The 576,716-nt window shown below is 36.4% G+C and overlaps 1 long non-coding RNA gene and 1 pseudogene across 1 annotated transcript; one reads left to right on the forward strand and one right to left on the reverse strand.

The window, feature by feature from the left end:
• Nucleotides 1–25,782: 25,782 nt before the first annotated feature.
• LOC144379342 (uncharacterized) lies at nt 25,783–473,437 on the reverse strand. The gene is made up of 3 exons (XR_013442166.1): nt 473,314–473,437; nt 140,366–140,485; nt 25,783–25,853 (listed from the first exon to the last, which is right to left on the reverse strand). It is a non-coding gene; the product is annotated as an uncharacterized LOC144379342 (long non-coding RNA).
• A 37,565-nt stretch (nt 473,438–511,002) lies between these two features.
• Nucleotides 511,003–547,777, forward strand: LOC144379320 (peptidyl-prolyl cis-trans isomerase H pseudogene; annotated as a pseudogene).
• The last annotated feature ends 28,939 nt before the right edge of the window (nt 547,778–576,716 follow it).

Here is a 576,716-nt window from a genome sequence, read left to right on the forward strand (position 1 = left end):
ATTGACCTGAATATTGGTACTGGGTTGCAAGTAGCCTATGTAGGGTACAAATTAAAGCTTTGTTTGTTTATGAAAAAGCAATAACATTCAAATAAACAAGATAGCTTTCATCTTTGTTAGAAGGGAGAATGATAGGGGCGCCTGGGTGGCTCAGTCGTTAAGCGTCTGCCTTCGGCTCGGGTCATGATCCCAGGGTCCTGGGATCGAGCCCCACGTTGGGCTCCCTGCTCAGCGGGAAGCCGGCTTCTCCCTCTCCCACTCCTCCTTGTGTGTTCCCTCTCTCACTGTCTCTCTCTCTGTCAAATAAATGAATAAAATCTTTAAAAAAAAAAAAAAAGAAGAAGGGAGAATGATAGTATTTATGGAGAGTTCAAAGTTCCAGACACTGTGTTGACTACTTTCATATACATAACTTTATTTAATGCTCTTAATATTATGAGGTAGTAATATTATACCACAAATTACTAGAATACTGAGACGAAGACCTTGAAACCAGACTTTTCAAATAGAAACTAGCAGAGACAAACTATGGACCCAAAAGACTTCTGCTATTACATCTAGAACTTTTGCCAGATTTATCTCTCTACCAACTTAAATGAAAACAGACTTAGAATTTTCCACAGTGCCTTATGACTAGAATAGCTAACACTTTACTCACTCAAAAATGGATTTTAAGGCAGGACTTCTGCAAATAAGAGGGAGTGATGGTCAACAATTAAAATTGGCTTTTTGTTTACTTAAAGAAATGAGTGTAGTGAGCACAGATACTCTGTAAATGAAAGCTACCTCAGATATTAAAGTAAGGAAAAAAGGATGGTTCTCCAAATCAAAGAGAAATTATTACTAGGACCTTCTTCCTTGTCATGTATTTGGTTCGAGATTCCAAAGCATTTACATGACGTATACTCTGTCAAGAGAGGAGTGTGGCCTTTATGGATTATAAAGAAAATTTTATTTGTTTGATTATCATGAAGGCTGTCATTTTATTTCAATTAATTTTTTTACCTGTGATAAAGCTATCTATCAAATAGTCATAAAATAAGGATGCTAATGTAAATCCTAAGAGAGTATAAAAAATTCTCAGGTGAATTTTGATGAAGCTTTAAGACACCTGATGCTCAAACATAGATTTCCCTTTATTAAAATGTATTAGTTGTAAGTACTTGACATCTTTCTTCAATGTCCTGAAATTATGATTTCCTTCCTCACTCCCAAACTTGTTCTCTGGTAAGGACTTAGTCTGTTGCAGAAAATCATATTACTTAAAGAAGTTATCTTATTAAGAAATTATAAATAGTAAATGCAGAATACTTGCCAATGGGGGAAATTAAAAAAGCATGTTTCATTGAGGTGGGGGAAGGAGTAATGGCTTATAAATTAGTTTTTTGGGAATATTAAATTCAAATAGAAAGGTTAGTGAAATATGGTCAGTTCTAATCTTTTCTAAGCTTCAGAAATGATGGTCCTTTTTCAGGAAGACAGTATCAGGAACTATACTATGAATTACCCACTAGGAAATAATGAATTATTGAAATTTAATATGTATAAATTACTTGCAAAATTATACTTTGCCATGCTGCTTTAAATAAAATATCAAGAGTACCCTGTCCTCTCATGATTTTTATAATCAACATATTATCCCAATACTTAACTTTTTTCAAATCATTATTGACTCAAGCACATTCCATGTTAGTGTTAAATTTAAAAATTCTCTTGTCCATAATGCTAAGAAGTGTTATTTCCCCTCACTTATCTGTCCTCTTAATATCTGTACTCAAACCAAATTCCCAACAGGCAAACCAAACTCAAAGATTAAAAGCTTTAAAAGGCACAAAACTATGTTTCTTCATCTATATATCGACATTTTTGTACCTTTTGTTATCCATTCTATGGAGAATAATTCTTGCCTTCTCTATGACACCAATGACTCCTATTACCTAAGTTAAGGTTGTTCTTGTTTTGTTTTGTGTTTTCCAACTTCACTTGTTTCTTAGTTAGGTGTCCTGATATTTTTCTGCAAAAAGATTATTTCAGTAAAAAAATAACCAAATTCCTGTGGATGATTTTTTCTCTAACAAGGTTGTTTTGGATTTGGATTTCAACAATTTTGTTTTGGATTTCAACAATTCAAATTCATTAAATTTTCTACTTTCCTGAATAAATGAGTAGAGGCTATACTGGTTAATCAGATATTTGGAGGAACAAATAAGAATATAAAGTACGTTAAATCATAATTTTAGTTCTCATTCACTTACTGTAGGACAATTCACATCTTTCTGTTCTTTATTCCATTATATTAATTAACATGGAATTAAGGGCACCCAAGGCAAGAAAGGAAGGCTAGGAAGACAACAGCTGTGCCTCTTCCACACTATACTATGTTTTCGTGTCTCAGGAAAAGGGAACATTCCTTTTTTTTATTATTATGATGTTATGTTAATCACCATACATTACATCACTAGTTTTTGATGTAGTGTTCCATGAAAAGGGTACATTCCTGTTCAAACCTTTTGTCCATTGTTTAAATTAAGTTGCCTTTTTTGAAATTATTTTGTAGTGTTTTTAATATTTTCATTTCATGTTTTTTGTTGGAGTCAGGCATTGCAAATATGATCTAGATTACCCTGAATCATCTTAATGTTTTCAGTTGATAACACTTTATTTTATTTTTTTACATTTGGGTCTATATTCCACCTGGAATTGATTTTTGTGTATAGTATTGAGATAAGGAATAAAAAAATATTTATTTTTTGCCTCACCAATGAACCATCATTATAAAAACAAAAACAAAAATACCAAAAGAAACCTTTCTCCACTCCATTCCAGTGGCATTGTTGTCTTAAATCAGATGATCACGTATTTCTGGACTCCCTATCCTGTTTCTTTGGCTTATTAGCTAATCCTGTGCCAATAGCACACTGTTGTTAATTACTGTGGTATTACAATGTCTTTATGTATTTTAGTAAAACTCCTTCAAATTGTTCTTATTTTTCAGCATTATGTTGACCGGTTTTGAACTTTCATATTTTCATATATGTTTTGGAATCAGTTTGTTCAATTCCACAAAACTAATACTGGGATTGAATTAAATTGAAACTGGAGAGAATTTGGGGAAAACTGAATCTTTATAATATTTAGTTTTCCGGTCCATTAACAAAATACAATCTTTTAGTTGTTTAGTTCTTTTATAATTTATCTTAATAATGTTGTGTACTTTGCAAGTACAGATGGTCTGCAACTTTATGATGGTTTGACCTATTATTTTTTGACTCTATGATATGTGAAAGTGATAAGCATTCAGTAGAAACTGTACTTCAAATTCTGAATTTTGTTATTTTCCTGGGCTAGCGATATGTGGTAGGATATTTTATTGTCATGCTGGGCAGAGGCTCCCAATCAGTCCTGTGATCACAAGGGTAAACAACCAATACACTTACAACCATTCTGTACCCATACAACCGTTTTGTTTTTCACTTTCCATACAGTATTCAATAAATTACATGAAATATTCAATACTATAAAATAAGCTTTATGTTAGATGATTTTATCCAACTGCAGGCTAATGTAAGTGTTCTGAACATGTTTAAAGTAGGCTAGTCTAAGCTATGATGTTCGTTAGGTTGGGTGTATTAAATGAATTTTCAACTTACGATGCTTTCAACTTAAGAGAAGTTTATTGGACATAGCCCACTGGAAGTCAAGGAAGATCTAAAGTTGTCTGAACATCTTACACTTAATTTATTCCTTGGCATGTAGTATTTCATATACTAATATAAATAGTACCACTTTACATTTTACTTTCTGTTATTTGTTGGCTTGTATGGAATTATTGGAATTCTATGGAGTATCGAAATTATTTTTGTATATATATTTATGTGTATGTATGTATGTATCTATCTATCTGCATATCAGGATTGATGCTACAAATTACCCATCAACTGTAAACATTTATCTATGAATTTTTGGGGGTGTGTGTATATATATAAATACAATCATGTTATTTATGACAATGAACAGTTTTATTTCTTATTTTTTATTTCTTTTGTGCTTTTTTTTTTGGTCATTGTTGTTTTGCTTTCTTTTTGCACTTGAGAAGGACATTCATATGAATGTTGAATCAAAATGTTGATAGCATATTTCCTTTTCTCTTATTTCCAATGGAAAGCTTTCATAAGTCACCCTTAAGTACAGTGTTTACGCTAGGAATTTCTAGGTATGATTAATTAAATTAGAAAGTTCACCTCTAATTTTTAGCTTTCACTTTTCACTTAAAATGATGTTTATTTATATATTTTTCTAATCATGTGTTTTATATATGTCAATCAAGCTAAGTTTATTATTTCTGTTTAACTCTCCTATTTTCTTGCTACTTATTCTATCAGTTTTAAGAGAGGTATGTTAATATTTCCCACTATGGCTGTAGAACTGTTAATTTCTTAGAGTTCTTTACTTTTTGCTTTGCATATTTTCAATCTACATTATTGGGTTCATACAGATTTAAAATACCAATATCTTCCCATTGAAAATGTCCTTCAGTACATCTAATAGTGCTTCATGTTTTAAAGATTACTTTGTTTGATACATAGTATTTATTTTGGTTAGTATTTTCATAATTTTTTCTGATCCTTCTAGTTTTAGCTGTTCAGGATTACATTTCTTTTGTAAGTAGCATATACTTTTTAATCTAGTTGAACAGACTTTGTTGTCTAATTGGATATTTAGTCTAAATGTAACCTTTTTTTTTTTTTTTAAACATATACTGACTGATATAGTTTGGTTTTTCTCCACCATCCTATTAGCTTTCTATTTTGTCTCATTTATACATTGTTTGAAATAAATAATACATTAATTTTTTTCCATTTCCTACTCTTCTAGCTCATCAGATATAAATTGTTATATTTTTATTATACTATTTACCCCAGAATATGTCTCCTTGCCTTATTAGAGTCTAATATAAATTGGTATGTTTACCACTTTCCAGTGTTAGAATCTTAGAACACTTTAATCTTTTCCTCCTTTATCTCCTTGTGCTATTGTTACCATTCATTTTATTTTATTTTATTTATTTTTTTTTTTTTAAAGATTTTATTTATTTATTTGAGAGAGAGAATGAGAGACAGAGAGCATGAGAGGGAGGAGGGTCAGAGGGAGAAGCAGACTCCCTGCCGAGCAGGGAGCCCGATGCGGGACTCGATCCCGGGACTCCAGGATCATGACCTGAGCCGAAGGCAGTTGCTTAACCAACTGAGCCACCCAGGCGCCCTGTTACCATTCATTTTAATTCTACATTTATTTTACCCCATAGATATTATTGTTTTATAAAGTGAATATTTAGTTAGATTTACATAGATATTATCCTTTATATTGCTTTTTAGTTCCTCCTACCTTTCAATTCTTCTCCATGGGATTATTTCCCTGCAGTCTAAAGAATGTTTTTTTAGTGTTTTCATTAGTGCAGGTGTGCTGGCAACAAATTTGTTAAGCTTTTGTTTTTGCTGGAAATGTCTTTATTCCTTTTTAAAGATAAATTTTTAATTTTGGAGTAATTTTAGATTTAAAAAAATGGTTAAAAGATAATATAGACAGTTCCCATATACCCTTCTCCCCTTACTCAGTTTCTATAATGTTATTATCTTATATTACCATGTTATGTTCACCAAAAGTAAGAACTCAAAATTAGTACATGCTATTAACTAATCTCCAGATTTTATTTGAATTTTACCAGTTTTTATAACAATGTCAACAAAGGAGAAAAATATAAAAAAATAATTATTCCCCAAAAAAGTAGAAAAAGAAGAAACGTGGCAAAGAACAGATGAGTAAACAGAAAACAATTAGTGAGTTGATAGACTTAAACCGAACCATATCAATAACATACAAAATGTGAATGCCTACACACTGCCTATACAGTGAATGTGAATGCCTATACACTGCATCACAATGGTTGTATATATATTAAAGACACAGAATCAAGGGATAGCTTGAGATATATTTCATACACTCTACTGTAGAAAGCTAGTCACTCCAAATTCATGATCTTGAAATGTTTCATTTTTAAGTTACTTTTATTAAATTCCTAACTTGTAGAGTTGTGAATATCAACGGTGATGTTTAGAAGGTTCCCAATGCTAAGCCTGACCTATAGGAGGCCCTTCGGCTAATAGCAGTTATCATCTTAAGTTTTAAAAAATTTCCATTTTAGAAAATCAGAGAAAATATTACTTTTAATTCCAACTCTAGACTGCAACCCTCAACCATCTGAAAAATTCATTGAGGAAATCTGAACAACCAGTAATCAGCCCAACGTATTCAGCACTACAAATATTCTATTTCATTAAATCCTGGCAGTATTATGAAGCAAAACTTATTATTTATATTTACACATGAAGAGAATGAAGATAAGCGCTGTCAAATACTTCGTGTGAGGGTACAGTTAGTAAGTACAGGCAAAATTCAAATCCTCTTTTGTCTGATCATAAAGCCTATGTTCCTTATATTACTACTTGACAACACGAAATTCATAATTAGTATCAGAGGAAACACAATAGGGAAAAAAAGTAAAAGGAGACAATTATAATAAGTTTTAGTCTTCTGATTGAATGCCTTAGACATTTTGTCTCCAATATCTGTAGATAAATTAGAAATAATAGTCTGCCATTCCGCCTCCAATAGAATGATCTTTCATCTTATTTTTATGTCAACTTTTAATTCTTTTACCAAAAGGTACTGAGAAATGTAGAATATAGTAAGGAATATAGACCAATTTTAATTCGTCCATTCATACTTTTCAGACAAAATAAAACTAGACCAGAATTCACTCACTTTAAGAAAAGGAGCCGTGGGGGGAGCGGGGGTGTCCATATACACACAAACACATTTAAAAGGGGCACCTGGGTGGCTCAGTCAGTTAAGCTTCTGACCCTCTTGACTTGGGCTCAGATCATGATCTCAGAGTCCTGAGATCAAGCTCCTGCATTGGGCTCTACACTGACTATGAAGCCTGCTTGGGATTCTCTCTCCTCCTCCTCTCCCTCTACCCCTCCCTTGCCTCCCCCCTCCCCGCTTGTGCTCTCTCTCTAAAAAAAAAAAAAAAAAAATCACTCAGCCCTCATAGAATAAAATGCCTCTGGAAATAAAATTTTATAAAAAGTTTAAAATGATCACATGCAATGTCTGATCATAAATAAGGCATTTCTAATCTGAAAAATCACACATTGAGTTTATTCCCAAAAGTAGGTCTGCAATCTTTTTTGGAGGATGTATTTCCTATCCATACTTGATACCATCTTTAGCAGCAGGTAGAATGCTAAGATTGCTTTTTCTTTTTTCAAACCAGTAATCAAACTTTAAATATTGTATGTTACTGTAACTTTGTGCTTGTATTGGAAGAAACAGCTGCTAAGAACTTCCTCATGAAATATGAAGAAAGCTGCTGCAATGTGCCAGTCAGTACTTAACATGTATACATATTATATACTGCTTTTCCTTTTAGGCCAAAAATATAAGCCAGATGTTACTCTCCAGGAAAATACAATATGTTGTTGGTGAAAATGGGTAATCAATATTTGGAGGGTACCATTAAAAAATACTACAATGTTTTCCAAGAATTTTTTTCATGTCATTATGTAAATACAAGTGTTATGCTTTAGACTATGCTATTCAACTTAGTTCAATTAAGCAAATACTTATGGAAATCTTATTTTGGAAAAAGCATTCTGATAGTCTAAGGAAATAAGACATTGCTTATAATATTTAACTACTTGTGTAATTGCTGAAGTGCCACTGGTATGTCTTCTCATATCAGAAATAATACAGCTATAAACAAGCAAAGAAATATCTCAGGAAAACATTTATTTACAAATATTGGTTTTGCATAAAAATATGAAACATAATGACAATTCAATTATATTAATGAAGAAATATTACTGTTAAGGTTTATCCTCATAGGAAATTTACCAATATCCATTTTTGTAACTCTACAGATAAATTACATTAAAAGCAAATTATAATCAGAATGATACTTGGTAAGCATGAAAGGAGAGGAAGAAGAGTTAAGTAGATAATGAAGTATTTAATAGCTTTGGAATCTGATAACCTAACGAATTCATATGATTTCATTTTATAATCACCCAAACTGAACCAGTTAATCTTATAAACATTTGGTATCTATAATAGTAAGAACTAAAATATTCAACTTGTTTATGCTCCAAAATGTACACTGTACACATATAATGTTTTTAATATTCTCTGAGCTGTTAAGTACATATTGATAATGATTGTGAGATACAGATATCAGCAATAATTATAGTTTATCACAATGTGTACAAAGGGAAATCAAAGGTCAATAAAATGCACACAATTGGGCATTTAAAACATGTCTCCAGAAAGAATTTCATATTGTTTCTAATCAAATGAAATTTCCTTAACTTTATTTTTTTAAGGATTTATTTATTTATTTGAGAGAGAGAGAGAATGAGCATGCATGGGGGGGCAGAGGGAGAGGGAGAATCTCAAGCAGGTTCCCAGCTGAGCATGGAGCCTGACGTCGGGCTCGATCTTGCAACCCTGAGATCATGACTTGAGCCAAAATCAAGAGTCAGACACTTAACTGACTGAACCACTCAGGCGCCCCTTTTTGTTATTTAACTACAATACCCAATGAACAGAAAGAAAGGATAAGATAAATAATAAAAACACATTTTACTAAGGTACAGGGAGACAGAAGTTTGCTTAATGATTATTATTTCATATTTTACAAATCTATAGAGCCTAATAAGTCTCAGTGGTGTAGTAGAAAGTAAGTTCTACATGGAAGAACCTTCAGCTGTCATGATCACCCCTACATTCTTTGTACTTAGAATTTTGCCTGACAAAGTTGCTGCTTAAAAAAATGTTTATAGAAAGAGTATATGACTGAATATAAAAAAGTACTTTTGAAACACTGTTGCCAAAAGTTACAACTGATTTGTTAAATCTTCACATTAAAGTGCATTTTAGTCACTTATTTTACACATATTGATCACACATCCGCTGTATGCATGGTGAGTGGGGACTGCATGAGAGTGACAGGTGATGTAGGGCTGCAGAAGCCGTGTAGAGATTTTGGCTTTTATCCTTAGTGAAGGATAGTCATTTGGATTGCTTTGAGCCAAGTAGTGGTGTGACCTGACTTACATTGTGTGGTGATACTCTGGTTTCCCCTGGAGGGCCCACCATAGGGAGGCGAAAGTGAAACCAGGAGAACATCTAGAGTATTGCAATAATGTGGGTAAGAAATGGTGATTTTTTTGACCAGTGTAGGAGTGGTAGGAACAAATAACCAAAATCTGTGTATAATTTGTTTGTAGACCTGACAGGATTTGGTGATTGGATGATGTGAGGTGTAAATGAAAGAGTTATAAAGCATGCTGTTAAAGATTTGGGCTTGAGCAAATCAAACCAGGGAGTTGCCTAAGATGGAGAAGGAGCAGGTTTAAGGGAAATCAGCATTTTGATTTTGAACTTGTTAAATTTTAGATGAGTGCTTGAGATTCAAATGGAAATGTCAAGAATTTGAGGATTTGGATCTCAGTGAAGTAATTTGGGCCAAAGATAAAACTTTGGGAGTTCACAGTGATTTGATGGTGTTTTAAAGACTTGACACTTGGAGGTGATCCAAAGGACTGTATGAAGAGAGAGGAGTTCCAAGGCCCAAGCTCTGAGCAGCTCCAACATAGAGAGTTCAGGAAGATGAAGAGGATCCAGTGCAGGGAACAAAAATAAGAAACTGGAAAATCAGGAGAGAACAGAAGAGAAAGTGGTGTCCCAAGGGAAGAAAATTAAGGAAGTGTTTAAAGAAGGATGAAGTGATCAAGACTTTCAAAGGCTGATGTCAGGTCAGCTAATATCCATTGTACTGACAATTGGAAGAAGGCATTAGGGACTATGAGAAGAAAGGTTTTGCTGGAATGGGGGGGAAGAAAGTCCAATTGGAATGTGTTAAAACAGGGTAAGAGTAGAGAAATTGGAAAAATAAAATATAAATTAATTATTTGAGAAGATTTTCTGGAAAGGAAACTGGACAGATCGTGTATTATCTGGAAGGGAAAGTGGGTTGATCGGAGGGGCTTGTTTAAAGCTATACCAGCTATGCAAGTCCCCCTTTGCGAGAAAGCAAAAGCTTTTGGGAGTAAAATGCTATAAAACTTACACATGTCTCATGGGTCAGATTGTGTTTCATGGCCAATCCCCGCAGCAAGGGAGGCTGGGAAAATGACTGCTTATTCAGGAACACTGCCTCCCTGAATACAATGAAGATTCTACTAACGAGGAAGAATGGGTGAATATATACTGGGAGGCAACTAACAGTGTCTGTTATAAACCCCTATAGAGTGCCAGATATTGTGCTTAATCATGTGCAAGTTTCTTTTTAAATACTGCCAATGATACTAAATAAGGGTGCACTTTTTGTTCATCTTCTCAGTGCACTTGGCTCGCACTATCTACTTTTATATTATTGTGATTATATTACCACTTTCAAGGTCTAACGTGAAGGGGAATTTAGTTTGGATTCACAGACGTGGGAGCCATACCAAAGCAATTAGGGACATCAATGGTTTCTAACTGCCATTGCTCTTAAGGACCCTTCTTCCCTTCTAATCACTTCGTTTCATCTCTACTAGCTGATGATAAGTTGCCAGAGCTTGGGCTGCTGATGATTTCTTCAAGTCTTAAGTATGACATTTAAGATTCATCGCAATGTCATTTAAACATAGGCTGAATTGTATAGCTCTAAAGGGTGTTTCAAGGACAGAGAAATGCCCTCAAGCCCTAGATAGCAGAATGTGGGACAGATGGCATCTCCGTAAGTCCAGCTCCCTAATTACCTATGAAGTTTCACACAGGACAGGTGATTCTATCCCTCAAGTTATCAAAACCAAGTGCTTAGGTTGTATTTCACGGGGGCAAAAGGGGGGAAATGTACTTTCATAGGGTGATTCTCCATAAAGAGGAAATCCTCTAGCGAATATTTGTACATTTGTACAATTCTCAAGTCGGTACACTTGCTCTGAGCAAGCAGTAAATAGGGTACTGTTAAAGAGAACATTTCCAAAGATAGATGCATTATTACTCATGTTTCCCAGTCTCTGAATTTATGTACATCCCTTCTCAGAATCTGCAGTGTTTTAGTGAGTAAGAGGGGCAGGATGTGTTCAAATGTAACCCCTAACATGCTCTTAAAAAGACAGAAATATTTTTCCTGAAAGTGACTCACTGTTTCAATGTGACTGTTTCTGCACTCAATCTCAGAAGATTTCTGCATACAGTTTCCCCTGTGGGGAGTAAAGAGAGCCTTCAGCCTTGGCTAGAGCTTGTGCTGGGCTTTCATTTTCATTATTTCAACCAAATTTATAGACTGCCTACATTGCATCCTAGTTATAAGAAACCGGGGATATAAAAGTGAAAAAGACAGTTGTGTTGCCCTAAAGGAGTTCAAATTTTGAGGGCAGTGAGAAAATGAGATGCATGCTGAGGGTACAGGGCTATGGAGAGGTCTCTAGGTATATGGGAGGTAGTCAGTGGAGAGGTAAACCAGAAAGTGCTGGGTGGATTTAAAAAAAATAGCATTTAGGACCTTATCACAGACCACAAACACATAATTCTCCCCTCTTTGTTTCACTCTCTTCCAATATAAATTTATAGTTTTAAGGATTAACTCAAGAGCCAAATAATACATCTACGAAACTATTCTCCAGTTTAACTGTAAAAATAATTGTCATCCTTGAAACTTTATTATTTTCTTGTGGTTTTTAATAGTTCTTATTTCTATTTGCATTGGCTTCCACTGAAGTTGGAACTAGGTCTCACATGCTTATGTACCCCATGCTCCCTTAGCACAGGTACCCAATATCAATTATCTTGCACGGTCCCTCCTGGTCTCACCCTCTGCCCTCCATTTTCTGGAACACTTGATAGTCCCTCCTGATTATTTACGTGGGCTGCAAACTGTCCTTTGTTAACTCTTCCTCTATATGTCTTTCCAAGGCTGCTGCTACTTTCGTACATGTTGACTAGAATTCTAATGATGCACATAATTTGAATTGCCGAAATCCTATGAAGTTATAAAATCAATTACTTCAATCCGAGGATACCAGTACTAAAAAAATACCTTATATTTATAGTGGGCAATGCTCTCTCCTCTAAGTAAATGGCTGTTTTGCAGCTAACCGTTAACAAGGTGATACTCAAGTCTTGTTTGGGGATGCTCCAAATTTGAAGCTATGTTTGGATTTTTAAACTCTCTTTCTGTTTTACATTTAGTACTTATGAGAATTAATAACCTTGATGGTTCTGAAGTTTTCCATGAAACATTGATTTTCACATGATCTATCATTGATTTTCTAGATCTAAAATTGTGGATTTTTTTTCTGGGTGATTTCAGAGATCATGAACTTCTTGATAACTATTTTGCAAATTTGTAATTTGTTTCATACAGAGAGAATTCTCAAAATGATTACAATAGCTTCAGATAAACCAATAAACCTCTGGGGAAAGAGTTGAGTCTACTATGTGTACATGTGTTTAGAAAATAAATTATCCAAAAAAAAAAAGAAATTATCTAAATATATGTTAGTAAATATTTTTTATGTTTGTATGTGTGTATATATGTGCTTATATATGTCTAAACACGTGACTATATACACATTTAGGTGTATGTACATGTGTGCATGTGTTTTAATATATATGTAAATATGATGTTTTTCTATTCCTTGGAGTCAACTAATTTTGACAGACTTTGTTGGGTCATTCTTATTCCCTAATAAACTTCATTATCTTCACAAGAATAGGTGGGAAGTTATGTAATAATGGTAAAATAGTAGAATATTCTTCCAACACTTTCCCTGGAATGTGGAAACAATTATTTATACATCTACTACTTCCTCAAGTAGCTAAGTGGTTTCCATTTCCACGTCTACTAGGAATTTTTTTTTTCCTGGAGTTGCAAAAGGTATAGTATATGGAACAGATGGAAACTCCTTAAAGTCAACTCCTTAATTACCTACAAATTTTTTAAAAAGATTTTATTTATTTATGTGTGAGAGAGAGAGAGAGGGAGAGGGAGCACGAGCAGGAGGAGAGGCAGAGGGAGAAGCAGACTCTCTGCTGAGCAGGGAGCCTGACGCGGGGCTCGATCCCAGGACCCTGAAATCATGACCTGCTTAACCAACTGAGCCACCCAGGTACCCCCTTACAAACTTTTGTCTAAGTTTACCCAGCCTGAATCCAAAGTCCCAGCACTCTTGACATTGGGGCTGAATAATCCTCTAGTGTGTGCATGTGCGCATGTCTCAGGACATTTTTTCTGCATTGTAGGATGTTTAGCAGCATCCCTGACTGTTACCAATATGATAATGGCACCAATATGGTGGCAGTAGCACCATACCCTAAATCTATGACGATCAAAAATGTCTCCAGGAGTGCCTGGGTGGTTCAGTTGCTTAAGCGTCAGACTCTTGATTTCGGCTCAGGTCATGATCTCAGTGTCGTGAGATGGAGCCCCAAGTTGGGCTCTGTGCTGAGTTAGTGCTTGCTTAAGATTCTTTCTCTCCCTCTCCCCCTCCTCTGCTTGCACGCTCTCTAAAAAAAAAAAAAAAAAAATCTCCCAACATTGCCACATGTCTCCTGGGGGTAATAGCAGCCTGGTTCTATTTCTTGCCCTGAATGATCAGGTTCTCACTTTGGTCAGGTCTATACTGTTGACCCTGCAAAAGTCATTGAAACTCTTAATTTTTTATGTTCTTATCTTTAAAAATGAGCATTGCATACTTATTGCCTACGTTTTAGTGTGGAAATGAGAATTAAAAATAAATGTCCTAGTAGAGATGGATGTAGCTGTAAAAGGTATTACTCATGGTTCTTTTTTTTTTTTCCACAAAAGGCAGACATTAAATCCTATTTAAAACATAATTTAAGCCAAAGGGTTACTTTTGCCTGAAATATATGTATAATTGGAGTGTTTTTTTACTTGAGTCTTCTAGCTGCATAATGCGAAGATACCTACACACTGCTGGCATCCTACCCTTATGGGAACCCACAGCACGACACTCAGCCACTGAAGCTGCCCCCATTTCACAGCAGGGAAAGGCAAAATAGCACATGCTCTGAGGCGGCTCAAGCAACATGTGGAAAGCCACCCTGAGCACAGCCAGGAAGAATTCCAAGTTTCCAGCCCATCATGCAGGATACTGAGATCCCCACACACTCCCCTTCACATCCTATTCCTAGCATGCTTAGCAGTCCCTGAATTAAATTAACAAATCAATTTCAAGCTACAAATGCTCTTGGTAAATAGAACAATGTACTGCCAGTTGACTGGCTCTCTGACATGCCACAATATGACAGGCATGGCAATTTCACCATCGGTGAGACAGGACAGAGTTCATCCAGTTGAAACACTGGTTAGATCTAACTTCAACTGGGGAAAATTTCTCTGCCATGCATTATCACAGCCGTGCTGACCACAGGGCCCTAGTCCAAAAAGTAAACTAACAAAACCCTTGTCTTTCCATAAAACTCTTTCCATGTCCACAAATTCTCTTTTGAAGAAAATACATCATTCCAAGTTTGAACTATATATATTTATATAGTCCTATTGTTCCCTGAGTTCCTTAAGATGTCATCATATCATCCTCGTTGCTAGATTAAGAAATCCAGGCACCCTCCTCTACCCACCTCTTTCCTTCATTCCTCCCTCTCATCAAGCAGTCTGATGGCCATTAAAACCTTCTTATTCCAGTAATTAAATATCTACCAAATTCACCCCCTCCCTATATGCCACTATCACTCCACTCCCTATTATACCCATTACTTTTATCTGGATCATGATAATATTATCCTAAATGGTCACCCAGCTTTACATCACACATCAGACTGTTCTCTAAATACAGATATGTTCATTTTCTGTAATGCAAATTTGATAGTATCTCTGCATGGTCAAGATCATTCTCAAGTGAGACAGGTGAGAGTGCAGCTCCCTTTTTCCCCATATCTATTACAATGCCAAGTATAAGGTGCGAGCTCAAGAAATAGCTGTTGAATGTCTCCTTTTGGAACAATCTCCATATATGACTGCATTCCAGTAGAGGGCAGATTCTCACCCAGAAACTTCCAAATGAGCACTTTTGAAATGAGGCTGTTTGGGTTTGAATGCTGTCTCTACTTGGTCCATTATTCAAATGACACATAAGACAGGAAGGAAATTATGACAAACATTAAAATCCACACATGAATATGTTGTAGATAACTGAGGCTTTCTCTGTCTTTGAAATTACAAGAAACATGGATTCAAATAGAATTCTGGTTCTGTGGTTTTGAGAGCATGTCTAGTGTAGTGAAAAGAGCAGAGAATTGGAATTTAAAAAACCTGGGTCCTGACTCCCAGTGACCTGTCCAAATAATTTGTTGTCTTCACTTAGATTCTTCATCTATAAAATGAGAAGGAAGAATGCTATTTTTGTTACTAAGGGAAACACTGATATACAAAAAACGAGCACTCAACCGTGAGCTATTACAAATGCACATCCACAAACAAATTTTTCTTGGAGCAAGATGGTGGAGGAGTAGGAGACCTAAATTATGTCTGGTCCCAGGAATTCAGGTAGATAGTTATCAAACCATTCAGAACACCTACAAACTCAACAGGAGATCAAAGAAAAGAATAGCAGCAACTCTCTGAACAGAAAAGAGACCACTTTCTGGAAGGTAGGATGTGCACAGAAGTGAATCCGAGGCAATATTCAGGAAGATAGACTGCGGGGGGAGGGAGCCTCCATCAGCCGCTACCGGCAAGTGATAGAACAGTGGAGCACAAAATCAGAACTTTTAGAAGTCTGCTCTGCTGAGGGACATTGCTCCAGTGGCTAAATGGGGGGTAGAACCCTCGCTGGGACAGTGTGGTCTCAGGACCCTCAGGGTCACAGAAAGACCTGGGGTGCCTCTGTGGCAGAGCTCCCAGGTATTGGAGCGGGGAAGCCGGCTGCAAAGATGGAGCCGAGGAGTGGGCTCTCAGCTCGGGGTTGCCATAAACCATGATCTGTGGCACAGTCAGGCCACTGCTCTTCGAGAAGGGACTCAACAAGTGGCAGATCCAGGGAGACTCTCCTTCCTCCCCCAGGAGGAGCGGCACAGGAGTGCACCACAGGAATCTGCTGGGTTTGGAGACTCCAGATGGGGTCGTGTGCCAGAGACAGAAACGCTCAGTCACAGGCTGGGTGAGCACAGAGTGCGGCTGGAGACTGGGGAGACAGGAGTGATTGACTGCTTTTCTCTGGGGTGCACTGAGGAGTGGGGCCTGGAGTGCTAGGCTCCTCTGGGACCAGAGATTGGGAGGCCACCATTTTCTTTCTCGTCCTCCAAATCTAAACAGAAAGCTTTCAGGGAACAAAAGCTACCGAGAGCAAACCCGAGCAGATTACTTAGCCTGGCCCCTGGCAAGGGCAGTACAATTCCGCCTCAGGCAGACATTTGAGAACCACGGCAACAGGCCCCTCCCCCAGAAGATCAGCAAGAACAGCCAGCCAAGACCATGTTTACCAATCAATGAGAATGGCAAAACCCCAGCTCTAGGAGAATACAGCACATAGAATTCATGGCTTTTTCCCCATGATTCTTTAGTCTTTCAAAGTTAATTTTTTAAATTTTCTTTATTTTTCTCTTTTTCTATTTTTTTAGTTGAATTTTTCTTCTTTCTGTTTTCAACTAACATCTTATCAATTCCTTTTTTTAAATCTTTTTTAATTTTTCATTTTTAGAGTCATATCTCTTCATTGTATTTAACCTTATTTTTTGTATATATATAAGTTTTTTTCTTCACAATTTTGGGATACAGTTTCTTCTAACAGACCAAAACATACCCTAAATCTAGTGTATGACATTGTCCTAGTCTCCCACCTGATCACATTCTCTCTTTTTTTTTTAATTTTTTTTCATTCTTTTTTCAACCTACTTCTTATCTTATCAATTCCTTTTTTAAAATCCTTTTTAATTTTCATCTTTACAGTCATATTCTATCCCTTCATCATATTTACCCTTATTTTTGTATATATATGAGTTTTTATTTCTTTATAATTTTGGGAGGCAATTTCTTCTAACAGACCAAAATACACCCAAAATCTAGTGTGTGGCTCTGTTATATTCACCAGCCTGATTATATTTTTTCCCCCTTTATTTTCTCCCCAGTTTCAGGTCTCTTCTGATTTGTTTAGTGTATATTTTTCTGGGGTCATTGTTACCCTTTTAGCATTTTTTTAGCATTTTGTTCTCTCATTCATCTATTCTCCTCTGGACAAAATGGCAAGATGGAAAAACTCACCTCAAAAAAAAAAAAAAAAAAGAACAAGAGGCAGTACCAACTGCCAGGGACCTAATCGATTACAGACATTAGTAAGATGTCGGAACTAGAGTTCAGAATGATGATTATAAAGATACTAGCTGGGCTTGAAAAAAGTATAGAAGATACTAGAGAATCCCTTTCTGGAGAAATAAAAACTAAAATCTAACCTAGTCAAAATCAAAAAGGCAATGAGGTGCAATCAAAAATGGAGGCTCTAACTGCTAGGATAAATGAGGCAGAAGAAAGAATTAGTGATCTAGAAGACCAAATGATGGAGAATAAAGAAGCTCAGAAAAAGAGAGATAAACAACTACTGGATCAGGAGAGCAGAATTTGAGAGATAAGTGATATCATAAAGCGAAACAACATTAGAATAATTGGGATCCCAAAAGAAGAAGAAAGAGAGAGAGGGGCAGAAGGTATATTGGAGCAAATTATAGCAGAGAACTTCCCTAATTTGGGGAAGGAAACAGGCATCAAAATCCAGGAGGCACAGAGGACCCCCCTCAAAAATCAATAAAAATAGGTCAACACCCTGACATCTAATAGTAAAACTTACGAGTCTCAGAGACAAAGAGAAAATCCTGAAAGCAGCTTGGAACAAGAGGTCTGTAACCTACAATGGTAGAAACATTAGATTAGCAGCAGACCAATGTGATATATATATATATATATATATATATATATACACAATGGAATATTATGCAGCCATCAAAAAAATGAAATCTTGCCATTTGCAACGATGTGGATGGAACTAGAGGCTTTATGCTAAGTGAAATAAGTCAATCAGAGAAAGATAAGTATCATATGATCTCACTGATATGAGGAATTTGAGAAATAAGACAGAGGATCATAGGGGAAGGGAGGGAAAAATGAAACAAGATGAAACCGGAGAGGGAGACAAACCAAAAGAGACTCTTAATCTCAGAAAACAAACTGAGGGTTGCTGGAGTGGAGGTGGGTGGGAGGGATGGGGTGGCTGGGTAATGGACATTGGGAGGGTATGTACTATGGTGAGCACTGTGAATTGTGTAAGACAGGTGAATCACAGACCTGTACCCCTGAAACAAATAATACACTATAATGTTAATAAAACAAAACAAAACAAAACAAAAAACCCCACAAATTTTTCTTATAATTTGGGTCATTCTCAATTCCCTAAAATTTGTGCACAAACCTTGACAGCTTTGACAATGACAATTTGACCCTAGATCTCAGGTTAAGAACATTTTCCTTATAATTTACACCATCATTTCCCATTCGGCCTATCACTTAATCCTCTGAAAAATCCTGGAGTGTTATATATTTTTATTCTCTCTAATTACATAAGGAATGAACATGAAAAAGAGGATTTAAACTTAATTGAAAAAGCTATACTTGCTTTTATTCATCCTCTATTCTTCAAAAAGGAAAGATGGTTGGAAACAAACTATATCAAAAAACATTTTTATCTTCACAAATACATCTGAAAAATATCAGGATTGAAAAATGGTTTACCATAAGTGGGAAAAAAAAATTGATATCCCTGTTTTCTACTGACACAATTACCTCAAATTACCACTGCATTGTGGAGATCAGGGAGTATATTTAAACAGAACAAAGAAGCTTTAGTCCAGAGTTAAATATAGGATGTGCAGTAGTTACAACTGGGCTGTGCAAATCACACCAGCACAAATGTTTAATCCAAAGAGGAGAAAAATCTTTCAAATCGGTTCTCTAAAGCTCAATGCAGTTTTACACTTCAAATGTTTGTTCAGACATTAGATTTCCTATACCCTAAGAGCAGGACGTGTGATGAGGGACTATCAGAAGAACCATTCCCTTTGCTTGAAACTGTGGTTAGTATTCTAAGATCATGCTTCATTTTCATGGACTTAAAATGACTGGGGCCAGAAATTCCACTATTCAACTTATTAAAACAGCTAGACAATGCCTACAAAGTGGCATTATGTTAAACTTCCCTAATATATTGAGCATATATTCCAGCTTGTTCCGAAACTGGGTATCTGTGTTACTCTATATTTGCATATCACTGTATCTATATATTCTATGTCTGCCCATGCTCATTAATTGGGAATAAGTATTAAAGAGTTGAAAGTCAGGTAGCCGAGATCTGGAGTCATTTTGAATTTAGGAAAGAAAACAGTTTCCTCAGTGACTTGTACTTTTGGTCTTTTTTATCTTATATAAGAAATGGAATCACATTAATCTACCTCCTTCAGCTATTTAAAGAATCACAGTAGAAAAGAATTTAAAGTGTTTCATAAACTGTAAATATCATATATATCCATGGTAGTGTTTTTATTATTATTTTGTTCCAAAGAAAATAGAGCTAAAATAGAACTGAAGAAAGCTTCTTGGATGAGCAGATGGAGAGGTCTAAGGAAACGAATAAGGTATTTGCTTATGATTAAGGATACTTCTGTGTGATGCAGTAACTATAACAAGAGAATTCCAGAAAGATCTAGCCTAAACTGGACTTGGCTTGCCGCTGCATCTTGATACTGCCTTGTATCTGTCACTGTACACCGAGGTATATTGTCTATCCCGAAATCCTCTCTCATTTTTTTCGACAGTCAAAACACTATCTGCAATTGTTTGGCTCTTGGTGATATATGGCTGGAGGAAAATCCAGAAACAATAAAGAAAGAGGGAGGGCTGCTTTCCTAAACTTGTCTTCACAGAGTGGAAATTTTCCTAAGGCCACAGTTAAGGAATGTCTAAAATGTGGTATGCAGTTTGCCACGCTCTCATATCTGAGGCTATTTAGAAGCCCAGTCAAAGATTATGACTCCTTCTCATTGTAATCCCGGCAGCTACCACTCAGCAATTGGGAGTTGGCATGCAAACAGAACCCATTCATCATTCCTGTCCTAGGCTGAAGGTGAAAGCTACAACCTGAGCCTGGCCTGTCTTCACGAAAGGCAGTTATAACTTTTTTCATTAGAAGAGAAATACTGTTATCATCATCTCTAGCTCTTATATTTATATACTATAAAATACTGAAGTTCAACCTCTGATCGTTAACGTTGGGATGAGAACTTCTTTTAATGATCATTCACTACACACCACTGATTTGAGAATTCAAATGAAATAGATTGCCACTGTCTATCATCTCTTATCATTGTCTCTTTGGAATGTTTTCTGTTTTAGTTCTTTAAACATATCAACACACATCAGAGCTCCCCCCCATGTGCAAGCCATTGTGTAGTTTCATTTTTCTTTTACAACATAACATGCTCACTGTCTTAGTAGTTTGTTCATCTTTGAAATAGGCTGACAAGGATCACTGGGAGATGAACAAGACAAACTCGAGACAATTCTGTTACAGTAACAGTCACATATAGTTTAGTACTTGAATAAATTCAGGATGTGGTCTGCGACAACCACAGTCATAAAGTGTGGTAATGTGCAAGCCATATTAGCAAAGCTTTAGAGCCAGAAGAGAAGTACTCAAGTTTAATTGTGCCAGTTACTAACTTCTGGGTTTTGGAGACATCCTTCAACTTCTTTCCACTTTTAATTTAACAGTGAAATGAACATGTGGACACTTTATGGAGCTATTAAGGATTGAATGAGGAATAGCTGTAGGTACTTTGCAAACCACAAAGCGTAATAATGGTATCATGTAAGTTGGTGGTCCACTACCCAGACAAAAGTGGATGACGTATAAGAACATTTAAGGACATTTAAGGACATAAAATAGACTGATGTCAAACTTAGCAAGTGACTGGCCTTCAGCCTTGGCAACATATATAGTCCCGCGGGTGACTGCGTAAATGTTTGTGATAAAGCAACATTTGGTGATTTAATGATTGTGTCCTTGTTGCTATTTTCTCTTTGTTTATTAAAAAAATAAATGTATAATTTACATGTCATACAATCATTAATTTTAGTTTCAGTTCTGTGAGTTTTGAGAACTGTGTACACCTCTGTACCACCACCCAAAACAAGGGTTAGAACATTCCCATCGCTCCTGAATGTTCCTTTCTGTACTATAGTCAATATACCCAGGTTAGCAGAGGCAATCATTTCTAATTTCTATCACCATAAATTTGGTTTTTTCCTGTCTTTTGGGTTTTATAGTGCTCTTGTCTCTGGCCTCTTTTGTTCAGTAAAATGTTGGAGAGTCACCTGTGTTTGAGGCTATCAGTAATTTGTATGGTCCTTATATTGCTGAGTAGTACTCCATTACACACGTCAAAAATTTTACCTCCTTTTTTTTTTTTTTTCTGTTGAAGGACACTTTTGTCCAGCTTGTGGCTAAATGAATGAGTTTTGCTATAAACATTCTTGAACAAGTCTTTTTGTGAACATTTCTCTTGAGAATGGGACCTCTCTTAGGAGTGCTGCTTCCCTGAGGGTATTATTTCTTTGGGAGGGGAAATGCTGAATCATAGAATAGATGCTGGTATGAGTGTAAAATGGTATGTCTACACTGGAAAATTATCAGTATTTTATAAAAGTAAATATATATCTAACCTATCTAACCTCTACTGCATATGTGCTAGATTTTAAGGAAAATTTCCAAATTGTTCTTTAAAATGTTTATACAAATTTTATACTCTTACCAGCAATGCATGATAATTCCAGTCACTCTATATCCTAACCAACTGTGCTTGCGTTGGCCATTCACTCATCTTCAACTGGCATTGTCACTTGTTTTTTTGTAATTTTTAATTTTTTCCATGTTAGTTGCATGTACTACTATTTCATTCTTTTTAACTGTTGAGTGGTATTTTATTGTGCAAATAACTGAATTTGTTTATCCATTTCTCTTGTTGATAGACATCTGGCTTGTTTCCAGATTTTGTCTGTTGTGGATAAAGCTGTTACAGACACTAGCAGGGACATTTTCTAATAGACTAATATTTTCATTTCTCTCTAAGAGGTGGATTTCAATGAATAGTTTAGATCAGGGATCAGCAAACTACCATCTGTGGGCCAGATCTGGCCTACTACCTGTCTTTGTAACGAAAATGTTACTAACACCCAGTCATACTCATTTGTTTATATATTGTCTGTGGCTGCCTGTGAGCTGCAATGGCCAAATTGAGAAGCTGTAGTAGAAACCACATGAACTGCAAAACAATTTCTGGCCAGTTACAGAAAAAGTTTGCCAACCCTTGGTTTAGATGTACATCTATCTTTATTAAAAAAAACTGCCATAATTCACCAAAGCAGTTACATACTTTTAAATTCACACCAGTATTGTATGACACTTTCAGCAGTTCCACATCTTTGCCATTCTTGACATTGTTACTCTTTTTATTTTACACATTCTGATTTATTGAAATGACCATACATTGTGGGTTTTAATTTGTATTATCTTGATGACCAAAAATGTTGATTGCTTTTTCATGAGTTTATTGATCATCCACATATGTTCTTTTGTGAACTGTGTTGAAGTTGTTTGCCAGTTGTGAAATTACATTGTCTATCCTTTTATTGTTTGTTTGTAGGAGTTGCTTCTGTACTCAAGACATAAGTCTTTTTTAAAGATACATGTATTTCAATTTTATGCCAGTTTATGACTTTGTCATTCTCTTAATGGTATCTTTTGATGAACAGGAAATTTATATTTATATGAGGTCTTATTTGTCACTTCTCATTTGTGGTTAAGTGCTTGTCATGTCTTAGCTGAGAAATCTCTGCCTATTCCAAGGTAACAAAAATATTCTGCTAAATTTTTTTATAAATTTAGGCGTATGCTCCACCTCACATTAATCGTTGTGCCTGGAATGGGGTAAGGGGCAAAAATTCGGTTTCTTTCCATGTGGATACCTAGATGTTAAGGCACTGTTTATTTCCCCATTTAACTGATTTGGAACCTTGGCCAAAAATCACTTAATCATATATGTTTGAGTTTACTCCTAGATTCTGTACTCCACTTATCTATTTGTCGATCCTTACATAAATACCATACTGTCTTCATCACTGCAGCTTTATATGATATTAAAATCAGTTAGTGTAAACCCTCCAAATTTTTTCATCTTTTAAAAATAGCATGTTAGTTTTTTAAGTCTTTGCATTTCTGTACACATTTTAGAATAAAGGTGCCAATATCTTTAGAAGAACATCTAGGGTTTTGACTGAGATTGTATTGGATCCATACATCGACTAGGGGATAATGGAAATGTTAACACTGAGATTTTCACTTAACACTTAACATTTCTAAACACTGAGTCATAATAATCCATGTATAATCCACAAGTCATATATTTAGGTCTATTTTAATTTGTCTCAGCATTTTTCTATTTTTTCTATTTCTATTTTTCTATTATAGAGATTTTGCATATATTTCGTATTTTAAATCTAGGCATTTTAGGCTTTAGATTTAAAATATTCATTTCCAATCATCTACTTCTAATATACAGATATGTAGTTTTATACATAATTATTTACCACTAGTATACAGACCTATAATTAGTTTTATTAGCCTGACTGGGTTTCCAGTATTAACCTATGTTATAAACACAAAGAAGTAAAGTAGGCAACATCACACAGTCAAGGTTTCTCTCCTTCTTCTTTTCTCTCCCCTTCTCTCTCTCTCTTTTTTTTCAGGCTCCTTTGGGTTCCCAAATGGACAAAGAAGAAAAGAGAGATAGCTAAGGAGTCCATTTGTGGAGTTTTCCAGCAGGATATATAAAGACATTTTTCAGCAAGGGCTGCTAGTAAGACTTCCAAGTCATCATCAAATATAAGTCATTGCCAGACAGACTTCAGAGTCTATAATAGAGGCTGGAACTAAGGTTGGTTGAGTCACCCCCTGTTGACCCAAGTTAAAAAATAACCAGACTATGTCATACACCGGCCACATATATCACAAAATCCACACAGTCACACAAGGGACAGTGTCCATTGACCAAAGGAGCAGAGGACACCCTGCATGAGCCCCTGAATCCCTATTCTCTGCCTTATAGACAGATGAGCCAAACCCTGACCCCTTCTCCCTATACACTCTGACCCCATTTTAGGGAAAGAAGAAGAGGGAAGGGAAACGTCCCTGAGACACTGAAAAATGGTACCAAAGAAAGAATATAATTGAACTGAGATTAGATCATTTATAGATTTCTCTCCCTCAAATGTATATATTCTCTGTACATATGAGTTACAGTGTAAGCTTTAAAAATCAATATATATGTATATATTTCATGAAATATAAAAATATATATAGTACATAAATATCTGCATATATTTTTATGATGGATATATCATAGTTTATGATATAACTAATACTTCTTAAGTGTTTAATATATGCTATTTGTAGTACCAAACAGTCAGTATAACATGAAGTAAGTATATGACATATGACGTAAGTGCTTTATATGTGTTACTTCATTGAATTACCTATGAATTCTTATAGGTTACATACTATCATGACCTTCTTTTAGAGATTAAAAAAAAAAACAAAGTCAGAGGAAGTGGATAGGCAGGGTGGTACACATCAGTCAAGGTCCTTGATACATACTCTCACGCACTCACAGAGTGAAGTAATTACCACCTCACAAAGAAATCAGCTATAGTGCAGTAAAAACTGTGATATTTGGAAAAAAGGAGTAGGACTCGTTTTAAATTCTAGCTCGGGTACTTCCTAGCTGAATGGTTTTCGTCAATTCATTTTGCCCTTCTGATCTTTAATAAAATGAACCACCCATGGACATACTGAAAATTCGAAGAGATAATGTATACAAAAGTACACGGTAGGCAGATAGCCAATAAATCTGAGTAGGATATTAGTGATGAAATAGAACATACAGTGTTGGACTCCTATTTGTACCACAAACTTATTTAAAATATTCTAGATGTTTGTTAAATATGCTTCATACTTCCCTGGTACCAGTTCTGAAGTAATAACTACATAAAGGCAAATCATTATGGAAATTTCAAATGCATTTATTGACTAAGATTTAATAAGTCTATTTCTGTTTCACACTTAATCCCTTTTAGTGAAAAACAATCATTTTTGCTTTACGATGAAGTATTTTGAAAACAACTAAAAGAATGGCTTGCCTTGTTTGCTTATATAACACATTATTACATGGCCTTATATGTGTAATATATCGTTTATCCATATGCTTTTGGTACATTGTAACTGATTTGTGAAATGAAAATAATTACTTACATTTCCCTCTCAGGATAAAGTCATACATAATAACTCCTACAATGAATATAAACCCTTGACTATAGTAAAGGATTGGCATAAGTCTCTGGAAACTTTATAAGCTCAACTTCTTGGGGAGGTTTCTGTTTCAAATCTGCATTTCCCTAACAATACTGAACAGGATAAGATCTCTCATTTCTAGTAGGGGCATTGTTTTTGGCCGTTCAACATTTCTAAAGCAATTGTAACTTAAATTCTCCCAGCTCTGTCAGTCTTCTATTTAAGCTAAATTACAAGGTGCTCTCCATACCTGTAAAACAGTGATTTCCAAAAGCTCTTTTTAAAGTGAATCAGATGCCATGGAAAGAATTAATGTACCTGAAAAGAGAGATAGAAAGAAAACATTCATTATAAATTTTAAAAGAGGGAAAAAAGCTGGCGACCTGTCACTAACTTCCTTATAGGGCTGACTCTCATCCTCTCATTCTGAATATATCTTTCTTTACCCTCTTTTGTTCAGAGCTTTCCTACTCAGTGGGTTTTTAAGACACCACCACTCATGTGATGGAACCCAGGGTACAAAAAATTAACAACAGTTACCTCAAATAATCTTACATGAAGGTTGACAACTATTTAATTTCTGTGGGTAAAAAAGCACTTCCTTTTTTCAAACACTGTAGAGCTGAACTCCTCCTGAGAGTTCAAATGTGAAACCTTTTTAATCAAACTCTCCTCACCCGTGTTTAGAAGATAAAACAGCAGTATTAATTATAAAATATATTGAGGTGATTATAATGATAATGCACACTCTCTTCTCTTCCCAGCTGGGAATCACCTAATGTATTCCCACACTGACCTCAAACAGAAATGCAGAAATTCCCCCTCTCCTCCCAGAGGGGTCCAAAAGTGAATTTAAGTCCAAGGTGGGGGATTCAGTGAGTCATCCTCATTGGGTAGCCAAATCATGTGGCACCCAAAGGCTGAAGACACACACGGGGTATTTCTTCCATCTGCATGAAGACCAACCAGACAACTTACAGTCTGATCTCAGGCCAGCCTGTGTCCCCTCAATTGTGATTGGATAACAAAGGCAAAGGCAATTCTCACACCACTGCGCTAAGGCATTTTGTCTCAGAAGAAGGGCTTAGATGGCTTCTCCGATCCAGCACCATTCCTTGGAAATTTCCATGGATCTAGCAGTCTTTCCATACATCCATTCACCCACTGTCTGGATAGCGGGACCCACTGTAGAACCTCTCTCAGGATGTGGCCGAGGAATATAAACCCCTGGTACCAGGGCACCACCGCTTTCTCCTCGTTTCCACTCCCTTCTGGGTGTTCAGCTGTCAGTTCTCATAACTAAAAGAATCCGTGCCTCCCCTTCCCCTTCAGACAATTCAGCTTCAGTGGCTACATGAGCACCAAAACAAAAAGTTTAAGACTTCAAATCAACCCCAACACTGATGGCCAATGGTTCCTTTGCAACCCAGAAACAGAAAAATGGCCATTAATTCTCTTGAGGAAAGACAGATTTATTCACGAATAACACCTGTCTAACTCCCTAGGGATGGGATTGAGAGTGCCTATTATCTTGGCAGAGGGCACGGGGGTCATCTACGGTGGTAAAAAAACAAGATGCAATTTATCAACAGGTTATCTAGCTACATCTAATTAACGGGCCACCCCAATTTCTAACCAGATCTAATATTTGCTGAGCACTAATGGCTATATAGACATTTAATGTTAAAACACAACCATGGGGTTTGTAACTTGTTATAACTGAGGAGACTGAGGCTTACGAGGTCACGTGTCCGAAGTCACACAATTAATAAAAACACAGCCAGAATTCAAACTTCAGTTATTCTAATTTGAAAACCGCTATGAAACCATTCCACTCCACTACTTCTAAATTTGTCCAGGTTTCTGAAAGTTGGCTACTTCCTAACATAACGATCTCGTGAATCAGCCCATCACTGTTGCCTCACTGGTTGACATAAGCTTATGTACACACAGAATACACCAGATTTGCCAATATTTACTTTTAAGAAAAAAAAGAATCCTCCCCTTATGAGGCAGACCTATCATTATTAAACGTCAAAAGAAAAAATTGCATGGTTATGATTATTAATACAATAGATTAACTTTTGTCTTCAAATGTGTGTTTCTGAGCTGGAGAGGTATATTAGCTCAGAAAGCCTCCTCTGCAAGCATGTATCCTTGATCATCAATCTGCATTTAACTTTGAAGCTATTGTTAAAAGAGGTCTGGAGTGCTCAATTTCTGATTCATTTTAGGAGAACAGCTGGAGTCAAGAACTTGTGGCTGTTTTTTTTCTTCCGGAATTACTTCTGTAATTAGTGCTGTATTCTGTGGGCTGTGGAACACGTCTTTTTACTCAGAATTATAGGAGAATTGTCACAAGGTCACCATGACACTAATTTAAGGAGTAATTACTAACTTCATTCTCTTCTTTTGTCGGTACTCCCTAAGAAAATGTGTTCAAACGAAGTAATGTGATTGGTTTTACCAGAATCAGTACTGTTTCTCAGCCATATTTTGTGCTCAGATTGTATACACTGAATTCTTTTAAATTTCACACTTAGGCAACAGTCAGAAGAAAAGGAAATATGGAATATTTAATTGATGAGGCCCAGTTCCCCATCCTAGTGCTCAGAAACAATTAAGATATTGTAACTACACAGAAGTCCTATCTATAATAAGGCCATGTATTCAAATTTGAAAAGAACTGACTGATGTGAAAAAATATTTGGCTGTCTTGTTGCCACTGTAAATCTCTCACTGAGTCGAACTGAACATTATGAAATTGTGCCACTCAAATTTACTTTTACACTTTGGAGTGTGAACAGTCCCCTCAAGCCTCAGTGCTTCTCCCCCACTTAAATAAAAACATGCACGGTTCAGAAAAACTGAGTATTTCTGCTCTAATACTCTATATGCACTTCTGAAAAACCTCAGTTTGGAAAAGTTAGAGTTTATGGAGAAATATAGGATTGAGGAAGACTACTCAAAACCTATGGAACTTTGTAACTGGAACATTAACAAAAATTACAATAATCTTAATTAAAGTACTAGAACTATGCAGTTTTTTTATATCTCAATTCAGACTTTTCTTTAAGACAACACAAAGTAAAAAAAAAACTGCATGTGACTTGCATATCAGTCTTTAAAAACATAAGACTAACATTTGAAGGAAAAGACAAATGGAAACTAAGTTTACTGATTTGGAATATTTAATAAAGTAATAAAAATCTGATGAGACTATTTTGATTCTGAGGTTCTGATTCTGTTAAAAATGAAACTGGAAATTAATTAGGGAACTGTGAAAAAATGTTTTCCCATTAAGAGAAAATAAGAACAATCTGAGGAAATTTTATAATCTAATAAATTTATATACATGATGGGAAATACAATCTTAAACATGCATCAATTTTTCCCAAGCAATTCAAAAATACGTGTGCAATTGTGTATAATATTAATGCCATATTACATACTTCCTACTCTCCAAAATCTTACAACTTAATCTTCTAATATCTCAAATAATTTTAGATAACACAAATAATTTTAACTTTAACACAAGTTTTAGAGTTATAGACAAGATTAAAATGATCAGATAAGTGGATTTTTGTTTCTGTTAAGTTAGGGACGAAGAATGAGAACCAAGAGCACCTAAAGGTAATTCGTGGACCATCTTTCTGCTGCTGAGAAGGACCAGAGAAAGCTTTTTTTCAAACTGTGTGAAACCACATATAAATCCTAGCATTGAATATAGTGCCCTGTGATTTGCTGATGTTGCACTAAATGCTTGTTCTGTTGACTGAATTTAACAACCTGTAAATAATTGATTCATGCCTTTAATAGAATTTCCTCTTGATGTACTAGGTGGGTTGCATACATTTATGAATTTAAAATCAACCCTTGGATAACAAATTATATTAAAAAAATACTACAGAACTATAGAGGGGGTGCCTGGGTGGTTCAGTCGTTAAGCATCTGCCTTCAGCTCAGGTCATCATCTCCAGGTCCTGGGATTGAGCCCCGCATCGGGCTCCCTGCTCCGCGGGAAGCCTGCTTCTCCCTCTCCCACTCCCCCTGCTTGTGTTCCCTTTCTCGCTGTGTCTCTGTCAAATAAATAAATAAAATCTTAAAAAAAAATGTAAGTAATGGTTTAAAAAAAAAAACTACAGAGTTAAAACAGACCAAAGTTTTAGTTTTTAGTTTTTTGTTTTTTTATTTATATACTAATTTTAATTTCATTTTACTTGAAGTCTTTGTATGGAGTCATGTGCTAATAAATTCCCATTCTTCTCCAGCCAGTTGGTTCCCCTAGTTATAACCACTGACTAGAGATTGGCCCAGTAAATTTATTTTGCATTCTACAAGACGCACCTATGTAATCACACACAGTGATGATGGAGGAAATGAGCCCTATTATTTGACCAAAGAAACTAGAAGTACATAATCTAAACCTTGTTCAATTGCTTATATAGCAGATGATTTTTAAAAAGTAGTTGTCAGGGCACCTGGGTGGCTCAGTCAGTTAAGGGCCTGCCTTCGCCTCAGGTCATGATCCTGGAATCCCAGGATTGAGTCCTGTGTGGGGCTCCCTGCTCAGAGGGGAACTTGCTTCTCCCTCTCCCTCTGTGGCTACCCCTGCTTGTGTGCTCTCTCTCTCTGACCCATAAATAAATAAAATCTTTTTTAAAATATAAATAAATAAATAAAAAGTAATTGTTCTATTGATAGTAATCATTTACATCTACGCCACATAAATCAAATGCATTTCTATCATTCATGGTGTTGGAAGCTGTAAATCCTAGACCACTTAACAAAAAACAAGTTTGAAACACTTTACCCTACTTTCCTGAAACTAATCACAGGATTATATTGAGCTTATAAAGACTGGCTATGAATGCACCTAGAACATTCTAGGACTATCTCCAATATAGAAGTTTGTGATTTCACCACCACTGCAATCAACTGCTTTACAGTAGCACTATGTGCAAAGAGATCAGTTATTTTATTTCACTTATTTATTTTGTTAAAGATTTTATTTATTTGATACAGAGAGAGAGGGAGAGAGCAAGCACAAGCAGGGAGAGTGGCAGGCAGGGGAGAAGCAGGCTCCCCGCTGAGCAAGGAGCAGATGTGGGGCTCGATCCCAGGACCCTGGGATCACGACCTGAGCCGAAGGCAGATGCTTAACCGACCGAGCCACCCAGGAGCCCCAGAAATCAGTTATTTTAAAAACAACAACAACAACCACAACAAAATTCCTCTAAACTCCTTCATTAAAAAAAGCTTTCATCCTGAAATGGAAAAAAGTGAGTCAGTCACTAATACCATAGCACAGTATTAGTAAAGAACTGAGTAGCAAAACAGACACTCAAGCAATACAGAACTTCACCAAATGCCCAAAGTATGCAGCATTACTTTTAGTTTCAAATGATCTTGAATGTGAGTTTTCAAGTAAAATTTTTAAATTACAGCATTGTTCTCTAACAAGCAACATTTTAATTCAAAAAAAGTTTACAGGTGAGGAAGATTTTACTTACTTTATTTCTTAAAGTAGGGGACCTTTGTACCTTTTCTAATGCTAGACATAATATATATTTCTTTATTCCCTTCAGAAAATTTTGTCAACAATTTTAGAACACGCCTTCTCTTATATAGCTTTTCTGAATGCTGTGAACAAAAGAGCCAATATAGCAACAGTAGTAAAGATGACATTTTAAAGTAGAAAACTCCAAAGCTTTAAAATTCAGATTCAAAGAACTTTTATATAACTATTTCCAAACCTTTATCCAACCTTATTTTTCTGAACATGCTGCTACCCTTAATTGTACTTCAAAACAGTACCTTTTAAGAGGAGCAATGTCATTTTTGAGGGACCAAAAGAGGTTGAACAAGGTTTATATGTTTAAAATTAGGTGAGTGCACTATGGATTTCTTACTCTTAAAATAACATTGCTTATTATTTTAGCCAATACTTTCACAATATTTGCAGAGCAGTTTAAACATTTCAGGACACATGTACAAATCTCTGATGTGATCATGGAAATGACGTTATATCTAATTAAATGAAGGAAATTAGAATGAAATGTAATGATTTTTCTCAAATACTTCTGCAAATTAGAAGGTCTTGCATTCAAGATATCCTGTCTTCCTCTCAATACTTATGTTTTTCTGTATTCTTTTTGTAACCAAAAGTATTTTTGAGGTCTTTCAGCTCCCCATACTACTTTTTTTAACGGAAGATTCTGCCGTATAATTAGGACAAAAAAGCTAACGTAGCTTCCTCGTGAGACTTTCCACTCAGAAAATGAATTATAGAAATGCTCTCTAGAACTGTGAATGACCAAAAAATGATGTTTATACTCAAGACAACAGTTTAATCTTCATTGTTAGAAAACATAGGCAAAGTGATCCCAGTTCAGAGATTATTCCATTATCCAGGGACTAGATTGTTTTCCACCTTGACAGGTCTTAAAAGGGCTTTTTAATAATATAGAATGTCCACATTGCTAGAGACATCATATAAATATAGAAAAATTTACACTTGTCTAAACAGCCAAATAAAGATGGATAAATGAGGAGGTAGCCTGTGAATCTTAATAATATTTTGGTAGGAAAGACAGGTAGTATTCAAACAAATGGCTAAAAACTGCTCCTTAATGTGTGAACCACTGCCACAGTTCCTTAAGGACTTTCTCTTACTTTTCTCTATTCTGCATGGCATACCTAGAGTAATGTCCATAAGTGCCACATGGGTTGAGTATTCCTTTCTTTCTAAAGAGTCAATAGAGGAGAGACAGCAAAGGAAAGGGACAGTATATGGGCTCATGTTTAAGGCAAAAATTCCCCAAACTGACTATTTATTTGCTAACTGATCTTGGGAAAATTATTTAATTAATTTTCCTTGTCTTACCGGAAATTTCCTGAATATGTCTTGTCTTCTACTAGCCCAATCTTTTGCTGGTACATTCCTCTTTCTGAAATGCCCTCCTTTATTTCTACTCACTCAAAGCCACCCAGTCTTTAAGACTCGACTCAAATATCTCCTTCCCAGGATCAACTAAGATAAAAGGTATTTTTTCCTATTCTGGTCTTCAATACCTTTAAGCTTGTTCCTGCCATATAATCTTTTTTTTTTTTTTCTTTTCTTTTTTTATTGTTATGTTAATCCCCATACATTACATCATTAGTTTTAGATATAGTGTTCCATGATTCATTGTTTGTGCATATCACCCAGTGCTCCATGCAGAACGTGCCCTCCTCAATACCCATCACCAGGCTAACCCATCCTCCCACCCCCCTCCCCTCTAGAACCCTCAGTTTGTTTTTCAGAGTCCATCGTCTCTCATGGTTCTTCTCCCCCTCCGACTTCCCCCCCTTCCTTCTTCCCCTCCTGCTACATTCTTCTTCTTCTTTTTTTTTTTCTTAACATATATTGCATTATTTGTTTCAGAGGTACAGATCTGAGATTCAACAGTCTTGCACAATTCACAGCGCTTACCAGAACACATACCCTCCCCAGTGTCCATCACCCAGTCACCCCATCCCTCCCACCCCACCCCCCACTCCAGCAACCCTCAGTTTGTTTCCTGAGATTAAGAATTCCTCATATCAGTGAGGTCATATGATACATGTCTTTCTCTGTTTGACTTATTTCGCTCAGCATAATACCCTCCAGTTCCATCCACGTCGTTGCAAATGGCAAGATCTTATTCCTTTTGAAGGCTGCATAATATTCCATTGTATATATATACCACGTCTTCTTTATCCATTCATCTGTTGATGGACATCTTGGCTCTTTCCACAGTTTGGCTATTGTGGACATTGCTGCTATAAACATCGGGGTGCACGTAGCCTTTCAGGTCCCTACTTTTGTATCTTTGGGGTAAATACCCAGTAGTGCAATTGCTGGATCATATGGTAGCTCTATTTTCAACTTTTTGAGGAACCTCCATACTGTTTTCCAGAGTGGCTGCACCAGCTTGCATTCCCACCAACAGTGTAGGAGGGTTCCCCTTTCTCCGCATCCCCGCCAACATCTGTCATTTCCTGACTTGTTAATTTTAGCCATTCTGACTGGTGTGAGGTGGTATCTCATTGAGGTTTTGATTTGGATTTCCCTGATGCCGAGCGATATTGAACACTTTTTCATGTGTCTGTTGGCCATTTGGATGTCTTCTTTGGAAAAATGTCTGTTCATGTCTTCTGCCCATTTCTTGATTGGATTCTTTGTTCTTTTGGTGTTGAGTTTGATGAGTTCTTTATAGATTTTGGATACTAGCCCTTTATCTGATATGTCATTTGCAAATATCTTCTCCCATTCTGTCAGTTGTCTTTTGGTTTTGTTGACTGTTTCCTTTGCTTTGCAAAAGCTTTTTATCTTGATGAAGTCCCAATAGTTCATTTTTGCCCTCGCTTCCCTTGCCTTTGGCGATGTTTCTAGGAAGAAGTTGCTGCGGCTGAGGTCGAAGAGGTTGCTGCCTGTGTTCTCCTTTAGGATTTTGATGGACTCCTGTCTCACATTGAGGTCTTTCAACCATTTGGAGTCTATTTTTGTGTGTGGTGTAAGGAAATGGTCCAGTTTCATTCTTCTGCATGTGGCTGTCCAATTTTCCCAACACCATTTGTTGAAGAGACTGTCTTTTTTCCATTGGACATTCTTTCCTGCTTTGTCAAAGATTAGTTGACCATATAGTTGAGGGTCCATTTCTGGGCTCTCTATTCTGTTCCATTGATCTATGTGTCTGTTTTTGTGCCAGTACCATACTGTCTTGATGATGACAGCTTTGTAGTAGAGCTGGAAGTCTGGAATTGTGATGCCGCCAGCTTTGCTTTTCTTTTTCAACATTCCTCTGGCTATGCGGGGTCTTTTCTGGTTCCATACAAATTTTAGGATTATTTGTTCCATTTCTTTGAAGAAAGTGGATGGTATTTTGATGGGGATTGCATTGAATGTGTAGATTGCTCTAGGTAGGATTGACATCTTCACAATATTGGTTCTTCCAATCCATGAGCATGGAACGTTTTTCCATTTCTTTGTGTCTTCCTCAATTTCTTTCATGAGTATTTTATAGTTTTCTGAGTACAGATCCTTTGCCTCTTTGGTTAGATTTATTCCTAGGTATCTTATGGTTTTGGGTGCAATTGTAAATGGGATCGACTCCTTCATTTCTCTTTCTTCTGACTTGTTATTGGTGTATAGGAATGCCACTGACTTCTGTGCATTGATTTTATATCCTGCCACTTGACTGAATTCCTGTATGAGTTCTAGCAGTTTTGGGGTGGAGTCTTTGGGATTTTCCACATAAAGTATCATATCATCTGCAAAGAGTGAGAGTTTGACTTCTTCTTTGCCAATTTGGATGCCTTTGATTTCTTTTTGTTGTCTGATTGCTGTGGCTAGGACTTCCAATACTATGTTGAATAGCAGTGGTGATAGTGGACATCCCTGCCGCGTTCCTGACCTTAGGGGGAAAGCTCTCAGTTTTTCCCCATTGAGAATGATATTCGCTGTGGGTTTTTCATAGATGGCTTTTATGATATTGAGGTATGTACCCTCTATCCCTATACTCTGAAGAGTTTTGATCAAGAAAGGATGCTGTACTTTGTCAAATGCTTTTTCTGCATCTATTGAGAGGATCATATGATTCTTGTTCTTTCTTTTGTTAATGTATTGTATCACGTTGATTGATTTGCGGATGTTGAACCAACCTTGCAGCCCAGGGATAAATCCGACTTGGTCATGGTGAATAATCCTTTTAATGTACTGTTGGATCCTATTGGCTAGTATTTTGGTGAGAATTTTTGCATCCATGTTCATCAGGGATATTGGTCTGTAATTCTCCTTTTTGGTGGGGTCTTTGTCTGGTTTTGGGATCAAGGTAATGCTGGCCTCATAAAATGAGTTTGGAAGTTTTCCTTCCATTTCTATTTTTTGGAACAGTTTGAGAAGGATAGGTATTAATTCTTCTTGAAATGTTTGGTAGAATTCCCCTGGGAAGCCATCTGGCCCTGGGCTTTTGTGTTTTGGGAGATTTTTGATGACTGCTTCTATTTCCTTAGTGGTTATAGGTCTGTTCAGGTGTTCTATTTCTTCCTGGTTCAGTTTTGGTAGTTGATACCTCTCTAGGAATGCATCCATTACTTCCAGGTTATCTAATTTGCTGGCATAGAGTTGCTCATAATATGTTCTTATAATTGTTTGTATTTCTTTGGTGTTGGTTGTGATTTCTCCTCTTTCATTCATGATTTTGTTGATTTGGGTCATTTCTCTTTTCTTTTTGATAAGTCTGGCCAGGGGCTTATCAATCTTGTTAATTCTTTCAAAGAACCAGCTCCTAGTTTCGTTGATCTGTTCTACTGTTCTTTTGGTTTCTATTTCATTGATTTCTGCTCTGATCTTTATTATTTCTCTTCTCCTGCTGGGTTTAGGCTTTATTTGCTGTTCTTTCTCCAGCTCCTTTAGGTGTAGGGTTAGGTTGTGTACTTGAGACCTTTCTTGTTTCTTGAGAAAGGCTTGTATTGCTATATACTTTCCTCTTAGGACTGCCTTTGCTGTATCCCAAAGATTTTGAATAGTTGTGTTTTCATTTTCATTGGTTTCCATGAATTTTTTTAATTCTTCTTTAATTTCCTGGTTGACCCATTCATTCTTCAGTAGGATGCTCTTTAGCCTCCATGTATTTGAGTTCTTTCCGACTTTCCTCTTGTGATTGAGTTCTAGTTTCAAAGCATTGTGGTCTGAAAATATGCAGGGGATGATCCCAATCTTCTGGTACCGGTTGAGACCTGATTTATGACCTAGGATGTGATCTATTCTGGAGAATGTTCCATGGGCACTAGAGAAGAATGTGTATTCCGTTGCTTTGGGATGGAATGTTCTGAATATGTCTGTGAAGTCCATTTGGTCCAGTGTGTCATTTAAAGTCTTTATTTCCTTGTTGATCTTTTGCTTAGACGATCTGTCCATTTCAGTGAGGGGGGTGTTAAAGTCCCCCATTATTATTGTATTGTTGTCAATGTGTTTCTTTGCTTTTGTTATTAATTGCCTTATATAATTGGCTGCTCCCATGTTAGGGGCATAGATATTTACAATTGTTAGATCTTCTTGTTGGATAGACCCTTTAAGTATGATATAGTGTCCTTCCTCATCTCTTATTACAGTCTTTGGTTTAAAATCTAATTTGTCTGATATAAGGATTGCCACCCCAGCTTTCTTTTGGTGTCCATTAGCATGGTAGATGGTTTTCCACCCCCTCACTTTCAATCTGGGGGTGTCTTTGGGTCTAAAATGAGTCTCTTGCAGACAGCATATCGACGGGTCTTGTTTTTTAATCCAATCTGATAGCCTGTGTCTTTTGATTGGGGCATTTAGCCCATTTACATTCAGGGTAACTATTGAAAGATAGGAATTCAGTGCCATTGTATTGCCTGTAAAGTGACTGTTACTGTATATTGTTTGTGTTCCTTTCTGGTCTATGTTGCTTTTAGGCTCTCTCTTTGCTTAGAGGACCCCTTTCAATATTTGTTGTAGGGCTGGTTTCGTGTTTGCAAATTCCTTTAGTTTTTGTTTGTCCTGGAAGCTTTTTATCTCTCCTTCAATTTTCAATGACAGCCTAGCTGGATATAGTATTCTTGGCTGCATATTTTTCTCATTTAGTGCTCTGAATATGTCCTGCCAGTCCTTTCTGGCCTGCCAGGTCTCTGTGGATAAGTCTGTTGCCAATCTAATGTTTCTACCATTGTAGGTTACATATCTCTTCTCCCGAGCTGCTCTCAGGATTTTCTCTTTGTCTCTGAGACTCGTAAGTTTTACTATTAGATGTCGGGGTGTTGACCTATTTTTATTGATTTTGAGAGGGGTTCTCTGTGCTTCCTGGATTTTGATGCCTGTTTCCTTCCCCAAATTAGGGAAGTTCTCTGCTATAATTTGCTCCATTATACCTTCTGCCCCTCTCTCTCTTTCTTTTTCTTCTGGGATCCCAATTATTCTAATGTTGTTTCGTCTTATGGTATCGTTTATCTCTCGAATTCTGCCCTCGTGATCCAGTAGTTGTTTATCTCTCTTTTTCTCAGCTTCTTTATTTTCCATCATTTGGTCTTCTATCTCACTGATTCTTTCTTCTGCCTCATTTATCCTAGCAGTTAGCGCCCCCATATTTGATTGCACCTCATTGATAGCCTTTTTGATTTCTACTTGGTTAGATTTTAGTTCTTTTACTTCTCCAGAAAGGGTTTCTCTAATAACTTCCATGTTTTTTTCAAGCCCAGCTAGTATCTTTAAAGTGATGATTCTGAACTCTAGATCTGACATCGTACTAATGTCCGTATTGAGTAAGTCCCTGGCAGACGGTACTACCTCTTGTTCTTTTTGTTGAGGTGATTTTTTCCGTCTTGTCATTTTGTGCAGAGGAGAATAGATTAATGAGAGAACAAAATGCTAGCAGGGTAACAACGTCCCCAGAAAATATACTCTAAACAAATCAGAAAAGACCTGAAGCAGTGGGAAAAGAAAGGGAAAGAGAGAAAAAAGAAAAGGAAAGAAAGAAAGAAAAAAGAAAAAGATAAAGATAAAAACAAACAAAAGCAGAACAAAACAAAACAAAACAAAAACAGAATGTGATCCAATATGATCAGGCTGGATTATAGATCAGTGCCACACACTAGATTTTGGGTGTATTTTGGTCTGTTAAAAGAAAGTCCCTCCCAAAATTTTAAAGAAAGAAAAACTTATATATGTACAAAAATAAGGGTTGATATGATGAAGGGATGGAATATGACTGTAAAGATGGAAATTATAAAAAATTTTAAAAAAAGGATTTGATAAGTTGTTTGAAAAAAGAAAGAAGAGGATTAAAAAAAAGAAAAAAGAAAAAAAGAAAAAAGGGAGAGAATGTGATCAGGCAAGGGAGTAGAAAAAAACCATACACTAGAGATTTAGAGTATATTTTGATCTGTTGGAAGAAACTATCTCAAGATTTTAAAGAGAGAACAACTTATATATATATGCCAAAAATACGGGTAACTACTATGAAGGGATAGAATATGACTTTAAAAATGAAAAATAAAAATGTTTTTTTTTTTAAAAAAGGGATTGATAAGATGTTGGTTGAAAAAGGGAAAAAGAAAAATTCAAAAAAAAGAAAAAAGAAAAAAGAAAAAAAGACAGTTAAAAAAAAATAATTAACTTTGAAAGACTAAAGAATCATGGTAAAAAAAGCCATGAATTCTATGTGCAGTATTCCCCTAGCGCTGGAGTTCTGCCGTTCTCACTGATCGGTAAACTTGGTCTTGGCTGGCTGTTCTCGCTGATCTCCTGGGGGAGGGGCCTGTTGCCGTGGTTCCCAAATGTCTCTGCCGGAGGCGGAATTGCCCCGCCCTTGCCGGTCCGGGCTAAGTAATCTGCTCGGGTTTGCTCTCCGGAGCTTTTGTTCCCTGCAAGCTCTCCGTACAGCTTTGGAGGCGGAGAGTGAAAATGGCGGCCTCCCAGTCTCCGTCCCGGCGGAGCCGAGAAGTCGGGGTCCCGCTCCTCAGTGCGCCCCCAGAGAAAAGCCGTCAGTCACTCCCGTGTCCCCGGTCTCCGGCCACACTCCGCGCTCACCCGGCCTGTGACCGCGCCTTTCTATCTGGCACCCGACCCCGGGTGGAGTCTCCAAACCCAGCAGATCCCTGTGGTGCGCTCCCGCCGCTCCTCCCGGGGGAAGAAGGTGAGTCTCCCCGGATCTGCCGCTTGTTGGGTCCCTGCTGGAGGAGCAGTGGCCCGACTGTGCCGCGGATCACGGTCTATGACAACCCCGAGCTGAGAGCCCGCGCCTGGGCTCCGTCTCTGCAGCCGGCTTCCCTGCTCCGATACCTGGGAGCTCTGCCGCACTCAGGCACCCCCGGTCTTTCTGTGACCCCGAGGGTCCTGAGACCACACTGTCCCGCGAGGGTTCCACCCCCCACTTCGCCACCAGAGTGACGTCCCTCAGCGGAGCAGACTTCTAAAAGTTCCGATTTTGTGCTCCGCGGCTCTATCACTTGCCAGAAGCGGCCGACGGAGGCCCCTCCCCCGCCGTCTATCCTCCCGAATATCGCCTCGGATTCACTTCTCCGCAGGTCCTACCTTCCAGAAAGTGGTCGCTTTTCTGTTCACAAAGTTGTTGCTATTCTTTTCTTCGATCTCCTGTTGAGTTTGTAGGTTTTCAGAGTGGTTTGATCCCTATCCAGCTGAATTCCTGAGAGGAGACGAAATCCAGGTCTCCTACTCCTCCGCCATCTTGCCTCTAATCCTCTGTTCCTGCCATATAATCTTTAAAACATACTATATAAGCCATACATATATATTTTTTTAGTAAAATGTCATAAGCACAGAAGGAGCTCAGTAACGCTATAACAGCTACAAAATTCTCATAGCATCAATGATTGTATATTTAGAAATATTAATAGTTGCTTAACCAGAAGACCAGCTGATGGCATATTTAAATGCAAAACTAAATGAAATTCCCATATGGAAATGCAAGAATTCTTCCATACTCAATATTTTTATAAACTTGAATAAGGACATCAATAGAATGCTCTTTAAATACACCAGTAGCATTAAATGAGAAATAATATGTAATACATTGGAAGACAAAATCAGTACCCTGTTCAAGGCCTAGACTTTCATACTCATATGCAAATCCAATGATTTGACTCATTTTTTAAAGAATGTTTCCCACACAATGACTCAACTATTTAATATAAGTTGCATGTATTCTATTGCCTTTATAATCAATTCCTAGAACCCCAACAAATTCTTAAAAAAAAAAAAAAAATCTGTAGAAAGAGGAAGCCAAAGAAAGTTATTTTTTACAACCCCTTTCTCCTTCAGTTCAGATTAACACCCTCTACCTTTGTCCTTCAAATAATGATATGACTCTTTATCTTTCCCCTCAGTGTTAACTATCTCCTTTCTTATCTTTTCTTTTTTCTCTTCTACACACACACACACACAGTCAATGAGTAGAATCGGCCAGAAGAGAAGTCAAATGATTTAGGACAGGAAGGGACTCTCCCTACCCTGAAATCATCACACTTAGATGGGAATACTCTGATTTCCCATGAGGCTTCCCTGCAATCACATTTTTGTTTTTTGTTTTTTTTTTTAAATAACATTTGTGATGAGAACAAATACTAGAGGCTGGGCTACCTAGTACTAAAAAGTTCTCCAACTCGATTTTTATGTTTTCTTTGCATTGACTTCTGTCCATTTGCCTTTTCTTACTTTCCTACTTAGAACTCTCAAACACAATGTGAAAGATCCTTTAAAATTATAGCCAACCTAGAAAAAATATTAACATAAAATTAAATGATATATCTCTGATTTATATGAAAATATTTATGTAATAAAACAAACTGTTTTATAAATACGATTTATTCCCTGCTAGCTTCCAGAGAACAGTAATTTGAGAGGGCAATTCAAACACAAATGAAAATAAGTAAAATAAAATAAATAAAGGAAATGTGTAAATTAAACTACAATAAGAGAAATTTTTAAGTCATATAGAATTAACCCTTTTTATTTTATTTTATATTAAAAGTAAAATACTCAAATTATTGAATAAATATTTAAAAAACCCATACCCTTTACCCCATGATTACAAGCATAACTCCTGTTAATATTTTGCTGATTCCTTACAGTTCTTTTCTAAATATCTTTTTTAGTTATAATTATGTTGTAAATATAATTGCACATTATTTTTTTTCACTTAACATCACCATATGAATTTTAAAAACAAAGTCCTACAACCAATCCAAAATAACAGTTACTGCACTTAAATGTTTTGCTTAGTTATGAGTTTTCTAGAAGAAAAAAAACAAAACAAAAACCAAAAGAGTAAGCTGGTATTCTCTATTTTTGTCCTTGTCTGATAAAAGAAATCTTACGATGTCAACAGGAATAGCAGAGTTTTCCTAGCACTAATTTCTAATAGAAAGTCACATGGTGTCTTACATGAGACCAAATATGAGAATACAATGAGAAGTCATGCTGCTTCTGTGTTGTAGTAATTTCTCATGAAATAAAAGAGAAGAAAGAACTGTATAGCTTACCCTGACCACAGTCCAAATATTGGCTAGACTAAATCACCTTCCTTCTGGGATAAGCTACAACAGTTGCAATAGCTTTTTCACTGGAAGGGAGTCATTTTGTCATTTTGACATTGAATTTTTTATCTCTACATTTCCTATCAAAGAGTTCCTTGAACTCCTTGGATTTTGCTATCTGAACCATCATCATGCCAGTACTCTTCTTGTGCAGGTTAGTAAGGCTAATTCAGTGGCTTTCTTATAATCCCGAGTTCTTCCTAGTCTCTTTCATAAATGTGATATTGAACACCAAATCTTCAAAATTTGCATTGCCCCTATTAACAAGACATTGCTATTTCCTTTTTTCACTCCCCTCCAGAACTATATTAAAAAAAAAAACAACAACAAAAACCTCTTTCTTAGCTTTTGCTAGAGTGTATTATTGGTTAATTATCTATAAGAACCATATTCAAATCTTAGCTCTACCACACATCATCTGTGTGATCTTGTCCAAGTTTCCTAATAGCTCCGAGCCTCAGTTACACATCTATGAAAGGTGATTTAAAGAGATAAAGGAAAAGTTGCTCACAAAGCACACAGCACACAATGGATACTCAAGACATATTGATTCACACAAACATAAACGTGGCACAGAAATGCGTTTCAAATGAATTAACTGTTGTTTACAATAGTTATGTTTTATGTGCCATATCACCTCAGAAGTTCCATAAAAGGAAGGCAGCTTGCCATAGAATAGTTCCTCTTGGCACACAGCACCATGAACTTGCCAAACAGATATTAAAATTACAACAACAATATTAAAAAGAATAGGATGTGACCCACTTATTCTGTTTATTTAATTCTTGTTGATTATTCTAATAAATTAAGAAATAATAATAAGCAATATATTATGGTGCCAAAGAACTGTAACCGTGAAATAGGGAATCATATCTGAAACAGAACATCTAATCCCAAATTCCCAAATGAAGTCAAAGAATGTGAGCATTAGAGACGTTTCAAGTATGAGGCTTATCTCTGGAAGTAACCATATTAGGAATGTTTCCTTGATTGATTATTGTAGTTAGCAGAATAATGGTTTCCCCTACCCCCCAAAATGTCCATGTCCTAATCCCTGGAGCTTCTGAATATGTTCTATTACATGTCAAGGGGAGTTATATTTACGGATGGAATTAAGGTTGCTAATCAGCTGGCTTTGACATGGGGGCATTATACTGGGTTATTAGGGTAGATCCACTCTAATCACAAGGGCCCTCGTAAGTGAAAGAGGGAGGGAAAAAAGTGAATGTCAGACTCAGAGATATCATAAGATGCTGGCTTTGAAGATGGAAGAAGGAGCTATGAGGCAAGGAATGCATGCACCTCTACAATTTGGAAAAGGCAAGGCAACATTCTTCCCTAGAGCCTATAGAGAAGAATACTGCTTTCTGTACACCTGATTTTAGCCCACTAAGACCTATGTTGGACTTCTGATCTCCAGAACTGTAAGAGAATACAGCTGTATTGTTCACATCACTAAGTTTGTAGTGATTTTTTTATGACAGCAATAATACGCAACTATTATATAAAATAATTTATTTTAAACTATTATTTAAAGTTTTCCTGTGGTAACTCGTTTCTGGGTAAAATAAATAAACAGAAAAGATTGGTAGTTGAATTTTCTCCAGGGAATGATGGTCCCTTGAGAGTGCAACCCCTAAAACAAAACAAACAAAATAAACAAAAAGAACTATTTTAAATATTAGGTTTTTCAAAGAACTAGAATCAAGTTTGAGTGACTATGCCTCTGAGAAAATAATACTCTTTAAGATCAACCAGACACACACACACACACACACACACACACACACACTCACTCACTCACACGATTCTAAATAGGTCCTGATGTTCATGGAATGTTTTAGACAATAATTTCTTCTGAGCCTGAAATCAGCAGATAATTCATGCTTCTTTAACTTTGTTCCTTACTGCCAACCTACATCCCATAAAGAGAAAAAAAAGTAGCTTCATAAAAATAATACTAGATGTTAATTTATCTTAGAATTTTGATAATGTCTGTGCTTTTACGATGCCATGCCCATAAATAAAAACCAAAAATAGTAAATTGACTATACACAATGATAGCAGTCAGAATATTTCTTAAAAAAATAGTTTACTACACTTGCTAACTTAAATCAGCCATACCTTCAAACCTGGCTCTTCTGTAACTCAGATCATTTGGAAATAAAGGACAATAAACTTCCATAAAGTGGAATCTGGTTGCATATTCATTATAAGCAGGAGATGTGTATGAGACTAAGCCACTTGACTTGAATATCTTTAATGAAATAAATTAGAGTCTTAGCCAGTTCTTAATTAGACCACCCCTTAACTGAAGGTTGCAATAAACAACTATTCAAGTGGTGTTTCCTTAGCCAGACAGCAAGTTGTTATGATTTAAGAATTAGTTTCATTTTGTGGTTCCAGGAAGCTACATCACTTTACTCCTATGAGATTCAAAGTTTAAGTGAGAAAAGTATGATTTATACATCCAAACATCCATCTTTGGGAACAGTATCCAAAATAAAATGTTATTCTCTTTGTACTTAGAGCCGCTATAAACAATTAACTAGAAGGCCATATGAGAACATTAGGAAAAGGAAATGTGTGCACCATCTGAACATCTGGGGTTGTTTTTTCTCCTGGCTTGAGGAAAGCTCCATGTTAAAACCTCAAGCAATATTTTACTATCATTCTTCATCCAGCCTCAATTAAATAGGACGTGGTTTTATACCTTTGGTGGTTTTGAGGTTTTGGCATGGCTTGCACATTGGGGTTGGATCCTTTTCTAATTTTACAGCTGTTTTCAATAAAGACATTGAAAACTAGAGGAAATGTACTAACTTTACTGCTTTACTGAGTATTGTTGATTTTCTACTTTTCTAGCACTTGCTTTAGGTGACCTGTTCTAGATTAATCCAAAATCATTCCTTCGATACACTGAGTTTCCTGTCAAAATAGATATAAGTTGCCTGTGCAGGCTGTAGTCCCTTTATTCATGCAAAAATCCATTTGAATCTTCAGCTACAGATGAGTAACTTTGGTTGTGACAACCATAAAAGAAACAATGACAAATTTTAGTAGATCTTTCAAAAGCACTAATGATAGCTAAATTTACCAGTATATATTATCAAACTAGCAAGTTCTGATCATTCATCTCCCTGCCCCCCACCATCTGTCTAATATCGGAGGACTTTTTTTTTTTTTAATGGAAAACTCACTAGTCACAGAGTCACAGGTGGTCAGAAGTTACCAATTTCAAGACATTTAGATTATTTTTTAAACCTCAGATACAATATCTCATACTGAGATTTAAATAAAGCCCGAAGAACAGTGACAGCAATGACGGTGATAATAACGGACTAAAGTGATATAATTTTTTATTAAAATTTCAAAGCACTTTTATACATGGTACTTATTTTGTCATCTGTGAAACAGACTGTGTAGGATTATTAAACATTTTGGAAAACAAGAAAAATAAAGTCCAAGGAAATTAAATGTTTTGTGTGAGATGACATTTTCATGAAGTGAAAAATCCAGGTTTCTTGGATTTAGCCCTGCAGTCTTTACTGTCAGCAGTTTTCTTTACTAGCTTCTCTTGTGACTAGAAGAATGACCCGGACACCTTTATACCAAACCTTTCTGGAAAATACATTAATGAATTTGTAAGGAATTTCTGAACACAGTGTTACTCAGGGACTCAATTAGAGTGTGATATTTCATGGCTCCTGTCATCTAAAGCAAAACTATCCTTGGCAAAAGGACTAATATTATGCACTAATCATTATGAAAACTCATCTTGAATTTGGTCCTGCTAGTCTATGCATGCATAATCTGAAAACCATGACAAAATTATTGTGGAGATACAATGGGGGCAATTGTTGAGAGGCAAGAAGTGTCCTGGAGGATTTAGCACATCCAACTTCCCAGGATTTTTTATTTCTTCAAGACAAGTGCTTTACTTAGCCTATCTCTAACTACTCACTCAGTTTATAAGTAGCAATGAAATATGGACTAACTAAAAAAAAAAAAGAATGCTAGCAAAAAAGTTCTGCAATTATAGATTTTAGTAAAATGCCAAAGTGTAATTCTTTATTTTTCAGATCACTGCTAATACTAAGGAGGGTAATAAAAATACGATAGTACCTTACATATTTTTTTCATTGACTGTCTAGCCAAAACTGAGATTAATCTGTTTGTTCCATAATAATCTCTCAAATGAAATTAGTTGTGTCCAACTAGTCTCTTTATTTGAACAATTATAACATCAGTATTAATGTAACACAATGTAAAAGGGAAGTTGTAGTTGAAGTACCATGACAGCATATACCACATTCCAAAGAGAGGTGCAAGGACATAACTCCAGAAGTGTCTATCAACCAGTTATGACTTTTAAACACTTCGTCCCCATTAAGGAGATGAAAGGTGGTGGTTGAGATGGTTAGAGGTGGTTAGAGATGATGATATTTTGGCAGAAAGATATTGGCATGTTGCCTGTCACAACATCTATAGAAAAGGGTTAGAGGAAGGCCTATCCCTCACCTCAAGCATAAGAATGGAGCTTTAATTGGGAACTCTTAGAGCATCCTATATGGTTCCACTCTAATCTGTGAGACAGCATGAACTGGTGTTTCACATACAACAAAGAAATCTAAAGGTACATTGTGTGATTAACCAGTTGCTTTGATGGTGAAGAAAAGGAACAGTTGTTACTGTACAAGAATTGGCCTGAATTCATAAATTTTTCAGGGTTTCATGGTAGTAAAAGCATATATGCATGGAGAGAGAGAGGGACAGAGAGAGAAAGAAAAGAAAGAGTACACACAGCCAACATTGAGTATTTTTGAACATATCCAAATTCTCAGCAAAAAGAAACTGAACATGATGACAGATGCCTAGGATATGTGAAAGAAATCACAAGGGAAAAGTTAGAATAGAGATGAGCTCACCACTGCTTATGGAACCTCAGTTGAGTGGTCAAGGTGATGGGAAGTTTTCTAGAGTCAGCTTAAACTTCTGCCAAGTTCAGAGTGGTAGATCTCCATAATGACACCAATCATTAGAAACTTTCTTGCTACCATTTCCTCTTTTCCCTCCAACTGCTCTAATCATAAAGGGGGCCCAACACTGTAATTAACAACACAGAGAAAAAGTAATAAAGGTATTTGGTAGAGATGTGAGGGGAACTATATACTCCTTTCTCCATTTTTCTCATTTATAATAAACAAGTTAGAAAAGACATTTTAACTTGAGAGCAAGATTGAAGCAATCACTATTACTCAGACCTAAACAATAGGTTAATAAATTGAAACTATGCTATCTGAATCAAAGACACTGGAGAATAGTTTTTACTACTTAATATTAACCAGAAAAGCTGTTTGGACCAGCCTTATTTGTCATTCAGGAAGCAGGGAAAAGCTTAGGCCCTCAGAGTAAATTTAAAGGGACTGTACCCCCTTACTTTCAATCTGGAGGTGTCTTTGGATCTAAAATGAGTCTCTTGTAAGCAGCATGTCGATGGGTCTTGTTTTTGATCCATTTTGATACCCTATGTCTTTTGACTGGTGCATTTAATCCATTTACATTCAGAGTAATTATTGAAAGATATGAATCCATATTCTTTTCAAGTGCACATGGGACATTCTCCAGAATAGATCACATACTGGATCACAAATAAGGACTCAACCGATACAAAAGACTGATATACCATGCATATTTTCAGACCACAATGCTATTAAACTTGAAGTCAACCACAAGAAAAAATTTGGAAGGACTACAAATACATGGAGGTTAAAGAACATCCTACTAAAGAATGAATTGGTCGGCCAGGAAATTAAAGAAGAATTTAAAAAAATACAATGGAAGCAAATGAAAATGGAAACACGACAGTTCAAAACCTTTGGGATGCAGCAAAGGCAGTCCTAAGAGGGAAGTATATAGCAATTCAGGCCTTACTCAAGAAGCAAGAAAAGTGTCAAATATACAACCTAACCTTACACCTAAGGGAGCTGGAAAAAAAACAGCAAATAAAGGCAAAATCCAGCAGGAGAAGAGAAATAGTAAAGATGAGAGCAGAAATCAATGATATAGAAACAAACGAAACAAAACAAAACAAAACAAAAAAACAACAGTAGAACAGATCAATGAAACTAGGAGCTCATTCTTTGAAAGAATTAACAACTCCTACCCAGACTTTTCAAAAAGAAAAGAGAAAGGATCCAAATAAATAAATTAATTAAATTAAATTAAATCATGAATGAAAGAGGAGAGATCACAACTAACACTGAAGAAATACAAACAATTGTAAGAGAATATTATGAGCAATTACATGCCAACAAATTAGGCAATCTGGTTGAAATGGATGCATTCCTAGAAACATATAAACTAGCAAAACTGGAACAAGAAGTAATAGAAAACCTGAATAGATCCATAATCAGCAAAGAAACTGAATCACTAATCAAAAATCTCCCAACAAACAAGAGTTCAAGGCAAGATGGGTTCCCAGGGAGTTCTATCAAACATTTAAAGAAGAATTAATATGTATTCTTTTGAAATTATTCCAAAAAATAGAAATGGAAAGAAAACTTCCAACCCATTCTATGAGCCCACCATTACCTTGATCCCCAAATGAGACAAAGACCTCACTAAAAAGGAGAATTACAGACCAATATCCCTGATGAACATGGATGCAAACATTCTCAACAAGATACTAGCTAATAGGATCCAACAGTACATTAAAAGGATTATTCACCACTACCATGTGGGATTTATTCCTGGGCTATAGGGGTGGTTCAACATCCACAAATCAATCAATGTGATACACCATAAAAAGAAAAGAAAAGAACCATATGATCCTCTCAATAGATGCAGAAAATGCATTTGACAAAATACAGTATCCTTTCTTGATAAAAACCCTCCACCATGTAGGAATAGAGGGAACATACCTCAATATCATAAAGGCCATATACAAAAGACCACCGCAAATATCATCATCAGCGGGGAAAAACTGAAAGCTTTTCCCCTAAGGTCAGGAACACGACAGGGATGTCCAGTCTCACCACTGTTTTTCAACACAGTACTGGAAGCCCCAGCCTCAGCAATCAGACAACAAAAAGAAATAAAAGGCATTTAAATTGGCAAAGAAGAAATCAAACTTTCACTCTTCGCAGATGACATGATACTTTACGTAGAAAACCTGAAAGACTCCACCAAAAAATTGCTAGAACTAATACAGGAATTCAGCAAAGTCACAGGAAATGCACAGAAGTTGTATTCCTATACACAAATGAAGCAGCAGAAAGAGAAATGAAGGAATTGATCCCATTTACAACTGCACCAAAAACCATAAGATACCTAGGAATAAACCTAACCAAAAAGGTAAAAGACCTGTATTCTGAATACTATAGAACACTTATGAAAGAAATTGAGGAAGACAGAAAGAAGTAGAAAAACATTCCATGCTCATGAATTGGAAGAACAAATATTGCTAAAATGTCTATGTTACCCAAAGCAATCTACACATTCAATACAATCCCTATCAAAATACCACCAGAATTTTTCACACAGTTGGAAAAAACAATTCTAAAATTTGTATGGAACCAGAAAAGACCCTGAATAGCCAAAGTAATGTTGAAAAAGAAAACCAAAGCTGGAGGCATCACAATTCCAGACTTTAAGCTGTATTGCAAAGCTGTAATCATTAAGACAGTATGGTACTGGCACAAAAACAGACACAGACCAATGGAACAGAATACCCAGAAATGGACCTTCAACTCTATGGTCAGCTAATCTTTTTTTTTTAACAGATTTTATTTATGTATTTATTAAAGAGAGAGAGAGAGAGGGAGGGAGAGAGAGCACAAGCAAGAGGAGTGACAGAGCGAGAGGGAGAAGCAGGCTTGCTGCTGAGCAGGGAGCAATGAGGGGCTCGATCCCAGGACCCTGGTATCATGACCTGAGCTGAAGGCAGACACTTAACCAACTGAGCCATCCAGGCACCCCAATGGTCAACTAATCTTTGACAAAGTAGAAACCAATATCCAATGGGAAAAAGTCTCTTCAACAAATGGTGTTGGGAAAATTGGACAGCCACATACAGAAGAATGAAACTGACCACTTTCTTACACCATACACAAAAATAAACTCAAAATGGATGAAAGACCTAAATGTGAGATAGAAATGCATCAAAATCCTAGAGAACACAGGCAGCAACCTCTTTGACCTCAGCTAGACACATCTCCAAAGGCAAGGGAAACAAAAGCAAGAATGAACTATTGAGACTTCATCAAAAAAGCTTTTGCACAGCAAAGGAAACAATCAACAAACTAAAAGTCAACCTATGGAATGGGAGAAGATATTCACAAATGACGTATCTGATAAAGAGCTAGTATCCAAAGTCTATAAGGAACTTATCAAAGTCAACACCCAAAACCAAAAAATCCAGTCAGGTAATGGGCAAACAACATGAACAAACATTTCTCCAAAGAAGACATACAAATGGCTAACAGACACATGAAAAAATGCTCAACATCACTAGGCATCCGGGAAATACAAATCAAAAGTACAATGAGATACCACCTCACACCAGTCAGAAGGGCTAAAATTAACAAGTCAGGAAACGACAGATGTTGGTGAGGATGCGGAGAAAGGGGAACCCTCTTACACTGTTGGAGGGAATGCAAACTGGTGCAGCCACTCTGGAAAACAGTATGGAGGTTCCACAAAAAGTCAAAAATTGAACTACCCTACGACCCAGCAATTGCACTACTAGGTATTTATCCAAAGAATACAAAAATAGTGATTCGAAGGGGCACCTGCACCCCAATGTTTATAGCAGCAATGTCCACAATAGCCCAAATATGGAAAGATCCCAGATATCTATCAACAGATGAATGGATAAAGAAGATGTGGTGTGTATATATATTGTACATATATAAATATAAAATAGAATATTACTCAGCCATAAAAAGAATGAAACCTCGCCATTTGCAATGACTGGATGGAACTAGAGGGTAATTATGCTAAGCGAAATAAATCAGTCAGAAAGACAAATACCATATGATTTCATTCATATGTGGAATTTAAGAAACAAAACAGATGAACATTGGGGAAGGGAAGGAAAAATAAAATAAGATAAAAATGGAGACAAACGATAAGAGACTCTTAACTATAGGGAACAAACTGAAGGTTGCTGGAGGGGAGGTGTGTGGGAGATGGGGTAATTAGGTGATGGGTGTTAAGGAGGGCACTTGATGTAATGAGCACTGGGTGTTATATGCAACTGATGAATCATTAAATTCTACCCCTGAAACTAATAATGCACTATATGTTAACTAAATTGAATTTAAATAAAAAATTTTAAAAATAAAAAAAAATAAAGGGATTGTAGAAGAGAAGTTGTTATCTGATAATATTCCATTGAGTCCTGTGTGTTCAATATTATAGACTGATGTAAAACCAGTAATAATAATTACAAGAATATAGCAAAGTTATTTGAATGGTCCATAATACAATTCATGATTTTTTATTTTCCCTCTAACTAAAATTCCAATGTATGTTTTCAGACTCAGAACATTTCTTTTCTTTTGATATCTATTATCCACTTCCGTTCTCAAGTTTCCATTCTGTTTCTAAAAATATTCTAATGTAAAGCAAGAGGTTCTCTTTTTCCTACCCAGCTCAGAACATTTTGAACCATGTTGCAGGAAAATAGTAATCTAAACAGTTTTTAAGCTACAGCATTAAATATCTGCATTTCCCTCTTTTTATGAAAGAGCAGGTAGTGATACAACAAGTCGTGGGAAATTAATAACAGAATGATAGCTGGACTAGTTTAGACATGTTTCTCTTTAGTTGTGCTTTCAAGTTAATGATGAAAGAGCAGTAATATTATGTAGTAATGGCATTCCCCCCTATTGTTTTTCAAAACTGCATTCATTAAACCAGAGTCTTGTTATTCTCCTTTAATAATCAGCTATATAGTTAGGAGCAATTTAAAAGCACTCCCATATTTTATAGTAACTAAGAATCCCTGCTATCTATAATTACAGTCAGTACTTGGACAAAGGGGGAAAGACTAATTTTCTTAATGTTTTCATGCATGGAAAAACAATCAAGTTTTCCTTTTTATTTGTAACTGCATTGACTGGCCCTAGCTGGGTTTACTTTTCCAAATTATAAGCAAGCCAGGCTATTGAAATGTTAAAGTCTTTAAACATCTAGCTGTTATTTTATTTTCTATAGTTCTAGTGGCAGTGATAAGAATCTTTCCAAGTCACATTTATCTTTTGCTCTTACTCCCTCAAGGGTTAGACTGATTCTATTCATTGACCTTCAGTCTTGATTAAGTTTTGGCTGGAAACTAATAAAGCTGAAAACTGGAAAATGGAACAGTCCATTATTGATGGAATCTTGCCTTAAGAAGCAGTGGGGGAAGCAATAATAAATGTTCTTTTATTAAAGATTGTGCTAGGCTAAAATGGGTCTGATTTTATCAAGTTACTAAAATACAGGGAAGTTGAACACAATGTTCCCAGAGTGAAAAAGAATGGAAAGGATGAAGGAGGTGAGGTCTCAAAAAATTTTACTTTCAGACCTTGTAAGTTAATTTCATTGAATGATATACAGCTATTCTAAACTTGGCACTGATATCAAATTTTTATCATGTCTAATGTGTGACAGTGTTGAATTTTGACACTTTTATACTATAACCTCAAATAGAAGAAGATACCATATTCTGGTATGTAATAAAATAAATTTTTTCATAGACATTAGTTAATGTATAAGAAATTTTTGAGGGAACTCTTCACTAGTAATATTTATTTTCTTATATTTTATGCTCATATTATATTGACTTTTCCATCTTGTTCTATAAAATATTAAGAGTCTGGTTCAAATCTCCACTATAATTGTACAGTTTATTATTTCTTCTCATAGATCTGTTATTTTTTGCTTTCTACATTTTGTGGCTACGTTATTGGGTGTATACAAATTTTAAACGGCTATATCTTCCTGGTACATCTTTATCATTTGGAATTCCTCTTCTTACCTCTAATATTTTTTTTCTGCATTGAAGCCTAGTTCATCTGATGTTAACATAGCTCACAATCTTTCTTTTGAATACAGTTTGTAAAGTATTTTTCTCTCAACTTACTTCTTTTAATTTTGTATCAGTATATTTACATCTGCCTTTTGTAAACAACTCATAGTTAGATTTTTAAAAGTTTAAGTGCAGTCTGAAAATATTTATATTTTAAATGGAACATTTAGTACAGAATATTTGTGTTTATATGGGTTTATATCTACCAGTTTATTTTACGCTATTTAGCCTCCCTATCCTGTCTTTTTTACTCTATTTTTTTGGTTTGTGTCAGATTGTGTGAATATTTTTATCATTGTATTTTCCCCCATAATAATTGGCTTTTATTAGTAATTTTTATGTAGGAGGAAACTAAGTCATAGGAAAGATCACCCAATAGGAAAGGTGACCCAAGATTTGAAAACCAGTTGAGTGCCTTCAGGGACCATGCTTTTATCTATCATGCTACTGATCCAGAAATCAAGATGAGATTATCATTAATCCCACCATATCTGACACAGTGCTAAATCCATCAAGTTAGTATCTTTAAACTGAATTCATTTACTTAAATTCTCTCTTTTTGTTTCTATGTTGTGATTTGAAACTCCAGCCTCCCCATTCAGCATTAGGCTAATAAGGCAGGGAAGCATTAAGTCCAAGGATAGATTATATATAGTCAACTCTGTGACTTCCAGATGATGCTTGCAGATCCACATTTTCAAGAAATACGTTTGGAAAGCCATGGTAATGAATTAAACTATCTTTCAAATGGTCTACAACCTTAACAACAATATAAAGATTAAGTATCATTAATTCCCAATGAATTTGTTTGGCTCTGTGAATAAAACCAAGCAGATGAGGGATCAGAAAATTGTTTGCATATTGCCATATATCTTTGAATTAAGACATTTTAAAAGACAATTTCAAGGGTTCTTTCAATTTCCCAGTTTTATTAAAATTAAATTATTAAATTCCCAATTTAGTGGCTTAATTTGGATGTATTTGTTTATAGTGATAAGAGGGGGATTAGAGGTTAGCAAAGCAGATGGTCAGGTAGACTCCTATTTGATTGCCATAAATAATTGATAATAAAAAATATTTTAATTTCAGGAAATGTATATTTTATAACACTTCTGAATTAAAACAGACCACCTGATTATAATGCAATATCAGAATAATTTGGCCAAATTACCTTTCTAATATTTATAGTTCATATTTCATGGGGCTTTTCTCTTTGGTAAAACTAATTTTTCTTAACTTTTCAAGTTATTATTTATGAAGAGCAATACAAGTTGCTTTAGGGAGTTTAGTTTTCCAAACAGAATTGTAAACAGAGCACCGAGGAAACTATTTAGAATCAAAGAATGACATGTTCACAATAACTTTCACATAAAATCAAATATAGTTTAGACAATCTAAAAAGTGTGTGTGTTTGTAAGTATTTGTGTGTGTGTCTGTGTGTGTGTAGCTGTTACTGTTGTTTTCCTCAATGGGGAAACTTTAAATTGAATTAGATTCAATCATATGATGGTTTTGATTGCTTTTTATTTGTTTTTGTTTGTTTTTTTCTTAAATTAGTAAATGCAGTACACTTAACATAGACCAAATAAAAGTATTGAAAGGAAAGCCTTCCAAAGCAAATTCACTCAAATAATTCTCTCTGGGCAAAACATTTGCAATATGACAAAACTTTTCAGCTCTTTGGATTCCTTCCTGGGAGTTATGTATATTATAAACTCAGATTGGTTTGTATTTTTTACTCAACAAGTACCAACATTATTCCATTGGTTCAATTTCATCAGAACACATTTTTCTGATAGAGCTGGCTTTGTGGTTCTTATTTTAAAATCTGGGAGTAACTCCAATGCTATTAAATGAGCTCTCAAGAAGATGAAAGAGGGAGAAGGGACATGGCAGGGCCTACAAACACATAATAAAAAGTGATTCTCGTATCAAATCTTATATATCAAAGTAAGAAATAATTTATTATTTAAGGTGTTTCTACTTTTCAAAAAATTTTGACATGCCATTTTTGGTGTTGCTAAAAATTAATTTACAAAGCATGAAAGAATATTAACCTCATCACTTTATAATCACATATAATTTTTGGCCAAATATAATATGATGCACGCTGATCACTCATCCTTTTTGTCAGACCAAGTTCTTGCTGCCATTTATTTATTTTTCAAAAGCAAGTCCTCCCTCAAAGTAGAGCCGGTCCACTACAGAGAATACTTAAAATTCCAAAAGGTAAAGGTTTGTCTTTCTGTTCTTAGTATCAGCATGCAGCAGTGCTGACAATACTGACTCCATTGTTGGCCCTCACCTTGTTCGTGTTTCCTCCGTGACCTCTCCTGGGGCTACCTGTTCCAGGCTCCTTGGAAATTAATATACATGCCTTAGAAATGCCTGCCAAGGCCAGTATGGGGGGAGGTTTGTTTTGGCCTTTCATGAATCTGTTATGACATAGTCTTTCCTCTTCCTGATGCCCAGGCTGTGCCACAAGATCTATGTGAAGGGTAGCTGTCAATTAGGTGCATGAAAGCCCTTTGAGGTGTGTGTGAACCCTCTGATCTCACTACAATGCCCTCCTGCATGTCCCTTCACTCTATGAGATCTGTGGACTAAGGTCCAGATTTTGCAGAGAATTGCTATGCAGCTGCTGTGGATCGACCGTCCTCCACCCCATCCCCCCATCAGAAAGTTACCCTGAATAAAACTCCATGTAAACTATTATGGAGTGGCCTCCTTCGTCTTCTGGTCTCGAAGTGCCTTCTCAGTTTGGGAGGTACTCTACTGTCTCTCCTCCACCTTCTAACACAACAACAGTGCCTAGAAGACTGTGTATAACCTAGTAGGTGATCTATGATTCAGAAATATTAGTTTAACTGAATTTAAAGAACCACAGATTCTGAGTTAGGTTAAAAAAAAAAAATGGGCTCAAATTGGTACTAATTTGTAACAGTATGAGTGGTTATATCTAAATTTTGACCTAGGATTCTATATTTCTAGCCTAGACTGCTCAGGGTGGGTCACACAACTCTCCTCTGTGATGCCAGGGTACTCTGGATGCCTTGCTTTCACAGCCTGCTTCACACCACAATTCTATTGCTTACTGTCTATCTTACAGGTACAGGCTACAACCTTGGTTGCAGAGACTCTGTCCCATTTACAATGTGTCCTTAGTACCTTTTATTTTTCATTTTTTATTTTTTTAAAGATTTTATTTATTCATGAGAGAGAGAGAGAGAGGCAGAGGGAGAAGCAGGCTCCCAAGGAGCAGGGAGCCCAATGCGGGACTCGATCCCAGGACGCTGGGATCATGACCTGAGCCGAAGGCAGACACTTAACCATCTGAGCCACCCAGGTGCCCCTTAGTACCTTTCATAGTTATTGCAAATAGCAGAAAGTCAGTATTTGTTAAATGCATGAATTGTATGTTTTTAAGACATATTGGGAAGTTAATAAGTTTCTGTGAAGGGCGTTGACACATTCAGTTGAGTCTCTGGACTTGCTACATCAATAATCTTGTGCGAAGGGACATACTGTTCCAAACAATAAACCTGAACTCCGATAAGGACAATTATATAAGATAATATGCTCAAAGTAAATATTTATTACAATATTTGGACCATAGTGGTGGTAAATGAGAGGAGCACAAGCATATGTGCAATGTAGGCACAATATGTTATGCACTTTGTCCATGAATCATATGTCAATGAACGTGTGTAAATGAATCAGAGAACCAAGTAGCTCTTTTGCCATTATCATATTCACCCACAAACTGGTTATAATGATACTGACATAATTAATTACAAGTAGAAGTTATCAAAATAATATTGATTTAAAACTTTACAAAAACACACCTCACAAAGTATAAAATATTTATCTTATGATTTCAAAAAACTAGTAATTACTTAGAGATATACCACCTGACTTAAGCTTGTAGTTGATGCAAAAGAGAAAGTATGTCATGCTCTGAAAGTGTTTATAATCTTAGAAACCTTACCTAAAACCAATACACAAGAGTTAAGCATTAAATGGCAATTATAAACACTAAAGGCATTCTGACAGAAAGGATATGAACGTGGTTTGGAAGATCCAGAATAGGATCAATGAAGAACACAGAGTTTGATTTCAGTATAAAAGAAAGGCTGGAATTCAGGTATTCCAAAATAAGTTAGATGGGATTCCTTACTGGGGAGAAGGGTTGAGCTCAGACTACTGGTCTGAGAATAGGTATGTCACATGCTAAAGACAAAAAGTTGTGGATATCTGAAGTTTTAAATGATATTGTATAGCTGGCAGTGGGAGGGGGCAGGAGTGGGAAATCTTATGAAGTCTGGATAGGATACAGAATCACAGGGATATTCTAAGATCTTGAAGAACCTGAGGAAACTACTGTGTCTTAGAATGGCTGGTCTGGAAATGGTCAGCAGGATATTTGTGGAAACTGTTTCAGAGAGATGAGATATTGCTATGGTCACCCTGTGTTTCAGGGTTGAAGCCCAGGGCCGGAATGAAGGGATGAATAAGAATCAAATTGGACTAAAGTTTTAACAGAATAAATAAAAACACTTAACATGAATATCCAAGATGAAAAAACAGGGATAAGAAAGGTGACTTCAATGTTCTGAACCGGAAAATTGATGAAATGGCTATTATTCTGGAGGCAAACAATTCTTCCAGTTTAGTCTTTTTTTTCCTCCCTTTTTTCTAAAGTAGGCTCCACATGGAGCCCAACATGGGGCTTGAACTTACAACCCTGAGATCAAGACCTGAGCAGAGATCAGGAATCAGATGCCCAAATAACTGAGCCATCCAGGCACCTCTCAGTTTAGTCTCTTTTTATTTCATCTTAAATAGAATGGATTATTTTTTTCTATTATTTGCATGCTTCATTTCCAAATATCATTTCCCAATCAGAAAGAAGAGCAGAGAGGATCCCAGATCAGAAGGCTGACTTCATTCTTCAAATACTTTAATTGATCCAGATTCAAGATTTTTTTTTTTTTTGAGAGAGAGCGAGCGAGAGCGAGTCAGGGAGGGGGGGTACAGAGAGAGAGAAAGAGAGAGAGAGAATCTTAAGAAGGCTTCTTGTCCAGCATAGAGCCTGACGTGAGGCTCGATCTCACTGCCCTGAGATCATAACCTGAGTCGAAATCGAGAGTCAGTCGCTTAACTGACTGAGCCCCCCAGGCACCTCAGATTCAAGATTTTTAATACATAATTTCCAGTTCCGCAAGGAAATTCATTAAGGTAAAGAACAACAAAATTACCATATTTAATGAGTAACTCGCATGGATAATCAGATTAATTATATATATTTTCTCAGAGTTTGAGTTCTACCTCAAATGATAATGGTCAGATGAGAAGAATTTGATAAGCTTCTCAGATGACTGCAACAAAGACAGCAAATGGTTATTCATAAATATTGAGCTATTCACACCAAAACAGACAATGAAATGTTCTGGACAGGACTGAAAATCAACTCCAGAGAGGGTGGGGCTTATGGGTAGAAAAAGAAAGAACTGTGGGATGCAAATTTGACTCAAGCTTTTTTTAAATTGCTTTAAAATTGATTTTAACACTGATATTAAAGTAAAATACCAGCATTAGTAAGAGAAAATATGTTATAAAGAATATGGATCCTGGAATCAGACTGCCTGATTTTGAGTCAGTAGGTCTGTGACCCGGGGCAACCTACATAGCTTCTCCAACCTGTTTTCCCTTGTATGAAATGAGCATAATAATTTTACTTTCAGGATATACATGTCATAAATATGAAGGAATTTCCTCCATATAATGCTCTTGATACAAAAGGCCTAACACATAGTACATGCTCAATTGTGAAACATTTTTAAAAGAGGGAAGAGAATTCGCCGTTTCAAATTTCTCCATTACAGAGAATGATTAACTTTTTCTTTGATAATTTACATTTCTTGTTTTCTATTTTGTTTTACTTTATATGTTTTAACAACTTGATCAGGATATGATTGACATACAATAAACACCATATATTCAAAGTGTATAACATGATCAGTGTTGAAATATGTATATACCTGTAAAATCATTTCCATAATCAAGATATTCAATATATCCAACAACTCCAAGAATTTCTTTGCCCATTTGTAATGCATCCCTCCTTCCTTAGGTCTTCCCCTACAATCCCTAGGCACTGTTGATCTTCTGTCACTACAGATTAATTTGCATTTCATAGAATTTTTAATAATCATGCAATATGTGTATTTATCACATACTACATTTAAAAAATATATAATGCTTCATGCATAGTACAATAAACATAACAGCATGCTACATTTTCTCCACTATTAACCCTTTTCTTGTTGTAGTCAAGTATTTCTACATATATTCTAAACCCTACAATATATTTTTTTGTTTTAAATTGTCAATTATATCTTAAAGATATTTTAAAAGATAAAAAATTTCTTTTACAAGTAGCTACATTTTTTAAATTTTCATTATTGAAGTGTGGTTGACATGCAATGTTATATTAGTTTCAGGTGTAAAACATAGAGATTTGACAATTCTATATTATTACTCAGTGCTCACCATGGTAAGTGTAGTCACCAGCTGTCACTGTACATTATCACAATATTACTGACTATATTCTCTATTCTGTACTTTTCATTCCTGAGAGTTATTTATTTTATAACTAAGTTTGTACCTCTTAATCCCCTTCATCTATTTCACCTATTCCCCCATCCCTTTCCGTCTGGCAACCACTGGTTTGTTCTCTTTTTGGTTTTTTGTTTCTTCTGTTTTTTAGATTTCACATATGAGTGAAATCATATGGTATTTGTCTTTCTCTATCGGACTTATTTCACTTAGCATTATACCCTATAGGTTCATCCTTGTTGTCCCAAATGGCAAGATCTCATTCTCTTTATGGCTCAGTAATATCCCATTTTATATTTATCACATCTTTTTTATCCATTCATCTACTGATGGACACTTAAGCTGCTTCCATATCTTGGCTATTATAAATAATGCTACAATAAACATAATGCTGCAATAAACATAGGGGTGCATATATCTTTTCAAATTAGTGTTTTGGTTTCTTTGGATAAATAAATATCCAGTAGTGGAATTACTGGGTTGTCTGGTATTTCTTTGTTTCTTTCTTTTTTTTTTTTTTTTTAGATGTTTTATTTATTTATTTGAGAGAGAGAATGCAAGTGGGGAGGGGAGGAGGGGGAAGAAGAAAGAATCTGAAGCAAACTCTGCACTAAGTGCAGAGCCCAGTGTGGAGCTCGATCCCATGACCGCAAGATCATGATCTGAGCCAAAACCAAGAGTTGGACGCCCAACTGACTGAGCCACCCAGGTGCCCCTGGATTGTCTGGTGTTTTTATTTTTAATTTTTAAGAACCTCCATATGGTTTTCCACAGTGGTTGCACCAAACTGCATTACCACCATGAAGGGGGGAGCATGAGGGTTCCTTTTTCTCCACATCCTCACCAACACTTGTTATTTCTTATCTTTTTGATACTAGCCATTCTGACTAGTGTGAAGTGATAACTCATTGTGGTTTTGATTTGCATTTCCCTGATGATTAGTGACCTTGTGTATCTTTTTATGTGTCTGCTGGCCATCTGTATGTCTTCTTTGGAAAAATGTCTATTCAGGTCCTCTGCCCATTTTCTAATCAGATTATTTGGTGGGGGCGGGGTTTGGTGTTGAGTTGTATAAGCTCTTTATATATTTTGGATATTAACCCTTTATCAAATATATCATCTGCAAATATCTTCTCCCATTCAGTATGTTGCCTTTTTGGATTTTTTTATTGTTTCCTTTGCTGTGCAAAAGCCTTTTATTTTGGTGTAGTCTTAATAGTTCATTTTTTCTTGTTTCCCTTGTCTGAAGAGACATATCTGTAAATATGTTGCTAAGGCCAATGTCCGAAAGAATACTTCCTATGTTTTCTTTTTGAGTTTTATGTTTTGGATCTCACATTTAGGTCCTTAATCCATTTTGAGTTTATTTTTGTGTATGGTGTAAGAAAGTGGACCAGTTACAAGTACCCATATATTTACCATTTCCATTATTCTTCATTTCTTTGTATAAATCCAATTTCCACCTGGCATCATTTTCCCTCTTCCTAAAAGACTTTAAAATTTCCTGTGTAGCAGACCTACTGGTGGATAAATTCTTTTAGCTTTTACAAATCTGAAAAAAAATTTTACACTGTATTTTTAAAAGATACTGTATTAGGGTTCCTGGGTGGCACAGTTGGTTAAGTGTCTGACTTTTGGTTTCAACTCAGGGTTGTGATCTCAGGTCAGGAGATTGGGCCCCACGTCCAGCAGCACATTGAACATAGAGTCTCTCTCCCTCTCTCTCTCTGCCCCTCCTGCTTATGCCCTCTCTCTCTCTAAAATAAATAAATAAATCTTTTTAAAAAGATAGATATGTTTGCTTGGTGCAGATTCCAAGAGACTTTCCTCTTATATTTAAATATGTCACTTCACTGTTATCAGGCTTGTACTGTTTTCAAAGTAAGTCTGTTGTCATTGTTTTCTTTATTCCTCTGTACATATTATATCTTTCTTCCCTGGTTGTTTGTAACACTTTCTGTTTATCATTAGTTTAAGCCATTTGATTATGATGTGCTTTAGTGGTTTTTATTCATGTTTCTTATACTTGGTATTTTTTAATTTTCTTGATCTGTGAATTCTCAGTTTTCATTAAGTTTGGAAAACTTTTAGCCTTATTTCTTCAAATATTTACTTTGCTCTCTCTTTCAGAAAATTCACTCACATATTTGGCCACTTGAAGTTGTCTCAACACCTTACTGGTGCTCTATTTATTACTGTTATTATTATTATTATTAATCACTGTTACTATTATTTAGTTTTTGTGTTTTATTTGGCATAAATATATATTTTCTGCTGCTATGTCTTCAAGTTTACTAGTCCCTTTTTGTGCAGTGTCTAATTGTGTATTGATCCAACCACTGTGTTTTTCATATTAAACATTAGATTTCTTAATATTTATAAATTCAATTTTGGTCTTTATCATATGTTGCCGCTGTCGCCTTAACAGAGTCTTGCTCTTCTCTACCTTCTTGAACATATCTAATATAGCTATAATAACTCATTTAATGTCCTTGCATACTATGTTATCTATTTCTTATCTGTTTACATTGATTTTTTTTTCAACATGTTCTGTATTTTCTTGCTTAATCACATGCTTGGTAATTTTTGTTCGGTTGTCAGGTATTGTTAATTTTATTTTGTTTGATGCTGGATACTTTTAATCTTTTTAAATATATTTTTTAAGATTTTATTTACTTATTTGACAGAGTGAGAGAGAGAGAGCATGAGTGGGGGGGAGGGTCAGAGGGAGAGAGACAAGCAGACTCCCCACTGAGCTGGGAGCCAGACACAGGGCTTAATCTCAGGACCCTGAGATCATAACCTGAGCTGAATGCAGACGCTTAACTGACTGAGCCATCCAGGCACCCACCCCCCTTTTAAATATTCTTTATCTTTGTTCTGAAATGCAGTTAAATTATGTAGAAACTGTTTTATCCTTTGGAGATTTGTTTTTAAGCTTTATTAGGTAGAGCCATAGCAACTTCTCATCTATGCCTAATTTTTTGATCTGGTACAAAGGCACTACTAATCCTTTGGGTTTTCTAACATGTTTTTTAATATAGATATATTTCCCAAAATTTGATTAAAAATTTTAAACATACAGAAAAACTAAAAGGTGTTTATAGTGAGTAACTATATATCTACCACCTATATTCTATGATTGCCATTTATAACATAGTTATAAACTATAACATATAGATATATGTATCCCTTTATCCACCTCTCAATCCACCTGAAGTTTACTTTATCTATATTAATCTAGCGACTCCTGCTTTCCTTTGATTAGCTTTTTTATTGTATATCCTTTTCCATCCTTTTAATATCAACCTAGATATACTGTTATATTTGAAGTGAGTTTCTTATAGACAGCATGCTATTTAGTCTTATTTTTTAATACATCAACTAATTTCTGTCCCTTAATTTGTGAATTTACCATTTATATTAAATTTAATTTTTGATATATTAAGTCTGACATTCTATTTTTGGTTTTCTGTCTGTTCTGTTTTTTGTTTTTTTGTTTTCTTTTTCCAGCATTCCTGGAATGAGTTCATTGGAGATGTTTTTAATTTCCAATTTGCTTTTTCTGTATATATTTGTGTGCATCTCTTTGTATAATTTTTAGTTTTTGCTCTAGTTATTCCATTATATATACATAATTTATCTCAATCTATTGGTGTCAACATTTTACTAGTTCAAGTAAAGTGTAAAAACTCCATGTCTATTACCTTCCTTTGTATATAATGGTCTTAAATATTTCATTTACATATATTGAGAACCACATCAAAGAGTGTTATAAGTTTTGTTATAAATTATAAATATAAATTGTTATAAATATAAATTCAGCTGTCCTCCATAGTTTAGAAAACTCAAGAAAACAAGGAAATTGTTATAAATATAAATTCAGCTGTCTTCCATAGTTTAGAAAACTCAAGAAAACAAGGAAATTGTTATAAATATAAATTCAGCTGTCTTCCATAGTTTAGAAAACTCAAGAAAACAAGGAAATTGTATTTTTCTATTGTATTTTTCTATATGTTTGCTCTTTTGATTGTTCTTTCTCACTTTCTGATATTTCAAGACTCTTTTTAACCTATGTGCTTTAGGTTTAGATAACTTCCTTTAGCCATTCTTCTAAAATAGATATGATGGTGACATATTCTTTTAGTTTTTCTTCATTTGAGAATATCTTGATCTCCTCTTCATTCCTGAAGGCTGTTCTCTATGGATGAAGAATTTTGATTCGACAGTTCTCTTCTTTCACTACGTGAAAAATGTGGTGCTACTTCATTCTGGCCTCCATGGTTTATTATGAAAACTCTGCTGTCACTTGAATCGTGTTTACTCTATAGGTAAAATGTCATTTCTCACTCACGGCTTTATGCCTAGTTTTCGTAAGTTTGACTATGATGTATTTTGGCATTTTTTAAAATACTGTTTGGGATTTGCTCAGTTTCTTGAATCTGTGGTTTAAGTCTTTTGCCAAGTTTGAGAAATTTTCAGTTATTATTTTTTTAATACCTCTTCATCCCAACCCTCTTTCTCCTCTCCTTCTGGAATTCTGATGATGCAAATGTTAGATCTTTTGTTATGGTCCCACACATCCCTGAGGTTTTATTTTGTTTTTCCCTCAGTCACTTTTCTGTCCATTGTTCAGATTAATATCTATTGTCCTAAATTCAACTTCACTGATTGTTTCCTTTGTTCCTTCCATTCTGATGTTGAGCATACCCATTGAGGATTGCTTCATTGTTATTGTGTTTTTATTTCTAAAATTTCCATTTGGTTCTTCTTTGTGTATTCTATTTCTTTTCTGAGAATTTCTATATCTTTGCTAAAATTCTATTTTTTCTTCATTTGTTTAAAGTGTATTCATAATTGTTCACTGAATCAATTTTATAATGGTTGTTTTAAAATCCTTTTCCAATAATTCTAACAGCTATAGGATTTCTTTGATTGCTTTCTCTCATTCAAGTTCAATTATTTCTGGGTTTTGGTATGAGGGGTGATTTTCAAATAAAACCTGGGCATTTCAAGTATTATTTTATGAGGCTCTGGGTCTTATTTAGGTATTTTGTTTTGGTGTCCTTTCTCTGATGCCACTCCAGCAAGTGAAGAGGATGCCTCCTCACTTCTGCCAGATGGAACAATGGATGGAAATACAGGTTCCCTACTCCATTGACACCCTGGAGCCTATACCCACATGGCCTATACCCACACTGTAAGGAGGAGGCCTTATTCCTGGGTGGTCATGAAAGTTCTGAATCTTCAAAAGACTTCCTCTCATACTACCCCAGCAGGAAGGAGGCATGACGCCTCATTACCACCATGGGAGGTGGAAGTCCAAGCTCCCCATATGGTCTCCACTGACACCATGGAAGAGGGGCCTTGTTCACTACCTGGTGGAAGGTAAATGCCCCAGTCCCTACTGAGTCTCCTCTAACACCACTCTAGTAGAGTGTTGGAGCACCTTGTCATAGCCTGACAATGGTAGAAATCTAGGTTCTTTGCTCAGCCTTTCCTTCTGGGAGTGTAAATGGGGCCACACTTTTTCTATGGTGTTTGTTTTGAGTGGACAGCTATTATCTATCTTAGTAGACTGCCCCTTTCCTGGTCTTCTAGTTAGAGAGAATAGACTTTTGTTAGGGCTTTGTTTTGTCTGTGCCCGTTGGTATTTCTATGTTGCTGACTTCTCCAACACTCAGCCCAGGATTGATGAGGCAAAAAGAAAGCCTACGGAACCTAACACATGTCATTCCTTAGATCCTGAGATCTCTAGCTAGTCTGTCTCTTCTTCCCTCACCTGCTTGAAATATGGCTATGAAATTAATGTATGAGGAAGCCGATATGGCTTAATATAGGATGAGAGGCCAAGCTGAGAACTTACATGTCCCAAATATGTAAGTGAGGCCACCTTGGATCTTCTAAACCAACTAATCCTCCAGCTGAATGTAGCTGCATGAACCCAGGTGAATCCAGCAAGGAATCATTCAGTCAACTGAATTATTAGAAATATAACAACTAATGTTAAAAGCCACTAAGTTTTAGGAAGTTTTTTTCTGGAAAGAACTGATACACTGGTCATACTAGAATAACATTCATAAAATTGTGGTCCCTGGTATTCAGAAATTCTACAAGTTTGGGAGGTAGAAAATTATGGTACTGCCAGGTTTATTTGGACATTCTTTATGTTTTTACAGAAATGACAGGACATCGAGGAGAAGCATCATATTTTTAAATGTTATGCATTTTAATTTTTAGCAAAACTTCATTGTGGTGTCTATTTCTTTATTCCTTTTTCCCCTTAAAAAGAGACCCTCTCTGCAGGTGAAGGATCTTCACTGCTGTAAATTATCTACACCTCCTCCACCCCATTTGCACAAATATACTGCCTTTCCAAGAACAAGAAGAAAATGAAAGGTCACCAGAAAGAATGTTTTTCTTAGGGTACACTCCTGAGGATAACCTGGGCTCATTTGTGGAAGCAGCCAAAAAGGAAAGCCCCATGCTGGGAATTGGAAGAAAGAGCATGCCCCAATGGGAGAGTCCACAAAGCTCTTAGACGCTGTGGAGTTTTCATGCAGGTGAGCATCTTGATCCAAGTATGCTCTGTGCTTGTTTTATCTTTTTTTTTACTTGGAGAAAAAGGAAGAATTTGTTCATCTCTGTGGAGAGTTGGGGGGTATTATCTGTTACAAGCCCTGGAGTTTCATTAGTTCTTACCATAGGAATTGTTACTAAATGAGCTATAGGAATTAATGGCCCTCCAAACGGTCAGAAATTTCATCCCTTTACTAACAGTTAGTAATATAACATAAAGCAATGGCAAATGCCAGTGAAGTGAAGACCATATTGTACAGACTACTAAGTTTTGCTGGCATCTAGAAATGTTATGAATTACTGTAGTAATAGAAGCCAATGTGCCATATGGCACATGGCATATTTTTAAATGTTACACATTTTAATTTTGGGCAAAAGTTCATTGCGGTGCCTGTTTCTTTATTCCTTTTTTTTCCCCTTGAAAACAGACCCTCTCTCAGTAGCTGAAGAATGCCAATTGTAAAATGTCAATACAATGTTACATTAATTGGCACCCTTTATAAAATATCTCAATTTAGTTAACAGAGCTAGAGTAGACATTAAAAATTTATAAAATAGTAGAAGGCTGTGAGTATTTTGTTATATAAATATACATACCAAACACACATACAGAAACATACATGTGGATATTTCAATGTATTGTATATGTGTTCCTAGGGATAGAACAATGGCTATTATTTCAGTTATCTTTGGATGCATAAAAACCATGACAAAACTTAATGACTTAAGACAAAAAAAAGTTATTTCCCAAGATTCTATGGGTTATCTAGGTGGTTTATCTGATTTGTGCCAGCTTGTCTGATATTTATGGTTAATAGGAGTCTCAGCTAGGGCTGGATGACTTAGGATAGCCTCACTCACACATCTGTTGTTGGCAGATGGTTAATCTGGGGAGTCTCAGCTGTGATGGCTCATTTCTGCTCCACATGATCTCTTATCCTCCAATAGGTTGTCCTGAACTTCTTCACATTGTGGTCCCTGGATCCAAAAGAGCAGCAAGAAAGGATAAGTCCAATTCTGAAGAATATGTGAGCCTCTGCTTGCATCACTTTTGTCAATGTGCTATCATCAGAGCAAATCACATGGCCAAAGCCTGATTCAAGAGGTGGGGAAATGGATTCCACCTCTTGAATGTGGAAGAGTTGTCAAATATTCTGACAATTTTGCAATCTACCGCAGCTGGGGATGTTGAGAGCCTATTCATTTTTTTTATATATCTATAATGCTAATCCTACTCTCCTTGCATATGAATACAGACATATCATGAGAATAACATTTTGTTTGTTTGTTTCCATTTTGGCAAGGGATTATGCCTTATTTATCTTTGTTGTCTTGGAACAAGTTCCATCCAATGTTTGGGACTTGATTGTTACTTTATGGGTATCTGATGAATAAATAAATATGTATACAAATGAAGATATGTATGCACAGAAATAATATTTAACTGTAATTAAATGATGAAAAAGTATAATAAAAGATGTAACATATCTCAGATACTTGAGGTCAAATTTGTAACATTTACATTACTTTCAAAAGTACCAAACAAACTTATGATAGTCTATCTTAGGAGTCAGCAAACATGTGACCAGCTGTCTGTTTTTGTTTTTTAATAACCAATGGGATTTTACTTATTTATTTATTTGAAGCATTTTTTAAAATTTAAATTCAATTAGCCAACTTATAGGCTGCCTGTTTTTATAAAGAAAGTTTTATTGGAACTTTATGAACAGCCACATCCATTCAGAGAGGTACTCTCTATGCGGGCTTTTATACTACAATGGCAGATTTGAGTAGCTGGTGACAGAGACTGTGAAGTCAGCCATGCAAAAAAAAGATTTAATAACTGACCTTTGAAGAAAATATTTGCTGACTATTGCAGTATTTGAATATTTGAAACAATGAATTGGTATAGCATTTTCATTGTTATATTTAGTAGAATATCATAGCATATATATATATATATGTATATATATATATATAATTTACATTGTATCATGGGTTAATAAGCATTGTGCTAAGAGTTTATATACAAATTATAAAATCCAATATTTATAATAACTGTGATTTAGGTATTTTTAAAACACTATTTTTAGCTAGTAAATAGTATAACTGGGAATCCAAATCAGTTCTGTATGTTCTAAATCTGTGCTCTTAATCTTTATGCTATATTGATAGCTGGTATGTAAAGAATAACAATGTGGAGAATAAAATTCATTAAATGACTCCCCACAAAAGGAGTCAAGTTTGGATAGGTAAGTGACAATGTGCTAGCATCTTTTCATTCTACAAAAGACATTATCTGGATATCCAGAAGTGAGATGGTTGGATCATATGGTATTTTTATTTTTAATTTCTTGAGGAATCTCCATTCTCTTTTCCACAGTGGCTATACCAGTTTACATCCCCACTAACAAGTGTTCTCTTTTCTCCACATCCTAGCCAGCATTTAGTATCTTTTGTATTTTTCATAATGGACATCCTAACAGGTATGAGGTGTTATCTCACTGGCCTGGGTATATACATCCTAAGGAAAACAAAACCATCATCTTGAAGACATAACTCCCATGCTTATTGCAGCACTATCTAGAAGAACAAAGATGGAACTAACCTAAGTGTCCACTGGACACTTATGGAAATGTCTCTCTCACACACACACACACACCCACACACCCTGTGCTATACTACTCAGTCTTAAAAAAGAAGGAAACTGTCATGTATGACAATGTGGATGAATGTGGAGGTCATTATGCTAAGTGAAATAAGCCAGACAAAAAAGGACAAGTACTTCAGGTTATCACTTATATGTAGAATCTTAAACAAACAAACAAAAGAAAGTTGAACTCATAGAAACAGAAAGTAGAATGGGTGGTTGTCATGAGGTGGGAGAAATAGAGAGGCTGGTAAGGGTACAAACTTTCAGTTGTAAGATGAATAGGTCTGAGGATCTAATGTATACTATGTATACATATGTGTATACTATGGTGACTATACTTGATAACACTGTACTGTATAATTAAAATTTGCTAAGACAGTATAACTTAAGAGTTCTCTCTCTCTCTTTCTCTCTCTCTCTCTCTCTCTCTCTCTCTCTCACACACACACACACACACACAGAGGTAAATTGTGAGGTGATGGATGTGTTAAACTTGGAGGGAATCCTTTCCCAATGTATGTATCCATCAAATCATCACATACACTTCAAATATCTTACAATTTCATCTGTCAACTAAACCTCAGTAAAGAAGAGAGAGACACATCCTTTTCAATTGAGCGGGGATTTCTAAAGAAATATAAATGAAGTGATGAAAATGGAAGAGGAGAGTTATGAAATCAGACCAAGACTTTCTGTGGATATAGAGGTATTACATCCTTACAACAAACCAAAACACTGTGATCAACTGTATTGACCCACACAAATATTGAGTGCCCAATTTTCAGTGTTGGCAAAAGTGTTCCTATATGCCTTTCCTGAGTCTCCTGGCATTTTGAGTGAGGAGGGAAGGATGTCTGGGAGGACTTCTTGCTTATTCAATGAAAGTAATAGATGCATAAGGATTGATCCTCCCCAGAGTAATTTTTATTAAGTTTTAGTAATTGAATCCCCTTCCTCTAACTGACCATGCCACTTGAAGAAATGAAAAGTTAATTGTCCTAAAAACAGAATGAAAGAAAAAGAGAAGAGAGATAGATTGAATAGAGAGAAAACCAGGAAAGTAGGGATAAGTAAATAGATAATTAGAGTGTCAAAATGGCATTAAATAGTCCATGCAACCTTGTAATATTCCTGTGGTGATTTTATAGCTACTTAGAAATAAGTGTAGGATAGTTGAAAACACATAAAAGTGAAATGTTTATAAAGGTTGGATTTTCCCTTGTGGACAATCATTTCATTAAAATAAGAGGAAACCAAAAAATTAATTGATTTAATTGTAGCTTTGGACAGTAAATTATCATATAACATATCCCACCCATAGCATACATAGTTGTTAATTGAAAATCATGGATCTGGGGGGCACCTGGGTGGCCAAGTCAGTTAAGCACAGACTCTTGATTTCAGCTTAAGTCATGATCTCAGGGTCATGAGATTGAGCCCCACACTGGGTTCTGCGCTCAGCACTGAGTCTGCTTAAGACTCTCTCAACCTCTCCCTCTGCTCCTCCCTGAGCTTGTGCTTTCTCTCCTCCTAAAATAAATAAATAAGATCTTTTTTTAAAAAAAAGAAAACCATGGATTTTTTTATACAGATATATGGCAGGCAAACTTACTTTACTCTGTCTTGCTTAGTGTGACTTTTTTACAGTACATATCCATTGGCTCAAGTAAGATAAAAGAATAAAAAGCTGCAATATTTTATAAATATAAGATGTGTATATTATCTGTTTTATTCCATTTTTAATATTATAATCCAACTAGTAAATAAAATAACAGTGTAATTTATTTAGTGTTTATTAGGCGTCAGGCATAGTGTTAAATATTTTAAGTGCATTAACTTAGTAAACCATAAAACAAAAATACTATTCCTGCTTTATAGTTAAGAAATAAGAGCTTAGAGAGAAAAATGACCTACACTGGCTCACGCAGCTCTTAGAAATCAGGAAATTAGCCCAGCTCTTTTTGAGTCCAAGTTCATTCCAGATATATATTTAACATCTTTGATTTAAAAAGAGTATTATTTTATTTTGTCCTAAAATCACACCTTAGATACAAAAAGATGAGTTCTATAACACTAGGCACAAGTATCATCTTACTTAGTTCTCAGTTGTTCTTGGTGTGTTTGTTTTGTGTTCCTTAACCAGTTGACTAGCTCAGTATCTTTAATTCCTTGAGCTCCTTTGTTCCCATGAGTCCCCCAAGGATACTGCCTGACCCCAGCATGTAGCCTATAGCTCTGAGCATAAAATAAGTATTCAATTAATATTTTTCAATTAATTGAAAAGAGCAGATACTGTTATATTGAGTTCAAAGGCATTAAACTGGCTTACCTATATCCATATTCTTAATAACCAAAGTAGTATTAAAGTCCATATCCTAACCTCTATTCCTCTTTCAGCTAGGCAAAGTTGTTTCCAAGAGTTGAGATTTATTGTATTTCATAATAGTGTATCCCTCTACAATTTTGCTTAGCAAAATATTTACTTTACATTTGGTGCCATTCCCTTCTTATCGCATTTTTGACTCTCTATTCTCATCTTCAGTGAGAATCATATTTATTTGATAACAGAGTTTATAATCATATTGTTTCCAGGTAAATATTAATTATGACCTCATGCTGTTCTAAACTCATCTGTAATTTTCATCTCTTATCCCATTTATCTATCTTTGCTAGGTTAATCTTGCCCATCACCCCTAGTGTCCTGCATCATTGACACAACCATTCCTACTCAAATTTACCTCTTTCAATCTTAGTTATTCTGCCACTGCTGCAGTCAGTTTAGAGCATAAGATTTACTTAATTTCCCCCTTACTCCTAGAATCACAAAAAAAAATCTCAAATTTAGAAAATCAATTACTTCAAAGTCTAGTTAAATTGCTGTCCTATCTGAAATTTGATTTCTCTGAGTTTTCCTATCCATTTTCTTTTCAAAACCAGCATATATGAAAGCCTGATTTTGTGATTTTTGTGGTTATTGTTTCTATATTCATTGTTAGGAATTTCCACCTGCTGAACAGTTGCTCAGTGAACAGCTCAGAGTATGTCACATTTAAAGAATATTCTGTTACACTTTGCAACCTAATGGGACGGAGCCTTTTTACCCTACTTCCTGGGCTTTGCTAGAGAATGATATTGTTTATTATGTTCTGATAACAAAAATTCCCACATATCCTGTTGCTAACAGCTGTTCTGTGAATGGAGCAGTGAGTAGGAGGAAATGGCAATTCTTATAAAATCAAGCCCCTTTCCCAATCCAAGAACAAACTGCACTTGGTTTGATAGGCCTCATGAGAACCAAAAGAAACACTTGAGTACTCTGTTTCTTTGCTTGAGCAAAATTTATAGAACTAAATTTAAATTTAAATAGTTAGCATACTCTGAAAACCTTTGGTGTATGACACAAGTCATTTAATTTATACAACAACTGTCAAGATGGAAAGTTTAAGTTTTTTTTTATATACAAGTTAGCCCATGAAGCTAGGATGCACTAACAAGGTCAACAGCTGAATTTGAATCTTCTCTGAATCACTTACCTCAAAATAGTTAAAGGGAGTGGATTGATGGCTCAGGCTCAGGATAATGGAAGGAGGTTGACAAAACAGTGGTAGAGCTCTCTGCTCGGAAGCACAGTTTTTATTAGTATGTGTTATAATAAACAGTACAGATAATGATATAAAAGCTGTACCAATCACAGCTCAAGATGACATAAAATTTCAATCGTATATGGTAGATCTAGATAGCTTGTAAGGTTTAATTATGTTGCATACCTCTAAGTACACCTATCAGGTTGACAGACTGATCCCATATCATCTGCCAGTTTAGCAAATGACATATTAGCACTACTTGATTCTATATTTAAGTCATACTCATTAATGTCTTTTGTCAGTGCACAATTAAAAATTTGCCTTAAAGTTATTTTAAAAAGAATGTCTGGGCAATCAGGGTCAATACACTATATCATCAAGCATAAATTTTGGTTACCATTTCAGGTAAACTGATAAGCTAGAAAATAAAAGTTAGAATTAACATTGTATATCTAATATTCCAGGATGATTCCAATGACAATATAGAGAGTGACTTATTTTTGAGAACTTATTAGGTATTGTATTTTACCTATATCTTATTTAGTATTAGGGAGCAAATAATCTTGAGTATTAGTGACACTATCGATGGCTGTGTGTTGGTTCAGCCCTAGAAATAGTCCTCAGGGTTCATGAAATTGAGTTTTTCTAGTACTCCAGCACATGCTAATATTTTTCTCTTGCACAAATAAAGTTAGCCAATCATAAAGAAATTATTTTTTCTCAAACCTCTCAAGTCTAACTAAATATAAACATACTTCTAGTAGACTAACAGCATTTATTAAATTGAATTGGGTATAATGAAATAATTCAGCAATGACTTTAACAATATTCACTTAAAAAGTAAAGCAACAAGCATTTCAGAGGTTTACTATGTGCCAGATAATATACCAGATGCTATGTAAAAATTTCTTCTAATTCTCACAACCCCCTTCCCTCCAGTTTAAAATTATCATCCTGATTTAGCTATGTAGGGACTGAAAAACTAAAGTGGATTGGCTTTACCAACTTAAGTAGCTGCTACAGTCAACCCAATGTTTCTGGCTCCAAATCCCACCTCCTTACCACTACAAACATTCACTGAGCACCTGCCATGTGCAAGATGTTTGTAGGTCTTACCAGGAATCAAATATGCCCTCAAGTATTTACAAGGTAGGAAAAATAACAGGAAAAGAACAGAAAACTATACTCCAGGAAAGAATCTGATACTGTTCAAAAGTGAATGATCATGTGACTTTGAGATAGAAAAGAAACAGAAAGAGCCCTTGGAAGAACTCTTGGGAATGCATATTTCCAGGACTGCACACCAATGGTGATGAACGTGGCAAAGGGTGGGAGAAGACTGATATTCTGTTGCAAAAAGTATTCAAAATGCACTACCTCAGAGATTGCCTCCTGAGTTCCCAACATTTGTGATTACCCATCAGGCATGGTTAATTATCAACAGAATTTCACAAAGAAAAGTCATAGGAGATGTAGCTCAGTATAAAAGAAACACACTGAGTAATGATGAATACATGGATGTAACTGGACCTATAATAGGTAATATACTCCAGAAAAGTTGTTATTTTTGTATTTATTTTTGATGTGCTTACCCTCAAACTCTGAGAAGAACCCAAGGAGTTGATGCTACTAGCTGTGAAGCTGGGTTTTAGGATCTCCCTTCCCATTGCAAAAATTGATGCTTCTGTTACTTTTCTAAATCGGAATTTAGTATAAGAGCTCAGGTTGATGGGCTGGGAGAATAAATATTGTTATAATGTCCATGCTATCCAAAGCAATCTACAGATTTAATGCAATCCCTATTAAAATACAAACAGCATTTTTCAAAGAACTAGAACAAATAATACTAAAATTTATATGGAACTACAAAAGACCCTGAATAGCAAAAGCAATCTTGAAAAAGAAGAACAAAACTGGAAGTAATCACAATTCCAGATTTCAAGATATATTATAAAGCTCTAGTAATCAGAACAGTATGGTACTGGCATGAAAATAGACACAGATCAATGGAATAGGACAGGAAACCCAGAAAGAAACCCACAATTATCAATTGTGGGTCATTTAATCTTCCACAAACGAGGCAAGAATATGCAACGGGAAAGACACTCTCTTCAACAAATCGTGGGAAAACTGGACAACTACATGCAAAAGAATGAAACTGGACCACCTTCTTAGATCATAACACAAAAATAAACTCAAAATGGATTAAAGACCTCAATGTGAGACCTGAAATCATATAAATCCTAGAAGAGATCTCTGACATTGGCCATGGCAATATTTTTCTAGATATGTCTCCTGAGGCAAGGGAAACAATGCAAAGATAAAAGAACATCAACAAAAGCAAAGATGAAATAACATCAACAAAACTAAAAGACAACCTACCAAATAGGGGAAGATATTTGTAAATGACATATCCTTTAAAAGGTTAGTATCTAAAATTTACAAAAACAGACACATAGATCAATGGAACAGAATAGAGAGCCCAGGAATGGACTCTCAACTCTATGGTCAACTAATCTTTGACAAAGCAGGAAAGAATATCCACTGGAAAAAAAGACAATAAATGTAATTGGGAAAATTGGACAATCTCTTCAATAAATGGTGCTGGGAAAATTGGACAGTCACATGCAGAAGAATGAGACTAGATCACTCTCTTACATCATACACAAAGATAAACTCAAAACGGATGAAAGACCAAAATGTGAGATAGGAATCCATCAAAATCCTAGAGGAGAACACAGGCAGTAACCTCTTCAACCTCGGCCACAGCAACTTCTTACAAGACATGTCTCTAAAGGCAAGGGAAACAAAAGCAAAAATGAACTATTGGGACTTCATCAAAATAAAAAGCTTCTGCACAGCAAGGGAAATAGTCAACAAAACTGAAAGGCGACCTATGAAATGGGAGAAGATATTTGAAAATGACATTACAGATAAAGGGCTGGTATCCAAGATCTATAAAGAACTTCTCAAACTCAACACTCCAAAAACAAATAATCCCGTCAAGAAATGGGCAGAAGACATGAACAGACACTTCTCCAAAGAAGACATACAAATGGCTAACAGACACATGAAAAAATGCTCCACATCACTAGCCATGAGGGAAATACAAATCAAAACCACAATGAGATACCACCTTATACCAGTTATATGGCTAAAATTAACAAGACAGGGGACAACAAATGTAGGCGAGGATGTGGAGAAAGGGGAACCCTCTTACACTGTCGGTGGGAATGCAAGCTGGTGCAGCCACTCTGGAAAACAGTATGGAGGTTCCTCAGGAAGTTAGAAATAGAGCTACCCTACAACCCAGCAATTGCACTGCTGGGTATTTACCCTAAACATACAGAGGTAGTGAAAAGAAGGGGCACATGCATCCCAATGTTCATAGCAGCAATGTCCACAATAGCCAAACTGTGGAAGGAGCCGAGATGTCCTTCAACAGATGAATGGATAAAGATGTGGTTCATATATACAATGGAATATTATTCAGCCATCAGAAAGGATGAGTACCTACCTTTTGCATCGACATGGATGGGACTGGAGGGGATTATGCTAAGTGAAATAAGTCGAGCAGAGAAAGACAATTATCATATGGTTTCACTCATATGTGGAATATAAGGAATAGCGCAGAGGACCATAAGGGAAGGGAGGGAAAACTGAATGGGAAAAATCAGAGAGGGAGCCAAACTGGACTCTGGGAAGCAAACTGAGGATCGCAGAAGGGAGGTGGGTGTGGGGATGGGGTAAGTGGGTGATGGGTATTAAGGAGGGCACAAGATGTGATGAGCACTGGGTGTTATACGCAACTAATGATTCATTGGACAGTACATCAAAAACTAATGATTTAACTAGATGTTGGCTAATTGAACTTAATAAAAGTAAAAAAAAAATTTTTAAAGAGCCAGAAAATGGAAACAATGCAAATGCCCAACAACTAATGAATGAAGAAAATATTGTGTAAAAAAAAATAAAAATAAATAAAAAATTTAAAAATTACAGAAGAGAACTTATACAACTCAACACCTAAAAATCAAATAGTCCAATTAAAAAATGGGCAGAAGAAATGAACAGGCATCTCTCCAAAGATACACAGATGGCTCACAGATACATGAAAAGATGCTCAACATCACTCATCATCACAGAAACTTAAATCAAAACCACAATGAGATATCACCTCACAGCTGTCAGAATGGTTAAAAAAAACCACAAGAAACAACAAGTGTTGGCAGGGATGTGAAGAAATGGGAACCCTCATGCTCTGTTAGTGGGAATGCAAACTGGTGCAGCCACTGTGGAAAACAGTACAGAGGTTTCTCAAAAAATTAAAAATAGAATTATCACATGATCCAATAATTCCATTACTGGGCATTTACCCAAAGAATACAAAAACACTAACTCAAAAAGATATAGGCACCCCTATGTTTATTGCAGCATTATTTACAACAGCCAAATTATGAAAGCAGCCCAAATGTCCATCAATAAATGAATGGATAAAGCCATAAAAAAGAATAAGCAATTCTCTCTCTCCCTCAGGCTTCCATTGGCATCACTCTGAGCCACCTGTTGGGTGTGATCTGTCATCACTATACATTGCTTTTTGTTGGACCCATTTCGAGAAGTCTTTCTTATAAATCTTCTTAGGGTCAGGCACTCCTTGAGAGTGAAATATATCAGATTTGAGAATTTTTCCAAAAGTCTCAGGAAACTAACACAAATTTCATTCTGTCTTCAAGGTACATGCATTGTTAATGGAGTGTCTGTTCCAACAGTCCAAACTTCTTATTGATATAAATTAGAATCACAAAAATTCAAAGCCTGCCACAACTCCAAAATGATTTTTTATTCTTTAATAAATTAAGCTTTTGATAGATGTATATTCTATAGGAAAGGGAAAAAAATCATTCTAATTTTCATCTATCAATATCTTAATATAATGCATTTAAAATATAATATACTATATGTATAGACATAGAAAGGAGGGTATCTGAAAAACAGTTTGATGATTAGTCTTTTTTTGTTTGCATATACATTAGCAAAATAATATAGAGGAATTATATTCCCCTTCACTCTTGAGTCTGATTTTTATCATAGGATAAAAAATTTGAATAATTTCTTGAGAACTTGGGTCTGTGGGAGCACCTGGTGGCTCAGTCAGTTGAGTTTCTGACTCTTGATTTTGACTCAGGTCATGATCTCAGGGTCCTGAGATGGAGCCCCGTGTTGGGCTCTGTGCTGAGGGTGGTGTCTGCTTGAGATTCTCTCCCTCTCCCCCTTCCCCGCTCATTCATGCACAGGTGCGCATGTGTGCTCCCTCTTTCTCAAATAAATAAATAAAATCTTAAAAAAAGAAAAGGCAACTTGGGTCTGTGAAACATATATTGTCCAAAAGGCAGAAGGGAAAAATCACCGGTTCTATCAGACCAAAAAGGGAGTAGCAAGACTGAGAAAGGAACTCACATCATCAGGCATGAGGGTTCCTTTGGCTGACTCCATGGGCAGAGATTAATAAATCTATGGAGTTATCTCTGTATCCCGCCCGCCCCTCCTCCCCGGGCAACACTGACTCACAGGTAACAGAGAAACAGAATTTAGTCCTGGACTTGTGGAGTTTTACAGAAATCCACAGATTGGTACCAAAAGCTTGATCTTGAATTAGACTCAACATTTCTGAAGCTCTTTTATAGTGCTCTGACCTTATAAGATAGATCTTGATTTACAGTGAATGATGTTTGAAGCTAGTCAACAAAGAAGTCCAGGCATCATCAGTATTTCTGTCAGATGACACTGTATCATCTGAGTGGATTATGGTTCATCTTGGTAAAGATTATTTAATTCTAGACTTGTTGAAAGCTAATTCCTCAGGACTCAAGAGTCTCTTCTTCATCTACCTAGTGTCCCCCATCCTGCTCTCCACTAGTAAGTAATAAATGGGATCCTGTAGATCCCATAGACATGTCATTGGTGAGAACTTTTTATTTAAACACTGCATTGTCGGGGCACCTGGGTGGCTCAGTTGGTTAAGCGACTGCCTTCGGCTCAGGCAGTGGGGAGCCTGCTTCTCCCTCTGACCCTCTCCCCTCTCATGCTGTTTCTCTCTCTCTCAAATAAATAAATAAATAAATAAAATCTTTAATAAATAAATAAACACTGCATTGTCTGGCCAGTAAAGATGATAGAAAAACATCATGTATTTTATTCTTTTGGCTCTTTTCTCAACCCCATATGCCCTTTACCATCTGTATTATCATCACTCTTCTGCATGATTTTAAATCGAATGCACTCTTTTTTTTTAAGACTTTATTTATTTGTCAGAGAGAGAGAGAGATTGAAAGACAACAAGCAGGGGGAGCGGAGTGGCAGGCAGAGGGAGAAGCAGGCTCCCTGCTGAGCAAGGAGCCCGATGTGGGACTTGATTCCAGGACCCTGGGATCATGACCTGAGCCAAAGGCAGACACTTAACTGACTGAGCCCCCTAAGCGTCCCTCGAATGCACTCTTAAAGAGATACCAGTTGGCATTGAAGAATATAGAGGGGTGCTTAATAATGCTGCCATTATTAGTTATGCATTTAAATAGCTATGTTTTGGGGCACCTGGCTGGCTCAGTTGGAAGAGCATGCAACTCTTGATCTCAGGGTTGTGAGCTCAAGCCACAGTTTGGGTGTAGAGATTACTTAAAAATAAAAATTTTCTTAAATAAAAAAATAAATAGCTATGTTTATGAATATTAGAATCAAAGATGTTAATTAAATCATGCTTGACACCAACTTCAGTTGCATTAAGAGTATTTATTTTTACTAGCACAAATGAACAATAAAAGTATGGTTTTCAGAACTGGACTTTTATTTTTAAGATTTTATTTATTTATTTTAGAGAGATTGCATGAGCAGGGGCACGGGCAGAGGGGGAGGGAGAGGGAGAAGGAGAGAGAATCCTGAGCAGAATCTGCACTGAGCATGGAACCCAATGGGGCTCAATCCCATGACCCCAAGATCAAATCTGAGGCAAGACCAAGAGGGTGACACTTAACTGACTAAACCACCCAGGTGCCCCAGAAGTGGACTTTTTAGTTTGATGTATGAAAGGACTCAACATTTAAAATTGATCTTAATCTGATTAAGAAAAAAATGAGTGATAAGTAAGTGATATTATAATTCTTGCATTATCTATGGCTAAAGTAATTAAATGTCTGTCAAAAATGTATATGTGTTGCATATTGTATCTTAAAGTATGGAACAGTTCTGTATCTTCACTGTGATGGTGGTTATATGAATCTGTGCATTACAGAATTGCATGGAAATACACACACATGCATTAAAACTGGTAGAATCTGAATAAGCTGTGTGGATCATGTCAAAGTCATTTTCCAGGTGTTGATATTGTCTTATAGTTAGGCAAGTTGCTACCACTGGAAAAAAAAAAAATCAGGTGAAAAAAACACAGGACCTGCCTGTATGTGTGTGTGTGTGTGTGTGTGTGTGTGTGTGTGTGTGTGTATTTTTTTGCAACTTCTAATGAATCTAAAATTATTTCAAAGTAAAAAGGAAACAGTCCTCCCCCCCCCAAAAAAAAACCAAACAGGAATAAAAAACAATGTTAAGAAAGTGAAAAAGTAAGCCACAGACTGGGAAAAAATATATAATACATATATCTGACAAAGGATTTGTTTCTAGAATACATAAAGAATTCAACAATAAAAAGGCAGTCCTCTTTTTTAAAAAGAATGGTGCTTAGAGTCTTGAAAAGGACCTTCACAAAAGGTATCTGAGACAACAACGACCATATGAAAAGGTGATCAAAATTATTAGTCACCAGGGTAATTAAAAATAAAACTGCAAAAGATAATACTCCATATTCAACAATATGGTCAAAATTAAAAAACTGATAATGTCAAGTGTTGACAAGAATATGGAGCCACTTGAACTCAATATATTACTCATGGGAATATAAACAATAAACTACCTTGGGAAATTGTTTGGCAATTTCTAATAAACTTAAACATGCAAATGCCATATACCACATCAACCCTAAATTTAAATATCTTAATAAAATTAAATGAACACGTATGTCTATAAAAAGACTTGTGAAAGAATACCCAAAGCTGCTTTACCCATAATAATCAAAAATGGTAAATAACCAAAATGTTCATAAGTAGAGAATAGATAAACAAATTATGGTATAGTACAAAAACATAATACTATGCAGTAGTAAAAATGAACAAACTACTTATATATGCAACAACGTGATTGAGTCTCAAAAATACTGTTGAATGAAGAAGCCATAAGCAACAGAGTACATATTGTATGATTTTATTTATATAAGGTTTGAGAATAGAAAAACTATTATATGATGAGAGAAATTTTTAAAAAAAGTATTATATCTGGTTGGGGTGGGGGTTCAGGATTAACTAGGAAGAGTCATAAAGGAACTTTCCGGGGTTATTCAAATGTTTTTTTCTTTTTTAAACTTCGGCATTAAGCAATATAATTACAAGAAAAAATTTGAACAACCTATTAATAGCAACATTAAAGGGATAATTATGAAAGACTGAAATTGTTCTGGTAGTTACTTGAAAAGTCCTTTTGCTCAGGAAATTACAAATCATTGTGAAGCCAAGAAAAGAAAGAAAACGAAAAAAAAAGAAAAACCTATATAAATGGAATTATAAACCATATTCATGTTCATGAGTTGGAAAATTCACTAGGGTAATAATATCAATTCCCTCAAACTGACCTATATATGTAATTAAAGCCCAATCAGGATACTAGAAGTTTTTCTTTTGTGGAAGTTAGCAACTTAATTCTAAGGCTATGCAAATATAAACTTTCAAAGATAGGCAAATGGAAGAGAATAGAGACCAGAAATAGGTCTACACATAAATGATCACCTGATTAATGGCAATAGCGTTATTATACAATACAGTGAAGGAGAAAGGGTTTTTTTGTTTTTTGTTTTTTGTTTTTTGTTTTTTTTTAAGTAAAAAATGCTGACTTCATTGAATATTCATACTGGGGAAAAAATCTTGATCCTTACTACATACCATTCAAGAACTTCTCCAATGGGTTTAAGAGTTGGGAAGATTAAGACAACTTTCCTTGCCTTTCTTCATACCTTCCCAATCATTTTTCCATCCAGATTTCATTTTGCTCCTGAATCAGGGGTCTACATCTCAGCTACAATTCTATTCCTGTCTATAACACTTGACATTTTCTTTCAGTTTCTCTGTCTTTTTGCTGGTTATTGGCTCCATCTAAAGGACTTTAGCTTGGATTTCTGTGACTAGTGTTCTTTACTCTGTATTTGACTTAAAACTCATAACACTGGCCTTTCACGAGCAGCCTTTATTAACAATACATACATTTAAAAAAACAGAATGACTAAAAACTATTTCCTGTGGTTATACCTACCCTATGAAGGCAGACTGAAACTTAAAACCTGAACTAAACAGTTATATATAGTATGTAATAAATATAACATTATGATCAAGATGGCATCCAGTAAATTAGTATAAGAGCCATAGAAAAAATAGTAAAGAAAGGTATGCAGGCATTTAACAATGTGGAGAAAGTAGTTAATTTGTTGTCACATGATTTTAAGATATAAAGAAATGATGATACATTATAGAATAAAATAAAACACTGGAATTTTTTTTTGTTTTTTAATGTCATAAACACTACAATTTTAAAAAGCCTAAAGCTGCTTGGAAGGCTTTCTGGTAAAGGTAGGACTTAAAGTAATCTTCCAAGATTGAGTGGGATTTGAAGATGTGACATTCAGGATAACAAAACTAAGAGAACAGCATGAGTAATGCCTTTTGGGATTTGAGTTTATTTATATAATTTGATGTCAACTATAAATACATCTAATATTTCCAATATTTTATAAGTATCACTTTTATATGTTACCTTGATGAACTTTTTAAAAAATTTTTTTAAATTTAAATTCAATTAGCCAACATATGGTACATCATTAGTTTTTGGTGTAGTGTACAATGATTCATTAGTGGCATATAACACCCAGTGCTCATCACATCACGTGCCCTCCTTAATGTTTATCACCCAGTTACCCCATCCACACCCCCTATATCCCTTTCCACAACCCTCAGTTTGTTTCCAGGAGTCAAGAGTCTCTCACAGTTTGGCTCCCTCTTTGATTTCTTCCCATTCAATTTTTCCTCCCTTCCCCTATGGTCCTCTGCGCTATTCCTTATATTCCACATATGAGTGAAACCATATGATAATTGTCTTTCTCTGCTCGACTTATTTCACTTAGCATAATCCCCTCCAGTCCCATCCATGTCGATGCAAAAGGTAGGTACTCATCCTTTCTGATGGCTGAATAATATTCCATTGTATATATGAACCACATCTTTATCCATTCATCTGTTGAAGGACATCTCGGCTCCTTCCACAGTTTGGCTATTGTGGACATTGCTGCTATGAACATTGGGATGCATGTGCCCCTTCTTTTCACTACCTCTGTATGTTTAGGGTAAATACCCAGCAGTGCAATTGCTGGGTTGTAGGGTAGCTCTATTTCTAACTTCCTGAGGAACCTCCATACTGTTTTCCAGAGTGGCTGCACCAGCTTGCATTCCCACCGACAGTGTAGGAGGGTTCCCCTTTCTCCACACCCTCACCTACATTTGTTGTCCCCTGTCTTGTTAATTTTAGCCATATAACTGGTATAAGGTGGTATCTCATTGTGGTTTTGATTTGTATTTCCCTCATGGCTAGTGATGTGGAGCATTTTTTCATGTGTCTGTTAGCCATTTGTATGTCTTCTTTGGAGAAGTGTCTGTTCATGTCTTCTGCCCATTTCTTGACGGGATTATTTGTTTTTGGAGTGTTGAGTTTGAGAAGTTCTTTATAGATCTTGGATACCAGCCCTTTATCTGTAATGTCATTTTCAAATATCTTCTCCCATTTCATAGGTCGCCTTTCAGTTTTGTTGACTATTTCCCTTGCTGTGCAGAAGCTTTTTATTTTGATGAAGTCCCAATAGTTCATTTTTGCTTTCGTTTCCCTTGCCTTTTCTTGTAAGAAGTTGCTGTGGCCGAGGTTGAAGAGGTTACTGCCTGTGTTCTCCTCTAGGATTTTGATGGATTCCTATCTCACATTTAGGTCTTTCACCCGTTTTGAGTTTATCTTTGTGTATGGTGTAAGAGAGTGGTCTAGTCTCATTTTTCTGCATATGGCTGTCCAATTTTCCCAGCACCATTTATTGAAGAGACTGTCTTTTTTCCATTGGATATTCTTTCCTGCTTTGTCAAAGATTAGTTGACCATAGAGTTGAGGGTACATTTAATGAACTTTTATATTAGATTTAGAGAATTATGATGGCTATTAATGATCCTCTCTTCAAAGGCATATGCTGGTAGGTCAATTTTACAGTAAAACATTTTTTTTTTTAAGAAAGCAAATCTCATATTTCAATGTCTATTCTAGATACCCCCACTTTCTTTTTAACAGTTATTTCCACACTTGAATTCTGTACAATACTCTATCTTCTGGCTTAAGTGTTCTTTGTTTTATCAGACAGAAAAGGAGAATTAAAATGAAAGCAGGAAAGAGAATTCAAGTTCTTTCAAGATAGAATAACAGAAACCAGATTTACCATTCCACTTGAAACAATCAGAAAAAAAAAAAAAGAACAAAATACGTAGAAACTGGTTTGCAGGCATTGTAAATCAGGCAACAAAGGACAATGATCCAAAGAAATGGGAAAGATAAACCCTATCATTGCCATAGGTGCATGCTTCAATGCTTTAGAAATGACAGTCTCAGAGAACTAAGGTGGCTAAAGTTCTCAGGATTTTGCAGAGTAACTTGAAGATTTGCAGAGGGTCTTCAGCTTCAAATCTTCAGGTTGCTCTGTTGCAAAGCTCATTCCTCCCTGGCCCTCTGCTCTGAGAACTTTAGTCATTGCCTTAATCACAAATGTCATAAAAAAAAAATTGATATCTGCACAAAACATGTAACAAAGTCAATAAAGGTAATTTTTTAAGGACATCAATTAATGTTCTCTTTCTTGTTTGATGCTGGTTACACAAGTATGTTCTGTTAAAATTCATTCAGCTGTATCCTTTTGATATGAATATTTTCTGTATGTGCATTATTTTTCAATAAAAAGCTTTTTAAAAAATAGACACTTTATAATAATCTGTTTATAATAATAAAAGCAAGAATTTTTTTTTGCAAAATCAGCATGAACAACTTAATGTAATTTTTATTTTTTTTAATTTTATTTTGTTATGTCAGTCACCATACAACACATCATTAGTTTTTGATGTAGTGATCCACGATTCATTGTTTTCGTGTAACACCCAGTGTTCCATGCAGTATGTGCCCTCCTTAATACCCATCACCGGGCTAACCCAACCCCCCACCCCCCTCCCCTCTAAAACCCTCAGTTTGTTTCTCAGAGTCCATAGTCTCTCATGGTTCATCTCTCCCTCCAATTTCCGCCCCCTTCACTTTTCCCTTCCTTCTCCTAATGTCCTCCATGCTATTCCTTATGTTCCAAAAGCAAGAATTTTAAAAAGTGGGAAGATTCTAATAAAAGATATACAAAAGCAATATAGAAAAAATCTTACTAAAATTTAATAAAGAAGACAAATAAAAGGAAAGAGGTCCTGTGTTCATCAGTAAAATTATACCTGTAGAAATAGCAATACTCCCTAAGTGCTATAGATTCAATGATACTATAATAAAAATTTATTACCAGATTTTTCATCAGGGATGACAGAATTTTCATTTCAAACATATATGAAAGGGTAAATTACCATAAAATTTCAAGATACGTCTGAAAGGAAGAATAAAGAAGGGGAAGGAGATTGCCATACCAGATACTAGCACTTATTATAAAGCCCTGGAAGTGAAGGCCATTTGGGTACAGTTATTTGGTGGATAGACTGATCATCAAAATAGATAACTGAGAAACATATCTATAAATTTATGGAAATTTGATAAATGACAATGTATCACTACAGATCTTAAAGAAAGGTAGGTTATTCTATAGAAGGAAAAGGAAGCTGGATCCCAACTTTTTAGCATACACAAAATTAACCTCAGATGGGCTAAGAACTTGCATACATAAAGCAAAAGTTTTAAAAGGAAATATAAATAGACATCCTTCATATCCTTGAACGTAGTTAGAAAAATCCTCAACAAAATATTAACAAACTGAATTCAACAATACATTAAAAGGAACATATACCATGATCAGGTGGGATTTATTCCAGGGATGCAAAGATGATTCAACGTCCACAAATCATTCAGTGTGGTACACCACATTTGCAAAATGAATGATAAAAATCATATGATAATCTCAATAGATACAGAAAAAGCATTTGACAAAATTCAACATCCATTTATGATAAAACCTCTCGGCAAAGTGGGTATAGAGAGAATATACCTCAACATGATAAAGGCCATATAAGACAGATCCAAATACTCAATGGTGAAAAGTTTAAAGCTTTTCCTCTAAGATCAGAAAGAAGGCAAGGATGCTCACTCCTACTTTTATTCAACACAGTCCTGTAAGTCCTAGTCACAGCAACCAGATAATAAAAAGAAATGAAAGGCATCCAAATTGGTGAAGAAGTAAAACTGTCACTATTTGCAGATGACATAATACCACACATAAAAAACCCCAAAGACACCACACACACACACAACTATTAGAACTAATAAATGAATTCAGCAAAGTTGCAGGATACAAACTTAATGCACAGAAATTTATTGCATTCCTATACACTAACAAACTATCAGAAACTGAAATTAAGTAAACAATCCCATTTACAATTGCATAAAAAAGAATAAGTTACCTGGGAATAAATTTAACCAGGAGGTCAAAGACTTATACTGTGAAAACAATGACATTGATAAAAGAAACCTAAGATGACACAAATAAATGGAAAGATATACCATGCTCATGAATTGAAAAAAATATTGTTAAAATGCCCATACTACCCAAAGAAATATACAGACTCAAAGCAACCCCTATCAAAATATCAAAGGAATTTTTCATATAACTAGAACAAGCAATCCAAAATTTTTATGGAATCACAAAAGACCCCAAATAGCCAAAGCTATCTTGAGAAAGAAGAACGAAGCTGGAGGTATCACAATCCCAGGTTTCAAACTCCAGTACAAAGCTACAGTAATCAATACAGTATAATACAAAAGAGACACACAGAATAGAACAGAACAGAACCCAGAAATAAACCCATGCTTATATGGTCAATTAATCTATGACAAAGGAGGCAGCAATATAGAACGGGGAAAACACAGTCTCTTCAATAAATGGTTTTGGGAAAATTGACAGCCAAAGATTGAAACTGGACCACTTTCTTACACCATATACAAAAATAAATTCAAAACAGAGTAAAGACCTATATATAAGACCAGAAGCCATAAAACTCCTAAAAAAAAGTAGGCAGTAATCTCTTGAACATTGATCTTAGCACTATTTCTTTGGATTTGTCTCCTCAGGCAAGGACAACAAAAGCAAAAACAAAAGAAAACAAAATTGGGACTACATCAAACAAAAAGCTTTTACACAGCAAAGGAAAGCATCAACAAAACAAAACAAAAGAAAACAATCTACTGAATGGGAGAAGATATTTGCAGATGATATATCTGATAAGGAGTTAACATCTAAAAATACAAAGAATTCATACAACTGAACACCAAAACCTCCAAACAATCTGCTTAAATAATGGACAGAGGACCCCTGGGTAGACATTTTTCCAAAGACAAATAAATGGGCAACAGACACATGAAAAGATGCTCAACATCACTAACCATCAGGAAAATGCAAATGAAAACCACAGTAAGGGTGGTGTCACACCTAGTAGAATGGCTTTTAACAAAAAAACAAGAAATGACAAGGGTTAGAGAAAATATGGAGAAAAGGCAACCCTCATACACTGTTGGTGGGAATGTAATTGTTGCAGCCACTGTGGAAAACAGTATGGAGGTTCCTCAAAAAATTAAAAACAGAAATACCATACAATCTAGTAATTCCACTTCTGGGTATTTGTCTGAAAAAAACAAAAGCACTAATTCAAAAAGATATATACACCCTTATGTTTATTGCAGCATTATTTACAATAGCCAAGATATGGAAGCAACCTAATAGATGAAGGAATAAAGACGATGTGGTATGTACGTACAATGGGATATTACTCGGCCATAAAAAAGAATAAGATCTTACCATTTATGACAACATGGATGAAACTATACAGCAATATGCTAAGTGAAATAAGTCAAAGACAAATGCCATAATATCTCAAAAACAAACAAATGTAAAATCTCAAAACAAATAAAAACAGACTCACAAATACAGAGAACAAACTGGTGATTGCCAGAGGGGAGGGGCATGAGGGAATGGGTGAAATAGGTGAAAAGGCTTAAGAGGTACAAACTTCCAGTTATAAAATAAATAAATCATGGGGATATTAAGTGCAGCATAGGGAAGACAGTAATATTATAATAACTTTGTATGGTGACAGATGGTAACTAGACTTATTGTGGTGATCACTTTGTAATGCACATACATGTTGAATCACTATGTTATACACCTAAAACTAATATATAATATTGTATGTCAACTATACTTCATAAAATGACAACATAAATCCTTCTTACCATGCGGGCAAGGATTTATTAAACAAGAAGCAAATCATTAAACATCAGCAATTATAAAGTTAACCATGTTAAAATTTAAAAATCCTATTCAAATTTCATCTTAAAGAAAGTAAAAGGACAAGCTATAAACTAGGAAAAGACATCTCAAATGTGTAAAATTGACAGGACATTGATACCCAAAATGTATGAAGAACTTCTAAAAATGAGTGAAAAAGGAAAAACAATATATTAGAATAAATGGGCAAAAGACACAGGCCAGCATTTCTTGAAAGGCAAATGCATGTGTCTAATAAATACATGAAAATAAATATCAATATCTTTACTATATGGGAAACCTCAGTCAGAATTGATGCGTTATTGCCCCCATTTAATTGGCCAATTTTAATGTTTAACCAAACCAAATTTGGACAGCATGTGGTTTGCTATCAAATAATAGCATATTTGATGAGCATGTAAATTGCTATAATCATTTTGAAAACAATATGCTTATATGTTTTAAAGTTAAATATTTATATAGAAATATAACAATTCCATTCTTGCATATGCCCAAAAAAGCCCTTGCATATGTACAGAAGGAGACAAAAAGTTCTTAGCAATTCTTTCTAAAAGACCCAACCCGAAAAAAAAAAAAAAAAAGAAAAAAGAAATGCTGATCAACAGAAAAATGAATAATTAATGGTAGATTCACAGAATGGAGTATTATGCACAAATGAAAATGCATATTAGTACATTAGTACTAATTTTGAATGAATAAAGCATGTTTCAGAAGAGTATCTAAAATGATTCTTGTTTACTAAATTCAAAGTAACTATATGATATTTGTCTTTCTCTGACTTATTTCACTTAGCATAATACTATCTCCTTCTGTATCATTGCAAATGGCAAGATTTCATTCTTTTTTATGGCTGCATAATATTCCATCATATATATACAGATATAATTTTGATATATATTTTGATATAATACAGATATAATTCAGATATAATTTTGTTCATCTTGATTTAGAGGGGTTTACTCTCTGTACAGCTAGGGATAATAAAAGACAATTTGGAATTCAAGCCTAGAATTTCTAAGGAGAACAAGGCTGGTGATTTAGATACAGGAATTTTCTACATATTAATTAATAGGTAAGATGACCTAAAGACAGAATGAATTAATTTTACTCAGTATATATATGTATATATATGATATGATGTGTATATATATATATATAGATAGATATAGATATATACACACACACAGACACACACACACCCCATATTTTCTTTATCCATTCATCAGTCAATGGACACTTGGGCTGTTTCCTTAATTTGGCTATTATAGATAATGCTGCTATAAACATCAGGGTGCATGTATTCCTTTGAATTAGTATTTTTGTAATCCTTGGGTAAATACCTAGTGGAGCAATTGCTAGATTGTAGGGTAGTTCTATTTTTAACTTTTAGAGGAACCTCCATACTGTTTCCACAGTGGATGCACCAGTTTGCATTCCCAACAGTGCAGGAGGGTTCCCTGTTCTCTACATCCTTGTCAACACCTGTTGTTTCTTGTATTGTTGATTTTAGCCATTCTGACAGGTGTGAAGTGACATTTCATTGTAGTTTTAATTTGCATTTCCCTGATTTGCATTTCCCTGATGATGAGTGATATTGAGTATCTTTTCATATGACTTTTGACCATCTGTATGTCTTCTTTGAAAAATGACTCTTCATGTCTCCTGCCCATTTTTTTATTGGATTATTCATTTTGTGAGTGTTGAATTTTAAAAGTTCTCATATGTGGAATTTAAGAAACAAAACAAACAAGCAAAGGGGAAAAAAAAAGAGAGCAAGAGGCAAACAAGGAAACAGACTCTTAAATATAGAGAAAAAACTAATGGCTACCAAAGGGGAGGTGGATGGGGGATGGGTGAACCAGGTGATGGGATTAAGGAGTGCCCCTGTTGTGATGAGCACCAGGGGTGGTACGGAAGTGCTGAATCACTATATTGTACAACTGAAACTAATATTACACTGTATGTTAACTAACTGGAATTTAAATAAAAACTAAAAAAAAAGTAACCAATATATAGTTTGATAATAAAGATATATGATAAAACTATTTAAAAAGAGCAAGAGTATTAAAGTGGAATTCAGGGGAAGAGAGGGCTTTAGGATCAGAGAGAAGCACATAGTTGTTAATTTTCTAGTTCCGGGGTTCAGTAATGTGGTCACAGTGTTCACTGTATCATTAGAATAAGTAAAGCAAAAGACCCAAGCATTCGGTAATTATGGCAATATATCCTAAATTAGAGATTATAATCGAAGCCATTATTTGCATCCAAGAGTCAACAGAAGGAAGAGGAGGAAAAGGAGGATAAATAAAGAAGACTTGCAGAGGCTGTCAAAATGGAAATGAAGAGAGAGAAATAAACATAAGTAACATTTTATAAGTAAAATCTATATGAATTAATGAAGGACTAAATATGTGGTGTGAAGTAGAGGTCAAAATTAAAGATATTTCCTAGTGTAATTAGGAGTAGGAGATGGGTAAAAAACAGATGTGAAAAGCATAAGGACATTCAGATATAATTTTGTTCATCTTGATTTAGAGGGGTTTACTCTCTGTACAGCTAGGGATAATAAAAGACAATTTGGAATTCAAGCCTAGAATTTCTAAGGAGAACAAGGCTGGTGATTTAGATACAGGAATTTTCTACATATTAATTAATAGGTAAGATGACCTAAAGAGAGAATGAATTAATTTTACTCAGTATAAGAATTACATTTCTAATAATCAGAGCTGTCAGATACTGTCATGTATTGCCTTGAAAGGTACTGAGCTTTCAATTAAGTGATGTAGTAATAGTCATCTGGCATGTGTATTTTAGGAAACCCCTAGACTGAGTCAGATATTCATCACTAGGTGAATCTTAGGGTTAATGCTAAGATTTTATGGCTCATGGTTTTTGCTGTCTGCATTTATTGCTCCATGTCCTGCCACATTCTGTTTATAAACACATATACATATTTAATTATTTTACATAAATAAACTTACGCAAATTATTTTAGAATAGTTTTAATTTACCGAAAAGTTACAAAGATAGTAGAGAGTTCTCATACACTCTACATTGAGCTAACTCTATTTTTTTTTTTAAAGATTTTATTTATTTATTTGACAGAGAGAGACACAGCGAGAGAGGGAACACAAGCAGGGGGAGTGGGAGAGGGAGAAGCAGGCTTCCCGCTGAGCAGGGAGCCCGCTGCGGGGCTCGATCCCAGGACCCTGGGATCATGACCTGAGCTGAAGGCAGACGCTTAACAACTGAGCCACCCAGGAGCCCCAGGAGCTTCCTCTATTATTAACATCTTATGTCTGTATGCTACATCTGTCACAGCTATTAACTGATGTTAATATATAATATACATAATTATTGATTATATATTGATAAATAATTATATTATTATTTACATACCTTACTTAGATTTCTTAGTTTTTGTTTCTTTTAAGATTTATTTATTTTAGAGAGAGGGAGAGAGCATGTGAGTGAGCAGGAGGGAGGGGCAGAGGAAGAGGGAGAGAGAAACTCAGACTCTGCATGAGTGTGTAGCCCCAACACAGAGTTGGATCCCACAACCCTGAGATCATGAGCTGAGCTGAAAGCAAGAGTCGGATGCTTAATCAACTGTGCCACCCAGGCACTTCTAAATCCCTTAATTTTTACTTAATGTCCTTTTTCTGTTCTAGGATAGCATTCAGGATACCACAGTACATTTAATCATCATATTTCCTTAGCCTCTTCTTGGTTGTCACCATTTCTCAGACTTTCCTTGTTTTTGATGACTTTGACATTTTTGAGGACTACTGTTCAGGCATTTTATAAAATATTCTACAATATGGATTTGTTTGATGTTTTTCTAATGGTTAGACAGGGTTTATGGATTTGGAGGAGGAAGTCCTAAAGTACAATTCTTATCACATAGTATTAAGGGTACACTGAATCAACATTACTTATCACTGTTGATGTTAACCTTGATCATCTGGCTAAGATAGTGTTTATCTGGTTTCTCCACTGTAACATTATAGAAGTCTATTCTTAATGCACAAAAAACTACATAGCCAGTCTAGATTCATAGACAACTGCTTTGTCAATGAGAACTGAGGTGCTCCCATCTACATTGGGATGAGTTATTATTTGTAGCTGAATTATACTGAATCTATTTTAACTGATTTTCTTAATCATATGACAAATTCTCAGGGGAAATGCAGGCAATAGGTTGATCATTAAGTCTGAAAATTATAGCTGTTCTTTAAAACAATCTTATATTTAATCTTGAACTTTTGACTGCCGGCACTTTCTCATTTTAAGTGGCATAAATATATACATCAGTGAGAGGTAAAAGGTAGCAATTTGAGTTTTAGGAAAACCTCCTAGTTAGAAAATTATCTCAGCCAAAGAAAAAGTCAGTTATAGTAAATATAGTTAACTCATGAAAACATCAAAAATATTTTTAAGTAATCAGATGAAATAGGAAAGCTTAACACTACTTCTCTCAAAGCACTCTCCTTAGACAATCTTTAATTACTATTTTGTGTTAGATTATCCTTTTCTAGAGGGAAAGAGAACTTAGCAAACCTCATACCATGTAAATTTTCAAAATCTTGTCTGTTTTATATTCACAAATTTGTTAGTTAAGTACTTAACACTTAAAAAGGGCAAAGGAGACAATTCTGGGATTGAGCAAAGAGAACCCATAAAAGAGAAAATAGGTACACTACTACCTCAGAGAGGATCTTAGAAAACCACCACATTATATTTTGGTGTCTGGTAAAAACACCTAAGAAATACTTTTTATCTTTTCTATATTGAATCCTGGATTTAAGAAGCTCCAAAAACGGTCTTCTCCTTGTTAATGGAGGACAATACAGAAATTATGATTTATGTGTATACTTAGAGTTTAGGGGATAAAAGAGATAGACCTAGAATAAAAATAAGGAAAAAAAATCCATTCACCAACTGTCCCCTAATATTATTATCTCAGCATATATGAGAGTTTCCAGATTTACTCTGTCCCCCCCCCCTTTTTCATATTATAGGTTGGTATTAGTATGTGGGAAATGTAACCAAAAAAAATATATATATATATTACAGTATGTAATCTTTGAATTCACACCAATGTGAGTATATACTTATATCTGTGCTTATACTGTTTCCTAGGTTCTGATGTAGATGTTAGAATAGCGATCCATATGGCGGGTTGACCACTGGGTCCTTGGTTTCTCCCTCTTGTTTCGTAAGTGAGTGCCATAAAGCAGGTTCACTGTATCATCTTCAGTGCAGAGAAGACACCCTCACCTCAGTTTGCTTGAGCAAGACAGTTCAGCATTGGAGAATCATTGGTAATAATGCAAAGCATTGCTACATTAGTGCTATGTGAAGGGCCACCAATGGGCAATAGACTGGCTTAAAAAATCAGTAAGGTCAGTGAACTGTCTATAATTAAACTGAAGCAACCTTCAAGTATTCTATTCTGGGCATTACTTTTTAAAATACCCATATTTTCTGCTTAAGCCATCAAAACTTTGGCTGAATTTAGTTAGTGGCCATTTTGCCAGAATTTCCTCCCACATACCATGCTTCTTCTCAGAAATAGTATTTTTGTGGTATTTATATAAGGTTCTTCTCTAGCATAAATCATCCTCTTCTGAATATGGTAAAACTATTTGAAGTGAAAGTAAGTATAGTTAATTCTCTCTTATCAGGAAAGGACTTAACTCTCTTCCCAATTACCTTTTCCCTGCAAAATTACCCACTGTGTTAAATGCATACTGTTTCATGAATTACTGCATAAAATCAAAGAGACCTGGGACCCAAAAGCTGTTCTATGACAACAAATTTCTTTAAAGTTAGCTATAATTTTCCCATTCTTTCCAGGGGTGTTATAAAATATCACCAAATTTAAATTTATCAAATGTTTAAGTGACTACTTTTTGCCAGGCACTGTGGAACTACAAAGTAGAAACAAAACAAATAAACAAATGAGAGAAATAAAGAGTAAGAGAGATCATACCCTTAAGAACTCAATGTTTAGTATGTACTAAAGCTACCCATTGGAATTCTGGAATTAGATCAGGTGTTGTTTAAATCTACTCTTTTAAACAAATATTTATTGAGTTCCTAGAAAAGTTCTACCTGCTGGGGGTGTATGCAATATCCTCTGTCTTATGAATTCTGGTGGGGCAAGATAGATAAGAACGATAAGAAATAGTATTATGAAGAAAAATCATAAATCAGGAAAAGGATATAGAATTTAAGTTGGGAGTTTGCAATTTTATGAAGGGTGCCCAGGGAATGCTGTGTGAAAAGGTTGCCTCTAAGTAATATCCTGAAGAAGATGAAGGAGTCACTCAGTTGGATATCTTGGAACAAAGCATTCTAGGAAAACAGAAGTAGAAAGGCTCTGAGATGGGAGCATGGCTGTCATGTTTAAAAGACCGCAAGGAAGCAACCTGGTCGGAGTGGAATGGGCAAGGCACAATAGTAAAAGATGAAGTCAGAGAGGAAATAGGAGCTTTGCATTAGAATATGATTTGTCGGGGCACCTGAGTGGTGCAGTGGGTTAAGCACCCAACTCTTGGTTTCAGCTCAGGTTGTGATCAGGGTCATGAGCTGGAGCCCCACATCGGCTCCGTGCTCAGCACAGATTCTACTTGAGATTCTCTCCCTCTCTCTCTGCCCCCCACCCCACACATTTTCTCTCTCTCTCAAATAAATATGTAAATCTTAAATAAAAAAAAAAAAGAATATGATTTGTCAAGTTGTTAGTCTGAAGTCCTCTTTTAGAGGGATATATCATATTATAGCTGTATAATATGATATATCTCTTTCCCTGTTTTCAGGTAAGTGGACTAAGATGTGATACCTTGGCTTAGGACAAGAAAAGGAACTATTTTTATAGAGTAATTTCTGATTGGAATACAGCAGTCATTATCATTAACTTGGCAAATGTTCTTATTGACTTAGTGGAATCATCGTTTACAAATTATTTCTTATTCTCATGCTCAAGGGAATTGTCAAATCAGTGGGGAGAACTGGCTAGCTCTCTTGTTATCTCTGACTATGGAAAAAAAATACTAAAATTTGGTGGGAGGGGGGCACACTAAATAAGTCATTAGAACTCCTAGTAATTAAAGTGAAGATGCACTGATTTCCCTCCTTCTGCCCCTTGTATCCAACTTCACAAAATGTCTTGCCCATTGTGATTGTGACTGTCCACTTGCCGTCAGTGATTCCAGGGCGCCTGGGTGGCTCAGTCAGTTGAGCGTCTGACTCTTGATTTCGGCTCAGGTCATGATGTCAGGGTTGTGGGATCAAGACCCGAGTCGCGCTCTGCACTCAGTGTGGAGTCTGCTTTAGATTCTTTCTCCCTCTCTGCTCCTCCCCACTTGCACTCTCTCTTTCTCTCTAAAATGAATAAATAAAATCTTAAAAAAAAAAAAAAGGGCTTAGTGATTCCAATGTGAGTATATACCTGTTTCTGTGCTTATATTGCTGCCTAGGTTCTGAAGTAGATATTAGAATACCAATCCACATGGCAGGTTGGTTTCTTCCTCTTGTATCAGAAGTGAAAGTGCCATAAGGATGATCATTGTGTCATCTTCAATGCAGAGAAGACACCCTCATAAAGAAAAGAAATATACCATGATTTATGACTTTCCACAATTACCTGCAACATAACTCCTGAACATCGATGTCTATCCTAATACTGTGTTTAAATCTCTAGCTGGGTAGAGGCAAACTCAGAAGTAATAGAATTTGGCAGCAAGAAATTCCTTATCTCTTTGCAAAAAAAAAAAAAAAAAAAAATACATGAGAAGATGGAGCACCTGGGTGGCTCAGTCGGTTAAGTGGCTGCCTTCGGCTCAGGTCATGATCCTGGGGTCCTGGGATCGAGCCCCACATCCGGCTCCCTGCTCAGCAGAGACCCTGCTTCTCCCTCTCCCTCTGCCTGCCACTCTGCCTACTTGTGCTCTCTATCTATCAAATAAATAAATAAAATCTTTAAAAAAAAAAATACATGAGAAGAAACCTATTAATTTTGAAAGAGATGGGAACATGGGCAAAATGATTCTTGAGACTTCTGTCTCAAACTAAATCATAAAAAAAGATCCTTAGGGCACCTGGGTGGCTCAGTTGGTTAAAGCGACTACCTTCGGCTCAGGTCATGATCCTGGAGTCCCAGGATCGAGTTCCGCATCGGGCTCCCTGCTCAGCCGGGAGTCTGCTTCTCCCTCTGACCCTCCCCCCTCATGTACTCTCTCTCTCTCTCTCATTCTCTCTCTCTCAAATAAATAAACTCTTAAAAAAAAAAAAAGATCCTTAATGATACAAACTTTCAGTTATAAGATTAACAAGTTCTGGGGATCTAATGTACAGTATGGTGATTACAGGTAATAATATTGTATTATATACTTGAAAGTTGCTAAGAGAGTAGATCTTACATGTTCTCACCACAAAAAAGAAGTGGTAATTATGGGACATGATAGGAGGGATTGTCTAAGGATGATAATCATTTTGCAATATGTAAGTGTATCAAATCAATACATTGTATACTTTAAACTTACACAATGTTATAAGTCAATCATATCTTCATAAAGCTGGGGAAAAGAAGGATCCTTACTTGCTTCCATGGTTCATAAATATTTTCTATCATTTAACTTTTCTTATCAGTCAAGGAAAGAGGTTTATAGCATAGTATCTGAACATCTGAAAAAGCATTTTAGGATCATTACTTCCTTTTAACTAAATATTGATTTATTTTCAAAGAGAAACTTGTATTTCCAATTTTGTGTTTTCTTTCTCAGGAGGCTTATATTAATTACTGTTTCTGCATTTCATATAGCATCTCACATTGTATGAGGTTCATCTAACATGCACAGTATATGCTATTTTCCTCTTCTTTCCTAATTCTTTTTTTTTTTTCTTTTTTAAACTCCAGCTCTAGTATTTGGGCATTCTGTTAAGGCTGGTCCTTGGCTTTTCATCTATCATTTACATATACCCTTTGTGATTTTATCAGTATCATTTACAAATACCTTTTGTGATTTATCAATAGTGGTATTGATAAATATTAAATTTACAAAGATGATTTAACCATAGTATTTTAATATGCTATTTCTCATATAATAAAAAAGCATATTCCCAGTATCTCATATGTGCCAAATACTGATAATAAGATTGATAATGTCTAAAAAAAAAGTCACCTCAAATCATTAGATTATCTTATCTTCTAAACCAGGTTTTCCTCTTGGTTCCAGAAAATTTCTATCAAAGGCAGGATCATTTTCCTAGAAATGTCTCAGAAGAAATATGGTATATCTTGAAATCATCTTTTACAAACTTCATTTTAAATCAATCACTATGTTTTCTTTACTGTTATTTAATAATAACTTCTTAATCCATGTTGTCTCCCTAGTTCCTATTTGGTTTCTCAGCTCTTTGATCCCCATGTAATCAATCTCCAGTATTAAATTCCCTCTGTTGGAAACAGTCAACAAAACTAAGAGGTAACCCACGGAATGCCATTTGCAAATGACATTACAGATAAAGGGCTGGTATCCAAGATCTATAAAGAACTTCTCAAACTCAACACCCAAAAAACAATAATCCAGTCAAGAAATGGGCAGAAGACATGAACAGACACTTCTCCAAAGACGACATACAAATGGCCAACAGACACATCACTACATCACTAGTCATCAGGGAAATACAAATCAAAACCACAATGAGATACCACCTAACACCAGTTAGAATGGCAAAAATTAACAAGACAGGGAACAACAAATGTTGGCGAGGATGTGGAGAAAGGGGAACCCTCTTACACTGTTGGTGGGAATGCAAGCTGGTACAGCCACTCTGGAAAACAGTATGGAGGTTCCTGAAGATGTTAAAAATAGAGCTACCCTACGACACAACACTTGCACTACTAGGTATTTACCGCAAAGATACAGATGTAGTGAAAAGAAGGGGCACATGCACCCCAATGTTCATAGCAGCAATGTCCACAATAGTCAAACCGTGGAAGGAGCCGAGATGTCCTTCAACAGATGAATGGATAAAGATGTGGTTCATATATACAATGGAATATTATTCAACCATCAGAAAGGATGAATATCTACCATTTACATCAACATGGATGGAACTGGAGGGTATTATGCTAAGTGAAATAAGTCAAGCAGAGAAACACAATTATCATATGGTTTCACTCATATGTGGAACCTAAGGAATAGTGCAGAGGACCATAAGGGAAGGGAGGGAAAACTGAATGGGAAGAAATCAGAGAGGGAGCCAAACCGTGAGAGACTCTTGACTCTGGGAGGTAAACTGAGGGTTGCGGGGTGGGGCGGGGGGGTGGAGGAATGGGGTAACCAGGTGATGGGTATTAAGGAGGGCACGTGTTTTGATGAGCACTGAGTGTTATATGCAACTAATGAATCGTTGAACACTAAATCAAAAACTAATGATGTACTATATGTTGGCTAATTGAACATAAAAAAAGAAAAAAAAAGAAATATCTTGAGGCACCTAGGTAGCCCAGGTCATGAGCTCTCGGTACTGGGATCGAGCCCCTTGTAGGGCTCCATGTTCAGCAGGGAGTCTGCTTCTCCTTCTCCCTCCGCCCCTCCCCCTTTTGTGCTCTCTCTCTTGCATGCTCTCTCTCTCTCTCTTTCTCTCAAATAGATAAATAAAATCTTTAAAAAAAGAAAAATATCAAGTGTTTTCTGTCACTGTTGGGGGACAAATGGATTGTGGTGGAGCAGAATAATGAAGTAGGTCCTCTCTTCCCCATTACTTTCCCAATGGATCTTTTTCTGTAATTCAGTCTTAAAAAAAATTCACCCACAAACATCTCATCTTCACAAAATGAAAATGCATTTTCATTTTCTCATTATAAAACTAATGTACACTTACAAAATTTCCAAACAGTACATGAAGTAAAAAGCAAAAAATAAAGAGAACTTTGAATTAAAAATCAAATACCCTGTGGGAGAGAGAATAACTCAACAATAATGGCCAGATACCTAAGGCTCAGTCTGACAGAGACACGCTGAAATAATGATTGGAGAGCTGCTGGAAAGGATGGAGGACGATAAGGCATAAAAGTGAACATTGGCAACAGATGAGGGAAGACCTCAACGGAGCCTTCTTATTTCACAATTGTCTTCAGAGTGTTTGTCTTCTTTGGGCTACTGAAGAAAATGTTCCCTGGTCATATGCCGGACCACTTCTCTCTGCTCTTTGTCCTTTACTCAGAAAAAGAAGTGCCATCACAGAGCACACATCAAAGTTCTGTGATGGACCTGCACCATATGATCGAGTCTTTATGATTACCACAAAGGAAATAGATTGAAAATATCAATATCTCTAAATATCTCTTACTGTGAGAAAACTTATTCCTACTCAGCATGTGCAAACTGTGAACCTTTTAAACATTTTCTCAAATAATGTCCTTAATTTCCTACAGAGAATGAGCAACAACAAAGAAGGTTTTATCACTAGCAGGAAAAATAAAAGCTATTTCATCTATTAGAAAAATGGAAATGCTTTTTCTATTTCCAGCAGCTCTCCAATCATTTTGCTTCCCAAAACAGAAGTGTTTCAGGGCTATACCAACTATTCCAGAAAATGATGGAAACCTTCTCATATCAACATAGTATCTGAATAGGATCTACTCCTTTGTGCCATTTCTTATATTTGAAACTTCTGAAAATAGAGTCAAACTAATTTAATGTTGCTTGAAAAAAATGTGCACTTTTTGCTATCTCTAGATTCCCTCTAAAATTAAGTTATACAAATGTCAACTCTGTAGAATTTTTCTTGAACGGCTCTAAGAAGAATATAAGGGAAAAGGTTCAAGCCAAAGCAAATAAGATTGAGTTTAGACATTCGGAAGACAAGGGTATAATTAAACTCCAGGGCCTACTCACTCTGATAAGAACTGTGAAGTGACTTTTATTGGAGTTTTTGGAAAATAAGAAATATTTAGACTTTAAAGATTACAAGCTTAATTACCTTTTAATTCCATTCTCCATTTATGTCTCTGTGGATGAGACTGTTATGGAGTTAAATTTAAGCCTCACAGAAGTCTCCTTGTGTGTTTAACTCTCTTCTAAAGAAAGTGTAACATAGTAGAACAAGCACTGAATTGGATGCCAGGTCATGGTTCTGTACTAAATTAATTGGCCTTTTGATAGAAACTTAACCTCTCTAAAATCACTTTTCTTCTAATGTAAGGTGATGAGGATGAACAATACAATCTTTCTGGTTCTTTCACTAGTCTATGATTTTATTTATTTAATAAAAATAAGATATTTGAAAAATGCATGCATTAGAGTTGGCAGTTTCTAATACAACAGAGACTTAATTTTTTCCATGTTATTAATGTCTTATTCTATCAATATTTAGTTAATAACTCATCTTTTCCTCACTCATTTGAAATGCCATGATAACTATATAATAAATATAATTTTATCAATCTCTGGCTCTTCTATTATTTATCAGTTAATTTGTTCATTTAACAAAGAACTCTTTTTCTTTTTTTTTTTTTTTCTTTTTTTTTTTTTAAAGATTTATTTATTTATTTGAGAGAGCGAGAACGAGAGAGAGTACATGAGAGGGGGGAGGGTCAGAGGGAGAAGCAGGCTCCTCGCTGAGCAGGGAGCCCGATGCGGGACCCGATCCCGGGACTCCAGGATCATGACCTGAGCCAAAGGCAGTCGCCCAACCAACTGAGCCACCCAGGCGCCCCAAAGAACTCTTTTTCAAGCACCTACTATGCATCAGTCACTGCACTGAGTACTGATTTATCTGTCAGTTATTTTAGCAGTATTAAAGTGTTTTAACTATTGTATAGCACATTTATATGGAAGAACATTCCCATTAATTATATTTCATTTTCAATATTTTACTAGCTCATGTCATCTATTTATTACTCCAAATCAAGAATAATTTTGTCAATTTTCAAAATTCCATTTGAAATTTTATTTGGATATCAAGTAGTGTTCTTAATTTCCTAAGAGATTCAAACAAATTACTCATTCTCATCCCTTCAAAGCAGAGACTGTTCGTGGGCATCTTAGGACATATTTTCACTTTTTGCTTACATTAGGAAGGTGTATATTACATCTGGAGTCCTTTTGCCAATATTTTCAAAATTGTATGGTGTCTAGCTATACAACATTAGTATAAGGTTGTAACAATTCCTGAGTTAGGGTTTAAAATAAGCCTCATTCTTTGTGACTGGTTCATTTGTTTTCATTTCAAGATGACTGAGTAAGGTTTAGGTAAATATGTATTTACTTGACATCTTTCCTAGGAATTCATTTGCATTCTGAGAAAGGTACTTATAATGGAGGCTCTGGCAGTTTATAAAAAATGCATTTTCCCTTCTTCCTGGGCCCCATCTAGACTACCTTTCCCAGCCTCCCATGCAAGTAACTAATGGAGTCAGGCTGGTAGAATGTGAACACAAGTGATGGATGCAATTTTTAGGCTACAGCATTTAAGGAGTATTACCCATTTTCTACTCTCTTTCCCATTCTGCTGCCCCCAGGATGTAAGTTATGCCAATGCCCTAGGTAAAATGGTAAGCTGTACTATGAAAGGAACACTGAATCACCACAATAAGACCCACTTAACTATTCTTTCATGGGAAAAATATAAACTCCTTAGGGTGTGAGTCTTTATGCATCAGGCTACTTTTCTTTTTAAATCATAGACCAGCCTGCCCTAATACTACCACTTTCTAATTCTCTTACCTTGTTTAACTCATGGCACTGTGGTTTCTATTACAAATAAAATTTATTTAAAAATCTATAGATAAATTAGCATTCAAAACTCCATGAATACTGTTCTTTCCACACTCAGAATCAGAATATAATGTACTCTTAGATTGCGTTAACTGGAATCAGATTCTGAGATGGGGAGTTGTGCACAGAAGGTTTATCAGGAGGTAACACCTGTAAGGAAGTGAGAAAGGCAGGGTTGAGCATAGAGAGAAGCAGACCCACAATGTGGCAGCAAAGGAAGCCTTAGTCTAAGTCCCATAAGGACCGCTGGAGCTGGGGTAGCCCTTTGGTGTTATCCCAAACTGAGGCATGGGAGCCTGATCTTTGTATTATTTCTACATGAGGTACTTGCCATGTTCCCTGGAAGAGGTTATAACCTTGGGGAAAATAGTTTTGTGTGGCCTAGATTATGTCCTAGCAAGGGAAAAAGCTATGATCTGTCAGTATCTGCTATTCCTAGCAGTTACTACATTGACATTTGAAAACAGGTTGGGGGAAGGTAGGGGAGAAATCCAGGATGTACTAGATCCCATAGTATTCTGTACATGTAGGCATGCAAATAATAATTTCTTACATTATTCTTTTTAAGAATCCGAATCTGGCAGTTTTATAAAAAGTAACGAAGGGGTGCCTGGCTGGCTCAGTTGGTAGAGCATGTGACTCTTGATCTTGGAGTCATGACTTTGAGTCCCAATTTGGGCACAGAGATTATTCAGAGAAAAAAAAGTAATGAATTAGTACATGAGTAAATAAAACTTTCCTGCTAGAGGGGATTTGATTACATAAATGTTCTTCAGTGTACAGTGTACGCACAGCAGGATATGAGGAATATCCATGGGTCATTCAGAAAGAAAACATGAATGTGTGTGCATACAATACTTTTATACAGATATTACATGAATAATTGATAAAGACTATTAAAACAGTTCATATAAAACAGTCAAGTAGTACATGCATATCATTTATAAATATTTGACTTACTATAATACCTCACATCTCATAAAGACTCTAAGGTGAAACCACTCATAACATTACCATTTTATGTAACATTAAAAAATGTGAAGAAAAACATGCTGTTGGAAAAAATCCTAAGACACATGCTTTTTAAAGAGTCAAGAATAACACATACATTGGTCACAATAGATGCTTGCCACTTTGGAATTTTTTAAACCTACTCTAACATATTCATATCTTTTGGGCTGTCATCAGTTGCATTACTTGGTTTTTGATAAGAATTTTAAAAGATAATAATAACCCAACTTTATTTGCTTGGGGTATCTTGCTACCTTAGGATGTGTAATAGATTTTGTTGCTTCGGAAACAAATATGGAATGGAAGTCATTCTTCCAAAGACAACTGTTGGCTCCACTTTTAGTGGATTTGTGCTGGTCACCCTGCTCTCATGCCTTGCTGATTGCACAATGTCTTTTTCTCTCAATGTCCAATTACAGGATAATCATTCTGAAGACTTTTTGATGACAGTTCAACTCAACATGCACAGAACCATCAAGGCACGTAACCTAAAATCATTAAACTACGAGTAGCTGTCTCTTTATAGTTGTGGAATGCATTCTGTTTCAGAAATACTAAAAAGTAAAAAAAAAAAGGTGTGTTATAGAATTGACAAAATATACAGTGTATTACAGTTGCGTGTTCATTTTTTATTAACTGATAAATATGCACAATAAAATTCTTTATAGTGCTGTGGCTTATATTGACAGGGGATTATTTTATGAAAATGTGTAACAAATGGTTTTGTTAAATAACAAATTTCTCCAGATCACTTAAAGGATTTTTAAAATAAGAACCTGAATATGATATAAAATAAGGCAGACTTAACTAATGTGGATCCCTGAAGTTATTAAATGTCATTTTCCAGAGAATTCCATATATCTTTTTGAGTCTGAATAATTGTGACATATCATCTCATTATTGCTTGCCTTCATAAGCTTCTTTATCCATTTTTTTTTAATAAAACTTACAGGGCAAAACATATCCATTGCCTCTGTTGCTACTTGTTTCACTTTTTTATTTGTTCTGTCCCTCATAGATTCTTGGTATCCATCATATATAAATAAAAAATTACATTGCCAATTAAAAAATATCACTATTATATAAGACTTAGAACCTAGTAGCCAAACCTTATTTGTGTCAATTGGTTGACATAGTTCCCTCTACTTATTTTTTTTTCTTTTGTCTCTGGCTTAATTTTAAAAGAAAACACACACAAAAAATTAAAGAAGCATGTATAAATAAGAAGAAATTCTTAGGTTTCAATATCTGTAAACTATGACACAGAAAATTAACTTCCTTGGTTAAAAAAAGGGGGGCCTGAAAAACAAACTTTCTTATTGTGCTTATTGTTAAATATGTTAAATGAAAGTATAAATAACTGTAACAGAAATTTCTTAGAGAAGATCTAAATTATTCTTGAACTCAAAATTCACTCAAAGAAAATATTTTACCTAAGTATCAAGTGGGGCAGATTTTTTCCTCAGAATGTTTAAACTGGTTCTAAAGCATGTTGGGAACCCTCTTTTCCATCATTCTCTCACCCTGACAATGAAATAAACAACATTGCTTTTCAGCTCGCCTGGCACCTTCAAAGCACTGGGCTCAGAAATTGTAATTAAAAACAATTTAAAAGACTGATCTCACAGTTTACTCATGGGAAGAAGCACATCTTGTTCCAATTCTATTCCTTAAAAAAGCCTCCCACACTATCACTGAGAAATTTTCAAAGGTCATGATTAAAGATAAGCTCCTACCTTGTTTTGTATGTAGTCCTATACTACCGAGTCACCAAGCATATGCCTAAATTATATCACCAGCCTCATTTCACAGGGACAGGCTCATGTCAACCTCTGAACTCCAGAGCAGATTTTGGACTCTCTTTGAAAAAGTTCTGCCAATATTATACAGTAATAAATACAGACTCTTAACTTGAGTACATGGTTTGGCAATGTGATCTTCCAGCTGCATGGCTATTAATCTCATCCAAACATATGTCACTTGTTGTTTTGATGCTATCAATAATAATATAATGATTTCAAACATGGTGTGGAGTAAAACCATACCGAGAGTTAGTCAGCAACCTCAAAAGAAAAAGACTAAGTGGAGGTAGATTGATCGTTTTTAAAAAAAAGAAAAACAAAATCATACTGAACAGAAAAGGCAAAAGCAGCAGGATTAAACATGTATTACCACAATTCTAAGAATCAGTAAACAGAGGCAAATACTGCATATATAAAAGTGTATGGACTTAACTGCACAAAATGTTGACATCTTAATTTTTTGTGTGTTTTTTTCAGCTTTACTGAGAGAGAACTGACAAAAAAAATTGTAATAAAATATGTACCATGATGATTTGATATATATACACACTATGAAAAGTTACCAACCATTGAGTTAGTGAACACAACTATCACCTCATTTTTTGTGTGTGTGTGAGAACATTTAAGTTCTACTCTTTTAGCAAGTCCCAGTTTTACATTATCAACCATACTCACCATGCTATATATTAGATTCTCAGGCCCTATTCATTTTATAATGGAAAGTTCATACCTTTTTACCAGCTTCTCTCTATTTCCCTTAACCCTAATTCCTAGCAACCACCACTGTACTTTCTGTTTCTATTAATTCAACTATTTTTTTTTAAGATTCCAGCTATAAGTGATACCATGCAGTATTCGTCTTTCTCTAGCTGGCTTATTTCACTTAACATGATGTCCTCCAGGTTCATTTATGTTGTCACAAATGATAGGACTTCCTTCATTTTTAAGGCTGAATAATATTCAATTGTATACAGATATACCAGATTATACTTGTCCATTCATCTATCGACAGACATTTAGGTTGGCTCCAGACCTTGGCTATTGAGAATAATGCTCTTGTGAACATGGGAGTACAGATACCTCTTTGAGATAGTAATTTGGTTTCCTTTGAATATATACCCAGAAGTGGAATTGCTAGATCATATGGTGGTTCTATTTTAATTTCTTGAGGAACCTCCCTATTATATTCCATAGTGACTATGCCAGTTTACATTCCCACCATCTGTGTACAAGGGTTCCCTTTTCTCCATATCCTCAAAAGCACTATCTCTTGTCTTTTTGATAATAGACATCCTAAAGGTATGAGGTGATAACACATTATTGCTTTAATCTGCATTTCCCTAATATTAGTGATGTTGAGCACCTTTTCATGTACCTGTTGGCCATTTGTATATCTTCTTTAGTAGTGTGAGTTCCTTGCATATTTTGGATATTAACCCCTTGTCATATATGTGGTTTGCAAATATTTTCTCCCATTCCATAAAATGCCTGCTCATTCTGTTGATGGTTTCCTTTGCTGTGAAGAAGGTTTTTAGTCTGATGTACTTCCACTGGTTGATTTTTGTTTTTGTTGCCTTTGCTTTTGGTGTCATATCCACATAATCATGGCCAAGACATCAAGGAGCTGACCCCCAATGTTTTCCTCTATGAGTTTTATGGCTTCAGAGCTAACATTCAAGTCTTTAATCCATTTTAGTTGATATTTGTATGTAGGGTATAATAGAAGTCCAGTTTCATTCTATTACATGTGGATATCCAGTTTCCTAACATCATTCATTAAAGAGGCGATCCTTTCTCCATTTTATATGCTTGGATCCTTTGTCAAAAATCAATTGACCATATATGCATGGGTTTACATCTGGACTCTTGATTCTGTTCCTTTTGTGAATCTATATAGGTTTTTGCTTTGTAATTACTGTAATGTTTAGAGAAAACATCTTAAAATTACAGCAGTCTATTTCAGGGTATAAATGTGGGTCTCTTTAGAGTCATCTTTTTTATACTCTTTGGGTTTCCTGGCTCTGGACATCTGTTTCTTTACCCAGTTTAAGGAAGTTTCCAGCCATTATTTCTTTTTATTAAGCTTTTTCTCCCCCATTATCTCTCTCTTCTCCGCTTGGGAACCTTATGATGCATATATTGATCTGCTGATAGTGTCCCCTAAATCCCTTATGCTATCATCACTCTTTTTCATTCTTTTTCTTTAGGCTCCTCTGATTGGATGAATTCCACTCTCCTGTCCTTGAGTTGGCTGATTTTTTCTTCTTGGTGTACTCAGCTTTTGAACCCTTGAATTTTTCAGTCCAGTTTGTACTCTTCAGCTCTATGATTTCTTTTGGTGCTTTTAAAACATTTTCTATCTCTTTGTTGAAATTGCTACTTTGTTCATGCATTGCTCTCCTGACCTTGGTGAGCATCTTTATGACCATTATTTTGAACTCTCTATCAGATAAAATCTGTTTCATTAAGATCAGTTTCTGGAGAATTATCTTGTTCTTTTGTTGCTTATATGTTTCCCTGTCCATTCATTTTTTATTCTCTCTATAAAAGGAGCAGCTGGTGCACAGTCCTGATAAAAGATTAGCTATCAGGAGTCCAGTCACCTTCTTTACTGAAGGCTGATGACTCATGTGCATATTAATCAACAAAACTCAGTAGATTGATTGGAACTGAATTTCCCTTATAATCATTTCTAAAAAATTGGAACAATCAAAATCTTACATATGGGGAGGATTACAGAAGGCTCTCTATGGGTTTATTTGTGGGTAAATACTACAAGTAAAAAAGGCGGTAGTAGATATATCCTATATAATCAATTAAACTGATCCCAAAGATACATTAAAAGAACCATTTCTTCCTTCAACCCATGATGTTAGTAGTACATTGCAATACTATCAGTACAAACAGTATCTTTGCTATTGAACAAGTTCATATATCCAGTTACTCTCCCAAGTATTTTGTGTACAAGAAATAAAACCCTTATCTGGGAGGCTGCAACATAACTATTCAACTTCAGCCTAATCAAATGCTACCATTTATTTTTTGGGCATTTGATTTAACAACTGCTTCATTAAATACCTTATTATCACTACTCACTTAATTATCATATATATTCCACTTATTCTATTACTATTTTCATTTTCCAGATGAGGAGATAAAGCCTCCGGTGGACAAAGTAATTTGCCTAGTGTCATACAGCCAGTAAATAGGAGGTAATTTTAAACTCTTATTTGTATGGTTCCAAAACTCATGGTCTCTACCATTATATTATGCTTTTCTATCTCAAATAATTCATAAATTAAGCATTGTGTGATAGGTCTACAGAAATAATAAGACCAGAAATTGCTAGGACTAGGTTTAAAATTTATAAGCAGCTAGATTCAATGCGACACTTTGTGTGTGTCAGAATATGTCCACCTTTGTAGAAATAAAGAAGAAATTGCAAAAAACAAACAAACAAACAAAGAAATTGCAGCACAGTTTACTAACATTATATCCAACTACTTCTGAGGACTTTCCAAATGTATTCAAATAGCTCCTAGTCTTTCAACTCTCAAACAAATACAAATGGAATTGTTACCAGCTCTCTATAGCAATGTAAGTGTCTTTGTGTGTCTTTATTACTTTATATTTGCTCCCACAATGCAATCTGGTTTAATCTGGTGGCTGTTACTCTGAACCTTTTTTCATGGAGTATTTCTCCAACCCTGGAAGGCAGGTAAAGGACGGTGAGCCATAAACAATGTAATTGGTTTTTCTTTTTCCTACTCAGTATCTCTATATTAGAGAATCTCTAAACAGATCAATGTCTGTCCTGGACAGAAGAGGTATCTGTGCAGTTTTGTGCAGTCATGAAAGCAGAATAGAAAGTAATATGACTACAGAGTTAGCTCTGTTTCAGAAAGGCCTCAAATCCATGGAGCATGTTCTAATGTTGAAGCACATGGGATTTTGAAGGCCCAATAGCATTTCTTCTGATCTTTTTATTCTGTTTCAAGACATATCAGGAAAGAGTAGTGAAATACCACTTCTCATGTTGAATTCAGGAAGTCTATAGGGCCTTATGATTTAATCAAGTATTAGGATTAAAATACAAGTAATTGGATGTTTAAATTTAAAAAAAATTAAGGAAAACTGCATTCTTCTATGTAAGATTTTTTTGAGGGTGTGAATGTTTCCAGAGCAAGTTGATTCATCACTAGTGATGTGTACCATGGCATAAATGGTAAAAAGGAGATAGATAACAAGAAATGAAATGCAATGGGATATGCAATAGTCTCGAAACTAAGGAACTATCATATATTTAATCCCATTTTCTTTCTTAAATCACCATGTAAATATGAAGAAATCATCCCACCTTAGTTTCTGCCCTACGGGAGGATACAAATGCATGAGAAAAATGAGGGGCGGTATGACTCATGGAAACAATCACAAAACCTTTGGACAGCTAAATAGTTCTAATATGAAAAAAAATGATAAACCTACATTTGGGTAGATTAAAAACCTTTTAAATAATTTGCTTCTGATTAGAACAAAGAGTAGGTTCAAATCAATACAAAGAAAAAGTTGTCTTGGTGATGATGTTGTCATCCAAAAATCCTCTATTCCCTGGTGGCCAAAGTGGTAAGAACTGTAAAATGAAAATGCATATATGCATGAAACTATAGTCATATCAAACAACTTGCATTTTTCCAACTAAAAATGCTCCTTCTCCCTTAAGGATCTACTTATTCATTAGACTATAACTCTGGTGTCATCTTCTCAGCCAAATATCACGGGATACCCTAAGGAGAGTTGGGATGTTCTCTTTAGGGCTTCTAGAACTCTCTCTGTGCCTGTCTTGTAACTTAACCTACATTGAACTATTAATTTTGCTTCTTTGTTCTCTTCGGAGACTGAGAGTTCTTTGGGGTTCGAAATTTTGTTTTGATTATTGTCATTCCTAGCACCTAGCACAATTCTTAATGCATGACAGGTAGTAATGAAAAAAGAGATGGAAGGAAGGAGAGAGGGAGAGAAGGGAAGAGCAGGGACTGAAATGGAAGAAATAAACATCTTGAAAGGTCTCTAAAGAGTGAGAAAGAGGAACTTTACTCTCAGATTTTAAAACAGGTATAGTCCTTTTTCTAAAATAAAAGGAGAGACTTGTCCAATGGAAACCTCCTTCTCTAGATTTTGCTTCAGGCAGAAATTGCAAAGCATACACAAAGGGAATATAGTGATTTTATTATAAAATTATCTAGTCCTATATGTAAAAATGCCTAGCCTTTCAGCAAGCGTGTGGTAGACTAATTTATCCCTTAAGTATCATAGAGAAGATGTATGAAACACATGCATTACATATTATGTAATAATTTTTGTAGTACTTTTCATTTAAAGCATCTAGATTAAACATCCAAGGTGAAGAAATAAAAACATAATGGGGGCGCCTGGGTGGCTCAGTTGGTTAAGCGACTGCCTTCGGCTCAGGTCATGATCCTGGAGTCCCTGGATCGAGTCCCGCATCGGGCTCCCTGCTCAGCAGGGAGTCTGCTTCTCTCTCTGACCCTCCCCCCTCTCATGTACTCGCTCTCTCTCATTCTCTCTCTCTCAAATAAATAAATAAAATCTTTAAAAAAAAAGAAAAAAAAAAAAGAAAAAAAAACATAATGGAAAAATAATATATGTGTATATAGACATTTGATATACCTACACTCATATGGATGTACATATGGATTAGTATAGTATATATTTGAATGACAGGCTTTGGTATTAGTATGACTCAACTTGCACATTCCTATATGATAGTATATATGGGGGAACACATATTTTTGTTGAAGTAGAAACTGTAAAATAATAATCATCCTAGTTTTATATTTAGGAACTTGAGACAATCCTTGTTTATCATAACAGGGATACTAGCAATCTCAAATAACTTTTCCCTATTTTTATAACTCAAAAACAGAGAAAATAATTAGAATCTATTATTGTTTAATAGGAAATATAGCCTATATCAAGCTAACTGTTGGAAAGAAGAAACAAAAGTTATAAATGTTCTGCTTAATTATATATTTTGACACTTTTCAGCTGAACTTTCAGCTTTCTGAGGACATCATGGAGATATCTATGTTAAAAATTTTATTCTCCCTTTTGAGGGATCAAAATGGTGAACTGGATTTGTTTTGTTTTGTTTTGTTTTTGTAAGGGAAAATTGTTCTCCAAAAGAGCTCTATCACCTTATGATTCTATCACAAAGTAGAAAATTTTGAAATATATATATTTATAGTTGTAGCTTTTAAATTTACATTTTGACCCATTTTGAGTTAATATTTTATATGATGTAAACTTCATTCTTTTACATCTGGATATCCATTTATCCCAGCACTAAAGAGACTATTCCTTCTCAGTGAATGGTCTTGGTACCCTTACTGAAAATCAGCTGATCTTAGACAAGTGGATTTACTTTTGTCTAAGTTAGATTATCTATTGCTAACTATTTGTGTTATTAAAGAATTGGTTCAAGGGAAAATTTCGAAAGAACATTCTAAGTATCGACTGGTGAATGACTATTACCAATAGAAAAATCAGTCAACTTTAAAAGTGTAAAAAAAAAAAAAAACAGCTCTACCCATTTTACTTTGGTGACTTATTCTAGAAGAAGTTAATTCTATAAGAGCAGTAGACAATTAGGTATGGATGGAATGCAGATTTGGGCTCCTAACCAAAAAAAAAAAACAACTTTTTTTAAACTAAAAAGTGAATGTTTCTGTAAACTAACAGTAAAGTGATCATAATCAAAATTATGACCCTCAAGCAAGGAATATCTTTCCTCAGAAAATATAAGCAACTCGTGTAATTTCTACTGACAATAAAGTTATAACACTGCACAGATCTCTGTCAGCAATGTCATGACTACTTAAATGTGAAGGTCATAACACAAAATACAAGGTGACAAATTAACTGAAACCATTTTGATAAACATGTTCCACCATACTTCACCAAGATCTGAATATTCATCAAACTGTTGCTATATTTAAATTAGAACCAATAAGCAAAATCTGAATCTGTTTCCTAAAAAGAATTCCTGGAACCATTCTTTATGAATAAATAAATTTAATTTGTGTGAATTAGTCTTTTTTTTTTAGTATTTTAAATTCTTCAACTGTTGTTAATATCAAAGTGAAATGAAAAGTTCTATTCTCCTTAATCAGAGAACCAGGGAAGTAAACTTAACTACTCTCTGGAATAATGATGGGCATGGAGTGTTTGTGCATGTGCATGTGCATGTGTGTATGTGTGTGTTGTGTTGTGTTTTAATTGTTATCATTATTGGTGAGTAATCAAGACTGGTTTAATAAGGAAAATAGAGAACTGTATTTTTTTGTATGTGTTGATATGCATGTGGTCATATGCCAAGAAAAACTCAATAACAAGTGATTAGGTTGGAAACTGCAACTCCTAATGGAGATTCAAATATTTACTAAGAAAATTCAATGGATTTTAAAATTACTATGCATTATTTAGGTGTAACATGGACACACTTATTAGCTTAAGTACTTCTAAACAACATAAATGAATTTATTCAGTGAACACCTACAGAAATAACACTGCTGCCTGATTTTCTTGGATGAAGTAACTACTTCATTAATCAAATACCAATGCCCTCTCATTGGTATGTAGAATTGGTAGTTAATAACATAAGAAAAGCAACACTGCCACCAAAATGTCTTCCCATATTAATATGGCAACACAAATTGCTATCTAGATCCTAAGATAATTTGAAAATAAAATCACAGGTGTTTCTTTTTCTGAAGTTACTTTTTTCTATTTTTTCTGAGAGAGCATGTAGTGGCACAATTCTTAGCAAGAACTGAGTAAGCTGAAGTCAAAACGACTACTCTATTATTTAAAAGTCTAAAGTTTTTAAATATTCTTTCAGCACTTTTAAGAGGAAAATGTCGTTTCCTCTATTCCATGTCTGAAGTGACCCTTCACTTATCCAACCCTGTCATAAGCCTCTGGTTTCTGATGTGAATATCAACAATCTTACCACTGACTTTAAGCTTTGTTGCTTGAAATGGTCTTCTTAATTTCATGCCAGATATTAGCATTTGGGAACAAAGGAAGTTGGGGTGAGGTGAATAAGAGAAATTGGGTGATGGACTAGGCTGACCAATTTCATCCCTACTGGTCTTCCTTGCGGGTACTTGGGAGCATATGATCAAAATGGACAGTGAAATGTTAAAGAAAATTTCTGGGTGGGCTTCTGGGAAAGATTTATAAAAGGGATGAACCCAGCTGGCATGGAACTTTCGATTTTTCTCCTTGTTCTATGCCTATTATTCCAGGGGAGTAGACATAATGCCATAGGCTCAGCAGTCATCTTTTGATCATGAGAACAAAGGCCATATGCTTAAAAAAAAATGGCTAAACAGGAAATAAGAAATTAAGTCCTTGCACATTTGCAGTCACCTTGGAGTCCAACTCCAAACATCTTGTTACTTAAGAAATTAAGCTGCTCTCCATTTAAGCAACTAGAGTAAAGCTTTATGTTTCTAGATCTAGATATAATTCTAAATTATACAAGAGATGGAGTGCCTGTCCCTAGTATATTTAAAGAATTTATTACAAAACTTCCACTATCACCTTTGTCTGGTCTGAAAGTGAAAAATTGTTTTTATCTATTGGTCATGCCCAATTGAGACATACAAAAATCATACTATACTTACTGGCCAGTTAAGGCCCCAACTCAGGGAACAAAACAACTGTGAGGAGGCAGTAGAAAGAAGCAAAGTGCAATATAGCAAGTAGGAGTTCCCATAATGTCTGGCTTTGAAAATCATCAGGGCTTAACTCCGGGAGAGCTGACCGGGTGACAGGAAACTGAGTCCCTGCCTTTAAGGAGCCAGCACACTAAATAACTCGGCCTTAGACACAGCACAGAAACAACAGTTTAAAAACCAACTAGGGCATACAGGAAGGAGATTTATTGACTAATATTAAAGTGTGTGCCAAAGGGGCAGGGATGTGCGGAGATTTCTCAAAGAACAAAAGTGCTGGCAAGCACCATTTTTCTTGCTCCTTCCCCACCTAGATAGCCAGATACTCTAGGAGCCAATTTTAACACTTTCCATCTACCTTGTTAGCACCACATGACCTGCCCCACCCAACATGACTACCTCTGCAGACGTCCCTCCAAAGTGGCTCCTGCACTCCCACACCTGGCAGGTAGCCCCAGCTGGTGCCACTCCAAAGTGACTACTGCCCTGGGAAGGGGGAAAGATCACCCCACACATCAGCACACCTGCAGTTGCTGTAGCCAGGCCTCTCAGCTGGCCGTGCAGATTGTAAGCCCTGCCCTTTCGTGTGCCCGCATCTGTGGCAGAAGCTAATTGCAGACAGTTAGACTGAGTGCCAGTGCCACCCGGCAGCAAGCCTATGACAGTTGCAGCCAAGCCTCTCAACAGTGTGGGGAGCAAACTCTGCCCGTGTGCCCATAGTAGGCAAAGCAGATCGTGGTGGCTGGCTGGGCTGAAGGCCAGCCCCACTCACCAGTATGCCCATAGCAATTACAGCTCAGCCACAACAGTAGGGCACACACAACCCACAAGACACCCTTGGAGCACCAGTTTAGGTGATGGTGGCAGAGAGGGGCAGCTGTGCACTATAGGACACACAAAGCCACTACCTTCAAGATCAGGAGACATAGCTGACCTACCTAATACATAGAAACAAGCACAGAATGAGAAAAAAATGAGGAGATAAATGTGTCTCAAGTGAAAGCACAAGACAAAATCACAGAAAAAGAGCTAAATGAAATGGAGATAAGTAATATGCCTGATAAAGAGTTAAAAGTAATGGTCATAAAGATATTCACTAGACTTGAATAAAGAGTGGATTAACTCAGTGAGAACTTCAATAAAGAGATTTTAAAAAACAAAAAAGAACCAGTCAGAGCTGAAGAATACAATAACTACAATGAAAAATAGAGGGAATCAACAACAGATTAGAGGATGCAGAAGAACAGATCAGTGATCTGGAAGACAGGGTTATGGGAAGCAACCAAGTTGAACAGCAAAAGAAAAAAAGAATAATAAAAAATGAGAATAGGGTTAAGGGAACTGTATGACATCATCAAGTGTGGTAACATCTGCATTCTAGGGATTCCAGAAGGAGAAGACAAATACCATATGATTTCACTTATGTGCAGTAGCTAAAAAACAAACAAACAAACAAAGCAAACAGACTTTTTTTTTTAAGATTTTTTATTTATTTGACAGAGAGAGACACAGCGAGAGAGGGAACACAAGCAGGGGGAGTGGGAGAGGGAGAAGCAGGCTTCCCATCGAGCAGGGAGCCCAATGTGGGGCTCGATCCCAGGACCCTGAGATCATGACCTGAGCTGAAGTCAGATGCTTAATGACAGAGCCACCCAGGCGCCCCACAGACTTCTTAAATGTAAAGAACAAACTTAGGTTTTCATGGAAAAATCTATCACTTCAATATTAGATTATTTCTCCAGATTTGGGGAGAAAACATTTTTGGTTCACTCCTCTGAGATCCATGTTAACATGATGGCCAAATGAAGATGAAAAGGGATTTGTAACTTCAAATTATTTTCACATCTGTATCTCTCCATCCTACTCCCCACCTTCACTTTCAGTTCTACTATCTCTAGGGTCCTTATATTTTCTGTTTTCTGTTTTCTCCTCCTACCCCAACTCTAAAATCAGTTCAAAGATCAATGTAAAATCTGGACCTGACTTGCTTGGCAGTGCTAGAGGGTCTTTACCAAGAGCTCCTAAGTTAATGAGGAGAATAGAACATGTGTCTCAAACCAGCACATGGGTGAGCTATAAACTAACATGAGTTCTTACAGCATCACAATAATACAATAGCTTCCAGTATTAGCCATCCATTTGTAGCCTCCTATCTGAATTTTTGATGCCTAGTTCTTCCAAGTTGTAGAAGGAAAAAAAGAAACAACCATGATTTCAACCATAATTGAACATTACAATTGCCTTGGGGTGCTTCTTTAAAAAAATGATGCCTGAGCCTCCTGTCTATACCATTTTTTTTTTCTGGTTAAAAGCACTTTATAGATTACAATATCAATTCATAGCAACATTTCACAGAGCAATCCTGTGCAAATAAATGAGTCACTGTGCAAGAAAGATCCAAGAATACTGTTAAATCATGGTACAAGCCCACAATTTGGTTTAGAGTTTTTATAAGAGTTTTAATCTACTATGTTCATCTTTCCCATAGTCATACTACTGACATTCAGAGTTAACTGGCCACAAGTTTATAGAAACTACTGTAGGTGAAGAAAAACATTTTAATCAGCTTTGAAAACCCACTTATATGTGGATGCCTTTGGATAAGAATATGCAAATTCAAGTGTTCAGATGCTTCTTCCAAAACAATAGAATAGAGCACCATTGTGTAAAAGACAGAAAAGGCTTGAAATATGGTATTTATTTTTTAATTATACTAATTTTTATATGCTTTTTCAGTTGGTTTTCATTAAGCAGATAAGGTTGAGAACCTTTGGGATAGAAAGAACCTAGAAAGGCAGTTAACTGGAATTTTTGGCAGTGGTTAAAGTTATGAGTACAGATGACTATGGCTTTGGAGTGTTAGACCACTTACATTTTAATAAGTGTTTCCTTTCATAGTCTGCTTAAAAATCATCCATTACTTCTAAGATAATAAAATTTCTAAGAATCATTTTCCAGTCTCTGTAATCTTCCATAGGAAATTTATGATCCAGCCATTCCACATTGTTTCTTGTCTTATCCACCTTCCCCACTATATGTTAGCTCCTGGTGAGCATGGACAGTTGCTTCTCATCTCTGTAGACCTGGCTATAGACTAATGCCAGACACAAATAAAGAACTCAAAAATAAGTCCAGAACTGTGTGGGTTTGGATGATCATCTCAATTGGTCAGTAAGGCAATCTGAAATGAGGCTTATATAATATGCTTTCATGGACAACTGTCAACTTGAAGACATGGAAAGATAGATAAGTATATTTAATTATTCAACATTTATTGTTAAATTCCCATAAAGCAGACACCGTGCTAAGGCCTGAGGATACCCTATGAAGAGGATGTTAGTTGCCTTTGGGGAACTCCTGTTTCAGTGTGTGTCACTTATACATACTGGAAAAAGATGCAAAGAAGTGAGAAAAGCATGCTTTGGTTCAGCATAAGAAATATTAAATATAGACACTAGATTAACTGTTTCTTATTTATGCTTAATTATCATGCCAGACAATAATATACTGTTAAACATATGTCAGATTAACTTTGTTGTAAGTCCTATGTAATTAGAACACACACACACATACCTCTGCTAACATGTTTTTAGCATTTTATTTCCTATATAGGATGGCTGTCTGCCAACAAATTGATTCAACTATTTATTCCTGGGGACTCTTCCATAATTCATATGGGAATTTTACCCATTACTTAAGAAACGCTATTTCAGAGGGGTTAAATAAATAAGAAAGATGAATTAAACAAAGTACCCCAGGAAGAAAAAAAGAGAATTTGATGACAGTTAAATAATGGATTAGAAATGGGAATAAAATGGATTTGGAAAAATTGAGAATAGAGGACAGTTTTGTTCATGTATATAGTAAACATCAACTATTTAAAGGCACCCCATGTGCTATTTTTAAAAAGGAATATTAAAGGAAAAATCTTTTCCTGCCATCATGAATTAGTCCTTTTTCCCTCTTTCTAGCCAATACGCTATAATCAGAGCTTATGTAGACAGAATCATCTAAGAGGAAAAATAAGTAAAAAAAAATTCCTCTAATATTCCACGACTAGAAATGTATCTCTTTGAATATAGAATACTGTGTGTTTTATTTTTCAAAGTTGTGTCAATTTCCACAATTCTTTGGGGTTTCCAACTCACAGAATCCAAGTTCTGGATTAATGGGAGAGTGTAGGGCAGAAGGGACCCTGGGCACAGAGCAGGAGAGGACAATCCAAAGACAAATGTGCTTCTCTAGACAGGGATCAGATCTCTCCCTCAAGGGAAAGCTGACCTCCTGCAGTAGACGGACAGCTAGATCAGCTGCTTGCTGCACTTTGACAGATCAAAATCATAAACCAGATACTCTATAATGAACCAAACCAAGCTGCCGCTCTGTGCCCTCCCAGGACGGCTTCTGATTGAAATGAATTGCTTAAAAAATAATAATAATAATAATAATAAAGCAACGCATAATGCAAATGTCTTTGTCACTGGTGTTGACAGTGCAGCTCTAAAATTTGGGCTTGCTCTGTGTCTGGCATCTTTTGAAACATACAAAAGAACAAGAGCGTGAACATGCAGGGCCCCATTTCACTTGGAGCAATGTAATTTACTCTATGGGAACCATGAAAGCAAAATTAGAATGAGATGAAGGCTTTGGATAGCCTGAGAGGCCTGCCCATCCTTCTGTTTGATTGGTTTGCTTTTCATTTTCTGAAATATCACCTAGGGCCTTATAACCAACTTGCTGCTTCAGTTGAAATATGCTCTTGTCACTGGGAAATGCATTTCCAATTCCCAAACAGAACTTGCTGGACAGTGCTACAATTACATTCTGAAGCAACATATACATTTGACATATTGCAAGTTAAAAGAGACACGTTTTTCCCCTTGTGTTAAAATTGAATTGAAGCAAACTATGACCAAAGGCTAATATATAGCAACAAGGAAGTACATGGTAAAACTCTTGTTTTTCCCACAAAATTCATCTTAGGGAAAATAAATCAGAAATTACTTTATTTCACAACAGAGATATGTTGCTTTGTGGAATTGATGCTTATGAGAACAATGGAGCACAAACTAGATTCTGCAATACACATTTAATGGATATAGATTTTATAACCCAGGAGGTAGACCCAACAAATGTAATCAAGTGACATGGGCCCAGATTTTAGTTTGCTAGTCTCTAAGAAACCTGCTTTCGGAGCAACTGGACAAACACTACCTCAGTCAGCTGATCCAGTTTATAAGTCCTGTTGCTAATATGTACCTTTGATATGACTTGAGAACAGCACTTTACTTGTGTGGTCTTTCTCCCCAAAATCTATAACCTCAGTCCAAAACATCAGGTAATTTCCAACTGAGGGATGTTCTATAAAGGACCTGACCATTACTCCTCAAAACTGTCAAGGCCATAAAAACACGGAAAATCTGAAAAACTGTCACAGCCAGGAGGAGCCTCAGAGCATGAGCCTAAATGTAATGTAGTGTACTAGATGGGATCCTTTGACAGCAAAAGGACACTGGGTTAAAAACGAAGGCAATATGAATAAAGCATGGACTTTGGTTAGTAATAATGCATTAATATTCATTAATTAATTGTGACAAATATACCATATTAATGTAAGATGTTAATAATAGGGCAAAGTGGATAGAGAATAAATGGGAACTCTACTATCTTTGCAACTTTTCTACAAATCTAAATTTATTCTAAAATTAAAGGCTTGTTAAACGTGAAGCTTTTATTTTTTTCTGTACTAATATTGTATTTATATTGCAAAATTCATTTTACAGATGATAAAATTGAGTCATAGAATTTAAATGGTTTGAGTCACATGACTGCAGATATATGGAGAAGAATAAATACCTGGAATCAATTCTGCTCATTTTCAAGGGCAAAGCTCTTCTGACCATGTTTAATGGCCAAGCTTCTTAAAACAGTTTGGAAATACATTCTAACTGGCAGCTGACAATAGTTTGACTCACTAACTCACTTCCTTCAAGTATTTGCTCAAACCTCACTTCCCCCCAATGAATCTACTCTGAACACTGCATTTAATATGGCACAAAACTCCTGATTCCCCTTAACCTGTTCTGCTATCTTTTCCCATCATGCTTTTCATCCTCCAACATACCATATAATTTCCTTAGTTATTATCATGCTTGTTGCTTATTATGTTTCCCCCCACTAGAATATAAGTCACAGGAAATGACAGAACTTTATTATAGTCACTGATATAACCTGAGCACATAAAACAGTGCTTAGCACACAGATTTTTAACAAATGTCTGTTGAATGACTGAATCAACCAGTCTCAGCCCAGTCATAATTTCTGGGGAAAAGCCTTCTGTTATTTGAGTAAGGATTTTGCATTATCTCAGTTCACATGATTCGTTCTACAAAGGTGGGAAATTACTTCATTTTTTTCAGCCTCTTCATTTCAACTTACCTGTTTTAGATTATAATGTGCCCCAACCATCTTTCCCCTATCTTAGTCATTTTGTATTTTTGACCTTTCACTCCTCTGAGTCTTCCTCCTGAACTCACATTGCTAAAACTAACTACACACAAAGAAAAGAGATAACAAGTGCTGGTGAGAATATGGAGAAAAGGGAACCCTTGTGCATTGTTGGTGGGAATGTAAATGGATATAGTCATTATGGAAAACAGTATGGAGGTTCCTCAAAACTTTAAAACTAGATCACTTCTGGGTATATACCCAAATGAACTGAAATCACTATCTTGAAGAGGTATCTGCCCCATCGAGTTCATTGCAGCATTATTCACAATAGGCAAAATATGGAAACAACTGTCAATGGATGGATGGATGGATGGATAGAGAAAATGGGTCAGTATATGTAATAGAATATTTATTCAGCCTTAAAAAAGAAGGAAAGCCTGTCCTTTGCAACAACATGAATTAACTTGGAAGACATTATTCCAAGTGAAATAAGCCTGAAAGAGAAAGGCCAATACTCTATGATCTCACTTCTATGTGGAATCTAAAAAAGTAGAACTCACAAAAGCACAGAATAGAATGATGACTGTCAGGGGCTGGGTAATGAGGGAACTGAGATATTGATCAAAGGGTATAAACTCTCAGTTATAAGATTAATAAGTTCTGGGGAGCTAATGTATAGCATTGTGACTATAGTTAATAATGTACTGTATACTTGAAATTTGCTAAGAGAGTAGATCTTAAGTATTTTTACCACTCTCACACACAAAAAGGTAACTAAGTAAGGTGATGGATGTGTTATTAGCTTGATTGTCACAATCACTCCGAATGTACACATATATCAAATCACCAAATTATATACCTTAATATATACATTTAAAAAAAATTTATTTATTTTTTGAGAGAGAGCGAGCATGAGTGGGGGCGGGGAGGGGAGGGGCCGGGGGAGAAGAAGAAACAGACTCTGCACTGAGCAGAGAGCCTGACATGGGGCTCAATCCTAGGACCCCAAGATCATGACCAGAGCCAAAGGCAGATGCTTAACTGACTGAGCCACCTAGGTGTCCCAAATATATACAATTTTTAATTGTCAATGATACCTAAATAAAGTTGGAAAATAGAAATAAATCTAACTACAGTGTCAGTAATCACTGGTGCTCAACTATATCAGCTAAACTCTTATTATTCTGAAATAAATTTCTATCATATCAAACATCCTTAACTTTTCATAAAGCCTGTAAAATTAAGGAACCAGATCTCATTTTTTCTATATATTCCCTAAATATTTGTTTGCAGGAACTGATATTATCTCAGTATTATGGATGAAGCCTAAAGGAGTTTCCTGTTTCTCTTCTTTCACTCAGATTGCTTTGCCTTTCTTTTGCTATTGAAATTAAAGAACATTTCCCAGCACCATGTCAGCCCTTTTCCTGTTATTCCCCTTTTCCCTTGATGCATACATATCAGAAAACCATAAATGAGAGTGGCAAGATATGTTGTAAAAACTATATGTCTAAAGGGATTAACCAATATTTACGCTATGTATTATCTAACATGTCATTATTTTTGCAGGTGAAAAGGAGCAATTTGGGTTTAAAGGGAGGAAGGAACCCTGTCACCTCACTTTGCTTGATCAGAGAAATTTTATGGAAGCCACTGCATTTGTATGCAGCTATAAAAATATTTCTAGAACTAAATACGCATCTGAGGTTTGTCTCCTATGCCTCCCTTCCAGTGTAGTCAGCTCAGTGTGTGTGTATTATCAAAGCTTCTTCATTAACTGTTAGAATCTAAAATGAGGCTATTCTGAGTATAGGACAAGGCTAAAGTTATAAGACTCTCCAGACTGACTATTTGCTATTGATACTAAAAATAGAACCTAATGATCTATAAGATCTTTTTCAATTGTATGCATTTAACAAGTGGTTATTGAGAAATTACTACACAAAAGATTGTGAAAAGTACTGTGGTAGATATGCAGATAAAACAATGAGAACAGGGGCACCTGGGTGGCTCAGTTGTTAAGTGTCTGCCTTCGGCTCAGGTCATGATCCCAGGGTCCTGGGATCAAGCCCCTCATCAGGCTCCCTGCTCGGCGGAAAGCCTGATTCTCCCTCTCCCACTCCCCCTGCTTGTGTTCCCTCTCTCGCTGTGTCTTTCTCTGTCAAATAAATAAATAAAATCTTAAACAAACAATGAGAACATTGCCTTTAGGTAGCATACATTGTAAATCTCCACAAATAAAGCAAGGTAGAAAGTAATGCACCACAAACAGGACAAAAAATGTACAATATAGGATATCTCAGGAGGGAGAGGAAGGGAGACCTACTGGAAGAGTTTGAATAAGACCCTTAAAGATGGATAGTGTGAAATCAGGGAGATTGTGGTATGGAAAGACAGTGGAGATGTATTCTCATGAGAGATACTTATTAGACAATGAATGTCTGGGAGAAAATGAAGTCGTGTGAGTATTTGTTTAAGAAGCAGGCAAGGAAGTATATGTAGATGAAGAGGAGAATGGGTAATTGAGAACTTCATGAAAAATATCACATTTAAAAGAATGACAAAGGAGTGGACACCATTAATTAGGCCAAAATAGAAGGGAAATCAGAAAAGATTAGTTTCCTATCTATCAAAGGAGGAGAGAGTCTAAAGAATGACATCAGCAGTGTTAGATGCTGAAGAAATGTCTATCTAGTGAGCAGTGAAATGAGTCATTGAATGAATGATTTTTAGTTCACTGGGGAATCTTATCAAGGTTGATTTCAAAACTAATGAAAAATCTAAATTGAAATGAAGAGTAGAAGGAGCTAAAGAAGTGAAAAATAATTAGAGGCTTAGCTTTAGTAATGTGTTAGTGAAGGAAAAGCCTAACAGACGGCAGTGGCTTGAGTGCAAGGTAAGGCTGTGGTGAGCTTTTAAGGATGAAGGCATTTTGAACAACCTACAGACAGAAAGAATGGAATCACAGAAAAGTAAAGTATGAAGACACAAGATTAAAGAAAACTTTTGAATCAAGGGCCTGGGGAAACTGAGAGGGATGACTGAGTACATAGGTTGAGTTAGCATTTGGAGAGGAAAAGGTACATGGCTCCCTCTGAAATAAGAATGTGATATATGTACTTTTAGGGGAGGGAAGGGACAAGCAAGTTACAGGGTTTCAGGCAGATTACGTTCATTTTCTCTCTGAAGAAAAGGATAAGACTTTTTTTTTTTCTGAATGAGGAATTTAAATGAAGAAAGAAGGCTATAGATATATGATAAAATTTTGTAGCAACCCCTACAGAAAAGGCAAAGACAATCTATAGCATGTCTAAACTTCTTTTGTGATCATTTGGAACCAACACAAGTGATATATTCATAGCTGTTTTTTGGGAAGACTATCCCTCAGCATGATGTACTATGAATTGAGTAGAGTTAAAATGAAGGGTAGTAAACAAGTTAGAAAACTACTGAAATACTTCATACAAAATGCAATGAGTGTTTCATTTGGAAGTATTAATAGTAGTAATAATAGTTAAAAGGAGTAGGAGTAAAACATGCAGCATTTGGCAATCATTTTTATGCAAAATTTTATACCTAATATTTCATTTATTTTCACCTATCAGAGAAGTTGATAGAATAAATTTTGTATCCTACAAATATAAAAAAATAACTTTCTAAGAAAATACAAAATTGACTGTAAGCCAGAGCTAGGACAAACTTGCCCTTACTGTCTATCCATAAATTCTTTCACTAAACTATATTAAAGTCAATATCTGTCTTATAAAAATCATTTACCCATGGCTGAGACAAAAGATTTCAATTTTATATGGCACTCATTTTGCAATAACTAGAGGCAAGGAATTCAAAATTAGCCCTAACGTGTTTTCTAAATTTAGACATTGTGACATTTGTCTGGATTTTTTTTAAATATAAATTTAATCTTTGACATATATTCCTATTTAGTAGAATACAAACATTTTTTTTCTTTAGGCACAAGCAAAAGTGGTAGAATAATTACTATTTTAAACAGCTGAGGAAACACCAAAATCACCCTAGTCCAGTAGAAAAACTGATCAGCTATCACACACAACCACACATCATAAGCCAACTAAATTTAACAAAAACTAGTTCAAAGTTTACCTTTCCCATTCACCAATTCACACACACACACAAATCTCAGTACCCTTTTGTGTCTTGTGAGATGTAAGGATCCAAAAAAAAATTAGGATTGCAAAAATAAATGGTCAAATTATCAATCCTTATCAACCTTATCGACAGATCATGTATCTACTTAATCTCCACATATTTTGTTCTAAGCACATTACATTGAGTTCAGAGTTTTAGAATGGGCATATCTACCTGTTTTGCTTGTTTATAACGTCACCAGTTGTGGAGTTTGATAACCTCAGTGGGTATTGTTTCCAGTCTGACTGGTATTCCTGGAAATTTTCTGGAAGCAAACTGCCCTGAGAAGGGGTTGGCAAGGACCTGAGTCCTTCTCCAGTTTTTCCATCTGGAGCTTGTAAGGAAGCTCCCTTCCGCTTTCATCTGAAATTGTAAACTCACAATGCTAGGAACATGATCTCCGCTTAAGATGCACATAAGATAGGGGCGCCTGGGTGGCTCAGTCGTTAAGCGTCTGCCTGGCTCAGGTCATGATCCCAGGGTCCTGGGATTGAGCCCCACATCGGGCTACCTGCTCCACGGGAAGTCTGCTTCTCCCTCTCCCACTCCCCCTACTTGTGTTCCCTCTCTCGCTGTGTCTCTCTCTGTTAAATAAATAAATAAAATTAAAAAAAAAAAAAGACCACACATAAAACCAAAACGGAGAAGCCAATATACTTTTTTAAGATTTAATTTCTTTATTTGAGAGAGCGAGTGAGCAAGCGTGAGAGAGAGCAGGCGGGGGGGGGGGGGGCAGAGAGAGTGGGAGAAAGAGACTCCCCTCTGAGCAGGGAGCCAGACATGGGGCTTGATTCCAGGACCCTAGGATCATGAGCTGAGCCGAAGGCAGACGCTTAACCGACTGAGCCACCCAGGCACCCCAAGAAGCCAATACTAAAGGACAGACACAGAATCTTCTTGACATTCCGTTCTTAGTTCCAGTTGTCTCTAAACCTAACTTCACCCATTATTTTCCCACAGCTTTATATATCAGCCTCTCAGCGGATCTCTAAGGCCAGAAAAACTACCAAATAAACCTTCTCATTTGGATTCACTGATTAGGAAAAGTGGTGCTAAATCTGCTGAAAGTTAAGGGGAATTTACTGTAATTCATTATCATATTGCTTAGAGCTCAAGAGCACAATCTCCATAGCCAGGCAGACAATTTGAATCTGAATTCTATGTTCCATTAATGCTTTGGTTTGGGGAAAATTATTTAACGCCTTCAGTACCAACTTTCTCTTCTGAGAAAGAGGAGGGGTCATAAAAATAGTACCTATCTTGTATGCTTACTAATTGAATGAAATGAGGTAGTGATTTAGAATTCTTTTTAGAGTGTTTTGCACATAGTAAGTATTCAATAAAATATACCTATTATTTTCTATTATTATTTATATCAGTTGTAATTAGTATTATTATTATTATTAGCAAGTGAGGAGAAAAATCAGTTATTCAGGAACTGACACTGACATTGCTGCAGTAAAGATGGTGCATCTTTGTGTTAGGAATGGTGACAAAGAGCATCCTTTTTGTATTAGTCATGTTTTGCAGAAAAGACATTATTGAACATTTCATTCTCTCCTTATGTCAAATAATTTGAGATCTATGTGTAAAGTAAAAAGACAATAAATTCAGTTAGCTACACCTCTGCATATCTCTTTTTAGTAATGTGTGTATTCAAGAATTTTCCCCATTTAAAAAAACTGAGTAGTCTTTTTCATATGGATTTATAAAATTCTTTATTTATATTTAACATAAGTACTTTTTCAAAAATGTGTATAGCAAATATATCTTCCCACTCTATGGTTTGTATTTTTACTATCTTAATGGTGTCTTTTGATGAAGGGAAGTTCTTAATTTTACTGAGTGCAATTCACCAATCTTTTCCTTTAATGTTATTGCTTCTTGTGTACTGTATACAAAATCTTTACCTTCCATAAATATATGAAGAATTATATTTGTTACTTTATAGAAGTTTTGCTTTATCAATCTTTCACCTTTTTTCTACCATCCAACTGCAACTGATATTTTTGTGTGTGTGATATACAAAATAAAGTTAAAAGCTCATCCTTTTTCCATATTGATTCCAGATTAATTTCCATTAGATTTCTTGGTTATTCTTGATTCCTTGAATTTCTGTATAAATTTTAAAAGAGCTTACTAATTTCCATAAGGAAAAAATGTCTCATGATTCTGAATAGTATTGAAATGAATCTATAAGCAGCTTTTGGAAATTGTTGTCTATTTATTTGTCCAATCCATGAACATGGTATATCATCCATTTATTTAGGTCTTCTTTAATTAATTTCAGTAGTGATGTAGTAGTTAAATGTCTTGCATAATTTTTGTTCAATTTATTCCTACATATTTGATTTTATTGATGCTGCTATAAATAGTATATTTGCTAAATTTATTTTTATAAATTGTTTGCTGTCGGTATTTGTAAGGGCACTTAAATTTTACATTAACCTTATATTTAGAAAACTTGGAAAATCATCTGTAAATACGAATATCTCTATATTCTTTTTTAAGATATTTTATTTATTTATTTGAGAGAGATCTCCCCTCCCAATGTGGGGCTCAATACCAGCACCCTGGGATCATGACCTGAGCCGAAGGCAGACACTTAACTAACTGGGCCACCCAGGTACCCCTATATCTGCAGATTCTTAGTGAAAAAAAAAATTTATTAATTCACCAGATTATGAATCTAAATGGCATCAGAAACTTTGGAAGAAGTCAGACACTTCAAATCCATTGTCTTTACCTTCTAGTCTTTCCTGGTAAATAGCAGCACCTCCAATCCAGAAACATAGTAGTCATCAATGACAATTTTTTCTCTTATTTTTCTATATTCAACCATCAAAATCTGTAGATTCTTTTTCTTTACATGACCCCAAATTATCCCTTCCATATATTCCCCACACCCTTGCCTTAGTTTAGATCCTCATCATGTCCTGCCAGGACACTTAAAAGAAGCATCAAACTAATTCCTGTCCTTCCATTGCATCCTTCCCGTGGAAATCTTGTCATGACACTCTACTGTTGGTAGAAGATATATTAAAATTTGGCTTTTATTTAAACATTTTTTGGCATTAATCTGAATGCATATTCCTAGATGATAATTTGTATCCTGACTTAGAACATCATTTCCCATAAGACTTTTTGTTCAGAGGCTATTGACTCAAGCTCATATCCACATTTATGTTACTTTTCTCTGCCTTATAGAATATAGCAAAGTGTAAAAAGCAGACATAAGCAAAAGAGCCAATGCTTTTAATTAATTTGGACTTTTGGTCATAAACGTGCTTAATATCAGTTCAGGCTAGATTTCCTTTTAAAAGTATGAAAATTTTCATTCTTTTTGTTTTCTTTTTTCTTTTGATGTAATTGGTTTTCATGACCTCCTCAGTGCAGAGAGAAGATGAATGAAGTTATCAATAAGCTTTAAAACGATATTCTATTAATTCGGTTGTAGTTAGCAATAAATTCCTGAGCCACGGATCGAATAATGTAAAGATTTTAAATAAGCACATCAATTGAACTGCTTGAAGCTTTGCATTAAACTTGTGTTTATCCTAGAGGGCAGAGACCTGAATTCTAATTCCAAATCAGTGACCTTGAATGTTAAGCCAATAAATATAGCTCAGTCTGTTCCTTGCATTAACAGTAATATTATCAATATCTTTGATATTTATAGGGAGGAGGGATATTGAAAAGATGTGTGTGTGTGTGTGTGTGTGTGTGTATAAAATGGAGTGTTTCTCTTCAGTGAACACATTTCTAACTTGTAGCTTCCAAAGTATCACCTGAGGCAATTTTAGGTCAATTTTAGCTCAAATTTAGCTCATGTCTCATCTGAGACATGTCCACTAATAACAACGCTAATAACTAAATGAAAAATACTCTATGCTCCCTGGCACAATACATTAACATGACTGAAACAAAGTAATCTTGTTGGCCAATGCTGTATTTGTGGAAATTTTTATGGCCTTTCCCTTTATGACCTTTGCTAGCATATTTGAGTAACAAAATTGACAAAGATTAAAATAATAATTTTTCCAATTGGTAGAGTTTCTGCAATTAGTGGAAACAAAATCAGCATATTAATGGAACATTAACTTTCATTGCTTCACTTCCTCTTAATTGATGAAAATTTCTGAGATGACACAGAAAACCCTCTTTATATTCTAGCCACAGACATTTCTGCTAAATTAGTCTTACCTTACTCTTCCTCAAAGAACAATAAATGCATCGGATCATAGCTAAAGGCACTTGAGAAAACCAGTGCTACAAATAGAAAAATCTCATTTATCATTTCTTTGATCATAGTCTTTAAATTGAAAGCAGAAGTCTCCTATGCTTCTATCAAATCAGTTGGAACTGGTTTGAAAGCCCAAATTGAAGTTCATACACTCAACAAATCAAAGGCTAAATGAACTGTCTGGAAGTCTAACAGAGTGTGATGAAGAGCAGTGTAATTTTTCATGTAAGTCGGTCAAGTTACCACACATGATATGCTGCAACGACTATAGTGCTTTATATTCTCCTCCCACTCTTACTTGGTGACTATAAATGTTTTATAGCACCCTTAGTATTAGTAGAACTTACAATAAGCAAATTCCTGGTTTGCATAAATACATATGCTTATAAATATATCCTATAATATTTCCACATAGTTAGAAATCCTAATTATGCTTCTATTAAAACTTTGGAGGAATTAAATTTTCTTAGTGTGATAGCCCTATGAGGTTTTGTTTGTATTGTTATTTTGCTTTAACCAAAAGTACTTCATATTGCTGTTAAGAGTCATTCAGAGCTTCTTATCTATCCAGTAAGCTTGCATGAGTTCAAATCTCATATATTTCCCTAACTATCTGGATTTGGACATATCAATTTGTAGGACTAGGTAGACTAGTATATGTATTTTCCAAACAGAAATTTGGGACATTTTCTATAACAGCTCATTTTAGGAACAACAATAAATAGGTAAGCAAGGAAAGTGCTCAAGGTCCTATTGTCCTAATTATTCATACTCCATAAGAATCTCCCTTGTTTGTCAATATAATTCTTTAGGGGTGTCATGAACATGCTATGAAAGTGCACACACGAGTTGTGTCTTTCCAGTGTCAGCTTTAGTCAATCATAAAGCAAAGTTAATCACAATTATAAAGCAGGTTCAGGATTCCAAACTCAATGACAATTCACCAAGCGATTAAACTTGGCTTCTTACAGAGCACACAGAGCAGGACAGAAGACAAACCACACAACAAAGAAGATAACAGAGGGTGCATGAAGTTAAGGAACCAAATGAGAAGTCAGTCTGTGGGCGTGCAGTTGAGATAAGGCCTCTGTCAGGTCAGGGTCAGCTCTTGGCACTTACTACTTCTTATGTTCATGCAGTGAAGGATCTCGATTCTGTTCAGAGATCAATCCGGCAGAGCCGTCGGTGGCAGTTGCCTTTTTTAAGTGGTCAGACGTAGAGGGGTTGGGTTTGAAGAGTCTGACAGTTTGCTGTCAAAATCCTTCCCTTTTTAAAGGGATTTAATTGGGTTTGGGCCCCTGCAGACCTCCTCTGGTTCTGCTCGTTATCAGTTCTGGGATGTTAGCTGACGCTGGTCCCCATGATATCTCCTAGCTGCAGTACCTTAACTGCTTGCGTCATTGCTTGACACAGGCTCTTGTTTGACATGAGAGACTCCATCTTGCTCTCTACCAGGGTCACATAATGAATGAGGCACAGTACTCCCAATGTGCCTCTATTCCTCCCAAAGAGGAATAGAATGAAACTATTATCCCTTTGGTCTAATACTTTCAATGTAGCCTAGGGTTTTTTATTGTATTATCTTTATTGGCAGCTAAATAGAATTCGTCACTCGTATACACCAAAATCTTTTTTTAGAAATAAGGATTTTGAATTCAAGTCACCCTTTTCGACAGATGTCATCTGGGATCACATCTTCAATTTCTAATCTCCAGCAGGATTTCAATGCACTGAGATCTGGAGATTTAAATGAACTCAGCAGAGCTATCACTTTCCTTCATTTTCTCCTCAAAATTTACTTATGCTACCTCCCCACCTTCAGTCATATTACACCTAGCTCTATCATTATTCTTATTTTACTTATCTTGCAGCCCATTAAAGAATGTCATAACAATTTTAGGGCACCAAGATTTCTTACAATTTAGAATTACTTCTGGATTATTCATTCATATCCTTCCTTCAGCATTAATAATACAATTTATAATATTGTACATTAACTTTCTATGCCTTACATTTACTTTTTTAGTACCTATTGCATCTTAAGACAATCTATAATGAATGAAAATTGTTAAGCACAGTGTGTAGTGAAAGAGTGTTACATTATGAATCAGATCATTGAGCTCTGGTCCTTTGATGATCATTGAAGAACCACATAACATCAATGGGCCTCTGTTTCCTGACATATAAAATGTTGACATTTGACTACATGCATTTTAAATATCTCTTCAAACTCTAAATGCTTTGACTAGTGTAATAGCCTATAAGCTCCATAAAGCAGGAGGTATATGGGTCCAATTCATTATTAGTTTCCTGGGCATTTAATATAGTGAATAGCATATATTCACTCATCCAATCAACAAAATTTCATTGTTGTGTAAGCTACTCTTCAAGGACCTTGGGCTAAAGAAGTAAACAAATCCCTTTCTTCTTGTATTGTCTAGTGAGGGGAGAGAGATAAATATATGTTAGAAGCTTATTAGTAATAAATGCAGCAAGGAAAGATGATCAGAAATGCCAGGGTTGGATTTGCAATTTTCAGTATAGTGGTCAGTGGAGTCCTCTCTGTGAAGGTTACATTTGAGCAAAGATTGGAAAGATGTGGTGGTGAGCCATACAAGTACATGGTGAAAGAGTGTTCCTTGAAGCAGGAACATCCAGGGCAATTCCTGATGTTGTAACTGTCTGATTAACCAATAAAGGACCAGAGATATTAGAGCACTTCTCTGAAGAGGTTAGAAAAGTAGCAAGGAGCCAGTAGGTCTTGTAGGACCTTGTAGGTCACTGTGAAGAGGCTGACCTTGACTTCCTATAAGAGAGTCCTTGGACAGTTCTGAACCAAAAGGTGGCATGATCTGAATTTTCTTTTTTTTTTTTTTTAAAGATAGCACTAGCTTCTAGGTTGAGATTAGACTGTAGGGAGAACAAGGATAGGAGCAGGACTACAATTTAGAGATGACAGTGGCTTTGACAAACAGTGAAAGTGGTAGCATTATAGATATATTTTGAAAGCAGAGACAACAGGAGTTTTTAAATGAAAGAAAAATCAAAGATAACTCCAAGGTTTTTGGACTTACTGTAAGGATGGAGTCACTACTAATTGAGATACAGTAAAGCCAAGTCTATGGGGGATGACCAGGAATTTAGCTGGAAAAATTTGGTGTGAGATGTTAATCAGGCATTAATAATTGCTCAATACATATGTACTGACTGATTGTATCTAACATGTATAACCTATATTCTTTTCTATATATCATATATAATTAAAAAATAGAAGTTAAAAGAGCTGGCTTTCAAAACCTTTCTTCATTCAAGGAAATTTTTTTCTCCCAGTTTATAAATATTGCCTTTCTTAGTGCAATGAGGATGGAGGGAAACAGATTCTCAAGATTTAGAGGAGTAGATAATTTGATATGCAGTGACTGATTAAACATATATTATTACCCCAATTTGCAAAGGTAAGGCAGATTTCCATTATATTCTTCATAGTAGATCAGCATCTATTTGAGATAAATATCCATTAGAGTGCACAGTCTACGTATATTTTTTATTTAGACTTACAGTGGGTGAAAAAGCTGCTGTTAGTGAAAAATTGTGAGATCTTCTTTAGGTATTTAAAAACATTAGGATATCATACAATTGTAAAAAGCAAAAGAACTGTTACAAATAGTAAAAAAACATTATTGAACCTTATCATACTCCATATACAAAAAACAACTCAAAATGGATTAAAGACTTAAATATAAGACCTGAAACCATAAAACTATTAGAGGAAAACAGGGAAAAAGCTTCATGACATTGGTCTTAGCAGTGATTTTTTGGATATGACCCACAAAGCACAGGCAACAAAAGCAAAAATAGACAAATGGGATTGCATCAAACTAAAAAAGACTCCGCCTAGCAAAGGAAACATGAGCAGAGTGAAGAGACAACCTAGAAATGGGAGAAAATATTTGCAAACCATAGACCTGATAAGGCCTTAATATCCAAAATATAAAAGGAACTCAAACAACTCAATAGCAAGAAAACAAATAACCTGGTTTAAAAAACAGGCAAAGGACATAGACATTTCTCTAAAGAAAACATACACATGGACAACAGATATATAGAAACATGCTCAACATCACTAATCATCAGGGAAATGCAAATCAAAATCACAATGAGCTATCAGGTCATACCTGTTAGGATAGCTATTATCAGAAGACAAGTAATGACAAATGTTGGCAAAGATTAAGAAAAGAGAATCTTTGTTCACTATTGGTAGGAATGTAAATTGGTATAACCACTATAGAAAAGAGTATGGAGGTTCCTCAAAAAATAAAAAATACAGTTACTATATGAATCAGCAATCCCACTTCTACGTATATATCCAAAGGAAATTACATGAGGATCTCAAAGAGATACCTGCATTTCTATCTTCACTGCAGCATTATTCACAATAACCAAGGTCTGGAACCAGCCCAAGTCTGTGTGTGTGTGTGTGTGTGTGTGTATTGTGTGTGTGTGTGTGTGTATATACACACACACACATCATATCTATACATAATGGAATATTCATGAGAGAGAAGGAAATCCTGACCTTTGTGACAATGTGGATAAACCTTGAGGACATTCAGCTAAGTGAAATAAGCCATACAGAGAAAGACAAATACTTATACCTGGAATCTAAAAGAAAAAAAATTAAACTTATAGAAGCAGAGAATGGTGGTTATTAGGAGCTAGTGAGGTTGGGGAAATGGGGAGATGCTAGTTAAGGGGGGGACACAGTTGCAGTTATGTAAGATGAATACATCTAGAGTTCTAATGTACAGGCATGATGGCCACAGTTAATAATACTGTATTGGAAGCTGGAAATATGCTAAGAGAATAGATTTAAGGTGCACTCATCTGGAAACAAATGATAACAATGTGAGATACATTAATTAGCTTGATTCTAGTAATCATTTCACTGTGTACATGTATAATCAAATCATGTTGCATGCCTTAAATATACACTATTTTATTAAAAATATATAAATTATTAAAAGGAGTGAAACATGATCAGGTGGAATTAACATCTGCCATCAAGTATTTACATGTATTTTATCTGCCTTGTACACCCATCTCTTTAACTTTGAGATCCTCATCAATCTGGAGTCTGCTTAACAGAGCTGTTATTTTGCAAATGCAGACTTGGGACCAGACTCTGTACCAAAACTATCTCCAAGAAATTAGCATAATACAAATGTCACATGGCTAGCTCATTTTTTATGACATAATTTGGTGTTTTATTTTCTACTATTTTTTTCTTACTAAACCACTAAGATTGTTCCCAGCAATATGATCATAACTTAGAAATCAATGTTTACTTAAGATGAATCAGAATGAACTGTAGAGTATTACTGAAATTAAAATATATGTCAAGGATAAAATAATCTGGTACATAGATTTTTTATTTATGCTGAGCTTTGAAGACACACAGTGTTAACAAAAGGCAAAATGCCCTCGTATTGACTGTTCAGCCAAGTGTTAAATGAGAAAAAGTGACTTATTTTTTATTTTGAAGATAAACTATTTTTGAAGACTAATGATCCTCTTTTTAAAAGAAGTCTATTTAAATTCTTCACTTAAGCCACCTAGATGAGAAAGATCATTATATCAAGAAAAATGTATAAATTTGTTTTTATCTGCAAATCAAGGGCTTTTTTAAAAGTAGTCTTTAACCAATTTTGATCATTTTAATGTCTTCTTTAAACACTTCTCTCCATTATAAAGGCAGTAAAAATAGAAAGAGGCATAGGTTTCCACTGTACCCATTATCACCAGTAATATCCAAAATTACATTATTGATGTTATCCTAGCCTAAGTATCTTCACCTAATTAGTTTGGATCAGTAGGGTTCAAATCAAGAAGGGCCTTGAAGTTTGTGAAGTAAAGATTTCTTTGCACCTCTCCAGGTACTGTGTCTATTCTTCTGCCTGTTCCACAATGTCTTCTCCAACCAGATAGCCATTCAGAGATCCCTATGAAGAGTCTCATTTGAGTTAACAGCTCATTTATCTGTCTCTCCTTCCCTAGATTCCAAATCAAAATATACCTGTCCTGAATGATTATAAATATATTCAGCATACTAAAGGATTTTAATACCATAGTGGGTTTTTCTTCTCCAGCAATACATATTTATCTCATCAGCATCACTTGGGAGTTTGTTAGAAATGCATAATCTCAGGTTTTACCCCAGACCTCTGAATTGGAATTTGTATTTTATTAAGATCCCACTGGTGATTTTTGTGTACATTCAAGTTTCAGAAGCATTATTTTAGAGAGAAAGTCCTGGTCCTAAAATTGTGTTTTCAAATAATATGTCTATCTAAGTTTTCCAATTTTTTGGCATTAAGTTGTTTCTACTCTTTATTACCCTTTTAATATATGAAGGCTCTGTAATGATATGCATATTTTTTCATTCAAAACATTGGCATTTTGTATTTTCTTACTAGTTTTTTCTCTCTCTTCTCTCCTTTTCACTTTGATCAATTTCTCTAGGTTTAAGAGTTTACTCTTTTTGGAAAACAAGTTTTTATTTAAAAATTTTTCTCTTTTTTTATGTTTTGAGAGTGAGAGTGAGTGTGTGCAAGCCGGTGGGAGGGGGAGGGAGATGCAGAGGGAGAGAGACAGAGAATCTCAAACAGGCTCCATGCTGAGCAGAGCCTCATACAGGGCTCAATCTCACAACCCTGAGATCATGATCTGAGCCAAAATCAAACATTGGACGCTTAACTGACTGAGCCACCAGGCACACCACTCTGTTTTTTGTTCATTTTCTATTTCATTGGCTTCTCATTTTATATTTATTATTTCCTTTTTCTCTAGGTAATTTTTAAAATTACTCTCCTTTTCCTATCTTATGGTGGGTATTTGGACCATCAACTTTCTACCTATTTACTTTACTAATGCAGGTATTTAAATCTAAAAATTTCACTCTAACCATTTTAGGATAATCTGAATTAGTCTTTACTGACTAATTTCCCTCTTAGATTTCTTCTCTGAACAATGGGCCATTCCAGATACTTGAGGAATATGACTTTTTCCTACTCTTTTTTAAATTAATATTTCTGTGGTCAGATAATATATTTTGTGTTATTTTAATCCTTTGACATTTATTGGGTTCTGTTTTATGATCCAGCATTTTGTCTATCTTGGTGAATGTTTCATATGCACTTGAAAATAATGTATATTCTATAACTGTTACATGCAGTCAAATATGTCAATTTTTAAAATAACATTGTTCAAAAATTCTTTTGGCTTTACTGATTTTTTATGTGTCCTATCAGTTGTTAACAGGGTAGTGTTAAAATTTCCAAAGTTGCTTATGGATTTGTCTATTTTTCCTTTGTCGGTTTTGCTTTTGTATTTTGAAATCCTGTTATTATGTACATACAGATTTATCTTTGGTAATGTCTTTGTTCATGAAGTATAACATGTTTTGTCAGATATTAATAAATCCATGCCTGCTTTCTTACGCTTAGTGCTCTCATGGTATACCTTGAGAACTCTGTGTCTTTTTATTTAATATTCATTGTAATGGCATATAGGCAGGTCTTACCTTTTATTCAGTCTTATAATCAAGACCTTTTAATTGGAGCACTTTTATTCCCTTTCTATTTATTGTAAGTATTGATATACTTTGATATGGATATACTGATATACCAAATACCAATATAATCTTTGTTCCTCAATTTTTTATCTGCCTTATTTTTTTGATGAGTAATATTTTTCTAGTATTTGATTTATATTACCTCAGGTGAGTTTTGACATATGCCTCTTTGTATTATTTTTTTATTGTCCTACAGATTACAATATGTATCTTTATCAGTCTACCTTCAAACAGTATATGAAATTTACAAGACTATAATTCCATTTAACACTTTCTTGCCCTTTGTGCTCTTGTTATATTCTTCTAACTGTTCTACAAATGCTGCCATACAATATTGGTACTTTTTTTGTTTTAAACAATTACCTTTTAGAGAAATTTAAAGTTATTTTTTAAAGTTTCACCATATATAAATATGTGTGTGTGTGTGTGTGTGTAAAATCTGGTGTCATTTACATTCAGCCTAGTATCCTTCCAGAAATTTCATGCATATTAAAAGGTAAGGGTTTTTATGTGCACATTTGCATACTATCCACCACATTGTTCTATGCTTTACACTTTTGATTTTATGTATGACAGAAATTTTTCACTTAGACATTTTACATTTTATAAGAGGTGCATGGTTTTCCATTGTACATATACACAATAACTGATTTAAGCAGGTCCCAGCTGAATATCATTTGATGTTAAGATAATCTTCTGCTTATATATTTATGGCCAAGTAAATATTTCTATAGGATAAGCATCTAAATGTAAAATTACATACTCAAAAAATGCTTATTTTATTGTCATAGATGTCCCTAAGTTGTCCTCCAAAAAGGATGTACAAATTTGCAATTCCAGTATATAAGAATGCCTAATTCTAGGACTTATTTTCTAATAGTTATTGAGGTATAACTTATATATAACAAAATTCACTTATGTTAGAAGTACGGTTTGATGAATTTACTATTGTATAAAGCAGTCATGTAACTTCCATTACAATTAAAATGTAGAATGCAACCCTCAAAAGTTTCCTCATGGATGAATTCAGACCCCTTCTCCTTATGTCCAGGCAACCACTGATCTGCTGTCACTATTAGTTTTGCCTTTTCTAGAATTTCATATAAATAGAATCATACAGTGGGTAGTTTTTTTTTTTTAATTATTTCACTTATCAAAATGATTTTTAGTTACATCCATACTGTTGATCTTTGTCATTGCGGGCTAGTATTTCATAGCATGGTTCTAATATAATTTGTTTATTCATTCACCATTTGATGGACAACCTGGCTTGTTTCCAGATTTTGATTATTATGAATAACACTACTATGAAAATTTATGTATAAGTTGTGTGTACATGTTTTCATTTCATTTCATTTTTTTTGTGTGCCCTTACACAAGAATGGGATTGCTGAGTCCTATAATGTATTATTTAGCCTTATAAGATATTGCTTTAAATTTCCCAAATTAGCTGTGGCATTTTGCAATCCTACCAACAATGTATAACTGTTCCAGTTGCTTCACATTCTTTCCCATACTTGGTAATGCCAGTTTTTTTTTTTTTAATTTAAATATTCTAATGGGTTTAACCATTCCAGTGTTTTTAATTGACTGTCCCTATGACTGATGATGTTGAGCATCTTCTAGGTGTTTATTATAAAGTCCCACATTTATATACTTACTTTTTGAAGTGTCTACTCAAAGGTTTGACTCATTTTTTATTTGGTCATTTGTTTTCTTATAATTTTCATGCTACTGACACATATGAGGAAAGAGGCATGAGAAAATGGAATCGGAAAAGAAAGCAAGTCTTGTATCTGATTATTAATACACAGATATAGGAGAGACTCATTAACTCATCTGGAACCTGGCTATGTGTTAGAATCCCCTGGAAATATTAGAAATCTACCAATGCTTAGATCTCACCAAAATCAAATTAAGTTAGAATGGGTAGTGGTGAGTGAAACTCACTTTTTAAAAATTTCAAACAATTCTATTATGCGGTAAGAACTGGCCACAACTTTTAAATATATTTTTGACAGTGGTAGAATTTCTAAAAGGATAAAGCCAAGTAGTCTTTACATTCAATTATGGATGTTTAATTGAAAGTTAAGAAAATGTTATATTTTGATTAGGATATAGGATGGAATATTCTCCTGTTGGAATAGGATTGGTAATTAGAGCTGATTGTTAAAAACCTTAGAATAAGATTGGCAATTAGAGCAGATTGATTGTTAAAAACAGTGATGATGAGGGGCACCTGGGTGGCTCAGTCATTAAGGGTCTGCCTTCGGCTCAGGTCATGATCCCAGGGTCCTGGGATTGACCTGCTTCTCCTGGGAAGCCTGCTACTCCCTCTCCCACTCCCCCTGCTTGTGTTCCCTCTCTCACTGTGTCTCTCTCTGTCAAATAAATAAATAAAATCTTAAAAACAAAAGTGATGAGGAGGAGATAAAGGGTATTTAGATGTACTACTTCCCCTTAAGTCTTAAATCTGAATATATATCCCCTTTTAAATGTGGTGTTAAGTTAGTAACCCTTGATATTTTACTAGAGAACATTATTCTGTTTTTAAAAAAGTGTAATTAAATGGAACATGTACCAATCTCTCTACCTACTAATTAAATTTAGTTGTTTGGATCATGAAACTCAAAATACATAGATATTTTCATTATTGACTAATATTAAATAAGTGTATGCCCAATAATGGGAATTAAAGTGAGATTGATTTTAGCTCATTGTAAAATGGGGAAAACATTCTAAAGATGTGGTCCCCCAACATCTCATATATGGTATCTAGCATAACCCTTCCTAGAATTGTGCTTGTAGCCTACAAAATAATAAAATTATTTTGTCAAGTAAATAAATGGACACTTTGGGAGGAAACAGAGTCCTACCACTATGGGTTATTTAAGCCAAAACTAGACAGTCATATGCTAGAGATACTGCTGAAAAGATTCTTAAGGGAGTAGAAAATTGGTGAAGATGACTTTTGAAGTCCTTTTGATCTCTAAAATTTTTTGATCCTACATTTTCATTATATTGACATTTGCACTTCACAATACCTTGCTGATCTTACACCTGCTGTGGGAGAACGATGCAGTTTTAAGAGTAGCTTTCTGATCCAATTCTTTCATATTTGAAGAATTCTTATGAATATTTTCTTAGAATAGACAGAAATGAGAGGAGAGGTACAGGCTTTGAAAATTGAATTGGTGACACTTAATAGGAAGTGAAATTGGCTTCATTGCAAAAATTCAATAAAGAAAGGGGTAACCAAATGAAAGCACCATCCCAAACAAGCCTGAGACATTCTGAAAATTGGCACATCTCACTTTTGTTTTGTTTAATCAGACCCTCCTGCCCCACCTTTGAAGTTACATTAGTTGGAATCATTTATGGCTCTTGCCTCAAGACTAACTTTATTAGCCTTCCATCACCCCAGTAAAAAGGAGTCCAGTCTAAATGTGACATTACTCTGATAATGTTGGTGGCTTGACTTATGACTTTATCCTTTGTATGGCATTTTCCACCCTTTACTGTAAAATTAAGACAACATTCCAGACAGTTGTCATTAAATTTTACAACTGCATATTTGTTTTCAAAGGACTGAAATGACTATGTTTATTTTTTTATTGTTTATGAAAAAAGCATTTATTTCCTTTTGTTCAGAACAAAAGAAAAATTTGTGGATCACAAACAAAATGTTTCTGTTTTTCCTGTCCTCCCATCCCCCCTTCCTTCTTTCATTTAACCTTCCTACTCCCTCCCTCCAGTTACCTTTGAGCCATTATGTTCTAAGGCTACATTTTCTACTCATGATAAACACGATGATCCTTTGCCTTCAAGACCTTGAACATAGAATTGCTTTATACCACAAGGTTTTGGTAGGAGCACTTAGCTATATATTCAATATTTATTGAGTAATTGCCATAAGAAAGCTACTGGGATAGACATGAAAGCTACAATAACCATGCACTCAGTTACTTAAAATCTTGGGGCAAAAAGAGAGGTAACACCAATACTCAGTGAATAGTTACACAAAGTAAAGAGAAAGAGACTAGAGAACAGATTAAACAAAATGTGGGCATCTACGGGAACACATCTACTACACTTCTCTCCACCAGGAGTCACATGAGATATCAAAACAAAGACTGAAAGGTCATGTTTTAAAGTTTGGTTTTTTTTTTTGTTTTTTTTTTTTTAAAGATTTTATTTATTTGACAGAGAGAGACACAGCGAGAGAGGGAACACAAGCAGGGGGAGTGGGAGAGGGAGAAGCAGGCTTCCCACCGAGCAGGGAGCCCGATGCGGGGCTCGATCCCAGGACCCCGGGATCATGACCTGAGCCGAAGGCAGACGCTTAACGACTGAGCCACCCAGGTTCCCCTAAAGTTTGGTTTTTTGTTACTGAGAGTTTTGCAAGAGCACCTAGTCTAGCTATGTTACGCCCCCGCCTGGAAAAAATATATATTAACAGATAGAGGCAGTTCACTGAGTCTCTGCAAAGGCCAAAGACTTAGAACTGGAGGAAAACAGTGAAGATCCCAACACAGAGATTACACGGCAGGCTACCCTAGTGGGAGCCCTGCCACAGCTGCCCCCCAAACTCAAGCTCTGGCGCTCGCACTGCCAGTTCTGGTCGTGGGAAGCTCTGACAGATAGCCCTTCATCATACCGTGTATCTTTGCCAAGAAATTCTGCCCAGCATCCTCTTCCTCACATCACTCTCTCCTGAATCACACGCTCATGTGTGTCCGTCTGATTGGCAGAGCCTTGGTCATTCGTCCGATTCTCACTGAAGGAAGGTAGAAAAAGAAACTCAGGTTTCTTGCTTGGGTAGGCTGGACCCCTAACGTACTAAAATTTCCTAATACAGAACATGTTCAAAAGATGTTCGGTCAGGGCGCCTGGGTGGCTCAGTTGGTTGGGCGACTGCCTTCAGCTCAGGTCATGATCCTGGAGTCCCGGGATCGAGTCCCGCATCGGGCTCCCTGCTCAGTGGGGAGTCTGCTTCTCCCTCTCCCGCTCCCCCCTCTCGTGCTCACTCTCTCTCTCAAATAAATAAATAAAATCTTTAAAAAAAAAAAAAAAAAGATGTTCGGTCAGTAAGTGTATTAGTAACCCCTGCAGCATCAAAGCAGGCTTTAGAAAAATGTCTGTCAAGCTCTTATCACAAACGTGTTACACAGCAATCCCAGAGTAAGCAGTTAATGGACGAGAGAGGATTTTTGGTCAAGGAAGAAAATACTACCGTCTAAGAAAGAATAATTCATTAGGAAGGGGAGTGGGTGCCAGCAGGACATAGGTATAGGAATTTTTTCAAAACTTTTTTTTTTTTGCCACGGAAATATTAAGCATAGTATTTAACTGGTTACAACTTTTTAACCCCTTCTTGGTTAGATAGTAGAAAACTTCACTTCACTTCTGTAATGGAATTCTCTAGGAAGTTGTTATTCACCTGACAGGCATTTGCTTTATAGCGCATGCCTTTTGGAATTTGAGATGCGCCTCAAAACCCAAGCTATTTCAGCACATAGCCGGATGTGCCACATGGCTCCTTACTACCTGCCAACAGCTTTACATAAAGGAAAGTGGGCTAAGGGTCCTTTTAACCACGGCTGCAAGCTGACAAGGCATTGAATGTGCACTATTCAGCAGCAGGAACTAAAAAAACCTTGTCAAAATCACGCTGTTCTGGAGACAGGCTGGAAAGACTCCCTAGCACCAACAAAAGCTGCAGCGCGAGGGCAGCTGATCTATTGTGCTTCAGGCCGCGTGATCCGTCTGACCTGGTGGCTGCCATAGAGGCCCGTCAGCTCCCGCTAAGCACTGGGCATATTGGTTTGGCGAGCCGTTCCCTCCATCACACTGACGCAGCATCGCCACTCCTCGCACGGGGTCCAAGGAGGCGCTCTGTGGGGGTAGCTCCTAAATACTGCCGAAATTCGAGGATGAGGAAAAAATGTGGTGCCACAGTGCTGGCAGCCGCAAGGGAACAAAGGAAATGCACATTCGAAAATTTTTGTTTTAAACAGTAGCTACCACCACCACAATCTGACTTTGCTATTAATTAGTATTTGCTTATACGCTTTTATTTTTTCTTTCACTGTCTCCATTCCACCATTGCTTTGTGTTGATGTTTGATGATGTGGGAAACAAAGGCAAAAGAAAAATTAAATTTCCTTACTACTTATAGTCCATTGACAAGTCCCTGAAACAGGCAGAGTGATCTTCCTCTAGGAACTCAGCTGCCTGGATGTTGATACTTTGTTAAGGGCAAAAGGCAACCTTAGCCTGATGCCCAGGATCCTGTAAATCTACTTTAACGTATAAAAATTGCTTTGGAAACTTCCTTTATCTCTACCCTGCAAGATACATGTTGGCAATCATCGCCCAAGCATATGGCCCGCTGATACACATGTGAAAGGTCTCATGACTGGAGTTTTTTACTAAACAGTACTAACTTTTCCTAACAATAGCTAGCCTCCTCATGATCCTGGAAAGCTTGTTTCCAAAATACCTTGGAGGCTAACCTCCTCCCAACTTGAAAGTACATAATCGCCGCTCCTCAGGACCCCAGTACAGCTCTTTCTGCCCATGGGTCCTGTCCCCGTGCTTTAATAAAAACTTTTTTGCACCAAAGACATCTCAAGAATTCTTTCTTGGCCATGGGCTCTGGACCGCAACATCTTTCCTACACCATTTGATATCTGCCATGAAAAGTTCTCAAAAAAGCACTATAAAGGATTTTGATTTAATTGTCACTTTTTAAGCCAGGATTTCACCCATCTTATTATCAATGTAGATGTCAGTAAGCCAGTCAGAATCAGCATGGGCTTAGGCTGTTGAGATAGAAAGTATTTTTTGTCTATTCTATTTGGATATCTAACGCCAGAGCACTTTGATTTGAAACCTGGCTCTCCTGCTTTTTTGTTCTATGTTTTTAGTGTACTCTTTACCTTTCTGAGCCTCGGTATCCTCAACTATTCAATGGAAACAAACAAACAAAAAACAAAATCAAACAACAAGAACAAGAAAAAGAACCTAGTTCACAGGGCTGTCATCAGTACTAAATAAGGAAATAGTTGTAAAAGCATCAATAGCAGTGACTGGAACACTGTAAAGATTCAGCATATATCAGCTAAATCTAGATGTGCTTCATTATGAATTTGCACAGACAGCAAACATAATATGTATTGAAATTTAAAAACCCAATCAAATAACATACTGTACTTTTCATGTAAGCAGAAAGTGTATTTAAAATTTTTCAATTCCCATTTGCATCTTCTATTTCAAAGTCAATGAAACTCCATGGCCATTATCTTTGTGCTACCTCCGTTGGGCCTTTACCATAGTTTGCATAGTAGAATTGAATTTAAATAAATTGTGATTTCAATCACATCCAAAGGGGTCTTCATGAAGGAATTATTTTGGATATATATGATAAAAACATTCTGAGAAGAACACATACCCTTTTTTAAAAATGTGCGTTCTTATTATGCTTAAATTATTTTAAAAATATATATGATGTACAGTTATATAATGTGTTTTACTATTCTTGAGCTGGCAACATAATCAAGATCTATATAAAATTTTATTCATCATTTGGCAAAAACAATCTTAACTTTTATTACAGAAAGAAGATATAATGATTTCTGAGAGGTTTCAGTTTGACTTCTGACAATTTGAAGCTTCTTGTAATAACTAGTGATTACTAGTTGAAATACTGAATAATTAAGGACAATGTTTGCCAAAGAAATCTAAGTGACTAAAATGAATGGGTTGCTTCTGACCAATTTTCTTCCTTTGTCATAGATGTGAAAATGTAGACTTGAACCCTCAGGGGGATGGAATGACTGGGGCCACTCTCAGAAAGACAGAGAGGGGCTGTGTGCTACTGGCTGTAATCCAATTAGGTAATTTCATTTTTTTTTCAACCTAAAATAGTCATGTTATTTCAATTAAATATTGTATTTTTCATTTTCCTGCACTCTTTTTCATCCATTTCCATGTCTGTTTAGCCATGAAAATGCAAGTTACTGATTGATTCAGGAAGACTGGCAACATCATTTGGCCGTAGGAGAAATGACATTTGTGATGTCTGGGATGAGACATACATACACAGAGACCAGACAACTGCAACGTTGATTGTTCAAAAGATAAGTAAAAAATAAGAAGCAGGAATTCTGATCAAGAGTCTAAGAGCTGGGCTTTTAATTTTTTTTTTTAATCAAAAAAGATTTAAGCTGAAGGAAGCCTATGGGATAGCCTAGTCCGGAGGTCTGCAAACATTTCTATAAAGGGTCAAATAGTAAATATTTTAGGCTTGTGGACCATATGTTCTTTTTCACAACTACTCAAGTCTGCCTTTGCGGGAGGAAAGAGGCCATACACACAGGCAACACATCCACAAATGAATGTGGCTGTGTCCCGTTACAATACTTACAAAGCCAGGTGGTGGGCCAGATTTGGCCAGCAAGCCATAGTTTGTGGACCCCTTGTCTAATCTCAGAAAAGAGGAAAATCAGGTTCAGAGATACTCAGTGACATATTTAACCAAAATCCCTAAAATCTTTGTATCTGAGCTCAAATTAGCCAAGGTTCCATTATCCTAACCTGCTATTTCTTTCCATTGCATCGTCGTTATAAAAACGAGCAAAAAAGGGCCTCTGTGTATTGGCTCCTAGCTTGTTTATTTCTTCCCTGCAGACTGAGACCCTTCAGCTCAAAAGCCTGCCAGCACCAGACTCAAAAGTTTTGCACATCTAATTATTTTAAAAATAACCCAAACAAGCACATGTTTAGTCATTTAGAGCCTTCATGGTTTGAATGCCCCCAAGAAACCTCACCCAAAGCTGTTACCAATTGATCTAATGGGGCTTTGCAGTTATAAATCCCAAGCTGCTGCTGTCTTTCAGAGTTCTCTGACCTGAAGACTCCCACCAGGAAGCTAAGCAACATTATCCCTGCACCCCCTCTCAGGTTACCCCCTCCCGTGGGAGTTCTATCCCTCCCCTTCTAAGTAGCGGACCCCTAAGTCTTTGGACAAACCGACTGACGCGTGCCGTAAGGGACGTCCCCCACGTGGAACCGTGTAAAGGCACGGCCAGATAAAGCTTGGTGTGCTAGGGCCTGTCATGGTCATAGCTTTTTCCTTGGCCAGTCCACAAACCCCTCAAATGCCAACAAACATAATTCATAAAAAACAAGCGAAGCAGAAAACAAAAATATTTGCCATTTTTAGACAGTTTTTTTTTCAGTTTCCCAAATTGATTTTTTTAGTAAGGTAAATTATTTCTATAAAGTGTACTTCTCAGAAATTCTTTTGCTATAAAATGGTTAAATTGAAGTAGGGAAGGTAAAGGGACTCCGAAAGGCTCTGTCTCTGCTGTTTTTCTGCTAGGCCCCATTACTCATGTTCTGTATTTTGCCTCTGAATAAGCCAAAAAAGCTATGTTCCTGCTCCAAGGGGGAGGCAAGAAAGTTAATCACTCTTGGAGTTTTGTCCTAGGCTCTAAACATCTAAGAAGAGCCAGACACCAAACATGTTCCAGAACATTAGCTTCAAGCAAACCTCGGCTGATCCTGGCACCAATACCCCTGCCTTTGGTAATTTACAGAATAACAGCTATTGCTCACCTGACACTTGCCTCTGACTGGACCCTACCATGGATTCCTGAAGGAACACATGCCCTAGACCCTTTCCAATACAAGCCCCTAGCCCCAAGCAATGACGAGGCTCATTTTCTTTTCCTTTCCTTTCGGAGTTTCCCAGACACTCTGTCTGCTATTCTCTACCTGTCACTTACACTGTTCGATAAACTGTTTCTACTTTCTCTGGTTCGTGTTTGATTTCCATCCTGTGTGAAGCCAAAGACCCTATTGGCTGGTCTTGTGGGACCTTCCCCTAGGTTCTTGGACTCAGCCTGCCCGCATCAAAACCACCAGGATTATGTTCCTGTGTGCAACCCTATCTCTCCTAACAGAACTTACTTCCTCTTTTGCTGTGCAAGATGCCAGAAAATATCAAGGGGATTGAAAATTAATAAACTTTTGCAGATAAAAAAATTACTTAGGGATTCTGTTGTAGTCTACTTGTGATTTTTAAGCCTTGTGAAAATCAGCATTCTTGGGAAGCTTTTAAAATATGTAAATAAATTGTTGGACCCAATCACTCAGAATCTGTGATTTAATAGATTCTCTGTGGTTTTTCCTCACTGGAGGGTGAACTTGTTAAAGACATCCACTTGTACCCCCAGTACCTAGAATAATTTAGGCTCAGCAAAAGTTTACAGAATAAGTGAATCATGAATTCTAAGTTTCAGGGGGAGATAGCATGAAAATATATACGGAGAAAGCAAATATATATATGTAAAATGAAACTCTAACACATGACTTTGAGGGTTACAAGGAATGGACTAAGGGAGAGACTGAGGGATAGACCACTGCCTTAATCTAAAATTGAGACTATTTAAATCTCTGAGCCATAAAATTCAGAAAATTATAAGTCTGGTTTTAGAGCATGCAAGTACTACACAGCATGATAAACTGATTCTGGAAAGTTAATGGAGAGTCTTCAGTGTCCTTCTAGGCACATTATCCTGTTTGCTCAATGTTATCAATTTTTTTTTTTAAAGATTTTATTTATTTATTTGACAGAGAGAGAGCGAGAGCAGGAACACAAGCAGGGGGAGTGGGAGAGGGAGAGGCAGGCTTCCCGCAGAGCAGGGAGCCCAATGTGGGGCTCGATCCCAGGACATTGGGATCATGACCTGGCCGAAGGCAGTCTTTAATGACTGAGCCACCCAGGCACCCCCTAATCAATGGATTTTCAAACATATGCTAAAAAATAATTTTATGAGATCAATGTATTAGATTTAATGGAAAATCAAATAAACATCTGTTTAAGCCTGTACTTTTGAAAGTTGATTTTACAAACATATTAAATCAAAATTTATTTTAAATGCATGTAGGACAGTATAAGACTAATTGAACAGACAGACAGTACTCATGTGATTTCATACTGAATAATTTACTACAGAGACATATGCATTAAAATGTTAAAACCTAAGTTGCTTTATATAAGTATAATGGAGTCCCTGAAGAAGGAGAGAAGGGAAAGGGCAGTAAAATTTTTTTTGAAGAAACAATGATGACAATTTTTCAATTCAGTGGAAACTATAAACCCACAGATCCAAGAAACTCAATAAACATCAAGACAAGAGATGTGAAGAGAACTACTCCAAGGCACATCATAATCAAATTGCTTAAAACCCATGATAAAACATTAAAACCAATGAAACAAACAAACAAAACAGACATGTTATGTAAAAAGAAATGGATGTAAACACAACCACTGATTTCTCATGGGAAAAATGCAATACTACATACAATGCATGTGGATCACCCCTACAATGGAATAGTTCTTTGCATTAAAAAGAATGAACTATTGACATATATACAAAAATGGATGATCTCAAAATATTTACCCGAGTGAAAGAAGTCAGAGTATATACCGTATGCTTTGGTCTTTAAAAATTTTTTTTTTTTTTTTTAAAGATTTTATTTATTTGACAGAGAGAGACACAGCGAGAGAGGGAACACAAGCAGGGGGAGTGGGAGAGGGAGAAGCAGGCTTCCCGCCGAGCAGGGAGCCCGATGCAGGGCTCGATCCCAGGACCCTGGGATCATGACCTGAGCCGAAGGCAGACGCTTAACGACTGAGCCACCCAGGCGCCCCGGTCTTTAAAAATTTTTTAGAATAGGAAAATTAATCTGCAGTAACAGAAAGTAGATCAGTGGTTGTTTGATAGAAAAGGCGCAGGAACTACAAGGGGAGCAAGGAAATGTTTGGGGGTGACAGACAAATTCATTTTCTTGATTTTGGTGATAGTTTCAGGTTGTAAATATACATCAACCATATCAAATTTTACACTTTGTATATGTGCAATGTGTATGTCAGTTATACCTCTATAAAGCCTTTTTTAAATAAAAGTAAGATAAAAAACCTATGAAGCAGTAAATAATGATAAATTCTGCCATCATTATTTCATACACATCCTCTATTCTTACACTGAACTTAGAATAAGATAAACGTATACAGGAAAATATGATAAAATTTTTATGTCAATTGGGTTTCCATTCACTACTAAATGTGATAGACTATAAAGACTCCAATATTTTTTTCCTGTGGCAAGTTCTTGCCAATATAAACATAAAGGTATCAAAACTAAAGGGCACTTTTGCTTTGCCCATTCCCAAAACACTTTGGGTTAGTGTGGAGCTATTACTCAAGGAAAAAAAAATTCTGATTTAAAAATGTGGATTTCCCATCAAAGTCCTGTCATAAAAAAAATCATACAAATTTGTTTATCACCTGGCGAAAAAATTAAGAAGGTCATTATTATGGAACATTGGTGAGGCCAGGTGCCGTTAAAATTGTTAAGCTAGTTTTCTGGCTTGGAACAGAAGAAAGCTCCAGCAGCAACATCTCAAATAGCATCTGCTCTGGAATCATTAATTGCTGATATTTCTTCTATGGCATTATCTTCAGTATGAAATGCGACGAAATTTATTTTAGGGCAGCCACCTTTGGATTTTCATCTACTTTGGGCAAACTAACACCATTGAAAAAGTCATCTGATTTTGTTAGACCCCTTCACCTCTTACAAAGAATATTACCATACAAAAATGTCAAGAGATAAAAAATCCTGTTACTCTTACTCTGTGGAGTATCTGTGATGTTTGATAACTTATGTTACTTGGTGCTTTGGTCACTGAGAACACCCATACATAAGTCATTGCTTCCACCTTGACATATGTTATCTTCAAATATTATTAAGCTCAGATTCAGCTAGTGTTACTATTTCTTAGGTTTATTGGCCAAACAAGCAAAGCAGCAGGGTAAGGGTTATGCTGGCAATCAAGACTCAAAAGAAGAGTTGCTGTGTGTGAGGCTGACCATGTGACTCCAACTGTTCTTTGTGGAGGTGTGCCTGAAGGTTGGTGATCCAGGAAGCCACATGATTAGAAGGGTGCAGATCTGTCACTTCTGCTTTTTATAACAGTTTCTTTAAAGCAAGCCCATCAACACTCAAAAGTTCTCTGTATTGCCACATATGTAAATTGTTGCATCATAAACATGTATTGCAACAACTCATTTCTTTTTTTTTTTTAAGATTTTACTTACTTATTTTAGAGAGAGAGAGAGAGACAGCATGAGTGGGAGCACATGGGGATGGAGAGATAGAATATCAAGCATACTCCATGCTGAGTGTGGAGCCCAACTCAGGGCTCGATCCCAGGACCCTGAGATCATGACCTGAGCTGAAACCAAGAATCAGATGCTCAACCAACTGTGCCACCCAGGTGCCCCACAACATTTCATTTCTTAATGGATCATCAAGCCAATCTGATGTTCAGTGCAGCAGGCCAGACAGCAGTCTATTAGAATCCATTCCTGGTCACTGATATGGCTGACCATCCCTAATTTCCAAACAATTTCTCATCACCTCAAAAATTATTACTCTTTTAAAACCTGGTGACAGTGAATTTTCAAAAAATAAAAGCACATATGAAAGGTGATATTAATTACAACTCCATCTATTCTGACCCTCTCTACTCTTCTGCCCATTGCAAAGTTACTAAACAATAAAAATTCCAACATAACCCTTGAGGTTGTAGGAGTCAGTGTATATCTTTTATCTTACATTGCCCAGGATTTAAAACTGCAGATGTTCATTCAGCTGCTGCCAAAGACTTCTTCAAGTTTTAATAGTTCGCTTTCAGCCGATGGAACTGACTTTCAAGAACACATTCTTACAGATTCCCAGCCACATTAGAAGGTCATTAGCCAAAGTTCAGGATTATGAGGCTATGTAGCCAGAATGCTGATCACTAGGAGGAACAGGTGCTGGGTCAGGAGGAGGGGTCACTTCCCTCCCAGTTCAATATATTTTGACTTGATCTTTGTGGATAAGAAGCAATAATAGCAATTCTCCCAAATTCTAAGACCAGAGAGTTGTTGATCCTGTCCTGTGTTGTGCCTATCCAGTCCCACTGCCACTGTGAGTACCACATTTTCATTTTATTGATAGTAATCTTCACATATTACTCAACCTTCCTTATTTAGCTATTAAATGGGAGTCGTATTTAGGAAAACCTATACCCCTCCACCCAGGATGTGATATTGGCATGTATTAAGCAACCTGAATGATCAGAGCATTCCAGGACTTCTGATGGGCCTATTCCCCTAACATAGCACATTTCTTCATGAGTAAATGACCCAGCACCATCCACTCCTTTCTATTGTTCTACACCAAGGAAAACGTTTTGCCTAGTATGGGACTATTAGTGCCTAATGTCCCAAGTCTAAAAAGCACCAGAACATCTGTTCCCAAATCCTAGCCCACCTTACTAACATCTTGGCAAAGGGTCTCATGCCTGAATGGAGATATCAGCACTATCTTTAGCACAGTTCAGGCAGAAAGATATGAAGGTTAACCTTCTACTTCTTTGCAATTAGTAGCATCTTGGGCCTCCAGAAGGTGTAGGTACTTTAGGCTCTTTGCGTTTCAGGGTTCCATATCTGAACCCCTAGACTTGGTGCAGAAATTCTGGATTATAACATTAGTAAAACTGCGATTCTGCTAGTTTGTAGCAACTCTAATGTAGCCATTTGGTGCCAATCTAGGCATACAGTACCTATAGTTTGTAGGTATGCTTTCCAGGCTGAAGTCAGAAAGACCCAAACTTTGCTCCACTTTACGAAAAATGAAATGGTGAGTTCTGACCAAGGGATCTTCTCTCCTATAGCAATTATTAATTACTTACAATAGTATATAATCCTTTTTGAGCTATATTATCAGGGCTAGCAAAGGGAAACACTCTGTATTACCTATCTGACTACCTTGACAGGCATCAGGTCATCTTAGGTATCTTTCTTAAACAGTGATTAGAAGAAAACAATGTGCACCAGGGAAGCACATTAAACTAGCAATAAAATTGTGAGAGTCTTTCTCTTTATTAAAATTAGAGTGAATCAAACTGGGCATGGAATAATAAGCAAAATACAGTTCTTATATTATACGAGCACCTTGGGAAGAGTACTTGCCAGTGAAGCAGCACAAAAAACAGATTTCATAGTCAGGATTTGTTTCAAATGTACGCTGGAATTCAAGGACTTAGGTGATGCCAGCCTACAGCAATACATCATCTAGATTTCAGACGTCTGCCTACTTACTAGTTACGTCTCCTTAGCCTTTAAATATGCCCATGTTGTTCTCATTAAAAATAAGAGCAAGAATAGCAACAAGAAAGAGGAAGACAAGGAGAAGAAGAAGGAAGAGGGAAAAAAAGGAAAATGGCAAAGAAAAGAAGCAGCACCAACAAAAGCTATGCACCCCTCTCTAGATAGTGTCTGATATCTTTCCTTTGTCTGTGGCATCAACTTTATTTGCCATTATCCGTATTCCCTGACTTCTTTAGTACTATAACCCCCAATTTTTAAATGTGCACATGGGCTGCCTGGCATGAAGGGTACATTTCCCAGCCTCTTTTGATATTAGGCTTGGCTCTATCACTAAGCTCTGGTCAAAGGAACCTGAAAGTTTCCTGAAATCATCCCTATGGAAGGGTTCACCCTTCCATCATCTTTCCTCCTTCCTGATGGCTGTAACGCAGTCATGAGGGCCTGAGACTCAGCAGATATCTTAGATTATAAAATCAAAGTTCAGGATGGGGAAGCAATAAGATTGAAGGAGGCTGGGTCATCCTGATGGTCCCGCAAGCCACCTTAAACACACACGTTGTTGTATGTCAATTATATTCCAATAAAGCTGGAAAAAATAATAGCCCTGGTGCTGTAAGGATGAGATATTTAAAAGCCTTAGCACAAAGTTTTGTTTTATAAAGCTTGCTACTAAAAACACATTTAATAAGTTGTAGCGACTATTACGATGATGATAAAGAAATTCTCATTATCAGCCACGCATTGTACTAGGCACTATGTGCACAAGAGAGCCCCTGTCCTCAGTGAGCTTATAGTAAGAGAGGACAGATGGCACAAAACAACCTATTACAATGCACGAAATTGTAAAACATAGGCAGATGTTAATAACCTTTTATTTTATCCTGTACTATGTATCTTCCTGGGTTTCTTAAAGAATGTAAAAATCCATTGAACTCTCACCATTTAGATCTATCTCCAATAATAACAGTGGATAACAGAAGTAAAACTATTAAAAGAAGTAAAAAGAAATTCTAAGATATTTTATCATATTTTTGTGCCAAAGATTTGAACAAATGAAACCCTATGCTGTCATTTTAGCACATATCTTCTTTAAAAATACAGCCTTTTACTTATAGGAATATAATTTCAATTGGGATATGTACATATGATATATGGTATGTGTGTGTGTGTTATTTGACCCAGAAAAAAATTGATGGTAAATGTAAAGCCTGGTTATAGTACATGGCAATTGAATATATTTAAGTATATTTAAGTATACTTAAGTATATATTTTATATTATATATATATAAGTATATTAAGTATACTTAAATATATAGTATATATATATATAAAATATATACTTAAGTATATTAAGTATACTTAAATATTAAGTATATTTAAAGGAAATCGATAATTAAAAGTATAACTACTCAGGAAAGAAAATGTAAATAATTGTATTTCTGGAATAAAATTCAAATAGCATTACTCACAGTTTTATTTTATAGTGAGCATTTAATTAACTCAGTGCATATACATCTTAAATATTTTTTACTCATGTGACATTTTTCAAAGAATAATAAATATCTCTGGATTAAATTTTTTTTAAAGAAAAAGCGAACATTCAGGTTTTTGTCTTGGTTTCATTTGCAGTGACACAGATGTCTCAAATAATGGTGCTAGATAATTAATTTTTTTTAAATTGTAAGTAAATTAATTTTAGTAATGGAAACAGATTGGCTCAGAAAACCACAAGTTATTTCTTTACATGTACTATGTAAAGTGGCCCTCAAAATTTTCTAGTAATGGATAAGCTTTGTGAATATTTTTTTTGATCAAGGTATACAGAATATAGAGAATGGGTACTTAATCTGGATAAAATTATACACAAAACAGAAAAAGGCCTAACTCTTTATTCACTCAGACTTCCTTCTTCCCAAAGTGACCCCGGGCAGGATTCCTCTAGGCCAATAAAGCATCTGGACCTGCCTCAGTCATCTGGAAGCCAGAGGAGGAACTAGCCCAGGGATAAAGCTGGACACACAATGGAAAAATCAGAGAAGAAGAAAAGAACCTGAGTCTATGACCACATTGGTGAGCCACTCAATCAACAAATTCTGGAACCACCCTATGTCTGGACTTGTTGTTTTGTGAGAAAATAAATTTTCTATTGTTTAAGTCAATTTGAGTTTCCTATTACTCAAAGCTAAAAGCCAATTTGATTATTATAGTTTCTTTCTGCACAACTGGAAAATCGCTCCATGTAGACTTGGATTTGGAAAAGACATAGAAGTCATCATGGTACAATATCTTCTCAACTCACAGTGGAAATGGTAAAGTATTTTGCAAGTAATATTTCACTGATATTTAGGTTCTAATGCTAACAAGTGGTGAACTTTTTAAATAACTTAGTCTCTCTGGGCGCCTGGGTGGCTCAGTTGGTTAAGCGACTGCCTTCGGCTCAGGTCATGATCCCGGAGTCCTGGGATCGAGTCCCACATCGGGCTCCCTGCTCGGCGGGGACTCTGCTTCTCCCTCTAACCCTACCCCCTCTTGCGCTCTCTCTCACTCTCTCTCTCTCAAATAAATAAATAAATAAAATCTTTAAAAAAAAAAATGTTTAAATAACTTAGTCTCTCTATTGCAATGTTAGAAAACTATATGCTCTGCTTTAAGTGAGAGAAAAAAATGGTCATCAGCCTTTACTTTAATGCTTCTGATAAATGACTCTACTGACTTTTAAAAAGATGAAAAGCGATCCAAGTATTTAAGAAGTGGGAAGAGTCAAGACCCTCAAGTATTAAAGATAAGTAAGGACTCAAGGTTTTCATTAGAAGAAATCTTCATGAGTTTGCTGGTCACTGGGACATTAATTATGAGCTATTTTGGCATAAGTCTTTGCTAATGCAACACTGAAGCAGCTCGTTCTACTAATGGCTAGCTTTAATTCATGGAAAAGTCTTTCTTATAATAAGCAGAACTCTGGCATGCCTTAACTTATCAACATTTGTCTTCCGAATGAGGCCTTTTCTTTTACCACATTAGGGCCTTTTAAATAATTGAAAGCAGCTGCTATTTTCCCCTCTCATTTCTGTTTTTTTCTTTCCAGTGTCTGTGAGTTGCAGGAACGGGGAAATGGGAGTATTCCTTCACCCACAGGGTAACATACGGATAATTTTATTTCTTTTTTCAGCAGAGATGAGTCCAGGAAACACAATTTTAGGTTCTCTCTCTATTCACATCTATCCACTTCCTCTTCTCTCTTCCATGCAGTCAAAGTGATTAACACAGGCAAATCCATCCTAATATTCACTCCTCTCTAATGGTCAGAGTTAACATTCCAAAGTTTACTGATCATGTGTGTCTTGGCCTCTCAGCAATTTCTTTCTCAGATGACAAGAATGCCTATAAATGGCAGATATTCTCTTCAGTTCTACCTACATGGCAAGCTCGCCATTAAAGACCATTAAAGACCTCCACAATCCCCCTGACTATAAGAAATTACTGTTATTGAACTGCTCAGTCTGAATCTGGATGAGCTAAGGGAGATCAGCTCATAAAGGAGAGTGCAGAAAGCCTCTCTTCGCCCTTAGGTCCAAGTCACATTTTCACATTCAACGTGAACAGCAAGCTGTGTGCTTTGGATAATAACACTGATACTGGATGTATTCCATCCTTCATCCAAATCCTTGCATTTCATCTCTGTTGGCTCAGAACCTAGAGTGAGTCTCAGTATTATTCATATCTGGCAGCTCTCCCCTAATAATCCCTAGTTCATTCAGTGTTCTTTCTTACATGCTGTCCTTAATCTCCAAAATTATGTTTATCCCTTCTGAATATTCTGTACTTTGTGTAGGCACCTCTTGCACTGTGGTCTCAGCACCACAGTATATTGGTAAAAAATACATCCTTTTAATTGAATTCAGTTAGACCTTGGTTAACATCCTGGCTCTAGTGTTTACCAGATGTGAGTGCTTGGGCAACTTTTTGATGGTTCTGAGTTTTAGGGTCTCCAACTTAAATGGACAGAATACTGACCTCACAGAATTGTTATGAAGTTGGAGATAACTAAGATAGCATTTGTAATCATTCAGCACAGTGCCTGATACATACTAGGTCCACGAGAAATGTTAGTTTTCCTTCCAGTCTCCTCACACGAAACTAAACCTACTTCAATGTCATACCTAGCACATATGGAAGACACTTTAAAATTTTATACTTGCTCCATAGATTAGACATATTTTGAGGGAATTTTGTGGGGCTGATTAACATTAATGGGAACCATGTGTAACACTACTTAAGAATGACCACCTTTCTATTAAGAAGTTGTACCTCCTCAAAACATTTGTTCATTGTAATATAAAAATCAGGTAGGGGTGCCTGGATGGTTCAGTCAGTTAAACTTCTGACTTGATTTCGGCTCAGGTCATGATCTCAGGGTTGTAGGATCAAGCCCTGCACTGGGCTCCATGCTCAGCAAGGAGTCTGCTTCTCTCTCTCTCCCTCTGCTCCTCCCCCCACTCACACTATCTCTCTCTCTCAAATAAATAAATAAATAAATAAATAAATAAAATCTTTAAAGATAAATAAATAAAAATCAAAAAAATAAAAAATAAAAATCAGCCTCTTTTCTGAACTGTCACTTAAATGTTATCCTCTTCATGAAGGTTTAATGATGTCTCCTCAATCAACCTCATCAGAGTCAAAGAGATGCATTTGATTTAGACACCTCCTATATTACTGATTACATCCTATATTTTACTATAATTATCTGTTATTTTATAATCCACACTGCATTGTAAACTTCTTGGAAATTAGCCTGACACTATGGTACTGTTCCATACTAGTGTGCCAATCTACCATTAGAATCTACTAGAGGTCAAAAGGCAGTGTGAAGAAAGGGCTAATACTAGGCCTGGGGTAAGGCAGGGCTGCTAGAAAAAATTTCCGTGGAAACGCTACTTAAGACAAATAAAAATGTTGTTTATATCTTCATGGTGTGTCACTACTGGGTCAGTGGAGATATGAGTTGGCATGTAAGCCTTCGACTACAGTGGTTTATAAAATGGGTGGGCAAGGGGGCTACGGCCTTCTATAGGTCAAGGAGAGCCACACATTCTTTGGTTCCCAACCATGGCAGCCATACACGTCCCATATACATAAGAAGACAAAAGAAGCTGCAGTTTTGGGTACCCGTCAGGTCTCCTAATGAGATGAAGATACTGTACTTTCTGTATTTCCTGTTTTGTATACTTCTAAAAAGCCAATTAACTGTAGTATTAGATTAATGCCTCTTCATTTATGTCTCATGAGTCTTACTGCCAATCCGAAACTGTAACCATAGCTTTGTTGCTGCAGGGACTCTACTGTAGCTTATTCAAATCATGTACAACCAACAGAGCATTTACCAAATGATCTTGGCTCATCAGAATAATAACCCTGTTACTTGTAACTATTGAAAGATTGTGGCAAAGGTAGAGGGTCCAAAAAGTTCAGAATGTATTATAATCATTGAGTAGTCAATATGACTAATATGTAAGATAGAAGGAAGAAAAACCAGTGGCTACTGAGTCTGTGAGACATGGCAGTGGACTTGTGCAGCCTGCTCCCCACCTCGGAGTTTTACACAGTATTTTTACAAATATGCATATGATTATTTCTGAAATGTTCAAATTCTAAAGACATTCTGAAAGATGACCTCAAGAAAGGCTAAGAGCTATTGCTTTTACTTCAGTTTAAAGAGTCTGTCTGAATACCCTTTTGAGAGGAATTCAGGCAATTTATAAGGAAAATTACTCCTTTGATGCCTCCAGGTTACTACTTAGCAAATTACTCTTAGACTCTACCAAAATGGCTTTCATTAGTTAAAACTAAGGCTAATTTTTTTCCCCCTGAAATGTCTTGCTCATCCTTGAAGAATTACTCAAATACTGTTTAAGGGCAAATGTTTCCAAGAGTCTAGGACAGTAGTCAATCTATTATATTACTTCTAATGAAGATTATCAGAGCTTTCCTTCTCCTTTCCCTAATGCAAACATAGAACAAGGTCTAATTGAATTCAATTAAAAGAACATTCTTGGGTTGGAGGAAAAAAATGCTCGAATAGGAATAAGGTTGACCTAAAAACCAAGTGTTAGTTTTTAATATGATTGGTGATGGGAACAAAATAGTTAGGTTGAGTCAAGGTATCCCACCACATCACCCCATCTAATGACCTTCTAGTTCCTATAACAGAGTCAAGCATTCAGGAAAGACCAACACCACAGCAGCAGGAAACACAAACGGAAATAATTTCAAAATATTCACTAAGAGTGTGGGTGGTTAAGGTAGTATTGATAACCCACCGGCAATGCTTCTTTTTAACACAGAGATTTTCTACAATGGCTAATGCATTATAGTCATGAATAGCTTTGGCTTCAAGTGAGATAATAACCAAGCAATAAAAGCCTGGTGGTTTCCACCCTTGGAATTTATTCAATTTCTGCATACAAACACACACACACACAACAGAGAGAGACAGAGAGACTGGGACGAGAGGAAATGAGGAGAATCTAGTCCAGGCTTTTATTGTTTGGCTATTTAAGAACTTTTCATAAGAAAGACATGTATTTTCAGATCAATAGTAGCAGAGATAAAAATAATCTCCCTGTTAAACATACTAAAATTGCAAAACATCAAGTCTAAAAATAAAAAATTTAAAGTTACTGGGATGCCTGGGTGGCTCAGTCAGTTAAGCGTCCAATTCTTGATTTAGGCTCAGGTCATGGTCTCAGGGTTGGGAGACTGAGCCCGGGGTCAGGCACTGCGTGCTTAGAATTCTCTCTCTCTCCCTCTGTCCCTCCCCCAACTCCCCTACTTATGCTCATGCATGCTCTCTCTCTCTAAAAAACAAACAAACAAAAAACCTTAAAGCTATTTAAGATTAAAAATACTAGAAATTATGTGAAAGGGAATAAAAATAAAATGAATAGCAGACAATATAATCAACAATTGAAACCATAATCTTGGGAGACATTTTCCATGGATCTCTTCAGTTTCTATATACCTTGTAAAAAGACACTGGCCGTTTTTGTCCTGAGTAACCTTTTCAAGGACACTTGTGTAGCAAACAGCTTCGAAGAGCGAGATAGTATAATCTCCAGAGAAGATGGCAGTTTGTTTCCTGACCAGGGTAATACAGGTAACGTTTCGCTCCAGGGCAAAGTTTGGGCAGGTGACCAGCCCCAAACTCTTACACTACTGGGGATTCCTAAGTTCAGTGTTCATCTGGGACACGGCAATCACTTGAGCCACTCTCCTTTACTCCCACGGGCTATGTGGGGTTGGGCAGAGAGAACCAATGTGGACATGAATCTCATGTTATCTGTGGTGCAGTGGCTTATTTGACTCCATACAGGAATCTTGTGTCTTCCATCAGTATTCATAAAACAGAAGCAGGCTAAATTGTTAGCTTGGAAAATAGGTTAAAGTCTCACACCGTTCATAGTTCTTGACACACCCCAGAGATAGCTATAAATCAAAAATGAAAGGCTCCTCTCCCCAAAAAAGTCCTTGAATAAAGAAATTTTCAAGTGTACAATGTGTTATGAGTTCATTACCAATAAATATTCACTTAAAAAGAACTGTTCATCAGGAAGAAAAATGAACCAATCTGAAATCATGAGCTACCTGAGACACAATGAACACATGTATGTATAAAAATTATCAGTCATTTTAAGGGACTATGAACTATAAAAATACTAATGACTCATTTCTTCTTCTGAATAAATGGGTATAAAATTCTAGATGGCAATAAAATGATAAGAAAAGATGTACTAGCCCTAATCAGATGTGTCTCTGGAGATGATGAAACCAAGTCAGTAAGAAACTGGATCATTTAGCCGGGTAGGGACAAACTGAAAGGTCATACTGATCTGACCCTATTCATAATAGATAATCACTATTTTCGGGACAGAACAAAGTCAATCTGCAAAGAGAAGAAAATGGAACGCACACACAAAGGTAAGTGAGTTAGGCATCCCAGTTTCTAGTTCCTGTGACACTTAACTATTTTTCAGTCCCTGCTCTTTGAGTCTCTGTATTTCTAAAATAAAACCTGACGTTTATTGCACTGGTTTGAGTGGACCTCTTTTCCTTAATACCCAAAGAACCTTGACTAGAATACACCCAAAAGGCTGAAGTCAGAAAGCCAGTTCTGTTTTATTTTCTGAGAGGGTAGCTAATTGATAATAAATTAAGAATATTTCATAATACAACTACATGGAACCCCATTAAAAAGCAGTTTTTTCTCCATGCATATTCTATAGAATATGTGGATATGCACATTCCCAAAGTCATTGCCACTTCTTTCTCCTTTTAATTTCAGCTATCTTCTCTCTACTGTGCTGGCACTACAAGTTGGTTTCTTCATACATACAGTTCTTTCCCTCTATATATCATTGTTTTGTTGTTGTTGTTGTTGTTGTTTTGGGGGTTTTTTAAAATATTTTATTTATTTATTTGATAGAGACACAGCGAGAGAGGGAACACAGGGGGAGTGGGAGAGGGAGAAGCAGGCTTCCCGCTGAGCAGGGAGCCCGATGCGGGGCTCGATCCCAGGACCCTGGGATCATGACCTGAGCCGAAGGCAGACGCTTAACGACTGAGCCACCCAGGCTCCCCTATATATCATTGTTTTGATTTGATCATTTTTACTTCCATGTCACAAGCATAGGCAACATACCAAGATAGATATACCAAGTTTTGATACTTGTGATAGTATCAAAATGTTTAAGGTATTTTTTATGATATATTGTGGCACAGATATATAGACATGAGTACATCATTTTCCCCTGTCTATATCCTTATTAATTTCTGCAAAAATGACAGGAAACCCTCTAACGTCAGTTATTCTATGTCAGACTCGGGGTTCTTCCTATTAGATGTTTTCTTCTCCTTCCTCCTGAAATTTCAGTTAAATACTTGCAATGTCCTGCCCAAAAGAGTCTTCTTGTTTTTGCAATCTGTACTGTACCCCTTGCCCATGAGTCTTACCCCATAAACCAAGATTGCAAATTATGAAAGTCTGACCTTCAATGCTGGCTTTCCATGTATCTTTCTCTTCTGAAAGCATGACCTTTACTGGAAAAAGGATTCGAGGAAATACTTCTGCCTTTGATCCAGCATCCTTCCCTAGTCTTCATAATCACAAATGAGGTATTTTTTATATTGTAATGTATTACCACGGAACTGAGCAAAAGTCCATACTTTTATATAGGGCTGGTGAACTGTAACAGACCCTATATTACATCTCTACCCGGGAAAACAGCATAGCTTTTATTAGACATCCCGATGTCTATGTAGCCAGTCTCTTGTACGTAACAGGGAGTCTCTATTACTGTATGCTTCTTCCCTCATAGACAGATGGATGCCTGGATAGACACAGTCATAAAGATACAGGAGATTTTATTATAAAAATTGACTCACACAATTATGGAAATCAAGAAGTCCCATGATCTGCTGCCTGCAAACCTGAGAGCCAGGAAAGTCAGTGATATAATTCAGTCTGAATCCTCAGGCCTGAAAAGCAGAAGCACCAATATCTACAGGCAAAAGAAGATGGATATCCTGGCTCAAGTAGAAAGAGTAAATTCACCCTTCTTCCACATTTTTGTTCTAGGCAAGGCCTCAGCAGATTGGATGATGCCTACCCACATCTTTCTTCTTCACTCAGTCTGCCAAGTCAAATGCCAATCTCTTCCAGAGATACCCTCACAGACATACCCCAAAATGTTTTACAAGCTACCCCAGTCGAGTCGACACATAAAATTAACCACCACAGGTATCAACAATTTTCCTTGAACTATTATTGCCTAGATATCCTCCTCATCGTTCTGTTAAAAACATTAAATTCTACTGCATATAATCCAGATCCAGTGTCTAGGAACTTAATTTCATAATTCTTCCATACCCACTTGTCTTGCTCTAATTTTGCTATATGGTTTATCACCTCTTAATGTTCTATACTATTATTATAGTATTATTAATATTATTATTATTTTCTTCTCTTGTTAAACCTTAAACTCCATAAAGACTGTAATTTTTATCTGTTTTATCCCACTGATATATTTCAAGCATCTATACCCAGTATGTAGTAGGGGCTCAATATGTTTGTAAAATGAATAAATACATAAAATCTAGTTTAATGTAAACTTATTTAACATCTTTCTCTTTCTCCTCTATATGCCATATCCTTTTGGGACTCTAGTCAAAACTCTAGTGCTGATTTTTTTTTTTTTGCAATTTTCATCTGACTTCAATTTTTAGATTACAAAAGTAACGCCTTCTTATCTAACACACAAACACACATTTTATGACTCTCCATACTCTTTCATTTTCCTTTTTAGGGATTCCTTATGGATTATATTCTTCCACTTTCTCAAGTAAGCCAGAGTACATACATATAAGTCAAACTTTTTCAGAAAGCTTTTCTATCTGAAAAGGTGAACTTGCATATATAAACATACTGATGACCATATCAATGAAGCAGAAACATATCATACCTATTATATATATTTTCTCAAAAACTGAGCTCTAGCACTTTGTGTTTCCTCTCACCTCCAAACTGTAAAATGTTTCTCTTTTTTTTATGTACTGTTCAATGGGAGCCAGTACAATTGTTATATTTAAATCTTTATGGCCATTGTAATGAAATAAATGGTCGCCTAAAGGACTGAAAGACTAAATTATCTCTAGGTTCTTAACTTACTGTCGGAGAGGGAACTGGGGTCAAAGGAAATATGCTCTGATACGTGCACAACCTTAAAGTCAACAACCAAGATGGGAGTCCAGACGCCATTGCTTCTGACTCTTTTGATCAAACCCTAAACCATGTTTCATGGGTTGATGGAAATCGGAATTCACTTTTATCTATAGAGAAATAATATTTTTATATCTGCTCACAATCCTCCCTGTAAAACTGTCAATTTTACAAATGCTGTTGGCAACAGGAACGTAAGTAGCACTGCCTCATAATAATCTTAAGTGCTACGCAATAAAGACAAATATCCATGCCCTGTTCTTTACGGAGACTAGTATTTCTTGACTCACACTGGTATAGTGTTAGTTGCTAATACTTTTATTCTATAGATTTATGTTGTTCCCCTTATCTGTTTACCTCTGTGCTTCCTATAAAGACATAAGAACATCTATCTTTATGACCATTAGAGCATTAATGACACAATCAATATAACCCCAAAGGAGTATCCAGCAGGAGCATCTGCTTCCCTACCTCTTTACATATTCATTTAATTGCAAATCTTCCAGACACACACACATACACACACACACACACACACACACACTTTAAAGGGTGCCCTTCCAGGGAGTAAAGACACTAAGTATGGCGGTAATACCACCAGTCAGTAAGTACTTTCCCTTTTTGGAACAATTTTTTTTTTTTTTTAAGATTTTATTTATTTATTTGAGAGAGAGAGAATGAGAGACAGAGAGCACGAAAGGGAAGAGGGTCAGAGGGAGAAGCAGACCCCTGCTGAGCAGGAAGCCCGATGCGGGACTCGATCCCGGGACTCCAGGATCAAGACCTGAGCCGAAGGCAGTTGCTTAACCAACTGAGCCACCCAGGCGCCCTCCCTTTTTGGAACAATTTTAAAGGATGTTTATAATATTAGTGTTAGGGAGTATATTCTTCATGGTAATGCTACTCATAGGGCCATTTCAACCATTGTAAAACTAAAAATATGGCTGTTAGTTACCTAGGCAAATTATATTCTCGGATATCAGATGAACAGTATAAATAAGCTCTAGAGCCAAGCCTCTTGGGTTCAAGTCATAGCTCTGATACTTACTAGCTTTGTGATACTAGGCAGGTTACTTAACCTCAGTGTTTCTTCATCTGTGTAAACCAACCGATAGGAATGGCTGTGATGATTAGACATGTTATTATCTGTAAAGATCTATCAACAGCTCCTGGTGTCATATGAGTGTAAGATGCTGCTATCTATACAAGGTCTCTGTGTGACCCAGTGTTTGAGGAATTAGGTGATGCTGGTATGGTGTGTCCCTCCAGTTCTTACTCTCCCTTTGCCTTAGGAAACTGCACCAGGCCTTGTCCTTACTTCAACCCTAGAGAACTATAAATGCTAAATGAACCAGCAACAGCCAGGAAGGGACCAAATTTATCTGTAGTGTTACTTAATGGAAGCTAAAAGTTTGAGTTTGTAATACTGCAAGTTTTTAAAAAGCCATTTCTAAGACTTGAAAGATAGTAAGCATTTTTTCTGTATTGAAGAAAATATAAATGTATTGCTTAACTATTATTTTTACATGTGAAAGTCCAGTTGTTACTTTTAAAAATAGTAATGTGGCATGAACAGAACTTCTCTGTGATTCTATTTGTGATTAAATCATCCTTTACACGTTTAGGCTGTCACATAGCAAGATGGAGTCCAAGATACTTACATGATGTTTGTAAGACAACCACTTGCTACATAGATGTGTGATACCGACAGGGTGGAAGAGTATTTACCAAAACAGATATTTACAAAAATTCAAGAAAGATATAAACTTCAATCATAAAATTACCTGGTTGGCTAAACTGTACTGAATATCATTTGTAAAAAATTATTTCTTTAGATTTTGTTCATATACTTTCAACATGATAATAGTGTATAAATTCTTCTTTTTTTAAAAGATGACTTGCTATCAAAATGGTGTTTTTAGTATTAAAAAAAATCAATCACACAGGCCAAGTCAACAAAAGAAAGTTTAAAATTAAGCAAACCCACATCACTATGAAGGAATTGCTATTGGTATTTGGTGTACTTAGTCTCAGATATGCCAATATGCCAAGGTCAAAGATTAAAATAAAAGAAAAAAGAAAGAAAAAAAATCCAGAAAACAGGTTCAGATTACAACATTATTATTTTTATTTTTTATTTTTATTTTTTAGAAAGAGAGAGAGCACTTGTGTGATGGGGGGGAAGGGGCAGAGGAAGAGGGAGAGAGAGAGAGAGAGAGAGAAAATCTCAAGCAGACTCCACACCCAGCACAGAACCCAAAGTGGGGCTCAATCTCACAACCCTGATATCATGACCTGAGCCAAAATCAAGAGCCGGATGCCTAACTGATGGAGCGACTCAGGTGCCCTACAACATTATTTTTAAAACAGATACTAATTATTTCTCTCATATTTTGATGAAGAAAAAAACTGAAATGAAATTAAAATTTTGGGTGAATTTCGGATAAAATTTCTTCATCACAGACATATTCTTTTCTAAAATATCAATCTGGAGTCAAACAAAATTAACACAAAAAATACTGGAAATATTTAATTTAAATCGTTAAAAAACTGGTTCTACATTTAGATGAGTTAAATACTTAGACCCACTCTTTTCTCCAGAATAGTTCCTCTGTTCCTGAGCATATTATATAGATTTGCTCCTTTTTCTTATGTTCCACTTTGTTATGTAATAGTTTTATTGGTTTTAAGAATGACTTACGTTGTCTTCCCACAGTTCTGCTTTACTTAAGACTGTCTTCCTATTTCCTTTAGAGATGAAGGGCGGCTGAGACAACATGACCTTCTTGGGCCACCCTTATAGACATTATTTCTAGAATTGTAGCTGACTGTAAAGAAGTCTGAGTCCAGCTCAATTTCCCCTTCTATGTGACTCACTCTTCCACCTGAGTGCCCATGTTTTATTTCATCATTGAGATTCAGGGCGAAAGGCTTTATAAGGACATTTACCAAAAAACCTCCAACACCCCTCTTAGCTCTGTAGCTCTATTTTCACCCTTAGTTCTCCTTTGTTCCTGTAATTTTATTTTTGTAATGTTTCTCCCCACCCCAAGTCTTTCACTCCTCTTCCAACAGGAGGTTGTTGTTGCTCCTGTTTGAAACACAATGATGTGTCCAAATCTTGTGCTCTGCGCATATATGTGATAATGAGTATTCACTGGACTTCCTTTTGTGTTTCTGAATGTAATAACATCTCTCCTGCCTACTTAACAGTATGCAGTACTTCTAGGTGAAAAGGTGTCATGAAAGACAAGTGACATATACAAAAACATGAGAAACCACGTATTTGCTAAATAAAAATAGGACCAACTGCAATAATTGTCAGAAACACATGCTATATAAAATAGGCTTAGCCTGCAGAACATCATTTGTCAAAGATAATCTCACTGAGAATACCTTTCCTCCTGCTGCCCTTGGCCAACATAATTTCTGAGATTTTGAAAATTCTTCTACGGTTATCTCTGAGGTCTCTTTGCCAGCTTACCACAAAGGGCAAACTGGCCTTTTACTGTCATTTACCCATCTCAGGATTTTTGCCTCCCTGTTCTTTAGGGAGAATTAGCTTCTTATTCATATAAAAGATGACCATTCAGGTCATCTATAATTTGGGGACTCAGCAATAGGACAAATAGAAGAGTCAATACAGGCATTTGAACTTACAAAGGTGACATAAAAAATGATAGTTTTCTTAGGGGAAAAAATATCTGTCTATCTTCTTCATATTTGCCTACCATTGTTTCCACTTTTCTCCAGACAAAAACAGTGTGGTTTTAAAGTGAAAGCATTTTTAAAACACGAACTTGCAGAAACTATATGTCAAAGAATATATTCACAAAAGAGGCAAACAACACATTATGGGACCATTATGAAAAATCCAGTTCCCTACTCAGTGTACATTGCTTGGATTGCTAAATATTTATGGTAGGTTATACATAGAGCTGTCCCCATCAAGGACCTAATAGTAACACAAACATTAAGAATATAAGAGTGTCTGGGATAAGTGCCAAAGTGAAGTACCGACATAATTCTCTAGGAGCTTTAAGAGGAAGAGCCCACTTTTTCCTGAAGGAATTAAAAAAAAAAAAAAAAACCTTCATCAAAGACTTGACAGCTGGAGAGAGGAAAAGAGATTAGAGATGAACAGAAGCAAATGCATGAAGGCAGGCGATTTTGATGCAAGTGCTCCCCTTCCCCCAGGAAATGTTCTATCTACTGATAGCTGTGACCCTTAAAGGTTCTCAGAAGTTGTACAGCAATTGCACACACATCAGTAGTTTTACAAGTCTTTCTGGTAACAAGTTATATGGAATTGAATTGCAGTTGACACTATATTTCTTACCAGGTCACTGATTTACAGAAGGTCAAGATTAGCCATGGACTGATTTGTTTAACAGGTGAAGCTTATGTTCAGAGTTCTTCTAGTCACTCATCTTTTATGACCACTCCTACACACACACATACACACACACACACACACACACACACACACCTGCCCTACCTACCATCCCTTTCTGCCATCCCACTCCCCAGATTCCCAATGTCCCCAAACACAATGACACTCCTCCAGTAGTACCCCTCTATGATTTTTCCATGTTCCAAAAGCTAGTTTTTAAGCTCCATGTGACTTCATTATTGCTATAGTCCTAGTGTCTGGAACACAGTGAATACTCAGCAAGTAGCTGTCCAATGCATAAAAGATTAATAGACTGATTGGTAGCCCATATGGCAAGTAGAAGAGAAACTACCATGTCCATTTTGTAGATAAGTCTGCAGAGACAAAGACAGGTTCTAGTTCTCTCACTTGTGCTCATTTTACCATGAGATATTGCTTTTAGTCAAATAATGATTAATGGGGGCAATTACAAATAGAATGGAAGAGTAAAATAATGATGGTTTGAGCACATAGAACATACAATAGGCCCTCAAATCCTAGTATATAAGCAGCTGCCGACTCTACATACATGTCTAGGCAGCCAAAGAGGCAACAGTAATATCACAGGAAAGAAAAATCTATTGTGGAAGGGACCAAGAAAGGTAATGTGTGAGTTGTCATAATTTCCCCAAATTTCCTGCCCTCTAACTCCATCTTTACCCATTCAACCTTTCCCCTTCTTATTACCTGAAATACTAAACATTATGTCTTTAGCCACTTGTTTCCAATTGTTTGTTTGCAAGGAGCATTGGAGTGGTGATAGGAATAGCACTGGAGTTGTGAAGCATTCTCATTAGAAAGACCTTCCAGGTCTCCACTGGAAATATTTAAAGAAATGATATGTGCCAATTGGTTTTATTTTAAATGTCAATATCTACAATATGCCATTAATTACGTCCTTTTCTATTGCTTAGGATATAAGATACAGATGGATTTTTAAAAATCTAGATGTAAATTAAAATGTGAACAAAATATTATACTGTTAAAATATAAATATATCATTAATCAAAATGCAATAAACAGACTCAATTATCCAGTTAAAAGACAGAGAAATTAGAACAGTAAAACAAAAGTTTTGGATATAGAAAAATGAATTCTAAAGTTTATATGAAAAAGCAAAAGACTCAGAATAATCAACTCTATTTAGTGCTGAGGTAGATCAGAAGGAATAAAATAAGAGCTGTGTGGTGGGAAATGACAAGTCCATGTGGACATTATGAGAGTAATCGTTGGAGAATTTTATGATAAAATGGTGAAATCCTTAGGAACATCTGCACATTATGTGTAAGATTGAAAACCAGGGTAGGAAACAAGGCTTTGAGAAGTTTTCTTCTAAGCTAAGATGGTAGTTTCTAAAGAATGTAAAGAAGACTCTAATTGCTTTTTATCATCTTTTGGTTGCCAGATATGTTGCTTATTGAAATGCAGTTTCACGCACAACTGGAAGCTAGGTTAATATGATTTCCCAGTGAATTCTGATTTGGTTAGGAATGTTTCAGCTACAAGTAACAGAAAAAGTGATGTACAGTGGCTTAAATATGTAGGGGTTAATTTTTTCTCACCTAACATAAAGCCTGGAAGTACTTTCTTCCACCATTTTCTTCCATCAGAGAAGGATGTGGAAAATGAGCTTATATCCAAATGAACACAGAGAATTTCATGTCACTATACAAGTCTCACAATGAAGGGGTGATTCATGGGGTATTTAGTCTACCACTACTGTGAAGTACTTCCAGAACATTTTTCATTACTTCAAAAAAATAAACTAAAAATCTGTACCTATGACCAGTAACTCCCCATTACCCCTTCTCCCAGCCCCTGGCAATCATGAATCTACTTTCTGTCTCTGGATTTGCCTATTCTACACACTTCATGTAAGGAATCTATAATATGGAGCATTTAGTGACTTGCTCATTTCATTGTATATGTTTTCAAAGTTCACTCACCTCCTAGCATGAATCAGTACTCCATTCCCTTTTATGGCTGAATAATCAGTCTTAATATCTCTATGTTCTCTGTTATAAACTTATCTGCCTGAGCATGTGTGTACATTTGGTTGAGGCATCATGCTGGTTCTTCTTCCTCACCTCTCCTTTTATAACTGCCCTTTTTTGTATGTGCTATAAAAGCTCTAGAATTACCACTCACTCAATTTGAATTACAGTGTCCTCTAGGTACTCTAGAGGAACTGTGGTACCTCTCCTCAGGCGAGTAGTCCTAAAAGACAACCTACAATTTACCACGAATAATTCACCCACTCATCTTCAGAAGAGATGTATTTCAATACAGTTTTTTCTATAATTTCTTCATTGATGTTTAATATATTCAAGTTTTTATATTTTTGTTTTAGTAATTGTAATAAGAACTCAAGGGAGAAGAAAAATTAATACATAAATCCATATGGCCATAGAAAATTAAATTTTTCAATTATGTACATAGTTTTATTGTAGAGAAGAATGACAGGGTCATTACTAAAAGACTTTCAAGCATAAAAATATATTACATTAGTATAAAATTTTATTGAAGAAGTAGAGTGAAAATGCCAACTCATGAGAAAAGGGAGCAATGTAAAATTTATAATCATAAAGAAAAGAATTTGTCTATTTTAAGTGGTTTACAGTTAGTAGCAAATTGCTATTGTATTAGGTCTCCACTGGAAATATTTAAAGAAATAATATGTGCCAATTGGTTTTATTTTAAATGTCAGTATCTACAATATGCCATTAATCACATCCTTTTCTATTGCTTAGGATTTAAGATACAGATGGATTTTTAAAAATCTAGATGTAAATTAAAATGTGAACAAAATATTATACTGTTAAAATATAAATATATCATTAATCAAAATGCAATAAACAGACTCAATTTTCCAGTTAAAAGACAGAGAAATTAGAACAGTAAAACAAAAGTTTTGGATATAGAAAAATGAATTCTAAAGTTTATATGAAAAAGCAAAAGACTCAGAATAATCAACTCAACATTGAAGGAGAAAAACAAATTACAAGACTGACACTACCTGACTTCAAGGCTTAGTATAAAGCTACAGTAAGCAAGACAGTGTGGTATTGGTAAAAGAATAGGCAAATAGATCATTGGAACATAATAGAGAGCCCAAAAAGAGATGCCCATAAATACAGTCAACTGATCTTTGACAAAAGAGCAAAGGCAATACAATGGAGAAAAAAAAAAAATCTTTCAACAAATGGTGCTGGAATAAATGAACATTCATATACAAAAAAACAAAACAAAACAACAACAAAACAAAACAAAACACAACATAATTTAGAGACAGAGCCTATATTCTTGACAAAAATAACTCAAAATAGATCATAGACCTAATATAAAGTGCAAAACTAGAAAACTCCTAGAAGGTAAAATGAAGAAAATCTACATGACCTTGGATATGGGGATGAGATTTTAGATACAGCACCAAAAGCATGATCCATGAAAGAATAAATTGCTAAATCAGACTTTATTAAAATTAGAAACTTCTGCTCTGTGAAAGACAGTATCAAGAGAATGAGAAGACAAGCCACAGACTGGGAGGAATATTTGCAAAAGACACATCTGATAAAAGACTCCTACCCAAAATATATAAAGAACTCTTAAAACTTAATAATAAGAAAATGAACAACCAGAAAAAAATAGACAAAAAACCTGGACACCTCACCAAAGAAGATATGCAGGTGGAAAATAAGCATCATACTTATTGAAAAGATACTCCCCATCATATGTCATCAGGAAAATGCAAATGAAAACAACTAGATACCACTACATACCTATTAGAACAGCCAAAATCCAGAATACTGACAACACCAAATGCTGGTAAGGATGTGGAGTAACAGGAACTCTCAGTCATTACTGGTGGGAATGCAAAATGGTACAGCCACTTTGGAAAACAGTTTAGTGGTTTCTTAAAAAAAAAACTAAACATGCCCTCACCATACAATCTATCAATCATACTCCTTGGTATTTACCCAAAGGAGCTGAATACATATGTCCACACAAACACCTGCATACAGATGTTTATAGCAGCTTTATCCCTAATTGCCAAAACTTGGGAGCAACAAAGATGCCTTTCAGTAGATGACTGGATAAATAAACTGTGGAACATCCAGACAGTGGAATATATTTCATCACTAAAAAGAAATGAACAATCAAGCTATGAAAAAAGAAACGCTAATGCATATCACTAAGTTAAAGGAACCCAATATGAAAATGCTACATGCTGATTATTTCCAACTATATGACATTTTGGAAAAGGTAAAAACTATGGTGACAAGACTACTGTTTGCCAGGGGTTAAGAGGGAGAGTGAGATAAATTGGCAGAGCACAGAGGATTTTTTAGGGCAGTGAAACTATTCTGTATACTGTCATAGTGGATACACATTATTATATGTTTTCTAAACCCACAGAATGCACAATACAAAGAGTGAATCCTAATATAAACAATGGACTTTGGGTGATAATGACGTGGCAGTGCAGGTTCATCGATCATAACAAAGGCACCGTTGTAGTACAGGATGTCAACAGAGGGTAAGGTTACATATGTATGGGTGCAAGGGGTGTAGGGGGACCTTTTGTACTTTTCAACCAATTTTTCTGTGAGCCAAAAATCTCTAAAAACTACAATCTACTAAACAAAGAACTAAGAAAGAAACATTGAGACATTGCTATTTACCTTAGATATAAGAAAAGTATAAATACACAGAAAAGTTAGAAGTAAAAAAAAGAAAAATATTTACTAGGCCAACAAACTACAGCTGCATGCTTAAACATGGATAGATCTCCAAAAGCAAGTTTCCAAAGAAGAGTAGCATATCATTCCATTTTTTTAAGGGCAAAATAGGTAAAACTAAAAAATTAAGGATTTATAAATGCATACGTATGTAGCATAACCATAAAGAAAGCTGTTATGGAAATGATCACACAATAATCAGGATTATAGTCACCCCTGGAGAATGGGAGAAGAAGACAATGGGAGGAGCACAGAGGGTTTCTGAGATATAAATAATATACCATTTCTTAAGTTGGATATTGAATGCTTAGGTGTTAGTTTATTCATACTCTTTAAACTTGTACATTGTGAAATTGTAGGAAAAAGGTGACAGAATTTTCTGGACTAGATAAACAGTCCTACGGTAGGCTTCACACAAGGTTTGCAAGAGCGGATCCCCCTGTCCCTCTCTGCTCTTTTTAGAACTCTTTTCTTCTCCAAGTGTCAGTTCATCCTGAGGTTTGCTTTCTTCATTGTCACAAAATGGCTGTAACAGTTCTGGTTCACTGAAAGGGAGGGCTTCTCTTTTTTCAAACTATCAAGCAAAAGTCCTGGGCTTCACACATGTCAAATGTATGTAGGTTCTATATCTTGCCTGAGCCAGTCTTGTGGTGAGGGCAGTTGGGGCGAGGCTGATCACTCTCTACTCAAGATGTGGGTGGAGGGTGTGGAGGCGACCAACTAGGGTGAACAACGCTGCCCAGTTTGCCTGAGACATGTTTTAGCACCGATCGTTCCGTGTCCCAGGAAACTTCTCAGGCCCAGGTGAACCAAGATGGTGGGTCATTATATGACCAACAGCATAAACGTAAAAATCAGCTGCCCCCCAAATCCATGCTCAAGTCCTCCTACCAGGGAGTAGATTTAAATAAATGACTACATCTATTTCTACTTTCTGAAATAGACATCTTTTCCCCATAGGAACTATGAAACCTTTCTTAATTATATAATTCCAGATTCTATAAAGAATTTCTTAAAATTTTTATCTCTTTCTCTTAAATGACCAATTAATATTTCTCATGTTTTCTATATTTGACAGAATTTTCCAGTCAGTGGCATTCCTGAACCTTCTTTAGAATACTAGCTCTTCAACAGTCATTCCCCAAAACATGAGATTCAAAGAAGATGCTGTGTACACTTTGCAGCTTCAAAATATTTCTTGGCTATTCCCCAAATCTTCAGTGAGGTGGGACCTAGAAAAATCTGTCTTCTGAGAAAGATCGTTTGTTTCCTGAAATAAAGAAGGTACTTAATGACCATTTTACTTAGAGCAATGTAGTTTTTTGCTTCTTTTCTTATTAAAGTATAGCAAATAATATCCTGGTTAATTTCATAATTCCTCTCAATTTACACTTCTTATTATTTGTAAATATTCTACCGGTTCCCTTGATGAACGTATAAAACAAGTTTTACAGTAAGTTTCATTTCCCTCTTAATTTGTTTGGTTTTTACTGTATCTAAATGTCTAAAACTGAGACTCTGAGGTTCTGTCCAATTATTGTCAAAACAACTAATACCATCAATGGAAATGTTAAGCTATTTGGTTGTTATTATGTAAAACATAGGAATAATTTGGTATATTTTACATCTCTCACTTGGTTAATTTCAAGGATGCTTTATCGAGTCTCCAGGAATCTCTGCTAAAATGGAGATTTTAGGGCGCTGCCCCAGATTTAAATTCAATAACTTGAGTGGTAGGTACCATGCTATCTGCTTTGAACAACGATCCAGAGACTAACCACTCATCAAAATCACCTCTGGTGGATTTATAAATGCAGATGCCAGGCAGAGCTTCCAGAGATTCTAGCTCCAAAGTTGAAAGATGACCATGAAATCTACAGTTCTGAGAGTCTGAAACCACACTGGTGAAATTCCACCATGGTTGAAGCTTGAATTAAATAGTTCAGTAAACAAAGAGATTGGGCAACATAAGGGGGTTGGCTTTCCGTGGGGTTTCAGTGAGAAATGTCATGGAAAACCCCCATAGCAAAAAACAAAAACTGCTGCTTGGAGAGCTTTTGGAATACAATTACAAAGCTATTAGCAGTGAGTGTAAATACAATGAGAGCAAGGCAGCTTCTTTCGCATAACAATTTTGTCAGAGTTGATCAACCATTTCTCCTCCAAGCCCGAAGCGGTTGGAAGTAAATCCCATTATAGCACAGGGTTTGTTTTCCCCCTGGTGTCTGTTGACCAAGGACATTTTCTGGTCAAGAATTCATTCAGCAGCTTTGCTGTATCCACGCAGGCAATGGCTGTGACCTTCCCGGCCCACAAGGTGATGCATCTTGACAGGCGGCACAGAGCCAATCCCTCCAACCACATAGCACAGACGACCTCACACAGTTCTCCTGAGGCATGCTGTTACTCACGTTGTTCCATCACATTCAGCAGGTCTGGAGCTGAACATCATTCAGCATATCAGAAAGGCAGAAAAGCTGTGCTGTGGATCCTATGGAAATCCTCAGTGAGAAGCAACATTCATAGCTGGCTGGTTATTTAACGGCTGTGCATTCACGTCCAGAAACGCCGTGCCCCTCTGTCTCTGCTACCTTCCACCATATCCACCTACAGCCCAAACACGAATTCTGATTTGTCTGAAATTACAGAACTTGTGACAAAAAATTAGATGCCTTCTTTGTTCCATATCATATACAGAAAATGAATCACAGCCCCTGACTTTGGAGGGCAGATCATTAGTTGGAGTACTAGCACTAACACACGTTTGTTATCTCTGTTTTGACCCATGTCAGGGACAAAGCCTATCTCCTCGCCCCTATAACACACACACACACATACACACACAACACCTACTTGCAACTGCATCACAAACTGGCTGTTTAGCTACACTGCTGAAGATTCAAAACTGATAGGGAGTGTTCACATCATGCATTGGTTGGATAAACTCCCACTGTTTCTGATTCCTCTGCTGTCTCTGTCTTTTCTCTTCCTGCCCACCTCCTTATTTTTCAGTAACAATATGAGTTCTTTTGTTTTTTTAGATTTTATTTATTTGACAGAGAGAGACACAGCGAGAGAGGGAACACAAGCAGGGGGAGTGGGAGAGGGAGAAGCAGGCTTCCCGCTGAGCAGGGAGCCTGATGCAGGGCTGGATCCCAGGACCCTGGGATCATGACCTGAGCTGAAGGCAGACCCTCAGTGACTGAGCCACCCAGGCGCCCCAACAATATGAATTCTTATTTCCTCATTATTTCATAGCAATTCAGCTAGATATGCATGCCATCAAATTTCAACCTCTACCCCAAGTTACTTATCAAAGTATATCTATGAATGACACACAGTTTTCTTTCCCAGGAGAAGTCTAGTGAGTAAAAGTTTCTCCACCTTCAACTTTTGAAACAACATTGAAAAACACAAGAGAATATTAATCAAGTGCTAAATTGTGTGGTGCAAGGAAATGCTTCTGTAGATGTGAAGAGACTGAAATTATCAGCAATGGCTAGAATGTTCAAGAACTTGCTGCGGTGCCTTTCCGATGTGTTCCTAGAGCATTTTATGATTCAAGGAATCAATGCTTGTGTATTGTTGGTTAACTTGGCTCTTTCCTTATTAAACTCTAAGTTCACTGAGGACACACACTGCCTGTATCACTGTTTTCTATCCCCAACACTAAGAACAGTGCTTTAGGCAAAATAGGGAATCAATCAGTTTAAACTGAAGGGATGGCTTGACTGAATCTGGAAAGATGTGTGAGATTTAGGCAGTTTGAAGTAAAAAGATGAGACTTCCCAACAGGAAGAATAACGTCAGTCAATTACTAGAGAATTTAGAGTAAAGAAATGGACTTAAAATAGAGTAAAGGGGGGTGCCTGGGTGGCTCAGTCAGTTAAGCATCTGACTTTGGCTCAGGTCATGATCTCAGGGTCCTGGGATCCAGCCCTGCATCAGGCTCTGCACTCAGCGGGGCATCTGCTTGTCCCTCTGCCCCTCTCCCCGGCTCGTGCTTGCCCTCTCTCTCTTAAATAAATGAATAAAATCTTAAAAAAAGAAACATAAAGGAGTTGACAAATATTGGGAATTAGGTATGTAGATGTTAGAAAGTGGTTAGATAAAAGAGAACTTGAATGCCTCATTGCTGTAGAAAACATAACAACTCAGAAACAAGTGTTGGGGAGGATGTAGAGAAAGGGGAACCCTCTTGCATTGTTAGTGTGAATGCAAATTGCTGTGGCAACTGTGGAAAACAGTACGAAGTTTCCTCAAAAGATTAAAAATAGACCTACTCTATGATCGAGGAATCACACTACTGGGTATTTACCCCCAAAATACATAAACACTAATTCAAAGGGATATATGTACCCTGAAGTTTATTGCAGCATTATTTACAATAGCCAGACTATGGAAGCAGCCGAAGTGTTGTTCATCGATAGATGAATGGATAAAGAAGATGTGGTATATATATATACAACAGGATATTATTCTGTGGTTAAAAAGAAGGAAATCTTGCCATCTGCAACAACATGGATGGACCTAGAGGGTATAATGCTAAGCAAAATAAGTCAGTCAGAGAAAGACAAATACCGTATGATCTCACTCATATGTGGAATTTAAGAAACAAAACAAACAAGCAAAGGTAAAAAAAAAGAGAGAGAGAGAGAAAGAAAACAAACCAAGAAACAGACTCTTAACTATAGAGAACAAACTGATGGTTACCAGAGGGGAGGAGAGTGAGGGGGGATGAAACAAGGGATGGGGATTAAAGAGTGCACTTATCATGATGAAAAAAAAGAAAGAAAAAAAGAAAAAGAAAACGGAACTGGAGATTTTTAAATGTATCAATGAAATAATTACCATGATAGTTTAGAATTTAGCATCCAAGAACCTTAAGTAGTATACCTAGTTTATTTTATTTATTTATTTATTTATTTATTTATTTATTTATTAAAGATTTTATTTATTTGACAGAGAGAGCACAAGCAGGGAGCCTGATGTGGGACTCAATCCCAGGACCCTGAGATCATGACCTGAGCCGAAGGCAGACGCTTAACCGACTGAGCCACCCAGGCATCCCTAGTATACCTAGTTTAAGTGTCACTTATGACCCTTGCTTATTCAGAGTGTCATAAAATATTTGGGTTTCTCATATTGTAGCAGAGTTGCTGTTTCATTTATTTTTCCTGCTCCGTTTCTTTCTCTTTCTGTGTCTTTCACGCCATTTCCAGTCTACCAAACAGACATTATATATGTAGTACCGGGAATGGCCAGCAATCCCTGTACCGAAGGATGAAAGATTATTCCAATCTTTGCTGTGAAAGAGAGGAGAAGGCAAGGGGGTCAATGCCTTTGCTCTTCTTTTCCTGATTTTATTGTTCCTTCAGGATAATCATAAGTCCTTATCACTGTTTCACAAGCACGTGATGTGTGACAAGGGGTCTTACTGAAACTGGGAGGATCTTTTACAGGAAAGATATGATATGCTAATCTGCAATCTGCTAAACATAGCCCAAGGGACAATGCCTACATCTCTTCAGATCACAGGGGGGCTGTTTGGGCTAAGAAAGCCTCCATGGAAGGCAACTCCCCAGGGGGATTCCAACGGCGAAGTGGTCACACAGGCCTCAGCATTCCAAAGACCCACGCCCTTCTCTGAAACCTTCCCTCGCCCCCAGCGGCCTCTGTGTTACATTTTAGCAAGCCAGGTATTATGGCTGATTTCATGCTCTACATTAACCCCAACAATGTATCTTAGGCCTATTCTATCAGGTGGAAATAGAAGCAGAGATGATGGTATAACCCTTGGAAATTACTACAGCACCAATTTCAATAATCGCAGTAGGGTTAGAATGTTGTGGAGTGGAGAAGCAGGTTAATTTAACCTTCAGAGTACACCTCAAACTACATATAATAACTAGTAGGTTAACAGTTTATTAGTAAGGTTGATCTACTTGAGAGCAAAGGGAAAATTAAGCCTTTAATGTTTATATGGCATAAATCTCTGATAGCTGTCATCCTTCCTGTTGTGATCATCCTGTAAAGACAGAAAAGATCCCCATTCAAAATTCAGACCAGATGTTATCAGTGATGCTACACACACACACCAAAAGGGTATGAAAACTTCTTCACTAACATAATCAGGCTTTCTGGGGAAACCAGGGCATATCTCCCTAGATGGTCTACAATGGCTTGAGATATCAGGGAAAGGTGCCTGGCTTTAGGTTTTTAAGACTGGAAAGGGTTGGGGCTGAGATAAGGGTTTCTGCTGGTGGGCAGGGGTTTGCATGGTGTGAACTACCCACTGGCACCAAAGGAGGAAACACACAGGTTTTCTGATGAGCGTGCCCAGATTCAGGCAATAGGGCAGAAAAGGAAAAGAGAGGGGTGACGGGGCACCTGGGTGGCTCAGTTGGTTACGTGTTTGCTTTTGGCTCAGGTCATGATCTCAGGGTCCTGGGATCGAGCCCCGCATCGGGCTCCCTGCTCAGCGGGGAGCCTGGTTCTCCCTCTCCCTCTGCTGCTCCCCGTGCTTGTACTCTCTCTCTCAAATAAATAAATAAAATCTTTAAAAAAATAAAAAAAGAGAGGGGTGATGTTTAAAACGAGCAGAAGTTAAACTTCAAAAAATGAAGTCAGACTCTTTACTTTCTTTTTTTTATTTTTTAAAAGATTTTATCTATTTTTTGACAGAGAGAGAGATAGCTAGAGAGGGAATCCAAGCAGGGGGAGCACGAGAGGGAGAAGCAGGCTCCCTGCTGAGCAGGGAGCCCGACGTGGGGCTCGACCCCACGACTCCGGGATCATGACCTGAGCTGAAGGCAGACGCTTAACCCACTGAGCCACCCAGGCACCCAGCACGTGGTATCAAATAAAATAGGACATTGCCCCTAAGTCTTAGCATTAAAATCAATTCTCCAACATTGTCTCACTCTAAACAATAGCAACCTCACTCTCAGGGTCAGGGATTAGTTTAGCAACAGGCACTTGATGATAACCTGGCCAATAAGACTTGAGGGGGAGCTTACTGGGGAATTCAGGGTAGGGTTTCCTCACTCCCAAAAAGAAAACAAAGAGGAGAGACTGCTCTATTTCTTTTTCTGGTAGTTGCCAAGCCTTAAAGTGCTATCTGAAACTGCTGAAGTTAAGACACCTTGTTGGTATACCTTTTATATAGAAACTCTTTGGCCAAAAACTACTTGAATACAAATCAATTCTTATATACTCAATCATACTTTTAAATAAACAAGATGATACTATGGCAGTATATAAATCGTATGTTAGCCATGGTGTGAGAAGATTTGGGCTTCAGCTCCAACATTTATCAGCAATGTGATCTTGAGTGAATGATTTAGACATTTTGGGCATCAGTTTCTTCATCCGTGAGTAGTCAGTGTTAATACTCACTAAATATGCTTTGTAGGGTTATTGCAGTAGCCAAATGAATTCATGTTTTATTAATTACTTACTCAATTACTTACTTTCTTAAAATAATGAGGACCAGCTATAGTTAAATATTATGACAGCAGCTCAGAGAAGACTGGTGAATAAAATAGATAAAATCCCTGCCTTCACATTGTTTATATCTAGTTTAGGCAAAATTTTCCACATGTTGCAAAGCCCTGGATACATATGTATATATCTTTTTATGTATTTTGTATTCATTTTATTTACCATATGTTTATTAATGTCTGCCAAGTGGGAAACATTATTTTAGGTGGTCTGGATTTAAAAATAAAGGAAACACAATTCCTTTTGAGGGGTACTCCATTATGTTACATATAACTTAAGGATCCTTGTGTTTCTACATCAAGAAAGACTATTAGGGTTAATATATTTGCAAACCATTTCCCAGGATACAGTAATTTCCTTCTGGCTCCAAATTGTTACTAAAATCAAATTATGCCCCCCCCCCCCCAAATAAGACACGCCAACAGTGGCTCCTTAAAACAACAACAACAACAACAAACATGTACTTAGGAAGTTTAGGAGTCTCATTCTTCAATGACATCACAGTTGTTAGTAAGTAAACCTGTCATTACTATTTCCTCTGAACAATCTTTATTTAAAAATCAGGTTTTATAGCCACATGCTTATCTGTTTCTGTTGAAAAATCATCTAACTCACAACATATTATTTTTACTTTGAGATTTTTCGGGAAACATATGTGGTTTCTCTAGCAAGGATAGGAGACGATACAAAGTGATAGTGATTTTAACATACACACAAACAGAGCAGGTGGCTCTGACCGAGATAGACATGAACGCTAACCTTCATTCCCATAATCGCTTTGGCTGAGCTAGCATTTTTCGCCACTGTACGAGGTCTTCACACGTGTGATTCTTATGAACCACTCCCATTTGGAATGAGTGGGTGACAGCTGTTGTCTTCATTTTACATGCAGGAAAACCTCACAGAAGCACCATGAGGCACCATTTCCAGCACCAAGTAAAAGTCAATAGAGATGTGTAAAAAAACTCAACTCTTTATGGCAAGATATACTTAGATTTCAAAGTACCTTCCGCAACAACAGCTTTAATGCATTTTCTAATATGCATATATTTCATATTTAAATGAAAGAAATGACTGTATCACTGAAAGCCTACCAAGATCACACAATTAGTGATATTTCCTTGGCAGAAAATGGCAAGAGCTTGATGCCATTACCAGCATGCATGGGAGTGTGTGAGACGGCAACAAACACATTTCTATACCAAGTAGAAAGATGCCCTTGTTTGTTTCTCTTACATTGCATGCCGCTAACAGGATTATAGGATGTGCAGGCCTGATGCTTATCTTGCGGTATTTAAGACTAAGACATTCAAATTTGTAAAGATCTTTATTAAAACAAAGCTTTATGTATTGGGTTATATTCCTGAATAACTGTTTTACATATTTTGATTAGTTTATGAGAATTCTTAAGGCAAACGAAGGAAAAAATATCCTATTCAAGCCTGCCAAAAATTACTATAGTTATGAATTTTAAAATCACGATAGAAATCAATCTTGTGGTGAAATTTTTTTAATTAGCATCAAAACTTGCCTACATCTCTCACCTATACAACTTCTGTAACATCAATAAGCTTCTTTGCTAAAGCACTAAGGCTAGTATCCTAGGGCTTCTTTTCTCCTCATTGACTCTGGAAGATTCTGGAATCCCAGCAACAAATAGCACAGTCATTTACCTTCTAAAAACACTGCTAAATTTTTAAATGGCTTATATTTTTCTTAAAATGAATATTTTATTTATAAATAGAAACTATCAATTATTTTCCCTCAATTTTTCTGGACAAATGTATCTACTCTCATACTGACTCACACTGCTCCCATTGTTGCCACATGGGGCATAGCTTCCCATCCAAATGAAATCTGCAATCCTGGACTAAGCAACGCCAATTACCAGCCACACATGTTTCTACACTTTGTTTCATACAAAACTTATCGTGACAACTGCTTAAATCCTTAAATTAATGTAGAGACTAAAGCTTAGATTTTGTTTGATTATATTGGCTAATAACAATGGCATTTCAAAAACCTTCTATCTCATATTGAGGTATGAAGCATTTCAAAACTTTCTATCCTGTACTAAAATGCAACTTACAAATGCCAATGGATTCTACCTCCTAACCTCTACCACCAGAACCACCACCAAAATTTGTAGAAGAAATTTCCCTAAAATGCCATCTTTATTCTATGGCATTCAACATCATATGGGATGATATGCCCATTATACTGATTCGTTTCTGTGATGCCAGAAATTTCCATTTAACCTAGCAAAAAATCTAACCCTCCAGAAAGATGACAAAGAATATTCTTTTATATATATATTTTTAAAGATTTTATTTATTTATTTGAGAGAGAGGGAATGAGAGAGAGCACATGAGAGGGGGGAGGGTCAGAGGGAGAAGCAGACTCCCTGCCGAGCAGGGAGCCCGACGCGGGACTCGATCCGGGGACTCCAGGATCATGACCTGAGCCGAAGGCAGTTGCCCAACCAACTGAGCCACCCAGGCGCCCCCTTTTATATTTTTATTATTCAAGTTAAATTTGATGTAAAATATTTTATTTATTGAAAATAAGGAAAGAAATATGGCCAAATTTTCAGTTCTTGGCCATGAGGAATTTCAAGATTCAAGTAAGACTAAGACTCAACCACACTGGGGTTTCTGTCTACTGGGAACTGTCAGATAAAACACTGAATTAAATAAGGGTAAAGCATTTTCTCTTTTTTGGCAAGGCTACCTAAAGGAGTCACCTTAAATGAAAAGGAGCAAAGTAAAGAAGATAAAAGGTAAATGGTGATTTGTCTGACATGATAAATGTGCAGCTGATGCCATGCTGCTTCATGACAATGTCACACTCCTATGGAGGTCGACCGTTGTCTTCACTAAATGATGCACACACGAAAAACTAATGCTAGTGTTACTCATACTCAGTGAAGGCTATCAAATACCATGTACACAGCATATATTATACATTTTTAAGATATATCTGCCAACAGTCACAGGCTTTAATCACGTTGTCAACCCCTGCAGCTTTGCACCAAGTTAGGAATTGCCAGCCCTGGTTCATTACTGGCCTAGAAGCTAGTCAGCTGAGACAAAATACAAAAAATGAGGGAGGATCAGAGAGAAGGAGAACTAAAGGAGATAAAATGAGTTCTGAAGCCTAACCCATTTAGTGCTTTAAGGAGAAAGAGGAGCATGTGAAATCTTGGAAGACTTTCCTCTTCCAAAACATAAGCCTAAGGATAAATGCCTGTGACTAGCATTTTTTATTTGACTTGAGCCACAGTTTTAGATCAATATGGTCAATTGAGCTGTGCTCAGTTACATTACATCTGAAATGACAAAGTTAATTACCACACAAGGATTTTTTATACTCCTCCAATAAAGCAGTATCTTACTAAATACATGATATAAGCATCAATAGTAAACAAATGTAACTTACGGAGGAAGGAAAAAACTCCTTAAGTATCTCTTCATACTCCCCCATCTGCACATTATGTATTAGGAATCAGAAAGAAATTCACACCTCTGAATTTGAGTCACAAGCAGATTGCTACAAGAAATGTGTCGCATCACTGGCTTCAGGAAGAACTTTAAATTCTTACAGCAAAATATAGCACTTGTGTCAGTTTCAAATACCTCATATCAGCATGTTAATTTCAAAGGGTTCAAAAAAAGGCTTTGTTAACTCCATGTCACTAATCCCCACAGTGGGATGGTTGTCATTTTTCATTTACAGTCCAGAGGGGTTAGCCGACTTGAGGAAGAGCAGGTCAGGTTTCCTCTTAGTTCAGTCACTGAGTTTAAGCCGCCTAGGAAATAGTAGTCAGGCACACTGAGTAGAGCCCAAGAAAATGTTGCAAGTAGCTGACTCTTGCCTTTCTATCTCTACCAGACATCTCCCACCCTATTGCAATGCTGTGACCCAAAGTGACCTCTCCATCAGACATCTTGCCTTTCAGGGCCTCGAACACCCTCAAAGTTTCCATTTTCTAGATAAACAGAGTCTTGCAAAATATAATGTATAAGCAAAGAAGACCAGTAAAGAAAAATCCCATGTGGGAAGAGAATAGCAATTTTGGCTTCTCCTAACCTTTCCTCACTAACTCCCACCCATTCTTAATCCTCCAGCCCTGTTTTCAGCAGTGCCTTCCTGGTTTTAATCATTGCCTCAAACTCTCTGGATCATTATATTTTTAAATGGACCCGAAATCCTGCAGTTTGCCAAACTGAACAATTAAAAGAATATCATTAGAATAGACTTTTTCCTTTATAAGAGCAGACTCCTATTTGGAAAGCCATTAATTTTAGCCAGAAAATGATTTGGCGGGGGGTTGCCTGGGTGGCTCAGTTGGTTAAGCGTCTGACTCTTGATTTCAGCTCAGGTCATGATGTCAGGGTCATGAGATTGAGCCCCGTATTGGGCTTCCTGCTTAGCAGGGAGTCTGCTTGAGTTTCTCTCTCTCCCTCTGCCCCTCCTCCCTGCTTTCTCTCTTTCTCTTTAAAATAAATAAATAAATCTTTAAAAAAAGAAAGAAAAGAAAATGATTTGATGGGTATAGTATACCAGCCACAGTTTGTTTCCCTTCCTAGAACCAATACTGTTTGAGTAACAATGCAAAACTTTGTGTGTGTGTGTGTGCAATTTTTACTTCAATAGCTTTCCTTTTCATTGACAATCTGGTGGTGGGGATGGAATAGGAATAGTAATGATAATTTTCCAAGGGAAAGGTGTTTAGTGTGAAATGGAAGCTTCATGTTTCCTAAGAGCATGAAACCACAAAGCATACCAATTTTCCAGGAGATAATACATTATCTCACAGAAGAACAGGACACCAGTTAGCAGAAGAATGAATGTAACGAAAGAAGAAATAGATGGCAATATATAACTACCTTTTTCCCCTTGTTAAAATTTGCTTGAGCCTCAAACTAACATAATTTGTTTACTACAATAGCAATTAAGCGGCAGGGTTGGTATTCTAACCTAGGATACCTGAGTCTAAAATTCAAACTCCTGATATACCATATTGCTTCATTTGCAAAACCAGTCATCCTCCAAATGAGACTCTCATTCATTCATTCAATCAACAAGTAGTTATCAAGTGTAATCCAGGCACTACGTAGGAGTTGGGAAAGGGAATAGAAACAATAAAACCTTCCTTTCCCTCTCTTTCTATCTCAAACAATGTGATAATGAGCCACTGCTCTTGAAGGTGTCTCAACTGGTGATGATCGTAAGCTTAAGAATCACTGCTGAGTGTATTTAGACCAATTATTTTGAATAGATTTGAAAAAGGAGAAGACGACAAATCAAAAAATGACCTTGAGAAGAGCAGTGATAAAACTTTAATGAGGACAATGCCTTAGACTGGATTTCAATGTCACTAAAAACATAAATTATATGCAAATCTGAGAGTATGTCTCTGGAAAATCCTTGTAGAAGTCACAACTGTAGATCATTTCAAAATGTTGGCATTAGGCAGAGATGACACTTTTAGGACCATAGTCTGTTATAGTCTATCCAAGTAGTTTTCTGCCATAGCATGAAATTCTATGTGAGTACTGAATTAGCTTTATATTAACCAGCCCACTTAAACAATAGTGGTTCTATTTATAAATGTTCAGACTAAATCATAAAACCCAAACTATAGGCATACTTTAAAAATCAAATTTTCCTTTATTAACTCTAGAGTTGTGATACCAAGTGTAAAAAGAAGCGATTCTTTATGAAAAGAAACTGACAAACTCAAAAATAAGATGGGGAAATACCTTTTTGAAAAGCTAGTTATAAAATGCCTAGCAAAGTCAGTAGTTTCAGCACATTAAAACTATGTAAAATTGTGGGCGCCTGGGTGGCTCAGTTGGTTAAGCGACTGCCTTCGGCTCAGGTCATGATCCTGGAGTCCCGGGGTCGAGTCCCGCATCGGGCTCCCTGCTCAGCGGGGAGTCTGCTTCTCCCTCTGACCTTCCTCCCTCTCATGCTCTCTGTCTCTCATTCTCTCTCTCACAAATAAATAAAATCTTAAAAAAAAAACAAAAAAACTGTAAAATTGTAAATATCAGTTCCATCTTCAGTTAGTAAATCAATCATTCAGTCAAATATTTACTGTGGAGAATTCAGAAGACAAAATGTGATCTTGGTCATCATCACCTGGGGGAGTTTGTCATTGCACCTGAAATATATTCGGATTTATGGGCACTTAGGGGCAACAGTCTTTTTTGAGAGAAGAGATAAATTCTTCGATTGTCCAAGGCTAGGAAATTACAAGTCAGGCTGATCAAAACCCACATCTTAAAAAAAAATAAAAAGAGAAGGGTGTCTTGGGGAAGGGATGACAGGGTATCAACACTAATTAAATGGTAAAGACACAGAAGAAGACAGGGATGGTTTTGATACTGTGAAATAAAGGAGAAAATCGGTATGCCTGGCACAGATGGCCCACGATCAACTGATGAGATAAGTTTACATTGGTTTTCTGAAGACCGAACCATACCCCCCTCAAACTATGTCACATCCAGAAGAGTGTCCCAGTTCCACCACCCACCATAATTGGGATTAGTACAAACAAAGGAACGCGATCCGTTAGTCTGCCTAAGCTCTACAGTTCCACAAGCCCAAGAGATATGTGTGTGTGCACGTGTGTGTGTGTGTGTGTGTGTGTGTGTGTGTTAAAGGTGCACAATATTACTGTGGTGGGGAAGGAAGAGGATAAATAGCAGAGCAATCTACCTTTATAAAAATGAAGTACATAGCCATTTTGCCAGTTTTACTCCCAGGCATAAATATTTCTAATTATGTACTGAGAATTTTGTTTGGTAAAACAAAACAAAACAAAACATTCTAATGATAAGTTTTCTGCCCTAATTATAGGCCAAATCTTTTTTACAGCAGAGAATAAACTTCCATGATTGATCATATACAGAAGTGCTTATGTCACCAGAGAATGGGCAGACTCTGCAAATTTGGCCAAATGTCAGCTATTGCATAAAACTCTGTATATGGTGATTTGATGGATTTTTATTATAATTACAGAGTAGAGATGTAAATAGAGATATAAATTTAGAAATCTGCAGAGTATATATAATATTTAATGCCATGGAACTTGATAAAATCACCAAGGTTACAAATATATCTAGAGAATATAAAAAGTGTGAGGGCTAAGCCAAGTGCACAGCAATATTTAAAAGTCAGTAAGATGATGGGAAAAAAAAAACAGTGAAAGAGACTGACAAGTACCAGTTATATAGAAGGAGACCTGAAGAGACTGGTGTCTAGAAATGAAGATAGGAACAATGATGTCAAACCCTGCGGAAAGTTAGAGTAAAACAAAGTCTAGTAATTGATCACTGAGTTGAGCAGAGAGGAAGTTATTGGTCCATTCCATCAGAGCAAGTTAGTGGCAAGGTGAAGTAAAAAGCCTGCCTGAAATGGGGTCAAGAGAAGAACTGGAGACAGCAAGTATAGGCGTCTAGGAGCAAAGATGGGACAGGAAGGGTTGGAAATTTGAGATTTGAGAAGCCGACTGAGACACAGTCATCTAGAGACATGGGAACCATCAATAAGCCAAGAGGGCCATCATCCTGGATCCACTAATCTCACAGTGGAAAAGGCAAATGAAATGCATTTTGTAAGTTATAAAATAGTGATCTAGGAGAGTGACAGAGCAAATGGACTAGATAAATATAATGGACAGCAGCCTGGGCCCACTTGAGGCTAGTGATCATGAAATTAAAGGAAGGTGAGTCGGTACATTTGGCTTTTACTCCTCAGCCACGTTAAGCTGCCCATATACATCGAGTAGCGGCAACAGTAAGGAGAGAAATCTATTAAAGGGTTATAATGAGGGGCGCCTGGGTGGCTCAGATGGTTAAGCGTCTGCCTTCGGCTCAGGTCATGATCCCAGGGTCCTGGGGTCGAGCCCCGCGTCGGGCTCCCTGCTCAACGGGAAGCCTGCTTCTCCCTCTCCCACTCCCCCTGCTTGTGTTCCCTCTCTCACTGTGTCTCTCTCTGTCAAATAAATAAATGAAATCTCTCTAAAAAAAAAAAAAGGGTTATAATGAACCCGACTTCACAGAACATGCTTTAAAGAATTATTTCATTTATTTGTCACACCTCCTATAAGGTAGTCACAACTTTCAACAAGTTTTTTTTTTTTTTTCCTGAGGCCAGAATTTGAATGCAGTAGCTAAGGGCCTAGGTTCTTAACCACTATCCCACAGGGCCTCAGGCACTCTATTTCATTCTGTGCACAGCAACTTCAATGCCTTTCCTGCATCTAAAGAAGTCATTCCTTTTCATGCCCCAGCCCTAACTTCTCCCTTAAGTTCAGACCCAAATATTTAATAGCCTACTTGACCTTCCCACTGGACATCTCATTCAAAATCAACATGACCCAAACAGCTACTTATTCCCTCTCTCCAACCTAGTTCCTTTCTTGTTCTTCCCATCTCCTCATCCAATAATTCAATGGCTTAAAAAATCCCATGAGTTTTATGGTTCAATTATCTATAATAGTGAAAAATGTAAACACAAAAGCCAATTGAGTAGAAATTTATAAATGCCACGGTGGCATGAAAAATGGATTAACAAAATATTAAGCAATAAAAAAAGTTCATAATCATACACCTACAATAATTAAAATTAAGTATATATATATAAGCATATGGAAAAAATTAGAAAGGAATATATACAAATTAAAATATCTCATCAAGTTAAACCATTTATGTTTCTTTTTAAAAATTAATATTCTGGTTAAAGTATCATCACAGCTAAGGGGGAAAAAGCAAGACATGCAACATACACAATATTTGAGACAAAAAAAATCTTTTAAACATTTTAAGAACAAAAAGATCTTAAATTGTTGCTAAGTGATACTTCTTCAAAGATTCAAAAAAAGATACTAGATTCTTTTCTTGTTCTATCACTAAAGCTTTAATCTATTTTCAAAATATTTAAAGGTTTCTACTTCTCTTCTGACAGCTCAGAAATGTGGTAAATAATCACTGAGGATTGCTTGCTCTCTGTGACAATGGTAACAGCATAGCAGTAACAAGAGCCTAACTAGAGAGAAAACTGACGGGGGTTCCTTCCAGCCTTCTGAAAACACCAACCTGTCATTTTCATTAAATAGTTCAACTGTTCCCTGCTGATACGATCATTTCCTCTATCTCTTAGACTTCTGTTTCTGCTAAAGAACAGTCTTGCTTAAAGATGCTTGATTTGACCAGGTCAATGTTTTCTAATATGAAATAATTGTATTACTGGCTGAACGAAAAGAAAAACAAATACCAAGAGCTAAGAGTATACCTTTTGTAAACCTTCAATAATTGCAAAGAACATTTTCACCCCAAATAAAGAATGCACCCTCATTAAGATCAACCACAGTCCTTGATGGAAAGGTACAATTCAGATCCGAGAACCAGGAAGGCTTGTGTGCAGTGTGGTACCTTGCCTTATCACCTTCCTACATGTGCACGCGTGTGCCCATGAGAAGTAATGTCATTTGACACACATGTGTTTCCTAACACGACATGTTACTAAGGGTTCAAGAAGGCACTCTTCTCTGAACATCCTTCCCCAAAAAACGATCCTTCCCCTGTGATCACTGTCATTTAAAAATTTAACAGACCTAACAAAACTATTTCTTTTACATTTCTCAGTAACATAATGGTGTAAGTCATTTTTATTATGTATTGTTCCCATGTCATTTCTGAAGAAGGCAGAGGGGAAAGATGTAAAATACATATTATATATCGAAGGAGACTCGTCTGACTAGGGTATTAACTGGGAGATCTTGGGCCTAATGAAGGTAACAAGTGCTTTAGTAAAGAAGGCTATGAAAAAGGAAGATAAGTGGGGTCTCTGCTCAGATAGTACAAGGCAGAAATCAAGATGTTGAACAAAACAAGTCCTGGTCTAGAAAAATTTGACCTCTAAGCTCACTCTTGTCAAAATTATTATTATTATCTTACTCTTTCGGTGTCTATTTACTTCCCTTCACTCTCACCACTTTTTTCCTTAGCTGTGTCAACTCTACAGATGAACCTATCAAGGGAACCTTTGTGTCTGAAATCACATTTTTCACGTTTAGAAGGCTAGCATTTCCTTTTAGTAGAGTCCCATCTCTCTGCTGAAATCCCCCGTTTGCTCATGTACTTTCCTGCTAGCTCTTTGAACAAAGTCATCACAATTATTTCAAAGTTCCTGTTTGTAATGCAACAGCTGTGTCATCTCCAGTCTGGTTCTGTTGACTGCCTTTTCACTTGACAGTGGGTTGCTTTTCCTTCCTTTTTTGTATATTTTATAATTTCTGGAATGTCAGATGTCTTGGGTAAAACAGTTAGGACTGAGGTCATTGCATTTAGACCTGGAAATGGGCCTGCCTCTTGTATTGTCAGGCCATGAGTGTATGAGACTGAGTCGGTCTAGTTAGGAATTACATTTGGGTTCATTATTGCAAAGATTACCAGCAGTGAACTTCAGGCCTTCTAGCAGTTCTTCTATTCTTCTAGCAGCTGCCTGCGATTGCCCTGTGGTTAGAGTTGAGGTTCAGGGGTTAGAGGGCTTTTCTCCTTGTCCAGCTGTCCCTTCATTCCCGCTCCGCAGAAGAAGCCCTCTCCATGCACCTGTCCCTTCCCCAGAGGTGGTCTACTGTTGCCTGGCCCTGGCGCTGGGCTCATGCTGTATGTATGGTGTTTTCTGTTGTTCATTTCCACCTCAGTCTAAGGGATGCACGTGTGCCCAGGTCTTAGGGGTGAGCCTTCCTCCATCTTCCTGCCTCTTTTACCCACGGCAGACAATCCTGCCTTGTATGTGACATTGGCCTTGGCTAGAAGTTTCCAGCCCACACCACAGTGGTATCTGAGCTTCCTTGGTGTCATTATAGGATTTTAAGCCCCAGGCAGTTTCTTGCCCCTCCCCCAGTGGTAAAAAGTTCTTCTTCTATCCTCTCCCAGACATGTTAATAGGAAAAAAGTGTCTGGGAAGTAGGCAGAGCTTGTGCCGAACTTGTGCGGCTCATCACCAATTTTGAGCCCTGTGAAAAAGAGGATTCATTCCTACTATTACAGCAGCTTTTGCTTCCCAGGAGAAAAAAGTTTGAAAAAGCAAGCCGGTCTTCGTGCCTACCCTCCAGCAACCACCAATGCCCTTCTTCACACCTGCACCACTGAACAGAGGTTCTCACGGGTCTCCTGCCCCGCCCTCAGTCTTCCTCTTCAGCTCCTGATAAAGGCTTATGGGAAAAAGCTTACAAGTGAGTGTGATCTCCACTTGAATCTGTGGTCCCCAGTTACTTTTAACTGACCTGCCAGTCCATACTTGGCCTTTGGAACTTTGTTAAAATGTAACTGATTTTGGACAGAGCCTTTACTCCCCCTGTGCTCTGCTTCAGGTCTGTGCCACAGTATATGTGTTCCAGCTCTTCGGAGGGGCTTGCCCACTTTGGAATTCACGTTGAGGTGGCTTTGCAACCTCAGTTCTTGGATGGTTTCAAAGCAATGACTTGATAATTTACTAGGCTTTTTCTCATTGCTAAGATGGAAGCAACATTCTTTGTGGCTGTCTAAATCTTTCATGAAACAGAAATCCCTTGCACACTATTTTTTAAAACTTTGAATGTGAATTCTTTTAGTTGGGACATGCTGTATTACCCACCCCAAACCTGCCTTCTCAATTTACTTTTACTCAGATTCACAAATTAACCTTAGGATTTTTCCCTTGGTTCTTGGCAACTGGAGACACTTGAATTTGCAAACTCTCTTCTAATCCAATGTTTTAGGAAATCTAAGTTTTTCATAGCCTCAAGTTACTTAAAATTTAGGGAATTTAAAGATAATTATTCAATTCATTTGAAATGGTGAATATAATATATAATTTTCGCCTGTTAAAAATAATCATTAAAATTTTCTAGAGTGGACATCTATGTTAAAAAACTTTTCCCCTGCATATATGTTATCTTGTGTATATTCAAACACAGTGGGGGAAAAGGTTAGTACTTCCTCACTATGTTTCAATATATATACATAGGAAAAGAAGTTCTAGATTGCAAACTATGAGTACAAAAATGAAAATCGTAACATTGACTTCCTGCTTGAATATTCATATTTCAAAATTCTTTTTAAAAAAAAGTTGCAATACAGTGGAACTAAACAGCCAAACAAGGATTAATGTGTCTGTGTATCAACTTATCATTCAGGTATAACTGATTGATTAGAACCTGAAAGTGTCCAGCTGCTATAAAACTATGTGCCCGGCACTAGCTGCTTCATCAAACTGTTCACTACATTTTCAAATTCTTAAGAACAAAGACTTCCAAGCTGGTGACCTCATTTACCTGGACCAGGATAAAACAAAAATACTAACTATCTATCATCTATCTATCTATCTATCTATCTATCTATCTATCTATCTATCACCTTTACCCTCATAAACTATTATAAACTATTTAGAAAATGACTAGCTACCTTGCAATTCAAACTGGCATTTAAAATAATAAAATCATAGGGGCGCCTGGGTGGCTCAGTCGTTAAGCGTCTGCCTTCAGCTCAGGTCATGGTCCCAGGGTCCTGGGATCGAGCCCCGCATCAGCTCCCTGCTCCGCGGGAAGCCTGCTTCTCCCTCTCCCACTCCCCCTGCCTGTGTTCCCTCTCTTGCTGTGTCTCTCTCTCTGTCAAATAAATAAATAAAATCTTAAAAATAAAATAAAATCATAAAATCATAAAACCAGAGTAATCTCAGTTTTCTAGTCCCTGCCCCTGTCCTTAGGCAAGCAGATATCCAAACACTCCAACCAAAAGGCTGGCTATGTTATATTCCAAATTCTTTAAGGGAGATATTCTATAGCTTTCCTTTGTAATACATGCTGGGGGTTAATTTAGGAGTGTATACTTTAGCTTCATATTTTGGTGGAAGATAAAAAAAAGTGAACTGTATCACTTTTTATAAAACATTCTGGTCAGGAATGAGGGCATTTGGCCTGCATATAGGATTGCTTATCACTAGTTTATTTATCATTATTTACTCACTAGAATGTAAACACCACAGCACAACTGACATTGTTTTCTTTTCTATACTTGGGACAAAGTAGGTATATCAACCCTCTACTGTCACAATAAAAAATACTCACAAACTCAGATAACAATTAGTTTGGCTCATCTAATCGGGGCTTGGCTGGTGGCTCTGCTTCAGGATGTTCGAGTAAATAAGCAGTGGATACCTGATGCTTTCTTCACTAATGATGAACCATTGTTGCGTGAAAGGCAAGTCAGCTATTGCTAGAATAATATTATATAATAGAACACATGAAAACTCAGTGGCTTAAAATAGAAGTCGTTTTCTCCTCCTCACCTAGTGTTTGTGGGTCAGCTTTTAGGCTATGAAATGGCTGGACTTAGTTTAAGTCTTCAGGTTGGGTTCAGAATCATTTTACATGTCTCCAGACTCTCTTCAAATGAGCACTATCTAGGCATGTTCTTCCTAAGGCAAATCTAGAAAAAGAGCCACACTACTGCATTCAGGCACATTTAAACTCTGTTCACATCAAGCCACTCAAAGCAAATAACATGGTCAAGCCAAAGTCAACAGAGTAAGGAAGTGTACTCTACCCCAAAGACGAGCTTAAAGGGAGAGAATATTTGCTGCCCAATACTCTAATATATTACAATAGGCACCCACATTCGTGTTGTTGAAGATAACAACCACAATAGATAACATAAAGCATTTACTGATCATTTGTCGGTGCCAAGCACTGGGCTAAGTAAGACAGGTGACACTTAATTTGATCCACAAAAGACCCCTTTGAGAAAGTACTATAATTATCCACATTTTACAGACGAGAAAACTGAGATTAGGGGGCTAGAAGTCATTTCCCAACTACACACAGGTTCTAAGCGTCTGAAATAGTATTTGCACCCAGCTGGTCTCACTCTTGAACATGGCATGCAAACCACATGATAACAACATTATGATGATTTAGTCATTCCCACAACCAGACTTGGCAATCGTACTTTCTGAATATATGAAATGTTTGTCTTTATTACCTGATACGTCTGTTTGGTTGTAGACAAGTATAGAACATTTGGACTCACAGGACTTCTAGTGTTCAGGAAAACCACTGCATTCTCTTTAATTGGACCTTTTGGGCTTCCTTCCATTTAGACTTCCTCCAATCTTGTTCAGATCATCTGCCACCTGGCTAATCTTTAAATTTTTGTGTCAGCTAATAATCTGCCTGATCTCATAGTCAGTGATGATGTTCCATAAATATCACTTACGTGAGTTAGCATATGCAACTCAATCAGGTATTTCTCAGATCTCCTAGAAATATCAACATATCCACAGTAACAGAATGACGGGGTAAGAGAACAGAAAGATCCTAAAGTAGGCAGAAAGTACAGACCACAGAATAGCAGAGGCATGAGGGAGGTAATTTTTTCCTACACTAGAAAGGAAAAATGAGATTAGAAAAGTTGGTTAGTTCATCCAAGGTTGCTAAGATAATCAAGTCTCAGACCAGGGTTTATATGATTCCTAAAATGATCTCATCTACTTCTCTGGATTGCCTTCCATATAAAGCCGTAATCCAATCTGGCTCTAACAAGCCTCAAATCTAACAAAATTCCTACATTCTGGATGAGGTTGACCGAGGACCTCCCTGAGTCCATCTTCTTCCTACAGCAAAGCACCCTGAACACTCTCCCCTATAAATCTCCCTAGTTAATTACTTATACCACATGTTAACAAATCAAAATTCTTCCTCCGACCCTTCACTAGCTGACTACATTTGCCCTAAACTGATAACATTGAAGGTGGTTTAAATTGCAAATGCCATCCAACCCTATGCCCCACAGGTAGTATCCTTTCTTCAACAATACGGACAGATCGTAATTTATTGCCACTTGATTATGTCCAGGAGCCCACCAAAAAGTCTATCTTTTTGACCTACTTTCCCTGCATGGTAAAATCCAATTAAATGATAATCAAACATCAGCCCTACAGCACTAAGAAAGCGCTTACACTTATGTCTTGTTTTTGTTTTTTTTTTTTTCTCTTTTACCTTTATCAGTCATACATATAAAAAAATCTCTCTTTAAATACAAATATAGGTCAACAAACTTATAAAGAGTTTACTCAGGAAAGCTATACTCATTCTCTCTCTCCCTCTATAGAAATAAAACAGGAAAATAATCATAAAGAGAGAACCATAATGTGGTAGATATTACATGAGGCTAGTTGTCAAAGGATAGGAGTTCTGCCAAAACTAACTCTGTGATCTGGGAAAGTTACATCTATCATTTTTCCATACCACATAGCAATTTCACTGGGCCATCACTATCTTACTTGTGATTTTTTTTCCTAGCCCCCAAGTCTATTCTTCTTCAAGTGTTCCTGCTTTTAGTAAATGGTATCACTACCACCCACCCACTGCCTAAGCCAGAAACCTATGAATCTTTGCCACCTCCTCTCGCTTTTCTACCACCACCAATTAGTTAGTAATTCCTACACAGCCTACCTTCTAAATATATTTAGAATATGTCCTCTTCTTCCTTCATCAACTGTCACCACCTGATTCAAGTCTCAATACCAAGGCAACCACCTTTTAACCTCTTTCCCTGCATCCACTCTTACCCCCTACAGTCCACTCACCACAAAGCAGAGTACTGTATTCTGTCAGTAAAATGTTGCCCAAATCAAGTCCCCTTTCTCCGTGAAACCTTTCAAAGGCTTCCCATTGCCTTAGGATGGTGTATAAAATTCTTAACCTGATCTCCAGGCTCTGTCTATTCATCCTAGTTTCTCTCTCTAGCTTCCCAGCCTCAATTTACAACTCGCCTCCCACTATTACCCCATAGCCACACCATTTTTATTTTGTTTTGTTTTGTTTTCATTTTTCTTTATGTGTTCTCTCCTGCCTCTGGACACCTATGCATGTTCCCTGTGTCTGGAACTATTTTGATCTTTCACCCTTCATTTATTGTGCAGTGATAAATCTTTTCATTCTTCCATTCTCGGCATAATGCCATGTTACCAGGAAAGCATTTTTTCATGCCTCAGACTAGAAGAGATATAATGATATTAAACTATATCCACAAATTACTTGATACTCCTCTTTTCAAAAGGTAAAGCCTAATTACACTCCTTCTCCTCCTGAATGTGGGCTGTCCTTAGTGACCCGTTTCACAAACAGAATATGGTGGAAATGACATGGAGTAACTTATGAGACTAGATCGCAGAAGCTATTGTGTCTTCCTTATTGCTATCTCTCTTATTAGATCATTCACTCTCGAGAAGCCAGCTGCCTTATGATGACAACTCTCAAGCAGTCCTATGGAGAAGCCAACGTGATGAGGAACTGAGGGCTCTTGCCAGTAGTCACGTGAATAAGCCACCTTTAAAGTGGATCCTTCAGGCAAGCCTCCCATAACAATATCCCTAGTTAACTTCTTAACTGCAGTCTCATGAGAGACCCTGAACCAGGACAAGCCAGCTGGGTGACTGTCAAATGTCATGGTGAAATAATAAATAATTGTTGCTTTAAGCTGTTATATTTTGGAGTAATTTGTTATGCTGCATCCATAACTATCTCAGTGTTCCTAGGATATATGTTATTAGGCATATTCATTATGTATTCATAATACATTTTATAATTATAACTAAATTATTATTTTGTAATAATTTATTTAATAAATGGCTCCCCTGCTTGATAGTAAACTTCATGCAGGTAGGAGCTATCATTTTATCCCTCTTCACTCCTAGCCAAGACAGAGCCTATGAAAACATGATACTCTAATATTAAATATTTAACTGGATTAATATATATGAATTAATATGTATGCTAATGCTACAGAGAGATATAGATCCTTCTGGTTATTTAATGAGTGCTATTTAAGTGACTGATTTATTCATTATGCAAAACTAGAAAAATAGATATCCTTATGGCAGAATGATTACAACTTCTCTTTTAACAGTGCCTTCTGGTAATGAGATAAACCAATATACTCCTATAAATATCTGAGAAATGATACTTCCAGCAATAAACAGAAAAAGCAACAAAACCAACTCAGAGTTTTGAGAAAGATTTATACTTAGAGTAACAAAAGCATTTAAGGAATAAGTAGTTGTCATGATGAAGTGCAAGGTATCATAAATTCTAAATTCCTAGTTTCATAATAAAGAAACCCAATAAACATGTCATTGTCTTTTAAAGAGATCATATAGCACTTTTTCAGAATTTCACAGTGGCATTGTGAAAGTGGTATTTATAGTAATATTTTGGGGAATTTCTGATCTTTTAACCATTGACCCAACAAATTAATATTTTCAAAGCAGCCCCAGGGGTTCTATTACATTTGAAAATTCTGTAATGTACTTTGAAGATAAAAAGTCACTCTGAAGAATTAAAACTCTTTTGCATTAACTAGAACTAGCGAGTTCTCACTAATTTTTTTTATTAATTATATTCATGATTATATAAAATTTCTAATAGTAATTTTCCTGTCAGGATGCTGGAGCCTCTCCTTGGAAACATTAGATCCAATTATTATACTTTCTTCTTGTCAATATCATTCATTTCCTGACCTCTTCCAAAATCTTGCTCTATACTCCATAGGAACTTTGGCACCCAGCTAACTGTGTATCTCTAATTCTCATTCACTCTCACCATCCCAGGTGAGTTCAAAGCCCCTTTGTCATTCACACATTCAATAAATATTTATTGCACTTTTATTTTGTGCCGTAGCACAGGATTAAGAACTAAGATCACATCATTGATGGGGCTTCTAATGTCATGTGAGAAATTGTCCTTGAACAAGTAAATATTTTATTGCAACTCTCATAAGTACATACTACCCAGGAGAACAAAATTTTGTTATATATACATTTTCATATATATGTATGTATATATATGTGTGTATGTATAAATATATATATATGTGTATATATATATATATATATATGGAGAACCTATCCAAAAATGCTGATTAAAATATAACATTAACATGGGTATAATGAAGGTTTGTACGAAGAAGAGTGTTCTGTATTTTATCTGGCAACCCTACCTGGGAGGATGAAATCACTCTTAGTTGAGAATGACTGTATTAAGCATATGTTGATAAGCCTTAGACCTTCAGTCTTTACAGGCCATGGATCTCCTGAATCATCTCTGAATTTCATATTTTCTCTACTTTATCAACTCAAATTACTCTGAAGTACTCCAACTCAAAACATAAAATCTCAAGTACTCTTCTCTGATTACCATTTCCTATGCTTCAAGTTCTCAGATTTCCTTAAATCTACCAATCCTGTCCTTAGGCTTTTCTGTGATTCTCAATATTTTGAATTTTTTGTTTATCAGCCTATTAGATCCTATAGTCAACTACTTCAACTAGCACCCTCAAAAAGAGAAAAGAAAGACACATTTACTTTCTCTAGCGCCCATCTTGTCAAGTCCCTAGCCAGGATTAACCCAGTTTACCTTTGTCTCCTTTCTGAGATGAATATTGAGTAATACAACCAAACCAGAGTTTGTCTTCCTGCTCCTCTGTCCTATCCTCTTCAGATGGGTCGCCACCTCAACTTCTAAACTTGCTCCAACAACTTTTGCAAACATTCTTCACATTCCTCACCCACCTGATTTTCTTCCCTCAGTCTTACCAGACATTCTTGCCTAATACGTCACAGATAATGTCTGTTATGGACTGTCTCACAGTCTCATTAGACTTTGTCTTGAAATGGTCATATTCCTTTATCCATCTATTTCCTTATTGTATAAGAGCTTAATTCATCTCAAGTTTTTTTTCTGAGGCTAATTTTCTACCTTGATCTTATTCGTTTGAATGTCTTCTAAGATTTTATTCCGTGCTGAGGATTTCAAAAGTTCTGTCCTCATTTTGAGCTATATAGACACCGTATTTTCAACTGATTATATCTTCCCTTATGTTCCATAAGTATATCAGAATTGCCCTAAAATTCACTCATGTGCCAGAGTTGTCTCTCCTGATCATTGCTATCAAGCCACAACCTGGGTTCATCCTAATGACATCTCTTGCCCACATTCCTTACATCCAACCAGTCAGTAGACCTGAATCTACTTCTATTTAACATGTCCATCTGTTTCCTCCCTTTACTGCTTTTAGACCTTGTTCTGACCTCAGCAGTCTTTCACAACTCATTCCCAATGACATTTAGCCTCCACATTCTCACCAAAGTGTGTGTACCTCTGTGTGTGTGTGTGCGTGCGCGCGCCACTGCTTGACACTCTTGCGTACATGTCCATTACCTTCAGAAGAAAAATAAAAACTTCATGATTTAATCCTTTCCTGCATTTCTCATCTAATACCCTTCCCTTGCTCACCATGTTTTAACCATAAAAAATTACTCAGAAGCACCAGTTTCATATTTACCTGCCTTTGTAGGCATCAACTCTCTGCAGTAATAGTCTCTCAATCCTGTGTTTCCAAGCATCATTATCCTTCACTTTCCTTCATTCTCTTAGTCAGCCTCACATGCCCTTTATTCACACAGATCTTCATTATACTCATTTTTACATTATATTTTATATTCTATTTTCCCATTACAATACAAGCTCCCCAAGAATGCACATGTTCCAGTCATTTCAACTACTGCCCACTATATGAGGTATTTAATAAATATTTATCAATAAATAAATAAATCAATAAACAATTTGGTTGCCATTACTTTCTTCCTCTTACTAATTTCTTTAGTCTCTTCTATTCCTTTTAATTCTGTCCTCCTGACCAAATTACATACTCAAATATATTCTAACCCTAGCACATGCAAATACATACACACAGACACAGACATTTCTTCCTGATGTATGACTGACTTCCCCATTTAAACTACCTTTTTAAGTTCCTCTTACATTTAATGACAAACTTAGTTCCTACTTCTTACTTCTCAGAATAATTATTTACAAATTATTATTCTTTATAACCCAATATCCATTTTCACCATTGTGCTGAAAGTGATTTTAAGAATGCACGAATTATTTCCTAATTGCCAAATCCACTGACTTTCTTTGTTCTCATTTCACTTACCTTCTCTGCAATATCAGGCACCTCCCACCCATGACTTCATGAGAATGTATTCACTCCCTCATTCATCAAGTCATTCAATAAATATTTATTACTTACTCTGTGCTAAGCACATCACTGAGTACTAAAGATATAACACTCAGCCATCAGAAAGGATGAATACTTAGCATTTACAACAATGTGGATGGAACTGGAGGGTATTATGCTGAGATAAGTAAGTTAATCAGAGAAAGACAATTATCATATGGTTTCACTCAATATGTGGAATATAAGAAACAGTGCAGAGGAACATAGGGGAAGGGAGGGAAAACTGAATGGAAAGTTATCATAGAGGGAGTCAAACCATGAGAGACTCTTAACTATAGGAAACAAACTGAGGGTTGCTGGAGGGGAGGTTGGTGGGGGGATGAGGTAACTGGATAATGGGCAATAAGGAGGGCACATGATGTGATGAGCACTGGGTGTTACATGCAACTGCTGAATTACTGAACTCTACATCTGAAACTAATAAAATTGTTGGCCAATTGAATTTAAATAAAAAAAATAAAGATATAACAGTAAGCAAGATAGCCTTCTTGCTTTCAGAAGGCTTATAGGCTATAAAGAAACTAAGATTATTAACATAGCTCTCTATTATCATCTTTTTTCTCTGTTTCTTTTGACTTTTTCTCTATTTACATTGCAAATGAAACAATTCTTCTAAATTCCAATCAATTTGAAATTTTTCTCACTAAATCATCTTTCCTAAGATGAATTTGTTCACAAAAATTTTAAATCTTAAAACATTAATAATTCACAAATATCCATCACCTACCCCCAAGCTCCAGAATGAGTTACAGCTGACTGATGGATATCCTATTTCACTGGAACCTCAAATTCAAAGTGACCTAAATTAAGCTCAGTACCTTGATCTCAATCCACTCCAAATTCTGTACTTACTAACTCAAAGTGACCATTACCTTTTCTGGAAGGCAAAGCTTCTAAAAACCTTGAAGTTATATTAAACTTTCTTCTTCTTCCCTCTATTTCCTTAGGCTAGTGGCAGGTAGAATTCTAAGATGAAACCCAAGACTGCTACACCGGGTGTATACACATTCTCTCAGTTACTCAGTCAAACATCAATCTAGATGCTTTTATGAAGGGATTTTATAGTTTAATAAGGTAGCAAAGCAGTTGATCTTAAAATAGGGAGATTATCCTAATCAAGTAAGTCCATAAAAGGAATTAATTTCTTTCTGATGGAAAGACTGAAAAAAGTAAGAAGAGATCTGATGTGAGGGAGATTCTCCATTGCTGGGTTTGGAGATGGAAGGGGCCACGTGGCAAAGAAGACTGGCAACCTCTAGGAGCTGAGAGCAACCTTTGGTTGACTGGGGCAAGGAAATAGGAACCTCAGTCCTACAACCACAAGAAACTAATTTTTTCTACAAGCACCTGAATTTGAAAGAGAAACCTAAGATTCAGATGAGAAAATGGCCTGGCTATGACCTTGACATTATTAGCCTTGTAGATTCTGAGCAGAGGACCCAGATAAATCTACCTGTACTTCTGACCTACAGAACTATGAGCTAATAAATGGGTATTGTTTTAAGCTGTGAATTTTGTGGTAATTAATTTGTCGGGCAGCAATAGAAAACTAACATAGGCTCTTTTTGAGATGGGTGTTAATTCTCCTAAAACTAGCTCTACAATGTGTTTCCAGAACATGTGAATCTTCCCTTTTTTTCCATTATCATTGTCACAAATTATCATTCAAGAATTTATCATCTCTCATGCAATGACTAAAAACCTACAATGGCCTTTCTATTAAAATATTTTCTCATCTTTTTTTTTTTTTTTAAAGATTTTATTTATTTATTTGACAGAGAGAGACACAGTGAGAGAGGGAACACAAGCAGGGGGAGTGGAGAGGGAGAAGCAGGCTTCCCGCGGAGCAGGGAGCCCGATGCGGGGCTCGATCCCAGGACCCTGGGATCATGACCTGAGCCGAAGGCAGACGCTTAATGACTGAGCCACCCAGGCACCCCAAAATATCTTCTCATCTTACAGTGTTCTTGGGTAATTATAGTAAGTTCCTCATCTTGGGTCTCAGAACTTTTTAATAATTTTCATATCATATCATGACAGGTATGGCACTTATCCAGATGAGCCTGTAGTAGGCCTAATTGTATGATCCCATTCCTATAATAATCTCTCAACACCTTGAGGTTAGAGATTGTCCATTTGGACAGGTCCCTCAATAATGTAGATAAGTTAATCTGATTAACTATATGATGCCCAGTGCCCCATATTCCACCCCATTACCTTGTTCAATATGTCCATTTTGATACGATGAAAGGAACACAGAAATTAGAATTATGCCTTCTTAAATGGCTGACTCATCTATTTGGTAGTTTTGTTATCTAAGACAGGTCACTTGGCCTTTCTGATCTTTAGTTTCTTCATTTCTTGTTACAAAAAAAGAAAAAACAAACATGAGATAACTTATAGGAAATAACTGAAAAACTGAATCAGATTAGACATTACTAGAATAAAAGTAATCTTGTTACTTTAAGCCTATCATTTGATTTTTCCAAGAAAACTAATAAAAATTTCTGGGCCTCCTCAGCAAAATGGGGATAAGGTACAATTGAAAGAGATTAATAACAACTATACAACAGAAATAATTTCATGAACTACATGCAGTGCTATCTGGTGATATCTCAAGTTAAAAAGTTATGTTTAACTCAAAATTAAGGAATGCTTCCACCTACCAGCACTGCTAATATCACCTGGGCAGCCCCTGCACTCAACAGATTTCCTCCTGAAAAATTTGTACCCTGGTCATCAAGACATCAGCTGGTTAGTCCAGCCTTTGGCCTAAAATAAAATGTGAATCTATCATATACAGTTGAAAGAAAAAGAATGCCGGGGCACCTAGGTGGCTCAGTCATTAGGCGTCTGCCTTTGGCTCAGGTCATGATCCCAGGGTCCTGGATCCAGCCCCGCATCGGGCTCCCTGCTCCGCGGGAAGCCTGCTTCTCCCTCTCTCACTCCCCTTGCTTGTGTTCCCTCTCTCGCTGTGTCTCTCTCTGTCAAATAAATAAATAAAATCTTTAAAAAAAAAAAAAAGCAAACATATTCAGGTAAAATGATGGGTGGGGAGGGAGCACACACTATCTGGTTATTAACAGTTTTTTAAAATAAAATTAAGTGGAAGTCCAGTTAAAATCGTTTCTGTTTTTGGCATAATACTGCTGTTGTGTTGATCCTAATATAAATACAAATGTTGAAAGAGTTTCTTTAAGCCACTCTTTAAAACAACTTTCCACCTTGCTTATCAGTATATTTATCAGTGAGTCATCAAACAGCATAGATAATTATCATATATTTCTCAAACCTGAACTAACTGCAGTAACAATGAGGAATTAAATGCTTCATGTCATTTTACTCTTGTTTAAAAAATTCTTGGGGTGCCTGGGTGGCTCAGTCGTTAAGCGTCTGCCTTCAGCTCAGGTCATGATCCCAGAGTCCTGGGATCAAGTCCCGCATCAGACTCCCTGCTCGGCAGGAAGCCTGCTTCTCCCTCTCCCACTCCCCCTGCTTGTGTTCCCTCTCTCGCTGTCTCTCTCTCTGTCAAATAAATAAATAAAATCTTTAAAAATAAAATAAAATAAAAAAATAAAAAATTCTTACAGGAAGTTGCCTTTCATGCCCCTTTTTTGAAAGCACTGCAATGTTTTTCCACTCATCTAAAAAGACTATGACAACTTCAAAGTCCATTCCAGTTTATCAACAGGGAATCCACCCCTAAAAAAACAATGCTGCTTTTCTATTACCCAATCTTCCTCTATTCTTTGGAGAAAAACCTCTACCTTTAAAAAACAACAAATACAACAAAAAAAGAAAACTCTATCAACTTATATAAACATTAGATGCCACCAACTTCACTGAAAATTAGAATTATCTAAAAAACCTAAGTGCAACTGCCAGATATTAATAAGTCCTTTGGCCCAGAGCTATATGAATTCCACGGGTATTTTTCTAGAAACACTTTGAAATAAATTTATAAATAATCTTCAAAATAATCCTAGGAGGTAAAGTAAGGAAAAGGTTTTTACCTAAATCTGCGTTGCTTGTTGAAATAATAACACAGACTAGCAAGGTGTTATTTGTAATGCTCTAGAGAACAAAGTATAGGTGGCTTTCTATACCAATATGAAAAAAGCCCCATACAATTTTGGTTAATTAGTAACTTACCCAACTATCCCTAATGGTATCCAGAGTACCTAAGTCTTCAGTGTTTCTGTAACACTATACTTGTCCTGTAAAAGCTATGTCCCTTTGGAAAGTTCTGGGTTTGTCTCATCCCAATCCTTAACCTAGACCCTGAACTTCATCATATCCTGAGGAAAGAAAAGCTGCTCCCTAAATCTCTAGGAGCCATGTTGACTTCACTAAATGTTTCATAAAACAAAAAGGGATGGTTATTTTGCACACTACATAGCAAACACTCTAATGGAGACTCGTCAACTATTTCTCTTCTCTCAGAAACTCTTTCTTTATATTTCCCATCTCCTTGACCCCATCCCAATAGTTCTTGTCCTCTGTTAGTCTCTCCCTTCTCTTTTCTGACAGAAAAGTATCCCTAAACTTTTTTAACACAGAGCAACTCCACCAGGTTCTCATAATCCAAGGTTTCAGAAGACTCCATGCTTCTTAGCCTCTTGCTAGAATTATCAAAGCATTCACCAAACAAATTAGGACCTCTGTCTAGGCAAGACCGGAATTCATTAAAAAAAAAAAAAAAAAGCCTGAAATTCTTATAACAATTAGATTTTTAAAAATGACCTTCCATATTTATATGTACATTTGATTTCACCATTACAGGGTGTCCATAAGAAGATCAAGTAGTGTTGTTGTTGTTTTTTTCAGTTTTAGTATATAACCCAAATAACCATAAACCATCCAGATAACCACATTCCATAAAGTTCAAGTGAATTGTTACATAGCACTACATACAAATAAGCATGTGTCTTGGTTACAGTAAACTTATACACATGGAAGCCTTAAGGTTTTGGAGACATACAACCAACTAAAAGGTTCATCTACATATTTATTTTGATGATTGGTAACTAAATTTTATTTCTTAGTTAATATAAATATCTATTCTGATTAGGACTGCAATAATTCAACTTGATTGCAGAAATAAAATAATGACAAGGTGGGCAGTATCTTTTCAGATTCTCTTCTCACCCCTACCCTGTATCTTCTATGCTAAATTCACTACTCATCAATTTCCTCATTAGCTACATACTTTCTACTGAGACGACAGATGGAGGAGAAGCCATAGTCCTGGTACTCAAAGTATATTCACAATTAAAAAGGGGATAAGCATACAACTCAGGTCATCCTGCATGCAAATATATGTGAAATCATTTATATAAAAACATTAATTTAAATATCACATAGACAGGAATAAATTCTAAGTCATCTTCTCTATCTTTACTTTTTATATAGGCAATTTTACCCAATTCCATAACTTTAATAAAAACTATATGCTAATAACTCAAATAGATATTTCCAAAACTCCAGATATTATCTCATTGTTTATCATGAAAATAGTAGTTGATAGGAAGAACAGAGGAAAAACAAAGTGACTGAATCAAAAGAGAGATATCAGAATGGGAAAAAGAGGTAAAATAGATATGTTTAAAGAATATGCATGAGGCAACCATTTCAGACAAGATGGAGTAATAAGGACCAGATTTACTTTCTTGCCTGAAATAACCAAAAATCATGACAAAATATATAAAATGACACACACTGGACATTAGAAAATGAAGTACAGTGATCCCAGATAGATGGTGGGAAACAAGTTGAGGCTTTCAAGGACGCAAGCTTTCTGCTTTGAGAGAGTTTCTGGGTTACAGTACAAGGTACCTATCAGACATTATGAGTTGAAAAGAATAAAAGGAGACAAATGCAGCTAGAATTTGCAGGGCAGGAAATCAGAGAAGAGAGAGCTGCACAAAGAAAGAATGCTGGAGATCCGCACAAGTTTCCATCAGGTATTCAGCAGAGTGCTGACCTGCACGTGGAAATGAAGAAACTACCTGAGGTCAAGGAAAGAGCCACTTGAAAAGATTAGGGGGAAGAGTGTCTGCTATTCCATAAAGCTGAAAACAGAGCCTGCTCCTGCCAACCAGAAAAGAAACCTTGCAATTCACGGAGTTCAGGTAGAGTACTCAGAAAGGGATGAATAAGTCATGGGAATAAAAGGCACAGCGTAAAAAATATAGCCAATGGCCCTGTAATAGTGTTGTATGGTGGTGACAGATGGTGGCTACCCTTGGGGTGAGCACAGCATAATGTATAAACTTGTCAAATCACTATGTTGTACACCTGAAACTAATGTAAATTTTGTGTCAACTAAATAAAAATATTAATTTGAAAAAAGAGTAGATGAAGATTATTTTATTACAGAATAATTCTTAATAGACATATGTGTGAAATGTAAGAAACTATATTAATCAGAAAGAAAAAAAAAAAAAGAAAGGACTTGCTTCAGGGGTGTGTAGTAATTAGCTCTAGAACAGTGCTTCTCAAACAGAGATGATTTTGATCCCCAGGGAGACATTTGGAAATATGCACAGATATTTTTGGTTGTCAAACTGGAGGTGGAGGGCACTCTTGCATTAGGTGGGTAGAGTCCAGGGATGCTACTAAATGAATGAGCTAAATGAAAGAGAGAAAAAAAGATGAAAAACAAGGAATAGAACATATCATCAGTGAGTTGTGGACAGTGAGCCACTACACATGCATGTAATAGAAGCAGTATTCTTCGATTCCACATGGAAAAATTATATATAGATAAGAATTATTAAAATGTTAAAACTGAAGCAGCCTAATGCAGATAGACTTGGAAGCCCTGAAGGAGAGGAATGAACGGAGTAGAGACAGAAAAATATTTAAAGATTTAATAGCCAAAATCTTTCCAAATATAATGAAACTATAAACCCACAGATCTAAAAAGGTCAAGACTTACAAACATGAGGACAACTACAATAGGGCAACATTATAACCAAAGTCAACGGTAAAGAGAAAACCTTAAAATCACCCAAAGAAGTGAGGGATGAGACATGCTTTAAGGTGCTAACAGTACAAATACTTGTCCGTCTGGAATTCTATAATAAGCAGAAATATCTTTCCTTCTGACCTTGTGTAAGGGAGACATTGAATTAGGGATAATATCAAAAGCATGATCCATAAAAGAACAAAATTATAGACTGGACTTCATCAGAATTCAAACTCGTGCTCTTTTAAAGACAGTGTTAAGAGAATGAAAAGACAAGCCACATACTGGGAGAAAATACTTACAAATCACATGTCTGATAAAGAACTCATATCCAAAATATTTTTTTAAAAAAATCATTCAAAATTCAATAATAAAAAGTAATAAGATAGGGCCAAAGGATCTGAAGTGATACTTCTTCAGGAACTTACATGGATAACAAGCACACAGAAAAATGTTCTATGGGACGCCTGGGTGGCTCAGCCCGTTAAGAGGCTGCCTTCAGCTCAGGTCATGATATCCTAAGGTCCTGGGATAGAGTCCCGCATCCGGCTCCTTGCTCAGCAGGGAGCCTGCTTCTCCCTCTGCCTGCCACTCCCCCTGCTTGTGCTCACTGTCTCTCTCTCTCTCTAATAAAAAAAGAAAAAAAAAAAGATATTCTATGTCATTAGTCACTAGGACGATGCAAATTAAGTGTATAATGACACACTGCTACCCACCTCACAGAATGGCTAAAATTTAAAAAGATAGACACTACCAACTGTTGTTGAGGATGTGGAGAAACCAGAACTCTGATACATTACTAGTTGGAATGAAGACACAATCACATTGGAAAACAATGTAGCAGTTCTTAAAATATTAAACATGTATCTGCCAACAGACTGAGCCATTTCACTCCTATGTATTTATCCAAGACAAATGAAAGCATCTGTTCATACAAAGACTTGAATACAAATGTACACAGCAGATTTATTTGTAATAACCAACAACTGAAAACAAGCCAAATATCCATCAACAGGTGAATGATAAATGAATTATGGTACATCCATACAATGAAGTACTCCTTGGCAATAAAAGTGAATAATTCTTTGACACGTGACAACATGAATGAATCTCAAAATAATTATATGTTAGTATTGTATATGACAACTATTATATATTATAAAACCAGGCCAAAAAATATTTGATTCCTTCCAGTTATGTAAAATTCTAGAAAACAAAAATGAATTTATAGTAACAGAAAGCAGAGCAGTGTGGTTGCCAGAGGTTCAGGCAGATGAGGACATGAAGCAGAAATTAACAAGTAGCACACTGGCACTTTGGGGAGTTATGGATATGCTCATTATCTTCATTCTGTTGATAGTTTCACAGGTGTATACATATATCAAAATACACTTTGGGGTGCCTGGGTGGCTCAGTCATTAAGCATCTGCCTTCGGCTCAGGTCATGATCCCGGGGTCCTGGGATCGAACCCCGCGTCGGGCTCCCTGCTCGGCGGGAAGTCTGCTTCTCCCTCTCCCACTCCCCCTGCTTGTGTTCCCTCTCTCGCTGTGTCTCTCTCTGTCAGATAAATAAAATCTTTTAAAAAAATACATTTTAAATATGTGCATTAATTATAAGTCAACTATACCTCAAAAAAGCCGTTTTAAAACAAAACAAAACAAAATATGGAGCTGGGTGGGAGATTAACAGAATTGGTATATGGTAGTCTTGATGATCTCCAAATTTTAAGCCTGTGTTTAGAACAGTGATCTACCACAGGACTGTCACTTGGAGAGGGACAATGAAGACTTTTGTGCATAGTCTACTAAGAGACATTACTGGAGATCTTTTATATTTTTAATTTTCTTAATTTTCAAAATTTCTATTTTTTTGTTTCTCTGTTCTTCCCAGTATTGAAACATGTTCTTCCCTGTTTTGAAACATGAACATACGGAATTAGTGGAAAGGATCATTTTGTTTATTTCTAAGGAAGAGAAAAAAAAGTCTCCTAACTTCTTTCTAGCAGGTGGTTCTCATTATAATGCACAATCTTCCAAAGCATATTAAACTACCTGAAATCAGTTTAATTTTTCTATGAGAATGAGTGAGTCAATATGTTCCTCTTATTATTTCAGGAAGTTTCTAATTCATAGAAAAATGAACAATTTTCTGGTCATTTTCCTCTGGAATATTTTAGTTTTATTATGTTATTGTGTCACCACTTTTTTACATGATTTTCATGCAAAAAGTCCTAAAATGATCTGAAATAGGAAGACTAATAAACCTAAAAGAGATTGAAACAGCTGCTTGGGCTGGGGTTTTGAAATGGTAGGCAAATCTGATCTGCTCTGGGACCTTCTTCCTGCCAAAAATTCTGGCACCCTTGAGTCAAAATCTGAAATTCTATAATTTTAAACCTGATTCTAACATACCTGTTTACAAATTAAATATCTTAGTTTCATCAATTTACTCACTCATGTACTCACTTCTTTTACTCAGGGTCAACAGAGAACCCACTTTGCCCAAAATATTGTAACAGAATCCATAACCAGTTAAAAGGTGAAAGTTCTAGTGCTTGCCCTCAGGGAGCTTCAGGTCTGGTTTGTGTATATAAGACAAATGGTAAAGAAGCAAAAGCAAGTATGTGAAATTGTTACCCAAATGATTATACAGTTTTAAAAAACAAAAACAAAAACCTAGAAATGGAAGTAAAAAAGAATGGAAAAGAATCATAAAGTAAACTTACGGTATAGTTACCTGTGATAGCCAGCCTTGAAGATGGCTTCCAATAATCCTCCCCAACCCCCCACATTAAATAAGGCTGATCTATGTAATGAATAGGATATTGCAAAACTGATGGGGGGATGACTTCTGAGACTAGGCAGAAAAAGCACATGGCTCCTGTCCTTGGAACACCTACCTGCAGGATGCTAGCTGCCATGTTGTGAATACACTTAAGTAGCCTCATACAGTGGTCCACGTGGTGAGTAATTAAGGTCTCCTACCAAAAGCCAGCACCAGCTTGACAGTCACCTGAGTGAGCCATCTTGGAAATAGATTCTCCAGCACCAGGTAAGCCTTCAGGTTACAGTTACAGGTTCAGGTTCAGTTACAAGCAGTATCAAAAGTACAAACTGATAGAAGACCCTGAACCAGAACCACCCAACTAAGCCACTCTCAAATTCCTAAACCACAGAACCTGGTGAACATAATAAATATTTAGTGCTATTTTAAGCCACTTGAGGATAATTAGTTATATTGCAATAGATGCTTAATGAAGTTAGACATAGTTTGGAACCAAAAGTTGGCTCTATTATCTGTGAGCATGGTCAAGTCACTTAACCTTGTCTAAGCCTTATTTTACTCAAATGCGAAACAGAAGTGTATCCAACTGTGAATATCTTATTATGTCACTGTGATAAATATAAGTATTTTGAAAAAAAAGAATTTTGTAAAACTTAGGATGTCATGATTATCACTACTGCCTTTCTTTATACAGGAATTCAACATTTTCTGTTAATTCTTCTATCTCCTAATTTGAGTAGGGAAGCATTGTCTATGAAGTGCTCTAAACTCCATAGAGGAAAGATGGTTAACAGAGCAACTCTTGGGTAAGGCAACTTCATACATGTGTGTCAGGTGTAATGTTACAGGGTTGATGGGGACCAAGCAACAAAGAACAAACAACACACCCTGTTACTATAAGAGATAGAGTTTGAAAAACTGTGAGAGAATAAACATGGGGAAATGATCTATCTTCCTCCAATACTTTGAAGATTCTGGGAGCTATAAAATTGGCTTCATATTCGTTCTGTTGCCACATTTCCATTTATCCAGGTTCTTACTTCCTGTTTTCTGCTACTTATTTCCTCTTTCTTCCTCTGCATGAAGGAAGAAAGTCACTTTTCACAGGGATTCCTTTATAGTTAAATGTTTCTGCACTTATCACCTAGATATAAAACCTTATAATAAAATAATAAATAAATAATAATAAAACTGTGAGTTGTTTTTTTAAAGTGAAGAATCATTTTGTGATTCCTCTTACTCAGAGAAGTATTTGAGGCCTTACCATGTTTTTCTTTCTTTCTCTAAACCATGCCTGAGGTTCTACAATTTGTATGAATTTCGTCTCTCCTGTTTCTATAGGCTCTTTCCTTTTAATCCTTGTCAGTTATCTTCCAGGTCCTCATTTGCATCTAAAAATCATAGGACTAAAAATTTTGCTCAGCTATGCTCTAATTGTTATTGTCCTCTTGATTAAATACAGTGTCAGATGATCGAATTGACGAAACTCAATTTTTTATGTATTATGCATGGTATAAATCATCTCTGCACATATAGTTGTTACTTAAATGTGAGACTACTACTTGGGAAAACGTACCTGTGTTCATTTGTATAAAGAATAAAAAATATTGTGCTCATTAACACTGTTGCTTTTTCAGCTTCTGGACCTCCATCAACTTTCTATCTCCTTTGGACTCCGTGAAAAGAATTAACTCATTAACTCATAAATATATGTCATCACTCTGTACTCAGTGGTCTACGAATTTCCAAGATTAATGGTTCATGTTTTCTTCTTGGTGACCTGGAGACTATGAATTGACAAAATAGCCAAAATTGATTTGACTTAGAAATTGTTATAAAAATTTCTTCTCTTTTCATCTTGTTAAAGATGTACCATCCCTGTATCACACAAAGAGGATTTATAGAAGGAGACAGGGAAGGAAAAACAGGAAGTAAAAGACTTTTCTCTTGTATTCAGGTTGTCCCCCAACCCCTTCCCACCCCTTTCTTTGATGCAAAACAGGCTTTGCTGTGTCTGGGAGTATAGGAGGATGTTAAATGTGCAGTCTCATTGACTGTGGAAGAGTCAGGAAGGAGGGGTTTATTTTTGCTTTGCTTTGCCCTGTGTTCATTTTTCCTGTTGCATAAGCTTCTTATCTACATTAATTTTAGCCTCCGAAGATGTTTTGCATAACACAGAATTATAATGTAGTGTCTAAAATAGTGCTGCAAACCATAGTTTCAAATACATTAGGAAGATGAATCATTTCCTTAACATGGGCCACTGTGTTATTTGAAATGATTACTTATGAGACCAAAGCAATACATAATTAAGCAGCATGTGACAAGCAAAAAAGAAATCAAGGAAATTCAGACAATAAATGCTTCTTCAGTTCTTCATAGAGGATAGGAGAAATCTGCAGCTCCTTCTCATTTCCATTTTGAAAGAAAGGGGTGTTGAGTACCATAACTATGTGTTCCAGTAATGAGTAGAAAGATCTGGGCCACAGAAATGAAAAAATGGGCTGAGGCCGATTTACATCCCTTTGGACTATGAATCCTCTACAAAGCTATTACTGGGTATACATTATTGTGTTGAATCTATTTTTCTATTTGAGTTTTACTTCTTTTGTGTGTGTGTGTGTGTGCATTTTTTTTTTTTTACCCCTCTTGAAACAGTTTCAAAATCAAAGTTTGTGCCAACTCTGAACAGCAAGAGGAAAGGGAAAAGGGGTTAGCTATCTCTAACGCATTCAAGTTTATAAGAGTCTTGGATGTTTTTTCCAGGCTTTCACTCCTAACAGCTACACCAGTACCACAGTGAATACTAATGACACGTAATAGAGGGCATCAATCATGGTCCATCCAGGCGAGGGACATAACTACATACAAAGTAATAGTCCCTCTGGCTTAATGAAGCCTTCTTAAAGAAAAACTATTTGCATTCAAATTCAGATAAGCTAGCAGAGAGCATGTAAAGGAGGAAAATAACAGTTCTCATCTGAGTCCCAGAAACTAGGTTATGTATTTTTAAGGGCAGACACTGGTGCAGGGAACCACTACCATCTTATTTCTCTTTCTTCCCCTATTTCTTGTGCCCCATCAAAGTCTTGGGCACATAATGTTTACTGAATGAACTTTGGAAGAAACATCATAGGAAATAAGGCATTAAACTGCAGAAATAGAAAGCAAAAGGTTATAACAGCTGGACTTAATAAGATTTAGATCAGCAAATATTTTTACTGCAATCTTCAAGGTTTGCTGCCAGCCTATGAAGTTCAAATTAGTATCTCTGTCAGACTTAGCCCTCATCTTTCTGCCATCTTCTCAGACTATGTGTCTAATTTCTATATATTCCTCTTTTCTAAAGATAAATAAGTCTCAGATGTTGTTTTGAAACTCATTAACTTTGGGACCAAAGTAATACAAGGTGGCACTATTGTAAAGTGAAGCTATCGCTCATTATTGTAAAAATACACCACCACAGCAGCTACAGCATTGGGATGAAGCTCCTGATGAACCTTGAAAAACATGTCAACAGAGACCCCAAATAAGAGCAAGTCGCAATATGTTATAACACTAAAGGAGAATATGTAATTTATTCTAGCATACATCATTTCCCGTAAGCTGCTCAGGCCTCTGCTATCATTCAAGGCCTTTCTGAAACCCCACTCCCACCATTAACTTTTCCAAACTCACTGCAAATGAAAGTGATTGAGAGTTGACATATCCACATTTTATATGGTAATATATTTGATCATGAATGCAAAGAATACTTGGGCCAGGGACCATGTATAAATTTAGTTACTAAATTTTTTCCACATACAGGTGATCCTTTGTCTTTTTTTCTTTTTTTCTTCTCACCATATACAATTTAGACTATGAACTTCTATAGGAAACATAATTTTAGCTGAATTCCTATATCTATGTGAGGGAGGAGGCACAGAGAAATATGTCATATTAGTCCAATATTGCTGCAATAATGCTCTATGACAAACAACCACAAAATCTCAGTGGCACCCAACCACGAGAATATTTTCCCACTCTGTCTATGTGTCAGTTAAGCATGGCACTACTTTGGTCTGTGCATCTATAGAGTGCTTCTGGACTTTGTCGCTCTTGGTTCATGCTGGAGCCAAGGCTGAAAGTGTAGTAGGTACATGGGCCACCTTCTTCTCATTGCAGAGATCTGAAGCTCCTAGAGGGACAAGCCAAACCATGTGATGTCTCTTAAGGCCTAAACTCAGTATGTAAACACTGTCCTGTTACCCATGGTCCACTGGATAAATCATGTCTTTGTCTAAGATAATATCAACAGGTTAGGAAAATATAATCTTGTCATGGAAAGGGAAGGCATGAAAGTTGAAAGTATACTGAAAAATATTCTAAATCTACCATAGTCTCCTCCCTTATTCAAAAACATTTACTTCTCTCCCATTTGCAATAAAAAAGCTCACTATCATTCCAAAAATCTCCACTCTCTTCCCCAAAGTCTTATCCAAACATAGCATCAAGTCTCCAAGTCCAGATGTACCTCCTCATGACCAGAGACTGATCAACTAAAAAGAAAAATTATCTGTTCCCTACATAGGCAACATTAAGCAGTGCAAAAGGGACAGAATAACTCCAGGAAACACTTCCATACAAAAAGGGAAATCCCAGTGGGAAAATGTTACTAGGACCCTTATCCTGTGAATACAGACTGTTCCTTGAATAAGCCCTAGTTCTGCTCTCCCTGGCAATAGTACCTTAATACGTTGTTTTCTATAGTTCACATTTTCACGTTCTGGAAAATACTTCATGTGTCATCCTCTTCCTGGGCCACTAAGAGCAAATACTATTTTCACTCATCTACTTCTGTGTAACTACCTCAAAATCCAATTGCTTAGAAGAACAATGACTTACAATTTCTCATGGTCCTATGGGATACCTGACTTTAACTGATGGTTCTTCTACTCCATGTAGTGTTTTCTAGGGTCACTAGTGTAACTGTATTCAATTGGGAATCTGGCTGGGGCTGGAAAGTCCAAGATGGTCTCACTCACAGTCTAGCTGTTGGTGCTGGCTATTGGTTAGGGCAATGGCATTCTCCTCTATATGCTACGGCTCTCATCATTCGGTAGGACTTTATTATGGCATGTAGTAAAGTTAACTGGAGTCAGTTTGAGGCTTTTAAATCTTGCTTTTAAGCCCTGTTAGATGAGATCCAAAGTAGTCTCTGACCTACAGTTCCTTTATCCCCACTAATGAGGCAATATTATTCTCAAGTCTCTACCAAGACGCATGTATTACAAGTTCCCTCTGTTTTGGCTGGTGGGAATGCAAATACTTCCAGAACAACATGAGCTCTTGGAGTTGTTGAGAACAGTGCTTTCTTGTTCCTTCGCCAACCTCATGGCCTTTGATGAAGATCATGAAGATCAGAACTCAGTCAAACTATGAGAGCTCCTCCTCACTTCACATATCTCTGAATTTCTCTCTGTGCACCTCCCTCTTTTCCCATATTTTCCCCTGAAAATTCTAGCTTGGAATCACCTCAGACTCCCTGAATTTTGTTTACAAAACAATTGTGTTCTATTTATTTACCCACTCACTGCACTGCAGCCTAGAAACTGCTTCCTGGGCAGGAAGCCCAGGAAATTGCAGGATTTCCTTAGTTGGTTTCCTTCTCTCAATAACAGTCCTGCCTATTGTCCAGTGTGTGAAAACAGTTGTTTCGCATGTTTTGTCTATTTTTCTAGTTTGCTGTGGAAAGAGGGCAATTAATCCTTCATGACTGGAGCAGACCCTTAATCAAGTAGTTTTTAGTACTCTATTTTATCTACACTCTTGATTAATTACCTATACTTTGTTTTATTTTTTAGTTGCCACTTTATAGTTTTATGATATGTAACTTTGATTATAAAAGACTACCTTCACATGATATTATTCCATTTTACATTTAATGTAAGAACTGACAACAACATACTTTAATACTCCCTTCCTATTCTCTGTGCTAGTGTTTTCATTCATATTTCCCTTCACATGTTATAAATACTTCAACAGATTATTATTTTTGCTTCAAGAGTAGGAAGTCTTTTAAAGAAACTGAAGATATTAGAGGATGAGAAAACAAGGTTTTTGTATTCATATGCATATTAACCAAGAGTTCTTCATTCCCTTGTAGTGATCCAAGCTTCTTTCTCAGATTATTTTTCTTCCTCCTAATGGACTCTTTTTACATTACTTGTAGTGTAGGTCTACTGGCCACAAATTCTTTCAGCTTCTGTTTGTCTAAAAAAGTTTTTTTCTGACTTTGTTGCTGGATATAGAATTCTAGATTGATCATTTTGTTTTGCTTTTTTTTCAACACTTGAAGATAGCCACCCCAACTTTTTAGGCTTAGTGTTTTCATTATATATCTTTCCCCATCCTTTTAATATTGTAAGGGTTCTGTTGAGAATACAGTAGGCATTCTTACCTTTGTTACTCTGTACATGATGTGTCTTTTTTTTCTTTGCCTGCTTATATATTTTGTTCCTCTGTATACAGTATGAATATTTTCATTCTAACCTTTATATGCTTATAGTTTGCATGGTAATTTTTTTCTCTGTCTGTACTTTGAACATCCTGGCTGTGTATGTATGTGTGTACACACACACACACACACACGTACACACACCATCTGTTGAAGCAGCATATAGTTGGATTTTGCTTTTTTTATTCAAGGTGAAAGTCTCTGCCTTTTAATTGGAGTGTTTCCATTAAATTAATTTGGTTGGATTTACCACGGTTTGTCCTGTTTTGTTGTTGTTGTTGTTATTCTGCTGTTCTTTCTTTCTTTCCTTTTTTAAGTTAATTGAATATTTTTATAATTCAATTTTAATTATCTACTGACTTTTTGGCTATATTTGATTGCATTATTTTTATAGGTTACTCAAGAGATTAGAGATCTCTTAACAGATCAGAATATATATCCTTAACTTTTCAGCCTACTTAGTATTAATAGTTTATTATTCACATAAAATATAGAAAGCATACAACCATATATGCTCATTTATCCCTCTAGACTTTTATGCTATAGTTGTTATATGCTACATCCACATACACTGGAACCTTATAATACACTATTATAACTTTTTGTATTAAATAATCATGTGTATTTTAAAAATAATAAAAAAGTTGTCTTTTACATTCATTCATACATCTTCATTCCCACTGCTACATATCTCTTCTTGAGATTCATTTTCCAGCTGGTATAATTTCCCTTCAATATGCACTACTTCATTAGTTTTTGTTTACCTAAAAATGTCTTTATGTAGCCTCTATTATTGAACAATCTTTTTCTGAGTTTCAAGAATAACACTTTGTGGGGCGCCTGGGTGGCTCAGTCGTTAAGCGTCTGCCTTCGGCTCAGGTCATGATCCCAGGGTCCTGGGATCGAGCCCCGCATCGGGCTCCCTGCTCCGCGGGAAGCCTGCTTCTCCCTCTCCCACTCCTCCTGCTTGTATTCCCTCTCTCGCTGTGTCTCTCTCTGTCAAATAAATAAATAAAATCTTTAAAAAAAAAAAAAAAAGAATAACACTTTGTTTTTCATTTTGTTTTGTTTTATTTGAATAACTACAGATGGGGAAGGCTTAAGGCACAGTCGTTTTAAGGGAGTAGATCAGGAGACTGGTGTCAGACTTACTGATTTTGAGATAAAACCCTAAGTAGATATATATACCCAGTGGTTAAGAGAGCAGTCAGAATTGGATTTAAAAAATTAGAAGTTGTCAGTCTATACAGCCGATAGTATGTAGAGCTATGAAACTAGGAAAAAATCAACAAGGGAGTGAAGGTAGATAAAGAAGTGATGGGGGTTGTGAACTATGCCTTACGGCACTCCAACATTAAGATGTTAGGAAGAAGATGAAGTAGTAACAGAAAGTAAGAAGCAGCAATCCATGAGTTAGGAGGAAAGTTAGCAATTTGTTTTTTCTGGAAACCATATAAAGAAAGAATTAAGGAAGATAAAACAATCAACTGGGTCAAGTGCTACTGATAGATAAGAGAGGAAAAAAACTGACCATCAGAAGTAACAGACTGTAGGACATTAGCAACCTTTAAGTTTTGATGAAGTAATGGAGTTAAAAGTCTGATTGGAGTGGGTAGTTAATTTTTGATGATGACAAATATGAAGGTGCTTAGCTAAGCACCTTAACTAGAATATAATAATGATATATAAGTAATGTTACATTTTATTTATAACATTATTATTTTATACTTTTATACTATTTTGTTATATTCACACCCAACCAGAAACTACCACTTCTTGAGAACTACTCTCCACCCCCGCCCCTGAAAGTATGCCAGTTCTGGTGACAAAATTAGAGCATCTTGAGATATATATTTTTTTTGAGAGAGAGTGCATACATGCGTGCGATGGGGGTGGACACAGGGAGAGGGAGAGAGAGAATCTTAAGCAGGCTCCATGCCCAGCAGAGAGCCCAACATGGGGCTCGATCTCACGACTCTGAAATCATGAACTGAGCTGAAATCAAGATTCGACACTTAACTGACTGAGACAATCAGGTGCCCCAACATATTTGTTTTTGATCTGAAAATGTCCTGACCCATTATGAAATCCTCAGATACCATCTCCCAAAATTACCTCCTTTGCTGAAGGACCTCTTCAATCAACCAAATGGAAATTTCCCATTGCCAGTATGTTTTACAATCATCTAGTATGCACATGCTCCATCTGTGGGGTGACTCTGTGGAACTGTAGACATATTACTCACAGCTTCATCTTGTCATCCATGATAGAGAAATATAATGTGGTCCACTTAACTTTGAAAGTGGTCATTTGAAGTATAGAGTCTCTGATTAAGCAATAAAGGAATGCATAAATTAATGGAATGCTTAAAATTATCTTTGACTGAATTAATCATTAACATACCTCAGGCATGTTTGTAAATTGAAATAATTATGGCAAAAATTTTGCCTATGAATTGGAAGCTATTACCATTTCTGGGAGTGTGAACAAACTTTCAAAATACACAAGACTATATTATAGTAGCTTGCACTGATACCAGAGACCCACATACTTTTGAAACTGAGTCTACACAGACAATTGATTTGCCTGTTGGACTAAATTTTTTCTTAATTTTAGCTGAACTATATGTCCATTCATATTTTAAATGATATTTAATACCTATTTAGCTGACATGTTTTGGTAAAAAGAGTCTCTTTGTGAAATGAAATGTTCAAGGTCACTTATCTAGCAAGTGCTCTCTCTCTCATTTTCCACTTGGGAGATTCATGGAATTCAAGAGGAATACATGAGTGGAATTTACTAGTGTATGATTCCCCTAATGTTGTTACAAACATTTGTTTTTAAGTTATATGTTCATTTCCATCATGGACTGTCCAAAGTTTTCATCAGATTTTGAGAGGGTCTGTGATTCAAAAATTACCTGAAACTCCAACCTGTGTTTCCAGCTTCTCAGAATAATGCACTGACAAAGTTAATTTGTTATTCCTACAAAATCACATTAAGATTCTTTAGAAAGAGAATACTTGTCTATACATCTTGGGAGATTGCTATTTGCAACTTTTCCATGCTTGGTGATAAATCACCTTTAAAATAAGTTGCACTTAGGCAAAGCCATCACCAATCAAAATGCAAGCAGAAAGACAAGGAAAAAAAGTGTGACTCTCAGGCCATTTCAATCAACTTGAAGGTCACTAATTACAAGAAATATAAACCTCCTTCTCTGATACAGAGTATTTAATCAACTGTTTGAGTAAGATATGCTCTTGTCCCTGCTGGTACTCTGAGTAAATAACATCAACTCACACCTACGTGCACTTGTTCTTTTCTAAAACATTTGTGTGCCATTCATTGTGTGGACAATATTCTTATTAGACTACTTCAGGTGTCATAACTCACAATTTGATGTGGAACTAAGAGGAGAAAGAGCCTAGATAATGATTAAAAATGAAAAATAATTGCCTTTAACTTAAACATCATTCTCTATTGTATTTTCTGAGTTCTAGATATGACTCTCCAGATGAAATAAAACTAAAGGCTACTATAAAATATTTATAGGTATTTTCATTACAATCAATTATATAAGAACCGGGCCATGAACAAAATTCAATTTCCATGTACTTATACCTCAAAATCGAATTACTCTCCTTTCATTTGTAGTTTTAAAATATTAAGGGGAATTCTATTCACATAGTTCTATCAGATTGCCAGAATTGCCACTGGCTAAATTTCTGGAGTATACACTTTGGACTGCACAGGGAAATTTGGAATTTCTTAACACTGGAAAAAAGAGAAAGAAAGAAAATACAGGTTACTATCAAAGCAACTGTATAGAACTCTAGTATATATAAGAGTGTTACCTACAACAGGAATAAAACGGAGTTTGTCCCATGGAGCCAGAGCAACTAGTTTCTAGCAGAAGACACATGAAAAATTAGACTCATCCTTTTTACCAAGAGTACCATAGAACAAGAGTATGAAAAATTATACAAAAAAAAAAAAAAAAACCACAAAAAACAGAGGCTGCAAGTAAGAGGATCTGTGAATAAATGTCTTAGACTTAGCTATAATCACATAAAATGAAAAGCGGCTTAAACAATACAGAACTACATTTCTTTCTTACGTAAAGTGAGTCTAAAGTATGCAGTTCAGGACTGTTACAGGGTTCTAGTGTTTATAGTATTGAGGATTTGGGGGAAATCTAGATTCCATTACTAAGGAAATAGTTAAGTCAAATGTGATGGACACACACTAAAGAACACAGTACAGAAGTCAGAAGGAATGAACTGGATGTGTAGACACAATATAACTAAATCACAGGGGAAAAAATAGTGGTGGATGAAAATGCAATAGAAGAACAAAACCCATAGTATGTAAAAATATATATATACAAAAATTAACACTAGGTATTTCAAAACACTAATATTTTCAAAAATATTTCAATATTTTTCATATTTAAAGTGGCAACCTACAAAGCAGAAAAACTGGTGGGGAGTAAAGATAAAAAGAAAAAGATTACAGGTAGATGACAGATTGATAAATAGACAGTTAAAGAGACACTTTCTAAGGAACCACATTTGTAGTGTCTCATGACACAGAAATATATGAGTAACATTATACTGGAGTTCTGTGAAAACCAACAATAACCTTCTAACAGAAAAGGAATGAGTCTTTCAAGGAAGATGCAAAGAAGGAAAGTGAAAAAGAAAATAAAATAAAGGAAATAGAGCCTCAATTATGAAATAAATTTAGATGAGCCTATTTACAGTAATCCAAATCTCTGCAAGCAAGAATATCTACATGAGCTTCAAATTCTTATGAATGAATATCTTAAAAAAGGAGAACTAGAAGAACTGGTCAGAACTAAGATTTCTTTTTTTTTTTTAAGTTTTTATTTTAATTCCAGTTAGTTAACATACAGTGTTATATTAGTTTCAGGTGTACAATATAGCGATTCAATTCTAGAAACTGAGAGCATCCTCTATATCAGCCAACGAGAAAATGGAAACCTAGGTCCTACAACCCCGAATAAATTAATTTTGCCAACAAGAAGAATGAGCTTGGAAGGGGATTCTTTACCAGAACTTCCAGAAAAGAATTTAGGCTAGTCTATACCTTTAATTTCAGTCTTGTGATTCCCTGAGCACATAGTGAGTCAAGCTCTTCTGGGCTTCTGAATTACAGACTGAGCTAATAAGTGGGTGTTATTGTAAATCACTACGTTTGTGGTGCTTTGTTATGCAGCAATAGAGAACTAACACACCATAATTATATCACTGCAGTTTCACTGTGGCTTTTTTTCAGGCAATGTGACGATCTGCATTTACCACATGAGTAAAAAAGAATTATATATCAAATTAACAATTTTAACTATCATTTTGAGTACAAAGGACCTGGTGGCCCAAGTCTTTTCAATGAAAAATGAACTAACTAATGTCTTAATATAGCGTTCTTATGAAAAATAATGAATGCTGATGAGCTATTGATTATTACAAATGCAAAAGTTCCCCAAATTGCCTAAAACAAGTATTTATTCCATTTGATTTTAATAAAAGTCATTATTTTGAATGATAGCTGATTTTTAAAAAATTAATCTGAAAGTAATTCAGAAATTATTTATGAATTATAAGTATAAATTATTAAAAAGTCACCAAAAGTAGCATTAAGTAGAGAAAGCACGTTCAAGGAAAACAAGGTATCAGCTCCAGTGCTGACTGCACAAGGATATTTATATGACTTTGGAGAAAACGTATTGAACACTTTGGCCTCAGTTTTCTGAGTCTATCAGTTTAGACTATATCAGCTCAAAGGTCCCTGTGAACTAAATTTTGATATTTATATTAGAGAAGAACTGGCTAAAAGGTAAGGTCTATTGTTGAAAACAAAAAAAAAAAAATAGTATAAAAAGAAAACATGGTAAATATTTTAATGTAGCACATTTAAAATGTGTATTTGAGCAGCTTTTCCAAAGAAAATAATATATAATAATAACTGTTTTGAGCAAATGAGATTATATATAAAAGCTTTATAGAAAAAAATAATACTGTATTTAAGTCTATATACATCTATATATACATATAGGATTTCAAGGGACTACTGAAGCCATTTGCATTTTCAATTTCAGGTAAAAACATTGTGAGACACAACACAGAATGTAGGGATAAGAGGTAGGGGGGCAATGAAGGTAAAGAATCAAAGGAGAAAAAAATATGACCCTTCCCTGAGAATATCTAAAATCTCAAATCAGAGAAAACCAATTCAGCCAAGTGAATGAGAAGAAAAGCCCAAGAGAGTAATAAGAAAGAAATTAGGATGAAACACTCAATGTAAAGAAAGAAAGATGCGAATATTTTTCAAGAAAGAGAATGAGACATCTGGGAAATAGAAAAGGCTTGTTGGAATATAAATAATGGTCCAGATTATCATCCTCATGAAAGGATTTGCCAGACTTCAATAGCAATGGGAACCTTATCTATTATAACTCTATCTCTCCTAGGCCAACTTTCTGGAAAATTTTGACATCGACAGATTTCCTTGAGCAAATAATAACTACCATAGCTCTGTCAACTTGGTGAAAGCATCCAGTCAAAAATAGTCAATATAAAAATGAAATGCTTCTAGGTGAGCTGCTTAGAAAGAGTGAATTTTGCAGCAGCATAAACCTCAATTACCAGTTATCGGCAGGGTCTGCCTATTTTGAAGCACACTCAAGCATGAGTCAAGAATTCTGACATTAACCACTACTTTTCCAATAGGAGGAAAAAATACCTGTCACCCTGCCACTCCTCAAAGTCCTGCCTCAATGACAGGAATTCTGAGATGGGGGCTGCCCCTTCTTGGAAATACCATTTACCAACTAGATCCCAACGAAGGGAAATGGTTGACAAAGACAGCCCCTGAACCCATCTGATGCTTCTTAGGAGAAGAGCAAAACAAAACCTTCCCTGTGGATAGAATTTGCTAATTTCCACCTGCCCATAACCTGCCAAGCATTACTGGTTTAGCACGGTAAAAGTAATAGCCTTCAGAAGTGTGACACACCGTATACATAGCTATTACACGGATCAGTCCACACAGCAATTTGTAGAAAAAGGTAATAAAGAAACATGCATTGTTATCATCTCTACATTGCAAAAATATTGGTGTGAGTCTAGAACTTCCCAGTCGTAGTATTTTCCCTGATATCTACTGCTAAGATGTTCCACTCAGCGTTTTCATCTTCCTCCCCGGGATTCTTCCCTGGGGTAGTGTGGAGTGGAGAGGCCTTTTGGTGAAAAGCATAACTCCAAAAAAAACTTACCTTATATGGCTATTTAATAATTTAACTCTTAAAAAAATTCTCATCCTTTGTCACTGTAAACAACTTTCAATTTACAAGTAACGATAGTTAAAACTAGAAAAGAAAAAAACATACACACAAAGAAAAGACACATAAGGACGCAGAGTGAAAAACTTGCCTTTTGAGCCTCTTCAGTTCTTCACTTCCTTCTCTAGACCCAAGCAGGATATTTCCAGATTTCGCAAACATACCATATGCTCCCGATTCCTTAATATTAAAAGCTGTCTCATCTTGCTTTATTTAAGATGATATTTATAGTTCCCTCTGTTCTATATGTGAGTTGTTAAGCATTTATCCATAATCATTAACATTTATTAAAATATTTCTACCAGGTTTCATAGAGTGAATTCTATTCATGAGTTATTGCTCCAAACTACTGCATGTTAAAGCCGGGAATAAGGGAGTGGGGAGAAGGCATAGGGGGACTCTTCAGTAATATTAATTTTTTCCTGTTTTACGTGGTTTGTCATTAAATAATAATAACACTATTTAGATTTGCAGAATGTGACCATGAACATAAAAGGAAGAAAGAATACACACTAGGACTAGCTTACTGGGAGACATGGTACACCACATGGTATAATGGAACAAGACACTTGAGAGTTACGTGCTAACTTTTTTGAAGCAAAAAAAATACATACTTTATCTTGTAATCCTTTTCTTCTACAGGTTAATATTAAAATAAAAGTATATTTTCTGGGGCACCTGGGTGGTGCCCTCAGTTGAGCATCTGACTCTTGGTTTCCACTCAGGTCTGATCTCTGGGTGGTGGGATCAAGCCCCATGGTGGGCTCTGCACTCAGCATGTGCCTCCTTGAAATTCTCCCTCTCCCTCTGCCCTTCCCCCAACTCATGCGCGTGCTCTCTCAAATAAATCTTTAAAAAAAAGATTTTATTCATTTATTTGACACACACAGAGAGAGAAAGAGTGATCATAAGTAGGCAGAGTGGCAGGCAGAGTGGCAGGCAGCAGGGAGCCTGATGAGGGACTTGATCCCAGAACCCTGGGACCAGGACCTGAGCCAAAGGCAGACGCTTAACCGACTGAGGCACCCAGGCACCCCAATGAATAAATCTTTAAATAAGATAAAACAAGATAAAAGTATATTTCCTGAGTGGAGTGATAATTCTTAGTAGGGGAATGTCAACCCAAGAGAATTTTGAGGCGTTAAGCTCTTAAGAGTTGCTAAAAATATTCCATTAAGTGAATATTCCTCCTATAAATAACTGAAGATTTGAATGTAATTCATAAGGCACTTAATATATTAACTGATCTCCATTTATCAACTCAGACCTCCACAAAAAGTAAAACATTTATTTTTAAATTGTCAAAACTGCAATATCTCCTTTAAAATTCTTTGGTCACTTTTTTTTTTTTTTTCCCCTGCACATATGGACCAAAATCCTGTAAGACCCTGGGTCTAAACCCTGCCTTCCTGGCAAGCTTCCTCTCTCATCATTTGCCTATCACCCTCTGCAGCACAGACCACTCAACTCTTTCTTTCAGTTCCACCACAAGGCCTTTGCCCAGGCTGTTTCTACCCTCTGTCCAGATGCTTCTCCAACACAGCCACCCTTAGACTTTAGTTAATTCTTGCTAATCCTTTCGCTCCCAGCTACATTACATTTCCTCAGGGAAGTCCCTCTTTAATCACTTCAAGTTTATTTGTAATATTTTTTCATATACCTAATGTTCCTTTTGGTTTGCAATTATACATAACCAAGGTGACAATTTGGTTAATATCTAGGAAGATAACGTAAGCGTAATGAGAGTCCAAACATCTGTCTTTGGTCACCAATTTATCCACAGGATCTAGCACAAAGTCTAACATCTAGTAGGTACTCAGTAATTATTTGATAAATGAATGGGTGTTTTATACTCAAGTGACACAGTAGCTAATAGGTAGAATGTTCTAGTGGAATGTTAATCTGGATTCTCAAATTCACATCCACTCTTCCATCATCAGCATTGTCTTATTGCTGGGATTAGAATCTGCCAACTACAGCTTTCCCTTGTAAACTGGTTTCCTGCCAATAGCAAGAATAAAGGAAAATTAGGAGCCAGGAGGACAGAAGAAGGGACTTTCCATTCCCGTTGGCTTTCTGTTCACTGAGCCAATGGAATAGCCATGCATTTCTGATAAGGATTTGCTTTCCCTGTCAACATTACCATGTGTGAACTTATGAAATGTCTTATTCTATGTATCTTCCATATAATGTTTCTCATTACTGAAGAACTTATTTTACTGCAAAAGAGGGGTAACAATGGTCATGAATAGAATCACTGGTCTTATCATATAGTCCATTGCCCCTGAAGGAGCTGACCTGAGCGAACAGTAAAAAGTAGCCTATTAGAGATTCAGTTACAGTGCTGGTTGTGAAATAAATGCCACGAAATGAAAACAGATTATGTATGAAATCAGCAACCTATATACATAGTGATAGTGCTATTTCTTCCATGCTATAATACCCAGGTACAGGAATCAAAGAGAAGGAAAAGTGACGCTTGGTATTAGACCTAAGAATCCATTCAGAGAATTTTTTCCTGACAGAGGAATTTTGGGTGCTCCTAGGTTGAGTCTTAATAATCAGGCAAGAAAGGCTTTTATTGGGAGATATAATAATGATTCCATTGATTTCAAAGTTGAGACTGCCCCCTTGGCCATTTTGGGCTCTTTAGGTCATTGAACCAATAAATGAAAGAATGAAATAATGAGGATAACTGTTCCTGATTATTAAAGGTAAAATGGATTTTTTTTATACAGTGACTTTGTCTGAAATACCGGGAATTCTTTGAGATGCTAATTACGTCCATATCAAATGATAAAACTTAATGGAAAAATCAATGAAAAAAAGGTCACTGAAAATTCCAAATCTTGGGCGCCTGGGTGGCTCAGTTGGTTAAGCGACTGCCTTCGGCTCAGGTCATGATCCTGGAGTCCCAGGATCGAGTCCCACATCGGGCTCCCTGCTCAGCAGGGAGTCTGCTTCTCCCTCTGACCCTCCCCCCTCTCATGTGCTCTCTCTCTCTCTCTCTCATTCTCTCTCTCAAATAAATAAATAAAATCTTTAAAAAGAAAAAAAAAAGAAAATTCCAAATCTTCAGTTAATCGCCAAGAATGGAATCACAATAAAGTGAGGTGCTGCCTTGAGGGAAAATGGAATGGCCAGCAGAATAAGAAAGGTTAAAATATCAACTACAACTTCATAGCCATCTACAGAAAAAAGGATTGTAGCAGCTCTACACATCACCTACTTCGCTTGTTACATACATTTATATTTGTAGATATTTAATTCCCTTTTCACTCCCTTATTATTATTATTGTATATAAGGATTGTTGGGAGTTATTAATGTTACAATTTATTCCTTTGCTTCTTGTATATCCAAGCACAACAGTAACTGAATAAGAGTGTTATCATTGCCCAGAGGTGGAGACAGAGACTGTTGGAATTTTGTGTATGCCCTTTTGGGGGTGAAGGTGAGAGCATCTTTCTTTGTACAAAGGATAGCCAATTCTTGTTAGAGCATAAAGTTGTTCAAATGAGTAGCTGAGCTGCTTCTGTTTTTAAGCTATTGTCTATGGTCCAAATATAATCTTTTATCCTCTGCTATGGGACACTGGGCTGGGACCAGTGTTGTACTGGAGACAACACACACCAGCACATAAGAACCAAATGTTAAATTTTCAGGAATTTTTGAAGCTGGTTGTTAAATAGCCATTATTTATAATTAAAGTATGCAAATTTCATATTAAATAAATTATACTATATATAAAGGAAATACTCAAAACATATCACTTTACTACATTTTACTATTACCTACTTTGAGATCATTTACATCCCCTGTATCTGTATTATATCTGAATAATATCATCATACTGTCATATGTTAATATCTTGAAATTAACTATGATGGAAGTATTTACACCATCAATATAAGCAAGCTCTACAAATTTGAGCTTCCTCTTTTCTACCAGAATCTAGTTGTTAAACATATTACCAGCATACCACTGGTCGGGATTCTGTTAATTACATTTTTCTTTTGTCAATTATCTTATAGGCTTTGCTAATAAATGGCACCAACAGAGGGATATTGAAAGGCAGGAGGAAGAAAGAAGGAATTCCTTCCTTTCTGTCTGATCACTGTTATTGTCAGAATAGTGCCAATAAAAGCACCTCACCCTGGAGGGAGTAGCTGGTTTCAGTCTTCAGCTTCTTTCAACAACCCCAGTACCATACTGGATTTCAAAGAATAAGAGTTTGAATTCTTAGAGATGAGAAGATATGCCCAACTCCCATTCAGTTTTTCCACCTTTGAGCCAACCATTCAAGAAAAGACTCAGCCTATTTTGACAGTGCTTACCTAAACTAGATTCTATTTAATTCATAAGTTATATATTTATTATTCATTGTAACATATGTGATATATGATATTGATGGAAGTTACATGCTAAATATACTCAAGCCATAAATTTTCCAACTATTCTTGGTCCTTACATGTTCCTCTCCCTTCTCTTCCTGAAACTACTTAAAATACACAGAATTATCCTATCTAGAGTTAATCACAAATAATAATCATCTCGACTTATTAGCGTCCTCATGTTTCAAACAGAGCCCATGGACACCTTTCCTTCATTTACTTGAAACAATATTTTTAAAGTAATTACAGCAGTTTATCAACACTAAGGGACTTATGTAAATGCTTAATAACCATTTCTCCATTAGTGAATAGTTTAAATTACTGATAATTGGATCACACACCCACACAGTGACATAATCACATGATTCTTATTATGAAGTATAATACTGAAAGTTGGGCCAGATGGTTTTGTTTTGTTTTGTTTCCCCTTTTTTAAACTAAGTTTCATACTTAGGAGAGAATTTTATGTGCTCTTACAGGACCCCATTTATTTGTTAAGCAACAGTACAAAGTTAAAGTTAACAATGAACCTTTATTTTTGTTACATCTAATGCCTTGCTCATATAATACTGATCTAGAATTTATCATGCTATATTGTCTCTCAGTAACAGTGTGTTTGTATGTATAAAGCCAATGAATGTAAGTAGAATTTTCTTGTTTTTTTTTATTGCTAACATTTATTACATTTATTGATTATTCAGTTAGAAGCACTAGCAATAGTTGCTAAATTTCCATATTTTAAAAAAATGATTATGTTAAATATAACATAAATAAAAGTTTCATGTTTTAAAGGAACTACTATTGGGGCCCTGGGTGGCTCAGTCATTAAGCATCTGCCTTTGGCTCGGGTCATGATTTCTGGGTCCTGGGATCGAGCCCCACATTGGGCTCCCTGCTCCGTGGGAAGCCTGCCTCTCCCTCTCCCACTCCCCCTGCTTGTGTTCCCTCTCTCGCTGTGTCTCTCTCTGTCAAATAAATAAATAAAATCTAAAAAAAAGAGAAAAAAAGGAACTACTATTAAATATAATATAAATATATTCTTTACAAAATTAAAAAAATTTCCAGTTTTCAGCAATGTCTTGGGCTTATAAACACACAATGGAGTTCACTCTTGTTTTCCTCATACCCCATTTTATAACATTTTTTTTCCAGCTTCTCAAAAGTAGAGCTTTATTTATGTGATGGAAGACTCACTGGTATTAGAATAATTTAGCATCCGTTACTCTACCTTCAAAAGGTTCTGAAACAAAATCATGCCATATACACAAACACTAATGTAGCAAGGCACTGAGATTTTAACTCTTAAAGAAAAAAAAATGGCTTGTTACTTGCAGTTCATGCAGATCAGGACAGGACTGGTTAAGTAACTATAACTGATTTAAGAGGAGACTCTAAAATCAAGAAGTTTTAATAATGTCTTCTCATGCATATGTTAAGAATCATGTGGAGTGGCTGGGAAATGGAATTAAACTACCCAAATTAAATAATCTAGTGACCTGGTCTATTTGTATTTAGCCAAGATATCCAGAGATTCCCCAGGCATATCAACTTAACTTGGTCATATTTACTATTCATCAGTAAAATGATTTATTCCTAGAAGGTTTTTTCTTAAAGATGTAAGGAAAAACTAGAATATTGTGAAGTAATAGGCTTTTGTGGGTTTTTTCCTTGATGTTTTTAAAATGAAAAACTATCCTAGAATTCATAAGGTAGCTTGATTTATTATTACTGGTATTTTAATCATTGGCACTTATTTTGCCTATTACGTGTTTTTTTAAAGGAAAATTACATATATATTTAAAGATTTGATTGATTGATTGATTGATTTATAGAGAGCACAAAAGGGGGAGGGGCAGAGGAAGAGGGAGCATCTCAAGCAGACTCCATGCTGAGTGCAGAGCCCCATGCAGGGCACCATCCCGCGACCCTGAGATCATGACCTGAGATGAAATCAAGAAGCGGTTGCTTAACCAACTGAGCCACCCAAGCACCCTGGAAAATTATATTTTTAAGGTAAATTATATATTCTATATTATGCATATTACCATACAGTAAAATTCACCCCTTTTGGTGTTTAGTTCTGCAAATTTCAACCACATGTGGTTGCATAACAGCACCACATTCAAGATGTTATGCTTTATCATCCCCTAAAAATCCCCTTATATTTCTTTCTTTCTTTTTTTTTTTTTTTAAAGATTTTATTTATTTATTTGAGAGAGAGAATGAGAGAGAAAGAACACATGAGAGGGGATAGGGTCAGAGGGCGAAGCAGACTCCCTGCCGAGCAGGGAGCCCAATGCCGGACTCGATCCCGGGACTCCAGGATCATGACCTGAGCCGAAGGCAGTCGCTTAACCAACTGAGCCACCCAGGCGCCCTCCCCTTACATTTCTATGCAGAGTATCTACCCCACCTCAGGCTCCAGGTAATGTTTAATCGGTAATCGGTCCTCATAATTTTTCTTATTTCAGAATGTCACGTAAATGGAATAATACATTATGCAAGTATCCGAGTCTGGCTTCTTTTACTTAATGTATTTACGACTGATCCATGTTTGTTGCATATATCAATAGTTTGTTTCCTTAAACTGATAAACAACAGTTTACTGTGTGGATGTTAACTGTTTATTCATTTACCAGTTGGAGGAAATCTGTACTCTTTGCAGTTTGGGGCAAGTATGAATAATGTATCTCTAAACATCTGTGTATAGAATTTTTTGTGTGAACTTAAGTATTCTTTTCAGTTGGGATAATACTTAGGAGTAGAACTGCTGGTTGAGTGATAATTGTAAGTTTAACTTCATAAGAAATTGCCAAACTCTTTTCCAAGTAGCTGTGAAATATGAAACAGTCATTGAAATACTGACATATAACTATTGACATGAAGAGATGATCACAAAATTTTTTCAGTGAAACTTTTTTTTTAAATAATTGTAGATCTGTATGCAGTTGTAATAGATACTATAGAGAGATCCCACATATCCTTTAACTAATCTCTACCAGTGGTAACATCCTGCAAAACTGTAGTCCTATATATTATTCAGAATATTGGCATTGATATAATCAAGATACAGAACAGTTTCATCATCACATGGATTCTTGCTGTTGCCCTTTTAAAGCCACACCTAGTTCCTCCTTCCACTTCCAAATCCTGGCAACCACTAATCCATTTTCCATTTCTACAATTTTGTCATTTCAAAATAAAGTATTATATAAATGAAATCATATAATATGTAACTTTTGGGATTTTTGGGCTTTCGTTACTCAGCATAATTTTTTCAGGATTCATCCAAATCAATGTATTAATATTTTCTGTGTAAAATATCAAGTTATAAAATGCTACTCATAAATTAATCCCACTTTCTATAACTTGATTATCTACCTAAAAATATGATAATATGCTATTAGTGCATAGGAGTAATGACAGAAAATAGTAGTGTTTGTATTCTTTTTATTATACTTCTCATGTTTATGATTATGTACGTGACTTACACAATGAAAAAATATAAATATAAAACAAGGAGAGCAAGGGGAGTTTCCAGGGAGATGTTTAGCTCCATGGGGTTGGTGAGTGGTTAACACAGTAGGCTTCATGCTTTTCATTTTCAGATAAAAAGAAAATATATTTGTTCTTTTGAAGTGGAAAACACCTTTATGTCACTAAATTGTAAAAGGAATATGTCATATAAATCTTGATACAGGGAAACTAAACTATCAATGCACAATGTGTTCAACAGAGATTTAGCAAAGGATGCAAAATGTTCCTGACACATTTTGTTTCAATTCTCTAGGAACTCCAAGGGACTAACATTAAATTATAAATTGGTGCAGTCTTAGCTAGATTCTTACGAGTATCTTCTCCCGACTATTGATTGTCTTTTGGATGTTTTCCTAAACTGACCCTTTATTTATAGGAAAGGATGAGAGAAAGTGAGTAGTCTAGCCCAAATTTGAAAAATACGCCAATAGATCTGATCAAAAGGTTTCTATAAAGCAAACTGGCAGCATCAAATTTAAATAACACATTGACTTGCCCTCCTCCTAATTTCATTTGATAATTGAAGCTAATTAAAGCTGGGGACGCCTGGGTGGCTCAGTCGGTTAAGCATCTGCCTTCGGCTCAGGTCATGATCCCAGGGTCCTGGGATTGAGCCCCACCTCGGGCCAGAGAGCCCGCTTCTCCCTCTCCCTCTGCTGCTCCCCCTGCTTGTGCTCTCTCTCTCTCTGGTAAATAAATAAATAAAATCTTTTTTTTTTAAATAAATTAATTAAAATTGGTTTGACACTTTATTTCTTAAATACAGTATCAGAAAATATTATTGTGATTATACCCTATTCTGCTCACAAATTTTTTTCGGAAGAATGAAAACACTGGAATTTCTTGCTGATAGTGACCACGTGATTTTTCTGGGAAATTATAAAAATAATTTCATTTTCTTACCAGATATTCTGTTTTTTTCTTGTAATAATTCACTACTAACACTTAATAGTGGACGTCATAACTGTGCTAGGTGCTTTGTCAACAGCAAGAAAGCTACCAGATGCCCCTCATGGCACCTAAGTGTTGAGGTCTCACTCTTAATAAATGCCTAAAGAATGAAGCAATGGGGGTGCCTCGGTGGCTCAGTCAGTTAAGCGTCGGACTCTTGGTTTCGGCTCAGGTCATGATCTCAGGGTCGTAAGATCGAGCCCCACGACAGGCTCTGTGCTCAGTGGGGTGGTCTGCTTGAAGATTCTCCCCCTCTGCTCCTCCCCCCCCCCACTCTCCCACTCTCTCAAATAAATAAATAAATCTTTAAAAAAAAGAATGAAGCAATGGTAGGGCTGGACTTAAAATGTCTAAAAATCTAGAATAGCTGCCCTTATGATAACAGAAAGCTGCCTAGTTATTACATTCTGAGATAAGCACTCTTAATAAAGGATTATGAAGTAATGTTAGAAAAAATAAGTTATATTTGAAAATGTCATCAAAGAGAATTAAAAATATTTTCAGTGAATAATTGCTAAGTAGATTTTTAGCTATGTAGGCTCAGTAGCACTGTATAATTAGCTAACTTTATTAGCCACCAAACATCTAAATGCAAAAGAATATGTTAGCTACTAAAACAAAAGAGTGGAAAGTTAGGGAATACATCACATGGACATTTATAAAATTGGTTCTTACAAATGCCACACATAGGTGTAAACTCACTGTTACCCAATATGTGTTTACACTAGATTATACAATCTGCCTCATTCCTCAACTCTTGTGTTTAGGACAGTGTTGTTAGGCAGAAATCAAGAACCAGAAACTATGCTCAATATAGAAAAACATTTTCTCAGATTTAAAACCATGTCTCTCCCAGATGCAACGTAAACTGTCACTCACCAAAAATTATAAAGCAAATCTTGTTTCCTAAAGGAGAAAATCTAGTAACAATAACTTTCATGTCCAATATAAACAGACATTTCAACCATAACTCTTACTAAGTTAAATTTGTACCCAACACGCCACAGCATGACATTTCCATAAACCTCCTATAATTTGTTGGGGAAGGTGGACGTGGCTTAGTCCTGTTCCAGTTTCTTCACAGAGCAGCTTGGAGTTGTTCACTGTAGATGGTTCAACCTTCATCTCAACTCCCTCTCTCCATTCCGAGTTGAGCAAAATACAAAGGGAAAGAGAGAGAGATTGTGTAGTGGGTTGAACAGTGTTCCCCCAAAATTCTTGTCCATTTGGTACCTCAGAATGTGATTTTACTTGAAAATAGGGTCTTTGCCAATATAATTAGCTAAATTAAGATGAGGTCATAACGGGTTAGGGTGGGTCCTAAGACCACTGACTGGTATCCTTCTAAGAAGAGGAAAAGACACACAAAAAGACACAGGGGGAAGAAAGCAGATGATGATGGAAGCAGAGATTCCGTCTGTAATACAGCTACAAGCTAAGGAACACCCAGGGCTGCTGGCAACCGCTAGAAGCTAAGAGACAGGCATGGAACACTTCTCCTTCAGTGCCTCCAGAAGGAACTGACCTTGCTCATACCTTGTGACAGAATAAATGTCTGTTGTTTAAAGCTACTCAGTTTGTAGTAATGTGTTATACTAGCCCTAGGAACTAATACATAAGGTAAAAGAATCAATCTGAGCAAAACTGAATTGGTCAGGTAGAGTCACATTTTCCTTTGTTTACCCAATTCCCATTTCCTGACACCACCTACTTATACTTCTTCTTTTTCTTTTTTTAAAGATTTTATTTATTTATTTGTCAGAGAGAGAGCGCATGCACAAGCAGGGGGAGCGGCAGGCAGAGGGAGAAGCAGGCTCCCCGCTGAGCAGGGAGCCCGATGCGGGGCTCGATCCCAACACCCTGGGATCATGACCTGAGCCAAAGGCAGACGCTTAACTGACTGAGCCACCCAGGCACCTCCCCTACCTTCTACTTCTTAAGAACCTTATCCTGTTATTCTGTCTTCAGTTGTTCAAAGTCTCCTTCTGTGTCTCAACAGTGGGTATGTAAAGCTCCTAAATTCATTCTCCTTCCCTCACTATACCAGAACGTCTATTCCTTCAGTGCAACACATGAGTCTCCTCTTTAAATTATATTTTACCTATGACCAAAGTGGGAAAAAAAACCATAATGTAATTTCCAGAGGAGACACACACTACTCTATTTTTTATTTAAAAAAGTGAACACTACTACATATGCAGTTTTCTATTCTAATTTTAAATTACTCCATATGAAGTGAACATTCTTTCGTTTGATAAAAACTGATAATATGGTTTTTAATGGCCACATATTTCATCCCATAGATGCACCATAGTTTAACTATTCAGTTACTATGGGAATATTAAGCTGCTATCTTTTTTGTCCACTAGAAATGATGATGTAATGACCAACTTCACCCATCAATCTTTGAGCCCATAGCTGGTATTTTCCTCAGTATACAATCCTAAAAGTTGCATTTCAAAGGGTATGAAGGATTTTAAGGCACTTGATCTGTGTTGCCAAACTTTGCTTGAGAAATGCTGCACCAAGCAGACTCCTCTCTGCAATCATCTACACCTCCTCACTACAGTGAATGCAATTTAGTAATATTTATTAATGATACACATTAATATATGAGTGGTGTTTTCCCGGTGCTGACAATTCAGTTTTCTTTCTTTTTCTTCATCAATTTGGCTAGAAGTTGTCAACTTCAGGAATCCTTTTAAAGAGCAAAATTTGCCTTTGTTGATTTTCTTTCTCTTTTCCATTATCTTCATCATTTGCTTTCACTCTAATTTGTATTATTTCCTTTATCTACTTACTTGGCTATTATTTAATATGCTTTTCTTCTTTATTTTTTTTTTAAGATTTTTACTTATTTATTTATTTGACAGAGACAGACAACGAGAGAGGGAACACAAGCAGGGGGAGTGGGAGAAGGAGAAGCAGGCTTCCCACTGAGCAAGGAGCCTGATGAGGGGTTCGATTCCAGGACCCTGGGATCATGACCTGAGCTAAAGGCAGACGTTTAACGACTGAGCCACCAGGCACCCCTTCTTCTTTATTTCTTAAGGTGGAAGCTTAGGTCACTGAAGCATAAAAACCTTTCTAATATATTCATTTAAAGGTATATATTTTCCTCTAAGTACTGTTTTAACTGCATCCTACAAAATTTGATATGTCTTATTTTCATTATCATTTAGGTTAAAATATTTTCTAAATTTCCTTATAATTTCCTTTTGAGCCATGGGTTACTTAGAAGTGCATTGTCTAATTTTCAACTATCTAAGGATTTTCTAGGCATCTCATTTTTAGTCTAACTGAATCCTGCTATGGTTAGACAACATACTCTTCACGATTCTGATCCTTTGAAATTTCGTTGAGACTTATTTCGTTGTCCAGCATAAATTCTATCTCAATAAATCTTTCATGTACAATGATCTCCAATCTCCTCTGCTACAATAAGAAGGAAGCCACTTGTCCATAACTAGCATAGAACCTTCTAGTTCCCATTCTTAATTTTGCTTAATTTCCATTTTACAACAAAACTGAGAAAATCTATCTAGTGATCCTGCTACATAAAGCCTTCACAGAGTATTTTCTGTATTCTAAATAAATATTTTATAGAATATAAGAAGACTGAACAAAATATGACTTAACATTTAAAGTAGGAATTTTGTATTTATTTTTGTTTTTCAAAAAAAAAAATGCTGTTTGGCTAATATATCTCATAGTAAGACCCTGCATCTTTGAGGTTTCTTTTCAAAATACGTATGGATTTTTTTTATTATAAGTTTCTACTTGGTTTAGTTGACCAAAATAAAGTAGCTCAGAGTGACTTAGGATTATGAGATAGTTCTCTGAAATCAGATTTATATCAGGAAAGGTTACTTAAGAATTATTTCCACACTAGCTCAATTTTTATTACTATTTCAAGATTATGGTATTTGGACCTGATGTATTTTTACTGCAATTGTTAGCTGTTAAACTGGCCTTTTTTTTTTTTTTTTTTCCACATGTTCTGCCACTAGGTATCTGTGGTAGGCAGAGTACTTGCATAATGAGTCTTTTATAAGAAGCAAGGCTGAGCATTTTCCTGTTTTACCTCAAGGTAGGATGGCTGGTTTTCTGTACATTATGAAATAAATAATATATATGTATATATATATATATATATACATACATATATTTGAGAAAACTAGTTAATGACAGTAACATAAAACATAATGACAATAATATAAACTGTGTTCTTAAAATATCAAATTATATAGATATGGTTGGTGAATAAGGCTACTAATTGCATATTAGATGGTAAACAGACTGGAATAGAAGTCCTTACAGTTTATTTACCAATAGATGATATATCTGAACAAAAAAGATTACCTGTGCCAATTTTACAGGTTATATCCCATCTGGTACAAAGGATTAATAAATATATCTCTACCAGCGGATTCCCTGGTTATGTGAATAGTATGTCTGAAACCACCCAGCAAAACTCCAAGGTAGCAACAAGTATAAATTATTTGCGCCATCCAGATGCTATTCCTGCAGAAAATGTAAGGGAAGAGCTCTGTTCTATGTTTTCCCCCCAAAATTCTTCTCATAGGGAATACACTTTGTTCTTAATTTCCAATTCATTTCTCCTAATGGCCCTCAAGGGAAATTAGTGTCACTCTTTTATTTTTATAGATGGTGGGAAAAAGAATTGACCAGATTAACTGATTCTTAAGGGTCCAGCAATAGATCCAGTGGGAATGGCTGAATGGGAGGAAAAAAGGAGCATTCATCTAGGATGGCAGTCTTTGAAAAGTGTTAAATGAGGCACCAGGGAGGAGCATAGCAAGAAGCATGCAAAGGCTTTTAGTCCAATCTCTGCTTGAGTTCGTTCCTTTGCTGCCTTCCCTTCTATGCCTACAGTCTGTACCTTAATTTAAGCTAGTTATTCCCAAATCCATTTGGGAAGTCAAAGAGCAAAAAATCTAGCCAAGTGACTCAGTGTAGGTTTAATACTTTGCCAGTAGCATGTCTTCATGTAGAAGAGAGAGAAAAATAAAGTAGTAAGAAAATCACTGAACCTTGAGATCAGCTACTCTCCCTGCGGCTCGAATCTTAGTTCTTCGATTTCCAGGCGGGTATTATAAGCAGTATTTCACCCTTATCTCCAAAATAATACCTACTTCAAAGACGGATGAAAAATTAATAATAATTTAAGTAAATCTTGTCACACATTTCATGGAACAGAATAAACATTAATAGTCATTTCTGTTATTTTTGACTAGTAAGGCTGCCAGTCATCTCCACATGCATATAGAAGACCTCTTATCTGAGATACTTACCCCCTGCTGTCATTGTCAGTGTAGGAAGGGGGGAGGGGTGGATGCCAGCTTTACACCACTCCATTTCTCAGTGCTGCTACCCGTCAGGCCCCAGGACTTCAACGACAACAAGAGTAACACTCAAGGAAAACATTCCGGACTGTCCAACACTGCCACCAATCATCCAAAGCTTAGCTGAGCCTGGCTGTGTGCTCTGGATCACCTTATAGGAAAGAGTAACCACAATTAGGACTATCATCTGGCACAGGGTAATTCTGATCATTCAGTCACCTAGGTGATGTCACTTGAGTTCACTGCATTTCTGTGTTGGCTGTTGCAATCCAAACTCCACAGTGTTTCTAATTTGGGGGGAATGGCAACTCTAACTTAATCAGATTTACTTTCAAATGTAACTGTGAGATTCAGATTGTCATTATTCTCTCAAAAATTCATATAATCTCCACAGCACAATGTTAGGATTTTCTTGTTTGGGGAACAACTAGGACAGCTTGGGCTTTTGATTCTTTCCCACATGCTCTCTCTGATTTCAATGTGAACATTTGAGATGAATGAGGAAAATGAAAAAATGTATATTTAATGTTCCCATAACTGTCTGTCATACACAGAATTGCATTATCAAATAATAAATAATGTCCTTCGATATACAGGTGTTTGTTTTCATTCTATACACAAAGGAGAAACAGATGATATAAAACTAAAACTAAAACAAAAACTGAGACATGGGAGCAGATGTTACCTAAAGGCCTTCAATCCTAAACCAATTTCTCATTCAAGTTTTACTTTCTTTATAGACTTCATCCAGGAAAATAACCTGCAAATGCCCAACTCAGCATATTTCTCTCTGGGGAATCTCATTTACATCCTTTTTATTGGCTCTTGGGTACATTTTGGTACTTGTGACAGTTTATTTCCTTGCTTTAATTACTTTTTATTAGAGCATTGTGATGTAATGTGCTTTGGGCTGTTTGTATGTTGCAAGATGTTCATTTGCAACATAATTGAACTCATATTTTTCTCTGTCCCCTGAGCAAAGGTTAAACTTTGAAATTTTGCATATGATAGCACTTCTCCTGATTGCCTCACAAACTGAATATATACAATTATGTGTATTTCAAAATATGGCAATAAAAATTACATAAATATTTCATGGGACACATTGTGAAGTAAAATTTGTAATTTCCTCCTAAACACACTCATTTGATGTGTACTATGGTGAATCTCTCCCGCTCCTAATGGAAGAGAAAACAGAAAAAAAAAAAAAAAATCATAAAAGAAATTAATTAGAAATGGGCCAAGAAAAACTGAGAATAAGTTCTGACTATACAATTTACTAGCCTCTGGTCTGGGGCAAGTTCTTAATCTCACTAAGCCTAAATTACCTCCTATGTGTAACAGAAATAACACATCATTTTTGAGAAATCAAAAAAATTTGTGTATGTGAAATTCTTCTATATGTTAAAGCATCATTCACTATGTGTGATTGTTTGCTGGACATCTTCAAAGACTGTACCCAAATGTGGGATGGCAACAAAGATCCAAAAATTTTCTTTTTTAACTTTTGCCTGATAATTCATGTTAAAGTGCACTTGAAAATATCCTCTATACCAGAAGTTTTCAACATGTCATGCACACGCACGACACCTTCAGTTCCTTGCTCAGTAGGTCTCGGATGGGGCTCATGATTGAGGACGACTCAGAGTATCAGCCAGGAGCTGTGCCTGCCCTTGAACCACTGTCCCCAATCCATGGCAGTGAGATAAGGAGTTTGTACCAGAACGTGAATCAATACAATGATTCCTTCATAAAGAAAGTCTAGTTATGAAAAAAATGTCAGCTGTACAAAACAGTATTTGGTGATGCAGTTAATTTCCATCTGGCTGAAACTCCTTATCCCAGTGTGAAAGTGGGGAACAATCAGTTCCATCAGGCACTTTGAGTAGCACTGTTTTTGACTGATAGGGGAGAAAAACATTTAAAATGTCATTCTATTTTTCATTTGTTGCAAAATTGGTGTCAATCTGAAGATTCTAAAGCAATGGTGCTTTGGGGAAAAGTGCTTTTATCCTAACGGTTAATCAGGAAAATGTTGGACTCTAATAGATCTGAGCCAACATTCCTGTTCTGCCCTTTACATAACAGTAGGATTTTTAGGCAAATTATGTAACTTCTCTAAACCTCAGTTTTCTCAACTACAAAGTGGGGATAATGACACCTATCTCATATATCTCATTAATTTACCCATTCAACAAACATGTAGAGTTCTAGATAATGGAGTCATGGAAGTGAGTAAGACAAAATTCCTACTCTTACCTGATGCCATGGTCAAATGAGATAATAAATATTAAAAAAACAGCAGTAATTTTTCCTCTCCTATCCTTATTTTTCTCTTTCCCAAATCATACTGCCAAACTCCCAATTAAATATGACATGGTAAATTATGCTGATTTTAGCACTATTATGAAAATAAAATCTGAGATAATAAAACATCCGATAGGCAGTATTGTATTAACTCATATTTCTTGACATTAAGCTGACCAGAATCTAAAACCCAGTTTTAACAGCCTCTAAACAAGGTAAGTTACTCAACCTCCCCAAGCTTCAATTGTTGCCTCCAAACATAGCGATGGTAAGTGCTATTTCCCAGTGCTGTTGAGGAAATTCACTGAAATGTAAAGCACTCAAAAAACTGTAGCTCTTTTATTATCAAGGGTCAACTCTGGATTAGATAGACCATTTAAAGATGGCTGACAGGGGCTGTTGCAACTCTTTTGCTTGCCAAAAAATAGAACTGTAGGTGATTTCCAATATATTTCTAATGCACACTTCAGACCATGACATTAATAGTTATTCAATATCTGTCAAAGGAAAATAAGGGAAGAAAGCACAGGAAGATGAGAGGAAGGGACAGAAAATAAATACAGGATAAGAGAGGCCAAAGATGCCATCACATAATACCATCAATGTGATCAGGCTGACATCAACTCATTGTACTGAAATTACTACAGTCAACACAAAATGTACCTCCCCTTTCTACTAGTCTACCCTAACACAGGGAATGACTAATAGACCGGTAGTACATGTGTGCCTAGGAATATGGGGTGCTCTATCATTAGTATAATTTTTCTCTGTCATTTATCCTATGGGCAAAGGGGGATTGAAGTTAAGATCACCTTAAGTCTGTGACCCACCTGCATAGTGCCTAAATGATTACTGCTAGCTCTGGACAATGATTTCCTAAAAGCATAGCCTTCATATACACAAAAGGGAAGGGGAGGGGAGGGGAGGGGAAGGGGAAGGGGGAGCGGAGGGAAGGGAAGGGAAGGGAAGGGAAGGGAAGGGAAGGGAAAGAAAAAGAAATCTCTTATCTTAAGGTTACGACTTTGTTCTTCCTTGTAAAATTAGACAACTAAATACTATTCCCCATGTTAAGGAATTGTAAAGACACTAAATAATCCAAATAGTTTATGATTCCTTTCTTTTAAAAGCATCTGAATTTAAAATATCAAAAACTTCTCCCAATATCCCATTTTGATGTGTACTCACACAGAGAAGAGTTTTTCTTATGAAAACTTATGACCAACCAACATATCCATGCCTTCAAGTAAGATAAGCCTGTTTTATTATCTGGTCTGGTCTTCTGTAGACACAAAATATAGGTAAGCCTCCCATTTATTAGGGCCACTCAGAGCTGAATTGTAAAGTCAGATTAGAATGATTAGAATGTCCTCTTATCACTTAGTTTACCCACTTCTTGCCTCCATTTAGGAGCCTATTGCTCTCAAGACCTCTCAGAGGGCCCCTGGTGGTTGTGGTGTCCTCCTACCCCACGCCTGTATACACACGTCTGTCACCTGCCCCCACCCATGAAAGTGCCACACACTCTGGGAAACTTCCCCTTTAAATCCATCCCATTCTCCCTGATTTTACCACTCAAAATAATAAAAAATAAATCTGGAAATGCCAAAGCTCTGATATAAGATATTTGTATTTTAACCAAATTATTTTTGAAATCTTCCAAAATCTTAAGAGGTATGAGCTGCCTTACTATGATGACCATTACTGCCAAATACACAACTAGCCCTAATTTCTGGTTTGTTTCAAAATGGTACCAAAAGACAGAATGTGGTAAATTCCATAGGGAAATCTAAACCTAATGCTATGGAAGCTGAACAGAGAAAGAGATTATTCCTGACTAGAAAAATCAAGGAAGAATTCTTAGAAGAGTTAATATATGCACAGGACATGAAAGAGTGAGCAGGACTCCTATGAACTGAGACATAATCGAGAGTAATTGTTACATTGTTTTTATCAATATATAATGCAGTTATGTTTAAAGTTTATGAGATTGGATGTGTGATGAATGAGGACCTTTATAAATATATTTTGCCATCATGTAGTCCCTCAAAGTAAAAAGTGCAATACATATTTTGTAAATTCATTATGAAAAAGATTTAAATGAAATATAGACCTTTCAACCGACTAAGGTTATTGTACATACAGCCTCAGATAAGGGGAAAGGAAAAACAAGTGGTGAGAAAGAAGATTTAAAATTATTCTAGATCATTAAACCTTAATGCAAAATTTGAGAAAGTGTAGTTTAGCACAACGTTTCTTATTTATAAAATTAGATATATTTAGAAGAGGATGGGGGAAACACAGAGGATGCTATTGCTGTGAGCATTGATTGTATCTGTCTTCTAACACTGCAGGCAAATTACAGCTCTTGGAAACCTGATTGTCCTCTGTTAAACACTATAATTTCTAATATAATTGGCCAATAAATAACAAATAAATTAATTGCTGTATTTAAATACTAATGAGATTCATTTCTATTGAGCTTTGGCATATTTCACACATGCATTAATGTGCCTCAAATCAAGGGAATAAACCAACCCACAGCAACCTTGTGGACACTTTTAGCTTGTAAAGAGCACATCTTTGTGGTGATATTTAAATAAGCCTACTTTATATGGAAATTTGGGTGTGTTCAAGCTACTGAGTATATTTTTATTCAGTGAGGTTTTTTTATAGTTGGGTTGCTCATTAGGCTGTGATTAATGTCATGCTTATTTTTATATGCAGTTAGAAAACTAACATTTACATGGAATAAGAAAAAAGAAGAGCAGCAAAAAAAGGAGATAGAAAAAGCTAACGACGCAAAGCTAACAACAAAGTCATCAATACAGAACTGCTTTAAGCTCCTCTGTCAGGAAGGAGAACAAAAAATTACTCAACAATCATATTTATGACTGAGAAAACAAACAGTCATGCTAATCCCAAATACTGTGGTTCTGGTAAATCTTGGGGTCTGCATACAGAACGTGAGTATGAATCTACTTATTTTACACTGGTTATTTCTATTATAATTTTTGCAGACTGTTTCTTTAAAAAATCAGAAAATAGAAACTCATCACCACATGTAACTTGATTTATCGCTCCATTAAATAAGAGCTGTCAAAAGACCATAGCCTACAAAATTTTAGCCTTCTTTTCAAAAAGAAAGCCAGGGAGAGGACTTGGAATACATTAAAATGGATTCAATTATCGTACAAGAAAAACTTTGGTCTAGTAATGAATTTCCATGCCTCCAATTTCACATTCAAGTACATCTCCAACTTGTTGTTATTATTGTTAAGTATTTGCATTCTTATTTTATTTGCAAAATATTTACTGATATTTCTACTGACCAAAAGTACAACGTAAGTGTAACCGGAGGCCAAAAATGTATCTTTTCAAGGTCAAACACTAAGTTAGGAGCTACTAAGGCAGGAAAAATTTCTTTTTATCTAAGCCACCTTCTGCAATTTATTCACTGAGTTATTAGACAGGTATTTATAATAGTCATGAAAGACTCAGATCTGATATTTGTAGGGAATGTTGGTGTTCTCTAGTAGTCCAAGCTCTTTCCTTCTTTTGAATAGGAAGTTATTCTTTTTATTTCTTTATTGTATTCCTTTACTTATTTACTTTACTTGTGTTCTTTTGAATAGAAAGGATTCTTCTTTAGAATAATTGATAAATTGTGAGCCAGACTTGGCTTGAACACTCCCAATGAAAGGAAACCAAGGGGGGGCGCGTGGGTGGCTGTCATTAGGCATCTGCCTTCAGCTCAGGTCATGATCCCAGGGTCCCAGGATCGAGCCCCGCATCAGGCTCCTTACTCGGCCAAGAGTCTGCCTCTCCCTCTGCCTGCTGCTCTGCCTGCTTGTGCATGCTCTCTCTCTCTCTCTCTCTCTCTCTGTGTCAAATAAATAAAATCTTTAAAAAAATAAAAATTAAAAAAAAAGAAAGGAAACCAGGGAAAATCCATAAATCACCAAAGAGCAAATTTCTACCTATTAATCCTAATTTTTATCTGGGGCAGAAAAAAAACAAGCAAACAAAAAGAAAGGTTTATTACTTCTAGATAATAAATCTTCAACTGTGTAAAGACTCCTTGATAAGAACTTAGAGGATGATATTTACAGATTCAACAGAACATTTGTTGAGATTATATATTCAGGTCCTACTGAAGTGTTTATTAGGGTTGGCAATGAGAAAGAATGCAGTTAATGTGGTTGATCCACGCCCTCACACAATCTATTCAGTAAGTGCTAGCCATATACAGGTATTGCTTAAGATGTGAGCACCCGGAGTAAATGAGATCTGCCCTTTGTTCTCATGGAGCTTTTGGCAGGGAAGGGAGATATTTAACAAATAATTACACATGGGATATGCCCAATCAAGAAATATTATTGCCATTAGCTTTCTCTCAATGACTACAATAAAATCCAAATTTCTTCCCATAACTACCCTCATCTTGTATAATGTTCCACCCTCTTGCAGCAGTGACCTCTTTTTACTGCTTGAGCATGCAAAAGCACTTTCTCACTTGAGGAATTAAGAAGTACAAGTCACTTCACTTTCTTAGAATGTTCTGTCCCATGATATTCATATGAAAGTTTGGGTCCTTTTCATGTTCAAGTCTCAGCTTAAAAAAGGTTCTCTCTAACCACCTTTCTAAAAGTAAATCACTGCTTAAATTACTTCCTACTGGGGCATCCTATTTCCTACATACTTACCTGAAATCTATAACTATTTTTAAAAATTTGATTCTTGTTTATTTTCCCCAAACCAGGATTTATTGCTTCATTCAAAAATATGTATAAAGTATACCAGGCATTGTCTCGGCCTTGGGATATAGCAATAAACAAAACAGACTTAAGTTTCTAGCATTCTTGGTGTCTACATTTTAGAAGGGGAAAACAGTAAACAAATGGAAAAATTCAATGTACAATATGTCAAGAAAGGAGAGAAAGAGAAGTACACGGAAGTGGAGTACCATTCTAGATAGCGTGGCCAGGGAAGACCTCTTTGGTGAGATGACGTCTGCATCCATGAAGTCAATGAGACCAGAAACCCTGTCTGTACACTGCTACCCCCATGCCTGGCACAGTGGCTGGTCAAGAGTACTCAACAAATATTTGATAATATTTGATAATTGAGTGAATGAGTGAATTAATTTTTTTAAATTATGTTCCCAAGCACACAGTGGACTATACCTTTGTATGAATCTCCCATCAGAGACAACAGAGGAAAAAGCCTGCAGACAGGAAAACTCAATAAGCAGCTATAGGATCAATATAGACAAAAGATGATTATGACCTATATTGTGGAATGACAGTAGGGATGGGAAGTAAAATGAAAGAACACAATGACAGAGTAAATGCTGAGAGAAAGGGTGAGAAGAAGGAGAAAGCAATGATACTAAGTCTCGGTTAAAAGATTGCATGGATGGTAGTACTGTTCACTTATTTGGGAAACACAGGAGAAGTGTATGAAAGGGAAAGCTGCTGAGTTTGACTTTAGACATACTAATTTTGCAATATCTTGGAATATCTAAGTAAATATTTTATTATAGGATCCAAACTACAGATAAAAATTATACTTCAAAATCATTAGCATATAAATGATAATAAAGTTATCAATCCTGTGAGAGAAGAGGATCATAAAAAGAACCCTAGGAAACACCAACATTTAAGGATTGACCAGAAAAAGAACTGGCTTTTAAGCCTTAAAAAAGAGCTGTCAGAGAAGTAATAAGGGAATTGGAAGTTTATCATGGCAAGAAATGCAAAATAATAATAATAATAACTGTTATTATTATTATTTCAAGAAGGGAGTGAATGGCATTGTTAAATGTTGTTGAGGGGTCAATTAAAATAAAGCTTGAAAGACTCCGAGAGTAGTGACATGTGCCTGTTTGGTGATCTGTTCAACAGTAGTTTCATTGTAGTGCTGAGGTCAGAAATTAGATTGGAATAGAAAGAAGTCAGAGTCAGAGGTGAATAAGTGGAGGCAACCATTACAGACAATTATATATCCCAAGAATTTTCACTGTGATGGAAAGGGAAAAAGAGGGTAGCTTTGAAATCATGGGCATGTGGTGGGCAGGGGTAAGGGAAAGTAGAGGGAGAGAGGGGAACATTTAAATTTGAGATATCAAAAAAGTTGGTAAATGTGACTTCTAAGACATTGTCTAAACTATAATTAATGTGGAAAATCAGGAGAGCCTGTACCATCTCTTTAGGGATTTCCTTCCTTCCAGTCGCACAATAATACTACTAATAAAATGCCTTCTTAGACTTGCAGTTTCAACTCTAGGATACAGTGAGCTAAAAGGGAAGCCCCTACCTCTTTTACAATTAGTTTTTTCCAAATTAACCATTTATTTTGAGATCATTGTAGATTCGCATGTAATCGTAAGACATAAGACAGAGATCCCATACATCATGTACCTAGTTTTGCCAAATTATCACATCTTCCAAATATTGCCTAGTGTGTTTTCCCTTCCTTCCTCAGGTGCCAAAGTTTCTTTTTTTATTGTTTCCTTTCTGTTTAGGAAACTTCCTGTAGTCATTTTTTTTTTAGATTATGTCTGTTGGCAATAAATTCTCTTAATTTTCCTCCACTTGATAATGTGTTGATTTTCCCCTCTATTCCTAAGTATATTTTTGCTGGACAGAGGATTCTGGGTTGCCAGTTGCTTTATTTCAGCATTTGAAAATATTTTATCAGTTTCTTCTAACTTCTGTGGTTTCTGATGAGAAGTCCTTTGTCACTTGCATGGTTTTTACCCTCCATGTAAAATGTCTTTTTTCTGTGGCTGCTTTCAAGAATTTTTTTTAGTCTGTTTTAATCAAAAGTTTAATTATGTTGTGTTTGCATATAGATTTATTTCCATATCCTGTTTGAGGTTCTTTCAGCTTCTTGATATAGACATATCTCTTGCCAAATTTGGGGAATTTTCAGCCACTATTCCTTCCAGTTTTTTCAGTTCTGACCTCTTTCTCTTCTCTTTCAAGCTTATGATGACATGAATGTTAGATCTTTTGTAAGAATTTCACAGGACCCTGAAGGTATATTTATTTGTTTCAATCTATTTTCTACAGTTGTTCAGACTAGGTAAAAAAGGGCAATCCAAAAGTAAATAGAGAAGGATAAATATGAATCATAGAAATGTTCAAATAACCTCAAACTGAGCAGAAAAAGTGGAAAAAAGAAACAAAGAGCAAACGGAAAACAGCCAACAAGATGGCAGATCTGATTCAACCATATAAATATTTATATTAAATTTGAATTGACTAAACATACCAATTAAAAGAGATGATCAGATTGCACATAAAGGCAATATCCAACTATATGCTGTCTACAAGAAACTAGCTTTATGTATAAAAACACACAAGTATAAAGTAAAATAATGGATAATAATATACCATGTGAATATTAACAGATAGAAAGTGTGAGCAGCTATATTAATAACAGACAACATAGATCTAAGAATAAGAAATGTTGTTAAGGATAAGAGGAATATTACATAATTATAAGGGGATCAATTCTCCAAAAAGATATGACTCCTAAATACATCTAATAACAGAGCTTCAAATATATGCCACAAAATCTGATAGAACTGAAGTGAGAAACAGACAAATCTAAAAGTATAGTTTGAATTTGCAACCTATCCCAGTAATTACTAGAACAAGTAGACAGACAATAAGAACGTAGACCTCAACAACACTACCAACCAATTATAATATCAAATATAAATTGATATTTATAGAGCATTTCACCCAGTAATAAACCCCTACAGGCCCAACAGCCATAAAAGAAATAATGAGGAAATACTACAACAATTTTATGCCCAAATATTCCACAACTCAGAAAAACAGAACAATTCCTTCACAGACACATTACCAAGACTACCAATGACTCAGAATAGATAACTTGAATGATCCTATGTCTATCTATTAAAAAAAAATTAAACTCAAAGTTTAAAACCTTCCAAATAAAACACACACACACGTGCACAAAAAACATCCACACACACCTCAAGGCCAACATGATTTTACTGATGAATTCCATCAAACATTTAAGGAAGAAATATCATTTCTATGCAACCTATTCTACAAAATACAAAGGTAGAGAACACTTTCCAACTCATTTTATGGGGACACTTTAATCTTAAAATTAAAATCAGAAAAACATAAGAGAAGAAAATTATAAACTAATATGTCTCATGAATATAGACAACAAAATCCTCAAAAACATATTGATAAATTGGATCCAGCAATATATAGAAAGGTAATACATCATAATCAAGTGGAATTTGTTCCAGGAAAGCAAAGCTGGTTCAACATTTAAAAATGAATTAATGTAATTCATTACACTGACAGAATAAAGGAGAAAATACACATGATCATCTTAAAAGAAACAAAACAAAATAAATTTCTGACAAAATTCAACATCCATTGATGAAAAAGTGCTCTCTGAAAACTAGGAATAGAAAGGAAGCTCCTTAACCTGGTAAAGGGTATCCACAAAAAACCCAGAGCTAGAATCGTATGTAATAGTAAGAAACAATGCTTTCCTATTAACTGTGGAAACAAGGCAAGGATGCCTCTGTCATCATTTCTATTCAACATCATACTTAGCTAGCACAAAAAGCAAGAAAAAGTAATACGAAGCATTCTTCATTCTCAAAGTGAAGAAATAAAGCTGTCTCTATTTGCAGATAACATGGTTATCAGTGTAGATAATCCTAAATAATATACAATATAGCTCTAAGCACTAATAAATGAGTTTGTTAATAAGCCCAAGTAACACTTTAATTCTGTAGTTTAAGTATTATTTCCAAATGGGGTGGGGGGGCTGGAAGAGGGAAGATAGGGTCATGCACAGTATTAGCATGAAGTAACTCCCCATGGCCAAAGTTAGAAAAATTTAAGCAAGATAATAATGAATAATAGTGTTGAATTGTAATCCAAAAAATGAAATAAATACCCATCTTCACTTCAGCTGATATAAATATATAACAGAATTAGTAAATTAATGTGGAAGAAAATTCTTCCTTATAGAAAACAAGCCTAAATAAATAAATACTGCCATAAAATTAAGCCTTTCTTTCTCCCCAATAGAAAGTAGCTAAATTAATATCTCCTCTTCAATTCCTATACTTAAAGATTTTGTCAGCTGTGATGACACAATTATATTTTCATAATCTTATAAACTGAAGCTTGGAGATGCATTCTAAATATTTTCAGAAGGAAACTTAAAACTGCCTCTTACTTTTAACATTTTTTCCCCCTAACATTTGTTCACATACCATCTACTTCTCAAAATCTCTTGAGGAGAAAAAAGTATCCTTCATTTTGGCTCTAGAAACGTGACAATGGAGCAAAGCGATTTCTCTCAAATCTCTTAATTTCTATTTGCTTTTCTACTCTTGTTACCCTCACCACAGTTTTGGCATCTACCCTAGAGAACAGTGATGGAAGGATCTTTCAGCAGGTATCATCTAAGTATATTTGCTCTCTTAAAGCACTTGAATTTGGTTACTTCAACTGGTTTCTGGAAACACACGACCTTCTCTCAAAGGGACTATTTCTTGTAGTCCTCCTTCTCAATATTATTATCTGCAAAGTACTTTATTAACATTTTCTTTGGTTCAAGAGGACTTTTAACCTGCAGTGGTGCTTATATATCTTGTATAAACACGTGACAAACTGGTTCCAAAATCTTTAATACGTCATAATTTGTCCTTGGTTGAAGAAGAATGATCCAAGGCTTCCACACTCTCTGCTAGTGGTTTGTAACTCCATCCATGCCGGGGCGCTAGCATTACTTTCTGAACACACAACTGTAGGACAGAGATAAAATAACATATGCTTGCAATGTATAAATCATTCAAAATCTTCATTGTTTGTTCAACTGTCAATGAAATTTCATGACAATTTTCTTATTTTGTCTCTGTAAGTATTTCTTCAGTGAAGTTCACTATGTTGCTTGTGGTTTGAAACCAAGAAATCTCTCAGCAAGCCAGTCAAAGCAAGATTGAATTCATTATGACCCACTGAGCTGTCAGATTTAAAGATGATTTTATTGTTTTGACATGTTCAGATGTGCAATATACAAGAAACAAAAATAGTTGGGGCGCCTGGGTGGCTCAGTCGTTAAGCATCTGCCTTCGGCTCAGGTCATGATCCCGGGGTCCTGGGATCCAGCCCCGCATCGGGCTCCCTGCTCTGCAGGAGGCCTGCTTCTCCCTCTCCCACTCCCCCTGCTTGTGTTCCTTCTCTCGCTGTGTCTCTCGCTGTCAAATAAATAAATAAAATCTTTAAAAAAAAAAAAAAAAAAAGAAACAAAAATAGTTAAATTACTAATATCACTAATCTTCAGGAATACAGCAGAATATAATTCAGAAAGCTTTTCAGTAATAAGACTGTAGATGTAACATTGTACCTAAAATTCATACTGTAATTAGATTTCAAAAATCCTCAATGTTTATTAAAAAAGGTTAGTACCTATAACAATTATTTCAACATGTTTCATTTAAATTTTAGCCACTGTATATGTAAAACCACAGGTACTATCTTCTTAAAGCATTCTTATAAAATCTATTATCTTGAAGGATGAGTGATGAGAACAAAATTATTTTGAATGCTTCATTTTTCTTCAACAACTGTTTCTCTTCACTCCTTAAACACTTTATTATTCTTGCGTATTTTAATATTTAAAAATATTTAAAAATGTTTATTTTCCATAAAACTGATCTCTAAGTATTTCTTATTGTTGATGTTATTTTTAATATTTTTAAATTTCAATTTCTAATTGTTTGATGCAAATATATAGAACAATTGATTTTTTGTATATTGAACTAGTAATTGTAACACACTAAAAAAATCACTTACTGGTTCTACTAGTTTTTTTGTGTTTAAGGTAGAATTTCCTACCAAGATAGTCATTTTGTCCTTGAGTAATAACAATTTCCCTTTGCCCCAGACATCAGACTCTAGGAAACCATATCAAGAAAGGAAGTAAAAAATAAGAAGGAAAAAAAATTTCCCCAAAGACTCAGAAATGGGAAACAATATCTCACTTCTCCAACTTCCCTTTATTTCAACTGGCCAGCCCCATTCCTCAGAGAATATGACCTCACTTAGCTCAATGATATGTGATAAATTAAGGTCCGCTGAAAGGATTAACTGAGATCAACTGGTATAACACATGTGAAAGCATTTTTAATGCATAGTAAAAGTTACCTATTAATATTATTTAGGATTGAGATTCCTTAGTATTATTCTTTTTTAGTTAGTGCTTTCATATTTTCTTATTTTTTTTAAGTTGCAAATTTGGTATATTTTCTTTATCTAAAATCTCTACTGATGCTTCACACCATGACCTTCAAAAGGTTACTATAAAAACATGCCACACTACTTTCATTTCCTTAAAAGAAAGAGAAATAGAGCAAGATTTTAAATGAGTTAAAAGTTTAAAATCATCTTTCACTTCCTTATGAAGCACAGATTTTCAGCAACAAAAACGGGGCTATGAATCAAAAGAGCAATTCTTGAAAAGTTTTAGTTCTTAAGAATGCCTCACCTGGACTACTGAGCTCCAATTCTGACAACCCAAGGAAGCTCTCAAGGGGTAGCAGACCACGTGATTCCTTTCTCTTGCTCACGCAAGTTCCTCAGGACAGGCTTCCGGTAAACAATGCACAATGTCTCTCCCCAAACAAGGCTGGGTCTTTAATTTAATTTGGCCAGTTCCCAAACAAAAAAGATAAAAGTCTTCGAAGAAATAAAGATAATAGATGGAAGGAGAAAAGGACAGAGAGAGACAAGAGAAGCTAAGTTTTAATAGTGACTTTTGGATGTGGTTGTATCTCTACCTTCACTAGTTTTGCCTCTCTTACAACTTCATTTTTAAAAAGACAGGAAGCATCTAGGACTATAATAAGCATGGCTTTATCAGTCTTTGCAAAATAATGATTGGTGAGAGAGAGGAATATTCACTACAACTTTTCAGCAAAATACACTCTTCTAAAAACAACACTGATTTCAGTGTGAGTACAATACCTACTAGGGCCTTCAAGAAGTTCATTTTATATAGTGATTAAAGAGATACAAAGCTCCCTCTTCCCCTTGCCTTCAATAATGTATACCAACCTTTGGTAACGTTAAGTGCCAACGGTTTTCCGCTGTGTTGAAGCAGTTATATTTCATAGTTAAAATGAATGAATGGGCAATCCCTACAGAGTTGATGGGCTGGGTGCCTCTCCCTTTGCTGATTGAATTAATTTACTGTTCCAGGCCTCCGATGCCTACTCACTAACACCCCCAGGCACTTTCTAAAGCAATTATGCTTCCATTTAAAGCCTCTATTGAAATAAACTTTGATGATAAAAATAATAATTTCCTTCAGTTCACTATCCTGAATTGTTTTAATGTTTAGCAAGCAACTCTCCAGAGCCGCTTTCACTCTCTAATTTGTCCTGTTTCATTCTTATTGGAAAGCACAGGACAGAGGCATTTTGAGAGTTTGTTCTGAAGCTTCTAAGTAAGATCTCCTTTTGATGGGATTGATTTGGAAACCACTCCAACTCACTAGGGAGGCCTTTATTTCATTCACTTGGAACTGTTTCTAAAATGACCTTAAAAATAATTCTTTAAATTTTCCACAGGAGGAAAACAAATATAAATTCTCCAAATATCATTTTTTCCATTTTTGGTAGAGGAAAACTGGCTCTCTATTCAACCCTTCTGTCTTGGAGTTTTTTATATTGTCAACAAAACCATAATTGCTATATAAGTCTACAATTTTAAAGGAAAACTTAAAAATCCACTTTGTATGGAAAGCTTCCAAAAGAAAAAAATGTCCCAAGTTTGGAAAACAGCCAGTAGAGTGTAGTTAAAATTTGAGAAAACACTTCAGGAAGATTTATTTTTTCAGAAAGCATTATATTTGAAAATTGGAATACATGGCCTAATTAACGTTTAATGCTGGCAAACAAATGCAAAGAGGAAAGCAGCCAAGCTTCAATGGCCACTTCCCTAAAGAGAAATACAAACTTCATAATCAATCAACATGAAGCATTTATTGTGCAATCTATTATATGTCCATCATTAGTCTATGTATTGTAGGGAATACCAAAGAATGAGAAACCAGAGGCTTTGCCTCATTGTATGACAACATCAAATGATTCAGATAGCTAGCTTATTTTTACCCCAGCATCTACTGACCTCAACTTGCTCTGAACCTAAGATTTTATTAAGAGGTACTTCAATAAAAAGACAGAATTTAAACCGACCCTTTAAGGATGTCTAGGATCTGAATAGATGGCGGACAGGGCGACATAAGGAGAGCATTCAAGAAAGGGGGAACAACAAGCTTATGTCTAGGGCCATTATTTCACCCTGATGACAACTGTGCATGCTTGCCATAGAGTAATGTAAAGTTAGGTTGTGTCTGCCGTGTTGAAAATCCAGAAGACATGTAGAAATGTGCTAAAATTCAGAGAGTTACTGAATTTTCCCCAGGGAAATGGGGCAATAAAATTGCCATTTAACGACAACTGCAAGAAAGAATTACTGTAAAAAAAAAAAAGAACAATTGAAAGAACTCCATAAAAGTCCAGGCATGAAGAAATATAGGCATAACCAGTGCTCCAGCTTCAAGAACAAAGAGAAAAGGATAGCAATGAATGACATTTTGAAGAAGGAGATATGGGAATTAGATAAAAAAATTACATCAAGATGATTTTCTAGAATCCAGTCTAGATAACAGAGGAAAAGGTAGTTCTTTTGGCAGAATCAGGAGAGTTTGGATGAGGAGTTTTTTTTTAACAAGGATTGTGTTGTATGTGTGTGTGTGTGTGTGAGAGAGAGAGAGAGAGAGAGAGAGAGAGAGATGTAATGAAGAGGTAGAAGGGAGAGAATATACAATATGATGGTTTTTACGCCAAATGTTGATTCTGGGGTGATGGCCAGACATTCAAAGGATGACTTCTAAGCAGCAGTTTAAAAAAGATACAGGATAAGAGCAAGAAACAATGGAATATTCTGGGAAGCCTGAAGTCAACTAGCTGCCATTCAATGGATTTTCTTGAAAGGAACAATACATACTTTTTAAGTATCTACTTGATGATTTATCAGTTATTCTTACCTCTATGATTTCATCCATGCCTACTACACAGGATTGGCGACTAGGTTATATATAAATAAATTCACTGTGTCAACTGTAAAGGCAATATAAATCTATATGTCACCATTACATCCTATGTTAGCTATACATTATTTTTTAAAAAGACACTATATCGCTGCTTCTTAAGTGTGAGCTACACAAAGTGATTTCCTTACAAAGAGTTTGGTATAGAAAAGGAGAAAAGAGGAGTAACTTTATAGTGGAGAAAGGTGACTAAAACTACCTCAGGCAGGCGATCAAGGTTAACATCAACAGAAGAAAGTCATGCTGATATTATGTACCCTTGATATGATAAAATGAAAATGGCACTTTACCTTTGTTGTCTTCCTCTAAAAAATTCATAATCCTAGTCTAATTATAAGGAAAAAAATCACACAATTCCCAATTGAAGGACAATCTACAAAATACTTGACCAGTATTCCTCAATAGTGTCAAGGTCAGCAGACATGAAGAAGGTTTAAGAAACCATCATAGTAAAGAAGAGCCTAAGGAGCCATGAATACTGAATGCAATGTGGTATCTTGGATAGGTTCAGGAAAGAAAAAAAAAAAAAGGACATTAAATAAAAACTAAGGAAATCTGACTACTGAAGTACAGAGTTTAGTTAAGAACAATCTTTCAGTATCAGTTCATTGATTATGACAAATGTACTAAAGTAAGATGCTAATAATAGAGGAAATGGAGGGTGGGGTACATGGAAACTCTAATATTTTTGTAACTTTTCTAAAAGCTAAAGGTATTCGGGCACCTGGGTGGCTCAGTTGGTTAAGCGACTGCCTTCGGCTCAGGTCATGATCCTGGAGTCCCAGGATCGAGTCCCACATCGGGCTCCCTGCTCGTCAGGGAATCTGCTTCTCCCTCTGACCCTCCTCCCTCTCATGCTCTCTGTCTCTCATTCTCTCTCTCGCAAATAAATAAAATCTTAAAAATAAATAAATAAATAAAAGCTAAAGGTATTCTAAACGAAAAAGTTTAGCTAACCATTTTTTTTAAACATGAAGAAAAGCATAAGGCAGGCAAAAAGGAAGAGGAGAAGGAAAAAGAACTTTCACTAAGTCATGACATTTAAGGCTTTTTAAAAATTTCAATATAAATTTCCTAACTAAAAAATTCTATTCAAAGGTAGATTTCTCAGGCAGAACATATATGTTGGGGATTTAAAGCCAAACAGGGGGATGCCTGGGTGGCTCAGTCAGTTAAGCGTCTGCCTTCAGCTCAGGTCATGATCCTGGAGTCCAGAGATCAAGCCCCACATTGGGCTCCCTGCTCAGCAGGAAGTCTGCTTCTCCTTCGGCCCCTCACCCTGCTTGTGTTCTCTCTCTCTCTCTCACTTTCTCTGTCTCTCTCTCAAATAAAGAAAATCTCAAAAAAAAAAAAAAAGACAAACAAGATAGATATTTTAGAAACATGCTCTAAAAAAAATGAGTTTCATTAATTAGATGTTCTGAAGTCGTTGTTTTAAAATAACATAAATTCTAGAATTTGGTTTTATGACTTACTAGATCTTTACTAAAATATTATCTACATTTGAAATGCCATTATAAAATTATTCTACAATGTTTGTAAAATGAGATAGAAAGGGCATTTTTCAAACCTAACATGTGAATTCATAATTAAAGTTATACTAGTTTCTCCCTTCCTGGATTCAAAAATTTGTGCTTACTCCATTATTCAAGAACAGCTATGATTTTTAGTTACTAAAATGATTTATCCAAGAATAATTTCCAGTACTTAACCCAAATAGTTAAAAATTACTCTAAAAATTACTATTCCTCCTCCAATTACTATTTTATTCTTTTGTTTCAACCTAGAATACATAAGACTCATCTATGATAACTTAATCATTCACTTCAAATTTCCAGTCTGAATTTTAGATATGAAGTCTCAAGGTCTGGCTAAGAAAATGGAAATAACAGCAAATCTTGGATGGGTACGTTTTTAGCCTGTTCAAGTTTGCAACTCGGACTGGGTGCCTGCAAATTAGGTGTCTGTGGCTCCAACCCCAAACCACTATAAGTAGGAGGTTTCATTGAGTTTGAAATGAAAATTAAGCCATATGCAAAGTTTTCATTACAAACAGAACAGAGCTATGACTGTTTGTTGAGTAAGAAGGCTGAGGGTGGGGAGCCACAGCAGATGAGACATTATTAAAAGTAAAGCCTTCACCCCAGCTCATCAGCAATACTTTGTTTCCAAATCCCTTTTGGAAACTTCTCAAACACTTCACATCTTAGATTAATAAAACCATAAGAAATTTTAGTAATTATTTATTGTTTTCTTAACTTTACAGATGTTAAAATTGAAAGGTTAGATGCTCTGCCCAAAGGGCACACAGAGCTGGGATGAGAACTGTAGTCTCCTAACTCCTAGCTCAATGTATTCTCTCTCAATATATCTTTTACAACTGTATTTAGAAGATGATCTCCCATGACAGACTGAACGGGAGATTTAGAAAGTATTTTAGCATATTAAAGACTTGGATAAGTCTTTTCGCTAAAAAAGTAACTTTATTTAAAATTGAATTTTCCAAGGGAACTGATATCATGGGACATCTTTTTTGAAGTGTTACTTTTACCACTTTGAAGAACACCATTGGGGGAAAAGTCTGTTCCACAGCATTCAAAATCACAAAAAAAAAGGACCCAACTAATGAAAATTGTTGCCAATATGATGGAAGTACCTAGTCTTGCCCTCTTTCAAAATATTTCCCATTCCTTTGACTTTCAATGGCTATCACATTTCAAACTGGCTCACGAGTTCAAATTTCTAACCATCAATGAAAACCTGAAAAGGATTGGGTATTATGTTCCACAAGATGGGGAAGGGCGTTAAACACCAAGTCATTGGGAAAACAATGATAAAAAAAAAAAAAAATCTGTGACGTACAAAATATTTTCCACACTCAAACGCTGTTTTGTTTTTAACTTCCCTAAGTGAAGAACACTGTGACTGAAAGCTAATAAGGCCAGCAACTGCTCTTGAAAGAAATTTCAGGAATGCCACATTTTTATGCAGTCCAAAAACCTAACATGTTTAATAAAACATAGAAACCAATAGTGGAAGCAACAAGCATTTTTTTAAAAGAAGAATGGGATAAAACAGAACAGACTAGATAATATTAGAGTATATCACTCATAGTAATGGTAAATATATAGGCGTATAATATCTTAGTGTTGAATTTCTTATTGTATGTTAAGATTTTTAAAAATGCTTGTAAAACACTGATCTAGAACATGATCCAGATATGAAATGGAAGTATTTAAAAATCTTTGTGTCATTGAAATTACTATCAAAAAGCATAAGCATTGCACTCCTCTTGTGAAAGAGAACACTACCCCATGGACTAAGAAAAAGAACTTGGAGACTAACATATATTACGCAATATTTTATCTGGCCGGTTATCCATTCATTATATCACATGTTACAAAAAAACCCACAAAAAACAAACAAAAAAACCCTGTAGGGATAGTAAGTAGAGCATGTTCAAGAGCGTGCAAGAGAAAGCAAGAGACCCAAGAACAGAGCCAACAGTAGGGAGTATCTTGAACACCAAATTCTGCAGCTGGAACTAGGCTAGCTAGAAGAAATATGTTCATTATGACAGAAGTTGGACTGAAGCAAGGAATTCAGAAAGTGTCAGGAGAAGATCTAGTTTTCATTGTTTGGACAAGTTCAAGCACAAAATTCAGGATTAATGACTGAGATCTGAATTTCTGGAGAGATATTACAGGGACGGAGCACTGAAGTAATAAAAAACAAAGTAACTGTGCACTATGTCAATGTGATTCCAAATGTGAAGAGATGGTAGAGAAGCCAAAATTGTGAGGAGAATAGGTGGAGCTAGAGAACTCAAGCCAAAACATGAAAACGAGGTCAATTACACCAAGTACAAGCTTGGTGTCATTCAGCAACTAGAAAGAATGGGCCCAGAGGAAATTAGGAGACAAAGTTGTATCTGAAAGTAAATAGGGACAGGAGTAAGCCCTTAGTTAACTATTTCTTAATTCCATTCATATGTCCATGCATTCATTTGTTAATATGCTGATTAACTCATAAATTTAAAAAAATATTTCTTAAATCCCTAGTGTGTGCTAGGCATTATGTCAAGGCCAGGATTCTTAACACCAAAACCCGCATTCCTTAGAGTAGGCATTATGAAATCAGAGTAGGTTGTAGGGCAAATCCTAGCATCATAGCATATAAGATTAAAAGCAAAATAAGAATGAGATGCTCCTTGATATAGGCATATTGACATCAAAGAAAGGATATAACAAGGTAGTGATACCTTGAAACTGAGGTAGAAAGTGAAAGATGTAAAGAACAGATAAATAACTAAAATCAGAATAACATTTGGGGATCATTTATGGTAGAGCCAAATAGTCCTGTACACTTCAACATGGCTCAGTTCAAAAAAGGATATTGGTAAAGATAACTGTCACATTAAAAAGTGTGACATTGTAAGAATACTAGCATTTCTTAACTATGTATCATGCATATTATATGCATTATCTTATTGAGTTCTCGCTATAAATTTACTATTCCCAATTTATACTTGTATTATCTCTTATTTACAAAAATAAATAAACTGATGCTTAGAGATGTTAAGTAACTTACCCATGATGACCTTATTAGTAAATGCGGGACTTGATATTTGCACCTAAGTTTATTTGACCAAAGTCTGGTTGCTTAACTGCTTATCTAATTTTAACATATTCCATTTTAAGGCAGAAAGTTATATACTTTAGAAATATTATAGATGGTACTCACCCTCACTGGGCTTATAGTCCTTCTGGGATTAAGAGGTTTGAATATATAAAAGAGAAAGTAATTTTATAGAGTATTTAAAATTCAAAATTAGTGTTGCCATGGACACTGGAAGTCATTCTATGTTGCATCATTCTATGTTGCAATAACTGAAAGAAAGATATGGAAAATTTGGCACTTGACTCATATTTTGAGGACATGTTTTAATGGAAGGAGAGGAAGAAGGAGAATATACATAGATTAAGAAAAATGTAGAGGTGATCTGGAACTCAAGAAGCCAGAGCAAAGGTTCACAGCTGAAGATAAGCTTCCTGTGGAATATAGTTCCTTCAGTCCTGATCCAGCACTCTGACACAATTAGTTTGTTCTGCTTTAATGTTTCATGAAAATGTTGTTGATACCTCAGATATCTAAGTAATCAGTCAGCCTCTGAGGTCAATAATTATTACTTAAGGGCGCCTGGGTGGCTCAGTTGGTTAAGCGACTGCCTTCGGCTCAGGTCATGATCCTGGAGTCCCGGGATCGAGTCCCACATCGGGCTCCCTGCTCGGCAGGGAGTCTGCTTCTCCCTCTGACCCTCTCATGCTCTCTCTGTCTCATTCTCTCTCTCAAATAAATAAATAAAATCTTTAAAAAAAATAATAATAATTATTACTTAAACTATTCAAAAATCATTTTAAGAGACTTTACTGTCAGGGTTAGCTATAATTTTGCTATAGTTTAATAGTAAGAAAATTCAAATTGGGAATATTCTTTTTCTAAGGACTATTTACCCAGGGATAGTTGCCTGAATTAAAAGAAGAAAAAAATGATTAACATTCACTTTATATCTTCACAATTTAATAATATTTACTAGCAAACACTGAGATGAGTGTAGGGGGAATTTAATGTATATCTCCAACCAAAGAACCAGCATTATACATCTTTTAGTTGGGAGTTCCATATTGCTATCACTCTCCTTAAGTTAAAAGCTGATTGACAGTACACATTTTGTTTAATATTATTATTCCTGAATCTGACAATATGTATAACTACACAGAGAAATCTTTCATTTATTCACTTCATAAAAACATATTTAGAAGGCATCTATTATAAGCCTGACACACTGCTAGACCCTGGGGATACAATTATAAACCAAATAAAGAAATACAGAAAGACATTAACAAATACATGTCATTTTTAAATTGTGCTAAAATTAAAGTTGGTTCTTTAAAAAGAAGAAATTTAATAAATTCCAGGCTAAATATTAAACAAGAAAAATCAAGAAAAAGATGAAACATAAATTACCACTATCACAAATAAAGGACATTAAAAACATAAGGAAATATAATGATTAATTTTAAGCCAGTATGTTCAATTTAGATTAAATGGACAAATTCTTGAAAAATAGAACCTACCATGCTACCACACAATGATACATAAAATACAGATTATCTTGTATCTATTAAAGAAATTGTATTTGTTGAGAAGCTGTCCCACAAACAGCATTCTAGTCCATATGATTTTGTTGGTGAATTCTTTAAGAAAGAAATAATATTAACCTCACCCAAAATCTTTCAGAAAACAGAGAGAAAGAAGCATTTTGCAACTTGTTTTATTGAGGTCAGTATGACCCTGATACCAAAACTAACAAAATAATTACCAAAAGAAAAAGATTATAGACTAATATATATTGTGGACATAGACACAAAAATCATTAACAAAATATTATGAACTTGACTCTAGCAGTTTATAAAAAGGATAATACATCATAAACAAGTGGTGTTTGTTCCAGAAATTCAAGGTTTGTTTAATACCCAAAAATCATTGTAATTTATCAGATTAACAGGTTAAAGAAGAAAACCATGTGACTAACTCAATAGATACAGAAAAAGTTCTTGACAAAATTTAACACCTATTCATGATTAATACTCTATGTAAATTGGGAAAACTAATTTAATAAAGAACATATAAGTGAAACTAGAGTTAATATCATATTTAACTTGAAATATCAAAACACCTCCTACAGTGGGAACAAGGAAACGATGCTTACTCTTACTCTATTCATAGTTGTGCTGGAGGTCCTAGTCATTGCAACAAAATAAGAAAAATAAAATACATAAGGAATTTTTTTAATGTAAAAATATCTCTACTTGCAGATAACATGAATGTTTACCTAGACAATACTAAGGAATCTACTGAAAAACTACTAGAACTGTGGAAAACCATGTTTCCAAAAATAGTTACGACACAATTTCTGGTGCCATATGATCTTACAGAATCTTGTTACTCCCCCATCAGAATCTTTCCCCTTTTCCTTGAAACTGGGCAATTTTGTGAACTAACTTAAAAAGTACAACGGGGATTAGGGATTTGACATATAAATTTGGGGGGGACATAAATATTCAGTAATAGCACACTAAAAACTACAAAAGATTGAAGAAAAAATTAAAGATTTATATGATGTTCAGAGATTCAAAGACTACTTTATTAAGATTTTATCAATTCTCCCCAAACTTATCAATGGGTTTAATATAATCTAAATCAAAATATCATCAGCCCTTTTTGTAGGAATTGACAACTGGATTCTAAAATTTATATGAAATTTAAATGATGCAGAATAGCAAAATCTATCTTTAAAAAAAAAGATCCAAGTTGGAGGACTTACAAATAACTGGTATTAAGACTTACTATAAAACTATAATAATCAAGACCACAGTCCTAGATAGACCAAAAAAAGAACAACAATGCAACAAAATCAGAGCCTAGAAATAGACCCACACAATCATTTAATTTCTGAGAAAGGTGCCAATGCAATCCAATGTGGAAGAGGAAACTGAATATCCATATGAAAAAAAAAATTAGCCCAATCCCTGGACTCATGACATATACAAAAATTAATTTGAGGTGGTACATAAACCTGAATATAAAAGCTACACAATTTTTAGAATACATGAAAGAATATATTCACTAGAGGTAGGCTAATGTGTCTTAGAGCATATCACACAAAGCAATTTGAACAAAAAAAGAAAAATATGGTTAATTAGACTTCATCAAAATTAAAACTTCTCCCCAAAGCCACCATTAAGAAAATGAATGACCAAGGCCAAAAAGGCCACAAATGTTCACAAAACATTTATCTGACAAAGAACTCTAATCCAGAATGCATGAAGAACTTCTACAATTCGATAAATAAAAAACAACCCAAATTAGGGGCACATGGGTGGCTCAGTAGGTTGAGCTTCCGACTCCTGATTTCAGCTCAGGTCGTGATTTCAGGGTCTTGAGATCAAGCCCCATGCTGGGATCCGCACTCAGCAGGGACTCTGCTTGAGATCCTCTCTTTCCCTCTCCTTCTGCCCCCCAGCACGTGCACACACTCTCTCTCTCAAATAAATAATTTAAAAAAATTTTTTAAAGTAGTTAAAAGATTTAGATGCCTCACAGTTGAAGATATATAAGTGACTAATAGTACATGACAAAGTGTTTAACATCATTAATCATTAGGGAACTGCACGTCAAAATCATAATGAGATACTGTTACACACCCCCAGAATGGCTAAAATTAAAGACAGACAAGCCCCAAGTTGGCTAGCATGTGGAATAACTGGAGCTCTCATATGTTGCTGGTGAGAATGTGAAGTATAACCATTTAAAAAAACAATTTAACAGTCCCTCTAACTTGCACCTTATTCAACACACTTACACCATTCTTAAAAATACACCTAACTCTATGACCCAGCAATTCCACTTCTAGGAATTTCTACATGAGAAATGAAAGCATATGCCCACAAAAACATTGTATAAGAATATGCATAGCTTCTTTATTCATAAAATCCCCAAACTGGAAAAAGCCCGAGTTTATTATCGGAAAATGGTTAGAGACTGCTATATATTCATACAATGATCATTACTTGACAATTAAAAGGAATAACTAGTAATACACATAATATAAATAAATCTCAAAATCAATTTGCTAGACGAACCATGAGAGACTATGGACTCAGAAACAAACTGAGGGTTCTAGAGGGGAGGGGGTGGGGGGGATGGGTTAGCCTGGTGATGGGTATTAAAGAAGGCACGTACTGAATGGAGCAGTGGGTGTTATACACAAACAATGAATCATGGAACACTACATCAAAAACTAATGATGTAATGTATGGTCATTAATATAACATAATAAAAAAAAATCAATTTGCTAAATGAAAAAAAAAAGCCTTACACAAAAGAGTGTATCCTACATGAACTGATTTATATGAAGTTCTAAAATAGGTAAAATGAATCTATACTGGGAAGAAATGAGAGCAGCATTGCCTTGGAAGTAGCAGGGACAGTGACTGCCTAGAAAGGGCCTTGGAGGTACTTTCTGAGGGGATGATGATGTTCTGCATCATACAGGAGTGCATGCACTTTTCAAAACTTACTGAGTAGTATAACTATGTTTTGCCCATTTTATCATGTGTACAGTATACTTAAAATACACAAATATACCTCTGTTTTCATACACATAAACATATACACTCAGACACATGCAAATACTGAACTCTAGCCAATGAGGTGCATGCTGAAAGTGTTTAGGGGTTCAGTGTACTGATGTCTGCAACTAATTTTGCACTGCATTAAAAACAACACAAACTGATAAATAGAGGGATGGATAGATGGATTGACATGTGAAAAAGCAAATAGAGCAAAATGTTAATGGCAGAATCTTTGTTTGGAACATACGTGTGCACACTGTCCAATACTTTCAACTTTTCTGTATGTTTAAAATTTTTCATAAAATTTTGGGAAACATTACAATTATGTAAGGACTTTAAAAGGGAAGATATAATGTACTATGAAACCATATAATTATGAGATTTAATGGGATCAGAAAGAATTATTTTAAGAGTAGTAAATTTTCCATTTTTCTTGAATAATCTGCTGAGGGCTACAAAATGAATAGCTTCTAGAAGTGATTCTACTCTAACTACATTCAAAGATATCTATACCCTAACATCTTTCCACTGTTTGTGAAGTACTATCTCTGTGAACTTCCAATCAGTTCTGCTCAATTCCCAGGCATCAGTTTGGATTCTAGGCTCTCAGGGTAGCCCTCTATACAAGGTTAGGAATCTCTGGTATCCTGTTCCTCTCTCAGCACTCGTCATCCTTTGCTTTGTTTCCTTGTTTGATGTTTGCCTTCCTCAATAGCCTAGAAGAGGCATAAAGGCAGGGATCATGGATGTCTTGTTCATCATTATATTCCCAGTTTCTACAACAGTACTTGGCACATACCAAGCATTAAACCAATGTATACTGAGTGAATCAATTCTGTTGTGTCATACTATTCACAGCAAAGTTTTAATTTCATCACAGTAAACTCCTGAGCTGTCTGAGATAAGATCATCCAAATTAATTGGTATCCTGGTTCTAGGAAAGAATTGCAAGACTTCTCCTAGAAAGCTTTTTCCCAACAAAGAAAAGTTAGGTGCTCCACCTGGATCATATCCATCTTTTTTTTTTTTTATTATTAAAGATTTTATTTATTTGACAGAGAGAGACACAGCAAGAGAGGGAACACAAGCAGGGGGAATGGGAGAGGGAGAAGCAGGTTTCCCTCTGAGCAGGGAGCCCGACGTGGGGCTCGATCCCAGGACCCTGGGATCATGACCTGAGCCACCCAGGCGCCCCTGGATCATATCCATCTTAAAAACAAAAACAAGACAACAAGACTGGTCATTGTTTTCAACTCACTTCTCACTCTTTTCCCAGTTTCTTTTTTGACTTCTCCCTATCACATTAAGGCACATCACAAACTTTGGACACAAAGTTCAGCATGATATTAATTGTTTCTGGGGTGGGGGGGGGGAAGGCCCAAAGAGAATAAACAAATAAAACCAACAACTGCAATGTAGTAGCTTTTAATATCAGTGAACTAAAAAAGAAAATAAGCACAGGGGATAGAAAAGGAAACTGTATTACTTTGAACCACACTCACAGCATGGGGTCAAGAAAGACAACTGCAGGACTTCTACCTTGGGAAACATAAGAACAGAAATGCCTTGTGAGGAGGTGAGACAGTTGTTACAAAACCAAATAAATTCTTGCTGCAATAATCACACAGAAAGATTGACGCTGGAAGCAGACATATGTCTCACAGGGGAGAAGTAATGAGATAAAGGCACATGCTGCCGGAGCAGGTGATCTACTAATTAGATTTCAGTGATGTGGTTCATATGATGTTTAGATGGAAATTATCTTAAAATATACAAAAGAAACAAAACAGAGTAGCAGGGGAAATGATTCAGAGACATGATCATAATGAAATCAGGATAATGGAGCTGAAATAAGGTTTTTATAAGACTTTTGTAGACAAATAAAAACAAGTCGTCATGTAATATCAAAATCTAAATAGGATTAAGTGAGTACAGCAATCCAAGAACTAGAAATACAGACTATATGATTATCACTTCATATGTTATTTTCATAGACTTTCATAAAGGTAGATATAACTATTGAGGACCTACCATCAGAAGTATTCATATGTATAATCTATTTTATTCTTCATCACAACTATTTGAGATCATTGCATCCTAGAAAATAGGGCTCAGATAGGCTAAATGACTTGCTCAAGGATACAGATCTGTAAGCAGTACAGCCAGGGTCCAAACTTAGGGTATCTAATTACAAAGGTACTGTCCCCAATCATGTGCAATGTGTTTTATCTTGTTCCATAGCATGAAAAAGTCATAATACAACTCAGAACATGTTCTATAAAGAAATAAAAATCAATGCATGTATATGTTTTATAATACATGCTTACTTCTCCACATTATATAGATAGAGCTTTTGGTGATGGTCTTGACCATCACGAAAAGCACTTGTTCTGGGCTAGTTACTACTTGGGATGGGACATTATATTGCACTTTGAACTTAAAAATGTTACAATCAAGGAGATTTTTTATGTCCCTTGACATCAATTTTTTTTAAGATATTATTTATTTATTTGAGAAAGAGAGGGAGCACAAGCAGGGGGGAGAAGCAGACTCCCCACTGAGCAGGGAGCCCGATGCGGGGCTCAATCCCAGGACCCTGGGATCATGACCTGAGCCGAAGGCAGACACTTAACCAACTGAGCTACTCAGGCGCTCCTGACGTCAATTTTTTAATGTCCCCATGACTAAATGCTACACAACCACTATAGTTTTTATAACTTTAAACTGAACCACTGATATTGGCTCTTACAACATTGAGATACAATGAAAATGAGGTTTGAGGAAAAAAGTGGCAAAACTGTCAAATTCTTCTTGTAAAATCCTTCAAATTTTTAAATGACAAGGCATTTAGAAAGCATATGTACAAGCATTATCTCTAGGGAACTGCTTTAGAATAACTTGGGTGGCTGCAATACATTTATACCTGACTCATTCATTCATAGTTTCTGTCTGTTGTAATATTAATAAAACACTAAAATCCAGTTCTGAATTGTACTGACTATTCCATGTGTTCTGGCAAGTCAATGGATTTGAAATTTTACTTCTACCTAAGAGTAAACATATATTATGCAAAGTAATATTAATGAATTTACTTAGCAATGAATAACATTTTTAAAAGTACTCCCTTGGTTGAAGAATTAATTTATATGTAATCAAGGATTAGTAAAAGAAAATCAGCTCATCGGCAGTATGCTTACATGGGAACTTTGACAAAAGTCTTTTGATAGAAATTACTAATTATAAGTGTGGTAGCAGCATGCCTAAGTCAGAAACATGTGGCAAAGTGAAGACCAGCTCTACCTGCTAGTCTACAAGCTCCCAGCAGGGACAAACATTTATAATAATATTGGTTATCATATATCCAGTGCCAACCACCAAGAGCTATCTCACTTTTAATGTGGTATTTCATTTGAAAAATAAGAGAGACATCACAAAGAATAGTTGGATCCAGGATGAGTTAAATGGGAAAAGGTCTCTGAAGGCAGAAGGATGCATAACAGAGAGTTTAATCTTTAAGCCATCTGTCTGATGAGCTAGAGGAAGCCTGGGGGTAGAGAAAATGGAGAGAGAACTCCTTGAGAATGGTCACAAGTACAGCTGTGGGGAAGATCTCTGGTCCCTGCTGGGAAGGGAAATCATAAAGTGAAGTACTTCTTGTTACAAGGTGAACCTGAGACCCAGAGAGTAATAATGAACACACTAAAAGTCAGGTTGCCCAGAAATAACATGTTCTTTACTCAGATGGAAACTGAGAATAACTTGTTGGTTAATTGGGAAGATGCTCTGTAAACAAACTTGAATTTTGGAAGAATTGTTGAACTGATACTATACCAAGGTGGAGCAACAACTAATGAATGGGAACAACCCAGAAAGTTACTTATGCTTTAAATGTGTGATTCGGTCAATCTCTCTTCTAGGGATGGAGGAAAGTTATTCTTACCCTCCCTTAATTCCAGTTCAAATGGAACTTACCATCTCCACAGATCCTGTGCTCCCAACACTTCAAAATCACTTTCCCTTTTGATTGAATTAAAATAAACACCTCTAGCCTCTGAGCTGCTGAAAGGGTCTTCCACCTTCTTTGTACCCCGTATACGAGTGATGTTTACCTAATTTACCATATTCATCCAGTAAGAATTTCTTAAAGACCTACAATGCACCAGGCAGGGTACTAGATGGTGGAAAACCAAGTTTACTTGGCAGATCAGCTTCCAAATAAGATTCTACCAGGTTTTTTCCTATTTTCTGAGACATTAGATATTGGTCCACACCACTAAGGGCTATCTGAAATGGAGAAGATAAGTAGAACAGACCTGTGGCAGTAAATCCTTTTAAAAAGCCCTAAACATTTAGTAACCTAACTGCCTTTTTGTGAGACTGCTTCAAATCAAGGTCAAACCAGCTGTCCTAGAGCTAAGGAAACAAGCTGCCCGAACTAACTGACTTTGACTTTGGGGAAATGTGTGTTTCCATTCATGTGGCTATTTCTTGGCAACAATTTCTAGAGAAGTTACTATGTTCAAGGCTCCACTGAAAGTGCTGAAATTAGAGGTGAAAATATAGATAGGATATGGACCCCTCCCAAGAGCATACAGCATATGCCTGTAAATGATTATGATGCAAAGTAGAAAGTGGCAAATGTCTTAGAGATGACAATATACAGGATTAACTTGAGTACATACACATAAATTTCAATGTATATATTTCCATGTGAGTATTCTCCCTCATTTGTTTGTAATTAAGTCAGCATTCCTCTGTAAATTATTGTTCTCATTTCAGTAATGGGTTGTAATTCAGTCTGACACCTAGAAGTTGATGTAGAGACAAATGTATATGCTGAGTAAGCACAGATAGAATATGATGAGGAGCTTTGGCATGGTCTGAAATGCAAGCAGCCACTGATGGGAAACAGAGAAGGAGACAGTTTGGTGCAATGAATAGAGCAGCTCTTGGAACTGAGAGTCTAACTCACTCTAGGAGCATCAGCCATTCAAAACCTGAGTCTTGAGATTAAGAATTCCTCATAACAGTGAGATCATATGATACATGTCTTTCTCTGATTGACTTATTTCGCTCAGCATAATACCCTCCAGTTCTTAATCTCAGGAACAAACTGAGGGTTGCTGGAGTGGTGGCGGGTGGGAGGGATGGGGTGGCTGGTGATAGACACTGGGGAGGGTATGTGCTATGGTGAGCGCTGTGAATTATGTTAAGACTGTTGAATCACAGTCCTGTACCTCTGAAACAAATAATACATTATATGTTAAAAAAAAAAAAAAAGAAGATAGTAGGAAGGGAAAAATGAAGGGGGGGAAATCGGAGGGGGAGACGAACCATGAGAGACTATGGACTCTGAGAAACAAACCGAGGGTTCTAGAGGGGAGGGGGGTGGGGGGATGGGTTAGCCTGGTGATGGGTATTGAAGAGGGCACGTACTGAATGGAGCACTGGGTGTTATATGCAAACAATTAATCATGGAACACTACATCAAAAACTAATGATGTAATGTATGGTGATTAACATAACAAAATAAAATAAAACAAAACAAAAAACAAAAACCCTGAGTCTTAAGAGTCATCTGTTAATCAGAGCAGGATGGTTTTGCCTATACCATATTTAGGTTCCTATTCAGTTCTAGCCTCTCAAATTCCACTAGACAAGTAGATTCCATAAACTCTATGCACCAGGAGGCTTAGTTAGTACTGTATTCCCCGTGCCTAGCATAGTGCTTGGGCCCATGGCAGATGCTTGGAAAGCACTAACACAGTGAGTCAGTAAGTAAGAGAATTCCTTGTGGGTGGCATTCTTTTTTTTTTTTTTCTCCTTGTGGGTGGCATTCTAATAACATCCACCACTTTCTCTCCTTTCTTCTCACTTCTCCTCTAGGGTGACCAACCATTCTGTTTTGCCGAAGATTTTCCCAGTTTTAGCCTTGAAGCCCCACTTTCTGTGAAAAACTGCAGTCCCAGGCAACCAAGGTTGACTGGTCACTTGCTTCTCCCCACTTTCCCTACTAATGCTTCAGGCATGTCCATTGTACCTGTGGACCTTACTTAAAACCACTGGGGATATTTAAGACTAAAGATGATGCTTTAACGAGCACCTAAAGGTTTGGGAATTTGTTTCTTTGGTTTATTTCCTACTGGAATAAGTCAGACATTAAAACACACAGAGATGTTCAATGTCTTTCCCTAGTCATATGGCAAGTGAATGGATGATCTGCAAATAAAAAAAGTCCTATTTGCCAAAAGCCATCATCTGCCTGAGCACATTATAATATGATAGAAATGCAGAGCATAAGGCTTCCAACAATACTTGGAAAGTCTCTCTTAGATACCAAGCCAAGCCAATGTCTCTCTTAGATATTGTGATACACAAAACCCAAACTGACAATGAACTGAGATGATCTGGTCACTGCTAGTGCAAAGATACCAGGACAGCTGGGAAAATCACCCTGGCAGTAGGTGAGCAAAGCCACAAAAGAAATCCAAAAATGCACAGAAATCCAAAGGACTAACCCCCCCCCTTTTTTTTTAAATCCCCACATGTATCCTGATTTTTAACTGAACTGGAAGTGATTAAGGCAATGTCAGTCCCCAGTGACTACAAAATAAATCCATGCCAGTGCCACCCTCCCAGCTCTGAAAAATGCAAAATGGCACTGCCAGCCACTACCAGACTTCACTTAGCTACAGGCATTCCAGTGGAACATGAAAGGATACTGTAGATAGAAAGCTAGATTTTTAAACTAGCCCAAATTTCATGCCTAGCTAGCAAGGATCTTCACTCTATTTCACTCTGCTAGAGGCAGAGGAAATTTACCATCTGGTATCGATGTCTGGCTGGATTAGGAAGGGGCATTTCTCTTGATGATACTAGTGGAACATTTCATTTACCTGTGTTTCAACTACAGAAATTCTGTGATTATTGTGATTTCAGTCTTTAAAGATAAGCATTTTCAATATAATATGGTAACTAAACTTCTAGCAAGGCAAGTCCAATGAAAGAAACATACACCTCTTTCAGGGTTGGAGGGAAAACTACCTGTTGGATTTAGTAAGGGATAACATGTCTATATACTATAAGGGATTTTCTACCCTAATTTCCCATGAGATGCAACTCCACCATATTTTACCTTTCTTTCATTCATTTATTCATTCAAAAACATGCACTGGGTACCAGGCACTAAGGCCCTGGAGACAGCAAAGAACCAGACATAATGCCCACTGTCATGGAATTTACATAGTGGAATCAGGAGAAAGACAATGAGCAAATAGGTAAAATAAGTGGCCAGTCAGAAAGTGATAAATGCTTTGGATAAAAATAAAATTGAGAAGTGGATAGGAAGCAGTCATGAATTTCCTAGGGCTGGTTTTGAGCCACACTTGAGAAAAGGCCTTTCATCTTTCAGAAGCCCTCATGCGATTTCTACTCCTTTATGTTATGTAAGTGCTTAAGGAGTTTAAGCAATTAGTTTTGGATTTTATTTAGATATTGCACAAAGCAAAAGCTATTATCAGAAGATTTTAATCAAAGAGAGAAAAGGTTAATTATCAAAGTGCTACGTAGATATTCTTTCAAAAGCCCAGAAAGGCAGTTCATTGCCCAGCCACAGTGTAGTAGAAAGAACATGGAATTCATGGTCAAGCAAAACTGGTCTTGAATTTTGATTCAGCCACACCAGCTCTGTGTAACCTTAGGAGCATTATTTTAATCACCCTGAGCTTTACTTTTTCTTTACTTGTATTATGGGTATAATAATTTATTTCATACTTAAAGGGGTTATTGTGAAGATTAAATATGATAATTAATGAAAAACTTCCAGCACTCAATGTTGCTTCTCATGCTACAGTCAATGTGATGCATCACACCCTCCCTTTCATCTTCTGCAATGGACTGACCAAGACTGAGTTAGAAAGAGAAGTGATTATGAAGGTTAAGAATTAACTGCAACAGAAGGACTGAAGGGCTCAGAAAAATGGGATGCCTCTACATATTTCCAGATGTAGGACAAAATCAGAGGTGACAATCTGGAATTATGTCCTCTCTGCATTCTTGCAGAGCAAAGGAAAACACAAGTGAGTTACGGTGCCATTGGGGCTAAGCCTTTCATAACGTATCTCATACTTTGTATGGTACTGAGACCCCAAACTGAGAAGTGAATGAGTATTATTTATAAGCTAGAACTGCTGTGGGTGCTGAGAGGATCTGTTCCAACCCAAAAGATGTAAAAAGACATTTCCATTAAGTTTTTATCTCTAAAACAGAAGCACATAAGGAACAGGAAAGTTGAGTTTCAAGGGCTATAAAAAGAATTTTGATTATTTTCTTTTAAGGAAAAACTAATGTTTCTCATTTCTTTTTTTATTGAAGTATAGTTGACATGTTCCTTATTTCTTATAGTTTTAGGAATTTTTTTTAATTAGTTAAATGCACTCAAGTATTCAAACACTGAAGTGAATTCAGGCCAAAGCCATGATGTAAAGAATCACAGCTTCAGTTAAACTACTGAACGGAGGAACATGAGGCCAGGTGCTCACAAAAGGCCCTGCCTAATCCTTCCAAGGGTAAGGGGGGGAAGGAGCAGTATATTTGCAATAGAGAAAATGGAAATGATTTTGGGAATATAAAAAACACACAGACCCTAGTTAGAAAACGATTGCTTGTTGACAAGTATGGTCATCAACCATCCAGGTTTACCTAAGACCGAGAGATTTCCTACGAAGGCAGCACTTTCCATGCCAAAATTGGACAGACCTAGGCAAACTGAGATGAGTGGTCACTCTATGACAGGTCTCTGTGATCATATTTGGAGGGTGAGGATGTGACAGGGTGGTAGGAGCAGAGCAAGCAGATGCTGAGAAAAGGAGACAGGCCTTAATCTAAGTTTCAGTGGGTGGGAATTTTATTTTTACAGGGTTTTCTTGACCATGGTGCTTTCTGTTTTTTATTGAGATATAATTAACATACCATAAAATTTACCATTTTTTTAAATAAAATTTACCATTTAAAGCACACCATTGAATGGCTTTTAGTAACTCAATGATTATGTAACCATGACCACTATCTAATTCCAGAACTTTATCATCAGCTCAAAAAGAAACAGTACATCCATTACAAATCACTTCCCATTCCCCTCTGCCCTATCCCCTAGCATTTTAAAAGAAGGTGATTAGAATTTTCTGCATTTAGGAGAAAATAGTAAGTAATAAGGCACATATAGAACCCAGAGTATGTTGGGGCTTAAGGAACATTTTGGTGTGTCTGACATAGCCACAGTGTGAAAGGAAAACTCAACCTGAATCCTTTAACGGACAATCTCTTTATTCTATTTCCCAAAATCCACTGTTGGTTAGGAAGTAACCTAGTGGGAACTGGTAACTGATGTTATGAAAAGCTTGAAGAAACTATAGTCTTGGTTATGTAATCAGTTTTTCTTAGTTCTTCTTTAGATCTCAATATTTTCCAGGACTTTATCATCATTCTCTCTCATTTCATTTCCTTAGAAATAACTTGAAATTAGAAATTAGAATGGGTGCGTTTGTAACCTTATTTTATGTGGCCTCTTTTTAAATTAATTAAGGAGTATGCATTTTGTTCACCTTTTCATTAGAAATGATGGCTCATCATTTAAAAAAAATAAATGGAAATATTTTACTCTAAACAAAAGCTATTAGAAAACTGTTTAATCAGTTGTGTTTCCCTCCACATAAATGTCTGGTGTCTATTTGTTCTTGGCTTGGAAAAGCAGTAGTTTAAATTTGAATCTGCCTTAACTAAATTTTACTGAATATTACCAAACCTTGTCATTGGCCATGTTTGCTTGCTGTTCCACGGGGATAGATGGAAACTTTCTGGATTTCTGGACTCTGGCAGTCACACAGAAACATAAACAGAAGAAAGTTATCTAGTACATTGGACAGTTTAACTGTTATCATCAACTGTTGGCTTCAAAAGCAAGACACTATTGTCGAGACTATAAATCCAAAGTTGGTTACCTTGAGTACAAGATAGTACCATCAACCACCCATTGGCAAGAATTTCAATTGTTAATTACAGCTAGCAGGAATAAATTTTCATCTATTTATGTGAAATACATTTTCACATCCTTATGTTCTCATTAGATCCTGCTTGTGACTCATAGCACACATGTGAAAGACATCTGACCTGTGTTGGTTGGAAGAGCTAAGGCATTTGGACTATACGTGGGTTGAATATGTGATCTCATCCATTTTAGAACCAGTTCTAAAGAAATGAGCTAATCAGGCACAAACTAAACTGGCAAGAAATACAACGTGTGCCTTGGTCTAGGATAGTAATTTTTTTTTAAAGATTTTTTAATTTTTTATTAGAGAGAGAATACAAGCAGGGGGAGTGGCAAGCAGAGGGAGAGGGAGAAGCAGGCTCCCTGCTCAGCAGGGAGCCCGATGTAGGGCTCAATCCCAAAACCCTGGGATCATGACCTGAGGCGAAGGCAGACGCTTAACAGTCTGAGCCACCCAGGCGCCCCTAGGATAGTAATTTTTACCCTGAGATTCATAACCCCCTCAATGATTTAGGGGTCTACTGACAGACTTTAGGAAATCTGTGAACATACTAAACTAGTACACAAAACATTGTACTTTTTTTTTTTTTTTGAGAAAGAAGTCACAGCTTCTTACCAGATTCCCAAAGTGGTCCATTATCCAAAATAAGTTAAAAAATGATTTCTTTTCAGTGGGCAGAAGACATGAACAGACATTACTCCAAAAAACACATACAGATGGCCAAAAGACACATGAAAAGATGCTCAGTATCACTCATCATGGGAAATGCAAATCAAAACCACAATAAGCTATCACCTCACACCTGTTGGAATGGCTAAACTCAAAAACACAAGAAACAAGTGTTAGCAAGGATGTGGAGAAAAAGGGTTCCATGGATGGATCTAGAGAGTATAATGCTAAGTGAAATAAGTCAGTCAGAGAAAGACAAATACCATATGATTTCACTCATATGTGGAATTTAAGAAATAAAACAAACAAAAAAAGAGAAAAATGCAAAAACAAACTCCTTAACCACAGAGAACAAACTGATGGTTCCCAGAGGGGAGCTGGGTAGGCAGTGGGTGAAATAGGTGAAGGGGATGAAGAGCACACTTACCATAATGAGCACTGAATAATGTACAGAATTAGTGAATCACTATATTGTACACTTGAAACTATTATAATACTGTATGTTAACTATATTGGAATTGAAATTAAAGAAATGATTGCTTTTAAAGAGTATAAATAACATAGTTGATTCTCGTTTCTACCAAACTATCTGCCTCCATAAATAAAGCATGTATTTCGCCTGCTCAGAATTACGTCCCAAGTCTGATTCGGTGATAAGTAAATTTCTGTGTTCATAGATTTACATGAAAGTGTATATTTCGATCTTTATGGTACCTACATTGTATCAGAATTTGGCCAGAGAAGCAGAAAAACTGTGAGTGATTTGGAATAAGGGATTTATTATGGGGGTTAGATTTTTCAATTAATTATGGAAACTGGGGAGAAGTTTATATAAAGTTATTGCTTCTGTGTCTGGTATTAAGTCTGAAGTTGCCAGGCTGGTAAGTGTGAAGAACATCTAGATGCATAAAAGTATAAAAGAGCTTTAAGCAACTAGAATCCGCATCTGTCTCAAGTTCCCTTCACCCTTGATAATGCAGGTGACTGCAGGTGAAGCTGGCATACTTCACCACATATACAAATCGCACAGAAGTTAAAGAAGGAAATTCAACAGGAAACCCAGCACTCTGGAGAAGCTCAGAAGAAGATGCTGTGGGAGCTGGAGGACTTGAAGGCACAGATGTTGCTCCAAATCAACAAAGGGAGCCAGCATATCAGTGACAATCCTACAACTTGTGGCAGCTCCTCGAACCCTACACTGACCTTTAGGATACAGAAATGACTGCTGTTTTGCATCCACCCTCCAAATCCCATAGCGTTTTTCTCTGTGGACAACCCTAATCCAAAGAGAAGGGAATTCTGGTAAAGGTAGTTCCAACTAGGTTTAGTCGACATAGTCCAAGGTTATGACATACACACGACTTGACTGAATACAGACATGGGGGGAGAAATGCTTTTACTTCTCATAACCATAAAATGAAGGTGACAGTTTACTCATAATCTATTCCCCTGAGTTACTGTAAACTATGAGTTGCTTATATTGGCAGATTTATTTATTTGAACTTTTTGAAGTTGTAACTAATGTCTCATTAAGCAAAAAAGGCCACTGTGGAACCCCCAAGTACAGCCTATAAATATGGAAGAATGAGACAGAGCCTGTATCTAAGATTAATAAGTGATTAGTATCTATGATAAAGCTATCCAGGAAATCAACAAAAGAGAACTATAAACATAACGGACAGGTGGGTAGAGGATGTTAAATGGCAATCCACAGAAAGAAAAAGCAAAATGGTTAATGCATCAGTATGAGGGAATGCTCAAATACACTGTATATGTAATTGGAGGAATACAAATTAAAAGAATAAGATACTACTTTTACCTTATGGATTAACAAATATTAGAACGCCATATTTGGTGAGGATGAAGCACGAACACTCACACACTGCTGGTGGGAGGCAAGACAGGTACAAACAGACTGAGAAGTTCCCTGGGGGTACTAACTTGAGTCAAGATTGCTGACCTAGCAATGATACTCCAGGGTTCATATCGAAAAAAGAACTTCTCACAAAAATCCATAATCACTAGATTATCCATCATTGTGTTTACTCAAGTTAGATAGCTGAAGGCAATACATGAGCCCATATGTAGGTAAATAAGTATGAAAAATATAGTGGGCATAAACTGCAGAATGCTAACAGAAGCAAATAACTACATGTATCCTCTATAACATGGATAGCTATTAAAAAGCCAGTGTTTAATGAGAAAAATAAAAATACTGAATTTTATGTAAATTATAATGTTTATAAGCAAAAACATACTAAACTGTAATAATAAATTTACTTACTTACTTATTACTTATGAGAGAGAGAGCATGCATGCATGCGTGCAGGAGCATGGGGGGGGAGGGGAGGCAGAAGGAGAGGGTGAGAGAGAATCTTAAGCAGGTTCCATGCTCAGTGTGGAGCCCGACATGGGGCTCGATCTCACCACCCTGAGATCATGATCTGAGCTGAAATCAAGAGTCAGATGCTTAACTGACTGAGCCACCCAGAAGCCGCTGTAATAACAATTTTAAAAGGACACATAAAAACTCAAAAGTAAAAATCAAACAGAGTCAAAGGCTATAGAGGGAGGAAAATGGAAGTGAAGAATGAAAATAAAAGTGAATCAACTGGGGCACCTGGGTGGTCAGTCGGTTAGGCGTCTGCCTTTGGCTCAGGTCATGATCCCAGGGTCCCTGCCCATGATCCCATTGGGCTCCCTGCTCAGCAGGGAGCCTGCTTCTCCCTCTCCCTCAGCCTGCTGCTCCCCCTGCTTGTGCTCTCTCTCTCTCTGTGTCAAATAAATAAATAAAATCTTCAAAAAATAAAAGTGAATCAACCAATCAACAAAGCAGGAGCTCTGCAAAGATAGGAGACAATACTGTGCCGTGGAATAATTTAACTCTCTGCCCTTATGGACTGTGAAATAACTATATACAAACATTTGTAAATGAGCCAGTAAATAAAAGGAGCCAAAAATGTTTTTTAGACTATCTAAGGATATAGAGAATTTTATCTGCTGCAACTCTTTCTCTCAGCTCCAGTAAGTCCTTTACCAAACCACAGAACTCGAGATTTTCTGGTATCATGGTTACTCAGCTACAAAGATAAATTGAGTTTCCAGGTAAGAGAGAGATACTGGTTAGATTCCAAAACAGGCAGTTTGGAAAATGAAGCATATAGTTTCAATTTTAAAAAGAAAAGTTAAAGTAGCATTGATATAGAAAATATTAATGCTTTATAATCATAATTTTAATATCTTATGCTTTATAATTTAAAAATCATGGTGTAAAACGGAATGTAAGAAACCCCTAGGAAAGAGAAAATAAGAGAGCAAAGGTGAGAAAAATGGAAACATCACCTTGGCATCGTTCCTTTTAAAACAAAAAGAGCTTTTCTGCTGAGTGGGCCAAATATGATGAAATTTCCTGTTTCATTTCCTACAGAACAACTCCATTGTGAGGTATCTGAGCTGCTTCACAGAGTGGAGTTACCATAGGATTTTGTAACCTATGACACTGTTGGCCCTCTACAGATCTTTACTGTACTGAAAATATTGTAATAGGAAAGGTGGATAATTGGGTGAGATCTTAGATCATACTTTTATGACATACATCATTTGAATGACATTGTGTCAAACATTATTTATATACTAACTTTTCAAACGTTAATTGAACATCTGCAATATGTCACCTACTCAACCAGACCTCAGATTTTATAAAAAATTGACATGGTGGTTAGAATAATGGCCACCTCTCCCAACCCCCATCCCCATGCCCACTGCCCCCTTCCCCTGCCAAAGATGTCCACACCCTAATCCCTGGACTCTAAATATGTTACCTTACCTGGCAAAGGAACTTTGCAGATGTGATTAAATTGAGGATTTTAAAATGGAAGATTATCCTGGATTACCTAAGTGGTTCCAATGTAATTGCAGGGTACTTACAAGAGGAGGAAGGGGCAGGACAATCAGAGACAGAGAAAGAGACATGATAACAAAAACAGGTCAGTTCTGACAGACAAATGTGAAGATACTGTTGGATTTGAAGATTGAAAAGACCATGAGCAAGGAATTTAGGCAACCTGTAGAAGCTGTGGCCAATGTAAGGAAATGGATTCTTCCCTAAAGCCTCCAAAAGGAATGCAGCAGAGCCAATACTTTGATTTTAGCCAAATGAGACCCATTTCTGAATTCTGAATTAGTTTTGTTGATTGCTTCCTTTGCTGTGCAGAAGCTTTTTATCTTGATGAAGTCTCAACAGTTCATTTTTGCTTTTGTTTCCCTTAACTCCAGAGACATATCTTTTAAAAAAAAATTTATTTATTTGATGGGGGGGTGGGGAGGGAGAGAGAGCACAAGCAGGGGGAGTGGGAGAGGGAAAAGCAGGCTCCCTGCTCAGTGGGGAGCCTAATGCTGGGCTCCATCTCAGGACCCTGGGATCATGACCTGAGCTGAAGGCAGACACTTAAACAACTGAGCCACCCAGGTGCCCCCAGAGACATATCTAGTAAGAAGTTGCTATGACCAATGTCAAAGAGGTTACAACCTGTCTTCTCCTCTAGGATTTTTGATGTTTTCCTGTCTCACATTTAGGTCTTTCATGCATTTTGAATTTATTTTTGTGTATGGTATAAGAAAGTGGTCCAGTTTCATTCTTTTTCATGTTGCTGTCCAATTTTTCCAACACCATTTGTTGAAGAGATTGTCTTTTTTCCATTGGGTATTCTGTCACTGCTTTGTCGAAGATTAGTTGACCATATTAATTGTGGGTCCATTTCTGGGTTTTCTATTCTGTTCCAATGCTCTATATGTCTGTCTTTGTGCCAGTACCATACTGTCTTGATCTATACTATACTACTAGACTATAGCTTTGTAAAAGTCTGGAATTGTGATGCCTCCAGCTTTGCTTTTCTTTTTCAAGCCTGCTTTGACTATTTGGGGTCTTCACTCAATTCAATTTTTTACCGAAAAAGGTTTCTTGGAGAGTTCTAAAATAAAGATAAAATTACTCTTTTTCCCCCAAACTAAAAGGCAACCTTCAGAATGGAAGAAGATATTTGCAAATGACCTATCTGATAAGGGGTTAGTATTCAAAATCTATAAAGAACTTATCAAACTCAACACCCAAAAACCAAAAAATCCAGTCAAGAAATGGGCAGAAGACATGAAGAGACATTTTTCCAAAGAAGACATGCAGATGGATAACAGACACATGAAAAGTGATCAACATCACTCAGCATCAGAGAAATACAAACCAAAACTACAATGAGGTATCACCTCACACCTGTCATTATGGCTAAAAGTAACAACATGGAAACAACAGATATTGACAAGGACAGAAAGGGGAACCCTCTCACACTGTTGGTGGGAATGCAAATGGTACGGCCACTCTGGAAAACAGTACGGAGTTTCCTCAAAAAGTTAAAAATAGAACTACCCTATAATCCAGCAAGTGCGCTAGTAGGTATTTACTCAAAGGATACAAAAATACTGATTTGAAGAGACACACACACCCTGATGTTTATAGCAGTATTATCAACAATAGCCAACTTATGGAAAGAGCCCAAAAGCCCATCACTGATGAATGGATAAAGAAGATGTGGTATGTGTATATATATAAATATATATATATATATATGCACGCATGTGTGTGTGTGTGTGTATACACATATACATACATACATAATGGAATATTACTCAGCTATGAAAAGAATGAAATCTTGCCATTTGCAACAACGTGGATGGAGCTAGAGTGTATTATGCTAAATGAAAACGTCAGCCAGAGAAAGACAGATACCATATGATTTCACTCATATGTGCATCTTAAGAATGAAACAGATGAACATGGAGGAAAAAAAGAGAGAGAGGCAAACCATAAAATACACTCTTAACCAGGGAAATCAAAATGAGGGTTGCTGGAGGGGAGGCAGGCGGGGGATGGGTTAAAAGGGTGATAGGGATGAAGGAGGGCACTTGTGATGAGCATTGTGTATTGTATGTAAGTGATAAATCACTAACTTCTGCTCCTGAAACTAATAACATTATACTCTATGTTAACTAACTAGAATTTGGATAAAAAACTTGAAACTATAAAAAAAGAGAAAATAATGTAATGACACAGTATCAGAAAGAACACTGCCACAGTGGGAGATTCATTTCTCTTAAACGACTTCTTATGACGTCTTCCCAGAGGACCCAGTCTTGTTCGCCTGTGTCATTTCAGCACCCAGCATATCCCTTCAGTAGGGACAATAATGGCCATTGTGATTTTATTGCTACCCTGGTAACTAATTATTTTCCCTTAAAACTTTTTTATTCACCCGAGTATTAAGAGGACTGATGGCTTGGATAGCAGTTCAGAGGACCAGGAGTTTTGTTGTTGTTTTCAAGTTTTTAAGGAGTTTTGCATTAGTTAGAATTAGTTGCATTAGTTTGAACTTCCAATCTGTATGCAGAGGAATATCTTTATGCTGCTGTACTTGGATTTGGCCTTAATTTTTAAAATCAACAAAGAAAGCATCTCTCTCTCATGGCTGAAAAATCAGTACCATAATATCAAACAGAGGTTCTCTTTGTGTCTGGCTAGCTGGTATCACTTACTAAGAATGAAGGGGGGCAAATCGGAGGGGGAGACGAACCATGAGAGACGATGGACTCTGAAAAACAAACTGAGGGTTCTAGAGGGGAGGGGGGTGGGAGGATGGGTTAGCCTGGTGATAGGTATTAAAGAGGGCACGTTCTGCATGGAGCACTGGGTGTTATGCACAAACAATGAATCATGGAACACTACATCAAAAACTAATGATGTAATATATGGTGATTAACATAACAATAAAAAATTTTTTTTAAAAAGAAGAAAAAGCATAATATTATAGTACAGATGATCTAGGTAGAGGCATTTTACTTTACATGTTAAATGAGAAAAAATATAAGAAGAAATATTTTATACAAATATTGTAAAATATCTTAGAACCAGTAAACCACTCAGTCTTACCCTGTACTCCACAATGATGACTCTCAAAGGCATCTGATGTTTTATAAATAATAAATACTGCAATTCTCAAATAACATCTAGGAGTTGCTAAAATTGAATAAATTTCCTGCTTGTCATACCCAATCAGAGGATCTGTCTGATAGAAAAACCTACACATTTTGAAGAACTACAGTCACTTTCAGCCTGGCAAGATGTTCACACTTAGACAGAATTGAGACCAAGATAAGGAGAGCTGGATTTCCCATCCCAAACTCATCCCCATGGCATATAGATTAAGTAGGCTGGCTTAATATATTGTGGCATTTAACTTATTATTCCCTCTGTGTGTTTTTTCCTCTTAAGTTAATTTCACTTAAACACCCTGTGATGTAACTGCATTTCTGATTGTCAAAATAAATCATTTTATGCACCTTATTCAAGACATAGAGGTAACCCCCTTTTACACGTGCACCAGGATCTCCTTTGAAAACAGTATGTGGTGTGTGGGGGGGGGGGAGGGGTCCTGGGTGGCTCAGTCAGTTAAGTGTCTGACTCTTGATTTCGGCTCAGGTCATGATCTCAGAGTCTGGAGATGGAGCCCTGAATTCGCTCTGCGCTGAGCGTGAAGCCTGCTTAGGATTCTCTCGCTCCCTCTGCCCCTCCCCCACCCCTAGCTCGTGTGAGTGGGCACGCACACGTGCTCTCTCTCTCACAAAAATAAAGAAAATAGTATGTATAAGGCATTTGCCTGAAAATTTAGGGTATTCTTCAAGATTCTACTAGATCTTCAGAAGGTGAGCATGGTCAAGGCAGATCAATGTAGACACCGTGAACTGTAGTGGGACCTTGTACTGCCTTGTAATGCTAAGTCCTTTTAGGTCATTGACTGTGGGGTAAATTCAATTTGCATTACAAATAACATATTTCACCTTTCATTGCAAAAGAGTAGTTGTTCTGTGAAATCACAAAATCATGTCTTTATTTCTATTTTGTCATTTCTACATCTCTACCTCTTAGTTAGAAAAGAAAGGGGAAGTATATAAGTAGGCTTACGAAGCATTTCCCTGATAAAGTTGGCACAGAAATGTTAAAGCAACTTTGCACTATTTGTAATATTGGTTGTTCAGTATTTGAACAAACTTGTTTTTCAAAAACTGTCTTATTTTTTAACCTTTTCACTTTATAAAGTTCTCAAGGCCAAGGCCATGGGCCTTGCCTCTGTGTTATAATGTGAAAGCACTATCCATTGCCTTTGCCAATCAAGGGGGGTACCTTCCTTTCCAAAGAACACCCTGTGTTTGATTTCTTATATTTATTTCTAAGGATAAAGACTATTCTCTAAAATAGAGGTTAGTAAGAGTGTCAGCAAGAATGAAGAACTTCTATGCCCAGAAGTCCAAAAGAGAATGTGGAAGAACGAATAGATATTAAGAGCACAGGACTCAAATTAAGGTAGAAATAATATACCCAGCTACTTCTTTTATAAAGTGAAATGATAAGCTGTACCTTTTGTTATTGTTGTTCCCTCAGCACTGCATTTCTGGAATGTTGTATTTAAGAGCTGTTTTACTGGGGACTGGCACAGTAGGAACTGATTTATGATTGTGATAGTGGAACATATTTGTCATTGGTAAAAGTAATGTCATTACAAGCAATGGGCTAACTTGAATTGCTACGTAAGCACTTTTCATTTATATGTGGTGAAGCTTGTATTTTCTTTACAGACTTCTTGCATTTTGAAATGCATGAGCTAAAACTGTAAAGGTATTAGTAATTAAAGGTAAAATGCAAATAAATGCAATCAAAGCCTATTTAGGACTTTTTATAAATCAGAATAATTTTTACAGAAAAAACAATACTGTGATTTTTGAAAGCACCTATCATCACAAGTCATAAAATGATAAAAGAGGACTGACTCAGAATTGCAGTAAGTTTATAGCCACACAGATTCAATTCAGTCCTTTACTAACTTTCGTCCTCATTTTAATGTTCTCCAAATTAGTTTTCATATGTAACAAAGATGTTTGCATGTTAGTGATATCTAAGGAAGACAAATGCACTTAAGTTTGTGAAATTAGTGTTATACTTGCTATTGTTTGGAAATATTAAAATGTAAACTTCTGGGGCACCTGGGTGGCGCAGTTGGTTAAGCGACTGCCTTCGGCTCAGGTTATGATCCTGGAGTCCCGGGATCGAGTCCCGCATCGGGCTCCCTGCTCAGCAGGGAGTCTGCTTCTCCCTCTGACCCTCCCCCCTCTCATGCTCTCTCTCTATCTCATTCTGTTTCAAATAAACAAATAAAATCTTTAAAAAAAAAAATGTAAACTTCTATTTTTAGTGTTGTAAAAACCATAAATCACATTACTGCAGATTAAAATCTCAAGTCTATTTCTCTTTAAAGTACTCATGTACTTCAGAAGACTACCATGGAGCTTAAATTTTTGTCCCCAAATTGCATGGGATTTAGGAAAAAATATTTTGGAATCAATCCACCAAGTACCATTTTTTTATAGTAGTAATGCTGCAAACAGATAAAATGCTGACAGAGAATTCTAAGAAAATCTCCAAATCAGATCAAATTGAGACATGCTATCACTGGAAAACAAACAGAATTCTTAAGCGTAAAGTAAGGGAATTTTTTCTTTAGAGATCTAATAATCTAGCAACATTTCAATCTAGAGTTTTGTAGATGGTGGAATTGTTTCCTATCTGTTTAAAACAGAAGTTCTTGTTCAAAAAATTCTTCACTTTCAGTGTCATTTCTGACAACACATGAACGTTGTTTTTGTTTTTATTTTTTGGTTTGTTTGTTTGTTTTTTCCATGACAGGTTTCCAAATTCCTAGGCTCTTGAGTATTGCCACACATTTCTTTACCATAGAAGAGGTAAACAGGCTCAATAGCACAGTTGCTAGAATCTTTGTTTTATATACCTTATCTCAATTATATACCCTTTATTACAATTGTGTCCATCTGTTAGCTAGTGCAGTAAACTCCTCTAAGGGCCTCCCTCAGACAATGGATTCCTAAGTAAACTTGATAATTTCAGGACTCTTGGAAGCTAAGACCTCCTATGAAGATCTAGAGTCGCAGACAGTGATAAGGTTGTAAGTAATGCACAAGAATTATTCTATATGTGTTAGTACTGTACAAGATTCAAATCAGTTGAGCACACTGCTTCAAGTCATTTCGTATTCAACTCTTGACTTTATAGGTCAACTCCTATTTCCTTTTCAGGAAAGTTGCTTTTTGAATTTTCCCATCTCTGATCAAGGATTTTCAATCAATATTAAGTTTAATGTAGTCATGTCTCAGTCCTCATCATACTGACAATTTTTAGGCAAAGCTTCTTTGCCTTTCTTTGTGCCTATTCCTCTGAACAGAAATTAGAATAGCTTGATGGTAAACAAAAATCCCTTTAAGGTTTGGTAATTCATATCACAATAATATTGACAGAATAAACAGAATGGTACACGCTTTTAAGAATTATTCATATTATGTTCTCTTCTGTTTAATGTTTATCCCTCTTATTCCATAATTACAAAAACAATATTCTGGATGGGTTTGATTTTGTTTGTAATAATTTTTAAATAATTTACTGGTATTTGGAGAAAAGAGCAGTTTCTGGTATATTTCAAAAAAAAAAAAAGAAAACCTCAAGATCAGCCTCAGTAGTATCATCACAATATTTCAGAAGGAAAAGAAATGCCTAATGACTTAACTGTCTGAAATGTGCTTTTAATGTGAAATAAAATGCATAATTAGTGCAAATGATAAGGCATGCCACTTTTCTTAGGAAAAAGACACCTTCTTTTGAGGGATGAGGTATTTCTTTTATTCTGTTTATATTCAAACACTAAATAAGGACAACATTTTTATCACAGGTGTGTGTGAATTTGCATAAACTGTGGGATGAAATACCAAAATCATTTTAATAAAATGAAAAGTAGGATATACTAGAATTAAGGGTGAGTATATAATTATCATGTTTACCATATCTTTGATGCCATGAAGCAAACCACTATGTTTAGATATACATCTGTTTCAAATAACACAAAATAGTGCAATTGCTAAAAATATTCCCTGAGAGTACACCCAACTCTGAAGAACAGAACTGTTGCTTAGATTTCTCAATGCAGCCCTCTATCTCAGGTGTTTGGATCTGCCATTCTGACTTTAAAAAACAAACAAACAAAAAAAAAAAAAACCCTTTTAAATCTAATATATCTTTGTTTTTCTTAAAATTAACTTACTCCCACTGGAAAAACAAACAAACTTTTTGTCTTCATGCTTCCCAAAGCATGATAATTAATGGGTTGTTGCTATTACATCATCATCATCATTATTATTACTTCCCCTACAAAAAAAGGGAAAAATCCATTACATTTCCAATTGCTTTTATTTCTACCTTAAAGATAGCTCCTATTATGATTCTCTGCTTTAAATGTCCATCAGAAACTTCCCTATGGTTTCTATATGAAGAATGCAGAGGAGTAAGATTATGCCAAATTCCAAATTCACATCTGTGATCAGAGTCATTTTGGGGTCAGTCACCATCTTCATTAACCTGGCAAAGTGTTAACTAATTATTCATATATAAACTTGGCCTTCTTTTCATTCTCAAAGGTCTGCTTGGGGCATGTGCCTTTACTATTTTCTGTATTTCTCAAGGTAATTGGATACTGTGTCATTGTTTTTCAAGTGAATACAGGAAAGTTAGTGGAATTCTCACCTTTGTTTACAAATGAAATAAACCTACCACTATCTCAAGAAACTTATTTTGAAACTAGTCTTTTTAAGTTTCCCTAAATTCTTTTTAAGATATCAAGCTTAGGGGCGCCTGGGTGGCTCAGTCGTTAAGCGTCTGCCTTCGGCTCAGGTCATGATCCCAGGGTCCTGGGATCAAGCCCCACATCAGGCTCTCTGCTCCGCGGGAAGCCTGCTTCTCTTTTTCCTACTGCCCCTGCTTGTGTTCCCTCTCTCGCTGTGTCTGCCAAATAAATAAATAAAATCTTTAAAAAAAAAAAAGATATCAAGCTTAAGCAATAAAGAAGGAATAAACCAACATGTAGACAAAAAGTTCATCCTTGGATAAAAGTAAAGATAGTTTGCCATTCTTCCATTAATTCATTCTTCCATGTGACTTTTCATAGTTGCCATATTCTCTTTTCAAATGACATTCCTCCCCATTTTCCAAGCATTTTGATGAGTTGCAACTCTTTAAGTTAAGCAAAAGCATCTTTATGTCTATTAGGTCACACCTATGTTTGTAACATAGAGAAGGTTAGGGGTACAGAACAAAAGCCCTGCTCTTATATGCTCTTGTAAAAAATATTAATCTAACTTATATAAATTTGATGTAGCTATATAAAGGACATATAAAACAAGAGCTATATTGTTACTGTTAAATACTGACTGAATTCAAATCAATAGTTATAAAATACGTAATATTTCATACAATGAACAGCTCTGTACCCACATTTTTTTTAAAGATTCATTCACTTATTTTAGAGAGAGAGCATGCACGGGGGGTGGGGGAGTAGCAGAGGGAGAGAGGGAGAATCCCAAGGACTCCCCAGCTGAGTACAGAGCCTGACACGGGGCTTGATCCCAGGACCCTGAGATCATGACCTGAGCCGAAATCAAGAGTCTGCTGCTTAACTGACTGTGTCACCCAGGCGCCCCCCTCCACAACACTTCTTTAAATAAAAGGTGTTGCCTTCATCTTTTAAGAGCTCTACATATCTCCTCACCATCCACTTCCCTCCTTGCTCAGATGTTACCACTATCCTAAATTAACTTTATCACTCCCTTACTTTTAAAAACAGTTTTGCCACATTTTTTGAATCCCTAAACAAGGTATTATTTTTGAATGTTTTTGTGTATGATATAAATAAATTTTTTACTATGTTTTCTGCAACTTATTCTTTCAGTATTTTGTTTCTCAGAGTTATCCATATTGTTAAAAAACAAAACTGTACCTTATTATTTTCATGACAATACCATATTCTATTGTACATATAAACAATTTTTGTGTCCATTTCAGAACTGATGAGTTTTTCAATTGTTCCCAGCTCTCTTATGATTATAAATCGTGCTATTATGAACATTCTAGCACAGATTCCTAATGCTCATATGCCATGACTCAAAACTATTTCATGTTACAAAGCCCTTGGGTAGTTCATAGAAGCCTCTCATGCTGTTTTTATAACGATGTTATAAAGAATTAAACATTTTACACATTTAAATAAGTAAAATATGTGGAGTTAAAACCAATTGTTTGAAAATATAATTAAAACATTTTTTAAATAAGTGTTAAAGTAATAAATGTTCTTTAATCTCATTTGAAAAAAATATAACCGTTGTGTAATTACCGCTAAAATTTCAAAGAAATGGTTAGCATAAATTATATTTGGGAATATCATAATAACCATAACGTGGTATGATTGTATCTATAATTTCTGTGGTGATAAATCCTAGGTTTTGCTAATACTACTGGTAGATCGTTCCCTTTGTTCATAATTGAAGGAAATGCTAACTTTCAGTTAAAAGTTAACGAAAATAAAGACAAAATATTTTTCCCATCTAAGAGCATAGACTCTCTGAAATCTATTCACATACCTTCTGAGGGTCCATGGACCTCAGTCAAAAACCTCTGATCCGAAAAAAACTTAACTAAATGATTCCAAATTATTTACCAAAATTATTTTCTCAATTTATACTCACAATTACTATATAATAAGAGTTTTCATTGTTTCACATCTTTTCAACACTTGATATTGTCAGACTTAAAATTGTTGTCCTTGTTGAAGTAAAATGGCATCTGGCGATGGCTTTAATTTACATTTCTGTGATTTTTATGACATTGGAAATCTTACTACATGTTTATTAACCACTTGTGTTTCTACTTCTGTGAAATAACTGTTCATGTTTTTGTTCATATGTCTTGTTGAGCTGTGGGAGCTCTTTACATTCTCTGGAAAAAAAAATTGTGTTGTTAATACTTCTTGAAAAAGTTTGTGTTCAATTTTGTGGTACCCTTTGATAAATAAAAGTTGCTCTAATCAAAATTATTAATCTTATAACATTCCTATTTTTAGTCTTAAAATCTCTATCCTGATTTTATTTATTTATTTATTTATTTATTTATTTATTTAGAGAGACAGAGAGAGAGAGAGCGTGCAAGTGGAATGGGGGTGGCAGACGGAGAGGGAGAGAGAGAATCTTAAGCAGATTCCATGCTGAGTGCAAAGACCCACACAGGGCTTGGTCTCACGACCCTGAGATCATTACCTGAGCTGAAATCAAGAGACAGATGCTTAACTGGCTGAGCCATCCAGGCACCTCTATCCCAACTTTAAAGACCTAAGTTTTGTGTTGTCTTCTATAGGTCTTTTACTTCAAATTTAAGCCTTTAATAATCAATGATATGCTTGAGACAGCTTGCACAGGCTTACAAGAACCAATTATTACCCTTTTAGAAATTTGGGTAGCTGGAAGCCATCACATGGACAGGATGAAATTGGCCATGTTGGTAATACATACAATGCAGAAACTTGCAAACACTAAAAATCAGAGTTTTTTCATTTGTTTATTTGGTGTTTCTTTCAGAGAGGACGTCTGGTTTTTAAACATGTATCACCACACATCTGTATTTATTCCATCTAGAACTGATTTATATATATATATATATATATATATATATATATATATATATATATATATATGTAGTCATCACTTGCTGGAGAATTTGCCCTTTCCTTATTCATCTAGAATGCCAATTTTGTCATAAATCAATATTTCATGCATACATGGGACTGTTAGTGAGCTCTCTAACACATTGATTATATATATATATATATATATATATATATATATATATATATATACTGACTTAGTTACCATAACCATACAATAATTTCAGGTATCTGAAAAGATATTCTAAATTGTTTCTTAGGAGTGTTTTGTCTATTTTTATCTTTGATCTTCCACATAAAATTGAAAATCATCTCTCAAGTCTCACAGAATACTCTGTTAGAACTTCTATTAGAATTATATTAATTCTACAGACCCATCTGGGGATAACTGAACAGTTAACCACATTAAGTTTTCCTACCATTAGTGTAATGCCATTGATGTAGATCTTTAAAAAAGCTTAAATTAAGTTTTATAATTTTCTCATAAAGCACTTGTACATATTATATTTATTAGTGGCATTTTATTTATAACATTATTGGTATGCTTATTAAATTTCACTTACCGATAATTTTTCCTAGTGTATATAAATGCAATTAATTTTTATATTTTGATTTTTGTATTCAAACTTGCCATGCCTTCTTATTGAATCTAATGCATCTTCTGGGTGCACTTTGAGGTCTTCTATTTAATAATCATTGTCTGGAATAATGAAATTAGGAATCTTCTTTTCCAATTCTTACAGTTGGAAAAGATTTTGTTAGGAAAGATTGTGAAAACAGTGGCAATAGCAGGCACCCTACTTTTTTTTAAGCTTTATTTATTTATTTTAGAGACTGAAAGAGAGAGAGAGAAAGAGAGCGGTGGGGAAGGGCAGAGGGAGAAGGATACGGAGAGAGAGTCTTAGGCAGACTCCACACTCAGTGTCAAGCACAATGTGGGGCTCTATCTCATGATCCTGAGATCACGACCCAGAGATCATAACCTGAGCCTAAACCAAGAGTTGGGCACTTAACCCACTGAACCACTCAGGCGCCCTAGGCACCTCACTTCTTGTACAAACATTAGAGTATGATGTTTTCTGTAGGTTTATGGTAAATATCTTTTAACAGATTAAGAAAGTTATCTTTTCTTATTACTCCATTAAGAAATACTTATTGTATTTTATGATATTGAATATATTGAAATTATTGTTATGATTTACCCTTGTTTAGTTTTTTTAAAACTTGGTAAATGGTAATAGATGATTTTCTAATGTCAAATGAAACTTGCTTTGCTGGAGATAAACTGGTCTTAGTAGTGATATATTAACTCTTAAATGTGGCTGGCTTTAATTTGATAATATTTTAATCAGAATCTTTCTCATCTATATTCAATGTGTATGATTTGTAATTTTCTCTCTTCTTCAGTCCTTGATATATTTTTGTGTCTAAGTTTTGGAAGCATTATAAAATATGTTGGTTAGTGTGATTTTTTCTATTCTTCGGAATACTCTGTGAACAACTGAATTTATTTCTTCCTTAAATGACTGAAGAACTTGCATATAAAACCATTTGCATATAAAACTCTATTTGTAGGATGGTTTTTAACTACAGCTATAATTCTATCCTTGATGAGGGAATTGTTTGGATTTTTTTTTTTTACCTTAATTCCGTTTTGAGGAACTGAATTTTTCTAGGGATTTGCCATTTCATGTAAGTTTTCAAATGTGCTGGCATAAAGTCCTTAATACTATTCTTATCCTTTTTCTAATTTTTATATGCTCTCTAGTCATGTCTACTTTTTTACTCCTAATATTTGTGCCTTCTCTCTTTTTTTGTAATCAATGTTGCTGAGACAGATAGTCTGATAGATAAAGATAGCTATCCTGGGTTACCCAGTAACGTCGGGTCTAATCACATGAGCTCTTAAAAGTGGAAGACAGGTGTGTGGGGCGGGGGAGAGTGTTGGTGGGTCAGAAAGATGCAACATGATAAAAGCCACTGACATTTTAGCTCAGTGAGTCCACAGCACACTTCTGACCTACAGAACTGTAAGAGAATAAATTTGTATTGGTTGAAGGTACTAACTTTGCAGCAATGTGTAATGGCAGCAATACAACTATGATAGCCTATAAATTTGTTTCTAAGTATCACTTTAGCAGCATCACACACATATTTTTAAAATATTTCATCTTTTTGTCAGTGTTTAGTTACCAAATTTTAAAACTGTATTTTTGGCTTCTTGTTCATGTATACATTATTTAGAAATGTTTCCTAATTTCCAAACATATCATTTTTATTCTAGTCGTCTTTTTGACTGAGTTCGTACACTGTGATCAGAGACTTTTTTATTGTGAATAATATAATTTTTCATGGCACAATACATGGTCATTTTTTAAATATCCTTCGTGTTTTTGAAAACAATACGTATTCTTAATTTGTTGAGTACAGTATAGCCCCCACATTAGATGAAGTTTATTAACTGGGCTTTAAGTGTTCTATATCCTAAGTTTTGGGGGCAGCTTTATTTAGAAATGAGTAAAAGTTTTTTTAAGAACCTACTATATGGTAGATATGTTTATTTCTCTCTGTAATTTTAGCATTTTAAAAATTTACGTATTTTGAGGTTATATTTCTTGGATTCAAATTTAAGTAGCTATATTTTCTTGGTAAATTGATATTAAGTAGTAACACATTATCTCCAGAATGACTTTTGACGTACAGTGTACCTTGCTTAAAATTAGATATCTACAGAACTATCTTTTGTATATGTTTCAGTTTCACCTGGCATACATTTTCCATTTTTTTATTCAACCTTTCTTTATCCTAGTGTCTGAGGTATGCTTCTTACAAATAGTGAATATCTGAAATTAGTATTTTTATCCAGTTTGACATTTTTTTTGTCTTTACTACATTTAGTCTATTTACATTTGTTTTAATTTCTGATATATTAGCACTTTTCTTCTATTTTATTTTGTTTTCGCAAGGTTTTCCTAGCTTTGTGAAATAGGATTTCCTATTAGACTTGTCACTCCTGTCTCCTACATACCTTCATGCATACAAATTGAATCTCAAGTTTACTGTATTTCACAAATGCTCTTCATAGGAAAGTAGACTTTAGTGCTCAGATCACCTCTCTTTGTTCCCTTTTTGATTCATTTATTCAGCTTCTGATTATTTGCACATGCCTGTCTGCTCTTGATTCATTTAAAAATGTGTTAACCCAAAATTTTGTTGTTTTTATTGGAAAGATTAGTCTGAGTATCTATCCTGCCTTACTACCAAGCAAGAAACATCACTGTGATCTTTTTAGCACTATAAACTTACAGACTGTCAATGTAAAAAAAATAAAATCCTGTCATTATATACAAGTAATCTTTATATCTATCTGTTAAAAAATTGGAAATGACGCTCTCAACAAGTCCACTATTGTTAATATCATTACTCTAGGCCAAAATCTGTGAACTCTCAAACTGTAAACTTTCTCACTTAACACAGAAAACCTGTCCTGTAATAATGCATGGCAGCATATTGTAGGAGTTTAACAAATATTTATTGAATAAATTAATGAATTATATTATGCCTTTACTGTTACAAGATGACTAGTTTGTCAAGCCATTTTCCTGTATGTTTTTCTAGTTCCTTTTTAAATCTAGCCAGTAAGAAATTGTTCTGCTTTCTAAAGGTTACTTTTGCTTAAAAAATATAATGTACTTATGTTAGTGGGGTCTCATTAAATAAAAAATAAAAAATTAGTTTAGGGTCATTGATCTTAGAGTGTGCTATTTTAAAAGTGATAGGTAAGCACACTAAATATTATGGGATATTAGTTATGTAGTGTCTAGAATAAAAAATTTCACTGAGCAAGAGCCTGCTTCTCAAATATCAACATATTCCAGTATTATAACAGCTTTTGTTTGTTTTATCACTGATAGTTCTTTTTGTCAAATCATTTTCACATTTGTCACTCATCATTACCCCCAAATGTAAAGCATTTTTCCTCTATGGTGATTAGTTTGGTAATGTATAAGACTACAGAAAAAAATAGGGTGACCTTAAATACCGCACATAGTACTGTCACAGATGAAGTCTTGTGATGTCACCACCATATGTTGTACTATTTTACAAGTTCTAAAATACGCTATTTAGGTTAATGTTGACAGTATTATCCTATACTTAGTATAATCTGCCCTCAAACATTCTCTAGCTATGAGATTTCTGGAGCAATATATTCTTGCTAAAAAAAGCAATGTCCTTGTATCATGTCAGTAAAGACATTCTGACAATCTGTATCAGGCAGGATCCTTTTCTTGTACACTCTTCCCAGTAGTCTCATTTTGCTTTGTGCAAAATGTAATATGAAAAGGTATCCTTTAAGCAGAATACTTGGTGATATCTGAGATGCTTAAAAATTACCTTCAGTACCTGAATTGCATAAAATCTAAGAAGACTTATGCGTTGCTATATCTGTTCATCGTCGTATTTCTTGTTATAAATTATATTGATTTTCCTACTCTAAAATAAAATTAAGAAATTCTTAAGAACATTTCATTTTTCAAAGATAATTGTTGACATTATATATGCTATCAAATGTAGAACTGCCCTAGTTTAAGCCTTTATTGTGCTCATTGGGTCATTTACCTTTGTCAACACCACTATATCTTCGTATTTATTAATAGCAATACAGTGAAATGTGTACATTCGTTGAGTTCTTGCTTTTCAGGAGTTACCTCACGGAGAACTCGCAAGATTACTATGAGATAGGCACTATCATTATCCTTTCTTTTTTTTTCCACAGCTAAATAAAAGAACCATGACTCAAGACCAGTTTTCTTAGACTCCAGAGTCAGAGCTCCTAACCACAATACAACCACTTATTGTATATATAGCATTAATTCAGAATTTTAATAACAGCTTTACACAAATGATAGATTTCATCAATATCTACTACTTAAACCTTTTAGCAGACCTAAAAAAGAAAGAATTATCATCCAGATTTCACAAATTAAGATATTAGAAATAAAAAGAGGTCAAAATCACATAGGTGGAAGAAGTGGAACACAATCCTGTTCTGTCCAGAACTTGTACTTTTAACCACTACTGTCCTCTGCTCTAGGCTTCCTCAGCATCAATCCTGTTTAATGGATAGTGGCATAATGAGAATGGACCTGAGGGGCCAGCCCCTAATCTCCTTAGACGTCAGTTCCCTGTCTGTGAGCTAAGGGTGAACTAGAATTCTCTAAACACCATTCTAACACTGTAATTTGAGCTTCCAGATTTAGATCACTTCAATAAAACTTAAAATATGCCATTAACAGAGTTTACGTGCTTGTTTTCAATTGCTATTGTGTTGTAGGAGTTTGTTTCACTTTTCTTTCTTTTTTTTTTTGTTTCAGTTACAATGATATTTTTAGATCATACTGCTAAATTGGAAGTGTCTGACTATACTGAAATGTCAAAATTAATCAAATGTGGATTATAAAAGGCTAGATAGAAAGCGTCCCAACAGAAGACATCTCACTATTACAAGTATTAAATAAGCCCTTTAAAGTGGATACAACTATTCATTTGCTACAGTTTTAGTTTCCAGCTTGAATTTATGTCTAAAAAATTTTATCATTCATATTGTTTAATTCTTTAAAACATGATTGAGGCTTTGGTGTCTTTCTAATTGAGAGAAAAGGAATTTGGGATTAACACCTATAATACTCAATGCCATACTTCCTAATATTACATTACACATAATCAGATAAAAATTTCTCTTGTTTTAAGCCATTAAGTTTGTGGCAACTTGTTACACAGTTGCCCAGGAAACTGATATAGCTTAGTAAGGCATATTTCCTTGGGGCGCCTGGGTGGCTCAGTTGGTTGAGTGTCCAGCTCTTCATTTCAGCTCAGGTCATTATCTCAGGGTCATGAGATCAAGCCCCCTGTTGAGCTCCACGCTCAGTGGGGAGTCTGCTTGAGATTCTCTCTCTCTCTCTCTCTCTCCCTCTGCCACTCCCACCACCACAGGCATACCCTCTCTCTCAAATAAATAAATAAATCTTAAAAAAAGGCATATTTCCTTTACCCCATATTTAAAGTTGTATGCATTTTCCCCAAAATACAAATAAGAAGTAAAACAAAAACAAAAACAAACAAACAAAAAAAACCTCTGCCCTAAATGCAACATAACATATTGGATTGGATCCTGGAACAAAAAAGGTCATTACTGGAATAACTGAAAAAATTCAAAACAATCTGTAGTATGCCAGTGCTAATTTTTAGTTTTGACAAATGCAGCATAGTTATATAAGATGTTTAACATTAGGGGGAGCTGAGTGAATAATACATAGGAAACCTCTCTATAATTTTCAACTTTTCTATAAATCGAAAATTATGCTAAAATTAGAAAAAAATTTAAATAATTTTGCCACACTTAGAATCAAGATGGAAACTTACCTACCTCAAAGTCCATTAGAGAAAAGTTATTTTTATTTTTCCTATTAATCACTCCATATTTGAAAAAAAAAAATCTTAAAGTGGTGTATGATTTGGAAAACACAAGTATATCCAAAATATACAATTATCAGCCATAAAACAATATACCAACTTTGGAAATATCACCAGCTTCTCTACAGTGGCCCAGAAAATGGCATCAGATACGAACTCCTGAAACCAACTGACTTATTTTTGCTATAGCAACCAAAATTTATTTTTAAAAAGTAGCCTCAGGATTGAAGTTAGGAAAATCATGGTATTACTGGTAATCTCACATCTTTAATAATACCTAATATTTACTGAGAATTTCTCATATACCTTAATTTATATGGATAGAGTGCTGTATTTATTCCTCCTAATACCACTTGTCACCATCTTACCCCTTAGAAATTTTAGTCCTAAGAAGTTTAGTAAGTGTCCAAGATGACATACTTAGTAAGTGACAGAGCCAGGACATGAACTCAAAACTTCTAATTCACCAAAACCTATTGATTTTGCTTCACTTAATGAAAATGGAGTACAGATGATCTGGTGATTTTGTTACATCCAAGGTAGAACTTTTTTCCTTCTATGGTTTATGTGGCACTCTCACCCTTTATACTTTGGCCATGCTAACCTTGACTTTGCTAACACGAAAACATTGGTTAACCACAACATGAAAAAGTCCAATCAATGCACATTCATCTTAGCAAAAGAAAATGACCCAAGGCTACTAATCTCCTTTTACGCCTCTGGTCCATTGTCTGCCCCTCTCCCCACTACTACATGTCTCAGGAGGTTGCCTTCAGTGGACTGCATCCCCTGGTTTCTGACTGGTTTCAGCCAAGGGAAGGCAAAGCAAAAGACAGAGATTGGATGCTATTCCCCCTCTGTTCCCTGTCTGTCAGGTCACTCACTGTTTTGGTCTGACCCTAACTGATATAAACAACATCAGGTTAATAGCTAATTACCCTTTACATTTTCCCCCGGTTTTAAGCTCTCTGCATTTTAAAACCATACTTTTCTTTAATAAGAGGAATCACTTTATTTTGCTTTTGCAGTTAAGCCCCAAATTAAGTTCCTCTTCTTTCAATTTATGTTTTTTTCCTCATAGTTAAGCATAACTTCACCTAAATTTAATTTCATTCATTTGGGATATCAAGGTATTTTCATAAATAATATTTACCTTTCAATATCTTTATTTAACAATGCAAAAATTGTAATTATATTGACAACTGATATGTACTTTACCTTGACGCTGATTATTGCCATTTCTGATCTCAGCAAAATGCTTCCTTAAAAATGGACTGAATGCATATTATTTTCAATATTCTAGGTTCCCCAAAAGGCCTAATTAGATCAAGAAAATGCATAATTCAAGACATTTGAAAAAATACATTGCCAAATCAGATAAACATTTCCCTTCCAAGATAGTTCCAACACAGTACTAAATTGGAAATGCTGTATCTGGGCAATGATGTAGATTTCTATTATCTTTTAGAAGATTATAACAAGCCTAAGGATTCTTCCATTTTAGTATATTTTATTGCTTTTTTAAAATAAAGAAAAGTTCTATAGAACCCTGATCAAATTAGGAAATAAGGAATCCTATTGACCCTAAGGATCTGTTATTTTTAAACCAGATAAGGAGGCTCATTTAACAATCGACTATTTCTTTTTAGATGTATCTCATTTCCAAATAAGATGGACAAATAAGACAAGAGCACTGTCATGGTCATCAAGTAAAATTCATATTTTGCTGAGGACTGTAGTGAAATTATTCTGCTCTAATGAATGATAACATGAAGCCACCATGATTATCAATATATTTTAAATGTAAGCTTCTAGGCTATAAAGAAAAATCACTTTTTTCCCCGTTATGTCAAGTATGGTGTTTAATATAATGAGATAGCTCAGAAATTTATTAAACTTAATATTTTTTCTGAAATTCCTTATTAAGACAAAAAGTCACATATCATTGACAAAACACTTGTTCTTGATGCTACATTAAAACTGGGTGAAATCATAAAGTAGGAAAAATGATAATTTGAATATGTTCTCTTTCAGCAAACATTCTTAGAAGACTCAAATAAATACTGATTGAGAAGAAAAGAGTATTTGGAAAAAGTTATGCTATATGGGAGTTTTGTTATATACTTACATGAAGGTACTGATATTGTTAACAGGTTCAGTTTATGATGTTTGTTAGATTCTATTTCAGTAACAAAATATATAAAGTATTTGTTTTGTAAAGTACTGAATAGCATATTCATTTGTATTGTGAAAAATCTATTGCTCATTGTATATCTTATTTAATGAGAACAGTGTTTTACTGGGAGAAACAAAAACATGGAAAAACATGAAAGAGAAATTGTTTAGACAGGGTTTAAGAGAATAATGATAGGGCTATAGATACAGCATTCAATGGAAAATTCATTCACTAATCATTCATATCCAAGTATTACAGCAAGTCGTCTGAAGCCAGGAATATATAAAATGCTACAGTATATCACTGATGTGGATAACTTTATAAAAAATAAGATCTTTCAAATAAAGTAAAATCTTTATACTACTGTGCAATATTATGGGAAAAGATTATGAAAATTTTTCATATCACACAGATGCACATTGTTTATATTATGACAGAGTACTAAAAGGTCTTGTTAAACCTGAAGAGGTATTTGACATTTGATTTTTATGAAAGAGAAAGAATTACAAATTTGGTTTTTCTGTGATTTCAAGTGGCCATGTTATGTTACCCAGCAGGTAAATTAGATACAATAAACACACTTAATCTGTTCCTTCAACATAACAGAAACATTTTAATCATTACTTACAAAAAAACAAAAACTTATTAATCTCCAATTCTATTAAGAATGGAGTAAAATCCTTCCAGAATAATTCCCCCTCATAAAACAACTATAAAATGTGGATATAACACAAAAATCAGCAACCTGGGGGCATCTGGGTGGCTCAGTCAGTTAAGCGTCTGCCTTCAGCTCAGGTCATGATCCCAGGGTCCTGGGATCGAGCCCCGCATCGGGCTCCCTGCTCAGTGGGAAGCCTGCTTCTCCCTCTCCCACTCCCCCTGCTTGTGTTCCCTCTCTCGCTGTGTCTCTCTCTGTCAAAGAAATAAATAAAATCTTAAAAAAAAAAAAAAATTAACAACCTGAAGAAACTGTTGGGGAGGAACGTTACATAAAGTGAATTCCATTTTCCTGGCTTTAAACCTGAGGCCAATTGCCTTAGGTACAACATGCAAGTGGGCAAGCATGCTAATGAAAAAAACTGCAGTTGGAGAAATCATGGTCACAGAGGAGAATGGAGGAATCAAAGTAAACTAAACAAAAGTGAAGGGATTCCCAAGTTCTGTATACCCACGTCTCTGACTGATCCTGGAACCACTCATGTAAGAAATAGATTCAAAGCAGCTCAGCTAAAGACCAAAACAGCTAAACTTAGTTAGACTGGAGCTGCTGACTAAAACACAGTTTGCAGTGATAACTGCCTGGTAAAACAAAAGAAATAATACTCATTGGAGATAAATAACAGAATCTGCTTTCTTCACAACTTAATTTTCTCAGTGTTCAGGCTATGATAGAAAATTACCCAACATACCAATAACCAGGAAAATAAAACACATTCTAAAGAGTAATTACGTGAGAAAATTATCTGAGACCAACGTCAAGATGAATCAGTGTTGGAACAAGGAGACAAAGATTTTAAAACTGGTTTTGATAATTTTCCTCAATTAAAAAAACAAAACAACAGTAAATGTATACTTGCAAAGAATAAAAAAATCATAAATCTTGGAAGAGAAAAATAATGATTAAAAAACTAAGTGAAATTCTCAACGAATGAAAAACATAGTATCTGAAATTTAAAATTTCCTACATGGACTGAACTTTTTAAGGTAAATGACAGAAGAAAGAGTAAGTTAACTTGAATACAGATCAATATAAATCATTCAATATAAAAAACAAAGAGGAAAAGATAGAAAAATGTAAACAGAACCTCAGGGCCTATTTGATAATATCAAACAGTCCAACAAATGTGTAATAGAGCCCTAAAAGGTAAAGAAAGAGAGGATGGCACAAAAAATATATACTTCACAAAATAATACCAAAAATTTCCTAAATTTGAGAAAAGAAAAAAATTTTGATATAAACTCTCAATAACTATTAAGAAAACTAAATAAATAAACCATACTGAGTCACATCGTGGTCATCACATCATGGTCAAACTATTGAATATGAAAGATAAAGAACAAAGTTTAAAAGTGGCAAGAAACACACACACACACACACATGCACACACATGTACACACACACACATTACATACAGGCAAAAACAGGCCTGATTAAGGGCCAAATTCTCATCAGAAACTTGGAGGCAAAGAGAGTGGAACATATTTAAAATTCTGAAAGAATTCAGAGCTGGATGTTGCTTTTTGGCTATTTCAAGTCCTAAAAGAATCAAGAAAAAAATCAGTGTTGGATGTTGTTGCAGGTTGACTTCTGAAATAAAAGCACACTGCCTGCATTTCAGTTCTAAGTCTATGTATAAAAAAGCATGTATACAATACATTGGGCTGTTTTAGTAAAAAATTGTATTACTAATGCATTAAGAAATTTAGTTAATATTCTTCATGCATACAGTGCTAGATGACAGAATTATAACAGTTGTAGGCAAGGATGCACGATCTTAGAAATTTTCCATTATTTTCTGCTCACTCTTCTTTCTCCCAGTCTCAGGAAAGCCCAAAAGACAGATATTTACATTTTGGACTGAAGGAACATAAGAAGTTACATAGCTGCTTCCAGAGTTACTATCTTAAAAACCTGTATCTCTTTGTCTGGAATACCTTATTTTATCCTCTGACATAGAAATTTCAGGCATTAGTGCTAGAGGGAAGAAGTCTGAGAATAGTAAATGGTCTTTTTTTCAGCCACTGAAATTACTCCGCGCAAGCCATTGCATTTTTCACAAATATAAGAAAATATAATGTTCAAAAACATCAAAAGAATGATGCAATATTGAAATACTAGAATGTATTTTAACAAGCACATTTAATTACTAGTATTATCTATCATTAACTAATTCAGGGTAAATACCTAGCGGTGGAATTAACAATTAATTAATTAACTAATAAACTAACAGTTTAGTGCCTTACATACATCCTTACATATACACGTTTGTCCTGGAAATGTCAGCAGTTGAAAATAATGCTAATCAAACAAATACATACTCAGGATGAAAAAATATGTTTGAATCTCAGGTGAGTGCTGCTAGTATTTAAAAAATAGTTGCATAATGGCCTTTAACTTGTAGGAGTTATAAGCCAAATACTCATTTAAATGCTTAAGCTCTTTTTATCTATTTCCAAATACCCACAAGGCCAGAACTATGGGAAGCAGCCAAGGAGAGCAGAATGTCTCTGTCAAAAGGAGAGAGGGTATTTTCCACAGATATAAATTTGGAGACTGAATAGATCAGTATAGAACATTTCCTTCTGATTGTCCTTTTTATTTTCTTTCTGCTAATTTGCAAAGGCTTTCTGCTTTATGGTTAGAATGATTTCTAAGATATCCTCAGCTACTAAGAAGTATAAAAACAAGGGATTCTGCTCTTTGTTCGTCGAAGATGTTTTGTTGATTAACATAAGCAGCCTACATGTGACCATCATTTTACAGATTTTCTTCAGAAGTTCTTGGGATTGCTGGAGGTATCATAATTCCAGACTTCAAGTTATATTACAAAGTTGTAGTAACCAAAACAGTATGGGACTGACACAAAATTAGACATAGAGATCAATGGAACAGAATAGAAAGCCCAGAAATAAACCCACAATTTTATGGTCAATTAATCTTTGACAAAGGAGGCAAGAATATGCAGTGGGAAAGGGAAAAAGACAGTCTCTTCAACAAATGGTGTTGGGAAAATGGGATAGCTATATGTAAAAGAATGAAACTGGACCACCTTCTTATACCATATACAAAAATAAACTCAAATGGATTAAGGACGTAAATGTGAGATCGATCTGAAACCATAAAAATCCTAGAAGAGAGCACAGGCAGTAATTTACCTGACCTCGGCCTAACAACATCTTTTAGATGTGTCTCCTGAGGCAAGGGAAACAGAAGCAAAAATAAACTATTGGGACGACATTAAAATAAAAAGCTTCTGCACAGCAAAGGAAACAACCAACACAACTAAAAGACAACTCACTGAATGGGAGAAGATATTTGCAAATGACATATCTAATAAAGGGTTAGTATCCAAAATACATAAGGAATTTATATAACTAAATACCAAAATACCCCCAAGTAATCCAATTAAAAATGGGCAGAAGACATGAACAAACATTTCCTCAAAGTTATACAGATGGCCAAAAGACACATGAAAAGATGCTCAACATCACAGAAATGCAAATCAAAACCACAATGAGGTATCACCTCACACATGTCAAAATGGCTAAAATAAAAAATTCAAAGAACAACAAGTGTTGGTGAGGATATGGAGGAAAAAGAACCCTCATGTATTGTTGGTGGGAATGCAGACTGATGTAGCCACTGCAGAAAACAGTATGGAGGTTCATCAAAAAATTAAAAATAGAACTATCATATGATCCAGTAATTCCACTGCTGGGTATTTACCCTAAAATTCTGAAAACACTAATTCAAAGGGATACATGCATCCCTATGTTTACTGCAGCATTATTTACGAAAGCCAAACTATGGAAGCAGCCCAATATCCATCAATAGATGAATAAAGAAGAGGTGGTATATATACAAAATAGAATATTATTGAGACATTTAAAAAAATGAAATCTTGCCATTTGCATCTAGAGAGTATAATGCTACGTGAAATAAGCCAGAGAAAGACAAATACCATACATTTCACTCATATGTAGGATTTAAGAAACAAAACAAATGAACAAAGAAAAAATAGAGACAAACCAAAAAACCAATTCTTAACTATAGAAAACAAACTGATGGTTACCAGAGGTGAGGTGGTAGGGGCATGGGAGAAATAGATGAAAGGGAATAAGAGGATACTTATCTTGATGAGCAGTGAGTAATATATGGAATTGTTGAATCACTATATTGTACATCTGAAACTAATATAACATTGTACATTAAATACAATAGAATTAAAATTAGAAAAAAGAAATCCTTGGGTTGTAATTGGATTTTCTCATTTTCTTTGAGTTGCAGGTATGTATTCTGATGTCATGAAGAATGGCTAAGGAACTTCCTCCTTTGGTGAGAGGGTTCCAAAAAGTAGTTTCCTAAAAAAAAAATTACATTAAATATTGATATTAAGAACTAAAGAGATGGAGAGAAATTGGAGGAAGGTGGTCAAAAGACACACAGTCGTAAGGTGAATAAGCACTAGGGATGTGATGCACGACATTATGACTAGAGCTAACACTAATAGGAAGGTCATTAAGAGAGTAAATCTTATGAGTTCTCATCACAAGGAGAATTTTTTTCCTTTTTTCTTTCAGTCTTTCTTTTTATTGTACCTATATGAAAAGATGGATGTTAGTTGAACCTATTGTGGTAATCATTTTATTTTATTTTATTTTATTGGTTTCTTTTTTTTTTTTTAAGATTTTATTCATTTATTTGACAGAGAGAGACACAGCGAGAGAGGGAACACAAGCAGACGGAGTGGGAGAGGGAGAAGCAGGCTTCCTGCTGAGCAGGGAGCCCGATGAGGGGCTCGATCCCAGGACCCCGGGATCATGACCTGAGCCGAAGGCAGATGCCCAACGACTGAGCCACCCAGGCGCCCCATCATTTTAAAATATATGTAAATCAAACCATCACGCTGTATGCCTTAAACTTATATAATGATGTATGTCAATTATTTCTCTATAAAACTGAAAAACATTAAAAAAAGAAAAAGAACTAAAGGTAAGTATACATTTATATCGGCCAAAGGCTCAGGCAAACATTTCAGGTCTTGACATTACTGTTTGACTTTTGGGACAGAGCCCCACTGCGTGCATTTCAAGCTCTCTCTACCCCAAACTCATCCTTGGATGTGGCTATACATAATTCATTTCAGTCCTCACCTAACAATAAGTAGCACATATAGCAGCATGAAAATTTCTACAAGAGTCAGATATTCAGGAATACTGGTTAGGAGGTAGAGCCTGGAAAATTAGTAATCACATTTCAGATTACTAGCACCTAAAACTCAATTCTGAAAAGAAACTTGTCTTCTTACAGTTTATAGCCTCTATACAATATAACCTCATTTATATCATTTGCTCTGTTGTTTTTTTGTGGTGTGCCCTTGAAACTTTGAACTTATCAAAAGTGTAGTTTTAGAAAAAATGTAAATTATTATATTGTATATTATTTATGATGACAATGTATGCCGGTATACATTAAGAATTATTCCCAAAAGGGCTTTACATTTTATGAATAAAAGCTTTTCAGATCTTCTGCCCATTCAGCCTTTATAAAAGCGCTATGATATACACAAGACAGATCCTATTATCTCCATGTCACTGCTGCGACAGCGGACTCGAAGACGGGTTCACTGACTAAAGTTCCTCTAACCTAACAGGAAGTGGGACAAGAACTAAAACTCATCTTGTTCTTCTGATTCAAATTCCAGGATATATTAAGAAAATATACTGGGCTCTAAAGTTGGATAGATTTTGCTGGAAACCTAAATCTACCATGTACCGTTTAAGAATAAATCTACTATTTACTACTTAAATCACGTAACGTGATTTCTCTCTGAAACTCAGACTTATCATCTAAAACAGGAGGATTAAAAAAGATTTTCCCTGCAGAATTGTTGACAGGAGCCAATGAGGATTCAATTCGCAAATTGCCTGAAACAAAATTGTTACTCAGTGAGCACAGCTATCATCATTGTCCCCACGGTTGTTGTCATGTCACCATCATCGTCACCATCAACATCATCAAAATACACTGACATAACCAATAACCGTACCTTTCATTCTTTCTGGCTGGAACTATTCTCTCCCATTAAGCCATGAACTCCAAGGTAAAAATAGTCTTGAAGCCTTTTCTATACTCCCTAGAATTTAGCATAACACATAGCAGTATTTAATATTATAGAAAGACTAAATCTAAATTATGTGATTTGATAAAGCAGTGAGTATATTACCTAAGCTTTTCTCTAACATATTTAATGTTATACCATGATTACATTTTTGTAGTTGTTAAAAGAATTTTAATTTATCTTATTACTTCCCTTGGAGTTTTAAATTGATGGTCTTAGGGATAAATATTCTCGAATTTCAAATGGTCTGATGTCATAACTAACTTACTTCTGTGAAGTTAATATTTAAAGAAAAATCTCCATTTTTCATTGCACTTAGGACAATGAAGATTTGTCATCTTAATTAGAATTTGTTTTCCTTTAGTATTCCATCACAAATACAAGTACTCAAATGTAAAGTTATTCAAATGTAAGTAGTCTTACTGTTAATTCTCCACTAAAGTTCTTCATATTGGCCTTTTCTGTCCCTTTTCAATAAATGCTATACAATTCAAACATGGCAAGTTTTTAAACACTTCAAAACATTTATGTTATCTCTCCCAAATGTGGTAAGTTCTTTTTAAAGTAAATTTTCTCCTAAAAATTCAACACGTTCCAAAATCATCTTTTGTCACCTATAACGTTCCACACTATACTCGATGCTGAGAATAAGGAAATAAATAAAACCTCAGCCTTCCCATCAAGAAGCTGATTATAATGAGAAGTAAGGAAGTTAATATACCAAACACAAGTATGCCAAGGTTAAAGGAGAGAGAAAGTACAGTTAATTCATCCACAGTCTTGGGGGTAAGAAGGGAGTGTCACCCAGGAGGAGAGATGCATAGCAAGCCTTTCCAGAAGCAATGCTCTGACTTTAGTAAGCCTTAGAATAAATGAGTACACCATACAGAGAAAGGGTAAAAACACTTTTCAGACAACGGGATTGTAGGTACATAGGCCCAAAAGCAAGGGAGAAGCTGATGCCATCAAGTAGTACTTGAAACTGGAAAAACTTCAAGGACAGGAAGAGATCTGAAATAACAGAGTTTAAACTTTATCTTGAAGATGATGTGAAGATAACACCAGCTAGCACCCAAGACCTGACCTTTACTGCCCGCCTGCTTATACTCACTGACCTTTGTCCCACATTTTTCCTTAAGCTCTTCTTTCCAGCTTGTTTCTTAACTCAGGCAACTAGAAAGGGAAACCAGCCCTCAAGCAATAGCGACTGTCCTGATAGGACCTCCAGCCAGCCGAGACTACCCAGACCAGTTTGCACGTAAACCCCCAACTCACACCTGTGCAGAAGGACCATGGAGTGACCTTTAGAATGACTGACAATTACCTTTACCTCACTGTAATACTGAAATCTCAGCCCAAAGAGGAATACAAGCTTCATTTACGTAACACAGAATGTATGCAATAGGAATGTTTCCTTAAGGTGCATGAGTGACCTTATGCCTGCCTCTACATACGGTGACAAGGATCCCCTTTTTAAATATTCATCCTAACCCTAAATAAAAGGAACCTATCCATCCTTGCTCAGGGAGTCACAGCTTTGGAAGTTACTCCCCATGATCTCATTTGCTGCAAATAAAGTTTCCTTTGTGAGACAACTCTACCTGGTGTATCTGACTCAGCAAGGAGCAAACTTACATTGGTTCCTTTAAAAGATACTGAGGGAGTTTTAAACAAACAGTTGTCATAATCACATTCATGTCAGAGAAAAATGATTCTGAAAACAGTGTTGAGAATGGATTGGAGGAGAGCATCATTACAAAAAGAGAGAACAAGAAGAAAACTAGTCAGAGCATGGAATAAGAATGAGACTGGTTATGGAATATAATTCAAATGTATTTCCATAAAGTCCTTGGGCATTGCAGTAAATGTCTGACATCTGCATCTCCAGAAAAGAAAAAAACAGCCCTGATTTTTAACGTTTGTTGATTTCCATTCTTTAAATATTCCCACCATGGCCAATTTGAAGCTACCAACATGTATCTGAATGCAGAGTTGGGAAGATATGTGCAGAAGCACACAGACACACACACATACAATTTTCATTTCTTAAAGGTGTCATTTGTAGCACAAATGTTTTTAATTTAGATAAAGACCAATTAATTGATTCCTTCTTTTGTTGCTTTGGCTTTTGGTGTCATACATAAGAAATCATTGCCTAATCCAATGTCATAAAGATTTATACTTATGTTTTCTTCTAAAAGTTTTATCATTTTAGGTCTTACATTCAAGTCTTTGGTCCATTTTGAGTTAATTTTTTAAAAATGGTGGGAGGTAAGGGTCCAAATTCATTCCTTTGCATATGGAATGAATTGGCTATCCAATTTCTTAGGAGTTTCATAAGAGGGTTTTGGTTTCTGTTTTATAAAGAGGAGAGAGACCTGCATCATCATATTTTTATGCTGAGGAGAAATATGCTATGGAGAGTAAGAGGTTAAGAATGCATCCTCGATTAATGAAAAGTTTTAGAACTGAAAAACAAGTGATGGAATGAGCCACAAAAAAACAACTCCTCCACAAAAATAGAAGAAAGCAAGAAGCAGGGAGGATACAATTAATATTTTAGTAGGTGACCGTCTTAAAGTTAGGCAAATTCCTACTTGATGGACTATTCACGCCAGGAGCCAGATCATCTCATACTAAGCCAAAGTTTTAAACAGTAAAGTTTTTAAATGGTCATTGAGAAGATCATTAGGGAGCTTTCTTGGAATTCACAGAAATTATGAGACAGATTTCGGGTCACATGAAGTTGTAATCTAGGTATGTATAAGGCATCAATAGGCACAGTAATATTTGTTCGTGTCTGTGCACCCAGCAGTGGAAGGATATATGTAAGAATATGGATATCTGTGGGTTTTGTTTGTTTAGTTTTTTTGTTTTTCCTTACTCCCAGTGTCTTTTTATTTTTCCAGCTTATTGAGATATAATTGGCACATAACATTAAAGTTTAAGGTATACAATGCTTTGATTTGATACTCATGTTTACTGCAAAATGATTACCACAGTAGCTTTAGCTAACAACTCCATCATGTCACATAATTATCATTTCTTTTTTGTGGTGAGAATACTTAAGATCTACTCTCTTAGCAACTTTCAAGTATATAATACAGTATTATTAACCATAATCACCATGCTATGCACTAGATCCCAAGAACTTATTCATCTTATAACTGGAAGTTTGTACCTTGTGGCCACCATCGCCCCACTTTCCCCACGCCCCAGTCTCTGGCAACCACCATTCTAATATCTCTTCCAATTAGTTCAGCTTTGTAGGATTCCATATATAAGTGAGATCATACATGATTTGTCTATCTCTGTCAGATATTTCATTGTTTTACCCGGGTTCTCTGGTAAGTTATAAGCTTTTATACTCCTGATTTTAAGATTCTTTGTATCTGAGTTTTGACAATTTTGTTATAATGTGTCATGGAAAGGATCTCTTTAAGATGAGTTTGTTTAGTGACCTAAACTTCATGAATTTGGATATCCAGATCACTCCCCCAGATTTAAGAAGTTCTCAGTCATTTCTTTCAAAATGCTTTCTCATCCCCTCTCTCGCTGTTCCCTTTCTGGAACTTAACTGATTCACAAACTGATCCTTTTGATGGCATCCCAAAAACTACACAGGCCTTAATTCACTCTTTTTTCTTTGTTCTCCCCTAACTGGATAATTTCAAAGTTCTTACTTTTAATCTCACTGAAACTCTGTTCTGCAATCCAGTCTGCTGTTGATGCTATCTATTGCATTTTTTTCATTTCATTCATTGCATTCCCTAGCTCCAGAATTTGTTTGATTCTTTCTTATTATTTCTCTTTGTTAAATTTCTCATTTGGTTGTGTATTATTTTCCTAATTTCATTTACTTCTCCTTCTTTGTTTTCTTGTGGCTCGTTGAGTTTCCTTAAAACAGTTCTTTTGAATCCTTTATCTGTTAAATCAGAGATCTCCATGTATTTGGGTTTGGTTAGCAGAAGATAACTGTGATCCTTTGGTGTCGTCTTGTGTCCTTGATCTTTCATGTTCCTTAAAATTTTGTGTTGCCATCTTCATATTTGAAGTCATAACCACCTCCTTCAGTTCTAATAACTGACCACTCCAATATTTCCAATTTTTTTTTTTTTTTTTTTTTTTTGCTCTTACAGAGCAGAGTGCTGGAACTTGTCTGGAAATCTAGACTACCACAAAGGCTTTTATTTTCTAAGTCATTGTCTCCAGGGCCAAGAGGGATCTTGGCCAAGAGGGGCTGAAGCCAGTACATTGGCCACTGCAAGGTCCACAGCAAGGGCTGAGGTTTAACTTCCTATGACCCAGTGCACAGATCAGCGAGACTTATCCTGGGTCCCTTGGAGTATGATGCTGGATCATGAGCCCCCTCAAAGACATTCTTAACCATGGATGGATGCCGAATTTTTGTTGTTGAGGATGGGAACAAAAACAAGGGATGTCTTATGCCACTGGTATCACTGGATATCATCAGTGATACTGGTATCACTCCACTAATTGTCTTGATTGACTAAAATAGTTACAGGAACCTTCTTCGGACACACAGAATGACTCAGGATTTGTATTATAGCAACGCTGTATCAAGCAGCACTTGAGAGCAGTGGCCCTCAAAGTGTGGTCCCTGGAGTAGCGTCAACAAGCACCTGAACTTGACAGAAATGGAAATTTTCTGGCCCCACCGCAGACCTACTCAATGAGAGACTCTGCGAGTAGGGCCCAGCACTCTATTCGGCAAGCCCTCCATGTGACTCCAGAATACGGAGAGTTGGACTGAAACAAAGTTGGGTTCTCCATGCACTAATACTGAAAGGGGACAAGGAGGTTGAGAGAACAGGCAATTAGACAACTGAGATGGTAAATCCCGAGTGTCTTAGCTGGAAAGTGAAGAACAAAAGGATTACAATAGTTGGAGAAACCAAAGGAGAACAGGAGTCAACGTGAGATAGAAACACAAGGCTATTGGAAGTAAAGGAGTGAGACATCACTGACCATTCTCCATTTTTGAGAGTCCGAGCTCACCTTTCTCCTGGTGATTTACAGAGTCTCAGCATCAAGGCTTTAGCTAGAAAGGATTGTTGAGCTTATTTTGTAAACAAGACCAAAATCCTATCAATGGGAGTAATAGCAAAATTCCAATCATGATTGCATTCTGCCCATCCTTTATTTTGCTTCACGAGATATATAGTGAGATAAACACAACGGTTCAGCCCCAGTATATTTACTAGGGGTATCTATAATTTCATTTTTATCTAAATGCTAACCTCTGGTTACAGTTAACCAACAGCTATTTGCTAAGTAAATAATTAATAAGAATATTTACAATAGTCATACTGATGAACTAGCTTCCCATGGTGTTAAATCACACGAGGCCCTGGTCCACATCAAATGGTGATTAAACAGTAGGTAAAAAGTGACTTTATTATTGGTTTGTTTTCTTCAGTTCTACTCAAAAAAGCATGAATTCCAATATCATTATTCATATAATTTATTTTATCAGAAGATATTCACAAATCAGACTGAGGAATCATTTGATTTTGAACCAACTTAAAGTAGAAATCATTGTTTGATCCGGGGACACCAATGAGTCTGTCTTCAAGCTGAAGGATAAATTAAACAATAAGATCTTTGTAGCCTAATTTCACCTGAGAGAACATAATTTAAAATAAGTTTGTAACAATGTTGACAACTTACATGACAGAACACAAGAGTTGTATTCTATCATTGCTAAATTTATTTTTAAATTATTTTCCACTATCATTAGAGAGGCCGGACAGATGTTAGTGGCAGAAAATTTACTTTTTGTCCTATTTAAATGTTCTAATAACATCACATCTCACGGTCCACAGTGAAATCAGAAATTAGGTAACCTAGTGATTCTGAAAAGATCTAATCAAACTGAAAGAACTATTATCTGGAGTCCAGTAAAGAAAAATAAACCACTTATCTAAACTATGTCTAGTTGGTAGAAGCAGAATTCAAAATGTCAAAAGATACCCACAAGACATTTTTAAGTGAGCTAATGGCTGAAAACTGAGAGTTTTGCACTTTATTTATATGAGCTATTCCTGGAAGGGAGTAGATCTCATCAGGAAACAAGTAGTAATGATTAGGGAAGATTTCAGGTTAGGTTACTAATTTGACTCAGTTTGATATAACCTGGCACAAAGCCACTCTTGGGAGTCAGCAAGACAGAAACACTATCCCATATATCATAGATATTTATTTTACACAAGAACACATTTGTCACATTTCAGGAAATGCAGCCTTAAACTATGATTTATTTTGTCATCACTTCATAATCTTAAATCTTCGCTGTATTTTTGTTAATCACACTTGAACTCAGTGAGGTAAAAACTAATTCTTCCCCCTCTCATTGCTTTCAAACAACATCTGACTCATCTCCCATTCTTAAAAATATTGCCAGAAAAATTATCTAAAACTTAAAAATTAGGCAAAAAGGTAGACAGTATATCCCTTCAATGTTGTACAGAGGCAAAAACCACTCGGGTATTATCTAAGAATATGATCTTTGTTCATTTCACTGTTTATACCTGATTTAAGTTCCAAGAAACAATAAAGTTACTTGTAAATGTGTAGTTTTTTTGTATATGAGCAAGGTAAATAATTCCTCTCTAATAAAACATATAACTTTAATGGCTTTGTTATAACCAGGGCTCCTAATGGCTCTGTTAGACATTTATCAGTTTTGTATCTAACCCAGCAATCTTATCCTGCTATAAACACACTAGCTTCTAAAATGTTCTTTGAATCAGTTAAAACTTACTGGTTCCTTCATTAATAAGTTAGATAAAAACTTTCACATTCTAAATTTGCATAGAGTTATGATTTTACCTTTTTGAAAGTGATACTTTAACAGCACCTTGGGTGAAATGCATAGCTCTATGGTCATTATCAGACAGAAAATTCTCAATCTAGTCTAGATTAAAACCATAATCTCTCATTTAATTTAAATCTCCTCACTTCCATCTCATCACTACTCAGGCCACAGTCTAAGACTTAAAGTGGGAAGAGGGGTTGGTCTGCATTTTATTCTTCCTGCTTTTCCCTGAATGTGTTTTGTCCTCAATAGTGTTAGAAATTGAGAGAAAGAAAGGAAAATGGTAGCCCTCTGTCCCTATTTAACTGTCTCTACTATAGTCTTTGGGGTGGTACGTTGTGTGGCAGGCATACAAATACTAATGGGATCATGTTTGAGTTCTATGAGAAGTATCATGGGTAGGGCCTCGCACGGCTCAGGCCCCTCATGTGGGAGATATACTCTGGCTTGATATCTTCTTATTCCATTCCTGAACATTATACCTCAGTTACACATCCTGCTTTATCCTTACGCAAAATACCCTTGAGCAGAGTACCAAAATTATGGCTCACACCCCTTGATGTGAGTTTCCCTTGGACCATGGGAAACTCATACATCTGTGTCCCCCCCACTTAATCTATTTTCCATTGCTTGGATAGACTTGATAGATTAAGTCTATCTATAACCAGAGTGGAAGTGCCAGTCTCCCCTTTCACAGACTCCCCAGTCTTGAAAAGTGATTCTTTTAGAGCCCTCTTCTTTTGGTTTGTGTGGTAGGCAGTATCATGCCTCTTCCAAAGATGTACACAACCCAATCCCAAGAACCTGCGACTATGTTACATTACATGGCAAAGGAGAATGAAGGCTGCAGATGCAATTAAGGTTGCTAATCAGCTGACCTTAAAATTGGGAGATTATCCTGGATTATCTGCAATCACAAGGATCTGTGAAAGCAGAGGGAGGCAGAAGAGTCAAAGTCAGAGTGTTATGATGTGAGAGAGTCTCAACCCATGCTATTGGCTTTGAAGATGAGGAAGGGGCCCATGAACCATGGAATGTGGGCAGCCCATAGTAGCTGTAATACAGGCAAGGAAATGGATTCTCTCCTAAAGCCTCCAGAAAGGAATGCAGTCCTGCTGACACCTTAATCTTAGCCAGTGAGGCCCATTTCAGACTTCTGAACTGTAGAACTGTAAGATAATAAATCTGTGTTGTTTTAAGCCACTAAGTTTGTGGTAATATGTTACGGCAGTGGTAGGAAACTAACACAACTTAAACAGGCTTGAAGAGCCCACTATTCATCTTCCCTTCCTGTCCTCACAGTCTGGTATCCAAAGATGCTCAAATTCCTAGCCTTCTGCTTACATAGGTAGTGGGAGAGAGGGGAACTGAGGCATGTAGGATTCTCCCACTCCTAGAGAGTGTGAAAGAGATGCATCAAGCTCCATAGTCTCTCTTTGGAATGTGGTACCCATTGTCTCAGCTTTGGGAATTCAACTGCAATCTTAAGATGACAGGAAGGGATCTATCTAGGTAGACTCAACATAGGAGAAAGAGGAATGTGGTCTAAAAACCTGTGGCTAAGATGCCTTTTAAGGGTCAACATCTCATCTTGGGTACTTGCTTAAAATACTGATTAATGTACCTTATTCCAAACTTATCTTGTCGGTATCTCTGGGGATGAAAGCCCAAAACACATGTTCTATACCTCCCAACACTCAAACCCCGTCATACAGGATTACATGTTTTCACCTCATTTCTCACTATGATAGAAACCTAGAAGCCTACAAGCAGAGCTTTCATTTTTACAGCTAGAAGGTATCTGCAGCCATATTTGACAAATCAAGAACCTGAGAACTAGACAGGATAAAGGATTTGACTAAAGACACAACACTTGACTGACAAAGTAGGGGCTAGACAACAGATCCTTTGCCTTCTGCTCCCACACCCTTTACTCTTATTTGAGGTCGCCTCTCTTGAAATCAAAAGGGAATACTGCCTTTTAGAAGAAAATGCATTTATTATAGGCTTGTTTCATTTCCACAGTAGCTCCTTTTTAATTATTGGTGTTTCAACGAATATGTCATTATAATCCTATACCAACTGTGAGATTTGTAAGTACTTATTCCTCAACATTTCCTAGCCAAACAATTAAATGGGCTCTCTTCTCTTTTGGGGTCTGTTGTTTTATTGTTGTGTTAATGGGGAGCATGCTGAGCTGTCCTCCATATAGGATATGTGGTAAGAGTCAACTAATCTCAGATTTCTGTTTCTGCCACGGAGAATGCTTTACATGTCAATAGTCACCACTGAATTTACTGTTAAAAGAAGTTAAAAGGTTTGCTTTGATCCTGGAAGCCCGTCATTAAAACTCCTGCCAATTGGCAAAAACTTGAAAGGTTTGCTTCTCAGCACTGAGCACTAGGAAAGTTTAGTCAATTAGACTTGGCTTGATTTTTTTTTTCCTCAGGATGAGTTTTCTACTTTGAAAGACTCCCCAGAAGAATGAATTAATAAGATGTCAAGGAAAGGAAAATTCAGATCCGAAGTGAACATGGACAAAGATATCATTATATATAAAAGGGGCAGAAAGCCTGCCTTAGCTTTGCAGCTCGGCACTCAGACACCAAGCCTGATTTTTCCAAAAAGAGCAATGTCGTTAGCACTTAAAAACAGACCTAACTGCTAAAACCATCTCAACCTACTTCCTTTCTCTTTATCCTTTCTTCTTGCATGTGGTGTGCAAACCAAATACAAGTCATATTTCCATTAGCTTTAATATTCATTGAGAAGAACACCATCCCACTATGTCTCCCTGTGGCACTCTCCTCAGAAATCAAACACCCATTCCAGTTGCCAGTGGTTCTCATGACTCCGCGTTAACCCCAAGCAGGACTGAGATTTGCAGGAAACATCCAGCCTTGGTTTAGGGTTCTTTATGTTTTCACAGCCCTCCTCCCTGGTAGTCTGGATAAATCTTTTTTTACAATTTTCTGTTGTAGAAACAGGACACCTTTCTCAGCTATACTACATACAATAAACAAAAAAGGCCGTGAATAGGAAAATGGAATCATTAATTGCATATATCATAATACATTTTATATATGTTTATATATAATATGTTACAATCATAAGTAGCATACGTTATAATATGATTGGGTCTGAACATGGTGCCATGGTTTTTCCAGTTTACTCTAACAAGGCTATTTTGGTGAACTATAAAAATAAAGCTAAAGAGGCATGTTCCAAATACAATGCCTTCTCCCCAACATGCCTTATGTGCGCATTAGTTCAATCACTTTTCTTCTACCATTACATAGAATCAGTCACCAGAGCCTCTTGTTTCAACCTTTCAAGATGTCTCAACTTCGCTTTCTTTCTCTTAAGCTTTGTTACGCAGCGACACACTAACAAATACCTGACTGCAGCAGACACCTCCTAATCTGTCTCCATTATTTTGAATCTCTGTCTTCACCACCACACCACTGCAGATGAATACAGTTAAGATACTCGATAAAAACAAGTGTCCCTTCTCTGTCAATGCCACAAGAGAATGCACAAAGATTTGATATTATCTGACCCCACTGTAGCTAAACTTTTCTTCTAGCTCATTCTACTGGTGCTCAGATCTTTCATGCATGCTTCCCATTGTGCCTACGTTCAAGTTCTTTGCTGAAAACTTTAAACACTCGTATCTACTAAACAAGTCATCATTAGCCTTAAAATTCAAGAGATTCTATGAAACTTTCTTTAAACAGTTCTCATCTACTCTCTTTTCTGAAATCCAATTTTAGTTACAATAAATAAGTTCCATTAACATTCTATTTTCTTTTTTTTTTTAAAGATTTATTTATTTGAGAGAGAGATAGAGATAGAGAAAGAGAGTGAGAATTGGTGGGGGGAGAAGCAGAGGGAGAGGGAGAGAGAGTCTTGAGCAGACTGCGCTGAACGATCTCATTACCCTCAGATCACTACCTGAGTGGAAACCAAGAGCAGACGCTTAACTGGCTGCGCCACCCAGGCACCCTGAACATTGTATTTTCTTATACTTGTCTCATTTATATTTGTTGGGCCCTAATTTCTAAGACTTTTGAGATTTTAAGTATAAGAACTTTACTTGGGAACTTCACATTTTATTGGATTTATCCTTCCATTTTAAACAACTGAAAACACTGGGGAAAATACTGGAAATAACAGTTCTCAGGCACTGGACAATAAACAGCACAGGACTATGATCCCTGAGAAAAGGAAAACAAATGAGGTGTGCCCTAAGATTGCCCCAACTGACTGCCTAGAAGAAGTCTGTAGACTGTAGCATAAAGAGGGGGAAGCCAAACAGAACTTGGCAGTTTCCCTGAGTTGAAGGAACAGACTAGAGAATTTGTGGAGGCCAAGGCAGCTAGGATCCATATGATAAAGTATCAGACAGAAATGAGCTAACCAGAAAAGCTCAGGAGATCTTCAGTGTTCTTTTCAAGCCCTCAGTGGAGTACTGATCAGCTCATGTTTGTGAAAAAATGACTCAAAGCCAGAGAAAGGACCACCACATACGTATAGGCAAAACACAACCCAGAAAAGTAATTAAAAATGCATCAGACCTAAATGTGAGAGCTAACACTGTAAAACTTAGTAGAAGACCTAAGTGATCTTGGGAAAGGCAAAGATTTCTTAAATAAAACACAGAAACTACAAACTATATGGGGAAAAGATCAACAAATCACACTTCATCAAATTTACAGACCTGTACACTTTACAAAACACTGTTAAAAAGAAAAGCCACACGCTGGGAGAATACAGTTGGAAAACATATATTTTATGAAAGATCTGTATCAAAAATATATAAAGAAGTCACAAGTTCCTAAATGTTTATAGCAGCTAGATATAGAAATGTCAAAAACTTGAAATAACCCAAGTGTTCATCAACTGGAGATTGCTTAAACAAACTGTGATACATCTTTACAATGGAATATTCCTAAAAAATTAAAAAAAAAAAAAAAAAAGAACTGATAGATGCAACAACATGACAAGTCAACCCCAAAGGCTACCTACTCCTTTCTGGTTTTCCTCTCTTTACGTGTTTTCCCCTTCTCACGTATTTTGCCATTTTTGATGTTGTTCCATAGGTCTCTGAGGTTCTTTCATTCTTCTTCAATTTGTTTTCTTCCTGTTCTTCACAGTATATAATTTCTATTGATAAATCCTCAAGCTCATTGATTTAGTCTACCATTTCATATTTGCTACTGAGTCCATATCGTGATCTTTTTTACTTGGGGATTGTACTTTAAAACTCTAGGATCCTCCTCCCTTTTTTTAGTTTCTATTCCTTTATTGAGATTCATTTTTCGTTGAGTAATTCTTAATTATGTTCTCTTTAAATTCTACAAACAAGGCTTTCTCTAATTCTTTGCATATATTTAAAATAGCTACTTTGAAACTTTTCTATAATAAATCCAACATCTCAGCACACTCAAAGTCAGTTTCTATTGTCTCATTACTTTCCTGATTATGTCACACTTTCCTGTTTCCTTACACGTTTTACATTTTGCTTTTGCTCTTGCTGTTGTTAAAACTGTACATTTAGACAATATATTGCAGCTGCTCTGGATTTTTATTTTTCCCCTGAGGGTTTTTATTGCTGTTTTATTTTTTTAATTTATTTAACATGCCTGGACATAATCTACAGAATCTGTCATACTCTTGGCATGTGTTTGCTGAGGACTCTCAACATTTTTTTTAAAAATTCTTGTTTTTATTTTTTTAGACTAACTTCCTAAAGGTCACCCATGTGTCCTTTTAACATAGCGGTCAGTTAATAATTGCTGTGAGGTTGTGCTCAAAAACTTTGATCCAGTAAGGCTCCAAGGCTTGGCTGGTTAAATTATGTGTGGGGCGTAAAACATATTCAAAGTTCAGGCAGTTTTCAAATTTGACCTGGCTTTTCCTTTCTGCTGGCTTATTGGGATCTCCCCTACATGTGCATACAGGTTTCCAGTCATCCAGTGTGGAGAATTTGGACTCTCATATTTCAGCTGTGTGTGTAGCACCCAAAGCAGTGAGGGATATGTGAAAAACTTGTGTGGTCCATCTCCGTCTCTTCCATTTTCAGGATTTCTTCTATTTGATTTCTGGCAAGTCTGCCACACTTAGGGTTCCCACAAAGGACTGCAATCTAAGGCTACCAAAGTGGCAGTCTTTTCTACTCCTCCTCCACAAAGTGTGGTACTTTTGCTGACCTTGTCACTTCGTGTGTGTTTTTTGCACCCAATTCCAAATCAAGTCATCCCCCTCCAAGCAGCAAAGGTTCTGGTTTTCAGGTCCAGCCCTACCTGATAGAAATACTATGTTGTCAAGCTGGACAGGGGAATGGAAGAAGGAAGCATTTATCCTTTAGCTCTTGCTTTTCATTGGTCCAGGGTGATTCTACCAGTGTTACTTCATATTTTCCCACACTTCCTGGGTGCACATGTATGCATGCTAGTGTGTTCAATGGGCAAGAAAGGAGAAACCCACTTCACAAATCCAAGAAAGTATGGAGGAACCTGTATTAAGCCAGCTGAAACCTATGCAAACTGGTCACCAGAGCAATGGCAAGAGGAACACGTAGAACTTGAAAGATGTGAAATGCTGAACAAGAGGATTCTGATACAAAGACATCATGAAAACTTAAATAGAGTAATATACCTTATTCTTGGGTAGGAATACTAAATATAAAGATTTTAGGGTTTTTTTCCAAAGGCATCCATAAATTCACATAAAATTCCATAAAACCTCACAGCATTCTTTGACAAGCTGATTTTTAAAAAATTTACAAGAAAAAAACATCACCAAAGAATTCTGATTCTGAATTCTCTGAAGAATTCTGAACTCTCCTGAAGAAAAACAAGAGATTGGGGATACTATTCTATAGGCATAACAAAAAACAAAAAGCCATTGGGGAACTGGCATAAGGAGAGATAAATAACAGAACAAAATTAAGAGCTCAAAATCAGACCCATCCATATAGAAGTTATAATATAATTTATTTACAACATAATTAACACTGCAAATCAATTGGGAAAACATAGTGTTCTCAATAAATGGTGCTGAGACAGTAAGTTTTCCATATGGAAGTAACATAATAAGATTTTATATCACATCATAAACAAATTTCAAATGAATTAGGACTCAAAGAAAAAAATAAAAATCAGTTATAAGTCATTAAAGGAAATATATGGTTGGTGAGGACAGATTGATTAAACTGGATTAAAAAATAACACTAATAATATATACCATGAAAAAACATATATACATTCATTACATTAAAATAAGGAGTACTGCTCATTAAAAGACACTATAATGAAAGTGAAAATCCATGCAACAAACTGGACGAACTTTAAAACAAAATAACATATAAATCGCCAAAAAGACTAATATGCTGAATTCTAGGGATTCCACAAATCATAAGAAAAAGACAAACAACCCAACAGAAAAAACGTCAAAAGAGATGAAGGAAGCAGAAGCAATCCATTATATTGATTTAATCCACTAACAGATTTGGATTCAGAGTTTGGAAAACACTACTCTAGACTAGATGACTCAGAGATTTGAAGAATTAGTGTCAACCAAAATATACTGTCTCTACACTACATTGTTCACTTGCAAAAGAATGCCAGAATATGTACAGCATTCCACAAATAATCATTTTTTTTTAAGTTTCAAAAGTCACAACATTGATAAATGGGTATTTAAAAATTCCAACAATCAAAGTATGTAATAAAATACTCAACCCTTGCTTCATTCCTCCCTGCCTGTCCCGCCTCTCTGGAAGTAGTTTTTGTATATATCCTAGACTGTGCGTGTGTCTGTGTTTCTTAAATATTTTCCTACACTTTACAAACACATGTATGTATAATATTATTAAAACTATTATATCATAATTATCTGTTACATTATTTTTCACTTAATTAATTATTACAAATATCTTCCAACACTATCACGTCTACTGATTTCATCAAATCTACGGCGCTTGAGAGTCTTGAATTTTATACCTTCCAAGAAAGTGTCAGCACAAGATTGACCCAGTTGCATCACTTTTTAAAGAGAGTGATTATTTTATTGTAGCTACATTTCAAAGCTTTAGGCAGACCTATCTAATACCTTTGTTGGGAATATTTGATGCACATGTTCCATTCAATTCTGCAATAATCTAGAATACAGGTTTTCCAAAGCTGGGAAATTTTCAAATGGTACTTGGAGACAAAGAGGGCATTTTCTAGGTGAATTTAATTTTTTTTTAATAGCTATTCAAATGAAATTCAAAGATACATATTTCTTCACAGAGGTGATAAAAAAATATATTGCCTAGAGTGAAAATATGTGAATCAGGAGCTAAGCCATGTGTGAAAACACATTACAGAGGCAACTTGATGAATATCTGAATTACTGACAACTATGTTGAACTATCAGCTTAAAATACACACTTACTCAATTTTGCTTTCAGATGAATAAAAAACCATCTTTTTATACATACATGTGAAAACAAACTGAAGCAAGTGGTGCCTATTTCCATAACTTACTTTCTCTTCAGAAGAAAACCGACCCCTTCACAATCATCCAGAAAGAGTATAGCAGTTGTTGTTGGCTTGTCGGAGTAAATGTCTGGCCTAGCTTTTCTTATAGATTTGAATATTTCACTTTTTGCAACTTTCTGAAAATCAGCAGTCCAACTTATCTATGCTGACTTTAACACTGTTCCCTGATGCTTCCTGCAGTGTCAAATTCAGCTGATACATAATGAAAGGAATTCAGACCTGGATGGGGTGAAGAATTGTAAATGCTTCAACTGCCTCTCCCTTCCTTTCTCTTGACATATGTGGATCATGGCAGCTGAATACAGATGTGGCTTCAAATTCTTCTCAACACAGTACTTCAGGAGGCCCCTACTGATCCATCAGAGCTGACATACAAGATAAGTTCTACTGGCCATTCCTGAAGATCTGCTGTCAAGTGACATTCTGACTTTAGGCAAGTCTCTCTTTTGTGTCTCATTTTTTCAGAAAACAATGTAACTAATTATATCTATCTCACAGGACTGGTGTGAGGAAGACATGAAATAAAGTGCAAGGAATAGCCCAATTTGTTATACAACAATTGATCAACATTTGTTGAGTGAATCCATAGAAACACAGAAAAATGGTACTTGAATTTTAAAAAATTTTTAAACTTAAAACTTGAGGATATAGTAGTTTTAGGACCTCTTCCTCACTTTTTTTTAAACTTTTAATTATGGCAAAATACATGTAACATAGAATTCACCACCTTCACCATTTTAAGTATACAGCTCGGTAGAGTTAAGTATATTCACATTGTTGTGCAACCGATTTCTGGGACTTCTTCATCTTGCAAAACTGAAACTCTGTATTCTTTAAACAGTAAAACCCCATTAGCCCATCTTCCCAGCTCCTGACAACCACCATTCTATTTTCTGTTTCTATGAATTTAACTACCCTATAGGCCTCATTTAATTGGAATCATACAGCTTTTGGGTTTTTTGAACCTGGCTTATTTTAGCTAATATAACGTCCTCAGTTCATTCATATTGTAGCATGTGGCAGAATTTCCTTCCTTTTTAAGGCTGAATAATATTCTATTATATGTATACAGAATATTTTGCTTATTCATTTATCAGTTGATAAACACTTGGGTTGCTTACACCTGTGGGCTATTATGAATAATGCTGCTATGAACATGCATGTACAAATACCTCTTTGAGATTCAGTTTTAAATTCTTTTGGATATATACCTGAAAGTGGAATTACTGAATCATACCCTAATCCTATTTTTAACTTCTGAAGAACTGCCATACCATTTTCTGGATCATATGGTAAGAGTACGTTTAATTTCGTAGGAAACTGCCAAAGTGTCTTCTAAACATTTTACATTCCCACCAGCAGTGAATGAAAGTTCCTATTGCTCCACATCCCTGCCAACGTTTGGTGTTGATAGTATTCTGGATTTGGACATTGTAATAGATGTGTAGTGGTATCTCATTGTTTCAACTTCTGTTTCCCAGATAACATGCAGATGTGCTTATTTGCCATCTGCCTATCTTCTTTGGTAAAAAGTCCATTAAGGTCTTTGGCCCATTTTTTAATCAGGTTGTTTCCTTTCTTAATGTTGAGTTTAAGAGTTCTTTGTATATTTTAGACAACAATCCTTTATGAGATGGATCTTTTACAAATATTTTCTCCTAGTCTGTGGTTTGTCTTCTCATTCTTTTGACACTGTCTTTCATAGGACATTTTTAAATTTGAATGAAGTCCAGCTTATCCATTATTTCTTTCATGGATCCAACCTTTGGTGTTGTATCTAAAAAGCCATCCCCATACCCAAGGCCATCTAGGTTTTCTCCTATGTTATCTCCTAGGAGTTTTATAGTTTTGCATTTTAAATTTAGGTTGGTGATTTAGGATTTCACTTTGTATCATAAATTTCAAAAGCAAAAACAAAACAAAAGCAATGGCTGTTTGTTCCTCATCTTGGACAAGAAATTAGCTGAGTTTTTCTGAAATTCTAAAGGCAAAAAAATATGCATTTGAATTTTTGTATGGCTGATTTTCAAAAAATCAGATACTATATAAAGTTCAACTATTGGAAAGATTTGTCCTCTTTCCTCAGGCCTCTGTCATTTTTCTTATTCCTGTATCTCAGAGCTCTATAATATGACACATTAATATAACTAAAAGCTAGCTGCAACTTTTCATAAAAGGATTGGAAGGAAACGTAGATGTTCAAGAGGTGTTGTCAATTTAGAGAAATCATTACCCTTGGAAGAAGAATGATGTGAAAATATTTTAACCTAAAATAGAAGGAATAAGAAACACAAGGCCTCTTTAATGACGAATATCTAAAAGCCAAACATCCTCAATGAGGGACATAGTTAAAGTAAAATATTTATGTGTGTTATTATGATGAACTCTGATTTGTTACTAAATGTTGGGTTTGATTTTCCTTTGTGCTTTGTCATTATATATTAGCATTGTCTTCTGTGCACTATTTATGGCCAGGACCTATCTTTGTATCACCTGTATGATTAAAGTATTAAAGAGGAAGGACATGCTAGATCATGGCAATTTAACATTATGCTTAAGTATCAGATTACCAGGCCTGAAAGAATCATACAAAGATTAATTTCCCCAGAAGTGTTCTTATTTGATTTGTAAAATAAGTTCTTCAGTCACAAGAAAATTGGGTAGAGACAAAGAAAAGGCCAATACTTAGCTCTGGATCTTTTACCTGCCAGCCAAATCTAATTATCTTATTCTAACACGAAAACATTACCGAAGAGCCTCTGCTTAGTGGTACCACTGCTGACTGGGTCTGCTCCTTCGTAGATAACAAGGGCAAGAACGACAAGAAGGACCAAGTTTTGGCACTAGAACTGGGGAGAGGCAAAATAGAGCTTTGGAAAGATAAAGATCTTCACAACTTGAAATTGTACATATAATATGAATCCCTCATACCTAACTTCATCCGAGGAATAAGAAGGACTATATGATGACACAGGCTAAGTGTCCTCTTAGCCTAGAAACTTTAGAAAGCAGGAGGGGAAGAACGAAGGGGGGGAAATCGGAGGGGGAGAAGAACCATGAGAGACGATGGACTCTGAAAAACAAACTGAGGGTTCTAGAGGGGAGGGGGGTGGGAGGATGGGTTAGCCTGGTGATGGGTATTGAGGAGGGCACGTTCTGCATGGAGCACTGGGTGTTATGCACAAACAATGAATCATGGAACACTATATCTAAAACTAATGATGTAATGTATGGGGATTAACATAACAATAAAAAAAATTTTTTAAAAAAAGTTAAAAAAAAAGATGAACATTATTCTCTGGTAACAGTAATCTAAACCCAATATGTTTGTTAATATTGAATATGAATAAATAAATGAAACAATGTAATTAAATAATCTTGAAAATACAAAAAAAAAAAAAGAAATCAGAGTAAAGTACAGATAAATGCTAAGATTTTTGGCACTTTTCTGATAATTCTATTTCCCAGGGCTCCAAACAATTGTGGTGTGCACGACCATACCATATCAGCACAAGTGGAGAGAGTACATTGGAACAGGGGAAGAGGACAAAATAACCTCCTCAGAAAAACACTCTGATGGGCAATCCCAAGAGGCAGAAAGCCAACAGAATCAGTGAAGATCATGGCTGTCCCAAACTAGTCATCCGATTTTCAAGGGGGATCATAATAAATCAGAGCTATTAAATAAGGTACAGTTCCTGTCAGCCACCTCATGGATAGGATCAGGGGCAACTATAACACTGCCATTTTTTTTAAATGACCTAAGTAAATTATGTTAACCTATTCTAGCCCCTGACTCTCACAGTAAAGGTTGGTTCTGTCTGATTCCTCCTTCTCATTCCAACTCCGTATCAAGGATGGGTGAAGATAGCTCTTACTTGGCCCAGCATCAGCTTTAGTAGAATGTGAGGGCTGAGGAAGAAGTGGGAGACTCTGTAGATGTGTGGGGGCAGCGGGAGAATAAGAGAAAGACTGGGAAGGGTTAGGGAGTTGGAAAAAACCTTTAAAAGCCTGTTTTTAAAAAATTTTCTACCCTTAGTTGACCCCTAACTGGAAAAAAGAAAAGATAATATGTTTCCTTTTTCTTTCATATTTTGTTTACTGTTTTGTAAACACTTTAATTAATAGGTTGGGGATGAGTTGAATCAGGGTGAAGATTAACGATATCATTATTCCAAGGCTCAGCCCTCTTTTGCTAGAATGATGCAATTTTAGTCCTATCTGATTTTCTCCTTTGGCTTTAAGTGGATATATCAGAACCAGCTGCCATTTTTTATACTGCCGTGGTACTAATTCATCAGCCCACCCATGACTTAGGCTACCTAGAACTTCTCAGTGGTATTACTTAGCAGATGCCTGGCTCAATACTGAAACTGAATAGCCAGGAGAAGTCACTTACCTGTCCTTGCAGTGCAAATCTGAAAATGTACATTTCTTTTCCCTCACCTGACAGATGAAATGCTTTCCAGGACTCAAGCATGGCTGTCCACCATACTGGGGCTGGCACCTCTTTTCAATTTCTGGTATCCTGCCCACACTCAGGAGAGTGCTCAAACATCTCCTTCCCTTCTCTGACACAGAATGTCCTAGAGCCCCAAGTAGGCCACTCCTGGGAACCCTGCTCTCTCCTGGAGACTAATCTTCTCCCTTTCTCTTCCAGTCTTTCAGTGTTCTCTGAATGCCACTAACAATCTCAACTTCATTTCAATTCTATGAACTAATGTTACTATTATTGTTTGAGGTTAGGGTCATCCCTTTGGTAGGTCCCCAGTACTTAATTTGATCTTCTTAAAATGTTTGTAGAGCAACTGAGCTGCTAATATTAATATCCTTTTATAGATTTGAAAACTGAAGCATCAAAAGACCAAATGACCTAGGCAAAGCATATCACATGGTTTACAAAATGAGACAGCCAATGAATGGATGAGTACATAAGTGAATGAATGACTTGCCCAAAGTAGCAGAGACAACTAGATCTTAGATTCCCTAGCACTTAGCCCATTCACCTTCCTTTCATATGCAGAATTAAAATCTCTTGACCAAATATGAGTTGCACATGACAGCTCAAAGGACTGTGCAAATAAAAAAAAATAAAGAATTTGTACAGCACTATTAAGTTAATAAAATGTTTTATCATTATATCCCCAATATCTTTTAGTTATTATATAGCACCCACTGGGCAGGTATTAGCTCCATTTTAGAACAAAAAGCTGAGGCCCAGAGAAGGTAAGGATCTTGCCTAAGTGAACACAGCTAATTGGTGATAGAGCTGAAATTTGAACACAGATCTAATTCTAGGTCCTGTGTTTTTTTAGTAAATGAAATCAGAGCTATGGCCTTCTCAACTTCTCACCTCCAAAACAGAACACTTGTTTTGTGGCTAAGAGAATACTGAAATGCTTCAAGTAACTTTGAATCCTTTGGAAAATTAGGAATACATACCTTCACCACAATAGTCATATTGATCCCCCTTGTGGTCCTTTGTGCTCCCATCCTACAGGCATTGTTGCTGGATAAGCCAGTTCAAAGAAGTTATCATTAAAATGTAAAATCTAATAGCTAGCAAGATTCCAAATCTCCCTGGGATATTCAGTCACATTACTGAAGTCTACTGGAAACGTGACACTAATGACAAGAAGGAACTTTATACCTCCTACTTTCCTTTGCTGACATTACAAATGTAAAATCTCTCATTTCCCTAAAAGTTCATCTACTTGATCTATGCTGCTGAGGCTACATATTTAGTATCTCTCTGGCAGCAGGAAAGATTCCGGCAGACACCAATGGGCCTGTTAGTCGTACACAGGGAGAACTTATTCCAGGACAGAGGAGACACTCCTTATGTCCCCACGTCTATGCTATCCCCACACTTAGCCCAGCATGCACTCACCTGCAAAGACCACGGACACTGGCTGGCTGTCGATGGATCACTAATCACACAATAAAGAATTAAGCCCCCCATGAAACAAAGGGAAATTGGACTGGAATATAGTTATTGTGTGCGCTAAAACTGAGAAAGACCCAAGGCATTGGAAATCAATGACCCCATAGAAAGGAATTACCACAACTCACTAAAACATAGCTACCTGAATACAGAGAGCACTCTCCTTCGTTCCCTTTTTCCTGTCCCATGCTGGCCCAGTAAGAGAGTATTTAAGCATGAAGACCTAGTTCAACTCTTGTCTCCTGCATGAAGGCTTCTCATTCCTCCAGGAAGAACTATTTGTTTGCTCTTATTCTCCCTAGTGGGAATGGGACCGTATATACCTTCTTTGCTTGCTTTATCTTCTACGCTTAGTAAAGTGGAAGACATACAGTAGGATCTTAATATTGCTGAATTAATTAAATCATCAGTCTTCCCTCTGTGTTCCTGTAACATTTAATTCCCAACAGAGCAGCCCCTTTCTCATATTTTTGTCTGGATTTTATTCTTTCTCCCTCACTGTATTACCAGCTTTTTGAATGGTAAGAGGAATTAGGATCTACTCATTTTGGTAGCCCAACACTTCCCAGAGCACTTTTTTTTTTTTTTTTTTTAAGATTTTATTTATTTATTTGACAGAGAGAGAGATAGCGAGAGCAGGAACACAAGCAGGGGGAATGGGAGAGGGAGAAGCAGGCTTCCTGCCGAGCAGGGAGCCCGATGTGGGACTCGATCCCAGGACCCTGGGATCATGACCTGAGCCGAAGGCAGACGCTTAACGACTGAGCCACCCAGGCGCCCTTCCCAGAGCACTTTTATGGAAAACCAGTTCTATAGATGTTTCTTGGATAGAACAGAAATAAAAGTAACTCATTTCTAACATTCTATTATATTAAGAAAGCAAGTTCTTATAAAACATGGTGCTTGAGAAGCTCTAGTTGAGAAGTAAGAGGAATACCAATTAAACAATTAGGGAAGTTATGCAATGCAGGCCACTGAATTGCAATTAGGCCCTTGACATTTTGTACCTTGCCAGAGTTAAACAAAGTCAGTGGAAAATAAGACTCACTCAAGTAGCCATTTTAAATAAACTGGACACAGAATGTGTCCCTACGAGGGAATTTTTGATATGGAGTATGCTTCTTTATGTTCCAGTCACCACACTTCCCAGTCTCTGGGTCTGATTAAAAGCCCAAGTATACTTTTACTTTAAATTAGCTCTGAAGTCAACAGAAATTTTTTTACTACTGCAGAGGTCACCTGGCAAGCAGCCATCCAAATTAAGAAGTGAGAGCTGTAGGGGCACCTGGGTGGCTCAGTCGTTAAGCGTCTGCCTTCGGCTCAGGTCATGATCCCAGGGTCCTGGGATCGAGCCCCGCATCGGGCTCCCTGCTCCGCGGGAAGCCTGCTTCTCTCCCTCTCCCACTCCCCCTGCTTGTGTTCCCTCTCTCGCTGTGTCTCTCTCTGTCAAATAAATAAATAAAATCTTTAAAAAAAAAAAAAAAAGAAGTGAGAGCTGTAACTCACAGCTAATAGCAGCTAGTTGCATTGCCTCTGAAAAGGGAACCCAATGATCAGCAAAATTTAAGGGAGTGGAAGGTTTCAGGCCATCAGTAATTCATATGCTTCTCTATATCCTACTTGCTGGGTTGGTGTATTCTTACCTGTCATGAGAATTATACTATTAAGCCAGACCCCAGAGTGATAAACCTTCCCAAATAATTAACCTGGGGTATCACAACACTGGAAGAGAAGTGATACACTTAATTAAAAAGAGGTTTACTATGGACAATAGTCCCAGAGATTGATGTGGTATCTGGTCTCAGAAGATAGCTCCTGGAGGGTACTGATGTCACTCAAACCCAAATTCACAGGTGGCCCTGCACTCAGAACCCAGCATTTTGTCATATGCAACTGAGACACACATGCCGTCTGTGGCATCTGCGGAATGTGTAATTTGTCAAGGACAGGGATAGGGGATAGCTTCATGAGCAGTTGCGCAGGGTCCCAAACTTGGTTTAAAGTTCTACTGTTGCCATTTTGAAGATCTTAATGGCATTTTGCACAAGAGTCCCCGCATTTTTATTTTGCCCTGGGCCCCACAAATTATGTTGCTGATCCTAGACAGAGGAAAAGACAAACCATCATTGACTTTTTTTGAAGACTATGTAAGCCCCTTACTGTCTGGTCAGAGGTTTAAGGTTCCTGGTAGCAAATAATGCATATATCAAAACACTGGGCTGGATTTAGAGAAACTTAGTCACAGTTAAGATCTGGATCAACTGCAGGGGACTTTTATACCCTTTACTCCTGCACTCTGCTCCTAGAAAAACTGCTTTATCAGGTGGCTACTGCTGCAACTTGAAGATGGTTGCTTTTGGTCACCAAGGGTGACTAGTTCGTTATTTCTCTCAGAACAGTTCAAGCCAAACTGTGAAATTGACAGTGTATGTTTGGATCCCCACTCCTCTCCCTACATCCTGTTATCCCAGTACTGCTATGAAGTCCCTGTTCTGTCTCTTCATGCACTTACCCCAGGTATTCATTGTTCTCATCTTCTTTAACCACCCAGGTCAAAATGTGCTTTCAGTAAAGCATCTGATAAATTACTTCACACATGAAAGTATCTGATAAACTACTTCACACAGAACTGATAAATCAATAAGCATATACATCTAAAGCAATGGAACAGTGTCTGACATAGAGTTAGCATTTAATAAGTATTAGCTGTTATTTTTATTGTCATTAGTATTTTTTTGGTTACTAAAAATGTTAATCTTCTGAGGGATACACATATTTCTTGAAGTGAAATGAGTATGGGGTAGATGAAAGATGTTAGAAGTCAAGCAGGCCTTGGTTGACATCATCTATCAGCTAATTTATATCTAAGCTTCCATTAAATTCCTTATATGTTGTACTACTTAAAGGCAAAGATCAAGAACCCAGCATAATTTTTACTGTGTTTTTGTTTTTCTCAAAGCTCTGTTATTTTTTAGATGATGTATGGTGGTATCCACTACTCATGCACCTAAACTCTTTAGGTACATGAGAAATTTAATTAGAAAATAAGTGGATTGAAAAAAGAAGAAGAACAAAAAAGAAAATGAGTGGATTGAATAACCTGTCTCCTAACCTGTGAGCTCTGGATGTTCCTGGAAGGCCAGGAACATTCTTACTCAGCTTTATATCTTGGTAGGTCAGTACCTTATCAATATATCATAAATGCCTAATTATTGAAAAAGGAGACGTCCAGAATGATAGCATCAGCTATCATCATAGGCAAAAAGCATTAATTAAAAAAAATATGGAAAGTGTGTCCATATAGAATGAGGTGTTATCTGTTTCTCTAAAACTTTACAGTCTAATGAAAGGCTTTTTTTTTTTAAGATTTTATTTATTTATTTGACACAGAGAGAGAGACAGAGAGACAGAGAGACAGAGAACAAGCACAAGCAGGGGGAAACGGCAGGCAGGGGAGAAGCAGGCAGGGGAGAAGCAGGCTCCCCGCTGAGCAAGGAGCCTGATGTGGGGCTCAATCCCAGAACCCTGGGATCGTGACCTGAGCCAAAGGCAGCCGCTTAACCAACTGAGCCACCCAGGCACCCCAAGAAAGGCCATGTTTTCTAGAGACACCTCAGCCTCTAGACTGTCAGGGTGAATGCTGCACGGGTGGTCAACAAGGGTATCGGTGGGTCCAGCACAAATTGAAGGACAGAAATCGATCCTCTTTCTGCCCATCCAACCCTTATCATTGCAGTACTAGAAAGAGCACATTGAAGCTCAATGATTACTGTAATTTTTAGTCCTTCAGTCAATTTTTAAAACATCTAAGTATTTTGGTATTTTCACACTAAAAATTAAAATACGAGAAACATACTCTGCAGATAGTTTTACTTGCTTTTTTGAATTTTAAGAAAATATGTATGTAATATAGACACAAATATAGGAGTTAAATACAAATACATATGTTTTATTTATATATTATATACACATATGCAATTATATAAGCATATAGTATATGCATGTGATCACCGGGTGACAGAGAATAGAAAATATAATTTCTCACGTGAAACACTGACAAACCTATGCTTCTAGACCTGTCAGTTCTAGAACATGCTGCTACTTCTTGGAGCTATTCCAGCCTCTTGGCTAGATATATATTTTTCAAGGTATTTTCAGATTTACTCTTATTTCAAAAGGAGTCATAATTTCAGACTGACTTTCAGGGTAAATATACTGAATATCAAAACATGCCAATCTGCTAAGCAAGTGAAAATTTTTTCTCTCCATGTTGAAACCTATCTTCATAACCTGCTTAGCATGGCTATTTGTATAAAAATTTGGGTGGCTTTTTTTTTTCTTAATAAGAAGTTTCATTTCATGGGGGCCTAATACAGCATATATAGAAAATATGGAATTAGAAATCACTAAGAGGCTATGTGCCCAAAGAAACTATTAAGCCAGACATAGGCTGTTAAGTCAGAGAACGTAGGTTTGCCATAGACAGAGATCAAGTACAAGGGAATTTAAACAATTCTGTGGGGTGTTTGTTTGTTTTGATTTGGGCAAAGAGCATCAAGAATCAATAGACTGTGAAAAGATGATTTGGAGACCTGACACAAGAGGAATGTTCCTGAAGTAGTCTTCGAAGAATATAAATTGGTACAACCACTTTTGAAAACAGTTTGATATGATTTCTTAAAAGGTAAACATAACTATGATATGACCCAGCCATTCTACCCCTAGGTATTTATCCAAGATAAATAAAAGCATTTGTTTATACAAATACTTATACACCAAGGTTCACAGAGGCTATATTTTTTAACATGCAAATTCTGGAAATAACCAATACACTGCATATAATAAGAACAGTATTTTATTTAAAGTAAGATAAACAAAATTTTAAAGACATCTTGGGAGCTAAAAGAGTGGGCAAAAGTCAACCAAAGCATCCAAACATGAGGAAACTATAAAACTCCAGAAAGGAAAATAAACAGACAACAAATGTAGACAATAGAAGGAAAAATGTATAAGAATATTAGAACTTTTCGAAGAATCACAATCAATAAAAAAAAGACTGCATATGAAAGGATTGGAAATGTGGAGAATGAATCCAAGTGAGGAATTAGAACAGTTTATTTTTAAAGGTATAAAGACTTCTTAAAAGCAAACCTAAATACTCAAAGTCTGTGGAAATACCTTCAAAATCTAAATAAAACACTCTCTGTTCGATTTGGAATTAAACCCATATAACCATTAAATGGTATGAGATTAGGATAAAGATATTTTCAGATGAGCAAATTTCCCTGTGCCCTTTCTCAGTAAGCTACTGAATGATGTTCTTCACCAAAGTAAGGGAGAAAGAATAATCCACATGCAGAGGCTAGCAGGCAGCCAATGCAGAGTGAGAGAGCAAGATGGAGTCCTCCAGAAGGGATGTCTCCAGGAAAGAAATTTGAACTACTTGATTACTTACATGACTATATAGAAAATAATGCTCCACTGGAGACACTGGGAAGAATTAGTGATAAGGAAATATAATAAGAAGGAATCAATTATACAAAATAATTATTTCCAGGAAAAACAGAAAATTGTTTAAGAAATAAATATTGTCATAGTACATTATTTAGCTGCGGACTGAGTAAAACTGCTATTATTCTTTAAATCATTCATTAAATTACTGAAAATTAATATAAACAAATAATGTGATACAAAAATATAGGAAAAAATTGAATAACCTAATGTAGTTTGGTTGGACAGAAAAATAACATCAATTCTTCCATATTGGGGGCTAAATAATGTTTAAATTTGATAAGACATAATAGAGTAAGCATTACCTAGGAATGATTAATAGATTTAGAAATAGATTTAATTATCTATTAATTGATTTAGATATAATTCTTCTGCAATCAATAGTGGCTTAAACAAATGGGGTTTTGTTTTTTGCTCACATAACAAGAAATACAGAAGCAGTCAGTCCAGTCATGGACAGCGGCTCAATGTCAGAGCTAAGATTTCTGTGATCCTGTAGCCTTTTTCTCAGGTCAATCACAAAGTAACTACTGAAGCTGTAGCCATCACATCTGCATCCCAGGCTGGAGGAAGGAAGAAGAACAGAAAGCAAAAAAGAGCATTCAAAGCAAATTTTAAAACTAATCCAACAATGTGATAGCCATGCTTTTTTTGCAAGAGAAACTGCGAAATGCAGTTTTTTTAGCTGGACATATTGTCAACTTCAACAAAACTGAGATTTCACTAGTTAATAAAAGAGAAGGAGGATGGATGTTATACAGGCAGCTTACCATCTCTACAGCAGGAGGTAAATATCAAGATAAAGACAGCTAAAATAGAGTTGAAAGTGATTTGGAACTGGGGTCAGGAGATAAGGGGATAATAGAAGCTGCATTTCCGTTGTAATCCTCATAATCCCTCTGAACTTTAAAACTATAAACATGTACTATTATGAAAAAAAATTAAAGAACAGAACTGTGCTTAATCTATAAAATAACATATTGATAAAAAGAGAAGGAAAAACAACATCATAACATACAAAATAAAAGTGTCACAAACGTCAAACAGAACAAAGGGATGAGAGAATTGAGCCAATAAAAACCATGTAGGTACTGTGAACATACGAGGACATGAGCCTTACCTGTTGCTATCGTACTCTCATTGCAAATAGCAACTTGATTGCCACAAAATATAATCTAACCCACTATATAGTACTTCCAATTTGGGTTCCATTGTTTTTTAATTTTGTTAGTACTTAATTTATACATTTGGTTTGGTTTTAAGTGGAATGAGAACCATAAACATAAGGAATTTATACCTCGCTTCATCGTTGTGCATTTGTAACATTATCAAAATAATGTGAGTCAACACTGGAGTTCCTTAAGTTAAATTTTCCTTGAAAAAGAAAAGAATTTCCCTTGGCTTGAGAATTACTGTCCTATGAAGGCAGTTTCTTCTCATTTATCATATTATTTCTACCCATGTTGTTTTAGGTTCATAATCCTTGTTTCTTATATCTAAAGATGCGTAGGGTTAAGAGAAGCAGGACCAAAGATTGATCTGGGTATACAATCTTTGTAGCTTTACACAAAGTGCTAACCTGCATTTGTACTTCCTCATTTAGAAATCGGGCATAACTATGTCTACTCCAAATATGAGTGGAGATTAAAACACCAACCTCAGTATGTTGCACAAAGTAGGGGCTTGATAAATAAGTTTTTGCTCACAAAAGATAGAATTATTGACCTTATATATAGTTACACATGAAAAGTCTACTATGAAATCCATTTATGAAGATGAAAAGTTTATAACCCTTTGGTCAACACGAAAATGGGGTGGTCTCAAATCTCCTCTTTTCATCTCAGTGGGAATCAATGTCAGTTTAAACTAGCTACTTGTAGTTTCCCTCTTCCAATACTTCTTGGATCTATTAAATTATAATTCTTCTCATTTTGCTCTGTCTTTTAAAAATCAATATAAACATATTTCACTCTACCTTATTAAATTGGAAACTTACTAGATATGAGACATCAAAATTGACCCAGAAACCAGCTGTACTAAAATTGTATTATCTCCTGCTTTATGTAGGTCCCAGAAAAAAACATGGATGACATAGCACATACCAAAAAAAAAAGGGGGGGGGGTGGAGCAGCAGGACAGAAGAGCTAAAAGGAAATTGGAACTATTCTTCCCTGGAAGCAGAAAGTAAAGGTTTAATGTGGACTTTCTCTAGAAAATTTTGACCTAGAAGGGGCTTGCTCACTGTACCCATAAAGATCCTAGCCCTCAAAATCATCACTATCATCCTCAATAATATCATCCAGTATCCCTGTATTGCATTTTTGTAATTTAATTTTTATAATTTGTGCAAAGCATTTTTGCATACATAAATTGTCCCTCAGTTTACAGAAAATAGCATAATTAATAGGTGGTAGGTCCAGGAATTCAAATCCATTCTTCTATTTCACAGCAACCTAGTGTAGCCTCCACAGCGAAAGAGAGATGGTGAGAGGTCACTGACCTACCAGGCTGATGAAGTCAAATTGTGTGTGGGAGGTGACTCCCAGCTGTGGACAGAAAGGGACAGGAAAATGAGTCCAGCAAAGAATGAAAAGTAAAGATACCTCCCACTAGACGGACTCCTAGAGGCTATAAGTGTGCCATGTACCTTTAACAAGAAGAGAAACCTAAAATTCAAACTTCACTGATTGGCCTTGGCATATTTTGATGAGCAGTGGATGTGTTCAAATCTGTAAGATACGGTTCTCACAGCAACAGAGGAAAATAAGAGTCAAGCTAAGAAAAAAGACCAGATGCTCTCTCCAAAGCATAAAGAAATAAGACCATGTGCTTAAAAGGAATAGAAATCTAAGATCATGGCAAAGTGTTGAAGTTTTACGGCCTGCTGTGGGAGCATGTCTGCTTACTGCCAGGGAGTAACAGGAGAATTTATTAGTAGAGATCAGTGGAGCAACAAAAAAGCAACCAATGATAGTTTAAAAAAATTTAAGGCCCACTGAAAGACTATCTGGATAATTCAAATGTATTCTTGATGTTCAAACCTTTCAGAGTGTCATTTCTTTTTTCTTTGGAATAAACCAACACACAAAATGGTACTAACCCATTTAAATTCCATAAATAAAACTTGGATTTGTAGTCAAACACGGACTCAGCTATTACAAAGTGAAGCTGTATTCCTGGTTAATCATTTGAAAATAACACTGCCTATAAGGAAAGCCTGTCACCTTTTCAGATAAAATATGATGGGGAAAAATTACATCTTAATAAGACATAGTTAACTGGTTTTATAGTATAGCTAATGTGCCAGTTATCAATTTACTATTTCTCAGCTTCAAATGGACCCTTCATTATATGCTCTGTGATAAACAAGGGAATTCCTGGAAACCTTTTCCTATAAAGTAAGCATAATGATCAATTTTCTCAATAGGAGACACTAGAAAGACATCACGAGAGGATGGAGCTTTCCAAAACTTCCTGTATAGGCTAGGGGGTCAGCCTTATGAGGGTAAAAACATCCTGCTGAGTCTGTCCCAGCCACTGGCTTAGAACACAGTCCCACTACGGCCTTGCATGCTACAACTAGCAATAACCTTTCCTAGGTTAGGAACCAGACACCCCCACCCCCACCCCCCCGCCCCCCACCCCCCCCCCACACACACAACCTTTACTCTGAAGGCCTTTGCCCTCCTAGCTTCGGGACTATACTGAGGCCTGGAGGGTCACACCCTAAGTCCTTCAAGCCCCACACCTGTGAAAGCCTGCACACTCTAAAGGCCTTCTACTCTGGCTGGCACCAATCTTGTTGCCCATCCACATCACCAATTGCTGACCACCTGCTGGCCTGCCAGCTTCCCTGGCCCAGTGCTTGCCCAGGCCAAACCAGTAAACATCTCTGCTACCCAGCGGGCGGAACTCCATCTTCTCCAACAAGGAGTGAGCCTCTTCCAAGTTTGTCCTTCTTTGGTTACTCTCCCTCAACCCTAGGGTAACATATAGTTTCTTTATATCCCATAGTTTCTTTTATCATAGTAATTTTTTATATTAACTTTACTACTTGTGGCATGGTTTCTGTCTCCTGATTGAGTACAAACTACTGCAGTTTGAAAAACAGGAAAAAAGAAAACAAAACCTAAAATCAAAAAATATGCATGAATTTATTAGGTATTCTATGCCAGAGAATGTTAGACAACTTAAATGTTTTATATCATTTAATCCTCAGAATTCATCAGAGTTAAGTATTTGAAGTTCAAGGAGATTAAATAACTTGTCTGGGTTTTAGTAAGTTTATAGTTTAGTCAGAGACAAAAAAAAATTCTAACCCTTGTCCATCTGAATACAAATAGTTTTAATTTGTGAATTTAAATATTTATGAATATTTACAAATTTATATATTTATATTTGTAAAGTTGTATATTTATAACTCTATCTATGTATCTACCTAAGTAATGTGTGCTCTGCAGAAAAGGAACTGTGTTGAGAGAAAAGAAAGTTTGGGAGCAAAATTAACAAGTCTTGGTGATTGTTAGGTAAGAAAGTGGAAGTGATTATGAACACTCCTTAAAACTGGATGACTTTGGACTCTCATCTGAATCACTGCAGGATTTCTCAGAAAAAGCATGACAGAAAAAAGCAGGATTTAGAGCAAATTAGTCATGAAATAATGGGTGTGGAGCATGGATCTGTAATGGAAGAGTCAGAATTAGAAAATTTTTTTTTAATGTTTGTTGCAGAAATTGAGGTAAGATGTGCTGAGGGTCCAGCATAGAGGAGCAGCGATGGATATCTAAGGAATCCATAGGATAGATTCATCACAAAGGGGACATCACTAGGATTGGGCATCAAACTAAGAAAGAGAGAGGAACAAATATCTGAATATTGGGAACATATTATAGAAGAATGTCTTAGAAATGCTTCACATAGGACATGAGACCCCTGGAAACATCATGAAACAGTCGTTTCCTTGTCTTGAGGAGCATAAATGGTTAACAATAAGATAAAGTCTTATCAACCATTTATAAGCCAAGTATACCAAAGCAAGAGAAGATTGCTCTCCCTCTCTCAAATAAATAAATAAATAAAATCTTAAAAAAATAAAAGAGGTGGTAGATGTTGTTTTATAAAAATGTCACTTGGTTTTTTTATTTGTTTTTTAATAGGTTATACATATACATGGTATAAAATTCAAAAGGCACAGAATGGTACACAGTGAAAAATAAGACTCCATTCACCTCTGACCCTAGCCATCCAGTTCCCTTCTGGAGATATAACCACTGTTATTAATTTCGTATATATCGTACCAGAAAGAGTCTACACACATTAAATGGCACATAAAATATTTAGCTTTGAACAAACAGCAGCATATCTGTCATTCTGCTCTATGTTTTTGTTTTTGGCTTTTTTAACTTAAAATATTGTAGAGATTCTCCTTTATTAGTACACATAAAGTTCTTAGCTAAACACTGTATGCTGATGAAACTATTTAATCTGCTGCTACAAAAAATATTATTATATATAAATCATTTTATACACATGCCAGCATATCTGTATTATATAAATATGATACATACTAAAGACATAACACAGAAGTGGAATTACTGAGTCAAAAAAATTGTATTTCTTTTTGTGAAACATAATGTCTAATTGCTCTCAATAGTAGTTAAGCCAACTTACTTTAACATAAACAATGGGAAGTGTCTACTTTCCCAAACCCTTGTCAAAATAGTTTGCAATGAGGCATTCTGGTCTTTCCTACTCAAATAATTTTTAAATATTATCATTGTAATTTTGACTTAACATTTATCCTACTGAGAACCTGGGCATCATTTCAAATGTTTAAAAGACATTTATATTTCCTTTGCTATGAATTATCTTAATATATCACTTGCCCATTTTTGGTTAGACATTTATAGCAGTTCTCTATAAGTTAAGGAAATTAACTTCTGGGTGTGCAAAAAAAACGTAATCAAATTCTAGTATCTTTCTTATCTCAGTATTGCCAGACTTCCAAGAGGTAATGTTAGAAGCCGATTTTCATAATTTTTGTTTTTCAGAGAGTGAACCAAAGTGCAGTTCTGGGCACAGGAAGAATTGATAAGAGTCAGGAATGACTCCAGTGGCCACATTTCTGGGAAAGCAATATCATACAGAGTGGCCACCCATTCCTCTCCTGTCACCAGAACACTCTTATCTAGGAAATTCTGTCAAGAAAATTCTGCTTGCTCAGTTTCTACCAATCAACTGATTAGAGAACACTTGTTCCTAAGGTAAGGACTTAGGGGTCTGCATTACAGAGAAATTGTTAAGAGCACAGGCTCTGAAACCAGGCTCTTCGAGAAACCCAGGTTGATGCCACCTTAAACCCAGCAATCACAGTTGGGATCCCCAGTGATAAGTCAGGTTGCTGTCATGTACCTACTGACAGGATGAGATGAGAATGGCACTTAATTTCTGTGGTCTTCTTCCCCAAAACTCAAAATTCCAGTCTAATGAGAAGTACATCAGATAAATCAGAATCGAGAGACCGTCTACAATACTTGGCCACTACCCTTCAGAAGTGTCAAGGTCATGAGAAATTAGAAAAGACTGAGAAGCTGTCACAGATTAGAGGGGACTAAGCAGACATGATAACTAAATGTAATGTGATATCCTGGTTTGTATTCTGCAAACGAAGAAAGGACAGTAGCAGAAAATGCGGTGAAATCAGAATAAAATCTATAGCTTACTTAAAAAAAGAAAACCACTTCTATATCCTACTGGACATTTTTATTAATTCATACTACTTTTTTAAAAGATTTTATTTATTTATTCGAGAGAGAGCGTAAGCAGTGGGGGAGGGGCAGAGGGAGAGGGAGAAGCAGGCTCCCCACGGAGCAGGGATATTTATTGCAGCCCTGACACAGGGCTTGATCCCAGGACCCCAAGATCACGACCTGAGCCGAAGGCAGACACTTAACCAACTGAGCCACCCAGGCACCCCTAATTCATACTACTTTTTTTGACGTGCTTTATCATTAATATATAAATCTTTCTATGTCAATAATCATCCCTATAATTTTAATATTCTAGTAGAATTTCATTTTGTGTTGTATGTATTATATCAGAGTTTATGTAGTCAATCTCTACTACAGGACAGGCAGGTTATTTATATTTGTCAATAACATAAAGAAACTATAATGAAAATCTTCCCACATCTTTATTTCTTTAGGACAAATTCTGAAGTTCCTCTAAGAAGCCTTTCTGAGTCTAAAATTAGGCACATTTCTAAAGCCTTTTCTAGGTACTGCCGAATTGCCATTAGATGTTTTGAGAGTGCCCATTTCCCTCAACAACGAGTAGTATAGCATTTTTGGTTTTGCCTTTATCAAAGTAGTAGGCCAAAAAATGCTTTTAATTTTTACTTATGTGATTACTAATGAGATAATAAATGCTTTTTGATGCCAGTGAATCCCCTAAAACTTCTTTTTTCTTATTTGGCCACTGTTTTCTCTTCTGAACATTTTTCATTTCTTTTTTTTTTTTTTTTTTTTAAAGATTTTATTTATTTGACAGAGAGAGACACAGCGAGAGAGGGAACACAAGCAGGGGGAGTGGGAGAGGGAGGAGCAGGCTTGCCGCTGAGCAGGGAGCCCAATGCGGGGCTCGATCCTAGGACCCTGGGATCATGACCTGAGCCGAAGGCAGACGCTTAACAACTGAGCCACCCAGGCGCCCCGAACATTTTTCATTTCTTGCTTTCAAAGTTATTGCAACTTCAGTGTCAGTGTCTGTGGAAGGCTCTTTCAAAGAAATCCTTGCTACATCTCTAAAAATAACAGAAGGCACATTCCTAAGTTTCCTTAAATAGTGATGTCAGATATTCTATAGAAAACTCTGACAAGACACTTCTACTTTAGCAAAGAATGCACATCTGCAATCCAACCTCATTTATCATTGAGTACTTGGAAGCTCAGGGCACTTATTTTTAAAGATAAATCAAGAAAAAAAAAGGAGGAAAAAATATGTTTTACGGATGGTATTGTAAATGTATGGAAGAAAAGACATATTTAGGCTGAGAGGTCACCCGTGGTGGGTATATCTGCTCTCACAAATAGTTCCTCATGGTGAAGTAGGTGTGGGCTGCTTCTTAACTGAATATGGTAATACTTAAAGACATGAATTTTAGCTAAAACCCTTTTTTATTTTTAGAGCCTTCATAGATTGGCTCTGAGCCCCATACCATATACTCTGCCAAGCCCAAGAACACTAAAACAAACCATCTCCCCTCAGCCTCTAACTTGGGATCACTTCCATTCCCATCACCTCTAAAAAGTTTGATATTAGGTGGTTAAACATATAGATGACCTGGTCAAAATAATGTGCAAACACTTTATTTCAGGCTTTCATCCAGTACTTTTTAAATACTAACCAACTGTATATCACATCTCCCTTTTCTTATGGCTCTGATAAAACTTCCTATTAGAAGCAATTTTTATCTCCACCTACCCTATACAAAGCAACCTTATATTGATTGATGGAATGCCATTCAGAAACTTTGCTCCTCATTTCTCTGGATTCAAATGAGAGTGAAACACTTTTTAAAGGACACAATTAAAACAAATTATTTTAGGGCGCCTGAGTGGCTCAGCTGGTTAAGCGACTGCCTTCGGCTTGGGTTATGATCCCGGAGTCCTGGAACCAAGTCCCGCATCAGGCTCCCTGCTCAGCGGGAAGTCTGCTTCTCCCTCTGACCCCCTCCCCTCTCATGCTCTCTCTCACTCTCTCTCTCTCAAATAAATAAATAAAATCTTAAAAAAACAAAACAAAACAACTATTTTATACATGTACTAATAAAAGATGATTCAATCATAGTTTACATTTATTTTGTGAAGAAGTGTGGTCATATTATTCTGTACAAATAAAATGTTAATAAACTTCATTCCTAAAGAAATACTGCAGCTACTGCTTAGATTAGAATCTTGGAGGACCCTTGGGTTCAACACCCAGTGAGACCTAGACTGAAGCCAATGATATTTATTGCAGCAGAACCAGTAGGAGTGGTGGCTGGGGGGGGAGGATTAACCTCCTCCGTAATCTTCATCAGTTTTTTCAATGTCAAGCCATCGCAAATCAGCATAAAATCTAAGTTAACAATACTGCTTAACACCCTCAACCAGATTGTTACTCTGAAGTTCCTCCTATGTAGAAGGTGTAGAGCTTCCTTTGATCACAACCAAGGTAATCCTGTGGGCATCCCTTAGGAACTCTCCAAGAAGCCAAGCAACATCTTGACAACTGTTATTTGTTCAACATGTTTAAGCAACATGGAGAATTTGCATGTTCCCTATCACTCACCAGATCAGGACTCTAACTGCCTGGATCACAGTTCTTCAGGAAGTCTCCAAAATTTATGGAGACTTAGTTTTAAACAAGCCCCAAGGAATCAAATTTAGTTACAATTAGAATGATTAAAACACATCACCTCATGTGTAGGTCTCTAATTCAACTAGAGGTTTCCCAGAACATTTCCAGAATTTTCTAGGGTTTCTTAGCACAAGATGTAAGGTCAGAAGACTTTATTTGGTGTCATGGCCCCAACACTAGGTAAGTGATTTAGAGATAATCACCGTCTTTTATATACTTCAATTCCTCATCCCCCCTTCCAGCCCCACTCCCAAAAAAAGCTGAGCTGGATCATTTCTAAGTTCATTTTTGCTCGACATTTCTATGAATATACAAATCTATAAATCACTTAATTTTCATGTCGGCTTTTCCTTCTTAAAACAAACAAACAAACAAAAAAACAGGGGGAGTCAGCCCTTGCTAGATTTCAGTGGTTTGAGTTATTATTAATTTAGAACGTAGTCATCCTCTGCTAGGACATCCTTGTAAAGTGTGGACACTGATTCCTTCATCTAAGAAAACAGATTTTATATAACCCCAGCACTTAGACAATAAAGAAGGTTAACTTTCCTCAAAGAAATGTGATCAAACAGGAAGTCTGCCTCAACATTTCAGGCTATTGTGGGTCAAGATATTTAGACAGTAGTGGATTGAAATAATCCAATGGATAGCTTCTTTTGTTATCTCAAATAAAGATTAACAAGAGGACTTTTTTGGTAAACAAAGACACATGTAAAGTTACTCATTTTATCACTAAGATTTTACCACTGACTCTCCAAAGATTCAGGTCTCGGGGTCTTCAGCTCAGGTCATGATCCTGGGGTCCTGGGATCAAGCCTGCATAGGGCTCCCTGACCAGCAAGGAGTCTGCTTCTCCCTCTCCCTCTGATACTCCCCCTGCTTGTACTCTCTCTCTCTCTGTCAAATAAATAAATAAAATCTTTAAAAATAAAAAAGATTCAGGTCTCTACAGTCCTTTTTCTTCATCCAACTCTCAGAGTTTCTTTTTAATCGAACCAATTCTATCAAATAATAAAAATGTATATATCTTTGAAATGTGATTGTTCATTGAAAATGTTCAATCCTGAGAAAAATGACAACTAATAAGCCCTTCAATCACTTAGCTGAGCACAGAAAATGTCTGCGGTTGTTTTAAGCTTGCATACGGTTATAGCTCTTCTTGAAATATTAGGTTAAATCAAATGAAACTGTCAATATTCACCTGTCTTTGAAATATAAATTTTTATCTGTTATCATGATCCTTTTATTATCCATGAAGAAAAATATAAAAGTCAACTGTGAAACTTCTGAATAGCAAATACACAAGCTAAGCTAGCATATAATTGAGAAGATAAACTTGCAGAATCATTACAAATTTCATTATAAATTTATTTTTAAACAGACAGAAAAACAAAAATCACCTTTATAAGACCATCATAGCCAAAGTGAGGAGCACAAATGGCAAACCGTTTAAGGTCTCACAGAATTGTGTAGTAGATGATGATATGTTCAGGGTAAACAACAGCCCTTATAAAGGTATTCACTCCTGTAGTTTTATACCCAGTAGGTATGGCTGAAACTGTGTTCATCCCCAAATATCTTTTTCCCTAATCAATCACATTTGTGTTGAAAGTTCACACATCTTACTGGATAATTCTTTGCAAATTATTTATATCATCACCAAGCAGGTTGTAAACTAATAGGCTTCGCATGTATAAGTAAAATACCAACAAAACAGTAATATAACAAAAGCTTTAGAACTGTTTAAACCAAATCTCTCAATCAGCTGAGATGTTCAAGTATGACTTTTCAACACTTTATAATGCAGTGATTGATGATTTCATTCTATATGGATTCCTTTCACCTCTTAGCTGCCTAGTTTCTAATAAAACTGATCTTCCTAGATATGCAATTCCCAGACACACTTTACTAAATTATCTTCTATTATAAGAGATTTGCTTTATGAGTTAATTCTAATAATGACCTTAAAAGAACCACAAACATTTTCTATTTGCTTTTTTTTGGCTTTGTTGTCTTATTGTTTCTAACTAACCATTTCTTTCATTGCAATTTCTGTTGAATTTACTTCAAAGTGCACATTCTTGAAATCTAAATGTCACTAAGAATTATAATAGCACCTAGCATTATGAATAATTTTCTATACACCAGAACTATGTTAATGACAAAAATACATTACTGCATTTAAACAAATGCTGAATTCATGCTTAGTACTTTCCCGTATCAATAATAGCAAAGTTTAATTTAAATTCATTTGACTGGAGAATCAAATAAAACTCACATTATAATAAAATATTAAGGACATGTATACCCTACATTTCTTAGAGTCATTTAAATTTTTTTATTAGAATTGTACTGAATCTGTATATTGCTTTGGAAGTAATAAACTTCTGTAATATGAACTCTTTCCAACCAAGCCCATTGATTTTATTTATTTACTCATATTAAGTTTTGTAACCTTCCTCTTACACATTTCTTATGAAGTTTATCTGGATATCTTACATTTATTCCTTATTGGTAAATGCAATGTTTTCTATCAGATTTTCTAATTTATTATTATTAATAAAACCTACCTCCACACACTGCACTAAGGACCTTGGAATAATTATCTTATTTTGCCTTACAAAAACCAAATATGGTATGTATTATTATGAGCCTCTCTTTGCAAAAAAGAAAACCAAGGCTCAGGAAATTCAAATAACTTTAGGTCATAAAACTAAGACTGGAAGATCCAGTCTCTAGTCATTCCAAATTTTAGCTTAAACTTTCTTAAATTTAGCTTAGCAACTTCACAAAAGATAAGAACCTGAGAAGTTCACAAAAGCCAGTAATTTGAAAAGCCTTATATCTATGTCAAAATTTTAGGCATACTCTATGTTTCAGGAAGTAGAGACTGGCTTTCACATTAGTCAGTTTACTTCAGCTACATGGACAAGGCAAATACCTGATAATACATACATACTATAAAGTTTATGGTCTAAAGAAACATCTTAAATTATTATTTATACTATTAAAAACTAGAATTCTTTTCTGAAATCATGGCTTTTTTTTTTTTTTTCCCCTAGGAAACGGTCCCCGGTTGGGTTTGTTTTTTTTTTTTTATTTTTTATTGTTATGTTAATCCCCATACATTACATCATTAGTTTTAGATATAGTGTTCCATGATTCATTGTTTGTGCATAACACCCAGTGCTCCATGCAGAACGTGCCCTCCTCAATACCCATCACCAGGCTAACCCATCCTCCCACCCCCCTCCCCTCTAGAACCCTCAGTTTGTTTTTCAGAGTCCATCGTCTCTCATGGTTCGTCTACCCCTCTGATTTCCCCCCCTTCATTCTTCCCCTCCTGCTACATTCTTCTTCTTTTTTTTTTTCTTTCTTAACATATATTGCATTATTTGTTTCAGAGGTACAGATCTGAGATTCAACAGTCTTGCACAATTCACAGCACTTACCAGAGCACATACCCTCCCCAGTGTCCATCACCCAGTCACCCCATCCCTCCCACCCCACCCCCCACTCCAGCAACCCTCAGTTTGTTTCCTGAGATTAAGAATTCCTCATATCAGTGAGGTCATATGATACATGTCTTTCTCTGTTTGACTTATTTCGCTCAGCATAATACCCTCCAGTTCCATCCACGTCGTTGCAAATGGCAAGATCTCATTCCTTTTGATGGCTGCATAATATTCCATTGTATATATATACCACATCTTCTTTATCCATTCATCTGTTGATGGACATCTTGGCTCTTTCCACAGTTTGGCTATTGTGGACATTGCTGCTATGAAATCATGGCTTTTTTTTTTTTTTAATTTATCCATACGATTTATTAGAAGAAAGCCGTGACACCACTCACACAATGGTAGCACACAATGTATGCTCAATGAACATATGTGGACCACATCTCCATATTTAACAATTCAATTTAAAAAAAATACGACACCAGGTATACTTTTGTGATTCCGTTAAGTTTGAAAGAGAGAGGAATATGGTTTCCCAAAATGTATTTTAGCTTCCTTTGGTTGTAGGAAAGAGGACAATGAAATAAAAGGGTGGTAAGAAAAGGATGTGAGTAAACCAGGAAAAGAGGTTAAGGGAGAACCATGTATGTTTAAATATAATGAAGAGGACTCCAGGACAGCATTGTGGGGTCAGAAATGAAAGGTGGATGAAGAAAGAAGGCAGTAGGTTCTTAAAAAGCTAGGCAAAGAACAAGATAAATTGAAATAAGCTAGGAAGAGAAAATAGAATAGTTTTCCCATTTAGATCTCTCTTACTGCTATAACAAAGAAAAATATTCAGTTTTGCATATTTACCATCTCTCCAGCCATCTCATAAATCTCATATTAATTTTTTAAAATAGACTTTTTTAGGAGCAGTTTTAGGTTCACAGCAAAATTAAGCAGATGATACAGAGGTTTCCTATATACTCCCCTCCTCCCACATACACACAGCTTCCCCAACTATCAAAATTCCTCACCGGAGTGATACATTTGTTACAACTGATGAACCTACACTGACACATCATTATCACCCATATTCCATAGTTCGTCTTAGGGTTCACTCTTGGTGTTGTACATTCTATATATTTGGACAAATGTATCCACCATTAAGGAATCATAGAGAGTAGTTTCACTGCCCTAAAGATCCTCTGTGGCCTGCCTATTCATCACTCCCTACCCTCCACCCCTGGCAACCATTTTTTTGCCTTTCCACAATGTGTTATAGTTAGAATCCTACAGTATGCGGCCTTCTCAGATTGGCTTCTTTCACTTAGTAATATGCATTTAAGGTTCCTCCATATCTTTTCAGGGCTTGACAGTTCATTTCTTTTAGCACTGAATAATACTCTATTGTCTGGATGAGCCACAGTTTATTTATTGATTCACCTACTGAAGGACATCTTGGTTGTTTCCCAGTTTTGGCAATTATGAATAAAGCTGCTATAAACATCCATGTGCAGGTTTTCGTATTAACATGTAAGTTTTCAGCTCATCTGGGTAAATACTAAGGAGTACAATTGCTGGAACATACAGCAAGAGTGTGTTTAGTTTTACTTAAAAATGGCCAATTTGCATTCCCCCCAGCGATGAATAAGAGTTCCTGCTGCTCCACATCTTTGCCAGCATTTGGTGTTGTCAGTGTTCCAGATTTTGGCTGTTCCAATAGGTGTGCAATGCTATCTCATTGTTGTTTTAATTTGCATTTCCCTTGGTGACACATAATGTTCAGAATATTGTCATAATGCCATCTGATCTTTGATAAGGAGTCTGTGCAGGCCCTTTGTGTGACTTCATTTTCAAAGAAAAACTCTATAGTTCCTCAAACTCCATGATTCCGTTGAAGCTAGAGCATCTGACTATAGGGAAAGTAGTCTTCATTGTCATTGGCTCAATTCCTGTTTGGACTCAATTTATGCACATTCTGGAATTCAACAAAGTTGTAGATTTTTGTTGTGATCACCAGTTTAGTAAGTACATATGCTTTGTCAGAGTAGTATGAAAGGACCATCTTGCAAACCACAAGAGATCTAATGATTTTAGTCTTCTAGAACCTTATCACTCCAAGACCTTGATTTAATTAAAGAAAGCAGTTCAGCAAATAGTCACACCCTTCCTACATGGATTACTTTTAATTAAAGTAACCTCCACTTTTTGGTTAAACTTTTTCAAATAACCCATAAACTGACCATAGTTGAAAAACATGATAGATAGATAGATGATAGATAGATAGACAGATAATAGATAGATAGGTAGATAGATAGATAGATAGATAGATAGATAGATAGATAATAGATAGATAGATAGATAGATAGATAGATAGATAGATAGATAGAAGAGAGGGAGGGAAGAGGGAAGGAAGGAGGAAAGGAAGGGAAATTGACATCTGTGATCACTGTTTCTACCACATTTTACAAAAAGCCTGATTGCACATTTCATAAGACTTTTTCAGATGAATAATGCAGCAGACACAGAGCCACACCAGTCTTTCTATTCTAGCTTGAATAAACTCTTGAAATACTTTTATCCTTCTTTACTTGTTGGTTTGTTTTGTATTGCTACCATTCTATACATTATAGTTAAGCAACAGATTTTTTTAAGTACCAAGAATGTCCCATATATAAATTACCCATGATTACCACATTGGGTCCACATAATTCCCATTTCTGCCTTGTTGGTATCTTTCAATAATGCATCACACCCATAAAATGGGCTATGGATCATTAGGTAAAGAATAATCCCACAACTGTTGAGTTGTCCATGCCTTCAGCAGCAATATATACATTCTGTAAGTCTGAAACCTACATGCCTTTCCTTTCCTCCCATTAGATATAATACAAAGGAGCTCATTTTCATCATTCAGAAGAATAATGTTCTTCTCACTTGGAAGCTTTGATCTGATATACTGCATAAGCTAGCCTTTTTCAGAATAAAAATGACTGCTTTAAATGACACTTTTTAATAGTTCTTCTTTCAGCAGGTCACTGAAGGTAGGAAAATATCACTTTGTAACAGGCTTTGACAAAAACAAAGTTGTCCGGGATATAGTTTCTTCTAGACCTCTTTTTCACCCACAAAATCCATAAGGAGAATAGCACTTCACACAGTTCCCATTGTTTATATCGTTAATGAACCATGGATTTGTATTAGTTAAGGACCAAAATATAAGAAATGCCAACAATAATGAGGGGTTAAAATTGAAATAGAACAAGAAACTACTCAGTACTGGTAGCTACAGAAAAGAAAAAGAAATATTTGGAGTAAAATGAGTGAAAGGATGATAAGGATCATGCTATCTCATGTCTATAGTAAGTTTGGGAGAAATTTTTAAAGTATGACACTATTTTGCTACAAAGAAATACATTATTTTTTCTAGTTAAAGCTTTTACAGTATTAAAATCTTGATTTCCTACTCTTACCAAAAGGAATCTTTAGTTGAGTTGAATCATGAATATAAGCTATCTGTGCAACACTGATAATCTAAGAAAGAAACAAACTACAAAGAATATATTGTAATAATGCTGCTTGGTGACAGATGGTAACTACATTTATCATGGTGAGCAATGAGTAAAGTATAGAACTGTTGAATCATTATGTTGTACTCCGGAAACTAACAGATGACTGTATGTTAGTTATACTTCAATAAAAAAGGAGTACTTTGGCCTGAAGGTCAATATTTTAAAAACAAAAAGAATGCCATGATGTTCTTTCTAAAACTTTTGATTAGCCACAAGAAAAAAGGGAAAAGAATTAAAAATGGCAAATTTTGAAAAGCAAGCAGAGCCCTTTCCTGATTATTTGTAAGCTGGCTATTGACTTGTGTTATATTAGAACTTTAAAGAGCTCTTGAGAGCAATCTGCCCTTAAATTCTCAAAAACAAGAACCTGAATCTCACAGTCTACAGAAAAGCTTCTGACTGACTTATGACAGATTTCTTCTGCTCAAGACTAGGAGGAAACTAGGTTAGTTTAAGCATTAAGGTGCTTAAATGTGTCATAGATTTATTTCATTATACTCTTGCTCTAAAATGTGTGACTCACTGAAATAGAATGATATTTAATATTTTATTTCCACCTGGCTGCTTTAATAAAGACCTATACTTACACTGGAAAGAATTTAAATGGGGAAAGATATAGGGGTAGCACAAATAAAGTGATAAGCAATAAAAGAAGCCAAAACCTTAGACTTAATTGCATATAAATAAAATGTAAGCAGGTATAATATCTACAGGGAATGAAGTCAGAGGTCAATAATCTGGATCAATGAGTGGAAACTAATCTGCAATCTATAGCAAAGAGACAGGAAATTAAAATGACTGAAATCAGATTTAGGTTAGGGGTGTAGATACAAGATCCAGGTCAGAGATACAGATTTTGGAAAAAAAGAAAAATCACACAGTTGGGGGAAAAAAGTAAACAAACTTTGAAAAATACATGAATAGATTAATTACAAAGAAAATGTTTAATAATAAAAAGGAGTTGGAATTTGAGTGTCCAAACTCAATTCAATTCTTGGATTCAATTCTTGGCCAAACTTACTGACAAATTAAGTGGCTTCTCTGCTCCTCAGAATATATATCAGGGGATATAAAAGCAGAAATCTAACAGAGCTGTAATGATCAAATAATTAATGCTAGTACCTGGTACAGCATTGGGTCAGAGCAAGTACTCAGTAGGTTATATTGTTATTATATTTTAAATTCTATCTCTTTCTCTAAATTCAGAAACACTTAATGCATAATCTTGCTAAAGAATATTTCTAAAGTCATGTTATATAGGTAAGTAATGTGGTGAAAATTTTACTAGTAAATAAATAAATAAATAAATAGCTATTGGCAGGCTAGTTAGATATTTAATTCACCTGCAAGGCTGCACTACAAGATTGGCAAATAGGGTCTGTCATCTACTGAGATTTTATATCATAATCACAAAGAAAGCTGTTAATCAACTCATTGAATCGGGCTGAAACTTAAATGTTATATCTTTCAGATTCACGCTGATAACATTTATATAATTTTTGTACTAGTTTCAGTGGTTTAGTAATATACTTTATCACACTAATCTGTATAGCCTAGATGGGTCCCTTTTCCCTATTTATTCTGAGCCTCCTTAAAAGGAAACTAGAGACTCAAGAAAAGAGCAGAGCAATTTATCAATCACTGTTAAAAGTGCTATTTTTCTGTCCCTGTTTTTAATGATGGTGGCAGCTATCAACAAACTCTAGAATTTATCTGAGATGCATTTAGTGATCCAACTGGTATCATTTAACACTCATTATGTCTAAAAATTATGCTGTATGCTATGGGATTATAAATATAAGACCAGCAAGGACTCTGTCCTCAAGGAGCTTATAATTCACCACAGAAAATATATTATCAACATAAATAAATATAATGCAGAAAGTATGACTAAGATGAGAGGAATAAAATAAACTACTCAGACTTTATAGCAGCATTATTCACAACAGTCAAAGGTGAAAACAACCCAAATGTCCATCAACAGATAAATGGATAAATAATATACAAATACAATGGAATATTGTTCAACCTTAAAAAGGAATGAAATTCTGACACATGCTACAACATGGATGAACCTTGAAGCCATTATGCTGAGTGAAATAAGTCAGTCACAAAAAGATAAATATGGTATAATTCCACTTTATGAGGCACCTAGAGTAGTTAAAATTCATAGAGACAGAAAGTAAGATTGTGGTTGTCAGGGATTGGGGTGAGGGGATAATGAAGAGTTTTTGCTCAATGGGTACAGAATTCAATATGCGATGATGAAAAAGTTCTAGAGATGGACAGTGATGATTGCACAACACTGTAAATGTATTTGATGCTTCTTAACTGTAAACTTTAGAATGGTTAAAATATTGAATTTTATACCATGTATACTGTACCATAATATAAAAAAGAAAAAAGAACAGAAACAACAGTCAGTTTGGTATAAATTTAAATTTTGAAATATACAAGATATTTCCTAGAAAAATAGGGATAACCCTGCCCTTGACCCAGGCATTCTGCATACAGAGATATCCAGAAAATCCAGAAAAAGAATAATTATATCTGGATGCTTCAGGCCAAAACTCTAAATATTATATGTTAAAAGGATGAAACTGGTGTGAAAACGAAACTACATTCAGTCTCTGCATGGGCATAAAGAACATGGAAAGATGACTGCTTATTGAAACAAATAAAAACAAATGGAACATTAAAAAAAGATGATTGCTTATTGAAACAATCAGATTTTCTTATATGATGAAGTTATGTTCCAGGGAGACAATTCTGTCCTGGCTCTACCATGTGCATTAATTTTGTTTGCTTATTGGCATTTCCTACTGGCAGTAAGCCTTTATCATAATTCTTTTAAACAAGCTTTTAATTTTGAAAGCTATGTCCTTTATGACAAATGATACAATGCACTAGTCACTTCTTTCAACTATACGTGTGAACTTCACCGTTGGTGCCTTTGAAACATAGTTTAAATAGAACATTTACTCTCCCTTTGACTCGCTCTTGGAACTGAGATTCCGGAAGGGAGCACTGTCTTTTATTAAGTTAGTCACAGGGTATTTTTAGCAGTTTGAAAGCTGGTACTGTTTCCAACAAAATGAATGAAGTTTGGTAAATGGCGGACAGTTGGTTTCTCACTTTGGATGCCCTTGCTATTTGTACATGAGGCAGTGAATCACACTGCTTAAAAAAGCTAACAGTGTATTTATGTATAGGAATAGCATCTAAGATTCTGCTTATATACTGACAGTCTTGTGTTGATGGTAATAAAGCCTACTATTATCCTGCCAGCATATCTAATGCTGAAGAGTCCTTTTGGTAGAGAAAGAGCTTTTTAAAATACTAACTGCTCTTCAGTAGCATTTAGTAGAACCTATGAGAGGCTGTCAGTTTTTCTGATCTACTCTTAACTGCTGGGAATATAATGGTGTCCACTGAAATTGAAATTAGAACAGTCAACATGCTGGTGAAATTTATCAATGCAACAATTATTTAATAAGACTTTATGATGCTGTATGGAGATCTGACAATGTGCTCTTAGAGATGGTGCATAAGCAGAAATCTGTTTCTTCTTTCAGAAGCCCCAAAAACTTTATGTTTAAGGGTATTATTAAATAACCATCAGACATACGCATTTTCCATTCTTTCTATTACCATTTCCCTTTCCCACTATCTCCCCTTGATTGTGTAAATTAAATTTGCTTTTGGAATACAGTTACTACCCTAAAATGCATATGTGTATGTAAGCCTTTCCACCTGAAAAGATTAAAACCAGCCTTGAAGAAACTTAAACAATGTTAGTAGTCATCAATACTTCCTTGAATTTGTCTCTGAATTTATTAAACACCCCTCCTGATTTATGATCATGGGCAATCAGTGAGGTTAAAATATTTAGCTTATCCTGATATGTCTTTCCATGCATCTCTGATAACTAAACCCAATTATAAAGTATGCCTAAAAAGAGGGATTCAAGTAAGATTTTCTATGAAACGAGATGATCTATGAATCTACACATACTGTGCACTCATGATTAAAAGAAACACCTGAATTTACTGAGGATGAAAAAAGGTATTCAGACATTTTATATATATTTTAATGTCCTATAAAAACCAGTCCTAGAAATAGCCCTAAATAGCATTCACCAGCAGAAAAATTCATAGTTAAGGAAGATAATCTCATGGAATCAATTAGTAGTTTCTGTATATTATGTTCACATACGGCCTTAGTGATATATTCTACTGCATTCCTATAAGTTATATGAAGAGGCCATCATACCCAAAGAGCTATGCCTGCTGTTTATTTATTCAATTATCCATATTTCTTTGCCATTTTTACATTTACCCTTAAAAACTCCTTGAGATTTGCCCTACTCTTATTCTGTCATTTAATGACTTCACATATTACTTCAGGAAAGCCATTAAAGATGATATTATAGATTATAGATCTGCATTAAAAAGGTAGCCCAATGTGTGAATAAAATTTCATCACTTTCTCTTTTTCTGCAGGAAATAGTCTCCTTGATTGCAGAATATCTGGACATCCTAGAAACATAAGCTAGCCTGGCAGAGACAGACAATGCAGGTAGATTTGATTTATCTCAGGAAGTTAAAAAAAAGTCTCTTCAAGGAAGGAGGTTGAAGCTATAATGATTCTTCATAATGAATCCTGATAATGAGGAGCAAGCAATGAGCCACATTTAATGGAAGTTCATGATTTGGGCAGAAATGAAAAAGAAGACTGCACTGGTCATTTGTTCCTGGGACTCAAATAGAAAAACACAACACGGTGAAGAAGCATATTGTTTCCCTAATTTCAGAGGAAACACTGAAAATGTTTTTAAAAGGAAAAAAATTAATCACTGTTCCAAAATTAATCACTGTTCCATTAATCACAGTCCTATTCTTTTGTTTTTGTGTCCTGTTTACCTTCCATATGTAGCCCAGATTGTTGGTGGGTTTTTTCCCCCTTATTCAATATATTTTTGCAGTACTCCTACAGTATATGCACAAAAGAGTTTGAGCTGATATTCATAAATGGAAAACTAAGGGACTCTGTGAACCTGGATATTGATACCCTCACCCTCTGTCCTCCATCTAAAATACAGCTTAATAAATGTTATTACATCTGTGCAATACACATCGATTGATCATGAGTAAAAAAATGATAGGTCCCCCTTAGGGCGTTGTTATTTGTAGTTGTCTATAAGAACAGTTACAAAAAACTTTGGTACTAATAGTGTGTACAACACTTGGAAATTTACTGTTGTTTTTAATGAGTAATAAAGAGAGTCTTCTATGAAGATGACAAAAATAGTAAATACATCCTTCTTCTAAATTGTGTTTCCCTAGGAAGGTCAGGTTTAATGTAACCACGTAAGTCTTCATTTGTTGAAAACAGGAATGTGAACTCTGGACAACAAAAACAATGAGACATCAAGAATATACCTAGTGGAATAAACAAATACAGCAGAAACCCATAACAACAGATTTATATAATTATTCCTTTAACTGAAATTTAGGTGTTTTTTTTTTTTTTAAGGAAGATACGGGGACAATTTTTCACATGGGAAAAAATATTGTAAAGTTACCTGCTATCTTAAAGGATTCTGCTAATTGCCATGTTGAAAACTATTATTTAATAAAGATGACGATGGGGTGCCTGGGTGGCTCAGTCAATTAAGTTTCTGCCTTTGGCTCAGGTCCTGATTGGGATGGAGCCCGCCTTGTCCTCCCTGCTCAGTGGGGAGCCTGCTTTTCCCTCTGCCTCTGCCCTCCCCTCCCCCGCTCTCTGGTGTGCAAACTCTCTCTCAAATAAATAAATAAAATCTTTTAAAATAAATAAATAAGTAAATAAAGATGATGATATAGTCCAACTAAATTCTTGAATACTCTCTCGGTCTCTGAGATTACAAGTCAAGACCTTTTATGCACCACTGCTTCAGTTATTCTTAACAGGGCACTCAAGAAAGATAAAAAGCCATAGGTTGTATATAGGAAATATGACTGTGACCATAAAGTAATTCATCTCTTATAGGCTTATTGACTTTCCAAGTCATCTGTGAATGAAAAAATTCCTAACTTCCCAGTCATAAAGTTGTGATTAGCTCAATTGTTCTGATATAAATGAGCCAAAATGATTTCATTAATGGATTTCATAAATAAGAAGCTCAAGGCTTTATATTTGTCCTCATACTCTTCAACCTTGTATTCTAAAATTGTAATTATACACAGAAAATCAAGTTTTATACAGTGACATGTAAAATAAAATATATAAACTTCATTTTTATGTTTAATTAATCAAAGGAAAATCAAGATAAAATAACAGTTTAAAGTATACTATAATTCTAAATACATTTAAAAAAGAGGAAGAAGGAAGTTCTGAACAAACACACCAAAGGTTAAGTAATCTAGAAGATTCACAGACTTCTATCTTATAGCATGAATAAGATAAGTTCAATAAGGTAGTTCACTCTCTTCGTTCAATTGGTGTTTGAGAGTACAGATGCCTTCCACTCCCCCTCCCCACTTCTAATGTAACTGAGACAAAAAAGGACTATAATTTATAGATATATGTGGCCATTCAACTTGTGGTTTATGAAAGTACTAAACATGGAGTCCATGTTTATTTCTCTCTTTTGCTATGACTTGTAAACTGTCCTGGGTTAAGTCACTTTAATTTTTTCTGCCCCAAATGAAAGAAACAGATGAGGATAACATTGCTCCTTGTATCCTCATAAGACAAACAAGTTGATGTGAATACAACAGCTGCCTGTAAGGTTTGTGAGCCCAGATTAAATGGTCTTGGGTCTCTTTTGGATGTTTAAAAAATAAAAAGTTACTACAAATGAGATTTAGATCTCCAAAGACTGTTTGAATTATCAAATATAAAATATAAGATAAAATAGACAAAATATTTAAAGAAAAAATATGGGATAATAAGTGAATGGGCCATAAAAAACATTAATGTCAGGAATATATGAAAAATGGACACTTAGAACTGAAAAATATAATTTTTGAATTTAAAAAAAAAACCTGAATGAACCAGTTATACAACAGATTAGACATAGCTAAAGACAGATTTAGTGAACATTGTGCTGAGGCCAAATAATTATGTAGAATACAGCACAGGGAGGAAATAAAATGAAATATGTGAAAGAGAAAGTAAGAGACATAAAGGATAAAACAATAATATATAACATATGTTTAATCCTAGCCTCATCAGAAAAAAAATAGAATAAAGGAGAGAAGATATTCAAGCATGTAATAGTTGACAGTTGTCATAAAAGCTGGATTTACAAATAAAATAAGCATAATGTATATAAGCAGACATGCAAAAAGCAAAAACAAAAGCACTACACCTAAATATTTTGTGGTAAAATTACAAATCACCAAAGAAAATGACAAAATCTTAAAAGAAAACAGAGTAAAACAGATCTCCAAAATAGTAAAAAGTAACCAGAATAACAGAAGACTTTTCAAATAAAAGTAATTAGAATAAGAGAAGACATTTCAAAAGAAACAATGAAAAATGAACTCTTCAATGGGCTGATGTTATTTACGAAATAAATGTATAAATTAAAGACAGAATGAGATTAAAAGTAAGATGGAAGTATACATTGATTAAATTCTAACTATAACAAAGCTAAGACAGCTGTATTAATGTAAGATTAAACTTAAAACCATTAGTAAGAATGAAGAAAGCCATTATATAATGAAAAATTTTATTTGATCAGAGAAAAATAGTAATAATAAACCTGTAGATAAATATGTAAAGAAATATGCAAAAAAAGCTTGATAAAATTCAGAAATATACTGCACATAAATTTGTTATTATATGTAAAGAAGCATGTACAGAAAGAATTGATAGAATTCAGGAATACATTGTAAGTAAATTTGCTAATATAGTAGGAGATTCTTTCCCTATGATAAGTAAACAAAAAGTTGTTAAGGATATAAAATATTTTGATGACCAAATTTTAAATTTTTATTTAGTTCTGGTTCAAGATGGCTAGTAGAGGACTCTGAACTCACCTCTTCCATGAACACACTAAATTACACTCATTAATAGAACAATTCCTCCTGAAGAACAACTGAGGCTGACTGAACTGCTACTGAACAACCAAAGAGAGAACAGCAAGAGAGATGAAGACACAGCGGCAAAGGGAAGCCCCACGGCCAGTGCTGCAAATGGCAGTGGGAAAGGATAGGACTGATGGACTAGAAACATATTCCTCTGTCCTTGAGCACAGGAAAAAAAAACCAAACCACGGTTTAGCATATAAAACAGACAACAATAGAACTCCGCCAAGTGGCAGAGGAGCTGCAGAAAACCTCTCCAGGTCAGAGGGACTAGAGAAACACATGGTTTACGTCCCTACCCCATCTTAAAAGCCTAGGACAGAGAAGGTTCAGACACCATAATGGACAGGTTGGTCATTCAGTGAGTTCATGGCTTCAGCAAGCCCAGGGTCCATAAGCCCATACCAGCCCTAATTGTGCTGGGGCACAGAAAAAGAAGCCACAGTTTAAAAGGGCCAAGGAGCAATAGGAACCCTCTTTCTTCCTTCACATTAAAAGCCCAGACCTGCGCAGGGTCTGGATGCCATAAGGGGCAAGTTCAGGTGCCATAACTGAAGGGTCCCATTGTGGGACAGGCCATAACAGGTGGATCCAGTTCTCACAGGGAGCTTCTGACCTCAGCAAGCCCAGGACCCTCAAGCCCACACCAGCCCTAGTTGCTCAGGAGCACAGGAAAAAAGCCATGGTATAAAAGGGATGAGGAACTGTGAGAACATTCCCTCCCTCTCCACTTTAAAAGCCCAGACTGGAGCAGGGTCCAGCACACAGTGAGCTTGCAACCTCAGCAAGCCCAAGGTCCACAGACCATAGCAGCCACACTATGGTGCTGGGACACAGAAAACAAGTTGTGGTTTTGTGTTTTCTTTCTTTCTTTGCATTTTTTATTACTTTATTTTATTATTTTATTATTTAAGGTTTGTCTTGTTTTGTTTTTGTTTTTATCTTTTTGGTTTTGTTCTTTATTCTCTTTTTTATCTCCTTTTTTCTTTTCTCTTCCCTTTTTTCTTCTTTTCTTTTTTTAAAAAATTTTTCCTTTCTTTTATTATTTTCTGGGTTTTTTGCTTTTTAAATTTTATTACTATTTTTTCTTTATTCTTTCTTTAAAACCTTGGTTAAAAAGGGTTACTAGCATATACAGCCACAGCTCCAGCCAGCCAGCAAAAGTCCCCAAGCACACACAGTCTGCTTTGGGGACACCATACACAAGACTACTCCTTCAACTATGAGAGAAGTAGCCATTTCACCTAACCTAGGAACAAACACAGAAAGTCAAGCAAATGGAGAGAAAAAGAAATATGCTCCAAAAGAAAGAACAAGAAAAAGAACTAAGTAAAACAGAGATAAGCAATATGCCTAATAAAGAATTTAAAGTAATGATTGTAAAGACACTCACTAGGTTGAAGAAAGGAACGGGAGAACTCAGTGAGACCTTCAATAAGGAGAGAGAAAATATTGAAAAGAACCAATCAGGGTTGAAGAATACAATAATTGAAGTAAAAAACACTCTAGAGAGAATCAACAGTAGATTAGAGGACACAGAAGAATGAATCAGCAATCTGGAAGACAGGGTAATGGAAAGCACACAAGCTGAACAGCAAATAGAAAAAAGAATTTTTGAAAATGAGGATAAAGAGATCTTAGACAACATCAAGCAAACAAACATTTGCAGTACAGGTCCCAAAGAAGAAGACAGAGAGAAAGGTGTAGAATATGTATTTGAAGAAATAATAACTGAAAATGTTCCTAACCCAGGAAGAGAAATAGACATCCAAGACTAAGAAACAAAGAGTGTTCCAAACAAGATGAGCCCAAAAAGATCCACACCATGACACATAATAACTAAAATGTCAAAGGATAAAGATAAAGAGAAAATCTTAAAAGTAGCAAGAGAGGAACAAAAAGTTACCAGAAGGGAAAATCTACAAGGATATCAGTTGATTTTTCAGAAAAAAACTGTAAGCCAGTAGGGAGGGGCATGATATATTCAGAGTGCTGAAAGAAAACAACCTACAACCAAGAATACTCTACCCAGCAAGGTTATCATTCACATTTGAAGGAGCAATAAAATTTCCCAGAAAAACAAAAGATAAAGGAATTTATCACCACTAAACCAGCCTTACAAGAAACGTTAAAGGCACTTTTTTTATGTGGAAAAGAAATGACCACAATTAGACATAAAAATATCAATAAAAAGATGTAAAATATGACAATATGTACATAAAGTGTGAAGAGAGTAAAAAAGAAGAGGAAAAAGAAAAAGAAGATTTTTTCTTTTTTTGTTTTATTTTAAATGTATTTAAACTTAAGTGACCATCAAATTAATATGGACTGCTAATTACTATGTTATATATGAACCTCATGGTAACCACAAACCCAAAACCTATGATAGACACACAAAAAATAAAGAGAAATAAAGTTAAACAAAACACCACACATACTCATTGATCACAAATTTAAAAAAAAGCAAGAGAGTAAGAAAGGAACAAAGAAGAGCTACAAAAACAAACAAAAAACAAATTTTTAAAAGGTACTAAGTACATAACTATCAATAATTAGTTAAAATGTAAATGGCCTAAATGCTCCAATCAAAAGACACAGAGTAGTGGAATGGATAAAAAACAAGACTCATCTATATGCTGCCTACATGAGACTTACTTCAGACATAAAAATGCATTCAGACTGAAAGTGAAGGGACAGATAAATATTCACCATGCAAATGGAAATGGAAAAAAAAAAAAAAAAAGCCAGGGTAGCAATGCTTATACCAGACAAAATAGGCTATAAAACAAGGCTGTCACAAAAGACAAAGAAAGGCATTACATAATGATAAAGGAATCAATCCAACCAGAGGATATAACAACTGTAAATATCTACACACCCAACACTGGAGCACCTAAATACATAAAGCAAATATTAATGGATATAAAGAGAGAAACTGATGGTAATACAATAATATAGGGGAATTTAACACTCCACTTACATTAATAGATAGATCATCCAGACAGAAAATCAATAAGGAAACAATGTCTTTGAATGACACATTGGACCGAATGGACATAACGGATATATACAGAACATTCCATACAAAAACAACAACATATGCATTCTTTTCAAGTACACATGGAACGTTTTCCAGTATAGAATGCATATTGGGAAATAAAACAAGCCTCAATAAATTTAAGGAGATTGAAAACATACCATGCATCTTTTCCAAAAACAGCAGTATTAAACTAGAAAAAAATCACAAGAAAAAAACTGGAAGAAACACAAAAATGTGGAGACTAAACAACATGATATTAAACAACCAATGGGTCAATGAAGCATCAAAGAAGAAATCAAAAAGTTCATGGAGACAAATGAAAACACAATGTTACCAAATTTCCTGGGATACAGCAAAAGCAGTTCTAAGAGGGAGGTACATAGCGACACAGGCCTATCTCAAGAAATAAGAAAAAACTCAAACAATCTAACTTTACACCTGAAGAAACTAGAAGAAGAAGAAGAAACAAAACCCAAGATGAGTAGAAGAAAGGAAACAATAAAGATCAGAGCAAAAATAAATGGCATAGAGGGGCGCCCAGGTGGCTCAGTTAGTTAAGCATCTGCCTTTGGCTCAGGTCATGATCCAGAAGTCCTGGGATCAAGCCCCACATTGGGCTCCCTGCTCAGCAGGGAGTCTGCTTCTCCCTTTCCCTCTGCCACTTCCCCTGCTTGTGCTCTCTCTCTCTCAAATAAATAAAAATCTTTTAAAAAATTAATAAATGACATAAAGATTTAAAAAAAATTTTTTTAAATCAATGAAAACAAAAGCTAGTTCTTTGAAAAAACAAAAATGACAAACCCTTAGCCAGACTCATCAGGAAAAAAAGAGAAAAGACCCAAATAAACAAAATCAGAAATGAGAGAGAAGTAATAACTGATAACACAGAAATACAAAAGAGTATAAGAGAATACTAAAAAAATTCTATGCCAACAAACTAGATAATCTGGAAGAACTGGATGATTTCCTAGAAACACACAATCTTCCAAAATTGAAACAGGAAGAAATAGAAAATCTGAACAGACCAATTGTAGGTAATGAAATTGAACTGATAATCAAAAAAAGCAAAATGTATAAGTCTAGGACCAGATGCATTCACAAGTGAATTTCACCAGACATTGAAAAAAGAGTTAAAACCTATTCTCCTCAATCTATTCTAAAAAACAGAAGAGGAAGGAAAGCTTCCAAAAACATTACATAAGGCCAGCATTATCCTGATACCAAAACCAAAGACACACAAAAAACAAACAAAACAAAACAAAACAAAAAAAAACTACAAGCCAATATTCCTGATAAACATAGATATAAAAATCCTCAACAAAATATTAGCAAACCACATACAATACTAAAAAGACATTCACCACAATCGGGTGGAATTTATTCCCAGGATGCAAGAAACGGTTCAATATTCACAAATCAATCAAGGTCATATACCATATCAACAAAATGGAGGATGAAAATCATATGATCATCTCAAAAGATGGAGATAAAGCATTTGACAAGATTCAACATCATTTGTGATAAAAACTCTCAACAAAATGGGGTAAGAGGGAACACACCTCAACATACCAAAGCCCACATATGAAAAACCCACAGCTAACATCATCTTCAATGGTAAAAAACTAAGAACCTTCTCTCTGAGGTCAAGAACCAAAAAAGGATGTCCACTCTTACCACTTTTATTCAACATCTAAGAGTCTTAGCCACAGCAATCAGACAAGTGAAAGAAATAAAAGGCATCCATATTGGTAAAGACGTTAAACTGTCACTATTCCCAGATGACATGATACTATACATGGAAAATCCTAAGGATTCCACCAAAAAATAACTAGACTAAAGGAATTCAGAAAGGTGGCAGGATACAAAATTAATAGCCAGAAATTGGTAGTGTTTCTATACACTATGAAGTCACAGAAAGAAAAATTGAAAAAAACAATACATTTACAATTGTAGTAAAAAGAATAAATTTAACCAAAGAGATGAAAGATGTGTACTCTGAAAACTATAAAACACTAATGAAAGAAACTGAAGATGACACAAACAAATGGGAAGATATTCCATGCTTATGAATTGAAAAAATTAATACTGTCAAAATCTCCATATGACACAAAGCAATCTACAATTTCAATAAAATTCTTTTTGAAATACCAACAGCATTTTCCACAAAACTAGAATAATACTAAAATTTTTATAGAACCACAGACGATCTGGAATAGCCAAAGCAATCCTGAGAAAGAAAACAAAACTGAAAGTATCACAATTCCAGATTTCAAGATACACTACAAAGCCGTAGTAATCATAACAGTATAATACTGGCACAAAAATAGACATATATTTCAAAAGAACAGAGAACCCAGAAATAAACCCCCATTTTTATGGCCAATTGATCTATGACAAAGGAGGCAAGAATATACAATGGGAAAAAGAGTCTTTTCAATAAATGGTGCTGGGAAAACTGGACCACTTTCTAACACCATACACAAAAACAAACTCAAAATGGAATAAAGACCTAAAGGTGAGACCTGAAACCATAAAAATACTAGAAAATAACACAGGCAGTACTTTCTCTGACATTGGCCATAACAACATTTTTCCAGATATGTCTCCTAAGGCAAGGGAAGCAAAAGCAAAAACAAACTATTGGATTACATCAAAATAAAAAGCTTCTGCACAGCAAAGGAAACTATCAACTAAACAAAAAGACATTCTACTGAATGGGAGAAGATATTTGCAAAGGATATATCTGATAAGGGGTCAATATCCAAAATATATAAAGAATGTATACAACTTAGGGTACCTGAGTGGCTCAGTTGGTTAAGTGTCTACCTTCGGCTCAGGTCATGATTTTGGGGTCCTGGGATGGAGCCCTGCATCGGGCTCCCTGCTCAGCAGGATATCTGCTTCTCCCTCTCCCTTTGCCCTCCACCCACTCGTGTTCGCTCTCTCTCAAATAAATAAAAATCTTAAAAAAAAAGAATGTGTAAAACTCAACATCAGAAATAATCCAATTAAAAAAATGGGCAGAAGATATGAATAGACGTTTCTCCAAAGACATACAGATGGCCCACAGATACATGAAAAGATGCTCAACAATGCTAATCATCAAGGAAATGCAAATCAAAACCACAATGAGGTATCACCTCACACCTGTTAGAATGGCTAAAATCAAGAAAACAAGAAACAAGTGTTGGTGAAGATGTGGAGAAAAAGGAACCCTCATGCACTATTAGTCAAAATGTAAATTGGTACGGCCACTGTGGGAAAGAGTATGGAGGTTCCTCAAAAAATTAAAAATAGAAAAATCATATGATCCAATAATTCCCCTATCGGGTATTTACCCAGGAAAAAACAAAAACACTAATTCAAAAAGTTATGTGCACCCCTATGTTTATCACAACATTATCTACAATAGCCAAGACACAGACACAACCCAAGAGTCCGTCAATAGACAGATGAGTAAGGAAAATTTGATACACACACACACACACACACACACACACACACTGAAATAATACATAGCCATTAAAATGAGATAGTGCTGTTCAAGACAATATGGATGGTCTTACAGGGTATTATGCTAAGTGAAATAAGGCATGATTCCACTCATAAATGGACTCTAAAAAAAGGAATAAACAAATAAAAAGCAAAACCAGAATTATAAATACAGATAAACTGATGGTTGCCAGAGGAGAGGGAGGTGGGGGGGTTGGGCAAAGTAAGTGAAGGGGAGAAGGAAATACAGGCCTCCAGTTATGAAATGAGTAAGTCACAGGAATAAAAAGCACAACATAAGGAATACAATCAACAATATTGTAACAGCGATGTAATGGGACAGATGGTAGTGATACTTGTGAACACAGCATAATGTACAGACATGTCAAATTACTAAGTTGTACACCTGAAACTGATATAACATTGTGTGCAAACTATACTCAAATAAAAAATAATAATTTTTTTATAAATTTTATTTCTAAGGCTAATATATGTGTCTGCTCCTAACAGAATTTATGTTCTTCTCAAGAGTATATGAAATAGACATTTTTAAAATTGACCATATAGTAAAGCACAGAGCAAGTCTCAACAAAATTTGAAGAATCAATATCATATGACCATGTTCTTTGACCACAATATAATAACATAGGGGTCAGTATTAAAAAGATCTTTTAAAAGTTTTCATACAACAGGATACATAATAAACACACAATATAAGTAACATATTGGGAAAAGTAAACCTCAACAAAAACTTAAAATATTTGGAATTGAATGATAGTGAAAGCACAAAAGTTTGGAAAGATGATATGAAAATAGTGTTTATAAAGAAAATATTATCCTCAATTATTATATTAGAAAATGAGATTAAAAATTAATAAAACATCCAACTTAAGAAATTTTTAAAAATAAACCAAATAGAGGCACCTGGGTGGCTCAGTTGGTTAAGCGACTGCCTTTGGCTCAGGTCATGATCCTGGAGTCCCAGGATCCAGTCCCACATCGGGCTCCCTGCTCAGCAGGGAGTCTGCTTCTCCCTCTGACCCTCCCCCCTCTCATGCTCTCTCTCTCTCATTCTCTCTCTCAAATAAATAAATGAATAAAATCTTTTAAAAAATAAATAAATAAACCAAATAAAGTAGAAGACAGATTAAAAAACAAAAAAGGGAGTTGAAATTAATGGACTAGAAAATAAACAGACCAAAGAGAAAATGAATAAAACTAAGTTAGTTCTTTTTTTTTTTTAAGATTTTATTTATTTATTTGAGAGCGTGAGCAAGAGAGGGCACAAGATGGGGGGAGAAGAAGGCTCCCCACTGAGCAGGAAGCCCGATGTAGGGCTCGCCCAGGACCCTGGGATCATGACCTGAGCCAAAGGCAGATGCTCAACCGACTGAGCCACCCAGGTACCTCTAAGTTAGTTCTTCAAATACAACTAATAAAGTGGAGAAAACAATCAAGAAAATGAGAATAGAGAGAGAATAGAGACACAAAATAAATATGATTAAGAATGTAAAAGAGACATTACAGATCCCAGATAGATTTAAAAGTTATTAAGAGATATAATTAATTTAATGCCAATAAATTGAAGAAATCTTAGACGAAATTCAGAAGTCCCTAAAAATAAAACATGTATCAAAGCAGAACCAACTTAATATAAATAAAAAGTCTGAATAGTTCTACAATCATAAAAAATTCAATCGTAATTAAAAACATTTCCATAAGGAGCATCTCAAGTCTGGATAATTCTACAGATATTTGTATTCAAGTTTTTTTGACCATAGGACAAAACAGATAATAACAAAATCATATGACCAATCCAGTAAAGCTAATGAAACTGGAAAGTGATGCAAAAAGGGAAACTACAGTCCAATTTCATAAATTAACATGAATACAAACAGATGCAAATATCCAAAATATACTGGCCAAGGTGAATAGAGTGAAATTTAAAAATGACTGATGTTTGTGTTGGCATTCATTTAAATCTAAAAAGAAACCCCCTCATTAGAAATAGTTAAAAGTGATTACATTTGGGAAAGGGACTTGTGGGTTGGGATCAAAGGCAACTTTAACATTTCATTTTGAAACTTGTATGTAGTCATTTTCTACTATACATCTGTTGTTTGGCCCTTCTTTTTTTTTTAAATCTGGCTTGAAATATTAGAGACTATTTTTAAATTTCATTTTTTCTCTCCTTGGTATCTCTATGTTAAAATCAATAAATACTTTAAAATATAGTTTATAATTTCATTCCATTAAATTGAAAAAATCTAGATTAAAATAAATGATACATTTAGAAATACAAATAAAATTAATTAAAGAAGTAACCAGAATAGGCTAGTAACAGAAGAAATGAAAGAACTGACAAAAAGTATACAAAAACGGTGCTGGCTAGATAGTTCCATAGGCAAGTTTTTATCAAGCTTCAAGGGATAGATAATTTCTCTACCTTTCATAACTTGTGCCAGATCACAGCAAAAGATAAAGCTCCCCAAATTACTTACAAAATTAGCATAAGCTGGATACTAAAACCTGACAAGAATAATACAATGGGAGAAAATTTCAAACTAACTTCATCTTCAGGCATAGATGTATTAGTAATGCCAATGAAATAATTCAGGCCAAATGACAGTGGGCTAAACTAAAGTGACAGTGCAAGAGATAGTAAGAAATGTAAGATTATGATTTTTTTTTTTAGTAGAACAATCAGGATTTGGTGACGGAGTAGACACAAGAGAAAGAGTGTAAGGGTGGAATTGAATAATTTGAAGGCTTTTGGTCTAAGCAACTGGAAAAATTAAATTCTTTCACTGAGACTCAGAAGATCCCAGAAGAAGCTAGTTTTTCCAGGTGGGTATGTGGGTAGGAAACAGGTATTGGACTTACTAAGTTTGGAATGCCTTCTGTATCCAAGTGCAGGGTCAGGAAGTTGATTAGATACACAGGCCTTGAGTTCAGGAGACTTTCCAACATATAGAAATAAATTTGGGAGTCAACTGCAAAGGCTATTTAAAGCCCAGAGATGAGACACCATTACTGTTATGCCTGTTAAACTAACATTTAAGTGGAGCGAAGGGCGCTGGATGGTGAGTCTCAGTTCAACAACAAACCACAAGAGAAACTGAAACAGAGAAGTTTAATACTCACAGGTACTGGAGGAAGTACACAGAATGTCTCAAGGAGACACATGGGAAGGTCAAGGCAAAATGAAGACTGAGAGAAAAGGACAGGATTGGGGCACATGCCTTAATTAGGGCCCATGGTCTGAGTGCTTTGAAGTTCCCAGCCTGCGGCCAGATTGGTCAATTCAAACCAAAAGAGCAGGATTCTGGTAAGCTCCACATGGGTCTTACTTCAGAAGCACACAAGGAGAAGGCCCTGGGAAGCAGGGGAGACTGCTGATCACCAGGGCTATTGGGGTAGTCACATCAGAAACATAAATTTATTTGTGATTCTGTGGGCTATTCTCTAGGGCTTGTCTTCGCATGAGGAACCAGTGTGAGTCTGAGGTCTCCACAGGCCACTTGACCAAACAAAATGGATGCCAAGGCAGCAACATCATGGAGTAGCTTAGCTAAACTCCTGACAATCACCAACGAATAGAGTGTCATTGGGCTGAAAAGAAGTTCAAGGACTGAAACTTTGGTTGACGAGAAGGAACCAGCAAGGGAGTCTGAGAAGAGGCAGTTAGGGTGAAGTTAAGAGGAAAACCAGGAGAGAATGAATGGCCTAGAAGGCAAGAAAAGAAAAGGTTTCAAGAAGGAGGGAATAAACTACTATGTGAAAAGCAGCTCTTAGTCAAATAACGTGAGGGCTGAGGGAAAACCAGCAATTGGATCTAGGAGTGTGAGAGTTGTTGTAGATGTTGATAAGGTCTGTGTCAGGGGAGTTTTGAGTTATAAAAGGCTGATTGAAGTGAGGTCAAGAGAATGAAGGATGCGAGGAAGGGGGATCAAAAATGAGGCCTGTATCTAGAGGAGGACTGAGTCAAAGAAGTGATGGTGATCTTGGTGGTGGTGGTGGTGGTGATGCTGCTGTTACTAAAATAGGTCCAGAAGACTGGGAAAATATCAATTTTCATGAGAAAGAGAGGACAAAAGCAACATAAATATTTTTCCTCTATCAATAACAAAGATTCTAGCTACACAGTTTCTCTTATTTACTTTCTAATGACAATCCTAATTGATTCCTAATTGCAATCATAAGAATCTGCAGGAGGTTTGAATATCCTGGAGAATCTACTGTAAATGCCCGACATGGCTTTGATTGCCTTTGTTGCCCTCCTTTACAGAAACTAATAGTACTAGCAAATGTTCCTGAAATGAAAAACTGTTTCTTATATGATGTCTACCCCCATTTGCAAAAAAATCTTTTCTCAAAAATTTGAAAGATAAAGTACTATAGAGAGATAGATTTTAACCTGTTCATTTGTGCCATAAGGAAATTACTCTAAATCTTTACAATGAGTTCTAATCTTCTAAATCACTATAATTGCTCCTCATGCCAGTATAATCTTGTCACCTACTCTGATTAAGAGGAGCAGCACTTAGCTTATCAACATGATTAAAGGCAATGTACTAAAGAATGTGAACTCTACTGTTACTCAAAGGCTAGTCACTAGAATTGGCATCTATTCACCTCTCCTCAAGCCCTGATATCAGAAGATAAGGGTCATATGCTTCCTATGAAGCTGCTGTTACAACACCCGATGCAGGAAAAAGTAAAAAATAGAACGTGAAGGAGAGTTATGAGTTTTGGGGATCAGATGAATGGATTCAAGAGAGAATTTGCTTTGGGGTGAAAAAAACAGAAATCAGGAATCATGGCTCAGAAACAAATCTGCTCCGAGTCATGTTGCTAAGCAAGTCAAGCATATCAACAGTCTCATCGACTCATTTTTAAAATTCACTTGTTCATTCAACATTCATTGATTCATTCATTCATCAGGCACTGTGTGCTAAGTCACAAGGTTAAACAAAATAGGCAGAATATTTGTCTTCAGATATCTTATACCGTAATGGAGGAAATGGAAAATAAAAGTAAATTCATATAAACATACAAAATATAACAGCACACTGAAATTAATCCTATGAAGAAAAATAAAGCCAGCTAAGATGATAGAGGGTGAGAAGAGATGCCATTTTGGATAAGAGAGTAAGGGAAGACTTATTCAAAAAGGTGTTCTTTTAGAGACCTGAATTACAGGAAGCAAACATGCAAATACCTGGGGGGAATCCTCCAAGGCTGAGGGAACAGCAAGAGGAAAGACCTTTTGGGAGAGACATGCCTGGCTTGTTCAAGGAATAGAAAAAAGGCCAGTGAGGAAGTAGAATAGTGAGCAAGAAGAGTGGTAGACATGAGATCAGAAAGACAACCAGAAGCCGAATCACACAGATGCTGTGGCAAAGATTTTGGATTTTATTTTGAATTTGGTGCAGCATAATACTACCATAAAGACAGACCACCAACATATAGCAGAAACTGAAAGGCAAACACAGACATTTTATTTTTATTTTTTTTAAAGATTTTATTTATTTATTTGCTATACTGAGAGAGCGCGCATGAGAGAGCGCAAGCGAGAGTACAAGCAGGGGGGATTGGCAGGCAGAGGGAGAAGCAGGCTCCCTGCTGAGCAAGGAGCCCGATGCAGGACTTGATTCCAGCACCCTGGGATCATGACCTGAGCCAAAGGCAGCCACTTAACCGACTGAGCCACCAGGCGTCCCACCCACAGACATTTTAAATACCTAATTAATACTAATGTACTCCCTCTGTCATCACTTCCGAAGTTCCGGTCAAGCAGAAAAAGTTGGTGTGTATGTAGGGAGTGGAAAGGGTACAATTTGAACCAACCACAAGTTCTGGCATCAAAATTCAGTCTGCTGACCTAGCGTACCATTAGAAAGATCAGAGGATATGATCTCTGTACAAATAGTTAAGTGCTAAAAGCAAAAGGCATAGGGGAGAAGAAGATCCAAAACCAAGTAGACGTCTCCTAACAGATGAGAAGGGTACACAGATAGAAATCTAAGGAAAGCCAATGATCCAAAAAAGGCAGGCACACTGTGGGCACCAGGAAGTGAGTAACATGGTCATATGAGGTCTTACCTGCTGAATGGGTTCTATCGCTAAGACAGGGCTGAAGAAAGCTAACCCCTAATCCTATTAGGATCCAAAGCTTATAGGTAACTACTCAGAGATTAGAACTGAGCCAAAACAGGGAATATGGTGACCAGAAGGAGAATGGCAGCTCTGTTGTTATAAGCGTATATCAGGATTCTCCAAGAAACAGAATCAATAGGAGTTATATAGATATATATTCATTTACTTATCTGAGGAGATTTATAAATGAGATATAAAAATTGGTTCATGCAATTATGAAGGCCAAGAAGTCCTGCAATCTTCCATCTGCAAACTGTAGACCCAGGAAAGCCAGTGGTATAATTCAGTCCATGCCCAAAGGTCCAAGAGCTGGTCAATGGTGTAGGTCCTGGGCCGAGTCTGAATGCCCAAGAACCAGGAGTGCCAATGTCTTGTAAGCAGAAAGCAAATTTACTCTTCCTCCATCTTTTTTGTTCTATTCAAGCCTCAACAAATTGGATGATGTCCACCTGCATTGGTGAGGGTGATCTTTACTCAGTCTGCTAATTCTAATGCTCTCTTCTCTGGAAACGTCCTCGTAGACACTCTCAGAAATGTTTTATCAACTATGTTCGCATCCCTTAGGCCAGTTAAATTGACACTTAACCTAACCATCACCATGTGGAGGCCAGTAACAGCAAGACAAGTAGCTAAAGCAAGCCTGAATGGGAGCTGGTTTTCCATCTCCTGCCTTGGGTGAGTAGTGCTGGGAACTGAGTTGAGCCTATAGAAGACAATCAGATGGCCTTTCCTGTGGAGTAAAGGTGACAGAAGAATGTCAGGATTCAGGCTGGGCTCATCAGTGCTCTCAATACTGGCTTAAGGACAACACTGAAGGGCCCAGCATAACTGGTTCCCTTCCGAATCCCAAAGTTTACTTTCCAAAAATAATTCTAGACCTAATATTATTAATTATTTCTATCTCATTATCTAGATGAACCAGTAGAGGTCAATTTATCTGTCATGGGAAGTTTTTGCTTATCTTCAAAGGAAGTTACTGAAATGAAAATCTTCAAGACAAGTGGCTAAAGGCATTAGTTAAACATAAAAGTGATTCTTTTTTTTTTTTTAAGATTTTATTTATTTATTTGACAGAGAGAGACACAGCGAGAGAGGGAACACAAGCAGGGAGAGTGGGGGAGGGAGAAGCAGGCTTCCCACAGAGCAGGGAGCCCAATGTAGGGCTTGACCCCAGGACCCTGCAATCATGACCTGAGCTGAAGGCAGACGCTTAACAACTGAGCCACCCAGGCACCCCAAAAGTGATCCTTCTTCATTGATTGGATTTGCAAATCAAACATACTTCTTCCAATGAGGGATATTCTCTCACTCAGGATCTCTAGCAGCATTCATCAGCTCATACTGACTGACAAATGATTTAAGCTCCTGGGAGAAATAAAGACATAATCAGTCACTTTTAAACTTTTGTGTGTGGGTGTATGGCTTAAAAAAAGAAAACAAACCCACACACATAATGTGAAATCTATCTTCTTAACAAAATTTTAGTGTACAATGCAGTACTGTTAACTAGATGCACACTGTTTCATAGAAGACCACTAACATACTTTCATCTTCCATGACTGAAACTCTCTACCACCTATGGAAGAGCAAACGTCCATTTCTGCTTTCTCTCTCTCTGAGCTCCTGGCAACCACCCTTCTACTTTCTGCTTCTGCTTCCTCATTTTTCCTCTAGAGAATATTCAACTTAGTTATTGTTTTCTTCAGCTCCAAAAATTCTGTTTGGTTCTGTCTATGTTTTACCTTTTTGTTGAAATACTCGTTTTGTTCATGCGTCATTTTTCTGAGCTTACTGATCATCTTTATGTTAATTTAAATTATTTGTCAATTAATTAATATAATCCCTTCTTTAATGATCAGTACCTGGAAATTTTTTTGGTTCCTTTGATTGGACCATGTCTTCCTGTTTCTTTGTATCCTTAAAACTTTCTGTTGGGATCCCTGCATTTGGAAAAAACAGACACCTCTCCTAATCTTTAAAGACTAGCTTCATACAGGGGAAACCTTCACCAATTAGCCCAGCTAGAGATTCCAGGAGCCTTTCAAATCTTTTCTGGAGCTGCATCTTCACTGGACTTGTGCTTATAAATTCCAAATTAGAGGGATTCACTGGTCTTTGAGTTTTTGTTTTTTGGCTTTCATTTGCAGTGGCTCATAAGCTCTTGCTCTCTCTGGTGGCAGACCGCAGTACTACGGGTTTCTGGAATTGCCTCAATACACCCAGCTCTCTTCTACTTTCAGCAGCAGACTTCTAGACAATGCGAGGTCTTAACACTCTTGAGTCAAGAGAGACAGGAACCAGTCCCTTGAACAAATTTCTGAGAAGTCATTGGATACACACTCTTCCCCAAGGAGAAACCAGTAGTTGGGGGTCTTCTCCTACTCATTCTCAGGTAGCTTCGGGGAAACCAGAGCAAGTGAGTGCTCCAAACCATCACCTTTGTTCTCAGTGGTCCCCAACCTGACACTGTTCTGCTGGCACTTAGATTCAGGCAAGAATGAAACCCATCCCCCAGCCCTGTGGAAAAATCTGAATGTTGGAAAATATGATCCAGGTTTCTCTTTCCCTCCCCAGGGAGACCAAGGGGCTGGATGTTTTTTCCTGATTGTGCTACACTGAGCTAGTGGGAGGGACTACAGTATAGAGTGTAGCTGGTTTTGCACTTGCCTAGTGTGCAAGAGCCTCTTAACTGTTTTCTGGATTTCTCACAAAGGAAACTGGTCTGTTATTATTTTGAGTCAATGTCTCCACTGTAGGAACAAAGATCTGGAGCTTCCTCTTCTACCATCTTGCTGACATCACTCCTTGGGCTCATTTTTTAACTTAAAAAAAAAAAAAAAAAAAAAAGCTAAGAGTCACACTCTCCCCTATAAGTAAACGCTTTTAGAGCAACCCCCATCACCAAGCTCAGAGACCAGCATATAGTGTGTGCCTATTAAATATTTATTTAACTGAACTAAAAGGTTGTACAAGACACTGGGAGAAGTAGGATTTGAACTTACAGGCCTTGGCATTGTCACTCTTTCAAAAATGGCTTTCCTACGGTTCTCTACTCAAACTTACAAGAGTGCCTAGGAATTTACCTAGCAACTGTCAGAGAGAGAATTCAGGCTCAGGGAAGCAGTGGGGTATATAAGAAAAGAAAAAGTATAGAAGACTTGGTATCAAAGACCTGAGTTTGAATCAAATTCTTTCAAATCCTCCTTGTTATTTTCAAACCTAGACATTCTTCAATTTACCAGTAAAGCCTTGGAAACATAGATTCCCAGGACTCACCCAACTGAATCAAAGCTTAAAGGAGAGGAGCCTAAACAGATACCATTTAAACAGATGCACAATTTTGAAACATACTGTTCAAGCTATTTCATAAAAGACATGCCCCAATCTTTCAGAACCTTAGCAAGCTCAACTCTCCGTAAAATGGGCTATTGGTTCTTCCATCACTGTCCTCATGGGGCTACTGTAAGGGCCTAGTCACAGTGGGAAAACAAGTGAAAGCAATGTAAACTGTAAATTGTGATAATAATGTAAGATAATTTCATACTATCAGTTAATTTGAATATCAAATCAGGGTTTAATGGGAACAAAACCACACCTATCTCCTATAGACATGTTCTATATAAAGAATCATATTCTTCTCTAAAGTTACAGTTATATTTCTCTTATTGTAGTTGTGCTTCTGTGAAGTTGTTTATAAATCAAATTTTATTTTAAGCACATTAAGAGAACTAGCCATCTAAAGTAACTCCCTGTTGAACCTCTTATGAAATAAGGAATGCTTCTAACGTGCAAATAGACAATTCCTAAGTAATCATTTTTTTAAGATTGGGTTTTATATATGATGTTGTCAGGAAATGGGACACAGCTGTACTGCTGTCAGAAATATCTGGGAGTTTTGCTGTCAAACAGCTCATGCTTTTCTTGGGTCACACGCCACAATCACAATACCACTGTCCTCATAGGAAAGAGGAGATACTCAGGGCCTTTCAGTTGCCCACCAAATGCTAAGAAACAAATACAGATGTTATCTCTTGGTCACAGCTGGGCTCCCCCATTTCCCATAATAAAGCCTTAAATCAAACAGGACTCCCCGCAAAAAGTACTCTTAGTAAAAATAGATCTCATATCCCAATGCTCAGGGCTGATTTATTAAACACCTAGGAACCAAACTTCCTCTTAGATAGTCCAAAAATCTCACATGAGAATTTTCTTTAAAATTTCTCTGTATTTCTTGGTTCAGTTAGGTTGATAATATTTTAGCTGTTAAAAATAAAAGGCTTTCATACAGTTTGGTTTCTCAGAAACTTAGGGAAAAATTGAGTTTTTTTCACAATGAGTTTCCTTGCAAAAGAAGAACGTTATGGGAGTTCAAGATCAAGATTCAAGTCACTTCCCATTTGAGTCAAACCTGTTTTAGAATTCAGGTTTGCTAAGGCCCAATCTCCAATTATGGCGACTGGCTGCCAGTGTGCACACTAGCCACTGAAGGATTAGAAGGGTAAAGGAGAGCTGACTGGAGTGGCTGAACCACGTATAACTTTTCACTTACTAGTTTAGAACTGCCCAAAGACAACTTTCTCAAAGGTGCTGAATATTTTTGACTGGGAACTTACAAGGCTAACCAAGGGATTCAGTGAACTCTTTCATCATTAATCCAGATGTATTTCACGATTAAACTGGCAAAACAAATCTCAAAGCACTGGTAAGTAAAGAAAGACCTCTCAAACCACAAATTAAGAAATTAAGAGCTATAAGGACTGAGGCAAGGCAATGTCATAATGAAGAATACAGTGATCAAGAGCATGGATTCTGGAGCCAGACTGGGTCCAATGGCAACACCAACACTAGCTATGTGACTTTAAACGAGTCAATTAACTTTTGTAAACTTTAGCTTCCTTATCCATAAACAGAGGTGATGATAGCTTTACCTATAAGAAGAAGTTGTTATAAAGATAAATCAGTTAATATGTGTAAAGTTCTTAGGACAGTGCCTGGAACATAGTAAATACTGTAAGGTTTTTAAAGATTAAAAATAATGTAGAACACAATTTAAAATACCTTCCATTTGCATCAACATGGATGGAACTGGAGGGGATTATGCTAAGTGAAGTAAATCAAGCAGAGAAAGACAATTATATGGTTTCACTCATATGTGGAACATAAGGAATAGCGCAGAGGACCACAGGGGAAGGGAGGGAAAACTGAATGGGAAGAAATCAGAGAAGGAGCCAAACCATGAGAGACTCTGGACTCCAGGAAAGAAATTGAGGGTCGCAGAAGGGAGGGGGGTGGGGGGATGGGATAACCGGGTGATGGGTATTGGGGGGGTAAAGGGGTGATGAGCACTGGGTGTTATATGCAGCTAATGAATCACTGAACACTACTACATCAAAAACTAATGATGTACTGTATGTTGGCTAATTGAACATAATAATAAAAAAAAAGAAAAAAAAAGAAATAAAAATCTAGTACAGTAAGAAATCTTGAGATGAGAAAGTAAGGTGCAGAGAGGTTGCAAGACCCAGACCAGTGGTCCCTCAATAATACACAACTAACAGCTCTGACAACCTGTCTCCATTTCATTACTCGCTTACTGGATGACTCTGGGATAGTCATTGAAATAGTTGCTGCCAAACTGGAGTGATAATAATACTGAGCTTCTTTGTATTAGAGGTGTGAGAAAAAAAATAAATCGTAAAAAGCACCTTCACTGTTTTGCAAGACGAAAAGCACCAAACATAGAGTTTCAGAGCATATTCTCATTTCCCAGAAGTACATTTCAGTTTTTAATCACACTTTCTGGGGCTAGTGTCTGTAGACTGTAGCCAGAGGGCTTGTTGAAATGGAGGTTTTAATAACAGAGAAAATGAAGTACTCCAAAAATCGCATTTGGCTTTAGAAATGTGTGTAGACTGGTTTATTAAATAGTGCTCTAAACCGGAAGTAAATTCTCAAGCTCCTGATTGCTACTCATGTCCTAGGCAACCTTGAGAAATGTACAGAATCCCTCTGAATGTCACATTCCTCACAGATGAGAGAGAAAGAGAGAGAGTGAGAAATCCTGTTTCATCTCTAATGATGATTAGGTTGACGATGATTGATCTATGGGTAAAGCCCTTCCCAATTTTTATGCACTACTGGGTATTTACCCCAAAGATACAAATGTAGGAATCTGAAGGGGTACGTGCACCCCGATGTTTACAGCAGCAATGTCCACAATAGCCAAACTGTGGAAAGAGCCAAGATGTCCATCGACAGATGAATGGATAAAGAAGATGTGGTGTATATATATACTATGGAATATTATGCAGCCATTAAAAGGAATGAGATCTTGCCATTTGCAACGACGTGGATGGAACTGGAGGGTGTTATGCTGAGCAAAATAAGTCAATCAGAGAAAGACATGTATCATATGACCTCACTGATATGAGGAATTCTTAATCTCAGGAAACAAACTGAGGGTTGCTGGAGTGGGGGGTGGGATGGGAGGGATGGGGTGGCTGGGTGATAGACACTGGGGAGGGTATGTGCTATGGTGAGTGCTGTGAATTGTGCAAGACTGTTGAATCACAGATCTGTACCTCTGAAACAAATAATGCAATATATGTTAAGGAAAAAGAAAAAGAAGAAGATAGCAGGAGGGGAAGAATGAAGGGGGGGAAATCGGAGGGGGAGACGAACCATGAGAGACGATGGACTCTGAAAAACAAACTGAGGGTTCTAGAGGGGAGGGGGGTGGGAGGATGGGTTAGCCCGGTGATGGGTATTAAAGAGGGCACGTTCTGCATGGAGCACTGGGTGTTATGCACAAACAATGAATCATGGAACACTACATCAAAAACTAATGATATAATGTATGGTGATTAACATAACAATAAAAACATTTTTTAAAAAAGGCCTTCCTAATTTTTAAAAATGTTTAGATAAAGGGTAGGCCACTAAAAATAGAACACTTTACAACAGATAATATTATATTTATCTCCTTTAGTACATGAACTGTCCCACATGGATATAAATCAGAATGGAAATGGCAGTTCTGGAGTTACTAGTAGCGTGTGTGACTTAGAAATCTGGCGAGCCCCAGTTTAGTAAAGGATTCAAATGAAGGTTTATCTGCTCTTCTGTGGTACCACATTAAAAGCAGGCTCAAATCCCTTTGTGAAATTCTGTGAGATTCTTAGAGCCTGGGAGAGTTTATCCGTACCAATAAGGAAACCATGGCTCTGCAAGAATACAGAATGGGTGAACAGCTAATACTTTTTTGGTTCATTACAGACTGACATAACTCTTTTGTCCTTTCAACAGACCTCAAGCAGAGACACCCCCACCCCCAGGGGAAAAAAAAAAAACGAAATGATTACTGTAACAGGTATCCATCAATTCCAAGTATAGGATAATACATGCCTTGTTAATGGAGGAAATATTTTTTTCTTGACATGGATTTAAACAGTATTTTTTTAATTAAATGTATTCTGTGCTATAGGCTTTCCAATAGGTCAATCTACTGAAGAACTTTCAAGCCCACAACTACCACTGGTGGAATATTTAAGAGCTAAGTCAAGCTGAAGGGCTTGTGAGACCAGAAAATGGAAAGAATTGCTGCCTACCCAGGTGAAGTCCATGTCACTCCCCAAGGCCTCAGGATATTGTAAGGGACAGGAAAAGGACAAGGGTACAGGGAGTGAGGTCTGCTTTTGTTTAGGATAAGAGATGTTAGAGGGAATCTTGGAAAGCACAGGTGTAAAATTCAGATCAAAAGATCAAAGTTAACACTGGACACAAAGGTCCACTCTCCTGTGAAGGCACAATCATTAAGCACCTTTCCATGACTATTCAAGGAAAAATTCCAATTTAGCTAGAACTTTGACCTTTTTCCTCTCTGTTTATCATTCCTTTCTGAAAGTACCTTAACCCTTTAGTGAAGATCCTTCAACAGTTTTACATGCTAATTTAGAGGAAGCTAAAAGTACAACATGGCAAAGAAGAAAGAGAACGATGTGCTACCTCGTATTTTCTCCAATTCAGTGGAAACAGTGTCTGCCTTTTTTGAATGAACTCAGATTCATGCTTCTAAGTAACTGTCAACAGACCTAAGAGGCACATTCTCAAAGTGGCACAGGGACAGTCAAAGCCAGAATGTTATAAGAGCACCAGTGCTACTGAGCTTGAATTGTCTTCATACATTAGAGGAGGTGACATCCTGCAGGAAGAGAGAAAGAGACTGAAGAACTGGTTTGCAGTAAGAATCTGCTTGGCTGACTTGGAGAAGGTCACCTCACTTTGGGTCCACAAATGGCCTGGTACTTTTCACTTAGAAAGTGTTCATGATAACCCAAATAAAAGTATGTAGGAACTTTGGTAAAAGGTATCAGAAAGGGGAAGGAATCTGGGACTCAGCAGAAAGAAGTTTGAGGAGGGTGAACTCTGGGTAAAAAGCCTTGCTACGCAAAGTGTGTTCCCTGGACCAGAAGAATCAGCACAATCAGACCCCATTCTAGGCCTACTGGTCAGAATCAGCATTGTAATAAGATCTCCATATGTTTCAGGTACATATTTCGAAGGTTTGAGAAGCATCAGTTTAGAAGGTAGCCCTCGGAGAGCAAGGAAGACTCAGGTTGGAATGAGAATCACTGGTCATATTCTGGGGTGGGTTGAGGAGTAACCCAGAGGGTGAGATACCACAATGGACAGTCAATATCAGATCTGATTGGCAATGACATCGTGGCCACAAGAAGTCAAAGCAGAGGTAGAAAATGAGGGAAGTACTCCCTCCTCAGGGTCAAGCCCTCTACAGGAGCTGGCACCAGGCATGGAGAGTGGGGTTAAAGAAAATGCTCTAGTCCCGAAGCATTCAAAAGGTAAACCAAAGCAGAAGCCTGGCTCTAGGGTTTCAGTCAACATCCAGAGGTAAGGAAGTGGCATGACTTGGCAATTACACAGAAAACAGAGCTCCTCGCTAGCACATCGGTATCTCAATTTCTAGGGGCAGAACTACTGCAACTCCCACCAGCCATGGACTGAGGTTCATGTCAGCGTGTAGGGGCCTTTATGTAGTGGAATTTGAGTTTTCAAACTCCCAAGTCTACTGAAGGTAAAATGCTTTTGCCTGGAACCCAACTCTAAGAGGAGTGTTTTTAACAAGGTTTTAAAGATCCGGAATATAGGGCGCCTGGGTGGCTCAGTCAGTTAACCGTCTGCCTTCAGCTCAGGTCATGATCTCAGGGTCCTGGGATTGAGCTCCGCATCAGGCTCCCTGCTCAGGTGGGGAGACCTCTGCCTCTGCCCCCTCCCCCTGCTCATGCACACACGCTCTCTCTCTCTAATAAATAAAATCTTTTAAAAAAATAAAGATCAGAAATATAAACACTGTAATTAAATCTGTAAATTCAAATCCACACTTTTTTCATAAAATGCATTTTATGTACCAAGATATTTCTCTCTCAAATAACAGATTAACTGGTTTTCACCAAAATTGCAAAAGGCATGTCAACTCCCTGCATTCCTCAGTCCCAAATAACTGAAACCACTGCTCAGTCTAGTTCATGGGATTATCACTTTGCCTAGGGTACCGTCTCCTGAGATGCATGAATTAGAAAACCTACAGGACACCCAAGACAAGATGATCTTCTTTCTGTTTTGATTATGCCAAAACTAGGATGTATTTGAAACAGGACTAGAGAGAAAAGGGTGCAGACTTAGCCCAATGCAACCTCTGTGAAGTAGGGGCTGCTCTATTTTTCTCTCTTACCTTAAATACCCATGCACAACATTTCTATCCTCATAGACTCTCTTTCCCAATCAAGTCATTTATGTAAGTATATGTCGGCAGATGTGGGTATGTGCACAGATGGGGCTGGTGTGGTCCTTGGCCCTGTAAGGTAAATTTTCACTTGGACCTAGCAGGGACTGGTCTGTTATTTTTATTGGCATCTGCCATCTAAAAACAAAATGGTGATTTTCTCTCCCCAGAATATCTAATGGATATCTGACTCCAAAGGAGACTAGACATGTTAGGTAATCAGATCATAATATAGGTCTCCATTTTTAGTTTGTCCAGGGTGAAAAGAAGACTTTTTAAAGGCATTTTGATGCAATTAGTCTTTCAAGAAGACTCTCTAACTACTCTCACCAACTAAAAGGAGCTTTTTTAAATTTCATTTGCACTGGCACCTAAAGTGGTATGTGACTTATCACATGTGACTGTCAGTCAAAGTGCCCAAGGGGAAATACTACAGCATTCTCCTCATGTAGCTCACTGCTGTGTTGTCAGCCAAACAAGAAATTCTCATAGTGCTTGACTTAAGTGACAACACAAAGCAGTAGCCTTCTGTGGTGTATGTTAAATATTCTATTAAGCTTTTTTAGTCTTAGATCTATGCTCTTAATGATAGAAAGGAAAAAATAACTGCAAGTAAAAAAAAGAGGTAAATTAATAATGTGGTTTGGGAATCCAATGATAAAAACTCAGGTCTTCCTTCAATGAAGAAGTCAGTGTTTTCTGGCAAGGATGAATTAGAAGTATCATTTACTGAAAGTCCAATTTTGGAGGTTTTTGGGGTTTTGTTTTTTTTTTGTTTTTTTGGGAGGGGGTTTGACATCAGATGAGCTGCAGGCTAAGAAAGAATTACATGATTTTAGAATTAAGAGTTGTTTCTTTTCTTCAGGGAACATTCTGGTGCTTTCCTTGGTTTAAAAAAAGTCCCAAATTCTGTAGCAGAGAATGATTCCCTTTGCAGAGAAAACAAATTTGACATGTCACACATATTACAGAATACTTTAGAGGTGTTGAAAGGTTCAAAGGGAGCGGCAGAGGTAGGAAAGGGAAGAGGTAGTCAAGTCCTAGAAGGAAAGATTTAAAAATTCTCCAAGCATTTGAAAGAAAAGCAGCCAATCCTAAAAATGTAAAAGACATATAGACTTAAATTTTAAGACTGTATGCTATAAAGTGCTGATATTATGTGTCTTCAGAAGTCTCACGGAGACTCTGAGAGTCATGAGAATGCTGGCTTGGCACAAAGTGGGTACCAAATTATAATCGTCCAAAAAATGAATGAAGGTGAAAATTCACCAGATCAGTAGATCCTTTGAGCTCTAAGAATCACAAGATATAATTCTTGCAAGACCAAGTTAATAACTGCTCTCTTTTCTTTCTGGTATTTTTATATTTAATAGAAGTGATGATTTTAAGTTTAAAGTCCAGACTGTATTAAACCAATTGATTTATTTGTGAATGTTTACATTATACAAATAATTATGGGGATCTTAATGACAAAGGCATTAAATCTCTCAAAGTGCACTGTCCTCTCCTTATTCCTGGTCATCTCCTAGATTCAGAACCACATTTTTTAAAAAGATTTATTTATTTATTTATTTATTTATTTATTTATTTATTTGAAAGGGAGGGGAGGGGCAGAGGGAGAGGGAGAATCCTCAAGCAGACTCCCCGTTGATCCTGAGATCATGACCCAAGCCGAAATCAAGAGTCTGCCATAATAACAGAGTTATCACCAGTCTGTTCAGAGATTCAGCAAATAAAACTTTGCAAGCTTCCTGTTTACCCTTGTCACAAACATGTTTCTCTAAATAAAGTAGACATTTAATAATCAAGTACATCTTTCACTTCCAGTGGAGTACCAAATTTTGTTGATGCGGATGATAGCTCATCCAGAAAACCTCTGATTCTTATACAGTTTTTCAATTACAGAAACAAAGATTCCCCTAGGCTATTTGTCCTAAGCCAGTAAAAATAGTTTGCAATGTGACTTACTAGGCTGTACATTACACTACAGAGGGTTAGATTACATGTAAGACCTTCAAAACCTCCAAAGTAGTCCTATTCACTGACCTTTCTCTTGCTACCAGTGAAGACCTACTCTGCTCTGCCTGATAAATGTATTCTGCATCTACCCCTTAACTCCCTTCATGAGTGATCTATTCCCATCTTCCCACAGATTTTCTCCCCATTGCTTTCTGTTATGTGGGGCCTCCTTCTCAGTGCTATTGAAAATCTGGCTGTCCTCCATAAAACTCTACTCAGGCATTCTAACCATCATAGCTATTTTTATAGCTATAAATGAAAATATGTTTTGACTTTTTACCTCTTGGCTTTTCTGTTTAACTTTCTTCTATTTACCTATCTTTATAGTATATGTTTAAAGTCCCTTCTAAGATTCTTTACATCTCCGAGTCCAGCATTCTATACACAGTTGCTACTCAACAAATGATGTGTGCTATGTTCAAAGACTGGAACTCCATAGAGGGCAAGCAGAAAACAATGTCACTCCTTCCCCCTGCTTCCCAGATCTGTGGGGCTAATTCTTCCTTATTCTCAAGATCAAATTGATGGCAGATATCATGACTTCTCTGGACAGTCTCAGGAAATGAAAATTCCTTAGAACCTTTTCAGTAAGAGAGCATCTCATATGAGTAAAACGACTTCGTAGTAACAAAACTCCAACTTTCACTTAAAGTTAAAACATATTCCTTCTACAGCTTGTTTCTGCTTTGCAGTGTAACCTACAGCAGAAAAAGAGGTCTGTTTCTCCACATCCCCAGCTACGCTTTGACTCCTCTCCCACCCCACCCCTACGTAGGTGGGCTCACTCCTTTGGGCTGAAGTGGGAGAGAAGGTAGGTAATGGGCAAGAAACGGCTTATTCCACTGTTATGACTCAGACATGGTGATCTATGAACTAGCTACATGAACTGAGCAATTTACTTAACTTCTCTGAGCTTTCATTTCCCCATGCAGTGAGAACTGAGTTAATACATATGAGGCATTCATAATTTCTGAGACAGGTAGATGCTCACTATGTGTCAGGCATTATTTCTATACAAACCAAGTCTCTCTCATGAGGTACCTTTGTGTTATTTTGGACAACTCCCGTTAGAAATACCAGAGAAGCTTCTTTGATGTAGATCATGTCTCTCTACATGTAGGACCCCACTGCGAGTTTCTGTATCTAATAGTTCACTTCCAAACTCTGCCTAAAGCTCTCTTACGTAATGCCCCCTGTTAAAATAGTGAGGCTGCCTCCTTGTCCAGTGCAGTCCTCATCTGGCCCTCCTGAGGCATCTCTGCTTCTTCCGCTGATGCCTAATGTGCCATCTATTTTTGTCCCTAGTATCACTAGGCAGCTAACCTAACACAGCTTCACACGAAAGTTACAGTCCCTTATGTTCTGCCAAACTTCAGGGGGGCATTATCAAGGTCTGTGTATGTTCTCCTTTTGCTGAGCTTTAGGTGAGGAGAAACAGCTTCCCCATGTCATAACACTCCAACAATGTTTTCCAAAGACTTCTTTAGCCTCATCCTTTGGTATGCCCAACCCGAGGGTGGGTGCTGAGCTAAGGATTTCAGGACCTATTTATGGTCTTATTTGCAAGGGCCTAACATGGGTGTGTCCAATTATTTATCCTGGGGTACAGAATGCTCACCCCCTATTTTTCTGTCTTGGCCTTTTAGAACTCTCACACCTTTGCTTCAACAGCAGGTTTTGAAACTCCTTTCTACCGTTATTTACTCTTTATCTCAGATTCACATCTCCTGAACCTTATCAAATCATTAAAACGTATCTAGGCAATAGGGAAATTTCAGGTGCTGAGAACACATACAAAATTCAGGCTTGCTGGGGATTTTCGGTTCTGTTTGTCTCATGCCTAAACCCATTCTGTTCCCAAACACTCTACCACTCTCTCTCTACTAGATGTCTGCATTCTCTACTTCTACTTTAAATCTATGCCTTGTCCAGGATGAATTCCTGCTGGGTCTCCCACTCCACAGAGGAAGCCGTGGGTCTATTCCAGTCCAAAGCTTCTTTCGCTGGCCCAGGCTCTTTTTGAAAGCGTCACTATATTCCTAGCACCTAAACATAGTGCTTGGAACATAGCAGTGCCCAGTAAACATCTGTTATTGAGGGAGTCTATGGCTCCCACAAAACAACCCTCTATTTCTTTTTTCACCAAACCTTGCTTTATATTTATGGAGAAAATGTTCTTTTTTGTGTGCTATACCAACTAATTTCCTCCTAGGCACTCAGGAAGCCCACAGACCCAAACTCCTGCATATAGGTGGGGACACAGATTTTGGACAGAAGTGATGCATTCATTCCAGAGGTGGCCTCAAAAATGCTTCGCAAAGGGGCACCTGGGTGGCTCATTCAGCTTAGCGTCAGACTCTTGGTTTCAGCTCAGGTCATGATCTCATGGGTCCTCAGATCCAGCTGTGTTGGGCTCTGAGCTCAGCCAGGAGTCTGCTTGGGGATTCTCTCCCTCTGCCCCTCCCCCAACTCTCTCTCTCTAAGATAAATAAATATATCTTACCAAAAAAATGCTTCACATAATCTTCCACTTTCTACTTTTGCCTCTGTCCATGCTATTCAAAGCAAAATATTCAGGTATGATGAGAGGCCCACAATTCACTTTTTGAATGGGAGCTGCCTAAGAGAGTCACTCAACCACATGACATTTAGTTTGAAATATAGAGTTGTATTGTGTTAAGACACTGAGATTCTCAAGTTGTTCTAACAGCTAGCACTAATTTTTTTTTTTTTAAGATTTTATTTGTTTTTTGACAGAGAGAGAGACAGCGAAAGAGGAACAAAAGCAGGGGGAGTGGGAGAGGGAGAAGCAGGCTTCCGGATGAGTAGGGAGCCCGACATGGGGCTCGATCCCAGGACCCTGGAATCATGACCTGAGCTGAAGGCAGACACTTAACGACTGAGCCACCCAGGTGCCCCGCTAGCATTAATTTTAATAACTAATACTTCATTCAATGGCTGGGGTCCAGTACAGTGAAAAGAACGCTTTAGGTTAGGAAAACTATGTTTGTAAATACATACATACATACACACATACATACATACATAAAACAATACAAAAAAAATAAAACAAACTGGACCATTTCCTTACACCACACAGAAAAATAGACTCCAAATGGTTGAAAGACCTAAATGTGAGACAGGAGTCCATCAAAATCCTAAAGGAGAACACAGGCAGCAACCTCTTCGACCTCAGCCGCAGCAACTTTTTCTTAGAAACATCGCCAAAGGCAAGGGAAGCAAGGGCAAAAATGAACTATTGGGACTTCATCAAGATAAAAAGCTTTTGCACAGCAAAGGAAACAGTCAACAAAACCAAAAAACAACTGACAGAATGGGAGAAGATATTTGCAAATGACATATCAGATAAAGGGCTAGTATCCAAAATCTATAAAGAACTCATCAAACTCAACACCAAAAGAACAAATAATCCAATCAAGAAATGGGCAGAAGACATGAACAGACATTTTTCCAAAGAAGACATCCAAATGGCCAACAGACACATGAAAAAGTGTTCAATATCGCTCGGCATCAGGGAAATCCAAATCAAAACCTCAATGAGATACCACCTCACACCAGTCAGAATGGCTAAAATTAACAAGTCAGGAACTGACAGATGTTGGTGGGGATGCGGAGAAAGGGGAACCCTCCTACACTGTTGGTGGGAATGCAAGCTGGTGCAGCCACTCTGGAAAACAGTATGGAGGTTCCTCAAAAAGTTGAAAATAGAGCTACCATATGATCCAGCAATTGCACTACTGGGTATTTACCCCAAAGATACAAAAGTAGGGACCCGAAAGGGTACGTGCACCCCGATGTTTATAGCAGCAATGTCCACAATAGCCAAACTGTGGAAAGAGCCAAGATGTCCATCAACAGATGAATGGATAAAGAAGATGTGGTATATATATACAATGGAATATTATGCAGCCATCAAAAGGAATGAGATCTTGCCATTTGCAACGACATGGATGGAACTGGAGGGTATTATGCTGAGCGAAATAAGTCAAACAGAGAAAGACATGTATCATATGACCTCACTGATATGAGGAATTCTTAATCTCAGGAAACAAACTGAGGGTTGCTGGAGTGAGGGGTGGGGTGGGAGGGATGGGGTGACTGGGTGATGGACACTGGGGAGGGTATGTGCTCTGGTAAGTGCTGTGAATTGTGCAAGACTGTTGAATCTCAGACCTGTACCTCTGAAACAAATAATGCAATACATGTTAAGAAAGAAAAAAAGAAGAAGAAGAATGTAGCAGGAGGGGAAGAATGAAGGGGGGGAAATCGGAGGGGGAGAAGAACCATGAGAGACGATGGACTCTGAAAAACAAACTGAGGGTTCTAGAGGGGAGGGGGGTGGGAGGATGGGTTAGCCTGGTGATGGGTATTGAGGAGGGCACGTTCTGCATGGAGCACTGGGTGTTATGCACAAACAATGAATCATGGAACACTATATCTAAAACTAATGATGTAATGTATGGGGATTAACATAACAATAAAAAAATTTTTTAAAAAATGCTGAAAAAGCAATGTTTCCTGAAAGGATGACTTCCCAAGCAACTTACATCAGAACTCCCATGGGCACTCTACAAAAAAATATAGCCTCCTGGACACCCCTCCCTGCAGTGCCCTCGTTACTGCTTTGATTCATCATCTCTCATCTGGTTTATTTCAGTAGTCTCCATATTTCCTCCCTCCAATTTATCCTCTTTACTGGTTCCAGTAATCTATTTAAAATGGAAAAGTGTCAAATAAAATAAAATAAAATAAAATGTAAAAGTGTTCATTCTAGTCCCCACACTAAAAATTTTAATGACTCCTCATTACCCTCAAGATAAAAATCTAAATTCCTTAAAGAAGTTTAAAAAACACTTCATGATCTGCATCCCAATGTTTATAGCAGCAATGTCCACAATAGCCAAACTATGGAAAGAGCTGAGATGTCCATCGACAGATGAATGGATAAAGATGTAGTATATATATATATACAATGGAATATTACTCAGCTATCAGAAAGGATGCAATCTTACCATTTATATTGATGTGGATGGAACTGGAGAGTATTATGCTGACTGAAAAAATTCAATCAGAGAAAGACAATTATATGTTTTCATTCATATGAGGAATATAAGAAACAGTGCAGAGGATCATAGGAGAAGGGAGGGAAAAACAGAATGGGAAGAAATCAGAGAGGAAGACAAACCACAAGAGACTCTTAACTATGGGAAAGAAACTGAGGGTTGCTGGGGTGGGGGTAACTGGGTGATGGGCATTAAGGAGGGCACACGATGTGATGAGCACTGGGTGGTATATGCAACTGATGAATTACTGAACTCTACATCTGAAACTAATGATGTACTATATGTTGGCTAATAGAATTTAAATTAAAAAAAATAAATAAATAAAATAAAATAAAACAAACAACACCAAAAAATTCTATTTTGTAGCCAAGGAACCTGGACATATAGTAAACTTTAAGCTTTCAAATCAAGGGAGGTGATATACGTAAAAATATTTTAACTGAAAGAGTGAGTTATTCTATTATGATTTTGCCATTCCCTGAACCTCTGAAATAGTCATTGTAGAGGTAAAGAGGCAGCTTATATTCTTTCAAAGCCAATTAACTATTAACTATCAACTCAAGTCTTTTAAAACACACAGAAACAGTCAAATCAAATATTAGAAGATAGACCATCTTCATATATTTTATTTTTCTTCTAATGTAGAAAAGAACATAAACATTAAATGAATGAGCTAATGAGTATATAACTGATGAAGCTTACAGTGATAATGACAGTGATACTGACAGTGATAATGACAGTGATAATGACAACTCCATTCAATTTTCCCATATATCCTTCTAATTATATATATATTTATACATATGTATAAAACTATAAATTTATATTTTAATAGTTAAGAAAAGAGGGCTAGGAAAGGTTCTTTTTGCTTAATTTATAAGGGAAAGAAGCAGATGCAGGATTACTATGATTTTTTACCTCTGAGGGTAAAATTGCTTTAAGATGACTATAGGTCAACTGAGAGCATTTTCTCAGCTCCAGGAGGTAGGAGGGGTGCACTATGGGCATTTAGTGGGTAGAAGCCACAAATGCTCTAAACCTCCTACAATGCACAGGACAGTCCCTCCACAAAGAATTATCCAGCCCAAAATGTCAATTGCACCAAGGTTAAGAAACCCCAGGTTAGACTGAGAGAGACTATATTTCCTTGCAAACATTCCAAAAGGTTCAATGTATTTATATGCCTGAAATGTCTGTCTTTAATAGTCTGTTAATTCATTTCAATTTTGATCTTGGAAGAACAGCCATGTAAACAAAAGAAAAATGATAAACTAATCCATTATTAAATTATCATGCAAAATGGAATCTTAATTCTCTCTGAGGCCCACACACCTTAGTAAGGCAAACTGTTGAGTGATTATTGAATAATTATGTTAATCCTGCCATCTTGAGTTAACCATATACTTCATGCATGCACGAGTAGGTGCTGTGTGGTATATATTCCTTGCATGGAGAGGATACTAACCTTGCTCTGAAAATGTACAGTGAGTAAGGGAGAGAAAACTGGTTTTTGGCCTTTTTTTAGTCTCAGTATCCACAGTGCCATTGTGGCGGCTGACTCATGCTAATCCCTCAACAATGCTGATTAAACAGATAAATTCAATTCCAAGTCCTCTCCCACACTTTTTTTTTCCATTCATTTGGCAAATCTTGATTAGTACCTTGATTTCACAACCTACAAATGGATCATACCTTCAGTTTAAACATTTATTTGTATATGTGTATGGGGGGCATAAATATTTTAATACATTTTAAAAATAGCATTGGGAAGACAGTAACTTAAGGTACTGTGATAGACAATGACAGCAGGGGATCATTTCTTATATATAATTACCATCAAGAGCCTCTGAGTTTCAAGGAAACCAAGACCCGAATGATACTAATAGCCAGCATTTCTGTGGTGTAAATAACACCCCATTCTGACCACTTTACACTTTACTATCCCTGTAAATCCCATGACAACCTTACAAGAGAAGTGCTTATTATTATCCCCATTTACAGTTGTGGAAACGGACACAGTGAAGTTATGAATCTTGTGCCCTATATCACAGATATGCTGATGGGTAAAATTGGGATTTGGAGGCAGTCTGCCTCCAGAGAGTTCATATTCTTAATTATTACCCAAAACTGCCTCTGACAGCAGAAGTACCAGCTGCATAAAGCTGTTGGGAAGAATTTTCTTTGTATGTGCCTGAGACAAAAATCAGCATGCCCTTACTATGAGAACAGACATGGCTCCTTTTAAAGGTTTTTACTCTTCCATTCCTAAATAACCTTCCGGTTGGTCTTACTGTGACAAGCATGTGACAGGCAACCCATCACTTTCTCTGCCTTTACCCTATTATTTCCTTCACTTTGGAGCCAACCTAAATTATCTTTTCATTTTCTAGATTTGGCTTAGGCAAAGGTTTTCTATAATCAAACTCCAGGTCTCTACTGTGTCTTAGCCTAGATAAACTATTAACTCTTACAATGGAATGCAGTCCTCTTTTTCTTCAAGGCCTTTCCGAGAACTCACCTTCCCCAGCAGCAAAGAGCTAGGAACAGTGTCCACTGGAAAGCAAAGCTTCTAGCTCCTCGGCCGGACTCCAAAGCCCCATGACAAAGAACCTTATATAGAGAGATGGCCCTATTTGTCTTCAGCCCGAGCCATGCGTGCCAAGATGCCTGAGCCACTAACATTTCCTAGAAGAGCCTAAGTCATCACTCTGTAATGCAGGTTGCAGACTCAATAGAGGTGGCTTGCTTTGATTGATATCACAGTAGTTGCTGCACTCATTAAAAAGCAGTGAACAAAAGATGAAGAGGTTAAGAGCAAGATAGGAAGGGAATGATGGATCTGGGATTGATTCTCTAACAACCATGCCAAAGGAACTGGAGGATGAACAGCCACGTTACTCAGCACAGCAAAGGCCGCTAGCTGGGTGCTCCATAATGAATTCTATGGCTTGGGAACTTCAAAAGAACATACATCATATTTTCAAGGTATTTTCCCTGGAATATTTCATCATTTAAGAGTCAGTTCCAGAAAAAGGGAAATATCTAAGAATTTGACTTAATAAATAATTAAGTGTTCTTGTGCTCCAAGGTTGACTCCCAGAACACCCCGGAACTGGCCCAACAGGGAAATAGCAATCTCGGCTATTGCCAGGGGACTGCAGAGTTTTGAAGTTGTGCTAACTGCTGGTTCCAGCATTACACAACCTGGGTCACAAGCTTGATGTCCAGAAGGTGCTGACAGAACCGCTGACTCTGATGCCAGCAAAACGGATCCCTGCACGCCACTGCCCCTCTCTCCAGTTCATTCAGTTCTGAATTCATGTTCTGTGTGTGCGTCTGACTGGTGGAACCTAAATCATACCCAGAGACTGAGCCACAATGACATCTGAGAAATGATGTTCTTTGTTCTACAGCACATGTACTATGGAAAGGAATACAGGAAAGGACTGGAATAGAACTGAATGATGCAGGCTATCATATCTGCAACAGATAGGTTCATTTGCTATTCAAGAAGGACAGTGTTGTTTATTTACTTATTTTTTTTTAAATAGGCTCCAGGCCCAGTGTGGGGCTTGAACTCACAACCCCAGGATTAAGAGTCACACCACAGGGGCGCCTGGGTGGCTCAGTCATTAAGCGTCTGCCTTCGGCTCGGGTCATGATCCCGGGGTCCTGGGATCGAGCCCCACATCGGGCTCCCTGCTCGGCGGGAGGCCTGCTTCTCTCTCTCCCACTTACCCTGCTTGTGTTCTCTCTCTGGCTGTCTCTCCCTGTCAAATAAATAAATAAAATCTTTAAAAAAAAAAAAAAAAGAGTCACACCACAACTGAGCCAACAGAGAGCCAGCCATGTGCCCCAAAGGACAGTGTTTTTTTAAAACAACAACAACAAAAACAGCTTGATCAGTAGATGTAATGACCATTTGCCTTATTAACAAATTTATCTAAGGAATAATGTCTGCCCAAATCAGATACAGGTCTCTCCCATGTAATGTCTGTGTTCGTCAGAACAGCTGTGTCTAAGTACATTTTTGTAGACTGAATACTACATTCTCATTGATTTATAGCCCTTTCTCTGATAACATTTTTAATTGATATTCAAGTTTTAGTGGCCCTTGATTATTTACATTTAAATTTCTCTGGTCATCATCTTCAAGCAATGAGTGATTCATTAGTAAATAATTTAAAGGACTAGTTTGGGGGTGAGAGGATAATATACAGAAAACTGTAAAGTAGCATACCACATCCACTTTTTTAAATGTTTCCACTTTTGGGGCGCCTGGGTGGCTGAGTCGTTAAGTGTCTGCCTTTGGCTCAGGTCATGATCCCAGGGTCCTGGGATGAAGCCCCACTTCAGGCTCCCTGCTTGGTGGGAAGCCTGCTTCTCCCTCTCCCACTCCCCCTGCTTCTGTTTCCTCTCTCACTGTGTCTCTCTCTGTCAAATAAATAAATAAAATCTTTAAAAAATATAAAATATAAAATAAAATTAAATAAATAAATATTTCCACTTTTTTTCATCTAAGATACCCTGGAATTCACTCCACATCAATGCATAGGAATCTTCCACATTCTTTTTTAAAGCTGCCCAATACTTCATGCTGTAGACAGTATATCTGTCATATAAAAATTGAGATATTCTTTGTGAACTAATATAAAATTACCTTCCTTTTAATTGGTGACTTCAGCTCAGTCATTTAATGCTATAACTGAAATGCTTAGTCTCTACCTCATATTATATTTTGTATATTTTGTATTTTTGTATTATATTTAATGTTTCTGCTCGTATGTTTCTAGGTCTTTGCTGTCCTGATGCATTTCCTTTGCTCTCTTCTGCATTTATTTTCGTATTTAGAAAATCTTATGGTTCTAATGCTGACCTTTATACCAGTATCTTATCATGTTCCTAGGCCCCTTTCCCTTATTTAACGTTCTACTATAGCTTTATTTTTTTTTTAAGATTTTATTTATTTATTTGACAGAGAGAGACACAGAGAGAGAGGGAACACAAGCAGGGGGAGTAGGAGAGGGAGAAGCAGGCTTCCCGCGGAGCAGGGAGCCCGATGCGGGGCTCGATCCCAGGACCCCGGGATCATGACCTGAGCCGAGGGCAGACGCTTAACCGACTGAGCCACCCAGGCACCCCTCTACTATAGCTTTAATTCCTCTTTTACCTATGTGGTGATTAATGAACTTATTCTATTTTCCTCCTTCTCACTTATCCTTATCTTTTTGTTTTAGTTGTGTTATTTCTATTTTATGAGAACATATAACATTCACACAGTGCCTCCCAACCCCCCACCATCTTTGTTTTGGTCTTAGATCTACAACTAAGTATATTAAATACTCAACACCATTCCTTTTGCTGAGTTATTCCTCAATCATCTCTTGGTTTAATGAAGTTTATCTTCCAGTAGTTTCACAGGAAGGTTTGTAAGTTCAGTGTTTCTTGAGTTCTTCATGCTTAGAACTATTTTTCTATTAGCCTTGATACTTGAAGAACTTCAATAAATATCCAATCCTTAGAGTATATTTTCTTTCCTTGGGTTTTATGACAATGCTGTTCCACTGTTGCTTTGTGCTGTATCACTGTCGAAATTCTAAATCCAGCCTGATTTCCTTTGTTTTATAAATGACTTGATCTTTTGGCCTATTTCAAGAGTTTTCCTTATGTTGAATAGTTTAACTAGGATATGTCTCAGAGGTGACAATTTATGGTCAATCTTCCAGGTACACAGTAGGCCCTTCCAATATGTACATGTTAAGTATATATTTAAATTTCCACAATTTTTATTGATTTATAGTTTTAAATATAAGTTCTCTTCTATTATTTTCTTTTTGTTTCTTTAGGGACTACAATCATAGGCATGTTGGATTCTCTTTGTCTACCTTCTACATCTAATCCTTTCTTATCCATTTACCTTTTTTTATTTGGTCTTCCCACTCTTGGCTATTTCCATGCCTCTCCTTCAACTTTTCAGTCCATCTATCTAGTCTCTCTTAAGTTGTAATTTCATCTTCACTTCTGAAATGATTTTTTAAATTTTTTCTCAGTTTTTTCCCAAGTTTATTTCATTAGCATTTGTCTCACATCTTCTTCTTTTTTCCTTTTTTGTTGTTGCTCATTTCCATTCTAAGTTTTTTTTGAATTTCTGATTCAAAGTTTTCTTTCATGTGTGAAAATACTGGTTTAATGATATTTAATGAACGTTGAGATGCATTTCAGTTGTCCTCTGCTTCATGGTTGTTTTCCTGGTGGTGTGGGAGGTGAGAAATGGTAAAACATGTGAAAAACTTTGATTTTCACTTCTAATGTCCCTCTTAAAGTAGCTTTGCATGGGCGTTATCTGTCATTTTCTATCCAATTTTAAATGCTTTGGGTTTTTCTGAACCATAAATAATAAATGTTTCTCCATGGGAAGAGTTTCCCATGGAGGTGAACGTTTTGGGTAGATTAATGGTGTCTTAGTTCAAGATCATTCTCTTCCATTGGTATAGAAAAGTTGAGTTTCTTTAATAGAGGTATCTTTTGGGGATGGTTGATATTTCCTGTGACTCAGTAATACTCTTTTATTTAAGGCACTTATATCTTGCTTGCTCCTTTAGTTCACCAATCAGCCTTCAAAGAAAACTTCCTTCCCTTCTAAGTTGCCTCCTGGTACCCCAGAATCGGTGCCTCCTCAAGTCGGTGGCCTCTGGCTGCATAAACTCTCAAGCCTTTTCCTTTTGATTTCCCAGTAGCCAGTACTGCCTTACACCAGGGCTCACACAGATTCTAAATACAGCCACTCTCAGAGTGGGAACCTTTGTTCAGGGCAGTGATGTAATCTGTATCTCACTCTTGCTGGTACCTGTTTCCCTCTCGTGTTTCTGTACAGTCTCTACCTGACTCTGCCCTGAATTGGGGTCCAGGGGTGACTCTGATGGTTTTAGATATTTGTAAGTTTGTAGTATCCTCTATTTTCTAGTCAGATCTGAAGGTGTGAATTATGGATACATTTTTTCTCTCTTTCTTAATATTTTTAGAGGATACAGGGAGAAATTCAGATTTAGAGAGTCACCATAATTCTAATATTTTTTTTCTATAAGAATCTAGAATTCTGTAAGAATCTGATATTTTTAAAGCCATTTAAATGGTATCATTCTCTAACTATATATTCTGAATATACAGAAAATCAGTGCATCTTTGTACATTAATTGGTATTCAGGAAACTTGCTAATCTCTTACTGTAATAATTTATATAATTTAGGGGGGATTTTTTAAATGTACACAACCATGTCATCTGTGAATAATGGCAATTTTATATCTTTTTTTCAATCCTTTTATTTTTTCTATATTCTCTTCCTGCTGCCTAATGTCTTCAATAAACTGCTGAAAAGACATTTTGATTAGTGACATCTTTTCTTATTCCTAGCAACCAAGAGAAAATTCAATCTGTCACTGTTAAGTAGAATGTTTGTCCTTCATCTTTTTATCTAGTGCATTTTTAGTGCAATAGGATGGTGTGTAATTCTTAGTGAAACATATCCTATTTTCCCAGAGTTAATCATTAAAGCTCACAGCTAAGGATGAAAGATTCCAAGTATCACCAGCTTTTGGGGCTACCCACCTCCTGCAGGGCTCCCTGGGCAGAACTGTAATTCTTGAAATTGAGCAATATCAAGTCCTGAGGTACAAATATAAAAGAATTTTATTTTTATCAATAACTGTAACCAACATGCCATATTAAGTTCCCCTCTCCTCTGGACAGTGAATTTCATTATTACATAGTCACCTGACTCTTTTTCAAAAATTTTAACATGTACAGTTAAAGCAGTCCCACCTTCATTTTTAAGACTCCAGTGTGCTCATTTAAAATATTTAACCTCACAATTAGAGAAAATCTTTTAAACACGTAACAGGTGAGAATGTTCTTGCACCAGCACTATCTCTAGTCTCTGGCTTCCGACCCTGTATTGCTGATACTGTTATAGGAAGGAGGAAAAAGGAAAACAGACATTTTGCTATGCATCGCCTATGGCAAACTTAGCCCTCTCTTCTAGTTTTAAGCACCCCCAAGTACTTGCATCAAGCAGCATTATTCTGCACATAAGCATTTGCTCCATGCTATAGCAATCCCCAGCAGACTTGCAACCCAATCTCATACACCCCCCATAGCACTCAACTCTGGAGCCTAATGACTTAGATAAGTCCATTCCCCCTAATTCTAAGGACTAGGAACTCAAGGAGCAGTAACACCATGCCAACTCCCCTCAGAGCTCTTTGCCTGATTCAGCATCACCAGACAGGTCAGCAAGCCTAATTGCTTGGCAGAGACCTCACAGGACACTAGATGTCACTTCTGCTCTAGCAGATGTGCCCAAACTCTGTGATTCTCTTAGCCTCTTCCCTTGTCATGGGAGAAAGCAACAAGACGGAGAAGGAAGATATAGCTTCTTTTCATGAAGAATGCACTCCCCACAAAGGGCATAAGCAGCTCACTTCCAGCCTTTCTCTTACATGAACTGAGAGGGGTGGAACCAGGTTGAGAGGACCCACCTCTAATGAAAAGGCACTTCTGAGCCATCCCTGTAGGGACATGGCCAGCCCAACAGTTGTTGGGTTCTCTAAACTTAGAACGTGGAGTAAATAGTCATTTGTTCTCAGCTGTGGGCTTTAGTTCTCAATTTCTGAAAAACAGAGATGCTCCTACTTGGCATCACATAACTTCACCATCATAAGGCAATTTATTATCCTTAACCTATGGGCTTTGTCTCTGTCCCAGGTGTACGTCAAACCATCAACACATGAAAATGATAGATACTGCTGAACTGGTTTTTTTTGTATCCACTTGACCATCTGACCAAAATTTGCAGTGCAGAGAAACTATCCATCAGACACATGATAATGTTGAAAAAATAAAAATAAAAAATAAACACTAGAGTTGTCACCATGAGGGACGTTTATAAATAATGGTATCATGCCTGGTTCTTTACACAAAAAATGAAGAAGCTAGCTGAAGCAATCAGCTATTTCAGGGCCAGCATATACAATTTGGAAAAAAGTGAGAGCTTCTGGACCACCCAATTAAAGCCATCTATAATATTCACATTTATTTTATTGTGACTTTTCTAACTTATGAACATGTTATTAATACAACTCAAGATAGTGACAGCAAATTTCATGAGAGGATATATCCCCTGAGGACAGGAACCACTCTCTTTTTCTGCCTCCTTCTTTCCATCTTCCCTCCCTTCCTTCCTTGGTCCCTCACTCGTTATTTCTTTATATTATCATTTCTCCCTTTCTTCCTTTCTCTCTTTACACTTTCCTCAGCATATGGCATAGGCCTAGCCCATTCTAAGCACCCAGTAAATGTGAAATTAAACAAAAATAGAACGTACTATTTTATTAGAAATAAATAGGATACAATTGGCCCCTTGGATGTTAAACTGTCCTCAACCTCTTAGTAACTGCCTGGGCAGTTGCACTGAAACCTACAGTGGCTACTTTCTAAGGCCATGCTGTCTTTGTGCACTGTTAACCTGGCTTGCTGACTGACTGATAGAAGGATTGATTGATTGTGTCACCATGATCTCTTATCAGGTCTACAGACAAACTAGACAGGAAATAAATCTGCCGCACAATGTCATCAGACTCCCCCATTCCTTCTTTTTAATCTTTCCTCTCTTACAGCCGAAGAATTAGGCATCTAAAGTCCATTCACCCCTGCAGTCCTCCAATCCTGCCACTTTCCCAGATGCAATTTAACATTTTAACATCATGTAACCCATATTACACGCCTGTCCAGGGTTTATCATTACCCTCTCTCTCCACTCTCCACACACACATCAGGAGGCACTTACTAATGCTACTGTCGAATCTATAGCACTCAGTCTACTGAGTTACTTTGTGGTTTTAGGGCATCTGGATTTTGAAGGAAGTAGTATTAAAGGGACAATTCGGTGAAGGAGTATAAAATCCATTGTAAAAATAAGATTAATCATATTTTCAAAATTCTACATTGACTCTCTGGGCCCTTGAGAAATGACAAGAAACTGAGATCCAATTCTGTAGGAATTAGGAAAGTGACAACCAGACAACAAATTTATTCAATAACATGGGCAAAGCAAAAGAAAAGGGACTGATGGGACTGAACGTCAGAGACAAAAAGAAATTTTGAGAAGAAAATAAGAGGTGATTAAAAATAGACGATTCTTGGCCAACTGGGGTGTGGGATAGGATTGGATGAAAAACTATGGAACATGAACGAGAGAAACTGTAGGGGTATGAGGCCTGGGAATCAAGGCACAACATCTCGGTATCCTAGGTGAGTCATGATACAGTCTCTTCTGCCCGCTGCTGCTGAGCTTTGTGATCTCAGCCACTCCGACATGTTGAGACCCCAGAATCAATTCCTCTCTTCCACCTGGAGACTTTCAATTGCCATCTCTCCTGATCTGACATTTCTTGCAGCCTCATAAAACATCTCTGTGAGGGCAGGCTGGGATGATAGCTGCATTCTGTGGTCATGAAACTGATTGATCTCACCAGTGATTATGAAATATGTGTATTTTACTGAGTGCATCCTGAACCATCATTGGAACTCACTAAGAAAATCAAAACAAAAAATAAATAAATAAGGAAAAGTAAAAATCAAGTTTTATGTATACAAAAGCATAATTTTTTAGAAAAATGAAAACTGGTGCTTTAGAAAAGCTGAAGAGTCTGTACTTTGCTACTGATGTTTTGTGTGCCAAGCCTTATTATTTTTTCACAGAAATGAATGGTATAATTACAAACAACCATCATTTGTCATTATAACACACAGCTATAACAAATAGCTTCCATTGATGGTTATTTCCCATTTTGTTTCCTCAGTCCTAACATTTTGAAAAAAGAAAGAAATATCTAAAACTCCATAAAAGTAATATTTGGTTTTAAAGTTATAAAATCATTGAGTAGAGTTATTTTCAGTAAAATTAATTCCATCACACCAAAGGTGCAAACCCAAATTCTGGCACATAAGCAGATGTGTGTGGCTATGCTCCAAATAAGTGAGGGAAAAAAATTATTTCCATACCGAAATGGCCAAGCTACTCGTAACTCTCTATTCTCTCTTTATTTCATCATCCTGACTGATGTTGAGGTTTGTATTTCGACTCTGGTTTATTCTCCCATTTTTCTTATGGGCTCCAAACAAGGAATGACTTGTAAAAATACATAATTCTGAAATTTGATGAAATTGATTTGAGGATGTTTGTTTCTTAATAATAGGGTTCTTGTACTTATCTTTTAGGATGTCATGAAAAAATAGAAATCATTTAATGAGCATCTATTCACAAATCAGCATTTTGCATGATTTTTATCTTTTTTAAAAAAAAGATTTTATTTATTTATTTGACAGAGAGAGAGAGAGAGCACAAGCAGGGGGAGCGGCAGGCAGAGGGAGAGGGAGAAGCAGGCTTCCCGCCAGAGCAGGGAGCCCGATACGGGGCTCGATCCGATGACCCTGGGATCATGACCTGAGCCGAAGGCAGACACTTAACGACTGAGCCACCCAGGCGCCCTGCATGATTTTTATCTTCAGAGAGATTTAATCTAGTTGGAAATATCAGACAAGTACATGCGACAAACCAGTTACGTTGTTAAACAATGAATTGTATGGTAGAGATTGTACATTTTATATGTTCACAAAGAAGGTAATTAAGGTTTGCCATAATGTTGAAAACATTCATATATATATCAAACTTGAATTGGACCTCAAAAGTTGGACAGAATTTGTTTTGTGTACATGTGGCTAGGTAGGTCTGTTTACAACTATGTGTTCTATTAGAAAAGAGAAAAGAAAAATTTAGGTTCCCTTGATGAGAGAAAGAACTAATATAAAGACGATTTGTGTCATTACTGGACAAATCTAGGAGCTGGAGTAACTGGGATATATTAGGATACTATTTTTTCTCCCCACTATTTAATCTTCAGTGACTTTATCTCTAAGGCTCTGTGAAACCATAGGCACAATCTTACTCTCCGCTACTCAAGAGAGAACCGACCAGAAAGAAAGATTATCTATAAAGCCCTTAAAGAAGAGATTACCATGCGCGCTGTGAATTGTGCAAGACTGTTGAATCACAGATCTGTACCTCTGAAACAAATAATGCAATATATGTTAAGAAAGAAAAAAAGAAGAAGAAGAATGTAGCAGGAGGGGAAGAATGAAGGGGGGGAAATCGGAGGGGGAGAAGAACCATGAGAGACGATGGACTCTGAAAAACAAACTAAGGGTTCTAGAGGGGAGGGGGGTGGGAGGAGGGGTTAGCCTGGTGATGGGTATTGAGGAGGGCACATTCTGCATGGAGCACTGGGTGTTATGCACAAACAATGAATCATGGAACACTATATCTAAAACTAATGATGTAATGTATGGGGATTAACATAACAATAAAAAATTAAAAAATAAATAAATAAATAAAATAAAATAAATCTTAAAAAAAAAAAAAAAGAAGAAGAGATTACCATGCCAATATGGTCTAATGCAGAGCTACCGTGCCAGTCAAAAAATTTCAGAAATCTCAACTGCTTATACAGCTCCAATTCTCAAGGAGTTATCTTCATTTCCTCTGCAAATTTTGTCCTTAAATATTCTGTACACCATGTGGTACAGTCATTGAAAGAAGTCTGCCTAATTTGGCCCAATCCTGAAAGATAAAGCCCCTATAACTTCAGCTAAATGGAAAACTGAAGCGATTACTAGGATAATTCAGTTGGGACTGTGAGGTGGTAAGCCATTCCGGGCAAGTCTGGACAGTGATGGGAATGAAGTAGGCAGGAAGGCTCACTCTCTCCAAAGGAGATAATCAAGTTGTCAGAACATAATAAATTGCTTTTACTGGGCATTAGGGCCTTATTATCTTTTAATTCCATGCAGAGGATATTTTTATTCTGTACTTAATTCTATTGTAAGTGCCTATACCAGAGCTCCCAATCAAATCTTTATTCTCACATGCACACAGAGAAAAGAAAAAACATAATCTGTCTTAGTTACTAATCAATGTAAGGGTGGCCTAACCAAGAAGAAAACCCTCAGGAGACCTCTTCAAAACAAGTCTAAACAATTCTAAGAATTCCAAATCAAGACAATTTTTTGCAAGTCTCAGATAAACTTGAACTACCCAAAGGGATGAAGGTGGGGGAGGGGGGAGAGACAGAGAGAGAGAGACATAAATAAGGAAAGTTTAGGAATAAAGGCTTCCTTCCTGATTGAAAACATTCTCCAACCTTTTGTATAAATGCATATCATCTTCCTAGATGTTCTATCCTAGAAGAGGTAGGCTGTCCCTCTCACCTGTGCCCTGACCTCATCCCACCCACCTCTTCTGGGCAGCATTCCATCAGATTCCTCCTCTCCTTCCCTTCTACTGGTCCTTTCCAGTCAACATATAAATGGAGGCAAACAACGCCAAGTTTTCATTTGTTTCACAAACTTTTTTACATAGAGAAAAGTGCACAAATCATAAAAGAGGAATTTTCAGAGTCAATGCACCTGGGTAAATGCCATCCAGACCAACAAGTAGAATGTTACTTGTACCCTAGAAGCCTCCATAGTATCCTCACCAGGTAGTCCCTCTGCAAAAGGTAACCACTATCCTGACCTCTAACACCGCTGGTTAATTCTGCCTATTTTAAAATTTTCTCTAAATTGAATTATCCATATATTCTCTCTTGTATCTGGCTTCCTGGATCAGTATTATGTTTGTGAAATGTATCCATGTTGTTGCATGCATGTAGTTTTCTCCATTCATTTTCATTACTGTATAGTATCCTATTGTATGAATAAACTACAATTTATTCCATGGTTGATAGAGATTTGATTTGTTTCCAGTGTGGATCTGTTTTCAAATAGGGATTGTAAAGTAGGACTACCAGGAACATTTTTAGATTAACATATGTACACATTTCTGTTGGGTATATACCTGAGAGTGGCATTTCTACATCATAGAGTATGCATACATTCAACATTAGTAGATACTGTCAAACAGTTTTCCAAAGGAGATGGATCTATTTACTCTCCCAGCAGCAGGATATGAGAGTTCCAGGTGTTCTACATCCCCTCCAAAACTTGGTTATTTTCAGTTCTGTGGGGGTGGCAGTAATCATTCTGGCAAAGGTGGAAAGATATCCCTTTGCCCATAATTTTTGCAATTATGGTTTTAATTTACATTTATCTGATGAGTAATGACACTGACCACTTTCTCCCATGTTTATTGGACATTTATTTGTGAGGAATCTGTTCCAGTGTTTTGCCTATGTTTCTTTTTGGGGTGTTTCTGGTTTCTCTTTATATACTATGGATATGTTATTCTCTGCCCCCACTTCCATCTCTCTCTTGCTCTTGCTCTCTCCCTCTCTCTCCTTCTATCTCTCTCTTCTATATATAAAATACAATATTTATAAATATAACATATAATTATACTTTATATATAGATTCTTATACATGCTTATATAACTCATGATATAATGTATAAACATACACATATATAGTTTATATACTATATTATACATATATAAAATATCTTCCACACTGTGGCTTGCCTTTAAGTACTTTGAGTAGTGTCCTATTTAACAGAAGTGCTTCATTTTAATGGAGACCAATTTCTTATATTTTTCCTTCATGATGAGTGGGGTTCTTTTGTGCTCTACTTAAGACATTTTTATCTACTACAATGTCAAGAAGGTATTGTCTTCTGTTTTATTCTAGAAACTTTGTTTTAATGTAAGTGGCTTCCTATCATCCCCTCTAGCTATAATCCCCACTCCTTCCCTTCGTAGTGAACTTCATATAATAGTTGCCCACAATTCCCACCTTTTCTTCAAAAGTAATCTAATTTCTAACTGCTCCTACTACTCTCCCCCCACTGCTAACCCCCACTACTCCAATGAAACTATCCTTTCCAAGCCAATCCATATCTCCCCAGTTGCCAAATGGGAATTTTTCCATTCTTATCTTATTCACTTGACTAGCATTTGATGCTGTTGACTAAACACTCCTTCTCTAAGCTTGCTCTTTAAAAATTACAGGATTGCATTTCATCCTTATGCTACAACTACGCCTCAGCGCATTTGTTCTCAATCTTCTTCATGGGCTCCTTCTCTATTTATGGTGTAAACATATAACTACAACATTCATAAAACTCTGCTGTGTACCAGACACCATGCTAAACACTGGAAATATGGTGATGAGCAAAAACACATGGTCCCTGATATCATGGAGCCTAGTATCTGGTGGTAGATACAAACATTAATCAAATAATTACCATGATGAATATATAATTACAAACCCCTAGATTAGAGCTCCAAAGAAAATAAAGGTCTATAAAAGGACTCAGGCAACTATTTGCCTGTGGGCTAAATATGGCCCACTGACTGTATATGTAAGTGAAATTCTGTTGAAACACAGCCATATCCCTTCATTTAGATATTGTCGATGGCTGCTTTCACAGCAACAGAGTTGAGCAGTTATGATAGAGACCACATGGCATGTAAAGCCTAAAATACTTACCATCTGGCCTTTTACAGAAAAACATTTACCAACTCTTGATCTATAACAAAGAAACATAACCTGCACTGGGCATGCGGTGGTCAGGAAAGGCTTTCTTTCCTAAGGCAGTGGCTCTCAGGTCTCAGAAATAGTAGGTATTTACTAGGCAATGAGTGAAAGGTAAAGCTCTAAAGACAGAAACAGCATACACAAAGGTCCTATATGGACCTTTGTGGAACATGAACATGGTACATTCCAAGGGAATGAGGGAAAGATGAGGCTGAAGAGATATCCAGGGAGAAGCTCATGTACCACCTTGCAACTCACATTAACAATGCTGCAGGTTTTTGGGTTTTTTTTCTAATGGAACAGGATTCAGTACTTTTTAAGCAGAGCTGGATAGAAGATTTTTGTCATGACTGTTTCTCTCTGTCTCTTGGCTCTGGCTTCTTTGGTGTTTGTTGGTTTTATACTCAGGCTATTCAGGGTGGCCCTCCTAGCTAACAACCTCTAGATTCAAGTCCAGAAAAAAAGAGAGATTTCCTCCCTACAATAGTTGAAACCTAAGTCCTGTTTCTGACTGCTAGTAGCCTATTTCAGTCACATTTCTCACCAATGAAACAAGCACTGAGGCCAAAAGAATGGGTTAAGCCAACTGACTTACTCCTAGTTCCATGGCCACCCCTAGAGCTGGACCCAGGATCAGCCTCAACCACTTACAATAAAAGTTAGACTTTTAGTCACAACGGAAGTAAAAACCAAAGTAACAACCAAAAAGAAACATGGAGTACTCTTTCAAGGAGTAAGATGAATGAATGCTAACTCAAAATATTTTCAACACAAGATACAAAGAGGTGATAATTTCTCTTCTCCCTGTGTATGCTTTCTAAGAACATCTCATCCAAACCTGTTTTCAGCTACCACCTATATAATAATCTATTTGTAAATACCTGTCTGTTTGTAGCCCCAAATGCTTCCCTGGTCTCTAAATCCTTTAATCCAACTATTTATTTCACAATTCCACTTGGGTATGCTACAGATTTAGTTTAATGAGAAAAGCCAACTAATTATCTACCTGTCAGACTTACTTCTCCTTCTTCATTCTCTATCTTGCCCAAATCAGAGTGTAAAGAATTTTTCTACATTCCTTCCTGAATCTTATCGAACTACTTAATCAATCATGAGGGGTTATGACAGCCCTTTCCTCCACCCTCCACTAAAAATTCTTAAAAGTATTCTCACCACCTCCAGAATGAAATGCAACCACCCTACCAAGACGTCTATTCAGGATGCTTCATGATGTTCCTGCTACCTCTAAAGCAACATTTTTGCACTCCCTTCCTCGGACACCTTATGGATAAATCTTTCACTCCTCTGTCCCTTTACTCATACTTTTCCCTCTTCCTAAACTGCCCCTTCTCATATCTTTATCCTTCTTCACATGGTGACTTCCTGCTGGTTATTCAAGAATAAGCTTAAGCCTCACTTCCTTTAGGAAGCCTAACCAGAATCACTGTGAGTCCAGTCCTCTTATCTGTGCCCTAATGCTACTCATACACACCCATGTCTCAAAACCCATCATACAGTCATGGTGTATTCCTCCATCTCTCATAGTCTGCAAGATCCCTAGAGGCAAGGGATGTGTCTTTTATCTATCACCATGACCTAGTACAGTGCCTGGCACATAGTAAACACTCAATAAACACTCATTGAAAAATTCTACTAGGCAATGAAAAATTCAACTGGGAAATAAAATTACACTTTTTTTTTAAGATTTTATTTATTTATGAGAGATAGAGAGAGAGCAGGAGGAGGAGCAGAAGGAGAGGGACAAGGAGACTCCACACTGAGCATGGAGCCTGACATGGGGCTTGATCTCAAGATCCGGAGATCATGAACTGAGCCAAAACCAAGAGTTGGGACACTCAACAGACTGAGCCACCCAGGTGCCCCGGAATTATGCATCAATGTAGAAAACTGCATTGATGGGAATCAAACATTAAACATGGAAACTATATAGTAGTGGAAACTATATATATAGAAACTATATAGTAAGATAAAGTAAATATAGTTCATTAACATTTTTTAAAATCCATTCTTGATCCTCTCTATTGCCCTCTTTTCTAGCAGATGGTGTCCACTCTCAGAGAAGCAGATGTTTAATAAAATACTTCAATCATAAAATGCAGTCACAGAGAGCAACTTAATGATAAGGACAATATCTTCTCCAGTTTCCATAAAATGCCTCATTTAGTGCCCTGCACCCCAGGGACACCCATTATTTAGTAATTAGTGATCACAATCTTCAGGCAAGTCCATGATCATTGAACTTATGATAAGCATACTCTAACATCTACTGTTGCTGAGTAATGTAAGTAAATAATAGAAAACGGTTTTTAGAACCACATCCAGGTTTAAAAACATTTTGGTTCATGAAATTCCTCTTTAGTCTCAGAACTTTTAGGAGTTAACTTCCACCCATAACAAATACTCCTTCTTTTTATTTTTTCTCTTCTACAATTTAAATACAATTCCCTTCAGTATATTCCTTTACTTTATTCAATTATCATATTCCTTCAGGAATTTATTATTTTTTTATTATGTACCAGGCATCCTTTACCCTGCAGATACAATGGAAAACAAAATCAACTCAAGCCCTGCTCTCATAGTGCTCAGAGTCTAGGGGGGAAGCCAAGTCATTAAACAAATAATCACACACACACACACACACACACAAATTGAAAAGCAGAACACTATGACATGTTTGGGGAGAAAAAAATATAGAGATTTATAACAAGCAATTGAGTTAATATAGAAGTGAACGTTTCCCTGAAGAAAAGATACTGGAACTGGGATCTGAGAATGAAGGTAGTCAATTAGTTAAAGGAAAATGAGGCTGGGAGAAAACAAAATATTCCAAGCATGAAAATGTCACATGCTTTGAGATATAAAGGAAACTGGTATATTCAAAGAACTAAATTTAAAAAATTAATCCTAAATTCCCACTAAGTACAATTTTTCAAAGACAGGAAGCAACAGAATTTAGTAAAAGAGATACTGAATTGGAAATCTATAAATATGAACTGAATTGAATCCTAGTTCTTCCTCTCCATTTGTTATATGAATCTAGTAAAGCACCGCCTTTATGGATCTGCCTTTCCAAATCTATAAAGTGGATTAAACTAATTTTTTCTCCATAATTCTAGGAGTGTATTGTACTTCAAAAATTAATGAGAAACTATCCAAGACCAATGTCAAGTATTACTATTGACTGTTTCGTCATCACTGATTTTCAATTAAAAGTAGCTTCACAGAATTTTAACTTTCATCTAACCTTCCTCATACTAGCAAATAAAGATTCATAAACCAATTGTAAAGATCTAAGGGATCTTTTTACTGACAGCCAGTGTTTTCCTAACTTTATTTTATTTATTTTTTTTATTATGTTCAGTTAGCCAACATATAGTACATCATTAGTTTTTGATGTAGTGTTCAACGATTCATAGTTATGTGTAACACCCAGTGCTCATCACACGTCCTAACTTTATTTTAAATGGCAAACTGTTAACCACGCAACATGAGTAATCAACAACTGAACACAGGCATGAATCATGAAAAAATTAATCTATTTAATTAGTGACAAAACTGCAATTTGCTGAGAAATAAGACTGAAGAATGGGCAAATACTGAATTATGAGATTTGCAGGCTTTTTCACTGAAAGAAACTGGGGAAATCAATTTGCTTAGGTGAAAAATAAAGGTATAAAATCAGGTTTGCAGTGAGTTTACTTTAAGGCAAATATAAATGGGACCCAATGGAGACCCAAATAGAGTTTTCCAGTAATAATTAGTTAGAGATATAGGATCGGAGCTGCAGGAGAAGGCTGGGAAGGATTTATGAATTGGGGATCAGCAACTCAAAGGCAGAAGTTATAAATTTGTAAGTAAAGATATTGTCCATTCAACTCATTTCAAATAAAGTATCTTCAAGTAAGTTCTAATTATTCCTAGGCTACTTTGAATTACAATTTATGCAAGTGGAAAAATAAAATTAAATGTACTTCAAAAGTAAATACATAAATAAAACTTTAAGAAGAGGCAAAGGAATACATTTTATTTTTTTTAATTTTTTTATTAACATATATTATTTGTTTCAGGGGTACAGGTCTGTGATTCATCAGTCTTTCACAATTCACAGCGTTCACCATAGTACATACCCTCCCCGATGTCCATCGCCCAGCCACCCCATCCCTACCACCCCCGTCCACTCCAGGAACCAAAGGAATACATTTTAAAATGCATAAAATACCCTTGAAGAAACTAGAGAATTTCTATGTTGGGTGAGAATTTGTTCTGGAGGCAGCCATCACTCTAGAGTACACAGGATGAGTGTTATGGCAAAGGCAGTGTAAGCTACGCAGTTCACTGTCATTGTGCTAATGTCTATGGCCTATAAACCACGCAACATTCCTGGGTTGAGGAAGCAAGAAAAAGTGTTCTCGATAGCAATATGGTCCACATGCACTTAAACTGGGGGACTTAGAGAAGTCACTACCCTAGATTTGCTTATTCTAGGCTTTTTGAATTTACAGCAAAATTTGTAGACTCTTTGATACTGCTTCTTATTCAAAGTAGCCTCTTCTGAATGCACGTTTTACTTGCTTAAATATAGGCCCACTTACTGGATAGTCCACAGAATGGCAAAACTGGTTTGAGTGTGTTAATTTCACTAATATTTCCTGAATTTATCTAATGTACAATGGATTGTGCCAGGTGTTGGGACTAGAGCTAATTTCCTGGCAGCCCAGGTCCCTGTCTCCATGGAGCATATATTCTAGTGAATTAGTTTTGTTTGTGAGTAAATTGAGTTTTAATATTCTGTATCTGAGTAGCATTTATCTCAAACTTCACCAGAGTTGTTTAAAAGCACAATTTAAAATTTTTTTGAAGTACCTACCGCGAATGATTAAGTAGAACAATCAAGAAATTTTAAAATACTTTGCCTTTTAAGAGCTCTGGGGTGGGGGAAAGATACCCATTAATTTTATTTGGGGAAGGAGGGGAAATCTGCAATACTCTGAAGATGAGTAAGATTTAATCAAATAACCTTTTCAGTCTTGACAACTACTCCTATTCCAAGAAACGGTGTTACAACACATTTTCTCTTCATTGTATCTCTTCAACAGAACCTTGAAAAGTCTGTCATGTAGAATTACACAGACATTTTCTTCTCTTTAGATATCTACTCAAGCTGACCCAAAGGACCTTGGGAAAATTTACACTTGAAAACAAGTTTTATCTCTTAATGGAAAGAAAATGTTACTGTGATTTTTTTTGGTTTTTTGCCTCTTTGTTCTACATTTTTCTCCCTGACGAAGACACTAAATGAAAATTCATATACTATCAAGTTTCTTATTTGGTTCCAAAATCAAAGCAATAACTTTTAGGACTCCTTGTCATATATTAAATGACTCAAGTCATTTAATATATCTCAGTTGCACAATTTATTTACTACAAAATGAAGAGACATTGTCCTAAATGAAGATTTCTCAGTTATGGTCCTGTTGACACATCAGACCAAATACTTTTTTGTTGGGGGGTGGGGATGGATCGTGTACTGTAAGGATATTTAGCAGCATCACTGGTCTCTACTCACTAGGTGCCAGGAGAACCACCAAGTTACAACAACCAAAAATGTCTCCAGAATTGTCACATATACTCCGGTGGAAGGGGTCAAAACTGCCTCTGATTAAGAATGTTTATCCTAGATTAAAGGAGTCTAATTTGTTGATCATGGTATTATTTACAAAGCCCTCCAGTGACTGAACACCTAAGATTTTAGGGACATACAGAAAGTTTGCCCCAATTTTAAAATAGTCTGAGTATTAAAACTTACTTACTATTCTACTCATTTGAAGTTATGTTGCATATTAATTATAGATGTTAACACTGCAGAAGAAGCTTGAAAAACTATTTAATTATAATTTATGAGAACTAATGTTCCGTAAGGTATTAGGCTGTGAAAATGGTACACCAACACAATGTTGAAGGCAGGCTTTTTTTTTTAAGTCTCTAAGCAAAGAAAGAAACATTAGAGTGGAGAACCCAATATGAACATGATTGGAGAATTAGCATTAGGTGCATTCATTTGCTAACTAGTTGATTACATTTTAATGTGTTTTATTGTGCGTGGGAAGTAATATTATATGAATATTAATAAAAACCACTTATATTCCTTCTTGCCTAAGAGCTCTACTTTTGTTAAATGTAGAAAATATAATGTGTAACTATAGAAACCTGCCATTTCCATTATTAGAATTTTTCTCATAAAGGACAAAACTGATTAAACTTTTATTCTCTGTAAAGTTTCTAAAAGCCTAGCAAAGAAACCAAATACTGCCCTCATAAAATTTGTTTTACCAGCAGAGAATAGATTTAAAGTAGTGGGAAATTGGCGAAAGAGGATGAGGTAGGCACATCAGGTTAGAAATCTGAAATATTTGTATGAATATTTATAAATTTTGCTGATTAAAAGTCTCAGTTGTCTCAATGCTGAGATAACCAGTTCACACTATTGCTAACAGTGGCTAAAATCAAATGTTAGGGACTACAGCAGAGCTGTCACCAAGAAAAATAAGTAAAACCTAGGCTCAGAATCTAAACATAAGCTTAACAAGACTCAGAAGAAGTCTGTTTCAGTTAGGAACACAATCCAAACTGGAACTGGAAAATGTGATCCATTATATAAAGGGTGTCTCTCTGCAGCATCTTCATTAATACCCTAGTGGTCTCTAATTCTCAATGTTGAGTTAGTCCATGATAACAATAATAACATATTATCTAAAAGTAGAAAGAATTCATGTACTAAATTACACACACACACACACACACACACACACACACACACACACTGCTTTTAATCCATCAGAATAAAAAAGACACTCCAAACCAACTGCAAAACTATTTTCAAACTGGCTAAACCCTCTCATGCTCAAATGGAGCAAGTAAACATTTTGAAACATTTTGATAATGTAAACTCCAGGCCTGGAGGTTCTGTGTGAGCTCTCTATGTATGGAAAGATCATTTAATAATCCTCCAAAGTCAAGTGAGACTGCATTTATTTGACACCAAGCTGGTGAGGCATTTGAGTAGACTTAGTAATAGGAGGTCATGAAAGAGGGGCAGAAATTAAAAACTCAGTTTGCTTGTAAATATTCTGATATGCTGTACAAAAATACCATGCCTCCTTGCCCCACAATATTATGGACATGACCCTTTCCTAAGGCCAATGCCCTTCTCTTACTTTATTGCATTAAGTGTTTTGCAAAGCAATTAATTCTTCCATTATCTAGTTCGCTGTATACATTATACAAGAGACCATTTGTTTTAGAATTATTGAGTGATCCATGTTCCTATACTTCTCAAAAATGACTACATTTGGGGCGCCTATATGGCTCAGTCTGTTATGCGTCCAACTCTTGATTTCAGCTCAGTTCATGATCTCAGGGTCATGAGATGGAGCCCAGCGTCGGGTTCCCCACTGAGCATGACTGAGCCTGAGCCTGCTTGGAACTCCTCTCTTTCCCTCTCGCTCTGCACTCCCCCATACCTGCTCATGCATGTGCTCTCTAAAGAGAGAAAAAAGAAAAAACAAAAAAACTACATTTGGCTTTTTCCCCTCTTGTTTACAAGAATATGAAAACCCTAAAGCATTTTTTAAGTAATAAAAGGATATGATCAGCAATTTGTTATCATTAAAACAGCCAAAATATTTTCATTAAAGCAGACACACTGTTTTGGGAGTCTTCCCCCTTGGACTATTTTATTGCTTTGCTACAACTTGTCTAAGGAGTTGATTAGTTTAAAAGTTTGGGTGGTAAAACAGAGATCCCAGGGAAATTCACTAAGGAAGCACTTTATTAAGAACACTGAAAGTGCCATGTTGCACTACATACTTAAGGAGCAAAAAGTAAAATAGCTTCCCTGTGGCATCAAAGCTTTTCCCCCGTCCTGATTAGTGTGTTCTCCAAACTTCACACTGCAAATCAAAGCCACTCAAAGATGTTTTAACAGCCCCCGAAAAAATGTCTTTTTGCTGCCACCTAAAAGGGAATGAGATAGGGTTTGTCCTAAATTATTGCATCAGTGGCTCCCAGCAATACAAAGCTCAATCTATATTTACTGTCTTCAGAAAGAGATCTCAAATCACTGAATTCTCTGCTTCTTAGCAGTTCGGTTGCAAAGTCTGTCAAGGTAGCAAAGTGAAATGAACGGTTATCTGTACAAACAGAGTGTTATCTGTGCTCTTTCTCTCACTCATATCTCAGATGGAAGGATCATCTATATATCCTTTGTCAGTTAAGGGAACACCAAAGAACGTTCTTATTAATATTTCATTTAGGTGTTCTCCAATGTTGCCAGAATGACATTCTCTAAATCTTACTTCAACAGAAATCTTTTTTAAAAAGAATTCATTTTGTATCTTTCAATATAATCTGGAAATATTCTTCCCCAATGTTCAGATCATGAGAAGTCTTTGGAGGAGGGGGGGATGGCCAATAATAACCTATGCGATATTTGTATCACATAGACTCTCAGATTAAACTCATCTGACCCCAGAACAGAAGACCCCAGCAGAAATGTAGAACGGAGAGAATACATTTTTTTAAAGATCATATTTGAGTATGGCTTCAGGTAAAGAGATCTCCATCTCTTTTCCCTGACTACCCCCCCACTTCCCCCAGGCATGCCATGCAGGCTGCACATAGGGTCAATAATGTGACAGGTGAGCCTCTGTAATTGCCCTTCAATATTGTTCAGAGGGATGGTAATTAAGGAAAAAATTAGTTTACATTTCTGAAGCAATCCTAGTGAGGGGACTTTTCAAACCCTGGAAATACACACTTCAATATTCTGAACTTAATCATATTGGGGTTAATGTTGGCAGCAAGTAAAATCAGTCCATACCATTTTCCTTGGAAGGAATTAAAACACTGGCATCACTAGTCAAAATAATATATCTTTGGTCCTAAGTCACTGATTTACTTGAAGTCTGGAATATTTACATTGGGTGTATGAACAATATAAGTGAAAAAGCAGCTGCACGTATGGGCCAACAAACATCAATAATTTAATTATTTTCTTCCACAGCAGATAGAGAGAGAAATAACTTATGGGGCCAGTGGGAACATTAAAATAAGCTTTTCTCTCTTGGCTAATAAATCTGATGAAAATACCTCACCTCTGCCAGGGCAATATTCCTAGAAAAGCTTTCCTAAGCCCAAGTAAGTTTAACACTCCTTCAAATTTCATGGTCTAATCATGTGCAAAGACTCCTCTATAATTCCGTAATTTTCCAGTGAAGGACAGGGAAAAACACTTTTCTTTGGTGTGTAAAGAATGGAAGTTTAACCCAACTTAGAGGTTGGTCATGGAGGATAATCTCCCAGTTCTTCCACTTAGCTATTTGTATACCATTACACAAAGTTTGTAATACTATCTCTGTCCTTGGGAACAGCTAAATGACTTTCCAAAGACCATAAATACCAGTTGGAGAAATTTGTATTCATAGGAGTAAAAAAAAAAATGGAAATGGATTTGAGAGGCATAATAACATCTGCTAGGTTTGGAAAATATGATTTTCCTCAAGTCATTTTGTGTAATACACATCCAAGCTTAAATAATGTTCCAATTTATTAGTCTATGTTGTGGTTCCAGTTATATTTTATTTTTAAACTGTAACAAGTTTTACATATAATTTTACTAATCTGTACAAAACTTTCTATTTTAATAAAAATAAAATAATTTTACTTTGACACTTCTTTATGGAATAATTTTTATAGAAAATTTCTAATTGTAAAGAAGCAAATAGCTATTAACAAGCACATGGTTAAAATATGACTGATGATCTCTCATGAGTTTAGAGCTAAGCACTGGAGGTCAAGTCTTGAGTTTCCCACCCAAAAATACCCAAGAACCTTACCGTCACCAGAATATGCATCACCAAAAATATATATCATATAAATGTATTTAGTGTAAATGGGTAATGAATGGTCTGCTCACAAGGTTTCTGTTCTCCCAAACTATGAACAGATGGATTACATTCAGATCATGGAGTAAATTTCACTTACAAGCTGTCCCAGGACCATGAAAAGAGGACAGGGTATGGTGACCATATAGCTGGTTTCCACCTACATGACCTTAAGCAAGTCCTGGTTTCTCTGAGCCCTTCAGTTTCCTCTTCTGTGACATGTGAGTGATAATATCTGACTAGGTTGTTGTGAGAATCAAGTATACAAGCTATAATTAAGCTGCAGTCTATCAAAACCATAGGTCAGGTCAATCATTCACCATTCAAGCAGATATTCAGAGATAAGAAATAAGCATTATGCCTTAATCTAAAATATTAATAGATATACAGAGAACATATCACAACTTAAAAAGCCATGATGATAATCAGTTACTGCTCCCTCCCTTCTTTCTCTGCCATTAGACATTTTTTGTCTATTGTCTACATTGATACCAATGTCAGTTTTCAAAAATATAAAGAACTCTCAAAACTCAACAGTAAGAAAACAATCAAACCAATTTAAAACAAGCAAAAAAAAAAAAAAATGAACATATACTTCACCAAAGAAATACAGATGAATGGCAAATAAACAATGAAAGAATGTTCAACATTATTAGCCATTACTGAAATCAAACTGAAATTTGAAATCAAAATGAGATATCACTATACGCTAACAAGAGTGGTTATATGTTTTGAAAAATTGAGAAGCCAAGTTTTGGGAGAATGCAGAGCAACTGGAACTCACGCACACTGCTGGTGAGAATGGAAAATTGGAAAGCTAACTGTGGAAAACAGTTAGGCAGTTTCTTACAATTTTTTATAGAGTTATACATACACACTCATCAGCAATCCCACTCCTGGATTTACCCTACAGAAATGAAAACTTATGTTCACACAAAAATCTGTACACAAATGTTTATAGTAGCTTTATTCATAGTCATCAAAACTGAAAATATCCCAAATGTACTTTGGTAGGTAATGAATGAATAAATAGTGGCACATCCATACAGTGGAACGGTACTTAGCAAGAACAAGAAACAAGCTACTGATGCATACAACAAAAGTATTATGCTGAGTGAAAGAAACTAGTCTCTAAAAGTTATATGCTGTGTGATTCCATTAATAGGACACTCTCAAAAATAAAAAAAAACCTACACTTATTGGGAATATGCCAAGTGGTTGCCAAGAGTTAGGTGTGGGTAACATGAGTCTAAGGGGTAGCACAAGGGAGTTTTTGCAGTGATGGAATGCTGTAGCCTGACTGTGGTGATAGTTACATTAATCTACATAGGTGTTAAGATTATCAGAATTGTACAAAAGAAAAATCCAATTATACTAAAGGAAATCTTTAAAAATAAGATTTAGAAGTATACTATATGGTCTCTACTATTCAAGAAATTTTAAGATTCTTTATTTTATACAAAATAAAATTCAAATCTCAAAGCAACCTTTCCTCCTTCATCTTCTATCACTTCTCTTCCATAAGCACATAATCATCAGCAGGCAGCTAGTAATTATTTATGCGATTTAAGTCTCAAATTTTACATTTACATAATAACGAACATACGAGGGGCGCCTGGGTGGCTCAGTCGGTTAAGCATCTGACTCTTGATTTCGGCTCAGGTCGTGATCTCAGGGTCATGGGATTGAGGCCTGCCTCGGGCTCTGTGCTCAGCGAGGAGACTGCTTGAGATGCTCCCTCACCCTCTCCCTCTGCTCCTCCCCCCTGCTCATGCACGTGTGCTCTCTCTAATAAATTAAAAAAATAAATCTTTTTTAAAAAGAACATAATAATGAACATATCAAACATGAAAATTCAAATAGATGTCTATACAATTCTAAGTATTCAAATATTTGCAAACATCTGGATGGACAATTATTTTCACTTCCTTTAAATATCTGGCACTTTACCAACCGAAGTCTTTGTATATTTCCAATTCCTAAAGGAAAATAGTTTCTCATGTCAAATGAATTACTGCATTTATGCCTCCTTAGTGTTGACAAAGTTGGTCAATATTTTGGTTCAATTTACATGAATAATTTATCATTACATTTGAATATTCAGCTCCAGGAAAGTCACACCATTACTAACTCAAATTGGAACATGACATCTATCAATCTTTTTCTCTCTCTTCTTCCTTCCTTCTTTCTCTCCCTCCTCTACCCTCACTTTTGGTCTTTCTCTTACATACCCTAAACTTGAACTACTGAAATCTGGTTTAAGTTAACAGGCTAGAGCCTGGGCCTTCTCTTCTGTGCAAGCTGTCACCCTCATCCACAGGTTTAAGTTCTAGCAAATAGCCATTTGTATATCCTGGAAATGATTTTTCAAGGTTCTGTTAAAGAGATATAACTAAGATGTAATATGGAGATTGGACCCACGAGAGACTACCAAAGAACCTTGACTAGAAAAACTGACAACTGAAAAGAAATCGAGTCCTCTGTAAATTCAATATAACACATTTATAATAATCCTGCTAAAGAGGAGAAGTATATTTTAAAATAATGTGACTGGTTCAGGAATCAATTAGCAGTTAAGGGGAAATCTTTAAGCATAATAGCAGGGTCCAGCAGGAACATATGAGGTATGAGAAAGTAGGGAGTTTTCCCCATGGAAATCACACTCACCTGCACATAACTTTGCTCTTGAGGAATTATTCAAGGGAACTGGGCAAAATCCCGACCCAAAAATATCCAACTCATCAACTTTCCAAGGCCTAAAATACCACTGCTAATTACTCGCCACTTTCAGTCTAGAGAAAATAGCTACATACAAAAGGCAGGAGCCTTGACTGCAATGCATGATGCTAGGAAATGAAAAAACGTGTATGTTTGAAACAATTCATGAACAAATAAATTTAAGATTCTATAGGAAAAGATCCATAAGCAGCAGGAAATCAGAGAGATGAGTGGAGGAATATTAAAACACCTTTTAGAAGAACTGAGACTTGGATTTAGGCCTGATAACTAACATACAGAGAAGACAGACTGGAAAGATGGACTGAACAAAGCATGCTGCCAGGTCTGAGACTAGAACTGTAAAGTTAAGCACATAACCCATAAGAAGTGCCAGGACACTGACTAAATTTTCTTCTTCCTTTACCTGAAGTACTGGACTATGATGTTAAACACAAAAGGGTATTACCAGCAAGGTTAAACAGATGTCTCACATGAGTTTTAAAACTAAGACTAAATGGCTGTTTTCTGAAATACAGTCTGAAGATCACTGAATAGACTAGAGGATGTAGTTTTTCCTCAAGCCTTATGATCCTGGAAGGACTGCTGTGCTATCTAACGTACATATTCTTGAACACACACACACACACACACCTGGAATAAAACACAAGAACAGACAGAACCCTTGTTAAAAGAAAAGAAAAGAAAAATGTGTTGCCTGCCTGCTCTAAGCAATAGTAATTTTAAATATATATTCAGGATATCTGGAGTAAGGGAAATATTTATAGCAGAATTAAAACTGGGAAAATGCCCAGAAGACTCAATCTGGTACTTTTTTTTTTTTTTTTAAAGGACAGTATATTTTAGGACTCTCAAAGAGAAAGGTCGAATAAGTGTATTAGGTTAGAGAAATGGAAAATCTGCTTTCCCTTCACAACTTGTTGCTTTCTTGGATGGTATCAGAGAAAAGGGACTGATAATATTTCTTCAAAACTGTTTCAGTAAAACTGCATATGATAATGATGGGCTATACCCAAACCAGATTTTGGGTTAAAACATCGTATTCCTAATGAAGCTATTGACCTTTAAGGAAAAACAGAATTTCCACTAGTCTAACTTTTGTCATCTAACACCCTACTAAGATTGCCATCAAACAACTCAGAAGCAAAGTCACACACCATCTTGCCTGGCTAAAGATATTAATTAACTAAGACATCTGCTAGACAACGGAACTGAGAAGAATAAACTTAAAGTTTCTGAAAGAAATTCAAGAATCCTTAAGAAATAAGCTTTATTAAGCTATTATGTTATAGAATAATTGAATATTAGCTAAGTACACATGAAGTACTTAATTTGCATCATATACAACAATACTGACACAGGCAGTAACAGAGAGTTTATCTTGCAAACAGGTGACATAAATTTACAGTATTAATAAATACAGCACAGTACTATAAATGTGACTTTCTTACTAACCTTTTCCCTAGCTTACTTTATTGTAAGAATCCAGTATATAATACATATAACATATAAAATATGTGTTAATAGATTGTTTATGGTATTGGTAAGGCTTCTGGTCAACAGTAGGCTATTAAGTTTTGAGGAGTCAAAAGTTATACGAGGGTTTTCAACTGAACAGGAGGTTGGCACCCCTAAACCCAATGTTATTCAAGGATCAACTTGATACAGAAATTGAGGTGGCATATTCTAGTTCTTAGAGACCCATATGTTATACATGCCCTAGATCACCATATATCTGCCTATGAAGTACAGAATTCCAAATGAAAATTAGCAAATATTACTCTTTTCATAATTACTAATGCTTCTGTTCTTAGCATCGTCAATTTTCAATATAAATCACATGAAATGGCAAATGGAATTTACCTGAGCAACCTAAACCTAACTTGTTCAATGCTTCTTTGTTTGAAATGTTTTCTCTCAAACTGAAACTACATTAGTTCTTTAAAATGCTGTGAATTATTAGATCGATATTAACTTTTTAAAAGAAAAATGATAAAACTATGTGCTCCATAGTTATAAAAAAATACTTTTTTTTTTTATTTAGACTGTATTTTTTTGTTCACAGTCCTTTTCTTACTTCCTCACCTTTGCCAGGCCTCAGTGTGGGTGGAGTATTCTTTGCAACTCCACCGACTTTGGGAGTGTCATTGTTTTGATCAATGAGCTGGCAGGGTGCCAGCTCCAAGCACAAGCTTTAAGAGGCAGTTCATGTTTCTGCTTACCTGTGAGTGTCTGCCCTTCACCCCAAAAGCAACACGTTCCATGCTCCTTGAGACATGGCTCACAGAATGAGAACAAATTTGGAGTAGACTAGAACCTGTTCTGATACCTGGAAGCAAACCCAGCTGAGGCCAGACAAGCACAACCACCAGCAACATTTATACCAAAATGCAGGATATAAATGTTTCCTATAATTAGACACTGAAATTTAGGGCTATTTGTTTTATAGGAAAAGCTTATGAAAACAATTTTTTTTAATAATAAAAAATAATTATAAATTTTAAAAATAAACAAGGTAGCTTTGGCAGGAGAAGCAGACTGTATAAGCAGATCATCAACAAATTCCAAACCAACCATACTGAGAGACTGTCTGCTATTCCAAACATTATCGTCCAATTAAAAAAATAGGCAGACTGGGGCGCCTGGGTGGCTCAGTCGGTTTAGCGTCTGCCTTCGGCTCAGGTCATGATCCTGGAATCCAGGGATCAAGCCCCGCATCGGGCTCCCTGCTCTGGCGGGAAGCCTGCTTCTCCCTCTCCCTCTGCCTGACACTCTGCCTACTTGTGTTATCTCTCTGTCAAATAAATAAATAAAATCTTTAAAAAAAAAAAATAGGCAGAGGACCTCAACAGACATTTTTCCAAAGAAGACATATAGAGGGCCAACAGACACATGAAAGGATGCTCAATAACACTAATCATCAGAGAAATGCAAATCAAAACCACAAGAAGGGGATTAAAGAGTGCACGTGTTGTGATGAGCACCGGTGACGTATGGAAGTGTTGAAGCACTATACTGTATCTCTGACACCAATGTTACACCGTATGTTAACTAACTGGAATTTAAATAAAAACTTAAAAAAAAAAAACCCACAATGAGCTATCACCTCACACCTGTCATAATAGCTATTATGAAACATCTTGTCAAAAAGACAAGAAATAACAAGAGTTGGTAAGGATGTGGAGAAAGAGGGACCCTTGTGCACTGTTGGTAGGAATGTAAATTGGTGCAGCCACTATGGAAAACAGTATGGAGGCTCCTCAAAAAATTAATGATAGAAATACCACATAATCCAATAATTCCACTACGAGGCATTTACCCAAAGAAAAATGAAAATACTAATTTGAAAGGTTTACTATGTTTACTGCAGCAGATATGAAAGCAGCCCAAGCATCCATTATAGATGAACAGATTACATATAATGGAATATTATTCAGCCATACAAAAAGAGAGATCTTGCCATCCATGACCACATGGATGGGCCTAGAGGGTATTATGCTAAATAAAATAAGTCAGACAGAGAAAGACAAATACCATATAATTTCCCTTACATGTGGAATCTAAAAAAAACAAAGCAAATGAATAAACAGAGCAGAAACAAACCTACAAATATAGAAAACAAACTTGTGGTTACCAGAGGTGAGGTTGTAACTAATGTAACACTTTATGGAACTGTACTTCAATTAAAAAATAAGTAAATTTTATAAACTTACAATTAAATTACATTAAAAGTAAAGGTGACAAATTCTCAAAATCCATCACCTCCTAATTATTTTATTATAAATGTACATTTTAAGATTTTACTATAATCTATGCTCCTTAGATTATTACATCTATGGTAGCTATATATGGAAATACTATGTAATTATGTATTATTGCACATCTCTTCCCAACCCCATGTAAAACATCATATTGGCAGTTCAAAATTGGCCACAGAAATCAATAAATGCTACAAATTGGGCTCAACCTACTGTCTTGTTGATTGTCAAGACCTAGAAAAGTAATGGAGAATATGCTAATAACTTTAACATTAATAATGATAATAACACTTTAACATGTCAAGTAAGTAGCCACTACATTGTGAATAGGACAAAAAATTGAGGAAATATCCTTTCAGTATTCAAAAACTATCACCTATTTTAACGAAGTTGCTCATGTCACTGACAAATGGGTAAAGTTCCAACACACATCTGTTTCATTTTTACCTTACTCACTAACTAAATGAAAACATTAACCAACATTTATCTTGGAACTATGCCCATTTCTGAATACTGTCAGCATTTTTTTGCTGAATCAGATATTAAACAATTATTCATAGTTTGATTCTGTCAAATCATGGATGAATTATAACCTTAGGTTGGTTATGGATATGAGTTTGGCCAACAACTAATGAAAATATCTTGTGAAAATCAATTACCTATATGGAATTTACAATAAAGAGTACTGTACACTGTATTATTAGTTGCAAATTGTGTGCTATACAAGCTTTATGTCAGTAAAACTTATAATAAACTCACATTTTTTTCAGAGAGCTGGTCATTAAACATTTACCCCCTCACTACTAGAAAGGAAAACCAAACTCTCCAGGAAAAGATGAGGATTTTTTGTTTTTAGTGCCACATCTGCTCTCCTTGGTTTGCTGGATGTATAATTAGCGAACTCTCCTGAGGACTTGTGAGCACTTGAGACCCTTCCTTCTCTCAGCCCAAGTACTTTTTTATTCTGTTAAGTCAAACCTAGCAAGCCAAATGATTTTATGGGAAGTCTGAAGCAGCAGACAGCAATAGAGCCAAGAGAGCATAACAAGATGCCTTTTTGCCCCCAAAACAGTAGTTTTCCTCTTTCTCCCTAAAAAAGATTAAAAAGAGTTCATGATATGAGCTGTCACTTATTTTTCTCTGACTCTTATTCTGCTTCCATGCTTTAATCCTCTCATGCTCTTGTATACATACTATGTTCCCACAAACTAAATACCCCCATTTCTATAAATATTTTTTCATATAACTCTTTTACAGTCTTGCTGTCTTAGTCACTTCTTTCATATCACATTCTAATGTAAAAGTATTTTACTAGATGAACTCTCAATATAGGTTGACCATCAGAGAACTGGCTCTCTGGTTTGGAACCTACATTTCTATATAGGCAATCTAAGACTATGTCAACCATGTTAGCAGTCACCCAATACTATAGGCTCATTGCAAGCTTAAGGTTAACTAAACTATTCCACATGACCTATTCAGAAGTTGGCGCTCCTCCATCTTGTACTTTGAGAGCCCAAGATAGAAATAGCAAAGTTGAAATGTGGAAGTACACTAAGAATATTAAGAGACAAAAAGAGCAAACATGAATACCAGATGATAAGATTCAAGAAGTATAATGAGAAACAAAGATCCTTTCATACCTAAATAACGTTGAAAAATCATGGCATTACATCTCAGTACATAAATAATGATCATAGCAATGACCCTGCATTGTCAATGTTTCAAAGGAAAGAAAATGTGCCATACTTTTTAGAAAGCTGTCCATCAAGGTTATTTTAAAAATTATTTGTGCTCAACTGATCATTCTCATGAAAGCATAAAATTCCCTTAAAAGTTTTTAGAAGCCCTCAGAACCTTCAATATAATAGTTTTCCTCAAATGTTTGTTAAACAAATTAAAGGAGTTGGTACATGAAAAATCAGGAAAACTCTGACATAGACAAAAAACATCAAAATTAGTGAAAACCCTGTATTACTACTTATAATATGAGCAATCACTTGTTGGACTCCTTCTCTAAGCAGTAACTTTGCATATGTCATTTCCAATCAACAACACTGAGAAAATCAATACTATTATGCCTATTTTAGGAATAAGGAATGAGGAAACTGTGACATTGAAAATTTATGTAAATTGCCCAAGTTCATATAACATGTAATTGGCAAAGCCAGGATTCTAACTCAGAGTTGTTTGATCCCAAAGTCTGGGCATTTTCTCCTATTCCACATTCTTCAAACAATAATGAATATGCATAACAATCACTATGTATTAATTTCAGAATCAGTTTTATTTTATTTCAACTGTAATTATTCATATATGCTTAATCTTTGCAGCATGGTCTAATATTCATATCTTTATAAAAGACAGAGAAACAAAATGTGTCTTAAATTCCATTTCATAGAAGATTACCAATAACTAGAATGGTTTTTATCAGTTGAGAATAAAGAGTAATAAAGCCTGGCATAACCTGAGTAATGTTTATAAATTCCATGGGGAAAACCTGGGCACATGCCCATACGGAACAGGTTCCTTTGAAGGGTATTGATTCCCTTAACTACCCATTTAGTATCACTGCTGATCTGGCTGCCCAGTGTCCAAACTGGCAAAAGTGGGATGAAAGAAAAGGATGGCTTTGGCAGGCCTCTGCTCCCTTCCAGTGCCTTTGACTATTTCTAGGATTCTTGGTTTTCCACTCACCTCCAGCTCTGGAGGCCTAGTGCACTTTCAAGAAACTGTCTAATTTCCAAGGAGTGATGAAAGTCTGAGGAGTTAATCCTGCCTCCAAGAGTATCTGCATGCTCTGCAGTGTCCAGGCATTAATTGGTGGTATTAGTTTCTTTCCTTTTTAATTTCAGGCATCAGTGCTATAATGCTCAACCAAACCATTAATGATCTGCTCCAAAAAATGATAGCACATATCATCCCAGTAAAAGATGTCACCAAGGTATCATAAATGTAGAATGTTTTGGCAACTGTAATAACAGCAGACCAGGAAAGCATTGCAAGAAATTCTAATAATTCAACTTTCTTGAGGTAACTTCTATTAAAACTAATTTAAGAACAAAGTATAATTATTCATTTTTTAGGGCCATATCTGTAGACTTTAAGTCACAAAAATGCATGTGCATGGGTATAAAAGACAGTTTAAGAGCAAATAAACTCATATAAACTGGCTCAACTTTAATCCAACGTCAAATGAGGCTTTTTCCTAAAATCCTGAAATTGGCAAACAGGGACAAAACCTGAGGACTAGGAGGCACTAATTGCCTAGTCCACATACAAAAGAGAACTACCAAAGGTTGGAGTCAAACAGCTTCCCCAGAGATTATGAGACCAAGGAAATGGTTTTACTACCATAAGCATCTAAGAAGAGAGGCTGAGGAGGGATGGGAACAAAGGAAGAGGCTACTCTCCCAACTCCGAGCCCATCCCCAGACAATTTCCTAGCCAAGTAAGAGGGGAGACTCCAAGAGAATCACTGTAGATATTAGGGATGCCTGCAAGAAAGGGTGAACACCATTCTATTCAGTAGTGGGACTGTGGCTAACGAAGGGGAGCTGCTGATCTACCCTTGGCCTATAGAAGAGTAAAGGGAGCTGGAGAGAGAGAGATGGCAGGCAGAGGGCATAGAATGCCCAGCAAGGGAGCAATCTTCACTTCTACTATTTGCGGTGCGCAAGGTGGGTCAGTTTCCATAGACCAAATGGACATCATGGATGGTAGCTGGATTATAGACATTTTGCTACTACCCTCCTAAAAAACGTTAACACTGGGGAAAACACACACACAAGTGTATGTACATACATATATACACACAGGCTCAAGAAGCTGTGAGGTGAATGTCAGTGGCAGCCATTTAAATCCAAAGACTGGGTGGAAGTGATGCTGCCAAGATAGTAATATATGCAGTGAGAAGACCTCACAGCTCCTCCAAACCCCAGGACCCACCTAAGAACTCACACATGTGCACACAAGAAAGCCAGTAATTGGACATCTGCAGTGCAGAGGGTGTAGATAAGTAGTCCTTATAAACCAAAGAAGCAGCAGTAACTCAAATAAAGGAGTCTACCATAGTGGTCTCTTGTGTAAAGAAACTTATTCCTTCCTTGCCATCCTAACAATCTGGGGTCTGACATGGGGAGAAGGGGAGAGGGAGAACTTGAATGAGATTTAAACTAACTGAACATGACCAGGAAGTTACACAATCTATCCAAGTTCTGTTGAGGAACAGGAAAGGGACAGTCAGAGGATCCTCACTGAAGGCTATGACTAGAAGAAAAAGTAGTACGAATAAGAATGGTTTCATGTTTGTACTGGCAAGTAGTTGATACTGTTGAATGAATCATTTATTTGAGTTTTTCAGTTGACATTTTTCACCACAAATGATAATCGAGAGCATAACAATTACAATACAAAAAGGCCCTATTTTTTTTCGTGGCTCCTGTTATTTTTAAGTTTTCTTCAGGATTACTCTACAATTTTTCTCTTAATGCCTATCAAACTGGAATTATGAATCAGGTGGAGGGAATAGTCCATTCACTCTCTTAAAGGACCATATCCTTTGTGTGTCCTGTTTACATAATCCTATGCCTAAAGACAAATCCATTTTATTTCAAAAATATTTAAGACCATGCAAAATACAATTATTCATCAACATCTATGTTACGAGTACTGTGCTAGGCACAAGTATGCAAAAAAATAAATAAAATAAAAGCAAACACACAAAATAGAGAACAAAACGAAACAAAAAATAATGTAACCCAATGCTAGGAATAAAAGAAGAGAGTTTACTGGGGGTCATGCATTCAGGCATGCTTCACAGAAAAAATTAAGACATGCTAAGATAGTTAACATTCTCTTTATTAACTACATATACCTTGATCAATTCTTTTAAAAACTAACCTTGGTATATTATATATTTCCACTTTTCTGTTTCCCCTAGCTCCAACATCCCTATAAATCATTTAAAATGTAATAGAATGGAGACTTAGCTTACACAACTGGGGTGAGAACTTTATAAGGTCATTTCTACTGAAGTAAATCAGCTGGAACTCTAAGCCGTAGTATTTAATTACTTTATTTACTAGCTAAGTCCAACCAAGGAAAGCATTTTATTATGCAGCATATTTCACATCTAAAAGGCTTTAAGTTTATATACCGAAGGAGATATGTTAACTGATATAACAGGGAAGTAGTTTACAGCTCTAGTACTAAAAGTATTCTTATTACTTAAATCTATCAAGACAGATTACTATTGATTAATAATTAAGAATATTAAGATGTCCTTGAGGGGATATGTCAGATTTCAGTATATCCTGACTTTTGTTGCAAGTTGTTTATTGCTTGTAATATAGTAAATCCTCATGAATTAGTTATTTCTTTTTTGTTTATTATGGAAAAAAGGTCTTAAATGTCTTTAATCAAACAATGCACAATATTGCTCTATGTGCTTTTAAAAATTACAAAGATGTTAATGAACTGTGAGTATCCTTTTGCAATTTGCTTTTGTACTCTATATCATGTTTTTGAGACACACACCAACTTCTAGGGAAGGAAAAAGAGAGAGTGGGGCTTAGCTGTATTTGTAATCTGTAATTTGTATTTCCTTTCCCCTCCTTTCCCTACTTGAGATAGGCAGTAGGGAGAGAAAGAGGAGAAGGAGGGGTAAGAGGAGGAGGGGAATGGAGAGGATAGAGGAAGAGAGAGAGAGATTTGAAGCAAATATGGCCAAATAATATTTCTTCAAATTGAGAGATGGGTATATAGATGTGAGTTATATATTTTTAAACTGTTCTGTATGTTTGAAATATTACCAATTTTTAAAATTTAACATCCTTTAAATGAAGCAATGTCACATGTCACAGAAAAATGCTTTAAGTATGTTATCAGTTCCCAAACCCATATTAACAAATAATGTCCTAATTAAAAGTTCAACAGGTCTCCTAAGGTTCTGTAGTAGTGAACCTTTACTTATCTGAGAACTTAACAAGATATATGAATTTGAAAACAGTTAACTCCACCCTTTAAAATGTAAGTGCTTCTGAAGATTTGCTCATTGACGGACTTAGCTGGATCACAGTGAAATACAATGCTCCAATCTTCTCACAATATTTAACTTGATGGTCCCTATAGAACTAAAATCTATGAAACAGCATGCTAAGCTGAAAGCCAAGCCTTTCTAATGTGAAACAATGCTCCATGCTCAAGCTTTGAGATATCTGCCAAGACTTTTTACAAGGACGATGACCAATAATTGATATTGTCAGTTACTGATGAGCAGATAGTTAAAATCAAAAGGCAAGAACTGGATCATCACCTTGGGAACCAATGAAAATGTGGCTACTCATAGCTCCAATCAGTGAGAACAACAGCAACATGGAAGGGCAGAGCTCACTCTTCCTTCAGATTGTGACTTAAGAACTGCCAGAGCTTCTGAAGGCCACAAACCAACACTTCTAGAAACCATGGCTACCCAACAGCCTTGCTTTAGATGCTATACATTGCATTCTTTGTTCTTAGATATTAAAAACATGTAAACCTCCAATTTGTTGACAAACTCTTGTTTTGAGTTCATTGTTCACTACTCTATATATTTTGGATATTAACGCCTTATCAGATGTATTATTTGTAAATATCTTCTCCCATTCAGTAGGTTGCTCATCATTTTGTTGATGGTGCAGAAGCTTTGCAGATGCTTTTTATTTTGGTGTAGTCCCAACAGTTTAATTTTACTTCTGTTCCCTTGCCTCAGGAAACATACATAGAAAAATGTTTCTACAGCCAATGTCAAAGAAATTACTACCTATACTCTCTTCTAGGAATTTTATGGTTTCAGGTCTCACATTTAGGTCCTTAATCCATTTTGAGTTTATTTTTGTGTATGGTGTAAGAAAATAGTCCAGTTCCATTCTTTTGCATGTAGCTGACCAGTTTTCCCAACACCATTTGCTGAAGAGACTGTCTTTTCCCCAATATATATTCTTCTTTCCTTTCTTGAAGATTATTTGACCATAAAAACATGGGTTTAGGAGCACCTGGGTGGTTCAGTCAGTTAAGCACCTGACTCCTGATTTTGGCTCAGGTCATGATCTCAGGGTTGTGAGATGGAGTCCCGCATTGGGCTCTGCACTGGACGTGGAGCCTGCTTAAGATTCTCTCTCTCCCTTTCCCTCAGCCCCTCCTCTTCCTCTTTCTCTCCTGCTCTAATTAAAAAAAAAAAAAAAGCATGGGTTTATTTGTATACTCTCTATTCTGTTCCACTGACGTGCTTCTATTTTTGTGCCAGTGCCACACTATTTGATTACTTCAGCTTTGTAGTATATTTTGATATCCAGGATACCTCCAACTTTGTTCTTTTTCAAGATTGCTTAGCTATTCAGGATCTTTTGTGGTTTCATACAAATTTTAGGATTGTTTGTTCTAGTTCTGTGAAAAATGTTGTTGGTAATTTGATAGGGGCTGCATTAAATCTGTAGACTGATTTGAGTGCTATGGATATTTTAGCAATATTGGTTCTTCCAACGCATGAGCATGGCATATCTTTCCATTTGTTTGTGTCATCTTCGATTTCTTTCATCAGTGTTTTATAATTTTCAGAGTATGTCTTAAGCCTCCCTGGTTAGATTTATTCCCAAATATTTTATTATTTTTGGTACAACTGTAAATGGGATTGTTTTCTCAATTTTTCTTTCTGCTGCTTCACTACTGGTGTATAGAAATGCAACAGATTTCTGCACCATGATTTTATGTCCTCAGACTTTACCGAATTCATTTATTAGTTCTAGTATTTTTTTGGTGGTGTCTTTCAGGTTTTCTATATATAACATCATATCATCTGCAAATAGTGAAAAGTTTTACTTCTTCCTTACTAATCCAGATGTCTTTTTTTCTTTTTGTTGTCTGACTGCTTGTGGCTAAAACTTCCAGCACTATGTTGAATATGGTGGCTAACTTAACATAATAAAAAATAAAATAAAATAAAATAAAATACCACTGCAAAAAAAAAAAAAAGTGGTGAGAATGGATATTTTATCTTGTTCTTGATTTTAAAGGAAAAGCTCTCAGTTTTCCACCATTGAGTATATGTTAGCTGTGGATTTTCATATCTGGCCTTTAGTATGTTGAGGTATGTTCCCTCTAAACTACTTTGTTGAGGGTTTTTATCCTGAGTGGATGTTGTACTTTACCAAGTACGCTTTTTCTGCATCTACTGAAATGATCACATAGTTTTTATCCTTTCTCTTGTTAATGGGACATATCACATGGATTGATTTGTGAATACTGAATCATCCCTGCAGCCCAGGAATAAATCCCACTTGATTATGGTGAATGATTTTCTTCATGTGTTGTTGGATACTGGTTGCTAATATTTTGTTGAAGATTTTTACATCTATGTTCATCAGAGATATTAGCCTATAGTTCTCTTTTTTGTAGTGTCTTTATCTGGTTTTCATGTCACGGTAATGCTCACCTCATAGAATGAATTTGGAAGCTTTCCTTCCTCTTCTATTTTTTGGAATAGTTTGAGACGAATCAGTATTAACTCTTCTTTAAATGTTTGGTAAAATTCACCTGTGAAGCCACCTGGTCTTGGACCTTGGTTAGTTGGGAGTTTTTTTATGACAGATTCAATTTCACTTCTGGTAGTTGGTCTGTTCAAATTTTCTATTTCTTCCTGATTCAGTTTTGGGAGATTATAAGTTTCTAGGAATTTATCCATTTCTTCTAGGCTGTCCAGTTTGTTGGCATATAATTTTTCATAATATTCTCTTATAATCCTTTATATTTCTGTGGTATCATTTCTGATTTTATTTATTTGAGTACTCCCTCATTTTTTTTTTAATGAGTCTGGCTTACGGCTTTTCAATTTTGTTGATCTTTCGAAAGAACCAGTTCCTGGTTTTATTTATCTGTTCTATTGGGGGTTTTTTAGTACCTATTTCATTCATTTCTGCTCTAATCTTTATTATTTCCTTCCTTCTACTGGTTTTGGGCTCTGTTTGTTCTTTTTCTAGCTCCTTTAGGTGTAAGGTTATGTTGTTTATTTGAGATTTTTCTTGGTTCTTGAGGTAGGTGTGTACTGTTATAATCTTCCATAGTAGAACAGCTTTTGCTGCATACCAAAGATTTTGGTTTTTCATTTTCATTTGCCTGAAGAGGGAGAAATCTTGACATAGACTTTAGAGTTTAAATATCCCTTCATTCTCCCCCAACAAAAGAAATAATCAAATAAGTTAAAAAGGAATATGACTTGCAAAACCAAGGTCATTCCCCTCTCCAAATTTCTACATAGAAAATGGCATTTTCCCCCCTCAGGCAGCCCAAATTGTTTTGAACTGAGAGTAAAAATGTATGATTTTAACTTCCCAGACAAACTAATCAAATTTAAGGTAAAAGATATAAAAATTTAGTCCACAATAAATCATCCAAAAGCATTGTTCTAACACTGGCATATTAACTCATTCAAACTTAACAATCCATGAGATAGGATTACAGCCACTACCCCAATATAGATGGAGAACTCAGCATAAAGAGTATAGTAATTTCCTCAAAGTTACACAGTTTGTAAAGTGGTTGAGCTGCCATTTGAACCCAGACTTGGTGTATAAAACATGGTGCTATACAGTGCAGCCCTCACTAAACAATTTTAAGTCTCTTGACTAACATTCTCTTTCAACAAATTGCACTGTTCTATTACATGGAGATACAGTGATGAACAGGATAATGGGGACACCATAATAGGAAAGATGACCAAAAAAGCAACAATAAGAAAGTGTCACGAATGTTTTGGCAAGAAAAGTTCAGGGACCTGGAGGAGTAAAGCAGGACCCCTCATCTGTTCCAGTAAGAAGGAAAGGCCTCTCATAGAAATGAAGATGAAGATGAACCCAGAAAGACGAATAGGAATCTGCCTGGTAAAGGAGGAGAAGATGGATTCACACATGTGCAAGACATTAGTAGAAATCTTATAAAACTAGAGCAGAGAGAACAAGGTAAAATAATAGATGAGGCTGGAAATAAAGTCAGCCACATTACAGAGTTTGGGCATTATGGAAAAGGCAATGAAAAGCCATTGGAGGGTTTCTGCAAAGGAAATCTTCTAGAGCTACAGTATAGAGACTAGACTGGAGAGAAACAAGACCAGAAGGACAAGCTGCAAATGGAAGGAAACTAGTTCAGTACTCCAAATAGGAGATGCTAGTGTGGGGGTGGTAGGGATGGAGAGAAGTGTATATATCTGAGAGACATTTATGAGACAGGATCTATAGGACTTAGTGATGTACTAGATGTGGTAGGTAAGAGAAAGGGAGAAGTCAAGGGTGACATTCAGGAAGGAAGCATGAAGAGAGCAATGAAGGACCCAAGACACCAAACCTTTGCCATAAGCATCTGATGAAAAATAAAAATATAAAATGTGTTAATGTTTACCAACCAATACCACTGATCAATTGAGTGTTGAAGAGAACAGACTAATACATCTATCAGGAAAATATTTACATTTGAGATGCAGACTATTAAAAGGTGGGAAGAGAGGAACAACTGCCTAAATTATAAGTATATGCGTACAGGAAGTACCTCAATGTGCAGAAAAAAATAGCACAGAAAATCAAAGCAGAGATCCCAAAAAGTAAATGTAGAATGGGAATAAGAGCCAGCACTAATGAGTCTTACAGAAGCATCTCTCTTAGCTTACCAATGTTTTTAAACTCTGAAAGGTATGGGTGTTAGATAAATGGACAAGAATCAGCAACTAGCCAGAAGAGAATCAAGGGTCCAATCTCTTAAAATTCTATAAACAAGGAATCAGGATCTACTAGTAGCAGCAGCATCAAAATGAGTATGCTAAAGAAAATAAATCCAGGGCAGGAAGGATTTTTGTTCCTGTGATCACTGTTATCCTTAAGAATATGATTTTCTGGGATTTGAAACAGATGTTATAAATGCCTTCCTGTAACTTTTACTTACTACACCATCAATTACTTGAAATCATTTCAAATATACAATGAACACAATGGCAAATATTAAGAGTTTATTCATCTTCAATATAAAAATAAAGATTCTGTGGAGGTAAGATACAAGTAGAAAAGCAGAGACCTATTATTTTGTGTATGAGATAAAATATAGTTTTATATAGCTTATAAATAGACAAAGTTACGATTCCCATGATTCTCATCTACAATATCCTTATTACCTACATTTTGGAGATCACTGTCTACTAAAAACAATGTATTCATTAAATATTTATTTATTCCTTTCCCTATCTTTATTTATCAAAAGCCTCTGTCACTGCCAATCAGAACTTCTCATGAGCACAAATAACCACAATGAGTTAATATAACTCCATACAAAAGCTAAAAACCTGTTTGGCATTTTAGTCAGCTTGTGCAAGGTTACAAATGTTCAATTTCCAGTAGGCTTTCTAAAATACTGAAAACAGCTTGCAAATAAATCCCTATTACAGTAGCTTCCCCCCTATCTACAGAGGATGCATTCCAGAGACCCCCACTGGATGCCTGAAATTGGAGATAGTAAACCGTGTATATACCAGGTTTTTTTCTATACATACGTATGATAAAGTCCAATTTATAAATCAGGTTCAGTAAAAGATTAACAACAATAACAAATAATAAAAAAGAACAATTATATTGTAATGAAGTTATGTGAATGTAGTGTCTCTCACTCTCGGACTCTTTCTCAAAATATCTTACTCCTTCTTCTTATAATGATAAGACATGATACATGCCTACACAATGAGATGAAGTGAGGTGAATGACGTAGGCACTGTGACATAGCATTAGGCTACTACTGACCTTCTGATAATACGTCAGAAGGAGGATCATCAGCTTCCAGATCACAGCTGAACAAGAGCAACTGAAACTGTGGAAAGTGAAGCCATGAATAAGAGGGGATCACTGTACTAACTTTAGGGACTCCAACTGGAACATGCTGCCATAAGGTTGGCAGACATTATCTGAGTGTGTTATTGTGCAGTGGCTATAAGTGGTGATGAACTTCCCCAGGGACAATGGGGAAGAGTTTCTCTGTAGTTTCCCAAAATGATAATGACATTGTGCAACGACTAGAGAGAAAATCTGCATCACAATGCACTCAAGTGCCACTAAGTAACAGGTGAGTTAATATTTTTTAATCAGTAATATCTATTGAATAGTCACCAGGCAGAAGAAAGTAGAATTTTCATGAGGGATTAATGCCACTGTTCCATTACCCCAAAAATCTAAAAGAACAAAAACTGGCATTTAAAAAGACTACTACATTCATTTGTAAGTTATTATTTCCTTCAATGTCTGTCATTACAGAGATGGCAGACTGGTAGGGTTGAAAATCTTGTTTGAAGTCTGCCTAACAAATAATAATCCTGATAATTCAAAGCAACAGAAATAAATTTACCTGAAATATTCAGAAGATTAAATGGATTTGCCTTTACAATGGCCTTGCTTTTCTCCTTCACTCTGTAAGTTAAGCAGTCCCTCACCCAGGATGACTGTATGGCACCGTGATATGGAATGAGGAATCCATTTGTCTCAAGTCCAAGTTCTACTGTCAAACAACTGTGTCACCTTAAACAAGGCACTTAAAACTCTGTTGGCTTCAGTTTCCTTATCCATTAAATGTAGGATTAACTGATCCCTAAATTCCTTTTAATTCTGAAGTACTAGCTATGCTTACTCTAATAGAAAAATAAAAAATAAAAAGTATTCAAAGTTTAGCAATCAAGCATATGTAAAAGCATATAGCATCCTGAGGAGCTGAGGGTTTAGCTGTTCCTATCATTCACTGCTTTCTGACCAAGCCCATATTTCTAATCCAAGAATTACATTCCATGGAGACAGGCTCACTAGGTGTTTCCTTGATAAAAAAATATTAATAACAAGAATTTCAGATCTGAAATTCAGTTAAATAATTGCATTTCCGCTTGGAATACACATACCTCACAACTTTAGGACCCATTATATCTTGTACCTAATACTCTTTACTCCGTCAATTACAACCTTTTGGAAATTTAAAATTTTACTGTTGATAAAACCATAATTGAACTTAAATAATAATGCATTAAAAAATTACTCCTGAAGAAAGGTCTTAATAACCTGAGAGAAAGGTGACAGGAGTTGTAAAGCCAGTGCCCTCTCCAGGCCTGCTCATATTATAATCATCATCTCTCTCTGAGTCTGTCTCTGTCTGTCTCTCTTTTTCTCTCTCTTTAAACTGATGTAGAGCAGTTACCTCAGGTGACCAAAGGAGACTAGGCATTGCCTCTTATTCTGATGTCCTAAGGTTAACTCTCTATTCTAATCTTCTCCAGCAGATTCAAGTGTCCTTATTGGCCAGTCAAGCTTGGAGATCAGCTGCTGCTTTCACAGGAATCAGTTCCTGAGATGAGAAAAAGTTTGGATCCTACTTCCTGCATGCTACTTCTTGTTAAAGGCCATATCTTTTATTTAGAATTTTCCTTCAATCTGACCCCAGGTACTTAGACTTTGCCTGAGTTGTAACTGCCTGGATCCAAGACCTATTTTTACACCAACACTTTTTAAATGAGTATACTAATTGATCTTTTCCTTAGGTGATCTGTCCATTTCAGTGAGGGGGGTGTTAAAGTCCCCTACTATTATTGTATTGTTGTCGATGTGTTTCTTTGCTTTTGTCATCTAAGCAAAAGATCAACAAGGAAATAAAGACTTTAAATGACACACTGGACCAAATGGACTTCACAGATATATTCAGAACATTCCATCCCAAAGCAACACAATACACAGTCTTCTCTAGTGCCCATGGAACATTCTCCAGAATAGATCACATCCTAGGTCACAAATCAGGTCTCAACCGGTACCAAAAGATTGGGATCATTCCCTGCCTATTTTCAGACCACAATGCTTTGAAACTAGAACTCAATCACAAGAGGAAAATCAGAAAGAACTCAAATACATGGAGGCTAAAGAGCATCCTACTGAAGAATGAATGGGTCAAACAGGAAATTAAAGAAGAATTAAAAAAATTCATGGAAACCAATGAAAATGAAAACACAACTGTTCAAAATCTTTGGGATGTAGCAAAGGCAGTCCTAAGAGGAAAGTATATAGCAATACAAGCCTTTCTCAAGAAACAAGAAAGGTCTCAAATACACAACCTAACCCTACACCTAAAGAAGCTGAAGAAAGAACAGCAAATAAAGCCTAAATCCAGCAGCAGAAGAGAAATAATAAAGATCAGAGCAGAAATCAATGAAATAGAAACCAAAAGAACAGTAGAACACATCAACGAAACTAGGAGCTGGTTCTTTGAAAGAATTAATAAGATTGATAAACCCCTGGCCGGACTTATCAAAAAGAAAAGAGAAATGACCCAAATAAATAACATCATGAATGAAAGAGGAGAGATCACAACCAACACCAAAGAAATACAAACAATTATAAGAATATATTATGAGCAACTATATGCCAGCAAATTAGATAATCTGGAAGAAATAGATGCATTCCTAGAGATGTATAAACTACCAAAACTGAACCAGGAAGAAATAGAAAACCTGAACAGACCTATAACCACCAAGGAAATTGAAACAGTAATCAAAAATCTCCCAACAAACAAAAGCCCAGGCCCCCATGGCTTCCCAAGGGAATTCTACCCAACATTTAAAGAAGGACTAATACCTATTCTTCTGAAACTGTTCCAAAAAATAAAAATGGAAGGAAAACTTCCAAACTTGTTTCATGAGGCCACCATTACCTTGATCCCCAAACCAGACAAAGACCCCATCAAAAAGGAGAATTACAGACCAATATCCTTGATGAACATGGATGCAAAAATTCTCACCAAAATACTAGCCAATAGGATCCAACAGTACATTAAAAGGATTATTCACCATGACCAAGTGGGATTTATCCCTGGGCTGCAAGGTTGGTTCAACATCCGCAATCAATGTGATACAATATATTAATAAAAGAAAGAACAAGAACCATATGATCCTCTCAATAGATGCAGAAAAAGCATTTGACAAAGTACAGCATCTTTTCTTGATCAAAACTCTTCAGAGTACAGGGATAGAGGGTACATACCTCAATATCATAAAAGCCATCTATGAAAAACCCACAGCGAATATCATTCTCAATGGGGAAAAACTGAGAGCTTTCCCCCTAAGGTCAGGAACACGGCAGGGATGTCCACTATCACCAGTGCTATTCAACACAGTATTAGAAGTCCTAGCCACAGCAATCAGGTAAAACAAAAAGAAATAAAGGGCATCCGAATTGGCAAAGAAGTCAAACACTCACTCTTTGCAGATGATATGATACTTTATGTGGAAAACCCAAAAGACTCCACCCCAAAACTGCTAGAACTCATACAGGAATTCAGTAAAGTGGCAGGATATAAAATCAATGCACAGAAATCAGTGGCATTCCTATACACCAACAAGACAGAACAAAGAAAAATTAAGGAGTTGATCCCATTTACAATTGCACCCAAAACCATAAGATACCTAGGAATAAATCTAACCAAAGAGGCAAAGAATCTGTACTCAGAAAACTATAAAATACTCATGAAAGGAATTGAGGAAGACACAAAGAAATGGAAAAACATTCCATGCTCATGGATTGGAAGAACAAATATTGTGAAGATGTCAATGCTACTTAGAGAAATCTACACATTTAATGCAATCCCTAACAAAATACCATCAACTTTTTTCAAAGAAATGAAACAAATAATCCTAAAATTTGTATGGAACCAGAAAAGACCCTAAATAGCCAGAGGAATGTTGAAAAAGAAAAGCAAAGCTGGTGGCATCACAAATCCAGACTTCAAGCTCTATTACAAAGCTGTAATCATCAAGACAGTATGGTGCTGGCACAAAAACAGACACATAAATCAATGGAACAGAATAGAGAGCCCAGAAATGGACCCTCAAATCTATGGTCAACTATCCTTCGACAAAGCAGGAAAGAATGTCCAATGAAAGGAAGACAGTCTCTTCAACAAATGGTGTTGGGAAAATTGGACAGCCACATGCAGAAAAATGAAACTGGATCATTTCCTTACACCATACACAAAAATAGACTCAAAATGGATGAAAGACCTAAATGTGAGACAGGAGTCCATCAAAATCCTAGAGGAGAACACAGGCAGCAACCTCTTCGACCTCAGCCACAGCAACTTCTTCCTAGAAACATCGCCAAAGGCAAGGGAAGCAAGGGCAAAAATGAACTATTGGGACTTCATCAAGATAAAAAGCTTTTGCACAGCAAAAGAAACAGTCAACAAAACCAAAAGACAACCGACAGAATGGGAGAAGATATTTGCAAATGACATATCAGATAAAGGCTAGTATCCAAAATCTATAAAGAACTTATCAAACTCAACACCCAAAGAACAAATGATCCAATCAAGAAATGGGCAGAAGACATGAACAGACATTTTTCCAAAGAAGACATCCAAATGGCCAACAGACACATGAAAAAGTGCTCAACATCGCTCGGCATCAGGGAAATCCAAATCAAAACCTCAATGAGATACCACCTCACACCAATCAGAATAGCTAAAATTAACAAGTCAGGAAATGACAGATGTTGGCGAGGATGTGGAGAAAGGGGAACCCTCCTACACTGTTGGTGAGAATGCAGCTGGTGCAACCACTCTGGAAAACAGTATGGAGGTTCCTCAAAAAGTTGAAAATAGAGCTACCCTATGACCCAGCAATTGCACTACTGGGTATTTACCCCAAAGATACAAATGTAGGGATCCGAAGGGGTAAGTGCACCCCGATGTTTATAGCAGCAATGTCCACAATAGCCAAACTATGGAAAGAGCCAAGATGTCCATCGACAGATGAATGGATAAAGAAGATGTGGTGTATATATACAATGGAATATTATGCAGCCATCAAAAGGAATGAAATCTTGCCATTTGCAACGACATGGATGGAACTGGAGGGTATTATGCTGAGCAAAATAAGTCAATCAGAGAAAGACATGTATCATATGATCTCAGTGATATGAGGACTTCTTAATCTCAGGAAACAAACTGAGGGTTGCTAGAGTGGTGGGGGGTGGGAGGGATGGGGTGGCTGGGTGATAGACATTGGGGAGGGTATGTGCTATGGTGAGCGCTGTGAATTGTGTAAAACTGTTGAATCACAGACCTGTACCTCTGAAACAAATAATACATTATATGTTTAAAAAAAAAAAAAGATGATAGTAGGAAGGGAAAAATGAAGCGGGGGGGAATCGGAGGGGGAGATGAACCATGAGAGAGGATGGACTCTGAGAAACAAACTGAGGGTTCTGGGGCGGGGGGGATGGGTTAGCCTGGTGATGGGTATTAAAGAGGGCACGTACTGCATGGAGCATTGGGTGTTATACGCAAACAATGAATCATGGAACACTACCTCAAAAACTAATGATGTAATGTATGGTGATTAACATAACGTAATAAAATAAAATAAAAAATAAATAAATATATAAATAAATAAATAAATAAATGAGTGTACTAACCACCCCTAGGGAACAAGGGCTAACCCAAAAAAACTATGTGTAACCATAGGATAAATATGATGCTAGAAAATGAATCTTTCCTTGATAGCAATATAAAAATATTTTATTTAAACAAATGTGGACATATTATAAAGTATATAGTACACTGCAAAATCTAAGTGAATTTTAAGAATTAAATTTGAGACTTCATAGTATTTCATTTTTGTACCAGGCAAATTTCTCTGATTGTGTTTGTTGATTTACCTCTCCTATTAGGGATACTTCAGTAGAAATTTTTTGGGGGGGCAGGGGGAAGATGACTGTATCAGCAACTCCTTCTCCTGTGCTTCCACAATTCTTTGGGGACATGACTTACTTTGCATTTTAAGTATCTAATTGGACGCTGGGCCCCTTCACTTTACAGGCTGAACAAAGGTAAAGTCAAAGTCCCTGACAGCAAATTCCCCTAGTGACAAAATGAATTGCTGAGATTTACAAAATGAGATTCAATCTAAGCTAATATAGTTTTATTTTAACTAAATCAGCTCACTTTGACATGATGTAGGATTATGAAATAAAATTTACATATATTTCAAAAGACTGTAGTGTCATCTTTTTAATGATCTGGTCCTATTAAAAATATAGTAAAATTTCTCTAAATACTGTGATCTTAAACAATGTTGACATTATGAAATTTAAAGATTTTTAAAAGTAGAAAATTATTTCAGAAAAGCAAGCATAAATGTAAAAGCCAATTTTTTTACTCAAGTACAGTTAACAATGATCAAGTTCACAAAAATCTCTGATATGTTTTCTAGTTCAACTGACCACCATGGGAAGAAATATTGAAATTCCTTAGTCAGATTAAATAAAAAATAAAATACTGGTTTGCACTGTACCACTAGGAGGAAAATGAAATTTCCATTTTCAAAATGAAATTTTTTTTTCAAAGTGAAACTTCTTAAAGTATGTGAATCACAGCATATAAATCAATGCATAACTCTATAGAGTTCTTCTCTTGATGGTAGAAAAGGAGTAGAAAGCAGATATTTTACTTTTCCATTGGCTCATTCCTAGCAGATAGACTTAATCAATCCCTCAATTAGAGGCAGGTTTCTTCCATTAGAGATTCTGACCTGCTGCTACTTCTTTCTACTTAGCGCAACTCTGGGAAATGGAAGGTAGATAATCAGAAAAAAGCATCCTGAGAATAGCCACTGTTGGGGACTAAAACATATAACTAAGTGGCCTCTCTAAGCCATGGGGTTTCAAGTATGATCTGGATATAGAGGGCTGGGCTGGGCTATGTGGGGTCTCACGTCCAACCAAGAGCTATGATTTAGTCATGTTTCACTTGTACTTATTAGCATTTTCTTAAACTTACATATATCCTCAGCCCACAAGACTGGGTAGGTGGTAGCTGTTTCCATAATATCTCCCTTATAACAATGACACTTTGGCAAAAGGGACCAATGAGTGTTTATTGTCCAAATATTATGGATCACACTCCTAATTACTATTGGACTTTTTACTTTCCTATATTCTGAATTCTTCAAGGCCCAAACTATATTTAGTTCATGGTGAGAGAACTAATACATATTTATTTTCATGGCTACTTGTGGGGATTCCAGGAACCCAATCCGATATTTGTTATTTCAAAAGTGACCTTTAATGATGTTGAACTTATTCCACGCAGGTAAAAGCTAACAATTAAATAACCCAGATCATTCTTTCTTACTTGCAAATCTGCAACAGGTATAATACCAACTCTGTCACATTCAACAGAAATGAATTCAGGTTATCCAAACTCAGGATTCCCCAAAGGTGAAACTTCACATCAAAAGAAATTCATTCTACACCTACACTGAAAAGGTACAGCTGGTGTATCAAGTTCATCAGTTTGTCCTTATGCACTGAAAACATTCTAGAAAGAACACAGTGATAACCTTATCCACCCAGCCTAACTGGGACACAGGAAGGTGGAAGTGAAATAAGAAGGACAAGGTAATAACATTCTTATGGAACAAAACTGCTAGACAGAAAGCATGTGATTATTTTCATACAGAGGTCCCCAACTGTTAAAATTCCAGTTCCTTATTTCTAGGTGGACTTATTTAAAACAGAAACTCAGTGTTATTAAAGCAGAGAAATAGAACTCAAACTGGTACCTGGCAGAAAGTTTTGAAAGTAAAATGCCAGGAGCCAGTTTAAAAAAAACAGCACTTGGCATAAAGTATACCATCATGGGAACACCTTCATATTAAGTTTAAAAATATACTCTTTATAAGTACATACACACACACACACACAAACTGAGTCACTCAATAAGTAGTTTATCAAACAGTCTACAAGGAGTATTCCATAAATGAAAAAGAGTGTGGGTCTATCTCTTTTTCAAGTGCCTTCAGCATTGGAAGTAAATTTATAATGCGAGAGGTATCCCACCATATCTCTTCAGAAAATGGCGATACTGGAAACAGTTTATATCACTTATAATACTAATGCTATAAAATAGAGGAGAAGTAGGCTACTTTAAATTCACAATGTATGTTGTAAGTAAAATCATACCAGTTAAGGCAAAGTTAACAAGAATAATTATCAGGATTTCCACAACCTACAAACCTGGCCATTTTCAATAATCATGTCTTCTAATTCAGTTAGTTTATTTTTTTAATGCATTTTTCCACTTGTTTCTGTGAAATATCCCTGTTTCTTCATAATAAAACACCCTTACACTATTTTGAATGGAATTTCTACTTCTTCTAATCTCCTTGAAATGCTTCCTCAATACAACTCAAGAGTGTTCGAATTGTGTAAGACTGATGAATCACAGACCTGTACCCCTGTAACAAATCATACATTGTATGTTAATTTAAAAAAATTTTTAAAAAGTGTTTGGAATGATTCTGTTTAAGAAACGATTCCTCAAAAGGAGCGCCATTACAAATAACTTCCTAGTGGGTGGAGGGAACCACTGAGAGCTGGCCAAGAGTAGAGAGACCACAGTACCAGTTAGGAGGCTACCAGGAGAGCCACTGCCGAAGGAAACAGGCTCCACTTAGCTGCTAAGTCCTATGGGAACTAGAGCCAATGAGAGATGCCATGAGCAACATTGATCCATTACAGCCTAGAGCTTACCATTAGGTGCATGATATTATTTGCAACTTTTCCACCTCAGAGTGACGAACTCTTGGGGGAGAGTAGGGACATCACCCTTATCAATTTCTCCAAATCAAAGCCATCACCCAAATAACCATCCAAATAATGGACTAAACAGTCCATTTTAAGAATAAAGAGGCCTTAGGAGTAACTTGTAAGCTTCATGTTAAGTATTCAATATTATAAAATTAAAGACAAAAATAAAATTACCAAAAAAATACTTTGATTCTTTTGGGATAAAAAAGATGAATTACAGGTAGTAAAGACATAGTATCTGGCCTTTTACTTTTTTTTCTCCTAATGCATCAAATTAATGCATCTTTCAAATTAAGTCTGTGAGTTCCATTTTTTAATTCTTGTTCTGAAAACATAAATCCTCCTGCAATGGATGAAGAGTAGGTTGGAAAATCTCAATTGCTCAATGATGAAAAAATAGCAAAGGAATACAAATGAAACTCAACAATCCATAATTCTTTTTTTTTAAGATTTTATTTATTTATTTGACAGAGAGAGAGAGAGACAGTGAGAGAGGGAACACAAGCAGGGGGAATGGGAGAGGGAGAAGCAGGCTTCCCGTTGAGCAGGGAGCCCGACGTGGGGCTTAATCCCAGGACCCTGGGATCATGACCTGAGCCAAAGGCAGACACTTAACAACTGAGCCACCCAGGTGCCCCAACAATCCATGATTCTTAACACAGTATGACATTTAAAGTTTAACCCCCAAATAGCTTTTAGAGTCACCAGACCTAAATATACTGGAATGATAGCACCTGATCTTAAGTTAAAATGCATTACTAAAATCCTGGTATTTCAAAAAAAAAAAAAAAAAAAGGACTGATGTTTACCCCTTACAGTGCAGACAAAACTCATAATAATCATGTAGGTATGTGAAATTAAAACATCCTTGAAGAACTGTCTTCTGAAGTTTTGTTTGGATTTCAGTGATCTTGATACGCATATATATCAGTCACAAGCAAATGTTATGCTCCATCAAATGCTCATTCCAAATTCTTAATCTATTTTAAGAAGCCAATTTTTAAAAATGCAGTCTCATTTTTGTTAAGTTAAACCTTCTAAAAGGGAATGGCAAGTCTCTATACATATGCCATCTTCTTTATTCTCAGTAAAATCTACAGAATAAAGTTAATTCCATTTCCACAGTGGGTAAACATCAAAGGAGACTTTTTGTTGTTCTCTTCTAATAAATAATTTTAATCTTTCCTATAGGCCTTTATCATGAAAGAATTTAAGTGCCTCTGTTAGGTCACTTCTGCAGTCAGAGTTAAAGAGATTGGCTATGAAGACTGAGAACTCAGGAGGTTTGTGGCAATGGTATTTCCATTAGGGATACAGCAAGCATCTGCCTACTTCTTTCATTACTACCCTCAAGGCTTAGTGACAGCAATCTTGGGAACAAGTTCTTCTTTATTTCCTCCACCCATCTGCAGAATAAATCATGCCAGCAACTTATGCCCAGGATAGTTACTTTGACTGAAGAAGTCTATACCTTACCAAGGACATGCTTCATGTTTAAATTTAGGCAACTCCAATTCATACAAAAGACTTAAAGCTCACCTTCAAAAGAGTTCTTGCTAACGTAACAAAGATTTAGAAAATTGTTATCATCATCAGGTCCCAATTATCTTAAGAAAGAACTGTGAGTCTTAACAGTAATAAGATCTTTATTTGGGGTGTCTAATTCAAGTTCATTTGCCTGGGACTTTCTGAGAGCCAGTCTAGACCAGTATGATATGGATACCAAAAGTAGGATCTAAACTACTTAGAAATTGGGTGTACACGTACACAATCTTATTCTGCAGCATTGGCCATTGTTCCTATTCAGGGAAAGGGAAAACAAATTTGAAATCTTCTGTTCATACAATTTGTGAATTGCTCCCATTCACAAATCATTAATAACTAAGGAATGAATATGAATTGCATATCTATGAATATAATGGTAATCAGTTCAAACCTCATTTCTGACTGTTTTTCATTTTTACATTCTTTATTTCTACAACTCATTTATTTAAATATGTATTGAGCACCTGACTATGGGCCAGGCACCATTTTAAGTAGGGATATGCAGCGGCAAACAACACAGACAAATCCCATACTATCATCGAGCTTACTTTCTGCAAAAGGGACATTTATAACAGAGAAGTTAAAAGCATAAGCAATATCATTTCATGCTATGAAGTAAAGAAAACACAGGGATGTACTGGAGAGTTAAGGGGTAAAAGTAGATTAGCCTGGGAGTCAGAAACAGCTCTCAAAAGAAACAACATTGAACTAAGATTGAATAACAGGAAGTAGGTGCTCATGGATTCACTGTTCTAGGCAGAGAAAACAGCAAGTGTCATCCTAAGGTGGAATTTGATACATTCAAGGAACACAAAGAAGCTCTGAGTGACTAGATTTAGTGAGAGAGGAGGAGAATGGTTAGGGGTGATAGCAGAAAAATAAGCAGGAACAGACTAGACAGGGTCTTGTAAACCATTGTAAGGAGTTTGAATTTTATTGTCAGTACAATAAAAAGCCACCGAAGGAATTTAATCAAGGGAATTATATGACCTCATTTACACTCTTAAGTTTCTTTCTAGTTTCTGGGACCAGCCTGGTGCTTCACACCAGGCTAGCTATTCCTGTAGACTGAGAGCTCAGGGGAACTGGACTGTAGTGACCTAAGACTACCTGACTCTGAATGGGCCATATAAGGATACTGTATTCAATACCTAGATATGAGTGAAGCTAACTCTAGCTTGCTCTCCAGGCATGAGGAGAGACCTTGGGTCACTCTTCCTGACACTTTAAGCCATGTTATTTCATGAAATAAAGTACTAACAATGCAAGAAAATCTACCTATTGGATAGGCTGTAGTTGGACTACAATTGAAGTTAGACTGTAAGAGTCATCTATGAAATGCTAAAGAAACCCAGAGTGCAGAGAGCAGAAAGGTAATAAAACCTGGTTTGTAGCATTCAGTGATTACACTAAGAAGTAGCAAGTCTATTTGTACTGAATGTAAATGTGAAACATAATGGATTGTTGCCTAGCAAAGGAGAAAAATGCTTTGTCACATACAATATTTCTGATGGTCGTTTGGTTAGAACATGAAGTGATTGATATTTCCTAATGCATATTGTTTAAAAGGCACATTTTATGGGCTGTAGTCTTGTAAATGATCTTTTTTAATGGTCATGAATTCTCAACAAGCTGAAACAGGAAAGGAAAAACAAATCTCTAAGGTGAAATAAGCCTACAGAGGCCAACTTCAGAAGGAAAACAGTAATCATTAAGCATCAGGCACTTCTTACAGCTATATTATTTCATTCCTATAAAACCCTACCAGTGAAGGGTACTAGCCTTTTATTACAGATGGAAAAACTGAGGCTCAGAGACATTACAGAACTTACCCATTATCATAAAATGAGTAAGCATCAGACCTGTCTCAGAAGTCACAGCTGTACTTGAGTATAGTGCCTGAGTTCCTTCCAATGCACCAAGCAAGGCCAAACCCAACAATAAAGAAAATCAGACAGTACATTCCAAAGGAGTGAAACAGCTGAATCTCTGGAGAACCTATGTACAAAATGAGCCCATGTGTCCTTCCAGTCGACCTGCCGTTTTCACCACTGTTAACCTTTCCTGCTACCAAGGTCTTAGGACAGGACTACAATGAAAGAGGCAGTTCATGCATAGTCCCTTGCCCTCTTTTTGGATCCTTTTCCTACCCAGCAATGCCTTCATGTTTTCATGTTTCCTTGGCCCAAAAAATTATCAGCCTCTGCTCTCATATTCTTCATTCATGTTAGAACTGAAACAACCCATATCAAGAAGACAAATCTAAAAGAGATTCATTTTATGATGATGAGAGATTTAAATTATTAAAATTAATCTCCATATTTTTCAGAGATCAGTCCATAGACATGGGTAACTTAGGGAGAACCAGGACCTGTCTCAGGTCCTGAAATCAATCTGCAGAGATGGCACCCATAGCATGACTAAAGTAGACTCTGGTCCAGTACTTGCCCTATCAAAGCTTACCTGCCTTATCTCCTAATTCTCTCTCCTCCAGCCACTCCTCCCAAACATATATTGTCCTTTTCCATTTCTGTAATTTGGCTACTACCATGTAACCCACCTGAAATTCTCTCCTTCCTCTTCTTTATGCAAATCCTACTCATCCTCATAGCTCTTGTAGGACAAGTATTTTTTTTAAATAATAAATTTTATTAGCATTAAATACATGTTAAGTATTAACACTTTTAAAATATAAACATATATAAAGAAGAAAATTTTAAAATCGATGTAATTCCATCACCAAAGTAACCATTTTTAGTATTACCTGTCCTTAGGCCTTTTCTGATCATTCCGGCTCTCTCTCAATCCTCAATCTCTCTCCCTCTCTGTCCCTCACTCTCCTTTGAACTCCTTCAGTTTACTAGTCAGTAAACACACAGTTGCTTATATATTTATTAATTATTATATATTTATTCAATTATTCCTTTAAAAAAGTGTTTATGAAGTCTACCTATTCTGTATTAGACATCATTCTAGATTCAGGGTGGTAAATAAGATTTGGTTTCTGCCTGCATGAAATTTATAATCTAATGCCTATAATTATGACTTACAACTTAACATATCTAACTTCCTAATTTAAGAATCTGCATTTTATAAGTGAATATTATCTCCCAAGTGAAGTGAAATTCCTTGGGGTCAGAAAGTACATAATGTCATTATGATCAAATATATAGCCAGTACTATTTATTACAATGCCCACAGGATACAAAAAGTCAGAAAGCTGGCCTTTCTTCATATCAAAATCAGCTTCAATTATATGTGACAAAAGCCCTAACAATGAACATATTGTTGATTTATAAACATTCTGTTATAGTCTATTCTATTCCACACTAGATCATATTAATTAAAAGTATTTAACATAGTAAATTCTTACTTGAGGATTACAGTTCATAGTCTGCCCAGGCAGAAGTGAAGTCTATGCTGTATTAACATGGTTTCTGAGCAGGATAAATTAAACAACTATTATCTAATCAGGTACAATAAAAAGATGAGAAATTATAGTGAAAACAGGTGACATGTGTTTATTGTATGTAACATAATAACTGTGACTTGAACAGTATCTGGCAGAGACTGGATGCTCCAAACTCCTTGCTAGATAAATAAATCATGTTGAGAGTTCTTGGGTAAGAACAGCAAGTACAGGGGCACCTGGGTGGCTCAGTCATTAGGGGTGAGCCTTTGGCTCGGGTTATGATCCCAGGGTCCTGGGATCGAGCCCCGCATCAGGCTCCCTGCTCCGTGGGATGCCTGCTTCTCCCTCTCCCTCTCCCCCTACTTGTGTTCCCTCTCTCGTTGTCTCTCTCTGTCAAATAAATAAATAAATAAATAAATAAAATCTAAAAAAAAAAAAAAGAACAGCAGGTACATGATGAGGGAGCACTAGACTCTGAGTTGGGTGACCTGGGTTCCAATCCTGGTCTTGCCTCTTCAGTTAAGTTCCTTTACCTTCAGGGACCTTAATTTCACATATAAAGAGGGGCCTGGATTATCCACTTTAAATTCTTTTTTTTCCCATATTCTTTATTTTCTATGCATTATGTTACTGCCTAAAATATAAAGAGCAGTAAGAAAAGAGTGGCTATGCAGTAGATGTTGTTTTTCTGCAGTCAACAGCATTTATTTATTTACATACGTATTTATTTTCATTGGAGTAGAGTTGACACACAATGTTGCATGAGTTTCAGGTATACATTAGGGACTTGACAACTCCATACATTATGCTATGCTCACCACAAGTGTAGCCACCATCTGTCACAATACAAAGCTATTACAATACTACTGACTATAGTCCCTATGCTGTGCCTTTTATCCCCATGATTTATTCATCCTGTAACTGGAAGACTGTATCTCCCACTCCTCTTCACCCATTTTGCCCATGCCCCCTGCTCTTCCCCTCTGGCAACCATCAGTTTGTTGTCTGTATGTATGGAGCTGCTCCTGCTTTTTTTTGTTTGTTCATTTGTTTTGGTTGTTAGATTCCACATATAAGTAGATCTACAATCAGTTCTTGAACAGTAAATGCAAAGCAAGTACCACAAGTATTATATTTGTTGTGACATATTTTGCTAAACTTCTCCCAACAACTGAACACAGATGAATAATGCATTCTTTATGTCACTTTCAATAAAACTCTTAATTGCAATAGTATATACAAATCAATTCATGTTGTATAGAACACATCACATTCTATAACACTATGATGCACAAAGTAGAGCATCTTCTGGGGAACATTTTGATTACATTACAATCTTCTTTGTTAGTCTAAAGTTATCAATTTATTTCATAGACTAAAAAGTAAATTCTATGCTTCCATCAAAGAGAATATTCCTTCCTTTTCAGGAGTGACCTCCTTTTTCCTTTGATGATTCTTGGTTTTTATATTCTCTCATTTCATTTCCTCCATGATCATCCTCTTTCAACCTCCTACAACTCTTTATCAGAGAGTACCAGGGAAATATAAATCAAAACTAGGCATATCTTTGCCATTTGGCTTTTCTACATGTACTAGTGAACAAACATTAATGGAAACAAGGAGACTTGCCCACAGAAAAGCTTTTTAAAAAAAAAAAAATCAATTCCTCTTAGTTATGGTATCAGGTATGGTATCAGGCTTACTCCCATTCCAGGGTACTCCCCACCTCATGTACAGTAAGCTCAAGCCATACTGAACTGCAGTTTCCTGAACTGACCATGCACACTCTTGTTTCAGGACCTAAGCCCATGGTAGCCTTTCTATAAAAATTCTCTCCCAGCCTGGCCCCTCATGTTTATATTGCTCCTACTCATTCTTTAAACTCAACGTAAGCATGATGTCATCTGAGGAATAGTTCTTGACAACATCTCTCCTCCCCTAACACCTGCTCAAGTAGACATTAAGATCTCCTCCTCCCACAGGCAAACTTTTGTGACTGCCTATCTTCCTTCATACTTCTCACATTAAACTACTAGCTCTTGATAGGAATCACCTCTTACTCATCTTTCTCGCCCCAACAAAAAAGCACACAATAGGCACATAAGAAATGATCATTGCTGAATGAATTCATTAGCTAATGAGTGAAAAAAAAAACAACAACAACTTTGTGTATCAGATATATGAAAAAGGATTTTAAATGAATAAACCAAACACCAGGTTTTAGGACTATTAGGATAATTTACCTACATACTTCATGCAAATTTGCTGCAAGTGGTCCTAGACCACACTTGTAAAAACACAAGCATTGCTCTTTAAAATAGATAGACCCTTACAGAGCTTTGAGTCCAACCTCCTCATTTCACTACCAAGGCCAGTGAGACACAGACTTTGGATGAGTTGTTTGAAGCTATGTAGCTAATTAGTTGAGGGCTCAAGTGATGGTAGCCCTACAGGTTTAGAAGCTTTCTCCAATTTACCTATGAACAGGCCCCTCAAGATATCTCAAGCCAAGAACTTTGATTATCTTTAATTCCCTTATATGACATTTATTCATTGATTTCTTAATAAATACTTGTTTTTCCTACCAATATTTTCCTAATTAAACATTCAGAAAAGAAGAGGAATTAATAACGGTAATTTAGATGAAGACTGGGTCTAAGTATCAAGACCTTTAGATGGTACTCGAATTGATGAGTTGTTTGGCAATATTAAGTGGCATTTATGAGAAGTGTTTGCAGAGAGGCTCTAGAAGTATTTGAGGAGCTTTAGTAGCACCTGCCATTCTTAGAATGACTACAGAAAACAAGAGTCAAATGCCTGAAGCTTCTTTTAATATGAGAATTAAAGTAATACCAAGGAATTACTGTATTAGTTGTTGCCTCCATAATGCTAATTAACAAGCACATCAAAACTCAGCATAATACAACAATAAGCTTTTGTTCTCATGCTCAAGAGTCTTCAGGCTGGCCACAAATGGACTGATCTAGGCTAGGCACAATTGAGCAGCTCTGTTTCAGGCCGCAGATCCAGTTGGGCTTGGATCCCCAATGCAGGTTGGGTTCACTGCAATAAAATGTATATACACATTCTAAAGTATGCATAAACAAACACCACACACACACACACACACACACACATTCTGGGACCTAAGGTGAAAAGGAAGCAGCTACCTGGAGGAAGCTCTTCTCATGGCAATTGTGAAAGCAAGCTCTACCACACAAGACTTTCTTTTATGTCTAATGTCTACTAACAGCTCACTGGCCAAAGCAAGTCACATGGCAAGCTCAAAATCAATAAAAGGAGAAGGATACTCTACCCACAGAAAGATGTGGAGGGAAGTGAGTATGTGCTGACCAAGAAGCTATACAAAGTATACAAAGCTATACAAAAACTACATAGTTGGCTTAAAATTTGAATCCTTCTGACCAATGTTTGCAAAGAAGTATATTGTTTAACATAAGCTCAACATGAACATATTTAAATATCACTTGCCTTCTTATTCTAATCAAAGCTATAAGGAGAGAAAAGCAGATTATGGCCAAAACAGCTCATTAGGAATACAAATGACTCATTCAGTTAATAATGATTAGATGCCTTGGTTGACACAAAAGGACAGGACTCAGCCAAATTCACTCCATACAGGTCATCCTAAAATTTAATCTGGGTGATAGCTTTTGAAGAAATGCTATTTATCACATGTAACAAGGGGATGGAGATAAAGATAGATTTCATTCTAATATGCTCTAGTTCTAACAAGCCAGTGGTAGAAATGTCTATTTCCCTCTCCCTATTTTAGTCTAATACTTATGTCAACCTGCTTCTCAGCACTCCACTGGGCCTACCTGCTTCCCACTTTATACAACGCATGTCTGACTATGGTATTATATATATGATTATTATATCTTATCATTAAAACTGATTTCTCACAAATAAATTTAGTACTGAACTATCAACAGTATCACTGATTTTCAGTTGCTACATTTATTTTTAAATTATATAATCAAATTATATGTTTTTCTGGGGCAATCCCAATGTATACTTGATGTCCCAACATTAAGTATTAAGAGTGTCACCTCCTATTCTCAAAATTATCCTGATTTGTTTATTTTTTTAAAGATTTTATTTATTCATTTGAGAGAGAGAGACAGAGAGACAGAGAGATAGAGAGAGCACAAGCAGCAGGAGAGGCAAAGGGAGAGGGAGAAGCAGACTCCCTGCTGAGCTGGGAGCCTAACGTGGGGCTCAATCCCAGGACTTGGAGATCATGACCTAAGCTGAAGGCAGACGCTCAATCATCTGAGCCACCCAGGTGCCCCTATCCTGATTTGTTTAAAAAATTACATGTAGACCCTAATTATAAAAGACGCATGATGATCTACAGACCATCACATTGGCCAATTACCGCCACCTAAGCTTTGGTGAAAATAATTAAACTACCAGTGATTTCAGAACTATTTGATAATGTCATTAAAATTTCATTTTTATAATCATGCTAATTATCATTTACATCTTTCCCATTCTAATAACTTCTTTCCCAATATCCTATATACATATTTAACTCTCTTTTGACAGAATCTACTATATTATGTTTATTACACTGGTTTCTTGGGCAATTTTCTGAAATGTAGAGTAAGTTAAAATGAGAAACAATAATCTTTTAAGTGGTTTAGACTTCCAATTGGCAAAAGGATAAAATCTTGAAATTAGGATTATTTCTCAGGACACAGTGCCTTTCTTTGTTAACCATTCTAGTCTCAGAATTATTTAATGTATAAATTCTATTCAGAAATATTTAGACATTGTTTCCTATACTGCAAAGGCTATATGCAAAATCTTCATCAGTGTTTCTGGACAAATATAGTGATCAATATTCAGGTCAATTCCATTCCCAACACCCAAAGCTGATCTGGTATTTTTGGATATCATGGTCAGTTAATGAGCAATCAATTCGTACCTCTGTGCTACCAATCAGATCAAGCCAATGATCAGGCAAATCATCTAAAAATAATGGATTATACAACCAAGGAAGTGTAGACTCAACACAGATACTATAGAAACAGGTCAAAAATATCTACAAGATAAATATTTTTTTAAATATCTTCTTTTGAAAAATATAACTGTTCAATGAAAACAGTTTTCATTTCCCTGTTGGCCTTTCAACAATAAGGATTGCTTCTTTCCATTCTCTGTTGGAATTTCCAGAATTTCTCTTTCATTTCCAACCCATTCTTTATTAGCTTTAGACACCAAATCGCATCTCATGCTCTTAACCATGGTTTGTCTGGTCACTTGATGTGCTTACAGAACATTGACTCAACCCCTGAAAAAGCATCAGCTGTTATGGTACCATATTGGCTAAATGACAAAAGATAGCTAAATGGCAAAACAAATTACCCTGTCACTGAATAAGTAAACAATCTATTTGACCAAAGGAAAAAATCAGTCATACTAATTTGTGGTTGCATGATAGAAAAAAATAAATGTAAAAACCTCTATATCAGACTCTAGGAGAACTCACTTTCAAACACTACCTGTAAGGTTAGAAGCTGTTGCTTACAATTAGTCCTTCTAACTTTCAGTTGAAAATTCTCAGTTTGCCATAGCACACATGACAGGGTCATGCATACAGTAAATGCTCAACTGGGTATTAGTTAAGGACCAAAATTTGGCTGGATAGAAACTAAATAGTGCCTGCTATGGCCATTTTCCTCCATTCCACAAAATATTAAGTACCCCCTATGCTTTGCAGAAGCTTACTAGATTACTCACTTTCTGAGCAATCACAGTCAAAATAAAATACCCCTTTTGTATCTGTTATTCTTTCTGAGCAATCACAGTCCAAATAAAATACCCCTTTTGTATCTGTTATTCTTACGCCTTTTTACAATATCACATTTAAAGTCTGAGTCACAAAGTACTATGGAATCCCAGACTACGCTAGGAAAGGACAAAAACAGTATTCTGTGATGTCATAAAATGGGGAATTTTACATAGCCAAATATTCTGATTAATAAAATGCCATTTATGTATACATAAACAAATGTATATGCATATATATATATAGATATATCTTATACTTGAATTTAACACTAAACATATATTGAACATGGCGAATTTTTCTTTGACTATTTATAAAACACATCTCTTCCAAAATCTTGAGATTATCATTTTGAAGATCAACCTTTTTTTTTAAAATTGTGGAAGACTAAAAGATTCACAGAAATGCTAGGTAACACCTAATGGGAAAGCCGATCTACCAGCTTCTGCTGGAAGTGGTACTGCACGACATTTGTTTTTACCCTTGCAATTATCCTCTTACATAAAAAACCCTCTGCTATTTCATGGACTAAATGAAATTTTATACAGGAGGAGTCTAATGGATACAGAGTTTCTTGTTAAGGGGATGAAAATGTTCCAGAATTAAATCATGGTGACAGGTGCACAATCTTGCAGATATACCAGAAACCACTAATTGTATACTTCAAAAGGATGAATTTTATGATGTGACTTATAGCTCAAAAAATAAAAAACAAGTCGTTCTTCTCCCTACTAAACAATCTGACCTACGTTAAATAAATGCGTAAATGCAATACAGTTAATCCAATGCTCTGATTCTATAACCATACCTAATTTTAAAAAATCTTACTTCAGGGTTAACAGCAAAGAAGGCAGGAATAGGTTAGTTTTGTTTTATTTATGAGGGTGGGCAAGGGAAACAGGGCTCCCATCAAGTTTAGGGACTAACTTCTTGGAAGTGGGTACCTGTAGGATGCTTCAGCTGAAGAATGTATGTAAAGTCATCATCACTCTAAATATACTAAGAAATCGAGAAAAATGTCACCACAAAATTCAGGAAAAGTACATTAAGACTACAGGAAACTACTCAAAAGCAGGCCTCAGGAACAGAAAGCAGATAAAATAATACTTTTTGTGATGGCAGCTGCAAAACTAAATACTTTTTTGTTAATTTCAAAAACCTGACAGTCTTTTTGTAAGGCAAACCATTTGCAGTGGTAGCTCCACTGGGTTTCCTTAAAGATGGCTGACCCCACATACGATTCTAAAATAAATATTTTAGGAATGGGGAAATAACAAGCAAATGTTACCAGTCACTTCATATCAATTTATCTACCAATATAACTGAGTATTGTCCCCTCATCCTCATAACAGTAGGACCTGGACCAACTAAACTGATGTTATCTGGAGCTTATTCATTTAATTCATTCATTATTCACTTAATTTTGCCTTGATTTACTTAGAGTGGAGATGTCATTTAAAAATTACAGGATATCAGGGCGCCTGGGTGGCTCAGTTGTTAAGCGTCTGCCTTCGGCTCAGGTCATGATCCCAGGGTCCTGGGATCGAGCCCCGCATCGGGCTCCCTGCTTGGCAGGAAGCCTGCTTCTCCCTCTCCCACTCCCCCTGCTTGTGTTCCCTCTCTCGCTGTGTCTCTCCCTGTCAAATAAATAAATAAAATCTTTTAAAAAATAAATAAAAATTAAAAGAGTATCTGGAGCACTGGGTGTTATACACAAACAGTGAATCATGGAACACTACATCAAAAACTAATGATGTAATGTATGGTGATTAACATAACATAATAAAAAAATAGTAATAATAAAAAAAATTTAAACAAACTAATGATGTAATGTATGGTGACAAAACAGAACAGAACAAAACAAAACAAAATAAAATATAAAATAAAAATTACAGGGTATCTATATTCTCTAAAATAAAAAGCATTTCAACTTTCTACCTAGCTTTCCATTTGTTCTATTTGTCAGCATAATATAGTTCTCCCTATGGACATTTCAGTGGTACATATAATAATATCCACAATGATTCAGAATGCTCTAGGAATGGTTTCTTTATTAACTATGCTTTCCTGCTTAATTTAGAATATTTTAATTCCCAAACCTTACAGTAAAAATCTTTTCTCAAACTGTATTTGTGTACTTACCTGCCTTATGAGATAGAGTGCCCATAACTGAATAGTTCTCTCACAATCAGAGGTAATAGTAAGTGTACGCTGCACTAGAAACTGAGGTAAATGATAACAAATTCAGAATAATTTTGGAAGATTGTTTTAAATAAGTGAAGCCAAATTGCTTTCTTGATTTCTTATAATTTTAACCTATTTTAAATGTTTTATGCAAAAAATAAAAAATAAAAAGAACTAAATTATAAGGAGTTATAGGTCATAGAACAAGAAGTCAGTTATAGAAAAAATAAGTATTTTATTTTACTTAACTGTGTTCTAGTTTAAATCACAGACTGAAAAAGGACCAGAAACTTCATCTTGCCCAAAATTTAATTCAGTGGTTTTCAATCTTGAATGCACAAGAGAATCACCTGGGGGAACTTTTTACAACTTCCTGGAATCCCTCCCATAGTGTTTCAGGTGGTCTGAAGAGGTGCCTAGTCATTGATGATTTTTTAAGTTTCCCCAGGTGATTCTGTTGATCAGTCAGAATTGAGAATCACCATTCTTAAATCTTACTCCCCACACAGCTCACTTTACCCCCTCCTTTAAGCTTCTCTGTATAGTTCTGCTTAAAGTAAGGTTTTTCTCCCCCAAACTATCTGTGTATGTATAACCTGTATCTATAACCCCCTGGACCTTGCCCATCACCGCTTCTTGATCTACCTGGTATTTCACTTATAGGGATATATCTTTCGTTCAACTACATCTGTGCCCTTGGAGCTGACATCTTTTTGCACATATTAAGTCCTCGATACCTATTTATTGAATGAATGAATGAATGAACGAATGAACGAACGAAAATAAATGCAAATGCTTTCCCATATTCCCGATACTTGGTCTCATGCCCCTTTCTACTCTCTTGTTGATCTCCTGGCACTTTCTCTCCCCTTCCCCACAAACTTACAGTCAGTTCAGGGCCCCAATCTTTTTATGAAACTATTGAACTATTTATTAGAGTGGAGAAGACAAGACTTCAGGGAAATAAAGAGGGCTATATTACTAACAAACTGAAATCAGCAAAATTAGAATCCTAAAGATCTGATTTACCTTCAGTTGATAAGAATGCCAGCTTCCTTCGGTTTATTCCATACCTACATGTTTTGTCTTTTAATAAAAAGGGGGCCACTCACCACTGTGTTGTCTTCCACTTTGCACAGTGTGCATTATTACAATCCAAGATCTATTTAATGTCTATGTCTTATTTTACATAAAGCTGTGACACCACATGGCAGCTAAATTCTAAGTGTCATGTTGTTTCAGTTTTGAAAATGCCACCTTCAATCTAAACAAGTTAATGTTTCAAACTGTAACTATTTAGAATAATGGTAAGCTTCTTTTCATGATAGATCATTTCTTACCTAACTTCAGATATTCTTGATTTGTCATTGGATGAGATAAATGCATAACTTTTGCCTCTCTAATGGGTAATTAAGTTGGGTGACTTCTTTAAAATCCTGTAGGGATATAGAGGTCCATTTCTTGAAGGATGCAAATGAATCAGTTTAAAGAAAGAAATATCTGATTATTAAAAGCATTGTAGGGTGACTGAACAATCAACCATTGGTGATCTTCTTCCTCTCTAATGATCCTTTGTCAACCACCTTCCTCTTCTCATCCTCAATATGTTTGTTTCCCAAAACTTCTAGTCTCACTGTTCTTCTCTTCACATTGTATAGACTTTCCCTTGAAGAGATCAACTCCTTTTTTCCTGATGACAACAGTCCAAAATATGAATCTAATCATTCTTGATCCTGAGTTTCTGATATGTAATCTGACTAACTTCAGGGCATCTCTAACTTGATGTCAAAGATGACATGACTGGATAAACTTGTCATCTCATCCCTAATCAAATTTCCTCTCCCTCTATCCTCTCTCTCAGTGAACAGCAAGTCTGCCTACATGTAGCTCAAGCGAGGAATTTCGGGGATCGTCCCACAGGTCTCATCCTCTTCACTCACCACTGCCCTTCAGGCAATATATGTTGGCAATAAATTCTCTCGTATCCCTAAAACCTGATTGATACTTCCATCCTTCTTACTGCTACTATCATTACTTCTCCCCTGCACAACATTAGCTATTGAATTGTGTATTGAAAAAAGATCTAATCACAACATTCCCTATTTAAAATCCCTCCCAGGCCAACTATTTATTTTAAATAAGTGAACATAATATGGCATACAAATATCTCTATTTCTGGCTCTTGCTTTCTTTCTTGTTGTCACCATCATCTCAAGCATTAATTGCCCTCTGGGGAAGTCTCCCCTGACTCCTCAATCTGGGTTAAGAACCGTGCTCGGGATCCTAGAAAATGCTGTGTTTATAGGATCAGAGCATGTATTGCCATGTACTGTATAACTAATGTTTATTGACCATCCTGCCATCTAAAGAGTGAACTCCTTAAAGGCAGGGGCTGTATCTTCATTAAATTTTAAATTCCCAGCACTTAATAACTGGCAGACAGTAAGCAACTAAGAAATGTTTAGTGAATAGACAAAGTGAATAAATAAATGAAATGGCATTTTTCTTATATAAAGCAAACAAGTATTGGAGGGTGGAAGGAAAAAGTAATAGGAAAAGAAAAAGAAAGACTTCTAAAATGAAAAGAGGTGTGCTAAAGGACTGGGAAAAGACCAACCTCTTCCAGTCTACAAATTGCCTCAGGGGCTGGTATGAAACCTTTACATTCCTAATCCCTTTTGGCCTCCTCCTGAATCTCAGATGGCTTAACACAGCATAGAATTCTCTTTAAATTGTGAGCCTGGTGTCAGAATGAGTTAGGAGAAGTATGAAATCTTTTTTCTCTCCTTCAACACTAAGAATTGTTTGCATTATGCTAAAAAAGACAGAGCCATTTTGCACCTCTATTCTTCATAAATATGTTCCTACAGACTTGCTGAACACAGCAAAATTAAAACATCCCCTTTTCACTGGCTTTCTCCAGAGAAGAAAGCAAGCAAAATTTAAAAAGAATTTTTAATAATTGTAGCAATCTTTGGCTTAAAAAAAACAATGTATCAGAAAGTATGCATGAAATTAAATCCAGTCCATGGCCTAAGATTAAAAAGTTGTCAGGGCATATAAGTGATCAATTATGACATCTATGAACTTGGTGCCAAGAGACCTTGATTTCAAGTCTTTGTTTTGGATAACTCATTCAAATTCTCCTGGCCCCAGCTCCAACGTTATAAAATACATTATAAAATAGGGATATCTCTCTAGCCTGCCTCATAAGATTATTTTAAGAATCAATTTCATGCATTCCAACATGTATTTCAACAAATACTTTGCTGAATGTCACTGTTCTAGGCATCATTGATACAGCCCTCCTAGAACTCACATTCTAGTAAGAAAGAAACAGAAATCAAGAAAGTAGATGATGTATACCTTCAAGGAATAATTAGTGCTCATAAGGAAAGTATACCAGAGTAAGGGGATAGAGAATGACCAGTAAGACATGCATTTGTTGGGGAAGGGAGGCAGGTTTTCTCTGACAAATTGATTTCTGAGAGGAGATCTGAGTGAAGTGAGAGGGTAAACTGTGTCAACATCTATAAGAAGAACATTCCAGGCAAAGGAGCTGCAAAAGAAAGGCCCTGAGGTAGGCACATGCTTAGGACTGTCCAGGAACAGCAAAGAAACCAGGATGGCTGAAGCCAAATGACCGAAAGGAAGAAAAGAAGGAAATAAGGTTAGAGAGAGAGAGAGAGACTGGGGCCAGATATATGCGTGAAAGTATTTTGTAAACTATTACTGATTACAAAATCGTAAGGCTGATTCACCCCAAATGGCATGAGAGACTGGCGTCATTCTTCATAAATTTTAAATGGTTTGTACTTGTCACTTTAGACCTTGAAATAGTGTCACTCACTGTATTGGTATGGGTTATTTTATCAAATGAGCTAACTTTGCCACACATGAGCACATGTGCACACATGCACAGTGCAGAGCTTTGCCTCCACTCTCTATGTCCTGTGATTGAACAGTCTGGGATTTCTCATTTTCCTTCGACATTAACAAATGGTACCATACAGTACCAACAGTACCACAGAGACCTCCAAAGTCATGACTTCTGTTGATTCCAAAGCAACAGCCAGGCCCTTGTTACAACTGTAGCCTAACCTTGGTTTCACTATTAGAGAAGAACACTGAAAACTTAGAGATGAGTCAAAACAAAAACGACAAACATCAATCAAAGTATTGATATAGGAAACCAAAAGAAACAAATAAATGAGCTAGGACACACATGGAGATTGTAAAGAAAAACCATAAACAGAAAGAGGGCACACAAATTTTTATTTGCTAGATGACAGCTGAGGTTGGGCCACTAGACAATGATATAACCAGATCCCCAGAGAACATTTGGTTCTCTGGGGATCTCAAAAATACGCAGCCCACAGAGAGCTTAAAAATAACAGGAACGTCAACATAGTGAAATCCACAGCTACAGTTTTAGAATTCCTTTTCCCTGACCCTCTCCTTTGCTGCTTGCATCTTCCCCTCTAGCGGACTCATCTGCCATCTCCAACCTGCCCCTTCTACAGTCCTTATCTCTCAAACGTTGCTCCCAATGCTTGCTCTCTTTCCTATGTTTAATGCCTACATGGTGTTTTGTTAAACATCTCCCCCAGTATGTCTTTCTGTGCTAGTTTCTCAGTGTATCGATGAATAAAGATAATCTTCCTTCTCCCTCAAATCAGTTTTCCTTTATGACTCCACAATTTCTGTTCTGTGCACCAAAATTCTTGGTAACTCAAGCTCAAATCCTCAAAGACATCTATGAGGGCTCCCCTCTCACCTACTCCCCAGTCCAATCAATTATTAAGCTCCATTAATTCCCTTTGAATGTCACTTGTCCCCTTCCCTCTGTTGGCCCCACCCTTCTACCTCTTGCCTACAGAATAGTGGCTTCTCAAGCATACCTTTTCCTCTAGCCTCTCTCCTTTCAATGTATTTAATAAAGTGCCACCAGGGGATCTTCCAAAGTATACCTCTAATTAGACCACTGCTCTCCTCAAAAAACTTTATATCCAAGGGTATTAGAGCTATAAAAATATCAAAAGAGAAGTCTGTAAAAGAATTTGGACAAAATTAGAGATCAATACCTATATTAGTTTGCAGAGTGATCATAGATCACTCTAATACCTTACTACCTAAATTCTACAAAAAAATCCAAATTTGAATAATTCTTGGTCTCCAGATTTGTGAAAATTTGATCTTGAAGAATACATACTTTCCTTCTACAATTCAACATGTTCTAAATATGCTGCATTGACAGTTCCTGGTATAACAAAAGGTTATTTCTGTTTTTGTTGTTGTTCCCTGCCTTTTTTTTTTTTTTTTGTTCCCTGACTTTAGGTAAGAACTAAGAGTTAAGTATAATGGCATATTCATTTAGAATTTCATGTGCATTCCACTGATGTCAGTAGATTGGCATTAATTATACTGGAACAGAATATTTGATGTATCTAAAAAAAATCAGTCATGTGGAACAGTACACAACCTCAAGTTTTAGGTATGAAATCTGAATCTTAATTCAGAAAGCCTGATATTCATACAACCCCCACTGTGTAAAATTTCTGAACTTCAGATAAAGCCTCAGTAATGTTTTACATTTATTCCATAAAGCACTAGAATGAGAGACAGTGTATGCTTGCTTCCCTGAAGCTTTCATCGTTCTCTGGTGTTTTATGGTAAAATTTGTTTCAATTTCTAAGCTGCAGGGTCAAAATGCTGTGACCAAAAGCTATGGGTCATATTTTCTTTGTATTACAGAAGTTCTGGATTGATCATCTTCTTTGTGTGCAGTATATATCAGAGTGGCAAGGAATGGTTTTCCATTGTATAAAACTTCTCCCAACAAACACCCCCAGCAATATATATATATATTTAACACCTAACCCAAACGCAACTCCCACAGATAATTTCTTTCAGAGTCTAACAATCCATAAAGTTCAAAGTGTTCTAGAACTTTTCAAAACTATAGTCTGAAACTACAGTTCACATTGCATGCCTGCACATGAATGCAGGCACACACACACACACTAAGTAGTCTTTCAGCCATCTCACCAATGGATCCCATGGATAGGTTCTGAGAACCCAGATAGACAGGTGGAGGCAAGATAGATCTGTGGTTGTGAAATGAGGGGCAAAAGAGATCCAGAGAGACTATTCTAGAATAGCAGTGATCTGTGAGCCAAAGAGGCTATCCAAAGAAACATCCAAGACAAGGGGGACCAGGTGAAAAACTATGCCCAGAAAAAAGATCATCTGAGTTAAGCGAGTCTGAGAGGGATTTGAATAGAAGGCTCAGGCTTGAATTCCTTGAAGCACCAATACATAAAGCAAGACCACAAAATGGGTTTTTTTGTTATTGTTTTATTGTTGTTTCATTTTCTGCATCTGTACATTTTCTTAATTTTTTTCTTTCTGTACCTGAATTATTTTAGCAAGAAGAGAAGTACTAACAAGTTTTATTTATTTTCTAGGCTATAACACCCAGAACTGTGCTGTCACAAAAAGAGCTCAGAAGTGGAATCAGAAGTCCTGAGTTTGAGAATAAACCTGATGCTGTCTGATGGTGTGGAATTAAGCAAGCGATCTAACCTCTGTAATAACTGCCATCATCTTTTGACCTAATGAACATGTACTCTTTGCCCATGATATCTCATCAAATATTCACATCAATGAAGGAGACTGGTCTTGTGCCACCATTACATAGATGAATGAACTGAGACCTAAAGAAATTAAATAATTGCCCAAGATTACAGAGCTAGCAAATGGCAGAACTAGGAACAGAACTCAGAACTGTGTCTCCTAACCTTTTCAACTATAAAATAAAGACATGCTGTGAGTCTCAAACTATTCTACTTATGAGTTCCCATGAAGGCAAGGACCCTGTATTAGTTTCACTCACAGATATATCTCAAGCACTTGGACCAGTGCTTCCCACACAATAGGTACTCAGTAAATATTTGTTGTAATACCTGCACAGCAGATTGAAATCATGGTTTTGAGAGTTCTGGAACAGCTCTCAAAAGTCACCTTCTACAAACTGAAATTTCTTTGGGGTCTCATAATTTAACTTAAAACTTTATGTGCACTTTGTATTCTACTTCATAATATCACATATGTGGTTTAATAACATCACAATATGTGGTTTAACCTAAATATTTTTCAAACTATTCAACTCTTAAGTAACTTTAACCCCCCTTCCCTCATCAAATAAGTAATATTAGTGCTCCTGGAAGATTCAATAAATTTGGCATAGGGTTTCTTGTATGCCTGGCACACCTCACATACCACCATGTGTACATACTTGGGCTACGGAGCTTGGACCTAAGTGGCCTCAAATGTTCTCATCAGCTCAAAAATGCTATGCTTTTGGAACAGAGCATAATCTCCCAGATAAAAATGAACTAGTAAGACATACAGTGCAACATCTTTGTTCTGGACGTAAAGATGCTATGTCTTTCATCTAAGACTGCCTTAGGTTTTTTTGGCAGCTGAAATTAAAATTAGTTCATTTTAAGCTTATCATGAACCAAACCCCTAGGTCCTTCTTATAGGAACTGTTATAAGCCAGATACTCCCCATCTTATATTGGCATATTTTTATTTTTTGCACCTGTGTGCAAATTTTTACCTTTCCTCCCTAATAAAATTAATCATTAGGCTCAGGTCATCATTCCAGTCTGTTGAGAGCTGTCTTGAACCCAGTTGTGTCATCGATCATAATATCCATCTGACAGAAAATTGTCAGATATGACTTTCATATCTTCATCCAAAGCATTTACAAAATAAATACGTAAATAAAAACAGTGCAGGACAGAGCTTTAGGGCACACCCCTACACACCTTCATCTAGGTCAAAGATACTCATGATCAAGAGGAGACACATCAAGGACATATCAAAATCCTTGTGTGGGCATGAGATATTTTTCTATTTTTCAAAAGAACAGGAATTAGCTTTAAAGGACTAGACACACTGAACTAGGATAACAAAGAATAATTCCTCAACATTCTAGGTACTGTTGATCAATTACCTGTGAATTTGCCCATCTGCACTTTCATCTGTTTTTGTCTACAGGATACATTAAAAAAAAAAAAAATGTTGACCACATGAGCTTCTAAATCAGGATCTCTGGTGAACTATTCTAGCGGTCTGTTTTTTAATGAGGCTAATTTGGCATTATTTAGTTCCAGTGTTTTTTCTCTGAGAGTTCAAAAGCAATAGGCATTTTTTTCTGGAAATTAACATACATTTCACTGGTATAAGGATTCTGGAATTTTCCTTTTATCCACCACTTTTAAGATCACTTTTATCTATCTGGAGCAGATGTTTACAGAACCCCACTATACCCCCTCAGACTTCCCTGAAAGTCACTGCACACTTTCTCCCTTCATATCTGCCAGAGGACATTCTCTGCCAAAGGAGCCTGCTAAACCCATGAGCAGGGCAGCTGAATCCACCCTTAGAGAGAGAGTTCTGAGGCACATTCCACAGTGTCTCAGAAGGACCTAAGACAGCATGAATATAATTCCCAATCGGAATAATTCACTACAATGTCCCTCTGTTTGCTTCCCTCCCTTCCTCTCACTTTCCCATTCCCATTCTGTTTCCTGGGATCACTTTCCAAAAACCTACTTGCACCCAAATCCTTATCTCTGAGTATGCTTTGGGGAAAATCAAAACTAAGACACAATCTCCAAACACCCAGCACTGTTCCATCTGTGTGATTCTCCTAAAACTACTGGAAGTGTTTGCCCAGTCACATCAAATGTTGTTTCACTACCCATGGATACGGTGCATTTGTGCCTACAGACCAGAAATCACTGAAAACCTACCTATGGGTGCTTTTCTATCACTGTAGATAGAAAAGAGATAACCATCTCCTTTGGGCTTCAGTGGCCCTTAGTCATGCTTATTTTATGTTTTACAATATGAAAGCCATCCTTCTTGCTGGAGAAGAGGAAAACAAAATAGCAGTGAAGGAGTATTCTCTTTTTCTCTCTCAAGATACCTCAAGGTCATATTGAAAGTCTTCAAAAGAAGAACCCAAGGTTAAAAATATATACATAGTTCTAAAACTAAGCAAAACCCAAATATTAGGTTGGAAAGTTAAATCAACCATTTGTAAGATAGTTAGCATCTATCTATAAGCCACTAAGAGACTAAACAGTTTGGCAAGTGGGAATATTGTTCTTATCATCCAAGGGTCTAAATTCCAAACTAGGGTTCTATTATTCTTTCAACAAACACTTCTTCAGTTCCCAGTATGTGTCAGGCACTGTGCTAAAAAATGGGGAGCTACATCTGAGAACAAGATATCCCCCTGACAATAAGGAGCTTACAGGTGAGTGAACAGTGTTGGGGTAGGTAGGGGCAGGAGCAACCCATCTGACCATTCCACATCATTCCTCCAGAGCCATTCAAGTAGGATCTTGAATTTCTATATTAAATTGATACTTAACTCATATCCTAAAGCTTCTGAGTCCTTTTAATAAATTGGCATATTCTTCTGCCTACACTTTTTTTACCCAGATGGTAAAACAGAATATTCCTCACAGCTCCCAAAATTCTTTGTGATGTTCTAATCCCTCTTAATTCTCTTCCACTGGGAAGTTTCATTTGGCTGAAAGTAAACAGCACCTTATTAGAGATAAAAGAAGATTATGCTGGAGGCAGAGGCGCTGAGGGGAATATGCTGAGTCTATGTAAAATGGTCCTCATGGGAAGCCTGCCAGATTAGCTCGTTACGCCAAAAATGACCACCTCGTGGTCAAGAACATCAGCCTTAGAACACCAAAGGCGCCCTCTCGGAAACTGCCACAGAGCAAATATATTCCAAATGTGGCCTGGCACGAAACTGCATTAAACCCTGGTAAGAAACCGAGGTCCCACAACCCTGGTTTCACGCGGTAACTCGGAGGACAGATTTGGGAATATCACTTCAGATATTGCTTGTCTTTGCAAGAAGCCTTTTCGGGCTGAACACAAAAAGTTCACTAGAGACATACTGCATGTGATTTTTGTACACCATTTATAATGACCTTTTTCAGAAAATGCACTGTTGACATGATTCATTCTTTTTTTAGACTCGCGTAGCAATCGCTTTTGGAAAACCCAGCTATTGAAATACCTGAGTCTAAAAGAAGAAAATTTGCTTTTTTTTTTTTTTTTTTTAAAGATTTTATTTATTTATTTGACAGAGAGAGACACAGCGAGAGAGGGAACACAAGCAGGGGGAGTGGGAGAGGGAGAAGCAGGCTTCCCGCAGAGCAGGGAGCCCGATGTGGGACTCGATCCCAGGACCCTGGGATCATGACCTGAGCCGAAGGCAGACGCTTAACGACTGAGCCACCCAGGCGCCCGAAAATTCGCTTTTTATTATGTTTCTTTCATTAAAGTGAGTCAGATGTGTCACTGCTGTTTAAGTAGAATTATTTAACAGATTTGTTCTGGAAGAAAAACACCTCAGGAAACACAGTAAGAGGTTTTTAAGCCCTCGTTATGGAAACAGTTTCTTGCTTATGTCCCATTTCCCCTCCTCCAACTGAATAGGCCTGATACCCACTGGCTGATGAGATGATAAATTACAGAGACAGAGACAACTTTGGTTTTCTGCTCCTTTACTAGCTTTGTGGCCTTAAGAGAGTCACTTAATCTTCCTGAAACTCAAGTTTCCTCTTTTTCAAAACAGACTCATTAAGGATTAAAAGAGATGATATATTGACAATGCCCGGCACAGAACTGGTGGTCCGTAGAGGAACCGAAGGTCATGGAGTTGGCAACCACAAGAGCAACCCAGGGACAAGGAGCAAGTCAGGCCTCTGCTCTCATGCGCTTCCAAGTTCCATGCCCTGGCTTGGCGGGGCCACAGGTTTGGGAGATTTCCTCTTCATTTTCACTCCCAGTATCTTAGACAACTGAAGTTTTCATGCATACACGGGGACTCAGGATCAAGGACAACACCAGCTTAATCCAGTTTGTGAGGCTGTCATGCCAGTGACTCTAGCATGCCTACATGTAATTTATTATTCTTAGAGATTTTTCTCTCCTTATCATAGAGGGTAAAGGAGAGAAGTAGCATGCCTACATGTAATTTATTATTCTTAGGGATCTTTCTCTCCTTATCATAGAGGGTAAAGGAGAGAAGTCCTTGCCCAGCGCAGAATGGTCTCTATCTAAAGAGGATGGCCACTTACTTGTTAAATTTTATTATTTAATCAGACTCTTATTAAAGTGGGAGTTACTCTGTTAACTCATCAGATATGGGTATTATCTAACAACATTAAATGCTAAAGAATAAAAGCCTATCTTGTCCAACATAGAAAATATTTGATATACAGGTTAATGTCAAGATACATGACACTTCTAGACTAAACACTCAGTGTTTGTCAGATTGTTTTACTTGTCAACCACATTACTGTATAGTAAAATACATTGTCAAAAAGCATTTCTTCGAGAGGGCATTTCTTTTGTTGGTTTGCCTAATTTTGCTGTAAGAGTAATTAGCCATGACAATTAGCATAGGTGCAGATCCTAAGAGAAATAGGATTAGCTGAAATGAAACCATGCTACAGGCAAGTCATTGTAATAAAAATGAAGCATGAGACTAACACCGGCAAAAATGCTGTACTTCCTCAGGCTCATCGCCACCAAACACATCCTTTTCGACACTTGCTGGAATGATAAACATTTTCCAGTCTGGTAGGTATTTTTTTAAAGTGAACTTGCACAAATGGCATTTTAATACAGAAGACAATCCAAATTCATAAATTTTATACATTTCAGGGAAAACATTCAGACAAGATCAAAGAGCTCAGAGACAGAAAAAAAAAACCTCAATATGTAAAATTCAAATTTTACAAGAAAATCAATATGAAACCCTTTCTTTTTGGACATATAGGTATTGCTGTACCACATTTAAAGCAGATCAGAATTCTTCATTGATAGTTCAAAAATATGAACTCTAAACAAAGTTTAGAAGCAGAAGCTTTTTTGTAGCACACTGGTTTCCATGGTATAGTCTATGCAGAAATACTCCACTAGAGGGGTAAAGTACTTGAAAGATATAATAATTTGTCATCTGGTAGCACCTTGGTTCTTTAAAGAGCTTTCATTGTTTAATTTTGGGGGCTCACTGGGATCTATAGCTTCCTCAGATTATGGATTTCTCTTCCAATCAATAAACACATTGCTTTTTTTGAGGAGAATAAACAGCACAGATTAGGTTCCACTTGCTGTGAAGGTCATGATCACCACCATGAGAATGAGTTTCTTCTTTTTAGTTGAGAATTGGAATGAGTTTATGATGACCTCAGTGTAAAATGTCGTATCTCACAGATGAGGCTAAGCCAGAGAAAGATATTAATGCTCAAGGTAAGGCCATCCTACCAATCCTCCACAACCCACCTTGGTATTTCATGCTCATGTAAATTATTTTCCTTTCAGTTAAAAAAAAAATCTATTGCTCTATGCTCCATGGTTTTTTTTTTAAGCTACATAAAAATAAGAAATTTAGTTTTGCTGTTTGCTTCTGAAGCAGGACAGATGTTTAAGAAATTATAGTTAACTTCAATATAAGCAAATCTTATTTTTCCTAAAGGGAAAAAATTGCTAATGATGTTCTTGCAACTACAAACTTCTCCTCACCTGAGGAGATCATTTTAAGAATTACTTGTTATTCAAATTGGAAACAGAATTAATGCAGAACAGCCTAAATTGTTTCTTGGGCATATTATTCTAATGATGGGTAAATCTGAGGAAAATTACTTAGAAATATTCATTCCAGGGATTACAATGATCAGTTTTACAGAGTCATCAATTCCTTAATTACTCAATAACACACTTGCTACCCCCCCCATTTCTAATGGGAACAATCTCTGTCACCAATTTGGTGAGTGATTTCATTATTTTAATACAGCTAAAAATAGGAATATTTATAGAAACCATTACATTTCAGAGAGACTTACACCAGTTCCAAAAAGAAAAGATATAGTTTTGAAAAATAAAACAGAATTTAGGGAATAGGCATAAATTTAAGACCACCAGTACATTGCTTTCATTATCTGCATGTTTGAAAAATCTTAATGATACCTTTAAAGACTTACAGACTGCTTTGTTTTGTTTTTTGATTCAATAGTTGATTGAGAAAACCTGAGTCCATTAAGTGAAGAAAATTACCAAATCACGGGCCTGGATGGCAAGAGACACAGAGTGTGTCATCAACTGCATGGATGACCTGAGTCCATTAAGTGAAGAAAATTACCAAATCACGGGCCTGGATGGCAAGAGACACAGAGTGTGTCATCAACTGCATGGATGACCTGCCCCAATATTTAATCCCTCAGGATGTCAGTGTCTGCCATGGCAAAGTGACAAGGTTGAACTAACTCATGTCATTCTTTGTATTTACTGCTAGTACATATTTGGAAGACCCCATCAGAATTTTTTTAATATGACAACTAATTTTTATGAATATTTTTAAAGATAATTAAGGTAAGAGGATAGCCATATATTTGCATGTACATTAAAGAAAAGTTCAGAAGGATACATAGTAGTTCATGGGAAGAAGTAGAGTGTGTGTGTGTGTGTGTGTGTGTGTGTGTGTGTGTGGAGAATGGGGAAGGGTTTGTCTCTTCATATTCTTCTCAAATCTAAGAATGTTTATACCACAAGCATTTAACTTTTGCAATCAAAATAACGTAAACCAAATATACATGAAAACTGTAGTACAAAGATTCCTTCATGATTACTATTTTTGAATTTCAAATACACAATTATTATTCCATGGCTATACTGATGTTTTTTGTTTTTTGTTTTTTTCAGAAAATATTTAAGTTTAGAGTTGTCTTTACCCTGATGTTCTCCTTTTTGTCTGCTTATCCAGTTTCTACTTAACTTCCAAGTCCTGTTCACATATCACCTCCACCTTCTCCTGTCCTGGCTTTTCATAAGCAGCTGCACTCTAGTACCTGCACTGGAATGGAGTCATGTTCAGTGTCTCTCTTGTCTTACTCTTTATTTCCTCCCAAATTCTTAGCACAATGCCTGGCATTGGGAGGAGACTTTGCATTTTTTTTAAAGATTTTTTAAATTTTATTTATTTGAGAGACAGAGAGAGAGAGAGGGAGCAAGCACAAGCAAGGGGAGGGGCAGAGGTAGAGGGAGAAGCAGGCTCCCCGCTTAGCAGGGAGACTGACACAGGGCTCGATCCCAGGACCTTGAGCCAAAGGCAAAAGGCGAAGTCTTAACCAACTGATCCACCCAGGCGCCCCGGAGACTCTGTGTATTTTATCCCTGGAACACACTGTGAAATCTGACACCTTATAAACTCTACTCAAGGGATTTTTCTTATGCCATTGAAAACATAAGGAGAAAGAAAAAGTAAAAATCCTACTGCATACTATAAACACCTCTGACAAGTAACAATTTGAGCTAATGTCAGTGGAAGTATGTTAGCCGGATAAGGAGCTAATTCTTTAGGGCTGCTTTGCCTGGGCTTCCTGGATAGAGTCAGATTCACTGACAATCATCTAAAGGTATTCTATCATCTAAATTTCTTAAAAGAATTTTCTAATCCAAAATTCTGCAGGAACGGGAATTAAATTTAATGAAAAAAATGGTGAAGTGTTGGACTCGGTAAAAATAGTAAGAATCAGAATTGTGAATTGTGTCTTTCTGCACATGACTGCTAAGGTTAGCAACAGCAAGCAGCCCATTTCTTAGAAGAGGAAGCTGAGAACCAAGACTGAATCAGAGGCAGCTGATTTGTAATGGACAGCAACTTGTAATAGTCCAGGATATGGAAACAGAATTCAAGTTCTCTTTTCATCACTCACTCTCTGTGCCAATTTGGACAAGTCACTTCAGTTATCTGAGCTTAATTTCCTTATCTGTATAACATACAGCATCCCTGCCTATGGGATTATTGGAAAGATTAGATGCCTAGTGTATATAAAACCAATGCAAAAGCTATTTATTGTATATGGATATAGAATACTATTGTTCATTATAGGGATTTCTTCAATAATTCTTCTTCCCTGGCTTCCAAGAGTTGGGCAGAAGTGCATGGTGGAGAATAGGCCAATGCATGGGAACCAGAAGTCTTCTAGTCTTTGCTCATACCCTTTCTAAATGGGTAGCTTAAGGCACGTCTTAACCTCTCTGCTTTGGTTTCCCACTGGGGAAAAAAAAGAAACAATATTATGTTCACATAGCTGAAATATTTAAAATAATCAAATGGAAAAATGGTTGTGAAATGCTTTGCAAAGCCAAGAGCTTTCAGCCAAGACAAGCACATTTGTGTCTTGAAAAGTGGGTGACAGGTAAAGTGACTCATGCAGGGATGCTCAGCCTACTATTATACATAGGAAGAAACTAGGCTAGAAACTATTTTCAAGTTCCTTCTACTCCACTACCTATTTGAATAAGTGGATCATGTACACAAAATACTGGTCAAAAAATATATAACACTATACAAATGGAAGCTCTATTTTCTAATATAAAAGAAGAAAGCAAAAAAAATTTATATGCATAAATAGGTTAAAATAATATTTGGACATTGAGGCATTACTGTTTGGTTACATTATAAAACAAAATACATTTACTGTATATATTTGACAATGACTTCACTGACTAGTTCTCCACAGTTACTACTGGTTTCCAGCCACTCAACTACTTTCCATCAAAATTAAACACCCCTTATTTCCAAGTCTGTTTGGGTATAACTGCTGCTTGTCCTGGTTGTACAACCAAGGATTTATTTAAAAATTTATCTCAGGCTTGCCCAAAATGTTCTTGAGCATTTACCAACTAAAGAAAACGAACCTGACTTTCTTGCAATCAAAGTTTCTAATGAACTTTATCTATGAAGGTATAATGAGTTGTGACTGCTTGTTTACTTTTTGTTTTGATGTGTTTTATTTTTGAAATTATATCAACTTACTATAGAACACCTTTCCTGATATTGTTGTAAGTTTCCACTGAGTTCAAATTAAAAAAAAAAAAAAAAGGATTTTTGAAAATTCTTTTAATACTTTGAGAGAACAAAAAGAAAATGACTTTTTCACATGCTGGTTAACTGAACAATGTTATATTGTGTCACTTTTGTATTCACTTCTCTCTCTAGGGATAATCTTTATGCATCATTCAAATTTACTATTATGACATAAAAAGATGGCTCCAAACAAAATTGCTGATCCTTGTTTACACACACAAAGGGATTTGAAATATAAATCTTCATATTAGCACAGTTTGTGAAATGTCATTCCATTATGTGATAACTTCCTGTTCTATAATTTGGGTCAACATCTGAAAAAATCATTATATCATTACAAAATAACTACAAAAGTACCCTCTTTCCAAAAAAAACTTACCTTTTACCAGATTTGAGACAAAAACAACCTCAGAAACTCTGCTCCCTTCTTTAAGACCCTTACTGTCCTACTAAGCTGTAGCTATTTATTCACTTCTCCTCCAGCACTGGATCATAAACTCCTTAGGGCAGGGCCCATGCATAAACCATCTTTATAATCCAAAGAGCTTGGCACCTAGAAGGTGCATCAAAAGTGTTTGCAGGAAAAAAAAAAAAAAGTGTTTGCAGAGTTGAGTTTACGTAACAAGTGATGTATGCTACACTCATAACTTTACCCTCTATTACTAACTTTGCGTGGAGACGGAGAAGACACCCCAAAGAGCACGCCCTTCACCAGCCATAAACACCTGCTCAGCCTGACTCCTTCTGAAGACGAGGACATACCTGCTATTCCTTGTCCTCACACCAGCACAACTATGTAAAGACATAGCAGAAAGAACCAACACCTTCAAGGGGTCAGTAGTTAGCATGACCAAAAATCCTAATTTTCCGGGGGCAAGCCCTATTAACACACATTGTCCTGGCATCCAGTTTGGCCTAGGGGATCTCTTTCACCCTCAAAAGTGTTATCTTTTGGATGATAAGTTATATGGTCCTCTTATTAATAGTCATGCTTCAACTGTGTCCTTTTTCTCTACTTGGAGACCTTGAGGGGAGGTTCTGGAAACACCAATGATAGTCAAAATTGTGCAAGGAACAAAGACAGGGTAACTGGAGATTGAGTGGGACATTTTCTGTTGCCCTTAATTAGTACCTAAAACCCAAAACTAAGAATAAATAGACATAGAGTATGTCACATTTTATTTTTTTTTAAAGATTTTTTATTTATTTATTTGACAGAAAGAGAGAGATTGAGAGCAGGAACACAAGCAGGGGGAGTGGGAGAGAGAGAAGCAGGCTTCCCGCTGAGCAGGGAGCCCAATGCAGGGCTCGATCCCAGGACCCTGGGATCATGACCTGAGCCAAAGGCAGACGCTTAACGACGGAGCCACCCAGGCGCCCCGAGGGAGAGAATCTTAAGCAGGCTCTACACCCAGTGTGGAGCCCAACTTGGGACTCAATCTTGCAACCCTGAGATCATGATCCAAGCTGAAATCAAGACTTGGACACTTAACTGACTGAGCCACCCGGGTGCCCAGAGTATGTCACATTTTAAACAGAATGGCCATCATCAAGAGTCAGAAACCTGTGTCAAAGCTAATGAGGAAACAGAAAGACTTTCCCCAATACTCCCAAGTCATCAATCCAGCCCCATCCAACTCCCCAGCCCTAGCACTTCTTTTAGCTTATAAACTGAAATGGACAGAAGAAAGAAATGTGGGAGTCCTGAGTTATCAGCTAGAGGGTGGGCCAGAAACATAAGTGGAATGTAGACAGTGAAGGGAGGGGGACTCCCAGGGAATCATTCAGAGAGAAGGGGGCAATTTGAGAAGAAGAGACCATTATCTCATTCCCCAAAGCACATTTGCTTATGCAAAAAACTTTGAGATCTTCCCCACTGTGCCTTCAGAACCGGGGGAAGAAAAGTGGCAAGAGAAATCAGGACCGAGAGAGGAGGAACCCATGGAGGGCCTAAACATCCTGTACTTGGAGTGGCAAAAAGTATGTCTTCCTTTAGGGTCATACAGACACCACCGAAAGAAGCTAGGCTTAAGCTGTCCTGCCGGTACCAGACCCAGGTTCATTCAAAGAGGTTGAGTCCAAACCAAAGCCAGATTTCCTCCAAGGACAACTGTGTGGTAAGGAGATACCATGCCCTTCACACATGCCTTCCACAAAGGGTCATCCCAAATACACGTGCACTTCCAGAGAGACGGTCTTGGGACCCCTGTCCCATCAGACTAGCCATCAGTGGCTAGGCAGTACTGTCCAGACTGGCAGTAACAATGAAGAAGCCACACAGGGCAAGTTAAGAAAAAGACACTGGTACCTTTCTCTTCCCCACTTACCAGTATTAATGTGTAAGAGGAACTAGAAAGAGGAGGAGGACAATGATGAAGAGCCCCAGGGGTAACACAACCCTTCTCACTCTAGGTCATCCAGAGTTACAAGATTTAGGTTAGAGAGGAGATTAGAATTCTAAACTGGATGGATTTTTTTTTTTTTTAAGCTAGAATGACTGGGAAACTTCACATACTGCCCAATATGTCATTTAGGATGCCATTCAGCAATAAAAGTCGAAATCAACAGAGCTGAGGGAAATAATTAGAGCAAAGTAAAATTTCCAATTTGTACCTTACCAAGTTGAGCTACAAGAACTCAAAATCAAGATTTTTTTTTTCTAAGTCTGAGCTTTGTAAATTAATCAAGTGCTCAAAGATAAGTGCTCAAGGTTTTATGAGCCTGGAAGTGTCCAGCAAGGACTGACTTCTAGTCTGTACCCTATGTTCATATCCTATGCATTAAATGGCTGCTCAACAATTCATGAATTCACATCAACGGTTTAATTTAACAGTATGTGACCCATTGGTTAGAATCTGGCTGTGGCCTCAAAGCCTTGCCTGCCTGTTTTCCAAACCAGTTTCCAAGGTCATGCTTTCTCTCCTCCAAAACCATGCATGCCTAAGGCTCGAAAGGATTCCCAGCAAGAAGGACACAACCAAGGGTGTCATGTAGCCTGACTCCCAGGTAACAATCCAGGTAACAATACTTTCTGTCTTCATCTTCTGCATCTGTTTCCCCTATACTCAGATGATGCAAGATTTGAGAAAAGAAAAACCTTCCTCATAAAAATGCTCAGAACCCCTCTCAGGAAGGGTAGTCTAAGGGCCACATTTGCTGCACTTTCAAGGGGTATTCTTTTGAAAACATTCTGAAACACTATATTAGGTCTCTAGGTTTCAGAAATGGCTCTGATAAAAAAAAAAAAAAAAAACAGTTTAATCTTAGCATTAGTGAGTTTAGTAAAGTTTAATCTTAGCATTAATAAGTCTCCAACCCAGGCTCACTCAGGATTGGCTTCCACTAGGCCAGAGGAATATAAAGACAGCTGAGCTCAGGCAAAAAATGGCTAAGTATTAAAGACTTATCTTAGATGTGAGGGCCATGAACCCTTTTTTCTGTCTTCACTGTACTCTTATCCCTGTGAGTTTTATAGCAAGGCTTTTGTAAGATAGAAGTCAAATTAATGGTTGGTCAGGGGTCACAGATCTCTTGGCTCCTGACTTTATCAAGAACTTGGAACTAACCCCAGTGTTTCCATGCCTTTGACTCAGCAATATTCAATTTAGTGTGTACCACTGTGCCAATCTTTTTGGTCCACAGCTACCCACAATTCCCGTTACAGGAGAAAGATTAATAATAACAAATCTCTACAAGTACTGTAGTCTAAATTTAAAAGAAAGAAGCTTCTTTTCCATATACTTTCAATACCTCTCAAATTACACAGGTCGGCTATAAACTCTACTTATATGTAGTGCCAACCCTTTAAGTTTCAGGAGATATGTGGACACACACCCCACCCCACCCACCCCACCCCCACACACACATTTCACCATCACAATGACCACTCCTACCACTAGGCCACTTGGAAAACAAAATACCAAATTCTGTTACTCATCAGATAGCTAAGAAATAGACTGGAAAGAAACTCATTTAGCAGAATAAACCACAATGAGCTAAACACATCATAAAATGTTTGAATAGGACTTTAACAACATAATCTGAACCAATTTGGTTTTGGTAGTTTCATTTGTTCAACCAAAAATCTATGGTGTTTTCTTGTGCCTTGTCAGTGAGAATGCAAACTGGCACAGCCACTGTGGAAAACAGCACGGGTGTTCCTCAAAAAACTAAAAATTGAATTACCATATGATCCAGTAATTCCACTACTGGGTATTTACCCAAAGAATACAAAAACACTAATCCAAAGAGATATAGACACCCCTATGCTTATTGCAGCATTATTTACAATAGCCAAATTATGGAAGCAGCCCAAGTGTCCATCCATAGATAAATGGATAAAGAAGAGGTGGTGGATATACACAATGGAATAGTACACAACCATAAAAAAGAATGAAACCTTGCCACTTGCAAGAACATGGATGGATCTAGAGGGTACAATGTTAAGTGAAATGAGTCAGTCAGAGAAACACAAATACCATATGATTTCACTTATATGTGGAATTAAAGAAACAAAACAGACAAAGAAAAAAAGAGACAAACCAAAAAAACAGACTCTTAACTATAGAGAACAAACTGATGGCTACCAGAGGGGCAGTGGGTGGGGGAATGGGTGAAATAGATGAAGGATATTCAGACTATACTTACCGTGATGAGCACTGAATAATATATAGAATTGTTGAATCAATATACTGTACACCTGAAACTAATATAAAACTGTTGACTATACTAGAATTAAAATTAAAAAAGAAAAAGAAAAGAAAACTGACCCCAAAAATCTATGGTGTTTTAAAAGGCAGGAAAGAAAGCTAAAAGTATTATACTGTCCCATGTACACTCCCAATCTGGAATATTTAGAATAGAACCAATCTCTTCCCCCTGTCTTTACCATCATTTCACCACCCCACAGTCATATTCTCAAGAGATTTTTCAGGAAACCCCTAATATTCTTAGAAAAATCACAGCATCCATTTGATGTGAAGAGAATCATGCTTACTGAAAGACAGGTTGCTTAAGGTCCTGAAAAGAACATGAGCTTTGCAGTAAAGGCAGAGTGGGGTGAGCTCCTGCCTCCAGCTATGAAAATTTGGGTTTATTACTCCTCTAAGCCTCAGTTACTTTATCCATAAGATATGGTGATTTGATCCCACCTCTGAGTGGTACAGTGACCATAAGTAATATAGGTGGAGGAGTTAGCACACAACAGTTCTTTGATAAATGCTTTGCATATGAATTTGTAGCTCTTAAACTGAAACTCAGAAACAGTTTCTGGACATTTTAATTATATAATGCTTAATATCATTAAAATCTGCTATATAAGTGCTTTGGTTCTGGAGATCTCATAAGATGGCTAAATGAAAAGCTTTCCCTCTTTTCTTGTTAGTTTTCAATTATTTACCCTCGGATTTTGGCTCACAATTCATAGATTGTTATTTGCCCTCCAAAATCACCTGAGGAAACAACAAGAAGGTTTGTTTGTACACAGCTCAAAACAGAATCAAAATTCTGATAATCTGCTATGCCGTAACCCCAAGAGACCATAAGAGGGAAAAGATGATGAATAAGGCATTGCTTTTCTGAGCACATTTTCAACAAAACAGCAAAATCCAGTACTGTTCAGCAGCTTATAATTTTTAACAATTTATTCTTGTAATAGAAAATTATTTCCAAGACCTGTTTTTTACTATTGTAAGCAAATTCTGCATTTCTAACCAGCTACATGGAAATAACATTTAAACAAGGAGCACTCAAAAAGGTATAAAATGGCAAGTGATTGAGATCATTGGTGCGGTAAGGAGAGTAGGGAAAAAAATATTTTTCAAATGTTATGATGGTCCTCTCCTTGCACCCCTGCCCCCCATTCCAGAGATAAACCTCTTACAGGCCAATTATAAATATACTAGACAGATACAAGCCTGGTTAAGACAAAAGCCTTTAAGGGATGGAAGGGTATTATCTGCTTTTAACTACCCAAATAATGATTGTAAAGAACTGCTGACTTAGAAACTGAACTTTGATGACCCTCTAGTCTAGCCACTCACTCCATAGAGAAGTTTCTCCGGTAACATACCTAAACCACTCCAGAGAGAACTGCGTTAAGTTCCTTCCAGGCAACCCATCCGAACCTGCTATAGCTTCAAAGCTCAGGTCAAGCTCAGGAAAACCAGGCACTGAAAATTTTATAATAGTACAGCTACTTCACTTCACAGACAGGGTCTTGAGATGAACTGCTGGAGGACAAACAAGGAAGAGGCAGACTTCTGGAGCTCCACAGATTCCCAGTGAGGTGCCTATCTGTGAGGCCTAACATGAGCAGCAACTCTACCGCAGACAGAACGTGGTTCTCCGAAGACAGTTGGTCTCAGCAGACAAGCACACCAAGGGTCAAGAAAAGTGAGGACTTCCATCAAGATGCTTGGTCTCCGCCGACAAGCACGCCAAGGGTCAAGAAAAGTGAGAACTTCCATCAAGATGCTTGGTCTCAGCCGACAAGCACGCCAAGGGTCAAGAAAAGTGAGGACTTCCATCAAGACGCCTGGTCTCCGCCGACAAGCACGCCAAGGGTCAAGAAAAGTGAGGACTTCCATCAAGATGCTTGGTCTCAGCCGACAAGCACGCCAAGGGTCAAGAAAAGTGAGGACTTCCTTCAAGATGCTTGGTCTCAGCCGACAAGCACGCCAAGGGTCAAGAAAAGTGAGGACTTCCATCAAGATGCTTGCTCTCAGCCGACAAGCACGCCAAGGGTCAAGAAAAGTGAGGACTTCCATCAAGATGCTTGCTCTCAGCCGACAAGCACGCCAAGGGTCAAGAAAAGTGAGGACTTCCATCAAGATGCTTGCTCTCAGCCGACAAGCACGCCAAGGGTCAAGAAAAGTGAGGACTTCCATCAAGATGCTTGGTCTCAGCCGACAAGCACGCCAAGGGTCAAGAAAAGTAAGGACTTCCATCAACTCTAAGGGCTCTAAAGGGTGGCTCAGCCTGGTGTTTGAGCCTGAATTTCAATGGAAAAAAAAGATCCCACCCCCCTTTTCTTTTATCTTGCTTAATCTAGTCAATACCCAGTTACCCGACTGGCACCTAAAGTTTGTGGAGCCCAATCCTAGACCAAAAGGGTGAGTGAAACCTGAAGTGAGGGAGGCCTCCCCCGAGATCACCACTTTTTCCTCTGTGGAGGGAAGACCCACTCAGATCAGATGACTTCTTCCACACTGACAGAGGACTAACTGGGGAAGTTTGTGCAGTGGAACTGGCTTTATTGCCTGCTGCCTTGACAATTAAGATGATAGGATGTTAACTAGAAATCATTTTGCAATATATACAAACATAAAATCATTATGCTGTACACCTAAAATATGTTATATGTCAATTATACGTCAATAAAAAGAAAATGGCCTCACATTTAACTTCTCACATGAATTTTCTTTTTTTATTTAAGATTTTATTTATTTATTTGAGAGAGAGAGCATGCATGCGCACAAGCAGGGGGGAGAGAAGCAGGCTCCCCACTGAGCAGGGAGCCCAACATGGGGCTCCATCCCAGGACTCTGGGATCATGACCTGACTTGAAGGCAGACACTTAACCCACTGAGCCACCCAGGCGCCCCTCACATGAATTTTCTAATGCAAATTTTACTTCCAATATCTGAAACAGCAAGAAACTGGGCTTTACCAACCAGTTATGGTGCCCATGTCTTATTCATCTTTGTACCCCCAATGTCCAGAGCAGTGCCAAGCATATAGTACGCTCCTGGCAAACATTAGCTGACCTAGACAAGGGACTGATGTGTTCAAACACTAACCTTCAAAAGCATTTCTTCATGTTGGAGATTATCAGAATCAGAGGGTTCTCTGCACAGTTTTTCCAAGTCTGCAGTAAGGTTTTTGTACCCAAGGATGTGCAGAAGGCAAGCCTGAAGAGAGTCCCAACCTAAGGAGTTCAAAAATAGAAGAAACACACATGAGGTAAAACAACACATTCTTTGGCATTTGTTCACTTGATCTATGTGCAATAGTACTTTTCTTATTTATATACTTAGAATACTGCTCAAATAGGATCTATTCAACAGAAGCGCAATTTTTTTTTTTTAAAGATTTTATTTATTTATTTGAGAGAGAGAGACTGAGAGAGAGAGCACATGAGAGGGGGGAGGGTCGAGAGGGTCAGAGGGAGAAGCAGACTCCCTGCCGAGCAGGGAGCCCGATGTGGGACTCGATCCAGGGACTCCAGGATCATGACCTGAGCCGAAGGCAGTCGCTTAACCAACTGAGCCACCCAGGCGCCCCAGAAGCGCAATTTTTTATTGGAGCTCCACGTGGACCACTGTGGAAGTTGGGTAAAATTTACCTCTCATTTTGGACTTTTTTTAAGCCAAGTTGCAACAGCATGGCGTAAAAAAACAAGGGAATTCTTTATGCAGGTGACTTGAAAGTAAGATGTAGAAAATATAATGATGGCTTCTTAGGGATCACTTAGCCACCCCTAAGGAGGTATATCAGAAATATCTCAAAAGGGTGTGTGTGAGAGAGAGACAAAGAAATAGCCCTCAGAGATTCTTTTCAAATAAAACATAAAACTCTGTGCCTGTAGGTGGTGTTAGACCACATCTCCAAGGCCCTCCTAGCGCTAACATTTGAAGAGGATCGTAATAATAACACCTGTTTTTAATGTGATCTTTTCAAACTCAGATATGAGATCACTCCCCTGTTTAGGGTCCAGGGAGAGAGATGCCAAGGATGCAACCCTTCAGGACAACTGAGCTGGGATACCCTGCTGGCTCACTGCCTGCTCTTCCCAGTGTCGGACGGTACCAACATCAGCAACTTCGACCAGTTCATGGGGAAGGCCCCACCCTAAGCCCACCCTAGGATACCTGGCCTGTCATCACCACGGAGCAGGTGGCCTTCAGAGACTTTGACTTGGGGACAGGGGCCACTGCTAGGCCTTTTCCCCAACCCTGCCCTCACTGATCTCTTAGTATTTTTTTAAAAGGCCTTTAGGGCTTGCCCCAGCCAGGTAAAAACCAATAAATAAAATTTTGTAGGGTTTCTCACCAGCATGAGCTCAGCACGGGGATCCTAAGGGATGAAGGATTACTAAACACTTTCCCACCTTCTTTACATTCACTGCATTTCTCCCCTGTGTAATTTCTCTTGGGCATAATATGGTTAGAATGGCTTCAGCTGGCTTTTCAACACAGATTATATGCATAGTGTTTCTCTCCAGGTTGAGTAGATGCCTGCTGATTAAGGGATATGTGGTAATTGAAGGCTTTCTCACTTTCATTGCACTCAAAGGAATTCTCCCCCATGGAAAGTCTGCCACTATTCCTGACCATAGGTGGCTTTTCCCAAATTTCATTCTGCTTTGCAGTCGTCTGTTTGGTTCTAAGTTGAGACTACTGGTCTGCACAGATGTCCTGGAGAAATCTCTCCTGGGTCCTCAGGTCCTCCTGCTCCTCCGGGGTGAGCAAGTTTAGGCTTTAAGAGAGGAGATCCTACTGAGCCCAGGTTCCTAAAGATCTCCAGCATCACGTCTTTGTACAGGAGTTTCTGAGCAGTGTCCAGCAATGTCCACTCCTCCTCGTGGATAAGTGCACCACCACTTCCTCGAAGGTCCCCGTGTCCTGTGAGCAGGCGGTCATCAACCCTGGAGCCCCGGCTTGCCGCTCCACGTTCCCCTCCTAAAGACCTGAGGGGTCTTGCGCAGACCCCTTGAGAAAAAGTTGCGAAGTGTCTCCTTTTTAAGAGACAAGGACAGCAGGTGTCACCATTTAAGTGATGATGGTGCTGGAGGTCCCCGCCAGGCCAGAAAAGCCGGAGCCGCTTGCGGGTGCCAGAAGCAGTATCCCGAGAGGCGGGCAGCAGGCCTGGCCGCGTGTTTCCACTTCCTTTGGGTCTAAGCCCAGGGTGCCTGAGGAGGGGGCGGGGCCAGGGGCGGGGGCGGAGCCGCGGAGCAGGGCGGGGTCTCAGCGCCTACGCACACGCAACAAACTGTTGATCCCATACCAAGGCTCAAAATCCTTCTGCCTAGCCATTGCCTTCCCTTCTAGCCTCTTCTCATTCATGCACCCGCGTCCGGCCTACACTCTGCGCACCACTTGCCAGCTTCACCTCGGCCACACTGAGCCTCAGTTTCCACAAACTTGCAGTAGTAACCCTCTCACATCCAGGCAAATTGACAGCACATTCCCCTCGAGGACCTCCTCCAACAATTGATAATGAGGCATTAATTTTGTCAACCAGCTCACTTCTAAAACAAACAAAAGGCATTATTCTTCGAATCTGTCGAGGACAGATGGATAGAACATGTTCAAAACAGAACAGAATAGGAGAATAGGCTGTAATAGGAACCTGGGAGACCTCAGTTTTTTTCCTTCCACGTGCAAGTAGAGGTTCGTTATTAAGGGTCTATAGAACATAAGGTTTATCCCATTAGTATTGGGTGACAATGACCTCTGTGAGGAGGCAAAGTAAATATAACCCTATTATATTTATGAGATCGATTACATGGTCATTGTCCTTTAAAATTCTAATTTACTCAGAATCCACTTCAGTGTCTAGTTAAACTAAATTAACATGAGTCCTGGATAAGCCTCATGTATCTCACTATTACACAGCAGTTTCAAAATTTGGTGTGCTTGTTTTGTTATTGTTTGCTTGCTTAAATTGGGCTTCATTAAGGAAAATGTGCACACTAAGCAATTTTTAAAGTTCTCAAACTTTATCATAATCTGTGTTTACATCGTTTGAGAGCTAACCAAGCCTCCATGGACTTCAAATGGGAGCTGACTCCTGACGTTGACAAGGATGCAAATGGCCATGAAGATGAAGATCTCATGATGGGTGGTTTTCCATTTTCTTGCTGTAACACACTTTTTTCCATTTTTATTTATAGTACTAAATGTCTCCTAATGTAAGATCAGGGCCAGAAGAGTTGCAGAGCAAAGGCAAGGCAGTAGATTCTTGCCTACAGCATTTTTAGACAGCAGAGATTAATTTCCTTCATAGTTGTCATGCCATACTCTGATTCGGTCAGAATATTGCCATTAGACTTAATGATCCAATGGGAATTCGATTATAAGTGTGAAATGAAGAAAACAGATGTAACTTATTTTTCTGTTAACCTAAATGATACTTAGTAATTGTTTGAGTGAGACATGTATTTTTACAAATCTTTAAACTCTGTGATGTTAATCATTTGACCAAAAATTCTTAGACCCTAGCAGGTAATCCCCGACTTTTTTTGCAGAAGAATGTGGCCAAAGTAGTTCTCCATATCTCTGAGTTGGGCAAGTACACATACTCTATTTTATTTACTCATTTTAAAAGGTGACCTGTTTTTTAATACCTTTCTTTGACTTGAGATCTGGGCATCAATAAGCATGTGATTAGAAAACATTAAAGATATAGATACTAGAGCTGAAATGATAGCTATCAGGAAATCCAAAAATAATCAAACTAATGTCATGGTTCTTTAATTCATATGCAACCTTCACTCACTGCTTTATGATTAAAATGCTCCTTTGAAACTAAATTTATTTTTGCCCTCTTTGCAGGATGATCGATGATTAGGATTTTATTTGCAGTCTACCAAAATTATCCATTTACATACCACTGACCACCCTCTGCAATAGTGACACTTTTATTGATGAAGCTCAATTTTCTATTAAGAACTAGAAGTGAAATATTATGTGTATGTAAGTCAGTAAATAAAAGAAACTAGTGACTTTGATGGAATAATCTAAAACAAAAACAATATTTTAAAAGATGAAGCAGGAAGATAGAGCATCCCCTTCTGACTCCTGTATGATGAAACCAAACAGCACAGGGAGTTCATAAAAACCTATCACTTTTGCCTTTTGTTCCCCAAATGTATCCAAGTTAGTTCCCCCTTCCCTGTTTTACTACCTCTTACTCTGAGCTTTCCTAGCACCTCAGTTCCCCTAAGGTCCCTTACCCTTACACACACTCTTATCGCCCACTTTTTTTTTTTTTTAAGATTTTATTCCTTTATTTGACAGAGAGAGACACAGCGAGAGAGGGAACACAAGCAGAGGGAGTGGGAGAGGGAGAAGCAGGCTCCCAGCTGTGCAGGGAGCCCGACGCGGGGCTCAATCCCAGGACCCTGGGATCACGACCCGAGCCAAAGGCAGATGCCTAACGACTGAGCCACCCAGGTGCCCCATCACCCACTTTTTTGACTCCATACCTCAGGCCTAATTTCCCACCAAATCCTTTCTATCAACTATCCAGTTGAGACTCACTGCTTGGACTCTTAGTGGATACAACTTTCATCTTTTCTGGGGCCTGAAGTATTGCCACAAGTAAAAGAGTTTTTCCCCAGCCCCAGAACATACATAGGCCGAATAATCCCACCCTACTCCCTCAAGTTAGGAGGAGTTAATGGTTGACTATTTAAGCATGTAAGGGGCCATAATTACAAAGACTGGGATGACACAAGAAATAAGAAATATGAGCTTAGGAAAGGAAAAAATAAGTTATCAACACGTACTATTTGGTATTGATAAACCCATAATGACAGGTCTAATTTTTACTGCAAACAAAAAGGACATTAAGAACATAGAGAAAATGCAAAAGCCCAGAGATATTTAAACTCTTTTTTTTTAACATTTTCTGTGTCTGTAATATATATGGAAAAAGAGACATTATCTGATTAACATATCTGATTTTTTTATTCCATGACTTCCCAGATCCTCTCCAGGCAAAGTCATATGGGAATTCTGAAAGTCCTACTTCTCTTTGTTCAATCGTATTTATTTTACATCATATTATATAGGTTATAGCAATTACTGAATAAGTACAAAAGAATACTTATATAACATATGCAGAATTTATAATGAATACTCATGCTGCCACCTGATCCTAGCTCAAAAGATAAAACACTGCGATTTTGATGCTCCTGTGTGCTCCCACATGATCTCCCCTCCACTGTGTGCTCCACAACCTTGCTTTCGATAATTTTGTGTTTATTAATCCCATACTTCTCTTTGTGGTTTTATCACATATGGCTGTAACTCAAGAATGTAGTATTTAGTTCTGCATTATTTGAACTTCATGCAAGTGACATAATTCTTCTGAAAATTACCTATTTGCTTCAAAAGTCTGATTCATGCAGGTTGACCCATAGAACTACAATTCATTAATTCGCAGTCTTGCATTTTGTTCTACTGTATAAATACACCAATTTTCAGTTCAGTTGGAATTTTGGGTTACTTAAAAGTTCTGGGGTTTGAGATTAGCACAAGTATTTAAATGTATAAGATAATCTCAAATAGTTTTCCAAAGCGATTTTATCAACATACTCTGTCAATTACTGTGAGATATGTGTTAAAATATTCCACTATGATGGTAAATTTGACAAATTTTACTTGTAGTCTTTGGGTGTGTGTGTGTGTGTGTGTGTGTGTGTGTGTGTGTGGCCTTGTCACTAAATTCGTAGAAGTTTTGAACTATTATAACTTCCTAGGGATTTGAAACTCATTGTTAAGTAGTAATTTTTTTATGTCTCTAGTAGCACATTATTTGAACTTTATGTCTTAAAGTTTATTTGGTGTGATATTAATATAGCTTCTTTAGCATTCTGTAGTATTAGCCTCCTAGATCATTTTTTCAATCTTTTACTTCCAACTTTTCATACCCTTACATTTCAGGTGTTTATCTTGTAAACAGCCTGTATCCTAGATGTTTTTATATAATCTGAAATATTTTCTTTTTAACTGGAAATTTTAATCAATGTACAATTACTATTTCCTCCTTTCTAATCCTTATTCCTTTAATTTATTTTTAAAATATTTTAATATGCTATTTATCTGTGCCTTCTTTTTTTTTTTACCTTCTTTGATTTTGCCAAATGTTTTTCTTGTTTTCAATTTTATTCTTTGATTATTTCTATTGTGTCTTGGTTTTCTGTTTCATTGATTTTTTTTTTTTGCTCTTGTCTGTTATTTCCTTCCTCCTACTTTTTTTAGATTAATATTGTTCTTCTTTTGTTAATGTCTTAAGTTTAGTATACTTAGCTCATTATTTTCTCTAATATAAGAACTTAAGGCTAAAAAATTTTCTCAAAACATTACTTTTATTGCCTCCCACAAGTTTTACATGTAGTATTTTTATTTTCTTTTAGTTCTTAGCACTTATTTTTAATATTCATTATGAATTTTTCCTTAATTTTTGAGTACTTTAGAAAATTATTTTAATTTCCAAATATTAAGAAAATTATTTCTCTTTCTAAGTTCTGACTTAACTGCATTGTGGTCAGAGGTTTTGGCCAGAACAATAACTTTGAAATTTAATGGAAACTTGCTTCATTGCCCAATGTAATCAATTTTATAAATGACCCATTTTATAAAAGCTTGAGAAGAATGTATATTCTCTAATGTTTGACACAGAATTCCATATATGTCCATTATTTTTTTAATTTAAATTCAATTAGCCAACATATAGTACATCATTAGTTTTTGATGTAGTGTTCAATGATTCATTAGTTGCGTATAACACCCAGTGCTCATCACATCACGTGCTCTCCATTAAGGATGCCCATCACCCAGTTACCCCATCCCCTGACCCACCTCCCTTTCCACAACCCTCAGTTTGTTTCCCGGAGTCAAGAGTCTCTCATGGCTTGTCTCCCTCTCTGGATTTCTTCCCATCCAGTTTTCCCCCACTTCCCCTATGATCCTCTGCGCTCATATATGTCCATTAAATCAAGTTTGCACCTGTTGTAATCCTGTGAAAAGTTTGCTTAATTTTTTTGTCAGGTTTTACTACCAATGATAGTTAGAGGTATGGAATCTCTCACTATGATGGTGGCAAGTTTGTCAGTTCACATATATTTTGAGACTATTTTAATAGTTGTGCACATGTTTAGAATTGTTATATTTTCCTAATGAAATCAAATTTTTCTCATTGTGTTGTGACTTTCTGTATGCATTAGGCTTTTTGCCTTAAAATCTTTTTTTTTTTCTGATATTAATATAGTACACTAGGTTTCCCTCATTAGGAATTTCCTAATAAACCTTTCTCTACCCTTTCACTTTCAACTGTTATGTGTCCTTACACTTTAGATGCATCTTTTGTAAATGACATTTATCTAAATGATTTACCAATTTGCAATCTCTGTCATTCAACTGGTGAGTTAAGTTCATTTACATTTATTATAATTATTGACATAGTTGAAATGATTTCTAGACTATTTCTTTTTTCTGTTTGTCTCACTTATTTCTTTTTTTCCAGTTTTCTTATTTTTTTCATTAAGTTTTTGCTTCATCTTTTTCATTAATGTACTTTTTCCCCATATATTGATTTGAAATTTATACTCTTTCTATTCACTTAATGATTACCTTTAACATTTTACCAGGCTTGCTAACTTACCAAAGTCTAACATTAAACCATACCTGAACTTTAAAACAGATTAGTATTGATCATCTCCTCCTTTCCCAATTTATGTACTATTAGACACTACCATCATTATTTTAATCAGGCAGTGTTTATCTGGACTGTTCAACAGGTTTTTTTCTTTTGTTTTGCGATTATTTTTGCATTGTCTTAAAAAATGGTCTTTAGATTTTGAAGGTTTCATGAGAACAGATTTCGTATAGTAGCCTCCTGTTTCTTGGGTTTTTTAATCTTCAAATGTCTTTTTTAGAACATATTTTACATCATTTACCTCATTTTTAACTGTAAAAATATTTACATCATTTTTAATTGCTTTCAGTAGTAGTATTATTTAGGGAAGCTGGTTAATTTCTGCAGAGAATAGAAAAGCAACTCACAAAAATCTTTAAATATTTGTAAAATAGGCCTAAAGAAATGAATTGGGAAAAATAGGCTTTTTATAGTACTAATTGCCATCTTTCATATAAAAAGATAATCCACCATTAATTGAGCCTGTATTTTTAATTAGACTGATTTGTAAAGCTCTAGCCTTATTGCATGTTCTGTTTCCCAGGTGGCCATTGGCACACATTCTTGATTTGGCAGAGGAAAATTATACCCTGGCCTTGAAACAGAGCCTGGGTAATTGGCCCATATGAACACTGTAGCCATGGCCTTGGCTTCCTTAGCAGCATGTACAGACCAACTAAGCCATCCCACTAAGCTGACAACCCTCACAGATTATTCCCAACAAATAAAAAAGCCTGATTTTTATCCTTAATTTCAACTATAATAATGATGCACACACAGAAATATAGCTGATAAAAGTAGATAGAAGGACTAAATCAGAAAAACACCATTTCCATCATCAATGTAATAGCTGACCCAGATGAGGATCATTATTGGATGCCAAAACCATCAAAATTCACAGTCTCTGCTATCACCCTACTAATTACATATTATATGCAAAGAGGAAACTACATTTTATAATGGAGAGCTCTCACATTAAAAATCTTAATCAAATGTAAAAACATCACCAGCTGTGGGAAAACCTTATATCAGTTGATGCAATAAGAAATACCAACAGGACGCCTGGGTGGCTCAGTTGGTTAAGCGTCTTCCTTTGGCTCAGGTCATGATCCCAGTGTCCTGGATAGACCCCCATGTCAGGCTCCTTGCTCATCAGGAGGTCTGTTTCTCCCTCTCCCTCTGCCCCTACCCCCCACTCATGCTTGCTCTCTCTCTCTCTCTCTCTGTGTCTCAGACAAATAAATTAAAAATATTTTTTAAAAATAAGAAATGCCAACATTATTTGTGTCATATCTTGCCAGAAACATTTAGCCAGATCCTAATCATGAAGGGAAAAAAAATTTTCTTGAGGAAAAAATTTTTTAATTTCAGAATATAGGACATTCTACAAAATGATAGGCCAATGCTCTTCAAGTAAAAAATCAATGTCATTAAAAACAAACAAGAGAAGAGCAAGCAGAATGTTCCAGATTAAGAGACTAAAGTCACATAACAACCAAATGTAGTGGAAGACCTTTGACTAGATCTTGGATTCTTAAAAAACATTTCCTCCATTGAATATGGACAGTACACTAGATAATATTATTGAATTAACATTATAGGTGTGAGATTAGCTTTGTAGTTAAGCAAGAGAATGTCCTTGTTCTTAGGATTTACAAGCTGAAGTAGTTAATGGTAAAGTGTCATGATGACTGAAACTTAGAATAAGATAAAGAGGGAGAGGAAATCGGAGGGGGAGACAAACCATGAGAAACTATGGACTCTGAGAAACAAACTGAGGGTTCTAGAGGGGAGGGGGGTGAGGGGATGGGTTAGCCTGGTGATGGGTATTAAAGAGGGCACGTATTGAATGGAGCACTGGGTGTTATAGGCAAACAATGAATCATGGAAGACTACAACAAAAACTAATGATGTAGTGTATGGTGATTAACATACCATAATAAAAAAAAAAGATAAAGAGGGAGAGATAGATTAGGGGAGCACAGAGAGAAAGAAAGCAAAGGTGGCAAACGTTTACAGTTGAATGAGGGATATATAGGTGTTCATTTTCTTAAGTTATACAGTTTCTCAAAATAAAAAGTTGGGGAAATAATGCAGATGACCCATTCTCTTCCCTTACTTCACTAAACATGAAATCTAATCCTGAAATGGAGCCTAAGAGATTTAGGTATATAGAATACAGTTCAGAGTGAAAACTGATAAACAGTGAAACAAATGTCTAAACAAGTTATGGCATCTCCTTATGGACTTAAAACTTAGACTGTGTGATTGTCTGGGATGACTTGATGTTACAATCACTCAATATTCCCTCCTGCTTAGGAATTTCTGATCATTAATTTACATTAAGAACATTTATTATCTTATAATTAAGAATTCAAAAGAATAGTACAACAGAATAATATATTATTGAGGTCTTTGAAACTATATTGAGGCTTCAAAATGTGGGTCAGTACACTGATGCAATAGATTCCCAATACTTAAATTGTGTTAATATTCAATATCTCCAGAATAGTTTAAAATAGAATACCATTCTAACACCAATGTATTAGTGGAAATAAAAATTTTTCCTAAGCCTAAAATCAATTTCTGGCCAATCTGCACTTTCAAACCATTTTATGCTAAAGACATTATTAGCTAAGAATGTGTGTTTTAGGGGCACCTGGTTGGCTCAGTCGGTAGAGCATGTGACTCTTGATGTTGGAGTCAGGAAGTCTGAGCCCCACACTGGGAGTAGAGATTACTTACAAAAAAAGAAAAAAATTAAAAAAAAAAAAAAAGATTGTGTGTTTTAGTTTGTACATTGTGCCCTCTTGGAAGAACTTGAGAATGTTAAGGTTGATTACAGATTAATTTTTAGCCTAAATATTGGCAATATGTTAGGGACAATAAAAGATACTGGGGCAAATATATATTTTACAATACAATATTGTGAAAAAGTAGAGAGATTATAACACAAATTAAGAAACATAATGCAAATTTAAATGTCAATTTTAATTCTGTAAATAATTTCTTATTTGCATTAAATACCAAAGTTAATAAATCATTCCTATAACTACCCAAAATGACTGTACTGGTTAAAACAGCGAATGCTTTAAGTAAATTATCTACAAAAAAGCATACCAGTAGGGCATACAGCTTGAAAATATGAAACTGTTAAACAAGTAATTTTGCCTAGATATTGAGTTGTTTACATAATAAAGAAAACAATTATTGGGACACCTGGGTGGCCCAGCATATTAAGTGTCCAACTCTTGATTTTAGTTCAGGTCATGATCTTAGGTTGTGAGATAGAGCCTCCACTCTGGGCATGGAGCCTGCTTAAGATTCTCTCTCTCCCTCTCCCTCTGCCCCTCCCCCCCCAAAATAAAGAAAGAAAAAAAGCAATTACTTTACCAGATGACAATTCTTAAACAATCTATGGAGACATTTACTCAAGACTCAAAAAGAGCACTGTATCCAGAAAATGTCTAAATCACCTAAAGAACTTTTGATTTTGTTTTAAAGATTCCCAGGATTGAAGATTTGTCTAGTTAATTAACATTTTTATCATCCAAGAGTTTCTTCCTTCTGTTACCACAAGCTATCCCTTGTTACATTTAATATCATTTTTCTTATTTAAACTAAGCTGGTCAAAGGTATATGCTGATATGGTGCAGTTATACCAATCAACTCCAAGTTATTTCAACTTGCTCTAGAAGGACTCATCTTCGATTCTGTTTTCTTGCTTCTCTAGATCTCTCTTACAATGGAATGACTGACTGGAAGGGCTGGAAGGGACTTTTAGACCATACTGTTCAGTGGTTTTCAATATGGGCGCTGAGAAGTCATCATGATTTTCATAGATAGATACCTTCTCTGTCTCCCAACCAGCAACCCAGAGTTTCCCAGAAAGCTGACATTTATAGTAAAATGTCTACATTTGAGGTTTACATTTGAGGCCCATGTACTGGTTATTCACTTTTATTTAGTTCTTAATCTTTTCAATATATTTTTTTCTTTTCCTCTGTGGACCATGCCAAATTTCTGGAAAAGCCATCAAATTTAAAGACTGTAAAATTAGATATATGCATAGTCCAAAAAAATTTATAGTTTTCAAGTGAAGTGCTGACCAAAAAGTAATTACAGAAAATTTATTTATAATTTATGTCCCAGATGTTGTACTCTGGTTATTTAGAATGCCTTAAGTAAAAAGAACAAGAATAAAGAGAAGGAGTGTCAAAAACAAGAAGCTTGTAGCTATGTTGCTTATAAGAAAGATTTCACAACAGTAATAATTCATTTTTAAATATAAAAAAATCTAATTGCTTTTATTTTAATTAATCTTGAATAAATAATATAGTCACAAAGTTCAAAAATCAAACAAAATATGAAAATGTCCACAGTGACAGCATCCCTCCCAGCCTGGTCCTCTGTCCATCATGTCCCCCTCCTTCCCTCCATTTCAAACAGGGTAACTGTCATTATTGTGTTTGTCCTTCCAAAACAAATTTATACTTAAAAACATCAAATACAATATGTATTTATCTATCCTCCTCCACTTTGTATGAATGTAAATATTCTACACATGCTGCTCAGAAACTTGTTTTTTTCACTTAATATACTTTGGAATATTTATTGAACCTGGCACCTGTTAGGTGCCTGGCACCCTTGCTGGAGGCTATAAGAGAATTACACAAATATTCTAATTCTCATCACAGTATTCTCCTAGAAGTTGTCATAAACTAAGTTGTCAATAATTGGACTATATTTCTTCATATGAACGTTATAATCGGGGGATTGCTTCCATGACCAACAACAACCATACAGATAAATTGTAATTATGACCAAAATATGTTATTAAGTCAAAGATAGAAAAGGAACCTTTAAATTAGTGTTAGTTAATAGAGTTATTTCTCAAATACCATAACTATACACATATAAGTACAAATTTCCAAATGATTATATAAGCATGCAAACACACTTCTAACATAAATTTTATCTATCTAAAAATCCGTTCACTACAAACACATTTGATATTTTTCTTGTCTTCTTAGAATTTTTAAGGGTTTTGGTTTTGGTTTTTGGGTTTTTGTTTTGTTTTGTTTTTTGCATGATTCTGGCAAAGTCATGTGCTTTTTTCCTCTTGGTCAATATCTTATGCAGAAGAATTTAGAATCATTTCACTGATACCATTCTTTTGAAAAATAATCATTGAAACATAGATATATTTGAGATCTTTTCAATGAGGGCTGCAGTTTTAAGAGTTTAAAAGTCTCTTAAGTTGATCCTTTGTTCTTATTTTCCTTTGTCTTTATTTTCTAAATAATATCAATGTGATCTTTAAAGGGAAAAAGGAGTCGCATGAGTCTTCTGGGCAGAGGATATGAAAGCTGTGGGGCCAGGCTCATGATCACTTGCTTTGGCCAAGGGTAAGAGGAGCAGATCAAGTGGAAAGGGAGCTTGCTTTCCACTGTGGAAGATGTCTCTCTCTCTCTCTCTCTCTCTTTTTTTTTTTTTTAACTGCCTAAATCACTGTTTAGCATCTTGACCTAGGAGGAAACCCTCAAATAAATGAGCAAATATAGATGAGCAATTAAGAAAACCCTTTGGCCAAATGGAATCAATGAAGTTGTAATCAGCAGGAACTGCCTGTTTTAAATCTGATTCTTGGCCACAAATTACTTATGGTTCTTAATTTTTTTTGTCATTTCTGTTTTTAAAAACCCCAATACAATCTCTAAAGACATAAAAATATTAATTTTCACTCAAGAAGAACTATTTGATTTGATGATATTAAATGGGGCATGAGGTGATTGTTAGTGCTGTGTAGATGTTCACCACAACAGGTGTCTTAAAAACATTTTTTCTTTTGAGTACTCGCATCTCCCTTTCTGTTCCTCTTACCCAACAGCCCTCAGACCCCGCTCTCCAAAAGGCTGAGTATCTTCATACTGCTTCTGGCCCTCCCTAGCTCTTTACTCAGGACCACTCTCTCCCTGAAAGTTAAGGACCTCCAAAATGGCCAGCCCATTCCCCAATATCCAATCACATCCCCCCTTCTCCTGGGAAAGCTCATGATTTGGGGGTGATGAGTACTGATTGGAGAACCCAGAGCTGTCAGAAATGCAGAACGTGAAGCAAGCGGATGAGCCAAAAGGAAGAATGGCAATAGGATTACACTTGTATGATTACAATTACATGCTACCGCCGATTGTAAAACACACCAGTGAATTTGGTTGCAAGGTTGAGTTCCTGACACAAAAGTTGAATGGGTGTCACTGGCCATGATCCTGGCAGTAAACCTGAGCTCCTAGCACTTCATACTTATTGGGACAGCACAAAAGCATTCTCTTCAATATGAGAGTTCTGTAGGGAGGTGTTGAGTGTTGTTTCTAGATGCATAGCCTTGAGCATGATCCTCAGCCCCCTCAAAGATTTTCATACTTTTTTATATATCTGTGGTCTGTGGTTTTGGTAAGCCATCCAAGGAAATTTGTTGTTTGCAACTAAAACTCTAATTAATAAACTCTACTTCACAGAGTTGTGAGGCTCCAGTGAGATATTGTAAATTAATTACTGTAGGTTGGTATTATGATAAATTGTTAAATTTGTGTTCAAAAGAAAGGATAGCATTGAATTCTGTTAAACACAGTTGACTCTGTGGCTTTTTTACTTTATTGTATGGCCTCTCTGAATAGCACCTTATATAATTTGGGCCATTTGGGAAGAGTGAACAGTAGCTAAATATATATTACAGTATTGGTTTTACTATGAAGATCCTTACTTAAAATATATTTAAAACCCTTCATTAAAGCAAATTTTTAATCAAAGTAATTTTCATTATGGATTTTTTTGCACTCAGCAATCCTTGTGGTGTTACCCATCTGAGTCTCTGAGACACAAGACTGTAAGAACTTTATGGGCAGGCACCATGCATCATTCATTATTGTACCAGCACTGGGCCTGACATATAATAGATATTCAATAAATGCTCATTCAAATAAGCTAAATTATAACCAGAAGGGCAATAACCTGAACACTATCAATTTCATTCACCTTTATAGAGGCATTTCGTGTATGTGTGGAAAAGTTTGCACTAGTCAGTTGGTGTTTTACTCTATTTCCTTGTAGACGTTTTTTAAATTCCAAATTGATGAGTAACGTCTCTAATCTATGTAATATATAAGTGGTAGATAAAATAGCTGTATTATTTTACTGAAAAAAATTATTTTATGCCAAACAAAGCCTTAAACTCATCTCTCTCCCTTAGGGCTAATTAAGAGGTAATTATGTCTATATGTGTAAAATGTGCAGCAACTAAAAAACAAGGTCTTTATGTGTGAACCATTATTGTTTACATCTACCTGGACAGACCAACAAGAAGCAAAAATGCCCTTGAGATCATCACTGAGAAATCAAGTTTATTTCTCCTGGGTTGTTCCATGTTGATCAAGTAACAAAGCTGACAAAGTAGGAGGAGAGAAAGGAATGCTGATTCATCTGTGAAATGACCATTCCTTACATAATAATTTTTGTTCCAAGGGCCCTTCTGTACAAATTTAACAGAAGTGCATTTGGATGAAATTCTAACTAGATGCTCCCTGGTGATCTCAACCATGAAACCACCAAGTCATTCAGTTGGAATGTATTATGATTCTCTCTTCCTTGATGCTCTCATTTCATTATGGAAACTGATGCAAAAGTAATGAGCCATCCTACATAGATCTTGGTTAAATGCCTTACTTTAAAGATTATTTGATCTGATCATAAAGAAGAAAGCTTAACTTTCTTTCAAACTTTTACCTTTGCAATTTTTTTCCAAGCAGAATTACAGTTCCTAGCTTGCATCTAGTATATGTAAACACTTACTATCTTTAACATCTCAAATAACAGAAGGCTTCTGGTGTTTACTTCCATAAGGTAGCCAGCAGGGTGTAGAATATTTCTGACTAAAATCATCAAAGAATGGAATACTTTATACAGAAGTACAGATTAAAGATTAGTAACTTTCCCTTTGACAAGATAAAGGCTAAAAGGAGGCTTGTTTGAAATGAATAAAATCATGTAAGTGAACATAGATCAGGTTTCCAAATGTGCCAATACTAACTGCTGTCCCAGGGAAGGATCAAAACCACTCAACATTCACACTATAGTGCAAGCTACCATATTTCCTTTATCCTAAAAATTTATAATTTATACATACTTTTAATAAGTAATATCTCCTCCAATAACCAGATGCTTCAACTGCCATCCCTATCAGCTAAATAGAATCAAGCACCAAACTCTTCCTTCCCATTGCTCATAACTCCAAACATACCTTTGACAGGTGAAGTGCAGGTGTATCCTATGGTACTAGGGAGGCTGGTGGGAATTTCAGTCCTGACCTCTAATAACAATAAGGCTATCCTCATAACTTGAGGATTTCCCCAAATATAAAAAGACTAAGCAAAAGAAGATGGGTAAACACAAATATGACAAACATCCAATAAAAAGTGATATAGGGTAGGACTCATTGTCCTCATTGTCCTCATTGTTCAGAGAGATTATGTGAAGTAACTAAGATCAAAACCAGGATATGGCAGACTTCCCAGGACATTCTTTTCCTGACTGAATGTCAGAGTATCCCAAATTAATAATTCTAAAGAGAGTATCCACACACTGGATGACCAATGGACAGATTTTAACAGGTATAGGCAAACTGTGTTCAGATCCAGTAACTATGCTTTGACCCAAAGTCAGAGAAAACTATGTCTGAGGATGCTGTCACAATTACACATGACATCATCGAAACACCTCAGCCCCAACCAAAGCCTTTGAAACAGGGAGTCTAAGGAGTTGGATAAAGGAAGTTGAACCTCAATCCTTCGGATGTTTCAGAAAGCTTACAGCATATTTGATCATTGTGGACAACCAGAACCTTGGTATCCATGTGTGTGGGAACTTTATGGGCTGTACTTAAAGCATATGTTGCAAATGGGCAAGAATGCTGTGTTCACACCATACCAGTGGGCATTGGCTACAATTGTGCCTTAGCAGAGGAGAAAAAAAGAAAGTCTCTCTCCGCTGTCATTTATTCTACTCTCCATCCTTTTTTCTCTATGTCCCAGTTTGCAGGTCTGTTTTTGCAAAACTATTTTTAAAACTGACAACAACAAAGCATGCCAATGACTGATATACCCAAACAGGATTTCCATACTGCAGCAGGCTTCGTTGATGCCCTGACACATACAGGACAGGCACCTTTTGTGTATGAGCACTGAATCATAAGATCTCAGACATAAAATAGTCCTCAAAACAATGCAAATCAGTTATATTCCGTCAGATGAGTAAGGCTGAGAAAATAATAAAGTAGATTTCAGGTCTCTTCTGTTCATCAAATGTGGCTACCATTGTTTTCTAAATGACTTAAATAGCAAACGCATCTTACATCCACACCAGGGACCTGGAATACAAAATACAAATTAAATTTTTTAAATATACCTCTAATAAATACTGGTAAAACTAGGAAAGGCACTAAGGGGGCACAGTGACTTTAAAGGACTTTAACACTGAGGTTCTAAGTGCAGACATATGGGTATCTAGGTCAAAATCCTTCTTAATACTATAATGGAGAAAATTGGTCCTATTATGCAGAATAGCTGTTTTGTTCATCTCTACGGGCTATGCCTTATTGCAGTACAATTATAATGAAACTAAACTGGGGTCTAGAAATAATCATTCAGATAACTATCAATGTCAAATCTCCTGCAAAAATTACTCTTTGTTTCATTGGCAGGTGCATCTAAAAGTATGAAAAGTATACTTTTTATAAAAGTATATAAAAGTATAAAAAGTATAAAAACTGTGACGTGAGCAAGCACTAAAGATCCTAAGAAAGAAGAGCATCCAATTATCTGTGATAAGTGACTAGGAGTTAACTAACAGTTTTCTAAAACTATTAGGTTTTTCTTTTAAAATCTAATAGATTTTTTTAAAAAACACGAAACTAATAGAATTAAAAATGTTTCATATCATTTTAAAAACTAAACGGAATTTGCACCAAGGCATTGAATTTGGGCTCTTTATTCTGACTCCATGAAGAACAGTTCCAGGTTATACTAGAATATTAAATTTGCCACTGAGAAGTTAGTGTTCTTAGATATCACTCTGTATCTTGAAAAGTCTATTTCCTTTGTGTCCTCTAAATCTGTCATTTTTCACCCTACCCTAGATTCTCATTTTAGGCACCCCACTCAGACGTGACAAGGATTTACTGAAAATTTTATGAAGTTCAAAACTGAAGTAACATAGTAGATGAGAAGGAAAAGTGCTATCTCTTCTACTGATTGGTAATTTGATTTAACTTCCGTTTTATTTGTTTGTTCATTGTTTTCCAACAGAAATGGTGCTAGATGTCTGGGCAAAGTCTGGAAAATGTCTTTAAAATCTGTGAGTGGAATTCATCAGTAACCAATCTAGCCTTTTCATAAGCCCTAAAATTTGAGGTAGCACAAACTGATCATTTGGTATTACCACCTTTCAATTCACTGGCAAAGGAGTGAATTGTAAGTGTCTTGAGGTTAGAGGACCCTTTTTATTATCATTTTTTCTTTTGGTAAAAAAAAAAAATCCCACACTTCACAGAGAATTCAAGGATAGCGACTTGAGCTGGAGAAAGAGCATGGATTATGTCCATTATCACCAGCTTATAAAAATGGAATAACACTGAGAGCTAAGCCAACAATGCAAAGAATTCCCAGCCACCCTTGATTTTCTTCTTTTCTATAGAGTTTCTAATATTCTTACATTTCATTTTTGTGTCCTTATTTTATTCTTTGGTCAATAAAAATATTGGGCTAAACCCCACTGGTAAACCACAGTCTAGGCTTTGTGCCACTCAAAGATTAAATAGAAAGAAAATATCTTACTCATCATAGAAAAGAAAATAGTCTTTACCCTTATTTATTTCTATGGAAATGTTGCTAGTGAGTGGCAAACATTTTATAACCAATGAAAAACAAATAATTGCACTCTATAGATGAAATTCAGAACACAAATACAGAAGAATATACAACTAAAGAGTTAACTGCAGTTATCTCTGGATGGAAAGAATATGTATTTTTACTTCCTTTTTATTAGTAGCAATTTCTAACTTTTCAGCAAAAGGCATATATTGCTTTTGTAAAAAGAATAAACAATAAAAGTCATGTTTAATTTAAAAAAAACACACAGCCAGAACTTAGTCCACCAAAGAATTGCAGAGGCCTCTATTCTATTCAATCCTATGGTCTTGCAGGATGATAAGGATTTAGGAGAGACTCTTCACAAATATAGAAAGATCAGCTGGAAGTAAATACAGTGCAGTGGTTATAGGCATAGGTTTTGAGGTCAGACAGACTTATTTTGGAACTGTAGATCTGCCTCTTACTCTGTATGTTTACCCAAGTTTCCTAGGCTCTCTCAACTTTGGTCTCCTCCATTGTGAAATGGAACTAATGATACCTACCAAAAAGTTTCAAAGTCACTGTGAGGATTAAGAAATTGCACAAGAGGAGAAAGGGGAACCCTCCTACACTGTTGGTGGGAATGCAAGCTGGTGCAACCACTCTGGAAAATGGTATGGAAGTTCCTCAAAAAGTTGAACATAGAGCTACCCTACAACCCAGCAATTGCACTACTGGGTATTTACCCCAAAGATACAAATGTAGTGATCCGAAGGGGCACCTGCACCCCAATGTTTATAGCAGCAATGTCCACAATAGCCAAACTATGGAAAGAGCCTAGATGTCCATCAACAGATGAATGGATAAAGAAGATGTGGTATATATACAATGGAATATTATGCAGCCATCAAAAAAATGAAATCTTGCCATTGGCAAAGACGTAGATGGAACTAGAGGGTATTATCCTAAGCGAAATAAGTCAGTCAGAGAAAGACAATTATCATATGATCTCACTGATATGTGGAATTTGAGAAACAAGACAGAGGATCATAGGGGAGGAGAGGGAAAAATGAAACAAGACAAAACCAGAGAGGGAGACAAGCCATAAGAGACTCTTAATCTCAGGAAACAAACAGGGTTGCTGGAGTGGAGGAGGGTGGGAGGGATGGGGTGGCTGGGTGATGGACACTGGGGAGGATATATGCTATGGTGAGCGCTGAATTGTGTAAGACTGATAAATCACAGACCTGTACCCCTGAAACAAATAATACATTATATGTTAATAAAAAAATATTTAAAAAAAGAAACAAAATTACTGAGCAGAAAAGGAAAAAAAATGAAATCACACAGGAACAAGAATATAGCGACATAATACAGGCTAAATAAGTAATAATAACTTAATAGTAATAACAATAATAACCACAACATTATCTAACATTTATAGACCATACTGGGTGTCAGGCCCTATTCTAAGTGCATTCATGATTTACCTCATTGAATTGTAACAACTCTAGATGAAGTAGGTCATGCTATTTTCCCATTTTATACTTGAGGCAACTGAGATACAGAGAGCCTCCAAGTACAAAGTCTTGACTTCCTCACCACCATGTTACATGATGTCTCTTAAGACTATCATTTTTGCTAGTGAATAATAACAATAATTTGTATTTATTGACTTGTTCATAAGAATTATTTGGATAATGTGTATAGTATTTTAGAAGCTCAGAAGTTTAGAAATCTTCAGGCTCTAAATTTTATGTTAATTGAAACATACTTCAAAGACTATCAATGAGGGGTAATAAAAGGGAAGTTTAATTGAAAAGTCTGAAGCTGTGATTAATCCCCTAGAGCGTTTGTTACAAGGCTTTTCTTCCAAAAGCATTTGGGACTGGGGTTTGTCCTAATAAGGAAACGAGCATCTTAGGAGCTATTCCGTGACCCCTCCATATGGCATGACGGGAGACCAGCATTATTTTAGCCTTGGTCTCCTAAATGATGTTTCCTTCTCTTTGGAGTTCCAGAATGCTTCTACAGCCTTAATGGTGATTCCTCTTACAAGAGACATTAAGGAGAAAGATAGGTAACAAGCCTTCCAGAAAAATCTGTTTTTCTTGAGAATATATGACAATGTTCTGTTGTCTTTAGAATTTTCACTTTCCCTTTTCTAAGAATAAATAACCCCTCACATAATATTCTAAATCACGATCCCTAAATCATGATCCCTCAATTTCCTGTGAAATATTAAGGAAAACGATCCTATCACATTAAGAAAAACCTAGTGAGATTCTTTTTTTTTTTTTTTTAAGATTTTATTGAGAGAGAGAACAAGCGTATGGGAGAGGCAGAGCGAGACGGAGAAGCAGGATCCCTGCTGAGCAGGGACCCCGATGCGGGGCTCGATCCCAGGACCCTGGGATCATGACCTGAGCCGAAGGCAGACGCTTAACGACTGAGCCACCCAGGTGCCCCAAACCTAGTGAGATTCTTTATACTTTGATACAGAAAACTAGTTTATTTTTCTTGTTTTAAAAGATTTTATTTATTTGACACAGAGAGAGAGCACACAAGCAGAGCAAGCAGCAGAGGGAGAGGGAGAAGCAGACTCCCCACTGAGCAGGGAGCCCAACGCAGGGCTCGATCCCAGGACCAGAAGCTTAACCGACTGAGCCACCCAGGCACCCCAGAAAGCTAGTTTATTTTTCTTGAATTCTATGAGGACTACGGTCATCCTTCATATCAAGTGGGTGCATTTATCTACTACTTCTCCCTATGTAGAGCCTAATTTCAAGTTTTCTGGGAATATATATAATTTATTTACAAGAGCCTCAAGACTGTTTGTATCCACATCAGAGAGCAGTATAATAATGATGGCCACTTATGGCAAGAGGTTCTTTTATAAATTGCAAAGCATTAATGCTTTAATTTACTCTCTCAGAATCTAGATGGTGATTGAATTCATAAGCTTATTCTTTCCTCTGGGCAAGCTTCATGCTGATTTATAAGGTGTGGAACTTTTAGTCAGTTCTGTTCTTTAGGATGTTATTAATCAAAATCTAGAAGAAGATGGCTTTTAGACTGAGGCCAGAGCTGTAATTCTGCCACTTCCAAGGTCATTAGCCTTGGATAAGTTTACATTTCTGAGCCTCAGTCTTCTCAACTGCAAAATAAAAAGCTTAAACAGATGATTTTCCATGGGCCACTTCCAGTTCCAAAATTCTAGGGTTTTTAAGAGATGTTTAGTTTTATGTACTGTAGTTCATAAAATGAGAAAATTGGAAAGATACCTTGACTCATCAAAGGCATGTAAACATTAAATTTTAACTGTCCAGAACACAGTAGTCACACATTAGCAGTAATGATTATTTATTTTTTCATGCATATTTCCCTATGAACATTGCCTAGAATATATTTCCTATGTATATAGAATATATTTCCTGTGTATATAGAATATATTATTCAGATGTACACACATCAAAAATTGTATTTATGGTGCATAAATTGTAAAGGGAAACTACTTCTTAGCCTCTGCTTTCACCAATCTTTCCTTTTTAATTAATCAGGTACTCATTCATTCAGTTAAAATTCAATAGGCATTTTTTGAGCATGTACATGTCATGTGATATAAACAGACGTTCCACTATTTATATTTAATTCTCCCAGAAATCCCAAGGGAGAGAAAACCTAGTATTAAAGAAGTTACATCTGGTTCAATGACAAAGACTTGATAAGTAGTGGAGCCAGAATTTGAACCCAGACTTGTTGGACCTATGCCAAATATTTTTGTTTGCCTTCCAGACCCATTTGTTTTCCATTCTTTTCCACCCTGACCCCATCCAGAATGCTCACCTGTATGATCACATCAATATGCCAATAGGGATGCCCAGAAAGAGATACTAGAGAAAATAGGAAGTGAGGGCAGATGAGGGCAAATGAAGGCAAATTATGTTCTTGCCTCCTTCCCTGCAGGTTCACCAAGAGCTGGCTGGGTCCCTTCACCAGAGCTCAGGGTTCCACTGAAGTTGGCCTATCCCACACAATTCTCCCTTCCAGGTTATGGTCACATTCCTTACACTAGTGGGTCTAGTTGTGGTAACAGGTCTGGGGTACTGCACTTCATTTATGATTTCCTATATTCTGCCCTTGCCTTGGGAAACAGTCCCTTTTTAAGCCCTTCTCAGATTATCCTAATTAGAATATACTTTCTCTTTCTTGCTGCAACCCTGACTAATACAGTCACCAAATCTCTTTCTACCAAGCCATGCCATTTCACAAGTTAGGATGAAACAACCAACTGATTTAATCAAGTATTTGAGACCAGATATCTTCCAATGGTGTCAGCAAAAGCTAGTATTTGAAAGACATTATCATTGTTCTGTTCCTGTATTTCTCTCAATTAAAACTTAAAAAGAAATGAACAAAGATATAGGATTCAAGAATGACCAAAATTCTTTTGGGAGTGTTTGCTGTATAATTGCATTTAATAAAATGTTTAGAGGTGCAGTAGGCATGACTTTGAGTAGGTAATGAAAGAAAACGCAAAATGCTCATTGATTCATGATGTGGTTTCATCTTAGCTTGGGCAAACCATGCAGTATTTAATAAATAGTAGCAGAATATTTACTATTGAAGCTTGAAAAGATGTGAGTTCTTTGTGTGCAATTGTTCATTTATGCATGTGAGAGGGTTTTTTTTTTTTTAAGTATTTTTACATTGTAGTACTTGTTTTGCTTGTTGGTGGTGTTTGCTTATTTAATACATTCCATCAGGGACAGAAATTACATGCTTTTTCTTTCCTAGGAAGTGTGTCTTGGGTTTTTCCCTTCTTATTTTCTTTCTTTCTTTCTTTCTTTTTTTCTTTTTTGGTGGTTGGTGGTTATGTTTAAATGAAGTAGCTTTTACAGCACCAAAGACTTAATCATCCATTTCCTATATAAAAGGTAGCTACTTTTTTGCATAGACCTCAAGTATATTGTAGTGTAGAGGTGGAATTTAAGGAAAGGTATTAAACAGGCTGTGTTTTAGCTTATGGGCAAGTAATAAATTGTATCATTTATCTTGAATGTATCATAGATAAGCTGCTATATAATGATTGCCACTTAAGATAGCTGTGAAATTAGGTGATTAACTAGTTGTTATTTAGCCTTCTAATTTCTGTATAAGTCTAATTACATGAAATAGAAGTTGGGGGTTTGATTTTTTACTTTGCTTTTCTGTTTGGAGTGTCATTGTAACTACTGTATTGTAAATGATGGAAAATAATTGCATATGTTATTTTGGGGTGTGTTATTTGCATCAGTATTTTATCTCTATTAATGTTTGTGCTCATCACTGCATATAAAAAACTTGGATGTATCAATGTAACTTAATTTTTTATTTTCATACTGGCATTGTAGACACTTGAGAAAGCTGTATCTTGCAGGCTTGACTTAACTTTTTTTCCTTAAAAATCTGGAATATAATCTTACAGCATTTACTGGAATAAACAGTACAAAGCATTTGAGTGTAAAACTCTCCAAATGTTTTGGATTTACAGCATTTCTTTGATAAATGAATTGCATACCACTAGTACAGCTCTAATACAGCGTTGACAATAAGCTAATAATGGATAAACTTTTCTTTACTCCATTAACACAAGCAGTGTTTTATTTAATAATCATCAATGAAATAAATGTACCTGAAATTGATTTTAAAAATTACAGTATTAGATCATAAAATAAAAAACCAGCAGTACATTTTTAGTCACACTGAAAATGAAGGACTTAATTTTCCCCACAAGTTTCAGTGTTTTTAGTAATCAATTCAATGCATTTTATATAAATAGAAATATATATATACATATATATTACACAGAAAAAAGGAGTAGCCTAAGATTAATTTAAAAGATTATTTACAGATGGCAAATTTATGGAGTCACTATTTAAGTAAACTTGCTGCCCTCCACAGCTTATTAATTTTTATTTATATGGTCCAGCAGATCACTGGTATCTGCTCGCTTCTTGGAAAAGAATCAGTGCTGGCAGCGGATGTTTCAGAAACACCAAGTGCAAAGGATCGATTTCTGTTTATACAACAGGTACAAAACTGGCACAGTTTTATATTCGTCAGGGCCATATGTACTACCCTGAAATGTCATATTTTCTGTATTTCAGTTCCAAGACTCAGATGATCTTATTAAAAGGACAGTAAATGTTTTCGTAATAGTCAAGTTTGATAAAGGCGTACCCTAGTTGAGTACACTGCTCTTAACCAATTCTGATCATGGGCTTTTTCATGTGTTTAAAAATTAAAAATGTCAAAATCCTGCTAACTTTTAAATTCAACATATCGACAAAAGAATTTGGATTTATACCTTCCTTAAAACCAGTTTACCAGTTTTCTTTGGTTTTACTGCTTTCTTAAATAAAACACTGCATGACTTCCAAGTTGCATATTTGCATACTATTTTAATTTGCAAATTATTATTATTATTATTTTTTTTTACCAAATACCCTGATACTTACTTTTCTTTTCCTTCAGGGTGTTTAAATATGTTACTGTAGTAGCAAAGTCGTTTCACTTTTTCAAATCTCTACTAATTTTAATCTTGGTTTGTGTTAAGTAAAAGTTAAATCATACACTGCAAGGTGTAGGAAGATTTGTTTGAATGAACCCAATGATAATAGATTTGATTACTAAGTTTGAACTGTTAACTGTTTAACAATTTTAGACTTGTGGCTTTCTTTCTTTGGTTTGTTTTTGCTTTTACTTCTATGCTACACTAGTTTGCCATGTAGCAATTGCACTGTGCAATATTACAATAAGGACTGGGAAAATTTTTATGGATGTAATGTCTATTATGGTTTGCACTAGTACTTCTCTCTAGTTCTCAGTGATTTAAATGTGACCAAGCCTTCTGTACTTTGTTCCAAAAAGCGGGTTTTCAGGTGACTATTTTGGTGAGTGTCAAGGTAAGAATTTATGGTGTATTACTGTCGATTCACTTTGAATTAAAATATATATATTGCAGCAAAAAAAAAAAAAAAAAAAAGAATGACCAAAACTCTGTAATTGCCTCAGTGTGTTTTGCATCAGAATGATTTAAACAAACAAATCTAACCCACAGTGGTACTAAGTAACTGACCTATAATCAGCTCCTACCATTAGAAAGAAATACTCTTGACACGCTATCCCTTCAACTACCCACACTTTGAGACAGGGCCTAGGATTAAGTTTGAAAGAGAATTACAACATAGGAGGGATCATGTGACATCACAAAAGAAGCACACCAACTCTTTGTGTTGTTATTTATATTGCCTAGAGGTTGACATAAACTCTAATTTGTTTGTCTCCTCTATCTGAACAAAAAGTAGTGGGAGGAATTTCTGGTGATTCTACCAAATAGGCAGAATTCTAGGACTACTGGTGTTCTTATATCCTAGCTGAGGAAGATACCTACACACCAACCTCTTTGTTTGAGTCAATTAGATATTAAGCCATGAGCTTCGAGAATTTCTTGGCCTAAAACAAGCAAGGACTGATTAATCTAAATGTCATTGCAATAATGGGAAAGACACGTTTAAGCATTGAAAAAGAGGTCTCTAGACTGTGAATCCCTAGCCCGGGGTCTATTGACCTGGGATTTTAAGTCTTGGTTTTTGCGAGTCTTTGAAACTACTGAAATATGTGAAAAAGCTTGTGTGGATGTGCTTTCGACTGATGAGAGACTCCGTAGCATTAACTGGAATCTCAAAGAGACCTAAGAACCAAAGTTAATAGGGAAAAATGGGCAATATGTCTGCTTCATTGACAAGACCAGATTATACAGATTAGTAGACAAGATAACTTAGATTATTATTCTGATTCCATATACTCATCAGGCAATCTTCTGATTTTTGCTTTAATTTCCCACATAGAGTTTTGGAAGGATACGTATCTTAACTTCAATTATTGCTTTAGCTAAAAATCGGTTTTGTGGATTTGAAATAGGTCCTTTATGTCTTTTTTCTCAAGGTTTGAGGTTCCCTGAATAAGTTATTTACTGAATTTCCAGACATATTGGACTGGAGAACTGGACCCAGGAACAAAGACAACCAAAAAAATCTCTGATGTCTTTGAGATCTTTTCTCACCACCAACCATAACCCCACAACCACATAGCCTCTCAGTGCCACAGGTTTAATCTGGAGTTTTAATATGCCAATACTGAATTTCGAAAAAGCTCACATGTTCTAGTACTTTCCTTCCCTTATATGTTTATTACTTTTTCTCATCAGGGAACCAGCAGTGAGCGATTTAATGACTGTAAAATAATTTTTTTTCATTTGAAAAATAGATGTCCTGAGGATATAATAAAGAATAACATTTGCTTAGAGGGAACAAGGTAATAATTATTCCTTTCTATCCAGATCAGTGGACTTCACTTTTTGTGCTATGGGGTAAGAGGTAATAATGTATTTGGTCAGCTTTGTCCTCAAAGAGTTATTGATGTGATTTTTAAGAAGTTATATTTTTCTATTATTATGTTCACATGAAGGAGTGCTCTCTTCAAAGGAAATATGCTAGAAAGGAATCCATTATGATGCTGTAATGAGTGTCCTTCACCAAATGCAGAATAGAGAATTAAAGCTATAACTCCAATGTTCTTATTCATGCTGGAAAAGATTTTGTATCTCTAGTTCCCATCATGGAATGCTCAGCTGTCTTTTAACACCATTATATCCAAAAGAAACACTCTTAGTTCTCTGTAGCCCCCAAGTTTCTTTCAAACCCTCTCAAAATCATCACCCATGCCTTCCAAGCCATTGATCATTTAGTGATCTCTATCATTCTTTTTTTTTTAATTATGTTACCTCTGAAGCAAATAATACATTATATATTAAAAAGAAGAAGAAGAAGAAGAAGATAGCAGGAAGATCTCTATCATTCTTGAACTGACTTTACCATTTGACACTAATAACTCCCTTCTTCAAAAACTCTATCTCCTTGGTTTAACTGCTGAGAATATTTTTTTTCTTTTTTCTTGGTCTTCTCATACCTCTCCACTCCTCCTGCCTCCTCTCTATTACTGACCATTCAGTGCCTCAGCCCTCCTCTTAAATGCTTCACTCTCCAAGGTTCCACCCTTGATGATTTTCTCACTGAGAAATCTTACCCACCACTTCTATGGTGGCAACACCCAGATCTGTGTCTTCATGCCAGGCCACTCTGATGAATATCTAGGTCCAGTGCATCTAAATACCAACCAGGCATCCTTATATGGGTACTTGAGATTTACCTGCCCAAAATGGAATCCATTATCTGCCCCCCTCTCCCCTCATAGTTCCCCCCTCTATGATCCTTCCTTCGCTTAATTTTGTCCCTGTTTACCCAGGTGTTCAAGTCAGAGGTGACTAACACTCTTAAGACCTTTACACAAGTGATAACATTTGAGCTTCATCCTCATGAATAAATAGAAATGTAACAATTTGGGGGTGCCTGGGTGCCTCAGTTGGTTAAGTGTTCAACTCTTGATTTTGGCTCAGGTCATGATCTCAGGGTTGTGAGATCGAGCCCTGCATTGGGTTCTGCTCTGAGCATGGAGCCTACTTAGATTCTCCCTTTCTGGGGCACCTGGGTGGCTCAGTTGGTTAAGCGACTGCCTTCGGCTCAGGTCATGATCCTGGAGTCCCGGGATCGAGTCCCACATCGGGCTCCCTGCTCAGCGGGGGGTCTGCTTCTCCCTCTGACCCTCTTCCCTCTCGTGCTCTCTGTCTCTCATTCTCTCTCTCTCTCAAATAAATAAATACAATCTTAAAAAAAAAAAAAAAAGATTCTCCCTTTCTCCCTCTCCCTCTCCCCCTTCCAGCCTGCTCACACGCATGCACTCAATCTCTCTAAAATAAAAATAAATTTTTTTAATTAAAAAAAAGAAATGTACCAATTTGGAAAGAGCACAGAAGAGCATTCCAAGAATGAGACAAGATTTTCAAAAAGTCATTGAGTTGAGCATTTTTCCTTATGTGTTCTTTCAAGTTCATAAAAAAAGGAAAGGACAAAGATGGGGGGAAAGTCATTGAGTCATAAACAGCATGATGTGTTTAGAGAATGATAAGAAACTATATTGGGCTGGATTATAGAGAGTAAAGTAGAAATTGGCAGGAGATAAAGTAGAAGTAAACTGGGGTCAGATTGTAAAAGATCTTGTGTATCATGCTAAGGCTTTGTATGTTATTCTATAAGCAATAGGAGGTCTCCTACAATCCTCAGAGAATGGTCTTTTTTTAGCAACACCTTGTGGCCTTTACACTGACTCTAATCTCTTCCAAATTCTCATCATATCTGTCTTGAGTCATTTTTGGGAAACTCATAACTCCCAGAGAAGCATTCAATATTTGTTGCTCAAGGTTCATGGGGGCTACAACAGCATAGTACTACCCTTATAATCTTCTTAATAAGGATATTGTAGTGAACATTTATTGTGTTAGATAGCTATCATCCACTTCCCCATCTTTTGGAAACAGAAACTCAATTTTCGGGGTGCCTGGGTGGCTCAGTCAGTTAAGCATCTGCCTTCAGCTGGTTATGATCTCAAGGTCCTGGGATCAAGCCCTGCATTGGGCTCTCTGATCAGTGGAGAGTCTCCTTCTCCCTCTCCCTCTGTGCACTCTCTCTATCTCTCAATAAATAAATAAATAAAATCAGAAAGAAAGAAAGAAACAAACAAACAAACTAACTAACTAACTAACTCAATTTTCCTTTGAGGATCACCTCTCTTCCACTGAAGTCTGTGTGCTTTAAGTGAAGGTGACTCTGTCCAGCTCCTGCACCCTTTCCTCCACCAAATGGGCCATTTCATCACTCTGACCAATGTAACGCTTCCGGGGTACCCACGACTCAATTAAAGCAAATGATAGTCAGGTCCAGATTATACTATTTAGGGAAATGCTATCTTTTCTATGGAATCTGAATGTGAGAAGATGTTAAAGAGTGTAGCAACTGCAAACCAGCTTATCCCCACCAAAAGCCTGAGGATAAAGACAATGTGGAATAAAACATACACAAGAGATATCCACAGCTGTGTTTTGATGCCATGGGGGATAGAGTGTAGTAATTGCAAGGCCTCTACCTTCACTAAGCTTAAAATATATCTGAGAAAACATAATAACTGTAAGAGTAATACTTAAGAAAAAGAAAAAAATTGGGAAACTACCCAACTATTAAGACAAGCAGGAGAGTCTGCCAATCTGCCCAAACTTGAGGAAGGTGAGGTTGAAGAAGTATTAAATTAGGCATTTAGGCTTTCCTTTGTCTCTCAATCTTCTTCTTTCTTCCCATCATCTCACATTCTTAAATACTAATGGGTAAAAATATTCTTACCCCTCAGCCTGCCCTGGCTTTATTCTGAACTGTCTTATAACCATGTTTTTCTGTAGAAAAGGAAGGGTGTTGGCATACTAATTTTAAAACAGATTGACAGGCAACAGAAAGTTAGACTGAGAAATGCTCACATGATCTGAGTGCGATCCAGGGATGGCGATGGAAGAAAGATGCTTAAGAAAACTGCAAAATCAGGAGACAGGATGATTGAGTCAGACTGAAGAATGGAGAAAGAACTTAAGGTAATTTGAGCAGACCAGGGCAAAAAAAAAAAAAAAAAAAATACTAGTAAGTAAAACAATCCAGGCATAGAGAAAGCACCTGGAGGAGAGGTATTACTAATATATTTTTTATTATGCTGAGAGGAATCTGAACAAATGGAAGAAATATAAAATGGAAGTTTCAAAGACAGTTGTTTTGAACTGAAACTAAGGAGTAGACCTGAGATCAAAGTACAGAGCTGAAGATCAGAGGACTATAACTGCCTCATCCTGGAAAAGCCCAGCACTGTTTCTCTCTGGCTCGTGCTGGATCTAGTAATGAGGCCATCTGCTTGTAATGTTTGCTCCGTGTGTGGCTTATGCCCAGAAATCTCCACGCCTTCCAGCAAAGTCATTTTTACACTGTACTTGACAGACAGAGCATGTGTTTGTGCTAAAAACACTGCAGGAAATGGGTACTGGGAGGAATCAGAAAAGCCTTGACCTTGGAAGAAGACAGCCATGAGCTCTGAGGAGGTAGTATCAAAAAGCTAGGGGCAGTAGAATGCTGAGGAACCTACTAGAAGTACTTCCTTAGACTCCTACCACACCATGGTAGGCAAGAACATCTGTTTGCAGTTGCTTTGGGGGAAGACAAAGCATGGTGGCCTCATTCTTTCATTTTTAAGTAACTTTACTTTCTTCAATATTTAGCTAAAAGAAGTAAACCCAAAAAATGGCTTTGAAAATCTTAGTGGGGACCCCATTGCTGACTGGATAAAGCCCAAATTCCTCATCATGATCCTTTACAATCTGACCCCAACTTACTTTGCCACCAACCCCATCTCAAGCCATTTACTACCATACCCACTCACATTTCTGACAATCCACAAATATGGCATACCCTTCGATGCCTCCACACCATTGAAAGTGTAGTTTGCACTACCCGAAATAATAATTTTCACTCTTTTCCAGTGGATTATAATCCTGATGAAAAAAATGTTTCTCTCCAGTTTGCTACTTCCAAATAATAGACATTGTGATTAAATGACATTCATTATATTCCTTTTCTGCTCAGCATCTTTCAGCAACTATTTTCTATCACACCAAACCAGATGTCTGTTCTTGTCCATTTAAGACCTAACTGTTCTCCCACTTTTACTTCACAGCCCTGATTGATTTTAGCACTGCTTTCTTAATTAAGCAAATCGTTTTTGGTTACACACACACACACACACGTTTGCCCCCTGACTGTCTTGCATGGAGAGTGCTGGGCAGCGAGGATGGGAAGGGATCTAGCAAGTCTGAGGTGTGAATCAGGTCTAAGAAGCAACCACCCCAATGTAGCTGACAGAGAAACTAGAACCAGACCCCCAAGCAGTAGCCAGCAACAGAGAATAGGAAGACTAGAACAAGTAGGCTTGGAGGGGATGAAACCTTCTGAGGTGTCTACTATAAACTCATGTAAGAGAAGGAGCCATGGAGGTTACCCTGTTTTTAAACAGGGAATAATGCCTCTGCCTCCGCATCCCTCTAGACTCCTAGTTCTTTTTTTTTTTATTCCAGTGTACTTAACATACAGTCTTATATTTGTTGGGATGTGCAATATAGTGATTCAATAACTTCATACATCCCCCTGTGCTCATCAGGACAAGTGCACTCCTTAATCCTCACATCTAATTCACCTACCCCCCAGCCTCTGGTAACCATAAATTGTTCTCTATAGTTAAGAGTGGGTTTTTTTGGTTTGTCTCTTTATTTTTCCTTTGTTCATTTGTTTTGTTTCTTAGATTCCACGTATGAGTGAAATCCTATGGTATTTGTCTTTCTCTGACTGACTTACTTCGCTTAGCATCATACCCTCTACACCCATACACATTCTTGCAAATTGCAAGATTTCATTATTTTTTATAGCTGAGTAATATTCCATTACACACACACACACACACACACACACACATACATACATACATACCACCTCTTCCTTATCCATTCATCTATGGATGGACACTTGGGTGGCTTCCATAATTTGGCTATTGTAAATAATGCTGCAATAAACATAGGTGCATATATATTTTTGAATTAGTGTTTTTGTTTTCTTTGGGTAAATACCCAGTAATGGAATTCCTGGATCATATGGTAATTCTGTTTTTAATTTTTTTGAGGAATGTCCATACTGTTCTCTACAGTGGCTGCACCAGTTTGCATTCCACCCACAGCACAAGAGGGTGCCTTTTTCTAGACTACTAGTTCTCATTTTCCCTGCCATTGCATATGATGCCCAGAACTCACCACCTCTAGGAAATCCCAACTCCACTCTAATATTCTGCTATGTTCCTTGCCCCTTGTAACTTCGTCACCTTCTTCAAGGTGTACATGTCTGCCTCCACAATGAGACTGTAGGCAATCGGGGAGCAATGGCACTATCCTACATAAGTTTCTGACATATACTCCAACATACAGGACAGTTTGTGCTGAAACAGTCTCTGTTTCTGTATGAATTAGAGGCATTGTAGCCCCACCACCCATGTCATAATTGTTCTGTATATGAATTGAATGGGTATTTTCTTTACCTCTTTTGCTGTTGAGATACGTGATTTATTTTTTTACAACCTAACATCATTCATGTTTTGTAAAGTTGAATGAAGTTCCCCTTTGTTCTGCAGCACCTTGCTGTATTTCATGTAAAGAATATTAGTCATCCTTCCAGGTCAGGAGTATTACAAATTTGGATTGCACAATTTGTATTTTGTGAATAACTGCTTCTTGGCTATTTGTCCAGTTTCATTATGGTGATGACATGAGGAAGCACTTTGAAAGAGAAAAACTGTTCCTGATTTTACATATTTCACATGTCCTGATTTTACATGCTCTGTAATATATTAATAGCATATTCAAATAGAGCTTTCAAGGAATTTTTTCTTAATGAAATTTTAATTTTGTTAATTCCAAGCCACAATAATTGGGACAGAGTGGGTTGAATTGTGACTTTATTCAGGAATATCATTCTTCATGGTCAGATTATGCCTTCAAAGTCCCTCAAATCTTCCACCCTACAAATGGATATGCAAAATGCTGTACAGACACTCTCTGTCATTATCAAAGACAGTCACTGCTCTGCCCTCCAAGAGAAAATATTGTGTTCACTTAGGTTAAGATACTTTATGCCAGGAAGGTTCATTTCAAAATATCTTACAAGGCAGATTTTTTTTATTAGGGCAGGTTCATATTTTTAACCTATAAATCTTCCTAATGTAAAGAGCTTTTATTGCATATTTAAATGTCATTTCAGTTTAAGGTTTTTGGTTTTTTTACTTTAAGAGAGGCGTTATTTCTAGTGGCTTTTAATTTTTTGAAACAAGAGTTGGAGTCTCTAATTCCCTCAGAAACCTCATAATTGTTTGCTCTTCCATGCATTGTTTATATAGAAATAGTCAGACTTCAGTTTTTCTACCATCTTCACCTCATGTAACTAGAATCTTATTCTAGAAAACAAAATAAATTAAGTAATTATGATAACGGCCATTTTGCTTTTGCTTTCTTTTTTCCATTTGAAATCCCACAATGAATGTGTTTTAGATTTTTTTTTTTTCCTAATCTGAACAAGTTAAAAAAAAAATTTCTTTTCATTGATTTTATTATATGGTACTGCCATCTATGGGTCCTACTCAAAGAATAATTTTGGCTTGGGGGAAAGAAATTTTTATAATTTGGAACCTAAAAAACCATCTAGTCCTCACCTCTTAGTTATAAGTGAGAAATTCAAGACTTTAAGGAGCTAAATAACTTCAGTATGAGCACATGGTTGGTCAATAATAGAGGCTGAATTATTGCCTATACCTAATGTTTTATAACTGTACAAGTGGTTTTTAATTTACTTCTTTTTTTGCCTCTTTTATAACTCAAACAGAAGTATCTGGTTCCTAACATTTGAAGATGTATTGTTTTTAAAAGTGAGGTAAAGATGAGCTATTTTAACTATATAAACATCTAACCATTTCAGGATTTCTATGTTAAGTAATTAACTTACATATCTGTTTTGAGGAATTTTTAAAGAATAAGGCAAGATCTCTGTACTTAAGGAAGTTTTAAATCTCACTACGTTAAAAAGATATTTGCATATGAAACTTAGGTAAGTGTTATTTAAAGGTAGGAGGAATAAGAATCCAATGTAATTTTTAATTTCTTTGTGATAATCTCTAAACACAAGGGGATCAATGGAAGAAAACAAAAGTGTGGCTATTATTTCTGAGAGTAACTACAAAAATATTTTGAAAGTTTAATGGCAAGAAATTCCAATGAGAAATTCGTTTTATATTTCTTCCCCAAAAAGTTCAAATTTAATAAAAAACACATTGGAGTATACTGATTTTCAACCTTCTTCTTTTTTTTTTTTTTTTTTTTTGGTGTTCAATTTAATATTGTCAACATTTTAATAATTGGAATTGCTTAGCAATAAGGGGGCCAATGAAAGCAACTGGGAAATCCTTATTTCCAGAACTGCAGGAAGATAGATAATTGAAGAAGGACATACAGAGGTCTTCAGATAGGTGAGAAGAGAACCAGGAAAAATGCTATAGAATGAAAAAGAGGAACAAGTTTCAAGGAGGGAATTGTCAGATGCTTCAGGCCAGGGGAAGATAATAAGGACTTAGAATAAATTTCATATTATACTAGGAGATTATCAATGGTCTTTGACAGAAGATTTTGATTAGAGTGACCTTCCCCCAAAATATTAATTTTCACCAACAGTGCCCTTTACTAACAGTGTCAGACCTCATTATTTGCTCTCGATTACTGATTTACTCCCCATTCTCACCGTTCTTCTCAGTAGGAAGAATATGCCTCCAACACAATGACTTTGGGCTTGGCCTTATCAATTCTTTGGGCCAGAAGAATGTGAACAGACTTATGTCATCTTCTAGCAGCGGCATAGATTGGGCTTGTGTGGTCAGGCTCTGCCCCTCTTGTGTTCCGCCTTCTGCCACAAGGATAGCACAACCTGGATAGGGGCTGCTCCTTCAGCCTGGGCCCTGGAATGGAAAGATAGATGGAGCTCATCCCAGCTGAGCCCAGCCAAGACAGCTCAGCCACCTTTCAGCCCTCTTGCAATATAGGTTAAAAATAAATGTTTGTTCTTGTAAACCACTGAGTTATTGTGATTATTTGTTATCACAGCAAAAGATGTCACCTTTAGAAAACAGATAAGACTGCTTAAAATTTCTAGAATCTTTGGAAATGTTGCTGTTTGAAGTTCCTTGAGGCATACAAATTAAAAATGATTTACATTGGGGCGCCTGGGTGGCTCAGTCGTTAAGCATCTGCCTTCAGCTCAGGTCATGATCCCAGGGTCCTGGGATCAAGCCCCACATCGGGCTCCCTGCTCAGCAGGAAGCCTGCTTCTCCCTCTCCCACTCCCCCTGCTTCTGTTCCCTCTCTCGCTGTCTCTCTCTGTCAAATAAATAAAATCTTAAAAATAAATAAATAAATAAAAATAAGAAATAAAAATGATTTACATTAATCATTGTCATAAACCTGCATCAATGTTTAAAAAACACTGCCTATTAGCCCTTGGCCATTAAGTAATTTGTAGACATACATGAGCCTTTGTAAAGTCCTTCTAATAATGTGATATACAAGATATAAAGCATGCTTTCTTTTTATTTGTCTCCATGGGCTATTTAATAGCCATATAGCCACAGTCTCCCAGTACTTGGATTTACCGTGGAAAGTACTTTTCCTCCCTGTTATTGTTGGCAAAAGCTGCATCATTCTGGTCTGTTCAGAACTCAACCATCTGTACTGCCAATTGTGCTATTACAGTGTCTCTTAAGATTTCCACCACTGTTCCTTTATTCTTGGTACTTCCTTTGTGATTTATGAGTTGTTTTATGGCATTGTAATGTGGCTCTTGACATATACTTGCAACACACTAAATTACCCCGATTTAAATAAACAACTTAACATGTGAATGTATTCAAGCATTTTTAAATGTGGTATTTTTTCCCCTTGATTTGGCCTGAAAAGCCAATGGCATAAAAGTTTAAAAACACCCTGCCCTAGCTTATAATGTGCACAATGTTTCCGTTGCTTCTTCTATTCATGATGTTGCTGGAAACTAAAATTGTGTGTTTTTGAGGAAACGTAGTATATTGCTTTACAACATGAGGATGTCTTTCATTTACATCACAATATTTCCAAAATCATATGCATGCTTATGCTTATATAAGCATACTTGTATAAAAATATTGATACTTGCATAAAATATTGATAATTCAGTCTTTAATTGTGTTTCATATCAAATAATAAAGATGCAAGAGGTCAATAATGAGCAAGTGTACACTATTTTCCTTGTAAATATTACTAGCCCCGCTCTCTGTGGCCAGAAGCATGTTGCTGATAGTAATCTGTTACATCTGGAAAAAGAATGAGATTGAAGACATGCCCCCAAATGTGCTACTATCTTGAGTGCAAAGGTCGCATTTGTTACCACTGTTGACTCAGGTAGGAGGCAGCAAATGGCACAATGGGGGCAGCTGTAACGTCCAGCAAGATACAAAGAGCCTAGCATGGAAACGTTAGTGAAAAGATGAAAGGGATTCTTAAAAAATGAAAACTCACCAGCTTTCAAGACAAGGCAAACTGAGGAGGGAAGGTTGTCAGTGGGAAATAACATCAGATCTGCTTCAAAAAATATTTTAATAAAAGGAAATCTGGATTCTTAGAAAACAGTACCTGTCCAAATATTCTTTTCCCTGCTTTTATTACTTGAAGTGTTTAGTTCTCATTCCTCATTAAATAATAGTACTACCTGCCTAATTGTGTTCTCAAGAGTGTATTTAATTACAGTTTCTACATTCAGTGGTTTGGTCATTAAATCAATACACTATGACATCATGTTTCTACTAGAGCGCACTCAAAAACACTCATAACCCACTCAACCCTTGGATTTTCCTTTTTTTCTCCTGAAAACATTCCCTTTCTATACACATGGGAAAATATGGCATTTTTTTTTAAAGATTTTATTTATTCATTTGAGACACAGAGATACAGAGAGAGAGCACACATAGGGGGAGAGGCAGGGGGAGAGGGAGAAGCAGGCTCCCGCAGAGCAGGGAGCCCGACATGGAGCTCGATCCCAGCACCCTGGGATCATGACCTGAGCCAAAGGCAGATGCTTAACGACTGAGCCACCCAGGCGCCCGAAAATATGGCATTTCAATTCCACTGCAATTTCTTCCTTTGGCAATGAAGCACCTGTAAAATTGCCTTGAACTATGAGCCTACTCACTCTTTGAGCCTTCACAGAGAGGCAGCCCTGAGCTCTGAATCCCATAAGATTGAGTGGGAGTCGTACTTGAGCATCTACCTCAATTCAACCTCCAAATTCAGTTCTTAGTTACATTGTGGAGGCTGAGAAAAACAGGAAATTTTTGACCTTAGCAGTTCATTTTCTCAAATATCTCCACACATCAGTAAAGCTAATGATTTGTTTCTCCCAAGTGTTTTTTTTTCCCTTTCATAGTCTAGAAACCCTAAGAGACCAAAAATTAAATTTCTTACTAGAAACTATCAAATATAACAATGCAAGTTATTTTCTGGTATAGTACTCCAACAAAATTTTGGAAACCATGAACAATAGACAACACCAAAAGTACTCATCTTGTAAAATTCACAAAGGACCTACTTCAAGAATTAGTAAGGTAAATAGGAGAACAAGTTAAAGATGCCAACCCATATCATGAGGTTATTTATTAATTTCAGCGCACCATCCTTAGCAACTTTTGCACTCAAGATAGTAGCACATTTGGGGGCATGTCTTCAATCTCATTCTTTTTTCGGAAACTAAAATGTGTACTAACGCTTCCCCTCTTCTTAACGAGTTTAGATGTTTAAGCTCAAATACTAAGTATAGTCATATTTAAATAATCAAATTATCAGTATAAAAAATAAAATTGAAAAGATTTTATTTCTTTAACTGTCAGAATTAGAACTACTTACATGACAGCTTAGGTTCTCATATCCTTTCTTCTGCTTCTATTATTTCCTAAGATCCACAATTTTCTTTCTTGTAGGCATAGCTTCAGTGTTTATAAGATTTTATATAAAGTAATAATACTGTTTCTGAATAAAGACATATGTTATATTTTCAGATTCCTAAAGATACTGGTAAGTTCCAGGTTTATTTAATATCAATATTTTAATAAATGTATAAGCAAAGCCCATACATAGGCTTAACTGAAAGTCAACAAGGTAGCTTGTGTGTTAGGTGCTGTCATCACCATTTTACAGATGAGAAATTGTAATTCAGTGAATTTCTTTTTTAATTTTGCTTTAGGTTAAAATTAGTAGGTGAAAGCACCACCCAGGTTTGGCTCTTTTTGCCTCATCACCTTTCCTTCCAGATCTGTTCTGTCTAAAGATCCACTGTTATCCCCTGATGCTTCTCACTGCCTACCTCACCTCTACCCTCCAAACTCATGACCATCAGGCCATATTAAACTGCTCTGCACCTCTGAGCCTTTTACCTCATTGTTCTGGAATTTCTTACTCTGCTTATGCCTTCCTGAAAACTAAATAATTTTGGAAAAAATCACAGCTCAGAAGTCACCAGCTCTCAGGACAGCTTCCATGAACTTCCTCTTATATTTTGCACCCACTACACCACATTGTAATCTTCCTCCCCCCATCTCTTTATCTCTTCTCTTCCTTGTCCTGAATCTCCTCCCAGATTGTGAGCAATATGAGGACAGGGACTAAGATTATTCATCTCTGAATCCACAATACTTAACTGTTGAAGACATCACTGGCCCTAACTGAAATTTGTTAAATTAGGCCCTCAACTGTGGACAACAACCATTAGTGGCCACACTAGAGTCAACCTTAACAACCAGCTAGAGATTCAGTCCCATTTTGAAGCAGGGTCTATATAAACAGCAGTGGATGTGACAGAGGATGATGTTTCCAGAAGAAGTAAAAGAGACTTGTATTTCGTATCCTTAATGATTTGATAATATTTTTTAATGTGCTATTCTCCATTCATAAGTAAGAGAAAAACTTACATCCCCTTAAACATTTCTGGTCTCACAAAATAAGAATGGTGTCAATAGATGAGTGGTCCTACTATCTAATGACTGTCAGAAAGTATTACAGATCAGTTACTTCAAACAAAGAGCATTTTACTCAATTTACAGCATATACTTTCATATGGCAAGGAATCTTATTTGTTTATCTATGTGTTCATATTTGTACTATCTACTGCTGTATAACAAATTACCCAAAATTTAGTGGCTTAAAACAAAGTTTCTGAGGGTCAAGAGTCTAGGAACAGCTGACTTGGGTGAATGTGGTCTCTCATTAGGTAGTAGTCAAGCTGTTGACCCGGGTTGTAGTCATCTCAAGTCTCAACTAGCACTGGAGGATTAATTTCCAAACTCATTTCCAGGGTTATTGGCAGGACTCTTAGTTCCTAACTGACAGTTGGCTGGGGGCTTCAGTTCCTTGCCATGTGGGCCTCTCCACAGGGCTGCTGAAAACAGGGCAGCTTCTTTCCCCCAGAGCAAGAGAAATGAGAAGGAGGGAGGGAGAAATGGAAGGAGAGAAAGAGAGAGGGAGACAGAGAAAAAAAGAAAGGGAAGAGAACACTCAAGCTGGAAGCCACAGTCTTTTTTGTAACTTAATCTTGAAAGTGACATCCATAATTTCCACCATTTCCAGTGAGTTAGAACTGAGTAAGTCCAGTACATACTCAGCAGGGAGGAATTGAACAAAGACATGAATACATGGAGTGAAGGGATCCTTAGGGGCCATCTTAGAGGTTCTAATGTTACAAGTTTATCCTGGAGTATTCACCTGGAGGATATACTGCTTAAAGCTAGATGTATTTTGGAGATAAAGATATTTAGGGCCAAGTTGGACTTCTGGTTACACCTATTTTAATTTTGTTTAGCCTAAAATTACTGCAGTCATACTTTATATTATTGAAACTTGAGTTCTAAGTTATTAGTTGATGCATGTTTTTAGACTAAGTCCCAAATTAATTTTTCTAAAAGCTCTTAGTACTGACTCTAAGGGCTTTGATTTGAATACAGTCTTGTTTCATTTTGTCTTGTAAATATTAAATAAATTCTTTAACCTTGAACTTGGCTAAATTATTAAAGATATGGCTCCATAATTAACTGGCAATACAGACCAGCCAGCCATACTCCGAATACTGGCTAGGAAATAACAATCTCCAATTGTCTGCACAAAACATTTTAGCCCAGCTGAGAGAAACCAAATTTTTGGATGACTGACTGAAGTATATGGAATCCATTTGTTCTTCTAAAGACTCTAAAACAGTGTTTTTCAAGTCTGGTTCATAGACCTCTTGTACCATCAAAGACGCCCAAGGTGATTATCCAAACACAAATTCTAGGAATCCACCTCCAAACTACTGAGTCAGAATCTCTAAGGGGCAATAAGGATGGGAGAGATCCATGAATCTACACTTAAATGAACTACCCATGACCTTTGCTACATTAGGCCAGATCATTAAAGAATGATCATATTGGTCCCCTAGAAAACAGATTCTACTGAATTATATTCTAGCATCAGTGCTACTTTCCAACATTGATGAACCTTATGAGAAATAAATCTACAAAGACTCGATATTTTGTAAATCTAAGAATCCATGGGATAATTTTCTCAATGGTCTCAGTAGATTTAATTCCCAAATGAATGACTTGATTCTATGTTATTGCCATTATGAATCTTATCACCAATCCTTTTCTTCCTCTGATCACTAGAAAGGTCAAAGTCAATCTGTAACCCACTTCTGACCCGCCCATAAAACTTCTTCACAGCTTGAACTTGATGTACTATTTTCATTCCTGCCTTCATTTTACTTGGCTGGCTTTATCCTCCTTTACCTTGCTTTTCCTAAAATAATTTTAATCTACTTAACCTTTCTATATTTTATGCTTCATTGTAAGTTTATTTAAAGACTTACTGGAACCAGGAGGATTAAATGATTTAAAGACATGACTATTTTGAATGAATGAATGAGAAAAGCATATATAATTTTTTTTATTTTACCTTTCTAAACTCAGTATTTTATCTATCTATCTATCTATCTATCTATCTATCTTTTACCAAGTCTCTGAGCCAAGGTCCAAGTTACTTATGTATCCTGAGCCTTCCTTGAGAAATGTTAGCTTGGAAGTACATTTATTATGTGGTTTCCCATCTATATTATTTCCTGTTAAATTTGTACTGTTTTTCCTTATAAATAATTTTACCGACTTATAGAAGATACAGGAATTATTTATGCTTTAATTTTAGAGACCTAATTGACTTTATTAAACAATTCATGAATCAGGCAGCATCCCAGCTGGCAGAGGGGCGCTACCAAGGAATTGTTTTTAAGTCACTCAATATCTTATCATTTGAACATATCTATTATTTTTGTTTTGGTGTATTTACTTCGAGTCACATTTTGTTAACCTATAGCACTTTTCAATTTTACTCAGCAAACATTTTCTGAGTGCTGACTATGTGCCGGTCAGGGTGTTACATACTGGGATGCAAAGATGAAGACAAAGTAATGGCCTTCAGACAGCTCCCAGTCTGGCAAATTATGTCAGCATGTAAATAAGTAATGCAATACAACGTGACAAGTGTGTGGAGATCTAGAGCCCTCCATAAACCGATAACCCTTAAGTCAGGACCTAAAAGATGATGAAGAGTTCTGTTGGTAACCATTGGAAAGAAAGGCATTTCACACTGTCACAGTTTGATGGCTTGAGTGGAGCAGTTACAGGGAATGAGGCCAGAAAGGTAGAGAGGCAGGGACCAGGATTGAAGGGCATTACCTGCCAGGAAAAGGAATTTGGATATTCATTCTAGAGACAATTGCAAAACCAGAAAGAGTTCTAAGTGGAAGAGTAACATGATCAGATTTGCATTTCAGAAGTCATTTTGGTAGCACCAGAAAGGACTATTTGGAAGAAGGGCTACCATTAAGACAGAGAAGCCATCCGGGAGGCCATGGCAATGGTGGCAAGAGACAGTCTGAACTGTGTCAAAATGGTAAAAGTGAAGAGTCAAGGGACAAAACTGAGAAATGTTTAAAGAGAATCAACATGACTCAGTGACTATACAATGGGAACCATACAATAGGGGGCCAGGTGGGAGCGAGGTAGGAAAACTGAATCTTAAGTGATTTCAAAGTTTCTAGTTTAGGCTGCTGGAATGACAACATTGCCATTAACTGAGAAAGGAAACATCTGTTAAAAAGAGTAGAAACAGGATTGTGGGGGAAGGGTAGAGACTAGTGAGAAGATGAGAATTATCTGAGACATCATCCAATTTGAAGTGCTAATGGGGCTCAGAGAGACATCCTTTGTGGCACTTGCATATACAGAGTTGGTAGAGATTTGGAGAAAGAAATTTGGGAGCATTCCATAAACAGCTGGTAATTAAAACTTGCTAAGCCTTTGTTAGGGCTGATTTAATGTGTGCTGGAGGGAGGAGGGGGGGAGGCAGTAAAAACCTGATGGAAATGGATGGAATGGTTAATGAGGCACAAGGAAACAGAACCAGCACAGACTGGAGCCAAGATTTGGCTGTAACTACAAAGACATACAAAGCCACAGGAGAGACTTCTTTAATTCAAGATGAGAGAGGCTAGAGTATATTTTTAGTTCACAGAACAAGCACTTACAGAGCAGACAAGGATGAGAGAAAGGAGAGAGGAATTAATCAGTGGAGTAAGAACACAAGGGGGAAAAGGGATGGGATCAAGAGACAGATGCAGAAATCACCCTGGAACTGGGGAGGAAATGCTTCTCGTAAGAGGATAGGGAAGAAAGAGAAAATGGATAGTGACAGAATAATATTACAAGTGTGGGGTGAAGGTTTAAGGACCTTCAGATACATTAGCTTCTTGATGCTCAGGAGATGATGTCACCTGCTGGTCATGGACAGGGTGGGCAAGGTTCTCAGAAGAATCATAGAGTGTGGGGCACCTGGGTGGCTCAGTCGTTAAGCGTCTGCCTTCGGCTCAGGTCATGATCCCAGGGTCCTGGGATCGAGCCCCACATTGGGCTATCTGCTCGGTGGGAAGCCTGCTTCTCCCTCTCTCACTCCCCCTGCTTGTGTTCCCTCTCTCACTGTCTCTCTCTCTCTCTCTGTCAAATAAATAAATAAAATCTTTAGAAAAAAAAAAAAAGAATCATAGAGTGTGAGTGGAGCTGCCACAGGAAGGGAAGAAAGCACCCCCCAATGGCAAGGGAAAGATCTCCCAGCACCATCCAGGCATCATTGTGAATTTACAATAGTAGTGAATTGATTTATGATTTGCTTCTAGCCATACTTGGCCAACTGAGTAAAGAGGCAGAGAATCCATATGTAAGCACTGATTCAGAGTTGGGAACTATTTTTAATTTTTGGTAAGACAGGGAACAATACATAACAACCTTTAATGATAAAAGCTAGTTTGCAGGATGGCCGAAAATTTAGGGAGTGTTAAACAATGTGAGGCCTCCCCCTTCACTTCAAGGAGTGCAGCAGAATGTGCGCTCTCCATAGGCAGGCAGAGTTTAGAAACAAGGAGTGCAAGCTGTCCCTGCAAGCAGGCAAATCCGAAAAAGGATCTAGAAGAAGTTAAGCATGCTTAGATCTTCTTCCAAAATTCATCATCTAGGTAAGTCATTCCTTGTCTCCTAAAAGGAATACATGCAGGAACAGAAGCCAGGAATTTTATTCTAGTGGAGGTCTGGCCACAGGGAGGAAGAAGAGGAGAGAAAATGTCCCTTGTGCCTTAACAGAAGCTGGACAAAAACAGGGGATAGAAACTGAATGTGCTAGTGAGAGTGATTATAGTGACTGTCCAGCCTAGAATAGGAAGGAAGCACAGACAAGAGAGGCTGATGGACATAAAGAAGAAAACTGCAAAGGGTGATGATATATAAGAACAGGTTTGATAGGAGTGAGGTAGATTTGGTGGAAAAGAGGGAGTTTGATAGTCCAATTTTTCTCAGCAAGTAAAGGAGCTCAGAACTTCAGAAAGCAAGCAGTTCTGATGACGGAAACAGGAGGGTGAAGTGGGCGTGGCTGCAGGTCACACTGCAGTTGAAAACATCAAGAAACTAAGAGGTGAGGTACTGGATAGGCTGACTACATGGACACTCAGATAACTCCCAATATTGGCAAGACTCAGCGTAGAGAAGAAGACAGTCAAATACCAGAGCCCTTAAAGAATGTGAGGCAATGAACTACCCTAGGTAAGTAGATGACACTAGGTAAGTAGATGACACTAGGTAAGTAGATGACACTAGGTAAGTAGATGACAGACACTAGCTGCTGGGATGACCCTAGCAGCAAGTACGGGCATAGGTAACATAAATGTTGGATAAGCCTGGAGAAGACTTTGTTTCTAGTCTGCAAAAAAAATGCCTTAGTAACAGCAGGAGAGCATTAGGAGAATGCATTCATTGCCTCTCTCCCCTGTTATCACTGGACCAAAAAGAATGAGCAACTTTAACTCAGGGCCTACGAATGTGAAACCTCCACTCTTCCATACTGTCTTCTTGAGTGTCCAGGATAAAACAGAATGATGGAGGAGTGGTAAAGGACCATGGATATCTTTCCAAGTCATGTTCCCTTACAGTATACCAGGTCATGTTCCTATATAGTACATCCACTCTAAGGAAGTCTCCATAGCCAGAGAAGAAGACCTACAATACACAAACCTGTTTAATTTGCATAAACCAAGAGTTTCCTAATGATGTGATTAAAAGAGTTGCCCAAAGGTTTTAGTGAGTTAGTAATATAATCCAGGTCCTTCTGAATATGAATCCAGGGGTCTTTCCAAGCATCCAGCTGTGTTTTACCTGTGTTCCTTGGAGTCAGGTGCTGATAAGATACCTCAGAAGCCACCAGATGAGATAAAGAGGAGTCTGGGTAGCTGGGGCTCCAGGTATACCCTACCATTTTACTCAAAACAGCTTTGCTTTTATCTGTTTTATATATCGGTGTTCCATTTAAAGTTTGAAATTTTTTAATGTTTTAAAATAGTCTACTAGGCAGATGCATGTTTAAAATGGAAAATCATATTTTGATATAGCTAGTTGGGTGATTTTGTTTGGATCAAAATCTCTAACCACCCAAACAAATTACAGGCTCCTTAAAGGTCAGAATTTTGTCTTAAACTTCTTTGAATCTACTGCCTCCTACCAAGGGGCTTTACACAAAATAGATGACCAGAAAAAATATTTACGAATGACAAGTTTGATGCCTAGACACTTTATTACTTAGTGGCCTTTTCCCAAATGTCTCCATTAATAAACAGAAGACATAGGGAAAAGTCGTGGTAACAAAGGATCTTCATTTCCTCTAAAGTGTGAGTGTAAGGTGGGGCCCTTGAGAACAAAGCAAGTCTTGTTTATCAGCCAATGTGTTCCAACACCTGAGCAAGACAGGAAGCATGAGATGGGAACCATGGTTGGAAGGTCAGAGCTCAGCCCCTTCGGTGGCCCAGAAACTAGACCCCATGAATATAAACAGAGAAAAATTAGTTCAGAGTGGCTAAGGAATTTCTCCTTTATTTTTACAAGAATCTGTACCACATGGTAGAAGGGAATGAGATAGACATAGATATAAAACCTGTTCCATGACTTAATAACTATGTGATTTTGGTTAAGTTCCTTAAACTGCCCCATCTTCAGTTTATTCATCTGTAAAATGGGGTGAACACTACATGCCTCACAGAGATGCTGAAGATTAAACAAGGTAATGTGTTTAACATGCATTACACTATATGGTATCTCTACATAGTGCATGTAGTTATTTCTCAATAAGCAGTAACATTATGTAAGAAACAGCACAAGGTATAGTAGGAAAGGTTGGTTTTCTGTGCCAGGGAGGATGGGAGGGACACACTGAATCTAATCTCTATCTTTGGCTCTACCACACTGATGAGTCAGTTAACATTTCTGGGTCCCCTATTCTTCATATGTATAGTAAGTTGATGACACCTAATTCCTTCACCAAGTGATGGCTCCCTGAGAAGGATTAGAGATCTGGGATCTTTTCTTTCATTTTTTTCATCTTTCCACAACAATGCAATGCTCATAAACCCAAAACCCATGTAGTCTAGGTTGTAAATCATGCAGCATTTAAAAAAGCAATTGCTAAACCTAATTTCCAGCTTTATTTTCTTTCAAAATTACCCATTATTTTATATTTTCCAGCACCGCATCATCCCTGAGAGCCTCATATTCTTCCCTGGTCCCTGCCTTCTTGCCTCCTCCATCATATCTCCCTCTGTCCTCTCAACCCAGCACATCCTCTATTGCACACAGTCCCCCAGGTGGACAATGTGTCCTTTGAATTTCCTCAGTGTTGGAAAGGAAGAAGCCGAGTGGTACTGTCTAAGGCTTTTCTGTTCTTGTCACATGGGGTATTAGAAAGGCTGTTTACCCCTACATGGAAATGATCCTTTCTTCTTTTTTTTTTTTTTTAAGATTTTTTATTTTTATTTATTCATGAGGGACAGAGAGAGAGAGAGGCAGAGGGAGAAGCAGGCTCCCAAAGAGCAGGGAGCCCGATGCGGGACTTGATCCCAGGACCCTGGGATCATGACCTGAGCTGAAGGGACACTTAACCATCTGAGCCACCCAGGCGCCCCGGAAATGATTCTGTACTACCACCAAGAGATGATATTATCTTGTCTTCTCTTGTCTATGAATTTGTAATTTTGTGACTGTGTGAACTCAAAGCATAACAACACTTGGCTTACGAGCTCACACTCTGCTCCCTAAACATATACCATGGCATGGGCTGAGAAACAGGCATGTTTTTACTAATTCTTCCACTTACTAGGTTTTGTTTTGTTTTGTTTTGTTTTTTGTAATTTGCAGAGACACTGTTTGTGTTAGGGACAGCTCTGGCATTGCTGAAGAGTTCATTCTAGGGCAGTGGTTCTCAAACTTTGATTCACTTTTATCTTTAGAGGAACCATATGCCAAATCAAATCAAAATCTCTGGAGGTAAGATTCAAGCATCAGTATTTAAAAATCAAAACCAAAAAAAAAAAACAAACAAACAAAAAAAACATCTCATGTGATTACACTGCACACCCAAGTTTAAGGAACAGTGTTCTAGGGCAGTGCATCTCAAACTTGAACTATGTAAGAATCCCCTAAAGAGGCTTGAAAAATTCTAATTCCCAGTCCCTATACTAATTATATCATAATCTATGGGCCCAAAGAGTCAGTATCTTTTAAAACACTCTGTGTGATTCTATGTGTCCCATTTAAGAAGTACTATTCTGTCAAGAGAATGACAAACCACAGACTGGGAGAAAATATTTGTAAAGCATATATCTAATAAAGGACAACTACCCAAAATACACAAAGAACTCATAACTCAACAGTAAGAAATTGAACAACCCAATTAAAAATTGGACAAAAATCTGAACAGACACCCCAACAGATGGCAAATAAGCATATGAAAAGATGTTCAACATCACATGTCAATACATCTCAGTTCCAACCAGAGAGAATTCTCAATCCAGCTCTGAAACCAGCAATTATTTAAACTGTATGGAACTAGAGAAAGAGGAGGAAGGTGAGAAGGCAGAAAACAAGGAGGAAAAACATCCTATAAAGACTTTGGTTGAAGTGTAGATGTACCACCCTTAAAGGATCAAGTGGCCAATACCCCTTCCAGGAAAAGATGATCCAGCAATTTTCAAAACACAACTCCTCACACCTACATCACATGCAGATTCCTGGGCCCCACCCAGACTTGCTGAATCTGAATCAAAAAACATGAGGTAGAGAAATGAGAATTACTTTAACAAGCATGCCAGAAGATTTACATGCCCAAAATATGTCTGTAAAATACTGATTTAGAGGAAAGCAAATTCTAGTCTCATAATGCCAAGTCATATAGCTCTCTTTTCAACTACCTGGAAAAGTCAAGCTTAAGTCTCTGATGGCAGAATGAGAACAAAGCTCCAGCTGCCTTGAATGGAATTTGACACACAGTGCCCTTCCCAGGACTGAAGGATAAGGATTCCTATCATTGAGACGTTTTACTGAATTGCACCCAGATGAGACCCAATCATCTTCCAGTAAGAGATGCCATGAAAAACAGGAATTTGGGGTGCCTGGGTGGCTCAGTTGGTTAAGCGTCTGCCTTTGGCACAGGTCGTGATCCCAGGGTCCTGGGATCGGATCCCACATCAGGCTCCCCGCTGAGCAGAGAGCCTACTTCTCCCTCTCTTCCCTGCTGCTGCTCTCTCTCGCTATCTCTGTCTCTCCCTCTCCAATAAATAAATAAAATCCTTAAAAAAACAAAACAAAACAGGAATTTGTTCTATCTCCTACAATGAAGTCTTTGAAGATGTTGCTGATTTAGAAAATGTATTCTCTTCATAAGACACTCAGGAGACATTTCTTTCTTATGTTGTAAATAGTGGTCCATCTTCTGAACAATTAGATATATATTTTTTTTATCTGTGGAGGAACTGAATTGCTTAAGTAATCAGAATTCCCTCTGTACATTGACCAGTAGAACATTTACAGTTTAGTCTGAGGCTCATGCCCATCAAACACCTAGGATTTAATAATGTGTATTTCTGAGTTAATTTCAGTCCTAACTCTTTTTATGATCTTTCTCCTTTTTCCCCCTTGCCTTTTTCACCTACTTCCAATTTGTTATCTTTCTATCTTTTATGTAACCTTATAAGCCACTTTAAAACACTTTTTTGGAACAAAGCATGTTCTAGGCAAATAGATGGGTAGACAGAAAGATATAATCCTTACGGACCTCATTTTCCTCAGTTATAAGTGAGGGATTCAGACCAGGTGATCATTAATGTATCTTCCAGGTCTAAAGCCCAAAATTCTTACATAAGTTTTGGTACAACAACAAAATCTTCTTTTAAACATACCATATTTCTAATGTGTTCTTGCAACATTTTGCTAACCAAGAGCTTAGTCAAAAAAGTGAAGGGATATCAATTTCAGAAAGGATTTTATATCTACATAATGTAATTGCTTTTCACTCCATCTGATTTTAGGATAGTGCTTTATGACTCTATGAAACCAACTGAAAAACAGAAAAACTATAGTGTCAGGAAAAAAAAATCTTAATTTTAATCAACTTTGCTTATTCCACCATCTTCCCCCCGTTTTTTTAATCTTGTTGTTCCATCTTTTCCTTCTACCAGTAGATATAGACATGAAATTTTTATTTAGAGGCAACAGCTACAAAGTTTTGATTTTCAGACTATAACAACATCAAACATCGTGAATGTATTCACATTAAATTATATGCTTACAAATAGTTAAAATGATACATATTATGTATATTTCACCACAATTTTTTAAAAAAACAAAAGTTAGCCATATCAATCACAAGAGGTTGCTACCTTTAAACCTTACCCTGTGCGTTAATATCTTTGTATCATTCTTTTCTAATTTACATGTTTGAATATTTTATATATTCAAAAAACTATAAAATGCAGTGTTAATTTGTAAATTCTAATCTCCTTTCAATAATGTTGCTATTTAAAGAAACATAAACAGCAGTTCACAGAATACAGCTGCCACAGAATTACCAGGGAGATACTGTTTTCTCCTAAATAATTTAGACACTTTTTAAATTTATTATCATTAACTTATTTGAATAACATTCGAGAGTGTTTCCTAGGATATACTTTCACTCCAAAATACTTCAGTGAGACTTCCATAAATCATCATCCCTGCCTAAATAACACACTAGGTCTATTTTCAGCCCCTCTGTCCAAACATTAAGATCTTATTCACATTCCCTAAACAAAAGTCTCCTTTGCTTTACCTCAAAAAAAAAAAAGTGTAAAGTCATATATGTAGAGATATAAATGTAGCTAGACAGAGACACAGACATAGACATGAAGATAACTGTTACTGCCAGATTGAAAATCTGCATTTAGCAAGCATGGGAAGCATGGAAAATTCAAAAAGGTGAGAGACAGTAGGAGAGAATTTAACCTGATCTTTATCAAGACCTTTGATGTTTTGCAAGGTGTTTGAAATAGAAAGTCTCATTGAATTCTTGTCCTCCAAGTCTCAAACCAACAATACACCACTAGCATTTGAGACAGACTTGCACATCTTTCCCTATCCTCCTTCTACCTACTTTAATACCTTAGCCCTAGTTCTAAACTGTTGGTTCTGTGGTGTCACTTCAGGCCCCACCTTTGACCTCTTCAGATATGACATTTGGACCTTTCCTATAACAGAGAAAAAGCAGCACAATGCAGCCTCACCACCTGCTTCCTGCTGACCCCGAAAAGGCTGAATGAATGTACAGTTCCACCCACTATGCCTTCTCTGAGGCAGGCTTATTTTTTTTTTTAAGATTTATTTATTTATTTATTTATTTATTTGAGAGAGCAAGCACAAGCAGAGGGAGGGGCAGAAGGAGAGGGAGAGAAATCCTCAAGCAGACTCCCCGCTGAGTGGGGAGCCTGAGGCAGGGCTTGATTCCAGGACCCTGAGATCATGACCTGAGCTGAAATCAAGAGTCCGTCCGGTCGCTTAACCGATTGAGCCCCCCAGGAGCCCCAAGGCAGGCTTATTTTTTCACGTGTGTCTGCTGATGGAAAGTACCACTCTGACCAAACAACAACCTACCCTAAAGGCAAAAGGAGAACTGGCCCTTTTCTGTACTTGCAACAAACCCTAGCTTGATGGAATATTTTGGAAAACCATAGAACTAGAAGTAGCAGCCACTGGTCTCCCAATCCACATCACAGTAAATTCAAGAATCCTGTGGAGTTTTATAGACTTGACCTTGGTCCCGCCCAAAATGGTCCCATGTAAGTGCATTAAGTGGACAGAGGCTCCTTCTTAGGAGTCAGCCACACAAGAAACCCTCTGTACACATTACTGATTCTTCCCTTGGCCTTCTGTCTCTCATGGTTGGACCCCCATATGCTACCACTGATCAAACAGTCGCACCCTTCATCTTATACTTGGGTTCTCTCACTAGCCCAGATTTGAGATGTAAAGAATGTGAGACTTTTTAATACTCCCGACCTACACTTCGAATAAATTTAACTGGCTGTGAAACCTTACTTACTTTATCAAGTTATCACTATTGGAGACTTCATTTCATATAACTCATGGTTACTTATAAGACTTTATATTAAAGCAAACACCTGAAACAGGAAAAAGAAAGAGCAATAAACAGATTTTAAATATATAGACTAAAGCCTATAAGAATAGCTTCTTTCAAAGTCCTTCTGAAGTCTTATATTGAAATAATCATTAATACAAGTTAATTCACTAGCATAATGACAATTAAAAGTTGTTACAAATAAGAAAAATGAGCAAGTCACATTGTTACAAATATTTTTGTTGCCCTTTTAAAGATTTGTGAAATATAAGGTTGAACACAGTAATTTAGTGTCTTTTAAACTGTCACCTAAATATCATGTTCCTTTTAAAATTACAACCTCTCTTAGTCCTAATGAGTCATAAATCCATTACTGTTAAACTCATGACTGATTCTAGGCTAAAGAGCACCCAATAGTTGGCTTACATTTTATTATGCCCCGTTAAATTGCTTTTGCTATGTTCTTTCAAATTTTTTAAAGTGTGTTTTTCATTTAATATGCAGTAATTTTATATAGTTAGAAAAGCGGCAATTTTTTAAATGAAAACCTTAAGTTTTATTTCAGGATGCACAAGCTTCATCTTAATCATCTTTATTAGACTGGTGCTTAGCATAGAGCCTGGCATATTACTAGCATCTAATAAATGCTGATTGAATTAAGAAAAAATGTTTTTCACACAATCAATTCCTGCATATATCTATGCTAAAGTTGTGCTATGATCATGACACTATTCTCTAGGCCTGCCTGTGCGAGACTTGAAACTTCTAAGAGGGCTGTTTAGTTTTGCTTTTTTGCTTTCTTCTGGCTTGTTTTCCTCTTAGTGTGTTTAAGATGACATATTTCTTTAATCGTAAGGTTATACGGATTATAAAGGAAACATCAATTTAATAATAGCTTTTCAGGTAAAAAAAGAAAAAAAAAGGAACTACCCAAGTGAATGTATACATCGATTTTATGATGTATCCCAATCTTACAAATGTGAAAACACAAAAACTTAGTGTCTTGGAACCCAGTATAGAGCATAATGGTGGTGACTTGTCATGTTATTATGACCTGTCTTTGTTCGTTTTCCAGCCCATCAAATGAATTATGATGGAAGGTGTACTCATGATGCTGTTTGGGAGAAGTCTAGGGGCAGTACAGAGAAAGTGTGGTGGGTTTTTCTACTCATGATACTGTTTGGAGGAAGTCTATGGGCAGTATTAGATCAAAGGCTATATCTTCCTATAGCCTTTTGTTCAGTGTCTATTGTACCATGGATTCCCAACAAATATGAAATAGCAAGCATCTCATGTAACAAGGGAAAGGGTAATACTTTTCACCAAGCATAAGTACCAAGAGTACCTTGAAAGAGAATTTTGAAATGTGTATATGGAAATTTATGTAATGGAGGTGTTTTCATCTAATTATGAGAGGAATTAAAGTCTAAATTGCTCAGATTTCTCCCTTCTTATAACCCAGTCTAAATGACTCTATTTTGAAAACTTGAAGTTCAAACAATTATCAGGTTTATAAAGGCAGGTAAAAATAGACTGGGAGAATAATAAGGAATGGAGAGACGAAAAAAAGAAGAGAGAATCAAAGGTAAAATATAGGTTAAAAAAGTTCTTGGGAGTTCTAGGACATTCTAATCCAAATCACCAATTGTTACTTATCCAACATAAAATGCCTGCCCTGTATTTATTTCTGGAATTGTAAATGGCCTGAAATAAACATCCTAACAAGGCGCATGAAACAAAGCATAAAAATGCTGTCAGTGAGTCTCCTAAACAAGATGCTTTATTATGCCCAGATGATTTTTAATTCAACTCTTAGAGCATGCTTCTGAGTTGTTTTTCCCTAATAAGAGTTTTCATATATCCAGGAAATGCAAGCTAATTTTAATTTCCATCTAAGCAAATCAAAGAGGAAGATAAGCATGATCCTCCAAATAAAATAATATGATGTATCCCAAATTCTCATCTAAATGATAGAAGGCTGCTACTATTTTTATTTGTGAATGTGAATAAGCAAAAGTTGATTATACAACAGTTGGAAGGAAAGGATTTTTTTTAAAATTTCCATCATCTATTTACTTAATGTCATTATTTATATTACATTTAGAATGATTTTGTTAGTAGAATTCATAGCAAATATAATTCTCAAATGCTTATCTTCTCTAAATAGAAAGCAACTATGTTTGAATAATGATCATAGTCCCATTGGCACAATTCCTAATTTTTTATTCCAATTAATGATTATTGGAATACAAAGGTGATGGTTTTTTATAAACAGAGCTCTGATTTAGTAATGAAAATAAACACTCAGTATATCAATGTAGAAATTACATATTCATTCTAGTATAAACCATCAGAAGATCATTTAATTCATTCCCCAGGTTTCTATGTAAATGATGCAAAATAAATTATAGTTGATGATGTTCTTAAACATATCTAGTGGAGATTCTACTTTTTTTTTTTTTTAAGATTTTATTTATTTATTTTACAAAGAGAGAGACAGCGAGAGAGGGAACACAAGCAGGGGTAGTGGGAAAGGGAGAAGCAGGCTTCCTGCGGAGCAGGGAGCCCAATGCGGGGCTGGATCCCAGGACCCTGGGATCATGACCTGAGCTGAAAGGAGACACTTAATGACTGAGCCACCCAGGCACCCCAGATTCTACTTTCTTGAACAATAATTAGTTCTAGTGACAAATTTCTAAGAATTCTTAAAGAAAATAATCTACCCCTGGCTAATCTAAATCCCTTCTGAAATGTTAATCCTATTTTTTCTCTAGTGTCAAGAAGAGCCCAACTGGTAAAACTCTTTAAAAATGCATTTATCGGAACGCCTGGGTGGCTCAGTCGTTAAGCGTCTGCCTTCGGCTCAGGTCATGATCCCAGGGTCCTGGGATCGAGTTCCACATGGGGCTCCTTGCTCAGTGAGGAGCCTGCTTCTCCCTCTCCCTCTGCTGCTCCCCCTGCTTATGCTCTCTCTCTCTGACAAATAAATAAAAATCTTTAAAAAAAAAATGCATTTATCTTCTTCAGTATGCACCAAACAAGAGTGTGATATGAGTCAGGAAAGTAGCTTTTTTTTTTTTTGTCTTAGCTTCTAAGTTATGTAAGGATAAGGTGTGTCATTACATCTCCATAACCCTGGTTGAGACTATAGGTATGTAGATGTGCATATTTGTATACAATGCTTACATCCTGAGTTAGTTGTTTTGTTGTTGCTGTTGTTGTTTTTCATGGATACTTCACTTGAAAAAATCCTTTTCTGAGTGCCTTGAGTATAGCTGTTGGGTACATTGGAAAAGAGCTACAAAACATTACTCACAGTTATTGTCCCCCAAATAAGTAAAACAAGAGTTGGGAGGATTTAGAGTGTATCACTCTCAGAGTTTCTCCTCCACCAGAATTATTCTCAGAGAGTAAAAAAAAAAAAAAGATTACATCTATAACTGGAAAAAGTTTGATCATGAGGGTTTTTTTTTTTTTTATCCCCAGGAATTGAAGAATATATTACAACTACTTTGAAATCAGTAAGGTGGATTATTACCTAAGGTTAAACAAACAAACAAACAAACATCCAGAATTGAGCCTTGAAGGAAAAGCTACCTGGGATTTGAAGCCAATTTAGGATTCACAGAGGATAGAGAAGAAAATAAAGCTTTTAATGTGTATAGTAAAAACAAAAGAGGAGAGAAAGAATGACATATATCACATGAGAAAGAACACCTGTATATATCAGAAACTCTGTTTTGACTCAACAGGTTGCTCTACAATACTTCAAAGTTTTGGAATTTATTTAATACTTAAGTTTTAGCAATTTTAAGAAAGTTGGTATTTTTTTAAGTAATGTCTACAGCCGAGGTGGGGCTCAAACTCCTGACTCCAAGATCAAGAGTCGCATGCTCTTCCGACTGAGCCAGCCAGGCACCCCTGTATAATTTTAATTGTAAGTAATTTGTGGTTAATTTTTCTAAAAATTTTCTCCAGTGAGAATGAGCAACTAAAATATGCTGCCACCATCATGACACTGAATGTGTACTACAGTAATAGCTCCAGTAAAGAGAAATCTCACCACTAGAATATAGAAACCACAAGATAACTTATAACTGAGAAATGGCACTTCAGAACTGTAATAAATTTTAGGATTCTGTTTTCTATTTTTGTAAAAAATGTCATTGGGATTTTGATATGAATTACATTGAATCTGTAGGTTGTCTTTGCCAATCCATGAACACAATTTCTTTGTGTCTTTTTAGATTTCTTTCATCTATATTTTATAAATTTCAGTATACAAGTCTTTCACCTTCTTTGGTAAGTTTATTCCTAAGTATTTTATTCTTTTTGGTACTATTGTAAATGGGATTGTCTCTTAATTTCCTTTTCAAATGGTTCATTGCCAGTGTATAGAAACACAACTGATTTTTGTGTTGGGTTTGTATCCTGCAATTTTAATAAATTTATTTATTAGTTCTAACAATTTTTGGGGCAGTTTTAGGGTTTTCAATATATACAATCTAAAATTCATATGGGAACCACAAAGAACCCCAAATAGTCAAAACAATCTTGAGAAATAAAAATAAAGCTGGAAGCATTACACTTTTTGATTTTAAAATATTTGAAAAGCTACAGTAATTAGAACAGTATAGTGCTGGCATAAAGATAGACATGTAAATCACTGGCACAGAATAGAAAAATAAACCAAACATGTACAGTCAACTGACCTTCAACAGGGTACCAAGAATACATAATAAGGAAAGGACAGTCTCTCAAACAAATGATGTGGGGAAAACGGTATATCCACATGCAAAAGAAAAGAAGGACATACTCCTTCCCTTCTAGAGTCTTTGACTGGCCTAATAATTAAATTGATATAAGACAGATTAATGGTAAAAAAATAAATTTAATTTCATATGTACATGAGCTCATAAAAATATGACTCAAAGAAATGACCAAAGCAAACAGCTTTCATACCTTTTAGACAAAGAAATAATGAATTTTTGAAAAATTGACAAAACAGAGAAGTTTGAGCTTGGGATAGTAAATTAGCGAAGAAGTAACAAGGTTTGTTTATATAGCCTTCACAGGCTATATAATTCCTTACCTTTGGTAATAAAGATGTCTTTATTAAATTCCTTATCTTTAGTAATAAAGATGTCTTTCTTTCCTCTGGTACAAGGAGGGTACCTTCCAGATGGGAAATGTATTTCCTGCATTCAGGAGGACAAAGAAAGACCAGTGCATTTTTCTTGCACCAGCTGTTTCTTGAGTAACTTTAATTAAAAATAATCAAAATGCCAGGGGTGCCTGGGTGGCAGAGTCAGTTTAGCATCCAACTCTTGGTTTTGGCTCAGGTCATGATCTCAGGGTCCTGGGATCAAGCCCTGCATCAGACTCCATGCTCAGTGCAGAGTCTGCTTGAGATTCTCTCTCCCTCTCCTTCTGCCCCTCCTGCTTGTGCTCTCTCTCTCTCTCTCTCAAATAAATAAATAAATCTTTTAAAAAAATAATCAACATGTCAAAGTGGAATATTTTTGGGTAGCTTGCCCTGAACCCCATCACACTGTAGGCAAAAATCAACTCAATATGGATTAAAGGCTTAAATGTAAGACCTGAAACTGTAAAACACCTAGAATAAAACATAGGGGAAAACCTTCAAGACATTGGCCTTAACAATGATTTCTTGAATATGACACTAAAAACACAGGCAAAAAAATCAAAAACAGACAAGTGGGGCTACCTCAAATTACAGCGTTTCTGTACAGCAAACGAAACAATCAACAGAATAAAAAGGCAACCTACAGAATGGGAGAAAATATTTCCAAACCATATATCTGATAAGGGGTGAGTATCCAAATATACAAGGAACTCATATAACTCAATAGCAAACAAACAGAAATAACTAGATGAAAAAAAAAAAAAAATGGGCAAAGGACCTGAATAGACATTTCTCCAAAGAAGACATACACAAGATTAAGAGGTATATGAAAAAATGTTCAACATCACTAATTAGGAGGGAAATGCAAATCAAAACCATAATCAGATATCACCTCACATCTGTTAGAATGGCTACTATAAAAATAAAAAAAAAAAGGATAGCAAGCGTTGACAAAGATGTGAAGAAATTTGAACCCTTGTACCCTATTGGTGGAAATTTAAAAAGGTTTTTCCACTATGGACATTCCTCAGAAAATTTTAAATAAAGCTACCATAAGATTTAGCAATAATAATTTAAAAGAACTGCAATATAGATCCTGAAGAGATATTCACACTCACATTCAATGCAACATCATTCACAATAGCCAAGATGTAGAAACAAGCTAAACGTCCAATGACAAATGACTGGTGAAAGAAACTGTGGTATGTACACAGAATGGAATATTGATTGGCCTTTAAAAAAAAGGAAATGTTACCCATATGCAATTAAATAAATGAACCTGAGGACACTATGTTAAGTAAAATAAGCCAGTCACAAAAGGACAAATATTGCATGATTCCATTTATATGAGAAATCTAAAATAGTCAAACTCACAGTAGCAGAGAGTAGAATGGTGGTTTCCAGGGTGCTGGGGAAGGGGGCAGTGGGAGTTGCTGTTCAGCAAGCATAAAGTTTCAGTTATGCAAGATGAATAAGTTCTAGAGATGTGTACAACACTGTGCCTGTAGTTAACAATACAGTATTGTACACTTTAAAACTTTAAGAGGGCAGATCTCATGCCAAGTGTTCTTATCACACACACCCACACAGAACTGTAATACAACCCATTTACAGCAAACCTAATTATTATAAGAAGATATATATATATGCACATGTGTGTATACATATACATGTGTTATATGTAGAGCTAGAGTTCTGAATGTGCTTCTTTTATGTTTCTTAGAAATGAAAATTGAGTAGTACTTTTTGAAAATCACAACAGACTCAAGCACTGACTTTTGACATATGATTGGTAGCTCTTATAAACATTTCTAAGAGAACTTATAAAAGGAACAGACATTCAGAACTATATTTCTACACACAAGTATATACACATAAACATATATGGAAAGATATATATGTATACACAACATACACACATATATGTAAATATACATATATATGCTTGCACATATATAAATGCATACATATAAATGCATATATATAAATGTACATACCACAGGTCAAATCAAAGCTAAATGAAATAAATATCACATCATAATATGACATTATAAATGACATAAATATCCCCTTCACCATGCTCTGTCCTACTAAAAGGGGCATTTTTTTCAAGTTTTTATTTTAATTTCAGTTAGTTAGCTTACAGTGTTATATTAGTTTCAGGTGTACAACATAGTAATTTAACACTTCCATACATCACCCTGTGCTCATCACAACAAGCATATATGTATGTGTGTGTGTATATATAGGTACATATATATACATATATATATGAATATATATATGAATTAGTGTTTTTGTATTCTTTGGGTAAATACCCAGTAGTGCAATTGCTGGATCATAGGGTAGTTCTATTTTTAACTTTTGAAGAACCTCCATACTGTTTTCCCACAGTGGCTGCACCAGTTTGCATTCCTACCAACAGTGCACAAGTATTCCTTTTTCTCCATATCCTTGCCAACACCTGTTGTTTCTTGTGTTGTTGATTTTAGCCATTCTGACAGGTGTGAGGTGATATCTCATTGTAGTTTTGATTTGCCTTTCCCTGATGATAAGTGATGATGAGCATCTTTTCATGTCTGCTGGCCTTCTGTATGTCTTCTTTGGAGAAATGTCTGCTTATGTCTTCTGTCCATTTTTTAATTGGATTATTTGCTTTTTGGGTATTGAGCTGTATACATTTTTTATATATTTTGGATACTAACCCTTTATCAGATATGTCATTTGCAAATATCTCCTCCTATTCCATCAGCTGCCTTTTTGTTTTGTTGATTGTTTCTTTTGCTGTGCAGAAGCTTTTTATTTTGACATAATTCCAATAGTTTATTTTTGTTTTTGTTTCCCTTGCCTCAGGGGAAATACGTAGAAAGAAGTTGCTATGGCTACAATTGATGTCAAAGAAGCTACTGTGTTCTCCTCTAGGATTTTTATGGTTTCAGGTCTCACATGTAGGTCTTTAATCCATTTTGAATTTATTTTTGTGTATGGCATAAGGAAGTGGTCAAGTTTCTTTCTTTTGCATGTTGCTGTCCAGTTTTCCCAACACCTTTTGTTGAAGAAAGTGTCTTTTTCCCATTGGATATTCTTTGATGCTTTGTCCAAGATTAATTTACCATATAATTGTGGGTTTATTTCTGGATTTTTCATTCTGTTCTATTGATTTATGTGTCTACTTTTGTGCCAGTACCATCCTGTTTTGATTACTACAGCTTTGTAATAATAACTTGAAGTCCAGAATTATGATGCCTTCAGCTTTGTTTTTCTTTTTCAAGATTGCTTTGGCTATTTAGGGTCTTTTGTGGTTTCATACAGATTTTAGAATTATTTGTTCTAGTTGTGTGAAAAAATGCTGTTGTATTTTGATAAGGATTGCATTAAATGTGTAGATTGCTTTGGGTAGTGTAGGCATTTTAACAATATTTGTTCTTCCAATCCATGAGAATGGATTGTCTTTCCATTTCTTTCTGTTGTCTTCAGTTTCTTTCATTAGTGTTATAGTTTTCAGAGTACAGGTCTTTCATATCCTTGGGAGGTTTATTCCTAGGTATCTTATTATTTTTGGTACAATTGTAAATGCGATTGTTTTCTTAATTTCTCTTCCTCCTGCTTCATTATGAGTGTATAGAAATGCAACAGATTTCTGTACATAGATTTTGTATCCTCACACTTCCTTGAATTCATTTGTCAGTTTTAGCAGTTTTTTGGTGGAGTCTTTCAGGTTTTCTATATATAGTATCATGTCATCTGCAAATAGTGAAAGTTTTACTTCTTCCTTACCAATCTGGATACCCTTTCTTTTTCTTGTCTGATTGCTATGGCTAGGACTTCCAGTACTATGTTGAATACAAGTGGTGAGAGTGGACATATTCATCTTGTTCCTGACCTTACAGGAAAAGCTCTCAGTTTTTCCCCATTAAGGATGATGTTAGCTGTGGGCTTTTCGTATACGGCCTTTATTATGTTGAGGTATGTTCCCTCTAAAGTTACTTCATTGAGAGTTTTTATCATGAATGGATGTTGTTCTTTGTCAAATGCTTTTTCTGCAACCATTGAAAGGATCATATGGTTCTTATCCTTTCTCTTGTTGATGTGATTTATCTCGTTGACTGATTTGCAAATACTGAACCACCCTAGCAATCTAGGGATAAATCCCACTTGATCATGGTGAATGACTTTTTAATGTATTGTTGAATTCAGTCTGCTAGTATTTTGTTGAGAGTTTTTGCCTCTATGTTCATCAGGGATATTGGTCTGTAGTTTACTTTTTTAATGGTGTCTTTGTCTGGTTTTGGTATCTGGGTAATGCTGGCCTCATAGAATGAATTTGGAAGTTTTCCTTCTTCTTCTATTTCTTGGAATTAACTCTTCTTAAATGTTTGGTAGAATTCACTTGTGAAGCCATCAGGTCCCAAACTGTTGTTTGTTGGGAGTTTTTTTATTACTGATTCAATTTCTTTGCTGCTTATTGGTCTGCTCAAATTTTCTATTTCTTCCTGTTTCAGTTTGGTAGTTTAAGTGTTTCTTGGAACTTATCCATTTCTTCTGGGTTGTCCAAATTGTTGGCATATAGCTTTTCATAATATTCTGTCATAGTTGTTTGTATTTCTGTGGTGTTGGTTGTTATTTATCCTCTCTCATTTGTGATTTTATTTATTTGAGTCCTTTTTCTTTCTTGATAAGTCTGGCTAGAGTTTTATCAACTTAATTAATTTTTTCAAGAACCAGTTCCTGGTTTCATTGATTTATTCTATGGTTTTTTTAGTTCCTGTATCATTTATTTCTGCTCTAATCTTTGTTATTTCTGTCCTGCTGGCTTTAGGTTTTGTTGTTGTTCTTTTTCTAGCTCCTTTAGGTGTAAAGTTAGGTTCTTTATTTGAGATTTTTCTTGCTTCTTGAGGTAGGCCTAGATTGCTATAAACTTTCCTCACAGAACCACTTTTGCTGTATCCTGGAGGTTTTGGACAATTGTATTTTCAATTTCACTTGTTTCCAGTACTTTTATTTCTTCTTTTATTTCCTAGTTGACCCATTCATTGTACAGTACCATGTTATTTAACCTCCATGTATTTGCATTCTTTCCAGATTTTTTCTTGTGGTTGACTTCTAGTTTCATAGGTGTTGTGGTCAAAAAATATGCACGGTAAGAGTCAGCTGACTTTTAAAGCTCCAGGCTCCAAGTCCTACTAGTTTTACAAACTCATGGAATTCAGTCTCTCTGGTTTTTAGAGCCAAACATTATGGGGATTAGTCTTCCTCATGTGAGCCCCCTGGTAGGAGGGCCCATTTCTCTGCCCTCTCCCCACACCCTCCTCCCTCCCTCCTGCGAGCAACCTCCCTACACCTTCCTGATCTTCCTAAACTTTCAGATGCAGCTTCTTCTCTATATTTAGTTGTGGAGTTTGTTCTGTCAGTCTTCCGATCAAATTGCTCTTCAGTTTATTGATTTCGATGTGGATGATATCTAGTTGTAAACACGAGATGGGGTGAGCTCAGGGTTTTCCTATTCCACCATCTTCCCAAGCTCCCTTCTAATAGAGGCATTTTTTAAACATTCACAAAAGCATAACAAAAAGTAGTGTGAATAACTTTTCTTTATGACACAATTAAAATGACATTCATTTTAGTCATAAATTTTGGCTGACATTGAATTTTATGTTTATGCATCTAAGCTCCCAATCCTTATGTTTTTATAATCTATTTCTATATCTAATTCTGCTATAAAACTCTGTTTTCTCTTGGTATAGGAATTTACATTTTTTTAATGTTTGTAGTCTTAACTTAGTCTTTCAGGCAACATATTTATGCATTCATTTCATTTACTTTTGAATATATTCTGCCTAATTTTGTCAAAAATCCCAAGAACATCTTGGAGAAAAAGTAGACCATTTACAAAATGAGAACACATGCATATATTTGTCTTGAGGTCATAAAATAATCTAAGCATAAACCATAAAGATGCTGCTGATCAATTTTTAAATCTTTCATTTACCCACACAATTTATTTAAGGAGCTTCATGGTATCATTACACATGATATAGATGAAAATTCCCTAGATAAGAATTTATGAAGTTTGTTAAGAATGATAGTAGAGCTTTCCTCTGATAAGACCAGCCACATCAAAACTTTGATAGGTTTTTGTGGGTAAAATACTTTGAAATTTCTCATGTGTTCTGAAGGCAGGACACTGAGCTATAGACTAATTGTTAAACAGCTCATTTGTCATATACTTGAATATCATAATAAGGACAGACCTGGGAAATGACACATACCATGTGCCACCTTTGAAATATTGCTATTTACTCTTTATTTTAACCATTTCCTAAAAAAGAACTATTAAAGGAAACCATATGGTGTATACCAATTGGTTAAGTATTACTGTAAGCATATTCCCCAGTAGGCAAGTCTTCCCTGGGGTCCTGGGCTAAAGTAGACAGAAATGTTAGGTCTGGTGGTATGATGAAGTCTAAGAGGTGCTAGCTGTGTGCATATCAAGCACTTATCACATTTCACAATCTCCAGCCCACTAAACATAAGAGATGAAGGTGGGGAGGGAACTGTGCTAAAGACTGCAATCACAGGGGCGCCTGGGTGGCTCAGTCAGTTAAGTATCCACCTTTGGCTCAGGTCATGATCCCAGGGTCCTGGGATCAAGCCCCACATCAGGGTCCTTGCTCAGTGGAGAGCTTGCTTCTCTCTCTCTCCCTCTGCTGCTCCCCCTGCTTGTGCTCTCTCTCTCTGTCAGATTTTTTTTTTTTAATCTTAAAAAAAAAAAAAGATTGCAATCACAATCTCTGCCCCAGTTCAGAAATGTATCTCCTCTGGGACCCCATCTAATGATCTAAATGTCTTCTTGTGAGACTTAGAAATCTTATGATAGGCTACATGCTCCAGTTAGCACTGAAAAAGTTCCCCAGTGGCTTTTGGAATCTCCAAAATCTTGGCACAAACATGATAGCTTAGATTCAAATATTTCTCCCCAACATTCAGCCAACACCAAGACTGTTTAAATTCCGAAACACTCAGCTTGATCCATATAAATCTAATTCAACCACAAAAGGAGACTATGCATTGCTCTGGCATAAAGGAGAATGGAAGATTACATAAAGCATCAACAATGCATCACAAAGGCACAGTCTCCCAAAAGGGAAAAGAGAAGGAAAGTTGGGCTTTCAAATCTCTGTCTAGTATAATCATCACATTTCATTTCCCAAACACACTGGATCTCCAACATTTTAGTCCATTAGCATAGCAAGAAGGGTTCCATTCTTTAGCCAGCCACTCACCAGTCCATCCATATCTCCACACTCAAAAGGCCTTTCATTCACACATGCACATACCATACCCATATATTCCTACATCTCCTCCAGTAACTCATTCTCTTCTCTCTGCCCCGGTTATACCATACCAACTTTCAAAACCATTCAGAAGGCCACCAAGAAACCAAAATGCTCCAGTTAACGGTAACAAACTTGAAAGAGAACATTATTATTCTGTTAGAAGTCAGACTTAAAAGAATCCTGATCTTGGTTCTCCCTCTAATTTAGACAATGCTCTTACCATTTGTTTCCTTTTTTAAAAAAATGTGCATTCAAATAGGGATGTGTGGTAGAGATGGCTAGCTCTCTACCTCTTTCATTGTTGCCCTACTTCACTCAGGGCAGTAATGCACCAGCTAAATGACAGTGTTCCCAGATTCCTTAACATTCAATATCGTGAAGGGATTTAGTGCTCAACACTGAAAGAGGATTGCTATGTGGAATTCCATGGAGGTTTCTTAAAGGGCTCTGACTGAGCTGCTAATTGCTCCCCTTTTGTCCTCCTCCTTTCTTTTGCGTTGCTTAGAACACAAACATGATGACTGGAATACCTGCAGCCATCTTAAACCATGAAGTGACAGTGGAAGCCATATTCCTAGACAGTGGAGCCAAAACACAGAAGTGTCTGGCTCCCCAGTGACGGAGGAATGGCCACCCCAGCCAGGGACATCATACCTCCAGACATCTTTCACTGGGGAAAGAAACAAACCTCTATTTTGTTTAAACCTCTTTTGCTTTGGATTTTCTGTTATATGTAACTGAACTTAATCCTATCTGAAACAATGTTACGTTTTCTTCTGACTTAATTATATTAAGCCCCTAAGTGCTGACTTATTGACATAACTATTGTCCAGAAAAATCATATTCACTATAGAAATATAAAGTTATTCAATAAAAGATTGAGTAGTACTTCTGCAAAATCATAACAGACTCAAGCGCTGACTTTAGACACATGATTGATAGCTCTTTATAAACATTTCTAAGAGACATTACAAAAGACATTCAGTACTCTAGCTCTACACATAACATTGCTTAAATGAGGCCCAAAGCAGACCTCTGATAAAATATGAGGTTAATTCATTTGTTAATACATTGTCAGCATCTTTCTCAACATTTTAGTACATTTTCTATCCATTTTAATAGTTACCTTTTTAAATTTTAATCTCTCTATTCTTTATCTATATTTTCTTTTTAGATGTCATTTCTGCTAAAATTCTGAAATGAGGTATGAGTCACACAGACCTAACTCTGTTAACTCAACTATGCCAAAAGCAGGAACACACTGCTTACATACCAATTAGTTTTCCTGAGTTAAGGCCCTGAGCCTTGTTCAGTAACATTCTTCTCTCTGGAAGATGCACACTGAGATGTCCCTCTGTAAAATACATGTGATCAAAGACTGGGACCTGGACAGAAAACAGGAGGCCAGAGAAAGGAAATGTTTTGTTGAGAAATGCTTTGACAATTAGGATTGAATATTATTAATGTTCCACAGAAGCACTTCTTGTATTTTAGAATACAGGCCTCCAGGATAAGTACAGTGAAACTCACCAATCTCTATTTCTGATCTCTCAAATGTGCAATTCCTTGACATTTTGTCCTTGACATCCAGAACTGGAAAATGAGCTTGATTTAACTTGAGAAACTTGAGTTGTTGAAGCCTAAAAACTATAAAATCTACATCATCCTGTAGAGTTGGAACATAAGACGTGCTTATCACCCTATCAAATTTTATTTTAGTGTTAGTAGTCAGTATGAACCACTTCCTCCAAATTAGAAACATTTCACTGATTTTATAAAAGCATCTGGACTAAGATTTGGCATCTAAACATGTTCATATTTCCCACCCCAGTACTCAGCTCTAGCATCTTCAAGATGCCAATGCTATACACAGAACAAAACCCTTCAGATACCTCTCGACTTCCCCCACTTTCCCAGGATTCAACCAGTGAAACAGAACAGTAGGAGATATATAATATATTAGACAGTTATTGCAAAAAATTGGCTCACACAATTGTGGGTGCTGTCTGGGCAAGTGTGAAACCCACAGGGCAGGCCATCAAGAAAGACAGACTGGAACTCTCAGGAAAGAGAGAAGTTACTGTCCACAGACAAATTTTTTCTTATTAGGGAAGACTCAGCTCTTAAGGTCTTTCAGCTGTTTGAGTCAGATCCACACAAATTATCTAGGATAATCTCCCTTACTTAAAGTCAAGTGATTATAGCCTTTAATCACATCGACTGAATACCTTCACAGCAATACCTAGATCAGTGTTTGAATAACTGGTAAAGACCATCACACCCTCCTCCACAAACTCTTAGGCAGTTAGGTAGAGGGGTCACCCTCTGCCCTGGATTTTTATCCCTGTTAACAAATACTGACAATACAAACAGACTACAGCTATTAGAAGTCCTGATCTTCACCTTCTCACAGAGTGTTATGTAAGAGGGTTTCAAGAACCTGTCATTGCACACGTCACTTTTCACTTTTTTATCTTCTCATATATGCTTTAGTCTCCATGACTAAGATGACTGTGTAGTAAGTACCCAGTTTAATACTATCCCAACTGAGACCTATGACACAGGAAAGAAAACTCCATGTCCTATGGAGTAATTTTCTCAACTGTTATTTCAAGGAGGAAACAGGAGAGCACAGCAAAGGTGTGACCTGGTTTCAATCCAGCAAACTGGTTTGACTTTCCTGGAGGCAAAGGCCATCAAGAGTCATGCAGGTTCTCTGACCTCCTCTTTTCCCCTCTTCTTTTGTCATTTATCACAGCAAAAACACACCCATTTTTATCTTGTACCTGCTATCCCTAGGGCTCTTAGTCTGCTTTCCTCACAGAATCCCAGCATTTTTAGCCAAAATTGTTGCATCCTGGGGCAAAGGAACAGAACCCTTAAACAATGACAATTTTACTCTAAATAAAAATTTGCCATGACAAAGGTTCAGTGGTTGAGTTAGAATTTCAGGGTTGAGGAAGAAAAGAGGAGAGGCTTTTTAAAAATATTAACAAGGGGGTTAAAGTAGTGAAGTTTATCTTCAAAGACAGGCTTGGGTCTAATTTGTTTCCTTTATTAATTATATGACCTTTGAAAAGTCTCAACCTTCTTATGTTTCAGCTTTCTTGCCTATAAATAAGGGGAAGAGACTGACTTCTCTTACAGTTCTATTTTTCTTTGATCCTATGGACATAAAGCAGCATAACATGGAGAAGAGCTGACCAGAAAAAGTATAGAAGAGTAATTTGAAGTATAAAGTAGAATGAAATGCTCAGTCTGGAAGGAAGGAAGGAAAGGGAGAAGGAAGGAAGAAAGGAGAAGGAAAAGAATAAAGAATGAGAGAAGAAAAAGATGGGGTACAAAGGTAAAGTATAAGAACATACAGGTACATACAAGGAGAGAAAGGTGGGAACTGTGGCAAACTGGAGAGTTCATGGCCCCTTATAAAAAGTAGCTACTATTCATCTCTACCCAACTGCTGGTGTGGGAAATACAGATCTAATGGTGCCAGGTTTTAGAATTTTTCCAAAAAGCCATAAATTTCGATTCTTATCTGACAACTCCTAATTTTTAAATGTGGACAAACTAGTTCAATTTTTAAAGAACAGTATGCAAAACAAACACAATATATAATAATTTTTAAGTAAAAACTATTGCAAAATAATGCATTAACAACAAATATCAAAAATTGCTTTTTTATACATTTTAAACAGCTTTATTGAAGTATAATTTACATACCATAAAACTTATCTCTTTTATTTATTTATAATTTTTTCAATTTTAATTCCAGTATAGTCAACATATTAGTTATATTAGTTTCAGCTGTACAATATAGTGATTCAACAATTCTATACATTACTCAGTGCTCATCCCAATAAGTGTACTCTTAATCCTCTTCACCTATTTCACCCATCCCCCCACCCGACCCCTCTGGGAACCATCTATTTGTTCTCTCTATTTAAGAGGCTGTTTTTTGGTTTGTCTCTCTTTTTCCTTTGTCCATTTGTTTTGTTTCTCAAATTCCATACATGAGTGAAATCATGTGGTATCTGTCTTTCTCTGGCTGACTTATTTCGCTTAGCATTCATTATACCTTCTAGGTCCATCCATGTTCTTGCAAATGGCAAGATTTCATTCTTTTTTATGCTGAGTAATATTCCATTGTGTATATCTACCACGTCCTCTTTCTCCATTCCTCTATGGATGGATACTTGGGTTGCTTCCATAATTTGACTATTGAAAATAATGCTGCAACAAACATAGGGGTGCCTATATCTTTTTGAATTCGTGTTTTTGTATTCTTTGGATAAAAAACCCAGTAGTGGAATTACTGGATCATATAGTAATACTATTTTTAATTTTTTGAGGAACGTCCATACTGTTTTCCACATTGGCTGTGCCAGAAACTATCAAAAATTTCAATAAAGACAGGCTCTGACCCTGCATTTGCACAATTCACATCCCTGGCCTCACCCCAATCCTGGCTCTGTACCCTTGATAGCCTCTGGGTTAAAGACTTACAACAGGGAGCCTGGTATCGCCATAAATGCAAATAGAAAAGAGGAAGAAAAGCAGGATTGGGAGTGGAGATAATGAATTCAACAGCAGGCATTTTATCTGAGGTGCTATGTGGGCATCTAGATGAAGGAGACTCTAAGCATTTGAGAATAAGGAAGTGATATCAGTAAGTGGAAAAATTAATACTTGGTGTCTGTTATATGCTGGACAGTCTACATATATTACCTCATCTACCAACAGTTGTCAAGATGACTCTTTAATTATGAGGTTTAATCTCCATTTAAGATATTTTTTAATGGATATTAAGGTCATGGCCCCAAGATCATACAAGTAGCCAATAACACAAATGAGCCTGTCTGAATTCCAGATCTGTCTGACGCCAAAACCCATCCTTGCCAACAAACTGTGCTGCCACGAGAAAGACACATACAATTGCATGTCATCAATAAACCTTGAGATTGGATGAGATTGCCAGAGAGCGTAAATGACCCTTGCTGTTCATCAAGGCTGTGTTAATATCCTAGTGACCCTCTCAGGGATGGGGGGGGCCTTCCCTCTTGCTACTCTCAGGACTGAAGCTGTTCTTTGGACTGGAGCCTTTCCATCCACTAAGAAATTTCCCCTGCAGCCTTCTGGTCTGCAAGTATTATAGCCTCTGAATTCTAAGCTCTACTCACATGTAAAGACCCCTGGCTCTCTTCCATATTTACTCACACCACTGCAGCTTTGTTAAAAACTACAACCTGTTTCCACACTCTTTGGAACCTTGTGACTTGACCACCAGTTTCTCTTAGGACTTGCATATGAGTCCCTACATTTTGGCAACATTTAGTTTCAGGTCATAACTCTTACCAAATGTTCTGTTAATCAGGGCAAACCTAGCCATGTCTCAAGATAGGACATCCCCAAATTTCTGGTTCAGTCTTACTTCCCTAGCATTTCTTACACAGGTGATTGACTAAAGAAATGAATTATTTGTTTCTCAAATAAGTTTTTATCTTCCTTCTCCACTCATTTCTTACAGCCATGTCTTTCCCTTAGACCATCATATTCCCTCCACTACTCCAGTATGAATCTTATCCATACTTCTAAGAGTAGCTTATATTTTACTGCCTCGCCAGTAAATGTTCTTTCACCAGCCCAGTCTGAATCAATCACTCTATCTCTGAACTACGACAGTATTGATTCATTGGACACTCATGTGCCATTTTTAATCAACAACATATCAATCGTATCTACTTAACTAGAAGGAAAGGGGCCAATGTTTTATGCTTTGTTAATATTCCCAAAACTTCACACACATTGTAGGGGCTCTGATAAATAGCCACTGAGTGATGTGTTTCTAAAGCATGGAAACCTGAAGTTTTAGTCCTGTATATTCCTGACTGCCCTTAATTTCTCTCACTGGCCTCTTATTTCTAAAATAGGGATAGCATTATATGAAATTCCAGGGGTATTATGAAGAAGAATATAATGAGGATATTTTAAAAATATCTACTGATATATTTTCCTTTTTGATCTCTTTCCTAGCAATCCTTAATCATTTTCTGCCCCAGTTAGGAGAAGGCAAATCCACCTAAGAAAATAGAAGGATCTGACTGAAAGAAGTCCCAATGAGATAAGAGGAGAAAGAATAAAGCCCTTTTGACCAAGGGAAAAGGAACCAAATAGAGAAAGAAAGGGAAAAGAGCTTATTCACGAGTGTCCTCCCATCACCTGCTTTGTTCCCAAAGTACCCTCAGCACCAGGGCCAAATCTAAGGAAAAGTGGTAGGAAGAGCCCAAAAATGCCAGAGAAACCAAAAGCAGGTTTGTGCCATCATTCCCATCTGGGACTCTAGAAGGAGACCACCTTGAAGAAGGCTGTGCATTAATATAAAGCAAATATAGCAGAGTCGGGATGCTGTGTTTTGGCCTATGTCAGGTATGGAGAGGGTGCAGAACTCCCAGCAGGTCCCAGAGAAGATGTAAAGAGTAGCTGAGGGTTCCAGCTGGTGAGCTCACTAATAAGATTCTTGCAGGAAGAAGACAAGGGATTCTGTAATAGAATATTTATAGGAGAGACCATCTAAGAAAATGAGCAAATTGGAGTCTCAGCCAGAATCAAAGAAAGTACTACCAGCAAGACCTGAAGACAAGAAAGCGTCCACCATTGCATCTTGACCGTGCCAAAGAAAAAAACCAAGAATCACACCAGACATGGACCATCATGAGCAATGAAAGAGAGCAATCACACCAACTTTATTGTCCAGAGACCATTAAGATACACAACTCGGACAATAAAAAAAATTTTAAATAAAAAAAAAGATACACAACTCGGGTGCCTGGGTGACTCAGATGGTTAAGCATCTGCCTTCAGCTCAGGTCATAATCCCAGGGCCCTGGGATCGAGACCCACGTCTGGCTCCTGGCTCGGAGGGGAGCCTGCTTCTCCCTCTGCCTCTGCCTCTCCCCTGCTCATGCTCTCTCTTTCTCTGTATCTCTCTGTCTCAAGTGAATAAATAAAATCTCTAAAAAAAAAAAAAAAAAGATAAACACCTCAATGGAAGAACAACAAATGTGCATGGGGCTCTCATTTAACACCATGTGGGAATTGGTTCTTCTCCATTTCCCAAGATAAGAACAGAAAAGTCTTGAACTATTTGTCAATCTCCTCTAAAAAATTAGTTTTGACTAGGGAATAATGGAATTACTTTAATTGACAAATTAAGTTTCCCTCTCCCTTTGTGAGATGAAGGGCTTGAGGGCAAATGAGAACAGTGATAACATAAAGAAAGATAGATAGTTTTCTTTACACATTTGAATTATGATGGGCCCGTCTTGACATATATCTCCCCTCACAATAAATTTACAATGAATATTTTGTATTAACTTAAGAAAGCAACTTATGCTACAAAACTAAGGACAGTGCATCACTAGACGTGCTTTAATCACTTATTTTCCTGACTGCCTTAAAGTAGGTTAAGAAAAAAATCTTCCCCAAGTAAGAAAAGAAGAAAAATCATTATGACACGAGACTTAACTGAAATTCTGCCCTATTAGATTTTGCTAAGAAGAGAGAAGTGCCAGACGAGGGGATTTCAGGGATGAGTTATTATATTTGCAAACTGGTATAATGAAAATTACCTAGGCAGTACCATGAATTTAAATGAACTGTGTGATTTTTTTTCTTAAGTTTTAATATAAAATAATTGTTCATTTCTTCCAAGTAATAGTTAAGGTTGCTGATTCTTTTGCATAAATCAATATGCTCTGAACAATAAAGCTAATAGCCCAGTAAAGCCACCCAGGCGTCCCTAAAATGTAGCTATGTAGCTGTTTCCAGGGCTTTATTCCAGGGGCTAAACAGCAGTTTCTATTTCTAGTCAACTGCTGTCTTTATCAAATTACTTCCTTGACTCAGGGACAGCTTTTTAAGACATCCTCTAAGGGAAAACTTTAATTTCTCATCTTTGTTCTTTAAGAATATAGTTTTTAAAGTAGTAGGATTGACTACTGTTATATTTTTGAGGGTTTTTGATAATATTAAAAACAATTATGTATGTGTAAAACTAGTACAAAACATAGTGACTTTGTTATTCATCATAGAAACATGCACGGTCTTACTAATTTCACTAAGAAAATGTTATCGTATTTCATAGTTATCTAAGGTGTTAAGTTCTTCTTTTTTTTAAGATTTTATTTATTTATTTGACAGAGAGAGACACAGCAAGAGAGAGAACACAAGCAGGGGGAGTGGGAGAGGGAGAAGCAGGGAGCCTGATGCGGGGCTGGATCCCAGGGCCCTGGGATCATGACCTGAGCCGAAGGCAGACACTTAACAACTGAGCCACCCAGGCGCCCCTAAAGGGTTAAGTTCTAATATAAGCAAACAAAAGTATTTTAGTCCAATGACAAATAATTTGTTTTTAACCTTGTGTTCTTAGTTACGTAGCCTTTCCAAAAAAGAGATCCAAAGAAACAAATATAAGAAAGCACAATGAAAGAAAAAGCTTCTACTGAGAATGGGGTTAACAGTCTCAGAATTTTAGATTATTATGTTAAATATATCTTATTAGATATAAGAGGGTAATGCTAATAGATGTTCACCCCTCAGCTTTCTCTGTGCAACAAAATCACAAAATGTGTTCTTAATGAATAAAGCACACTGGTTATGTTTATCTGACATGAAAATGGCTTAAAACATTACATGGAGGGGCGCCTGGGTGGCTCAGTCGTTAAGCAACTGCCTTCGGCTCAGGTCATGATCCCAGGGTCCTGGGATCGAGCCCCACATCGGGCTCCCTGCTCCGCAGGAAGCCTGCTTCTCCCTCTCCCACTCCCCCTGCTTGTGTTCCCTCTCTAGCTGTGTCTCTCTCTTGTCAAATAAATAAATAAAATCTTTAAAAAAAACTATTATGTGGAAAGTTTTAACTAATAATCCAAAAGCACTTTAATCAAAAAAATATTTTATATCTAATTAAAGTACATTGTTGCTTATTCTTATTGTAACTCTTTAAAAAGTTAGAACAAATTGATCATTATGAATTCTGATGCCACAGTAATTTAATGTCCTATGAAATTTAAACCAGATTTGTTTTCTGTTCTGTATATAAGCAAAATGAATTAGATGAACTCCATGATTCCCAAGATTATCTGCTGGTTTACCTAAGATTTTCATGCTAGAATTCAGTCATAAGGCATATCATTTATCTCAAAAATTTCTTAAAATACAGAGCAATTGTGGCAGACACACAGATTGTATGAGCTCAGAGTAACCTGAGACTGGAACTGTCCCTCTGGCATTTTCCCATTCTAAAGATGGAGTGGCTTGATAATCCCTTTGGTTTCTAAATTGATTGAGGATGGTCTGAAAGAGAACTGATTTAATTCCTACCCTCTGGTATAGCCTCGGAGCAGTCCCTTAGGGAGAGAGAGCATCAGTCCAAACCCAGACCCCAGGACATTCTGATCCATCTCCAAATCTGTCTAGGAATCCCAAGACACTTACAGGGAAGTTACCAAAGCCCAGCTCCAACAGGGTATGACTAATTATTTTTTAACAATTTAAGAAGGGGTATATGTGTTTGTACACATACACATACACACATACATACAACTTAATGATAAGTTGTCCACTATGAGTATTCAATTTTTTATTTGTAGAATGAAAGGAACACACTAATGATCTCTAACCCTTTGCCGGTTTAAAAATTCTATGATTCCTCAAATTAGATCCCTTTCTCCCCAACTCCCTTTAAAATGGTGATGGATGAGACATAAAATTTTTCAGTAAGAACAGAGTACTAAAAGTTTGCGTAAAAAGCTAAAAATCTAAAAGGTGTATTACAAAGAAAAAAAGTTTATATTAGGCATAGAGTTTAAAGGAATAAATAACATTAGTTGTTAAAATGGAAAAAAATCATTGTGAACGCAAGGCCTTAGGGACAATTTTTTTTTGCATTTCTGTCATTAAAAGTAACCCAACTCAAAATGTTTGCTCATCAACATTCATGCACACCTCCTTGAAGCAAAAAGACAAGGAAACTTGGAAGATAACCAATCCCAAGTAAACTCTCATGAAGGAAATGCAACACCTTGTTGTGGTTAAAAAGCAGGAACATTTTCAAAACATATGTGATATTGGGTGACTAAAGAGACATCAGCTGAGAATTTTAGGCAGTTCTGCACTGGAGAATTCAGAAAAGATGGGGTTCCAATGGGATACAAAGGGAGCACCTTCCACAGGGTCATAAAGGATTTCATGATCCAGGGTGGGGATTTTGTTAATGGAGATGGTTCTGGGGTTGCCAGTATTTACCAGAGGATGTTTGCAAATGAAAAACTTTAAACTAAGACACTCAGCTCCAGGCCTGCTTTCCATGGCAAACAGTGGTCCCAGTACAAATGGCTGCCAGTTCTTCATCACCTGCTCTAAATGTGATTGGCTGGATGGGAAGCACGTAGTGTTTGGAAAAATCATTGATGGGCTTCTAGTGATGCAAAAGATGGAGAATGTCCTCACAGGCCCCAACAATAAGCCCAGGCTGCCTGTGGTGATCTCACAGTGTGGGGAGATGTAGTCCAGAGCAAGACTGATCAGGCCTTCTCTTGCTCTGGGTGACGATCTTGAGTAAAATAATCCAGATTGGCCCCTGTGTTTGCTTCCCTGCCTGCTGCAGCCCTTTTTGATCAAGAGACCTTGGAAATGTCACAGATTCAGAACCCAAGATTTTCTGTTTAAGTTTGCAATTGTAAATAAAGATTTGTTTTGTTTTGGTAAAAAAAAAAAAAAGAGGGCACGTACTGAATGGAGCACTGGGTGTTATACGTAAACAATGAATCATGGAACACTACATCAAAAACTAATGATGTAATGTATGGTGATTAACATAACATAATAAAACAAAATAATAATAATTAATAAATAAATAAATAAATAAATAAAAATAAAGGAACATCTTACCGGAACTATCATTGGCTAATCTGCAACCATCCAAAAGTGAAGAATAGTCAATTGACCAAACCGAATAATCAAATGTCCATTATGTTATTTTTTTTAAGAAAATTAACATAAAACTACACAAGAAGAGTGATCCTAGCAGAATAGAATAACTCTGTATTAATTGTAATACTAAGCGATATGTTAATATATGTGAGTATTCTGTTTATTAATTATATAATACATGCAGATGTACTGTCCTCATCCTGTGTAAACAGGGTAGATACAAGGAATTGGAGTAAGTCATACTGTCCCATTAATGGCAGAAGCTACTCCAAGAGCAAGAAAGATTCACCACTAGTGGGCCTTTCCAATAACCAGGTGAAAAGTTGATCCAAAGTTACTCAACATTGCTGGTCATGTACAGCATAGCAACTGTGTTCCAAGATGATAAATTAGCCAAATATCCTAAAAAAGAGATGTTTTTATGTAATCTTCATCCCTTGTCCCCTGGGAGATGAAAACTTGATGGTCTTACTAATTAAAATAAGGTGTTAATATATGTATTAAGTATAATTTTCCAGTAATACTTACAAAGGAGGTCAAAATATAACAATTTCAGGACAATGTATATAACATTGTCTAAATGGAACTTAAAGAACATACCATTTGGAGAAAAACATCAAGTTCCAAACAACTAGAGCCTACAAAAAAGGGATATATTGAGTTTTTTAAAGCCCCATTGATATAGCAGCTACATTCCTATTAAAAAAGGGCCGAGCCCACAGCATGTCATCTCAGATCGGGGAAATTGCAATTGGACTCTAATAGCTAATAATTCAAAATCCCAATAAAAAAGCAGTTGCTTGGTAATTCAAAAACCTATAACCTTGGAAAGTTCAAGGTAGGATTTCTAACCCTAGGAGGGAAGATATGACAATAATAGTATGTTCTAAGCTAATAAAGCAGTAAACTGAACTTCATAGAATCAATACCTCTGTAATTCATTTAATAAGTTTTATAAGAATTTTGGCAATGTTTGTGCCTTTTTCCTGATCTTTAAGGTATTCAAAGCTGTTTTTAAAATATGACCTTTAAGCTCTTAATTTTAGATAGGAGAATTTGATTAAATAGTTTTGTAATCCATGTTTTTGTCTCTGTAAAATTTTAACTTGATAAAGGTATAAGTTTTAATGTGTATATAATGTCTAAAAGTTTAGAGCTGTGTAGTCCAATATGATACCCACTAGCTACATGTGCTATTTAAATGTAAACAAATTAAAATTAAATACAATTAAAAATTCGGTTGTTTGATCACACTAGCCACATTTAAAGTGCTCAGTAGCCATAGGGCTGATGGCTAGCATATCTGACAGCACAGATATTGAAGTATTAGCTTATTTTTAGATGTGTTACTTCGGATATGGATTGACCAACTATATTTATATAAGAGGCTCAAAAATACAGTGGTTCACTCAGCTCAGTCAAGAAAGAAGTTCCTTTCTTTCTTATCTAACAATCTAGAATTGGTGGGTGGTCCCAGCATAGGATTGGTAGGTAGAAAGGCAAGTTTAGCCCATGAGGTCTCCAAAAACCCAAGTCCTTCTTTCCTATTTTGTTGTTCCTTAGGGTGCTACCCTATTCTGCAGGACTGGAACCGCACGTCTTTATCTGCATGTTCCAGTGTCAGAAGAGGAAGAAGAGAAAATGAAGGGCAAGATACTTCTTTTACAGAGAATTTGACAGAATGTTGCACACATTACTTCCATTCACACTTTGTAGCCCACATCTGGTCATTATGGAGGCTGGAAAGGTGGTCAAGTTGTGTGGCTATATGCCCGTCTACAGCTTGGGCCACGGCAGTGTTATTTCTAAAAAAGATAGGACAATGGTTATTGGAGAACCACTCTTCCACAAGGGAACACTGTTTAATGGATTTATGGTGGGGAGGGGGGCATGTGGAGATTAAACAACATTTAAACAGTAGAAGATGTTCTCCTCACTCAACAGTCTGTGGAAAGTAAAACTCCAATCAATAGCCATTCCACTGGTTATATAAATTCTACTACTAATACATTTTGTTCTAGATGAAGTAATGTAAACCAGTAATAGAAAACTTACAGTTTCATTTAGAAACTCACTAAAAAGAAAGTTTTACTATCTTGGCTATTATAAAATAAATATTAGCATTCACTTTTAATTCAATTTCTTTATAGGGAAAAAATTCTTTAAAGAATGATGCTACCTATAAAATCTGTAAAACAATGTACTCAAGTCAACACTGCATAATTATTAGGTCATAGAACACTCCAGCCAAAAACAATAGTTAAACTACATATATAAATAAATTTAACAATATGACAGGCATGTTTTATAGATTAAACTTAAGTTAAAAAGTAAATGTTTTTAATATTTGATTTTGTGCATGAACTAAAAAAGGACATTATTAAAATACACTAAAATAAAATTCACTCTTCTTTAATAAAAGATGATTTGCTTTTGAGTTTCCATCCTAATCATTTTTAACCTGCCAATGAAAGTGGTATTATATAATAGTGGTTTATATACTTACCTTCTAATTGTGAAAAATTACTTCTTAAAACCACATATACTGTATATTAAACATTTAAATTACATATTTTAGGCAATAGAAATTAGCAAAAGGATAGTAAAAATTACAAGATCACCACCATCTTTTAAATTGCATCTAAAAATTCAAAAATGTGCTTCATAATTGTTGACAGTAATTTCTTCTGATATGCTTTTGCTCAAATGAAAATGTATGAAGAACTTTAAGAACAAATTTCAACTGTGGGCTGAAAACATTTCAAAAATCAAAACTGATTAATTTTGCATCAATAATAAAAATTTCTCAGACCAGTAATTCCCATGTGGTGCTAAATTATCTTGATCAGAGACCCCTAATACTGGCAAGTCAATGTTTATGTTAGTCAACAGCATCTGTAAGACAATTGTGTGCATTTCATTACCTATTAAAGTGACCTTAAATAATATGTTAAATGTACTATTTGTAAAGCAAATGAATTCTATCTTAATTTCTTCATCATTGGATTTAAGCAGGCAGTTTGAGAAATCAGTTTCAACAGCAATCAAATATTTTCCCTTCTTACTTCCTCTTACCAACATCTAAGAGGAAAGAGTACAAGATGAGGGTAGAATCCTCTCAAGCATCCTCATCCTTTCTTTCTTCATTGTCTATTATTAGTTTTTGAATATTTTCCCTTCCGACCCATATGGCCCATTTACATGCACATTTCTAATCTGTTAGGATTAACACCAACAATTTCCAACCCATTCAAGAAATAACATAAAGCAAGGAAGAGTGACATTTTATAATGATTATTTTGTATCTGTTCTACAGCTTATTTAAGAAAAAGAAAATACTTCACTCCTTATTCCACAATATGAGTCATCAGATATCTTGCAAAATCCTTAGAGTATAGAATACTTTAAAAAGCTGGATTCGGGGGGTGGGGAGGAAAGCAGAAAAAAATCTCTAAAACTGCACAAAAGAACTGACAAGAAATTGAAAGCAATCCTCAGAGGCCAGAAATGACAAGCAGAATCCAGAGAGAGAACAAAATGCTTATGTTGGTACCTGTCATGGGAACATCTGCTGATCCCAAGAGGCCTACATCTTCATGCTTACCAGGCTGTGTGACTAAAGAACAGGGATAAACCTAGGGACTAAACCAAATGGGAAGTTGGATTAGACTCTCATAAAAAAAAATAAATCCCTGAGAGCTGATATCTTAGTGAAAGAATGAACTGAAATTTTTTAAAAGACTCCATACTGCACAAGGAGAAGATAAAGATACTTGCCTATTTTATTTCTGTTAGCTCTGGGATGAGAAGGAATGATCATCTCTTCTGAAAATTCTTAACCAGAAGCCTAATCTCAATTGGAATGGAGCTGAGATCATATTACTTGCTTCTGAGGCTCCCCAGAAGCCTTAGGTAATAATTTAAAGTAGTCATTATTAGTAGTATGCCTTAACACCAAGCAGAGGCAAACTCAAGTACTCTAGAAGAGAACACCTTAAAACCAAAACTTGAAAGAATTTTCACAAACTCCCACAGAACATGAACTCACAGTCAAAAAAATTGAAAACACACAAGGAATCAACCCACTATGAGCAAAAATCAGTAGAAATAACACATAAAATCAGATCCACTAAGATGGCAGATATTAGAATTATCGAGTAAAGATTTACATATACATGTTTACTCTATTTAAAGATTTAAGAGAACTGACATAGAAGTATATCTAGAAGGGATTTTAAATTTTTAAAATTTCTAGAAATCAATATAAAAGACAATCTAGTTTTTTTTGTTTTTTTTTAATGTCCAAACATTTTATTTTATTCTTCCCCCTTTTTCTTTTTTTTTAATTATATTCAGTTAGCCAATATATAGTACATCATTAGTTTTTGCTGTAGTGTTCAACAATTTATTAGTCACGTATAACACCCAGGGCTCGTCACCACACATGCCCTCCTTAATACCCATCACCCGGTTACCCCATCCCCCCACCCCCCTCCCTTCTGTAACTCTCAGTTTGGTTCCCAGAGTCCAAAGTCTCTCATGGTACAATCTAGCTTAAAAAAAAAAAGAAAGAAAGAAACATAAATGGTCAATGAACACATCAAAAGGTGTTCACCCAGTGAAGTAATAAGTAAAATCAGAGAAAAACTACATTACACATCAAAACACATTGGCAAATTTTCAAAAGTCTGACAATGTCAAATTTGGCAAGCATGTAGAGCAAGAGGAATCTCAATCTCATATATAACTGGTAAGAGAATAAACTAATACATACACTTTGGAAAAGTCTGGCATTATCTATTAGAATGGAAAATACCCCACACCCAATGTAATTCCACTAATGTATGAATACTCGAGAAAAACTCATGTATACTTGTATGCTATACAATAATGGTAATAGCAGCATTATGCAAAATACAAAAAAAAAAAAAAAAAAAAAAACCAACAACCCTGGAGACTAAATGCCCATCTGTAGCTGACCAATGGAATGAACAAACTATAACTAGATCCAGGAACATAGATGAATCTCATGACATAAGCAAAACAAACAAACAAACAAAAAATATGTGCAGTATATATAAAGTCCCAAACAAGCAAAACTAAACCATATTATTTAAGGATGCATTTATAAGTAAAAAACCATAAAGAATAATAAGGAAATGGTTATGATAAAAGTCAGGATAGTAGTTATCTTTGGGGGTAGAAAAATTATGATGAAGAGAAGCAAATGGTATGCTTTGGAGTGCTGATAATGTTCTTAACCAGGGTGGTAGTTATATGGAAGAATTTCTTATCATTTATTAAGCTGTACATATAGTTTTATTTTGCTAATATATTTATGTGACAAAACAAATTTATAAGTTAATGTAGAAATAGAAATTTAAAACAGAGATTTTGCAGAGATCATTATTATTCACTGATTATTCCATGTGTTCCTTTACATTTTCCAGGCTCCTCTGAAATTTGGTTGTAGTCAATGTGAGTATTTCTGGCTAATGGGCTATTAGCAGAACTCATACATGTCCTTCCAGTCTGAAGCACTTAAAATAGACCTAAATTCTCCATACTCTCTCTTCCCCTGCTGTGGCAAGCCTTGAATCCCCATTTTGAGATAGTGAAGCCACAAAATGTAAGCAAACTAGATTCCTGGATCCCAGTGTGGAAAGGAGCTGTTTTGCAGAAACACTGGACCCTCAGAGCAATTTGCATGAATGGGAAATAAAGTTCATATTTAAACCTATTAAGAGTTTAACATTTAAATGTTTCTGTAGCATAACCTAACCTAAGACCAACACAAAAGAATTCAGAGCAAATAAGATAAAAATAGAACTAAACATATTAAACAGTATGCTCCCCGAAAAATTTTTTCATGGAAAATGTGAAATAGAGGTAAAGTGACATGGAGAATAAAATGAGAATTACAGCTCCAGAAAATTTTCCACAGAGAAGGAAAGAGGTAAAATTCATAGCGATACTGGCTCTGGATCTTTCCAAATTATTTAAAGAGAGGATTCCTCAAATTCAAGAAACCCTATCATGTCAAGATGAAGAAAAAGAAATCCACACCGAGACATGTCATATAGAACTGCATAACATCAAAGACAAAAAAGAGATCTAAAAAAGTAGCCAAAGAACTAAAATCAAAACACAATAAACAACAAGTGTTGTCCCTTTTATGCTGTTTCTACCACTGGACAAGAAGGAACCCTCGTGTACTATTGGTGAGAATTATGTAAATTGGTGCAGCCATTGTGGAAAACAGTATGGAGGTTCCTCAAAAAATTAGAGATAAAAATACCATATGATCCAGTAATTCCACTACTGGGTATTTACTCAAGGAAAATGAAAACATTAATTCCAAAAGATATATGCACCCCTATGCTTATTGCAGCATTATTTACAATAACTAAGTTATTACAAGCAACCCAAGTGTCCATTTATAGATAAATGGATAAAGAAGACACACACACACACACACACACACACACTGGAATATTACTCAGCCATAAAAAGGGATAAGATCTTGCCATTTGTGACAACATGGATGGACCTAGAGGGTATTATCCTAAATAAAATAAGTCAGACAGAGAAAGACAGATACCACATGATTTCACCTACATGTGGAATCTAAAAAACAAAACAAGTGAATAAGCAAACACACAAAAAGCAGAAACAGACCCATACAGAGAACAAACTGATGGTTGCCAGAGGGGAAGGGAGTGGGGGAATTGCCTAAATGGGTGAAGGGGAGTGGAAGCTACAGGCTTCCATTTATGGGATGAGTAAGTCACAGGAATAAAAGACACATATTAGAGAATATAGTCAATGGTACTGTAGCAGTATTGTACTATGACAGACAGTAGCTACACCTGCAGTGAGCATAGCATAACATACAGACCTATCCAATCACTAAGTCATACACTGGAAACTAATGTAACATTGTATGTCAAATATACTTCAATTTTTTAAAAAAGTAGCCAAAAAGTCACACTATCCATAAAGGAACAATAATTTAGTCTGTCAGCTGACTTCTACAAGCTCCAATGACATCCAAAATACAGTAGAATAATGTCTTCAATATACTATGAGAAACTAATTGCCAAGGTATAATTCTATACTCAGTGAAACTACCATCAAGAGCAAGGGTAGAATAAAGAAATTTTTCAGACTTTCAAAAATAGAGAATTTATTGCCAAACGATTTTTAGCAGACCTTTGATCTGTCACAGGTGGGACTGCTAAAGGGAACAACCTGGCAAGGCCTTCAAAAATATCAGTCACCTTCCTCTGGACCAATAATCCCATTTCTAGGAAATGTACATCTTAATGGATGGTTAAAGCCAAACTCTGACCCATCTTTGATCCCCTTTCTCATCTCACATCCCATATTCAATCATCTGGAAATTCTTTTGTCTCCACCATCAGAATACTTACAGAAGTGGCCATTTCCCACCATCTTCACTGACCCTACTCTCAAGTAAACCACTTTATATATCATCTGAATTATGGCAATGGCTTCTAAACAGATCTCCACGATCCACCTTACGCTCCCCAGAGACCATTCCCACCATGGCAGTCCCACTGCTCTTTGTAAAACTTACAGTCAACCAGGCCCCTCCTGTTCACAAAACCCTCCAGTGGCTCCCCATTTCACTCAGAGTAAAAACCAAAATGCACATAATGGCCTAATGTGAACTGGTTCCACTCTTTAAAGCTCTGTTACTACTAATTTCCATGTTGCTCATCTGGCCACACTGTGGTCCCTGCTGTTTCTCAAACACACCAACCACATTCTCCCCCTTAGTCTGCGGGCAGACTGGTACCTTCAGCTGGAATTCTCCTCTCCCAGACAATCACATGGCTAAATCTGTCACTTCCTTAGTCTTGGTTCAAATGCTACTTTCTCAAGGAAGCCTACCCAATATGAAATTGCAAACCTTCACCTACAGCTCCAAATACTTTTTACCCTGCTCCTTTTTTATCCGTAGCACTGATCATCTTGAAAATACCGTATAATTTACCTTTTTATTTTATCTATTGTCTATTGTCTCCCCCACCAGAATGTAACCTTAGTTTGTTTCAAGCAGACCCTGGAATAAAGATGTGAATGCAAGTAGTTCCTTTGAAAGGCTTGCCAGAAAGCACAGTGAGGGGTCGAGAAGTGAAAGAGGAAAGAGAAGAAAGCCAATATAGTGTACGATACTGATCAGGCTAATACTGGAGAAACAGGTGCCATCCTACTGGGGACCCTCAGAAAGACCATGTGGGTGTGCTTCAGAATCATTCCATACTTCACTGGTTGAGGATCACTCCTAGGCACTCACTCTATAGCATTTCTGGATTACCCACATGACCAAGCTTGCTTCTGTGGCTAGAGAACATCCTCTGGCAGATAGATGCAGAAAGACATGAGCATATATGGGCCCTGCCTCTGAGACCTCAAAGATAAACAAAGAGATATGGGCAGGTACCAACAGCTTCACTACCATAGAGAATTTTGTCATCTGTGTATTTGTTTTAATTGATATATCCCAAAGGTCTAGAAAAGACCCTGACATATAGTGGGCACACACAAAAAATCTATGTTGAATGTTGATGAATAAAGGGTCAAAAAGAAATCACACGAATTTAGAAAATACTTACAACTAAACAAAAGAGAAAATCCCACATGTCATAACTTGTGGGATACAGCTAAAATGATTCTTTGAAATAAATGAATAGCTAGAAGTACTTGTATTACTAAGTAAGAAAGGCTAAAAATTAATAAGCTAAGCATTCATTTAAGTCCTTAGAAAAAGAACAATATAAGTTCAAAGAAATACAAATAAAGAAGTTAAAGACAAGAACAAAATTTAAATAGACAAGAAAAGTATAAAGAAAATGAAATAAGCCAAAAGTTGGTTTTTAAAAAAGAATACTAAACTGATAATATTAGCAATATTCGTCAAGAAAAAAAGAGAAAATACGAACTAAAATATGATTAAAACAAAAACACAACTGCAGATGGAGAATGAAAAGAACAAAATGACTTTAATCAGTAACTAAGCATCTTCCTACAAAGAAAATACCAGATCTGGATGGCTTTACAGGCAAGTTTCTACCAAATGCTCAAAAAACAAACCATCCCAATTTTGTGCAAACTTCTTCATAGATGACCAAAAAAGAGGTGATGGGAGGGATTAAAGAGACTACTTAATTAGCTATTGCTGCAATAATGTTCAGTATTTTACAAGTGATCGTGTGATGTTGATACAGAAAGAGAAATATAGATCAACAGAAATGAGCAGAGTCCATGAAGAAGTCTGCATCCATACAAACACCATATGTGATGGAGACAGGAACAGGAAGGACCATGCAGTAAATTGTGCTGCAGCAAATGGTTTTTCATATGGGGGGGCAAAAAGTGAAATTGAAGGCTTAGTTACTACCTTAACTATTATTAATTTTTAAAAATTCCTACCTCACAAGTAATTTCAACATACCAATACACAAAACAGCAGTTATGATCTTGGCGTTGGTCCAACATCACATGCAATTGCCAAATTGCAACAAATGAAGGAAAGAAGGAGAAAAGAAAGCCCTGTGCTCCCACAGTTCTCATTACATAGTGTAGGCTCAGCCTTCTCAACTCATTACTGGTAGTAGCTCCATAAAGTTCTGGGTGTTATTATATATGGAAACCTCTGTTGGCTGGACTCTTCCTGACTATAATGATCAGAATAATTGGATCCCACAACAGCATCCTAGAGATGGAGTTTTGTCTTAGCCAGATGTATTCTCTGTAGGGATGCAATATATTACATAGACACATCAAAATATATTTATAGTTTTTTACCCTTATTTGAATTAAAATTTAAGTCTATTTGGAATAATATATCAATTAGATTAAATCTATTTTTTAAAAACTCGTATCAGAAGTAATTAAGAAAAATTGCCACATCAAAGTCTGGCTGTAGGATGCAGCTGGGCAGTTCTCACATTATTATAGAATAAAAAGGCATTAGTTCTGTCAGTTTCTTTTAAAGTTAAGTTTAGCAGTTACTTATAGAACTAAGTATTCATCTACCCTACGACAGCAGTTGCCCATCTACATATTTACTTAAGAGAAATGGAAAATTATGTCCACAAAAAATATGTGCATATGTCCACAAAAAGACTTGCTCAAACAGCTCTCTACATAATAACCAAAAACTGAATACAATCCAAATGTCCATCAACAGGAGACTAGATAAACAAATGGTGGTATATTTATACAATGAAATATTATTCAAATTTTTTTACTTATTTATTTATTTATTTATTTATTTATTTATTTATTTATTTATGTTGAGAGAGAGAGAGAGTATACAGTGGGGGCAGAGGGAGAGAGAGAATCTTAAGCAACACAGGGCTCTATCTCATAGCCCTGAGCTGAAATCAAGAGTCAGACACTCAACAAACTGAGCCACCCAGGCTCCCCTCAGATTTTTTAAATTAGCTACTGATGCACATAAAAATGTGAATGAATCTTAAAACTTTATATTTAGCAAAAGAAGCCAGATACAGATTATGCATTACATAATTCCATTTATATGAAGGTTCAAAAGAATTTGAATTTAATCTATAGTAATTGAAATCGAGCAGTGATTGCCTATGGGTAAGGGAATTTATTGGAAATGAGCACAAGGGAATTTTCTGGAGTGACAGAAATATTTATCACCTCAATTGTCGTTGTGGTCACATGGGGTGTATATTTATCAGAAGTCAACAAATCAGACATGGAAGGTCTGTTCATTTCTCCATATTTAAATTTTACCTCAAAAGGACATTAAGATTTGAATGTTACATATTAAATGTAAAAGAAATGAAATATTTTATTCTGGCAAATGAACATCTTTCAGCCTCTAATCTCAAATGAAAAAAATTTTTCCTGCTGTATTTGGCTCATTACAAAGGTATTTTTCAGGCAGTCTTTTAAGAGAGAAGGTACCTGGGGAAATTATGTATTGATGCACTATGGCTTATTTGAAAAGGCATACAAAAGCTTTGTACATTCACTAAAATTTATAGTAAATAATAGATTCAAGAGTGTTTCATTGTTGGCATAAATCATTGGACATGATCTGCTGTCATCAAAGTTCTCAGCTAGTCATGAAATGGAAATGCATAAGCAAACTATACTCTATACATGTTTACTCAACAGTAAAAGCTAAAAGGAACACAGAAGAAAATCAGCATAAGAGAGAAGAAACTCAGAAGGCCTAAAACCTTTAGTTTTATAGAGTAGTTGAAAGAACTGTTCTCCAAGTGGAAAATAGTTGGTAAAATATAATGAAGACAATATAGTAGGTAGAATTCATTGTAAACATTCTCTTCAAGAGTTAACACAGTTAACTAAGAACAAAATCTAAAGGCAAAATACAAGATACTGGGTAGGTCCACATGTGACCCTGTGTTGTATAAAGGAAACTACTCTAAAACTGGAATCTGGCCTATTCCAACACCCTTCCCCACCTCCAACTGTACACATAAACATAAACACACACACACACATACACACACACAGGCACGCAAGTCTTATTAGGCATTTCCAGATCCAGACAGGAAATTTAGTGACTGCCTATTGAAAAATGAAGATGGGTATAAAAGGCCCCAACTTTCTTAGCAAGAGAAATAAAATTAAGCCCCACAGTATACTTTGAAACTAATATCTTGCTGCAGTCAAAAAGCACTTCAAATTTATTTGTTAGTGATGACTTGTGTCTGTTGCTAAGGACTAGGTTGATGTTTTTTTTCAAGATTCATCACTCTGTGCCGCTCTGGATGACAATGGATATAGAGTATAGGCCCCATAGGAGACAGTTAGGGCCAGTGGACAGAAGTTAGGAGCCACCAACATCAGTGCAAGATGAGGAAGACAATTCTCACACTCAGAGAATGAGCTGCCCTAGATTGCCATGAATTCCTGAGTCAAACCTAACCCATATGACACAACTTGCAGGACTGTTGCAGAGGCAAGAAGTGTAGTGGTTAAGAGCATGTTCTTTGGAGTGACAGGGTCCTCTGTTTAAATTTGGCCAAGAAACGGAATTTACAACTCCAAATGTTGTTGTCCTCATCTTGTAGGATTCTGGTGTGGATTAAACGAGATGGTATGTGTTGAAGGTCTAACCACAATGCGTGACACGGGTAAGTAGTCAGGAGTGTCATGATCAGAGGGAATGAATTCCTTACCTGAAGGAGGACCAGCAGGTGAGGAGATGAGGCTACACATCTGATATCCAGGCCAATTCCAAGAATACATGAATCAGTGAAACAATGCCTTGCAGATGAAGTACATATTTTGAAGACTGATGAGGAAGTGGGTTTTTATTAGCTTATGAATAACATTTTATACATCAAAAAATAAAGAGATATGGGTATTTTATTTAGAAAGAATTACGTGAGCATGGTCATTGTTTAACTGTTAAGAACTAATCTTCTTGTCTTCAATTTACTGAAAACAGAAGTTTGCCCAAGGTCGTATCGGACAGAGGTTAAATAGCTAAAGGATTCTAAACATGCAGTTTTCATATAGTCAAACCTATGCATCCAGTGACAAAGACCAGTACAGCCAGAGGGCTAAGTGGCTTACAAAAGGACTACAAAGAGGCCAAACAGAGCAGAAGGGTTTCATGAGGAGCCAGCTTGGCCTCGAGGACACTTCTGCAGAGCTTGCCTTCAGCCTCAGGACGCTCAGCATAGCCTCTCCTGGAACACCAGGGCAAATGATTTGCCTGCTCTCGGCTTTGGGTTCTCCATGAGAAAATTGACTTGACAAGACCACTCTAGTTGCCTAAGGATGGATTTCATAAATCACAGGCTAATGTTGCTAGATTTTATCTTCTTCTCCATTGTACTCTCTCTTCAAACACTCTGTGTTTCAACGCTGCTTCAGTATTTCTGACTATGTTCGGGATCAAATCTTAGTACCATCTCATTTCACTTTTATCAAGGAAGATATGACTTCAAGCTGAATTGATATGAGGAACCTGAAGTGATAACTAGAAGAGGTAAGAGAACCCACACGAGGGCACACAGAAAATCCTGTGCCCTCAAATTTAAGATTAAGAAGGAGGGAGAAATTTAAAGAATTAAATATATGGGATCAGTTCATTCATTTACTCAATAAAGATTTGTTGAGTGTTTAAGCACTATTAAGCCAAGTACTCTTCTGTAGATAGTACATTCTGTAGAATGTAGTTTACATTCTAGCTGAGGACAACAGATGATAAATAACAAACATAAATAATTAAACCACATAGAGTATAATGTAGTAAGATACTCTGCCCCTATGGGGGAAAAAGGAGAGAAGGGTGAGGGACACTGGGACGGGGACGGTCAGATTTGGGTGGGGTTAAGAACGCCAGTCAAGGCAGAGCCCACTGAGAAGGGAATTAAACAGACACTTGGTCAAAGTTTCAGTCCTCAGTAGGAAATCATTCCCTGAATAGCCAAAAAGAGATGAAAATTATAAGATAGGTGTTTTGTCATAAGAATTGTGGCTATAAATACATACCTACGTATATTTTTTCTCTCAATAAAACAAAGCTTTTGCTGTAAGCATTTTGACCTAAATGCTCTTTTATGAGTTATATTTTTAATCTGATGTTTTCAACCTGACCTTTTATTAACGATACTTGTTACATCACGGATTGACCTAAAAATACGAAATTTTAGTATCAGTTAACGTTTGATTTTTAAGAAAATCTGCTATGCAGAAGTAGATGACATAAACATTCAGTCTACACACTGAACCTCAACTAGACACCGTGGATACAGCAATTTGAAATATACAGTCAATGACCTCAAAGACTTTACAATCTAATACTTTTAATTGTTGATACTTATTTAAGTGTTATATTTGTTACCACACCAGGCACTGATCCAAGTGTTTTATATATATTAACTCACCTTGTCTTCAGGACAAGATTCTAAGGTTGGTCCTATTATTAGCCCCTTATTTTGATGAGGAAACTGAGGCCCGGAATAGTTCAGGGACTTGCTCAAGGCAACAAAGCTAGTTAGTGGAAGAGCCAGGCAGTGTAACTCTAGAGCTTGCTCTCCTCCACTCCTCTAAGAAGATATAGATCAGTTAACAAGCACATTCAGCACGATGATTCTGAGATCTGCCTAAAATGGGGCAGATGTCAGCTTCTTCTTTCAAATTCATGTGCCAATTTTCTTTTTTTTTAAGATTTTATTTATTCATTTTGAGAGAGAGAGAATGAGAGAGAGAGAGCACATGAGAGGGGGGAGGGTCAGAGGGAGAAACAGACTCCCCGCTGATCTGCTCACCAAATAACAAATTAGTACTTTTTTATAATGGCAGAGCAGACATAATTAAAGATTATTAAGTCTTGGATAAAGAATTTATAGAAATAATAAATTAAAACAATTTATTAAGTTGACATTATCTTATTCCTTGTTGCAATCTGCTATTTAAACTGTGTTATTGGTTGCTGTTCCATAGAAGAAAATCTCATATAAAAAGAAATTCCAAGTTGCCACATTTGTCATATATATTTGTGCGTTATTCAACACTTGTCATCAGATAAGAGATAAAACCAGAAGCAATATTTTTAAAGATTTTTTATTTATTTATTTGACAGAGAGAGAGAGAGAGAGCACAGACAGGCAGAGCGTCAGGCAGAGGGAGAGGGAGAAGCAGGCTCTCGGCTGAGCAGGAAGCCCGATGCGGGGCTTAATCCCAGGACCCTGAGATCATGACCTGAGCCGAAGGCAGCCGCTCAACCGACTGAGCCACCCAGGAGCCCCTGGAAGCAATATTTTTAAAATAAGCTTCACAGACTTTTTTTTAAGAGTGTATTACTTATGTTTTCATAGTAATATCCAATGTGTTTAGGAGTCAGACTTCTGACAGCCTGAACCATCCAGAATACATCAATAAATTCAATAAAAGAGGCTGTCCAAAGACCAAGCACTTTGTTCCACAGGTCAGGTGTGTCCTGCAAGTAACTCTCTTGGTGGAGGAAACAAGAAAGTATTAGAAGCCAGTGTACTGAGGAGGCAAAAACAACCAAAAAGAAAGAACAATAAAATAAACTTTAAAAGGCTGGTAAAAGGGGTACCTGGGTGGCTCAGGCAGTTAAGTGTTTGACTCTTGATTTCGGCTCAGGTCATAATCTCTGGGTCATGATCTCTGGGTCGTGAGACGGAGCCCTGAGTCAGGCTCCATGCTGAGCATAGAGCCTGCTTAAGACAAACCAAATCATTGTTCTTTGTTTTGATAAACCCAGAACAAATTAATCACCAACTTGCCACCCTTTGATACCAGCAGCTTTGAGATGATCCATCTGCTTTAGCCTTTTAATTAAAAAGTGAAAGGAACTTCTCCCCTAACCTCCATCCTCTTCCTCAAATGTCCGCATCTTAACTCTATAACCGTCTTTGACAACAAAGATCTCAGATTGAATGTGCCTGAACTGCTTGTCATTCCTACCAGAAATCCCTCAGAGAGGGTACTGGACATCCAGAATGGGAACCAGACACAGAGCAGCTAGCAGGAAGAAGCAGAGGCTTCCATGGGGCAGCCTTGGGACAGTAAGGACAGCTGAGGGCACTTAAACCCACCTCTCATGTCAGCACTGTGAAGAGGTCTGGGAGAAGGGAGGGATGAAGACAGGTTTAAGAGATTGCATGCTTGTCTCAGTTTTCTATTGCTGCCCTAACAAATGACCACAAAGGTGGTGGCTTAAAAGGTACATTTATAACCTTAGAGTTTTCTAAAGGCCAGAGTCTTACACAGATCTCACCAGGCTAAAATCAAGGGGTCACATTTCCTTCTATAAGCTCTAGGATCCACTTCCTTGCCTTTCCCAGTTTCTAGAGGCTGCCCACATCCAGTGGCTCATGCCCCTTCCTCCATCTTCAAAGCCACCAAAGGTAAGTCAAATGTTTCCATGTGCAAGGACTCCTGTGATAAGGGTGGGTCCACCCAGATGATCCACGACACTCTCCGCATGTCAACTTCAAGTTCCATCAGACTTTTATTTATTTATTTTTTGCAATCATATCTGCAAAGTTCCTTCTGCCACATTATATAACATATTCCCAGATTCCAGGGATTAGGACTTGGATGTCTTTGTGGGTAAGGGAAAACATTATTCTGCCTACCACAGGGCTGTAGGTAGGAGGTGACTTGGCAAGAAGTTATCACTGTTTTCTTCCACTCTTGCTCCCCTCAGTCAGCTTTCCACAGTCAAAGCGCTTGAAAAAACACTGATCGCATTGTGTCTCTCTCTTACTCAGATTCCTTCAATGGTTTCTTGATGTTCTGAGTAAATCCCACCCTCCCTTTCACAACCAACAAGGGTCTACATACTTTAGCCCTGTGTATTTGAAACTTTTAACACTGGTATCCATAGTAACAGATGCATTTTAAAATCATAGCCTAGCATGTATGTGTGTGTACAGTTCCACAAACCAGTGCTTATCCTTACCATATACTTTGAAACTTTAAATTCTGACCCATTCTTCATTTAATTTATTTTTAATTCTGCTTGCAACCCTCTAGTGACCGGTGACTCTTGGTTTGCTTGGTTTGGAAACTCGCATCTGGCCCTACCTTTCAGGCTGTGGCTCCTACATGGTATCATGCTCTCTCAGACCTAGACACACCCTATCCTCCTCCTATCTCCTCCTCCTATCTCAGGACAACCACTGATGTAAATGTTTTCCCTGGAACTTCTCAGGGCCCACTCCCTCACCTCATCTGGGTTTCTGCTCCATTGTCCCCTCTCAAAGAGGCCTCCCCTGACCACCCCATCTCTACTAACCCTTCCCCCACCCCCAGCATCCCTTTCTATCTCTTATCTTTAGTTTTTTTACATGATCTATTTTTTTAATTTATATATAAATAATTTTTTTTTTAGTTTTTATTCACAACACTTATTACTGATTTGCATATTATTTCTGATTCTTCTCTCCCGCTAGAAGGGAAGGTCCAGTAGGACTGTCTTGTTCACAATACTAGTAATAATAGGACTACCTAATACACAGAAAACACTCAAATATTTGTCATGGAATGAATGAATAAAGTATGAATGACCCTCTAAATATAGTCTTAAGTCTACCAATCCATTTTCTTAGGTCTACCAATCCATTTATTCATAAATGGATTGGTAGACCTAAGACTATATGGGTTATTGTACGAAATTTTAAGTATTATTACAGTTCATATAATTAACTACAAACACTGGTAATTATCATTTTTTGATTATCTATGCCATGCCAGACACTAGGCAGGTCCTCTTAAATAAGTTATTTCTAGTTGTCACAACAGTTCTGTGAGGCAGTTATTTTTACAGATAGGGAAACTGAGGTTCAGAGAAGTTAGGTTTCTGGTCCAGGGTTAATATGGCCTATAAGGCATTGTTCTAAGCATTTTAAATGGGGGCACTGTTATTATTCCCATTTTACAGACCGGGAAATTCAGGCATAGGACTTGCTCAAAGTCAAACAGCTAGTAAGTGGTGGCACCAGAAATCCAACGCAGGCAGTCTGGGACCAGACTGTAGGTTCATGACCTACACATCTTGATGCTCCAAGCGGATCCAAGCACCGCCAGCAGCACCCAGGGGCTTTACTAGAAATGCAGAATGTCATGCCCCGTCCCAGGCGGCAGTCCACTAAGATCCCCAGGTGATTTATAGACGCAATCAAGTTGAAAAGCTTTGCTCTAAACCATACTGTTTCTCAGGTAGACAAGCAGAGATGGACAGAAATAATTTTATGACAGTAGAACCACCACACAAATAATATTTAACTGGAAGTATTAAATGTAATTTTATATGAATTTAATATAAGTAAAATAATCTGAAATAAAACAAAAGGAAATTGCAGAACTTCTGGTAAATGACTCTTCACTCCCAAAATATCATATTCCATCAGGTAAGAAAAAAATATTACAAAGTTCATTAAAAGATTGGAACCATTATATTTTCCTTATTCTTAACCTCATATTTCAGCTTGGGATTATATCAACTGTCTCCTTGCTATGAACAATAAGTGGTCAAAATTGCTCCCTTCTCCCCTCCTACCAGCTTCCCCTACCTCCACATTTATCTGGGTACTTTACTATTTTTCTTCACTAAGACGTATAACATTTCCATTCTATTGTACCACCATAATCCCCTAGTTGTTTAGTCTTAATTCAGTATTTCTTTGGAATCAGTGATCCTACATGTGCCTTTACCACATCTTCCTCATCTCTGAGTACAATACATTGACTCATCTTTTGTTGGCTGGGTCTTTTTGTTTTGCTTTGTTTTTTTGTCAAGTGGTGCTTTTTTAAAGGAATCATGGGCAACATACTCCATACATTCTTTCATCTTTAAAAATATTTACCTGCTGCCTTTATAAATCAAGGAAAACTTGGCCAACTATATTATTTGGGAGTCACACATTGCTTCAGAACTCTTTAGATGCTGCTCCCCTGTCTCCTAGCACTGAATGCTAGGAAGAAGTATGAAGCCATTCCAAGAATTGACCTCTTGTAGGTGCATCACTACTTCTCCCAGAAGTACTTCTTTTTAATCTTTGACATAATTCATAACTTAAGCAGAATATGGCTTGATCTAGATAGCTATATATATTTTTTCCCTGATAGATTCTATCTTTTCAACATGCTCATTTAGTTCTTTTTTTTTTTTTTTTAATTTCAGGAGAATCTTCTTGAATTATTGTTCAGAACACTTTTTCTCTTCCATCTGATGGTTTCTCTATTTTAGGAGCATAATCTCCTGTTAGGAATCCTTTGTCTACCACAGAGAGCACTTACTTTCTAATTGTTTTAGTTTCTTTTTTCTTTGTCTTCCCTGCCATTGAAACTTGAGCTTCTCCTTCATGCTAGTGATTGGATTTCAAGCTTTGTCTATTCTGTCACTTCCTATCTGGAGTTTATTCGTTATCTGTAATGGAATTGTGTCAGCACTACAATCCCTCCTTCCTTCTCATTCTATTGTCTCACCATAATACCTTGGGGCTCCTGTTTTACCAAATTCAGACCCTTATTAGATTTTTCCAGAGCACGAAGTACACTTATATAGAATAGTCTTCTCTTACTTATGTTATGCTTAATTTCAGACTCTCTTCAGCTCTCTTTTACATGTTATGTTCTGGTTTGTTTCCTTTTGACTATTTGATAATGGCATCATTGTCCTGCCATTTCTTTTCCCCTGCCTGAGCCTCCAATGATTCAGCGCAAAAATGTCTTTGACACCCATCCCATCACATCTAGAGTCTGCTTCCCTCCACCCCACCTTCCACCTTTCTAATCTACAATTTGAGGGCTAGGAGTTTAGAATATTTATTTTTCTACTGGACGAGCAGGATTAAAGAGAGTGGAAGAGTGCACTCAAGCTAAAGATAGTCCTTAATGGGGGACTAGCGCTGAGCTCTTGAGAATGTCTTTACAAGAGTGGCTGAAGGATGAGTCACGAAACTTTAATTACTATCCATGCACACATCCACCTTCTGATGGATGTAGCCTCAATCCCCCACCTGACCCCTATGTTGATGGTTTCCATACCATACTTTGTTATGAAATAGCCAGCTTCCCTAACTATACTGGATTGAATTGGATACCAGGGAATTAGAAGCCCATTCATCTTTGATGTGTTTTCAGAGAAAACTGCCAATAGGCATGCATACAGATGATAACCCAATTTCATCATCTCTCTGAGGTATACAAGTGGTTCCTCGAACTCAGATTGTTTTCCTCAGTAATGTCTATCAATTTGTCTCCTTCTCTCTGAAGCCCGTGGCATATCCCAGTGTTAACTGTGGGTGCTATGGCATGTTTCCTTGTATCTTTATACTCAATCTCCATTAAAAACAAGGACTGTAGAGTCATAATTTCCTGCGTTCCAATCTCAGCTTTACTGCTTACTCTCTGTGTCACTACAAGCAAGGTAAAGGCTTCCAAAGTCTCAGTTCTCTTGTCTACAATCTGGGGTTGATGATATCTATATAGTTATTATGGAGATTACATGAAATAGCATATAAAAGCTACTGGCATATGCCTGTCATATTGTAAGCACTCAATATATTTATACAGCTATTGTTCTTACACATATTCAAAGTATCATGGAGGTACTAAGGAGGAGCATCTTCTTATACAGATATATTGGAGGCACACTGTAACTAGGGAGGCTTTCTCGAAAAGGTGACATTTAACTACATGTTACTCATTGCAGAAGAGTGAGCCAAGAAGAAGAAAGGAATGTCAGCTAGAGGGGACAGACTCCACTCATACATTTATTTGTTCAATTTAAGTATTTACTAAACATCATCTCTGTGCCAGGCCCTATTCTAGGCTTGGGGGCTGGGGTAGGGGAGGGTACAGCAGTGAGCAACGCAGACAAAACACACATTCTATCGGTGGAGATAAACAATAAATAAATAAATGCACACTCTAATGGCAGATGCTGGGAAGCATTAGGAAAATATAAGGTAAAGAGATAGGATAATAGAAAGAAAGGGCTATTTTAGATAGTGTGGTTAGGGATGAGTTCGCTCAGCAAGCAACATTTAAACAGAGGCCAAAATGAAGAATGAGTAAAGCTCTGAGGTAAGATACAACATGAGGGGGAAAAAAACACAAAAGCTTAGCATTTCAGGATACCACAGTCATTCAGTGTTGCTGGACTGTGAGAGTCATGTGTAGGTATCAACTATGCTAAGCTAATTGATCTTTACCCTGTGCTGACCAGAAGCCACTGAAAGGTTTTAAGCAAAGGAAGGGCACCGTTCTACTTGTGCTTTAAAAAGACTACTCTAGAAATGGTATGCAGGATAGACTTGAGACAGAGTGGTGGGGACGGAGGGGAGCCTATTTGGAGGCTGGAGAAGAGATAAAGACTTTAAAAGTTATTTAGAGGTAAAACAAGGAGCACTATAGGTAGATGGATTAGCTCAGCATATCAGATTCTTAGCTCTGAGAACCAGTATTTAGATTGAGATCTGGCAATTCCCAAGGAAGAGAACTGGGGGAAGATGTAGGTCCCAGGAGCTCATTCTGGGTCTGACTGACAGGAGGAGAACAACATGGGGGCCAAACAGTAATAAGAAGACCATTAAGACTGCACATCAAGGAAAATTTAATTCCAAACCATGCCAGAAGACAAATCAAAACTATTAATATAAAGCCTGCTCTCTAGCCCTGTCTAGGACTGGAGTAAATCTGAGTTTGTTTCTAAAGACTGTTATTTGATTTTGTTTATATGGAATGAGAAAGCAACAGGTGGGGAGAAACTAGAAAAAAACAGTAAATGACAAAAAGCTTCCTTCAGGACTTTTAAAAACATAATAAAATAAAATTTTTTTAAAAATGCATCCCTTAATTGGCCTCTAATTTTTATATGCACCCTGACATCATCTTGTTGTTTACCTTGGTGATCCAATGATAGATTTTATATTCTTCCCCAAGATGTTCTCCAATTTTTTCCCTGACAACACATTAGTGGAAAGAACATGGACTCCGGGGGTCAAAAGACCTGACTTCCAATGCGGGCTACGCCACAGATTAGCCACATGACCTAGAAACCAAGCCACTTCTCCTGTCCACATCCCTGTTTCTTCACTAGGAAAATAAAAAACACAGAGTGACTTCTGAGGATTAATTAAGGTAATGAACATGACGGTACCTGGTACCAAGCCTGGCACGCAGTAGGTGCTCTATGAATGTTTATTCGATTTAGCTCAAGCTTGGGATGCATGTGGAATAGGGGAGGGGGAGGAGATGAGAAAGGATCACAAAAAAACGTTTTATGTCAGACTAAGGCATTAACGGGCATTCATCTAAGAATTTTAAGAAGGAAAGAAACAGATTTTCTTGCAGGGGCCAAGCTAGAGCAAGGAAATCAGTTAGGAAATATGATAATCCAAGTAAGAAATAATGAGCTGAGGCAGTCCAGTGGTAACAAAACTGAAAAGAAAGGACAATTTCTTTAGATATTCAGGAAGATGGTTAATTAGCAGTGAAAGGGAAGGAGAAAGAAGAGTCTAGGAGACTCCCAATTTCTGGCCTGAAGTACTGAATCCAGGTCCTATTCAAAAGGAACATAGGAGGAGTAGCAAGTATAAAAAGGAAGATAAGGAAATCACCCACTGGGCATTCACTCGTTGAATGATTCCTATCATTCAACAAATATTTGTGGAATGCCTACAATATAAGAGCATGGAGCATATAGCAATGAACATACAGAGATGGTCCTTCCCTTTATGGAGCTTACGTTGCAGCGAAGAGTGAACTACATAGAAAGGATTCAAGGAAAGTGATCAAGGGAGAGACAATAGCGTACGTGAAAGTCTTGAGGATGAAAAAAATATCACCTTCAAGGGTGTAAAGGAAGTTCAGGCTCAAGTAAGGAGAGTGAGGCACAAAATCAGGATGGAGGCATTTTCTAGATCATATAGGTCCTGGCAGACTATTTTAAAGAGGTGGGCTTTATCTTTATAGTTTGTGAAACCATTGGTGAATTTTGAACCATAAACTGAGATATGGTCAGATTCACATTTGGAAATTTCACTCTTACTGCAGTGTAGAGAATGCTTTAAGGATATCCACGTATCAGGGCTCCTGGGTGGCTCAGTCAGTTAAGTGTCTGCCTTCGGCTCAGGTCATGATCCCAGGGTCCTGGGATCGAGTCCCACATCGGGCTCCCTGCTCAGCGGGGGCCTGCTTCTCCCTCTCCCTCTGTCTGCCGCTCTGCCTACTTGTGCTCTCTATCTCTCTGTCAAATAAATAAATAAAATCTTTAAAAAAAAAAAAGGATATCCACATATCAGACTAGAAGTTCTAAAAAGCCCACTTGCCACAGTATATCCAGATATTGGAAAAAACATAATGCAAACATACACTTAATGCATTGCTGGGCTAACAGGAAAGAAAGAGAAATCCCCGAATCCCATGAAAAATAACAATATGCTGAAACCAATGGTAGGCAAACTCTGAAGCCAGAGATGCCCTGGAAATGGATGTTAATAACACAAAACTAGAGCTTTGGGAACTAATGGCTATGTGGGAGAACAGGAGTTTAAACCCTGGGTCCATTGAAAGTCCACCGAAACCTTGGGTCCAAACTGTAACTTTGGAGTTATTTTTTCTACCAGACAGAAATTATTTGCATCTCTATCAAGTAACTTTTTCATATAGCCAATTTTCTACAAATAAACATGAAAGTGGGGGCATTAAGTTTAAAATATGTACACTCAGTGAAAAAGTGAGCTAGAAGAAAATCCATCTACCTTCAAAGGAAAAGATAAGGAGACCTATTTATCCCAGCTGCAGGTAAGAACCATGACTCTCTACAAATATAGATTGCACTTGCATCAAAGATTTACTTAATTGATTAATAAGGGGGCCAGCAGGATGGACCCAGGTGGAATATGATTGCTATGTTAGTTGATATCCTACAAGGCAATAAAACTGTAACTCTGGGGTTACCTTTTCTACCACACAGAACTCATTAGCATCTCTACCAAATAACTCTTCTTCATATTTTTTCTACAAATATATAAAATACATATATAATTTTCTACAAATAAACATGTAACTTCATGGAGTCTGAGCCTCAATTAATAATAAGTCAAACAAAGGTATGTTCCCCCAGAGCTACACTGTCCAATGTAGGAGCCACTACACACATGTGGCTATATAAATTTTAACTTAAATTAATTGAAATTAATCTTAATCTCAGGAAACAAACTGAGGGTTGCTGGAGTGGTGGGGGGTGGGAGGGGTGGGGTGGCTGGGTGATAGACATTGGGGAGGGTATGTGCTATGGTGAGCACTGTGAATTGTGTAAGACTGTTGATTCACAGACCTGTATCTCTGAAACAAATAATACATTACATGTTAAAAAAAAAAAAAAAGATAGTAGGAAGGGAAAAATGAAGGGAGGGAATCGGAGGAGGAGACAAACCATGAAAGATTATGGACTCTGAGAAACAAACTGAGGGTTCTAGAGGGGAGGGGGGTGGGGGGATGGGTTAGCCTGGTGATGGGTATTAAAGAGGGCACGTGTTACATGGAGCACTGGGTGTTACACGCAAACAATGAATCATGGAACACTACCTCAAAAACTAATGATGTAATGTATGGTGATTAACATAACATAATAGGGCGCCTGGGTGGCTCAGTTGGTTAAGCGACTGCCTTCAGCTTAGGTCATGATCCTGGAGTCGCGGGATTGAGTCCCACATCGGGCTCCCCGCTCAGTGGGGATCTGCTTCTCCCTCTGACCCTCTCCCCTCTCATGCTCTCTCTCATTCTCTCTCTCTCAAATAAATAAATAAAATCTTAAAAAAAAAAATAACATAATAAAAGAAAAAAATAAATTAATTGAAATTAAATAAAATTTAAAAGTAAAATTAAAATTCAGTCCCTCAGTTGCATTCATCACATTTCAAGTGTTCAATAGCCGTGAGTGGCCAATTGTTTCCAAAAGGACCACTGCAGATTTATAGACATTCCTATCACCACAGAGAGTTCTGGGCTGGGCTGCCCTAGAGAACTAAATCACCCTTGGGTAGGCTCCATAGACAATGCTCCAGTAGGACACTGAAAGAACATGTCGTCATCCTTTTATCTTATTTCCAAGTTTTGGATAATTTTTCTTAACAGTGGAAATATTAATAATGACAATTCTGGAGACCCTGAGAATTTATCATCTTATATTTGTTTCTGCTTTCTTTCAGGCCTCGATGTCATAGCACCCTCACTGTAAGGTGGTACCCTAAGTTGAGAAGTTAAAGTGACCCCTGGTTGGTAGTACACAGTGGGGTCTGGCAGAAACCACATAATTCTTTTTGGAATTTTATTTTTTAAACAACCTTATTGAGGTATTATTAACATACAAAAAGCTGAACCTATTTAATGTATATAATTTGGTGAGTTTGGGGGAAAGCCTATACCCATGAAAACATCACCACAATCTATTCCATAAACACATCTATCACCTCTAAAAGTTTCCCTCTGCCCTCTTTATTTATGGTTGTTATTTTTGTGTGTGTGACAAGAACAGTGAACATAAGATCTGAGCAAATTTTAAAATATACAATTTTTGAAGGATACAATACAGTACTCTTACCTCAATGGACAATTTCACGTGCACCACCTTATCTTATTCTCTAGTCCAAGGACACGGTGAAAATCTCCTAATAAAGTTCTTGTGCCACTCTTTTGGCATACAGTATGTTACCTGAAAATTTATTGATATGAATTTTTTCCATAAAGTTTCCAGGAAGCACAAGGACTTCTGGGCAACACATAAAATTAATGATAATACCTAACATACGTTACATGATTTATAGTTTATAAAATGCTTTTAGGAACAAGAGATACAGCTATTCTCTCTTCTGGGAAAGCTTGATTATCTAGCATCAACTCTTTAGAGAAGTCTCACGTGGCCTCCTCTACCTGTTGCCTCCCAGAAGAACTTTCCAGTGAATGACCAAATTGACAACACCTCTTCCCCTTGGATTTCTTGTACAGATTAGGCATTCTATCTCCTCTATTTAAAGACCGTTTCCTTTTCCACGCATATCTCTCTATTCCAGTATAAAAGGAAATAGAGATGAATTCTCTTTCCACAGCTTGTAAGTTGTGTGACTCTATGCAATAACTGACCCTCAGTTTCTTTTTTTTTTTTTAGATTTTTATTTATTTATTGAGAGAGATAGTGATAGAGAGAGAGCATGAGAGGGGGAGAGTCAGAGGGAGAAGCAGACTCCCCGCCGAGCAGGGAGCCCGATGCGGGACTCGATCCCGGGACTCCAGGATCATGACCTGACCCTCAGTTTCTTAACCTGGAAAATTAGGAATAGAAACATCTACCTCAGAATTGCTCTGAGGGCCAAATAACATAAAGATCTGTTTATACTCACATGGATTTTATTATGTTTTTACCCTCCTTACCATCCTCAACTTATCCATTCTCCAAAAACAGAAAAGTCCTTCCATGGGATCATCCTTTTAGATTTAGGCATATTATTTTTCAGTTTACACATAAACAGAGTTGTTGCTTTTGAGGATTTTTAAACTACTATTTTGATATCTTTTTGTTATCGGTACTAATATTATTATTATATTATAGTTGTAGTACATGATCGGTATGATAGGTATTCTTTGGAATATATTAAGACTTCACTTTGGACTAAGTATGTGGTTAGTATTTATAAACATTTCATTTGTGCTTAGAGAGAATATCATGTTTTTCTACTTATCTATTTCAGAAGAAGTCTATTAATCACCCACTATGACTACGAACTTTTATCAGTTACAGTTGTATTTCTGTCAGTTTTTAGTTTATATATTTATATATTTTGAAACTATGTTATGAAGTGAACTGCATCTAATAATTCAGTGCATTGGCTATGCTTCTATATCGGGATAGCCTCCTGGTAAACACTCTCTTTTATCCACAATTATGCCTTTCATTCCTAATATTGTTCTATGAGTTAAAATCTTATTTAGTTTGAGATTAATATTGTTATACCAGGTTTCTTTTAGTTCCTATTTGTCTGATATGTGCTTTTCCCAACTCTTTACTTTCTGTCAGGCTTTAGCTATGTCTCTTAAAAGGAGGAAAAAAACATCTTCCTTTCAATCTGAGATTTTTGTCTTTCAGCAGACAAATTGAATCTATTTACACTTATTATGATTATTGATATTCCTGCCTTTATTTATTTCATCTGATTCTGCCTTCTCCCCAATTTGAATTGGATCTCAATCACAAAGAGTTAATCACATTTTTCATTTTACCGCAAATTATCACTAGTTGTATACAATTTTTTTTTGTCCCATTTCCCTCCTTCATGTATCACCCATCTCCCATGATTAGAGCCCATCATTAATAAGCCTAATGTGAGGGGCACCTGGGTGGCTCAGTCAATTAGGTGTCTGCCTTTGGCTCAGGTCATGATCCCAGGGTCCTGGGATGGAGCCCCGTGGCAGGCAGGCTCCCTGCTCAGCGGGAAGTCTGCTTCTCCCTCTCCCTCTGTCTCTCCCCCTGTACCCCCACCCCCCTCGTGCTCTCCCTCTCTCTCTCAAATAAATAAATAAAATCTTTTAAAAAATAAGCCTAATGTGATTATAAAATATATAGCTGTGTTTTGAATAGGTACATTTTCAGTTTACATAAATAGCATTATATACTAACTTTCATTCTGTTTCTTGCATGTTTCACTCAACATTGTTTTTAAGATTTATCTATGTGGCTGTATGTACATCTAGTTTTTTATTCTAAATATTATGTATTATTTCATAATATGCAACCATTGAATTTTACTTAGCCATACAAGCTTGGGGACCCCAGGTGTCCTCCACTTTCTGCTTCCACCAACAACACACGAAGAACATTTTCATGTGTGTCCTCTTATAAACTAGAGTAAGAATTTCTCTGAGTTTTGGCATTACCAGGTAAATCAAAATTTGCATTGTAACTTCACTAAGAACTGACTGTGAATTATTTTCCAGAATGGCTGGGAACTTTGAACTTGCCCCACTAGTACATGAAAGCTTCTCTCTCCACATGCTTGTTAACACTCTGTGTTAGCCACCTGTCTAGTTTTTACAATTTGATTGATGTAAAATAATATCTTATTATTGTCTTCTTTTATAATTCTCTGATTATTAGTAACTTTGAGCATTCTCTCTTTGTATATTTATGGTCATTCAGAATTCTTCTGTAAGTTGCTTATTCATGTATGTTGCCTATTTTTCTACTGGATTTCCCAAATTTTCTCATTGGCTTGGATTTTTTATACATTCTAGATATTAACTTCTTGACAATTTTAGACATCACCAATAAATTTTTCCAGTCTTTCACCTGTATAATTTTGTCTATACTGTCCTTGGTGCGACAATCTATCAATCGATCTTACAGGGTTTTTGCTTTCAGGAGCTTTCCGAAAAGGTCTTTTTAACCCGAGACGAACAGAAATATTCCCTTACATTTTCCTCTATTCGTTTTATAGTTCTACCTATACTTCTACCTATAGTTCTTTAAGCCATCCAGAGTACAAGGATCCAGCTTTACCTTTTTCATGTGGTGTACTAGAATAATTTTCCCACATCTACAAAACAAATGAAAACCTCGCTGGAATCCTGACTATGACTGTGTTGCATGTATAGAATAATTTGAGGAAAATCGACATCTTTGCAACAGTAGTTTGAACTCTCCTTGCACATGCTATCTTTCCTCATTCACTGAAGTCTCCTTCTATGTCCTTTACTATAACCTGAATTTCTTCTCTATAAAAATCTTGTGCATATTTTTATAAGTTGTTAGATATTTCATCAAGTTAGCTGCTACTGCAAATAGTAGTACATTTTCTCTTATATTTTATTTTATACTTATCACTGCTATATGACAACCTTGCTAAACTCTACTTTTGTTATAATAGATTTCTGCTGATTGTGTTGGTTTTCTAGGTATACAGTTAAATCAACTATAGATAAAGACAGGTGTATCTTTTTCCTTATGCTTTTATGTCTCTTATGCCTTCTTGTCATATAATTTTGGTCAGAATATCCACTATGATAATAAACACTGGTGATGATAAAGGGCACAGTTTTCTTTTCACTAATTTAATGGAACTGTGTATAAAATTTTTCTATCACTATAATGTTCACTGTGGTGTTAGATATATAGACTTTATCAAGTTAAAGAAGTTTCTTTCTA

This window comes from Halichoerus grypus, chromosome 10 (assembly GCF_964656455.1).
Source record: "Halichoerus grypus chromosome 10, mHalGry1.hap1.1, whole genome shotgun sequence".
Classification (NCBI taxonomy): Eukaryota; Metazoa; Chordata; class Mammalia; order Carnivora; family Phocidae; genus Halichoerus; species Halichoerus grypus.